General features: G+C 53.6%; 3 protein-coding genes across 8 annotated transcripts; 1 reads left to right on the top strand and 2 right to left on the bottom strand.

Annotated features, from left to right (window-relative positions):
* The first annotated feature begins 51,582 nt into the window (after window positions 1–51,582).
* On the top strand, window positions 51,583–472,199 carry GSE1 (Gse1 coiled-coil protein). Of its 5 annotated transcripts, none has more exons than XM_019747104.3 (17): window positions 51,583–54,044; window positions 209,505–209,685; window positions 434,182–434,400; window positions 446,364–446,563; window positions 451,731–451,906; window positions 452,424–452,621; window positions 453,274–453,465; window positions 453,909–454,213; window positions 454,878–455,202; window positions 456,865–457,475; window positions 458,773–458,885; window positions 459,213–459,441; window positions 460,984–461,097; window positions 461,932–462,303; window positions 463,898–464,173; window positions 467,120–467,223; window positions 468,248–472,199. In XM_019747104.3, the coding sequence occupies exons 1-17, from the start codon at window positions 51,723–51,725 to the stop codon at window positions 468,380–468,382; spliced, it is 6,072 nt and encodes a 2,023-aa protein (XP_019602663.3). In that variant the 5' UTR covers window positions 51,583–51,722; the 3' UTR covers window positions 468,383–472,199. The 5 variants fall into 5 exon arrangements, with proteins under 5 accessions (XP_019602663.3, XP_019602665.3, XP_019602662.3 ...); XM_019747103.3 differs by having other exon boundaries at window positions 51,585–54,044; window positions 451,734–451,906; window positions 459,171–459,441; XM_019747102.3 differs by having other exon boundaries at window positions 51,586–54,044; window positions 459,171–459,441.
* A 972-nt stretch (window positions 472,200–473,171) lies between these two features.
* On the bottom strand, window positions 473,172–479,471 carry GINS2 (GINS complex subunit 2). Its single transcript, XM_019747107.3, has 5 exons — window positions 479,269–479,471; window positions 478,758–478,872; window positions 477,052–477,151; window positions 474,069–474,195; window positions 473,172–473,848 (listed from the first exon to the last, which is right to left on the bottom strand). Exons 1-5 carry the CDS (start codon window positions 479,356–479,358, stop codon window positions 473,723–473,725), a joined length of 558 nt encoding a protein of 185 aa, XP_019602666.1. The 5' UTR covers window positions 479,359–479,471; the 3' UTR covers window positions 473,172–473,722.
* A 12,159-nt stretch (window positions 479,472–491,630) lies between these two features.
* On the bottom strand, window positions 491,631–523,134 carry CLMB (calcimembrin). 2 transcript variants are annotated; one of them, XR_016022024.1, is made up of 5 exons: window positions 522,887–523,134; window positions 511,316–511,361; window positions 494,562–494,702; window positions 492,466–492,677; window positions 491,631–492,176 (listed from the first exon to the last, which is right to left on the bottom strand). XR_016022024.1 is itself a non-coding variant. In XM_088800205.1 (4 exons), the coding sequence occupies exons 2-4, from the start codon at window positions 511,341–511,343 to the stop codon at window positions 492,118–492,120; spliced, it is 228 nt and encodes a 75-aa protein (XP_088656331.1). In that variant the 5' UTR covers window positions 511,344–511,361; window positions 522,887–523,127; the 3' UTR covers window positions 491,631–492,117. The 2 variants fall into 2 exon arrangements, 1 of the variants encoding a protein (XP_088656331.1); XM_088800205.1 differs by lacking the exon at window positions 492,466–492,677 and having other exon boundaries at window positions 522,887–523,127.
* Window positions 523,135–524,006: the final 872 nt, after the last annotated feature.

The raw sequence follows: 524,006 nt of genomic DNA, 5'->3' as shown, positions 1-524,006 counted from the left end.
CCCTTATCCATGGGGATATGCTCCAAGACCCCCAGGGGATGCCTGAAACTGAAGAGAGTACTGCACCCTGTGTACTATGTTTTTTTCCTATACGTACAGACACTTCGAGAGCTTCTCTTTGGCATATCCCAATTGCCAGCATCACTACTCTTGCACTTTGGAGCCATTATTAAGGAAAATAAGGGTTACTTAGACACAAGTACCGCAATACTGAGACAGTCAATCTGGTAACTGAGTAGGCTACTAAGTGACAGAAGAGTAGGTGGCATATACAGTACGGACACGTTGGACAAAGAGATGATTCACGTCCCAAGTAGGATGGAGTGGGATGGTGTGCGATTTCATCACGCTACTCAGAACAGCGCACAATTTAAAACTTATGCATTGTTTATTTTTGGACTTTTCCACTTAATATTTTTGGACCACGGTTGACTGTGGGTAACTGAAACCATGGGAAGTAGAACTGCAGATAAGGGGGAATTACTGTAACGACAGCACAGTTGCTCACATTTATTGGGCTCTGACTCTGTGCCAGGCGTTGGGCTAAGGGTTTTATACATACACACTGCTGAGCATCACAATTATTATTATGCATTATAATAATCTCACACATGACAGGTCCACTACAGCCCCTCTGCAAATGGCTCATCCCCAACCAAAAGATGGTGTATTACTTAGGAATAATATTGGCCACAAGTAAAAGGAGACCCCCAAGTGATCATGCTTTAAGAAGATGGAAATCTATTGCTGACTTGTGTGAGGCTCCCTGAGGTCAGGGCCCAGGTTTCTCCTATCTTCAGTTGGCTTCTATTGCCGGAGTTGCCTCATGGCCCAAAATGGCTGCTGAAACTCCAGCCATCACATCTACTGTGTTTCCCCGAAAATAAGACCTAACTGGAAAATAAGCCCTAGTATGATTTTTAAGGAGGGCATCCCCTGAACATAAGCCCTAATGCGTCTTTTGGAGCAAAAACTAATATAAGACCTGGTCTTATTTTCAGGGAAACACGGTACCATGTAGTCAGTAAGAGGAACGGAGAGGCAAAGAAGGGAATGCCTCTTTCTTTACTTAAGTTGTGCTTACATCCCATTAGCCAGAACTTAGTCACACAGTCACCGCTAGCTGCAAGGGAGGCTAGACAATGTGGTCTAGGCTGTAGGGACCCACTTTGTCATGTTGTACATCCACCAACTCCCCATGGACTCAATTGGCACTCAGAGCCACTAAAGCTCCAGCCAAGGGCAGCTCAATGTAGACTCCCTCAATTTTTCCGGATGGGGGTCCAACATCAGGGATCTGGGGAACTTGGCAAACACCCCATGTTCCCTAGAACTCAGGGCTTATGACGAAGTACCAGTGACACACCTGATGCCCCATCATTCTCCAGGCCAGTGATAGCCTCAGATTCTTGGGCCTCGAGATCATGATTGTGGCATGACTGCCTGTCTGCCGTCTTGTCCAAACAATTAGAAAGGGTTCTCAGATTTCTTCAGATGAGCAGAAGAAAAGAAAGAAAAATATGTTATTCTTGGAAAACACAGGGATGATTTCAAAACCTGGTGATGCAGGAAGTTGGGAAAGGGTTGAAATAGTTGCTATCCTGGTTGACCAAACTGAGGAAAATCCAGGAGCACTGTTGGGGGAGAGCCCTGGAGAATGGTGAGGGTACCCTGGGTGGGAAGGGCTCAGGAGTCTTGGGGTCAAGTCCCTCCTTGGCCACTGCCTTCTGTGTGACCTTGGGCAGGTCTCTTCCCCTCTCTGAATCTCACATTCCTTTCTGTGTAATGAGAGGGTGGGACCAAGTGTCTCTATCTCTGCCACGGTAGAGGTCTATCCCATATCAAAGAACACCCTTCACTCTGACCCCTGTATAGCTTTCTGTTGAGCAGAAAATCCTCAGCGCACAGCTGAGCTCTGTCCAGGAAACCTCCAGTTCCTGGGAACCCAGCTTCAGTTTCCCATGAAGTGGCCTCTCTCTCTTCTGCTGGATTCCTGGCAGCACAAACATTTCCAGGCAACAGGAAAGCCTTGTTCTGTCCTAGGCAGAGAGGACAATTTCAGAACAATTAGCAGCCCCCAGGAGAAGAAAGGGAAGGATAATGGGGAAATTAAAACCCTAAGATGCATCTTACTTATACTTTTTTTCAAAAGCGTTTCCCTACCCCCACCACTAGTTGTCGAGAATCCAGAAACATGGATAGAAAGTATGGAGGGAAAAACCTATAATCCACATCCAGAGATATCCATGAGTGACATTTGGGTATTTTCTTTATGATCTCTTTGGTAAATAATTTTTATGATTTTGTAATTTCTACATATCACAAGCATCCCCATGTTTTTTCTTACAAACTCTGCATTGGTATCATTTTTATTTTTTTCCCGCCCATTTACTAGAAAGATTTCAAATATATAGAACGATGGGGAAAAAAGAGGGCAATATAATTTGTATACCCACCACCTAGATTCAACTATTGTTAATTAATCTTGTTTTTAATGCCTGTGTAATGTCCATGAGAGTCCATGTCCTTGGATGTGGTCGATAACTGAACAAGTATTTATTAAGAATCTACTCTGTGCCCAGCAGTCTCCTAGGCACTTGGGCCATGTCTGGGAACAAATGGTCCTGCATTTGCCAAGTGGACATGCTAGGGCAGGATGCATCAAGATGCAAAGAGCCAATAGCCAGTGGGCGAAGGGAAATTTTTAACAGTGCAGAAGCCATACCATTAGCCTTCCTGGGAGCTCAGGGCACCTTAGGGCGAGGCGAAAGGTATCCACAAGGATTTTGGGCCAATTGGTTTGGGGCCCACTTCCTCAGTAGGATGGAATCGCCAGGACATCCCCTAGCCAATGGGAAATCAGCTCAGAGCGGTCCGAGGCTTTCCCCTGCCATGTCTCCATAACACCCACCGGCCCTGGGTGCTGCGTGGGTCACCACCACAGGGGAGCCCAGCCCAGCAGTCCCCAAATACCAACCACACACCAAAGCAGGCCTAATTGGCTTTTCCACAGCCCAAAGCAAACAAACAAGAAAGAATATGGGAAATGCAAACATGTACTCACAAAGCAGGGCTGATCCCATGTAAAAAATATTCCAAGATCGCTGATTTCTTTTGCTTTTGGTGGTCCCTTATCTCCTGTTTGGTATAAAATAGCAGTGGTTGTAAATGGTGTTTTAAAGCTCATCCTTATTTGGCAAAACAAGAAGTTGGCCACCCTATGTCGGTCCCCAAAACTGAGGAAAAAAGAGAATTAATAACCCAAGACATCTAAAAGCTGAAACCTCCATCTGGTTCATCTCATGCGCTCACAGAAGACGGAACAGGCCGACGTCTACATCATGGCACGGTGACCCCCACTGCTTCCTAATCCGAGGCTCAAGTTTCTTCCCATCTGGCCTGTACCAGTGTCCACAGGCCCCAGGCCTTGAGGTGTGGGGCAGGATCACCTGGGAGACAGGTGAGCCCTCGTGGTCAGTGCAAGAAAGGGGAAAACAACACTCAGGGCAGCCAGGGATATGGTCATGGGTACTTTATCCTAGTTCTCCAAAGAGAAAACTGAAGCATGAAACAGTTTGTGTTCTACGCCAGACAAGATCAGAGCTGAGTGGGAAAGCCCGTGCCTTCCCTCTACACCGCATCCTGAGTTCACCCATCAGGAAAATTTTAAATAATAATCTGGAAGAAACGAATGCAGTCTCGACAACTTTTTTATTAGGCTAAGTCAGAAACATTTTTAAAAAGCCCCCCAAACAACTGAGGTCTCTGTCTCACAGCATTTATTCAAAGAAAGAATCCTGTAACAGAGAGAGAGAGAGAGAGAGAGAGAGAGAGAGAGAGAGAGAGAGAGAGAGAGAGAGAGACAGAACTCACCAGCGGCTGACTCACACTGACATATGCTAAACACTCTGGGTCCTTAATTGTGCTCCTCTGTTTTGAACTCCTGATAACATTGACCTAGGTCCTCACAGGCCCCCAGCCCCCTCTTTGAGGACAGCCATAGCCAAACTGCTTGGCTCGGATCCCAAGTCCTCCACGTCCCAGCTGTGCAACTGTGGACCAGTTCTGACCTGCTGTAGGCCTGTTTCCTCATCTGTGAAATGGGAATAGTAAGACAGCCTCTTTCCTCATAGGAGGAATAAAGAAGAACACAGCACTTTGACAGGGTCTGGCGCCTAATAAGTGCTCCGTAAGTGATGGCTGCTTTTATTCCTGGTCCTGGAGCAGGGGGACTAGCTGGCTGGGCTTAGGTTCAGGAGCTCTCTGGCAGAGAGGAGAGGACGGGGAGCATGAGCAAGGAAAGTGGGAAGGCACCCAAGATCAACTCCGCTAACTTCAGGGTTTGGCTGAAGCCCGGCCACCGTCCAAGCGGCCTCTGTCAGAGGGAACAAAGGGTGACCTCCCCACTGGCTCCCTGATTCCACAGGGACACTTCACAGCATCATCCTCAGGGCTGTGCAGGACTTTTTTCTTTAAACAATAAGTGCTGAGCTCTCGTGTTTCCTCTCTCAGAGGGCGGCATCGGCACATCCGCCCTGATGAATTGACGGCCCGCCACTTTTGGCTGAGATGACCACCTCGGAGGCCAAGTCGCGGCGGCTGGGCCCAGCCAGGCCAGGGCGCCGTCCAGGAGGGAAACTGCAGCCCTGGGGCCCGGCAAAGTCATCCATGCCCCACGCCCCCGAGACAAGTCCCTCCCAGGCCTGAAGTGACAAGTTGTCGGAGGAGAACTTAATGAGAACTTGGAAATTTCCACAGAATGCCAATTTGGATATGGTTCTTTGGACTGCTAAACAATAAAAAAATCTTTAGAACTCAAAGCAAGATGCAATGAGGATTTGTGTTCACATGTGGATGCTTTAGAATTGTCACAATGCCATTCATTCATTCACCACAATTTGTATTGAGCAACTGCTCCGGACTGGGCCCTACGGGACCATAGTGGACAAGACAGGTGGGCGCCCTGACTTCCTGGAGTCTCAGTCTAGAGGGAGCCCCCAATTAAATAAGAGCCATCAGTTCTATATTCAGAAGATCTGGTAGAAGAGAGAGATAGGAGCAGAGAGAAGCTGCGTCACCCCCACCAGGATGGCTAGAATCAAATAATGGACAATAACAAGCCTTGGTGAGAGAAATCAACCCGTGTGCACTGCTGGTGGGAATGTAAAATGGGGCAGCCGTTATGGAAAACAGCCTGGCCATTCCTCAAATGGTTAAACATAGAGTCCCCATGCGACCTAGTCTTTCTACTGCTAGATGTCTACCCAAGGGAACTGAAAATGTCCACACAAAAACTTGTACACGAATGTTCATAGCAGCCCTATTCACAACAGCCAAAAAGCGGAAACAACCCAAATGTCCATCAACAGATGAATGGAGACACGAATTGTAGTCTAGCCGTACGATGGAATATTAGTCAGCTGTAAAAAGAAATAAAGCACTGCCACAGGTTACAACATGGGCAAACCTTGAAAACATCCTACTAAGTGAAAGAAGCCAGTCACGAGAGACCCACATGGTATATGATTCTGCGTATACGAAATGTCAAGCATAGGAAAATTCAGAGACAGAAAGTAGATTAGCGGTTGCCAGGAGCTGGGGGAGGGAAAATGAGGATGACACTGAAGAATACGGGGGTTTCTTCTGGGAGTGATGAGAATGTTCTGGGATTATATGCTGGTGACGGCTGTGCAGCCTTGTGAATATATTAAAAACTGCCAAATTGCACACTTTAAAATTGCGAATTTTATAACGTATGAATTACTTCTCAGTATTTTTAAAAAAGCAGCGAGAAGGAATAGGAAATGGGGGCTTTCTTTTTTTGTATTTTATTTTTAAGATTTTTTAATTAAAATATAACTAACATACAATATACTAGTCTTAGGTGTACACCACAGTTATTCAACATTTATAGACCTAAAGAAGTGATCACCATGATAAGTCCAGCAACCATCTGACACCGTACCATGCTGTCACAATATTATTGACTATATTCCCTGTGCTGTACATTACATCCCCGTGCCTTATTTGTTTTATACCTGGAAATTTGGAGCTCTATTCCCCTTCACCTTCCCCCCCTTTTAAAATTTTTCATTTGCAGTTGACATTCAATATATTAATTTTAGGTGTACAGCATAGTGGTTAGACATTTATATAATTTAAGAAGTGATCCCCCTGACTAGTCTAGTACCCACCTGGCACTATATATAGTTATTACCATATTATTGACTATATTTCCTGTGCTTTACTTTATATCCCCATGACTATATTGTAATCACAAATTTGTACTTCTTAATCCCTTCACCTTTGTCACCTTGTCCCCCAACCTCCCTTCCATCTATCACCCTGATAAATCCAGTACCCATCTGACCCCATACGTAGTTATTGCAATGTTATTGACTATATTCCTTCTGCTATACCCTACATCCTCATGACTACTGTGTAACAACCAATGTGTACTTCTTAATGCCTTCCCTTTTTCTACCCATTCCCAACCCCCCTCCTGTCTGGCAACCATGAAATTGTTCTCTGTATCTATGAGTTTGTTTTGTTTATTTTCTTTAGATTTCACGTATAAGTGAAATCACATTGCATCTGTCTTTCTCTGTCTGACACTCCACTCAGCACAATCCCCTCCAGGTCCATCCATGCCGCTGTAGACGGCAAGAACCCCTCCCCTTCCATGGCCGAGCAAGGTTCCATTGTATATATGTACCACCTCCTCTTTATCCATTCTCCAAACACCCAGGCAGCCTCCACATCTTGGCCATTGTAAACAACGCTGCAATGAACGTATGGATACACACGTACCCCTGAGGTAATAATGTTTGGGTTTCTTCAGATAAATACTCTGAAGTAGGATTACTGAGTCCTGTATTATCTCTTGTTATAGCCTTTGTTTTCAAGTCTATTTTATCTGGGATAAGTATTGTTATCACAACTTTTTTTCAGTTTTGTTTGTTTGTTTCCATTTTCAAGAAATATCTTTTTCCCATCTCTTTACTTTCAATCTGTGTGAGTTTTCTGATCTGAAGTAGGTCTCCTGTAGGCAGCATGTGTATGGGTTTTGTTTTCTTATCTGTTCAGCCACTCTATCTTTTGATTGGAGCGTTTAATCCATTTACATTTAAAGTAATTGTTGATGGATATGTAGTTATTGCCATTTTATTATTCATATTTTTTATTTAATTTTTGTCTTAAAGAAGTCTCTCTAACATTCCTTGTCATACTGGTTTGGTGGTGAGGAAGTCCTTTAGCCTTTTCTTGTCTCGGAAGCTCTTTATATGGCCTTCAATTCTAAATGATAGCCTTGCTGGGTAGAGTCGTCTTGGGTGTAGAGCCTTCCTTTTCATAACTTTGAGTATTTTGTGCCAATCCCTTCTGGCCTGCAAAGTTTCTGTTCAACAAAGATAGGCGTGTTAGAATCGGCAGGGAAGTTGAGATGGACACCTCTTTGCTGCTCTAAATGCCATCCAAATCCTTCTACCCTTCAAAACCAGCCTTTGCTGGACCCTCTCAGTTTAAATGTATAGCCTTTTAATGAAAGGGAACAGAGACGGTAGCCAGGTGCTGTTGGGCAGGTTGTTCACTGGGCAAGCAGCATTTATTGAATATTTACTATATGCCAAAAACTGTAGCATGCTTTAACTACAATGAACTTTGTTTACGCTTCACACTCACCCTTTGGTAAGAGTTATTTTCCTCAGGTTAGGGAGGCAGGAGCCTTGGGAAGTTTCACGATTCCCCCAATTCACACTCCTTTTACAGCTGTGTTGGGAAGGATGCAACTCTGCCAGGAACCTGGACTTCCTACAAAGCAGGCCCTGTCTGACCAGTGGGAGGGGCCGGAAGTTCTCCACCCCAGGGAGTCCCATACCCAAGAGGCCTGTGGCCTGGCTCTAGCTGGGCCTTAGCTTTAGGAAGCATAGTGGTTAGACACTCGGGCCAGGGGTCAACAGGACCTGGCTCTATTCTTCTGCAAGTAGTCTAATGTCTCTGACCTCAATTTCCTCATCTGTAAAATGGGCAGTAACAATATCCTAGCGTTGCTGCAAGGATTAACACATGCAAAGCATTTAACGCATGCAGAGAAACCCCTAGTCCACGGTAATGTTCAGAACCATGTGTTGGTTGCTTTTTCCCACCAATCCATGAGGGCAAGGGGCTCAGCTGACTCGTTCACAGCAGTAGCTAGTGCTACTTCCTGACAATAGTAAGCACACATTCATATTTTTTTAACCAATGAATGAATGGATAAGTGCTACTTAGTTCCAAGGACTGGCCCAAGACTGCAGAATGGGCCTCCAGAAGTCCCCAGACCCATCCCGGCAGAGGTCAGATTCTCCGTGGGTGGTCCTGTACTGGCGTTGAGCAGCACAAAGCCCAGAAAACTCAGCTGGGGAGGAGAGGTGAGGGGGTGGGGAGGTGTCTTGGCCTCTCCAGCACCATGACCTTCCCCACCTGGCCCTGTCTGTCTCACCAGCTGAGGGCCGGCTGGCTTGTCTTTCGCGTGGAGAGGGGCACCTTCTCCGTCTGCACAGCCTCACAGGGACTTTCCTCTCCAGCTCTCAAGTTACATTCCATTCACAAAAACCAGATCTTAAGATGTGTGAGCACGTTCTGAGGAAAAATGTGTGAGCACATCAGAAAGAAAAAAGTGAGGTGGAAAAATATGGTCAGAGAATGAGTGAGCTGGGATTGGGGCACAGGAAATGGCTACACCCACCCCCTTTCCCCCCACCCCCACACTTGCCAGCTGGGGGAGCCTTTCCATCTGCTGCGTAGGCTTCTAGTCTTGGGGCTGCCTGCTCTGTGGAAGGGCTGCGGGGCTGAGCCATGGAGGCAAAGAAATTTAGAGGGGGAGACTCTAATTACCCACTACTCCATTCTGTCCTCTCTATCAGGGCTGCTGGGTACTGTTGGGCAGGTTGTGCACTCTGCAAGAGTCACTACGTGGCATCATCCAACAAGCCATGTGCCTTGACTAGGGGCTCCATCACCCAGCTGGAGCAGTTTTTCATCACACAAAGGCATGGCATGAGCTGGTGGTCCTGGTTTCTATATCTTTATTTATAATATGCCTAAAACAGAAGTTTGCTCAGTGTGACCCCCTCACTCTGAGAATTCCATGGCTCCCACTGACCTACAGGAAAAAAAAAAAAATAATAATAATAATAGTAGTAGTAGTACTCACGTTTCCTAACCAGTCACTGTGCCTAGACTAAGGGATTTTGTGTACTATACCGCTTCCCCTATCATACACCATCTTTATTTTATAAAACATAACATGTATACAGAAAACTGCATGAAACATGTATGTGTTGTTTTATAAATCACACTTTTAACCATCCCAGAAGCCCCATGAGATAGCACTCTTACCAACCCATTCTCCAGATGAGGAAACCGAGATGCAGAGAGGGCAAGTTGCAGGCCTGAGATCAAACAGTGAGTGGTAGAGGCAGAATTTGAACCCAGGCCCCTGGCTGCATAAACCCACAGGGGTCCTGTGCTGCCTCATCTCAGCGAATCCTCACAACCTTGCTAGGGGCTTCTCTCATTTTCCCCATTTTCCAGGTGAGATACTGAAATCAGAGAGAGCAACCGCTTGTTCAGGGCTCCGGGGGGAGGATGCCACACTTACACCATGCACTGTGCCCGTGTATGTAGAAGGTGCTGAGTACATACCTGTTTGAGTGAGGATTGCAGGTGCATAAAGCATACCAGTAGCCCTGCCCCTCCCCAGGCAGTTTTGGGAGAAACAGCTGGAACTCCATTCTGGGTGAGGCCTAGTCTACCCTGAGCCTGATTCCCCTCCATTGCTTCCCCCCCAGTTTCCTTTGTACCCAGGAGAGGCTTGTTTGGGTGCAGAGTCCCTAGGCTACCGGCCTTTCCCTCCCACTAGATGGCCATTCGTAGGAATGGGAGCCTCACCTGCCACATCCCTTCACCCCACCGTGCTTTGCACACAGTAGGACCTAAACAGAATGGAATTCCAAACAGTGTGGTAGTTTCTGACACTGGAAGAGCCAGTGTTCAGAGCCCACTCCCTGGCCTTGCCACCTTGAAAAAATTACTCTGCTGCTCAACACCCTGGTTTTCTCACCTGCAAAATGGGCTGAACACCTTGCTTTCAGGTTTGTTGTATGGTTTCAACCACCTACTCTTTATAACATGCCTGAAGTGTGTCGGCACAAAATAGGTGCGCAATGATTGCTCTCTTTCCCTGTCTTCACACTGGCAGTGGCAGAACTGGGGCATAGACAAATCTCGTGGTTTAAACAAAACCAGAGACTGCTTTTCACATTGAATCCTTACCCACATGGCCCCACAAGGCTTACTCCTGTTCTGGGTTTTTTTTTTTCCCCTGTTGCATCTGTCAGTATCATAAATACTTGCAAGGGGAAGAAAAAAAATTCCTCCAGACTTGACGTCAACACAAACAGCCCTAATTGGTCCTGGAGCCTCATAATTCTCAGATTGTCTTGACCGTGTGTATCTAGGAAATTCACAGCAGCAAAGGTGAAGGGTGTTTTCATTTCTAAATTGAAGTGGAGGCTTTGTCTTCAACTGAAATTGGGCTCCAACCCCTCGCCTTGGGGCACTTTTTCTATGTGTGTGCAGAAATCTGACTTATCACTTTTTTAGGGGAAGGAGAAAATGCATGAATATTTAATTATTCTGCTGCCAAGAGGGGAGGGTTGGGAGCTAAATGAATAAAGAGCTGGATTTTTCTCTTCAAAGGCCAACGCAGGATCTGATCTAGCCCTTAGGATTTCCCCGTTCTCTTGCCCTTCATCGTGTTGGGGCCACAAACACAGGTTCCTGCCATCTTGGGGTCCCTAGTTTAGGAAACCATCAGCTGTAGGTGAGTTTGGGTACTTTCCAGTCAGTTCTTCTGGGCTTCTTGGCATATTGTGTTTCCCTTGCAACAAACATATTAATATAAGAAGAGGTGGCAGGGGAGGAGAGAGGGGAGGTAAAGTCTAAGCGCGTCTTTGGCTGAAGAATTGCCAGCCAAGAGGGGAGGGGGTTCCTGTGGCCGACAAGGCTAGGACATTCTACAAAGTGGAAGCCAAAAAATTCCAAAAGAAACATTCTGTAGCTTCCAGCCTGTAAGAGGAGGAAGAGGATTTCCTCTTTGGGCAGCTTCTGGGTGCTCTGGGGAGGGCCCCCGTCAATGATGGCCAACATTGAGGGCTGGGGCGGGGGGGAGCAGGAAACAGGGTTGGGAGTCTAGGCAAGACCAAATTTGGAGAAACTGGGAGGTGGGAAGTTCAGCTCAGGCGGAACAGGACTCTGTAAATGCAGAGCATTCTCTCCCATCAGTGATCTTGGGGAAAGCAGCCTCTGCTTCTCAGTGGGTAAACTGAGGCATCATGGTGCCTCCCCTTTGCAGAGCAAACCTCCAGGAGAGCTGCATGTCAGAGGGAATAACCACAAGGACCACTTGTTGAGTACCTACTGTGCACGACAGACTTCCAATATGCTCCCCGCATCCTCAGCTCACCCATTAGGCCCCTAAGACAGATGGCTGAGGCTCAGAGAGTCGAACAGCCTGTCCCAGGCTCCTTAGAAAGAGCTGCCTCTTTCCCCAACAAATATTTTTAAGTTATACTATCATTCATTTCTCAAAAACAACAGTATACCGAACATAGAGGTATTCTGTATAAACTATTGAACACAAAATAATGGAGATTTCAAAATTTAAACAACTGTTAGGAATAATTGAGAATTTGCATTATACTGATTTTGTTAGATCGAGTCCCTTTGTTGCCATCTGACAGAAAATTGACATAATCGATGTGGGAACGACCCATCTTTAGCATCAATAAGGCTATAACAAAAATACAAAAATGTTTTTTAAATTAAAATGTCCACAGTATGAATAGCATCCCCTGAAATGTGGCCCCTTGTGCAGTGCACAACCTAAACAACTGAACACAGTGGCCCTGATCAGTAAGCAGATTTGAACTTGGGGCTGCCTTTCCAGAGCCTGGGTACCACCCAGGTGCATCCCATGGCTTAATTGGCTTGTGATTTGGCACTACCCCAGCTTCTAACTGCTAATAATAAAGGACACTGATGGGTCAGAAAGGAAGGAACAGAAGGAATAGAGGATAGGCTTATATACAATTGGTATCACTCTCTCCCCAGTGCTAGCACAGGGCCTGGCACACAGTGGGCACTCATTAATTCAGATTGAATGAATGACTATGAATGGAAGTTAAGTCCACACCCCCCTCCCCATTCCTTGTCTGCATCCGGCAGCGCTGAGTTTAGGGATGGTGGCAGATAGAGGGGCCACAATCCGAAGCCCCACTGAGCCAAGGGAACAGGAGCCAGTTCCCACAGGCGCTGGGACACAATAAATCGTGTGAAAGCCACCAGGCAGAACCTCTTGTAATCAGGGACAATGCTTGGCCCTCAGTCCTGAAGGACATCCCGGGGTCTCCGGAGGCTGGAACAGTCCTGCCAAGTGCCCTGGCCTTCTGCCCACCCGGCGCTGCCTGCAGAGGGTGGGACCCACCTGGCGACTCCTTCCTTCCAGCTGCTGGCTCCGGGGGTTCCGGCCACACCTTTCCTGCAGCACCCCTTCTCTTCCCGGTCCCCACCCTGCTGGCAAGGCTGCTCCATTTACTGCCTACCACCACCCCTAAACTTTCAGGGTCATGAGGCTGGAGGCCTTAGCCCCTAGGGAGGTATCAGAGCAGGAAGGTGGGGGCAGGGGTGGTGCCGTCTCTGGCTCTGTGCTTCTGACTCAGTTGTCACACTTGGTGGGGCATAGCTTTGGAGACACTGGTGCTCATGTGTATAATGGCCAGCATGCGGGTGCCCTCCACACTCACTCAGGCTTTGCTCAGCCGTCCTCAGACGGGCAAGTGTCATCATCCCCACTTCACAAATGGGGAAACTGAGGCTCTGAGAGGTTGAGGAACTTGATGAGGTCACACAACTAAGTTAACTGGGGGTGGGAAACCTGGGGCAACATTTGAGCCCAGGTGTATCTGAATATGGAGGGTCTGACCATTCTAACATCCTGCCTTGCGGAGGCGCTGCACACCCCAGGACTCAGCAGGCTGCAGCCCTCTCACTCAGGCTGCATCTGTGATTCTCACGCCTGGTAGAGATGCTCGGCACCATATTGGAATCAGAACATTTCCCACAGCCCACCTACCCCTGCCAACTGCCAACTCCTGGCTCTAGTAACATCCAACAAAACACCCTGAATGGGCCAGAAAGCCAAGTGGTCTTGGCCCAAATAGTGATTCTTATGGGTTCAGACCAGAAGCAGTTGTGTTGCTTCCTTTTAAACTTTCTCCAGAGCAGACCCTGGTATGTGTATGTATGTATGTGTGGTTGTGACCATCGATACCTGGTGGACAGTTGGCTCCTCGGGGCCTGGCTTTCAGAAGATAAAGGCAGAGGGCAGGAGGGGCTGGAAGAAGGGCAAAGGGAGGCAGAAACCACAGTCAAACCACGAGACTTGGCAGGGGGCATAGGGATGTTATGAGTTACTCAGTGAAGGATAAAGAGAGAAGGGATGGCTCCTCGGGGGTCCCCAGGTCCTGGACGTGTGTCTGTCCCTCCTCCCCCACCCCCCCAGGCCTTATCAGTGGGAGCCACTGTGCTGCTGAGGAAAGACACCTTGCCTGGGGGTCAGGAGAGCTGGATCTCGGCCTCAGTCCTGTCAGTTATTAGCAGTTATGTTCCTGGGCAGTTACATCACCACTCTGACCATCAGTTTCCTCATCTGGCAAGTGAGCGACACGTAGTTCCTACTTCATGGGGCTATCATGAAGAATAGATAAGCTATCACTATGAAAGCAAGTGCTTCTTGGTGCTCATACCTACTAGAAAAAAAGGGAAAAGATGCAGGTCATTCCAAAAGGTCAGTTGGAGGGCGGAGGGAAAGAATCCTCCACTTCCTCCAGGGCCTGGACTCAGATTGGTCCCACTTCTGCCCACACTGGCTGCTCAGGTCTGCCCTCACTTAACTCTTCCTCTACCCAGAGTCACTTCAGCTGCTTTGTCAGGGCCTGACCTAGCTGTTGGTTTAATTGGCTTCAGCCTGCATTTTAAGGCAGAAATCAGCCTCTTCCTGCAGGACCCCATGGGATAGTCCCTCTCCTCACCCCTGCACACTGCCAAAGCTGTCAGTGCACCCCCTTCCAGTTGCTCCAATTTCATGGTGCTCTACCACTCAAGGTCAATGGGTCACTCAATGTGGTTCTTCCATTCCTCCTCTACCCACATGCTCTGGCTAAGGAGCCAAGCAGAACGAGAAGCAGCACCTTTGAAGCCCTTCCCACCGTGCCACGGACTTGCTGTGTGAGCTCTGTACCCCCAATTTCCTTGTCTGTGGAGCAGTTTATATCACTAGGAACATCTTTCTAGCACTGCTTCTCACAAGGTCTGACACTCAGAATGGCACTTTCCTCCATCTCTGTCCACCTAGAAAAATCTCAGGGAAGGCCTTTGATTGGTCCAGGTTAAGTCACATGCCCATCCCCACACCAATCGCAATGCCTAGGAGAATGGCAAATTGTGATTGGCTACGACTGAGTCACATGCTCTCCCCTGTTGCCAACTGGGCAAGGGCAAAATACTGTAACTGGCCCCTGCCCCTAGAAGCTCAGGTTCTGGGCTGGGAGAAGCCCATTCTCCACGGTCAGGGATGCAGTTCCACTGAGCAAGGAGTCGGGGTGCAGGGCAAACCCAAAGGTTAGATGTCCATACTCAGGGTAAGTCCAAGGTGGGATGGGAACAAGGTAGGAGTAAGCCATGTGAGCAGGGCCCTGCAAGGGGAATGTCCCAGGACCCCCATCCCCATCTGCCATGTGTCCAAGGAGAAGGGGGTGCGATGACACCCCAGTGCGGTACCTGTGCAGCAGACCAGGCTGTCCTGGTGCCCCAGGCCTCCCTTCCTTGCCGCCAGAGCACACGTTGCAAACATCTGCCCAGGGGTTGCTGGGGGTCGCCCTCCTGGAGTTTCCTGCTGCTGACAGGAACCAGTTCGCCTTTTTATTACCCGCAGCGCACATCTGGGAACACTCTTGGATCAGTCTGGTTGAGCCAGTGGGCTGAAGAGCTGACTCCCAGCCAAGCTAACGGGGCAGAGGGGGGCAGCAGTGGCGACAGCCTGGGTCTGGGAAGCGTCTCCCTCCCCCGCCCCTCCCTCTAAGCTGCCCCATGTGACCGCAGCTCCTGGATGGAGTCCACAGAGGCGGTTGTGTAACCAGCCTTGTCCAGGAGGGAGGGGACAGCCTGGGTCCAGGGTGGGGTTCCACCAGCAAGCCTGGCCTGCCAAGTCCAGAAAGGGGCCTAGGGTGGTGGCTTCGGGACTGGAGGGGAGCCGGGCGTCTCTGATTAGGGACTGAGTGTGTTAATTTCCCCCCCACTTTTCTTCTTTCTTTTTCCTCTCTCTTTTTCTCTCCCCCCCTTTCTTCTCTTCTTTTTCCCTCTCTTCTCTCTTTTCTTTTTTCTTTTCTCCTTCCCTACTTTCTTCCATACTTTCCCCCCTTTTTCTTCTCTTTCCTCATCTCCTTTTGTCTCTTTTCCTTCCTTCCTTCTTTCCTTCCTTCCTTCCTTCCTTCCTTCCTTCCTTCCTTCCTTCTTCCCTACCTTCTTTCCTTCCTTCCTTCCTTTCTTCCTTCCTTTTCTCTCCTCTTTCCTCTCCTTCCCACTTTAAGAACACATCCTTAAGATCCACATAGGAAATTGGGCAGGAGGCAAGAACCTGAACAAATAACATTATTTTAGACAAGTCTTTCTGCTTAAAGATAATGGGTGGGGAAGCTGACTCTGCTCTTCTGCCCTCCTCCATCATGTGGTCCTTCTCCTTCCCTGCAGGCCTTTAAAAAGAGAGAAATGAGCCCTCAGCTTCCAATTACAGGCCCAGAGCTTTCCTGAAGCTTAGGGATCATGGATGCTGGTTTCCAAGGGCGACACGGGTGCAAGCAGGGCTTTCCCATACCTGACAGAGCTGGGAACTAGGCTGTGATTCTAAAGAGCCCTTCCAGCTGCAGCCACAAACCCACTAGCCCGGCTGGCTGGTGTTGGACATCCCCTGGCTTGCTTGGCCCTATGTCTGTCCATCCATCCTTCTGTCTACTTGTCTGTGGCTCCTCTGACAGATGCCTGCTTAAACCCCCATCAACACCAGGCCACTTTATGACACGTTTATTTTGTTTAAAAACGTCAACTCTTCTGTACGTGAAAAACTTCACCAGGGGAGGTTGGGTGGCTGTAGAGTGGAGGGAGGCAGGGGAGTACAGGTCCCTGGTCACCTCAAAGCCTCAAGAAGCAGAGTTGCCCTGAGGTGTCACCAAAGATCTCAGCATCTCAAGGCTTGGCCAGGAATGTTCCCTGCATTGTTTATCACAAAGAGTGACCGAATCCTTCTGGGGAGTCAAGGTGTGTGCCAGGTAACTGAATTATAATAGTGTGCAAGATAGAATGTCCCTGCCTGCTTCATTTTAGCGGAATAAAACAAAAGTAAGTAAATTCAAACAATTATAATTAGGGTGGATCTACACATACAGTAAACGGAAACCCGTGAGTCCAAGGTCACTCTGCTTCAGAGAGAATATTCCTTCGAGCTGGCTGGGCAGAAAGAGAGTGTCCAATCTTGTGAGGAGTGGGAAGAATGCCCCAGGTGTTGGGAACAGCATGTGCAAAGGCCCTGAGGCAGGATCAGCTTGATGGGTTCTAGAATCTGAAAGGATACTGGTGGGGCTTGAATGGAAGGAGCAAAATGGAGAGAGGGACAAGAGGAGGTTGGGGTTGGGGAGATGGGGCCTGAAAATGAGAGTCCTGTGAGCTGTGGCCAGGACTTTGGGTTTTATTATGAGAGCAATGAGAAGTCTCTCCATGGCCTTAAGCAGGGGAGCATCACGATCGGGCTCACGTTTCAGGAAGACCACTTGCCAGGTGGTAAGAGAGCGAGAGGGGAGGCAGAGAGCGAGAGGGCAGGCAGGAGTCGATTACAATCATTTAGGCAGAGGTGGTGGTGGCATGCACAAGAGGAGGTAGAGAACAGGCTAACCCTGGAGAAGTCAGGGGCCTAATTAGCAAGGGGAACAATTGAAGTATTTATTTACAACACGGACTAAAAAATGTGAACTATAGGGCAGCTCTGGGGCCTATAGATGTTGTTAATGCAGGACACCCACCCCAGTCTTGGAGCAATCAGGAGGGCTTCCTAGAGGAGGAGACATTGGTACTGAAAATGGAAAGGTGAGTAAGAACCAGGAGAAAGGGGGCTGAGGCAGCAGGAAAACCATGTTCTAGGCAGTGAGAACAACCTGTGCAAAAGGACAAGCAGAAGCGTGCATATTTGAGGACAGAAAGTCATGTTCCCAGGTGAAAAGGTGAGGAGGGGAGCCTGGGGAGCCAGGCACGGCCAGATTGTGACCAGCCTGAGGTCACGGAGGGTGGAGGACTTTGTTCTGAGGGCCCCAGGGACAACCACAGGATTTAAACCTCAGTGTCACTGTCCAATTTGTGGTTTCAAGAGATCCCTGTGGCTGCTGGTGGCATTGGTGTGGGGGAGATGTGTCTAGAAGGGGCAGAGCTAACTTGATTGTTTCTCCCTGAGCTCCCCTAGAGAAGATTTAGCCACCAAGGGTCCTCACCTGCAAGGTGGCAGGTGGTGCTACGCAGACCAGGCGCCCCAGAGTTAGAAAGATCTGAGTTCAGGCCCCAGCTCTGCTGTTGTCTGGCTATGTGGCAGAAAGCTAGGGCTGAGAGGGGTGAGATTGGGCTTCATTTCCATCTTGGGTGTCTGGAGCTCTGGTTGCTAAATTTCTCCTCCTGCAGCTTGTATTTTAGGGTGGCCTGGAGCCAGCCTACCTGCATCTGACTCACCTGACCCTACTTCTGACCTCTAGGAGTGTCGCTGAGATCTGTGCATCAGTACCTTTTTCTGTTTTGGGTGTACTAGGCACAGGAGGTGTTTTTTTCAGAATTTTTTAATATATATAAAAGAGGAAAATGTATAATACCTCGGACCATTAAAGCTATTGCATGAATAATGTAGATTTTTTGAAAAAAACAACTTTAAAATATTTCAAACAAATCCCTTGCTATGAGCAGCTTTCGGAGCAGTAATTGAGGTGGTTCAATGACATGGCCCCTGGGTCATAAAAAGCAGAGTCTGGAGAAGCAGACGCAAAGGAAGGAGAGACACAGATTGCGGGAATTAGGCCCACTGATAGTTACAGGGCTCACTGTTGTCACCCTATAACTATAACGCCAGCATTAACGAGCCCGTTGAACTCAGCATCAGCCTGTCATCCGCTGCGGGCCTTTTCCAGGGAAAGCAAGTTCTACACAGGCTCTCCATTTGGGGAACAAAGAAGTGCACCATTTATTTCCAGTCTTAACTCTGTCTCACACATACACACACACACACACACACACACACACACACGCTCCCAACCCCAGGGCTTGTTTAAATCAGGATTCAAATAAAATCTACACTGGGAAAGGTTAATTTAATATATATGTTTAATATATAGTCTCTTTAATATATAGGTTTCTCCTCCGTTCCTTTCTCTCTCTTTCTCTGCCTGTCTCTTTCCCCGTCTCTCTTTGTCTTTCTCCTTCTCCCCCACCCCGTCTCTCACCCTGTTGTCTGTCTCTGTCTGTCTGTCTTTGCCTCTGTCTCCCTCTCCCTCTGCCTGTCTGTCTCTCCTTCTCCCTCTCTCTCTGTTTTGTTACTATGTATTTATTGAAGAAGCAGGGTTGTTTGTCTTGGAGAGATTCCCACAGTCCTGGAAGTATTTTAACACGGTCCCTAAGTAATTACACACACACACACACACACACACACACATACATGTTTAAAAACACTGTACTATGTCAAGGCTTTGGACATTTCGGGCTGGAAGATTCTTTGTGGGGCCATCCTGTGCACTGTGGAACGCCGAGCAACACCCCCGACCCCCACTCACTACACACCACGAGCATCCCTGGGGAGCCGACTCTAGGAGGGAGCTGACATGCAGTCGGTCTTTGGTTGGGGGTGCTCTGGGATCAGCAGCATGGCGGTAAGAATGTCTGGGCAGGGGGCATCGAGCTGCCATGCAGCATTGGCCAGTCCCCTGGGAGCTGTGGAGCTGGGCTGGGCCTCAGGGTTGTCCCAAGCTGGGCTGGAAGGGCTGGGCCTTCATGCGCTAGTGTCAAAGGGTCACTGAGCGTAGACAACCTGGGAACAGCCCTTCCCGAGGGGCCACAGCTAAGCCATCTGCTGGCAGCACTGCCAGTGGTCAGGACAGCATGTTCCCATTGAAGGTGTCTGGGCAGCCCCACAGGGTCACCAGGATGTATGGGGGTGATGCGGTGTGTCTAAAGCCCCAGGTAGGATGCAGGGGTCAGGAGTTCTGCCTGGGGAAGGCACGTGGGGAAGAGAATGTCCTGTTTTCCTTCTCTGAGCACCTATTGCATGGCGGGTCTCGCACAGAGTTGTCTTATGGCTGCAAAGGTCACATGGCACGGTGACAGAGGGCATGGCTGTGGGACCAGGGCAGGCAACAAGGGGCATCACCTGTGGAAAACTTACTACTAATAAAACCAGCTAAAAGTCAGTCTGCTGTTTAATTTGTAGCAGTTTCACTAAATATATAATTCACATACCATCCAGTTCACCCCTGTAAAATGTACAATTCACTGTTTTTTAATATATTCACAGATTGTGCAATTATCACCACTACCTAATTTCAGAACATTTTCGTCAACCAGAAGGGAAACTCCATACTCCATTCCTATAATTACTCCCCATGTTGCCCTAAGCTACCATTCATCTACTTTTTGTCTCTAGGGATTTGCCTATTCTGGATATTTCATATAGATGGAATCATACAGTCTATGTGGTCTTACTGGCTTCCTTCACTTAGCCTAAGGTCATCAAGGTTCATCCACATTGTATTTCACTCCTTTTTATAGCTGAGTAATATTCCTATGTATGGAGAGATCATATGGGTTGATCCGTTTATCCATTGATGGACATTTGAGTTGTTTCACTTACGGCTATTGTGAATGATGCTGCTACGAACATTTGTGTGCAAGATTTTGTGTGGACGCATGTTTTCAATTCTCTTGGGTGTACACCTAGGAGCAGAATCGCTGGGTCACATAGTAACCCAATATTTAACCTTTTGAGGAACTGCCAGACTATTCCCCAAAGCAGCTGCCCCATTTGACGTTCCCAGCAGCAGTGTATAAGGGTTCTGATTTCTCTACATTCTCACCCATCCATGTTACTCTTTTTGATTCTAGCCATAGCCACCCTCGTGGGTGTGAAATGGTATCTCATTGTGTTTATGATTTGCATTCACTAATGATGTTGAGCATCTTTTCAAGTGCTTATTGCCCATGTGTATTGAATTAGGTTATTTGTCGTCTTGTTGTCGAGTTATAAGGATTCTTTATATGTTCTGGGTACGAATCCCTGATTAGGTGTGTGATGTGCATGTATTTCCTCCCATTCTGTGAGTTGTCTTTTCACTTTCTTCATGGTCTCCTTCGGAGTGCAAACGTTTTTAATTGTGATGAAGTCCAGTTTCCCTATTTTTTTTCTTTGACACCACTTTTGGTGTCATTTCTAAGAACCATTGCCCAATCCAAAGTTATAAAGATTTCCCCCTATATTTTCTTGTAAGACTTTTATGGTTTTAGCTCTTAGATGTAGGTCTTTGATCCATTTTAAGTATATGGTGGGGGAGAAGCGTCCAGCTTCATTCTTTTGCATGTGGATGTCTAGTTGTCCCAGCCCCAGTTGTTGAAAAGACCATTCTTTCCCCACTGAATGATTTTGGCCCCCTTGTCAGAATTCAGTTGACTGTAAATGTGAAGGTTTATTTCCGGACTCTCAATTTTCTTCCCTTGATCTAAATGTCTGCTCTCATGCCAGAACCAGAGTCTTAACAACTATAGACTTGTCATAAGTTTTTAAGTCAAGAACATGTCAATCCTCCAACGTTGCTCTTCCATATGAATTTGAGGATCAGCCTGTCAATTTCTGGGCTGCTTTTCAGTCTACACAATACCAATGATGAAATCCTCCGTCTCCCACCACCACGCCCCACCGTGGGGCGCCTCTGAGTGAGTATGGACTGAAGAGCTGAAATGCTTGGGTTGAAGCCCTGGTCCCACTGCTTACTAGCTGTGTGACCTTGAGCAGGTTACTGGACGCCTCTGTGACTTACCCATCTCAGGTGTAAAATGTGGGTGATGAGGGTACCTACCTCACGGGGTTGCCATGAGGATGAAATAAGCAAATATAGGTGAAGGACTTCATTGCCTATATAATAAGCACTCAGTAAATATTAGCTACCGTTATGCATGTTTTTTCTTTTAAGCCTTACAACAGCCCCGGAAGATAGGTGTTCTCAGCTCTGCTGGCACATGAGGTGCTTTTAGGAAGCTTTAAAACATACCCTTACCAAGGCCCCAGCCCCAGAAATTCTGATTTGATAGGTTCAGGATACAAACTGGGAAACTGTTTTTATTTTTTAACTCCCCGGGTAATTGTAAAGGGAAGTGGGCTGAGGACTGCTGTTAAACTTAAGTGTTGAAGCACCTGGTTTCCTTCCCACCCCAGGGCCATGTTCATGGATCCAGTGAGGACATGTTCCCTGCCATCAAGAAGCTGACAGTTCAGCTTGAGAGCAAAGAGATATGCCAGCAAAGACGTTAAGTATGGTTGAACGACAAGTTATCGACACGCCGCAAGATGCGACGTGTGCAATGAAGTGTAAATGGCCTGATCAGTGAGAGTTCAGGAGCAAAGCGAGACCCAGCGGGTGGGCAGCAGGCGGAGACCGCCAGGTCTGGAGTCCCACCGCGGGAGCTGCTGTACAGCGGGAACCCCCAGGCCTTCGTCACAGGCTGGCTCTGAGGACTAAATGAGATCACCAATGTGAGTATGACTGTGAGTGGCTAGGGCTGCTGGAACAAATGGCCACAAGTGTCATGGCTTAAGACAACCCACATTTATTATCTTGCAGTTCTAGAGGCCAGACGCCCTAACATGAAGGTCTTGGCAGGGCTCTAGAGGACACTGTTTCTGGAGGCTCTAGAGGACACTACTTTTCTGCCTTTCCGACTTTCTAGAGCCTCCCCCCACCCATCCTTGTCTTGTAGCTTCTTCCTCCATCTTCCAAGCCAGCAATGTAACATCGTCCCAACTCTTTCTCTCTCTCTGACCTTTGCTTCTGTCATCATATCGCCTCTGACTCTGACTCTCCTGCGTCCCTCTTATAAGGCCCCTGGCGATGACATTTGGCCCTCCGGATAATCCAGGACAATCTCCCCATCTTAATATCCTTACTTGATACCATCTGCAAAATCCTTCGCTGTGTGAGGTCATCTACTCACAGGTTTCAGAGGTTAAGGCATGGACATTTTTGGAGCCATTATTCTGCCAACCACAATGGAGATGGTTAACATTCACTGATCCCTTCTGCTCCACCAGACACTGTGTTTTATGTACCAGGCCGCATGGCCACTCATGGGGAAGTAGTGTCTTCATTTCATCAATGGGGCACCAGGGGCCCCCAGAACCTGGCGGCAGAGGCAGGGCCAGAACTGAGGCGGGTTTGACTGTCTTGACCACACCACGCACATCTTCCCTTGGGAACAGCTAGGGCAGCATTCGGGACCCAGGAAGTGTCAATCAGCATTAGAGCTAGAGGAGCTGTCAGAATCAATCATGATTAGCGCTAAATAAACTGGGCCGACTAGGAGCTGCCACAGCCAGAGGAGTAATGGTCTTCCAGGATGCGGGGTGGCTGAGACAAAGGCCTCAGTCAGGACTGGAACGTTTGGAATCAGAGAGGGGCCTGGCTGGGGAGAAGGCTCCAATTGGTGGAGAGGCCGGAGAGAGCTTCGAATGCTGAGCTTCAGTAGCTGGACTTGATTCCTTAGGCAATGGGGAGCCACAGAAGGTGTGTGAGCAGAGGAGTAACATGAGAAGGAGGATCGTTAGGAAGGCTGTTTCTAACAGGCCTACATGCCCATCACCCTCACCCGTGGGAGCCTTTCTATGCCCCTGCTTGGGGCTCAGGGCATTCCTGGGGGCCACCTGGCCCAGTCTCTTTGGAAAGCACCAGAGCCACCGGCACCTCTTTCCTGTGCCCGGGGACCCCTTGGTAGCCGGAAGCAGTGCATTGTAATGCTGGCCTCCAGGATTTCCTGCAGCGACCCAGGGGCCGGATGGGTCTTTGTGAGAACCCTCCCCAGAGAGCCCTGAGCTGCCTGGCCAGGGTCAGGCCCAGGAGGTGGCAGGAGGGGTGTTTGCTCAAAGCAAATGGGGCCTCGGGGAGAGGGCCTTGCAGAAAGTGGATGTGCTCTGCTTATTGGGCCATGGGGCCTCTAGAGCCCCATCTAGCAGTCCCCCAGCTCTTGGTGAGGGGGACCTCCCAGTATCTGCTGCAGGGAATGGGTGCTGAGCTGGGTTCTGACCCGGAGGTGGGCCTCTATCTCCTGACGCCAGCTGGCTATTGGCTCCGCTGCTCTTTGCATCCAGTAGATATGGCATCTGAAACATCAAGGACCTTAATGGGGGCTGTGTCCCCGTCATCATCAGGAGGGCCCCACCCCCATGCCTACCTTCCACAGGCTGGGGGCCCAAGCCCAGCACTGTGACTGGGGTAGAAAGGTCACCTGGACTACCCCGTCTTGGCCCTCTCCCGTGACAGCCAGATCTTGTCACTCCCAGCTTCAAACCAGCTTTTGGCTGAGGCAGGGATACACACTGGCCAAAACGGAATTTTATTTATACAAATAGTGTCCACCCTCTGCCTCGCAGACAGAGGGGCCTCAGTAAGTGGACGCAGAAGGACAGGGGAGGATAGTGGGGGAGGGAAGGCATCCTGCTGCCTCCCCTCCCACCATGACCTGCCACCTCCCCGAAAGGCTCTGTGGCCACAATACCCCAGGGGCACAGCCAGCTCTGCTTCAGCCTCTAAAACCCAGCCAAGGCCATAGAGCATTTCCTGTCACCAAACATCCAAGGCCAATCTGTGTTCCCTGTAGCCTGGATCCAGACGGCACCCCAATTGTTCTGATGAGAAACTCGCTGAGGGGTTGGGGTGGTGACCAGGGCTGGGCGGATGTTAGGGACCTGATTTCTGCCCTGGGACGACTAGAGGTAAGTCCTCTGAACCTCCCGAGTCCCCTTTGTCCCCTTGTCTCACCACCTAGATCCCTTGTCTCTTGCTCCGCCCACCGGGGAGGGGAGCCTTTGACATGAGCTGCTGGTTGGGTTCTCATGACTGCAGAGCCACAGACAGACTGGGATGCTTCCATCCATCTTTAAAATGACTCTGAGCCCTGCTCAGTTTCGTGCGCAAAACGTGGGGGAAAACCAGACAAAGTGGGTTGGAAGTCTGGCTGAATGACCTTCAGCGACGGGTGTGTCCCCTCAGAGCTCCATGGCCTTACCTGGAAAGTGTCCCTCCTCCCCAGAGGTGACACCAGACAGCTGTGGGTCTCCCCTCACCCTCAGTCCAACTGGAGGATAGGGCATCTGTGGGCTATGCTTTCCGGTGCCAGGGAAATCAACCACCTCCCCGGCCTGTGGACCAGGGTTCACCTTGGTGGCCATGAAGCGGTCAAGGAAAATGAGTGCTGCTATTAACTGAGCACCTACTGTGTGCGGACCTGTGCCAGGCCACCACCCTGGGAGTCTTATTTGGGCCTCACCATCCTAGGAGGCAGGTACTGTCGTGGCAACATTACAGAGGAAACACTTGGACTCTGGGAAGGATCAAGGCTCATCTGAAGTCACTCAGCTGGGACTGGGCTGGAAGCAGGGACATCTGTCTTCACCTTCTTTGAAGGCTCTGTGGGTCTCCCCTCCTCAGTGTAGACACAGTGCTGCCCTCAGAAATACTCTAGAAAAATTAAAAAGCTAAGCAATAAACAAAATGATTTCCAGTTGCAGATATGCCACACAAGGGACCTCCAGTGGGAAAGCAGGGAGCACCTCTCAGAAGTGACAGTGTCATTTGCACCAGGCTGACCCCAGAGAACAAGGCATAGCTTTGTATTGGGAGAGGACAAGAACTCCGGGAACCGCTGGGACCAAGGCTCTGCCAACAGGCTGAAACGGCCTGCCTGCCTGGAGGGCAGTGAGTGCCGACCCCCCAGGGCCTCTAGGGCAGGGCAGGAAGGCCAAGTGTGCTCCACCTGAGCCCACCCCTTGCAGGGTGCTCTGGGAGAGACAAAGACGCCTAAATCAGGTTTCCTGTCTCTGAGGAAATTCCAATTAGATGTGAGGTGAGATGTAGAGGTGTGATAAGGTAACTAACAATGGCAGGCAGGGGAAAAAAGTAAGCAGGACCAGACGGTGAGGGCAATGCAGAAGCCCAGAGATGGGTGAGGCCCTTCTGGGGCTGAGGACAGCCAAGACCTCCTGTAGGCCTCAGGTCTGGGCATGGCGGGGGTCAGGAAGGGAGAGGAGGTGTGACCAGGACCCTGACAGCAAGAGGGGATAGACAGGCTGTTGTATAAGTTTCCTGTGGCTGCTGTAATAAATGACCCACAAACATGGTTACTTAAAGCATCACAGATTTATTCTGCAGCTCAGAAGTCTGAGGGGGGCCTCACTGGGCTCAAATCAAGGTGTCAGCAGGGCCGCATTCCTTCTGTAGGCTCTAGAGGAGAACCCATATCCTCACTTTTTCCATCTTCTAGATGTCACCCACATTCCTTGGATTATAGCCCCTTCTTCAAAGCCAGCATCCTAGCAACTTCAAATCTCTCTCTCTGGTCCTGACTCTCCTGCCTCCCTCTTCTAAGGACCTTGTGATTACATTGGGGGCACCCAGATAATCCAAGACAATCTCCCCATCTCAAGATCCCTCACTTAATCCCCCTGCCAAGTCCCCTGTGCCATCTAAGCGCATTTATAGATTCCAGGAATTAGGACATGGACAGCTTTGGGGGTTATTATTCAGCTAACCACAGGTTGATGTCAAGGTCGGTCTTTCCAGGGGCTGGGAATCCAGGACCCCAAGGTCAGAATGGGTGACAGGGAGAGCTGCCTGCAGGGGCTGGAGGCAGGCTGAGGAGCCACAGAGAATCACCATAGGATGTGACCGTTACATGCAGTCAGCACAGACAGATGTGGTGTGATGGGACCATGGAATCCCCAGAGTCTGGAATGAGAAACCCTGGCGTGGCCTCTTACCAGCTGTGTGACCTGGACAGGTCACTCTACCTCTGAGCTTCACTCTCTGCAGGTGAAGGGTGTACCTTTCAAGGGCGTGGGGGGATCAATGGGATTGCATTATAAATTGCATGCCGCAGTGCCCAGCACATAGCAGATGCTCAGCCAGTGGTGGGGTACCCTAAACTGGGCCCTGGGAGATGAGGCCACCTGCTGTGAAATGATCCACCCCAGGACCATCACAAAAGGTGAGAAAGTAATGGGTGTCCCAAGGTGAATAACGTCTGGTGACAGCAAAGAGGCCAGAGACCTCACTGTCTGTGTGGCACATAGTAGGTGTGTGATAAATGTGTGTCAAATGAATGAGCAAGTGGGGCAGCGGGAACCAACAGGAGGACCTGAGTCCTGCCAATGCGAAGGGTCTCCGTCCAGGGACAGAACCATCAGCCGGATTGGGGGTGGGGCAGAGGCCTGGAGCTTGGTGCCGGCCTCTGCTCTGGAAGAGGCAGCCCTTTCACTGCAAAGGTCCTTTAATCTGATGAATGGCAGGGAGCTGGCTGTGAACCAGCCTGAGGCTGCTCTGGGGAGGGGCAGTGACCGCTAGATGAAAGGGGGCCTTCTGTCCCCAGGGGACAGCCCCAGGGGTCGATTGGCTAGTGTTCCCAGCAGGTGGCCGCAGGTCCAGGGCCACAAAGCCCCCTGAACTTCCAGGAGCCATGAGATTAAGCTCAGACAGTAGATGCAAAAAGAGATGATGAGTGGAGAGGGGGCAGCCCTTCTGCTCGGGACCCCTAGAACCCCCCACAGAGAAGCCCCAGAGGAAGACTCACCAGCCACCCACAGTGGCCACAGGCCTGATTGTCACCACATGTGACTGTGTGCCTGGACAAGCCATGACTCACACCTAAGGCATGCTCGTTTCCTGAGCACTTACTATGTGCCAGGCCGATGCTAAGGCTGGAGAAAGTCAGTGTGGCCTGGGGGTTAAGACCACACGCTGAGAGCCAGGGTGCCTGGGTGTGAGTCCTGCCTCTGCCATGTGCTAGCTGTGTGACCCTTCGCCTCTCTGTGCCTCAGTTTCCCCATCTGTCAAGTGGGGATAGAGTAGTGCTGACCTCATAGGGTTTTGATGATGATTAAATGAGTCAACCCCTTAGAAGGGGCCCTCGCCCTGGGGCCTGGCAAGGTCTTTAACTATTCTTATTCCGTAGGCGTGATGTGACAGTCCCCACTGTCACACAAGTGGAGTGCTGACTGCATGTGCACCTGGGACCTCCTAACGGAGTGGAAGAAGGGCCCAGCCCTCACTGGTGGAGGCCATGGTGAGTGGGCCGAGCCTCTCCCTCTCCCAGCCTGGGGGCTTGGCCAGTTCACTCCAACCCACACCTGTTAAGTCAGGATGGCTAGAACCAGTGATGGGAGAGAGGCAGATAAGGAAGACGTGCCCCTCAGAGTATGATTGGAGAAAAGGGACTGCTGTACAGGGAACAATGAAAAATCAACAATGGATTGGGATTTAACTCCCAAAATGGTCGTATTAGAAGTGTTTATTCTTAAGATTCAGTCCAGGATGAGCTGTGTCCACATCCGGGAGCTTGATGGACATATTGCATCTCAGACCCACCCTAGACCCCCTGGGTCTGAATCTGCCTCTCGACAAGGCCTCCATGCTTGTCGGAGAAGCATGGGTGTAGACACAGATGCAAAAGGCAAAGTTGGGTGGCCCGGGTGGCGGGGGTGTCTGGGGAGACTTTGGGAAGGGGGTGTCTGTGGAGCTGAGCTGTATAAGACGATCTAGCTCTGGAGAAGCAGCTGGCAGAAGGCTGACATTGTAGTGATGGGGACAGCTGTTCTCAGGGCCGCGCCAGGAACAGCCAGATGGGGTCTGTGCATGTTGGCTGGGTGGATTGGGGACACCATGGCCTGGGCCAGACCAAAGGGCTGGACTGCCTCTATCGTCAATATTTGTAATACTTATTACAAATAGTAACAGCTGGCACTGTTCTAAACGCTTTCCACATATCAACTCATTTACTGTGCCAATAACTTGGTGCTGCAGCCACGATCAGGACTCCATCTTATAGATGGAGAAAGGGAGGTGCGGCAAGGTAGAGTGACTTGATGTCACTCATTTTCTAAACGGTTGAGTCAGGATTTAAACCCAGATATCCTGGCTACAGAATCCTTGCTTTTGGCCAGTCTCCAAACTGCCTCTCTAGGGGCATTAGGGAGCCCCAGATGGTTTGAGGGCAGGGAAGTAATGTGAACAAAATGAAGTTTTGGAAGGTTAGAGGGGGCAGCAGCATGCTGATGGGTTGGCTGGGGGAACACGTGTTTGTGTGTGGGGTGGGGTGGGAGATGGGGGTGGGAAGGGCAGAGGGGGAGGCTTCTAGGGGAAACTGTCTCTCCCCCATCCAGACAGGAAGTGGTGGGATGGCCTGTGGGAGGGGCCAGCAAGGCTGAGTGCAGCCAAAGAGCAAAGTCTCAGGAGAATTTGAAGGAGGAGGACGTGGTCTGCCCATGGCGACTGCGACCTAAGAGCAAGAGGCCTAGATATGAGGCCTCAAGAGCGATTTGGCCGCCTGATGACAGAGGCCTGCCTGGAGCTGTGAGTGGGTTTTCCCTGGCTTGTTTTTGCAGTTTTTCTTACCTCCTCTTTCCCAGTGAGTCAAAGCAGACTTGGAGTTCCTTGGAACTCCCTGCTGACCTGGCCTCCACGGGGGCCAAGCCAGGAGGATGGGCAGCCCCATCAGGCCACACCCTGCCCCCTGATGGGAGCCCTGGCTCTCAAGACAGTCTCATTGGGATACCATTTGGCCTCCCCTCTTCTCATGTGCTATTAAAATCCTGCCCATGAGTTGGGGAGAGGACATCAGTCTGCAAAGAAGGCCAAGGTCACGTCTGGTCTGCTTGGGACATGTGTCCTGGGGGAGGGGCCTGCTTACCTACCTCCATGGGCTCGGCAGTTGGCCAGCCTGGGCTGGTGGCTGACCTTGGTCGGGATTCCTACCCTTTCTTGGTTTCCTTCTCTGTAAACACGGGGAGATTAATAATAATAATTGTTAAAAGATCCCCATGTGATGGGACTGTTTTGAAGGTTTCTTAAAGATAATTAATGTGAAGGTCAGTTTAGCCTACAAACAGGTTCATTACCATTTTTCCTAGCAGGGTTTTACTTAAGGGCCTGGGGAGGTCAAAATCATAGTCATTAAGCTAGCCATTCATGGATTAACAAATGTTTGTTGAGTACCTACTATATTCCAGGCAGTGTTCTAGGTTTAGGGGAGAGAACCACACTTGGGAATAAGCAGACAAAACCCCCAAGCATCTCCAACTTTTATTCTGGGGATTGTGTACCCAGCCCCGTGCTAAGTGCTTCTGTGTATCATCTCATTTAATCTCCACAGAAATCCTGTGAAGAGGGCACTATTATTACCAGATTCTCTCTTCTCCCTTTTTAAAAATTGAGGCAAAATTCATGTCACATAAAATTCACCACTTTTTTTTTTTTAACAGGACTTTATTGGGGAACAGTGTGTACTTCCAGGACTTTTTTCCAGTCAAGTTGTTGTCCTTTCAATCTTAGTTGTGGAGGGTGCCGTTCAGATTCAAGTTGTTGTCCTTTCAGTCCTAGTTGTGGAGGGCGCAGCTCATTTCCAGGTCCAGTTGCCGTTGCTAGGTGCAGGGGAAACAGCCCACCATCCCTTGCAGAACTCGAGAAATCGAACTGGCAACCTTGTGGTTGAGAGCCCACGCTCCAGCCAGCTGAGCCATCCAGAAGCTCAGCTGCAGCTCAGCTCAAGGTGCCATGTTCAATCTTAGTTGCAGGGGGCACAGCCCACCATCCCTTGCGGGACTCGAGGAGTTGAATCGGCAACTTTGTGGTTGAGAGCCCACTGGCCCATGTGGGAATCGAACCGGCAGCTTTCGGAGTTAGGAGCACGGAGCTCCAACCGCCTGAGCCACCGGGCCAGCCCGAAATTCGCCACTTTAAAGTGTACAATTCAGTGGCATTTAGTACATTCACAAGGTCATGCAGCCATCACCTCAATCTAATTCCAGAACATTTCATCACCCCAAAAAGGAGACCTCATACCCACTAGCAGTCATTCCTGGCTCCCCTTCCCCCAGCCCCTGGCAACCATTAATCTCCTTTCTATCTCTATAGATGTGCCAATCCTAGACATTTCCTATAAATGGAATGCTACACTTTGTGACCTTTTATGTCTGGCTTCTCTCCTTAGCATGGGGTCCTCACCGTTTATTCATGTTGTAGCATGTGTCAGGACATCACCCTTTTATGGCTGAGTAATACTCCATTATGTGGATTAACTACGTTTTGTTTGTTCATTCTGTTGATGGACCTCTGAGTTATGTCCACGTTTTCATCCCCATTTTAAAGACAAGGAAACTGAGGCCAAGCCAGGTACCGGCCCAAGGTCAACATCTGTTTATGACCCAGCAATTCCACTTTAGCGTTTACCCTAGAGACATGAGAACACACGTCCGCATGGACAGCTGTACCCGAGTGTCCGTAGTGGCTTTATTCCTAATGACCCCACACTGGAAACAATCCAGACATCCATCAACAGGGGACAGATAAATATACTGTGGTATCATCATAGAATGGAACACTACTCATCAATAACAAGGAAGGGATGACCGAGTCACACAGTTACTTGGAAGAATCTCAGAAACTTTATGTTGAATGAGAAAAGTCAGACACAGTGCATGCTGCATGACTCCATTTGTATAATATTCCTGAAAAGGCCAAACGACAGTGATGGAGAACAGAACAGTAGTTTTCAGGGACTGGGATGGGGGTTGGCTGGGGAGGGGTGCACACACAAGGGAAGATGTTGGGGGTGATAAACATGTTGATTATTTTGATGGAGGTGTGGCTATGCAAATATATCCATGTGTCAAACTTAACTTAAATGGATGCATTCTGTTACATAAATTATGCCTCCGTAAAGTCAGTTTAAGGAAAAAAAAACAAAACTATATGTCCTAGTCGCACATAGCCACAGTCTTCTTCCATGCCCACCTCCTGGCCCCCGTTCTCTGGACCACAAAGCCTAAGTCCCTTTATTCTGCCTGGTCCCTGAGTTTGCAGCAGCTTTGAGCCACGGGTGCTTGGCACACGGTAGACCTGCGGGAAAACCTGGTTGGCAGGCTGACTGAGGCCCCCTGGACTGGGGGCAGAGCACAGGTCTGAGAGGACTCCATTTAGAACGCAAGCCCAAAGCCACGCAGCTGATTACCGCCCCTGCAGAGACTGGAAGCCAGGTCTCCATCTGGGCGCTGCGATTCTGGCCACCAGCTCTCTTTGCCCTGGTAGTATAAACAGTTCTGTGCAGCTGGGTAAAGTCAGCTTGGGGGGATCTTCTCAGGCTCCTCACGTTTCTCCTGCAGTCCTGCAGCCACCCTTCGAGTGGGCCACTTTCTCTCTCTACCTTGCTGATGAGGAAACTGAGGTCAGAGAGGTGACATTCCTTGACCTGGTCTCGCAGCTGGCAGGTAGAGGACCCAGCACTCAAATGCAGGCCACAGGTGGCTGGCCCGAGTGCGCGTCCACCCCACAGCCTTCCTCATTGCGCAAAGCATTGGCCCTAAGTGAATCTGGGTCAAAACTTAAGACACTGAGGTTGGGACGTGTGGCACCTGCTATCTGGGTGGCTGGGGGGACCAGTGGCAACGAGGGCCGCATGGCTGGTGAGGGCCTTCTAGAGTCTGTGTGTGGGGGGTTCTCTGTGGGGGAGATGCTGAGTGTCACTGTGCACTGTATCTGTATCTGTGTGTGTATATCTCTGTGTATATGTCTGTACCTCTGCTTGTCTCTGTCTGCATCAGTATATCTGTCTCTCTCTGGTATCTCTGTCTCTGTATCTCTGTCTGTCAGTCTGTCTTTCTCTGTCTCAGACTTGTGTCTCTGTCTCTGCACGGTCAGAATAATCATACCCCTTCCCTGCCTCTGGCTCCTGTGGGAAGAAAACCTTTCTCAGGGTGAGGGCTGGAACTAAGGGGACAGGCCCGCCCTGACCTGGCGTAGCTCCTTCCCAGGCGGGCTCTGGCGCCTCTGGGCTGGCGGAAAAGGCATTCAGCCCGGGAAGGCTGGGGCCTGGGGGGCAGGCCTTTCCTGGGATAGAAATGCTCGCTCCTTGTCCCCCACAGCTAGCTGGCTTTCTTCTTTCATGCCTTTGAGATGAATTCTTCCTGGGTTTCCCGGCTTTAATCCTGGGGGAAAGCCCCTGCCTGCTGCTCCCCATCCAAGCACCTCTGTGCCCTGGGTTCTATGGGAGGGGAGGAGGGCGAGGGCTGGGTCTTCCTTGGTGCTGTCTCCATCCTCCCAGCCAACCCAACACCATCCTCTTCCCCCCCCCATCGCTTCATCACTCCCTGCCCTCCATCTGTAGTTCTTGGCCCCCGTTTTGTATGAGCTGCTAATGTGGTCCTAACAGCTTTGAAGGTGGAAGCCATTAGCCAGACCCCAGAGGTCAGAGCGCCCAGGACAAAGCTGGCCTGAGCTGGACTCCAGAATCACCAGCCTGCCCAGACTAGCCGTTTATGAGTCTGCCAAAAAGACAGGCAGCCCAAGGCCAAGCAGGCATGGCCTTGGGGACAACCAATCCAGGTGCCCACCCAGCTACTCCATGCCAATTACTGCATGTCTCCAAGTTCAAGGTCATCATCTCCAGGTGAAGGTGAGAGGCTTGACCCTATAGGGTAGCCAGGAAGGCTGAGACTGCAGACAGGGCCCAGGGCCACACAGATGTTTTCAATAAATGTTAGCTCATCATTACCCCCCAACCACCCTGACTAGCAAAGGTGGTGGTCTGCCAGGTATGTATATCCCTTAATGTGAAGACAAGTCTGTGCTCAGGGTTTGCCAGTGGTTCTTCACAAAAGGTTATTCCAACTGATACTTGTAAAAACCAACACATGTTCAATCCTAAGCACCTGAGATTCCATTGAGGGCAGGTAGTTCCCATCCCAGAACCGCATGGAGACGACTCTCCACTTTTCACTTAGGCCAGTGTGGGAAGGTATTTGGCCTGGGAGAAGAAAAGGTGGCAGGCAGGGCTGGCTGCCTGGAGGAGGGGGCCTGTTAGGGAATACAGGATAATAGCACAGGATGGAACATGCTATAACTGCAGCTCCTACCTGGCCCACTTGACCCTCTCCCCACCTCTGTTGTGTCAGAAGCTGTATGTGTATCCCTGGCTGGGTCTGCAGGCTGGCACCGAATTCCGCACACCAGGGTCCCAGCAGCTGGGAAGGTGACAGCTGGGCCCTGCCCTGGGGACAGGATCCAACACGTTCCCTTCCAGGGTGGAGGCAGTCAGTACAGAGGGAGGAGGGGGCCCTCGAAGGGCCAGGGCCAGGGCATGGGGACAGCTGGGGTGGCTGTCCTGGATCCCAGTCCAGGCTTGTCCTGCGTGTGCTGGCAAATGACTGGATACGTCCCTTCCCTCATCTACAAAAGGCTGATGATAATGACCGCACGACGTTGGTATTTCGAGTGTAAAATAAAAGTACGTGATGCTGAATGAAGTTGAATGAAAAGATTCTCTCTATAGCACGTACTGCGATGACCTCCTTTCACACATCAGCTCTAAGAGGTCGATGCTGTTATTATATAATTATTCCCATTTTACAGATAGAGGAAGTAAGTCATGGAGAGCTTCAGACATTTTATCTGGTCATCAGCTGCAGGACTGGGATTCTCTTGCATTAAGTTTGGCGTCTATATGACTGGTCTCCTGGCTGGATTTTTATAGGCTCCCCAAGGCCGAATTTCTGCAGCTGGCAGGGAACCCACTCGATAAGCAGTTAGGAAATCAATGAGTGAATCAATGAATGTTAAGCTGTGTGACCCCAGGCAAACCCCTTCACCTCTCTGGGCCTGCATTTTGATCTGTCAGGTCAAGAGTGGATGCACTCAGGTTTAAAAAGCTTTTAAGCCAAACTCCAGGAACCCAGTGAAGAGAAATGCAAAATGCAGGTCAAGGCCTGAGCATAGGGACTTTCCAAATTCCCTGGTCATTTTTAGCCTTGCTCCCAGGGGACAAGTGACCCTTGCTCTGTCCTCAGCCCAGCCCATTCTCGGCAAGTTCTTTTTCTGGCTTTATGAACTCAGGCCACGTGCACAGCCGAAGTTAAACTCAAGAAGGCTGGACACGTGGCTGGGGCAGGGAGCCGGAGCAGATGGCAGGCCACCTGTTGAAGGGGTGGCTGTGAATCAGCAGCTCCCGTCCAACCACCCCTCTGCCGCTTGATCCCCTCCCTCTCGTCTGCCTGTCTGCCTCTCCTCAACTCTCCCGTCCCCTTGCTGAGCCCCCGCCCTGTTGACGGTGGGGGCTCTGGGCCTGGGCTTCTCACAGAGACAGGAACCAGCTGAGGCTGGCGGGAAGACAAACATTCCCATTAGAGTCTGGTTCTTGAAGGCTAGGGGGAAGGTGAGACCCTGAGCAGACGAAGGCAAGGGGGCTTTGTCGACCCTGCAGAGAAGACATGAGTGGGGCCATAGGTGGTGCTGTCCCCAAGTCTCCCAACACTCCCGGCCCACCACTGCCCTCCCCCTACACCCACAGTCGTTGGGGATTTAAAGATTTTGAAACTCCTATTATTATTTTTAAAAAATCACAAAGCAATACATATTCGTGGTTCAAGGTAGAAACCTTTGAAAATACCCATCAGCAAAAAGAAAAAAACACCACCATCTGTAGTCACACTGGACAGGTATATGTATTGTCAGTCTTCCCGGTTTTTGTTTTTGTTTTTCCCATGGACATGTATGTACTTGTTTTATCCCACTTCCACTTTCACAATATAGAATTGCTCTTCTACATCAATCCTGAGGTAGCCGTGGTGTGACTTTTTTCACAGCATCATTGTAGACACCCACATCTTTACATAGGGCTCAGTCCCTTATCTGCAATTCCGAAATTGCAGAAGCTCATAAAACCAAGTTTGTGTGTAACTCATTGGCCTGTAAAAATCTGCCCTGTACTGAATGAGGTGATTTATAGCCTCCATTTCCTTCTTCAGTATGTGGATTCATATATTTTTGACCCAGGGATATCAGTGAGTTTGGTTAAGGGTGCTGCCCCAGACCCCACCACCGAGATGTGAGGTAATATTGGACACGGGTTGCCCATTTTATACTTCTAAAATCCACAGAATTCTTTTTTTAAAGTCCAGCATTTAAGTAATTAATTAATTGACATTCAATGTTATTTTATATTAATTTCAGATGTACAGCCTTGTGGTTAGACATTTATATGATTTAAAGAAGTAATCCCCCTGACTAGTCTAGTATCTATACACTAGACTAGATACTAGTGTATAGATACTGGTTCTATACACAGTTATTACCATATTATTGACTATATTCCCTATGCTGTACTTTACATCCCCATGACTATTTTGTAACTGCCAATTTGTACGTCTTAATCCCTTCGCCTTTTTCACCCTGCCCCCAACCTCCTCCCATCTGTCACCCCAACAACTCTAGTACCCATCTGACACCATACGTAGTTATTACAATATTATTGATTATATTCCTTATTCTATACCCTACGTCCCCATAACTTCTTTGTAACAACCAATTTGTACTTCTTAATCCCTTCCCCCTTTTCACTCACCCCTAACCCCCCTCCCATCTGGAAACCATCAGTATGTTCTCTGTATCTGTGAGTTCCTGTTTTGTTTGTTTTGTTCTTTAGATTCCACATATAAGTGAAATTACATTGCATCTGTCTTTCTCTGTCTGACACTCCACTCAGCACAACACGCTCCAGGTCCATTCATGCCTGCACAAATGGTAAGAACCCATTCCCTTCCATGGCCGAGCAATATGCCACAGTATACATGTACCACCTCCTCTTTATCCATTCTTCCATTGACGGACACCCAGGCTGCCTCCACATCTTGGCCATTGTAAACAATGCTGCAATGAACATATAGATGCACACGTCCCCTCGAAGTAGTGTCTTGGATTTCTTCAGATAAATACCTAGAAGTGGGATTATTGGGTCCTTCTTTGTCTCTTGTTTTAACATCTTTGCCTTTGTTTTAACATCTATTTTGTCTGGCATAAGTATTGCTACCCCAGCTTCTTTTTTTTTTTTTTTTTCGTTTTTATTTTCATGGAGTATCTTTTTCCATCCCTTTATTTTCTTTTGTTTTTTTAAATTAGTTTCAGGTGTACATCCCTTTACTTTCTGTCTGCGTGTGTCTTTCAATCTGAAGGGAGTCTCTTGTAGGTAGTATATGTAAAGGTTTTGTTTTCTTATCTACTCAGCCCTCCTACTATGTCTTTTGATTGGAGCACTTAACCCATTTACATTGAAAGTAATTGTTGATAGATGTGTAGCTATTGACATTTTATTATTCATAATTTTGATTTTTCTCCCCTCCAATTTTAAAGAAGTCCCTCTAACATTCGTTCGTTGGGTGGGTAGGGTCCCAGCTGAGTCAGCAGGGCGGAGCAGTGGAGCTCGCCAGGCCAATCAGATTCAAATTTGGCCTGTGGGGGTGGGCTCACCACAGGAAAGATGGCGCCTGCCTGCCAGCTGCATAGAAGGAGGATGCCTCACCAGGAAAATGCTGACTGTCCTCCAGTCCTCCCACTGCAGCCACACACCTCAGTCTGCCCCCTGTATGTCTTGGAGGCCCCTCACATCACCATCCCTCCATTGGAGCCCAAGGTGAGTGCCTGCGAGCGAATGAATCTGTGTGTGGGCCGTTTAAGAGGATCTGGGTTTCCTGCAGCCTTCCATCCCAGCTGAATGGTCAGAAACCCCACTGTTTCTCACAGCCAGATGTAGGGGCTCCTCTTCCTGGCACCAGTATTCTGGGCTGGGGAGCCTAGTATGGGGGGCTGGGGTCCCTTTCTCCTCCCAGGGAACCCTTCGCAGCCGACATATCCTTCCTGATTCTCAGCCGCCACAGGGAGGTTTGGGGCCCGTTTCTCATCTCCGACCCTCCTACCAGTCTCGGCCATGGCTTCTTTATATTTTTAGTTATAGGACTTCTGTTCGGCTAGACTTCAGATGGTTCTCCAGGTTGATTGTTCTAGAATTTAGTTGTAATTTTAATGTGTTCATGGAAGGATGTAGGGACTGTTTATCTACTCTGCCATCTTGGATCTCCCTCGCAAGATTTCATTCTTTTTAACAGCTGAGTAATATTCTATTGTATATATGTACTACCTCTTCTTTATCCATTCATCCATTCGGGGACACCCAGGTTGTCTTCATATCTGGGCTACTGTAAATAATGCTGCAATGAATGTATGGATGAAAACATCCCCTCAAAGTAGCATTTTGGGTTTCTTTGGATAAATACCCAGAAGTGGGATAACTAGGTCCTTCTTTGTCTCCTGTTATAGCCTTTGTTTTGAAGTCTATTTTTTTCAGGTATAAGTATTGCTACCACAGCTTTTTTTTTCTATTTTCATGAACAACCTTTTCCAACTCCTTTACTTTCAGTCTGTGTGTCTTTTTATCTGAAGCGAGTCTCTTGTAGAAGCATATCTATGGGTTTTATTTTCTTATCCATTTTTTTTTATTGAAGAACTTACATTTAAAGTAATTGTTGATAGATAAAGCAGTTATTGCCATTTTATTATTCATATTTTTTATCTTTTGTGTGTGTGTGTTAAAGAAGTCCCTCTAATATTCCTTGTAATACTGGCTTGGTGGTGATGAACTCCTTTAACTTTTTCTTGTCTGGGAAGCTCTTTATCTGTCCTTCAATTCTAAATGATAGCCTTGCTGGAGAATAGTCTTGGTTGTAGGTCCTTACTTTTCATCACTTTGAATATTTTGTGCCAATCCCTTCTGGCCTGCAAAGTTTCTGTTGAGAAATCAGCTGACAGTCTTTTGGGAGCTCCCTTGTAGGTAACTAACTGCTTTTCTCTTGCTGCTTTTAAGATTCTTTCTTTGTCTTTAATCTTTGACATTTTAATTATGCTGTGTCTTGGTGTGGGCCTCTTTGGGTTCATCTTGTTTCGGACTCTCTGCACTTCCTGGGCTTTTTGGTTCCCTGTTATGTAGTCTTTATTTCAGTATTCTTTATTTCTGACTGGTTCTTTTTTATGTTTTCTAACTTCATTTTTATGTTCACTGTCTCTTCATTGAAGTTCTCGCTGAGATCACTGAGCATCCTTATAACCAGTGTTTTGAAATCTGTGTCTGGTAAATTGCTTGTCTCCATTTTGTTTAGTTCTTATTCTGGAGCTTTGTTCTATCTTTTATTTGTGACATGTTTCTTTGTCTCCCCATTTTGGCTGCCTCTCTGTATTTGTTTCTATATATTAGATAGGGCTGCTATGTCTACCAGTCTTAGTAGAGTGACCTTACGTAGTAGGTGTCCTGTGGGGCCCAGTGGTGCAGTCTCCCTGGTCACCAGAGCTGTGTGCTCCAGCTGTGTCTCTTGTGTGGGTTGTTTGTATCTTTCTGTTGTAGTTGAGCCTTGGTTGCTATTTGCACGTCAATAGGAGGGATTGACCCTTGGGCTCATTTTATTATTCATAATTTTGATCATTGGTTATGAAGACTGGCTGTTACTACAGTGGAGGAGCTATTGTGGAAGAGCTGATCTTGTGGAGCAGGATTTGCTTTGGCAAGGCTCTTTTGTCTGCTCAGTCTGCCCTTTGGTTCAAAGCTGGTCACTGGGCATGCCAGCCCTAGGGCCACCTGGGAGGAGACCCACTGTCGGTCAAGTTCAGCTGCAGCCTATACCCCGCCTGGAACCACCTGGCATGAGCCACAAAGCAATCTATAGCTGGTCATCGCCCGTGCCATGCTTGGAAATGCCTCAACAGACCAAGTCGCAAACCAAGGCTGGCTGCCACTAGTGCTAGGGTTAGGGCTGCTCAACCAGAGGTACGGGACATGCTCAAGACAGATGCTACTTGTTTGGGTTTTGTGAACCTTTGAGAGATTTTGGGAAAATCTGCAGCTTGAGTGAGGGCAGGCAGTTTGTAGGAAAAAGCCATTGGAAGCAGCTGAGGTGTGCCTGAAAGTTGGGTGGGGCAGCGTCTCAGGGAATCACTAGGGTAGGGTGAATAAACAGCATTAGCCAGGTTGATGGAGACTCAGATATGGCATCTGCCTGCATCTGTGTGCAGGGAGGGGGAGGACTCAACAAAAAAACAATGGCTTTTGCCAGCTCCTCTGTCAAGGGAAAGCTGCCCCTCCAGCCCTCACCCTGAGGCCAGACAATTCAGTTCCTCCCCATATATCCCTGTTGCCTTTTGAGCTGCTGCCCCAGCACTGGAGCTCAGAGTGAGTGAGTCCATCAACAAGTAAGTGCATACACAGGCCCTTCAAGAGGTGCACCTGGGAGTGCAGCCGCCCTCCATCCCACTCAGCCACAATCTCCACTGGTCTTCACAACCAGGAATTATGGGGACTTTTCTCCCTGGCTCTGGAACCCTGAGCTGGGGAGTCTTGTGTGATGCTAGAACTCCTCACTCCTCTGGGGAGACCTCTGCATCAAGATATCCCTGCATCAAGATTTTTAATGGTCACACATGGGTGTGGGACCAGCTCATTTTTCATCTCTGCCCCTTCTACCAGTCTTGAGGTTGCTTCGTCTGTATGACAGTCGTTGTAGGGTTTTGGTTCAGCTAGACCTCAGGCGATTCTCAATGATGGTTGTTATGTAGTTTAGTTGTAATTTTAATGTGGTCATGAGAGGAGGTGAGCACAGCATTTACCTACTCCGCCATCTTTACCAGAATAAAATATCCACAGAATTCTGAATTCTGGAACTCCTCTTGTATCAAGGAGATGGCTTTGGATCTGACATTGTTGGATGTGACACTCTCCGCTGGTGTTCTGCATTTATACTCATGTCAACACAGAGCAGATGTTGTATTTGGTTTGCAGGTAGAGACTTGGAGGCTCAGGGGTACCCCTTGTGGTGGGTCAGAATGAAACCCAGTTCGCTGGCTGCCATGTTTAAGCACACACTGCCTCCTTCCCTGCTCTTTCCTGTACAGTTTGAGATAGCACCAATATCTGTGTTTTTCAAACTGTGGTCCATGGTCCACCTGTATCAGAGTTTGGATGCTCATTAAAACAATGCAGGTTGCTAGGCCCTGCTCCGGCCTCCTGACCCAGATTTCTGAGCGTGCCATAGGCAATAGCTTGCCAAACAGGCTCATGGCAAGTCTGGCGCCCAACAAGTTTGAGACCGTCTGCCCTGGGCCCTAGGGACTGGGGTGAAGGGAAATGCTGTCTGACTGCTACTGGACATATGCTTGGGCCTCCAGGGCTTCAGTTTTTGCCTCTCTGGAGAGTGTTCCAAGGGCATGTCAACCCTAACTGCCAACTCAGGAGCCCTCGGTCTCTAGGGCTGCCCAACGCCATGGTGGGGAATGGGCTCTTCAAACCAAAGTCATTAATCTTGGTTAACACAAGGGAATTGCAACTCAGTTCAGAAATGACCTTCACTGCCCACTCCCTTCTCAGAGCCTGACCTTCCTGTATATTTCAGGGACATAGCACAAAGTTCCCGTGTGAGCGCTGCCATTCCCCGTCCCTCTGCTTCTTCTCAACAGAATAGCTGCATCTTGTATCTTAATTCAGCCTGCCTGTCTTCCTTCCCTGCCTTCCTTTTTTCTAGGAGTAAATCCTTCCTACTGTCCATCTATTCATCCGCTCGTCCATTCTTCCTCTTTCCTTCTATCCATCCATCATCCATCCATCTACCTACCCACCGCATATCCATCTATCCATTCATCCTGGCACCCAGTAGGTGCTCAATAAATTGTAGTAGAATGAATGTATGATGAGTTTCTCCAAGCACAATCTATCTAATGACGGTATGAAAAAAAGATTCACCTAGAATAAGTGGGTCTTGCTGAATGAGTTCCTCACACCTCTCCTCACTCATCCATTTGTTTATTCATTGGTTCCTTATTCAGCAAATGTTTAAGTGCCCCCTAACTGCCAGGCATTATACTAGGTTCTGGTGCTGGAGATACAGAGTTGAGCAAAAACAGATGTCTGGCCCTTACCCTCATAGAACTTGCAAATTTGGGAGGAGACAGATGTTAATTGAATAACCACACTCATGAATCCATAATTGCGAACAGTAATAAGTGCCCAGAAGGAAAAGAAATCACCCAGAGGTTCCTGAGTCAGGCCAGGGGGCCAGAGAGGGCTCCCATGATGTCTGGACCTTCATCCGGAACTGAGGGATGAGCCAAGTGCCATCAGGAAAAGGGCACCTGTGTCAGGTGGCTCAAGAGGAGGAAGTAAATAAAGGGACCTGGTAATAAAAGTGATAGTTAGTTGCAAGAGCCAATGGGAGATTAAGAACTGTAGGGAGCTGCTGCCACTCTGGGATGGAGCGACAGAGAAGAGACAGTTACTAGAGCTGCTGGAGCCACAGAGGAAACACAGCTGTTTCTGAAGACACTGCCTAAAGGTGGGGGGTGGCAGTGGTGAGACTGGAGTAGGGGAAAGAAAGATGGAGACGGGGAGAGGGAAAGTGGGAAAGAGAGAGACAAATGGAGAGAAGAAGAAATGCCCTGGCTTCTCCCCCTGCCTTCTTTTCGGTCTCCCCCCAGTGTCTCCATTGGTTGAAGCTAGTGGGAAGTCAGAAGCAAGGGGACCTGGAAAATGCCATTTATAGATTCCACCTGAGAGTAGAAGGGAATGGAGTAGCTATGCCTTGCACAGGAAGGTATGAAATAGGCACAGAAGAGAGTGAATCAAGTTTTATGCAATTAAAGTGGGATACGCCAACGCCCTGTGACGCTAAGTACATGGTGTCCCTTAGGAAGGCACAGTGGGCCCAAAGGTCCTGGGGTCTCCTGGAGACATGGGCAGGGGCCAGCAAATAGGGAGTTTGATCTTTAAGCTGAGAGGTATGAAACCCGAGAAGGATTTTAAGCTGGAGGGAGGCCACGACCAGATTTGCACTTTTGAAAAGACCACGCTATCTCCTGAGTAGAGAGCAGATGTGAGGTGCCCCCAGAGGGGGAGCAGGCAGGCGGCCAGTGGAGCCCTGCCAAACCCATCCTCCAGCTCCTGGCTTCTACCCCAGGCCAGGGACCCTTCGACTCCTCCCCACCCTCTGGCCTCACAAACCCACAGCGGGAGGAGACCTCCAGCTTCTTATAATGAGGTGTCCACATCCTTGATGATCTGCTGCCTTCCTTTGAGATCTTTGCCTCCCCAGAAGAGGCCCCCTGCTCAGACTGCCTCATCTACCCTCTTACCCTCAACGAAGCCCCCCTAGCTGTGCACAGCCTGGGCTGGGGTGCCAGCCACCATGGCACCTGTTCACGGCTGTTTTTCACTTCTCCAGTGGCTCAGCTTTCAGGTCTGATAAATATTAATGGCCAAGCAGGGTCGCGGGTGGCCCCACTGGGAGATAGTCTTTCTGGAAGGTGCGTCAGGGTGCCCAGCCAGAGTCGAAACAGGACACCGGGCCTGACTTCTAGTCTCCTTGCCTGCCCCCACCCCATCCCACTCGGGGGGCAGGCCTGGAGCCCCAGGAGACCACCAGAGTGTCAGACTTCATCGGACCAGCGCTGGCATCACGTGAGCGAGGCTCTGGGCCCCGAGCAAGAGATGGAGTCAGGGAGAAGGAAAATCTTAAATGAATGGGTGAGGGCGGCATGGCCTCAAAACCACAAACCCCCATTTGCCAAAGGGGTGAAAGAGCTTTAGGCTGACAGTTCTCCTCAAGACTCTGCACGTGGTCTTGGATGAGTCAGGGCTGCCCTGGGCCTTGGACCCTCCACCTGTTAAAAAAAAAAAAGGGTTGGGCTGAAGGTCTGAAGGATTGACTCTCTCAAAAAATATATACTTTAGAAGCCATGTGCTTCTTGAAGGTGAGAGCCATTTCAGGGAGCTACAGGTGTCAAAATGGACCTTTATGCAGCGCCTACTGTGTACATGGCACTTCAGCAGTCAGTGGCATTTTGATCACACAGCAATGGGGGGAGGTAGGCATGGTTTTTCTCCACACGCATATGGACTAAGGAAATATGGTTCAGAAGTTCAGCCACTTGCCTAGGGCCACACAGAGAAGAAATGGCAGGGCTGGGATTTCTATCCAGATGTTCATTCAAATCCAGAGGTAATGTGGTGCAGTACTTAAAAGTGGGGGCTCTGGGTTCAAATTCCAGCTCTGTCACTTAGAAGCTGTGTGATCTTGGGCAAGTAGCTTAGCCTTTCTGGGCTTCAGTCTTCTCATCTATAATGTTGTGCCTCTACCTCATCTGGTCACTGAAAGGATTATGGATGGAGATTTAGAACACAGCTTGGGGTCTGGGATCGCTTTAACTCTAAAACGCATGCATACCCCACTGTACCATCCCTCTTGCCGTTTGCGTGGACCCTGTGCAGTACCTAACCCAGCTCCCCCGATGGGCAGACGTGCAGGAAATTACTTCAAACCCAGGAGGGAGAAGAATCAGGACCCAAAGTGGGAACCAGGGACTGTAAGTCACTGTTCCTGGTGAGCGCCGTCTTCTCGACAGCTGGAATGTTCTAAATCCTTCTAAGACCTGGGCAGATTGGAATTTTAAAATGTGTTTCCCCTTTTAGAGCAAGCCATGCCTAAGTATTTCTGGCCTGTGAAAGGAACATAGTTTCAGAGCCAGGGCAGAGAAACCATGTGTGCTCGCACAACCCAATGAAAACACCACCCACCAAACCCTTTCCCTTTACAGCCCATGTGGGCTTCCTGGGGGCTGCTCAGGAGGGCAGGGGTAGGTGCCCAGCAGGAAAATGGCTCATGGGCTTGGGGTGGTGGGTGGGCAGCTGAGAGGAGGGGTCGGGAACTAGGGAACCCTGGGAATTCCACAAGCCACCATGAGTGTCGTATCAAACATCTTTGTATGCAGTGAGGTCAAACATACGCCTATCCAAGGACCAGCAATTCCGCTCCTAGGTAGTAGCTACCCAACAGAATGCCTCATGTCTTTTCAAGAAAAGACATGGAGGCCGGCCCAGTGGCTCAGGCGGTTAAAGCTCCATGCTCCTAACTCCAAAGGCTGCTGGTTCGATTCCCACATGGGCCAGTGGGCTCTCAACCACAAGGTTGCCGGTTCAACTCCTCGAGTCCCGCAAGGGATAGTGGGCTGCACCCTCTGCAACTAAGATTGAAAGGACAACAACTTGACTTGGAAAAAATGTCCTGGAAGTACACATTGTTCCCCAATAAAGTCCTGTACCCCTTCCTCAATAAAAAAAAAAAAAAAATCTTTAAAAAAAAAGAAAAGAAAGAAAAAAAGAAAAGACACGGACTAGAATGTTCAGAGAAACAGTATTCAGGTTAGCCTAAAATAGGAAGTATGCAAAAGCCCATCAACAGTGGAATGGGTGAATAAATGATGGCATATTCATTGATGGAACACTACACAGCAATAAAAAAGCATGGAGTACTCCTATATGCAAAAACAGGGAAAATCTCACTCACCTAATATAAAGCCAAAAGTCAGACTCAAAGAGCACCTATGATATATTTCTGTTTATATGAAGTACACAGTTTGCACTGACACACAATACAACATGGATGAACCTTGAAAACACCATGTTGAGTGAAAGAAGCCAGACACAAAAGACCACATATGTATGATTCCCTTTATATGAAATGTCCAGAATGGGCAAATCCATAGAGACAGAAATTAGATTAGTGGTTGCCAGGGGCTGAGGGATTGAGGGAGTGACAGCTAAAGGGAATGGGGTTTCTTTTTGGGGTGATGCAAATATTTTAAAATTGATTGTGGTGATGTTTACTCAACTCTAAACATACTAAAAGCCATTGCATTGTACATCATGGAATTGGTGGGTGTGTGGTATGTGCATTATATCTCAATAAAGTTGCTAAAAATAAAAAAGTTTGGTGTTAGAAGTCAGGACGCCTGGAGTTCTGGCTGAAAGTCATTAGCCTTGGTGGGGGGTAGGTGCCTGGAAGGGGGACGCAGCGGGGGGCGGGGTGTGCTTCTGGGAGGCTGGACAGGACTGATTTCTGGGTGCCGGTTACACAGATGTGCTTGATTTATGGAAATTCCGCAAGCTGTACCCATACGATGACGCACACTTTTCTGTATGGAGGTCACACTTCAACAAAAGGTTTTTAAGAAATAATATCCCAGTTTAGTGTTGGATACATGCTTCGGGCCCCGTTTACATCCCCATCAATGAGTCCAGCACCAACTAACCGCAGAAATAAAAGACCAGGGCAGGCGGGCTGGCGGTCAGGCTTTGGAATATCCTGCAGTGACTCAGAGCAACAGCTGGAAAGAATCTGTTGGTGCTGACTTCCCAGCCCCCCTGTTAGCCAGTGCAGAGGAGCTGCGGCAGCCCACCGAGTATTCCAGGGCCTGAGAGCTTGGCTGCTGAGAGTCAGGGGAGCCAGGGCTGGGGCGGGCCCCCTGGTGGAGTCCTCGGCCGGACTCAGAGGCGTTCAGCAAGCCCTGACCATTAACCTCCCTGGCAGGACCAGCCAGAGACAAGGATGCTTTATTGCAAAGGATCAGGGGAGGCTGCCGGGCAGGCCAGGAGCCGGGCACACGGCAGTGCACATGAGAGCCAGGCTCTTGGGTTGGAATCCAACTCTCCCACTTCCCGGCCCTGTGACTTGGGGACGTGTGTTCAACATTCCAAGCCTCAGTGTCCCCATCGGTAAAATCAGGTAACCGTCATGCCTATTTGTCAGGCTGTCATGAGGTCTCTAAACTAGATGATGAGGTAAGCTCTGAACATAGCACCTGGCATGTAGTCGGCATCCAGTAAACATTAGCTGCTATCATTACACGCTGGAGACCATGAACTGATTTGTATTGAGGGCCCAGGGCCTGCCCAGCACCCATAAGGCAGCTCCAAGTCGCACCTTCGACTTTTGTTCCACCCCTCCCCCATCCACCCATGCCCTACCTTCTCTAGAAACCTCCCTGGCTCAGAAGCCTGGGAACTAACCACATAAATAATTGCTGTGGATTTTGTGCTGCAAATCAGGGGTCTGGTGAGAAGCCAGCAGCAAGGGAGTCTTTGAGTACACTCAAGATTTATGTGGAGTGTTTGTCCCATCATCCCCAGTGGCAGGTCCACCCTGGCGATCATTTATCAAAGGAGTTTTACGAGGCCCCGAAGTTCATGGCCGTAGCCTGGGATTTCAAGATGGAGGAGGTTGGAGGAATGGTGTCTCCCGGAGGGGGAGACGGGGCTGTTTGCTTCTGGATTCGTTTTCCAGGTTAATGGGAGCCAGGCAAGTTTTTAGGGGCACCCGATTCTGCTCTTTGAATCTGTACCCTGTACTCTTTAACTGTGTAATGCAGGCAGTGATTTTTTATTTTTATTTTAAGAAAGCACTTTGCAGCTTACAAAATACTTCTGCCTCGTTCGTCTTAGGCCCCCGAGATGGAAAGTGGTCTCTCTGCTTCCACTCTCCAAAGCTACTGTTTTTGAAAAAAGAAGGGATGTTAAGATAGAGTCACCTAAACCTGCATATTTTTTAATGTTTACATTGAACGAATTAGCACAGTTTACACATATGAAAGGCAAGGCGACTTCACCAGTGCCAGCAGCTGGGAGCTTACCTCGGTCCCAAGACCTGTACCCTTGCGCCTCAGTTTCCCCATCTCTCACATGGAAACAGTGGTTCCCACTTTGCTACGTCATAAGACCTAACAGATGTGCAACGGTTCATAAACCCAAGGCCTCCATAAATCCCAGGATTTTTTAATTTTATTTTATTGTTAAGGGTTGCATTCCTTCCTCTAAAAAGGAGGACATACTTTTGCTGGTGGCCTGCCATGTTTGAAGCGCTTTCTGAGGATAGCACAGAAAAATACTTGCTTCACTCGTAGGCAAAAAAAAAAAAAGAAAGAAAGAAAAAAATAGGGCAGTCAGATGATAAATTTTGTTTTTCTGGTCCCCAGCGAGCTAGAGGCCAAACACACAGCATACGTAGCCTCTAAAAGAGGAAGGATGGACCAGCCTAGGAAGGTAAATGGGTCCTGGGAGGGTTGCCAGAAGCGCATGCGCAGTGTAGAAGAAGGAAACGGGCAAAGGCCCCAGTGAGAAGGGAAGTGGGGTTATGGGGTCCGGAAAAGCTAAAGGCACATGGGAGACTTTGATCTGCATTGCTGGCACTGGGGAAGAAGGAGACTAGAAGACAGAGCAGTGGAAGGCAGCAGGAAGGGCTGGGTGATTCTGGAACTTGGAAGGTTTGGGATACAGTCTGGCATCCCAGGTTCAAGCATGGATTGGGCCCCTACTGTATCCCCAGCCTTGTGACACTGGGACAGGACAAGGAAAGCCACCCAGGTTCTGCCCTAGTCGGAGAGGCAGGCCTAGAGACAGATTTACACCATCACCTGTGCTATGTGCTTGGAACATGGAAACTAACTCTACCAACGGGGTGAGGGCTGATTCCTGTGGTTTTGGGGCTAGGACAACCCAGCAAGAAGTTTCAAATTTGTGAGGTGCCCAGATGCTCCATGTTGGCGGCCTCTGGTCTTTTGCAGAACCCAGAGGGGTGTTTCCTCCCCGTTCCCAAGGCTGGGTCTGCCTGTGAGCATCTGTCGCCGCGTTTCAGGTCCACTACACTCACCTCCTGGGAAGAGAGGGGCAGAGCGCTGAGGTGGCACATTGCATGGTCTGGAGGGAGCTGCAGGAAGGGCAGTGAGGCTCAAAGAGAAGCAAGGAGATGGCTCTGCTGGGGTAGGAAGACTGTGGCTCTGAGATGTTTTGGTAGCTCGTTCCTGATTGAGCCTTTCACACTTCCCCTTAGAAGTAGATACTTTGAGTCTACTTTGTACATGACGTTAATACAAATGAGCCTTGACATTTCTCCTCATCTTCTGGCACATACTTGACCTGTTTTGTGTCCAGATGTGAACTTGTCAGGGCCTCAGTATCCTTACCTGTGAAATTGGGGACACGTGAGGAGAGGGAGGATGGGATTCTGTAGGCCCTTCCTGCCCTAATGAGCTGGCATCTCAGAACAAAGCTAATCTTAATGGCTAACAAAGCCAGGGAGTTATGTAGACACACTGCCTGGGTCCAGCCACCAAGCTGCATAACCTCGGGCCTTCCCTTCTCCGTGCCTCTGTCTCCTGACCTGTAAACGGGGGATATAACAGAACCTACCTTATGGACTCATTGCAAAGTTTTGGCAAGTTTGCATCTGTAAGTATCACAGGTCCCTATGTGTGATTAACACTCCACCGATGTGCCAAACACAACTACACCGGTCCAGAGGGTGTGCTTCACCTGGATTATCTCACTTCATCCCCCTCCCCGCCCTGTGGGGTACACTGTATTGTTGTCCCTGTTTTACAGATGGGGAAACTGAGACTCAGAGAGGTGAAGTAGCAGGCCAAGGCCACACAGATAGTAAAGAGCAGAACTGTGCTGTCAATCTGGTATGTCACGATGTGCAGAGGCCCATCCCAAGGTCATTCATGCAGAGATGACCAAAAATTGTCACCTGCCTTCCCCCTTCCCTGATCTGTGCCTGCCTGCTTCCTGGCTCCTGAGACGTGAGCCAGGAGACTTTCCGCAGTCACTTGGTTATTGAGGAAAACAAAACCATCCAACTGGATGCTTCGCTCCCCCTATTCCTGGCTCACTATATGTACACACAAGCACATGCATGAACACACATGTACACATGTACATGAACGCACACACACACACAGGTATACACCAACACATGCAAACATATATGCACACACACAAACACACACTTGAAAGCATGCACATGCATAGGCACTAGCATATGCCTCACATGTATCCACATACTTTCACACATGTGGCACATACTCAGCAAGTTCTCCTGGATGATTCCAGCTTAGCCAAGAAAACTCGACCTCCCTCCTTTTATCTTGTTGACCCCAGTGGCTCTCCTTCCTCAGGCTGTTTGTGTGACCTCATCACAGTGCCCCCCTCACCTCGGAGTGCAGACAGGCCATAGCAGAAACACCTCAACCACTGGATAGAGCCAGGAAAGGTCAACACACACACACACACACACACACACACACACACACACAGAGTCAGCTACAACATGCCAGGCCTTATGCCCAGAGCATCACGCTCTCTTTGCCTCATTTGATCCACACACAAAAAAATCTGGTGAGGATCACAATCCCATTGTACAGAGCAGGAAACTGAGGCTTAGGGAGCTAAGAGGTTTTCCCAGGGCTCATTCAGCTAGAGATGGATGGGACAGGCCCTGGATATACACAGAGAACAAGACAGATCCGGTTCCTGCCCGGGGAAGGGAGTACCCAGGCTCCTGGGGAGCCAGACAGGGAACAGTCGACAGAAAAATAAATAAAATCAACAGCAAATTCCTATGCCAGTGAGCTGAGACAGAGAATAACAGGGGAGACCTACATGAGATGGAGAAGGCAGGGAAGTCTCTTGGGGAAGACACAGCCAAGACCACAAAGATAAGAGGAAGTGTCAGTTTGGAAAAGAGAGCCTGGAAAGGCATTTAAAGTGGAAGGAACAGTATGCATCAAGCCTTGAGGAACCTCCCAGTGGACCTGCATTGCCTAAGCTGACATTGTTTTACAATCAATCTCAGTCTGTGTGAGACTTGATACTTAGTTGTGCTATGATACAATTAAACAGATCTCACCCTTTAAAGTTTTCCTAACCAGTCCCCCTCCTCTCACCAGGTATTAAAAATGCCAGAAGCAGGGAAACTCTTGGCCCTGCCCCCAACATTCCTTTGGGACAGTTTTGCTGACACAGCTTTTTTCTGGGTCTGGGTGAGGGCCTGAGTTTCACATTTCTGGCGATGATAATTTTCCTGTTCACCCCTGGACTGTGACCCCTGGAATATCCACCATGGTTTCCAAAGAGGTGGCCCTTTCCTCTTGTTCCATTTATTTATAATGCATGGCCCTCCTCCAAGCCAGAGGAAGCCTAGTTTTATTTACATGTCAGTGCCCCAGAGGGCAGAAGGGCCCACCTGGCACCTTTGTCCCTAGACTCACTCTGGGCTCCAGCTGGCAGATTGGGACAGCTGTCATCTGCTTGGAAATCATAGACTTACAGAATTTTGAAGTTAGAAGGGGTGGCATTTCACAGATGAGAAATGTGAGGCCCAGAAAGGCTTGAATTTGCAAAGGCCTCCCAGCCTGAGTCAGAGCAGTGGAGAGGACCGAGGAGTCCTGGCCATGTCCCCTGCCATAGACAATCTCCATCAGCAGAAGAGTGATGGAGACCAGATGTTTGTCTAGCAAGGTTTTACAGGGTCTAAATCCCAGCTCCGCTACTCCTGAAAAATAACTTAACCCTCAGTGCCTCCTCTTTGTCATCTGTAAAATGGGCTTTTCACCACACTTAACCCAGAGTTATTGGCAGGAGTAACTGTTTTGATGTATATAAAGTGCTTAGAAAAGCACCTTGGCATGTGCTAAGGCTTTTCCTCTGTGTGTGAAATAAATACAATGTATCTATTCACATATACAATAAATATATGGAAACAGTTAATCCCCTTCCAGAGCTTCTGTTTAACAAGAGGAAAAAAGACCCCAGAGTTGTTATGTGACTTGTCCTGGAACACACAGCCCTGGACACACAGGACCCATTCTGCCCCTGGCCAGCAGTGGGGAGGGGTGTGGCAGGCTGAGGACTCTGTCCCCAGGATGGTGCATTCACTACTGTATTCCAGGAGAAAGGAGACAGCTCCTCTTCCCTCTGTCTCCAAAATTAGAACACTGGGCCTAGAAGGTGCCCCCAACTCTGGGCTGTAGAGGGCTGTAAACGGCGCTCATTGGGTCCCCCCTTTAGAATGAGGATGGGGCCAGAGCACCGAGAGTGAAATCGGCTCCGGGGCTGAGGCTGCCACTCTTGAGAGCTCCTCGTAGGACTCCCAGGTCTCAGGGATCGTCAGCTACGTCCTTACCTGGCTCCTCCCGCGTCCTGCTTGACCTTTAACTTAAAGAGCAGCTGTAGCCACTGATGGGTTTCTGTGGGTCCCCGAGGAGACCCTTCAGATGGCTCGAGCCGGGCGCGCTGGAGAGAGCCCCTAATTGGGGCAATGAATCATCGTTCGCGGCTCCCGGCTGGACACAAAATAGATAGAGAAGCCGGCGCGCTATTGTGCGCAGTTTGGGACGCGGGGGAAGGGAGGGAGGGGGGAGAAGTAGGGAGAGGGGGAGAAGGGGGGGGAGGAGGGGAGGGCGCGCGAGGGAGGGATTCCCCGCCCGCCAGCTCCCGCCCGCCCTCCTCCTCCCTCCGCGCCGCCCGCCGCCCCGCCTCCCTCCTCCCCAATTAAATGACCCAACGCTTTGGCAGGCGCCGAGCTCGCACATGCGGCTGCCGCTCCAGCCGCCCGGGGCCCGCCGCCGCCGCCGCTGCGTTCCGGGCGGGCTGGGCGCGGCGCCGCCGGGGGCTGGGCGGGCCGGGGGCGGGGGGGCGCCACTGCGAGCGGCCGAGCTCCCGCGCCCGCGCCGGCCGCCCGCCGCCAAACTTTGCGGCGCGCACACATGCTTCAAGTTGGGCGCGGCGGCGGCGGCGCGGGCGGGCGCTGAGGGCGGCGCGGGGCGGCCATGAGCGGGCGGCCGGTCTCCCGCAAGCAGCGGCTCATGGCCGCCGTGGGCGAGCGGGCGGCGGGCGGCGGCGGCGCGCCGCTCTCCTGCTTCATCTGCGGCGGCGGCATCGGGCGCGGCAAGGAGCTGAAGCTGCAGGTGAAGCAGCCGGCGGTGGCGGCGGGCGCTGGGGCCCCGACGCAGCCCTTCTTCCCGTTCCTGCAGCAGCAGGAGCCGGCGCCCGGCGCGCGCGAGCTGTCCCCGGCCGACGGCTGCGTGCTGGTGTGCGCCGTGTGCCGCTGCTTCTTGGGCGAGCAGTGGGCCGCCTTCGAGCGCGCCCGCACGCCGGTGGACAAGCGCATGTACTGGCTTAAGCGGCCCCATCAGTGCGACGCGGGCGCGGGCGGCCGCCGAGGGGGCGCCGGGGCCCCCCGCGAGTGGAACGTTGCCTACGCGCTGGGCGGCGCGGCCGACGACGACGACGACGACGACGGTGGCGGCAGCGGCCCGGGGCCCCGCGCGGCCGCCGGGGAGCCTCGAGATTCGGAACTGTCGGAGCTGTCGGACACCGACCCCCTCTCAGAGCCCGACCCGGCTCCGCGAGACGCCGTCAGTCCCCGCCAGGACGGGGCTCCAGCAGCGCGGGCCACCCCGGGGCCGGGGCCTCGTGGGGGCCGCTGCCAGGAGTGGAGGCCGGCGCCGGTACCCCCTCCAGGACAGGGCGCCAAGACCCCCGCGCAAGGGGACGTGGAGGAGGAGGGGGTCCCCTCGAAGCTCCACGTGGACGGGGAGCCCAAGACTGGCATTAGACGCAGGAGGAAGGGCGCTGGGAGACACTGGGTCCCTGAGGCCCGGGCCAGTGTCCTGAGGGGCATTCAGGACCCTTGGCAAGGCCCTTCAGTCCCAGTGGCCCCTGCAGATGGCATGAAAGGAGCCCCTTCAGGCAGGGCTGCCAAGACTCCTGAGAGCAGGCGGCTGGGAGAGTCCTGCGGGGGCTACTGCCTGTCTGAGGACAGTGACATCAACATCACCAGTGAGGAAGAGGACCGCAAAGAGCAGCCTCTCCCGCGCCCCTGTGGCCCCAAAGAGAAGGAAAACGGCGGCGGTGGCCGCGTTCCCTGGGCTCCCCCGGAGAGCCGGGCTGCACCGCCAGAGGGCCTTTGCTGCTACATCTGCGGGTCTGCGCTGTCCCTGGCCTCACAGCACCAGATCCACGTGCAGAAGCAGGAGAAGCTGGCCCAGGCTCCCTTCTTTCCCTTCCTGTGGCTGCACAGCCCGCCCCCGGGGGCACAGCCCATCAGTGAGGGCGGGAGCACCCTGGTATGCCCCTGCTGCTTCTCCTCCCTCATGCAGCAGTGGCAAAGCTTTGAGCTGGCCAGCGTGCCAGTCCTGCAGCGACTGTACGTTGTGCCTCTGAATAGCCACGCCCCTGGCATGGCCTCCAAGGGCAGGAGGCTCCCAAGGGAAGAGGGCGCACCCGTTGGGACCCTGCCAGAGGCCTGCTATCTCTGTGGGGAGGACTGCACCCAGGACGCCCGGGCAGTGGCCTCCAGGATCCTCAATGGCAACGCCAGGGGCACCATGCATTTCCCCTTCCTCAGCCTCCTGCCCTGTCCCCCCAATGCCCGGGGCCCCAACAAGCGCTGTGAGGTCCGAAGCTGCCCCAAGTGCTTCAGCGTCCTGGAGGATGTTTGGGCCCTGTACCGGGCTTGCCAGAACGAGGAGCTCATCACCTCTGTGCAGGGCTTCCTGGGCAGGTACCACCAGGCCTTCCCTGCCTCAGACCCTGCTCTTTCCGAGCCGCCCGCGTTGGTCCAGGGCAGCTTGGCGTCTGTCTGCTATATCTGCGGGGCTGAGCTGGGCCCTGGGAAGGAGTTCCAGCTCAATGTGAACCCCTCCAGCCGCTTGGGTGAGAAAGAACCCTTCTTCCCCTTTCTCACGGTTTACCCACCTGCCCCGCGCGCCCGGCCTGCCGACTCCACCGGCCTGGTGGCCACCTGTGTGCTTTGTTACCATGACCTGCTGGGCCAGTGGCTGCAGCATGAGGCCCGCAGCACCCACCACGCTGTCAGCGCGTGGTCTCGGCAGTACCAAGTGGACACATTCGTGTGCTTCTTCTGCCAGCAGGAGAGGAAGCGGTGTCTTGGGCTGAAGGCTGTGCGGGTGGCCCGGCTGCCCTTGTTTCTCTACACTCTGCGAGTGAGTCACAGCCTGCTGGTGGATGATGGGCGGCAGCTGATCATCGGCGCCTGTGTGGAGTGTGGGACCCTGGTATGTGCTGGCCAAGGGCTCACCCGTCCAGGACCCATGGGCTGGAGCTCCCCGGTAGCAGCAGCTATAAAGGTAAGCAGCGGTTCTTATCCTCTGAAATCCGCGCAGGGAAAGAAGAGATGTTTTCTGTTCCTCTGCCAGGAGGAGTTTGCACTGATTCTGTGTGGTGTGTTCCAGCAGAAGGTGCCCTCCTTGGGTGACCAGGCTGGCTCTTGGTATTGGCCTGGCTGGGCTCTGAAGCAGGTAGCAGGTCAGAGGAGTTGAGGGCCAGGAGTAGTCTTGTGGAAGAATAGGGTACTGCTCAAAACAGCAGGCATGGGCCTGAACTTGAGTGTGTTTGCAGCAGAATCTATCAAACAGAGGAAGTTCGGGGCATGTCTGTCATCCGCCAGATAACATTGGTAATTAGTCCAGCCACGCAGGTCACCAAAAGGTCTCCACACTTACCCGGTTTGAAACACATCAGAGGTGGAAGTTCCTCTCCACTCTAGTTCCCTGGCAGCTTAGCTTGTCGAGAGTTTTCCACCCAAGTTCACACTTTTCCTTTGAGACTCTGGTTGCTTAACAGCAGATAGAAACGGATTTCTAGACGTAGGGGTTTGGGGCCCAAAGGGACAGTGGCTTAAACAGACCACGCCCCCCCTTCCCCGTGGGAAGAGTCTTTCTTCTCTGCAAGTCAGCTGTGTAAGAGGAGGTGGGAGGTGCTTGCCTTGTTTATAAGGCGCCTGCCTTCACGCTGCTTGCCGGGAAGGAGCTAGACAGGGCTCAGTTCATTTCAAATCTGGCTTTGCAAAGGCCGAAGCGGGAGCTTCCCCAGTGGATCCGGGAAGTAGACATCTGTGAGTTAGGATCACCATCACGGCCACTGGGGCCGTGAATCCTGATTTCCACCAAAGACAGACCGGCTTGTTTTAATCAGACGCCTGTAGCAGTTGCCACCGGCGAGGCGCGGACAGGGGGACGTGGGAATGGGGAAGGCTGTCTCCGGCCTGTTCAGGAATGGTTGTTACATCTAGCTGGATGGTTTCTGGTCCTGCCTCCCATGTGTCCACGTGTGGGCATGTGCGTTGTGGTAACATCTAGGAAGTGGACCCTGCCCTGCATTTGCCCGCCTCCCCTCACGTGGACAGCCCCATGCCTCCATGCTCTGCCCAGGATTCCTTCTCTGCTGATGTCACTTCTGACTTGAGAGCTGTCTTTGGAGGCATTGATGTGATAGCCTCTCATTTTAAACAGACAAGCATATCACCTCATTTGCGGTGGGTGGCAAATCTGCAGCGCCCGCTGCTGGGAATCTGAAGAATTGCAGTTTTGCAGTAGCACAGACCCAGGTTCTAATCCTGCCCTTTCTCTCGGTAACCGAGTGCCTGTGAGTCCGTTTCTTACCCTCACGGAGATCATTTCCTTGGCCGAGAAGTGGAAATATGTATTGCCCACCTTGTAGGGACATGGTGAAAATTACATTAATCAGAGATGTAAAGGCTTCCAGAAAGTCAAGTGCTTGGCACCTCTGGGGACCCTCCTGTCCACCTGACGTGTTGGGGTGGTTTTTCCTAGGATATAGGTGAACCCTCTGCAAGGCTTCCAGTTTCCATGCTGGGTGTGGATTTTAAGCTTGGCAGCCGTGCGTCATGGGGTAGTCAAAGTACTGTCTGTGGGCGTGTTTTCTGCAGAACATCCAAACTATGCTGAGTTTTCTCGTGTTGATTTGCTCACTCATCGGGGTTGATGAGATGCCAACTGTGGGCCTCCACTGATAGGCGCTCCAGGAAACAAAAGAAGCTGCGGTTCCCAGTCTGGCTGAGGTGGGAGCCGAGGGTAGCCTGGTGTGGATGCACATGCAAGCTGGTGTCTGTCCAGAAGGGGTCAGCATGAGTTTGGGAAGGCACAATGTCAGACCGTTTCTAAAGCACGTTATTTCATGTTGTCCTTACCATGGCCCTGTGAGGACGCACGATTCCCATTTTGCAGATGAGTATCTTGAAACTCAGAGAAGTCAGATGACTGTGGTGATTATGACACAGCCAGTAGGTGGCGGGGGGGGAGGTTCTTGAACCCTGGTCTTCTGACACCTATGTTCTATCCCATTGGATGGAGTGGGGTAAAGCAGGAGAAAATGCACAGAGGCCAGGAGGGGCCATGCAGCCTCTGATGGGCAGCAGTGCCTGTGGGGTGGGGAGAATGAAGGGGAAGGAAGGTTGGAGTGACTGGAAACCTTGAAATCAGGAAAAGGAGGTCAGGTTTAGGGGAGCAATAAAAAGTTCTTAAAAGAAGGCTTGAAACTGGCCAGGAAGAGATGCACCCAGGGCCGGGCCCGTGGCTGCAATCTAGGTGGGGGATGAGGTCCCTGGGCCTGTGCATAGTACAGGTAGCAGAGCGGGTCTCAGGCTTCATGAGAGAAAGAGAGGCATAGTCCCCACCTGTAAGAGCACCTGACTGAGGGTCAATAGATACCAGAAATGCAGTCTCTGCCTTTGCTCCCTCCCACTCATTCAGCAAATATTTATGGAGCGCCTACTCTGAGCCAGGCGCTATTCCAGACACTGAAAATCTGGTTGAAAGCACAGAGCCTTCAGTGTCGGGGAGGGGGACGAAGAATTAACAAAGAATACAACTTCCTGCAGAGCTGTAAACAAAGCAGGAGGAGGGTAGACCCAGTGCCAGGCTGGACACGGGAAGAAGAGCGCATGGTTACAGGAGCTGGAAGCAACACGAAGGGCTTTTGCAGGCAGGAGTGTCAGGGGTGAAGAAGCAGCCAAGCCACCTGGGAAGGTACAGAGCCCCGCCACTCCCCCACCCCCGCTTTCCTATGCCCGCTCTTGAGTCCTTGGTTCTTATGTACACATTCTGTGTCTCTCTTTGGTGTGTGGTTTGAGGATTTGGGTGGGAGTGGATGGGGCTTTGGAAGACGGATGCAGGTAAACGACTTAGCTTGGATGGCACGTTCCCAAACCTCATCTATACCACCTCCTATAATGCCTCAGCTGTTTCCTGTTAAGCATTCATTCGTTAGTGAATCAACTTTAAACAGTATGAAAGAAAATGTGAAAGGGAGGGGTGAGGGCAGGGGAGAGGAAAAAGAAGGAAAGTGTCACCGGTGCCTTCTCTTTGGGTGTGTTTGTGGTTTTTCTCTCCAGCTGGACCCCTTGCCCCCTGGAGAGCACCCTGCCCTGTAGCCACCAAGTCTCTGAGCTGGGTGAAGGCTGGGCAGGGGAGGCTGCAGCCCACTCTTTCAGGAGCCCAGGAGCCTGCCATCCCTTTCCTGAGACAGAATTCTATCACATATGAAGTTCTGTGATGCCACAGAAAGAACCTGGGTTGGGCTTCAGACCAGACCTGGCTTCAACCTTCATTCTGCTGGGAGCTAGCTGTGTGGCCTTGGGTAACATTCTTGCCCTCTCTGAGCCTCAGGTGCTGCAACTGAGCAGTGGAGCTGATCATCCTGTGGAAGGTTTGTGACATTGGCAGCTGGTATGCAAGAGGGGTACGGGATACATCCATTCCTTTCTCCCTCCCTGAGGTACTGGCGATGACTCACTGTGGGCTTTCTTGTTACCTTCCGACTTTGATGTCGCAGCCCCTGGCCCCCACCTTTCTGCTGAGGGTAGGGAATGGTTGTCCCTCTCTTCAGAGCTAGGAGGCATGGCTGGACAGGCTGCTGGAGATGGCACTGGGGACAGAATGATGATGATGATGCCTGTGTAGGATGCTTGCCATGTTCCAGGCTGTGCCACATGCTTCACCTGTGTTCTACTTACTGACTCCTCACCACAACTTTGTTTAGGGAGGTGACATATCCCCATTTCACAGAGGACAAAGCAAACTCAGAGAGGTCAAGTAATTTGCCCAAGGTCACTCAGCTAGTAACAACAAGCCCAGCATTAGACCCAGGAGTCCAGTTCTGAAATCTGTGCCCCAACCTCTACTCTGTCTGTGTCCGTTCTAGGGCTCCAGCACTGATGGTGGCTGTGCCCTGGAGCGGGGATAGGCCATCATTTTCCCTGTGTGTACCTGCCCCCACCCCAAAGCAACTGAGAGGCAGGAGTTATTTGCAAGGACCAGAGGCCTCAAGAAGCCCCCACTGGCTGGCTCTCTGTCCCATTTCTCTGCCCTTTGTCTTTACTAACCCTAGCATTACTCATGTGTTCAGATTTCAGCCCCGACCTCTTTCTGATGCTGGGAGCGGCCTGCTCCGTCCAAGATGGGTCGGCTGCATGATCGATTTGCTTTCCTTGCAAGCCAGTTGGCGGGCAGGCTGCCCTTCCCTCTTCCAGCTCTGTCCGGGGAGCCTTCTGGGTAATGGAGCGTGCAGCTGTTTACCTAACCGCACCCTGGCCCCTCACTATGGGGACGCCTGGCCGAGCCCCCCAGCGCAGCCTCCCAGCCCAGAACAGGTGTTGTTGCCGCGGTGCCTTTCTTTTCTCGGCACTGACATCTGAGGCCTGCAGAGAGCGTCTGTCATCACTCGCTTGTCAGGCCCGGCACGCACATCTGTTTCCCGTGTTTCCTGGCTATCTGCACCCACATGGCTCCCTGCTCTTCAGGGAGGGCCTGGCAGCCCCTCCTGTCCAGGTCCAGGCTGGTGGGGCACCTAGGCAAGGCAATTGATCAGATGGGGGAACCTTCTGGAAAGTGCTGGAGAAGGCTTCCCTGCTGGGCTGACACTGGCACCTTCTCCCTGGGAGCAGCTGGGAAGTGACTGGGCTTTGGGTCTTTCTCAAGCTCCAGCCACCTCCTCCGAGGGGAAGTCTGTGCTTTGCCTGGTGGGTTGAGAGCCATCTGCTCAGAGGAGTAAACTTTCCAGATGCCCCTTGTCCTAAACCTGGAGGCGATTGGAGACAACTGGGAAAGAGGAAGTGGAGACAAAAGGTCTTCAAAACTCAGCCTTCCCTGGAAGCAGGGGAGGGGAGGGGTAAGGTTGGAGGGGTGGTTGTCTTTGGCGAGGCCCAGAGTCTGCAAAGCTTTCTGGCTTCTTTTCTGCTTACATCTCCTGGATCTCACCCTTGAGAGGTTAACTCTGCTTTGAGTGTTTTTGGAGGGTGTGTAGGTTCAGGGCAAGTTTGCCTTGTTTGCACATTTTCTTGGCTGGGGAAGAGCCCATGTTTGGAATTCAGGTCCATCTTCTGCCCTAGGTTCATATTTCCGTGGAGACAGTGGAGAGGGATGGTACTTCTGCTCCCCAAGAAGAGCATTTCAGAACTTGGCTTCCCAAATGGGGACTGATGGAAGCAGTTGTGGAAGGAGCTTCTAACAGGGTGGCCACCGCCCAATTTCCCCATCTGTCAAAATGAAAGGTCTGGTCTTCAGGGGTCACAGGTGGTTTGCATTACCCACGTGAAGCCTAACCAACTGGTGGCACTGTGTTGAGAAGGATGCTGAGGTTGTATCTGGACTTGCTGGGGAAAGATCTAGTGATTTATTGGCAGCCCTTTCTATGGAGTTGGGAATGGAAGGGGTCTACTTGGGGTCTAAGTTTTTTTATTTTACTTTTTTCCCCCAGCTTTGAGGTGTAATTGTGGTATAATTTTGACGTAACTTTTTTTTTTTTAATTAAAATGTATCAGGGTGACAATTGTTAGTAAAGTTACATAGCTTTCAGGTGTACAATTCTGTAATACATCATCTATATATCACATTGTGTGTTCACCACCCAGAGTCAGGTCTCCTTCCATCACCATATATTTGATCCCCTTTACCCTCATCTACCACCCCCCTCCCCCCTTACCCTCTGGTAACCACTAAACGATAGTCTGTGTCTGTGAGTTTTTGTTTCTTCATTTGTTTGTCTTGTTCTTTTGTTGTTTTCAGTTTTATATACCGCGTATCAGTGAAATCGTATGGTTCTCTGCTCTTTCTGTCTGACTTATTTGGCTTAGCGTTATAATCTCAAGATCCATCTATGTTGTCGTAAACGGTCCTATTTCATCTTTTCTTATGGCAAAATAGTATTCCATTGTGTATATATACCAGCGACATGACATTTTGTATATTTAAGGTGTACAACATGTTGATTTGATACACTTATATGTAGCAAAATTATTACCACCATAGCCTTAGCTCTTAGCTACCATTTCTTTTTTATGGTGAGAACATTTAAGATCTACTCTCTTGGCAACATTCAAGGATATAATACAGTATTATTAGCTATAATCACCATGCTGTAACTTAGATTCTCAAACGTGTTAATCTTATAACCAGAAGTTTGTACACTTTGTCCAATATCTCCCCATTTCATGAGGTCTGGATTTTAAATTCCATATAGGATGCCAGAGCCCCGAACCACCATGATATTCTGTCTGATGGAAGATGGTAACGTGTTAGGGTAAGAAAAACCATACAGATCATCGTTTTTCAGGCGACGCTACACCAGAAGGACCAACAAGCCCACAACCTAATGCAACTTTGGCTGGTTTATTTTTTCAGTAACACCAGCTAATTATACGAGTATGTATACGTTTTGAAAGAAACTGTGTCACGGACACAGCTGCAGTTCTGCCTTCTATCTCTGCTCAAGCTTCTACGCTTGTCCAGGGCTGCCCTCGAGAAATGTAAGCACGCATTCTGCCCTTTAGCTCAACAAATGTTTACGTGTATGCCTACTGTGCACCAAGTGCTCTAGGAGCACCTGGCAGTGTAAGAACATGGTGTAGAATCAGGTAGGCTCTGCCCTTGGGTGCTGGCAGGGGATTGGGGGTGAAGGGACCTGGCTGTAGCCATGTAGTATGCTGAGTTCTACGCTGGGGTCTGCTGGGAACTCACAGGAAGGTGGGAAATGGGTACGTTCAGGGAAGGCTTCCTGGAGGGGGTGACATCTAAACTGAGTCCTAAAGACTGAAAAGGACTCAGGTCTATGTGAGAGTCATGTGCTCCTGGCAGAGGAGCATGTACAGAGGCCCAGATGTGGGGACTATAATTGCCAAAAAACCTTAAATAGTTCTGCTTGCAGTGGGAAGAAGGGATGGGGCAGGAGGGGTTGGCAGTGTTTGGAATCCCTGGACATGCATTTGATTCTACTTGAATCAATCTGCATTTAAAAATGCCAATGACTGGACCCTACCCCAACCTGTTAAATCAGAATCTGTGAGGGATGGCCCTGGTGGCACTGGTATTTTAAAGCTTCCAGAAGATTCCAGAACTGGAGTGAGAACTGCTGATAGAGGTTAAGTTCAGCCCAGGAGCTAGGGACTTTTTATCTTGAAGGCATGGCAGTCACTAAAAGGATTCTGTTCATGTGTTCTGTGTTCCGTCTGTCTTTATTAAGCACCGACTTTGTCCCAGGCACTGTTCTGGGCCTCAGGAAGCAGACTGCATGCAGGGAGGGGCTGTGATGGAGTGGCGGGGAGAGATGGGTAGGGTGAGGGCTGCCACATGAGCAGTGCGGAGGATCTGGGCAGGGGCCTGAGGTGGGACCATGGAAGACTGGGGAAGCTGAGGTGCCAGAGGGCGGCCAGGCAACGATCACCATCCTCTAGTGCCAGAACATTTCCATCACTCCCGAAAGAACCTTGTACCCATTAGCAATGTTTGCCCATTCCCCTCCCCCAGCCCCTGGCAACCGATAATCTCCTTTCTGTTTGTGTGGATTTGCCTATTCTGAGTCTCTCATATAAACGGAATCATATGGGTCTTTTGCATCTGGCAGCTTTCACCCTAGTATTTTTAAGGTGCAAGCATGTGGTAGCAAGTGTGTCCATATTTTACCCCTTTTATGGCTGAATAATATTCCACTGTATGGACAGACTGCATGTTGTCTGTCATTCCTCAGTTGATGGCCATCTGGGTTGTTTCCACCTTTTGGCTGTGGTGAATAATGCTGCTATGGACATGTGTGTGCAGGTGTCTGTGTGAACATGTCTTTTTATTTCTCTCGGGTAGACACCTGGAGTGGAATTGCTGGGTCCTCTGGTAACTCCCTGTTTAACTCTCTGAGTTCTGCTTTCTCATGGTGGTGGTGGTGGTGGGGTTAAGCAGGCAAACAACATGACATAGATTTAAAAGGTTCCATTTGTGACTCTTGAAGCCTTGTTCCGTCACTTCACTGACCACAGTCGTGCCTCCTGTTTCACGTCTCAAGGCATCAGATTTGTGTCTGAAAATGGGCGCTGGTTGGCTCCTCCCTGGGATGCGGGGAGCTGTGTTAAGAATTGAGAATGGGTTGCACTTGCTTTAGAAGCTTTGACTTGCTCCAGTGGCGGCCCCGGGAATCAGAAGCCTCGGATTCTGGCCCCAGCACTCACAGCAGCCTTGGGTAAGACCCTCCACCTGGCTGGGTCTGATTTTCCCCTCTGTAAAATGGGAGCAGATGCTGGACGAGTGGCTGAGCCCCTTGTCTCCCGTGTGGCTGTCCAGTTCTAACCATGTTGTCTTTCTGCACCTATTTGTTGGCGGGAGTCGGGGGAGGCCCCTGAGGCCTGGGGCCGGCAGCTCTCAGGTTCCCTGCTCCAGCACGGGCCACCCTGGCCACTTGCTCTTGTTTTCTGCTGCCTGGCCTGTTTGGTGTGGAACCCTGTATGAAATCAATTTCTGGATTGGGTTTCCTTCCAGAGGTGCCAGCAACCTCAAATGAATGATACAAAGGTCCCAGTTGGTATTTGGCTCCGTGGAGCCAGGGTAGGCATGCTGGGACACTGGGCGGGAGCACCCACGTCTTAGGACTCCTGTTTCCTCCGGGCAGGCTGCAGGGCGAGAGTGAAGAGGGAGAGGAAGAATCCGGGGTCCAAGAGAGACCCCCTCAAAGATCAGAGCCCCCAGCGGCCGTGTTGCCCTGCCCACCAATTAGTGTCATTTGTGGGGCACAGCTGGTGACAAGGAAGGGCGTTTAGGTTCTAGCCACCCACCTGGCCCTGATGAAGACACAGTGAGATCTAAGGAGAGGATGACAGGACAATGGCAGTAACACAGTGTCGATAGCATTCCCTGTGTGCCAGCTGCTGTTCTGCCAAAGAGCTTCCCCTGTACCACCTTTTGTATCCTTCTGCCAGTCTTACGAGGTAGGTTTTCCTATTTTATGGATGTGGAAATTGAGGAACAGAGAGAGGAAGTCTGTTGCCCAAAGTCACACAGCTAGGAAGTACAGGAGCTGGGATTCTAACTGGGCTGTCTGGCTCCAGCGCCCACGCTCCTCCCAGAGGTGATGCAGAGATGTAGCCCATGGGAGGTAAAGGTCGGCTCAGTGGGAGAGGGCTGAGGGCCCAGTCAGCGTCTGGCCTGGGGTCGCCGGCAGCCAAGGTTTGGATGGGCGTCGAGGCTGACTGGAGGAGTCATTGATGGGGGTTCAGTAAATAGGTAGGATTTAAATAAGTGGTGACTATGGAAAAGGCCTCCCTTTCCAGAATTTATATTTTTAAACGTGTCTTTGTTTTATTCTCTAACTGTATTGCTTGGGTGTTCCCTGTCAACTGACTATACTATAGGAACCAGTTCAATGTGTTAGTTCTTTTCAGATTGTATTTACAGTGTACATTTAAAAACCATACGTGATTCACAAGCTTAGAGCAGAGGAGACATGGACCACGTGTCAGGGTCTGCTCACCTCCGCCCTGTGGGTCCTGCTGACCCTCTTGACCTTCCCACAGCTGCTCTCTCAGTCTCCACCATCCCCAGGATGCCTGTGGGTCTAGTCACTGGCTCCACTCTGCCACCAGCCAACTAGGTGACCTTGGGTAAGACGCCAACCCCTCTGGCTGCCCCTTCCTTCTCTGACCATGGAGGGTGGGGTGAGCTGCCCTGTGGCTAGGTGGCATCAGTCCCATTTTTCAGATGAGGAGGCCACGTGAACCTGAGGGTTTTAAATCAAGTAACTAGCAGTAATGGCAGAGCTGGGATGTGAGAGAACGGGGTGGTCTAACACCAGGGCCATGGCTGTCCCCCTGCCTGGGGTTAAGTGGCACTTACAGGACATGATGGGGGATGGGCAGGGGCCTGGCTTCATCTGGCCCTACCTGATTTAGCCACACAAGGAGGCTGCATTGGGCCTCTGCACCAGCTTCCAGAAAGGGACTCATAGGAGGGAGGGCCAGGGTATTGACACACTGCAGCGGTGTTTTATAAGCCTTCCCAGACCCGTAAACCCCCATCTCCTGGCTTCCAGACGAGGGGGTTCGCAAACAGGGATGAAGAGGCTTGTGTGGCTTCTCACTGGTCGTGGAGGGATGGAGGCAGGTTGGAGGCAGGCATGGCCTTCCAGACTCCCAGACACGGCAGGCCTGGACCAAGGGGGCGTAGAGAAGTCCTGGTGTCCACAGCATGGCGGCCAGTCCAAGCCCAGGGAGGCCGGAGGGGCCTGAGGATGTGGCCTTCACTTGGCTTCAGTGCCAGCTCTTTAATCCTGATTCCTGAGTGGCTAGGTGCCCTTTTCCCTGGGTGCCCAGAGGGTCTTTCTCATCGCCATGCACCGTTCTTTCTCTTGTGTGATCGTGTGATGTCCAGGGGGCTGCTGAATAAGGGAGGCTGGAATGTGCAGAGGGCAGCTGTGTGCTGGTGTCACAGGGCTCTGGGCTCCTGGGCAGGGCCTTCTGCACCGAGGACCAAATGGCGGGACACCACGGGTTGCCTAGGCCTGCAGAAAGAAGCTGGGCCTGAGGGCCAGGCCAGTGGGCACAGGGTGCATGGTGCCCCCGCAGCGGTCTGGGCCTGGGTCTTGCTGGGCTTGTGGTCATGGGCCATGCCATTCTGGAAACAAAGGCCACATTTCCCTCCGGTGCAGCAGCTGAGGGTTTGCCAGAAGACCTGCCCATCGCCAGCCAAGCACAAAAAATGGCCACTTGACTCATTGCCCTCAGCCCTGTCCAGGACTGCGGTGACAGAGTGTTGACCATCCCCCTGGGGTTTATCTTTCCACTGTCTTGAGCTCTGTGTGTGAACAGGAGGCTTGGTTGGTGGCCTCATCCTCCTCACCCCTTGCCTTTGTTCTCTTCCTGAAACTCTGTGTTTTCTTTCCTCTTCAAACAGGTGCAGGGGGTGGGGGGGCCTGGTGTTATGAGCTCCCACGAGGTGTGATTGCTGATTCCGTCCTCTGAATGGTGGAAACCTGGACCATGCACATCTGTTACCTGTCACTCGCCAGGTGACAGGGATGAACAGAGCCTTTCTCTTGGGCGTAAGGGCTGGCTGCAGAGCAGGTTCAGAGGAAGGCACACAAAGGATGGGGCGTCACTAGAGGGTGTCTGAATTGGAGGGACAGTGGGTTCTTCAGGGCTGCTCCCCCCACATCATCTCCACCTTGTGTACTGATATGCCCCCTACACCCTCAGACACTAACCTTCTCTCTCACACACATGTTCACACATTTTCACTCTTATATCCCACTCCCTCTCGTGGCACACACACTGCACACACCCTTTCATCCTCCCCCACGTGCACACTCACACATGTGTGCGTGCTCGTACCTGTACACACACACAAACCTGTACCACATTCGCTGTGGAAGGCTGTTAAAATCTACCACAGTTGGATTTGTCTTTTTGTCCCTTTAAGTTTGTCAATTTCTGCTTCATGACTTTGGAGGCTTCTGCCCATTTGATTGTTTTGTCTTCCTGAGGGATTGGCCCTCTCATCACAATGATATAGCCTTCTGTCTCTGGTAATGTCTTGAAGTCGATTCTATCTGAAGTATCCCCAGCTGCAAATCAAAGCCCCTGAGGTTCAGAGAGGGAATGTGACTGGCCCAAGGCCACACAGCGGTCGGTGTCCGGAGTAGGAGTCACCCTTGTCCCGAAGCTCTACCCCACCAGTGGCTCTGGGGCGGTGGGTTTGAGAGAAGCCCCTTCCTGGTAAGTTTCTGGGTGCCTGCATTTTGATGTCATGATTGTTAAGGCAGCCAGAGCTGTGTCCTGGCCCGCCCTCAGCAGAGAGGACCCCCCAGGAGCCCAGCATCTGGCCTGCAGCCTGCGGGAGCCCAGCTGAGCGTGCTTGGAACACCCTGTGGAAACTTCTCGCCAAACTCTGCTCTGGAACTGCTGGCCCTCCCCAACCATTTGGTGAGATTGTTGTGAGTGTGTTGGGCGGACCTTCCCAGGTTTCACATGTAGAAAGAATGTATCCGGGTGGCAGGAGAAATGTCCCCCTCGTTGGCTTCTCTGGTGTGTGCAGGCCTTTTGGAGCTGGTGCCAAATCCACTTCCTGGTGGCTTCATCCCCAGCTAGGACCACAGCCTGGAGCTTCTGGGGGCTCCACACGGGCACAGGCTGCCTGCCAGTGGTCCGAGTCATCCTGGCCAGTTCCCCAGTCCTGGAGGAGAGCTGCCTCTGTCTTCCTGGGGCATTCTGGGAAATCCCGGGCTCTGCAGGGAGCCTGGGGGAGGGGCGTTACCTAGGAGACATTTGTTGGGGGAATTGACAGAGAGGGGGCCTCTTTGCCAAGAGCTGTAAGTAGGGGCCATAAGCGAGGATGACGGGTTGGTCCATCCAGCAGAGTTTCACTAAAGCCCCAGCTACGCACTAGATGCTATAGAACGAGAGAGGAGAGAGAAGAGTGATGCACAGAGTTAAGGGCCATGTTTGTGCCAGGTAGAGGGTGTGAGTGCTGTTCTTCATCTAATCCTAGACACCGTCCATTGGAAAGCTTTTCATTGTTTCACCTACACTAGAAAAAACGCTGCCCGTTACACCGACAGTCCCCGCATTGTAAGGTTCATCCTGATTTCAGAGAGGGTAAAAGGTCAAACAGTCTGGGTCTTCAAATCAATGAAACATATGAAATGCAGTGGTAAGGACGATGATGATGATGATGATAAGGAAATAGCAGTGACCCCTGCCACGCATTTAGGGCTTGCAGGACATTGTCTTACCCTGCAAATAAGACTCTGACAAGTGAACAAGCAAAGTTGGCACCCGTCTTTCCCACTGGGCCTTTTGGCGTGACTTTTCAGTGACTCAACAAGGTCAGTCCCACTGAGCCTGGATTGGGGTTGATGCAGCGACACAGCCACGCTCGGTGCTATTGGGGGAAGAGTCGCCCTTGAATGCCTCTTGCCTCTGTCATTTCCAGGTTCAGTGCAGGGCAGCAGGGCGCAACCCAGCTGACAGGCTGGCCGAGGACTCTGGGCCCCCAGGGGCATGATGGGATCCCTCGTGATTCTGGCTGCAGTGGCACTGGGGCTTTAATCAGGCAGAACAAGGCATCAGCAGAAGCTGGCAACTGCTCAGCTTAAGGGCTCTGGCTGGTGGGAGGGGCAGGAGCAGGGCCAGGCAGTAACGTCCCACTTCTCTCCCACCTTGCTAAGGGCCACTTCAGGTTGGACCAAGGTCCTAGGGACTGTCAGGGCACCTGCCACTGGGCTAAGAACCCTGCAACCATAGCAGCCTTCCTGCTCTGGGAAAAGAGTAAAACAAGGACCTCAAATCCTTGCTTCCCAGATTTGCCCCGTTCTGAAGCACCTCTTCGCTCAGTTTCGTCTGACTCTCCCAGCCTCTGTACGAAAGGGGTGATGTAGGCACTTTGTCACCCTTTGGTGTGGACAGGGAAACCGGGACTCCAGGGAGACAATGCTGTCTGCTCTCGATGGGCGGATGGGGTGGTTTGACTTACGGCATTCTGAAGTCAGACCTCACCAGCCTTCCCTGCCACCCGTGTGGGCCTCAGCACATCACGTCACCTCTCTGAGCATCAGGCTCCTCCCCCATTCCCAGGGACAATCTTAGGACCTCCTGCCTGGGGACTTCAAGCAGCTGAAACCCCTAGGAAAGGGCCTGGCAAGCAGTCAAGACTCCAGGCTGTGGTTGCCGGGGGCAGAGGAAGGAGGGAGAGTGTGAGGAATCGGAGGCCCCACTCACAACCTGGCCTCAAGGGCCCTGGAATGAACATGCCCTGTGCCCCTCACCCTCAGAAAGCCCCACCCACGAGCCGCCCATCAGAGCCATCTGGGTCATATAGCAGGAGCTCCTGGTTAGTCTCCCATGAGCCTAGGGAGTCCAAGAGGAGGCAGTGTGGAGGGTGGGCAATGTGGAAATAGCTTGAGGCACCTGGGACCTGAGCTCCCCCCATTCCTTCTCTAGGCTCCCACATCCATCTGAGAGGTGAAGGGGGCATGCAAGCAGATGGTCCCTCATATGATTTCTGACCCTGAGAAAAACCACATTGGCATTTGGTGACAGCAGGAATGTGCCACCTGGCTACTTACCTGTTTGTCTGTGTGTGGGGCCTGTTTCCTCATCTGTATGTGGGAATTCCTGTACTGTGTGTCTCACAGGGCTTTGGTGTATAGTACGTGCTCAATAAACGTTGGCTGTTGTTATTTTTGCTATTTGTCATTTAGCTGCCTCTCCAGTCTTCATCATTCTGGAAAGATGACCCACTGAACCTCAAAAACACGGGGATCTGGACCCCATTCGTGTGATGAGATGAACCAGGAGGGGCCACCTTTGGTAGTACCTCCATTCTCGCATACACATTTCCTAACCTCCAAACTCAATGCAAAATCTGGTGCATATCCATAGCTTTTATCCGACTTTCAAAAGGGTTGTGTGTCCCCCAAAAGGTAAGGAGCCATTGTTACAGATGCACTTATCTGCACACGCACTCCTCGTGCTACACACGTGAGCCCACTCACCATTCCTTGAAACCACCACGTTTGTGCCTGTCATCCTGTCGTAACACATGCTCTTTCTTCCGCTTTTCTGCCTATTTTCCCACACCAGGAGGCCACCTCTTAACTCCTGCCGGCTGAAGTCTCTCCCTCTCCTGGTTGTCCTAAACCCTTGTCTGTGTGCAACTTTTTCACACTTGGTAATAATTTATCACTTTGTTATAGATGGTCACCTGTTGTCTTCTGATTGCCTCACACGTCTAAGTGCTGTCTCTCCGGACAGATAGAAAAAATTAGCTAAAATTAGAATGTTTACGTTTGACACGGCACCGGTTTTTCTTTTGTGTGTTGTGCACAGTGATTCCTTGCCAGCCATGGGAGTCCTCAAGAGCACCATGGTTGGGAAAACCGCAGCTGGCAAGATCAAAGTCTCAGACAAAATAGGAGGTTAGGAAAAAGAAAACACTAAAGAAAGCATTAAGCATATGTCCTTAAAAAGCCACTGTAAATAAAACTTCTAAGCGACCTCACTGCCAAAACAAACCAGCTTCGAGCACACATTGAAAAACCTGCACCAGTTGGTAACCTTTTCCTGAATTCACTTTTTCAGTGGATGGGAAACTTGGCTGTCATCTGGTGCTGAGAGAGAATTCTGCCATGAGGTTTATTTCTTCTTGAGTCAGTTTTGGCGATTTACGTTTTTTCAAGGAATTGACCGGTTTCGTCTAGTTCAGGAATGTCAAAACTGCGGCCCGCGGGCCTACTGCGGGCCGCAATCCATTGTTAATTGGCCCGCAGCAAATTCCAAAAATATATTTAGTTTACTTAAATAAACCAGGTGAGGCAATACGTACTTCACCTCGAGTGAGTGGCCCGGATGTTTTGTGTATTTTACCGCATGTGGCCCTTGGTAAAAATCATTGAAAAAAGTTTTGACACCCCTGGTCTAGTTAGTTAATTGACATAAATTCTTTATAATATTCCCTTCAAATGTCTGTAGGTTTTGTAGTGATGTTCTCTCTTTCATTTGTATCGTGGTAATTGGTGCCCTCTCTCATTTTTTCCTTGATCAATCTAGTAGGTAGAGGTTTATCAATTTTATTGCTTTCTTGAAAGGTTTATATGTAAGAGATTGTGCCTCTTTAAAGTTTTTTAACCAGTCCTTTTCTGTTTGAAATGCAATGTCTTTTGCGCTTGCAGCTTCTCTGGCTCTATTTTTCCAAGTGTAGATGAAATGTTTGTGAAACTACTATGCCTTTTCCAAGTTATTCATGCCTACAGGCACATTTCCACACCTGATCTCTCTCTGTGTTGAGCCAGTGGAGGTTAAAGTTATTTCTCTCTATCAACCTGTCCTTGTGACCTCCATGGGTCAAGGTGGTGTTTTCTTTTGCTTGAGGGGACTTTTTCAAATCCTGCATAAGTAAGAAACATAAGTAAGAAAGATACTAGACTTAAATGTTTTTTAATGTAAGAGAGAAAATTGCATTTTTCCGGAACCACAGATTGTGAAGGATGGCTGGTTCTGTTATTTGGAATATATACATCCAATAATATTATGTTTCACGTCTTATTATGGAAAGTATTCACTGTTTAAAATATTTGTGTCCTCCTATGCTTTTGCTACAAAGTATATTTTATCTGTAACTTTGATTGAAACTATTGTTTCTCTTGTCTTTGCATTTACAACCAATCTCAGAGTGTCTCTTTAGAATCTTAGAACTGGAAGGACACTTAATGATCCTTGAGTCCAAACCCCCTACTTTATCAAAGAACACTCCAAGGCCCTGGGAGGAGAAGGAAGGACTTTCCCATGAGCACAGAACATGTTAGTGCCTGAGGAAGAGTGCCAGTGCCCTGGGACATGTCCACTTCATCAGCCAAGGCTATTCCTCTTTTGACAGATAGCTTGATATTTTTGCATTAGCAATTTGAAGGGCCATGGAAGGCCAGCCCCAGCTGCTAAGCCCATGTGGGATCCCCAGCTCCAGGGACAAAGTAGAGGCTCATGAAGGGAAGGCTGGATGGTGAATAGCATCCTTCTGTAAATCCGCTGACCCCCTCCATCCCCAGGGCCACCTTGCGTCCTCAGAGCCATGGGAAATTTCTTCTGGGTGAGTTGCATTCTTTTCTAAAAAATGAAAAATTTAATAGCAGCTTTATTGAGAGAGAATTTGCATATCATAGCATTTACCCTCTTAAAGTGTATAAATCAGTGGCTTTTAGTATATTCATAAAATTGTACAATCATTATCACTAATGATAGAACATTTTTATCACCCCTAAAAGAAACCCCATTTTCTCCTCCCCCCATCCCTGACAACACTAATCTACTTTCTGTCACTGGATTTGCCTGTTCTGGACATTTTATATGAGGGGAATCCTACCATGTGTGGTCTTCTGTGTCTGGCGTCTTTGTTGTCAAGAGTGTGTCAGTGCTTCATTTCTTTTCATGGCTGAGTAATATTCCATTATATGTATATGCTGCATTTTGTTTATCCATTTATCTATCGATGGATATTTGGGTTTCCACCTTTTGGCTATTGCAAATAACACTGCTATGAACATTCCTGTACAGATTTTTGTGTAAATGTGTTACTTTTTCTCTTAGATACTTAGGAATGGAATTGCTAGGTCATATTGTAACTCTAGGTTTAAGAAGCTGTCAGATGGTTTTCAAAGAGGCTGCAAAGGTTTCCATTCCCAGCAGCAATGTATAGGGATTCCTATGTGTGATTTGCTTTTATTTTGAAATTTATAATTATTGTTTTCCTGGACCCTAAAGTTATGTAAATCTTTAAGTCATTATTATGAGGAGCCACTGTTCTTTTCTGTTTCTGCTTTTTTTTTTTGGGGGGGGGGCGGTCTTATAGTCTCTACTCATTTTCAAAGTTCTAAGGTAAATTTTCTTCCCACTTCCTTCAGTGAAGTCATCTGTAACACCGTTAGTCTTTTTTCAAAAAAATTTAAATAAATTTATACCGCCTTTACCTTTTTCTCCCACCCCTCACCCAAAGCTAATGTGATTTGCTTTTAAATGAGGAGCAAAGCAAGTGGGCAGATTGTATTTATTTATATAACTACAACAGTGTACATTCACTAAATATTATAGTTCCTTTCTATTCTTGAGCCTTCATATCAAAAGACGATTTTAATACTTTTTTTTTTCTTCTTTTTTTTTCATTTTAAAGGTGACAAAGCCCAGCTCCCACACTTACTGTGTGGTCATGGGCAAGTAACTTAACCTCTCTGTGTCTCAGTTTCTTCATCTGTAAAATATTTGTGATTGTATCTGCCTGAAAGAGGGGTAGATACAGTGAGTTAATGCATGGAAAGTGTTTAGCATGATCTCTGGCAGTTTAAGCCCCATATAAGGGCTAGCTATTATATTTATTATGACTATATTATCGTTGTCCGGATTTGAGGATGTACAGAGGAATAAAAGGGCAATACACCCCCAGACCAGCCTCACAACTCAGGCAGCTACTGTTCACACTGTCATGTTTCCTCTCAGGCATTTTCAATGTATTCTTTTTACCAAGTTGAGATGAAACGCTATGTACCATTGTGCATCTCTCTCTATTCATTTCATTCAGCATAAACATTTCCCAGAGTTGTTGTAAACATAATTTTTTTTTTTTTTAAAGATTTTATTGGGGAAGGGGAACAGGACTTTATTGGGGAACAGTGTGCACTTCCAGGACTTTTTTCCAAGTCAAGTTGTTGTTCTTTCAATCTTAGTTGTGGAGGGCGCAGCTCAGCTCCAGGTCCAGTTGCCGTTGCTAGTTGCAGGGGGCACAGCCCACCATCCCTTGCGGGAGTCGAACCAGCAACCTTGTGGTTGAGAGGATGCGCTCCAACCAACTGAGCCATCTGGGAGCTCAGCGGCAGCTCAGCTCAAGGTGCCGTGTTCAATCTTTTAGTTGCAGGGGGTGCTGCCCAGTATCCCTTGCGGGACTCGAGGAGTTGAACTGGCAACCTTTTGGTTGAGCGCCCACTGGCCCATATGGGAATCGAACTGGCAGCCTTCGGAGTTAGGAGCACGGAGCTCCAACTGCCTGAGCCACTAGGCTGGCCCTCGTAAACATAATTTTAATGTCTGTGTGATAGACTTCCACATAGAAGGGCCTTAACTTACCCTCCCCCCTGCACCGCCCCTTTAAGAGTCACCATTTAGGTAGACCAGAGCTGTTTCTGCAACGTATTTCAGGCAATGCTCTATAAGCTTCTTGCCTTGAGAAGATTTCCCTGTCCACATGACAAACAGGCCTTGGGGTGGGTATGGTTTGGTAGCCGGGAGGGACTCAGGCCCCCACTGAAGTTTCCAGAGCTTGTGGGCATGGCTGGGAACATGCAGAGGGAGGCTGCCTGGAAAGGGAAAGGAGGTGGCACCAGGGGATCAAGGGCAGCTTACTGAACAGTTTTGAATCTTTCCCTGAAGTCTACCATGTTCCATGTCAAAAATTTAGACAGTAGTGATAAAAAAAAGAAGTAATAAAAATTACCCATAATTCCATAACTCAGCTGCCAGCCTCTTTTTCTATGTGCGTGTTTCTGCGTACACACAGTATCGTAAGAGGGGGCGTACCGTACATTGTTTTAACTAGTCTTTTTTACCTAGGGTATCATGAATACCTTATAGAGGGACTAAGACTGTGGACTGTGGAGCAGGACTCTTGAGTTCAAATCTGGGTTCTGCCCCTTACTAGCTGTGTGTTCTTGAGCCAGTTACTTCACATCTCTGTGCTATAATTTCCCATCTGTAAAGTGGGGCTAATAGGAGTATTTCTATCATAAGATTGTTGTTAAGGTTACACATATTAGAGTGTGTTAGACCAGAGTGCTAGTTGTTATCCTAGAAGTACTCGTGTCGTTCAGCATCCTTCGAAAAAGGGGTTTTATTACATAGTGACCGCTGGTCATCTGTTGTTGGGTTTTCACAGATGTGGATGGCTCAGCGATAAGCCTTGAATCTCATCTACCCCTTGGTTACCTCCACTCTGGGTTTGTCCCCCCACTTTGGCTCTTCTTGAGGGACCTCCTGGACTGCCCTGGCCTTGCCTCATCAGCAGGAGGGAACCTGGGGGCTTCCTGGCCTCCTCACTCGCCATGCAGCCAGGGGGGTGTGAGACCAGGAGGAGGATTTTCTTTGGCAGCCTCCGAGTGGCTTCCCTGGACCACTGCAGGAAGGGACTCGGGCAGGAGGGGAGCAGGCGCAGGGTGGAGGTGGCCTGTCTCACACCTGGGCCTCTGCTGGAAGCCACCTTAGCCCTTTTGGGAAAGAGGTGGGATGTGAATAAATGCCTTCATAAACAAGAGTGAACCCTATTCTTGGCTCTGCTGGCAGCGTGCCTGCTCCCCGCCTGGCTTCTGGCTGACTGAGGCAGAGCGGCTGTTGAGAAAGACGGGGAGTCTGTAAAAGGCTGGCCTGGCCTTCTGCTCCTGAGCAGCCAGCAAAGCATGACTGATACTTCGATGCTGGTGAACTATAGGGAGACCTCTGGTTGCAGCGTACCCAGCAAGTGGGCTTCAAATGGGTTCAGTTTTCTGGGCAATTAAGACCATATCAAAAGAATCAGGAGAGGTATTGAGTACCTCCTGTGCATTCCTTATATCCCTCTATTCATTCAGTTCTTCATTGTCTGTCTATGAAACACTTCTTGTGTGGTGAGGCGTCAGAGGGGGAATGATGAGGACGCCGTCCGAGGACTCGCAATGTCCCCAAGGTAGAAGTGGTAGCCTGCTTCATTAAAAAAACTTTGTTTTGAGATAAAGTTGTGAGAAATAATACAGAGATCCCATATACCTTCACCCGATGTCCCTCAATGGTAACAGCTCGTGTAACTATAGTATAATGTCACAGCCAGGATGTCGACACTAACAGAAGCCACTGGTCTTATTCCAATGTCACCAGTTATAGCTGCATTGTGTGTGTGTGTGTGTGTGTGTGTGTGTGTGTGTGTGTGTGTGTGTCTGTGTGTCTCTGTGTGTCTTTATATGTCTCTGAGCATGTTTATGTGTGACGCTGTGTGTGTTGTCTCTGTGTTTCTGTGTCCGTTCATCCACGTGGCCTATTTCATTTTACAGGGGTGGGGGTGAAGCTCAGGGTCCAGGCCTCACCCAGGACCAGGCAGCCAGGGTGTAGCAGAGCTGGGCTTCAGTCTGGGCCTCTGACTGTACGTCCCTGAATTCCTCCAGGAAAACAATCCCATTTATTCTTTGCTCTGTTCTCGGAGTTGGTACCCTCCCTGGTCTTTGCTGCAGCTGTGAACTGAGACCCCTGGACAGACTAGAGTCCTGTTGGCACTAAGCTGCTGACTCCTCCTGTTCACACAGGAGAAAACTGAGGCTCAGACAGTGAATGGGTTTTCCTCATGTCACCCAGCTGGTCAGGGACTGTGCCTTTCAGGTCTGCACGTGGCAGTGACCACAATGAGCTTCTTTTTCCAAGAGGTAAAAGGACAGAAGACACTGTTGATCAGAAATGCCAGGCTCAGGATTCAATTTGGTTACCAGGGAGACAGTAGGGGCATTCGGGAAGGTTCCTGAGTAGGCGATGACTCCGGAAGTGTGCAAGGTGACCTTGGACACTTAGTATGCCCCAAATGTGTGCCAAAGAACACTAATGACTCAGGTGTTGGGATGACTTTTTCTCCTTGCTCACATACAGTTGGGAAGCAGTAGATTAAATAAAGCGTTGTGTGCTGCAGGCCTTACCCGTACTTTTAATGCACTAATGTGCGCTGTGACCCTCTAGGTGGGGGACAGACTTCTGCACAATATTTTTCAGGAAAATGTTCAACAAGACCCTCCCTCGCATGAGATTCTGAAGTGTTGCTGCCAGGGCTGGGGGTGGACAGAAGTGTCTAGGGAGCAGGCTATGTGGGGCAGAGGTCTGCTCGTATTGTTTTGAGAGGAGGCTGGTATGGCTGCAGGTGAATATTCAGTGTCTGTAGCTCTGATGGGGCTGGTTGTGGGACCAGTGGCTCTCAGAGAAACACGAGGCCTCATTCCCAGCACAGGAAACACTTAGCAGATAAAGTGAAGTGTAGAAAGTAGAATAGATCTGTCCACCACTGCGGTCACAGCCGTGTTCCTTTGTGTGTGGATGTGTGTGAACTGGGAGGGAAGAAATACACATGGATGAAGTCAGCTGTCATACGTTGACAGCATTCCAGGTGATTTATTATTTTTAATATAAGATTTTTTTCCCCCCTTAAACCAGCAGAGCCTCCTCTGGGCTCCATTCACTGGGGCAATAAAAAGCCATTGTGTGTTTGGAGCAAGGAAGGGTTGAGGGAGACTCAACAAAAGTGGTTTTAAAAGAAGGATTTTCTTTTCTTTTTGTGTGTGTGTGTGCGTGTGGTATTGGGCAGGCGAGGTGGAAGAAGGAGAGAGGGAAACAGGCAGAAACCACTTGGGAGGCGGCTACCCTAACGCTGGCGTAGGCAGGGGTGGTAACTGAGAAGGGAGAGCTAGAAACAGCCTCACAGCTTCCCGTGTTCCTGAGGCCCAGAGAGGTTAAGTCACTTGCCTTGAGTCACACAGCTGCTGGTCTGCAGACTCAGGACTTGGTTTTGGCTCTCTGATTTCAGTCTTAGAACACTGCCACATGGCACATGCTGTCTTCCTCTGCATTATATTTTCATCACCAGTCAGGGTATGCACTGCTAAGCTATTCAGAAGGTGCAGGAGGTCCTCAGGCACTGCACGGAACTGTGAGAAAGAAAAAGAACGGGTGCTCCGTCCTATTGTAAAAGTTAGCAGCTGCTATTTGTGTCCTTCTGGTCCCCAGTCTTTTGTCGGATGCCTTTGGGGCCAGAAACAGTTTGGAGGTGTTCAGCCCCTCAGGCAGATTCTTCAGTGCCACATCGCAGCCAGGGGGCCCGGGGCAGTACCCTGTGTCAAACCTGTCATATTTCGGCACAAAAGATGTGAATAGTCACCCCCGTGGGGAAAAAAACTGAGACTATAAATAGCCTCCAGGCAGGGCAGATTTTGCTGACAAATGAGTTAAGAGACACTTTTGGTTTCCATAACTTTTGGATTTAGGGCTTGTGGGGAAGGGTTTGGGTATCAGCGTGATGATTGCCTCATCTGGAGCAATACCCGTGAGTCTCGGAAGAATCTCGGTTGAGGTGGCGGGGAGAGAGGGCCCCTCTCCTCTCTGGAGTTTTGTGTGTATTGGAAGATAGAGGAAGGTGGGGAACGAGATGCATCCAGCTGTAAATGGGGACTCGCACAGAGGGTTGGAAAACGATTGACTTGTTGCAATGAGCGTGTGTTAACTTTTTAAATTTGGGGGAGAAAAGGAAAAAATATTTCCCCGTGTGCCTGGTACTTCCCTTGTGCCAGGTGGCTTTGGAGATTTCTCTTGGTTTAGTCTGAGGCTTTGGTAGGTGTTGTTTCTTCCATGAGTGGAACACAGACTACTCTCCCCCTGTTGCTGGCAGCCAGGCCTGCTCGGACTTTGAGCAGCTCTGTAAATTCAACCAGTGACATGTTCTCATTCTGTACCAATGCTCCCAGTGGCCCCCGAGGGGAGTCCCAGAGGCCAAGTGTTCAGATAGGGTGCGATCCGCTGGCATTTGCATTCTCTCATTCAAAAGCTAAATGGATCTTTTATTAAGATCAGCAAAATCCATTTTTAACTGAATTTGAAGGTCAACCTGTGCTTAGGTTTCTCCCAAGGAGGCCAAGAGCAACTCTGTGTCCACAGCATTTGGGGACTGGCCACATGTCTTAGAGATGGGGGCACTATGTTGGGTTAACATTGTACAGAGAGTCGCAAAACCTTGTATGGACCCATTGGCTATCTGATAACCTCGGGACAGCAACTTCTGCAGGGTCCACTGAGGGGGTGGATGTGATTCATTCATTGATCAACCATTTATTGAGCAATTACTACGAGCCAGACCCAGGGCAGAGCAAGACCTGGTCCCGAGGAGCTCACAGCCTGGGGGGGGGGGGGGGGGACTGGATAGGTGGGCAGGTGATTCCAGGACAGTGGAATGAGAGCTGGGTGATGTCAGCATTGGAGGGGAGGGATTGTGGGAACACAGTGAACCCCTCATTCACCTGGGGAGGGGCAGGGAAGACTTATGACCTCCAGGGTCTTTCCAACTTTAAAATCTTAAATCTGTATCTCAGTTGAGGGACTAAACTCCAAAAGAAGTGAGCTTATCAAATTGTAGTTCTAGAAGATGGATAGTGGGAGCTGTATTTCTCCAGCGGCTGATGGTCATGCGAGCGTTGGCCCCTCTGCAGAGCTAACGTAAACACCTCTGTACCTGGGGCACTTGGCTGTTCTCTTCCAGGATCAAGGCCATGTGTCATCCAGGTCAGGAAACTGGGGCCTGATGTTCCTGCTCTATGTCACCTTGAAGCAAGCCCCTTAATCTAGTGCCTCTACCTCCTGGCTGGCAAAATGGGAACATTCTAAGAGCTCCCAGGGTGGTGGTCCTACACCCTCACTTTAGGCCTGAGAGCCTGAGGCTCAGAGGGAAAAGGTGCATCCAGCAGCTTGGCTGGCCCTTCTCACCTGGTGCTGAGTTGTCCGATCAGAGCAAAAGTCAGCATGATTGTTTAAAGTATGTTTTTAGTCTGCCTTCGATGTAGTGTATAGTGTGTGTCTAGGGAAATTTCTAGATGCAATGAATGACAAACTGAATGCTTTTTTTCCCAAGGAGACAACAATTCTTACTTTCTGCCAAGAGTATCTTTGTGATCTTGGCATCCTCCTGTGTGGAGGATGGGACATTCAGCTGTGGCCTCAGGGTCCTTGCTCCCTGGGCTGTGGGCCTGTGTGGAGGTGGGAGGAGGGAAGAAAGATCAGAAACCCTGGATGCCGTCTGGCCCTCAGCCTCCAGCCGTCCTGTAACGCTGTGGGGGGCCCTCAGGGTCATGGAGCAGGTCATCCGAGCCCCCAGCCATGGAGGCTGAGCTCCCAGAGAATGGAGATCCCATGTCCCTAGCTATAGAGGGGATGAGAGATCTTCCTCTGCTGGCTGGATGAATGGATGGATGAAGGGCTGGCCCTGTGCATGCAGTGCATTCCCTCAGCATATGTTTCCTAAGTGCTGGCTGGGGCCCAGGCACTGTCCTGGGACTGGGTTCAGGGGTGCACAGCCATGAGCAACACAGACAAGAGTCCCTGCCTGCCAGGAGCTGATCTTGTAGCCAAGGAGACAGGCAGTAAAGAAGTGAGCTTGCAGAGCATACCACATGTCCCATGGTAGCCTAGGGGAAGAGGTGATGGCAGTTGGAAGGGGTAGGAAGGAGGTAGCCTGGAGTCCTGCTGGCCAGAGGCTTGGCCTGGGGAGGGGCGATGACTGCTTCCCCCATGGGAGGCCCCAGTGTTTTCAGCGATGCTTCAGATTTTCCCCAGACTACTCTGGACGCCACTGTTTGATTCTGAGAGCACCAGAGACACCCGCCCCCCCAACACACACACACACACACACACACACACACACACACACACACACTTACTTTCTCTCTCTCTCTCTCTCTCTCTCTCTCTCTCTCTCCTCATTCCCTGAGCTTGGGTCCTGGCACTGCCTTCCTGGCCAGCTCCCTTTGTGTTGGCAGAGTGTGAGCTGGGGCGTGGGGTTCCTTCTGTCCACTGGTGTGGTTCGTGGAGCAGAGCTTGGACAGCGGTCCTTTTGACCAAAAGCCTCAAGGGAGGGGAGGGAGATGTATTTCTTCTGAACTGTAAACACTCTCTCTGAGAATACAAAACAGAGGGGCCCACTGTGTTTATTTTATCAGAGGCATATTGGCTTAACTGTGAAAAGAGACAAGTTTGTTCACCAAGATTCCCCTCCTTTATCTCTGCGTAAATATGCATTTTTTTTCTTGTCTGTCAAAAAGTTCTTTGGGTGGAAACTCGGAGTTTGTGCCTCTGCCCTTTTTCCCCCCCATCTGAAATATAAGTTTGGTCGTTCAGGATCCAAAAAGGATTAAATGGGGACATTCCGTCCAGAGGGTTCACTTTGCCCGGGCAGCAGGGAAACTTTTAGGGCAGGGGTGTGATGTGACCGGAAACAAAGCTGACCCCCTTGTGGGGGCCCAGGTGACATCTGGAGGCTGATGGCTGGAAGAGCAGGGAAGAGGCTGGGTAATGGTCTGAGCACAGATGTGGGGGCCGCGTGGTGGACCACTGTGGGATGGGACAGACATCTGGGCTGGAAGACGTGACGTGTAGCTGGTCCTGACTTTGCCCTGCTGTTTTCCCCTAAATAAAAATAGCTGAGCCTGTCACCCTTCTCTCTGCTGTCTGAGGACAGTCCCACCTTCTCCCTCCCCTGCTTCCTGACACCTTGTCATTCTCTTCCTCCCCTTTCCTTCCACCTTCAAATTTACTTGGGTCTCATTTTTGTCACTAACAGTCCTGGTGGGCCAATTTTATCTTCCCACCGGGGCTCTATGTTCCCTGGGAGCAGGGACTTCTTAAAATAATCCTTGGGCATTTTCCATATCTCTAGTCTCAGGAGGCCAGGCCACCATCGCGGCTATCTACTGTCATCACCTAATAACAGGGATAATTAATATTTGTATTTTCCTGAAGCCTTTGGTCTCATTGTCTCAGTGGTGGCCCATACTCTGCATTTCAGGAGCCGGGAAAGGAGGAAACTTCATCAGAGAGGTCGTTCGACTTGCCCACGTAACACATCTGTACATGGTGGAGTCTGGACCTGAACTCAGGGTGCTGGTCTCTAGATTCCCGAGCTCTCTCCACTGTGCTAGAGTTTCCTGTGGGTGGGCTGGCCCTATCACAAAGGATGACTTCTTTTAAGGGGCCTGCAGATGTGGCATTAACTGACAGTGAATCATGGAAAGTTACACTTTTTGACTCCCCTTCTAATCTCATTGCAAAGAGACATCTCAGGACGAGTGTTTCGTTCATACCTCCATATTTTTTTCTTTATTGTGGTAAAATGGACAGAACATAAAATTTGGCATGAACTTTTTTTTTTTTTTACTTTTTAAAGTATTTTGGGTTTCAGAATTGCGGATGAAGAAGGTAGAGCTTTAGGGACGGCCCGGTGGCTCAGGCGGTTAGAGCTCCATGCTCCTAACTCCGAAGGCTGCCGGTTCGATTCCCACATGGGCCAGTGGGCTCTCAACCACAAGGTTGCCGGTTCAATTCCTCGAGTCCCGCAGGGGATGGTGAGCTCCCAGATGGCTCAGTTGGTTGGAGTGCATCCTCTCAACCACAAGATTGCCGGTTCGACTCCCGCAAGGGATGGTGGGCTGTGCCCCCTGCAACTAGCAATGGCAACTGGACCTGGAGTTGAGCTGTACCCTCCACAACTAAGACTGAAAGAACAACAACTTGAAGCTAAACAGCACCCTCCACAACTAAGCTTGAAAGGACAACAACTTGACTTGGAAAAAAAGGCCTGGAAGTACACACTGTTCCCCAATAAAGTCCTGTAAAAAAAAAAAAGAAGGTAGAGCTTTAAAACAAAATCCCTAGACATATTTCAGTTATGATCTGTGGAAGTTGAATGATACTGGTTTTTTAAAAAAACACCAGTTGGCTCAGTTGGTTAGAGTGTGCTGTTCATAACACCAAGGATGCCGGTTCGATCCCCACGTGGGCCACTGTGAGCTGCGCTCTCTGCAATTAGATTGAAACAACTACTTGACTTGGATGGGTTCTGAAAAAATACACTTAAAATAAATAAAAGTTTTTTAAAAATCTTTAAAAGGTTTTTAATAAGTGAGTTGATGAAAAGGAAACTTCAGGTAAGTGGTCATTCCTGGTGGGTGGTACATACGGGTCCTTAATCAGGCTCAGGGAAGGTGGCATGAGGTGACGCCTCCCCACCCCACCCCAGGCCTGCCATGGAGGCCCCAGACAGCCCCGGGATGACTGGCTCCGTGGCCCAGGCTGTGCAAGGGCTGGATTCCAGAGCCGACTCCCACCTGCCCAGCAGTTGTCAGTCCCAGGACGGTAAGGGTCCCGGCTGGGTGCCCTCCTCCTCCCAGAAACTCTCCTCCCCTTCTGGAATCTAGCACCTTCTGAGAAAGGGACCTGAGGGTAAGGGTCTCAGGGGACTTCTCACAGATCACACCTCCTGCTGAAGCCCAGGTAATGCTCCATGAAATGGCTGGGGCATCGGCGCTCTGGACCCATTGGACACGGCCTGGTTTCCGGGGCCCAGGAAACAGCTGCCTGGCTGTTAGGGAGCTGAGGACCCACAGAACAGAGCCTCTGGTGGGAGGTGCTGGCGGGTGGAAGGGGTGGGATTCAGCTGATGCTCCTCAGGGGGTCCTAGAGAACAAGGCAGGCCCCAACATGGCTGTGGATCCCCCTGGGTCAGAGGCCCTGCCCTGGAAGCGTTTGTAAATGTGTGAGTGTTTCTAGCTGTCACGTGACAGGGCCACCAGCATTCATGGTGCCCTGTGATCCTTAGGACCGACCCACAGAAGAACTCATCCCCTAAGTGCCCGCTGTGCCCTCCCTGGAGAAGCCCCTCGGAAAGGCCCCCTGGTCCTGGAGGCTGGGCTTTGGGGAGATACCTTTGTCTGCTGATTGCATGGGAACCTCCATTTGGAGCCTGACAGAAATCACACCCAGTTTCCTTTGTGTGTTCCTGTCCGGGCGCCCTCCTTGGAGCCCAGATGTGGTCCGCTCTCTGTGGGCCCAGAGTGGAGCCAGGCCTGGCCTGGGGGTGGGAGGCCAGGGGTCAAGCCTCATCCCGCCGCCGCCCTGGCGACAGGCTGAAGGCCTTCTGGCTGCGCCCCAGCTCCTTGGGGAGGCTGGCCAGCCCTAGCCTCCGATCTTGCCAATTCCCCCCTCCCCCTCCTCCTCTCCTCACCCCTAGGCCAGAACATCTGTGTACTCAGGGAATGTGGCTCCCAGCCTGCCCCAGAGAGGCTTGCTTCCTAGATGCTGACTCCTTTGGCCCCTAGTCCTCTCCTCTGGGAGTGGGTCTTCAGGGATCCCTGAACTCTCAGTCCCCGCCGGGCTCTGGGGCCTCTCCCTGGCCCCGACTTATCCCCCAGGGCCCCACCCCTTGCCATCTTCCCTCTGGCTGTCCTTCTCAGTTCACAGTGGCCACCCAGCCAGAGCTTCTCGGCAAGTCTGGCCTTGGCAGCCCTGCAAGGGGGAAGCATCTGGCCAGCTCTGGTGGGCTCCTGCCAGCAGCAGGGCACACTCGTTTGAATGGCTGAGGAGAGTTGAGTGAAGGGCCCATGTGCCTAGGCGTGGGCAGATGTAGGGCGAGCATAGGGAGGGCAGTGCACAGTGAGTGCTGAGGCCTGAGGGCAGGAGGAGGGAGGTGTCAGAGAGCCAGGGAGGTCTGTTGACAGGGCCGTGGACAGGACACAGGACACAGCTGGTGCACGCAGCCCTGCAGGGAGGGCCTGGGTGATGGAGCCAGTCAGTGCCCTGCTGTTCTCCTGCCGGCCTCTCACAGGAGGCCAGGCGCCCACTGATGGGTGTCACACAAATCTACCTGGCAGGACAAGAGAGGAGGGAAAGACGAGGAGAAGATGGGCCTGGCCCCCATTTTGCAGATGAGGAATCAAGGCCAGGGAGTGGGGTTTTCTTTTTGTAACAGCTTTGTTGAGATGAGACTCATACGCCATACAATTCACCCGTCTAACATGTACAATCCAGTGGTGGTTAGCGCAGTCACAGAGTGTGTGTAACCGTCACCCCTCTGTATTTTATATCATTTCCATCACCCTAAAGGGAAACCAACAGCAGTCACTCCCCACTCCCCTCCCCCCAGCCTCTGGCAACCACTAATTTCCTTTCTGTGTCTGTAGATTTGTCTATTCTGGACATTTCATATAAATGGAATCCTACACTATGTGGTCTTTTGTGTCTGGCTTCTCTCACGTACCATGTTTTCAAGGTCCACCCATGTTGTAACATGTGTCAGGACTCCATTCCTTTTTATGGCCAAGGAATATTCCAGTGTGTGGACATACCACATTTTGTTTATCAGTTCATCAGTTGATGGACACTTGGGTTGTTTCCACCTGTTGGCTGTTGTGAATAAGGCTGCTATGAACATTCATGTACAAGTGTTTTCACAAACAAATGTTTTCATTCTCTTGGGTAGCTACTTAGGAGTGAATTGCTGGGTCATATGGTAGCTGCCAGATTGTTATTCATGGTGGCTGCACCATTTTACGTCTCACCTGCAGTGTTTGGGGGGTTCCAGTTTCTCCACGTGCTCACCAACACTTTCTATCATTCATCTCTTTTTATTTGGGCGCTTATTGTCGTGAGTGTGACGTGGTATCTCATTGTGGTTAGAGTGGGATTTGAACTGTGGTCTGTGTACCCCAGAAGCTGTGCCCTGTCCCCCACAGTAGCTACCCCTGAATGACGCTGTCCTCCTTGGAACTCCAGTGTCCCCAGCAGCAGGCTGAACTCCTGGAGGGCAGGTCATGCAGCCCTGAATCCACTGTGATGCCAGGTCTGCCCCCTTTTCCCCCACCCCTGGCCAGCTAGGTGTACTGTATGCTCGTGGCTCCTGACAGGGTCCTTGGCTAGGACCTAGGTTGGGGCGGGGTGGGGGGGACCACAGACTCAGAGTTCTGGAGTCTAGCCAGTTGAAGCCCCTGTCTGGGGCATTCTGGAGAAAGGCTCCTGAGACCCCCAGAACATTCCAGACAGATGGCTCGCCCGAATCATGAATCATAAAGTCTCTCATTTGTTGGACACATGCACATGCCTTAGCTCACTTGGTCCTCCCCACACCCTTGAAGGGGAGAATACTGTGATCATCTCCTTTTTGCGGATGAGGAAACTGAACCCAGAGAGGTCAGAGCACTGGCCCAAAGCCACACAGCAGAGCTGACACTTGAACCAGTGTTTGGCTGACCAGTCCACGCTCAGGCCGTGGTTTTCACAGCTTTACTTTTTTCCCCTTCCTTTGGTCTCTTCCAAACCCCTTCATCCCCACCGTTGTGACATTCTCCAGTGGGGGTGAAAAGCGACAGAGAAAGCCTCTTCCCGTCTGCCCCTTCTGCTTGGGCAGCTCACCGGGTGTGCCTGTCAGTGGTGGTTTGGCATCCCTCTGGGCCAGGAACTGTGAGGGATCGGGGCCCACCTGTGAAGGCCTCACAGACTGGGAGAGGAGTTGAACTGAGTCCTGGGAACCTTTCTAGGTGATGCAGCCATTAGGATTCCTTCACTCATTGACTCATTTGTTCAGCAACTATTTTGGAGTATGGTTATGGGCCTAGCAATTAAGCAACGGTATTGTGCAAAATCAGATGCAGCCCCTCCCTCACGGAGCTGCCAGTCTGGTGGGAGAGACAGATGCTAGTCACTGAATCCATGCAAAGCCATGTAAGCTTGCAGCCAGGATTAGGGCTTGAAGGAGAGCAAAGTAGGTAATGGGGCCTTTTTTTTTTTTTAAGATTTTTTTGGGGGGAAGGGGAACAGGACTTTATTGGGGAACAATGGTCAAATTGTTGTCCTTTCAATCTTAGTTATGGAGGGTTCTGTTCAGCTTCAAGTTGTTCCTTCAGTCTTAGTTGTGGAGGGTGCAGCTCAGCTCCAGGTCCAGTTGCTGTTGCTAGTTGTAGGGGGCACAGCCCACCATCCCTTGCGGGAGTCGAACCGGCAACCTTGTGGTTGAGAGGACAGGCTCCAACCAACTGAGCCATCTGGGAGCTCAGTGGCAGCTCAGCTCAAGGTGCCGTGTTCAATTTTAGTTGCAGGGGGCAGAGCCCACCATCCCTTGCAGGATTCGAGGAATTGAACTGGCAACCTTGTGGTTGAGAGCCCACTGGCCCATGTGGGAATCGAACCGGCAGCCTTCGGAGTTAGGAGCATGGAGCTCTAACTGCCTGAGCCACCGGGCCGGCCCGGTAATGGGGCCTTTTAACTTCATTGTGTGTTGGGGGTGGAAGGCTTCCTGGAGGAAGTGACTGTGGCTCCAAGAAGGATACAGGGGATAAGGGGAAGTGGACCAGGTATAAGAGGGGAAGGAAGAGCATTCAAGGTAGAGGAGACAGCATGTGCAAAGGTCCTGAGGCAGGAGAGAGGCTCATGATGGGGAAGTTGTGTCTAGAGAGGGAGCTGAGGGGGCAGGCAGAGCTAGAAGCATGGGCAGGAGGCATCTGGGAGATTGGACATGATGGCAGGGAGCCCTGTTGAAGGGTTTCATCTGGGGGTGGCATGGCTAGATTTGTCTTTTGAGAAGCCTCGTTGTTTTGGAGGGTAGAACCCAAAAGAAGGCAGTAGGTTTTGAGCCTGGTTTGAACTAGTGACAGGGACTGTCCAGGGGCAGAGTGAGAGTTGACTCCCCCACCCTCCCCCGGCTGGTGTCGGAGGTTTCTCACAATGGCTGAATGGGGCCTCAACAGGGCTTGGGCACCCATTGCCCAGGGACCCCCACCCTCCACTCCTTCCCAAGATCTAGCTGGAAGCCCCAGATGGGGTTTGGGGGTGCTGTATAAAGCATCTGCCTCCATTGGCCAAGGCCAGGAGCCCTAGGGAAGGGCCTTACCTCTCCCCTGCCTCCTGCCTGCGGGCAGCACCTCTGTCTCGGCTGGGCCTCTTAGCGTCTTCACCGTGGCCCATTCATTCACAATCTCCCACTGCCTCCTCAAGAAAGGGGGAAACTTCCAGGCCATGAGGATGGAGGTGCTGGCCCTGGGCCAGCCCAGCTTCCTTGCTCACCACCCCTCTCCAAGCACCCCCACCCCGGCCTGCCCTTTCTTTATGGCAGACAAAGTGCTAATTCCCAGTGCCGAGAGGTAGGCCAGAGTCTGTGGCCAAGAGAAGAGAGACTGTTTACAGCTTTCGGCGGTTCTTGGCTCCAGCGGTCCGGCGGCCTGGCCTCGCAGTGACATGTTTATTCTTCAGGCCCAAGCTGGCCCCCGCTCTTGGCAGGACTGGCGGAGGGTTCTTGGTGCTGGGGACAGGCTGGCGGCTGGGGTCTGTTTGTGTCCGTGCTCGCCTGCTCGCTCCCTTCCTCCTATTTTCACAGTCAAGGAGGTAAAGCAGAGCTGAGGCCAGGAGGCCCACAGCCCTCCCAAGGGCACTGCCCCCACCACAATGCCTCCTTTGCTCCTTTGGCCAGAAGACCTTCTGCGGGTCAGGGTTCCAGAGTTCCACCGGGAGGTCTTCAAGGGCCCAGTGGTCTGTTCTGTGGCACTTTGAGGGCCCCCTCTCCCTGCCTCAGTCACTCAGCAGATTCCTGCCAAGCACCCAGCTTGTACCAGCACTGGGTGACGGAAGTGAGCAAGACATGTGAGGTCCTGTGCTCCGGTGCTGGCAGCCCCGCCGATAGGGGCCGATCATGCCCTGGCTCAGGTAACTGAGGACCTTTCGGAGGCCCCTCCTCCCCACCCAACCGCAAAGCACCTTCCCATTCACAAGTCTGTGGTTCCACCATTAGCCCCCGAGGCTGGCGGGTGTGAGGGAGCCGGGCTTTGGAGCTGGACATCGCTGGGTCGAATCCCAGGTCTGCCGCCGACCAGCAGGGTGACTGTGGAGGAGTCCCTGCACCTCCCCCAGCCTCTGCTTTCTCATTTGTAAGATGGGAAAAGGAGTGTTACCACTTTACAGCTCACCTCATGGGACCCATCACTTATTCATTCAGATATCCACTCAGGGTCACCATGTGCCATTCTCGTGCTGGGCGTGCACTGAGGAATGGAGATGAGAGTGGCTGTTAGGGGTGGCACATGAAGGTGGGTGGTACATGAATTGGGGGGTGCCTTTGCAGGGGGTCCAGGCTGGTGAAGAACTGACCTGATTCTGTGGGGTGTGACTGGGGACACGTTCATATTCCTGGGTCCCCATCCTAGGGCCTCACTCAGAGAGAGCATCTTGTCCAGGCCAGGGTGGAACCATGGGAGGGGTCTGACTAGGGTCCCTGGAAACTAAGGAAGTCAGGAGGGTTCCAAGTGCTCAGACCCATGGGGATCTGCCCAGAGGCATGTGTAGTGTGTGGCGTCAGTTGGGGAGTCAGGACAGCTGGGTTTTCCTCCTTGACTGGCCGGTTACTTTGAATGAATCCTGCTCTCTTGCCTGGCCTCAGTTTGCCTGGGGTCTAGCCATGCCGCGTCACAGTGTTCCCTCCAGGTCTGGTCCTTGAGCTCTGGTTGGAAAGGGGCCATGACACATGGCTGGGTCTGGTCTGAAGGTCTCAGTGGGTGCCCCTGTCTGCACCGTGGGGGCAGCGCCATCCTCAGGCAGTTTTCCCTGATTGAGATGTGAGCAGGAGCCTGCTTCTGGAGCCGGTACTTTCTCTGACCACGCAGGTCCTTAAAATGTAGCCCATGGGGTGGCCGGTTAGCTCAGTTGGTTGGAGCGTGGTGCTGTTAGCACCAAGGTTGCCGTTCAATCCCCGGATGGGCCACTGTGAACTGTACCCTCCTTAAAAAAAAAAAATAATAATAATAATATGCCACCGTTTGCTGGGACATAGCCTTCTTATTGCTTCCTTTCCTAATTCCTGCAGGTCTTCGCCCCCACACCACCTGTTCCCTTTCAGATGATTCCATGGGAAACGCAGGGGTCTCTAGACCAGAGATCAGCAAACTTTTCCTTAAAGGACCAGATGGTAAATATTTCAGGCGTTGTGGGCTGGTCTCTGTCTCATATTCTTCTTTATTATTTATTTTTGTTTTTTTGTGATCCTTTAAAAATATGTAAAACATTCTTAGCTCAGTTGGCTGGTGGGCCACCATTTGCTGAGGCCCGCCCTGGACTCGCCTAGTAGGGTGTGATGTGGGCTCTCTCTGTGTGTCAACCAGTATGTAAACTTTGTGTTTTCTGAGCTCTGTGCCCCGGGCCTATTGAGCTGCATGCCTCTTGGCTCCATTAACTCTGATAACCCTGTGATAGCTGCCATGATCCCATTTTACAGATGAGGAGACTGAGCACAGGGAGATTGGGGGACCTGCCCACAGCATCATAACTGGTCAGGACAATGTTGGGATTTGAACCTAGACTACCAGGGTCCTTGATCTTACCCGTACCGCATGGTTGTTGGTGCATGGCTTCTCTGCCTCCTGCCCCTACCCCAATTATTTTGAATGTCAAGGAAACCCAGATTCTTTTTTTTTTTTTTTTTTTTGAGTTTCAGGTGCACAAGACAAAGCAAAACGTAGACGTTTTCATTTATATCCCTCACACTGTGAACCCCCCTCCCCCCATCTACTATCCCTCTGTACGTTCCCCAAATTAAGGAACCCCAGATTCTATTCCTGGCTTTTTCTGCATCTTTCTCTCTCTTAGCCTCCAAGGGGCGTGCATCCCCCTTGATATTTACCCTTTCCCATCCTCTCCCTACCTTTACCTGCCCCAAATTAGGGAGACACTCTCTGGAGCAACTCAGAGTTCTAGCAATGGCTTCAGCAGCACCTGCTCCTCCATGGCCAGCCCACAGGTCATGCAAGGCAAAGCAGTGTCCCTTCAGCTGCTTGGCCCACATTCTGCAACCCTATATCTGAGCCACGTGGGCTCTGCCATGGCACATGACCCAAGGCGGTGAGTGGGAGCCCCAGGTGGTCAGCCCAACATTGCCTGCTGGGCCTACCCTGAAAGTAGTGCCAGCTGAGGCTGAGAAGGCCACTGGGAGGGGCTGTGACCCGCCATTGATCAGGTGCCAGGCACAGAAAGTGACCCACTGGTGTCCTGAAGCTATCAGCCACCAGAGACTGGTTCCTAACTTTCTGGCCTTCAGGGTTATTGTAAGAAAGACAGGGAGTTTGGACAGGTAGTTCAAATGGAAGAAAACACAAATATAAATATATGGGGAAATATTTACATGAAAACCATTAAAATACCAGAAAAATGATAAGACTCAGTGCTGGTGACGTTGCAAGAAGGTGGCTTATTCATATTGCTGGTGGCAGCACAACTCTGTATCATATTGTCTTTTCCCTGAACCATTAGTCAATATGTACCAAGGACTTTAAAAACACTTAATACTTTGACCCAATAATCCCATTTCTGGAAATGCACCCTAAAGAAGTAACCTGTAAGGATAAACACGATAAAGTGCGCAAAGATGGTCTTTGCGTTATCATTTATAATGGCAGGGAAAATTCGAAATGTTCAACAATAAGATATGGTTAGGAAAACTGCCATGTATCCTTAGTGGGAATATTATGTGGCATTGGAATGATAGCTATGGAGCCCATTTCAGCACAGAGAGATGCTGATGGTCTAATGCTGAGCAAAAATAAGCAGAACACAAAATTGTACATACTCGTAAGTCTCGGTTCCAGCCTTAAAGAAATGTCACTTAAACCCAGGCTGCAAGAGAACTTGGAGAGCTGTTGTGGCTGTTCAGACAGTGATGGGGGGGGGGGTCCCCTCTCCCATTGAAACATACGTCGATGCTGTCACCGTGTTGTCTTAGCATTAAATGCGAGGAGGCACTTTTGCCACTTGTGTGCTGTGTGACGTTGGACAAGCTACTGGCTGTGTCTGAGCCTCACTTCCATCATCTCGGAAATGGAGTGGTACCATCGCAGCTTCCCTTGGGGCTATAGGATCCTCTAGAGGGACCTGTTTTCCAAGCCCTTTATGGGCGACAACCTGGCGAGCCCTGTGTAGAACCTGGTGAGACCAGAGGTGGAGTAGGGTCGTGAGGATGGAGGGACGGAGACCAGACCACCACCCTGACAGGTGCCCTAGGACTTAAGAGGCAGGTGGGAGGTGGCTTGTCCGAGGCCACACAGCTCCTGAGATGGAGCTGGGAGCTGACCCAGGCCCTTTCCCTGACTTCAGTGCTGCCACGTGGGGTAGAGTGTTTCAGCAGGGCTTTCTTCCTGGCAGCCAGTGACCTTGAACTCTCCAATCTCATGGCAACAGGGGGCTGAAAGCTTCTGTGTCACCTTGATGCCCGTGTCACTTGAAACATGGCCTGTCGAACAGCTTCCGTTTAGTGGAGGACACCTATCCTGGGCTGAATTGTGTCCCCCTAAATTCCCATAATAAAGTTCTAATACCTAGTACCTCAGAAGGTGACTATACTTGGAGATAGGACCTTTAAAAAGGTGATTGAGTTAAAATGAGGTCATTAGGATGGGCCCTGATGTATTATTGATTGGTGTCCTTATAAGAAGAGGAGATGAGGGCACAGATACACACAGAGGGAAGACCGTGTGAGGACGTAGGGAGAAGATGGTTGTCTGCAAGCCAAGGAAAGACGTCTCAGGAGAAACCAGCCCCGCCCACACCTTGATCTCAGGCTTGAAGCCTCCAGAATTGTGAGAAAACTTGATGTCTGGTGTGTGAGCCGCCAGCCTATGGTGCTTGGCTAGGGCAACCTGAGCAAATGAATACACAGACGTCTGTGACAAGGTGTCCACCCACTCGCAGGGTGACCGCTGAGGGTGCTCAGCAGTGTGTGAAGAGGGGCATCTGGGTTTTATCAATCGTACCTTATCATTGCACATTTAGTGTTTCCCCCACTATTATAAGTAACAGTGCAGAGAACACCTTCGTGCACTTGACTGTTTTCATTCTCATAGGGCACCTTTCCAGAGGGGCCGTGGGGGGCTGCAGATATCTCTATAACCACCCCGAGCACACTAGTCCTGCTGTGTGAGGGAGATGCCCCCTGTCCTGGGGAGCCCAGAGCCTGTGTCACACCATCAGGAGCGCCCGTGGGAGGACAACCTGACCTTGAAGGTTATTTTTCTGGGCTCAGACTCTGAGCTGGGCTTCTCCTAGGAGTAGACAGCATGGAGGAACCCCTCCGCCTGGGCTGGGAAGGCAGGCATCTGCACGCAGCCCCGGCGTGCAGGCTCCAAGGGTGGAGGTCAGTGGGCTGTTGGCAGCTGCACTGAATTACTCGTGTGGGAACAGAAGCCTCAGTCATCCCCACAAAGATTTCCTGTGGCTGGTTCTGTGAGAGAGAGAGAGAGAGAGAGAGAGAGAGAGAGAGAGAGAGAGAGAGAGAGAGAATGCTAAGTGAGGCGGAGGCCATCCCAGGGCGTTTCTTGCCAGGCTGGGAGCTGGCACTGGCGCCCTTTCTCTGGGTACATAATATCCTATAATAGGGTCTGGCTGTTTGGAGTCCAGAGACAGAAAAGAGATTGACATCATACAAGTATTGGGTTCGGTGAGTGGAATGCCTGCTGGCCCTGTCTGTTCACCTGGCAGTTGCTGCTTTGGTGGCAGCACCTCGGAGAAGCTGAGTGTACAGAGGTGAACAGTGTCTCCCCCAGATTCATGTCCACTGGAACCTGCAAATGGGACCTTATTTGGACATATGATCTTTGCAGATGTAATCACATTAAGATGAGGTCGTACTGGATTAGGGTGGCCCTAAATCCACTGCCTGGTATCCTGACGAGAAGAGGGGAATTTGGGTACTGACAGAGAGAATGGAATGCAGAGACAGACACACACAGAAGGCCACGTGAAGATGGAGGCAGAGAGGGGAGGGATGCAGCTACAGACTGAGGAATGCCAGGGATTGCTGGCAGACAACAGAAGCTGGGAAAGGCAGGAAGGATCCTCCCCTAGAACCTTCTGAAGGAGCTTGGCCCTGCTGACTCCTTGATTTCAGATTCCTCTAAATTGTGAGAACACGTATTTCTGCCATTGTAAGCCACCTGGGGTGTGGTACTTCATTATGGACCAGTGCACACACCTGATGACCCTTCCCTTTGCTTTCTCTCCAGGGCCTTGGCACATTCCTTCTTACAGGCTGCGTGTGTCACAGGAGGTTAGAGTGTCTTTCACAGGCGTTATATCCTAGGTGGGGCTGGCATTGGGCTGACACACAGTAGGTGTGCAGTAAATGTTTACTAAGTAGATGAGAGGGACGCTCACTGGGGGCCATGGCAGGAAGACAGGTGGGGCAGGGGTGGGACAGTAGGAGAAGGGAAGAGGTGACTCTCCGAAGAGACCCCGTGGCCACAGAGGAGCGGCCCCTTCCCTTCCAGCATCTGCCCTTTCCTCCTCATCCAGTCGTGGCTTCTGAGGGCAGAGGGCAGGTAGGGGCGCTATACCAGGCCCAGTCCCGGGCCAGAGTGCTCACTGCTCACGTCCCTCTCCTGCCTTTTGCTGGTTGTCTGGCTTTGGGCAACTTACCAGACCTCAGTTTCCCTAAGCGTAAGAGGGGCCTGCAGCACCCATTCTTTGGGTTGTCTTGGGAAATGAGTGAGGTGACCCATAAAAAGCAGTGTTCCTGACCTTTGTGAGGGTCTCAGCAAAGGTTAATTTGCTGGATACGACACTTGGAGAAAGGGAGGAGGGCACAGTAGCTGAGAACCTGGCATCAGAAGGGGGTAGATCTGATTTGGGGCCTTGGCTGTACCATTTCTATCCTGGGATAACCTTGGGCAACTGACTGCCGCTCTCTGCCTCAGTTTCCCCATGTTGTAAATGAGGGTGATGAAAGTTTCAACCTCACAGGAGGCTGGGAGGGTGTGAGGTGTTAACACAGAGCCTTGCACAGGCTCTCAACAAAGCTTGCACCTCGAGGCCCTGGGAAGAAAGAGCAGGAGTGGGGAAAGGGAGCCTGACCAGGACAGGACATGCTGTGCCCTTTGGAATGAGCTTGTCTTCATTTCAGGGCTGTATTCGGGGCTCAGGAGCGAAGCGCTGGCAGAGCAAACCAGAGGAAACTTCAGGGTAGGAAAGCCTTTGCGTCATCCCTTGAAAGGGCCCTGCAAATATGATAAGAGGGGAGCTGGAAGCTCCCTGAGCCATCTGTTCCTCCACCTTCCACATTTGACCAGGGGATCCCAGGCTCAGGGGGAATGTGACTTCTCCAAAGCCACCCAGCATGTGAGAGGTGCCACTGGTCCAGACCTGCAGCTGTGCTCTGCCTCCTGGCCTGCCCTGCTTTGTGCATGGAGGGCTTTGCATAAGACTGGGGTCCCTCTGCACCCACACCTCTTCCTGCTGGGCCCCAGTCCATGCATCCAGAAACGTCGGACAGGTCAGAGGGCGGTCTGCACAGTGGAACGGAGGCGTCTGGCTGGGGATGGAGACCTCAAGCTGTGTAGCTGGGACCAGGCTGGTCGCATCATCATATACCCCTCAGGTTGTGGTGGGCAACTTCCCGAGACGCATCTTTTCCTGTGGTCCTGTCTTTCCTTCCTACATTCTCTAGAATTGCATATGAAGCCCCCATGTACCAGCTGCAGCCTCAGGACCATGGGACCCCATTCTTGCTCCCTCAGGACCACGGAAAGGCCTGTTTGATGCCCATTTTACAGATGGGTCACCAAGGCCTGACCGGCGAGTGTTTCTCTTCCTTTGTTTCCTGCATGCGTCAGAGAAGGCAGGCTCACCTAATCACCTGGCGCTGCGGGTGACAGGAGTTTCCTTGGGACAAGTGGGCACCATTTCCCTGGGAGACCCCAGCCTGAGGGAGGGGCATCTCTGCTGCTATTTTCAGCTGCTCCAGGTGGGCCCTGGGCTGCTGCCACCCCCAGTGGACCACAGCTGCCCAGACTTGGTGGCCTGCCGGATCTCACATGATGTCAAGCATCTTCTTGGCATGGGGGGGCCAGCACCTCATGCTCAGCCCCTCACCCCTTTTTCAGGAGGCAGTGGGGAATCCCAAGGCATGTCCTCCGCCCTCTGGGCCCAGAGCAACTCAGCATAACCCCGTGCCTGGGTTTTCAGAGCACTTTTTGGTCCCCCCTTTCCAGTGGGTGGCTGTAAAAATAGCACTTGGTTTGAGTTAGGAGCTGGGGGTGGCGGGGTCCGGTTTCCCTGCTCCTGGAGGAATTACCGGCCCACATGTTGCCAGGAGCCTTGGCTGGGAGAGGCAAGCGCGGCTCCAAGCCGGCGAGCGGGCGGCAGCGCAGATGGAAACTCGATCACCCCCGGCTCAGCAGACTGTTTGATTTATTTTAAAATCAAGCAGATGGCTGCTGCAGGGGTTTGTTTAAGTTCAGCTCAGAGCCGGGCCCACGGCCAGGAGCCTCAGGGCAGCTGTGCCAAAAATTTTTCAATGACTTTGGTCGTCAAACCACCTCTTCCCCTCCCTTTTGAACTTCAGCCCCACCACACACATGGCGGCCTCCTCGCGCCTGCCCGCTTCTGCGCCTCCTTCTCCACTTCTCTTTGTCTCTCTGTCTCACTGCTCGAATCTCAGCCTTTGTCGTTCAGTTTTTCTCTCTCTCCCTCCCCCGCCTCCTCAGTACACATCTCTGTGTCTCTCTGTTTCTCTCTCCCTCTTGCACGTCTTCTCCTTCTCTCTTCATCACTCCCTTTCTTCGGAAACCTTCCCAAATGTCCTCCCTGCTCCCTGCCTTCCTCGGGCTCCCTCCTGCCCCCCCCACCCGCCTGTCCCCACACAGCAGCCCCCCCCAACCCCATCCCATCCCTGGCCCAGCAAGGCACATGGGAGAACAGCCAAGCCTTTGTGGCCACTCAGCGTCCTCTGGGCCATCCCCTCTCTGAGACACCGTGGCTGGGAAAACCAGGCCCAGACTGTAAAATTCTGAAGACCAGCCCTCCAGGTCAAGTGGCTCAGCTCCCACCCCGAGGCAGGGAGGCCAGGGGTGGCCTGCAGCTGCCCCTCCTGGGGGGTGGGTGGCCGGGTCACCCATGAGGAGCCCAGTATGTGGCTGGATGGCTGGGGATGTCATTGTAGGCTACTGGCCTGGTTTAAGCGCTCCCGACACACATGCACATCACACACACACACACACACACACACACACACACACACACACACTCTGCTTGTGAACAGGGCGAGTCATATCCCCCACTCCCCCGATGGGATTAATTGGTCCCCTGTTCAAATGGCAACAGGCTGTCCTGCCTAGGGACTGCCTACCGGCCCCAGGCTCACAGCCAGGGCTGCCCCCTCACCTTCATCCAAGCCCCAGCTTCCTAAATAAGAGGCTTTAAAATAGCAGCCAGCTCTGCAAATAACTCCAGGTCCAGAGAGGATGCTCTCCAGGTGGGTGGAGCACGGTCCCCAGGCACGAAGGCCCCTTGCCTGGGCTGGGCCAGGCCCCATGACAGGCCCCTTTCCCGGCTGGTTTTCTGTCTCTGAGTGGCGAGGCCAGCTATCTGATTGATCTGGTAGGATCTGACTCAGCCGCCCATCCCTGTCCCCCAGGGTCTCCCATGACCAGCTGGCTTGCCTCAGGGAGGGCGGGAAAGTCCTACAACACCCTGGCCACATGGCAGCTGAGGGTCTGCTGGGAATACGGTGTGGAGACGGTATGCTGGGGGGAGAGGACCGGATGCTGGTTCCACATCTTCCTTCTCGGCTGAGTCCATGCTAGCAGGGGCCCTGCCTTGGCCCCCATTGTCCCCTCCACCCTCACTGGGGTCCTTGATGGAATGAGCTCACGTGCTTCAGGGTGGAGGCCCTGGCCTCTTCCTCTTTCAGATTCAGCCCTGATCTGGACCCTCTGAGACCTGGGGACAGATTTGTCCAGAATGCCTTTGTGGGAGCCCAGCCCCCAGATGGGGGTCAGAGCAGGACTCCTCAATTCCGGCATCCCTTCCTTGCCCTCCAACGTGAAGTGTTTGCAGGACCACAGGTTGGGCTGGAGGCAGAGCCCTTGGTCGCAGCACATACGGCCTCCACAGTTCCCCTTGGGGATATTGTCATGTCCCAGTGCAGTTGCATTAGTTCTCCAGGACAGTACTGATGGTTAAAACCCACCAACTAGCAGCTTTAGATCTTATAAAAACACACTCGGGTTTTCTGTCTATTTTTCAAAACACCCGATTCCCTTTGCAGAGCCATGCCAGCATCTCTGTCAGATCAAACATTTTGGAAATTGTAATGAATTTTAGCGCCTCCTCGGACACAAAAGAAGCCCGGACACCGAAAACAGGGCCCAATTAAAAATGCATCTGAGGTGGAGGGGGCATAGATCTTCTTGCAAATGCTCTCTCTGAGGTTGTGGAGCTTTGGCTTATTTATTTTCTGTCTCATTGGTCTCCGGCCTGGTGACAGCCTCTCCAGGCTGAAGTCTGGAGCCATGCACCGCAGAGCTTCATTCAAACGCTGACTCTCTTTCTCACTATGTTAATTTTATGTACAAAAGGGGACAGTGAAGAAAAAAGTAAAGCTATGTACTGTATATCCCAAAAGTGTGTTTGTGAAATTTTTCGGAATTTTGTATTCTGGGTGGTTTCACCAGATTGAATTATTTTCTGATTAGTTTCTGATTCGTTGATTTATTGAGCAGACAGGAATGGAAGCCATCACACCCGGTTGTTCTATCTCAGGAAAAAAACAGAAAACTGCCTTCCAACCCACCATGACGATAGATGATACATTCTCAAACTCCTGCACTTGATGATGTCAGATGGAGCCAGTACCACTTTTTTACACTTTTTTTTCCATTGTGTAAAAATTAAACACAAAAGTGAAATGTACCATTGTAACCATGTTAAAGGTTACACTCTCGTGGCATTAAGCACATTCCTTCTGTTGTGCACCCATCACCTCCATCTAGTTCCACAAGTTTCTCATCACCCCAGATGGAAACCCGTACCCATCACCAGCACCATTTTTAAGACGTTCTGGAGGCAGAGACACTTCTTCCCTGGGCTTCTCGGGGCAGCACGTGGCACATCGCAGAGGCCCGCAGAGCAGGAATTGTACACCGGGTTCTGTGGGTGAGATCCCATGACGCTGGTGGAGAGAACAAAGTGGCAGAGAACTGTGTTAGAAAAATCTGCACTTGGAGTGAACACGGAGAGAGAGTGATAAGGGGAGAAACAAGGGAAGAGGAGGGTTAGGAACACAGAGGAGAGATTGCTGGAGCCAAACTCATTAAAAAAAAAAAAATTCTCGGTCTGGTTGGCAGCCGAAAACTGTTTTTATATTTGGGTTTCGCTCGAGGCTCTACAAATTAGCGTGGTCTGTTCCAGTTTGAGTTTATAACTTAGTTCAGTTCGAGTCTGACTCCCTGGTTTCCTGGAGGCTGAGCCCTTGGGGGGAATCCAAAGGCTCCATCGCTCATGCCACAGAGGTTGAGCACCTACTATGTGTGGGGCACTGTTCCCAGTAAGGGAGATGCAGCTCTAAACAAGACAGACCAGCCTCTGCCCCTGTGGAGTTTAGGACAGTGAAGAGATAAGAGGATGGCTATGCAATGTGGTATCAGATAAACATGCAAGGTGGTATTTGCACGGTGGTCAGTGGGACAGAGCCGAAGGAAGCTGGTAAGGGTTGGAAGGAATCAGGGAGCCGGCGCTCTGTGGGGATTGACTCATAGGCGCTGTGGTCTGAGCAAAGCCCCAAGTGGAATGAGGTTCAGGCCAGCTGAGGAGTGTTCCCAGCAAAGGGAACAGGAAAACAGTCAGCGCAGAGGTCCTGAGATGGGAATGAGTTTGGGGTTTGGTAGGAAAAAGCAGGAGGCCAGCATGGCTAGTGTGGATGAGCAGGGAGGAGGGTGAGCAGGGGGGATGTCCCAGAGGTCAGTAGGGACTGCAGGACGTGGAATGTTGGGAGTTTATGCCAAGTGGGAAGGGGATTCATTGCGGGAGTTCTCCAGGGAGGTGTGACCTGACTCATGTGAAGAGCAGACGATAAGGGGCAGGCGTGGGTATGGAATTAAAGAATACCTTGAACCCCAGCAGGGTCCATTTATTCCCCTGTCGGTGGCCCTCTGATCATTCTGAAGACTTCACAGGGAGTCTCGGTCTGGAATGACTGTCTTTAATGCCTCTCTCACCTGCTCTATGAGTTATCTATTCCTGCATAAGAAAATACCCCAAACTGTTGCAGCTTCAACAGTTTTTTTTTTATCATTGCACAGTTTCTGTAGGGCGGACATTTGGGAGTGGGTCTGCTGAGTGGTCCTGGCTCTCATGAGGCTGTGAGCCGGATGTTGCCTGGGGCTGCCGTCTCATCCGAAAGTTTGATTGGAGCTACAGGAGGAGCTGCCAAGATGGCACCTCGCACGGCTGTTGGCTGAAGGCCTTGGTTCCTTGCTAGCTGATGGCAGGAGGGCTCAGTCCTTTGCCATGTGGGTCTCCATAGAGCAGCAGGCTTCGCCCAGAGTGAGTGATCCTAGAGAGAACCAGCTGTGTGTCACTAATGACCTGGTCTCAGAAGCCACACACTGTCTCTTCTGCGTGTTCTGTTTGTTAGAAGCAAATCACTAAGTCTGATCCACACCCAAAGGGCTCGGCCTATTCAAGGGAGGCGTGTCAGAGCATCTGTGGACATATTTTTAAACTATCCCACTTGCTGATCTCCCTGTTTACTAGAGAATAGGTCTTAGGCCCAGAGCCTTGGTCAGGAATAGTATCTGGCGAAAGTTAAATAACGTTCCTTAGTTTTCACGGTATGTATTTTTAGGGTTACCTTCTATTTATGTTGCTTAATACTCATTTTCCTTTTATGGTAGCCATGCACATTTTGAATTTATTTAAGCTCAAAAAATGAGTTGATTTAAGGAAAATTGTGAAGTAAGAAGTACTACTTAAGATGAAGGACAAGGCAAGTGAAATGCCAAAAGTGAGGAAATAGAACGTGGTGGCCCAGCCCCGGGCCTGCTGGCAGCAGAGCGGCTGAGAGTGTGGGCTGTGGAGCCAGACTGCCTGGGTTCGAATCCTGGCCCCCCAATTACAGTTGTGTGACCATGAGCAAGCAGCTAACCTCTTGGGGTCTCAGTTGCCCCCTTGATGGAGTGAAGGAGCAGCCTATGTCCTGGTGCTGTTGTGGAGCTCAGGTAAAGTGGAGTCACCCAAGAGGTGCTTGACATGGGGCCCACTTCACGTTCAGGGCTCGGGGAGTGTCCCCTGCTAGGAGACAGCACTGTGCTTTCAGCCGCACCAGACTGTCTGTGGGGCTGCCCCTGACGACCTCAGGGGGTGGAGTGTGTGTGTTGGGGGGGCTGGCTAAGGAAATACACCCCTTTCCCTCTGCTCATGCTGAGCAGTGGTAGCACTTGTTGGTGAAGGTAGGGAAGATGCCTTTGTGGGTTCTTCATCTGGTCAGAAAACTGAAGTTCCCCATGAAAGAACAAGGAACCCAAGCAGTAGTCCCTCTCCGCACCCCATTTCCTGCTGCCCATCCACCCATCTTTTCTGTCCTTCTATCCATCTATCCCTTGCATACATGTACCCACCTACCCATCCATCTGTTCACTCACCCACCCAGCCAGCCATCCTTCCATCCATTTGTCTTTCCTTCTTCCATCTGTTTGTCCATCTTTTGATCCCTTTGTTCTATGCATTCATCCATCCATTCATCTCTCTCTCTCTCTCTCTCTCTCTCTCTCTCTCTCTCTCTCTCTCTTTTTCTCTTTCTTTTTATCCTTCTGGGCATCTATCCATCCATCCATCCATCCATCCATTCATCCATCCATCCATCCATCCATCCATTTTTCTTTCCTTTCACTCTTCCATCTGCCCATTCACCTGTCTGCCTGTCTGTCCATTCATCCAACAGGCATTGGATTTTGCACGGAGGACATTACAATGAACAAAACAGCCCTCCCCCCCAATCAGAGAGCCTGGTGCTGTTGTGGAGCTCACGTAGAGTGGAGTCTCCACAGCAGAGGCGGCCTGTCTATTGTGCAGGAACTGAGAGGTGGAGTGAGTACCTGCTGTGTGCAGGTACTGTGTTCCGTGCCAGCAAGCACATGTACACCTCTCCTCATGAACCTCACAGTGGGGACGTCCACAGGACAGAGGGTGTCAAAAAGGGGCACGGTCAGCTCTGCCTTGCAAAGGAGGCAATACTTGAAGGGGCTCCTGAGGGACACCCAGGACTTGGCCGTGTAAATGAAGGAGAAAGGGCAATTCAGGCAGCAGCAATTGCATAGGCAGATTTGAGGAAGTCTGAGAAGTTGAGGAGTGTCTGGGAGAGACATGGGGGAGGACCTTGGAGGTCGGGGCCAGAGTGGGGGGTGGTTGGGCCACTTGAGCAAAACCTTGAGAGTCAGGGAAGATAAGAATAGGCAGAGAGGAAATGGGAGGGGAGGTTCATTTCAGGCCAGCCAGGACTCCGGGTATATTCTGGCCGGTGCTGAGCCTCTGGAGATGGAGGTTCATTCATTTACTCACTCACTTGTTCACTCAACATTTCCTTCGTGCTGCCTGTGTGCTGGCACAGAGCATGCCACAGTAAACATGACAGGCTAGGCCCTGCCCCCATCGGCTCCCATTCTGATCAGGGGCATCAAACATTAAACAGGTAAGTCAAGGCTAAGACAGTGCATGCTGGGGAGTGAGAAGAGTGATGGAGAAAATACTACAGTAGAGGTGAGAGGTGTTGTGAGGAGCGCTGCCTTCGGGAGGGTCAGGGAGCCTCTCTGAGGAGGTGGCAGTTAAGCAGAGGGGTCGTGGGGAGAGGGAATAGCATGTACAAAGGCCCTGAGGTGGGTGCATGTCTGACCTGCTGGAGGAGGTAGCAACTAGTCCAGGCTCTCAAGGAGGCCTTTCCCGTGGCTCGTAGTGAAGAATAAGTGGGTTACAGGGATGCTGTCAGGAGTCGGGGATGGGGGGGAATTGCAAAGGATTTTTCCTATGGGTGCTAGGGAGCCATTGAATGTTGTTGAGCAGGGAAGGTTTGTCCACACTGTTCTTAGGCAGCACTGTGCAGGATGGCCGGGAGAGGGAGAGCAAAACTCTGGGGCCAGAAGCTTCTGGGAATGCTGAGTCATTGGAATGAATGCCCCTGCTTTAAGGTCAGACAAGTGTGGGTTTGAATCCCTGCCCTTCCGTGGACTAGCTGTGCGACCTGGGAAAGGGCCTCACTCCCTGAGCCTGTGTCCTCACTTGTAAAATGGGAGTAATACAGTGCCTGTCTCTGGGGTTGTCATGGAGATGCCAGGAGGTGGTGTGTGTGAAAAGACCTTGCCTACAGTATGTGCCTACAGTATGTGTCTCGTGTTGATCCTCGCGGTTTCCCAGGCCCTGTGAGAACCACATGAATTATGGGTAGCAGGCACAGACAGGCAGGAGGGCAGATCGGTCATGTCTAATTAGGTTTGGGAAGAGGAGGGGGCTCAGCAGGAACCTATTTTTGAGCTCAGAAGATCAGTTAGCAGAAAGGATTTGCTCATGAGAAGAGATGGTGAAGCGATGAGAGTCTTCTTCTGACTCAGTTTACCCTACTGCCTAGGACCCTGGGGGACTCCTGAGCCGGAGGCCTTCGGCCCTCACTGGAGAGGAAAACATGCGGCCCCCTGCTCAGCAGCCTGTTCTGAGCCGTGCAGGGCTTGAGTATAGGACACGCCAAACAACTGTTTTTGACTCACTGTTGCCAGGCTGCCAAGCGAAATTGCTTCCACACAGCTCCAGCGAGAGGGGCGGAGAGACGCCGCTTTCTCTACAGAAGGAAGCTTCCTTGCTGGGAGACAAGCAGGCGGCCTGCAGAGTGGCGGGGGCATCCCTGGAGCAGGGGCTGAGGTCCCCACATGCCAACAGGATGTCCAACCCATGGACTGTCAGCCTGGCTCCTGGGCAGCAGGGGTGTCGGAGGGGAGGCGGGTGGGCTGCGTCATGGGGCGCCTTTGCCTGCAGTCATCGGCAGGCTGGAGCCAGCTGCTCTGGCCTTGGCAGGGTGAACACAGAGCAAGTCAGCACAGCCTCCATCATGCCAAGGCCAGGAGCAGGCTCACAGCTCCTGTTCAGCTTCTGTGGGCCTGGGCCTCTGTGCCAGCCCAGCTTCCCCCAGCCCCAGCCTGGTCCACCCCCATCTCCACATTCTCTGACAGTGATGGCTAAAGCTAATGTCTGTTGACCACTTTCTATGTGCCAAGCAATGTGCTAAATGTTCTTATTTGTACAGAGTTATTTAGCACAAATGATACCTTTTTTATAGAGAAGGGAACAGAGGCACAGAGAGGTTAATTAAGTTGCCTAAGGTCACACAGCCACCAAGTAGTAGAGCTGGGATTTGAACCCAGGATGGCTGGCTCCGGAATCCATGCTCTTAACTGCTTCATGAGACTACCTCCCATAATCAAGAGTGAGAATGTAAACCGCAGCCCACAGTCCCAAGTGTATAAGAGATGAACTTTTCCTTCAATCAAAGTAAATCCAAGTGTGATTTTCTTGGCCCGTTCCTCATGGTTGCAAACTGGCTGCCGCAGCTCCAAGCATCATGTTCTCACATGATAGCAGCCAAAAGCAGGATGGAAAGAGAGGGGTAGGGGATTCCCTTGCTTCTGTCTCTTTGGAGAAAGAGTGTTTCCCAGAAGATTTTAGCAAAGATGGGTCTACTTGCCCAGGGTTGGTTTACATGCCATCTGTAACTGCAGGGCTGCTGGGATCATGTGTCTCTGACCTTCGTCGATTTGATGGGGGCAGGCTGTGCCATCCGGGAAAGAAGGGGTTAGGAGTGGCTGGTAGGTGGGCAGCCCAGACGTCCTGCTTCCTTCCTGATCTTCAAGCAGCCTTGCACTGTAGGGGGTGCTGTCCCCATTTTATAGATAGGGACACCAAGGCTTAGTGACAGGGCCCTTGTCTGGCACTGAGAATCTGGGCTGTGTGACTTGCCTCACTGCTTGTGTTTTAGAACTGCCTTTCCAACTGGAGGGTCAGCTTCTGGCATGCAAGGAAGGGCAGGGCTTATTTGTCTTTTGGGTGTCCTTCTTTGACTCAGAGACAAGCATCTAGAAGGTTCTAAATCACCTTGTCCTGTATTAGAAGGGCTTGTGCTACCTTTCTATTTGCAAGTGACACAAATCCAATTCCAACTTGCTCTAGCAAAAAGGGGGTTTACTGAATGGATGAGGGTGATGGTGGCTTCAGGAACACTTGGATCCAGGGCTCATTGAATGAATGTCTCCAGGCTTCTCCCTTTCTCCATCCTCAGCTGTTTTCTCCTGTAAGGGAGTCATTTTTGGCAGGTTTTCCCCATGTGCTGTCAGAGATGGCCACCAGCAGTTCCAGACTGACATCTAGTGACGCCAGAGAAGGGGAAGAGTGGTTCATAGCAAATGTCACAGGGAAGATTCTGATGGGCCCAGCCTGAGGCACATGCCCACCCCTCTAAAGGGAAAAGGAATATGTTGATTGACAGCCCCACTGGGGCAGGTGGGTACAGGTGCTGGTTAGAGTAAATGAAAAAGTTGCTTACTACAGATGAGTGAGTACTAGAAGAATAGAATGATGGAAAAATGAAGGATGGATGGATGATGTCTAGATAGATGAATGAATGGACTGATGGAAGGATGGAAGAATGGAATGGTAATGAGTAGATGGATGGTTGGATAGATGGATGGATGTTTGGATGGATGGGTGGGTGTTTGGATGGATGAATGGATGATGGATGGATCGTTGGAGATGGAAAGATGGACAGATGAATGGATGGATGGTTGAGTGTGCGCATGGTTAGACAGACGGATGCTTAGATAGATGGGCCAATAGTTGGATGCAAGGGTGGAATAGAGGGGTAGCTGGCTGGATGTAGCCCTTCGTCTTGCCTTCCTTGGGGCTTTCTGGGCAGAGCCAGCTACCTGTGTGAGCGGTACATTGGCTACACTGGGCCTTCCTCTCAGGCAGCTCCTTACCTAGACCCCAAAGCCCACCTAAAACCTTCACAGTTTCACTTCTGTGTCAAAGTAGTTTGTGCTCCTTCCTCCTATGAATGTCTCTTAGAACATTACCCCAACACAAAACGACAAAACGATGCCTGGTCATCCCAGAAAACTTAGAAGATACAGAAATACTTGCAAAATCCCATGGAGAGTCACCCTGGTGCCGGTCTCCTGAGGCTTACTGTCACTGAGGTGGGTGTCACTCTGCGGCTCTTCTCTGACAGCTCCAAGTGCCAGTACTTGGCGGCCCCTCTGCCCCTGGTTTAGGGAGTGCCAGGCTTATAGGGCTTGGGCCCAGCCAGACTCACTTCCCCACAGTTGTGGGATGGGAGACAGAAAGCAGTGAGCCTTTTTGTCAGGCAGACCAAAACCAAAGCGTTGGCCTTTGGTACAAGGTGTTTCAATAATAAATGGTGAATGTTTCAATAATAAAAAAAAATTACAGTAAAAGACACATTGCCATTAGCCCCCCTTAAAATACTCCTCCTCGCTTCAAATATACTTATCCCGTCATTCTTGCCCTTTTCTGAAGCAGTTCTGGAAGTCCTCTTTCAGGAGTGTCTTTAGTTGTGCTGTCATGGCTGCCTCAATGGCCTGAATCGATTCAAAACGTTTACCTTTCACGGTCACTTTGACTTTGGGGAAGAGCCAGAAGTCACACGGTGCCAGACCCGGTGAATAAGGTGGATGAGGACACACCGTAATGTTGTTATTTGACAGAAATTGCCATACCAGGAGCGATGGGTGACACAGAGCCTTTCCATTGTGATCAAAACATACGGTGAATGCTGCTGCCGAGTGCCATCCAACGGAAAGGCAGGATCTTCACTACAGGAAGTGGCATGTTGAACTTTAGTAACTGTGTGATAAGTTTCAACTTGTTGGGTGCAGTCAGTTGAGTGTGAGCTACAGTTGAGAGAAGGTGTGTTTTAAAGTGTGCCGTAAATCATCCTCCATCATGACAATGTTCTGTGTCACACATCGCTTCCGGTATATGGCAATTTCTATCAAATAAAAACATGACGGTGTGTCCTCATCCACCTTATTCACCGGATCTGGCATCATGTGACTTCTGGCTCTTCCCCAAAGTCAAAATGATTCAGGACATGATGCAGCCATGACAGTGCAACTAAAGACACTCACAGAAGAGGACTTCCAGAACTGCTTCAGAAAGTGGCAAGAACGATGGGATAAGTGTGTTCGAAGTGAGGTGTGTGTGTGTGTGGGGTATTTTGAGGGGGATTAATGGCAATGTGTCGTTTATTGTAATAATTTCTTTAAATTTAAACATTCACTGTATTTTTTTTTTATCACACTTTGTACATCCCTTAGGAGGTACACGTTCATTGCCACAAGGCCGCGCCAAGCCAAGTGTTTTTACAGCTTCTTCCTTGGGAGCTGCCTTCTGAACCCAAAAGAATAAGCAAACCCCAACGAGAAGTCCTGGCCAGAGGTGCTTTCCGGGGGCACAGAAAAGGCCAGCCCTGATGTTGGAATGTAAACATTCTGCCCACTTGAGCACCGGTCTGCTCCCCTCTGGCCTCAAGCTTCGTGCAGGAAGGAGCAGACTATTCTGTCAGACACCCTCAGATGGCAGGTGGATGGGGGCTCAGGGCGTGGACAGGCTCTGAGTGGCTGGAGCAAAGAGGGACAGAACTGCTCCCCACTGTCTTGTCCCACTCAAGATGTGGGTGCTAAAGCAAACAATAGGTCCTCAGGCCTGGTCTGCTGCCACAAGGGCCCTAAGGAGGCCCAGATGAGTTTCTGTGTGAGGAGTCAGGTGACAGAGAAGGAGGTCCTCTCTCCCCACCCTCACTTGGTATTCCTTCCAAGGCTCAGGGGTGGGAAGGATCCTGCTGAACCAACAGCCCTCCGCCCTCTGATAGGACACCGTATCTGCCTTTCTGCCCACCTCCTTTTCATTGAATATGTCACCTCCTCCTGGAGGCCTCCCTGACTACTCCAGCTGAACAAAGCTTCTGTGCTCCCTGGTCTCATCTTCAGAATCTCAGCCCTGTGTTTGTTTCTCAGCCCTTTCTGATGTTTGAATAGATGGATGAATGAATGGCTCCAGGGGTTGACACACCTGGCTGGACTTCTGGGTGTGTGGCCATTGGTCAGAGAGAGTGGTCGGTGGGCAGGGGCTGGAAGACCTCCACTCTGGTCCCAGGGGCCTCTTGGGGCTGCTGGCTCTGGATGGGTCCCCTACCCAGGCCTTATTCTTATCAGTGAAATGCATGGGGAAGTACAATCCCAGCCTGCTCGCCCCAAGAATCCACGTGGTTACCTCCCTCAATACTTGTAAAGGGAAGTGTCTACCAAACCACATTTGTCAGCCAATTATTAGTTTGTTTCCTCATTTTTTATTAATTGCGTTACCCACCAGCCGGAGCTTCGGATGGGAATCAAAAGCCCCGGGGAGGCACTGGGTTGACAGAATTGGCACCCCAAAGGAATAGGGAGCTGGAACCTGGGTGGGGCCCTCAGTGGAAGCTGCTGGATGGTTCAGCCTATTGGAATATTTAGAACAGCTCTAGAGGCCCCGTTTGTCTCCTCTTATTGGAGTGGGACCTGCTCTGACAGCAGTGTGCGCACACATACGTGTCTCTGTTTGCATGTGTGTTCCTGTGCACATGCGTGTATGTGCACATGTGCACACATATGGTCTGAATGCAGTATGTTGCGTGGTATGTGTGCATGGTGTGTGAAATCGGTGTGCCTGTGTGGTGCATGTGGTATGTGTGGGTGTATGATGTGTGTCTGTGCAGAGCCTGTGTACATAGTGTGTGTTCTTGCATGTGTAGTGTGTGCATGTAGGGGGCATGGCGTGCGTCTTGGGTGCATGTGGTGTATGCATGTTCATATGAGTGTGTTATGTATGTCTGCATGTGGTGCATATGGGGGTGTATGCATGGGTGGGGGCAGTGGGAACAGACGGAATGACAGGGAGTTTCTCTGGATGATTAATGGCCTTTGGAAGGAGGCGCCACATCCATGAGACACTCCTGGCAGGTTCTGAGCTTGGCACCCTGCCCGCCTTCTGGCTGGACCAGCCCAGGTGAGGCTGTGTTCCCAGCCTGGGTGGCCGAAGGCTGGATGGCTGGGCCCGGGAGGGGACAGAGAGCCCCCTTCAGGGCTGCCTTGCCCTCCCATACACACATAACACAGAAGCCTGGAATGTAGCTCCTCAGCCACCCCCCAACACATATCTCGTAATAAATGCAGAATCCAGGTCTTCCCCCCAGGGACTCTAGCTTGGTAGGACCAGACCAGGGCCCAGGAGTCTGCAGTGTTAGCAAGTGTCACAGGGGTCTGATTCTGGGGGGCTTCAGACCACACTTAGGAAAGCCCACCTCGTGCTATAAGGAGCTTTGGCAAAGGCTGGTAAGGTGCCCTCCCCTGCCTCCACCCTTGGGCATCCATACTCTCTGCATCTCATTTGCTGTGTGACCTTAGGCAAGTCACTTTACCTCTCTAGGCCACTTCCTCATTTTTAAAAATAATCCTGTCTCTTCCTAGCTTTGGGGCCTTTCTGGGCCTCAGCTTCTTCATCTGTGCAATGGGGTTAATAGCAGCACGGGCCTCCTTAGGTTCCCGGGGTGTTGGAAGGAGTGAATGAGCCATTTGAGGAGCCCCTTGGGCACCTAAATCACGTCAGGGATGTTTTGTGCGCTGGAGATGGGCTGTGTGGTTAGATGGGGCAGTGTCGCTCCTCTGGGTGGTCAGGGAGGTGACCATCATTCCAGATCCTAATAACAGTAACTGAGCTTACTGAACCCACTACAACCTGTGGGCTGGCTCATTATTCCCAATTTATAAGACAAGAAAACCAAGGCTCAGAGGAGTCACATGACTCGCCCAAGGTCACTGGGCACAGAACGTCAAGGTCCCAAAGCTGATGGCCTCACTGTGCCCTTGGACCTCAGGGTGGGGTGGATGAGTTTGAGGCTGCCAGACCACTCCACCCCCCACCCCCCACCCCCGGTAGCCCAGGGAACCAAGCAGCAGGGAGGGCGGGGCTGGAGGGGTTGGGAGGCGCTAGAGCCGCAGCCGCCAGCAAATCCAGCCCAGCTGGGGGATTAGACCGCATCTGGGTTGGTTTACACCAGAGAAACAAAGGCGGCAGCCGGCGCCTTTATCCGGGGGAGAGGGGGCAGGAGGTAGGGGAACTCTCCTTGGCCCTGTCCAGAAACTGGACGGAAGGAAGGAGGGGAATCTGGGCCCTGATCCCCCAACTGGCTCCCCTACTCCCCCACCCCAAGAAGGTGACCTCACATCTCTGGACTAGGACTGGGTGTTCCTGGGGTGGGGTGAGGTGGAGGGGATAGACTGGGGACGTGAGCTCCCTCGTGGCGGGGGCAGGAAATCCTATGAGCTCCAGGCTCCCCGCAGCTACACTTCCCAGGCAGATGGTCCAGCCCACAGTGGGGAGCCGACGTGGACAGTGTGCCCTACCCCCTCAGGCTCCGGCCCCAAATGTAGCACTAGGTCTCCTCTCAATTACGGAAAGGAAACAGCCAATAAAACAGAATCAGAGTAAGCCTCTCACCCCCACCCACTGGTGCGGTTCTGGCCTCCCCCTGTACGGAGGTGTTGGCTGGAGGGCGGGGGCTGGGTGTTTCTGGCCCCCATCTCCCACACAAGAGGGTTCTGATCTCTCCTCCTTAGACCACTGAGGGTAGGGAGACGTTCTGGCCCCTCCCCCAGACCACGAGCGGAGGGCGTGTTTCGGCCCTTCCCCCGGGCCGGGCCGCCCCGGGAAGCTCCGCGTCGGGTGCCGGGCGGGCGGAGGCGGCGATGAGTGCGCGGCTCGCCGGAGCCAGGAGCTGACCTTATTAGCCGGGGGCAGCTGTTCGCGGTGCACATCTGGCAGCGGGCTGCGGCCGTGCCCCCGCCCCCCCGCCCGGCCTGCGTTACCTTCCAGGAATGCTGGCAGCGCCTCGCGCATCTGGAGCGCGTTTCTGGGGGCAGCCGGCGCCCCCTCCGGCGCCCCCTCCGGCGCCTGGCCCGGGCTGGAGGGGGGCGCCCCGCCCGGATTTCCTGGCTCCTCCCTCCTCTGGCTGCCGGCGGCGGCTCCCAGGCAGCCCCACGGCTGGACCACGGGACCGGAAAGGGCAGCAGGACTTGGCTTTCTCCCTGTGGGGCTGGGGGACCCTAGGGACCAGCTGCTTGGCCCCCATTGCAGACAGTGGGAAACTGAGGCCTGGAGGAATCTAGCACCTTGTCCAAGGTTTTGCAGCTTCCCCTGTGGAGTGGGCAGTTGAGTAGCTGATACTGATTTCAATGATAAAGTGACAAAGGTCTGAGTCTAATAAGGCCACAGAGGTTCATTGCACACTCCTGTATGGCGTCCTGGCTGGGTCTTCACCTCTGGCCAGCTGGGCTAGAAGCTGGGGGTTTGGGGGACGCAGAAACGAAAAGCAAAGCTAGTTCTGTAGACAATTCAAGCTGTGTAAGGCACTCTGGAGTCTGGCTGGTTCCCAACCCAGCCCCATCACTGTCGAGCTGTGTGACCTGACCATGTGAATTAACCTCTCTGTTGTGCCTCATCCTCATCTGTACAATGGGCTGGTCGAAGTACCTGCTTCAAGGAGTGTGATGCCATAGGTGACATCAGTGGCTTAGGGCCTGAGAACAGGGAGGGATGGGTTTCAGTACCCCTGGCATAAAGCCAGGGCTTCCCTGAGAGGATGAGGAGGGCTGAGTCAGCACTAGTCAGATGCAGAAAAGAGGAAAGTGTGTTTTGGAGAGACAGCTGCAGGTGCATGGGCCTGAGGGTGGTGGAGCTTGGGTCTGCAATAGAGGTGGGAGGGTATAGGTTGGAGCCAGCATGAATACCCACTCTTGGGTGCCAACACCCAGCTTCTCTTGGACTTTGCAGTCGGGCCATGGGGAGCCCTTGAAGTTTCATGAGCAGGAGAGTGGCATGTGAGAACTGCAGTTCTCTCTCCACCTTCGGGTGGAATGTCCCAGGGACTGTGAGGGAACAACAACTGCTGCCTGTAAGGCCTCAAAAGTGTGACCTTCCTGTTCCCACCAGGTCCCCCTGCGACCTCTGCCTGGCTGACCCTGCCACCCCTTCCTCAAGTCCCACATCTCCCTCCTGCAAGATCTGGGAATCATCTATCCCCCAAGTGCACTTATCACCTCCCTCTCACACTAACAGTCTTCAGTTTAAAGCTAGTATCCTGTGGAGGGGACGAGGCAGACTTCCTGAAAGACGAGTGAAAGTGGGTCACAGGCAGAGGGGACAGAACAGGATGCCTGGTGGAGGGAACCTCATGGGCAAAGGCTGAGGACATGAGCATGGCACACCCTTTGGGCAGCCTGTCCACATGACTGGGGGGCTGGGCTGGGGCCAAACTAGGAGCCGACAACTTTGAATGCTCACTTAGGGGATCACCTCATCTGGAAGATATTGGGGGTGAGTGAATGAAAGCTCTATGAGGCAAGACAGATCTCTCTGCTGCTCCAACCCCTGTGCCTGGGACGTCCCAGGAGCTCCCTGATGAGTCGAATGAATGAATAAAGGGTGCTGTGGGAGGAAGGCCACGGGCTTGACCACTGGGGAAGAATGGATAGTAGGGAGCTGAGGCCCGGGGTCCTGGCTTGGGCCACCCAGCCAAAGGTGTCAGACCCAAGACAGGAGGGAGTGTTGGCTGTGAGAGCAGGAGGGACCCCCGGGTGGTGGCGTCCTGCCAAGGACACTTTTCTCTGCCCAGGTTCCCTGTCAGATCCAGCTGGAAGAGCCTGGGGGCCCAACCCTGGCCTGGCGCCATAGGGCACCCGGGGGGCCACCCTCCAGCCCAGCCATCCGCCAGCCTGCCCTGACCTCCCCCAGACACTGTGTCTCGCCTGCCAGCATCTGCTGCTTGCTTCCTCCCTCCCCCTGCGCTTGTTTGTTTTTCTTCTAGAACCATCACCTCCCACGGAGGCAGTCATCCAAGAGAGGTGGTGTTCTGGAGACATCCCTCTGCCCTCTGCAGCCCCATCATGCCTCGCAGCCCTGGAGGGGATGGCGTGGGAGGCTGGGGTCCTGGCGGGCGGGCAGCGTCCTCGGGCAGCCAGGATTTCGTCAGCTGTTGGCTCCTGGTTCTGCTGGTGGAATCTGGAGCAGGCATGGGAGCAGCCCTCGCCTCAGCGTCCTGGGAAGGGGCTCTGGAAGTCTCTCTGCTTGTCTTGGCCCCTCTCCCTGCTCCCTTTCTACCCCCTCTGAGGAGTCAGGCAGGATTTGGGTCAGAGCCTCAGCAGGGGAGGGCTTTAGGCCCTGCCTGTGGGGCTCTCTCCCTGGGGCCCCAGGACCGTGGGCCTCGTTAAGGCCACTCTCGGCTCAGGCCTGGTCAGGGCAGGGGCATTTGCAGAGTGCTGATGCTGTTCGTCTCCCCGTCATCCTTTCTCTTCCCGTTTTTTTACTTTCATTCAGTCAGTTCGTCCAATAGACATCTAATGATCTACTGTGTTCTTGGCTGGTGAGACTCACCCTGCAGAGCCCCACGCTGGGGAAGGCAGCGGCCTTTCTGTCAATGTGGAGGGAACCATTGGAGGTCAGCAAGAAGGGTTCCATAACCAGAGCTAGGTTTGCAACAGACCGCCGTGACTAATGTGGAGAAAAGAGGCAAGGTGGCTCTTCCCCAGGGACAGGGGCAGCTGCATATTGAGCTAGGCAAGGGACGCGAGCAAGGCATGAATGCTTTCCTGGGCAACTTGGACAGGAGGTGCCGTAGGTGTGGAAAGAGGAGGATGCTGGAAGGGCCACGAGAAGGGACGTGGATATACCCCTAGACACGCTGCTCTGAGATTCCCCCTCTCCCCTTGAGCCTCTCCCTAAAGCTGGGGCTCAGAGCCTCCCAGCATCCCCTGTTCCTTCAGTGCCAGATACCTTGCCATTGAACGCTGGCTGCAGCTCCCCATGGAGGCCACGGCGGCTGTGCAGGTAAAGGAGCGAAGGCCAAGAGAGGTGGGAGGGACAGACCTGGGAGGGCTCCTTCTGGGTAACTGTCCCTCTCCGAACAGGGTGGGGGATGGCCCAGGTTCTATGATGTTGCCATTTTTTGTGGTTCAACAGAAATCTCTCTCCACTGTGGGGAGCCCAGTACTGGATGCTGAAATCCCACACTGGAACCCTGTGGCTCCCAGACTGAGGTGCCTTCAGGCTGGCAGGGGTTGGGATCAAGAATCTGTACACTAGATCTGTGTCATGGGATCCCAGGACAGGCACACCAGCCTCTCTGGACATTGATGAGACCTGTCAGTTGGGAAGGGACATTGGAAACCCTGGAGGACAGGGAATGTTCTTCTGTGTCTCGATCTGCTGGTTACAGAATCCATCCGTATGTACCGAAGTACTGGCCAGACATCGAACTGTGTGCACTTAACTGTTTATAAAAGTCTGTGGCCTAGTGGGAAAAGCTTTCCCGAGAGCCTAGCAAATTAGACCCGCAGCACCGCCAGTTAGCTGCAAGGCTTTATGCAAGTCTCTGAACCTCTCTGAGCCTCCGTTTCCTCATCTGGAAAGTGGGCACATTCGTGCTGACTTCAAAGGGTTCTTGTGAAGATGAATTGTTAACACAAGTGCAGTGCTCAGCTGTTGTCACTGTTTTTGATCAAACGTGCATGTGCCGTGGTGTTTTTTTCTGGGTTGCCCACAGTAATTGGCCCAGCCCTGCAGCTTCCCATCTGGAATTGCACACCCTTCCTGTTGGTGCCAGGCTGGGTCGTTCTCCATTCCCATGGGGAGGAGATATTACAACCCTACTTTTGAGCGTTCTGGCTCACTTTTGAAAAATGCCGTGTTAATCAAAAGCCACCCCCTGAGGTCTTGAGATCCAGCCTGGCAGGCATGAGGAAGCAGGTTCCCATCTTCCTGGGTTCCTGTCGGAAGCCTTTCTCCTCCCTTTGGAGACAGACGGACCTGAGCTTGAACCTGTCTCTGATGCTTGCTGGCTGTGTACCTCATTGCTTCCCCTTGCTGAGCCTGGGTCTCGGCATGAGTAAAACAGGGCTAGTGATTTCCACTCTAAAAGGTTGTGGTGAGGATTCAAAGCAAAAGCCCCCAGCCCAGCATCTGATGCTTAGCAGATGCCCACTTGGGTTGTGTTCCCTTGTGCTGCCTCCTGGGCACTTCTCGTCTGTGTTTGGGGCCGAACTGTGTACACCTCTTCTTAATTCCACCTCGAGTAACCTCACGTTGGTAGCTCAAAATCAGCTGTGGTGGGAATTTACACCAAGGAAATTGGCAGATGCTACAAATCAGAGTTGTTTGTTTTGTTTTATCAGAAAGCTTGTTAAACATTTACCACACACACCTGGGGAGGGGATATCAGTGAGTCTCTGACAGAACTGTGTCTTTGACCCAGTGCACCCCGCCCCCACCCTTTGCTTTGATTTAGGTATGTATCACGCAGCTAGTAAGCGACAGAGAAAGATTCAGGCTCAGGTCCGCGAGAACCCAAAACTTTTTGCTTTAAGCCCTCAGCCCTGCAAAGATCGTCAAGGAGGGCTTCCTGGAGGTGGTGTGGCTCTAGCCAGGCTTCCAAGGGTTCTCTCCCCCACCTCTATGGCCCACCCTTTCTTTAGGACTAAGGATGGGCCAGACACCCCTTAGGGCATCTTTCCCAAGCTCCCCTTGGCCCAGAACTGAACCTCTCTGAACTGCAACTTCTTGATCTGTAAAGTGGGGACATTTGTGGTGACTGCTGGGGAGGAAGCCAGCCCCTCAAAGGCATCTGATCTCTCCCAGTTGCAGTCTGCACCTGCCTGTCAGCCAGGTCTCCTTCCACTCCCTACCGCCCCAGTCCTGGCCAGCGCGGTTTGCCACTCTCCTGGGGTTCCTTCACCTGCCCCGCCGTCCACATTCTTGGAGATACATGTGTCTGTGTCCAAGTGACTTCCTGGCACTGAGGGAGAATTCAATGCCTTCCTCTTCACGTACCCAAATGTCCTCCTGCCCCTCCCCTGAAGCCCCTGATGCCCTGATGCCCCTCCTCTCCCTCCAGCATCCTGCCGCCCTCAGTGGGGCCCCCTGCTGGATGCAGCTCTGCACACGGCCCTTGGGCCCAGTGCATGTCCCAGGGCTGGTGGGATCCCACAGGTGCCATCAGAAGGAACTGGTGCCCTGCGCACGTCGGATATTTGGCTATGCGGACACCAGTGGCCACTGGGGCTGGGAGGGTTCAAGGTGTGGGGGTGGACAGGGCCTGTGGGTGAGCACTGAGCTGCCCCGAGGCCCCTGGGGTGAGCAGGGACTGAGGCTGGGCGTGACCCTGGTCCTCATCTGCTCTGGGACATGGTACCATGGTGACAGCAGGCTTCACTCAGCACCGCTGCCTGAGTGGTGAACATGACTTTTAAGCTCGTCAGGTGCCCTGTGGGGCAGACCCTGTGCCAGCTTGTACACGTCTTCTTATTTTAAGCCCGTAGCAGCCTAGTGAAGAGGGTACCGTCACGGGCATTTTACAGATGGGAAAACTGACAAAGCGGAGAGAAGCGGCCTGCCAGGCGTGAAGGGCCAAGTGGGGCTTGTGGCAATGGGATGTCCAGTTGGGAAGAGACCTGTGCCCACAGCACATGCTGGGGTGGCTGGGGTGAGGGTGGCAGATTGAGGGATGGGAGATCTAGGGCAGCGTCCCCTCCCTGGCTGCTCCTTAGAAAAATCCAGATGCCAGCACTCTCTGGGGATTCTGTTCTGACTGGCCTGGGGGAGGCCTGGGCATTTTTGTCAAGTTCCCCAAGTGACTCTAATGTGTAACCAGTCAGGGGACACACAAATGTTATCAGTTTCCTGTGGTTGCAAAAGAATGCAAACTCAGTGGCTGAAAACAACACACATTATATCAATAATAATTTGTCTGGATAATATCTGAAGCATAATGTCTGGAGGCCAGAAGTCCACAAGCAGTTTCACTGGGCTCAGGTCGGTGTCGGCCAGGCTCGTACCTTCTGGAAGCTGCAGGGGAGAATCTGTTCATTTCCTTTTCTAGCTTCTAGAGGCTGCCCTCAGGGAGAGACAGTGAGTACATCGGGGATTATACCAAACAGGATGCACACATCCCTTTGACCTAAAAGTTTTGCTGCCAGGGCTGTGTCCCCTGTTGTCACCTTCATCCCAGAGGGACCCTTCGGGAGTGGACACGATGTTCCAGAGCAGCCTGACCCGTGTCGAAGAAGGTGCCCGCTGTGGCATTGTGCCCGTGGCAGGACTCCAGGCCACTCAGCGCCCTGCTGGAAGGCAGGACTGTGAAATTAACCAAGGGAGCCGTGCACTGGCCTCTGTGCAGCAGGCAGGCCTGGGAAGGCAAAAGTCCCAGAGATGTTTCGATGGGAAAGCAAGGAGCGGATCCATGTGTCTGATGTGCTCTGGTTTGTGTTTTGACAAATGAGAATATTCATACACACACACACACACACACACACACACACACACACACACACAGCAGATTTTGGAAGGTGTTCAGAAAAGTATAGACAGTGACCATTCCCGGAAGCCTGAGGGACCCTCACTTTTAACTGCTGCATTCTACAGTGTTTGGCTTTTTAGAAATCATTTGTCTCACGATTTAACATTTTTAAAAAACTTTTGGTGTAAAAAGAAATGTTACCAGGGGCCAAGGAGCTCTATTACTGGCTCAGAGGCCAAAAAGGTGGGAGTGGCTCGTCAGGGATTACTTTCCCTGGTGGGGACTCCTATGTTTGTCACTCACTGGAGGAGGAGGGAGGGCCCAAGGGATCTCTGGTGGCAGGTGCATACACATTGCTGTGCCCTTGAGATGCCCCCTGTGTTGGGTCCTGTTGCTGCAGGGTCACCATTGTGTAGGTGTCTGCTGGAAGGAATTTGTAAGGAAGGGCTGTGGGGTGTCCAGCCTGCAGAGAGAAAAACTAAAGGGTCAGGTGTGTGAGGCGCTGCAGGGTGGACAAAGGGCAAAATTCGATGGTGGGGAGCCCTGGAATTGGGTACACCTGGCGACCGTCACCTTGAGGGTGTACCTCCCAGACCCCATTGCACTGCCTGGAGGTGAAACGAGAGGAGGGTGGGGGAGAGTTTAGTGTCATCGTTTAGTGCATGGACTTTGCAGAACACAGTCCTGGTTCAGATGTCTGGCGCTGATGCCAAGCAGAGTGACTTGAGCCATCAGTGAACCTTCCGGAGCCACAGTTTCCTCCCCAAAGATGGACATAATAGGTTGTTCCCTGGAGAGGTATTTGTGAGGAATTCTCCAACACCATCTTTTGCTCGGCACATTCGTGCTCACCTGATACTTATACCAGTATGCATTTCATAATTTTATTTAATGAAGAGTAAATGAAATTTACTTTACTTACTTCCTTTTTTTGTAAGTCAATGTGTTTTTAAAGGGAGCGTCACATCACAGCTGTGGTAGGAGACGCTGGCCGATAGCGACCCTGCCCCCTCCCCGGTACTATTGTTGGTGTCAGTAGAGAACGAGCTCCTAATTGACTATGATAAAAATCTCCGCCATTTTTTGCCCCTTTGGTTGGATGTATTGAGATACAGTTACATGCCTTAATCTTGAATGTAAAGCAGTTAAAATTTTAATAGTCTTCAGCCTTCCCTCCGACTGTCAGTTAATTTAGTGCTTTTTTATGCATATGTGTCAGGATTGTTACAGTCAGGGGCCTTTAATAGAAAGTAGTTTCCTCCTCAGCTGGGGGGGGAGGAAGTGGGGTTTGGGGGTGCTCCTTGGGGTTGGCCTTGTCCATTCTGGCAGTTGCAGGAGATGGACCCTAGGTGGCGCCCAAACCCCAAACCTGCAGTTTCCCATTCCTCATTAGGGGGACACGGTGTGCATGTGTGAATGAGGGGTTGGTGTGTGAATGTGAGTGTGAGTGTTTGGGGGGGCTGTCTGTATGTGCTTTATGTGTGTCTGTGAGTGTATGATGCCTGTGTGTGTGTGTTTGAGTTGCAGGGAAACTGTGTGTCTCTGAGTGTGTTGTCAGTAGTGGGTATGTGAGAGAGGGAGAGTGTGTGACAGAGAGTGTGCGTGTGTGTCTGTGTGTGGGTGTGTCTGTGTGTGGGTGTGAGCTCTGGGGAACCTGGAACCCCACACCCTCACTGGAAGCATGGTTGGCGTGGACCCCCTGCAGGATGCCCCAGCTCCAGGGACTCTGCACCCCATCCACCTCTGCCTTGCTCATCCTCAGATGTGACGAGCAGATGTACAAGGCCAGGCTGTGATTTATGTTCCCAGTCGCCTAATTAGTCCCAGCTCTGGAGGAGGAGAAATCAAATGCTTTACAGAGCCAGGAGCCTGAAATCCTGGCAGGGGCTCTGGGGCGCCAGGCCCACCGCTCCGCACCCCACCCTCAAAGGCCCCAGGTCTCCGAGGGGGGAGAGAGGGCCAGGCAGCCAAGGGTACTGCACCTGGAAGTGATAAAAAAGAGGGGCGCTTGCTGGGGAGCAGACCTGGGTGGGGGCCGTCTGTTACTCTCTATGAACACTGAAGAGGTCAGGGCCCGAGGGGCCCATGGGGTCAGCCCCTCCCTCAAGGAGTAATGGCTGGTGCATCCCCCACACTCAGCCCAAGGCAGCTTTGTAGAGGTACCAACTTGGGTCTCCCTCTGCTTAGGTCCCTGAAGTGGCTTCCCCAATGCTCTCAGAAGGAAATGCCAAATCCTCAGGGCTCAAGGGGTGTCTCCTTCCTGTCTGACCTCATCATGTGGTCCCCCCACCCCACCCCCCAGCCTCCACATGCCCCCAAGCACCCCCGGCGTCTTCCTACTTCTCAGACACAGTAAGTCAAGTCCCACGTCAGCTTTTATACCTTCAATTCCCTCTGCCTGGAATGCTATTCCCTGTTTTCTCAGGGCTGAGGCGCTTCCCTCATGCGGTCACCAAGGCCTTTCTGGACCGTGTGTTCTTTGGCGCTCATCTCTGACCACAGGTATCCTCCGCTCCGTGCAGGCAGGGTCTATGTCTGCTTGTTTCTGCTGTTCCCCGGTGCCTAGAAATGTGCCTGGTGGGCAGGGAGAGCTCAGTAAATATTTGTGGTTTGGATGGAGAGACAGACAGACAACAGATGGTAAGTCTGCAGCAGTGCCAAGAGGCCGAGGCTCAGGGCAGCCAGTACCTCAGAGCTCAAGAGCAGTGGGGTCCCTGGGGGTGGGAAGTGGCTGCCTAGGTCCGGGAGAGGCATCCTGCAGGGGGATGCGGTACACTCCTTAGCAGAGTCCTGGTCTTGGGGACAACACAAGGGCTTCTCTGTCTTTCCTCCTCTGGGGAGCCTGGCTCAAGCCCTCGTTGGGGTGGGTAGGGGCAGGGGACAGTGAAAGGGTGTGTGGGGCGCTGCGTCTTGGCCCTGAGCCGGCAGCAGAGGACTTGGGGCTCTCAGAGACAGTGAACCAGGGCTCAGGAGCTTGTCACTGATCGAGGGTCACTGGCCTTGAACACCAGTGTGGGGCTCCCCAGTTGAGTGGCCTCAGGGAAGCCAGTCACTTAGCTTGTGTCCCCCTTCTTTTCTCTGCTTGGTGCCCCCCAGCCCTGCCACCTGCAGGGCCAAGCAGATAAGGACCTGCAGGGGACCCTGAGGGAAGGTGGGCCTGGGACCCCCTGAGAGCTCACAGCTGCCTTCTCTCCCTCTCAGCTCCCTCCTGCCTCTCTGGGTCTCTCTCCCAGGCTCTCCCCCAAATGTCTGTGTCTCTGACCGTTCTGTCTGCCTGACTCTCTGAGTTCTTGACTGTCTCTTGCACTGTCTCTCTCCCTCTGTCTCTCTCATCCTTACTATCTCTGTTTCTTTTTCTCCTTTTGTCTCTTTCCTTTTTTCCATTTTCTCCTTTTCGCTCTCAGCTCTCTTTTCTCCCTTTCTCTCCCTCTCCCTCTCCCCCAGAGCAGCTGTTACCTAATAGGCTGTTAATGATGATACAGTAAGTGGAAGGCATGGTCCTGGGGGAGCCGCCATGATCTGTGTAATTGGTCTCGAAGGAGACAGAAGTATCTAATATTTACACACCAGCATTAATCCTTTGGGAACCTTATCTTGGCTGGAACCGAGCAGGGAGAGGTGGCTCTGGCTGATGCCATCTCTCCCCATTGACACCCCATCAGAAGGTCTTTGGTCAATGGGAACTACTCCCTTTGGGTGGGGAAGCCAGGACCCAAGCTAAGGGTTCTGGGAGGTGCAGGCCCAGTGCTGGGGGTAGTTTCATTGACCTCGCCTAGGAGGTTGCCAGGCACTCAGCATCCCCTCCAGAGGACGTGACGTGAAGAGAATCCCCCAACACTGAAGAACTCAGGGCCGGAGGGAGAAGGGGGAGACGGACACAGACAGGAGGCAGCTCCCAGGGGAAGTTTGAGCCTCTGGATCCATGCGTGCCTGAAGTCCTTCTGCCCCAGATTTCACTTACGTAGTCAAGGAAGTCCATCTTTGGCTCAGCCAGCTTGAGACACAGCTGAGAAATCCTGCCTTACCCCTGCAGGAAAGACACCGGGGGTGCCCAGAAAATGTATACACACGACTTGTATTCATCTTTTGTTATCAGTATATAGTATTACAATTTTAACACAGTTTTTTTCCTTTCTTAAAACGAGTATACATTTTTTTGGCACCTCTGTATTTAAACAGCAGTAGTGTTTGTTCAGATTTCATCGCACCCAGTAGCCCAATATATCCAGTTGAGAGACGCAGAGCTGCTCCAGAGGGAGGATGCCCACCCTCACTGGGCCCCTTCTCTAGGGGCAGGGGACGGGGGAACCCCGGCTGCAGACCGTTCCCTGATCTCACAAAAGGAGGCTCGGGGCCCAGCAAGGGATGGTCATGGGGTGACCACAGAAGCGCCTACCAATGGAGCTCTTGTCGTGCCCAGCCTGGGTTGCAGTGTTTTAAGGGCCTTGTGCAGGTAACAACCTCCCCCGCTCCAACCAGAGAGGATAGCATTAGCCTGGTTCAGAGACTGAGAAACTGAGAGGCAGAGCGGGGTGCAAGCCAGGCCTCCCAGTTCCGGGGCGGGGACTCTAAGGGCTCTGCCAGACCTCAGCACAGGGGACCTCCCACAGCAGAAGTCACTTAGTGGAAATGACAGCTCTTCAGAGCAGTGCTCTGGGCTTTCTGCCACGGCATGGGACAGGCAGGCGTCCAGGCCGCTCTCGGGCCGGGGTCTGATCCGGGGTCCTGCTAACTCGCTGTCTACTCAGCGAGACTGTGTGTGTCTTTCATGTCGCTATCCCTGAGTTGTATCTTTTACAGTAAACCAGTACTAGTAAGTCATGTTTCCCTGAGTTCTGTGAGCCATTCTAGCAAATTATCAAACCCGAGGAGGGGGTTGTGGGAACCCCTGATTTATAGCTAATCAGTCAGGAGTACGGAGACCCAGGACTTGTGATTGGTGCGTGAAGTGGGGGGCAGTCTCATAGGACTGAGCCCTTGACCTGTGGGCTCTGTGCCAACTCTGGTAATAGTGTCAGAACGGAAGCAAAGTGTAGGACCGGCCGTGTCTGGTGTCTGGAGAGTGGCAGAATTGGTTGTTGGTGTGGAAACACCACGTGGTTGGTGTCACAAGTGTCCTTCGGATAGAAATGAATCATAGCTGTGGGGAGTGTGTTGCTCCGCAGGCCTGGCTGTGCGTGGGGCCTGCTTCTCACAGCTCTGGGCCCAAGAAACAAGTGGCAGGAAGGCAGCTTTATGGGCTCCCATGGCCTTGCACCCCAACACCCTCCATGAGGACGGCTGGTGTCACTGGTGTACCAGCTGCTGATGCCATAGGGCCGAGAGCTGTGTACCTGGGTGCCTCTCCATGCCTCAGTTTTCTTATCTGTCCAATAGGGATGGTACTAGTTCCTGCTCTCTGGCTGTTGTGGGGTTCCCGGGGGTGGTGTAAGGTTTGTGGAACAGCGCCTGCCAGGCACATGCTGCCTCCTCCCACATGTGGAGTCTGTTATTATATTGGTCATGGCCTCGGGCAGCTTCTTTCCTGTCCTCTTCCAGTGTCTTCCACCATCCTGAGGCCAGGCCGAGCCCTTAGTTGTGCCCTCAAGAGACGCCCCCCCCTTCCTGCCCACTACAGTGAGAAAACATGTCCCTGTCCAGGCTGGCATGGTGGCCACCCATACACCACATGGCCTCTGGCCAGCACCAGACGTGCGCTCCCTCACGGCCTGGCCCCTGTAGGACCCACGGACAGTTTACAGACAGAGCAGCCCCAGGGTTGTCTGCTGTCGGTCACCCCTGCGCCAGCTGGCTGTCTCCAGGACTTCTGGCGAGCTGGGCTGGCGCAGACGGGATGGCTGCCTCTTGCCTGCTGCAGGCCTGTGCTGCCTCCTGGGGAAACGGGGCCAGACCTCCCCTCTCTGAGCCTCTGTGGACCTGCCCAGAAAACGCCCTTGCCATGCAAGCGCCTCTTATTCCTCTGGTCATAAAACAATATGTGCTCATTCCTTTTAATGTTTATAATTTCAGAAACACCTTAACATATGAAAAATGGCATTTTGCAAATGCTATTCTAAGTACAGGGTTTTGTGTTTTGTTTTTTAATAACAACTTTATAACAGATCACCAAAGTGTAGAGTTCACTGTATTCTAGAATAGTCACAGATATATGCAGCCATCACCACTATCTAGTTCTAGAACATTTCATCATCCCTAAAAGAATCCCCTTATCCTTAGCGGTTACTCTCCATTCCTCTTTCCCCCAGCCCCTGGCAACCACTGGTTTACTTTCTGTCTCTATGGATTTGCCTATTTTGGATATTTCATATAAATGGAATCATATAATATGTGTCCTTTTGTATCTAACTTCTTTCACTTAGAAGAATATTGTCAAGGTTATCCATGCTGTAGCTCGCAGGTATCAGTGCTTCATTCCTTTGTATGGCTGAGTAATATTTCATGGATGGATATGCCACATTTAGTTTACCTACTCACCATCCATGGACATTTGGGCTGTTTGCACTTGGAGCTTTTATGAATAGTGCCGCTCACAAGTCGTGTGTGCCACTTTTTGCGTGGACATAGGTTTGCATTTCTCTTGGCTGCACACTTGCTGGGTTACGGTAGCTCCAGGTGTCAGCGTGCTTTCCCAACAGAAACTTCCAGCTCTTTAGGCTCTGCCTCTACACCACTCTGTCTGGTCTTCTCATGGACACCCTGGAAGGCAGTGTAGCCTGTCCCTAAGGGGAAGGACTTAGGTCTTGTTTGCCACCATGTCCCAGGCCAGAGCACAGTAGTGGCACAGAGTAGGTGCTCATTAAACACTGGGTGGATGACTGAGCCCTGCAATCTGGTGCTTCTGCCAGCCTCGTTGGCCCTCCGTACAGAGGGAGATCGGTTTCCCTGTGGTGCCTTGCTCAGGGCCTGGGACTTGTCAGCTGGCTCATGTAGAAGCAGACACTGCCATTCTCCCTGTTTCTCTGGGCTCAGCAGGTGACCAGGCCCAATGTAATTCTGAGTCAGGCTGACCAGGGACCAAATACATTGGGCCTGGTCAGCCTGACTCAGAAGCCAGACAGGGCTAGAGTAGATGATGGGGTAACCCTGGTGGGGGCCTGGGGACTGCCTGCCTGTCATGATGGCCACCAAGCCTTGCTGGGAGACCTGAACCTGCCTGCTGCAAGTGGGGCCCCAGCTTCCCAGGGTGCAGACGAGGCTCATTCTAAACCCTAAGGCCTTTCCTCTTTCCTGCGTAACTCCAGGTCCAGAGATCCAAGTAATACAGCTGCTGCCCAGCAGCCTGGCACCCGGCTCCCTCCTCAGCTCCACCTGTCCCTCTTCCCCATCAGAGGCAAATTCCCTGCTATACGTCTGCGTTTGTGCCTTGCTCTCACACTGCCGATCTCCTGGGTAACTAGGCCCCCTGTGTGGCCAGACTCTGAGATGTTCCGTGCTCCCCACCTGCATCTCCCTGGCCGGCCTAACCAGTGGTGCGGCAGAGCTGGGCAGAGCTGGCCTGGCGGCAGGCATCACCTCATCTGTGATGTGGGCACTGTCACCTGCCTGGCACAGAGTGGGGCTTAGTACTTGTTTGCTAGAGGGGAACATAGCAGTCGGGTGGAGCTTCCTGCCCCTCCCTGCATCCCAGTGAGCATTTATTCAGCACTTGTTCTATACCAGCCTGAGGCTGCTATGTTAACAGCAATAAGTGACAGCAACAGCAATGCTGGCCTTCCCTGGACTGGCTCCTCCCACTGGACCACGCCCTCCCTTAGACCACGCCCTCCCTAGGCCATGCCCTTCCCTGGACCACCTCTGAGGTTGGGGCTGTCTTCCATTTCACAGAGGGGGACTCAGAGGACAAGAGAGGCTAGTGTGGTGGCTAGGTGGGCTGGAAGCCTCAGTGAATGGGATGCCCTCCAAGGCATTGGGAGGTGCCCGTAGTGGAAGATGCCTACATTGTCCCAACATGTGGCCCAGAATCCTTAGGCCCAGAAAATGCCCAGGCAGTGGAGATAACAAAACTGGATCTGATCCAAGCCCCACGTTGCGAGGCTGATTCCAGGCAGACAGTTTACTCTTTTGAGCCTTGGTGTCCTCACTTATAAGAGTGGGTCTAAGTCACGCATCTCGGGTGTTGGATACGTAGACGCCCGTGCATCAAGCACGTCTGTGTGCCTAGTGCTGCTCTAAGCCCTGGAGATGGATGCAGTGTCTTGGATAGTGTTCTCCCACCACATGTCCTCCTGGAACCTCAGAATGGGACCCTAAGAGGAAGGAGCGTCTTTACAGATGTTGTTAGTTAAACTGAGGTCATACTGGATTAGGGTGGCCCTAGATCCGCTGACAAGTGTCCTTATAAGAAGAGGGGATTTGGACACAGACAGAATGGCATGTGAAGACAAAGACACAGGAAGAAGGCCATGTAAAGATGGAGGCAGAGAGCTGAATGATGCTGCCACAAGCCAAGCCAAGCCAAGGATTGCCAGCCACCACCAGAAGCAGGAAAGGGGAGGACCATCCCCTAGAGCCTTTGGAGGGAGCACAGCCCTTGACTCCAGACTAATGGCCTCCGCAACTGAGAGAATACGTTTCTGTAGTTTCAAGCTACCCAGTTTGTGGTAATCTATTACATGCCCTGGAAAAGTATTACAGTCTATTAACTCATTTAATTCTCACTGTTACCCATACGTAAGAACTGTTATTGGCTCCATTTTAGAGATGAGGAAACTGAGGCACAGAGAGATGGAATCCCTCAGCTGTAGAGGTGAACAAGTAGCAGAAGTAGGATTCAAACTCGGGGATTCTGACTCCTGATCCTGGAGTTAACGCCTGCACTATGAGGTTCAGTGACTATGCCCAGTAGTGAGTAGATGGCTGAGCTGTTGCCTATGAAACCAACTGGCTCATGGAGCCCCCTTGGCCTGGCTCCTGAGGGGACTTTGGCAGCATTAGGAGGCTCGGCCTGTTGTTCCGCACTCAGTGTTCCCTCCTGCATAGTGCAAAGCTCCAGAATCTTCCTCCTTACCCTCCATCGCTTAGGCCTTGTGTGCCCTTGTGCCTACTAGGGAAATCAGCTTTAGACACTTTGTGGTGTAAGGGACAAGCCCTGCCTTCCTCAATTTTCCCCTCAGCTCCCCAGGCACACCCCAAGACTGTCTACAGGACACCAGAGCTCTGAGGAACCCAGTTTGAGAAACATGAGTCAGTTTCAGGCTTTAGGCCCAGGGGACCCTGAAGACTCCACTGCTAGGGTTGTGGGAACAGGAGGAACCCAGCGAAGCTGTAGTCTACAGGGGACCCTGCAGCTGTAACCAGGAAGGGGGAAATGGCGGGTATTCTGGTGGGGGGCTTGCATGAACTTTGAACACACCAAGCATCCAGCCATCAGAGAATTCCACATGCATTGTCCACCCAGCCTCCCTAAGGTTACACATGCACATCAGAGGCCCTGGGTGACAGGACTGCTCTGTCCTTGTAAGCTATGTGGCCTTGAGCAATACACAGCCTCTCTGAGCCTCAGTTTGGTCATCTGTGATATGGGATCACAGGCCGCCTCCCTCGCAGGGGTGCTGGCACTGCTCAGCAGCTCCGAGCAGCTTGCTCGATGTAGCAGTTGGGGTGCGCTCCAGCTCTGAGGCACCCCACCCCCACCAGCAGGCTGCTTGCAGGCCTGCAGAGGATGCTGTGACAGGGAGAGCATATGGCGGGCATATGCCACGCGGGAACACGGCTGCCCACGGGAGGAGGCAGGAGTTCCAGAGAGGGAGCTAAGGCCTCCATCACCGTCAGCAAGGCACTGCTCCTGCCTCGCATTCTCGGGGCCTGTCTGCCTCTGCCCTCGCCTAGGTGAGCCTCTGCTCGCGTGGGGACTTGTGGTGTGCTGGGGGCACCTCCTGGGGTGATGGGCGATGTGCTTGTTGACCACTAGATGTCGCTGTGCCCTGCAAGATCTGGCAGAGCTACAGCCTAATGAGCCCCTGGAAATGGGGTGGGGTCTCTCTCAGCGGGCTGCCCTGCAAACTTTCCTGTGTCTCCACCTGGGACACCCAGTCCAGCCTCCGTCTTGGAACAGGTGGTTCCTCCTTCCCCTCCATCTGTAGGAAGACTATGAGTTAGCCAAATGGCGAAGGAGGGTGGGCAGGGGTGTTCCCAGTGGAGGGGCCTGTGTATGCAACTGCCAGGAGGTGGGACCAGGCCAGGCGCTGTGGGCTTGGGGGTGGCAAAGGAGGTTCTGGGTGGCTAGAGCATGGCATGAGCCTGGGAAGGTGTGGGGTGGAGCTCAAGCTGGACCTCACCATTGCCCTGCTGCCAAGCCGGTAGTGAGCGCTTACCAGGTGCCAGACATTACCTTATCCCATCTTCCCAATCAGCCCAGAAGGGGTACTGTTCTATCCCTAGTGTACTTGGTGCCCAGAGAGGCCAAGTAACGTGGCTAGGGTCACACAGCAAGCGACAGAGCTGGTTTGGAGCCCTGTCACAGGGTAGCTTCAGAAGTGGGTGAGCAGAGAGACGTCTTGGAATGTCCATTGAGCCTTCCCCACCCCTGAGGACCAGCTCCTCTCTCTGTGGGCCATTGCCTACCACCCTGCCCTACCTATGCCTCCCTCCACCCAGGTACTCGACAGGCCTTGCTCTCTTGGATGCCTGGCCTGGGACCCGAGCTAACACTTAGAGGTTGTCCCTTCACCTCTCCCGCAGTGCCCCCCCCCCCACAGCAGGCATCTAATACCTGCTTTGCTATCTGTTCTGTAGCCCCTCAGCATGGTTTCACCATGGGGAGGGGTCCCTCGTGTGTCACAAATTGAGACAGATGGCTCTGGGCTCTCAGACTCCAGGGGTTTTTGCTAGTAACTGGGAAGTTTCAGAGGTCACCAATCCCCACGTGGCTCCCCACCTTGCTTGCTCTGAGTCTAAATCATGTCACACACCAGGTGACAAGGAGAAGTATTTCTGGTACAGCAGGGAACATTTGCAGTGGGGGAGTTGTGGACCCCAAGCCCTGCAGTCAGAAAACCTCATCCCAGACATTACCCAGAGGGAAGGACAGGAAGGGGGTCCCAGTTATGGGCGGAAGCTGGTTAGAGCCCACAGCCACATCAATGGCATGTGCTGTGCCCCTTTACACACGTGACAGGCTCGGGGTGGGGAGGGGCGTCTGGGCCTGCTGTGCCCACTACACCATGCCCCTGAAAACCCCCAAGCCCAGGAGAAGGGGTGGGGACAGCCCCCACTGGGGCAGCAGCGGGCATCTAGGCAAGGACCTGTCACCCACCCTGATCCCACACGGGAGCAGATGGGCAGGGAGAGGGGAGGCGGCGGCAACAGTTGGTGCTGTCAGCTTCTGGCTCCCCTGCCGCCCCGGGTGTGAGAAGCAGGGGTGGGAGCAAGTGGCAGAGCCCAGCCTTCTGTCAGTGCCTCCCCCACAGCCTGCTTCCTCTACCCTTCCAGAGGCTTCTCCCCCAAAACCCTGCCTGGAGCCTACCTGGGAGGCCTGGGAGCCCAGGGGTCAGAGTCTGGGCTCAGGAGGACTGAAGGCCTAGCTGCCAGCCCAGCTCAGCTGCGTCCTGGCTGTGTGGCCCAGGACCACTGAGGATGCCCCTGCTGGCCTCGGTTTCCCCATCTGTAAAATAGGGTGATGTCAGTGCCTACTTTTGCATTCTGGCTCTACCGAGTGGAGCTGTGTGACCCTGGATACGTCCCTTACCCTCTCTGTGCCTTGGTTTCTATAAAATGGGGAGAGTTATACTAATGCCTGACTTGTAGTGTTGGGAGGCTGAAAAGAGTTTGATAAAAGCATGTAAGGGGGGCATAAGCTGTGTGTGGGCTCTCCTTGGCAGGGAGACTCAGATAGCACTAGGGGCAGGCTTCAGGTAGGGAGGCCCGCTGCAGCCAAATGTTGTAGCCAACATTTAGAGCATGTACTCTATGACCAGGCATATTCTGTGTGTTTCACCTGTGTGAACTCATGTAACCTCATAGCACCTTAAGGTTTAGTACCATTATTATTGTAGTTATACAGATGGGAAAACTGAGGCATGGGGCTATGGAGGTGCTGGCTTAGAGTTTATTGCTCCGCATCCCTTTGCAAAGCCCTCCTCTCATCCAGCCTGACTTCCAGCATCTGGTCCAGCCTCTCGGCGTCAGCTCGCCTCCATCTGGGATCCTGGATCCTGTTGCCCCTGCTTCCTCCACCTGCCCAGACCCACCAGCTCAGATTCCCTGTCTGTCCCAGCCCCAGGGGCTGGACTGGCCCAGCCGTGCTGTCAGCCCCGGTGTCTCTCCCCTCACTTGCCTACCCTATAACCTCAGGACATGCTTGCACTAAATAATAGAGGTTTTACTCCAACATTGCAACGCCTAGTGCAGTCGCCACCAGCCACACGTGGCCACTTAATGACATGCGGTTGTAAATTCAGTTCCTCAGTCACACTAGCTGCCTTCCAAGTGCTCAACAAGCACATGTGGCTGGTGGCTACCGTATGGGACAGCATAGATCCAGAACATTCTGTCATCACAGACTGTTCTGTTGGAGTGCTGCTCGTGCCATCAGGCCTTTGGGTGGGGAGGGAGGACCTGGGGATGTTGGAGAGCTGAAGGGAGTGTGACACTTGCTATCCCGGTCTAAGAGGCAGGCAAGAACATACTGGAATCACTCTCTGCATTTTATGCTGTATTTCCCCAGGAACTCGCTCTGTTCTGTTTTACCAAACCTCACACGGGAGCACATGGTCTGAGCAAGGGTAGTGCTCACATACTTGTAAATTGATTCAGAGAAGTCTTAGGAGACATGAAAAATGAAAGCACGTTTGGTTAAGCATTTTACAGATTGCCTTCTTTGAAAAGAAAAAAGAAATTAAAATTGAGCGTCATCTTTGCACTCCCAGTTTGGAGATTCCAAGAGGCCGGGCCTGGCGGTGGGGAGCACAGGCCCTGGACTCAGTCCCTTGCTTTGCCCAGCGACCTGGGCAGTTTGGCTCACTTTCGGGACCTTGGTTTCTTCATCTATAAAATGGGCAGAATAATCCCTGCTAAAGTGAAGATCTCAATGCGGGGGTTGTGTGTGCAGCGCCTGGGGGCGGCCTGGTGGGAGCAGAGGCCTCTTCCCCTGCTTTGAGAAGGGACAGAAGGGGCAGAGTGGGGCCAAGACGCCCCTCTGCCTCCCTGCACACTGCAAATGCCGCACAGGCCCAGCCGGATTGGGCCATTTTCCCACAGGCCCATCACACAGCCTGGAATAGCCCGGCTCCCCTGGAGGGACAGCCTCGCCTTTCCTGTCGTGGGATGGAGTGAGGGGAAAAGGGACCCAGGGAGCATCCGAGGAACACAACATTTTCCTGGCATCCTGCCCTTGGAGCAGGCTCTGAGTTCTTCCAGGGTGCAAGTGAGGGTAAGAGAGGCCCAGAAGGCTGTGGGTGCTGCCTCCTGCATGCACAGGGCAGGGAGGGAGGAGCGATAGAGTTTAATCTCAGGAGCCTTGTCCTGGCCCTGCACCCAGCAGCCTCAGCCTTGGACACAGGTGGTCATGAACGTGCCTGTTTGTTTGTTGTTCTGTTTGGCACATTTTCACCGAGTACCGACTCCGCGCTGCAGAAACAGCGTGCAACTTAGCAGCCCTTCCTAGCTGGGCAGGAGGGGAGGGGGGCAGGGGTTCCCTTTGACTCAGAAGACATCAGAGAATTCTAGCAAGAGCCCTCCCGCTCCAGGTATGAGGAGGTGGGAGGTGGGTGTCCCCAGATGTCCAGCCCCGCCAGTGACCACCCCGTGGTGTCACCGCACTCTCCTCAGAGAGGACACTGCCCCGTCATGTGGGTGCTTATGGGGCTGCCCCACGTGGTCTCTGCTCCCTAGGCCGACCTGGCCCTGGTGCGAGGCCAGGCCTATGGCTCTGCCAGACTTTACTCCTGCCAGCTGGCCCAGCCCTGCATGGTTGCCATGGCAATCCTACAGCATGTCAGCTGGGCCTGCTGCTCCCCCATCATCTCTCTCTGGGGCCAGAGCCACTTCTGGGAGGCCCTGGGGGCTGCCAGGCAGAGGGGAGTTTCCCAGAGGCTCCTCAGGGTTCTCGGCCCAGGCCAGGCCTTGACTTCTGCTGAGGGGTTGGGGAGGACCTCTGGGCAAAGAAGGAGGGTTCCCCAGGGTGACCAGAGAGATGGAGGGAAGCCAGGGGGCAGAGAGAAGTAAAGTGGAATAACCCGGAGTAGGTGTATGTGCCGTGGGTCTCCAAGGGCCCAGCTGACTCCTCCCCTGTCCTACTGGGCACAGCACTCTACACCCCACTGTGTGCCCCGCCCCAGCCCCACTGTGTGCCCCACCCCCACTGTGTGTCAGGCACCAAAAGACTTCCCAGTGTGAGGAGACTAAGGGTGTGAAAACAGCCCTCCAGGGGTGTCTAATAGAGACTGCAGTCAGCTATTGGGGAGACCCTCTCGGAGGTGGGTAAACGACCAGCACAGAGCTGCCAAGGTTGGGATGGGGGCATTGCTCAAATTGCAGCTAGACCTCCCTCTGAGGGGTTGCTGTCACGATGGGAATATCCGTGTTGGAGACCAGCGGAGGGGGGGGGTACCCAAAGAGAAGGAAGAACTGCAAGGGGAGATACATAAGCAGAAAGGGGTCCAATCCAGGGTGGAGAGCTCTGCTGGTGGGAGCCCTGGAGCAGCTGAGAGGCAGGACGGGCCCCTGATCCTGGCTTTCTGGAGGTGGCGACCTCCCACAGGGCGTTAGTGTGGCTGGAGCTGAAGGGACAGAGATGAGGCTGCAGAGAAGGGGGCTGGAGGAGGTGGGGGGTCTAGTAAAGGATGGGGCAGGGCCACATCCCTCCCGCACAAGCTCCTGAAAGGACCCTACACGGTGGTCCCAGGCTGGGGCGGCCCTGAGAGGGACCCCCTAGCAGCAGCCACCAGCCCTCCCACCCACCCCCACCCCACCCAGCAAGCCTTCCCAGCCACCTAGCCCTGCTGTCACCTCTGGTCTCTGAGGTCACACCGTAGCTTTATTTGCAGTGACCTTGATGCGGTCAGGTCAAATATTTCAACTCAGTGGATTCATCCAGCAGGAGCAGGTTTCCATGGCAACAGGGGCTGACCCACAGCACCCTCCTGGGCCCCCTGAGCTCTCCGCCCTCCAGGAAGCCACTTTGTGCTCCTGCCTGCATGCCCTCCATCACAGCGCTTCCCATGGTGAGGTGTGATGGCTCTGTGCTTGCCCGTCACCCCCTGGACAGCTCTGCGAAGCCCAGGATTGTGTGTAGTGGAGCCCCCACCGCTGGCCCCAGCGTCCTTTAATGTGAGCACGGAATCCATGTGCCGCCTCAGTCGTCAGCATCAGCATCCAGATGGGCTCTTGGTTTTTCCTGGGGACATCTGTTGACCTGCCCAGCCCTGCTACAGAGAGAAAGGGAGGCATGTGGAAAAGATGTGAGGCCTAGTTCAGCATTTTGTGTAGGGGTGGGAGGTGGAGGGGTGGGATTCAACCAAGATAGCCGTGACACCCAGTTTTGCAGAGGCTGTGTCCTAAAGGGTTGCGTCCTCTCCCAGAAACTCAGGTCACCTGGGAAGAGACCTGGCACCTGAGACTTGGGTGCTCAGCCAGTGGTTTAAGCTATCAACCCTCATGGTGTGCCCTCATCTCTCCTTCCCTCGTTCTGCCCTGCAGGGCCTGAAGGGCCAAGGCCACCCCCATCATCCTAGTGCTGTCCTTCTGCCGTACGCTGCCCTGTCTGCTTGTGTTCCAGCAGCCTGGGCACAGAGCCAGTGCTTTCCGGCTGATAGCATCTCTGCTGTGGCCCCCAACACCAACCAGCATTTATTGGGTGTTTGCTGTGTGCCAGCAAACACCCAATGGAGCCCTTTATGTGCGTCATTTAGTCCTTCTGACACCCGCCAAGGGGGGGTGGGCAGCAGTTCTGGTGCCACCACTCACTAGGTGTGTGACTTTGGAAAAATAACTTGGCCTCTTGGGTCCTCCATGTTCCCATCTGTACAATGGGCTATTCCCAGCACTCAGTAAGTGAATTCATGTAGAGTTTAGAACTGTGCCTGACTTCTTGTTAGGGCTCAGCAAGGGTCAGTGATTGGTGTGTTCCTCCCTGCTCTGCAGAGAAGGGGGACACTCACGTCTCCAGATTGGCACAGCGGGTTCTGACCTACCAGGCAGCAGGTTCCTTGGGGGCTGCATGGGAGAGGCAAGAACAAGCTCAGGAGGAGGGACTGCCCAAGCTCTGTCTGCCAGATCCCTGGCAGACAGCAGGAGAGGGCTCTGCATTTATTCGTCCCCCTTATCCTGAGGCCATCTACCTTCCACTGTGTCCCCAGGACCCAGCAAATGCCCTTGAATGGAGCATGAAAACAGCAGACATCTATTCAAGTATGTTCTAAGCACTTTATGCTTCGTTCATTCATTTTGAGTCCTCCTGATAACTCTGAGGTCCAAGCTATTATCATTCCCATTCTAGAGATTGGGAAACTGAGAGAGGTTCAGAATTTGACCATATGCCTGTAACAGCAGCACAGGCACAAAAGAACCTATGATTTATCACACGCTTATGATGTCCCCATGATGCTAAGCATTTAAAATGCATTCACCTCATAGGATATTCCCCAAACTTTCATCACGCCCACTCTATATTTGGACAAACTGAGGCACAGGAGGGAGGCACCCAAGGGCACACAGCTAGCAAGAGGCAGAGCCTATTTTGAACCCAGCGCCCAGGCCCTCCACCCCTTTTCTGCCACCTCTCAGCGACTCTCAGAATGCCCTGCTCTTCAAGAATAACTTCGTTCTGAAACCTGACGATGACAAATTATTTTTTTAATGGTTTTAATTTATCCCCCTTTCCTCGGAGAATGTCAGAGGCAATCTGCTTCTCTCTGTGTCTGTGAGCCTCCCCGTCTCTTGTTAGTGGCTCAGCTTTGAACATATTTCCTTTTATCATGTGGTGACACGCGGTGGCAGAGGGCGATTCCGGGAGAGATTGTCTGGGAGGGGCTGGGCTAGAGTTTGCATCGCTCCTGACAGCTAATTAGCTGTGTGTCTTTGCACCGGGGGCCTCTCAGATGGCAGGCGTCATCCTCATGGCCCCAAGGCTGCATGCCAAGGCCTCCTCCTCCATTCGCGGCTCGGAGATTTCCCGAGTAATGGTTTCCATTTGGTAGTGCCCTTGGACTCTGGGGTCTGCGGTGGCAGGGGGAAGAGGGCAAGGCTGGAACCGCTGATCCCCGGGGACTGAATTTGCCAACAATTAGTGAGGCTGTAGAGTAGGACCCAGAGCAGAGCAGGAGTCAGAGGCTTCGGTGACCTCAGGCAAGTCTGCCCCTCCCCAGGGCTCAATTGCCTCATCTGCAAATTGGGCTCACAATCCTGTAGGAGAATGTGATGCAGGCCCAGCTGAAAGAACTAAAAGTCTAGGTTTCTCCAGTCGTCAATTCAGTCTGTGTTGAGCACCTACAGTGTGCCGGGCCCTGCTCTAGGCACCGGGGTAGAGGGGGGAACAAAATGGCTGCTGACCTGGCACGGAAGGAGACTGGCAGGGAAGGAGACTGGAAGGGAAGGAGACTGGAAGGAACTGAAAAATAGCATGTGTAATCCCTACGATTGTCAGGGAAGGGGCCAGGCTAGCTTGCATGCTCCTGACAGCTCATTAGAGGTGATTAGAAGCATGGAGGAATATGAAGCCTGGTGGGTGGGAGAGTGGGGGGAGGGGAGAGGATCGCACTTTCCCATAGCGTGGTCAAGAACTGCCTCGCTGACAGTAGCATCGTCAATTATTATTACTATTTTGTTTATTTACGGGGATGAACAACAAAGATCATCCAACCTTGTGGGGGGGCGGGCTTGTTAGAAAAATACTGTTTGTCTTTTGTAGGGCAGAGGTTCTCACGCTTGAGCAGCTTCAGGGTCCCCTGGAGAGCTTGTTAAACAGATAGCCTGGCATCCCCAGAATTTCCCATCCAGAATCTGCATTTCTGACAAGTTCCCAGGTGATGCTAACAGTTGCTGGGCCAGGGAGAATCCCTGGTCTGATCTGAGAATAGATGTGGCTCATGCAGTCAAGCTTGAATTTCTTCTGCCTACTGGTTGTGGCCTGTGAGAGCCACTGATTCCTGTGACAAACACTCTGGAGGCACCCAAGATTGGATTAAACTATATGAAATGGCCACTTTTTCCATTTCGTGAGGCTCAGCTTCCGATGTGCTGGGTCTAAACAGCTGTCCTGGCCTCCCAGAGCCGCACCGGTCAGCAGGGAGGATAAAGATATTCAGACCATGGTGTACCAGAATAGAGCTCAGCCCAGGGTGGGCCCTTAGCCAGCCCGGGCATCAGGGAGGGCTTCCAGGAGGAGGTGACACCTGAGTGAGATTTCCACAGATTTTCAGTGCTGCCAGGTAGGGAAGGTGGGATGGGTATTCCAAGTGGAAGGGACATCTCGTCTGGAGGTTAGGAGTGCGTGATCATGGGGCAGAGCCCGCTGGAGGAGGACAGGGGTGGGGGTAGATTGGGGAGTGTGGTCCCCCTTCAAGGGCCTCAGATGTCCTGCCAGGGACATTTCATCCTAGGGTTTCAACCCACGGGCAGAGGGGTCCCCTGACAGATGGGGAGTAACATCTCAGACTGGCCCCGTGCCGCCCAGTAAACCAGCCCATCATCCCTTGTGCCTGGCACTGCTGGTGGGAAGCTGGTCTAGGTAGAGTGGGAGCCTGGGCCGCATGCTGAGTTGGACCTCTTCCAGGTTTCACACGCTTCCACTCTGGGGAGCCTCTGAGTTTCTGGAACCCAGTCTTTATTTCACATGGACCCCCTTTGTCCTTACCATCTCCTTTTTTTTTTTTAAATTTTCTGACCTAGTGGTGCTAAGAATACCCCGCTTTCCATCCTTGGCACCAGGTTCTCTGAGACCTGAGAATGGTCTTCATCCGGGGGCTACAGGAGGGAGGGCAGGGGCTAGCGGGTACTGCCTTGAGGCCTGTACTCGGTGAGGTCCATCTGGGCGTGGTGTCCAGCACACAGTGCCATGGTACTTCTCAGGGGCTCAAGCCCTCTCTCTCCCTGCCTCCCAGCATCATTTGGTCCAACATGAGTAGAGGAAGGGAAGAAAACTGTGAAATTGGTCCCTCCCTCTGTAGAGAACCCTTGGTGTACGGTGTGTCTGGAGCGTAGAAGCAGCAGGGCCAAAGGGGTTAAGTCCTTGCATTTTGAGATCAGACTCTGGGTGGCTGTGTGATGCTAGTCTGGAGGCTTGGCCTCTTTGTGCCTCAGCTCTTGCTTCTGAGAAATGGGACAGTAACAGCGCAATGGCAGTGCAGAACTGTGATGAAGAATACACAGGCTGGCACCCCTGGAGTGCTTGGAAGGTGTCTGGCGTGTAGTAAACGCACAATAAACATTTGCTGTTATCACTGTGCCACTAGTGGGCGTGGGGGGCTGCTCGCCCTGTATGGCCACATTGGGAGTGATAGGACGGGAATAAAGATAATTTTGTTCTTCTTAAGAGCAAGCGAGCAATGAGATTAGATGAACGAGGGCCTGCGGGTAGATGCACGGAGTATAGATGGGGTGGTGGTGGGGGGGCTGAAATTAGCTTATTTGCAGCAGGAAAAGCTAGTCACCAGTCTCAGCTGCCTGGCACGCTTGTTTCATAAACAAAGCAGAAAGGAGCGTGCAGCCACCACCCTGTGGGGGAGGCAGTCCCGACTGCTGCTAATGGGAACCGACTGCTCAGAAAAGCTGCCCCCCTCTCACTAAATCTGCCCTCTGGACGCCCCCACATAGACCCTCTCCAGCTCAGGCCCCCCTTCTGGCCTCCTCCTGAGTATGCCGGGCCTGTCTGTTGTAACTGGGATCCCCCCACCCTCTCCTTCATCCTCAGACCCAGTCCTTGAGGCCCCGTGTGCCCAGAGTGTGGGGAGCCGCCCCGTGATACAGACAAAGACCCTGCAGTGAGGGTCTCTCCCCTGGGCACAGAGTGGCTGTGGTGCAGACCCTGACCTACCACTGGGTCCGGACACCACCACTCCCCCACCACTGCTGGGGGCAGGCACTGAGAGGACACATGTTCAGGGCAGGTTCTGATTGTGATGAGGGAGGAATGTTCTGATCCGGCCGTGGGGGTCTATCTGCTATGCACAGGAAACGGGGGTGCGAGACCCCACCCACACCCAGGTGGAGAACTCTCGTGTGACCTAGTGGCACGTTTTTCCAGTGAACATCCCAGGGTCCAGAGGTGAGGGCCCATGTCCATGGTCAGGGGCGGGTGTGGGCCCACATATCTGAACTCAGCCTTGACGTGCGCTGGGTGCCCTATGCCCCGTGCTGCCAAGGACGGTTACAGCTCCCCGCGTGAGAGTAGCCTGGCGGCCGGCAGAGCCCTAGACAGGTGACAAGAAATTATGGATTCCAGGCCTTGGCGCCAGCTCAGGAGGGAGTAAGGGAATTGCTCATGCTGTCAGAGGAAGGCCATTCCAAGGAGCCCAAAGCTCCCCGGGGAAGTGGAGGGGCCTCCTCCCTAGGCCACGAGCACCTTCAGGCCAATGTGACCCGTGTCTGCCCCGGAGTGTGGCTGTGGGAGTTCGTCTTCTCTCTCTAGGGTACCTGCTACAGTCAGGAAGGAGTGATTTGAAAGGCGGGGTGGGGATGACCTTGCTCATTGCTCAGTTAAGGAAACTGAGGCCTTGAGAAGTCAGTTAGTGCTTCTCAGGGCCCATCAGGGAGGCCTTTACCCTACACTCCTGCTTTTGCTCAGCCAAATCCGGGATCGCTGCCGCCAAGCTCTCCAGAGCCACCGGGGGTCTCCCTCTAAGTGGGCAGGTGTGACAGCGCCCACCAGGAGAGGACCCGTACTTCCAATGCTCAGCAAGGGCTCCTGCAGCCACTCTGTCCCTACCCGAGGAGCTGGGCGGCCTGCACCCTGTGGACCTATTTCTTCTCAACCTTGAGGTAGCTTCTGTTGTCATGCCCACTTCACAGATGGCTAGACCGAGGCTGGCGGGTCTACATAGACTGAAGCTGGCAGGTCTATGATTTTTTTGTGTGTTCTTAAAAAATTTTTTTATTGGTGAATATTGGAAAACAGTGTGTTTCTCCAGGGCCTATCGGCTCCAAGTTGTCCTTCAATGTAGTTGTGGAGGGCGCAGCTCAGCTCCAAGTCCAGTTGCCATTTTCAATCTTTAGTTGCAGTCGGACACATTCCCACCATCCCATGTGGGAATTGAACTGGCAACCTTGCTGTTGAGAGCTCACGCTCTAACCAACTGAGCCATTCGGAGGTCTACGTTTTTGACTCACACAGCAGATAGAGGATGGAGCCGAGTGCCAAGACTGGCTGCTTGACTCCTAGACCCACCCTTGTAACTGCCGTGCTCCTGCCTCTCCAGGAAGGAAAGGGGGTGGTTTGGGGCCTTGAAGAAAGAGTCAGAGCAGCAGGAAGCGGGGAACATTTTCTGGGAGGTGTAGGGGTAGAGACAAGGATTTTTGGACACTTATGGGTGCTGGTTACTTTGAATCCTGTGCAGTTTCATCCTCAGGAAAACCCTGTGTGGCCCATATCTTTCAGTGGCCAGCCGGACTGACATCTGACTTGATGTCACATGGTCAGCAGGTGGGGGAGCGGAGCCTTGAACCCCCTTCCGCACTGCCTGACATTCCATGCCTGCTGAGCTGGGAGGAGTGGGCAGGAGGGAGCCTGCGGGGATTGAAGGGGGCTCTGCCCTCAGCCACAGTCCCTTAGGCCTTGGAGCAGCGGCTCCTTCCTGCCACAGAGCAGGGGATGCGTCTCCCGCTCAGCTAATTATGTGGAAAATTGGAAGAAATTGCATGAGTCTCAGCGGGAAATGGGGTCAGGGCTGAAGGTGATCAGAGCAGCAGCAGTGGCCGCCAGACAGCCTCCTTCGAGACTCCCGGCCCCTCCCCAGAGGCAGAGCTGTATCCGCGGCCCCTCCCCAGCCCAGAGCCTGGAAGCAAGGGCAGCTGCAGGGAGCTAACCTCGCTCTTCCCCCAGTGTGTTGCCCTAGCCACGAAAATCGAGAAGCAAAGTGGACCAGCTTCCCCAGCCCCTGCCCACCTGAGTCCCTTCTCCTCCCAGCCGCCCCCTTGGAGGCTCCCCAAGGATGCTGGGCGTGGAAGGGGATGCCCGGCAGCAGATGGCTTGCCATGGGCCATTTAGGGGCACTGCCAGGGGTGGGCAGGAAAGGAGGACAGTGAATGTGTGTGTATGGAAGATGGGAGGCGCTTGTGTGTAGTGTGGGCAATGGGTGTGCACACACACATGGGTGCAAGATAAAGCCAAAGCCCTTAGTCTGTATCTCACTGCTCTCTGTCTCTAGCACCTCATTCAACAAATACTTACTGAGCACCAACTCGGTGCTAGGCATATACTTTCTCTCTCGCTATACTCATTTACCTCCGTTCTCTTGAACACATCTACCCTTTCCCTGACCCCTGAATTGTTTCCTCTGCTGGCCAACTCCTGTTCACCCTTCAGAACCTTCTACAGGTGACCCCTCCTCAGACAGCCAGTGCCTCTGCTGTACAAGAGGCAGCAGTGGGCTAGTTAGACATGGACAGTGGGGTCAGATGCTTGGTTCAAACCCTGCTCTGCCACAGACTAACCGGTGACTTTGGCCTCACCAGTTGCTGCTCTGAGTTTCAGTTTCTTTATCTGTGAAATGGGGCTAACAGAAGTACCTGTGTCAAGATTAAATGAGTCACACATATAAAGAGTTCCGTTTATCACCTATCACAGCCCAGTGGCTGTGTCAGGCTTTGTCACAGTTGGTGAGGAGGGGGTGCTGTTCTCAGCCGCTCCAGCCCCCAGCAGCCTCTCCTTGCTCTGTGTTTGTACAGCACTGTCTGTTTTCCTACCCCAGTGGGTTGACCCGGCGTGGACCACGGGAATGGTCATCGCTCACCTACTTTTGAGCTTCTGGTGCCAGCACAGGCCCAGGCAGGCGGGGGCCGTAGAACATTGGTGCAGAGGCAGCATTTAACACGAGCCTCCCTTGGCTCTGATGCTACAGCAGCTGCAGCCCCAGGTCCTCCTCCTAATAGTAATGATGATGGTATTAGTATGACAGGTGACCACCACCACACAGCAACGGTACGTGAGCCCCCCCCCGACTCTGTACTTTGCACATGGCCCCCACTTCGCCTCCCCCTTTCCCACTGTCTCCCTCCCCACGTGTGGGTCCTCCATGGAGAACAGTGTGGGCAGTGGGTCACTGTTCTGAGGGGAGTGGGTTGTAAGTCAGGGGAGCCAGCTTTGGCCTGCAAACTGCTTAGGACAAAGGGCAGCCTTTCTGGGCGTCCAGGTGTCTGATTGAACCATGTCTGGCTGCCAAGAATGGGAGTGACATCTGAGAGGTTGGCCTGAGGCCCTGCTGCTGCTGTGATCTCAGGGTGCAGCTGTCGCCTGAGCCCCCAGGGCCTGGACGAGTCACTTGTCAGCACAGACTCAGCGGGAGGGGTCTCAGCCTTCCCGCTGTGCATTCCTTAGGAGGACGAGCAGGTGCTCCTTTCCCAGAGGGGCGTTGATTCTGCCTGCGGCCACACTCCTGGGTGACAGCCCACAAGAGCACGCCTTGGCATGGACTTCGAGGTCTCCTCTCTCTCTCTGCACTCAAAGCTGTCCAAACACAGTCTAAAGGAGGAAACCCATTTCTACCCTGGGTGGTGGGCCAGCTGTCCCTGCCTTCCAGCAGACTCTGATTTAAATTGAGGTCCAGGGAAGATGGGGGAGAGGTAGGCTGACCGTGGCACCCTCTGAGCCAAGGGCTTCCCACACAGTGGCCTTGGGTGGGCAAGGACTCCATTTTACAGATGGAGAAACCAAGGGCAGGGCTGTTCAGAAACTTGCCTGAGGCCACACTGGAACCACACCATTTTTTTCTTTTTTTTTTTCCTTTCTATGCTGTTTAATACGGAGGTTGAGGGATGAAAATAAATGAGCTACCCCCACCTCCAATTTCCTCCTGATTGACAGTTGGCAGCCTCCTGAGGGCTGGCGGGCCCCTCCTGGGGGATCAGCCCACGTCCTTCCTCAGTGTCCCGATATGGTGAGATGGCTGCCCCAGCGGCATCAGAGGCTGGCTGGGAGGTGGGTGTAATTGACTTGTAACATACAGACCGTGACAGGCTGTCATCTGTGTCAGGCTCGAGTGGGAGTGCACCTGTTAGTGCGTGTGTGTGCTGTGTGTGTGTGTGCGTGTGCGTGTGTGCGTGCGTGCGTGTGTGTGTGCTCCCTCCCTTGGGTTTTATGGCGATAACAAAGAATCTTTCCTGATTAGGGAGAGCCTTACAGAATGCAGGTGCCAGACAGGGCTGGGAACCAAGACAGAACAAGGGACTCCTGAATCCCGAGAGCTTCCTCCCACACTCTGCCTGCCCAGCCCCTCCCCTGGCCCTCGAGAAGCCCCTCTCTTCAGCCTCTCTGCCCCCCTTTAAACCCAAGCAGTGGGATAAGGGCCCCAGTGCCCCTGTAAAACAGGCAAACCTCCACTCGGCAGCATGTTTCCTCAGGGTCTTGGGGCAAGAGGTGGCCTTGTAGGTGGGGTGCCTGTGCGTCACACTCATACCACTAACCAGCCAGCATCCAGGGCAGCATCGCATGTAGCTACATTCTGTGGACTCTGTTGAGCATTTTGGAGTTTGCATAGCCAGCCCATTTTGCAGGTGTGAAAATTGAGGCCCAGAGATGGTGAGTGACCTGCCTGAGGCTGCACAGCTGGTAGAGCTGGGATCCACACTCAAGTCCACTGAGCTCCACCCCCATGTTCTTCCTACAATGCTGCCACATTGCCTTCTACGTGGGGCCTGGGATGGCTTCACTCCTCCCGAGTCACTATGGCCAGAAGGGACTGGACAGGGGCTCAGTAGTGACCTCCCTGGGCCACCGGCTCCCTGAGCAGACTCCTGGGGTTCCAGACCTTCGCCTGCCTGCCATCATACAGTTCCGTGGTCTCTGGGGAGTGAGAGCGCACTGCCCTAGCACTCGTCCCACCAGGGCCTGTAGTCCATCTCAGCGACTGGTGCCCAGCTGCCCCTCCGCTGACATTGTTCAGGAGCCCCGTCTGCTGTCCTTCTCCTCCAGGGCCATTTGTCTCAGTGACATAAGGGTTTCACTCCCTCTACCCAGGTGATTCTCTGAGGACACAGCCCATGTGGACATTTGACCCACTGAGCTCCAGACACTGCGTTAGCCAGAGGTGGATTTTTCCATTTGCATCCTCTTTTCAAATATTTTCAGAATCTGGAAACAATTAAAGCAGCCCAGTGGGGGCTGATTTTATTAAATCAAAGCGTGCAGGCTGTTGTGTTTGCTGGATTGATGCTTCCCTGGGCTGCCTGCTTTGTTACTGCTCGCTCCTGCGTGCGGCCTTGAAGGAAACACGCGCCAGAGGGAAAGATCCATTTAATAATCCTCGGAAGGCTGACTCCCAAGAGCTGCAGAGAGTGTCGCCCCGGGTGTTTCCAGGGTGGGAGAGGTACTGGATGAGGTCTTGCCATCCGCTCTGGAAAGAGCAGTTTCTAAATGGGCCTGTCTGCTGCCTCCGACAGCCCATCCATCCCGGGCTAGACAGAGGCAGGAAGGAATAGAAAGCAGGCAAACTGTGTGGGCTTCAAATGTCTGCCTCGTCTCGTAGTGGCTCCGTCCGCTTTGGTTCCTTTATTCCTGAACTGGATCTGATACCCCCGGTCGGGTGGCTTGTTTGGAGGCACACGGGATGCTTTCAGGCCCCGCTGTCCTCCCATCTGCCTTACCACTTCTTCCTGTAGCCTGGCCTCCAACCGCCCACTCCTGAATGGATCTCATTTTCCAGGTATACACCCAGCCTGTTGCAGGGCAGGCTAGAAGTGCTGGAAGTTAGCGCCCTTCGCCTGTGACTGTGGAGAATTGGTGTACAAATACCCCGTTCCTTCCCGTCAGCACGACCACCGGTTATGTCTTTGCAGTGGTCCCCAGAGCACCCCAGCAGGCAGGATGGAGGAGGATTGGGGATGGCTGACCTGCTTACCATGGCCCTCTTTGCTGGAGTCTTCCCCCTCCTGCCTGCTTTCCTGACATCTCTGCTCACATGTGGGCCTTCACCTCCCTCTGCTTCTGGGCTTTGGTGAGATGCAGAATCTGGCTTGAGAGCACAAGGTCTTAGGAGCTGGTGGCGAAGTCTCATGGTTATTGCAGCAGAAGTCTTTTGGGGGCGAATGGAGAGGTGTCCCCAAAGCCTGAAAACTCTGCCAGGGTGAGGGAGAAATAGTTTGGAAACTATTTACCCATCACTTACAGCATTCAATCATTGAGCCTGTCCCCACAGTCATTCAGGGCTATGAGAACCAACCCTGGCTTACAGCTGGAAACAGACTGTCAGAGAGGCCAAGGGGCTTTCGGGAAAGGTCACAGGCCAGCGAGGGGTCTGGGTCTTCTGACCCTCTACTCCCCTTTTCCACCATCTTGGGCACCTGGGACAAAGACCCAGTGGGGAGGGCAGCATTGCCTAGAGGGAGGGAATAGGAGGAGGGGTGACAGTTTCTGGGTCCCATTCTGGTAAAGACGACCTCATTCTAGGCAAGCAGCCAGAGGCCCCATGGCTGGGGAGTATCTGTGGGGCCCTCGTGACCATGCCAGTGTCTGCAGGACGCCCTCTCAAAGACCCTTTTCTTGCGAACATCCTCTATGGAGGTGGTTTCCTGAGCACTGCAGGTAGACAGCCTTTTGTGGACATGATCCCACCCCGCCCAGGCCACCGACAGTTTGGGCACGAGGTGCAGGTGTGTCCCCAGGCCTGCTGTTAGCTGAGCCCGCCCCCCCCCCCCCCCCAGCTCTCCTGTTTCTACATGGTTCTCAGGTTTTGGTGTTCGAGCTCGCTCCAGCCTTGCCCATGCTTCGGGACAGCTCCCAGCGTGTCCTCCACGTTCGAAGGACCCACGTCTGGTCCCCCCCATCCTTGCAGTGAATCCTTTGACAAGTTTTTCTGTTTCTTCCCAGGTTTGAGGTCTGTTCATGCTTCTACTTCTTCTTAGATGAATTTTGGCACTTTTTACTTTCTGGAAACCTGTCTGATTTGGGTGAACTCTTCTTACATGCCACGTTCAGCTGCCCGTGGTGTCCCATTAGCCCTCCAAGCACCTTCTTGCTATGCGCCCACCACCCCCTTCCCACCCGATCTCGCCAGACCCCAAGCACCTGGCTCGTTCCTTGAGAAGCCCCAGGTCAGTGTCTCCCTGCAGCCGGCCCTCTTGGCAGTGCCAGGGATGTGGTTTATGGACGTGAGGAGGAGAGGAAGAGAACCTTACAGCACCGTTAGTACCAAGGTGGCCCTGTTCTTCTCAGGCAGGAATGGAAGCCAGCACTGGCTGCGAGTTGACATGATGACAGCCGGGAGATGAAAGGTGTCCACAGGCCTGCACACACAGACCTGCTCAGGCCCCAGCTGCACCCTCGGAGCTAGGGGACCCCAGGCAACTGCTCAGTCTCTCCAGGCCCAGTGTCCTCAATTCGGATGTGGGGTGACCATCACCCCATGTCCTCATCTCTAACACAGAGTGATGTTATGCATTGCACGGATGGGTGCAAGGGTCGAAAGGGGAGATATGGGAGCATGAAAGCTAAGCCAAGTGTCCGCTTGAGGTGGATTTTACTGTGTGTAGTTCTACTTCAACACACCTGACTTTGAAACATTTTAATGGAACTTATGTCGGAATGCTCACGGCAGCGTTATTCACAATAGTCAAAGGTGGAAACAGCCCAAATGTCCATCAACAGATGATAAACAAGATGTGGTCCGTCCGTACGGTGGAATATTACTTGGCCATTAAAAGGAATGAAGCACTGACACATCCTACAACATGGATGAATCTTGAAAACATCATGATCTAAGTGAAAGAAACCAGTCACATAGGCCACATATGTATGAGTCCATGTGGATGAAATGTCTAGAATAGAAAAATCCAGGACACAGAAAGCAGATGTGTGGCTGCCAGGGGCTTGGGAAAGGGGGATGGGGAGTGACAGCTCATGGGTACGGGGCTTCCGTTGGGGGCAGTGAAAATGTTCTGGGGCTAGACCCAGGAGTTAGCTACACAGCATGGTGAATGGACTAAATGCCACTGAGTGGTTGAAAGCAGTTAAATGTTCAGGTTTACCTTAGATGTATTTTACCATCGCCACAACAACAGGGAGTTAAAGAAGGGGAAGCCGTGTGGCGGTATGTTTACAATAGCCCGTCAGCGACGGCTCTCCCGAGGCCTGGCCCCCCAGGCTTGTGGCTGGGGTTCCAGCCCTGTGCGCTTGGCTCCCCGGGGGATTTAGGATCTGTGTCGGGACTGCAGAGAGAATTCCTGCGTTCTGTGGGGTGGGTCTGGCGGGGTGGGGGGCAGCTTTGTCCTCGAGCTGCTGACTGGCCGTGTCCGTTCCCCTCTCGCCAGTGGAAGGCACTGAACCCAGAGCTCTGGTCCAAGTGGGCCTAGTCACTGGCACCTGCCCCCAGGAGCGGGTCACCTGCCACCAGCTCGGGGCAGAAAGCTGAGTCCTGGACACTGCACCTCCCGCAGTTCCTGGGGGACATGAGGCATTTCCTGTCGTTTCTCCTTCGGCAGCTTTGAGAATCAAAGTTCCTAATTATAGCTCGTTGGCAGCCCGAGTCCAGCGCTGGGAGGTTGTCAGGAACGAGTGGCCACACGCAGTTCTGCTGGGGCTGACCACTGAGTGTGGTATGGAACGGTCAGCTGGCATAGGCACTGAACCGGGCTTGTGCTGGCCCCCCTGCCAGGCAGAGAAAGAGTCTGGAGCACACAGCCTCAGGAATTGGGAGGAGGGTGGGCAGGTCTATGCCAGGACAGCTCCTCAGCACTGAAGGGAAAACCAGACATGACGGCCACATAGAAGGCAGGCGGAGGAAGGGTTGCAGGCTGAGGGCCCTGAGAGAGCAAAGGCCTGGACGTGGGAGGGTGTGAGCTCGGGGATCTGAGGCGCTGCGCCCCTGGCACTGGCGGGCGCGTCTTGAGGGAAGGGTCTGGATCTTCCACAGGAAAGTGCCTTGCAGTGAGCCTTGGGCCGCCTTACCAGACTCGTCATAGACAACCACTGAATGAGAGCCACACCATGGAAAAGAAAGAAGGTTCTGGAGCCAGCACCCAGCATGACCATCCCCAGATCCATGGGGGTCAAGGTTGAGTCCTGGGAGTCTGAGCTGGGGGTAGGAAGCCAGTCAAGGCACAAGGACCCTAGATGCCCAACACGGGAACATTAAGGTCATGCCCCTTTGACCCCAGGCACCAGACTCAGGTGGGAGCTCATCAAAGGGGTTCTGAGCCCCGTGCTCCCAGCAGATGGCGCCCTTGGCCCAGAAAGGGAAGAGGTTTGCCTGGGAAGAAGCAGATGGCTGAGCAGCCCTGACTGTATGCTGCCCTTTGGCCCCAGTTTATTTCTGCACATGTGGGTGCAAGGCCTCACGCAAGCCCTCTCTCAGCTTCAGTGGGGCTGTGGCAAAGTCAGAGTGGGTGCTTCCTAAGTCCCTGGGTCTTGGGGACCCCATACTAATGATGGGCATATCTCCTGACTCAGAGAGTGGGGAGCTGATAGGTCATCAAACCATGTGTTAGCGTGGCACCTGGTAGGTAGCCAGAACCTCAGAGAATGTAGTCCTGACTATTACATTGTATTGGCTGGATTCCCATCCCCACTTCTCAGATGAGGCAACTGAGGCCCAGAGAGGTTGAGTTGCTTACCCAAAGTCACACAGCTGGGAGGACTAGACTAGGCCAGTTGTCTCCACTTTATAGGGCAGCTGGTAGACCCGTCTTGTGGCTGTTAACTTTTGCTTCACATTTGCTGTATGTACTGTTTGAGCACTTTACACGAATCTTCTCACTTAATCCAAAGGGATAAACTGAGGCAGGGGGACCTAAGGAAGGTAGCCCAGGAGCCTCAGTGCATCTCTGCATATAGAGGGGATGTCAAGTTCCCATGGGCCAGTCTCTGCACACAGAGGGGACATTAGGTCTCCATGGGCCATCTCTGCATGCAAAAGGGACGTGGGCAATAAGACAGGCCTCAGAGTCTTTCCCGACTCAGTTCAAAGGAGGTACAATAGTGGCCACGCTTATATCATCCTGTGTAAACCTTCCTGCTGCCCCAAAAGAAAGGTCAAAACTGAGGAGAGAGGTGCCCAGTTCTCTGGGCCGAAGTGCAGGATTTGATTCCACGTGGGCAAAGGGCTCCCCTGGACTCATCCTCCATGGGCAGAGGGGACTCCTTACTGACCCAGGCTCCCCAGGTCTCGGCCTGAGATCAGCCCTGGGTCTGAGATGGAGGGAGCAATGTCAGTCCCTGTTTGCTGCTTGAGGCAGGGGCCTCCGCATCCCATTACTCAGCAGTGCTTTACTTTTCTGGCCTTATTTTTATTTGCTTGCCTTCCATTTGTTTTTGTTTTGTTGACTTTTTGAGAAAGGTGACATTGCACTTAATAATGCAGAATTTTTAAAAACAAAAATCACTTCACCCTGGACTGACTTGTGTTTCCCCTATAAGCATGAATTCATGATGTTTTTAGTTATTGTTTTTTTACCTCAAATACTTGGGGGGAGGTGTGTCTTTACCCCAAATTTTTGCAAACGTGACTGATGTGGTGTTACATGGTATTGAACGAGAGGCTTTCGGGACCTGGTTTGTTTCTCCAGCTTGGGCACTCTGAGCACGGTGGCTCACCCCATGGAGTAGGAGAAAATCATGGGGAGAGCAACAGGAAGCTGTGGCCTGAGTCCCTGGGGAGAGCACCCATGTTTTCTTATTTGCAATCCTGAAATTCCTTCTCCCCCACCAGCCGCTATTCATCCCACTCAACATAGCTCCTTGGCCTGGGGCCTCAGTTTCCTCATCTGTAACAGGTGTTGAGCCGTCCCTGCCTGCTTCTCGAGGTTGCTGGGGAGCCAATGAGCCCTGTGTCTGATTACCTGTGAGTCCTCCATGAGCTATGCCAGCATGGCGGTGGTTGTTTTCTGACCCCAGCTTCTCTGGTCTTCACTCAAATCCCTGAGGCTCTCTGTGCCTTCCCTTGCTCAAGGTAAGACCAGAATCTTGAGAAAAGCACCTTCCCTGATGGAAGGACAGCTTCTCAAAGCACACGAGGGCTTTCATCTGACGGGGTCCTTCATCAGGGAGACACCGTTCATTGAGTCAACGTGTATGACTCCGGGAGTTATCAGTGGAATTACTTTTTTCTTTGCACTCGCAGAGTTGTGGAGGGGAGTGGGTGTACATTGAGCCGTGCCCAGCAGGCACTCCCTTCACCCAAGGGTTGCTGAAGTCAGCACTTTCTTTGGCAGTTTTCCCAGAGCTGGAAGATCTGCAGCTCTGTGCCACAGTCCATGTAATTTTGGAGCAGACAGAACTGGCCCTTAGAGACCCGGCTTCCCTGCAGGTAGAGCCTGAGGTGTGATGGGAGGAGCACAGGGCTAGAAGTCCCAAGGGTTTGGGGGACATGTATCTGGGTCCCACATCTGCCTGCTCCGTGACCTTGAGCAAGTCCCCTCACCTGTCCAGGATGAGGCTTCTCTGCCCCAGACTCCTTCCAGCACGGAAGGTCTCCCATTATACCAGTGAGGGATCTTCTCCTGGGCTGAGGTCACTGGGGCCCATCGCCACTTTTATTTGGGGATTTCTCCCTACATTGTTCCTGAAAACTATTATCATCCGTTTACAAAATGTCACCCCTACTTCTTTGTATTTGCATAAACGCTGTTTCATTTTCAAAGTCCTCTAATGACATTGTCTCTTGTAACTGTGTCTGGCTTCTTAGAAGCAGAGGGAGCCTGGGACAAGGAGAAGGTCTATGGGCCAACCTGGTGTGGCCAAAGTTGCCTGCCCAGGTCATCCGGGCTGAATTTGCTCCAGCAACAGGGTGAGGTAACAGCTCACCTGGGAAGGACCAAGCCAGGTGGAAGAGCTGGGCCAGGGGCCCTTGCTGTGCCCCTGTCTCTGGTCACATGTGGGGAAATTTGGGAAGAGTGACTCTCCCTACTTTAAATTGCTTGAGGAAAGATCCAGAAAATAAACCCACAGTGAAAATGGCCTCTGTTTCAACACAAGCACCATTAAGCTTTAAAGCTGCAAGTACTCTTACAGGACGTCAGTTCTGAACCGTGTGGGGATGGGGCAGGGGGGCATCCAAGGCCTGGAGAAGCCAGGTGACTTATCGAGGTCATGAGTTCTTGACAGCAGGCAAGTTATGGCTTCTTCCTGGAAGAACACTTGGTGATGTTCACACCCCCCAGCTGGCCAGGAGCAGCTCAAAGCAGCCCCAGCCACAAGTTAATTAACCCTCCCAGCACCTCTCCAAAGGAGACAATTATTACTCATATCCCCTCCGTAGGTGGTTAAACCGAGGCCCACAGGGGTTGAGCGAGTGTATTAAATGCCAAGTGGAGAAGTAACTCTGCATCGGAGCTTAATCTAACCTGCCTCTTAATTAGTCGGGGCTATTAGTCTCCAAGTCCTTTCAAAGACTCCATTTTTGTTGTTTTCTTCTAAAAACCACGTGCAACACTCCAGAAAAAGAAAACCCCGGAAGAACCTAACGCTCCAACTCCATCTCACCTGGTTTCCGTGGGCAGAACCGAGGCGAGTGGGCATGGTTGGCAGGGCAGGGGCAGGTTACCTCCCGATGCTCGACTATCTTTTTTGTGAATCTGCCCACTTACTTCCCAGGTGATGGGTGACATCATTATGGGGTAGGAGCATGGAGAAGTGGGGTGCAAGAGATTAGGGCTCCTTCTGAGCCTCCTTGCCACTGTCTTGTGTTCAGGAGACCTAGAATCAATGCAGGATAGAGTCACCTTGTCTGAGCAGGGCGCCATCGCCACCACATGTGCAGGGTTATTTAGCCAGAAACCACAGCACCCCGGGTTCAGCCACCCCACACGCAGAGCACTCCCATTGCTCATGACCACGGGGAACCCCCAAAGTCTCTTGTGTTCTCTAGCAGAATTTGTGTCATGAATTATGATTTCCTCTCTTTCTATCCATAATTTTATGTTTTCTATGTTAGCGTTTCTTAAGTCCAGATTCACCTTGATTGCCTATTATAAGGTTTTGTTTCCTGATTAATTTATATAATTCAGTGCTGTATTAATACCTAATGCTGCATAGTCAATCTCACACACACACACACACACACACACACACACACAAACACACACACTCACACACACACACACAAACGTACTGGCTTAAAACCATAGTAATTGTTGACCATCTGTCAGTTTCTGTGGGTCGGGACTTTGGGAGTGGTTCGACTGGGTAGTTTTGGCTCAAGGTTCTTCAAGACGTCTGCTGGGTCTAGAGTCATCTGCAGGCTGGCCCGGAGTGAAGGATGTGCTTCCAAGGTGCTGCCCTCACATGGTGAGTGATTTCGGTCATGTCCACATGGAGGGTCTCTCCACGGGGCTGGGTGAGTGACGTCACAATATGGTGGCTGGAATCCCAGAGCCAGCAGCTCGAGAGAGCATGGTGGAAGGGGTCACACCTTGATGACCTAGCCTCAGAAGTCACAAACTATCCCTTCACCAGCCATATGGTGTCCCTGTCCTGTTCTCCTCTCCTGCTCTTGGTCACTGGCCTCTGACACCCACCTCCGTGGGGTGAACCACAGAGTTCCAGCAGGTAGAGTTGTGTAGCACCGGGCAGCACCGGGCAGCCCTGTCGGGACCAGGCACCAGACAAAGGGCACCAAACAGAGTGTGAAAAGAATATTCGCAGTTGTTTATGCAGCTGGGTCCTGTTGTGAGCGCTTCCTAAGTGCCTCAGCTCATTTCATCCTCAGACAACCCCTAGGGAGCGGAGACTATTATTACCCTCATTTTATAGATAAAGAAACTGAGGCCCAGAGACATCAAATCACTTGCCTAAGGCCACACAGCTAGGAAGTGGTGGAGCTGAGATTTGAACTCAGGCAGTCTGGCTCTAGACTAGGTACTTTTATCCATTCTACTGTGTATCCCTCCTGCTTGGGGGCCCTTGGGCCCATCTCTTTGCCCCTCTGGGCCTCCATTTCATCATGTGAGTGCAGTGGAGGGGAGAGAAGGGAGATGGGGCTGCACAGTCTGTCCTCCTTCTCAGAAGTTTAGTGCGTGCGTGCCCACGGCTGTGGCTCTGCTCCACAACAGCTGTCTGCCAGGCTTCAGAAGCACACTGTTCTGCTTTCAAGATGCCCGGGGCCCAGGAGATGGCCCCACGGGTCAAGAGGCCGGGAGAATTGAAAATCTGCCTGATGGGTTGTGCTTTAGCTGTCGCTGCAGGATGACTCTTGGCGTGTAATCACAGCGTGCAGCACAGGGACAAAGAACATGACAGCAGAGAAGGATCAGACAGAGAAAAGGCAGGCAGGGCAGAGTGGGCGGGGCCAGGCCCTGGAGCCTCTGCTTACATCCACTCTGTGAGAACCAGGGGAGGTGGCCGGAGACCTGCCCCCATGCCCTCCTCTCTACTCCAGCCCCAGACACCTGATCTCTGAGCAGCACAATGTCCCCTGGCCCCTAGGACTCTGTGATGACAGCACATAGCCTCCGTTTTTCATGTCCACCAATTAATGGATTTGCTGGGTTGACGATTCTTGGGAACTCGGTGCAGATGTTGTGTTGAAGCCAGCAAGGGGGAGGTGAGAATCCGCTAACTGGATATTAAATGCCCACTGCTGAGAGAGTCATGGTCCACAGTCTGTTGGGATCATTCAGGCTGCAGGGAACACTGGGAAAATGGTGGCCCGTGGAATAGAAAGGAAGGCTGGTCAATGCCAGCTGAGGGCTGGCACTGGCCATCCACCATGCAACAGAGGCTGCCCTCTCTGCTACTCTGTGCAGACTTTCACCAGCAGGTAGGAAACAGGCATTTCTAAGATTTCAGCTCAAGGCTGTCTGGGCTGTTTTTTGTTTTTTTTTGTATTCTATAATAACTGATCTGAATTTGAGTCAAAAAAATTAGTGAATGTCGAGGGAATGATGGAAATACAAATTCACCGTTTGCAAACAGCACAGTAACCATAGTTTCAGGTGAGAATCATCAGTGGATGCTGAAATCAGTGGGTGACAGCATATTTGCATTGTCTCAAAGTATCTCTCCATGAAATACTGATTTTGAAGGGGAAAGTGGTCACTTTCAACCAGGCAGGTGCCACCTACACCAAGTGATCAATGTTACTATCACAAGGGTGGGACAAATGACATCAGGGGCCTCCTGATATCATACACTGAGAAGGACGCAGTGTCACTGCTGGGGCAGTCCTGCTGAAAATGGCCTGTTTGGTTAAATTGAGGAGAGTGTGTGTGCTTCTTGACCTAGCTGATTCTGTACAGGGTGGGGTTTGGGCCAGCCCCTCCCTCCCCGAGCTCATAAGAAATGCAGTGGGCCGCCCGGTGGCTCAGGTGGTTGGAGCTCCATGCTCCTAACGCCACGGTCGCAGGTTCGATTCCCAGATGGGTCAGTGAGCTGTGCCCTCTACAGCTAAGATTGTGAACAATGGCTCTCCCTGGAGCTGGGCGCCGTGAGCAGCTGGAGGTTGGCAAGAGCTGCAGTGAGCTGCTGTGAGCGGCCCAACGGACTGCCTTGGGGTGTGGGGGCTCAGGGAAGCGCAAGGCTCATAATACCAGCATGAGCCAGGGAGCTGTGTCCTACACAACTAGACTGAGAAACAACAGCTTGAACTGCAGTGGGGGGGGGTGGAAGAAAGGGGGGGGGGAGAAAAAGAAATGCAGAGTCTCGGGCCCCACCCCTGCCCTAGAACAGAACTTGCACTTTGACAAGCCCCTGGCGTTTTATATGCACGGGACCGGCTACAGATACCTCTCTTGAGAATTCTACAGCACCTTGCAACTCCAAGGGTGTATGGTTTTGATCTAATGCGCTTCAGCAGCATAAGGAGCCGTGCAGGAAAACAGAACTGCGGCATGACCCTGGCAGGCAAAGAGGAAGCACATGGGGAAATGCAGGGCTGTTGGGGTGAGGCCCATTATCTGGGAGACAGGGTGGGTCCCTGGACTGTTCATGCAGAAAAGATGGAGTGTCCTGACAAATCGCAGACCAGCTCGTCCTCTCTTCCCCCGCTCGTCCTGAGCTGCTGAATTTACAACCCGGGGCACATGTGTGTGTCTCACCCAGAAGGAGGTCAGCAGACCCTGCCATGAAAAACAAGCACCGGCAGAGGGCCTGCTCCCCCGAGCTTGTTAGCGGGGGAACACAATGGCCACTTGGTATTTTCTGAGGAAGGGTTCAGGCGGGTCACCCATGTGTTGGCATAAGTGCTTCGTATCCTCGCCAAGTGACTCATTCGAAATGGGAACATTTATTTGAGGGAATGTGCGACAGTGTGGCTCTGGAAAAGAAAATGGGGTGTTAGATCCGTGTGCCCAGTTGGTCTCCCCTAAAATCACTGCTGTCATCCACTTCACTGAACTGGGGACTTGGCATGCTGGGGTGTCAGCTCACAAATGTTCCCCCTCCCGGCAGGAGACTTCCTCCTAACAATGGATGATTGTGGAGCAAGCGCCTGGCCGGGAAGCTGGGCCTGTGATCATCGTGACGCGCAGGCACGTCTGAGCTATAATCATCGTCAGGAGAAACTCGCAGACGTGCCAGCACTTATTTGGCGCTGTGGTTTACACATCTATTAGTCCAAATGCCCAGCAGCTTCAGATGGAGTGGGATTTTTTTTGGAAAGATGAAAGATTGGGGGGCTATTTGAACATCTGTTCCAGTATCACTAGGGAAGTTTCGAGTCTGTGTTACTAGCCAGAGTGGGATGTTTTATTCCCTGTGTAGGGAGTTAAAAAAAAAAGAGAGAGAGTGAAATAACACATGAGTTTTTGCCTTGTCCTATAGCGTGGGGCTGGGGTCTAGGATACAGCTGGAAGCAGCTTCGCTTAAGGAGAAGCTGTTGCAAAATGGGCTCGCACCCCCGCTCCCAGAAAGGGCCAGGGGCTGTGGGCTCCAGGGGTCACTCCACCTGCCCCTGAGAGGCTGCCGCCTGGGCTCAGCTGCACGCTCGCCTCTCAGGGCCTCTGGTCTCCTTGTGCGTCTCAGGGGACAGGAATGGCAGATGAGTGTTCTGTGGTGTCACTGAGAACTCTGGCTTGTGTGAGAGACCAGCTGGAGGCAGGCGCTGGGGTCTGTTAGAGACAGATGGCTCTGTCAGATTTGGCTCCCGGAAATCGTGCAAGACATGCGACACTTGGCGGGACTGCCGAGGCCTGGGCTCCCAGGGTGGCCTTGGGGGCCAACTTGGTGAGGCCCACAGCAAACAGGAGAGTGGATCAGGGGTTCAAGAGGCCTCAGCAGCATGGATTCTGCAGCTGCTTGCCCCCTGTACCACCCACTCCAGGTTTTTATGGGAGGACCTTGAGGCTTAACGACTACTGCCCTGCATACAGTGACCCTCGAAGCCTTTCCTAATCTGCCCACACTCCATCTCTGGCCTCATCTCACTCCACTCTAGCTTAGCTGGCCTTGCTGTTCCTTGAGCACACCAGCCATGTTGCTACCCCAGGGCCTTTGCACTTGCTGCTCCCTCTGCCGGGAATGCTCTTCATCTTGCAATCTACATGGCTGCTCCCTCACTTTCTTTTGAATCTTTCCTCCATTGTTACCTTCTCCATGAGGCCTTTCTTAACCACCCTATCCAAAACTCCAGCCCCTGAAACCTAGTCCATTCCATTAGCCCTGGGGTGGGCTGATTTATTCATGGCTGTGTGCACAGTGCCTGGAACAGTACCTGACACACACTAGGTGCTTAATACATATTTGTGGAAGGAAGAATGGAAGATCAGTGAGAAATAAGCACTACCAACACCCCATCACATTTCGACATTTAAAAAAATAATGAAAGAGGCACTGAATTCACTAGAGAATGCCAGAGCAGGGGAGAGCCTCACAGACAACAGAACAGCCAGGCAAATAGGCAGAGACCTAGAGCACGAAAGCCGTCTGCGCCGGGCGACACTGTGCACCTCTGCATCTAACTAACTCATAGCCTAACCTGACTAATGAGGAGCTTGGGCAGCCTTGGAATCTGCGACATGTCGCACACCAGCTGGGGACCTGAGAAGGTTCAAAGAGGTTTCCGGTCCTAAGGAGCTCTCTGTCTGGGGGACAACACTCTGGTACCACTTAGGACAGAAGTCAGGGATGCAGTCTGATCCATAGAGGAAGGACCAGAGCCGACGTGGGGTTTGGGCCAGCTTCCTGGAGGAGGTGGCATTTGTGCCTGGGTCAGTGGAGTATGTGGTGGGAGGTATTTCAGCCCCTGATGAAGCTGGGAAGCAGGGAAGCCAGGTACCCGAGTTGGGGAGGGGGTGAGTAGGAGCTGAAATCCAGCTCCCCTCTGGCCTGGAGAGACTTGGTGTGCATGGCACTCTGTGGGGAAAGGAATTTGTTGATAGAACAGTGGGGTCTGAACACCCTTTTTACCTCCTCCTGGGGGGTCGGTGTGGCAGCAGCCCTCACCACCTCCGAACAATCAGACCCTGTTCTCAAGGTGGATTTTACTTTTCAAACAACCTCAGCAAAGCCCTGGGTGTCCAACAAGGCTTCGTCTTGACACCTCCTGACTCGTAAACAGATGTAAAGCTCATGCTCTGTAATCAGGTGCAAACCTGCTGCCCAGATGGGGCCCAGTGCCCTTCCCCCATAGTCCTGGAGGCTGCTCATGAGTTCATTTCGACCCCATTTGCCTCTTCACAAACGTTGGGGGCTTAAACATACCTTAAATTCTCATTTTCCTCATATACATTCTGTTCATAGTTCTGGCGCTCCCATGTGCAGTTGTGCAGGTTCCATACTGCACAAGGACATCAACTGAAGCCCAGCCTATCCACCACACACCGAGCCATGAATCCTAGAGCAAGGGGGCACATTTTTCTTACTTACACCTCTAACTTAATACCTTGTAATAATCTAACTTAATCTTTTGTAATAATCTGTACTATTGACCAAGTCTGCATAAAGCCCTGGTGGGAACTGAGACAGACACAAAGAAGATAGGATGTGGCCCTTTCACATGCTGTCCTTTATTTTCTGAGTTACTTTTTGTTTTATGGTGCTGACCTGCTGACCAGATGACTGGCAAGGACCACACCCTGTACCTCTTTGCCCCTCGGGCAGCTACCGTCAGCCTGCACGGTCACCTGATGCGTGAGTGGGCCAGTGTGGGAGCCCGTGCCCAACCACCCCAAGAAAAGGCAGCTCAGCAGTGTCTGCTCAGTACTCTAGGGAGGAGAGCAGGAAGCATTTCTTCATTACCAGAGCCTAAGCAGCTAAACTCAGAGCAGTGGCTGCTGGCCCTGAAGCACCATCATAATAATGCAAACCCTGTATGCCACTTACTGTCCACACACATCACATCTACTATCTCATCGAATCCTCAGCAACACTATGGGGTAGTTAGTCATTATCCCCATTTTACAGATAGGAAAACTGAGGCACCAAGTATGTCACTCACCCAAGGTCACCCAGCAGAGCCAGGGTCCAGACCAGGCCACCTGGCTGCACAATCCATGCTGTTGAGGCTTCGTGAACCCCTGGAACTCAAGTAATAAGCAAGGGGTTGGGGAACCAGGGCCAGTGTCCCTTCCATTCCTCCCCTACCCTGGGGGCACGCAGGCCCAGAGCAGCAACCACTTTGCAGAAGAGCATCTTTCTGCCTGTTTGGCTTTGGCTGTTTTCTTTCCTTCCCAAAGCAATCAGGCAGCATTTTCTGGATTCTTCCTTTCCAAGAGACCTGCTACTGCCCTTGGGAGGACGTTGCGCCTTCTGGCCCCATGTGCTGTCCACCCTTGCAGGGCATACGTGCCCACAGGGCTGGGGGCCATGGCTTAGGCGCAGTGTGTGGCCTCTGCCCAGCCGGCAGGCTGGGCCTCGTTCCCGCCCCTCTTCGCCCTGCCAACCCCAGCTGCTGACCGGGCCTGGCCCTCCGGAGACCCTCCCCATGTTGCCCTCACCCTGCAGGAGACTAGCTGTGGAGGTCAGCGCCAGCACAGCCGTTCAGCGGTAAGGCCTCTCTGTGGGGTCGTTAAACTCCTGGCCCAGCTCTGGCTTCCTCCCGCCCTAGTACAGAACGCTGCCCTTGTCACTCTTACCACAAAGGGCCCTTATTTCCCTTCGTCTTTTATTAGAGCTGGCTTTGGATTGACTGGGTCAGGCTCTGGGGATGTAGACAAAAATAAGGCAGCCCTGCTCCTGACCCTCAGAGAGGTAAACAAAGGAGGCAGAGAGGTAAACAAAATAACCCCCCTCAACCCGGGACTTTCCATCATCCCACATCCGCAGCTAGTTGCTGTACATCTTTGGGCAAATTACTTAACCTCTCTGGGCTTTCATTGCTAATCTGTAAGATGGGGATAGTAATGGATGTTATCTCTCTTGTAAAGAATAATTATTCATGTGTTTGTGTGCAGATTAAATTGTTTTCTTTTTTGATCAGCTTTATTGAAGTATAATTTACAATAATAAAACCCATGAGTTTTAAGTGTCTAATTCAATGAGTTTTGAGAAATGTGTACAGTCGAGTAATCACCACCACAATTGTCACCCAGAGCACTGCACTCCAGAAAGTTCTTCCGTGCCCGTTTGTCATCAGTCCCCTTCCCCTCCCATAGCCTCTGGCAGCTGTGGATCTGTTTTCTTTCACTATGGCTGTGCCTTATCTATTAGCTATTGGGCAGGTTATAGACCTATATGAGTTTCTTCTGGCTGTAGTCATTTTCAAATGACCACAAACTTGGTGGCTGAAAATAGCAGAAATTTATTCTCTCAAGTTCCAGAGGCCAGAAGTCTGAAATCAGGGTTTCGGCAGGATTGTTTCCTTCTGGAGGCTCAGAGGGAGAATCTGTTCGTGCCTCTTTCCCAGCTTCTGTTGGCTGCCAGCAATCCTTGGCATTCCTCAGTCTGTAGCTGCATCCCTCCCCTCTCTGCCTCCATCTTCGCGTGGCCTTCTGTGTGTGTCTGTCTCTGCATTCCATTCTCTCTGTCAGTGCCCAAATTCCCCTCTTCTTGTCAGGATACCAGGCAGTGGATTTAGGGCCACCCTAATCCAGTACGACCTCATTTTAACGTGATTATATCTGGAAAGACACGATTTCCAAATAAGGTCACATTCTGAATTTCCACGTGGACATAAATTTTAAGGGCCACCATGCAACCCAGGGGAGCACCTCTGAGCAGTGGGGGTAATAACTAGATTGTTGATTAAATGAGGTCACACAAGTAGAGACCCCAGAGCACAGCCTGGCTGCCCACATCCGCCAGATCAGATGGCCGGTTCTTGCTGACCTCACTCCAGCAATGGCAGCGACCCCTGGGTCCCATCCACAGTCCACCTCCTTTCCCTTCACCCAAAGCAACCACTGCCCAAAGTTCGCTATTTCAGATTCCACGCATATGGCTGTGCCTAGAGACCACCTCTAGTTTTGTTTGGCTTGCTTTTAAATATCTGTTAAATGAATGATCTTCGGGAGCACATGTCCGACGCCTACCTTTAGGGCTTGAGGTTTACTCTGAGCGATCCGTGTAAGTCCAGCCTGCCCCTTCTCCTGGCTGCGTAGTATGTACGCCATTTATTCACTCATGTTCATTGATGGAGGGGGTTTGTTTCTGGCTTCTGCTGTTACAGACGCTGTCCATGCCCATTCTTCTATACAGGGCTCATGCGTGAGATTTTCTCAAGGGTTTATGGCTGAATTTGGGGGACAGGCTGGGGTCACCTTCTGCTCTTCTGGATCCTGCCAGCATGCTTTTCACAAACCAGTTGTATCGGTTTCCCTCGCCTGACAGGAGAGGAGACTGTCTGGACCCATGTCCTCGCCGCCAATGTTCACCTTCAAAAGTGGGAATTGGGTGGAAAACTAGAGGCCAAGGGTGGATTATAAGACATGAGAATGGAGGACAGGACAGCAGCAAGCCACGCTCATCCCCGTGTAGGCACTGAGGCACAGGCATGGGTTGCCCTTTGGGTTTTTAACGCGTGTGTAGCACCTGCTGTGTTCTAAGTCACATAATTCTACCCACACCCTCCCATGTAGATTCCATTGTCATCCCATTTTGCAGACAGAAAACTGAGGCATAGGGAGGGTAGGTAACTAGTCTAACGTCCTACGTCTGGGCAGCAGCAGTGCCAGGATTGGAGCCGAGCATGCTGGGGCTCGCTCTGTCCAGGTTCTTCTCAGGGAGTGTGTGGAGGTTTGGCGGCTATGCCAACCCCAGTTAACATCTGTCGGTCTCCTCGGGAGGGCAAGGATGAGCGGCACAGCCTCTTTACCACCCTGTCTCCTGCCTACTTCTCACCACAGATGCCCCCAGGCCCTAACAGCGATGCCGGTGCCGGTGCTAACGGACCCACGGCCTGTGTTGATTGCAGCTTGGGGGAGGGGGAGGGAGTAAGAGATTTCCTTAAGGACAGCTTTAATATGGGGCATGACAGACCACCCCAAACTTAGTGGCTTAATCAGTAACCACCATTTTATTGTGACCTCCCACAGTCTGGGGCCTGACTGGGCTCAGCCAGGAGGTTGTCACTCAGGGTGTCTTGTGCAGTTTCTGTCCCATGGGGGCCGCCAGGCTGAGAAGACTCAAACAGGAGGGCAGGAATAGCTGGGACTCCCGAGGTCTCTCTCCCCGCTCTGTGGCCACTCTACATGTACTCTCCAGCCTGGTGGCTTCTGGGTAGCCTGACTTCTTACATGGTGGGCCATGGTTCCCAAGGTGTGTGACCAGAGAAAGAGGGGAGAAGGTGCAATAGGCAGAAACAGTGTGGCCTTTTGATATTGTTGGTTAAGGTGAAGTTCATGTAACAGAATGAACCATTTTTAAGCGTCTAATTCATTGGCATGTAGTTCTTTGACAATATTGTGCTACCATCCCCTCCATCTAGTTCCAGAATGTTTTCATCACCCCCAAAGGAAATACTATATTCATTAAGCAGTCACTCCCCACTCCTCTTTCCCCCAGTCCCTGGAAACCAGCAATCCGCTTTCTGTCTCAGATTGACCTATTCTGGTCATTTCATATAGATGGAATCATACAATTTGTGGCCTTTTGCGACTGGTTTCTTTCACTCAGCATAATGTTTTCAAGGTTCATCCACGTGGTAGTGTGTGTCTGAGCTTCGTTCCTTTTCATGGCTGAATAATATTCTGTTGTCTGGACGTACCACACTTTGCTTAGTCATCTGCTGATGGACATTTGGGGTTGTTTCCCCCTTTGGCTACTGTGAATAGTGCTGCCACGAACATTAGTACAAGGGTTTGTGCGAAGCTGTAGGACATTTTATGACTTAGCTCGGAAGTCCCAGAATGTCATCTCTGCTGTATCCTATTTGTTAGAAGTGAGTCACTGAGGCCAGCCTGCATCAGTAAGAGGAAAAGGAGATTCTTCCTCCCAGTGAGAGAGGTGGCACAGAATTCGTGGACACAGTTGAGGACCAGTGCAGTGATACTGGTAAAGAAGACAAAAATGTGCTTTCCACGGATTGACGACTGGATAGTTTGGGGCTTTCACTGTGCCCCTGGCTCCGGCCCCTTACTTGTCCGATGGGAAAGCGACCCTCACTGCCGTCCTAAGACCCAGCCTCCATCCAGCCTTTTGGATGCAGGAAGCAGACATCAGAGCTCTCCCCTGAGCTGGGCCAGGCCTCAGACCTCATAGACTGAAACCAGGGAGGCCGGTGTGGAAAACAGGGTGCTAGAGGTCTGTGTCAGGGCGGCAGGAGCACACAGCGGGGGACAGGGCTGCTTGTGATGGGGGCCCCGCAGGGAGATGATTTTAGGATTGGGACAAGGCTGGAGGGGACAACCTGTGCGACTCTGCCTGTCCGACCCCAGACACCATCCATCTCACCCTACATGTGCACAGAAGCCGAGACACATGGAGGCGTTTCATTAAAACAAGCAAAACTCATTCAGCGGGAGCCACTTCGGGAGCCTCTCTAATTGTGCTAATGAGATGAGCGAATACTGATGGCTGCCTACCCTTTTGCAGTCTCTGTTTCCCTGCTTTTCATATTCCAACTTCTTTCATTCTTACAGAGGTTCCAGGAGGAAGGAATGTCATTTCCTCCATTTGACAGTTGGGGGAAACGGAGTCACAGAGCCGCTATGCACGTGCCCCTAGTCCTGTGGTTCCTGAGGAAGGGCTAGGATCTGAACCCAAGCAGTCTGGTGGCATGCCTACCCTGCTAACTGTCACTGCTGAGGGCCTAGCCCCTGACCTGGGTCCTTATCCTGGTCTCTTGGGCCCAATCCGTCTTTAGTGAGGACCTGTGGGGACTGGGGAACCCCAGGCCTTCAGAGCAATGAGGTGTGAAGGGGTTTCAGCAGCCTGTGCCCCCAGGTGACCCATGCTGCCCACTTGCTGCCAGGTATCCATGCCCCGTCTGCACTGGGCAGAGTGGGCACCTGGAAGGGTGGTTTGGAGGCTGTAGTTCCAGTCATCTTCCTCCAGGGGGTGCCACTGGGCTCACCTGGAGCATTTGCAAATCAACCTGGGCCACCAGAGAGTGAATGTGGGAAACTCGGGTTCATTGGGACACAGACGTTCGCCAAGCCCACCAGTTGAGTGCCTTTCGGAGGGGCAGAGGGCACCACCCTTTCCTGGCAAATTCCAGAGATAGGGAGGGATGTTCTAAGCAAGAGGAGAAAGGAATTTGTAAATACCTTGAATTTTCATCTACACCAGGATGATGGTTTAGTTTTCATTTAATAATCATTAATTATTACCTAATGGGTTGCCCAGTCATGAATGTTTGGCAATCATCTTTGGGGTTTCCTATTCCCTTTTCTTCCTCTTTCTCTGGCACGCTAGGGTTCTGTCATCACCCACCAGGCTCGTTTTCAGGGACCTTGTGACTTGTAGTTAAATCGCTCTACCCCATCCAGAAATGCGGGGACAAAAGTGGGAAACAGGCCTGGTTATTTTGAGCTCAGTTCAAGGATTGACTTCTGTAAAGACATGTTGGGACAGGTCACTGAGAACAAATTGTAAACGCTTTGAATCTTCAGAGAGGTGAGGTCACCTTGTACTCTCAATATGTAATATGATGTGTGTCACCTGGGATTTTATTAGCAAAAGTGGATTCTGATTCCCCAGGTCTGAGTGGGGCTCGAGATTCCGCATGTCAGGGGAGCTCTGGGTCACGTGCTGGTTGGTGGAGGGTTCTCTGAGGTCAAGAGCCTACACCCATCTACACAGCTGTCCCCTCCCCCAATGTCCCCAAGAGGCAAAGCTGACATGTCGAAGGAGAAACTTAATCTCCATCCCTCCCAGCCCGGTGGTCTTCTCGCTCAGTGTGGACCTCACCATTGCCCAGTGGCCCTCACTGGGGGTGTCCTGCTACCTCACCACTTACCCCGAACCACATCCAGCCCATTCCCAGCCTGCTGAGGTGGTTCCACATTGTTCCTGAGTCTGTCCTCACCCCATCTTCTGCAGTTCCAAGTATGCCTGCTGAGGGACTCATAGGACTCAGCCAAATCTTCACCAGAACACTTGCAGGCTGATGTCTCCCTAGATGGTCTGATATTTACAGCCAGGCAGGAAGACCTCCCACCCCCAAAGGGACAATCCTCCAGGGGGTGGGGCATGAGCAGCAGCAGCCCTGAGAGTCCTCCACTTGGGCCACTGGGCTACAGGTAGGCAGGCTGGCCAGGGAAGGTGAGGCGGGCAGACTGGCCCCCAGCATTTTAACCTTGTTGTCGGGGAGGGGGGCTGGTGGGTGGGCAGTTACACCTGCCTGAGCCCCTGACCTGGGCCCACAGATCCCGGAGGGGTGAGTAGGAGTCTTGCTTTGCCATCTGTGGAGGTGATGTCCCTGCAGGTCTCAGGCAGCGTCTCCCGGTTCCCCCTTGACATGGACATGGAAAGAGGTGAAGAGACGCCAGGGTCCTTCCTGCCCGTAGAATGACAGGCTCGTGCCTTAAGCCAGGGAGGAGAGAAATCCCATCTCTACCCCGAGGCTGCCACACTGCGTTTTCTCCCTTCCGTTTTCTCTTCTTAATGAGTTTCACGTGGGCTTTTCACTCCCGTCATGACAATTGCTTCTCAGAAGTCTGAGAAGAAAGGGCTCCCTGCCCTGGAGGAGTTTTATGATCTGACTGGGAAGTCAGGACACAAACACATGGTCTCATCCTCGTTGTTACTAAGTTGGTCCTCAGTTATTTCCCCAGCGTCTGGGCAACCTGAGGGGCTCCCGGAGGCAGGACGGAAGTACATGCACCAAAGGGCCGGCCTTCTAGGTGCTGAGACAGTGGGCTCCAGCATCTGGGACGGAAGACCAACCCTGCGAGGCCCTGGGAGTGGGATGTGGCCCCTGTGGTCCTAGGAGGCAATGCTGGGGTGGGGGTGGGGGGCGCTTTGGTTAAACCACAGGTTTGGTTTGGGAAGGACTTGGGTGAGTGGCCCCACTGTGGGCACAGGGCACAGGGAGGAGGACAGTGAGATTTCAGCAGCAGTTCCTCCTGGGGAGCAGGGGAAACAAGGCCCTATCAGAAGCAGTCGCCTGGTGGAGTCCATTCTGTGGGCAGCAGGGTGGCATTGAAGGCTTTTGACAGGCAAGTCACTCCACGAGAATCCTTCCGTACATATCTGTCAGTCGCCTGTGAAGGGGTCAGCCATGGACATTTAACAGGAAGCCTCCACCTGCTGACCTGATAGAGGTGCAGGGGAAGGAGCTGAGCTCACGCTGGCTGAGAGGCTGGGGTGTGGCAAAGCCTGGCCCAGGACAGCCCCTCAGGGAAGCCATTTGGGGAAGAGAGGTCTTCTCAGGGGAACTGCCTTGAGCTCAGCCCACCAGCACCCCCATTCTTCTCAGCAGCTCAAGATGAGCCCACAGCCTGGCCACTGGCTTTCCTTGACTGCTTAACAAATTACTCTAAACTTGGTGGCTAAAATGACACAAATGGATTCTCTTGGGCATTAGGGCAGACACATTTTGGGGGCCCTTATTCTGCCTGACACACCCTGGGTGACCAGTTGGCCAGGCAGGTGAAGGTCAATAAGGAGGGGCAGGAGAGAAACCCAAAGGCCAGGGCTGCAGGGACCCACCCCACCCCGAAATGAGGGAGTAGGCCAATTGCAAACTTGCCACCAAAGGGCTAGGAGCATGGGCCAGGGATGGCGTGGAGTGGGGAGGGAGGGCAAGAGGATAAAGGAGAGAACTGACCCTGAGTGAGCATGTTGCCATTTCTCAAGGTCGATTGGCCCCAAAGAGAGACTCTGTTGGCAGCACTTCTCATCCAGTCTTGGTGGCGGGACCCCTCTGTGGATGAAGGAGACCAAAGTTCCAGGAAGATGCTTTGCGAAGGGGCTTCTTCCTGCTGTTGCCCTTGGGGTCTGGAATACCCTCTTCAGCTGGTGTCGCCCTGGGTCCTTGAAAAGGGGCCTCTGGGAGGAGCATCTCTTTGTCTGGCCCTGACAAAACCGACCTCATATATTTTAAAATCATTAAACAGATGCAAGCCCTGTTGATGTCATGAGTAGGGCGTGGACACTTGGCTATGGATGGGGCAGCAGTTTCAGGCGTAGGCTCATAGGAAGTCTCGGTATTTATGTACATGGTTTGGGACAAGTTTCCTTCTTAGCCAGTAAAGCCAGTCCTTCCCAATCACCGGTAGTTGTGGACGCCCCCACTCCACCCTGCCGCCATCTGCTGTGTGCCTCCCTGACATTCTGTGGCCAGATTTCCCAGCTGTGGGGCATGGCCTTCTGCTCAGTGATTTGTTTAATGAACAGGTGCCATGGCAGAAAGCAATCAAACCGCATGTCGTCTGTGTGAACCGTCTCATCTTTAGGGAGAAAAATGCATTTGGGGTTGGCCTGGCAGATCTAGGAAATAGGATGGCCAAAGAGTACCTTGGTCGTTAACGGGTTGGGTCCCTGACTGTCTGGGGCACTGAGTCTAGTGTGGCAGAGTTCCCATGTCTGTTTAGGAAATTGGTCAGTCTTGCGCGCAGCGGGCTGGTGGGTGGCAGAGCTGGGGACAGAAACCAGGTTTCTGGGTCCTGGGCTACATTTTTTTGTCCCATCTGGCCTTCCTGTGTGCCACCATCCAGCCAGCCCTCACCTGGCCTCAAGGAATGCCCGAGCAGCCTCCACACCCACTTCCATCTCACGAACAGGTGAGGCCGCGTGACTTGTCCACGGTTGCAGGGAACGTCCTAGAGTGGGCCTGCCTCTGGGTGTCCAGTGAGCTTGCTCTTGCTTTTAGGATCCAAGGGCAGCATGTTCCATCTGAGACCTCTGCCCTACCCACGGCTCTGCAGAAATCAAAATGGTTTTAACTATAGACTTAATTACATTTTTATTGTGTTAAAATAGATATCCTATGAAATTTGCCATTTTAACCATTGCGGGTACAATTCAGTGGTATTATTTATAGTCACAGTGCTGTACAACCATCACCACCGTCCATCCCCAGAACTTTCTCATCTTTTCCAAACAGAAACTCTGTCCCCATTCAGGAATAACTCCCCACCCCCCTCCAGCCAGCTCCTGGTAATACCTAATCTGCTTTCTGTCTCTATGAACTTGTCTGTTCCGCATGTGTCATAAATAGAATCATACAATAGTTGCCTATGTGTGTCTGGCATCTTTCACTCAGCATGATGTTTTCCAGGCCCATCCACGTTGTAGCCGTGTCAGAGCTTCATTTCTTTTCACAACTGAGTAATAGTCCCTTGGAAAGATGGACCACAGTTTATCTACTCCTCCGTTAAGGATTGTTTTCTTTTGAGCAGTCACTATGCACCTACTTCCGTTCTCACAACGGCCCTTTGATTTAGATGCAGCCTTCCCCCCCCTCCCATGTTGTGGATGAGACTGAGGCTTTATAAAATTAAGCAATCTGGCCCTGCCCACCCATCTAGTGTGCCGCAGAGTTGGGACACACCCAGGCGGTTGCACTCCACACCCCAGACCTGAAACCCCTCACCTGGCCTGGGGGGGCATGAGGGCTGGAGGCAGAGGAATTGCAGCCAGGTAGCTGCGGGATGAACTTAATGTCTGGCCCCCTTGGGTATAGGGTGGGAGCATTCAGCAAGAGGGTCCAGAGTTGGCTCTTCTCCAGGGGATACCTTCACCCCCTTTTTGCCATCCTCCCCCCTGCGTGGACTTCCCACATGGGTCCAGCTGCCGACTCTCTGAAGTGGCACAAAACCTCCCCAGACCCATAGGGCTTGGCTGGGACCCCCTTCCCTTTCACCTCACATGGCGCCTTGGCGTCGGCGTCAGGGAGGTTGCCAAACCCGCTGCAGGAATGTTTATGGTTAAACCTCCCAAGTCGAGACCGTGTTGCATTTTACGAGCCCAGCAGAGTGGTGCCCTCCGCGAATGTTTGCTAATAACCCAGGCGGCTGGCAGAAGCGGCCTGCATGGGGTGGAGGGGGGGGGCATGGAATTCCTGGGGGCGGTTGAAGAGCCCCTGGAATCAGGGAGGGGGGTCCCTGGGAGGTGGGTTCTGGGAGTAATGAGTGGTTTCCAGAAAATGCAATCTCTTCCTAAAAGTCTGCCACTGAACAGACTTTCTGCTCTCACCTGCACAAGCCACACTTTAGATAAAATGGGATGAGCGGGGGCGGGGGGGCCTGGTGGTGGCAGTGATTAGGTTTATCCCAGGCTGCCCGGAAAGGAAATCTACCACAGTCGTGTTGTTGGGGCTCAGCTAGGGCTTCTGTGTTTGGTTTCTAGTGGGGAGCAGTGCCTTCTGACCATCATCTGTCTCTCCAGCTCTGTTGTGGTCTGTGTCTCCTCTCTCTGTGCCCTTGAAGCCAGGTCCTGTCTCCCTGGGTTGTCTCCCAGGACAGGGAAGTAGGGTCTCCCCAGACAGCAGCCCCAGTCTAGACGCACCCTTCTTCCAGATGCCACAAAAGCCCTGGAGCCAGACCCTGATGTTTGCCTCCTTCAATGAGCACAGCCAGGAGCCCACAACCTTGCCCCCCACCCTGCCTGTCCACCTCCAGGCTCCGATTGTCAAGCCCTGCCCTGGAATCCAGGTGCACATGAGCTGAGCAGGCTACAACGATGGGAGAAAGGAGCAGGCCAATCTGGGTTCCATGACCCGAGCAGACAGCTCTGCCCACCTCAGTGGGTCAGAACACGAAAAGCAGCAGAAGTCTCCAGGCGGGGATCCGCCCAGACCTCCCTGCCCAGCTCAGCTGCAAGCCGCCTTCTGAACAGCTGTTAATGGCTGCCCCAGATCTCCAAATTTTCCACTTCCAATTTCTCGTCTTCGAATGTCACCTGGGGGAGGAAACACAGCCCAGGAAGGGAGAGAGGAAATAAAAGGGAGAGAGAGCGAACTCGAACGCACACTCTAATCTTCGCTTGGCGGCTCAGCTTTCAGGAGCCCCAATTAATCATTATTAATTTAATCCGGAATGACTCAGAGTCTTCCTGACAAGAGATCGGCCACGATTTATCCCACCTGCTCAGGGACGACCTTATCAGAATTCAATGAATTCGTCATTGCGTTAAGCCAGGACCCTAATGACTCTGTTGTCTGCCCAGTTTACTGAATGACCATCAGCCACCAATGACTCACGCGCTCCCCACCCCCACAGTGCTGCTGTCAAGGCTTTTCATGAACAGCACACAGCGGGGCTAGGCTCAGGCGGGAGAACTAGCATGTCCCTTTCTCTAGCATCAAATGAGAGGGCATAATTTTCTGCTCTAATGCCAGCAGTTCTTAAATGCACCTGTGCATCCGAGTCACCGGGGGTGCTGGTTGACAATGTGGCCCAGAGGGCCTTGCCCCCAGAGCTGCTGATTCAGAAGCCATGGGTTGGGGCCCAGGAATCTGTATTTTCCACAAGCACTCCTGGTTATTCTGATACAGGGGGGCCATATGTCTCAATCTGAGAACACTGTTTGCTCCTTGGGGTAAGTTCCGGGCCTTACCCATTGCTGTGGCTTGGTGTATTAGGCAGGGTGAGCAATGCTAGCTGCCGTAACAAATAGCCCCCACTGTTCCATGGTGAATGCAGTAAAAGCTTATTCTCACTGGAATCATGGTCTAATAGGGTGTTTAATAGATCCTGCATGAGGGGGTTAGGGGCCCAGGCACTGCCACCCCTTGAGACCTGAGTCCCTCACTGCTAGTCCAGCTAGCAGAAGGTGGGAGAGGGTGCAGTGGTGCCATGACTTCACCTATATCCCACTAACCAGAGCTAGACCTGTGGTCCCCACCTAGAGGTGAGAGGATGGAAAACATTGCTGATGTATGTGTCCAGGGGGAGAAAGTGGATTGGTGAGCCTCAGCCAGTCTCTGCCTCACCAAAGGCCTAGTGGAGTGCTCAGCACATGCCCAGCATTCAGGTCAAGTGGCCTAGTGACTGAAGGCTTGCCATGTGGCAGTCACTCTGATATGGCTCACCTCTGGGGCTCTAGGACACGCCCCAGCCATGGTAATGCTAAGGTTGGGGAGCACCCAAGGAAATGGGGTACTTTGGGTTCCAGATCCACATTTCAGTGTTCAGTCCCTACCCAGATGTTCCCAGTACAGAAGCCCATCCTGATGTGACCACTCACCTGCGGCCCCTGGATGGTGACAATTGTCATTCCCTACCTGTCCCTCTGATGATGCTGTCTCCTCCTCCTGCAGGGAGACCTCCCTGCCACCAGAGGGCGCTGAGATGCCCCATCTTCTGAACTAGAACTAGCACCTGTGGTAATCCTAGTAGCTGGCACTTACAGAGTGCTTGCTGTGTGCCAAGCCTTCTACCTGTATCCTCACAACAACCCTGGGTGGCAGGTTCTACTGTTACTCCCACTTTATAGACAAAGAGAGGTGAAGCAGCCTGCCCAAGGCTACGCAGCTCACAGGCTGCAGACCAAGTTACAAATACAATGGCTGGGAGCAGGGCTGTGGAGCCAGACTGCCCAGGTTCATGGCCAACACTGCCTCTTGCAGTCTGGGGGACCTGTGGAAAGTGACTTTAACCCGGCCCTGCCTCAGTTTCCCCATGGGCAAAACAAAAGGGAAACGGGATAAACCCCGTGGGGTGATTGTGAGGATGAAATGAGAGAATGTGTGTGAAGTGCCAACACGGGGCTGTGCCTTATGATATTCCACGCGCTCCTCAGGGCCGGGCAGGATTCCTCACTGACTGGCTGGCTGTGGACGTGTCTGCCTCCGCACTGCAGGTAAAGGCAGTGACCCAGATGGGGAGAGCAGGGCTAGGAGCAGTCCTGGGGGCAGGAGAAGATTCTGGAAGTACGAGTTTGATTAAAGCAGACCTTCCAGAGGCCCTCCAGGAGGACTGTGCAAGCTTAGAGGACAGGGCAGCTGCTCTGTGTCTTTTAGCGTCATAGCATATCAGAGAACAGAGGGGCCTCAGAGATAGCCTTCCTGTTTCATGATGGCAAAACTGAGTCCGAGAGGGAGAAAGCGATCGATCACCCTGCTGTTTTGTGCAGAGCCCGGAGTAGCCCCAGCTGATTGTCGCCCCATCGGGGCTGCTTGTCTGTCGTGACACGCAGCCTGGAGAGGATGGCCCCTCTTTGCAGAGGTGACTGGACATCTGCATTGCTTGGTGGGTTGGGCTCCTGGTTCACCCCTTTGGGCATCGCAGGTGAGGCGGGGTAGCCTCAGGGCAGCTCCATTCCATGCCAGGAGAAGTGCTAGGCCATGGCTTTAGAAAGGACAAGGAAAAAGGAGCTTTGGAGATTGGACCCCCCGCCCCCGGGGGCCGCTGCTGCGTGGAGTCCCTCTGCCTTGAGCCCACCAGACCTGGTGTCAACTGAGAAAGTGAAAACCTGCCTGCTAGCACCTGGGTTCATGACTAAACATAAGCAACGCTGGCAGGATACAAGCAGGACAGGCTAGGGCACTCAGGACCTCACCCGGAACGAGACAGCCACAAGGTGACTGAATGTCCCCTCTTCCGCTGGCGTCACTAACTGCTGCTCCTTAGCCAGTACAACTCTAGCCTCCTAGAAAAAAATTAAGACCCCGCCTCATCACCAGATGGCCCCTGCTTTAGGACAGTCCAGAGTGGGACCCACTTCCTTAAAGCTTGTTTAAGGCAATGCTGCCCAGCCCAGGCCTTTTAGAGCTGACGCCTCTGCCCTCAGCCCCATCCCACCCCCCTTGTGGGACATGCTACACTCCCCGGGCAGCAATATGAACCTAAATGGACTGCCGGTGCAGTCCTGGTGGGTTGCTGTTGGGCCCTGCCCAGGCCAGGCTCCTCTTTGCGGGGGGGTGGGGGGGTTCCCGGTTCTCCCCACAGTGGGGACTGAGGAGCAGTGGTCCTAGACTCTGGCTGCACGTGACAACCAAAGCTTTTAACAAAATACTGATGCCCTGGCCCCGCCCAGACCAACTAAACCAGAATCTCTGACTATGGACCTGGGGCATCAGTGTTGTGTAACGTTCCCCTGTAGTTCTGATGTGTAGTCAGGGTTAGGAATTGCTGTGCTAGAAAAAGAGCAAGAACCATCCTCTGATAGTTTATTGGCCACCAGTGTCCCTAAAGCACCTTCCAGCTCTGGCTGCGTTCCCACTTAGCTACATTTCCTAACTCTCCCCACGCAGGAGGGGAACGGGAGGGCAGCGGCCCACGCCGTGGATCACTGACCTGCAGAGCAGGTCTGGGGAAGAGGCCCAGGCCGGATGGCGAGGGCTGGAATGGGCTCCGGGGGTTGGAAGCGCTTAATCACGGGGTGGGGGGGAGTGGCAGCTGTTCCGAAGTGCTGGCTGCATTGTGCAGAGAATAAGTAGATCTATTCTGGATGAGGCCCAGGGCCCCTCTCAGGCTGGGGGTGGAGTTCCAAGAGAAAGACTTTGACTCAGTTGGGAAGGAACTTTCTAGCAATTTGAGGCTGCCTCTGGCCCTGGACAAGACCACAAGGAGGCAGATTTGAGGGAGTGGTGGGGTTGACGAGTGGCTTTTAGCCCCAGCATTTTGCACAGAGGAGAGCGGCCCTGCAGAGAGACAGTGCACAGATGGGTGTTGTGGTTCCCTGCGCTCCTTCCCATCATATACTGGGACACAGGCTATGCTTTGGGAGAGAAGGGAGCCCAGTGTCTAAACCCCACTCACACCATCTAGGATTCCAGTCTTGAGTGCTGTGGTGTGGGCCCCAGCACCTGGCAGGTGAGGGGGTTCTGCAAGGTGCACCCAGCTGCAGGGTTTGTGCTCAGGCCACACAGACAGGCTGCAGCAGACCCACTGCCCCCCTCGGGGTGGGGGAGGATCAGGCACCACTCCCCTGCTCACATGTGGTTTCCAAGGGACTTCAAATGGTGTGCACAGTGGGGCAGGGAACCTCCCCTCAGATCCGGCAGCTCCTTGTCAGTGACCACGCCTTTCTCTTGTTTATTTTCTATGCTCTGTTGGGGTGAGCCATCTGCAAGGTTCAGAACCACCCACAACACTGCCCTCACCTCTCCCATCAGTGCAGAGCTGGGGGGTCCCCACGACCACTCTCAGGTCTGATTATCTGCCAGGACAACGCAGTACTCAAAGCTGAAAGCTATGGTAGTCACGGGCATGGTTATGACAGCAAAAGGATCCAGACTAAAAATCGCCAAGGGCAGTGGCACGTGGGGCTGCTGCATGCGGGACCCAGCCGAGCAGCGCCCAGGTGTCCCCTCCCAGTGGAGTCAGGATAACGTTAACTCCTCATGGCAATGGTGGTGACACACGTGCGGAGTGTCACAACCAGGGACTCACATCGGGCCCTCGGCATTCAGAATTTTTACTGGGGCTCAGTCACGAAGACATGGCTGACCACCCAGGTGGGCGACCTTAGCCTCTAGCCTTTCAGAGGTGGCCAAGACCCCCACCGTCACTCACACTGGAGTATAGATTGTATGGCATGGCCCAAAGCCTCCGGTAAACAAAGGCACTCTTATCTAGCAGGCCCCCCGAAGCACCTGGCAGTCAGCCCCTGGAACCAAGGGCAGAGGCCAGACCTCTCTGGGCACAGTTCGTTCTTCATAGCTCACCCTGACCCAGGAGTTTGGGCATTTGGGATTTAGGTCTGTTGAAGCAGATAGCGGCTTCTTGATACACAGAGAAGGATGTGGTTATTTCCTCCCAGGTACTGTGCCAACCACAGCAGTGGCTTCCTCCAGGGCAAGGGGGTGGGCACGAACTTTGGGGAGACCCTGAATAAGTGTCGGAGTCTCGGTTTCCTCATTTTTGAACTAGAATTTAGAGCTGCTTTCTCTCTAAATTCAAAGGAGACGTCTAAAAGAACCCTTGGTTCTGAGGACCTCACTGCTTGTAACTAATGTCTTAGCGGCCAGAGCCAGAGTGTGGGGAAGGCTGACTGTTGTCACTATTCATCGACCCCGAGCCCAGCCTCCACAAGGACCCTAAAGCGACCTTTTGGGGCAGCCAGGAAAGAGGACACATCCTAACTTTTTAAGACACTAGATCGAGTGTCAAAACAGACAGCCTCTCAGCTTCCCGGGCCATCCTTAAATATCAGCACCCATTTTAAGCTACAAAGTGCAATGCTAATGACAGACAACAATACAGGCGCCTATTTTAAACTGCTGCAGAAAACAACTCCCTAAGAATTTTTAAAGCAACTGTCAACATACCTGCTACGATCGGATCGGTCCTTAAGGGGAAGTCTTTCTTACTTATTTCTTATCTACCTTTCTTATGTATTAAAACTACTCCCCCCCCACCCCAAGATCTTCAAGGGGCAAGCCTGGCTTGACATTGCTGTGTATATCCAAAAAGAATGAAATATATACATTTTAAACACTTTGCCTGTATAAGGCTCTCAGTACCACAGTTCTTGAATTCTGCAGGCCAGACTGTCTCCCTCCCTTTAGTCTAAATCAGAGAGGTTTTGACCAGAAACCCTTTGGAGAGACCAGGATAAGTTCAGCATCCTAAGATAATATTTTCTGCTACCATGACCCACAGGAGAAGTTTCCCTTAGCTGGGGACGGCGCTGCCTCAGATGGCGGCATTTCCGCTGACTTGGGGTTTTGCAAGAGCTCAGATGAGCACGGCGCTCTGCAAGAGGCCTGATTCAGTTTGGTGACAGGTCACAGTCTGCTCAGGGGGTTGGGCACCGGTTGGTCGGGGAACACACAGAGGGGCCCCCTTTTTTGTGGGGCTCCAGGGCTAGCCTGGGAGTGAGGATTTGATTCTGCAGAGCTGGGTGGGGTCTTGGAATCTGCATTTCTAACAAGCTCCCAGGGGGTGCTGAGGGTGCGGGTCTGGACCCCTCTGCCCAGTAGAAATAGGACACCAGCCACGTATGTAATGTCTGATTGTCGAGTAGCCTAGCCACATTTCACATGTAAGAAGAAACAGGTGAGATTTGTTTTAAGCGTGTATTTTATTTAACTTGGATTATCCGAAATAGCATCATTGCAGCATGTGATCAAGGGGGCTGAGTAGGCGGCAGTACCCCTTCTGTGGCCCTCCAGAGATCAGGCTGGGAACAGCATCTACAGCTGCCAGGCCTGCCCTCCTGCTGCCCCCTTCTCTGCAGGCTCCATTTGGGGCTAATGATCCATTTTCAGCTGCTGCTCTGTGAGCTGGCACTCTGGAGTGTCACTCTGCTGCAAAGCTGGGCATCAGGCTGAGTCCTGTTTGCTGGGCCGGCTGGCGGCCTGGGGTTGGGGCTTTGGGGTGAGGGGTGGCCGTGGCCAAGAAGCATCCATTGTGCCCACAGCAGCTGATGTGGTTACAGCTGGCATAGAGGCGGGCGCCCCCCTCCTCCACCCGGGCTCAGGAACAAACATCTCTTCTTACAAAAAAAGAAAAAAGGAGAAGTGACAGGGGTCGTGGCTGTGCTTTCCACATGACCTGCCCGGGAACAGAGCGCGTCTTTGTTAATCCAGCCGTCTGTCAGTTGGCCTCTGCACGGAGGCATAAGCCACTTAGCGCCGCCTCACCCCTGACCCGCCATTGGGCGCTCAGCTGGTCTGGGTGGCCCCCCCTTACCCCCGCCTTTGGCCTGCGCCTCCTGCCAACTCCCCCAGCAGCTGCCTCCTGCAGGGTGGCCCAAGCAGAGCTGTGCTGGCAGTGTGACAGGAGAGGACTCAAGGAGGGATGTGAGAATCAGGGGCCCCACTGGGCCCGAGAAGCATGCTCGATTTTGGTGCCTGTAACTGCTGTGGGCGTCAGTTTGCTCATCAGAGAAATGGGAATAACAGCCATGGCCACCCCACTGGATGAGTGTGAAGTCAAATGTGTCAATATGTGTAAACCAGCTGGCGGTGCTCAAGAAATATTAACTGTTTTTATGAAACCGTCATTCTCATGAATATCATCATGGGATCACCTTTCCACTCTTCCCCCTTCCACCTTCTCTGTCGCCCTCCCTCTGCCTTCCTCCCTCCTCATCACTCCCCCCTGCACCCCACACACCGTGTTCCTCTCCCTGCTCCCAGGTCTCTGGCCATCGTTTGTCAACCATCCCAGACCCAGGCTGTCCAGTGGCGAGTGGGGACTGCCAAGGCCCATGAGGGTGAGATGCGGGCAGCTGGAGCGCACCAAGCTGGGGATGGGGTTTGAGCTCCATCTGGAAAGGGGAGTGTGCCAGTCAGGACACCCAGGGAGGGCGCTCGGGCCATGTCTCGCCCGTGCTGCTGTCCTGGCCCTACCAGAGGGCTGCTGTCTCCCCAGCCCACCCACTCTGCTTAGCACCCAAGGCAGGGCTCCCGGTCATGCGGCCAGGTGGACTAGTTGCTCCCACACTAGCAGTACCCTCCAACTGTAAGAACCCCCACACTCTTCGCAGCCAAAGCCCTGAATCACAGTCTGCTCAGGGGGTTGGGCACCGGTCGGGGCACACACAAAGGGGTCCCCTTTTTTCAGTACCCTCAAACATCAGAACCTCCTGAACAGGAGCAATTTGAGGTAGATATAGTGCTGGCCTAGTTCTCGGCAGTCGTCAGAAATGGTAGTGGGTCTGTCAAGAAGGGTTAGCTGGTTGTCCAGCGGGCAGCAGTCTGATTGCATGGAACACAGCCGGGAGGGCAGGGACGGCCTGGCCTACTCCTGGTCACCAGTCTCAAATTCCAAGGCCCCACAGATGCCCCGTTCCTTGGGCTCTCCGCTGTAGCACATGGCTGAGACCTAAATCCCACTGAAGCTGGCGCACGAGGAGGTGCCCCCTCCCTTCTGCCAGCCAGTGGGCTCCCCACCAGGGCATCTGGGGGCTCCAGGCCTTCCTTGGCTTGTGGCCGCATCCCTCTAATCTCTGCATTTCTCTTATAAGGACATCTGTCATTGGATTCAGGACCACCCTAATCCAGTCTGACTTCATCTTAACTCGATTCCATCTACAAAGACCTTATTTCCAAATCAGGTCAGAGTCACAGGTTCCGGGAGGACATGCATAGGGGGATGGGCACTGTTTAGCCAAGTGCAAGCAGGAGATGGAGGGGAAGGTCTTATCCATCCAGATTGAAGCTGGCCTCAGAGGAGGGACAGCTGAAGCCCCCTGTCCCCTGGGGGTCCAGGCCTGGCTGGGCTGGAACGAGCCCAAGGTGCTGAGCCACCGAGCAGGAGATGAAAGGTCACTAGGGCCACAGTTCCCTGATGCTCACAGAGGCCCCGAAGACTGATACCCAGGTGTGTGAGCAGCCCCTAGGCGCCGGCTATGGGGGACAGAGCTGCTCCACTATCCTGACAGGAGGAAAGCCCATGAGGTCTCCAGGATACTTTCTTAGAGGGTAGGTGTGAGCCCAGTCCCTAGACCACCGGTACTTAGGCTCTGGGTTCCTGTCCCTGCTCTGTGCCTTCCTGGCCATGCCTGTGTCCCCATCCAGCACACAAGAGCTGTTGATCCTCGATGTTTTCCTAGCGATGACTCCCTGCCACCCTGCTTCTCAGGCGGGCCCCCCATGGCCGTGTATCTCCTCTTCAAGGCCCCTAAGACACCTTGCTCAAGCAACCCTTGTCACGTGGTTCCGTGTTTAGGGGAGCTGCTCTGCCTGAAGACCACCCTGGTGAACGTCCTGGGGCAGCCTGCCTGGCTGGGCCAAGGCCAGGCCGTTTTGGCCTTCTCTCTCTCGTGGACAACGGCCCCTTTCATTGTCAGCTCTGAGGAAGCCAAGCAGAATAATCCCACCCTTGCCCCCAGTTCTCCTTCCTGCCTACCCCCCACCGCTCTTTGCTTTCTGTGAGAGGGTATCCTGCCCTGTTGGTCACCCCGGGACAGCTGGAGGGGCATCAGGCCAGGGAAACTAAGACTTAGCCTGAAGCAGGACTCTGGGGCCAGCTCGGGCAGGCACTGAGGGTGAAAGCTGGGCTGGCCCTAAGGCCTAGATGGTTGGAGAGCGATGGGAAAGGGGTGTGGGAGCTGCTGGGCTGAGCTGGCAATGCTCGCCCTGCGCCTGCTGACGCTACACCGGCTCACGAGGGCTGGGATATGGGGGACCAAAGAGCAGGTCCTAGGGTGATGTGATACTGCACTGGTCCCAACCAACCGTATGAGGGAGGGGGAGAGGTACAGCCTGGCTCCGAGAGGGGGCCCCTCTTCTCCACCCGCCCCCTCCCTGGCAGTGCCTCATGGAGCTGAGAGAAGGAAAAGGACAAGAAGTTATTCTGCTAACTAGTGCCACAGAGTCGCCTCCCCAAAATAGGGGGCATGAATATTGCCACCTTCCTGGAACCCTTTGGGAAGTTCTTTATACTGCTCTGGGTATGCATTTTTAAACTCACAACTCATGGGTGGAAAGTGGAGGTGAAGTGCCCAGAGCATGCTATGACCTGGCCCAGCACTGGGCAAAGGACAGCTGGGGGCCAGATGGAGGGTGGCAGGCACAGTGGAGCCTAGGGAGGCTGCAGGCCTTGGAGGCGGCCAGGCTGGTGGCCCCACTGTCCCCTATACGAGTGCATGCTCACGCTCACATGCACACGCTCACATGCTCACACTCACATGCTCACGCTCACATGCACACGCTCACATGCACACAGTCACATGCACATGCTCATGCAATGCTCACATGCACACGTTCACATGCACACACTCACATGCACACACTCACATGCTCACGCTCACATGCACACGTTCACATGCTCACACTCACATGCTCACGCTCACATGCACACACTCACATGCACACAGTCACATGCACATGCTCATGCAATGCTCACATGCACACGTTCACATGCACACACTCACATGCACACGTTCACATGCACACACTCATGCACACGCTCACATGCACACATGTACGTACACAGCCACACACTCAGGCCCCCCCCCATCTTCACCTGCCTCCTCTTGCATGCTCCCCAGGGGCCACATCCGCCTGGGTCCTCTCTCTTTAAGAAATCCACAGTGTTAAACTGTCTCTACCTCATCAGTTGGCCTTTAGCTTTTCCCCAGCTTGCATTTTTCTCCTGCTGTTTCTGGAGTCTTATCTCCCCAGACAAGATCCCCCAAGGGCAGGCACCAGTGTGGTTTCTGTTTCTTGTGTATCTTCCAGGGCATCTGGTAGGAGAGACAGAGGAGTTCCGGGACTCACGCTTCCTAGTTAAGAGTTCTGGGCTGTTGTATCTTGATCGAGATGCAAACTGGCACAGTCCCTGCATTTGCTGTTTGCTGACCTAGCGGAACATCCAGGACATTTTGATTTGGAGAGCAAGTGGTCACAGAGTTTCAAATCAGGGCCAGCTCAGAAAATCTGCCATGCGTGTCAGGGACAAAGCAGAGGCCCAGCTAATGTCCAGGCACCCAGCCCTGCCCACTCTGGACTGAAGTGGCCCAGGTGCCAAGTGACCTCTGGCTGTTTTTAGCATCTTCCTCCAAGAACTTCCAAGGGCACCTCTACAGAGTTAGTTCACTTTTGACAACTGAGAAGGAGACAGAGGGGCAAGTTGACAGCAAGGGGATGGGAGGCTGGTGGCCACACTTATCACTGCTCAGCCTTGAGGGTCAAACAGCCAAGGCCTGTCTTTAAACCAAGACCCAGGGCAGGAGCATGATGGCAACAGCAGCAGTCAGAGCCTGCTCTGTGGGTATCTCAAAGGCTCAGCTCTGCTGAGACCTCTCCTGCGTGTAGTTCATGGTTGGAGGCTGTTTGTAGACAGTCAGGCTTTGTTGGAGAGTGGAGCCCATCCCGAGTATATTAGGGAGTGTGCAGGAGTCAGAGGGGTCTGAGGTTAGCTGCTGTCTTCCTAGAGGAAGTGCTGGTTTCCTTCATTTATTCAACAGTTAGTCCCCAAGCACAGACTGTGCCAGACAGAATGGAACGCTCAGGGTACAAAAGTAACCAAAACCCAAGCCCCTGTCCTCAAGGAGCTGCCATCCTGGCACGGGGAGACTCAAGATGACCTGCAAGACAAGAGAGGAACACAGACCCAACAGTGATGGGTCACCAGATGAAATACAGGACACTAAATGGGCATTTCAGATCAACAACAGATAAATTTTTAGTATAAATATGTCCCCAAGTATCGCATGGGACATACGAGGTGTGATCAAACAATACAGTGAATGTTTAAATAAAAAAAAGTTTTATTACAGTAAAAGATATTGCCATTAATCCCTCTCAAAATACTCCCCCTCACTTCGAACGCACTTATCCCATCGTTCTTGCCACTTTCTGAAGCAGTTCTGGAAGTCCTCTTTCGTGAGTGTCTTTAGTTGCATTGTCGTGGCTGCCTTGATGTCCTGAATCATTTTGACTTTGGGGAAGAGCCAGAAGTCACACAGTGCCAGATCCGGTGAATAAGGTGGGTAAGGACACTTCACAATGTTTTTATTTGACAGAAATTACAGTACCAGAAGCGATGTGTGACACAGAACATTGTCATGATGGAGGATGATTTATGGCACACTTTAAAACACACCTTGTCAACCGTAGCTCACACCCGACTGACTGCACTGAACAAGTTGAAACTTGTCACACGCTGTTACTAAGGTTTGACGCACCGCTTCCCATATTGAAGATCCCTGCCTTTCCATTGGATGGCACTCGGCAGCAGCATTCGCCGTATGTTTTGATCACAATGGAAAGGCTCCCTGTCACACATCGCTTCTGGCATTGCAATTTCTGTCAAAAACATTACGGTGTGTCCTCACCCACCTTATTCACCAGATCTGGCACCGTGTGACTTCTGGCTCTTCCCCAAAGTCAAAATGACCATGAAAGGTAAACGTTTTGAATTGATTCAGGACATCGAGGCAGCCACAACAACGCAACTAAAGACATTCACGGAAGAGGACTTCCGAACTGCTTCAGAAGGGGCAAGAATGATGGGATAAGTGTGTTCGAAGCGAGGGGCAGTATTTTGAGGGGGATTAATGGCAATGTGTCTTTTACTGTCATAAATATTTTTTTATTTAAACATTCACCATATGTTTTGATCACACTTTGTACTTATACTTAAAAAAGTGTTGGAGTTAAGGTTAGAAAGGAGCTGTGGGCCTGTGGGCTTTGCTCCGGCTGCTTCCAAGCCAGTGCTCAGGGCCACAGAGTTTCCTGGATGGACACCAGAGGCCTCCTGGTCTGTCTGCTGGTTTCCCAAGGGTCATGTGACTTACCAGAAACACCATAGCAGCCAATTTGCCTCTGGAGCAGCACCACTGTCCAGTAGAGGGACAATGCCAGCCACATATGTAATCTTAATCATCCTAGTAGCCACATTAAGAAAAAACAAAAACATTCTCATCCCAAGAAAAAAAAATTGTAACTATGTGAGGTGATGTACGTTAGCTAAACTTAGCGTGGTAATCATTTTACAATATATACATATACCAAATCATTAATACAATGTTATATGTCAGTTATAGCTCAACAAAACTAGGGGGAAACAGTAAAAGCAGGTGAAATTAATTTTAATATATTTCCTTTAACCCAACATATCCAAAATATTATCATTTCAACATATCAATATATTGAATTATTAGTGAAAATTTTTTTTCATAGCAAGTCTTCAAAACCCAGCTTGTCCCCTTATACATCTCAGTTCACAGAGGGTGCGTTTCGAGGGCTCCATAGCCACGTGTGGCCCCGTGGCCACTGTTTTGGACGACCAGGGCTGGGACCCACACCTCTTGACTCCCAGCTGGTTGCACTTTCTCCCAGGGGGATAAGCTTCCCGAGGGAGCTGCTTACAGAGGTGAAAGGATATGCTCACGGCCAGTGGCCAGTAGGGAGCAGTGGTAGGTCAGTGCTCAGGGTCTTTCCAAAGACCAGGCCACCTGAAAGGACAGCAAGCGTCCTCAGCGGAGGGGCCACGGAAATAACCAGTGGTCTTTGAAGAAGATGGAGAAGGTCAGAAACCCCGGATGTGCCACTCCCCATTCTGACCCTGCCGGGCTTTGCAGGTGTCACCGGCCATCATCGCAGCATGGCTTGTTTCCCTGTGTGTCTTAGGAGCTGGGAGGTGGCATCCTCTTGGCAGGCCTATCTGTTCTCTCATCAGGAACGTGGGGTGTGCAGAGCAGAACCTGGGCAGGTGTGAATGCCTGTTGTGCTCAGGTAACCCAGTCTGTCTTGGCTGCAGCCCAGCGGGGCGCGGGGAGGAGGGCTTCACAGAGTCTAAATATTGAATGAACTGCCACTTGCGTCAATGGTAATCACAGCAGGAGCCCCAGAAGCGGCGACCTGGTGCTCATGTCTGGAGCGTGCTTTCACAGGGAACGGGGCAGGCCCTGCGGGGGCACACGGAGGTCCCCTGCCCACGGGGGGCTTTCAGTCTCCGCTGGGGCCTAAGGCAGAGGCTACATTTATTCCCCAGCCGTGTGGAAAGGTCTCTTGCTCCATCTGCTACGTATGCGCTTACTTAACCGTGAGCACTTACTGAGCACCTGCTGTGTGCCGCGCAGGCGTCGTGCTCTGAGGATAGCGCGGGAACACAACTGGGCCTTTCTTTGGCAGGACCTCCGTAAAGTTGAGGCTGACATGACTGGCAGGGGCTCACAGCAGGACTCTGATCTGCTTGGTCAGTACCTGCAGCGCGGACGCCCCACACTTGGTTCTCAGGTTGTTTGCGCTGGTGGACACTTTTTACCCCATGCTGTCTAACCTGTGGACTTTCTCTCCGTTCTCTGGCCACCGGTGCTGGGAACCAGTGTCCTGGGAGCAGCCCTCAACAGCCACCAGAACGTGCAGGGCAAATCCTCCCGCCTCTTCCCCCTCAGATAGTACAACCTGATCTGCACAGCCGCCCACTCCCAAGCGGGACTGAGCCCCAGCCCCCCGCAGAGTAGCCGGATGAGCAGCAAAGCACCCCCACACTAACTCGTTTGATTCTTGTCTCACCTCCCACCCATGCAGCCGGGTCCCTCCCAAATCAATGATTTTATTCCAACCCTTGTCTCAGTGTCTGCTTTTGGAAACCCCCAAACTAAGACAAAAACCCTGCCTTCCCAATTGTGAAGTGTTTCAATGTCAACCTAGGGCTGGGGTTCCCAGGAAATATAAGGCCTCAAAACAACTGGGAAGGCTCCAGAAAACTGGGAAAGAGAGAGGTTGGCCTGCCAGGCGGGAGGACAGCATGTGCAAAGGCCTGGCAGTGAGCCAGGGCAAGGTTGGAACAGAACAGGGCAGGTGACTAGCCCCACGGAGGCCCTTCCGTGGTCGGGGTGGGGGGTGCAGGGACCTACATCTGTGCGGCAGGATGCCTTGAGATGGGGTACTCACCGCCAGGCCCCTTAGGAGAGCCCGCCCTTTGCAAGCAGAAAGCATGGGCCCCTCTTAGACAGGGCATCTCTCTCTCTGGTGTGTGGCCGCCCCAGGAAGCCAAGTCGTTGAGCCTCCTGGTGCCTCAGTTTTCTCATCTGTGGAATGGAGATTACAGTAGTCTCCACTATGGGGATTGAGTGAGTGGTGTATGAAAGCACTCAAAGCAGTGGTGGGCACGGGGCACACACACAGCAGGGGCTGTCATCAAGGTCAACACTGGCTGTGGTACTGGCACAGTCACACAAAGCCCATCAGCAAACCGCCAGTGAGGATGTGGCTTCTCAGCAGCTTCTCCCTTCCCTGCAACCACCTCCAAAGCTGGTGTCAGGAGATACAGGCAGCGGGGGGAGAGCCAAGACTGTCAGTTCTTGGGCCATCTTAGCTGTTGTCTCAGCCGTGATGTTGAACTGTCGTTCAGTGACCTTGGACCTTAATATTCTCACCTCTGAAATGGCCCAGCAACCTCACAGCATCCCTAAGCAACATGGCTGAGAGCTGCTTATAAGTCGGGCAGCATTCTTAAGGAGCCAGCAGGGCCCTGGGGGCCCGGTACTCAGATGGCGTTGTCTGGTATTCTCCCCTTCTCTGGATCCAGCTGGGGTGCGGTGAGATAGTGTGATATACATTGGCCAATGTGCTCACTATGGGATGGGCTCTCCGGTTCTCCTGCAGGGTCTCGGGCAGCCATTATCATGACCATTTCATAGCTGAGCAAGCTGAGGCTCTACCCAGAACATGGAGGTCACAGGAGTCTCGAATGTCAAACCCAATGTTATTTCACTGTTTCCTCTAAACTTCTCTGTGACCTCTTAGAGGCCTGTCTTGCGGGTATTTGCACATTCTGCCTTGTACCTGGTTATTCCAGGTCGGCTTTGCGTCTCTCTCTTTTTTCACCTTCCTTGAAGGCCTTTTTTACCAATTAAATACACGTAGTAAATAGTGTCTAACCGAATTGAAGCTGTGTTTATGGACACACTTAGCATTGGCTAGCAAACATAAGGTGTTTAATAAATGCTTGTTGAGTGAGTGGGTGACCTTTCCTCCATCTCTGTCTCCATTCACCTCGTCCCTGGGCAAAGTGCATAGCTAACGCTACCCAGCTGACTCATTTCTCCTTCCGGGCTATGTTTCTTTAAAAAAAAATTACAGGTTCTCATATGGATAATGACAGGCTCCAACTTTTCAGAGGAGAAATTCTGTCTGGGAAACTTTAAATAAGGCAACAGGGAGAACCAGTCAGGGCCAGGGAATTCATTTTGTTGCTGTTCCTGGAGCCAGGGCCCTCTGGAGGGGCCTGCGAGGAGAGTAAGATAGGAGGCTGTAGGGTAGGGCCCAGGTAGGGCCCTAGTCACCCTCCCACAGAGAAAGCCCACCTGCGAGATGTGGGTGGGTCAGCAGACATGTGTCACTCAAGGGCTCTTGGGTGACCACAGGCCATGAGCGGTTTTTCCTTTTCTCCCGTAGAATGCTGGGCCTGTTAGCTCCTCTGAGGCTAGGAGCCTGGTATGCAGGCACCGTACCACCACAGGACCCTTTTCAATGCCAGTCAGATCATGCCATGCTCGAGTTCAAAGTCTCTGTTAACCCCTCTCTCACCCTGTATCAAACCAGAATCCTTCCCTGGGTGTCTGAGTTTCCTGTGGCTGCCGTAACAAATGACTACACACTGGGGGCTTAAACAACAGATATCTAGTCTCTCCCAGTCCTGGAGGCCAGAGTCCAAAATCATGGTGTCAGCAGGGCCGTGCTCCCTCTGAAGGCTCTAGGGGAGGAGCCTTCCTAGCTCTTTCAGCTCTTACTGGCGCTGGTGTTTCTTGGCTTGTGGCCGCATCCCTCCAAGCTCTGCCTCTGTCTTCACCTGGCCTCTCCTCTGTGTCTGTGTGTCCTCTTCTCTTCTTACAAAGATACTTTCATAGGATTTAGGGCCCACCCTAATCCAGGGTGACCCCATGTTAACTAATTACATCTACAAAACCTTATTTCCAAATAAGGGGATATCCTGAGGTTACAGGGGGATATAAATTTGGAGGATGTTATTAAATCAGCACACTTACCCTGCCAAGGTGTGATTGGACCCGTTAGCTCACTCTCCCGCCTCTTTGCTTCCCAGGTTTTCCCACTCTCCTTGGCTACCTCAGCCACACACTCCTTGCCACTCCTCCACAGCACCTCAGGACCTTGGCACTTGCCAGTTCCCCTGCCTAGAAGGCACTCAGAACTCCTGTCCTCGCTTCCCTCAGGAGTCTCCTCACATGGTCCTCCCAGAAATAACACTCCGTCACTCCTGATCCTCTCGACATGGCTTTAGTTTCCTTCATGCCACTTACCCTGCATATCATGTTTTATATCATATATTTCATATTTCATAGAGATCTCGCTGCCTTTAGAAGTCTGGAAGCCTAGGGACCTTGTCTGTCTTGTTCTCAGCTCCTAGAGCAGTTCCTGGCACATAGCAGGTGCTCAACTAATCTGTAGCCTAAATGAGTACTCATGTAACGCATGTGTTCAGGCTTTATGGAACCCCACGGTGTCCTCAAAGTAATGATTTATTTAGCAGAGGGGCCTTGTGTTCAGGGCAGGGAGGAGAGGGAGGGGGAAGCAGAGAGGTCCGTTCCATTCTCCCCCATCCCTTATGCCTGAGCGGTTCCGCTTTTATCTATTTCTTATTTGAAAGGGGGTGGGGGAGGGGTTCTAATGCCTACAGCCAACTGAACCTCCAATCTTGACTAACAGCCCAGTTTTACAGATGAGGATACTGCAGCTCTGGGAGGGGTGAGGGACACTCCCAAGGTCCCTGCACTGGTCGGGTCGAGCCAGACCCGGAATCTGGCTTCTAGCACCAGGGCGGGGTCCCACACCAAGCCTGACCACAGCTCCTCCCTCCCCAGGCAGCCTTGGGTGACCGTTGCTCAGGGCTGGCACTAGGCTTGCGTGGGAAGGCGCCCAGGGCTCTGCACCCAGCAACTTGCAGGTCAGAAGGGCAGGTTGGGTGGACCCTTCCAGCCTCCAGAGCACAGTGTCAGTTTCCAAGTTCAACATTGCTGTCCTCTAGGGGCCAGCTCAGTGTCACGTGGCACACGTCCCAGGACACAGAATGTCCTCTGCCATCCCTGGCAGCCAGTCTGGATCTGATAGCACCTGATAGGTCAGCACATCAAAGCCGAGGGTGCAGAGATGCGGGGTGGGGAGGAGGCAAGAGGACAGCCCACCCAGAGTGGCCGAGGACTCCCTGAGCCTTCTGGAACCAGTGGCCACACTATTTGCACTTCCAAACCCTATTGCAAAGAAAAATAAATACATAAACCTAATCAGACATGAATTTGCCACATGCAGTGACCAGTGGACTATTTATATTGTGGTTGTGCCAACAGCTAACATTTATGGGGGTCTGCTGGGTCCAGGCACTGAGCTATGGTGCTCGTGGGACAACTCTCCCAGCCCCTGAACAGCTCTGCACAGGAAGGGCTATGTCTCCACTTTACATTTGAGGAAACCGAGGCTCCGATGACGGTAGGGTCACTGCTGGTGAGGGACCCCACAGGGCCAAGCCCCAGGTTGGTCTGAGGTGAAAGCTCGCGCTTGTTTCCCTCTCTGTCTCCAGCCTCCCGAAAGAGCCCGTGAAAGGGAAAACAGAACAGGGCCCCACTGTCTGTTGCCTGTAAGCATGTGTGATTCATGGCCACGACGGAACCTCGGAGAACGGCTTGGGAGCCGAGGTCAGGTAGGCCTGGAACACTAAGGACCGCAGTCTCCAAACCAAAACTGGGAGCATGTGGGCTGACAAGGCGTTTTTGTGCCAGAACATAAAGTGAGTGGGAGATGATGTTCCATGCCAAAGGTGTATAGCTTTTCTGGAACTTTCTGATGGTTGCCGGAGACCACAAGATAGTGGGATTGGGTCCCCTGTCTATTTCAGCTGCCTTTCGAGTGAAAGGTTAGAGATCGGAGGGGGGTGGGGCACTGGCAGGCGGGAGCTTTCGCAAGTTAGATGCCAAGCAGGCTGTCAAGCTGTACTGGATTCTGAGTTGTACACTTTAAAGTGGTGCCTTTTATGATGTGTAAATTATATCTCAGGTTTTTCAAAGCGTCTCGGTGGTGAGGGCATTGCTTGACGCCCGGACTGCACACTTTATATCTTGATGTCCCACACTGCTTTGACCTCTGGGGCTCATTATTGTCCTTCCAAGTCCTCACTCTATCACGATCATGGTTTTCAAACAAGACACTTGGTCCTGTGATCTGATAAAGCACATTTTTTAATTGATTTTAAAATATATTCACATGAGGACAGAAAAATGGCCTGACAGTTTGCACTTGACAATACCTTTTCACTGGAAATAATTCATTTTTCTGGAATCAGGGCCCTCCTATCTTTTTCAGGCTGTGGGACCATCACGACCACTGAGGAAGGGGCAGGAAAGCGTAACTATTAAGCGTGAGGACTCTGGAGCTACTGGCCAGAGTTTGAATCCCAACTCCATCACTTCCTGGCTGTGTGACCTCAAGCCAGTTACTTAACCTCTCTCTGCCTGAATGTTCTCCTTTGTAAGATGAGAATGAACTAAGTTTTTAGGATCCAAGTGAGTTCAATGCTTAGAACAGTGCCTGGCACTTAGGAACTACTTTCTGTGTGAGCTTTAGCTCATGTTTTAGAGCCGATCGTTAGCAAGTATTTGTGGGCACCTGGTATGTGCTAGTGCTGTGTGACCAACCACCTCCAACTCAGCAGCCAGCGGAAAACAGCAACAAGCATTGCTTTTGCTCACAAATCCAATTTGGGTGAGGCTGGGTAGGCCCCACATTCTGAGGCTCCAGCTAGAGCTGGAGGGCCTGCCTCTAAGATGACACACTTGTGTGGCTGGCAGGTTGGGGCAGGCTGTCAACTGGGAGCTCACTCGTGTTGGCTGCACCACAGCAGGGTGGTTGGGTCCCCAAACCAAATGTCCAGAGAGAAAGAGCTAGGTCAAAGTATATCAGCTTTATGATCCAGCCTCCTTGGTCACCTAGCCTCCACCCCTTCCACCATACTCAATGAGTGGAGGCCATCACAAAGTCTTTACCTCTGCCCAGGTTCAAGGAAGGGGGCAAAATGGGAAGGTTCTGGAAGAGCATGTGGGATGGGAAATACCACTGTGGCCATTTTGGAAAATATCATCTATTCTTGCAACATAAATGGTCAGGGCTGGATGGGTTCATACAGGTCGCCTGCCCCCCACCCACCCACACACACACCTACACCCCGTTTTGCAGACGGGGGAAACTGAGGTCCTGAGAGGAACGTGAATGATCAAGATCACAGCTTCTCCCCTGCGGCATATTAGGTTATTCAGAAAAATGTGATCTTTCCTGCTTAAGAGCAAATTTCCGGAGAGGAGGGATTGAGTCCGCTTTATCGCTGTGCCCCTCTAATTCTGCCCCCCAAATGCCTGCCATAGATTGCTGGAGACTCCTGAATCCGGTGGGCCCCCAGGCCATGTCCCAGAAGGCCCTTCAGATCTCCCATGTCTCCCTCCCATGTGGCCTCATAGTGCTGCCACAGGAAAGTGCTCAGTCTCTGCCGTTTCTGACTGATGCCAGGTAGTTTGAGTCTTGCCAGACCAGGGGACGGAGGACAACAAGAGCACTTGGGGTGGGGCTTTGCAGACCCCTCCTCTTCCAAATGGGGTGTCTGCAGGAGTGGAAGAACCCAGAGGCTGGCCTAGGTGAGCCCTAAGTCCCAGGAGGAATGGAAGCCTGGAGGGCTGGCTTCCTGAGTCCTTTCTGGAGGGGTCTCTGTGGCTGCAGGAAGAGCGGCTGAGCCAGATAAAGGCCCAGCAGGGTCCTTTACCAACAAAGGAAGCCAGCAGAGGCCTTTTCTCTCCCGCCCAAACACTCCAAATGCCTTTCAAGCTCCCCTGGCAGACTGGCAGGCTATTCAGAGGCAAGGGAGGGGGGAGGTAACTACAGCACAAAATGGGGTGGGAGGCGCCGCTGCCTTCCTCCCACAACCCAGAAGCAGATCCATTTATTTTAAAAGAAAACAAACAAAAAAACCCCATGTTCTAGAGTATTCCTTCTCAGAGCGGAGGCCCCTTTCAGGGCCCTCCAGGGTATGCATTGGGGAGAGAGTTGGAAAAAGATGATGGGCCTGGGTCCTCATCCGTCCCCCTCCGTCCCCCCTCCTTGGGTTCTTGTGGACTCTGCCTCTTCTGTGATTTAGGAGGCCTGCCACTCGGCCCTGCAGCTGGTTGTTCATTCTGGGGCCCCAGCTCCACCCCAAGCCTCTTGCAGCTAATTGGATGAATAGGGACAGAGGAGACCATCTAGACCTCCTGCCACATCCTGCAGCCCCCCCCCCCCGCACCCCCCCCCCAGCCTCACCATAGGAGACCACTGGATCTGCAGGAGGGTGGCTGATGTCCTTCCAGGATTAGACCCCTCCAGTGGGGCAGGCATTCAGGGGTGGGCTAAGGAGGGGTCATTGCCTCAACCCCTAGTGAGGCCTGAGGCTCAGATGACCTCACAGTTTTAGCATTTGAACTCTGCTTCTGCCCCTGCTCCTCCCCCCAGCTCCCTGGGTTCTGTAGGAAGGGCTGCCGCCTTGGAATCAGACCCCCTAGTTGGAGTCCCAGCACCTCCCTTTAGTCGCCAGCAAAGTAGTCTGTTTTTTCTGCACCTCAGTTTTCTCATCTGTAAAATGGGAGTTAACACTGCCTACCTCTCAAAGCTGTTGTGTGTGAAATTCATCCAGAAGGCACCTGCAGAGTGCCCACGACCCTGCATATACGGACCTCAGCTCCCTGAGCCTCCTCTGAGGGTGACATGGGGACGACAGTAGGGTTAGAGTGAGGGTGTCAGGCCCTTGGACAGGTGGGGCCTCAGAACAGCCTCTAGTGGATACTGGTAAATGTTAGCCGGGGTGCCCCACTGGCTGGGGGTATGCCACCCAATCCAAGCACGCGCTGTTCCCCCACCCCTACCCCAGTCTCCGCTAGGCTGCTGGGGCGTCTCCTGGCAGGGCTGAAGTCGCTCAGTAACGAGCCCCTGGGGCGCTGCGGGGCGCCTGAGAGAGGGCAGGAGAAGGTTCGCTGGTGCCAAGGCTCATTAAACACTGCCATTCAGATGGGGATTAGGAGGGAGCCAGCCCGCCATTCCTTGGGTTCGGTTATTAAAGGCTCCGTGCAAGGTAAACACCAGGCGCTTCCTTTCAAAGCCGCACCTGCTAATTAGAGGGCAAGGAACTCATTAAAACAGTAACTCAGGGCTGCCTGGGAAGGAGGGCTGGGGGTGGGGAGTTCCCGGGTGTGGGAGAGCCTGGGCAGAGCATCCCTCCCGGGCAGAACGGACAGACATCCCCACAGCATGTGGGTGAGTCCTGGGGGCTTGACAGGCAGGTGCAAGATCCCTTTCTCCAACAGGCTTTCGCTGAAGCCTTGAGCCTGGACCTCTGGCCCTGTAGCTGTTACTCCTATTCCGTCTCCACCCGTCGGTGCTCCGTGTCTCCTCGGTGGGCTCATGGGATGCATGCGTTCTTCCTGTGATGGGGAGGAGTGGGAAATACCAGTGCAAAGCCATGTTTGTTAAATGCTTGCTATTCCAGCCTGAATACTGGTCCCCAAGATGTTCATGTTCTAATCCACAGAACCGGTGCCTGTGTGGCCTGATGTGGCAAAAGGCACTTTGCAGATGTGGTTAAGTTAAGGACTCGGAGATGGGGAGATGATCCTGGATTATCAGGGTGAGACGAATGTCATCACAGGGTCCCTGTGATGAGAGGGAACTAGAGGGTGATGCTACAGAAAAGGAAGTAGGTCATGTGATGACAGAATTGAGAGGCTGGAGTGATGTGAGGAAGGGGCCACAAGCCAAGGAATGCAGGCACCTTTGGAAGCTGGAAAAAAATAACGAAACAGATTCTCCCCTAGAGCCTCCAGAAGGAACCAGCCCGGCCCACACCTTGATTTTAGCCCAGTGAGACCCATGTTGGATTTCTGCCCTCCGGTAAGAGCATGTAAGAGAATGAATTGGTGTTGCTCAAAGGCACGAAGTTTGTGGTCACTTATGAGTTACAGCAGCCATGGGAAACTCATGCCCAGGGCAAGTAGCAGGCGCCTTGCAAGGGTCACTCCTGAGGCCCCCGTGGGAGGCCTGGGTCAGCCCCACTGACAGGAGAGCCATTTGGGGCTCTCAGAGCTCTCTGGCAGGGATGCTGGCTGCATAGTCGTGTCCATCTCTACTAGAGCTGGGAGAAGGGGCAGCAGTGGGCAAGAGGTGGGCACCTCTGTGCTTGCTGCATTATTTTCTGTATATTTGAAACCTTTTATGATTTAAAATGCTTTCAAATGACATCTGCCTGGTCCCAAATTCTGCACTCTCTCTTGGACTCCCCCTATCCACCTTTGGCAAATATCAGTGGCTAAATGGAAGCCCTTGGGGTCTAGGGCCAAACCTTCCCCTTGCTTGGACTGAACCATTGGGAAGGACTGGCCATTGGGAAGTCGGAGGGGTTGCAGTGAGTGGTAGATAGTCCAAGCCACTGTTAATGGCTCAGTTTCCCAGCCTGGCTATGGGGCAGGAGTTACCCCAGCCAAACTGATTGGGAATTAGAGAAACCAAATTCATACCCTGCTGGGTGGTCTTGAGTAAGACACTTAACCTTTCTGAGCTCAGCCTTCTCATGTGGAAAACAGGGTAATGCTTCTGATCTTGCATCTTGCTTGAAGATGTAAGGCCCAGAGCAGGGCCTGGCACAGGAAATGTGGGCACAGGGCCTCCTCCTCAGGTGGACGCCTGAGACATGAGAGTGTGTGTCATGCCCTGGGACCTCCAGATGAAAGGGCTGTGTACACCTGAGTCACCTGTATGGAGATTCTCTGCCCGCTGAGTGCTTCCTGCCTTGATGTGGAGCCTCAAGGTGCTGGACCAGTTTGGCTGCACTTGACTATCTCTCAGCTGCACCGCTCAGGGCTCTGGGCATCTTCAAGGACCACGGGGCTCCTCTCCTGGACAAGCGGTCCCAGGGGCAGCCTTGGGCACAAGGTGGGGGGCCCAGACTCTCATTCACATCCAGCCAGTGGGGCAGGACTCATACCTAGAGATGGAAAAACGCGACATCGCTGTGCCGTCGTCTAGGGCCGTGTTGCTGTCAGCCACGAGATGGGGCTGCTGCATCAAATCTGGGTCTTTGTGCCTTGATTTCCGGGTTTAAAGACCCATGTGTACAATTCCTCCTTCTCCCCCTTCCGAATAATTATACAACCGATGAAAGCATATAGCAAGGGTATTTTATACTTCTTAACTCATGTAGTCCTCCAGCAACCCTACAAAATAAGGACCAGCGTTGGCCCCACTTTCCACACGGGGCAGCAGAGGCTCAGAGAGGTAAAGTGACTTGCCCAAGGTCACACAGCCAGCTCTGTTGGGTTCCAAAGGCGGAACTCTTGATTAATGTGATTAAAGGCTCCTCCCCTATTTGTACCCTTTCTCCCCTCCCCTGTCCTCCTTGACCCTCCCCTACCCACCCTGCTACTTGTTCGATCTGGCAGCAATTAAGAAACCAGAGCCAAGGTGTGTTCTGAATGTTGAACACATTTCCTCCTCCCCAGTCTTCATTTGAGTAGTGGGGAGGGGAAGGTGTGATTTTTGCCCCCCACACTGTATTTAGTCGTGTTTTCCTTATGTGGAAACCCCTGATTCTGCCTCCTCCTGTCTGTGCCTCTCTGGATGCTCCCAGCCTCAGAAACGTCCCTCTCCTGTCATCTCCCCTTCCCTTCCCAGCTGATGTCTTTGCCAGGTGGTCTGCACCAGGCTTCTCAGACTGTAGTGAGCAGCTGAACGCCTGGGGCCATGTTAAAGTACAGGTTCTGGTACATCAGGGCCGGCTGGGGCCTAGGAGTCTGCATTCCTAGCAAGATCCCAGGGACAGCTGATGCCCAGTGAGCTCCCTGTCTTCACTGCCTGCAGGAGACTTGTAGCCTTGCTCCTTGGTTATACGCGGTCTGACAATGAAGTTCATGAACTTGTTGCGACGATGTTGCTAACTTTTTGATATCAGAGGGATTATTCATTATGAATTTGTACCAACTGGACAAACAGTTAACCAAGGTTACTATTTGGAAGTACTGAAAAGGTTGCGTGAAAAAGTTAGACGACCTGAACTTTTCGCCAACAATTCATGGCTCTTGCATCATGACAATGCACCAGCTCACACAGCACTGTCTGTGAGGGAGTTTTCAGCCAGTAAACAAATAACTGTATTGGAACACCCTCCCTACTCACCTGATCTGGCCCCCAATGACTTCTTTCTTTACCCGAAGATACAGGAAATATTGAAAGGAAGACATTTTGATGACATTCAGGACATCAAGGGTAATACGACAGCTCTGAGGGCCATTCCAGAAAAAGAGTTCCAAAATTGCTTTGAAGGGTGGACTAGGCGCTGGCGTCGGTGCATAGCTTCCCAAGGGGAGTACTTTGAAGGTGACCGTAGTGACATTCAGCATGAGGTATGTAGCACTTTTTCTAGGATGAGTTCGCGAACTTCATTGTCTGACCTCATATGTGCTCTCAGAGGCCACTGGCAGCCTCTAGCAACTGTGAATGACCGTTCTTGGTCTGTGTCCCCCTTGACGTCCAGCAGCCTTTAGATCTTCTATTGACCGCTGAACCCTGCAGGGTCCAACCAGAGAAGCAAAAATGGTAGCTGATTATGAAGAGATGTATCTCCAGGGATCGGCTGATCCAGGGAACGGCTGGCCGAGCGGGTTCAAATCTGCAGGGCAGGCCCCTGGGAAGGACAGCTGCACCTCTCAGGCACCGGCAGGAGCCGTTGTCCACAGGAGGGGTTTATTCTTCAGGGAAGCCTCAGCTCTGCTCCCAAGGCCTTCCAACCGATGGACGCAGGCCCACACAGGTAGTCTGGAACAATCTCCCTTTCTGAAAGTCAGCTGATCACAGACTGTACTCGCGTCTGCAAAATGCCTTCCTAGCAACACCCACCTGAGTGTTTCAGTCACAGTGACATGTACTGTCCTGGGCTGGGTGCAAGGGTTCGCTGGCTTAGAGTGAGATGAGCATTTAGAGCTGTGTGGGTGGGTCCCCGCTGCCCTGTGGGGCCCCGCCTCCCGCTGCTTCCGTGATCTCTTCACAGATATCCTGCTGGTACCACGTCCCCGAGTGCAGGGGGTCCTCAGGCTCCTCCTCCCCGCACCCCTACTTGCCCACACCTGCTCCTCTTGTGTCCTCTGGCCTGAGGGTGCCCCGTCCCTGGTTTCTCAACCCCAGCACTATTGACATTTGGGTTCAGATCACTTTGGGGGGAGGGGTGCTGGCCTGTGCATTGCCCTCCAGATGCGGGTAGCACCCCCAGTCATGACAACCAAAAATGATTGCAGACAAGGTCTAATGTTGCCCCGTTGGCGACCCCTGCACCCCACCCACACAAGGACGGTCAGCTTTGCGCTGGACACCATCTTTTCTCCTCCAGGGTGTGAGCACGAGGCCTCTTCGTTGCCCAGGACTCAGTTCCTTCTCTGTCCTGTTTCCTCACCCCTTTCACTGGGTCTTTCCCATCGCTGACCGAGCTGCTTCTTTAATCTCCAGGTCTCTTCTTGCACACGGCTGTGACATTAGCACCTCTCTACACCCTCTTTGGCTCCCCACTGCCAACAGGTTCAGAGGCTTCATGGGAATCTAGCAGGAGGGTCAAGAGTTAATTTTGAGCTGGAGCAGCTGCTCTCCATCTGGGCAGCTCTGGGCCTCATAGCCTTAGTTTCCCCAGCTGGAAATAGGAGTCACAGTTATCCACACTTTGGAGCAGGGCTTAGATGGAGGAAAGAGCTGCATAGGGGCCACTGGTATCACTGCCCTGTTGCCCACAGCCCCTCCTATGGGCCTCTTCTGGCTTCATGCACCGTCACTGCCCTTCCGCACTGGGGCTGGTGGCTCCACGCCTGATGAGCTCTGTCCCTCTCAGTTTCCCTTCCTCCGGTCTCTGTTCATCGTCATCCTGCTCATCCTTGGCGGCTGAGCTCCTGGAGCACCAACCTCACCGGGCATTCTGACTAGAGGCTGAGCTCTGATGTGTAAGGGCAGCATGTTGGCCTCGGGGGGCACTCGGTGTGAAGTGTACCCCTCACATGGGAGCCCTTAATAGGGGCTGTGGGACCCCTCACTGGAGACTCCAGCCCTCCCCACCCCTCCGGAGTCCAGCCAGCCCCCCATACCCCTGGTGGGACGCTCCGTGCAGGTGAGCCTGTCCGCTGAGCTGGCCCAGTGCTGGCTTGCTGACCCAGCCCACAGCCCGCTGCCAGTGCATGGGACAGGATTGGTGGGGGCTGGCTCTGCATAGCTGGGTAGGGCAGAGGGCAGGGCTCAGAGGCAGAGGGCCGGACTTTTAGCATTGTTTCTGAGGGAGCCAAGCGGGCAAGTTCAATCTGCTTTGTAATAAACAAGGCCTTTGATTTTGCAAAAGTGAGTAATTAACCAGCAGCCAGTGAGTTGGCACCTTGGCAGGCTTACAGCCTGGCTGAGCCTTCGCCTGCCCAGGCCTCTTGAGCTGCAGGAGATGGAAGTGGAGGCCACACTGTGAAGGTCAGGCTCCTGAAGATGCTGGGCACCTGTGTCTGGGGGGTGTGGTGGGGCATTGCCAGGGCCAGGGATGCACACGGCCTAGGCGTGGTGCCTAGCTCCTCCCCCACCCCAGCCGGGGGACCTCAGTAGCTACCTTCCTCTGAAGCTCAGCTTCCCCATCTGTAAATTGGGGCCATTAGCCCTGTGCTTACAGGGCTGGCATGAGATACTACGTGACACGAACAGAGCACAGGGCCACCAGCAGAGCAGTCCTGCTGGTCTTCTCACTCACTCAGGACACTCACCCCGGGCCCCCACTAGTCCATAGTGCTGCTCTCCAGCCATAGGAAGAAGTGCCCCTTTGGGCAAACGCAGCTGCCAACTGGAAACCGGCTCCGTGCTGCTCCAATGCCCGCCACATTCCTCCCTCCTTCTGGTGGCCGGGCCCCATTTCTGTGGGTGAGATGTGCGTTCCCTCAGTGCCTCCACATTATTTCTGTGGGCAGTGTACTGTGTTTCCCGAAAATAAGACCTACCCTAAAAATAAGCCCCAGTTAAGATCGTCAGCCAGACAGACGCCTTTAGTGCATTATGACGATGTTCCAGAAGATGACGTGACTGTATTTGAATAAATGTAGATTGTTGTACATGAAAAAATAAGACATCCCCTGAAAATAAGCCCTAACGGAGCAAACATTAATATAAGACCCGGTCTTATTTTCAGGGAAACACGGTATCCATCCTCTGGGTGCCCCTCTTAGTGAACTTGAGTGCCAAGGGGAGGTTTGGGGTGCATTAGTGCCCTGAATCGTAATCAGCCCCACCAGGTATTACACCTGACATGCACGTTTGTTAGGCCGACCCGGCCTCCAGGCAGCAACCCTCTGCGGGGCTCCCCCTTTAGGGACTCGTGGAGCCCCCACCCCCGATGCTGGGTGGCACTCCCATGCTCTGTACTAACAACAGCAGCAGTAATAATAACAACTGATGCGAGACAGCAGAGCAGGAAAGGAGGAAAGGATAAAGAAAGGAAGGGCAGGCCCGTTTTAGACTGAGACCCGAGGAAAGCATGTGCCTTGCACAGGCCTCTGAGGAAACCGCGGCCTGGGAACAGGTATGGACTGCGTGCCGTAGCCCTCACGTCCAGTAAAAACTCCACGTGTGGAGCTTCCCGCTCACCTCAGGACGCACTTGAGAGCCCCCGGCGTGTGTGCTGGCCCAGGGGTAGGTCTCAGCAGCAGAGGCCAGGGCCACCTCTCTCCATCGGGGGTGGGGCTGCACTAGGACAGAGCCAGGGCAAGGCTGAGGGGCCCTGCACAAGGAGGGATTCAGGCATTCCTGGGACCTCAGTGTCTCAGGCTGTGACAGAACGGGGCATGGGGGCTGGCCCTGGCTGACGTGTAAGCTGGGGTTCTTTTGGAAGTCTCTGGGCTGTGTCTCAGGCCTTGGGGATCCAGGTTATTTGACAGCGTCCATTAATCCTTCTCCTGCTGTGTGCAACTCAGTGGCGTTTGGGGCTTGGCCACGGGACGTTTTAGCCTTTGTTCCTTCTCTTGCTCATTCATTCATTCAATAAACATTTATGAAGCCTGGCTCTGGGCCTGGGGGTTGGCAAGGGTTTGCTCAGGAAGCTCCCAATCTGAGCAACAGACTTTGAAGACAGTTTCCCAGGTGCTGACTCATTAAGGGAGCTCCTGCGAGGGGGCAGTCAGACCACCCACCACCCTGCATGGCGTGGACCAGGCAGCTCTCTCCAACCTGTTAGAGTGTGATTTACTGAACAAGGGCAGAGCCTCACAACCCAGCATGCTTACACACACATGCCCACGCACATTCACACACGGCTCAGCCACATGTTCACACACACACACAAGCCACACGTGCACACAGACACATGCCCACAGGGTGTACACGTACACGTGCATGTACGCACATGCCTACACATGCCCATACCAGGTACATTCACACATTCACACATGGGTGCGCACACACACATGTGCACACATGCCGTTCACACACAGCAAACGCATGTGTTCTCACACACAAGGCACACTCTGGTCTGCCTGAGCAACTGAAGGGTTGGGGACACAGGATGAATGGAGACTTGTGCCATTTCCCTTCTCTTCTTGCCTGGTCACATGTCCCTTACCACACAGGGCTTCACTCATGTGGGCACGCAGCCCACGTGCCCACGCTCTGGCCACACTGCCCTTGGCCACCCTCAGGGTGGGCTCTCCAACAGGTACCCCTCTCAGGAGGACAGCCTGGAGGGAAGCCTGCGCAGCCCGGGACGTGGACTCAGGCATGCCCGCGGGAGACCTGGGCCCTGGAACCGGGGACAGGCCCCGAGAGCAGGGGCAGGCTATGAGGGGTACCTCTTGTTCCCACAGACGCCTTGCCCTCTAGGGAGGGCAAGAGCTGGCAAGGCCTCTAAATACAGGGCCTGGGGCAGCTGTCCTAGGTGCTTGGGTATGAGGTGGTGCTGATATACATTTGGTACCTGAAACAGAAGTTTCACAAAATGATAATTTTACTACATGTGATACACTCCAGTATTTTTCATTCTATTCTATTTCCCTTTTTAAAAATTGCTTTCCTCTGGGACACACCCCAGAGTTGGAGAAACACGAGGCAGACAACATTTCAGGTTCTTCCCACCTCTGAGATTTGGAGGTGATGGACCCCCCCACCCCACCCCCACCCCATAAGCTCTCATTCATCTTTGGATGAGACAGAGAATACGCAAACAAAGCCACCTCCGGCATCCCTTCTCAGCTGTCTCCAACATCACATCACGCCAGCCCCTGGTTTGCACCTCTTGAGGTGCAGGTGGTGGTTTTTCTTTTTCATAGTGATCAAAAGAAACCCACTATCAGAATAAAGATCTGGAAAATGGATGCAGTGCAGAGGGAGGGTCCCTTCCTCCTCTTGAAGCCTCCTGCTTCCAGGCTTGAGCTCCCTCCCTCCCTCCCTCCCTTCCTCCCTTTCTCTCTCCCTGCCTCCCTTTCTCTCCTGGGAAAGGGCTGACTCACCATCCTTGTCCCCCCCTCCCCATTTTGTGCGCACTTTATTCTCCTTTCTGATCTTTGTACTTATCTTAGATCTTTACCCCTCCCTGTCTGCAGACTTGCCTCCATCTGGATCTTGCTTCACCTCTAACCAGCTGTTTGTATTGTTTAACCTCGTTTGTACGATGGGGTACCCTAAGCACCCTCACAACTTCCTGGGCCATTCTAGGGGATGGTTTTGTGTGGAGGTTAACAGTACAGACTGAGGATAACTGCATGACAGTATCTGGGTGCAGAGCAGGCTGTGTGACCTGGGGCAACTGACTTACCCCCTCTGTGCCTCAATCTCCTCATCCATCAAATATGGGGGGTATTAGGAGAACCTACTTCATAGGCACGTTAGGAAGATCAAGCAAGTTAAGATCTGTAAAGTGTTTGAATGACGTTTGGCACATAAATCAAATGACATTAAATAATTATCTTAAGGGGTTGCCAGAAGGAGAAATAAAACCAGCTAGGTTTTACTGAGCAGCTCCTTAAGCACCCAGGTGTTCTAATCGCGTGTATCTTGGGTTTTGTTTTTTGGGGGGTTTTCTCTGTGAGGTAAGTACTGTCATTATGATGATTTTACAGGTGAAGAAGCTGGGGCCCAGAGAAGTTTAGTAACTGCCCCGTGGCCACACAGCCCATAGTGACAGAGTCAGTGCCTAAGGCCAGGCTAGCTTTAATGGATGGGGTTCTGTCAACCTCCTGATTAGTACTGACAGTGTTGCTTGAGAATGAACTGAGGTGACGGTGCAGAGCTCAGCCTGGCACATGGCAGGGCCAAGTCACAAACAGCTTGTCCAGTTAGCATCCTTACGTTTAGCAGTCGGGCAGGTGTTTGCATGAGTCACAGCTGGCACCTATGCCCCCAGGTGGCCCCGGCCTGACCCAGGTGGCTGTTGCAGGCAGAGTAAATGCTGGGCAGGATCACATAGGTCCCCTCACATCTGCTTTCCTCTCTGGGAGCACCTCTCTCACATTGGGAGGGCTTGGCTGGCTCTGGTATCGTTTCCCCCTCCCAGAGCTCAGCCAGTAGCCATGTAGTAATTCTTGTGCTATTTTATGTGATTGCAATTGATTTCCTCCCCGACGATTTGCTCTAGATTCTCTCTGGGTATTGATGCCAAGCTGGCGGGCCTGTCATTTCCATCCTGGGGCATCTTTTTCCTCTGGTGAAAGGGGCACACATGTCTTCGCCCAGCCCCAGGGTCTGCTCACATCTCCCATGATTTCTCTGAATAAATGCCCAGCAGAGCTGACCAGGCCCTGGCAAGACTTGCCTGCATGCTGCGCCCCTTCTAGAAGCTCCTACCTTTACTTCCCGCTCTTACTTTTCCCTTCCCACCTCAATCAGTACTCACTCCAGTCAATTATTCCTTTCCGATCTTTTCACAGGAGACAGCAGTGAAAAGCCACGAAAATTGCTATCTTCTCAATGTTTCTTCCATGATTAGATTTCATTCCCTGGATGTGTATTTGTATGCATGTGTATGTGTGTGCGTGTGTGTGTGCATGTGTGTGTGTGTGCAATGTATGCGTGTGTGGGGGGTTTGGAGAGAGAGAGAGAGAGAGAGAGAGAGAGAGAGAGAGAGAGAGAGAGAGAGAGAGAACAAGAGATTCTTTCTAATCTTTCCTTTTATTCTTATTTTTTAAGATTAAACTTAAAATCCTTTGCTGGCCAGATTCTTAGATTCTTGGATTATGTCTTCATATCGTGAACCCATGTTTAGATTTTTCTCCCGCTGAAATGTCAGGGGCAAGAGGCCCAGAACTTTCCCTATCTTGCTCACTGCTGATTCCCCAGTACCTGGCACAGTGGCTGGCACGGGGCAGGGGCCTGAGAAATACTCTAAAACTAATTCCTAGTCTGTTTTGTTCTTCCATTCTCCCCCTGCCCCTGCACACCCAGCACAGCTCTGTGTTGAGAAAAGGGGCTTTCGGAACTTCAGGTGAATTGTCAGTCTCAACAGGTAAAGGTGTAGCCAACATGGAAATAAGTTGTACAGGTCATTTTAAAAATGTTAGTGTGCATGGCCAGCCCCTGCTACAGCGGTACATGGCATATTCTGTCTTTGGGCTTGGCAATGAGCAGGAGGAAACTTGCTGCGTGTCTGCAGGTGAATCTTGCTGTGTGTCTTGCTGTGTGTCTGCTCATCCTTGAGCTGGGCTGAAAGGCACGCGGGCAGGGTGGCTCAGAGGTCGTTGAGCCTGCTCAGCTCCTGGCTCTGCCCCCAGGCGGGTTGCACAACTTTTCTGGCCCTCCATTTGCGTTTCCTTGTCTGGAAAACGAGGATGATAACGACATTGTCTACCTCACAGGTTGTCACAAGGACTAAGTGAATTAAAATATGTGGAAAGTACTTAAAACAGTGCCGAGCCCAGAGCATATGTGATCCCGTGTTCGTTATTACATTATTGCCGTTACGGTTATTATTCTTTCATATGCTGAATGGAAACCTCTTTGGCTGCTGAAAGATGACTCACCGCTGTATACCAGCACATCAGAATCGTTTCGAAATTTTCTAGGACCTCCATTATGAAGGTGTTTTAATGTGTACGTTTCAAGTCAACGTCTGGCTTTAGGGCACAGAGCCTGGCGATGGTGGTTGGTGGCTGGAGTACTAACTCGGCTTGTTAAGGGGCCAGCGACCTCTGCCCCCGAGCCTGGTGGACACCCAAGACACAGGCACATCCTCCGCTGTGGAGCTCAGAAGGGCCCATGGCGCTTTCCTGCTCACTGTCCCTCTGCAGGGGTTGTATTTGCAGGCCTGTGGGCACCAGCCTCCAGCCCGTTCCTGCTGCCTCCACGACACTGCCAGGCCCAGCCAAGCGGCAACCAAGCAGATGTGACACCCATGAGACTGTTTGCTGTGGCTGTCTTCATGTTTCCACGGTCCTGTGACAGAAACCCTGCCCCGGCGTTAATTTACATTATAGCCAGTGCACCCCGACGTGTGTTTTTAAAGGGTATAATTTCTATCAACTTCAATTAGAGCTATTTTTATTTTTGTCACCCTGAAGAATTTCCCTGCGGTTAAGCTGCCATTTTTCACTGTAATACCCCTGGCAAGGGCTGGGGAAAAAAATTAATAGTCTAGTGATCACTTAGCTAATGCACTGTCAGCGCTTGATAAACTGACTGCCCTGGGTGAGACGGCGCAGTTCTTTCCACAGTAATTATGTCATGTTCACCTGCAGCAGGCAAGGCCTCTTTGGTGGAGGCACAGGGTCGAGCTGAGACCCCACAGAGCCCAGGGCAAAGTGCCAACCCTGGCACTTACCCTCTCCTTGGACTCTGTCTTTGGAATAATTTAAGCTCACCAGGGCAGGCTTCTGCCCATCTTCTAGCTGTGTGACCTTTGACAGGTTGCTAAACCTCTCTGGTCCACATTTGGACAGGGAGTATGTCATGATGGTTACTGTTAATAAGCCACCTGACCTCTTCAGCTCGGGGCATCAAAGGAGGTGATGCCTGGAGGATGGGTGGGTAGGGGAAGTATCAGAACTAGTAAACAGAGCGTCAGTTCACAAATGGAGGGTGTAGCCCCTGAATGGAGAGCTAGCAGCTAGAGCTCAGTGCAGACTCTGAAGATACAAGGAGGGAGCAGGGATGGGCCTATGGTAGGATGTGAGTCTGGGGTGAGGGCAGAGGGAGCCACTGAACCTGTGGGGTTGACTTCTTCCACTTAAATTAGGCGGAGAATCTGCCAGGCTGTGGCACAGCTATGCCGTGGACTACTACTCCTCCACAGTACAAAGGAACGAAATATGCCCAAGAACCTGGGCGAAGCTCCAGGGAACTGTGCTAGTGGATACAGCCAAAGGGTTACATGCTGTGTGATTGCATTTACATAACATGCTTGAAATGACAAAGCTCGAGAAATGCAGAACAGATTAGTGGTTGCTAGGCTTGGGGTCCAGGGCAGGAGGGAGGTGGGTATGCTTATCAAAGAGTGTCACAGGGATGCTGGTGATGAAACTTGCTGTGTGGCGACTGGTGTGGCGGTGGATACGGGACCCATATACCAGTGATAACACTGCAAAGGACAAAATACGCAGGTGGACAAGGACAGGTCAAATGGGGGAAATCTGCATAAGATGGGCAGGTCACCTGGTCACCATCCTGCTGGTTACATTGTGCTATAGTTTTCTAAGATGTTACCATGGGGAGAAACTGAGTAAAAGGTACGTGAGAGCGTTCTGTATTATTGCTTACCACTGCATATGTGAATCTGCAAGCATCTCAACATAAAAAGTCCAAATTAAAACAAAAGCCAAAATCAGGTCACATTTCTTCTTGGCTCAGACCTTTCTGGGCTCCCATCTCACTTCGAATGAGAGCAAGAGTCTTGACAGGGTCCACAGGCCCCTCTGCAGTGTGACCCCATTGCTTCTCTTCCTCCTTTCCAGCCACACAGGCCCCCTTGCACACTTGCCTCAAGGCCTTTGCATGACCTGTTCCCTATGTCAAAAACACTGTTCCCCGTGAGGGATATAAATGATAAACGTCTAAGTTTTGCTTTGTCTTGTGCACCTGAAACTAATAAAAATTAAAAAATGGAAAAAAAATAAAATATGCAGAAACCAAAAAAAACAACAACACTGTTCCCCCACACCTCCACATGGTTCGTTTCATAACTCAGATATCTCCTCCATTTGCTGTATTTGGAACATTATGTCAGGGCTGGGGTTACAAGGCGCCATCCCGAGGGATGACAGTCAGGGGGACAGGAATGTCACCCCTAAATCTGTGGCACTAAGATGAGGGTACTAATGAAAGTGGGCTGGGGAGTGTCCAGCTCCGTCTGGAGAGGAGCCGAGGACAGAGTCCAAGGGATGGGGACAGACCCTTGGCTGAGGAGGAGGCAGAGAATTGGGGGTGACATTTCCGGAAAGGGAGAGGCAGAGGGCATTGAGCAGTGGGAGGGCGGGTCTCATGGGCATCAACAGTAGCTCATGAGCAGACCCCCATGTTGTTTCCACCCAGATCCCTGAACCAAGCCTCGGCCCTGCCCGGGGAGCCCTCATCATTTTACAGATGGGGAAGCCAAGGCCCAGAGAGGTAGACTAACTTGCCTGAAGGCACACAGCTTGTAGGCAAGGGGTCAGGATTTGAGCTAAGCAAGCTGGTTTCTGCATCTGCCCTCAGCCCCTTCATGACACCTGGAGGGGAGCATGGAAGGTAATAGGCCCAGCAGTACAGGTGTACATGCGGGCACGCTGTGTCCTTCTGCAGTCCCTCGGGGTGCCTCAGCTGGATTTAGATAAACCCGTAGGTCCTCTGCAGCCGCTCTGCCATCTGCTGTTTCTCCCAGCCCTGCCTCTGAGTCAAGGCTTGACCCATCGACAGCCCTCTAGCCACAAAGGCCTCCTGGCTGCTTCTAGAACAGGGAGCAGCAAACTGCAGCCTGTAGGCCACAGCCCACCCAAAGCCTGTGTTTGAACCGCCTATGAACTAAGGAAGTGTGGGGACAGAGCCCCAGAGAGTAGTTTACAGGCTCTCAGCCTCACGTGGAAAGGTGCTGGCTCGGCTGTGGCTGATTGGCCGTCGGCTGTGGCCGGTTAGCCAATTGGCTGCTGGTATAACTGCTGCGGCTACAGAGGAGAGCCGAGGATTGCCGAGGATTGCCGAGGAGCCGAGCAGAGCCGAAGAGAGCGGAAGAGAGGAGGGAACAGGGTCGAGAGAGTGGAGGAGAGTCATCAGTCGGTCGGTTGGCGGAAAGGCCGACGGCAGGTCACGCGTCTGGTGAACCCAGCCTCCAGTGAGACCATAGTGGTATGACTCCACTACCTGTGGCTCTGTGGGTGTTCCTTTTTGGCCTCACCATATCCTGCGTTCTTGTGTGGGGAGCCGGAGCAGAGACCCCGCAGGCCGCCCTGCCTGAAAAATGGCGCAGCGAGCAGGGTCTTCCGCACGACCGGAAGAAAGGTTTTTACACTTTTAAATGGTCGCGGGGGGTGGAGGGGGACAATATTTCACAACATGTGAAATTCAAATTGCTGTGTCCGTAAAGTGTGACTAGCACAGCCTCACATTTTTCATTTTCATGTTGTCTAAGGTTGCGTTAATACTCCAATGGCAAAGTTGAGTCAACAGAGACCATTTAGGCCACAGAGCTGAAAATACTTACTATTGGGCCTTTTCAGAAAAAGTTTGCAAAACCTGCTCCTGCCTCAGGGCCCTCGTGCTTGCTGTTCCCTCAATCTGGGAACAAGTCTTCTACAAAGGTCCCCTTCTCAATAGGTCCAGCCTATTGAAAATTCTAACTCAACCCACCCACCCTCCTTCTTATCTCCTTTTATTTGTCTTTGGCACTTCCTACCAGCTGATATGTGAATATGTACGTATTGATTGTCTATCTCCTCCAACTAGCTCCTTAAGGGCAGGAATTTCTAACTTTTTTGTTTGCTGCCATATTCCAGGCACAGTGCCTGGCACATAATAGGTACTTAGTAAATGTTTATTGGATGGATGGATGGATGGTTGGATGGATGGATGGATGGACATATGAACAGTTGGACAGAGAGGTGGGTGGCTGGGTGGGTGGATGCATGGTTGGCTGGATAGGTCGGTGGATAGATGTGAGGTATGACAGATATGTGAAAAACTAGGCTGGGCCAAATCACGTGGCTCTTGGATGCCACATAGAGGAGTCAGAACTTTGATAAAGGCTTTTACTCAGGGGTGTGGCAGGTTGAGTGTGGTGTTTTAGAAACCTTACCAGGCTCAGGTGTGGCTGGAAAGTGAGAGGAGATCAGTAGGCACCGGGAGGAGTGGGAGAGGGGGACCCCAGGAGAGTCGGGCAGTGATTGGTCTAAGCTCAGTCTAGCTCCCTCTGCCGGCCTCCAGGAGGTGGCCCCGGGGGACCGATGCCAAGTTCTCAGGCGACTTCCATATCTTAGAAGGCCTCTCTCCCTACACCTTGGTTGGGTTGGGCCTGAGTTGAATTTCCCTGAGCTGAATTCCCCAGCGGCAGCCGCACGCTGTTTCCTGGCAGCCACGGGGAGGCACTCTTGCCTCTGGAAACAGTGAACTCCTCTGTCGCAGCCCCCTGTTCTGTCCCAGACCTTGTGAGGGACAGTTGCCTGCCGTAGAGACTTCCCTTGAAGGAAGAGGCCAGGGTCATGCCTTCTAAAATGTTCCCTTCGGCCACAAAAACATCAGAAGCTGGGCATGCCTGCCTTTGGCCAGCTTCTGATTGCCTGACTGTCGCTGAGTATCCTGCCAGCCTCCCTGTGGCCCCACTTTTCTCAGCCACACCTGCCCAGGTATGTTTTCCAAGGCTCTTAGTGCTATTAGGCACAAACTGCTGCTTTACGTACGGCTCTCAGGGGCATCACGCCCCACCTGCTCATCCCACAGTAGGCCAAACAGGGCAGGTGACTTACCCTTTCTGTGCCTCAGTTGCTTCAGCTGTATAATGGGGCCTAACAGTTCCTGACACTGCCCACCCCCAGGGCTGTCTAAGGCTTAAGGGGCTGGTGCCTGCAAAGACTGGCGTGGGACCTGGCACTTAGGGGTGCTGTCCATGTAGAGCTGCGACCACTGAAAGCCTCGACTATTTTTGCCCCAAGCCTCCTGCTTTAGGATCATGACCCTTCCTCTCTGGCTTGGAAAGAACCCCCAGTTTCAGCTGAACCCAGAGATTCTTTGGCCCCAGCAGCTCCCAGGTCTGGAACCAGGACTTTCTGGTTCTCTGTGGCAGATGGCGCTGGGCTCCCCTTCTTTCTCGAGCACAGTCATGGGCTTCCTGTGTGTCAGGCCCACGCTGGGCTGCATGAATCCTAACCTGGGCTTTGTCCTGACCATCTTGCGCTGTGGGCATGACTCGAAGCATCTCCTTTTCAGATGAGGAAGCTGAGGCCCAGAGACGTTCAAAAGCGCGCACAAGACCACTCGGCTTGGAACCCAGGTGGCCGCTCCCGCCCAAGTTCGTGCTCTTTCTCTCATTGGCCATAAAACTGCACCAGGCCCCTTTGTCTCCACTGGGTTTGGCTGCTGCCCTCCTGAGAAACACCAGTACCTTTCTCTTGCCTAGACAGCCCGGGGGAGGTGCCCTGTGGCTGCTCGAAGGGTAACCAGGCTGGGCAGTCTCTGTCTTGTTCCTGTCCTCTCGGCCTCAGTTTCTCCAAGTGGTCTTACTCCACCTGGCTTACCTGGCAGAACCATTGCAGAGCTCCAGGAGATGGTTCTGTGCACACACTTTGCAGATCACCCAGGTGGACAGTGATTACTGTTTCCATCCCCTTGTGTAGCTGCAGTGAGTTGTCACCTGTCCACACTCGAAGCCAGGGACAAAGCCTTTTTATTTTTCTGAGCCCCGGCCCCTGTGTCCACTCAGGCTTCTGTTGTCCTCAAGGCTTGATGGGCCTCGTGCCTCCCTCCCTCACTCCAGCCCCTGAGAAGTAGGAGCACCTGGAGGGATTTGGGTGGGGAAGAGTTGGATCAACTGGAGCTGGCAACACCCCCCCCATCAAGCACTGCAGCCGGAGCACCCCTAATTGCTGTCACAGATGTGGCAGCCACCAGCCTCTCTAGCATGATCTGCTGTGTTGCACGAGCTTAATTAGTCCCTGATTACTCATTTACTGGGTGCTGTGTGTATTCCATATCTAATAACTTCCCAATTACGCCCGGTCTGTGCTGCACACTTACTAACCCTTAGTTGTCTGCTTATCGGGGCCTCTGCATTCGGCAGCTCCATCTCACCCTGACCCGGAGCCTTATCAGTCCCTTTATTGCAATATTTAGAGTTCTCTGCTTGCCATTACAGAGCTGTGGCAAGGAATTAAGGGGCGTAAAATACTGGGCTTTGGCCTCTGATGCACCAGCTTGTAGTCCAGAACAGGAAATCTCAGCAGAGCGGATTGAGCACCATGTGGGTGGGCTCTGGTGGGGACCAGGAAAGGGAGAGGAAGGACCACTGTGGCAGGGCTGGCCCACGTCCCCTTATTTCCGTTCCAGGCAGACGGCATCAGTCCTGTGCCCTACATGTCCCTGGCAGGTGGCAGAGGTCTCTGGCCAGCCTGGGAGGTAACCCAGCGGTGCCCACCCAGCCTTCCAGCCAAAGCATGCACCTGGCCATCAATGTCTGGGAGGGAGGTAGCTTTGTTCCCCAAACTTGGCTTCTTACCTGCGCCTGATTTTTCCTCGGGGTAAAAGAAAGGTGATGCTGTGTTCTTGTGTGCCTTTGGGGGTTCTGGCGTCTCGTCTTCTGTCTCTTACAGTCTGTTTCCTGTCACATTCACACTCTGGGTTCTAGATACTTGTCAGGACACGACACTGGCTTGCATCTTTGGCTCTGATTTTGCCTGGCTGGGTGACCTTGGGCAGCTGACTGAACTTCTCTGTGCCTCAGTTTCTTCCTCCACAAAGGCATTACTTGACCATTGTCTAGAGGCAGAAACTGAGGTCAGAGCTGTCATGACTTCCCTGTTACTCCTACATAGTTATGCCAGCAGCAACTCAGGACTCAGTCCCAGGTCTGCTCTACTCGTGGCCAGCTTTCCGGAGCGAATCTTGAGCTACATTGGAAGAAAGAGAAGATTCAGGGTGTTCAGGAAAGGGGGGGAGCACACGCCCCAGATCCTACCCTCCTGACTTCAGGGGACCCTGGATTGTCTCAGAGTTCCAGGCCAGCAGTTAGCAAGGGGCCTAGAAGGGAGCCCTGCCAGCTGGGGCTGAAAGTGTGTGAGGCCAAGGCCGTGAGGCCTTCCCTAACACACACCCCTCTAGGCCTTTTGAGGTTCCCCAGCCACTTTGCCTCTTCTTCCTCATGCTTATGTGTCTGATCATGAGATCAGCTGCTATTTCTTGAGCACCTACTATGTGCCAAGTGCTTGAACCGAAATAGCTTATCTAATTCCCTCCACCATCCCATTGGGAGGTAGGCAGTCACTGTATTTTCACTCCCATTTTGCAGAAGGGGAAACTGAGGCTGCGAGAGGTTAAGTCACTTTGCTAAGATCTCCCAGCTGGGCAAAGTGGCTGTAAGGAGGCTGAGAGATGGAGACTGGCTGGGTACCTGGGAGGGAGTGGGAAACAGGCTCCAGGAACACCCACCGGTCTCTGCCAGAGAGGCTGCTGGAGAGAGAAATCCTGGGCCCTCTGTCCAGCGGCCTCTGGGCTGCTATGGACCCTCAAACTGGAACTTCCCTTGTTTTTAAAAATACATGGTTTGCACATTATAACATGGGTGAGCCTAAGGAGACATGATGCTGGGTGAAAGAAGCCGGACACAAAGGGCCACATATTGTAGGATTCCATTTACACGAAATGTCCAGAACAGGCAAACAAACAGAAAAGACATGGTGGTTGCCAGGGATGGGGAGGGGGAGGGGAGTGACTGCGAATGGGTTTGAGGTTTCTTCTTGGGGTGATAAAAATGTTCTAAAATGGATTCTGGTAATAGTTACACAACTCCACAAATATAGCAAAAGCCATTGAATTGTACGCTTTCAATGGGTGAATTGTATGTCCAATAAAACTTTTAGAAAACAATAGAGCAGAGGTTGTCAGATGTGGGGATCTCATGAACTAATGCAGTTAATAAAATCAAACCAGGCGCTAACAACATGGCATGGTGGTCCTCTCTGGAGCAGGGGATAGTGTGTGCCTTCTCCCCCACTCCACCCCCACGCCCTGAATCTACCTTGAGTCTCTGCTTAGAGACCACTTATTCCCTGGAGAATGTGTAACACTGTGAGAGCTCATTAGGATGTCCGGTGGTGGGCTGCCATCCCCTTTTATGCTAAAGAACCCTGGGAATTACCCCTCCTTTTGGCCTTTCCTCATTAACTAACACTCTAAACGCAGTGGCCCTGGTCCAGGGAAGTAAAGGGAACAATAGCGTTTACCTCGCTCTGTCCTTGGGCCCCATGAGCTCTGAGATGCTGCCACTGTCCTGGGGTGGAGGGTGATGGGGAAATATATGTCCCAGGCCCAGTCCTAACAGTACTTTAAATTAAGACCGGCCCTGAGCTTGGAACTTGTGGCTCTGCTAGAGAAGAATGTGTTCGTACACGCGCCTGCTTTTTATTAGACAGGAATTGTTGTAAATTCTGCTTTGAAGGGTGAGGAAAGGCAGCTCCCTGCCTCCGTCCGATGGTCTGTCAGACAACCTTTGCCTCCACCTAAGATGAGGCTAGTGTGAGATAATCCATATTTACAGCACTGCGTGTATGTGGCAGCCTTGCCCATCCATTGATGTTGACCGAGCCCCCAGCCCCAGGAGTCCTGGGCACTGCTGACAAGTGCAGGAGAAGGAGGGTGAAATCCTTTTACTTCCAAGGAGAATCAAAGTGGAGGGAAGAGCTAGGTCAGAGGAGGGACTGGCATTGGTCCCCTCGGGTTTCTGGCACGCGGCATGGCACGCAATGGTGCTAGCAAACATTTATATCTGGGCTGGGTAATATCCTAGAGTTTTACAAGTTGTATCAGTTATCCACTGCTGCGTAACAAACAGCTACCAATTTAGCAGCTTACAATGCATTCATCATCACACAGCACTGCTGGGTCCTCTGCTTAGTGTCTCATAGGCTGCAAGTCAAGGTGTTGGCTGGGCTGCACTCGCACTTGGTGGCTGGACTGGGGAAGGACCTATCTCCAAGTTTATCTGGGTCGTTGTGTCTGTGTGTCTGAGGGCTGCTATGAACATTCATATACAAGTTTTTGTGTGGACACACGTTTGTGGTTCTCTTGCATATCTCCCTGGGGGTGGAATTGTAGGGTCATAGGATACCTTTATTGTTCACCTTTTGAGGAATCTCCAGGCCATTCTCCACAGTGGCTGCACCATTTTACAATCCCACCAGCAGTGTAGGAGGGGGTCACACAGTGCTCTAATGTATTTTCAATTAGTTGCCAACACTTAGTAATCATGAGAGTACAGTTTTGAAAAATGGATTCCCTGCCTCCTCTTGAAAAATCAGATCTGGCAAAAAGGGGCTCGAGTAGCTCCATGCAACCCCCACTGGTGTTGAGTGGGGCTGCCTTGCAATCTCACCCACCCAGTGCGTGGTTTATGGTTTACCCTCCTGGCCCCCATGGGGATGTATGTTTGAATCTCTTGTTCCTTCTGTCCCTCCTCCCTTTTAAAACCTGTTCCCTTTGAAGGCCTCATTCAAATTCCACCTGCTCCAGGAAGCCTGCCTGGATTTCCTGGACCCTTGGGGAGTTCTCCCATTCTCAAACTATTGTAGTGCTTGTCATCTGCACACCTTCTTGCCCAATAGTATTCTCTCTTCCATCTGCTGTTCTCTACTTTAAAGCTATGTAGCCCCCGCCCCTGATTACTTTGTAACAGCCAAGTTTTTTCCCAACTGCTTAGGTTCAAATCCTGATAGTCCTGGAAGGGTCACCCTGTGACTAAGGGCGGATGCAGCAGCTCTGTGTCTGGCATAGTTTTCTGAGATGAGTAGGGCAAGGTTGCAAGAGCAGCTGAAGGCTGCCAGGGTGGGGTCTGTACAGGGCTCCAGGGTCCCTGCCATGCTGACGGCCCCTCCTGAGTCTTGAGCAAGCCAGTGAGTGAATGAATGACGTGTGCTGGGCCAAGGTGCCGCCTTCTTCTGGCTCCAGCCTAAGCCGCCAGCACGCCTGTGGGATTTGTGGGGGCTGTGGTCTGGGCAGTGTCACCATATGGATCCCATAAATTAAAGCATTCCCGGAAACAAACGGTAAATTTATCCGTCTCTCACATGGAGGGCTGGTGGGGCCTGTGCTCGCCCAAGGAATTCTGAACCATCCATCTCTCTTAGGCACTTTGGTTTTATAGCACTAATCCATTCCCCACCCCACCCCCACCGCCCAGGAAAAAAAAAAGAAAAAAAGAACAAACTGGAAAAAAAAGAAAAAAGCAACAAAAGAAGTTGCTTTTCTATAGCCATGCTGGCTCTAGAGCTCATAATCAGGAAGTGAGGGGACACCAGTCCTTGGGACTGGCCCCCAGGGAGCTGCAGTTAGTTGTTTAGGCCCTAAAACCCATGCAGGAGCTTAGCTCACCCCCTTGCCCACCACAGGCTCCTGGCCTCCTGCCCAGACCTCTGAGGTCAGAGGGGAGAGCCCAGGATCTGAAGCCCTGCTGACCTGGGTTCACCCCGCACAGGTGTCCTCAGAATCCTATTGCCCTTCTCTGAGCCTCTGTTTCCCCAGGTGTGAAAAAGTGATGGTGCAGCCAGGAATAGTCATCGTCATAGAGACAGAAAGTAGAGTGGTAGTTTCCAGGGGCTGAGGGAGGGAGGGAGAATGGGGAGTTAGTATTTAATGGTACAGAGTTTCCATTTGGGATAAAGAGAAAGTTCTGGAAATGGATGGTGGCGATGATTGCACAATATTGCGAAGGGACTTCATGCCACTGAATTGTACACTTAAAAATGGTCAAGATGGGGTGGCCAGTTAGCTCAGTTGGTTAGAGCGTGGTGCTAGTAACACCACGGTTGCCGCTTTGATCCCTGCATGGGCCACTGTGAGCTGTGCCCTCCTTAAAAAAAAAAAGGGAAAAAAAATCAAGATGCTGTATTTTATGTCCTGTATATTTTACCACAATTTAAAAAATACTAAAAAAGGTTTGGAGGTAGCGACAGAATGGCTACCATGCAGGGTGAACTGAAGATGAACTAGGTTAATCTTTATAACTGACTAGTAGGTAGTTATTACCAACTTCCATGCAGAGCTGAGGGGGCTTGGGTAGAGATGGGGCCTGCGGGTAGAACCCCAGTGCCCAGCGACCAGCCTGGCATCCCTGGGCAAGGTTTGCTGGGCGAGGAAGACACTCACACTGGCTTTACTAGGGACCAGCTCTCCACTGCATCGTGCCAGCCAAGCTGAGTCCCTGACGGCAAAGGCCAGGCCACCCTGGGGGAGGAGGTCTCCAGCAGCCCAGGGGGCCCACCCACTGGGCACCCCCAGGAAGGCATGGCCAAGACTCACCATGTCTACCCTCCTGTCATTCCAGGTCACCACTGCGTCTCTCGAGGCACCGCCTGTTGTCCAGCCTCCTGCCCGGGAGCCGGAGCCCCGGCTGGGCGCCCCCGCAGAGAGCCTGCTCAGAGGCTCCAAGACCGCCCAGGAGCTGGGGCCAGCCCGGTGTCAGAAGAACAGCCTGGATGGAGCCGGACCGGACCTCCCGGGCACAGGTAAGGCCAGCTCTTTTGTATCTCTGGAAACTGAAACGGAGTGTGCTGCCCCTGGCAGGGCGGGGGCCCCCAAAGCCAGTGCAGGCTCAGAGTTCCACCCCTGGGTGCCACATTCTGGGGGAGATGCTAGGAGCTAAGTCTCCTGTACCTGAGTTTCAATTGTTTTTCATGTTCCTCAGGGATTAAACCAAATTGTGGGTTAATCAGAATCCCTACTTCTTGATGCCACGCATCCTTTTTTCGCAGACGGCCTGTTTGTTGTACTGTATATATTTATCTCTATTTCTATTGCATGCACTCATTCATTCTAAAAATGGTGTAGTGGAGACCCATGAATCCACTACCCCCCCCTCCCCAGGGACTAGACTGTTCATCGACCTTGATGCTCCACCCCACAAATGGAACCACCGTCTCGCGTCTGCTTTTTCTGTGGCACCTGTGTTTGCCTAAACATCCTATGGCCTAGCTTTCCTGTGGGTTAGAACTCTGTGTCCCGGGCCTGGCTCCCCCGCTCAGCATTGCAAGGTGCACGTGTGTTACCGCAAGCTGCTATAGCACGCTCTTTTTCTCTATCATGTACTGTTCCGACGTATTGCTCACTCCCTCGTGTGCCCACTCTCCCACCCCTGGCACATGGATGGCTTCTGGGTTTTTCAGTTGTGAATGTGCCGCGTTGTGGCACATGTCCCTTGTGGGTGTTACCCTCAGCTGGGCCAGAGGGGATGAGGGCGTTCGGCTGGGGGAAGATGCTACCCACTGGTTTCCCGTGTAGACGTTTCACTCCCACCTTACTAGCCATGGAGACCCTGTCCGCCCATCTTGGCACCGTCAAATGTCCTCACTGTCCAGATGACAGCGAGGCTAGCCCCCTTCCTGAATGAGGGGCCTGAGAGTACAGATCCCGCAGTGTTGTTCGTGGGGCTTGTGGACACTGGGCTGGGTGCAGTGAGTAGATCCCAGGTTGGACGCTTTGGCTGACTTTGGCATGTGGTAGACACCTGTGTTCTTACCTGGGAGGGTCCTAGAGCAGCCCCTGGGGCCATATTTCTGTCAACAAGACCCCTCACAGTGGGTCTCTGTGTGTGTACTGCCCCGTCATTGCCCCCTGAGAGGACTGAGTCCCAAGACCCCAGTCCGCCTGCCCCTGTGCCAGCCCACTGGGTGGGCAGCTGTCTGAAAGCACTGCTTGTTCGAGAGATGGGCCAGAGCTGGCAGTAGACAGGCTGGCAGGTGGGAGAATGGTGGGGGGTAGGGGTTGAGGAAGCTGGCCAGCTCTGCCCCCTTAAGTCCTCAGGTCTGGGGCTTCCATCTGGGACATCCATCTCCAGGGCAACCCTAGCACCCCCCTCTTTTTCTCTGTGACATGGACTCACAAAGGGAAGGGGCTGGGCTTTGGGCCAGGGACGGACCCTGCTGACCAGGAGCTTATGGCCCCTCTGAGGGGCTTCCAGACCCTGGCAGATGGATGTGGGATGGTCAGTTAGCAAAGACGGGCCTGTGGATGATGGGCAGGGATGCTTTTGGGGGAGCCATTCCCCACAATCGCCCAGCACACTCAGAACCTTGGACAAGTGTCTTCTGTTCCATGCTTCAATTTTGTCATCTGAGAAATGGCAGTGAAGGCTAATGCAAGTGCCTGGCTCACAGAGCAGGCATGAGAATTAAATTCACCAGGACATGAAGAGCATTCAGCACAGGTCCTGGCATCCTGAGCGCCCATAGTGCTGGCTGGTGTTACTTGTAATTGCTAGTCACACAGCTGGCACCTCCTCCAGGCAGTGTGGAGCATCTCTGAATCTGCTCCCCTGACCTCCCTTCTCCTTCCCAGCTGCCCCTCGGCTCCGGGTAATATCCTCTAAAACCATGACCCTTGGGGTCCCTCCCCAGCCCTCCCTGGGCTGGCACACACAAGGCCCAGCCCCCTGCCCTGGGGCTGCCTGGGGCAGGGCAGGGGCATAAAGCTTACGTCTGCCAGCTGCTCCCTGTCAGGCTGCAGCCCTGCCTGGAGGGTGGGGGGTGCAGCTTCACAGCCAGAGACCTGCCAGGAGCACCATCCCACTGTCAGGCCCCTCCCAGGGAGGCCGCTGCTGCTCGGAAACGTGACAGTGACTAATGGTTTATTACACACCTGCCACCTCTCATTGGGCGGGCGGGCACAGCCCCCGGGCCAGCTGTGCACTGCCAGCTGGACGGCGAGGCGGGCGCAGGGGACGAGCATGTTTAAACACGAGGACACACACAGGCGCAGGGACATTCAGGGGCAGACACAGCCCCGGCAAATGCACCACATCCAAGGGTACCCACATAGACACACGGATACACAGACATGCAGAATCCCATGCACACACAGGCCCCAGGACTCTGTTACACATACACACACGCAGCCCTATTGCTCCCTGTTCAGAGCTCTGAACCCCTCCCAGTCTCCCCACTGTCTGTCCCGCCCCTGCAATGATAGCCCCCACCCAGGGCTGGCTGGGGCAGCGCCTTTTCCTGGGAGAGGTGGACATGTAGGTTGGGGAGTGCATCTGTTGCCTGGGGCTGTAACTACCCGTCGCCGTCCATTTCTGACCTCCAGTTCCCTGCAAAAGTCTGATACGTGGTAACAGCAGACTTTGCCAGGGAAAGGAAGCTGTCACACCAGGAGCTCTTGTGCCAGGCCAGGTGGCTGGGCCTTGTGCCCCCAGGGACACACATGTCCGATCTGCAAGGCAGAGGCTCTGTAGTTCTCAGGTGCAGCATTCAGAGTGCCCGCGTGGGGTGTGGTCAATTGCTGGCGGCAAGGAGTATATCTCTAGGGCTGCGGGGGCACTGGGGACCTCCAGGGCTGGGATTCCTCTGGCAGGCAAGGCTTGAACCTTGGAGTAACCACAGGTCTCCCGCTGGTTAGAGATGGGTGCAGCCATGAGGCAGCCTTCCCTTGTAGGGCAGTGAGCCTCCAGCTCAGCTCTCCCGATATTCGTAAGCCTTTAGTCAGAGGAAGATCCATTTCTCATGTGTCGCTCGCATGTGGTATAAAATCCAGTGAGAGGACACTCCTAATTTATCACCAACTGATGGGAAAAGGCATTCCTGAACAATTGTCTTTGTGCTGTCGCTGTCTCCTTGGGAGAGAAGCAACACCCTCTGGGAATAAAGGAGGGTGTCGCTTGGTGTCCGAGACCCAGGTTCCAGTGTCTAAGTCTCAGCGCGGCTACTTCCCAGCTGCAGAGCCTTTGCAGGGTTCAGAAAATTCCCCGTTCAGCTGCTCCAACTGCCGAGTAGGTGTGGTACACGTGAAACCTTCCTTGTAGCATAGTATCCGTGACATGGGGCGAACGCCGAGGGCTGCCATGCAAGGCAGTGCAGGCAGCACACTTCACAACTCCAGGGGGTGCCATTCTCGTCGTGTTCTCTGTGAATGTGCTCCCTGAATGGCCATCAGGGCTGCCACGCTGCAGCGCTGAGCGGTGGTCCCATAGTTGTGCCGCATGGCTCCTGGGTGTCCTTTCTGAGCTATGGAACAGCTTCTAACGTGGTTAATAACATCCTCAGCAACAGAGACGGTGGCAGTCACAAACCCTGAAGGGATTGGAGTCGGGTCACAGAAAACCAGGCCGAGATTGAGTCTTAAGTCACAGCTGTGTTCCTGGGGCCTGGAAGGTGAACATTTCTAGGAGCCCTGTCCATCCGGGGTCTATTTCCTGTTTCTCCTCCTTTCTTCTCTAGTCATTGTGTTTAAATGAGTCTTTGTTGGGTGTGATTAGGGTGTAGACATCTTCAAGAGTGCAGAGCCAGACTCGCACTCCCTGAGTTCAAATCCTCCCTCTTCTCCTTCCGAGCTTTTATTAGGCAGACAACCTGTCTGTGCCTTGGTTCCCTCCAGTTGCTGTGAGGGTCCGAGAGTCGATCCACGTCCAGGGCTTAGTGCAGTGTCTGGCACATGGTAACGGCAGGGAGTGCAAGCTGGTGACCATCCGAAGTCCTGGCCCCAGGAAGGCTTTTGTCTCTTTGTTGGGCAAACAGGCTTCTGGCTGGCTGGCCAGCGTTGGACCTCCTCCGCCAGGAAGGCAGGGCCTCCACTTGGGTACTTGGCTCAGGCCTTGAGAAGTTCCTGGCAGGCCTTGCTTAGAGCGGGTGCTGGTGCTGAGTGCTTTGATGGAGGCGCTGGAAGACTCCTGCCTCTGCTGCCAGGCGGCAGCTGCTTGGAGGGCACAAGCGGCTGGGTTTGGCTGCAGCTTCTCCAGCCTTGCGCGCGACCCCCCTTCTTCCCGGCTTTGATGGAAAGGCGCCTTATGCAGCACGAGTGCCTTTCTGCCCCCTTCACCCCTCTCTCTTCCCTTGTAGGTAGGTCTCCAGCTGAGCGGGGATCCAAAGTCTGTTTTCTCTCCAACTAGCACCGTGTTTATCTTCTTGGGAACTTCTTGTAACGCTGGGGAGCTCAGAGCTTGCAAGTCAGGGCAGGAAGTTTAGAAGCTCAGGCAGCCTGAGAGGTTCTTTACTTGTAAGTCGATCTCTCCCCAGAAGTGTCTTTGAATGTTTAGCAGGGACTTACGTTCTGGGCCCCCTTCCGTGCTGGGCCCCCTTCCGTGCTGGGCCTAAAGACCTTTTCCGCTGCTGTTTATGACTGCTCCTGTTTACCCAGGTCTGGTTGCTTTCAGCTGGTGTCTTGGCTAGTGTGTGACTCTGTGTGTCTGTCTGACTGATTCAACTTTCCATGAAATAAAAAAGAATTTAACTTGGGCAATTTAATAAACCGATAAACTGAGCATTGACTTAAATGCAGCTCCTAATGGCACAAAGATAAAAGCAGCTCTTTATACCTAGCAAAATTACTGTTAAGAGGGTCTCTTTGCTCTGAAGTCCACTTTCTTTCCAAATAAGTTCATGGTCAAGATTTCAGGTGGACAAGAAGAGGTCAGCTGAGCCACGGGCATGACTGTTTCAGGGCTCAGGAGAGAGTGTCTTGAGAGCAGTGTTGGGGGCCTCAGGAAGCTGGAGTCCTGTAATGGGGCACAGACCACCCCTCCCAGAGTTACTGCACTTGTGGCCCACCTGTCCACCATCCTGGCCATGGCCTCTACCTACCCACTACCCTGCTTTCCCCTTGACGGGGTTCAAGCTAAGAAGCTGGCACTTGGGGACCTGGGCTCTCACCGTTTGGCACCATATGGTTTTAATTGGCTTGAAGAGCATCATTTGTAAGACTTTCACTGTGCTCACACCGACTTTCACCCATCACCTTCTAATTAAGAGCAGAAACCATTTGAAAATCGGGCGTCTCTCCCAGCAGCCCCTGCATGTATCTTCACTGATTCCAATCCAGTGATGTTACGCTTGCCCTTTTACGTGATTGTCTCCGCCTCTACACCACCGTGTGTGTGCGTTTGCTCACAAATATCTATTGAGCAGCTACACAGTGCCAAAGTGTTAGACACTGGGGGGCCCATCGGTGTACAAAAAGTACAAACTCCTGCCCCAAAAACTTTCATTTAAGAGAAAAGCAAATGACTCAACGAGTAAGCAAATAAATGTCTGATGCCAGGTGGTGACAGGTGCCACGAAGAAAAATAGGGTAAGAGACATGGAGACAGGAGTGGTGGCCACAGAAGGCCTTGCTGAGGAGGTGGTCTTGGTTCCAGGCCAAGGGACAAGCAAGTGCAAAGGCCCTGAGGCAGCCCGTGCTCAGCACACGTGCCATCTCCAGGAAGGCAGGGCCTCTAACTTACTGTCCTCTTCATCTCTCTGGCGCCTCTTGCAGTGGACATCATAGCTGCCTGATAGATGCTTGTTGAGTAAATCCAAGTTCTTAAGTCAGCTGGTACCAGGGGACAGGATGACGGAGGAGGTGAAGAGAACATGAGGTTCTTCCAAGCAAAGGGGACGTGTGTCTTCCTGAACTTCCTGGGCGCAGGGCTGATGTTCCAAGCAGGTCCTTGCTCCATACTCCGTTGCAGAACCTTTTTTGCCTATCCAGGGCCCTGCTCTAAAATATAAAATTCTGGCCACTACAGGCTGCCTGCTTTTCCTCAAGGTTTCAGTGTGATCACACTGGGCTCAAGGCCACTTCAGAGTTTCTTATGAATGATTGGTCCGTTCTCCTCCCTACCCTCTGGACTTGGATGAGTCTGGGGAGCGGCTGTGCACGCCCTAGGTGGCACACATAGAGAAGGGCGTTGATTGAGCAACTGCTGTGTGTCAGGTACTGTGCGTCTGGGAGCAATTTTTTTCTTCGTTGTATTAGTTTCCTGGGATGGCTGTAACAAGTCACCACGAACTTCGTGGCTTAAAGCAACATAAGTTAATTACCTTACAGTCTGGAAGTCAGAAGTCTAATACAGGCCTCCCTGGGCTACAGTTAGGGTGTGGGCTGGGCTGTGTTCCTTCTGGAGGTTCCACAGGAGAATCCGTTTTCTTTTCCATCTTCCAGCGGCCGCCTGCATTCCTTGGCTCATGGCCCCGCCTCACCACACCCTCTTACTTCTGTCATCGCACCTCCTACCACCCCCTCCTGCCTCCTGCTTATAAGGACCCTTGAGATGGCACTGGACCCACCCAGATAATCCAGAATAATCTCCCATCTCAAGGTCCATAACAAACACCGCTGCGTAGTCCCTTTTGCCATGTAAAATGATGCATTCCCAGGGTACGGGGAGTAGGACATGGGTATCTTTGGGAAGCCATTATTTGACCTGCCACACCAGTCATTCTGGCTGAGCTGGCCATATGCAGCCCGGGAGATGTGGAATCCATGCTCCTGACTGAAGAACAGGAAAGCTGGTGAGGATTGTACCAGGAGATAGAAATTTACTGAGCACTGCCTCTGCACCAGCCACTGTTGTGGGGGCTTTGCCAGGACTGGCCCCTCAGGCGTCACAGCTATGCTGCCAGGAGGGACCGGTTCAGCCCCCGCAGGTGCTCTCCGAGCCACTCTGGGTCAGCTTATTACGCTTCTGGAATGTGGGGGTGATAACAGAACCTTTCTCATGGGGCTGTTGCTGTGAAGATGATCTCAGTTTTACTAACCACCATATTCAGAATGGGGATGGGGGTGCCCAGGCCACCCTGACTGGGCGTGTCCTAGGAGGGGCTGAATGCTCACCCACTGCAGGAGGTCCTAGGTGCAGTTTGGTGTTGGCCCAGCAGGTGGTGCAACAAAGCACTGGGACAGCAGCCTAAGCCACAGCCCTGGGCTGCCCCTACCCTGTCTCCCTGCTCTGCTGCCCACCCTGGCTGTCGGGGAGGGGATTTACCCCAGAGACCCAAATAAGGCTCTCGCCTAGCCTCCCACCACCGCACCCCATGAAGTAGCCTGTAGACCCACTTTCGGGCACACTGGGTGTCTCCCTGGGCCCAGCTTGTGTCATAAGGCAGCTGAGCCTTGGTCCCCACCCCCAGGAAATGCCCATCCCTCTGTCCCCAAATTCACCAAGATCGCATCTTACAAGAAGCAGGATGGCAGAGACAGTGAAGTGCAGGTAGGGGGGCTCCAGAAAGGAGGCAGCTCTTGAACTGGGTATCTAGACCCTTGTAGGGCAGAGTGGGAGCCCCTCAGGGAGGAGACCCGAGAGCTAAGAACCGATGACAGGCTTCTTCCCTCCCCCACTTTTCTTCATTCACCTCTTCAAGTCTCTGCAGGGCACCAGAGACCACAGGCCCGGGTGGGCCGCCCCCGGAATTCCCCTCAGAGCCCATGACCCACCCTGCCTCTCTGCTCAGCATACCCCTCCTCTGGAACAGGGCCTGCCCCCGGCCCTGTTCCAGCATTCTCCCTGCCTCCTCTTCCCCACTGCAGCCCCTCCTCCCACAGAGCACCTGAAGCCCCTTCTCCAAGGCACGAAGCCAGCACCTCTCCTTGCGCCTTGCTGAGCTGTCCTCGGCCCTTTCTCTCTGGCTTGCCCTTGGGGTTGCAGACTTCCGGGAGTGCCCTCATGGAGGGCTCCTGCTGTTTGGGGTCCTCAGAGCACCTATGGGACAGGTGCCCGGTGCATAGCAGGTGCTCAGAATAGACTGTTGAATGATTATATGGATGAACAAGGATGCCCTTGGTGGGTCATGTGTGAGACATGCCCCCCACCCCCCAGGATCTGGGGTCCTCTCTGCTCCCCAGGGCATAACAGTTCTCCCATGTGCAGTAAATACCTCGGTCCACTGGGTTCTCCACTGGGAGAAGTACAGGCCAGAGTTTGCAGGGAAAGCAGGAAGCGGCCGTGCAGCTCCCAGCTCCCGCCACCCTCCGGAGCCCGCGGGCTTCTGTCTGTAGCTCGGGGGTGTGTGCCAGCGGGTGGAGGTTAGGGGGGCAGGAGGAGGGCCTGCCGCCTGCCTGCCCTTGTGGTTGTGCAGTGGCTTGCTCTCCCTTGCTCACTCGCTCTCTCTCTCTCTCTCAACTCCTCAGGAGTTTGCTCCTGAACCTGAACTGTAGACCCAAGAGAGAGTCTCTTTTTGCTCCTCCAGCCACTGTGCCACCCCCCCACCCCTCCCCAGGCCAAAAGGAGCTGCTCCGAGGCAGCCAGGCCAGGCCAGGGGGCCAGGGCTGGGATAGTCAGTTCTCATGGACCAGAAGAGCCCCAAGTGGAAAGTGTTCCTGCCGGGTGAGTCCCCCAGGATGGCCCCACGCCGGGCTGTGGAGGGGGGTCGTGGGTCCTGGGACGGTGCCCAGACTTCCAGAAGACAGATGGGGGGAATCGAGTGCTGAGCTGTGGCTCGTTGAGCAATGCGTGTCCTGGCTTCAGGGGCACCACAATGCATGTGTGGGGCATGAGCATGGCCCAGCGGACAGACATGATGTCCTCAAGTGCCCCAGTCTGAGCCCAGAGGGACCTTAAAGGGGCGTGGCCGAGCACTGAGGCATGGCAGCAAGTGCCGCAGCCCCTGGGGGCCCTCCCTGGGCATGTCCCCAATGCCTCTGCCATGGGCAGCTCCCTCCTCCCACTGTGTCATTACAGAACACAGGCTGGCACGGGGCCTGGCACCAGGTACCTGTGGTTGAGCACAGGTGAGCCTGACATCCTCCGAGCTGCCAGGGGCAAAGGGCAGAGGTAGCTCCCTGGAAGCCCACAGAGGTCACTAAATCCACGGTCCCTTCCTACACGGGAGGAAACTGAGGAACAGAGAAGGCAGTGCCCTGCCCGGGCCTACCCAGTCACCAGGGCCAGAGCAGGGTCTAGAACCTGGATGAGCTGTCTCCCGAGCCACCTCCTGCTTCCAGAAGTGGGAGGAAAGGGCAGGAAGGGTCAGGAGAGGAGTCAGGTAGATCCAGGAGCTCAGGAGCAAGGGGAACGCATGTGGTGGGGCTCAGCCTCCAAGGAGACCCTGGGAGGGCACCAGTGTGCACCCCACAGGTGACACAGAAGCCCTAGAGCTCCTCGCTCCCATACTAGGTGGGGTGTGAGGGCTTCTCCACCTGCCCCTTTGTCCCATCATAGCCAGCTTCTTGGTCAGCACAGGTGACGCGCAGGGCCCTAGGCTGGGAGATGGGAGACCCGGACCCTGGTCCTGAGCCTCCACTCCTTGGCTTGGACTTAATCTGAATAAGAAAGGAGCACTGACGATGGAAGCCCAGTGCCCTGCCATCCACAAGCATGCCGGCTGGCACATAGTGAGCTTTCTGTCCCAATAGTATGCAAGCAGGATCTGCCAAACCTGTTGGAGAGGTTGGAGAGGGCTAGAGGTCAGATGGGACAATCTTCCTCCGCATTTCAGATTCCTGGTCCCTCCTCCTCTGTGCACCTCATTTGTGCAGCAAGAAGGACCAGAGCAGCCGGCGTTTAGCAAGCACCTACTGTATACCAAGGCTCTGCCACACTTGGCAGACGCCAGTTCATTGAATCTTCACAAGAGTCTGTGACATAGGTCCTGTTCTTCCCCCCATGTTCCAGATGAGAAGATTGAGGCGCAGAGGGGTCAGGTGACATGTCAGTGGTCACTGGGCAGGTCAGTTGAGTGGCAGAACTGGGATGCAAAGTGGGGCACAGAGCTTGCGTCCTGAACCACCATGCAGGATAAGATGTGTCCTCAGTTACAGGAAATCCAACCCCATTTGGGAAAATGTTTCTTGAACTTTAAGAAGTCCAGAAGGTTCTCCAGAAGAGCTGCAGGGCTTTGGCTAGGAGGACAATGGGCTGTCGCTTTCCAGGCACCAGGTCCTCTACCAGGCCAAGGACAGCCCCAGACTTGCCAGGACAGGCAAGTGCCAGGCAACGAGGAACCTGTGGCGATGGGAGGTGGGGCATCATGTCCACCCAGGGAATGCTGGGGCAGTACCTCTGGGTCCCGCCTGCCTCATGGGTGCTAGGTGGGCAGCCAGGGACCGTTGGGGGCTCTCTGCTTCCATCATGCAGGCACAGCCCCATCTCTGGTCCCTTCTTCGTTCCGTTGGCTGGCCAGGCTGGCCCCACCTGTTTGCCCACATGGCTGGTAGCAAGCTTGCCCCAGGCAACCCAAAACCCCATTCCCCAAACTGCCCGTACCCGTGCCTGTACTTTCTGGGATCCAGACCATCTTAAACAGAGGAACAAAGCTGAGCACTTGCCTGGGTTGTAGGCATAGGGCCTTGGTAGGAGGTGTCTCCTTTCTTCCAGGTACAGCACAGCCCTGACTCTTCCAGGAAGCCTTCAGTGATTGCCCCATCCTGAGGATCTCTCTCTCTTTCTCTCTCTCAGTCTCTCTCACTCTCACTCCCTCAATATTATGTCTTTTTCTGAGCTCCAGAGTGGGAAGTGAGCTTACATGGCTTTAACTGGCTCTAAACTGGGGCAGGTTTGCGAGCGTAGGAGGCATTATTATTTACTAGGTGGTGATGTTTGGTGAACACTGGGACTGTCCCCAGCAAACCACGACATACGGTTGCCTGGCTTATAACACCATCACTGGCCATTTGGGTGTTGCCTTCTCTGGTTATTTCTCTTTCTTGTCAAATAAATAGGCATAAATGAGTAGGTGGAAGGAGGAAAGAGAAAGGAAAGATGAAAAGCACAGGCTCTTGTGTCTGCTACTTTCTAGTGGAGCCTCAGTTTGCTCATCTGTGAAGTGGGGATGCGGGGGCAGCTGTTGCATAGAGTCACTGTGAGGGTTAAATAAGGCAATTAGCATAGCAAACATTCAATCAGAGTATCGTTGTTGCTGGTAAGTGCCCTGTCCTCGCCTGCATCCTTCTAGCACCAAACTAGTATCAGGTGGACCTCTGATGTGCTGATTGCTGCCTTCAAGAGGGTCTGTACACAGTAGGTGCTCAGTAAATATTTCTAGAATGGGTGGATGGGTGGGTAATGGAAGATGGATGGGTGGAAGGATGGATGGATGGGTCGGTGGGTGCATGGGTGTGTGGATGGATAGATGCGTGGGTAGGCGGAGGCTTTACTGAATGAAGTATGAATGGATGCTGGGTCTCCTTTCTTCCAAGGCGGGCCTGGGACCTTGGCCCACTGGTGGCAGGCAGCCAGGGGCAGGCGTAACTGTGCTTTTGTCCCATGGCCCCCACGGTCACCTGCTGCCGTGGCAGAGCCAGTCTCTCTCTGAATCGCCTCCATGAGCTGCAGGCCCTGGCTGCCTGCCAGGCCTCCCTCTCGCCCGCCCTCCTGTCACCTCAGGACAGATAGGTCAAGTGGGTTTCCAGATCAGCAGCTCCTTACACTGTCTGTCTGGGGACTGTGTGTGTGTGTGTGTCTCTGTGAGTACGTGTCTGTGTATGTTGGTGTGTGCGTCCAGCAGGCACAGCAGGCGAGGTGGCCTCTGTGGTTTGGGCTGAGGGAATTAGTAAGCAGACAGTGGCTTTGGCAGCCGGCCAGGGCCACCATCCCTGGAGGGTGGGAGGGGTGCAGACGTGACAGACTTGACCTGCTGGTTCAGTGGAGGCTGTGGAGGAAGAGGTCCCTGAGGCCGGCTTTCCAGGACCCTAAACCCCTCCCCCACTGCCACCCTGAGGCCAGAAGAAGGGCCCGGTCTTCTGTGGGGAAAGGACAAATGAGTGTCCAAGGGCCAGCCTCTCTGCCCCTTCACCTCAGTGACGGTGGCACCGCACCCTCCCTTATGGGGGATAAGAGACCATCCCAGACACCCCTTGATTCCCAAATATGACATGAAAAGTGGGGCTCTGGACCTGGCTGGCCTGGGTTGGAATCCTGGCACTGCCATTTAGAGCTGTGTGACCCATGGACACACTGCCTAACCTCTCTGGGCTACTTCCTGACACAAACCTTGCTGGCAGGGGCTGTGAGGATGGATTGGGTCAGGGCATGAAGCCCTCAGGACAAGCCAGCTCAGCCGTGTGAGCTGTCAGCACCCTGGTTGTCACTGTTTCCATTATCGTTGCTGTTCTTGTCTGGGAGCATCTGAGTCCCGGTGTGACCTCCTGGACCACCCACAGCCCACCTTCTTCAAGTGGGGAGAAACGCAGGAATCTCAGGACCCTGACTGGGCCAGGGAGTACTACATTTGACCTTTACTGGGCAGGCCACCACGGTGACACACTGCCGCTTCATCCAGAGTGGAGTAAGTGCTCTGAAAAATCACCGGAAAAGACCATCCTGGGGGAGCTCCCGGCCATCCTTCCACACCCCCAGCATCCTGGCCTCTGCCCCTCTCTCTAGTTCACCCAGCAGGAAACAGGAAGGAAAGGAGCATTTACTAAGTACCTACTACTAAGTACATACCAGCTCTCAAGCCGTTGGCCTGTTTTATGGATAAGGAAACTGAGTCTCAGGAAAGTGAGAGGCTTGCCCCAGATATACGTGGGGCCTGGGGCCAGCCCAGCAACTCTGATGCAGGAATCCCTACCAGAAACCAATCTCCACACTCTGAGTTGGCCTCCCTCCCTCCCTCTTGGGCCTGAGCAACTGCCCCCTAAGCACTCGGGGTCCCCAAGGGCTCCTCCCCCACCATAGAGCAGGTGTGTTCTCCCTGGCTTCTTGCCCCCTACCCCCAGGGAACAGAGCATGCTGAGATGGCTGACAGCACAGTCTCAGGAATCAGGCCACACTGGCAGTTCTGTGCAGCCTCTCTGAGGCTCAGTTTCCCCATCTGTAGAATGGGGATGATTGAGCATCTCCTTCTCTAGCGTTGGGAAGGCTGGACTGTCATGAGTGCTGCTGCTGCTGTAGCCCTGCCCTTTGGCCACCATCCCTGGCCCCCATCCTGGGGGACCGCCCTGGCCCCCCCAGGGGCTGGTCTAGGGTGATTTTGATGGCTGGGTGGGCTGGTCTGGCCGCCTCTTCTCCCTAATGGCAGGTTTGGGCACAGACAGAGCCTGTGGCCTGGCAGTGTGGGGTGGTGGCTCTGCTCCCACCACCCCCCCCTTGTGGTCCCGGCGAGGACACGTGAACACAGCCTGGCTCTGTTCTCGGAGCTGTGGGAGGCAGGCTGTCACGGCCCGGAGCCAGGAACTGGAGGTGATCCCAGGAGTGGGGGAGGGGTGACCTGTGTCTGTGCCCTTCCCCCTCAGTGCCAGGAACCTGCCAAGCCACAGGTGCCCCCACAGCACAAGGTATGAGTGGGGGTCCTGCTGGGTGGAGGGCTGGGGCTGGGTGACGGGGACACTGTGAAGAGGAGTGCAGGATAGCAAGGAGGGGTTCTCTTGGAGGGAGAGCTGCCCCTCTCTGTTCTGGGGAAAGAGGTTGTGTCCAAGGTAACAGAGGTCATCCACACACCCCCACATGGCCACCATCACAGAGGCTGGGGGCCCACTGGGTTTCCAGACTGCTCCTGCTGTCGTGCAGACCGCGCACTACACCATCTCGGGGGGCCATTCGGGTAGACTTGTGCAGTGGCCCAGGGCCTCCCATCTTCTCCGCCAACCACAGTTTGATTTTCAGTTCTGGAATTCTGGTCATCTTTGATTATAAGCCTGGAATGTTGGTGCGGGTGACGTGTGTGAATAATTGTAGATGATGGGGCACCCATGGTGGGCTGCACATGGAGTGGGGGTTTGGGGAGTTGCAGGAAGCCGTGTCCATCCCTCAGAGGTCAGAGGGACATCTGTGTGTCTCTGAACATCCCGTGCACCCGTTCTCCACAGGCATCCCTGTAACATGAGAACGGCAGAGGTACCATGCCTCCCTTCCCCCACCCTATTCCCTCCTTTGCCTCCTGGCCTCCTTGCCAAGGTATGAAATCTTAACTCAAGAGCTCACATGTGGGCTGCTGGCCAAATAGAACCTAGGAAGAGAGACGCCAATCAAAACGTCTCCCCACTGTGTGACCTTGGGCAAGTTACCTAACCTCTCTGTGCCTTAGCGTCTTCATCTGAAAAATGGAGGTAATAATACTATGTACCATAGGGTTGTGGGTGGATTAAATGAGATAATGATGGAAAGCACTTGGAGCAGGGACAGCGAGTAGAAAATGCCAGTTGCTTCTTACTCCAAAAAGCCCTGGGTAGAAACTGCCAGTTTCTTTCTTTCTTCTGACACTTGGAGGTCCTGGCAGGTAGGAGTCTGGGGCTCCCCTCCCTTGTGCCCTAGGGGTGGCAGGGCAGCAGGGCTGAGCCCTGGATTCATAAACACCTGCAGGCTTGCAGGGAAAGGCCTCCCTCTCTCGCTGTCAGGGCGGGAGGCGAGGGCCCCCCTTGCCCCGGCCTCCCCCATGGACATTGTGCTGGAACTTCTCCACTGGTCCAGAGGAAACCGCAGGCTCTGTGGTGACACTCACCCTTATCTCAGGCCTTGTGCAGACGGCCCTGTCCCAAGGAAAGGGCTTATCATCCTGGTCATCTGTGCCCTGCAGGCCTAGGAACACATGTGGTGTGGTGGATTTCCCTGGGAATGGAAAATCATTCTCCTGGAGGTCAGGATGAGGCGGGGCGGGGTGCGGAGACAGGGAGGGGCCAGTGGAGGTCAGGGCTGTCTAGCTGGCTCTGCCGTGGCCCCTTCCTCCGTGGACGGCGCTGGGATGGTCCAGAAGGACCAAGCTTCCAGGCTCCCTCTTCACACTCCGTGATGTTCTCAGCCGAGAACTTGGTGCACTCTACCCGGCGGCCCGTCCACTCTAGCCATTTTGGATTTGGGGGCTGGCTTCCTCAGAGCAGTCAGGGCCTCCGCCTGCGTCTGGTGCACGTGGAAGCTGGGGACCCCATCTGAGGGCCATGAGCCATGGAAACCTGCCCAGCTTCCCCGATCCCCCCTAAGGGCCAAGGAGGACCCCAGCTCTCCCCAGTTATAAGAACAACTCGTGTATGTTGAGTTCTTACTGAACAGGGAGGCCCTACTCTCCATGCTTTGTATGAAGTCACTCTTTGAATCCTCCACTGGCCTCTAATGAGGCAGGGTTACTCATTAAACCATCTCAGAGACCAGGAAACTGAGGACCGGGCAAAGCTTTGCACCCCGTGACCTTGTGCACACCCTGAGTCTCTGGGTGTGCTGGACAGGCAACTTGGGGATGGAAAATGGCCATCTGTCCCCTTTTGCCCCTTTGGTCCCCAGCCATCTGGCTACCCTAGTGCCAGTCTGCCATCTTCTAGGACTAGAGAATTAGAATATCCCGGTTCTGATCCCAGCTCTGGCACTCACTGGCTGGCAAACTTGGACAAGCCCCCTAGCCCTCCGGGCCATGCAGGGAGCTATGCACCCCTTCCACGCTCTAGGTATGCACACCCCCAGTCCCTGGCCTGCTGCCGGCAGCTCCCCAGAAATCTGCGGGCCTGCCCTCACTTCCCTCAGACCTGTAGATGAAATGCCACCCTCCGAAGCCTTCCCTGACCACCTCTTCTAAACGTCCACCTCCTCATGTCACAGCCTCATCCTTCCTTTGAGCTGTCCTTGCCACATGTCACCATCTAGTAGTGGACTTCACAGATCTTCCTTGCTTATAGTCTGCTGTCCCCACTGGCTGGGCAGCTCCAAGACAGCGAGAATGGCCAGCTGTGTCTTCCCCTCTGTCTCCCAGCACCTAGGACGGCGCCTGGCAGGCACAAAGGAGGCTCTTCCGATATGTGTTGAATAAATGAATGGACAAGTGGATCAGCAAAATAAGGAAACTAAGAGCTTTTTCTCTCTTTTCTTTTTATTGATTATTGATTGTTACTTGTACCTCACTGCTGAAAAGATCAGATAGGTACTCCTGGCACATAGTAAGTGCATCCAAGCATGGATTTCCATCACCACCCCCTGAGTTTTCTGGTTCCCATGGATCAGCCCAAGTCTCGCCAAAATGAGCAGCCCCATTCCTGGGGGACATTTCCTGCCGCCCGCTCCCCACAGGTGGCAGCTCAGGATCCTGGGCCTGGCCCCTGCTCCCTGGTGGGCTGCCAGACTATCAGCAGGGCCGTGAGGGGGCCTGGACTCCTTCCCCCCAGGCACATGCTCCCTCTGCTGCCTCTGCCCCCACCTGAGCAGAGCCCGGGGTCATGGCCCAGGAGGCGAGGGAAGGGGCTGCTACAGTTGTCCTCCTGCTCCTGCTCCTGGAGGCAGGACCTTTGCAGGGTCCCGGGCATGGCATTCAAGAGGGGGGTGGCCCATTGGCCTTCCTGCCCCATCCATACCTACTAGGTGCCCCAACTCTGCCAGCTATGGTGGGCAAGGGGCTTATTTTTCCAGATCCAAAGATAGAACATCACATGTTTGGCCTTGGGAAGTCAAAGCATTATCATTTCTGGAATATTCTGATGGATTCCAAGGACCACAGGACTAGGCAGGAAGTTCTAACATGGGCAGTTACCATAGCCCTGAACAACAGCAGGAGGGGGTCAGAGGTAGGGGTCTTGTCCTGAGGGGTCTTAAAGTCCGCTTGGGCACCCTGAAAACTAAGGGCACACAGTTGAGGCAGTCTTGGGAGGGCTTCTTGGAGGAAGAGAGATGGCTTGACGGATTTCAAGAGGCAAAGGAGAGTGGTGAAGTTCTTCTTAGAGACGGAGGGAGATGGATCGTTCCAGGGGTGAAAGGGTAGTGCCCCAGGGCTTCATCTGAATGGTTAGGGATGCTGAAACCTCACCCCCATCTTTTCCCTGAGCCCCTAGATCGATCCCCACAGTTCTAAAACCTTGGTCAAAGTCATAAGCAAGATAGAGGTGGGGTGAGGTGAGGTGAGGAATCCCCTTCCCCACTACCCCGGTGCCTCCACCTCCTGGTCACTCCATTCTGGGGCTGCCCCCCATCTCCCCCAGCTCCCCGTCATGATTGGGTTAAGTGCTGAATCTCGGACATTTGGTCCTGTGCTCTGCATTAGATGGTAGTAATTTGAAATCCTGACATAAATACAGTTAACAAATTGGCTCCATTTGGTGTGGCCCCAGATCTAATTAGATCCAATTAATACTCACTGGGGAGGGGGGGGTCTGCGTCGTCAGCCCCTGATCCATCATCCAGTTTGAAAACCAGCCTTCCACTGCTCCTCCAGCTGGGGAAGCACCCCCTGCCTGGCTGGGAGACACTCCTCCTGCTCTTTGCATTTTGTTTGTTGATCTGTGAATTTCCAGGGGGGTGTGGGAACATGCTGGCTGGCTGGTAACATCCTTGCAATGCACGTTCATTTGACTTTTTTTACTTGAGTTAAAATTCACATAACATAAAACGAACCATTTTGAAGTAAATCATTCAGTGGCATTTAGTACATTCATAAGGTCATGCAACCACCACAACTATCCAGTTCCAAAATGTTTTCATCACCCCCGAAGGAAATCACTCACACCCATTAGCAATCACTCCCGTGCCCCCTCCCCCAGCCCCTGGCAACCACTAATCTACTTCCTGTCTCCATAGATTTGCCTTTTCTGCACATTTCATATCAATGGAATCATACACATGTGGTCTTTAGTACCTGGCATCTTTCATGGAGTATCATGTCTTCAGGGTTCATCCATGTGGTAGTGTGAAGCGGTGCTTCATTCCTTTTCATGACCGAATAATATTCCGTTGTATGGATAGACCACATCTTATGTATTCTTTCCCCTGCTAGTGGACACTTGGGCCATCTTCATCTTTTGGTTCTTGTGACTAGTGCTGCTGTGAACATTCGTGTACAAGTTTGACTTCGAACGCCTGTTTTCGTTGTTTGGGGTATATGTTTACGAGTGGAATCTGCTAGGTCATACTATTAATTTTATTTTATTTAATAAGGATGAATAGAGTTCTTTCTAGGTGGCAGTTTAGTGTTCATGACATCCCTAAAAGGTAGATGCTGTTAGCCCATTTTATAGATGAGGACACTGAGGCTTGGCAGTTAGACAGCCAGGATTTGAAACAGGCAGCCAGATGATGGCAGAGGCTGGCAGCTATGTGACCAGTTCTTTGGGTCTCAGGACCCAGACCACTGGCCAGGCCCAGGAGGATTCTCTTGTGCTAACCACCCCTCAAGGGGCTGTTGGGTAAACCAGAGGCCAGGGTGTCTGTTTTTAGAGAAAACTGTCATTGTAGAACAAGCTGGCGGTGGGTACCTCTCAGTGTCAAGTCCCTCAGCCTGACAGCAGCCTGGTTGTACCTTGCTGACCTATGGGCAAGCCACGTGCATGCCTACCTGGGTACCCGAGAGAGTCCCCTGCCCAAGGCCCAGGAATAGGTGACAGCAATGCGGGCTCTCAGCCAGCTCTGCCATCCAGGTCTCCTGGACTTCCACAGCGCCCCTACTTTCTGCTGATCCCCTCTCCTGCAGGAGGGCGGTTTATCCACCATATATCAGTCACATGTTCCTGGGCCCCTATTGGGGGTGGCCACCCCCTGAAATGTGGTTATCTCCTGGCCACACACTGCCACGCGGCCTGGGGGGCACAAGCGGCTCCCCTGGCTTATCTCTGCTGCTTGTCCCTTGCCGGTCACTCCGAGTCCAGTCTTATCTCAGTGTTCCAGGGCCTTCCTTTACCCACAAGCCCTGGGTGGGATGGGGGCCGGCCCCTTTCTATTCCTGGACCCTTGGGAACTGGGTTTACTCCCCTCCCAAGGCTAATCAGCCACGAGGCCCCCACCGTGAGCACTTGTGTCTGAGAAGACACACAGTGATCATGAAATCTTCCATACATTCAGACTCCATGGGCCAGGGAGCCCACCCCTGAACTCTGGGTGAGCAGAAAAGATAGGGCACGGGGCTGTCTTATTTGTGAGTACAGATGCAGAGCAGGTCAGAGTGCTTCCGCATAAGAGCAGACACTCTTGATGCCCTCCTCCTCCAAGGAGACTCGCCTGGGAGCAGGGACAGACACCCCCCACACACACACACCATCCAGCCTGGGGTTGCCCCTGAGCATCATAACCTCCTGGGCCTGGTGTGGGCACATAGAACTCCCTGCACACACACGCACGTGCACACAGCTCCCAACACAGGCACACACATATACCCACATCCATGCACACTCAAACACACAGTCTATCTCAACTTCAAGCACACATATTGATGTGCACACATACTCATAGGGTGTCTCTCTCTGACACACACACACTCCTCCCTTGACTAGCCTGGGTGACGGCAAGTTTCCTTAGTAGCTGCCCACAATTGACTATTCATGCTTCCCTCTAATTGCCTCGTGGGTGTCTGTCTGCTTGGGGAGGGGAGCAGAGGCTGGGAGGAGACAGCAGCAGGGACTTGAGGGTGAGGCTGAGGTAAGAGGTGTCTGCCATTAAAGCCTCCCCTTCCCCAGAGGGCAGAAAGTCATCCAGCTGGGGGTGGAAGGACCCCACTTGCCTGTTACCTGTAGAGACTGGGGTCAGAGTGGACCACTGGTTCCTAGGCCAGTGGCATGGGGCCCACAGAATTGCGTCCTTAGCCCAGAGGCTGTTGTCATCAATCCTTGGCCGTTCCCTGCAGGGCTTGGCAGACACATCCAGCTTTGGTTCAGATCCTGGTTGCTTGTCCCCTCAGAATCCAGTCAACGCCAATAACCGGTCCTCTTCAGGGAGCCTTCTTTTTCTAAAGCAGCTTCACAGAGCTTCCAACCCTGAACTCTGCTCTGCTGAGAAGCAGTCAATATCATCTCCCTTCATAGATGGGGACAGGCTCAGGGAAGGTAGGGATGTGCCCATGGGGACCGCCCAGATCTAGGGGCCCAGAGACCCCTTTTGAGAGAAGGAGAATGTGCCTCATACTGGCTCACAGAGAGATCCCCCTCTGTGAGGACGAGTGAAGTGCAGGCTTTTGTCCTTCAAGGGCTGGCTCAGCTTGAAGAACCTCTCCCTGGCCCCAAAACATATCCGACAGCTTCAAGAGTGCTGGCTGCCCTCCCAGCTCTGCTGTTTACTTGCTGTGTAGCCTCAGACCATCCTCTCAACCTCTCTGAACTTTCATTTGCACACCTATAAACCCCAACCAACAATAGCGCCAATCTCTCAGCCTCACCTGGAGGCTCCCATGATTTCCTGTGGGTGGCTCAGCATGGAGCCTGCACAGAGTAGACACTGAACAAGTGGTTTGGAATATTATCATGAAGAAAGGTTTTGTTTCCCTGTCCCCCTGCCCCCTGCATCTTGCTTTTGCTTCACATACGAGCTGGAACCTGTGCAGGCAGCTCCTCAGCCCACGGAGGGCCAGGTGTGTGGGTAGAACGTTCTGGATGCCCTGCAGCCTTCATCTACCACGACCTCAATGAGGTCCAGCTAATGAAGGCCAGGCCCTCCTGAGGGCACACACGCATGCATGGAGGAATAGAGTGACTTGAAACTGGTCCCACAAGGGTGGGATCCAGGAGGAGTGTACAGAACAGGCCTGTCCTGGGCTCAGGGGCCATCTCTGCGCCCTGGGGGCTCTTTGGCAAGTAGCCAGGGGACGGTAGGCAATTGGCCTTTGGAGAGGCCCGGGGTTCTCCTGGCTGCTCAGAGCCTCCGCTAAGCCAGGTTAGCTGCTGGGCACCTGTCCCCACCCCGCCCTGCCCGGCTTCCAGAACTGCTTCCTCTCGCAAAGGTCTTGCTGGCTCCCTGTCACCTGCCGCAGGCCCTCGGTTGCTCTGCCAGATGGGAGACAAGCCCATTCTTGCTGAGGAGGCCCTTTGTCACATGCCTGGCCTAGTGGGGCAGGGCGAGCTCGGCAGGTGTTTTGGGGTGGGTGCTGCTGGCCAGTAGCTGCTTGTCTGGGCTCAGGGGCCGGGGCTGAGGGGGGAGCAAGCATGTTACCTGTGTGTCTCACGGCATGACCCCCACTGTCAGAGTCCACCTCCCAGATGTCTGGCTAGAGACTCACAGCAGCACAAAGTCAGGGCCCAGTGGGAGACACTTGCTTCCTGCCCCCACCCCTTCCGTTGGCTCTGGCTCCTTCTCCGGGTCCCTGTGGAGCAAGGCCGGAGGCAAAGCTGAGAGCCATGGCTCAGGTGGACCTGGAAGAAGAGGGGGGTGTCCACAGCCCCCTCGCCTGGCAAGTGCCCGCCCTTCCTCCCTGGGTTGGGCTGGCTGCTGATGGATGATAATGAGACCCGGAGAGTCTGATGAAGTTCATTTGTCACCTGCGTGTGTTTTTGCCTCCCCGCTCTTGCAAGGCAGCCGGTCATCCATCCTGGAGCCTTCAGAGGCCTCGGCAGTAATGGGGTCATAGATCACTCCCTTGTGGAGACAGAGCTGGACAGAGGAGTGGAGCCGTTAAGATTGACCGCTGGTGACCCCCCGGCGGGAATGGCTCCAGCTCCAGCTCCACCTAGGGTCTGCCATGGCCCTGAACTTGGGTGAGGGTGAGAGAGGGCCACGGGAGGTTTTTGGGGTTGGCTCATGCCCTGTGGAGGGGGGTACCAGGGGAGGACAGTTCTTCCTATCTTGGGGAGGGGGTGGCAAATCCCCATGCCCTGAGGGCACTCAGAGCAGGCAGGCATCCCTGTGCAGGCCTGTCTAGGGCTCCTGGGAGCTGTGTGACAGCTGCCCCTTTGGTCAAGGCCTCTCTATAACAAGTCAGGGTTGACAGGACACCAGCTTGGAGACCATCCCCACCTCCCACCCTGTTTAAACTTTGGTGACTAAAGGCAGTATTCTTCATATCCTCCGTTGCCTCTGTTCAGCTAAGCAGTTCAGCCCTGAAATTGCAACAGATACCCCTCCACATTTATAGCCCTTCTGCACCTAAAGCAGCAGCTAATTCTAAAGGTGGGGAGGGGGGTAGACGCCCCATCCTGCCTGGTTCAAACCCTAGCCTCATCATATTACTTGCTGTGCAAATGGGCAAGTCCCTTACCGTCTCTTACCTCAGTTTTCTCATATGTAAAATGGGATAATAACTAATGGAGTTCTGTGATGATAAAATGAGTTGTAAAGGTGACACGCTTCTGACAGTGTTGGGTATTTAGCGCTACTGAAGTTTTCAGCAGCAGTGTCATTGGTTTATAGCACCGGCGCTGATCCCAACTGTGTGACCCAGCTGGGAGACACTTACCCTCTCTGGGCCTCAGTTTCTCGACCCATAAAATGGCGATTAGAAGATTGAGCAGGCTTGTTCATTAAAAGCTTTGGAAGGGGACCCTCACGGAGTCAGTGTTCTGTGTGACTAGGGCTGGAAGCAGCTCCCGCACCCCATGCTGCCCTCCTGGGATGCTCCTTCCAGAACCTTCTCCTGGGATTCTCATTAAAACATATCACTCCCATGGGGTATTCGGAGGAGAGAAGGGGACAGAATGATATTCCTGGAGTCCCTTTGGGCAGCCCCAACTGCCAGCTTCAGCCAGTGGATTTTGGGAGGGGGCATAGCTCCTACCATAGTCGTTCCCGCCAGTTGAGTTTCCAAAAATGTGCCCACGAGAGTGGAATGACTGGCCTCCCATTTTCCATCTTTCCAAGCCCAGCTGGCTGGGCATCCCCTGCTCCCTCCCCTAACTGTGGGGGCCCAAGGAGCCACTCGCTGGAGTGAGCCTAAGGGACCCCTTCTCCCAGCCCTCCCACCATGGTGGGTGGGTGGTGCTCTTGGCCTCCACCAGGACCAATTATCTTTGTGGTGGTCATGCCAGCACAGCATCTGTGTGGGGCTGGACGGAGAAAAGTGGAGCTCCTGGTCAGGAGGCTCTGAGCCAGGCCCACCTCTTAGCCCGAAAGTGACAGGACATCCATGTGGGGAAACCAAGGCACAGAGGTTCTGGACCCACCAGGGCCACACAGCATTACACGCAGGGGCCCCTCAAATCACTGAAGACCACCGGCGTGTCGCTGGGATGTTCCCACCGATTGTATGATAACCGTGCTCTCTTGATCAGCTTTAGTCGTCCAAGACACTGCAGGTTCTCCATGCAAGCTGCCTGGCTCCTGTACCGCAGACACTGGGCCCGACAAGGCTGTGAGCTCCCCCGGCACCTGACAGTTCAGCCTCCAGGCCCCGCTGTGTCCCACACCTGCTAGTTTTCCAGAATTGTCCATTCCCAGGTTTCCAGCCTCCTCCCCATCCTGCCTCTCACCTGCCTCACTCAGGCCCCACTGTGGCTCACCTCCTATGGGCCCATCTCTCTGGGGCCTGCCTAGGGGCCTTTGCACGTGCTGTTCCCTCTGCCTACGATGCCCTTTTCCCAGAACTTTGCGTGATTGGTTCCTCCCGCCCCTCAGGCCTCAGCTCAAACATCACCTCGGTGAGGCTTTTATGGATCAGCTGACCGGATTGTCTCCCCCATGCAATCAGTCACTCTCATAGCTCCTCATATCTCCTTGATTTGCTTTCTTCCTCATACTTGGTACTAATTATCCAAAATTGTCTCGTTCATTGATTTCCGTTTGCGTGTTGTTTTCATCTCCCTTGGCTGGAACATACGCATCGTGAGAGTGCGTCCATCTCTTCAGTTCACTAGTGTGTCCCCAGAACATGGGACAGTGCCTGGTGCTTAATAAATACTTTATTGGCTGCACAAATGGGTGAATAGAAGGATGGATGGGTGAACAAAAAGAAGGAAGGATGAACATTTGGATGAAAGGAAGGCTATTTGGATGGATGAATGGACGGATGGGTGGCAGGAAGGAAGAAACAGGGAAAGGAAGGCAGGCAACATCTGGGCTTCTTTGCTTTCCCTGAGCCAGTTCTGAGCATTGACGAGAGTAAGCAGGAGGCCGCTGGGGATTCCCTGTTGGTGATTGGTGATTGGGTTATGACACCCTGGGTGAGAAAGTGGGGCAGATAAAGTACCTTTGAGCAAGGTTGCCGGTGTGTCGTGAGTCCTAAAAGGTAGAGAAAAGCTCTGCGACATCAAGGGTCCTCTCTGAACCCTAGAATGGCTGTCGTTGATCAAGAAATGAAATTTAGTCCCGGAGGCCTGCCAGCCACCTGGGCACCAGTCAGGGCTTGCCTTGCCTCATCTGAAGCTGGTTGAGTGGGACCTCACTAAGAAGCTGGGGGGCGGTGTCATATCAGTGGGGTGTGTAGTGGAGGGTGAGGGGTTGGGGGTCATGTGTATTTGCATCAGATTTGCATGCAGGTGGTGTCAGACCTGGCTGTTCAGAGCCCGTTTAGGATATCATGTCTCTGCTTTTCTTTCTGCACCCCACCCACTGTCACTGTCCTAGAAACTCGAAGACAGGGAGGACAATGGCCTGCTCTGCTGGCTGAGCTTCCTCTTTTGTGTAAATGACAATAACCCTGACCAATCATTGAGACATTCCTGCTGATGCCTCCATCTGTATTAACCATTGAATCTTCATGACCCTGTGGGGTACATGCTCCTGCTGCCCCATTTTACAGAGGAGCAAACTAAGGCCCAGAGAGAGGCGTCACTAGCAAGCAGCCATGTGGTAGGTAGGCCTGAGCTGAGTGCTTTGTGTGGATTGGAGTGCTGAAGTCTCACAGAGATCCCAGAGTCGGGCTCTTTGCCTGTTTTACTTAAGAGGAAACTGAGGCACTGCAGAAGGCTGTGAAGGGACAGAGGGAATATAGCACCAGCAGCTGTGCTTGGTGGATGCTCTGTGATTCATCCTGGGAACACAGAAAGTCCATGCTCTTATACGTACTTCTGTGTCCCCACAACCTGGGACCATTACTGGCGCATAGTAGTTGCTCAATAAATACTTAGTGCCTGTAGCTTTGTGAGGCCACAGACACAACTCTGCTGATGTAGGCAGGAGGACACCTTTCAGGTGACCAAAGGAAGGTACCAGCAAGACATGGCGACAAAGGGTCCTTTGCTCTCAGGCAGCAAAGTCGAGGTCAGGTTCCCGCAGAGGTGGGGGGAACCTTCCCCCTGGGCAGGCAGGTGGGCCACAGCCTGGCAATGGCAGTGAGCCCTCTTTGATCTTTAATTCCAAGAGCCAGCTTTGTGTCCTGCCGTATAACAATATGATAGGTTAGGGTCAAGCTGTGGTCCCATAACTTCTTGGAAGACATTTCAGAACAATAAAGGTGTCTGGCTTTATATCTGCTCATATTTTATCCTGGCTTCAGTCTCTCCTGCTCACTTGCCTTGGATTTACTGTGCGTATATTTTAAATGGGTTAAGGTTTGACGCCAGCATTCCCCGACGGTGCCTGTCCCCTCCTGCCCGCCTCGAGGTGCCTGGCCTGGCCGAGCCCCCGTGCTGGCCTCGGCTGGCTGAAATATTTACCTCCAGGCTCCTGTGACAGCCAGAGCTATCTCCCGAAGCAAAGGTTATTGGACTGCGAATGTTATGACATTACATTTTGTGTCTGCACTCTCGAGATGCGCGATGCTGGCAGAATGCTAAGCTCTGGGCTGGGCCAGGCGGAGGGAATTGATAGCGGTCCACTTTATTACAGAGCCTTCACAGCCCCACCACTGGCGCCTCGGGAGTTGACAGAACAAGGGCGCCAGCCTCCCCGGCTGGGGCTGCTTAAACGATTTGATGCTGTCAGCTCTCCAGGCCCCCACGGCTGTCAGCCCAGCACACTCCAGAAAGGGCTGGGACAGAACAAGCAAACCCACAGCAGCAGCAGTCGTCGTAACCGACGCCATACAAGATTAAGTACTTTCTGGGCACCGCACGGAACACTTTAGGTTTATAAATGCTCTTCACGCACAGCCCCCCTCTGAGATAGGCATGTCTATCCCTTTATTCAGTTGAAGAAACTGAGGCAGAGAGATAAAGTGACTTGCTGTAGGGGTGTCCTGGGGCTGCTGTAACAAAGGACTGAAAACTGGGCAGCTTAAAACAACTGAAATGTATCCTCTCCCAGTCCTAGAGGCCAGGGGCCCACGACCAAAGGGTCAGCCGGGCCGTGCTGTCTCTGAGGGCTTAGGGGAGCGTCCTTCCGGCCTCTTTCAGCTTCTGGTGGGTGCCAGCTGTCCTTGGCGTTTCTTGGCTTGTGGCCACATCCTTCCAACCTCCACCTCTGCTTTCACATGACCATTTCCCCCTTATGAGGATCCCAGGCATTGGATTGGGGCCACCCTCATCCAGTATGACTCACTTTAACTTGCTTACATCTGCAAATTCCCTATGTCTATATGAGGTCACACTCACAGGTTCCAGGTGGACATGAATTTGGGGGGACACTATGCACCCCAGTACTCTTGCCCCAGGTCAGTGTAGTAGATGCTGTTGGGACCGTGCCAGCAGCTCCTCGGCCTATCTTAGAATTCAGAGAGCTCCATAGACTCCAGGGCTTCTGGATCTCAGGGCTTCAGTGTTCCCTGGCTGGGCCCCAACTCTGGACAGGCGCAACCCCTACACAAGAAGGAGAGGCATTCTGGACAAAACCTGCATCCTGTTGTCCTTCCCAGGGACACTGCTCTCCCAGGGTCTCCAGCAGGACCGCTCACCGTGGCCCCCTCATTGGCCCTCCTCCCTGCCCAGTCTCACTGTGCCACGCCCTCAATGTCCACAAGCCCCGCCCACATAAACTTTTGAATCCTGGTCTCAGGCACTCCTTCTGGGGAAACCCAAATTAAGACAATACAAATAATAAAAATGATAATAACAAAATAGTCCACACACGCATAAATTAGTATAAGACCCTGTCTTATTTTACTATAAGACTGGGTAATATAATATAATATAATACTGGGTCTTATATTAATTTTTGCTCCAAAAGACGCATTAGACCTGACTGTCCGGCTAGGTCTGATTTGGGGGGAAATACGGTACTAAAACTTTATTGATTGCCGAGGGCTGGGTGAGTGAGTGGGGGATGGAAGTGACTGCTAATGGGCCCAGGGTTGCTTTTTGGAGGGTGAATATTTTCTAAAATTGATTGTGGTAATAGTTGCCCAACTCCATGAATATACTAGAAATCACTGAATTGTATACTTTCAATGAGTGAATTATTTGGTATGTGAATTAAACCTTAACAAAGCTATTATATTTAAAAATGTATTTATTGTTTATCTGAAATTTAAATTTCACTGGGCATCCAGTATTTTATCTGGCAATGTTAATAGGATATAGGTTCTCCCACTGTCCCCAATTCACAGATGAGAAAACTGAGGCCCAGCCAGATAGCACAGCCAGGAAGTGGTTGAAGGGACTGGAACCCAAGCAATTGGCCTCCTTAACCATTAGGGAGCATTGCCTCTGTGAAGACAGCAGATTTCCTAGGGACAGAGCCTGAGGCCCAAGGTGTGACTTGGTCCCAGTTGGCTGACCCTGGCTGGGCTGGGAACCCCTCATGATGATGTCTTTCCATCCACACAGAGGGAAGCATGTGTCTCTGAGCAGCAGAATCTCGGTGTGGCTGTCAGAGCCTCGGCTTCTGTCTTCCCCTCCCTACCTCTCTGTGCTTGGCCTCCTCCATTTGATAGGACTGAAGGCTGGTCAGAGGAAGGAGGCTCAGCCAGAGGGTCTAATCAGACCCCGCTGCTGCAGGCTGCCGACATGGGGTCTGCGGTCCTTGCTTCTAACAGGCCCTGCTGAAACACTGCAGCTGCTCCCTGAGAGTGAGAGTCTAAGGCTTTTGACCCAGAAGGGGATGCATGCGTGAGCGTCGGCTATGTCTGAGGACCTCTGTATCCTCCAGGGTGGCTCCAGGCCCAGTGACCTGATGTCTGTGATTGACACGTCACCACCCCTGAATCCTGCTAGCAGTTATGTCTGATGTCATTACATCTGATGTCACAGTACCTGGCACACAGTAGGCCCTTAATAAATGCTACTGACATTGACTTGCTCTATCTTGGAGCTGTAGAGGCAGCTGGGAGTGTGTTTTGTTAACATCATTTTGCAGAGATGACTCCTGAGGCCCAAAGGGCCATCTGTCGTTGGCTGAGACAGGTCTGAAATCTTCCAGAACAGTCTTTCTTTAGGCTGCTGTGTGATTTGCAGTCCCACAGAGACCTCGGGACCCATGAGGTAACAACCAATTCCAGGATTCTGATCTTCTCAGGGCTTCTGGTCCAGAACCAGGCAATCCCCCAGCCTGGTGGCTGCACCCACCTTGCGGTACCCCCCCTCAGATGGGCCTCATCGCCGCCAGGGGGCAGCAGGGCCTTGGTGCCAGCCCTGGGCCCTGCAGTCCTGACTAAGACCCCCTGGGACAGTGCTGGGCTTGGGGAGTTTGTGTCATAAAGGGGGGCCACTCATCTGCAGGCAGCAGTGAAATGTGTCTCCCCTACCCCTCCCTGCCAGGGACCCTCCCGACACTTCTGCTAATCTACCCGGGAGCAAAAGAATTAATGAAATGCCACCCTCCCTTGCATCAGGCTGACAGTCCTGTTTGCTGGCTGCTGATTCTGGGGTTGATGATTGAGTCTTGCTTTTCTCCTGGGAGAATGAATGTTTAGTCCCCGGCACGGGGAGCCAGCTGTCAGGTGGTCCAGGAAGCTTCCTGCCCTACCTGCTGCCCACACACATCTGTGAGGGTGGGAGCCAGCGTGGGGCGTCAGGAGGGGGAAGGAAAGAGGTCAAGGCCTGAGAAATTAAACGTTCATAAATGTAGGCCCGGTGCTCACAAAGTAGGGCAAAGCCATTAGCGCTCATTAAAGTTTAATACCTGTCAGAGCTCCTGCGGCCCCCTTGGACACTGCTCTAATTTGATGGGTGTAGAGGGAGAATTCTCAAATATTCGCAGAGGGCGGAGACTTGCCTTCCTCGTGGTAACATGGAGAGGACGGTTGGGATTTGAGCTTTACCTTCAAGTCAATGATTTGGTGAGTCCTTGGGTTAGCGGGTCTGAGGGGTCTGCCCTCAGGACTGTCCCCTGTGCCCACTTTGTGGGGTTCCTGGGTACGTCTTGGACATCTCCTCCCGTCCCCTCTGCGGGTTCCCTCAAGGTCCCAGGCCCTACCCAGAGCCAGGAGCTCTCTTCTCCGGCAATCAATATTAACTTATTCATGGGGGTCAGCGTGGAAGCCCCCTCCGTGCCCACCCCACAGCATCTCTGCTACAGCAAAGTAAACCTTTCCCGCCGCCTCTAGAAAGCCAGCCTTCCCTAGACACCTAGACGACCCTTCCTGCTGGCCCCAGCTCTTGTGCACCGGTTTCCAGGCTTGGTGTGGGCCCAGGCCTAGTGCTCTGGAAGCTTAATTAGGGGCAGGCTGAAAGCATCCTTGGAAGGCTCCCTAGATGAGGTGGAGCTTGAGTTGGACCTAAAAGGATGCATGTGGGAATTAGGCCAGCGAAGGGAAGCAGCTGAGCATTCTCAGTTAGGGAGTGTGAGCTTGGGCGCCTTGAAAAAAAGAGAAATGGAGTTTCTGGCCATGGTGAGGTGGGAGAAGAGCAGGAAAGAGGGTCTGGGGCAAGTTGGGGCAGGCTCTGAATGCCAGACTAAGGAAGGAAAGGAAAAAACAAAGATTATTGCATCCCTACTGTGCACTAGGTTCTTCCTTGTGAGAAGCGTGGCATGAGTCTCCCCATTTTACAGGTAGGCAAACCAAGGCCGAGAGTGGGCCCGTCTGTCCAAGGGTAGAGCAGGAATGCAAAAGGGCGTCTCAGAGCCTGCAGACCTGGCCGGGCTGGACACAGGGTGGCATGTGTGCTGGCCAGAGATATCCTCCCAGTGGCCAGGGCTCAGCTCTGTGGCTCCGGCTTTGGGCCAGGCATCATGCCCAGCTCTTACCACAGCGGCTCCAAGCCTCCCTTCTCACCAGGGCTTCTAAGAAAACCCTTTACATCTTTCGACTCACCCTTAATAAATGCTCTTTCCATCTGTCACCTCCACCCTTCTCTACCCACACTCTCCAGGGGCCTGCCCAGAGCAGCTCCTAAATCGTCCACTGCCTGCCTCCTCCGGCTTCCTCCTGGCCACTCGCTGCCCTACCCAGGCCTCAGCCCCTTTCCCAGCCTGGCCAAGAGCAGAGCAAGCCCAGAATAGATCAGGAGAGAGAGGAAAACCACAAATGCCCAGGCTTTGCAGAAGGGGTGTCTTGGGGGGAGTCCTGCAGGAATTGGCGTCATCCTAGATGAGACCCAAGACGCTGTGGACGGGGCCTGGAGGACTGGTGGCACTGTCCCCTGGCTGCTTGTGTCCACTGAGCTTCAAGGTGCTCTGGTGTTTCCCTTCTTTTGCCCCTGGGCTTTCATCATCTGGATGTTCTCTCAGATGTTAATAGGCTCGTTAAGAGTATCCTCTCCAAACCAGGCAGACATTCCATGGTGGAAAACCCACTCAGACCCCCTGAGAAGGAGGTGGGATATAAGCACATCCATCCCTCCTGCTCCCCAGCCTCTCCCCCAAGCCTAGGGGAGGAGAGAAAAGGCACAGCTTCTTCTGGGCCAGCTCTGGCGCTTGAGGTGAAGGGACCTGGGAGTGGGCGGGTGTAGCTTGTGTTTAAGAGACAGGCCCTGGCTTGAACTCCAGAACAGAGCAGATTTGCTGTAACTGTGATGCCAAAACTCTTGCCGATCATTGTTCCTCCTTCATCCCACCACCCACTTCCGATTTTATGTGGGAGGAGCCACCCCACCCTTTCTCTCCACCCCAGTGGTCTGCCATCACCTTCCAATGCCACGCTGCCGCCAGAGGCGGCTGCCCACCGCCAGGCACCAGCTCAGTTGGCCCAGGGCCCAGCTAGCACCCTCCTCTCTGCAACTTGGAGATGGGGGTGCTGTGCGCAGGTCAGGGCATCCAGGCCATTTCCAAGTTCTCCCGAGAAGTCAGAATTAACGTCTGGGGGCTGCCCAAATGGAATGGGGCCCCTTGGAGGTCACAGGCCCAGTAGGGACTTGAACAAGTGGTGACTTCAGAAGAGGCCACGTCTGGAGCACTTGAGCACTGGGTTATATGGCTGTGGGCTGCCCGCTGGGAGGGTGCTCATTTCCTGTCCGTGAGGAAGAGCGGGTGCCCTCTCCAGGGAGCCTGTCATCCCACAAGGCTTAGGAACTCCAGAGAGACAGAGACAGAGACACACAGAGGATAAAGGGAAAGACAGAGAGTGAAAGTGAAAAATAGGGACAAGAAATTGGATAGAGGGGGCGCTCTCTCCAGCTGCCAGAGGGTAGGGGGAAGGGATGCAGGAGAAGTATGGAATGGATGGAAGGGGAGAAGCCGACACCCCAGGACCCCCATCCCCCAGCTCCCTGTTTCCCTGTGTGAACGGGTTGGTTTCTCACACACTGTGTCAGGAGTTCAAATGTCTTCTCTCATTCCGGTGGCAAAGGGGAGGCTTCCTCCCCGTTCCCAGGCAGAGAAGTGCATAGCAGCTCAGAGAGGCAGAGTGCTGGACCTCGAGCCACACAGGGAGGCTCACGGGCTCTTGACCCCTGCCCCTCCCCGCACACCCACAGCTTGTCTGCCCGCAGGCAGGTGTTTGGCCTTTGTATCTCCTTGCACTGTCCCTGCCGGTAGCACGTGGTCTCCAGTGGCCGGGCTTATGGAGGGACTAATTCTGGAGACGGAGTGCTCCAGGCTTCCAGAGCTGTCACATCCAAACTCACGAGGTTCCAAAGTCACCTTCCAGGGAGGGAGCCTAGGCTTCTGACTCAGCCCCTGAGTCCCTGGAGCTTCTGGCAGCGTGGGCGGCACCACCTGCTGGCCAAGCAGCCATCTGGCCCCGCTCAAGGACACTGGCAGCTTCACACCTTGGGCATCTTTGCACCCGCTTCTCTGGGGATGTGCTGGCTTGGGGCTTCCAGATTGAAATGACAGGGAAGGCGCCCCTCCGACAGGTCTGACTTGAATGCAGGCATTTCCTCCGGTGATCCTCCCCCGGAGCCTTCACAAAAGAAGGTGTGAGGCTGCCAGAAGCAGATGACCTCCCCTCCCCCCTTCCCCAGGAGAACTGGGCTGCCCTTTAGAATCACCTTTACGAATTCCCAAGGCCCAAGCTCTACCCCACAGACCAGTTTTTCAGAACCTCGAGGTGAAAGGTTCCAGGTATTGGTGTCTTTTCAAGCTTCTTGGTGATTCCCTGTGCGCTCCAGTAAGTAGTGTCACCTCTCTCTATACCTCAGTGTTCTCATCTGCAAAATGGGCTTGACAGTAGTACCAACTCCCATGGGTGGCCCTGAGGATTAAATGAGTTCCTGCACGTGAATAACTAAGGCCCCTTCCTGGGTAAGTGGGGCAGGAGTGTTTGTAACGTCATTCTTTGTGATTGAGGTACCCAGGCCTCCCAGGTTGGGAGACAGAGACCTGGAGGCGGCTAGGCTTGGTCGATTCCAGCTCCACCCCATGCTGTCTCTAGGAAAGTGGTTGTTCCCCATCTGTATCTTGGAGTGGGGACATATCTGCCACCTAAGTCTGTGGCAAGAATAGATTGAGGTAACACGTAAGACAGCTGCCAGGACACCAGCACTAAATAAATACCAGTTCCCATCCTCTCAGGCAGATTGTTGTGCGACCCTGGACCTCAGTGTTCCCAGCTGTAAAACGGAGGCGATAGCCTAGAATTGCAGGGCCAGTTTCAGATCCTCTGCAAGCTGTTAGACCTAAGAGGGAGAGCCAAACCTCAGCCTGAAGCCAGGTTCTTGGGCGGGCGGAAAACATGCCTTTCTGGTCACTTGGTCCTGCTCAGAGGAACACATGTGCCTGTGCATGTAGTATGTGTACTTCTGTGTGCATGTGTGTCGACATATGTATAGTGTAGGCATGTGGAGGGGTGTGTGGATTGTGTGCATGTGAGGACGTGTGTGATTTGTAGTAACTGCACATGCCTACACCCGTGTGTGATGCCATGTGGTATGTGCACGTGTGTGTAAGTGTATGGCCGTGTGCATGCACTTGTATATGTGGTGCTGTTGGAAGCCCCGCAGAGTTGCATCAACCTTCACTCCTGATCCCAGCACTCATGAGGAGCTGCCTCACCTGCAGGCCCTGCAGGGGCCCCCCAGCTCTGTGTCCTCTCCAGCTGGCCCCTGACCCCGTGCACTCTGGAAAGATGTGCTTCCAAGGAGGGTTCAGTCCACAGGGGCTGCAGGACCATTAAAGCGTCTCACTGTGAGTGTTTGATTCATTCAGAAGAGTATAAAGAATAATACAGCCACTTCCATATCCCCCACTCAGCTTCAGGAAGAAAGCGTTGCTGATACAGTTGTGTGCCTGTCTTCATTTCCTCTCCGCCCAATCCCTGCGGGCTTTGTGAAGCCCCTGCAGGCCCCTGGATAAACCTTACCAGTTTCTCAGCTCTCCTGCCTCGGTTTCCTTACCTATAAAGTGGCAATGATCACAGTACTAAGCTTTGTTATCTGGGCATATTTACTGAGCACCTGCTATGTGCCCAGCACTGCCCTGGGCACAAGGGACACAGCAGTCAGTGAAACAGACAAAGCTCCCACCCTTATGACATGGCAATCTAGTGCTTTTGGAGGAGGGACAAAAAAGGAATATGTGCAAAGTTCCTAGAATAGCCCCTGCAGGTAGCAAGCCCTCCGCCCACCCTGTTCCCTGGATTGCTGAGTCGAACCTGGCCTGCAGGCCCACCACATGGCCCAGCTCCAGAGGGCTTTCCCTGGGAGCAGCAGACACGGAACCTGCTAAGTTCACACTGTTGCAGGTGGCGGCCCCTGAGCAGGCCCAGAGCAAACCCCAGGCAGCTTCCTGCACGGGCCTCATGTGATGGCCGCGCTGACACTGGGCCACCAACTGTTAACAACTGTGCCCATTCTTGTAACCAGGCCAGCACCTTGAAAAATTAATGCTAATTCTTCAAAAGTCAAGAAAAAATACGGAACAATCCACCAAAGCTTCCGCCAGCCCTCTCCACTCTGCTGAAGTTTTGATCATCAAAGATATGGGGAAACAAGATGTGGAGCGGGGAATGTATGTCTGTGTCTATTTATGTGGTTATGTATCTTGTGTGGTTGTGTCTGTATGTGATTGTGAATGTCTGTGTGTCTATGTATCTGCATGTGTCTCTAGGTAGCTGTGTGTGTGCAATTGTGTATATCTCTGTATATCTCTGTCTCTGTGGTTGTGTATCTTGTATGATTGTCTCTGTGTGTGGTTGTGTCAGTGTGTGATTATGTGTGTCTATGCATGTAGACTTGGAAGGGGGTGTAGCAGAGACCTGGCTTTGACCATGCAAATATCTGTTTGCGAGAAGAGGGCCTGAGTCCTAGTTTGAATAGCCAAATCAGCGAGGGTGCAAATCCACAGACCCTGAGCCCCAAGTGGCCCCAGAGACACCCCCCGACCCCGCACCCAAGATCCCCATGTGGCGTCTAAACCTCCACCGTCTGAATGAGGAGGAAGAGGTGCCCAAAGCCCCGGGTGCTTTGGTTTTCTGAGCCCCAGCTGGGTGAGCACAGTTGCTGGGAGGGGCCAGTGGGCGCCCCCACCCAGGCAGGAGAAGGAGAGAGACGGGTGTCATGCATTATTCAGCAGCTCCTGATTTCACATTATTCTCCCTGATACTTTTACAACCTGTCAGTAAATAAAAAGATTCTGCATTATTTATAGAAATGGAGCAGAATTGGCCTCGAGGATTTAGTATTGCTATTATTAGGGCATCCTGGGGAACCTCGTATTGGGGTGGGGTGGGTAGGGCACTAGGCGGGAGCAGGAAAGATGCTGCCGCCCTGGCCGGGGCCAAGGGGCTCTGTTTGGTCTGCTGACTCCAAGGGGGTCCACACTTGCCTTCCTTTGGGTGCCTCCCCGGAAGTCAGGAGCTGGCCCAGAGGCAGGCAGCTGCCTACTGGCTGGCATGGGCTCCTGGTTGGGAGGCTGTAGCCAGTCCTGAACGCGGAGCACCTTCCACAGGCAGGTGGCCGAGGTGCTCTGTACCCAAGCCTCACGCTCGGTGGCCGTGGCTGGAGCCACAAGGTAATGGCTCAGCCCAGTTAAGATGAGAGAAAGGACGATGGAAGCACTGGGAGGCGAGTGTTGAACGAGGTGCTGGGGAGCATGCAAGAGGCTGGAAGTACTGACGAATGTTTATCAAGCATCTACTGGATGAACAAGGCACTGCAAGCAGGGCCAAGGGGCAGGGCCTCCCAGGTGCTTCTTGCATTTGGCCTGTCTCCGTGTCTTCAAATTGTCAGGCCACGGCTGCAGTCAGGGTCTGGAAATGGCAGCGGCAGATGGTTCAGGCCTCCTAAGCAGGCCGTGGTCTGGATGTCCCACCCTTCCCCGTCCCATTTGCAGACGCCGAGTCCTGCCTGAGTCCTCCACGTTCTAGGCTTTAGCGTTTAGCACATGTTGCTGCATTTGACGGGCGTCTACCTGCTATGAGGGCAGTGTTTCTCAATCTGGATTCTGCCAGTTCTCTACCAAAACTTTTCAACTTTGTGCTCTCCACGTTCATGGCCATCTAAATATAAATAATATCAGCGTATTCTGGTTACTGGACAACCACCCTTTCAACAAGCATTTCCAGGGACTCAGAGCCTGTGTCTGTGTGTGTAGTCAGTCAGCACAGAACTCACCTCAGGGGTTCTCCTGGGTTTCTCAGAACTGGAGCCCAGATATATTGAGGGTATAACCCTCTTCTTCACAGCCGCTAGTCCCCAAATCTGAGAATACTGGCCCAGAGAGGCCAAGAATCTTGTGCTATTTATCTTTAAGCCCAGCTTCCAGCACATAGTAGGCAGCCTACAGTGTGTGGCATTGAGTTGGTTAAGAACTCACCGTCCTGGGAACATTGCTGCCTGGTGGGGAGGCGAAGCAAGCCAGTGGACACTGAGACCAGGAGGTAGCCGGTCCTCAAGGCCATGGTATTTTCTGAACTGAATCCAGAGATGCTGAGAGGCCTGGGGGAGACATCGATGGGATAGAGGTGATCAGAGCAGCTGGTCGTGAAGGGGAGAATGGAATGGGCCTACGAGTGAGCCCTGTCGCAGAGGCAAGAGGCCAGCCTGGCAGATGAGAATGCTGACTGGACAGTCATGGTGACTGAGAGCTGGGGCCAGGCCAAGCCTGCAAGAGATGAGGTTGGAGATGGGAGCATGGGCGAGGAGACGGGTTCTGCAAGCTAAGCTGAGCATGGGCTGTAAAAAACACAGGATTGTGCTTCCCAAAGGACGTGTCACTGGGAACGTCTGGCTGGGTGTATCAGCTATCAGTTGCTGCGTAACAAATTACACCACAAGTTAGTGGCTCCAAACAGCATTTATTATCTCACAGTTTCTGCAGGTCAGGAATCTGGACACAGCTGAGTTGGGCCTCCTGCTTCAGGAGCCTAACAGGCTGTGGTCCAGGTGTCAGTGGGGCTGCAGTCTCATCTGAAGGCTCACTGGGGAAGGACCACTTCCCAGCTCACTCACACAGTCATTGGCAGGATTCATTTGGACCAAGGGCCTCAGTTCCCTGCTGAGTGTTGGCTAGAGGCCACTCTCGGTTCCTTGCCACGTGGCCCTATCCCAACATGGCAACCTGTTTTATTGAAGTGAGCAGGCCAGAAGGCAAGAGAATGCAGAATTCATGCCAGCAAGAGAGGGCATGCAAGACCAAAGTCACAGTCTTTTTAAATTAATCTCAGAAGTGACATCCCATCACTTTTGCCATTTTCTGTTCATTAGAGGCCGGTCCTTAGGTCAAGCCCACGCTGAAGGGGCATAAATACTAGGAGGCGGGGGCACGGGAGCCCGGTCAAAGTTACCCCAACATTGGCGTATGAGAACAAAGCGTTCCTCAGTCAGTTGTTTGTAGTGTTAATGCATGTGCTTTGCGAGTCTTCAAGGGAGAGAGAAAATTATCAGTGTTTCCACAGAAAGGCCACCCTGGGAGTCAGCAGAGATTGAGGTGACTACTGTGTAAGGAATAGTGACAGTGCCTGAGCACCGAGTGAGGTTGGGGTCCTTTCCCTTGACTTCCATTGGGAGGGGTATTCAGGAACTGGCTGCACTAGATGCAATGCAGAGCAGGGCAGAGGATATCCTAATTCTCGAAAATGTGACCCCACCCTTTGCTCATGCTGCAGTCAAGGCATGAAGAGCTGCAGGACAGCTGCCTTCTGCCTCTGCAGGCCTAAGAGCTCTCTGGGGGCTGGACCAGGGCACAGTGCAGGGACAGTCCCAAGAAAGCTGCACAAGGTATCCCAGACATCACCCCATTGGCTCACCTGGAACTCTGGTTGTCAGGGCTGGCTCCATCATTTGCAGGTCCCAGTACAAGATGAAAATCAATCTCACCTTCCCATGGGCCTACCACCCCAAGCTATGGTGGAGGTGGCGCTCCCAAGGGATCACAACCTCCACCCCAGGATATGCTGGGTGCCTGGGTTGGGATGGGTAAGAGGGAACCAGGGGATCCCTCTTATAGAACATGAGCCTCCCCACCCCTCACCACTGTCAAAGCAGCCTGGTTGCTGCTCTGGGAGGAGGGCAGCAGGGGGAGCCAGGGGGCAGGGAGGCAGTAGGAGGAGGGACCACCACTGTTCCAAGGCTTCAAGCCCCAGGGCATAGTGTTGTCCCATTGGACCTCACTTATAAGACACAGGTCCAAAGATGAAATTGTTAAGAATTTAAAGGTGGCAACCACAGAGCATTAAATTCCATGCACTAGACCAGGGGTGTCAAAGCTTTTTCAACGTTTTTTCGCAAGGGCCATATGTGGTAAAACACACAAACAGCCGGGCCACTCATTCGAGGCGAAGTACATATTGCCTCACCTGGTTTATTTAAGTAAACTAAATATATTTTTGGAATTTGCTGCGGGCCAATTAACAATGGATTACAGACCGCAGTTGGCCTGCGGGCCACAGTTTTGACACCCCTGCACTAGACACTTCGGAACATGAGACCCTATATGAGTGTCCTGGGGTTGCTGTAATGAATGGCCACAAACTCGGTGGCTTAAAACAAGACATTCATTATCTCACAATTCTGGAGGTGAGAAGCCCAGAGTCGGTATCACAGGGCTGAAATCAAGGTGTGGGCAGGACCGCCCTCCCTCTGAGGCTCTGAGGGAGATTCATGCTGGCCTCTCCCAGGATCTGGGGGCTGCCAGCTTTCCTCGGCTTGTGGCCACATCACTCTTGTCCTTAAGGCCATCATCTTCATATCTCTCTTTGCCCCGTCTTCACATGGCCTCGCCTCTCCTCTGTGTGTGGCTAAACCCGCTCTGCCTCCCTCTTATAAGGATGCATGTGATTGGGGGTCCACTGGATAATGCAGGCTAATTCCCCCTAACTCAAACCCTTAGCTTCATGACACCTGCAAAGACTTCTTTTTTATTTTTATCTTTTGCCATATAAGGTAACATAGTCAGTCACCGGTTCCAGTTCCGGAGTTAGGACAGGCACGTCTTTGGGGCCATTCGGTAGCCAACACCAGACCCTGTGTCACATGCTCATAAAGGCAGTTCTGGGGTTTGTTCAGGTGGGGGTTACAAAGCTGAACCTTTGACCTACATGTACGAAGTCAGGATTCTACTCGTGGAAGGCCTGACTTCTGGAAGGTTCCATACTGCTGCTGCTGCCAGAAACCCACAGGGAATACCCTCCCAAGCCCAGGCTGTTTTGCTTGCCTCATGGCCGACCCACGGGGTCAGAGCTGATTCCTGATTCGAAGCCTGTGTGTTTCTGCATTCCCTGCCAACCCAGCATTGAGACTTAGTGGCTGTCACCCTTCAGTGTGTAGCTGGATCCCTGGCCCCAGCCCCAGGTGTGCTGACCCAGGAGCACAGGTCCAGGCCTGGGAATCTACAAAGGAACAAATACCACAGGGACGCCGCTGCACTCTGGGCAGGAGCCCCTGCTTTCTGAGTACCCCAGAGAGTGAGGTTGAAGCAGTGAGACTGGGGGCTCCCATGTCCCAAAAGAGCATGCTCGTGGTACTGGGGTGTGAGAAAGGAGGCATCCGTCGGGGGTTGGGAAAGTGGGGAGATGAGCGGCTTCAAGGACTTCTACCTGGGAGGAAGGCAGCGGTATCCCCGGGCACGAGGGAGGGACGTTGCTGAAGATGCAAAGATTGATGTCACCGTCTCCCCCAGCTGTTATTCCCAAGGATGGCAGCCCGCTCTCCCAGCTGAATTTGGAGCACCATCTTCGGTTGTCATTGTCAGTGACCCTGATGCTAGGGTGGTGGTCACCTAGAGTCCCAGTCGTCTCCTACTTTCCAAACTTCCTTGAGGTCATACCAATAAAATAATTTTAGTACACGCTTCCCAGAACATGCATGTTTGCATGTTACATGCATGTATATGCGGGTACCGATCACATACATGTACCACCGCCTAACAGGCTATGTGTCTTATAAAATTTCCACTCGGCAAGAAAGTATTTCAGGAACTACATTCATTGCCAAATGACTGATACAATCAAGTGTTATTTCAAACTTTTCTGTAAATGCCCCAGAATATGAATTTTAACGTTTTACGTCCTGACCCAGGCCCCATGTACATGCCGTGCTCTTGAAACAATGCTTGAGCGGCTCTGCTGTTTTCTATTCTGTTTTGTGCCAAGGAAAAAAGAAAGATTCTTGCCCCGTCCACGGGATGATTTCACAACTCCTTCATGGGTCTCACCTGGCAGTTTGAACAACAACGGTATGAGGGCTGGCGCCACAGGGCTTCCAGGAAGGGAGAAAGCACTGCCAGTTAGATGTGCAGAGATATTAGCACAACTTAATTTTTATACTTGGGAGTCTTGTCTTTTCCATCGTTGGGTCTCCCTAAGGAGATGTCTACTTACACGGGGCCTAGAACATAGAAAGTACTAAGTAAAATATTAACGAGGAATGAACAAGTGGATGAAGGGATGAATGCCAACATACTTAACCCATTATGGACCCAGCGGGTGCCAGGTGCCAAAGGTGTCCTCGTCCCCCACCCAACTTACATCCTAGAGATGGAGTTGGCAAACTGGGGCAGGAAGTGACCCGGTCCTCACACCTGGCTCCTTGGCTCTGCTTCCACCCCCGTCCCCCACATGGCAGACAACCCGCTGCGTGGCCCCATCTCCCCAGTAAACCTTTCTACAGCTGCTAGCCTCTGTTGACCCCCCCGCTATTGGAATCTGCTGTTTGGAAGAAGTTTCATTTCCTTTTTAGTTGACGGACCCACAGAAGAGCCGGGAGGATGGGAGGTACGGCCTCGTCAGCCTCCAGAACTTAACGGCTCGTTCCCCTGTCCTGAAGGTGCTTGCTGCCAGCCTGGTAGTGACAGTTTTATTGGCAAGCGGGCCTGCTAGAAGGATTGTAGGCTATTTACAGTGTTGAGGCCATGGCTTTGCGAGGAGACAGTTAACATAAATTCACATGATGGATCCGTTATCACTTCATTGAACTTGTGGCGGACCCATCGAAGGCCAAGCAATAACACACTGTTTCCTGGGTTTGCACAGCTCTGGGATACATTAAATACACTTTATTTATGGCTCACCATTGCTGCACTGTGGGCAGGAGAATGCAGCTTTTGCAACTATCGTCTAATTTTATGATGAGCATTAAAGCCGGGCCTATAATTTGCACCTTTTTATTCATTAGACAGTGGTGCAGCCATAAGTCAAAAAGGCCCAGGGATTTAGATGCAGATCTAGAAGATAAACTATTGACAAGCCAGATGTATTTTTACATTAGAGCGCCTTTACAATAGTTTATGTTGAGAGTGGAATATAAATTGCATTATTAAATATGAACCGCTCTTGGAACCAGTGCTCGCCAGCGGAAAAGAGGGAGGGGGCTTGGAGCCCGGAGCTGGGAGGGGCCGCCTAATTTCTCAAGGTTGAACGTGTGATTCTGCTCTGTGGGTTCTCTCTTCAGAGTCCTGAGAGGCAGCAAGTGGTGGTGTGAGGGGGTGGGGGCAGTGGGTTCAGACTGACCCACCTCTGAGTAGGGGGGACATCGGGGCTACGTTCTCAGCCCAACTCCTTCCAGGTGCTTGGGTAGCTGCCAGGCCAGGAGGACATTTGCTCACCTGCCACCTGGAGAGATCCCCTGTTGACAGCAGCGATATGTGGTACCTCGCTTTCCTTCAGCACGCCCAGCAGACTCTTCCTGGACAGCTCAGCAGCTACACAGGTCTCCTTAGTAGGAGTTGGGCAGGAACTCGAGGGATCCTGGCACAGACATTTCCGTGAAGTCACTGATTTCCTGGTCCTGGGCTGGATTGGAGGCCCACGCCCCTGAAATAGCCCCGGGCTGCTCAACCCAGTGCTGTGAAGTTTGGGGCTGGATCACTCTTTGGTGGAGGATATAGAGCTGCATCTCTGGCCTCCACCCACAGGAGACCTTTAGCTCCCACGCCTGTGACAACCAAAAACTGTCTCCAGACATTGCTTACTGTCCCCCGGGGATGATACCAAACCACTGAGAAAGCCCTTCTCAAGCCGCTTGACTAAGTGTCAGGGACCTGAGAGCAAGCCCCTGGGTCAGACACTTGCCACAGCCCATGGTTTTGACTTTCCTGACCCCTGTGGTCTCACTTACAAAAGCACAGGTTGTTTGGCTGCCTCGGCTCTAACCTCCTGTGGTTCTATTATAGAAAGGCTGGCACTGGTGTGTACTTCCCGGTATCACACAGTCAGCCTTGAGAAATGAGGCAGCCCCTCTCAGCTCCCTGCTGGTTTGGAGAGTCTCCCCCCTTGGGTAGTCAAGGTGGCTCCAGTGATTGAGCAAAGCGGTGGTATGCTCAGGAAGGCTGTCAGGGAAGCTGGAGCTTGAGTCCAGTGGGAATGAACTGGGCTCTGGGTTCCCAATATTCACAAAGTTCCGGGAAGGCTACATCAGGGTTTCTCAAACTCCAGTATCATCAACAGCCCCTGGAGGGGGAGCTAACATCCTGACTGCTGAGCCCACCCCAGCCTTTCTGACTCAGCGGGTCTGGGTGGAGCTGGAGACTGCATTTCTTCCAGAGGAAGCCAGGGTGGGGCAGCACTGCTGGAAATGGGCTGAACAGGAGTCTTTGGGCTGCCTCGAAGCAGGTTAAGTTAGTGCAAAATCACAGAGGTGGGGCTGACAGGTTCTGGGCTGCAAGGCACGGCCCGGGCTCTCCTAGCTGTGCCTTTGACAGCTGACTCCCTCAGAAGCAGACCCTGCCGCTCACTCACTGCCTTTCCCAGCGCTGCTCCTCTCAACTCCAGTTCTTTGCCCATGGTGGGCCACTCGTCTCCCTCCTGGCTTCCCATCCAGATCAGTACTTAGTTCGAAGCCCCACCTCCTTCAGAAAGCCCTCTCTGACTGTGCCAGCCTTCCAGCAAAGAGAAGCCGCCATCGTACGTGAGATGCTGGGGACAGACCCCAGCTCTGTTGTAGTCCAGAGCTGAGAGGATAAGAGAGCCAGTGTCATCCCTTCCAGGCCACTGACCCAGGATCCCCCAGCCACTGTGTGGGGAACAGACTAAGGTGGCAAGGACCGAGCAGGGGACCGTTAGGAAACTGTTGCAATAATCAAGGCAAGACATGATGGTTTCTGAGACCAGTATCATAGTTTTAGAGGGAGTGAGTACATTCAGGGCACATTTGGAATGTATAGTTGTCAGGATTTGCTGGCGGATCAGAGGTGGAATATGAGGGAAAGAGGACTTAAGAAATCTCGAAGTTTTTTGACTCGAGCTATTGGAAGGATAGCGTTGCCAGGAGGAAAGGTGTGGGGAGGGGGAAGAGCTCTCTTCTGGCTGAGAGAAGAGATCCTGTTAGACACCCAACTGGAGCTCCAATTGGCAGTTGGAGTCTGGAGCTATGAATGCGGGCGTCCTAGGCACAGATGGTATGTGAAGCTGGGGGCCTGGAGGAGACACCGTAGGAGTGAATGGTGGTTGGGGAGCACAGAGCACGGGGGTGTGCTGACAACTGGGGGTGCTGGTGTAGTCACTACAGAGACGGCAGTGAGGGTGTGCAGTGTCTGACCTAATGGACAGTTCACACCTCAGAGGGTGCTGTGGACACATCAGGAGACCCCATCTCGAGCAGTGGGGTCAGAGTTTAAAAATCCCTCAGCCTTTCCCTTCCCTGTGGTGCAGGGCTTCTCAGCCTTGAATGCTTGTTGAAATCACCCCAGGAACTCTAAAACCCCTCTGATGCCTAGGCCCTGTCCTCAGAGATGCTGATGGAAACAGTGGGTGGGGCTCCTACAGGGAGTGTGGAGAGCTCCCAGGTGAATGTGCAACCAGGGCTGAGAGCCGCTGCTCTGGGAGGGCCACAGTCGTGGGGTGCTGGGCTAGAGCAGGACAGGGGGCAGGCAGGGACAGAATCTTAGCTGGGAAGGGCCCTCTAAGACCCAGCTGGGACTGTTCGGTCGTTCCTTCTGCTGGCAGTTATCACGAGTTGGTGACATGGCTTGGCCTGTGTCAGGGGCTGAGAAGCTGACCTAAACAAGACGAGTCCCCTGCCCTCCCGGTGTCGGGAGGACTCTGACAGTGACTTTGGCAGACACTAAACAGCGTGCTTGTCACAGTGGCTGGAGAAGCATCATGAGCAGGGAGCCCAGGGGGCAGCACATCCAACCTGAAGCCAGGGAGGGCTTCCTGAGGGTGGTGGTGCTTGCGCTGGGCTTTGAAGGCAGAGGAAGTTCTCCATATGGAAAGCTAGAGAAGGGCATTCCCGAGGGAACAGCATGGGTAAAGGCTAGGAGACTGAAACAGCATGAATGTGGGGACCTGGTGGGCAGCATGCAGCAGGTCTCCATGTGGCCGGGGCAGAGGATAAAATGTTATGGCAGGTCGCAGACAGTGCCGCAGGGAGCTGGGAGCAGATCAGGCAGAGCCTTGGGTGCTGAGGTGGGGAAGCTGGACTGGGACCTGAATCACTGCTGAATAGGGGTTGTGCTGGGTTAGATAGTGTCCCCCCAAAACTATGTCCACCTGGAAGCTTAGAATGTGACCTTAATTGGAAATAGGGTCTTTGAAGGTATAGTTAGTTAAGACGAGGTTACACTTTAGTTAGGGTAGGCCTTAAATCCAAAACTGGTGCCCATGTGAAGGGGCCAGGGTTGCCAGCAGCCTGCAAGAGCCGGAAGTGGCAAGACGGACCCTCCCCTAGAGCCTCCAGAGGGCACAGCCCTGCCCACACCTTCATCTCAAACTTCTGGCCTCCAGGCTGTGAGAGAACAAATTTCTCTCACAGAGAAACGTACAGGATTTGTAAGTTACCGGGTTTATGGTACTTTGTTATGACAGTAACAGGAAACTCATATAGAGCCAAGCAGGTTTTGAGTCTCACCTCCATTCATCTGCCCCCTCAATTCACCTCAAAGGACATCAGGGAGAGGACGGTGGCTGCCGCAAGTGCCAGGTGGTTCCAGGGCTAACACTGGCTCAGTGCTCTCTGGCCCCACCTGGGCCTGCATGCACTCCGTGTCCCACCCAGTCTTGCCTCTTGTGGCTGATGGTGGATGCGTGGGTGATGGAAGCAAATGAGACCCTGCTGACCTGGGACACCTGCCCATCCCCCAAGGCTCAGACGTGTCTTTTCTCCTGTGATCAGTCAGTGCTAGCCGGAGAATAAGGGTAGCAAGAGGCAGGTAGCTTCCTGTTGCCTTGAGTGCGGGGTGAGGGCCTCCCACCAGGCCTCCCAGAGAGGGTGGGGGAGCCTAGGCCCCAGCCCCATAGCTGCAGTGTCGCGGGCCCCCACAAGGGGGCGCTACTGGGATACGGACCGTCCTCCAGGGGATGTTGCGTGGGTCTGCTGGCGGTGTCTCAGCCTAGCACCGGCCGCCACCTGCTTAGGCCATTCATGGTCATGTCACCCGACCCTTTGGGCCCCAGTTAACTCCTCTGTCTAGTAGGAGTAAGAACAGTCCCTACTTCAGGGGTCGTTGGGAGGATTAGAGTTCATATGCAGAGTGTTTAGAACAGGCAGTGAGCGCTAGAGAAGTGTTTGTGAAATAAAATCTGGCAGGGAAGCTGTGCAGGCAGAGGCTCTGGTCTCTGCTGGACGAGGTCCTCCAGTGGTCTGGGCCCAGGATGGAGGTGTCTGAGGGTCCCTCTGGCCCTGGCCCCAGATGGTGGGAGGATGGAGACCCAGGGCATCCCACTAGGTGCCTGCTTTCCACAGGGTCACCCTGATTCCCTGTCTCATCCAGCCCTGGGAAATGCACCCCCCCCCAAAAAAAAAAAAAGAGACAGAAAGTAGGGCATCAACACCAACCTGCTTGTTCAACAAGAAGCAAGCTAAGGCACAGAGAGGGGAAGGGCCTGGCCCGAGGATGCACAGCTGGCTGAGGTTCCGATTCTGCAGGCCCTGGGATGCTCTCTCTGTAGTATCATTTAATCCTCTCCTGCTGCAGCCTGTGATATGGAGTGTGAATTTCCACACTGCACAGCCGGTGACCCTGAGCCCAAGGAGGCTCACAGGCCCAGGTCTCAGAGATAGGAGGATGTAGAGCCGGGTCTCAAACAGGGGCCCCCAGGTAGCTCGTCGTTTATTCATTCAACAAGCAGTTGGCCAGCTACTTTTTGACCGGGCAGAGAAGAGAAGGCAGGTTTCTTGAACTATGTGCTGCTCTTTCCACAGACCTACCCCTTGTCAATGGTGTGTGTGTGTGTGTGTGTGTGTGTGTGTGTGTGTGTGTGTGTGTTACAAGTACCACTTTTTATCCTACTGCTTCACTAGAGGTGGAAGGAGAGGGGTTAGCTGTATTTGCATCCTTACTATTTCCTTGGAGAATGGTCTCCTGGGGGCCTGACCCAAGGGCGTTTTTCTAAAAGACCCAATCACGGTTAACATTCATGGAAGGCTTCCTCTGGGCCAGGCCCTGCTCTCTGTCATTCCCCATGTGACGTGCTCAGTCCCCATGGCTTCCCCACTAGGCAGGCATTTTCATCATCGTCATCCCATGGCTTCCATGCCGAACACCTCCTGGGGGTACCCTTCCCGTGTGGTCTTGGCAAATGCTCAGCATGACCCTTCCTTTTCACGGCGTTAACCCAGCATGGGGAAGCTGGGCCCGTCTGTGAACCCCGGTGCCCAGCTGTCTCCTGGGTGCATCTGAGGCCCAGGTCGTCCCACTTCAACCCCCTCGTCCCCCATCCAGAGCTGTGATGTAGCACCAGCTTCTTCTAATGGGTTAAGTGACTTTGCTCCAGACACAATCCCGTTTACATTATCGGCATGAATAAAAGATGAATTCTACTGGGGTGGCTGTCAGGATCCGCCTTCACGCAGAGACTCCCCTCCCGGCAAGACTGACAGTAAGAGGCTCCAAGGGGAAGGAGCTGGGGGGTGCCCCCAATGAGCCATCAAATGAGGGATGTTGGCTTCCTCCCCAGGAGGCCTGGTGATTGGGGGTTGGGGGCGGGGCAAGCAGGGAGGTGGAGGTGGGAGTCCAAGCCCAGGGCACAAATGGTCATTGAGCAGCCACTCTGTGCCTGGCACTGTTGTGGCCAAAAAAGAAAGAAAAAGGCAGACAAGGACCCTGCCCTCAGGGAGGAGCACGGATAGAAAAGAAATGCCTGTGTGCACAAATTAATATGCAATGCCAGGTGGGGTATGAGGAGATCTGTGGAAATAGTGACGCTGGGGGAGGGGAGGGGTGGCCCAGGTGGAGCTGTGGCTGCAGGAGGTGACATTCCGGCCTGAAGGAGGTGAGGAAGAAGAGGGTGCAGGCAGAGGGCACTGCAGATGCAAAGACCCTGAGGCTGGAGAGGGGGAGCGAAGAGAGGGGGTGAAGCCAAGAGGTCATGTAGGGCCTCGGAGGCGACTCAGGGCTTGGGCTTCTTTGCTGAAGAGAGCAGGAAGGAGCCTTTCAGGTTTCCTTGTGGCTGGAGCACCGCTATCCTGGGGTTGGACTTGGTGGACTCTGGCAGCCAGGCTTTGGAGGAGGGGCTGCTGGAGGCCGCTAGCTGCTCATTAACCAGGACCAGCCATGCCGGGCTCCAGCGGGGCGGGACAGGGCACCCCGCTCACCGCCCAGCAGCTTTATCTTGGCAGCAGATGGCACAAACCCCAGAGCTAATATTGAACTTGACTGGATTTTAAATAGCAGCTGTAAACACCACTGCTCCCAGCCCTCTGATCCCGGCCTCAGGGAGGCATTCAGGTACGGCTGGCCTCAGGTGCCTCCTGGGCAAACCCCGCAGAGGGCAAGGACGGCATCGTCAGTGACTCAGGAGCCAGAATCTGAATCACCTGACCCACCCCTAAGAAGTGATGTCTTCTCTGCTCACTCTTTGGGATGGAAATGGCCAAAAGGGACCCTTCTCTGCAGGGAGGGGGGCAAACGGCCTAGCCAGGCTGGGGAATCATTTCCAACCTTCCATGGATATCTCTGAGCAGCAGCAAAACCAGACTTTGACTCTCCCCTGCTCCCTGATTCCATAGGCCAACCACTGGAGTCAGGCCCCTCGAAGGGCACCCAGTGGACCCTCACCCCTGCCCAGGGGCTCCAGGCTGGGGCGGCTGCTCCTGGAGTGTGGTCACCTTCAGCTGTGCCTCAGACTTCTGAGATCACAGCCAGGTAGAGCCCCACCTGCAGGGGTTCCCATTCAATCTGTCTAGGATAGGTGGGGCCTTGGCAACTCCCCAGAGGGAACTGCTGTGCTCTGAACACTACATGCCCAGAACAGTGAATTCTGTGACATGCCAGGGGTGAGTGGAGCTGTGGACAAAAGAGAAACTAGATAAGGGCAGGGGTCAGGGTGCTGGGAGGGGTGGGGCGGTATCCTTCGTCCTCCAAGCTGACTGACCTGTGGTGAGCGTGCATCAGTGCGTGGATCTGTCCTCCACCCACCATGGACCCAGCTCCTCCTTCTGCCTGCACTGGGCTCCCCAGGTGCCTGCTTCCTGGCACAGCTCTGCGTAACAGGCCTTGCAGCTCCAGCCTCATCAGATTTCTTGAGGGGAGGCCCCTTGAGCCCCTGGTAGGGAATCAGTCCCAGCACTTGCTCCTTACCATGGGGGCCTGACCTGAGGACACTTCCAGAGGCCCCAGTAGTCGTCCAAGCTGAGCCCTTAGTGAGACCAGAACCCCTCTCCCCAGCACCACATAGCCCGGACACCAGCATGCTGTTCAGAACTGTTGCTTGTTCAGACGAAGAAGATTCTGGGGTCTCCGGAAGGAGTCAGAAAAGGCAGTTCTTATTGCCCATTCACCCACTCATTCACTTATTCATTTATTCAGGGAGGACTTCAGCACCTGTGTGTTTCAGCACTGGGCTGGCGCAGGGGACCTCAGACCCACCCTCACCACGCAGGCTCCACGTGGTCCTGCTCTGTTCTTGATTGGAAGTGGAGACCTGAGATGCGACGTCAGTGTCAATGGTCAAGAGAGTTCACCTGTTCTGCCCACGGCTCCTGCCTTTCCTTACAATCATGGGGCAACAGAGGGTTTCCTGGTGAGAGGCCAGGCCTTCTGGAAGCAGCTTGTTGGGGTCTGGGGCCGCAGGAGCAAAGTAAGTCAATATTTTCACAACCGGCCCAGCTGGACTAGTTAGTACAAGCTGCACATTGACCCATCAGCAGTGGGACTCACCTGTGTCCTGGGGTCTGTTCCACACCCACCTCTGCAAATCCGGAGGCTGGCCTCTGGGGGACCCGGCCCACCTCCCAGCCTCCAGCCCTCTCCCTTCTCTCCCAGTCCGCCAGGATCTTGCTTAAATACTTTAAAACAATCTAAAAGTAATTATCACGCACAGGCTGCTTGGGAACACCTGCTCCATCGTCCCTCGGAATCGCTAATGTGCCCGCACTGAACACTGACAGGCTTTGGGCTCCTTGAGCGACCCGAGTTTCCAGATGCTCCCGCGCCCGCCGTGGTGCCCCCCTTGCCACCCCGCCGCGTGGCACTGCGAGGGCCGCCCGAGCCTGTGTTTCCAGCGCTCCCCACACAGCTGTCACTTACAGCGATCAGTAGGAAAATCATCACCCCACGAAGTCATACATATGGAACATCATATTTGCAGAATATTTATTTTCACATGTGTCAGGGGCTCCTCAGGTTGCAGCCAGAGCCTTTGCCCCACGTACAGTCAGCTGGAGTGGGGCTTTTGTCCCAGGGGACAGCAGGGCAGTGGAGGGCCGGGTGGACAGCACACCCAAGGGAGGTTGGCCTGGGCGGGGGATCCCTGCCATGCCCAGGGCTTCAGTCAGCTCTCCCTTGGCGCTTTGGGGTAGGGGCTTGGCAGGCCCATGTGTCCCTGGCTGCTCCTGCATTGTCACAGATGTTGAACAGCTGCCCGTTCTGTGCTGTCTGTCAGAGGCCAGCCAGAAAGTAGAAACCACAGAAGGTATTTCAACATAGAGAATTTAATACAGGGCGTTGGTGAAACAGGTGTTGGAAGACTATAAAGGCAAAAGGGGGGAGGAACCTGAGGGAAGTGGTATTCCAGGGCCAGGAAGGAAGGGTTTACTTACTAGAAGCCAAAAGCGTGGCTGAGGAGGGACTCACAGAGCTGGGAGCCAGTCTTACGAGGAGGGGGTGTTGCTGGGCTGGGCTGGTGCTGGGAGTGTGGGGAGAAAACAGAAGCTGGAAATAAGTGGCTCTTATTAGGGGAGAGGAACCCTTGGGATAAAGCAAATCTCTTGACGGTGAAGGGGCACAGATTCTTCCTGCTGGGAGCTCTGTGTGGTGAGACACTGCTGCATGCCCTAGGGGATATGAAGTGCAAGGGCCACCTGTCACCGCCACACTGCCACCTCCACCCCACTCTCCAAGGCTATCTGGGCCAGCCTGCCCTTCCCGCCTACCTAAAATCATTCAGCCTCCATTTATCAAGTTGTGCTGGGCAATCTTATCTCCTTGTTCCCTCAATGCTAGGAAGGAGCAGTTTTGTCCCCAAATGATAGATGGGGAGGTTGAGGCTGAGAAGTGAAGTAATTTTTATCTTAGCCAAGAATACACAGCAAGTAAGAGGCAAGTAGGAATTTGAACTTCCTATACTGCAACCCCCTCAGGCTAATATCTTAGAGCTGTCCCTTCTTATAGATAGGGAAACTGAGGCATGGAGAGGTGATGTTACCTGCCCACAGTTGCTCAGCTAGTCAGTGGCATAGCCAGGACTCAAACTGTAGACAATCCTACTTCAGAATCTACACTTTAAGCCACCACTCTCCAAGAATTTGTGGGAAATGGATGGATGGATGAGTCGATGAATGATGGATGGAAGGATAGATGGATGGATGGATGATGGATGGGTGGGTAGATGGATGGATGGATGGGTGGGTGGGTGGATGGATGGATGGATGGATGGATGAAACAATAAACAACAGAAAGAAAAATATCCCCTTGGCCCCAGGCATTTGTCGTCACTGGAAGTGTGCTGAATTAACCCTGCTTTAGCCCACTTCTGGTGTCTCAGAGATACTCATGTTTTATTTTCTAGTGAGAAGTGCTTGAAGAAGAGGCCGGGGAGGGCGGGACAGAATCTGGGCTGTAGTATGTCCCACAGACCTTAGTCTGAATCCCACTACTCTCCTTACTGTTGAGTGACCTTGGAGCCTCAGTTTGCTCACTTGGGAAATAGAGCAGTGACGCTATGACATCTAATCCCACCTCCTTCAGGCACAAATTGCTGCTCCAGTCCTGGGTCTCTGACTCAGCAGTCTGAGGTGGGCCTGAGAATCTGCATTTCCAGTAAACTCCTCGGAAATGCTGCTGCTGCTCGGAGATCCCATTTTGAGAACCTCTGACACAGACCCTCCCAGCCCCCCAGAGGGCACAGGGTGTAAGGATTTTTAAAAGCCTCTCTCAGATGATTGTCCTGTGCAACTAAGGTTGAAAACCCCTGACTTGAGCACATTTCTTATGTGCAGTATTCAAATCCTGCAGCTTGGATCACCATTGCACGGCGCCTCCAGGGGCATTAATGCGCAAAAGCCTCTCCATCTAGCCTGACAGGGGTGGCCAGGTGAAGATGCAGGAACCAGATGAAGACAGAAGCCACCTAAGTGTGTGTGGAGAGGTCTTGAGCAAAATCCAGCGTTCAGCCCAGTCATCGAGGGAGTGGGGCAGCTTGCTCAGACACAGCTGACCTTTGCTGCACGTGGCGTATGGCAAATCTTTGTTTTTTCAAGAGAAGCCAGAAGGCCAGATTTTTCTGTCAAATCTGATTTTTAAATGTTGGCAACTAATGTGAATATACAATTCTTATGTTACTGCGGGGTAAAAAGCACACAAAACCCCAACCGTGTTTGCAGGCCACATTGGCAGAGCTTGTATCTCGGGTCCAAATGCCTGCTGGCCTAGGTCTCCCTCTTTGGGGGAATCAGGGCTGGAAATTGTCCTCTGGGGTGGTGTGCAGTCTTCCTCCTGGCTCCCCTGTGACACTAGTCCCTGACCATGGAATCTGCTTCCTGCCATCCCAGGGTGGCCCTGCCTTCTTACCCAACTCTGAGCCCACCTGGCAGGAGCGGATTGCCTGGCACCATAAGCACCCAGAACCCAGAAGGTGCCTGGGCCCCCCGACCCCCCAGCCGCCCACGCACCCTCTCCTGACAGCTTTATCAAGCCTCCAGCCTTCCCAATCCCATTGTTCCTGACATCTGTTTCGGTAAGTGATTAATTGCAATTAGCGAGCGGTTTGAAAGCCCTGGAAGTATACTCAGCAGAAAACTCATCAAGATTAATGATGGTGGGGTTGTCAGGAAGGCACATCGCAGACACGCTGCCGAGCGGGACCTGGGGGAGCCGCTGTGGCCTGGGCAGGTGCTGGGAAGCGGATTGGAGGTGACACCCCTGCTCCACGCCCCCCCAACGTGCCCTGCAACTCTCCTCCCCCATAAACTACCACTCGATGATTTCTCATCAAAATGCATGAATTACCCCCTAATGGGCTATTAATAAAGCCCTCAGAGTGTCATAAGATTAGGTTCTGAGAGCGTGCAGAATGGATTGCAGTGCTTGCAGAACCCTCCGCCCTTGGCCGACACAGGCACGCCCAGGTGGTGGAGGCAGGTGGATGGCAGCCTGGCCATGGCCGTCCATCAAGTGGTTTTAGGGAACTGAGGACACACCGAAACCCAAAAGTCAAGTCTCTGTTGAAGCGAAGCCTGCTCCCTTGAGGTAGGAATTCTCCATAGGCAGGTAGAGACCAGGTGGGAGAAAAGTAAGGAGCAGCTTAATGTGGACCCGGTCTTGGCATCCTCACTGTGCTGTTCTGCTGCCTTCCAGGTGCCTGAAGCACCTGAGTTGCATGTCTCAGAACACAGCGACTCCACACGGTAGTTTTCATGTTCCCTTCCAGTCCTTGCCCATGCGTACATATGTTGTACCTGTGTCCACATTGTGCACATGTGTTATATCATGTACATTGTTGTACCTCGTGGCAGATATCGTTTGTGGGCCATTTTGCACACCACCTTTGCTATTATACATGCACCGTCATATATTTCCAACAGGTACCAGTATCCCGTCTCTGCCCGTTTCTAATAAGAACAGGCGTTTGTAAAGGGAAAATCATGTGTCTGGTGTTTTACAGTCACTCTCTGCAGTGCTTCCAACATGCTTGAAATGCCTCTGATAGGGGAGGAAACGGATGCTGTGACCATGTAAACAGCATGCCCCCGGCACACAGTTGGGGACAGAGCGAACACTTGAACCGGTGCAGATTGAGCCTGGTGCCCCGAGGTCTAGAGCAGGCACCCTGGGTGGGTAGGAGGTCCCTGTTTTTAATCATGTGCTTTTTCAGGTTTGCTCTGGGACTCTGATAAATCCACTCGTGACTCCTTTGGGAAAACTGGAAGGGGACTTGGAGGTCCTGGGGGCTCAGGCACCAACCCAGGTTGTGAGATGTGAGCAAATAACCCAACCGACCTTGAGTCAGATCCGTTCTCTGGCTTGGTTTAGATTGTCATTTTCTTTTCAGTTCGTCAGCACAAATCCCGGAGGCCGTTCTTATGCCCATTTTACAAAGAAACTGAGGCTCAGGGGGGTGAGGTCACTTGGGTCAGCTTACACGACATAAAGGCAGAACTATGATTTGATGGAGCTTAAGTCTGCCAGACTAAGGCCTTTAGGTCTCATTTTTGTTCTGACCCCCAAGGCACCTGCCTTTCCCTCTGCCAGACTCCTCTGCTGCCCACTCACTATAGATTCCTAACAGGTCCTGGGGCTCATCTGCTTGGCACTGAAATCTGTCTCTCTGACCAGATGAAGGGTGGGTGGATGGATGGATGGATGGATGGAAGTTGGATGGATGGATGGATGTTGGACAATGGCTGGATGGATGGTTGGTTGGATCAATGAATGTTGGATGGATAGATGGAAGTTAGATGCATGGATGGAGGGATGGATCTTGCTTAGGTGACTAACTGGAAGGAAAGAAGTCTCTGGCTCTGTGAGGGGAAGGAAGAGCCATAATTCCTCATATCCCTGGTGAAAGGGAGGAGCCTGAGCAGAAACTCTATAGTGTCAGTTTGAAGGACTGTGGCCCAGACCCTACTGTACCAAGGAAGAAACTGAGACTCAGAGATGGGAAGGGGTCTGCCGCCGTCAGGGGATTTATAGAGGCAGAGTTGGGAACGCTGACTTCATTCCTATAACATGATATGGCTCCGAAATAATACCCACGCTCCCCTCAAGTCCATGAACATCATCTAGGGTGTCATCTGTCACTAGGGTGGGGCCAGTCATGATAGCAAAGGTTGTAATAATGAAATTAATAATATCCACATCGTGTTTACTCTGTGCCAGCTCTTTACATGCGTACAGAACTCCTCTAATTTCCCAAATCATCCAGGGAGGAAGGGGCTATTATTGTCTGCATTTTACAGATGAGGATACTGAGGCACAGAGAGGTTGTATTGTTTGCCCAGGGCAGCAGTCCAGAAGTAGCAGAGCCTGAGTGTAAGACTGGCTGGGGGCTGTCCCGGCCCTTCCCATCCCCCTTCCTCCCTGACCCCACAGCAGGGACCTGTGACCGATACAGTTGCTTGGGGACCCATGCTTGGTTTCATGCTCTTCATCAGGTTTCCTGCTCCCAAGACTTTTTGAACAAGGGGCCCTGCATTTTCCTTTTGCACGGGGCCCCACAAATTCTGTAGCCAGCCTGCATCTCCCCTGTCCAGGCCAGGCAGGAGGCCTGAGCCTGGCTGAGAGGCTGGCAGCAAGGCTGGTAAGCTCAGAGGTGGGAGGCACACCCTACCCATCGGCCTCCCAAGGGTGGGCCTGGTCTGGGGGCTCCCTCTGCCCAGCCCCAGAAATCCTGACCTGTGCCCTCCTTCTTCCCTCCATCCACCTCCCCCCGCCCACTGCCGTGGAAATTCCATAAGCCCTGTGTGTGCCAAGCCCCTGCCCAGCACCTGACTTCTGGGGTAGGTATTGTGAGGGGGACTGCGGCTAAGGGGGACTGAGGCCTGCTTCCTTTCTCACTGCTGCAACCCCCGACCCCGACCCCTTCCGGAGGTCTTGGGGGTCATCTGAGGGGCTTGATGCAGTATCTGAGAGAGGAGGAACAGGGAGAGAGTCTGATAATGGGGGTGGCCCTGAAATTCCTTCTCCTGAACGCCCCACTCAGCTGTCTCTGTGCATGCCTCAGTTTCCTTATCTGTGCAATGACAGTGAGGCCTGGCTGAGGTTTGACCAGGGGCCATGTACTCGTGGGGCTTCTTACTGCAAAGTGAGTGCTATGGGCTCCATTTCCCCCACGCAGGAAGCTGAGACCAGGGAAGGGAGGGGTCAGGTGTGTGTGTGTGTGTGTGTGCGCACGCACACGCACACACACATGTATATTCAAAGGTCAGCCAGTGGGACAGGGCCACTCATATTCTGTACCCAAGCCCTTGGTGTCCCACAGCTGCCCCCCTAAAGCAGGCAGGGTCTAGGGTTCCTAGGTCCTGAGTCTCAGAGATGTGCTTTAGGAATTGACTTATGCGCTATTGGTTCCCTCAGCCCCCGCAGCCTTCCAGGGAGGGGCAAGGAGCCTGGGTCAAGTGCTGCTGGGCCCCTCACCTGGCCCTGGATTAATGGGGGGTTGTTTGAATTCCCGTGCCCTCTCTACTCTTGTACGCCTCTCTCAGCATCCCATGAGGGTATCTGCAGGTAGTTTTTCTCGTCCTGATTTTGCAGAGAAGTAAACTTCCCAGAGAGCTCGACACTAGCCTCAGGCCACATAGCCCACAATTGGCTCAGGTCAGTCCTAGTCGTGGCCCTAAGCTCTGGCTTCAGCATCAGCTCAGTCATTGACACTCTAGTGCGATTTTGTGGGCCTGCCCTCTTCCTTAAGTCGTATTTACAGCTCCAGCTTGCTGTGGCGTCGTGCCATCTAAGCAGGCAGCTGGGGTGACGGTTTGCCTCTTCTGTTCCTGGGGCAATTCTTTGTCTCCAATGCAGAGACACTGGGCCCCAGTCAGGGTCCTTGTTAGAGGACCATGGGGGCAAGAAATGAAACTCTGGGCCCAGAGGGTTAAGGCATGGACATCAGCACCCCTGAGGTGGAAGGATCTGACCTCCCGGGGAGTCCCCAGGAGCCAGCTCCAGCCCCAACCCTGGCCAGCTGGATGAGACCCAAACCCCGAGGGCCGGTGGGCGCCGGCCTCCCCATCCGCCGGCCCAGGGGCGGGGGTGGGAGGAAAGGCTGTCTGGCTGGGCCCCCGCTGGCCAGGCGCCTGGTTCCCGGGCGGGGACCCCACGCTGCGGCCTTACTAGGGTAGGAGAGAGAGCCTGCAGGCCTAAGAGTGAGCCGGGCTTGGTTCCCGCCCCACTCCGCCTGCCCTCTCTTCCTCCCACCCTCCGCAGTGGGCGGCCGGGTCGGTGGGGGCAGGCTGGAGCGAACCTTGAGCTCATCAATAGGAGACATCTGCTTTAAAAAAGTGGGAGTGGGAGGGGAGGTTAACGCCGAGGTCGGCCCAGTGGAGCCCGCAGGAGCACCCTCCTCCCCTTGCGCCCCCCCCCACTTTCCCCCAGCGACTTTTGGCCTCCGAGCAGATGGTGGGGGCTGAGGAGGGGGGACCGCGGGCGCAGCCGCGGGTCCCACAAGTTACCACACCCATGAAATTTCCCATTGTGGGGGGGGGGTGCGTAATGCAGGCTCCTCCTCCCCCTCAGCACACCCCCTCACGGCCATCTGATCTCCCACACACACCGCGGACGCCTACACCCGCTCCCTGAGGAGGTGCCTGGGGTCACAGAGGCCCCCAGCGCGCCCTTCAAACAATCCCCCGCCCCCAGAGGAAGTGGAGGAGGGGCAGGGAGCGTGAAGGAGGCCTTTTTACATGTAAATACAGAACCAGCCTCCTGGAAAGGCTTTTTTCTCTCCTCGTTTTTATTTCTAGAAAGCCTGAGGCTGCCAAGACCCAGGCCCTCCTGCTGGACCAGGGGGCAGCCGTAGGGTGCCAGGGAGGAGAAATGAGGAAATAATGCCGTCTAGGGCCCCCAGACGCCCCTGGGTGGCGGAAGCGACATGTTTGCACAACCGGTTGGGCGCCACGGAGCAAGGGGCCCTGGAGGGGAGTCCCAAGGTATCCAAGATCAGAGCCCAGGAAGGAATCTAGGTTCCAGTCCCAGCGCTGCCACTAACTGCCTGTCACTTCAGGCTCTCCCTTGCCCTCTGCCACCTTCAGGTTTCCCATTTGTAAAGTTGGCTCCCCTTCCAACTGTCAGGGAGTCAAGGAACTGGGGGTGAAGTCAGTGAGGCTGGATGCCACCCATAGAGCCAGCACGATGTTTGTTCAGTGGCTGGCCTGTCTCTGGGTTCAAATCCCTTTAGCTGTGTAGTCTTGGGCAAGTCGTTGAACCTCTCTGAGCCTCCAGTTTCCGAGAGCATAATAGTACCTGCCTTACATCTTAGATCTTGGGGTATTAAATGAGTTATGGGTGTAAAACTCTGGAACACAGTGAGCAAAATAATAGCTACTTTTAGTCCTTTTATTACCATTCAAGACAGGGCTCAATGTCCACTCCTGGGAAGCTGTCACAGGCTTGGAGGGTGTGGGTGGGAATCTGTTCTCAGCATCCTCAGGGCTGCTCACCTCTCTCTCTGTATATCCGCCTGAATAGGAGCCTATGTTTTTGCCTCTGCCTCCCTGTCAGAGTGACATTGCCTTCATTTCCACATCCCCCTAAGGTATAGTGGGCGCTCTGTAAAATGTGTGGAATGAGTGTGTGAGTGAATGAATTAGTGAGTGAATGAATCAACTGTCCGACATGAGGGGTTTTGAGCCCAGCCTGAGGGTCCCCAAAGGACCCCAAGTTCATAGTCTTTCTGGCTACTGGCTCCTCCTAGCCCAAGGAAGTGGGAAAGTGGGGAGCGCTGGTCTCCAGGGTAGCAGAGGAGAGAGGGAGGGGTATGCTTTGACCCTGTCCAATTGGCTCCCCCAGGGCCTGTCCCAGGTCCTGATTGGGTAGGTAATAGCAGCTGCCATCCACTGAGGCCCTATTGGGTGACAGCCCTGTCCCAAACACTGTCCCATTTAATTCTCACCGGCCACTAGGAAGGAAGCGCTATCATCCCCTTTTACAGATGGGGAAACCGAAGCCAGGAGCAGTCGAGTCACTTGCCCAAGCTCTTGCTGGTAGGATGAATTCAAACCAAGATGTTGGTTCCAGAGTCTACATGTCCAGCCACAGCCTCTGAATGAGTGATAACTGCTGCCAAGATTCTCAGGGACTGTCATAAAAAGTTAGTGTGAAGACACGGTGGGTCTACAGTCACTGCCCATGCTGCTCAGTGTGCCAAAGGCCGCCCAGTGCGGTCTCCTGCCTGCCATCGCAGTGGGCTACCTGGGCAGGTGTTGGCCTGAGCCCCTGACCCAGGGCCCCCGCCCTGTGAGGTGGGGATCACCCAGAGGCTCAGGGCAACATTGGACCCTCCTGACCTTCCTGCTGGCCCCTGGAGGCCCCTGGCGAGGGCTGTCAGGGGTCATTGGCAGCCACTCTGTCTGGGGGCCCCCGGGGGCTGTGCCCTCCCCAGCCCTGCTCCCTCACCCAGCCCTGACCTGGACGGTGATTTATGGGGTGGCAGCAAAAGGCCACTGGCTGTGGGGCCCAGGGACAGGGGTCAGGACAGCCAGGAGGCGCCAAGGATGAAGGTGGTGGCCTGCCCTGTGACCCAGGTGGCTGGGGGACTTGGGGGAGGGGCAGCAGCCCCAGCATGGCCTCCCTTGGGTGAGATGAGGCCTTGATTCCTGCCATCTGTCTCTTGCAGCCTGGGAGGTGGGGGTGCCCCCCCATTAGCTCAAATGGCTAAGCTGAGGCTGGGGAGACAGATGGTGGTGGGCCTGAGAGGTAGAGGGTGGACTTTGTTCAGAGGCACTTGCAGGGGGGAGAACACACACTATCTCTCTCTCTCTCTCTCTCTCTCACACACACACACACACACACACACACACACACCAAGTGCCACTCTGAGGCACTTTGTAATTCTGGGCCTGTGTCAGTTGGGGAGGGGGCGCATCTGATACCTGGTGTAGACTCTCCAACCACAAGCCCAGACACATGTGCATATACACATGCGTGCGCAGAGATACACACACACACATACACACACAGATATCCACAGACATGCAGGCATCCACTAGACAGTCGTACACACAGCTATACACGGACACGTGTACAGAGACGCTTACACCCATATACACACGTGCATATGCAGACTCCTGCACATGCCAAGATGCACACACACACACTCGCTTACCCGCAGATACCGGTATCTCTGCCCTTCAAGTGTCTCCAGCCCACTGAGGCTAGAGCCCTTCCTCTGGGCTTCAGAGCTGATTCTCTCCTCCTGGACAGTTGGCTCCCACTCCGCCCTCTCTCTCCCCCTGCAAAATCTGTTCCCAGAAAACCAGCCTCTCTCCCCATCCTGCCTCTTCGCTTTGCCATATTTATCTGTTAATTCTTTATTCTCTGTCTTGCTCCTTAGAATGTAAACCCACAGGAAATGGACTTCCCCCATCTTGTTCATCAGCATGTCCTCGACTCCTAACACAGGAAATGTTTGTTGAATAAGAGAATGAATGAGTGAGGAATTGAATGCATAGATGATTTGGGGCAAATCTGGGCTGGAGAGGCACCCGAGGCCCTTAGGGTTTAGTTAAACCTCTGCTGGGCTGTGGTCTGGAATAAAATCCCAACTCCTGCTGATGGATGGCTTAAAGGCCTCGCGTGCTCCGGACCCCGCAGCTCTCTCCAGCTGCATCCCCACCTTCCACATGGAGCCACTCTGACTGCCTTGTAGGTCCTCAAACACACAGATCTCGTTCCTCGGGGCCTTCGCTCGTGCTGTTCTGGCAGCCTGGCGCTCTCTTCTACCAGCTATATGCAGGATTTAGTCCCTCCTTTGTTTCAGGCCTCAGCTCAAACATCACCTCCCAGAGAGGCCACTGCTGCCCACCCCTCCTTAAAACAGCCATTCTGCGTCCTGTCCACTGGCTTTGTTTCCCTATGGCAGTCTTTGGTTACTGTTTACCTCCTGGCTCCCCATCTCAGCATCAGCCCTGTGCAGGCAGGAATTTTATCATATTCCCTGCTGTTTCCCCAGCACCTGGAAGAGTGCTTAGTAGGTGATGGATAAAGCGTTTGTTGAATGACCGCACAAAGGGTGGTGTGGTCGGCTCGTAGACCAGGTCAGAGCAGAGGTGTGTTGGGAAGTAGGAGGTTGAACCCAACTGCAGAGATAAACTGAGGCTGGCGGTGCGTAGCATTGGATGTCAAGGGGCCGTCCAGGAGGTTTTGGTTAGGAGAGGGGTATAACATATCTGTTCTTCCAGATTTCCTACCTACCTTGAACCCAGATGGTACCCAGGAGGAGTCCTAGTCAGGCAACCCATTGGGTGGGGACCCTCACCGCACTCTGTCCAGTTCCTGGGCAGGCCACCCTGACAGCCCCCTAAATTAGTGCCCTGGGGCTCCCATAACACATTATTACAAACTCAGTGGTTTAAAACAACAGAAATGTATTATCTCTCAGTTCTGGTGGCCAGAAGTCCAAAATTAAGGGTTGTCGGCAGAGCCTGCGAACCCCCGCCCCCTCTCTCTCCGCTGTACAGGAGGACCCTTCCTGCCTCTTCTAGCTCCCAGTGGTTCCAAGGCTGCATCAGTCCTGCAGTCTCTGCCTCTGCCCTCACATGGCCTTTTCCCTGTGTCTGTGTCTCTCTATGTCCTTTCCTCTTCTTATAAGGACCCCCTGTCATTGGATTTAGGGTTCACACTCAATTCAGGATGATAGCTTGAGATCCTTAACTAATTACATTGTTACAGTACTGGCTGGCAAAGACCCTATTTCCAAATAAGGTCCCATTCAGAGGTTCCAGGTGGATGTGAAATGGGGGCGGGGGGAGGATGCTATCCCACCCCGTGTAACCCATGCTCAGGATGCCGCTGCCTGCTACATGTGGGCCCTTGGCACCGCCACCCTGCCCACTGAGAAACTCTGACACCTCCACAGGCGGTTTCCTATTTGAGGGAAGGGGGTACAGTTTCTGTCTCTGGGGGCCAAGGACAGGTCTCCTGGTATGGTCCCCAGCAGGTTGGCCACCTTGAATGAACTCTCAGGTAAACAATGGCTTGATATTACCTGTCCCTCCTCCACCATGAGAAAGCTGCAGCTAAAGCCTGGAAATCGCAGGTCCCTTTGTCCCCAACAAAGATGGTCCGAGAAGTCATGACCAGACTGCTGGTGGCCCCTGAAGTGCAGTGCACGGCCACAAGCGTGACCTTGGGCTCTCAGCTACAAATTCCAGTGCTGATTCCAGCTGTGTGACTTGGGGCGAGGTTTTTCAACTCTGTGCTGCTCCCCCATCTGTAAAATAAAGATAGTGGTAATACTTTCCTTTTAGCGTTCTTAAGGGGATGGAGGGAGGACATGGATGTAAAGTGCTTAGCTCCGGGACTGGCCCGTGGTAACCTTTATATAAATGTTAGATATAATATATTACGGGCAAAATCTTAAGTATTATTACAAAAAGTACAAACCTAGAGACAAACGTCCAGGTCAGGTGTGGCACCTGTTTATAATCTACCTGGGAAGAAGAGGCACTGCACATAGGTCTCCCAGGAGTGGTTGGGAAAATACGAGCCCTAGTACTTGGAAGACAGTGGGGAAAGTGTCAGGCTGTGTGACTTTGCCCAGGTTCCCTGACCTCTCTGAGCTGCAGCTTCCTCCTCTGCTGAGGGGGTGATGGTGCCCACTTATAGCACCTTGCAGCAGCCAGAAATAACATTTGCAGAAGGCCCAGCGCGCCTACAATGAAATGAGGCCTTCCAGGGTGGCAGCTGGGTTCTGGGGGCACAGAGGGACCGTTGAAGCACCCAGAATGGCACATCTCTGGAGCTGGCCAGGCTTCCTCTGGGATAGCCAGAGCCTCGAGTTCCATCCGGGAGACCACAGAGGTGGCAGGAAGGATGCTTGATGCCTTTTCCAGCTCAGCTCCTGGTCCAGCTGGATCCCCGATGTGTGTGATGCAGAGGCCATTCGTTTTCACAGCTGCCCAGTCTGGTTTATTTGAAGAGAGGAACTGAATAGCCAGAAAACCTGGGGAGGGCGGGGGAGAGGAGGGTGTTCTATTTCCTGGGTTATGGCCCAGAGAGCAAAGGTCGTGGCTTGCAGTGCCCTGATCCCCCATGTTCCCCAGGCCTCTGCAGGCTGGGGGGGGGGTGTGAATCCTTCAGCCCCTACCTGCACATGCGCACACACATACACACGCATACACACATGCTACAGCTGGGGCTCTGTATTGATAGAAAAGCTGCCTCCTCTGGAACTAGCCCTGACCTCGGGCCTGACCTCTTGTCCAGCACTGAGCTGAGGACGCCCCCACCCTTCCTCCAGCCCCAACCTCCATGTGGGTGTCGAGACCCACATTTCAGATGCAGAAATGGAGGCTGAGAGGTTCAGTGGACTCCCAGGGTCCTGCCTGCACCCCTCCTCTGTGCTTTCTTTCTCTCTGCGACCTTGTCTCTGAGGCCCAGCTGTGCCTCCTGCTTCCCAGCAGTTAGTCTTGGCCTCCAGTGATCTTGAGGCCGCTTTAATTCCTCGGGCTTCCCCTGCACGCTTGCTGGGAGGTGGTTGCTGTCTTTTCTGCACGTCTCGCTCTTGATCTTCTCAGCCTTTATCTTCCAGCCTGAATTGCTGGCAGTGCCCCATGGGGCCCCTTGTTCTGAGTTGTCTGGCACTGGGCATGGGGTGCCATGTCCGCAGACAGCCCCCCACTGCCCCCTCGGCTCCCCAGAGGGGCTCCTGCTGTCTCTTTCCTCCCAAGAGCACCTGCCACAGGGGTAATTAGGGGCTCGGCACCAGGTGTGGCCAGCCCTGCTGCTGGCACGGCAGAGAGGTGAGCGTGCTACCTGCTCCATCAGCTGCCAGCTCTGCACACGGAGTGGGGAATGTGAGCATGGAGGGGGGAGACAGAGGACCCTGCGTGCCAGTGGCCGCCTCGCATGGCCCCTCACAGGTGCAGGCCCAGATTCTGTTGAGCTAAGCTTTGCGTGGCGGGCTGCTGGCAGCGAGTTGCTGAGCCTTCCAAAGGTAGCAGCCATCTGCACTGTGATAAAAAGCCCCAAGGATGATAAATAGACAAGTCGCACTTTTATTGGATTGCAGTTCGGGAGCAGCCACTTTGGGTTTGGCACTGTGTTAACGACAGATTTCTGCTTCTCTTGCAAGGCCTGGCCTCTCGGGGAGAGCGCCAGCAGCGGCCCTCTCCTGGCAGGAGGGAGAGTTCTCCTTACCACCTGGCCGGGGCGCTGGCCTGCTCCCATTCACTCCCACCCATGCCATCCCTGAGGAGTTTCTGCTGGGGGCCCATCTCACAGCCACCTGGGGTCTGGTCGATGGGAGCATATCCCAGGTCTGACACCTAATGGCTGTGAGTCTCGGGCAGGCCACCTAGCTTCTATGCTGCGGCTGCCCCATCTGTGAAAGGGGCAGATAATGGCATTTGCCACCCAGGCTGAGGAGGTTCTGTGAGTACACAGCATTTGGAACCATGCCTGGCGTACATACGGTGAGCGTTATGTAAATATTAGCTGCTGGTATCCGCGCCACCATCGTCATCATTATTGCTAGTGTTATTGCTTCCAGAGAGCACCCCACCAGGCAGGGAGCTGTGTGGGGTCAGAATGGGGAAGAGGGGCCCCGGGGCTCCATTCCTGGGAGGACCTGGGCTCTCCTGGGACGTCAAGACCCCTGTTTATCCTTTCACTCATTGGGTGAAGGTGGGAGCTCTGGAGCCAGCCAGCCTGGCTTTGCCCTGATCAGCTGTGAGACCCCGAGCAGTGGCTGCAGCGTTCCGTTCCTCAGTTTCCCCAGCTGTCAAGTGGGGCTAATAATAGAACTTACCTCACTGCATTGTTGAAAGGCTTAAATGAGATGATCCACTTTAAGCTCCTGGACCCGTGCCTGGCGCCTAGTAGGCATAAATAATCATTGGCTCATGGTGGTGTTAGTGGTTCCTCATTTGAACACTGAGGTGACAAGTCCCCAGAAAGGGAGTCGGGCAGGAGTGCAAAGAGCAGAAGGGGTGGCCGGTCAGGGCTGGGGCCTCTGTAGGCATCTCATGGTCGGTTCTAAGCATATGTAGTAGTGGGACCTACTGCGCGCCCAGCCCGAGAAATGTGTGAACAAGGAAGGAAGGAAGGAAGGAAGGCACAACACATCACAGGAGGCAGTGGCCCGTCTCTGTCCTGCTCAGCTGCCTATGCACCGTTGTACAAGTTAGCTCATCTCTATGAGCCTCGGTTTCCTCATCTGTGCCCCCCTAAGAACCCCCCCAAGCTTGGCCTCTGCTGGCCCCACATGACCTTATTTTCTCTTTGCTGACACATGGCTTCTTTGGTTGTCCCCTCTTCCTCCCTCCTCCTCTCCCTCCCGCCTCCTTGCAGACCCTTCCAGCCTGTTCCTCTTCACCCCTCCTCGCTCCCAGTGGGCTGCCTGTACTCCGTTCCTACCACTGGGCCTTTCTATTTTTCACCAGCTCCCCAGGCACAGACCCTGCGTGGGCCTCCCACCCGGGGCCTCCAAGCCAGGCTCGCATTGCCTGCTCTGTCCCCCGGACATTGGTGGAAGACACCGGTGGGAGTGTACAGCCCCCTCCTCTCCCTTCGTGGCCTGGTACCCTAGGAGAGTCCCTATTCCCCTCTCAAGGATTCTTCCTTCAACCACCATCTACTCCGGCCATACCAGGGTTCCAATGGCCCTGATGGGAGAACAGAGGACAAGAGAAAGCACTAGAAGGAGGCCCACATGAGCATGTGGGCACCAAGAGTTTGGGCTCAGAAGTTCAGGGTTCAAATCCCAGCCTCACCATTTAACGCTGGGCAAGTGACCTCTCCAAACCTTGGCTTTCTCATCTGGAAAATGGGGCTGCTAAAAGAACCAGCCACGCAGGCATGCTGTGAGAACTCAAGACAGCAAGTGGAGGGGCTCAGAGCACACCAGCTTCACCGTCGTTGGCCAGGCGCTTACCGTTTCACTTTCACAGTGAACCCGTGTGGATGGACCCGTGTGGGTCCATCTTCCCTCTTCCCAGGTGAGGCTTTGCAGGGCTCTGAGCTTCTTTAGCACCATGTAAGTATCAAGGGGCAGAGACGGAATTGAAAACCCATCTCCCCCCAGGTAACAAAAAGCTTGAGAAATGCATGGAAGAAATAAGACAGGATTTTAGGTGTGAGGTGCCTTCTTGGGCACAGCTTTGAGGCCATCTGTATCCAGCTAGTACCCAGCCTTGTCGGCAAAGGTCCAGAGAAGTTAAGCAAGTGGCTTGGCATCACACAACTCTCACTGCCAGGCCAACATGCTCTGTCCTGGTGAGGGGGACTCAGAGAACAGCTTCAGATTCCTTGGGGCTGGCTCTGTCTCAGTATTGGGGACGTGCGTGTAGATCTTACCGGCAGAGGGAGAGGCACAGCTGGCAGGGAAGAGCAAGGCAGCCTGGTGGCTGGCAAGGGCTGACTGAAGCCTGGCTCTCCTTCTGCAGCCAGCTCTGGGCTCCTTCACTCATCCCTCGCCCATCACCTGCTTTGGGAAAAGGTGTACAGATATCAAGGGCCAGATAAGAATGATCCAAGACCGAGCGTCTCAGCCTTATTGTGCATTACACCTGGGCCCAGCCTCAGGGATCCTGCAGCAGGCTTTCAGATCGTTCCACAAGCTCTCCAGATGATTCTAATGTGCACCCAGGGTGGAGAACCCCTGGTCCCCAGGAGCCTGTGCTCTTTAAATAACTGTCAGATATTGAATGGTGGCATTTCAAAAGCACAGATAAGCCAACTGCGGGGGAGGAAGGGAGGGAGCATTTATTGAGCACCTACTGTATACCCAGCAATGCTCCAGGCACCTGACACATGTGCATGTTAGCCCAGTGAAGTGGACATGAGACCCAGAGAAATGAGATGGGACCCCAAGGGGAAGATGTGCCCCTCACCGTCTGGTACCTTCTAAAAACAGTGAGGCCCAGACCTGTGGCCCATTTCCTCTCCTTCCTGCTCACTTATCTGGCACCTCTTCCTCCCTCCATCCGCTGAGTTAATGCAAACTGGCAGGGGGAGGGCTTCGGGGGCACTGCTGGCAGCTTGCCCCATGCGCCCACACCCCCTGCCCCTGCAACCCCGGGCAGGAAACCACCAACGTGCTTATGAAAGAGGCAGGCGCAGCTGCTGTTAACAGGTGAGCCCTTCCCTAGCTGTGCCTCTCCCAGGGCCTCCTGGAGAAATCTGTAATGAAGTGCAGCTGTGAACTCTGGTTTTGGGTCAGAAAGGCAATTTCTCATCTCTCCTCGCAGCAATTGAGTCGAAAATCCGGGAGCTGTTTGCCTCCCCAATGCCTCCGCCCCTTAGCCCTCGCCCGCCAGAGCAGCGCTTTGGAGGCGGGCAGCAGTACTGCTTCTGCCAGAGGCAGGTGGCCCGGGCTGGAGGGAGCGGGCTGGAAACCAAGCCCCCAGGGGCCCCATGGGGCTGGCGAGGTGGGAGCAGGGAGCAGCTGGCCGGGGTGCTCTGGGAGATCCGAAGGCTGTTTTTCCCCTCATTTTAATTGGTCTTTGTGACTCTAATGGCAGGCCCGATTCACGTAGTGGCGGCGTGCTGGCTCGGGGCTCCTGCCGCGCACCACATCTGAGGCATTCAGAAGGCGCCAGGCAGCTGTTCCCAGCCTAAGCAAGACCGACGATGTTTCTGGATGGTGCTGGGCCTGGAGGGGCCTGGAAAAACAAAGCCAGAGGTGGCTGGGAAACCTCACAGCCCTCACTGGGACAGCAGCCTGTGGCAGGGCAGTGTGGGTGGGAGTGAGGGAGAACCCTGGGTTCCAGATCAAGCCCCCAAGTCACCTTTGGCCACAGAGTCACCTGAGAAGCCAGTTTGCGTAAGGCCGAGATGACAGGAGGAATGCTTGCCAAGTATGATTGATTGGAAATGTAAGCCCAGCTGTGACTCCTCCTCTGCCTTCAGGGATCAAAGCTTATGAAACCCCATTGCCTTGTTTTCTTTCTATCCAGCAAAGATTCAGTCAGTGAATGCTGAGCGTCTTTGAGGAGGCGGCGGCAGAGTGCAGTGGTTGTGGGTGGGGGCTCTGAGGCCAGCGTGCCTGGCTGTGCATTGCTGCTGTTTGACCTTGGAGAGACGGCTTGACTTCCCTGATCCTGCCTCCTGTAAAATGTGAGAGTTGCATTTGAAGAGCCACTTGGCAAATTTGATGATGACAATAAAAATGACAATAACAATGCCCTAGAAATAGAGTGGTGCGTCACCTCTGGCAGACAAAGGACCAGTGGCCTCCACCTTGCCACCCTGCTCACCAAGGCTCTCAGCTTGTTCCGCTAGGGACGGCAGGGTCTCAGCCCCAGGGCCTTCTCCCTCCAGCCCCTTTGTAGAGAATCTGAACTGCACCCCTGCACCCGGCCACCCTCTCCCAGGTTTCACTTTGTGGCCAGCTCTCTTGTAGGCCCCTTCGGTTTTGTAAAAATCAGGTTTATCAAGATATAACTTACATGCAATCACATTTCACCCTTTTTGAAGTGTCCTGTTTGGTGAGTTTTCACCAATGTATACACAGTGGTGAGACCACCACCACAACCAAGATATAAAATGTTTCACCCAACCCGGAAAGTGCCGTCATATCCCTTTGCCGTCATTTCCCGCCCCATGCCCCTGGCCCCTGCCACCACAGATCGGCTTTCTGTCCCTGTAGTTTTGTCTTTGCTAGAATGTCCTAGAGGTGGAAGCATTCAGTACAAAGACTTTCGTGTCTGGCCTCCTCCTCTTCGCATGCTGTTGTCGAGACCCATCCAGTTGGTGCCCGTATCTTGGGTGCCGAGTGGTGGCCAGTCAGGTGGATGTGCCACAATTGGTTTGTCCATTCACCCGTCAGTGGACATTGAGGCATTTACTTGGCGTGTTTTAATTCTTCCACAACTGTCTCGGACTGCTGTAACAAAATACCAGAGACTTAAAGCAACAGATGTTTATTTCTACCAGTTCTGGAGGCTGGAAGTACGAGGTCAGGGTGCCAGCAGATTCAGTGTCTGGTAAGGGCCTGGTTCCTGGCTCAGAGACGACCGCCTTCTCACTGTGTCCTCATGTGACTTCTTTGTGCTCTCACAGAGGGACCATTCTCGTCTCTCCTGCTCTGCTAGGAGCACTGATCCCATCATAGGGGCCCCACCCTCAGGACCTCCTCTAACCCAAATTACCTCCCAAAGGCCTGACCTCCAAATACCATTGCATTGGGGATTAGGGTTTCAACCGGTGAATTTGGGGGGACACAAGTGTTCAGTTCACAAAGGCAACACAACACTGTTATAAAGCCTATGGCATTATTCTCTCCTCTGAACCACGACGACATGGAATGCCATCAGCCTCCTCCTCACAGGCCTTGCAACCTAAGAGCCCCTCCCTCAATGGCTGCCTCCTCCCCTTCCGGGTTCCCAGAGAGACCAGGGGGGCCATGTGCCTACAGCAAGAAGTGTCCTCGCCCCAGGAATCTGTCTCCCAGCATCAGGTCCGACCTTGGCTGGAGATGCCTCTTTGTCCCTGCTGGAGACCAGTGGCCAGCGCAAATAATTGGATTTTAATAAAACGGATGGGAGTGCGGAAGCGGTCCGCCACCCTGGCTTGTGCCGAGGCCCCGGCAATTAAACCGATTATGTCTTGAGAGTCAAGCTGTCTGACTCTGAATCCCTAATTTGGTGGTGCTCACAGGCCCTGCCAGCATGGTTGTTTATTTATTTACCCAACTTTCACAAGCTGGGACACGCTGGGGGCTGGGGCAATTATCACCCCCACCTCTCCCTCCCATTCAGAACTCGGGGAGCCTTTACAAATGCTGGCGCCAGGCCACCCCCTCCGCCGGGGTTCTGATGTAGTTGATTTGGGTCTTTGGCCTGGCCATTGGGATTTTTCAAAGGTCCTCCAAGTGACTGTGACGGGCAGCCCCTGACCTAAAAGAAACGATTTTTCTGGAAGCCCAGATTGGGTGCTACCTCCTTCCCTGGACTCACCTGGGCTATTGGGGGTGTAGGGTGTTCCCACATGAAGGCCTTTGGTCATCTCCTCCTTGTGGGCTCATGGAATCCTGGAGAAGTCTATGAGTATGGGGACCCTCAGTATGGGGACCCCATTGCCAGAGAGAAACATCTGGTGGGTGGCACTCCACGTGTTTTTTCAGGGCAGCATGTTGGTGCTTTCTCTCCCTCATTTATTTTAACAAACATTGAGTACCTCCTTTCTGCCAGGCGTTCTGTCGGTGCCGGGTGGGTAGAGACTGCTGTGTGGGGGCTGCTCGGTCCCTCCATCTGCACCCTGTGGGCACCAGTGGTCTTGGCTAGAGAAGTTGGCCTTCTCTGGGAGTGTATTTTGGCAACAGTTACCCCCCTTTTCTGTGTGCTTGGGGCTTTATGCCCCCAAGACGTATGTATTCCGACGCTGTGGGCTCACCGCTGGGTAGACTGGCCGGGGCACAGACCCAGGACGTAGGACAAGGCACAGACCTCCTGGGCATGGGTCCCCCCTCAGTTAAATGGGGGTGATGGATGAACAACTAAAAAGTTAGCCCTTCTGGTTCTCAAATTCGATGAAGGTTCTCAATTGGGGCACCGGCACAGCTGGTGGGGGGAAGCCATTTTGGGGAAATCTGCAGCAAAACTACCCAGGGGCTTGAGGACCCTGGGCAGCTTGCCCAGCCCTCTGCACCCCTTCCTTTTCCGCAACCCTTCCTCAGAGACTGTGCAGACCACTCTGTGAGCAAACACGTACGCATGAAGGCTCAGCCCTGAGTGCGCAGTACGTGTGCGCCAGGTGTTTGATAATGATGATTAATCGGGAAAGGGGAGGCTGCAAGTGGGCCTTGTGCCAGCCCTGGAATGACATGGGCTGTGGGGCTGCCTGGTGAGAGCTGGGCCCCAAGCTCAGGCGTGAGGGCGGCCCCTTCAATTAGGGTGAAGTCAGTGCGTGGGATGGTGCAGGTCCGGTCAGGTGGTGACCTTGGGGCTAAGGGTGGCGCCTGGAGCCCTCGCTGCTGAGGGCTGGGGTTAGCTTGTGTCCCTCACCCCCAGGAGGCAGCCCCCCAAGGCAGGGCTCACAGGGGCCTGTGCCTGGCCTGGGGTCCAGAGCCTGCGAGATGAAGAAAGGGGTAGCTCTTGCCTTTAACAGGAGTGACCCAGCCTAGTCCGTTTCCCTCTCCATGCCTCACTTCTTCGTCTGCAAAATGAAATTGCACCTCACCCCAATCTGGGAAGACCCCCACGGCTGCACGTCTGACTGAGGAAAGCCCCAGGGCCGGCCGCACCTACTTGGTGCCCCTCTCCGAGGCCCTCTTGCCCCTCAGAGCCTCTTCATAGCTGCCTCAGTCGCTCCAGGTCCCTCGTCCTGAGCCTGGAAGCCCTCATGTCACCTAGTGCCTACCCCCCATCCCGGGCTGAAGTGCCCTTCCCACCCAGAGCCCAGTGCATGCACGCAGAGCCCTATGGGTAAGGCCCTGCTTCATGTGCCTTACAAACGTGTATGAACTCACGTGATCCTCACCGTAACCCTTCTGGGAGCTGCTTGAACTGTCCCCTTTTCCAGATGAGGAAACTGAGGCCCAGGGAGGCTTATGACTTGTCTGGGGATACACGGTTGTTAAGTAACAGAGCTGGGATTTGAACCTCGGCTCGCCCTGGCCTGGTCCAGAGGAGGCTGGCATCTCATTGAGATAGCACAGTCCCAGGTGGGAAGAGGGTGACCAAAGGGCAGGACAGTATTTTGGGAGCTGCTTGTGCCAGATCTGTGGTGTATAGAGAGTGCGGTTCAAAGGGAATTTGCCGTCAGCCTTCTCTTTGTCTGTTTTTGGGGACTGATGGAGCTGGGGCACCAGGACTGGGTGAGGTGGAGTCCGGGAGAGAGGGCTTTCCAGGAGGGAGGGACTGCGAGAGGAAAGGCTTGGAGGTAGGACTAACTGATGGCGCTTGTTCTGGAGCAGTGCCTCCCAGCTTATGCTCTCGAATCTCCAAACTTGTGCCTCCAGCAGCACACAGCCCACCATTTCAGCCTACTGCACAAAGTGAAGGTCGGTGTGGTGGAGACCAGGACCCATGGCGAATCCCCAAGGACCTTGAGGACAGGCAGGAGATGGCTGTTTGTCTGCGTTGTTGTATGTGTGTGTGAAAAGACTCCAGGCGGCTAAGTGGTATGTAACGATGAACCTGGCATCTCAGGTAGGGAAAATTGCAGTGGGGTGAGCGCCTACTAGGAGGCTGTTTTAGGAGCCCAGGCCCTGGGGGGAGAGAGCTGTTCCTTCCCCCGGGGAGACCATGGAGCAAGCTGTGCTTGCCAAAGACACCACTCCACCATTCACCACGTGAGGACAGAAACAGGCCTTTCTCTGCTAAACCACAATGAACCACTTCCGGGGAGGTGGTGCCCAAAGAAGCTGACTGGCCAGGGGTGTCTGCAGCTTCCTCTCCAGAAGACTTTGCCAGTTGGGCTCCAAGACGTCTTCTGATAAATGAGTCTCAGAAGTCTGTGTCCTAGGCTGTCCGCCAGCCCAGGAGGGCTGAGGTGGTGAGCCTGTGGGCTCTTGCCTCCCCTGCTTTTCTCTGACCCCAAAAGAAAGGGCAGCTGGGGTTGCCCTGGGCCACTTGGACTGTGTAGCCAACAGCCAGATAGGGACGGGGAGAGGAGAAGGAGAGAGGCCCTGTCAGGCTAATCGGGAAAAGGTCAGGACCCCAGGGCAGGGCAAGGGGTGGGAGGAGGAGCCAGGAGATTGTGCATCTCCGTTGGGAAGCCAGGAAGCTGGGGGGCGGGCGGCCTCCCCTGAGAGGCCTGGACCGCAGCTGCTGGCCTGGCCACAAATCCCAGGAATGTAGCTGCCACAGTGGAGAGGCTGCCTTTGACCTGGACAAGGATACAGGTCATCTCGGGTTTCTCTCCTGTCCGTTACAGGGTCAGCACAGCAGACCTTTTGTCTCCCTCACGGCGGTGAAACGTGTCATTGCCCCAGAAGCTGGCAGTTGCTACACTCTTGGCATGTGGGGAGCAAGATGGCACGTGGGCTCCTGCTTAGGACCCCAGGTCGCCTGCATGTGGGCTTCCCTACCGTCTGCAGCGAGCAGGCCAGCCAGGTCCTGAAGCCCCAGGAATGAGGCTAGGTGATTCTGCTCCACCCCCAGGCAGATCGGGGGCTGAGGGAGCTGCCGGGAGCCCATGAGCCCAGAGAACGTGATCCGAGGCTTGGTGCTGCGCCTTGGTTTCCCAAGAACAACACTAATAGCAACTCAAGTTTATGAAGAACTCATTGCACAGTGGGCCCTGATATAAGCCCTTTCTAGACGTTGCCCCATTCCTCCCATAAGCGAAGGCAGTACTCTTGACCCCATTGTACAGATGAGGAGACTGAGGTCTCACTCTCTGCCTTCTCTCTGGGAGCATGGTGGTACCCAGGGTTGCCTGTGTCATTTTTAGACTTTTGTGGTCAGGCCCTGAGAGACTCTGGAAACTTCCATTTTGGGGCTGTATGTGACACCATGGCTGTCTTCTGCTGGCTTGGTATTTTCTGACGGTACCTGTACTCATTTACCCTGGAAGTGTGGCATTGGGGCCAAGTGAGGGGGCAGAGAGAATATATCCAGGGTGACAATCCTTCCCACCCCAAACATGCCCCTGGTGTTCTCCTGTGTCCTGTCTAGACTTGCACCCAGGAACAAGTGGGATCATTTACCCCTTTGCATGATTTTAAGAGTCTGTGTCCTTCCTGGGAGGTTGTATTTCCAGTCTGTGCTCTTGGAGTGGGAGGGAAGACTATCCTAGGAAAGGGATATGAAACTAGGAAGGCAGGATTTGGGGAGCAGCCGGCCTTCTCTAGCAGAGCCATCACCAGCCTATACAGGTCCTCTGTGCAAATTAGAAGGTGCCCAGGCAGATCTAATCCATACCCAGGTGTGTGTTGATGAGCAGATTGAGGGCTAGGTTTCAACTCCCATTTACCATTTCATCCAGCAGCTCTTGTGCAGTGAACGACCTAGACAACTGTACTTGGCAGCCCTGCTTCCAGGGCTCCTGTTGGCTCCCATCGCCACCACCCTCTGTTGGCTGCTAGGGGCTCAGAGCACAAACCCAACACCACCCAGCTGTCCTTTCACCCTGGGGAGACTAGGGTGTCCGTCTCCACTGCCCTGTTTGATGTGGTTTGGTCATGTGCTTAGTGGGGCTTGGCTGGGATCTGTTAACCCATGCCAAGGGGAGGTTTAGAGGTGGAGGACTCTAAGAGGTCATTTAGCCCAGTGTGTATAAATAAGAAAACTGAGGCCCTGCAAGTTAGTGTGGCCTTGGGCAAATCATTGTTAAGATTTTGTTTCTCTTCTCCAGCTCCTTTCTCCTTTGTCTTGAGACCTTGCTATGTGCAGGGCTGAACAAGCATTCATCTCCTCCTTTATAGCTGAGGGCACTGAAGCCGAGCTCACACAGTGAGTTAACAGTCCAGTTGCATTTGAGTCTACACTCCTGTGTCCCACTTCAGGCTTAGCTCTCTCTCTCTGCTCCCAGCAGCTTCTCAGAGAGTTCCCACCAGCAGCAGACCCCACAGTGTCCTGGGATCAGCTCTCTTCCTGTGAGATGAAGAAGAGGGGTCCCACAGGGCACACCTTCACCCAGTTCCTGGCCTTACGGCTAGCTTTCCTCATGCTTGCTCTGCACAGGATAATCAAGACACCCCTCTTGCCATCAGCAAGATGAGGGTGGAGGGGTGCTGCTGGCACTGCTGGGAATTCTGCCCAACCTGGAAGGGGAAACAGGCTGTACACTGCCTGCCTCCCAGCCCATATGCCTGGATCAGATAAAATATTCCCCTACAGCCTCTCTAGCCTGAAATTCCAAGTGTGTTCAAGGTCAAGGGGGCTGGCCGGGAGAGGCCATGTGTCCCTAATCCTTGCAGCAGCTGTTCTCAGCTCCAGCTGCACATTGGGACCACCTGTATTCTAGAAATACTGACGCTTGGGGCCCATCGCCAGAGATTCTGATATGACTGGTTGTGGCTGGAGCCCCAGCCTAGGATTTTTAAAAGTCCCCAGGTGATTGGCATGTCCCGCAGAGATGAGAACCACCCTCACACAGAGAACCCATGCCCATGGGAGGGACATCTGACTATTTGGATGTGGAGTTGTTTGCTCATCTGCTGGACAGTGGGGGGGGGGGAGTCTTCATAAAATGCTGTGTAGTTAATATAAAGTCCAGCACTTAGTTTTGAAAAGCACACTGACAGAGGATGAGGATCTTGGTAGGCGGTGAATGAGTCCTTGGCTGCCCCAAGCCTGGCAGTAGCCAGCAGTGACCTCTCCAGAAACATTAAGAGATGGGAGGGAGGGAGGCAGGCAAAGGTGAGCGCACACACACGTGCAACAGTCATGGACCTGCGGGCCTGGACTCTAATAAGGATGTTAACAAACCCAGGACCATTCCAGAACCCTGGACGGATGGAGAATGAGCTAAGGAAACCAAGGGTGAGGTGGGGATGGGGTGAGAGTCTGCGGGAGCAGAGCAGACTTGGGACTGTGAAAATGGGCTCCAAGTTATCTGAGGTCTGATGACACATGGGGAGGGGCTTGGCCCAGGAAGTAGAAGTAGGGAGATTTCAGCTCAACTCAAGGAGGCTGGTCTATCCAGACAGTCCCAGCCCAATGCCAGCCTCCAGAGTGGGAGGGAAAGCCAGCAAGTCAGTGGGAGCATGCTTGTGGCAAGTGGTGACCTAGGCTCCCTTACAATAGTGTTTCCAGCCATCTCTGCCTGTGCCTGGGACTGGCTTCGCCTAGGTTCCTCCACCTGGGCAGTGCTGACACTTAGGGCTGGCTGATCCCTTGTGCTGGGGCCGTCCTGTGCATTGCAGTGTTGCACATCATCCTGGCCTCTGAGACTCACTAGAGGACAGTAGCACCCACCCCTCCCCCATTGGGACAACCAAAAATATCTGCAGACTTTGCCCAGTCTTTTCAGGGGGACAGAACCATCCCCTGCCCCACTGATAACCACTGACTGGGAACAATGGCCCTCTCTACTCGGGCTGAACAGAGGAATCCCCTGGGCACTTTAGAAAATACTGATGCTGCCTGGGTCTGTGCCCAGAGGTGTGATGTCATTGCTCTGGGTACAGCCCAGACAACGGGGGGGGGGACGTTAAACAGCCCCAGGTGGTTCTAATATGCAGCAACATTTGAGGCCCCCCCAAGACTATTTCTCAAACTCGAAACATCATAAGAATCACCTGGGTGGTGGCTCCGAATAACGCCCCCGATTTAATTAGAATCACCTGGAATTCTCAGACTATGGCAAGTGTGGGAAAGGCTGCCCCGGTTTCTATAAGCTCCTTGCAGTGTGAGGCTCCAGGATTCTGAGCTGAGCGGCCCAGCTAGCCAGCCAGGCTGGGACCTCAAGTACCTCCCGCTGGGTTTCCTCCCCATCCGCCCTCCCTCCCTGCTCTCTTCTTCCATCCCCGGGGCTGGGCCTCTGCTCACCTCCCCCACCTTCTCCTCCCCTGTGACTTTATCCCAGCCCCTCGGCCTTCCGCCAGCTCCTGTGAGCCTGCCAGCAGGCTGGCCCCTCCTTCTCTTCTCCTCCCAGCCGGTGGCTCTCAGCGCTGGCTTGATTTAGTAGGCGTTGGAGGAGAAAGGCAGCTTGAAGAGTCACTAAGAGCCTCAATGCTAGCCAGCACTTATCTGGAAAAGAGAGGCCGGCAGCCCCGGGAGAGAGCTGGGGGTGTAAGGAGAGACACACCTCTCCACCGGGGAGGGGACTTGGCAACCCTGCTATCATTACAGCCCCCCATGGTTATTGGAACCGTGGGCTACCAGCACCCTCCACTCCTAGCACAGTGTTGGGGCTGCCTCTCCCTGCCACACCCCGATGAGGAGGGAGGTGGAGGGGAGGGGTGGGGGAGGGGGTACCCCTGCAGTCACCTCCTGCAGGTGGGGCTCAGCTCCTTGCAACCCCAAGGTAGGGAGCTCAGAGACCCCTAGGTTAGGAGAGCTGCCAGATGGGCTTCTAGGGAGGTGTCCTGTGGTCCCTGGCTAGCTATTGAGGGGCAGGGGAGGGACCCCCACCCCAAGCCTTTCGGTTGTTTGCCTGCCCGCCTCTCTTGCTCCCCGTCCCCCTCCTTCTCCTCCCTGATGAAAAATACAAAAGAAAAATGCGCCAGTGCCCAGGTCTGGGAAGCCCCAGCCCGCGGGATGGAGAAATGAAAAGCGGCCCCAATTAGAGGCTTTGGTTCTGCAAACTTGATGCTCGGCACTTGAACTGTCACGGTGGAGCCTTAATTAGCAGCGGCGGGGGAGAGGTCAGGAACAACTCAGCAGTCTTGACAAGCGCGTTATCAAGTGCAGGGGAGCGGGGGTTGCCCGGGCCGCGGGCGGGGCGCCTGGGAGAGGAGGGGAGGAGGACGGCGGGGGCGCCGCGCGCGCGGGGGGTGCCGGGGAGGAGGCGCGCGGCCCCGCCGAGCGGGAAGGGAATAAGATGGTTGCTGCGAGGCGACTGCGCAGCTACGGCTGGTGGCGCGTGAAGCCTCCAGCGAGGGCGCGGGCGAGGGGGCGCGGGGCGCTCCTGGGGGTGGCGTGAGAGGCTGCTCTGGCCCTCCAGGCCCCCCCAGCACCTCCCCTGGGTCCCTGCAGCAGGCAGGCGGGGGCGCAGCGGGCAGGGAGCACCGCGCACAACTGAGCGGACGCCCCCGGCTGCTCCTGACCCCCCAGGAGCCCTAGGGCTCTACCCCCCCGGTTCCTCGGCTGTCCCGTGACCCCCTCAGTCCCCCTTGGCGCCCCGCTGGGTTCCCAGCCCCAGGCGCGCATCGCGCAGGAGAAGCGCTCGGCGCGCTTGGACGCCGCCGCCGGCTATGCCGGGAAGCCCCTCCTAGAGTCCCCTGGGTCCCCGCGGCCCGGCGGGGGCGGCACAGCATGCTCGGCATGAAGACCTGGTCGTCCCTGCTCCTGAACCTCAGTAAGTGCGGGGCTCGCTGCCCGCGGAGAGGGAGAGGGGGAGGGCAGGGGATGGAACTTTCCGGGGCGCTCTGCCCACCCCGCCTGGCACACCGACCCCGGATTACCTCCAGGTCATGCACGTGGTCCCCGGGAGCGCAGCAAGGCCGCCTCCTCATCCTGTCAACTCAAAAAAGAAACCAATCGATTTATTTTTTAAAGTAGAAAAGCTCCATCTGCCCGCCTGTCTGGCCGAGCCTGGGGCACGTCCAGGGATTGACGGTTGAGAAGTGTGGAGAATCACCTTCAGCTTTTATTCAGGCGAGGTGCCGGGCCTGCACCAGCCTTGCCATGCCCAGGGGCCTGTGTTATCATGCTAGTTACCAAGCTGTGCTGAGAGTGTCAACCCTGGCTAGCCCCTTTGTGTGAGCAGGAAACCAGGGGACTAGGATCCAGGGGCAAAAATTGGGAGAGGGGGTATCTCATCCTCTTTACTTACACACAGGTGTGGGATCAAGGGTGGGGTATATGGCATGAACTGTTTCGCCACAATTGGTGCCTTTCCCAACTGTGCTGGCATCTCCCTGGGCCCATGCTAGAGCCCTCTGTATGGGAGAACTTTCTCACCCTGTCAAGGTGGTGTCAAGGTGGTGACCTTCCGTTGCTGGTGCATTAGGCAGTGGGAGGGTAAGAAGTGGGGAGCAGCATGTGGGCCGGTCAGTCCCTGTCTGAGAGGGTTTAGCAGGACTCTGAGGCCAGGGACACCCCTGCAGGCTGAGGGTCTGAAGGTGGCATGGGGCAGGGCAGGGGCCCCAAGGTCCTTGGCTGGAGGGGCAGATGGAGGGGGTGATGGAGAGAAGGTAGCAGTGAACAGTAGCTCAGGTTCCCAAGGCCTTAAGGGCGAGTCTAACAGAGGCTGGGTGGGATGATGGCTTCAGCACGGCCCGCCTTCTATGAAAGATTGGACATCTGACCCCCAGGTGCCTCCCCTGCTGGCCTTTGCTTCCAGGTGGGTCAGTTTGGTGGGAGGGGAGTGGCTGGTGGAACCCACCTGCCCCTGGGGAGCTCCTCTGGCTCCCCACCCCACCCCTGTCCAAGCTGCTGGGTTCCCCCGGGCCCCTCCTCCCTGCCTCCCCCCCCTTCCAGCCTGCATCTCTCTGTGGATGCCTCTCTGCCTGTTTGAACTGCGGTTTTTAAAGCTTTTTGCCTTTTGAAAACTCAGGGGGGGAACAGTTGCTTGTGGAGAGGTCGTGAACAGTTGGTGATTATAGTCCAGTGGGTAGAAAGAGCTTAAAACAAATCCCCATCCATCAGATGTCAGCTTAGGCGGTTTCCAGTGCTCTTCTGGGGGGCCAGGGTGGGGGCTGCTGCTGAGCGGAAAGGGGGATTCTTTTCCTTTCCGTTAAATGAACCTACAAAACTCCCTTATTCAGGTGTTTGATCATCACGCCCCTGTGTTGGCCCCCTCTGATCTCCCTTCCTCCTGGAGCTGCTAGAGAGGGAACAGTGGAGGGCCCCACCCCCTGGGACCTTGGGCGCCCCAGAAGGCCCCTCACCATCTGTGTGCCCTTGGCCAAGTCACATGGTATGTCAGAACCTCAGTTTCCCCAGAGTGTACGTCACCAGGGTGTGCGCCACCATCTGCCCAGGGAACCGTGGAACCGTGTCCTTGGCCCCCAGTGTTTGGTGCTGAAATCCGAGGTTTCTCCCCAGCTGTGGAGAGTGACCTGGTTGGAGCTGGAAGGGCCTCACTTTGTTCTCAGAGCCCATCCGGAGGGCTAGGGAGGAGAAGGCTGGCCGAAGGGGCCTGTGTGAAGAGCTGGGTCAGCTATTTGGGGTCTCCAAGGAACCCCTTGCAGCCACAAGTGAGGGCTCCCTATGCACAGGCCCCATCCTTTACCTGCTGTCACACCTCAGGCCGCGCAGCAGCTTCAGGAGGGAGGTGCTGGCTTCGTGCCCTCTGGTTTTTGCAGGTGACGAAACTGAGGCTCAGAGAGTTTCAGCTCACTACTCAGGGTCACACAGCTGTTGAGGTGGTGAGGGAGCCTGGGCAGTCCCACACCACGGCCAGGTCCCCGGTCAGCCGTCGGTGGCCACTGGTCGCCTCTTTCTCTAGCACCCTGGTCACTTCACTCTGTAGCAGTCTTGGACGGACCCTCTCTGCCCGTAGGATGGAGCTGTTGGGTGAGAAGTTCGGGCTCCCCTGTGGCCCGCCTGCCTCCTGCCCACCATTTGGAGTCTCGCCTCCCCCAGCCCTCCAGCCAGTTGACACCCCTGCTCTGTCCTTGCCGTGGCCTGGCCATTCCTGTCTCTGCTTAGTGCCCTGGCCACTCGGGAGGCACGAAGAAGAACCGCGAAGAGTGCCAGGTTGGGGAAACCCAGCTGCTGGCCACTGCAAGGGACAAGGTGCTGCCATTGCGTGTTGGGGTGAGAGGCTAGGGCAGCCTGGACACAGCCTTGGTTGTACCCCAGGGACAGAGTCCTGGGGATTGCCTGGAGGGTGGTGGGGGCTGTCTGAATCCTGTGGCCCAAACCAGGCTCCTCGCCTGAGATTCTGTGGCCTCAAAGGGCCGTGATGGTGGCCTCTGGCAGCTGAGCTGGCCTGTCCAGATCAGCATCCATGAGAGGTGGGGATGGCATTTGTAAGCCCTTCAGGGAGGGTCAGGGGGCAGTACCTCTGCCAGAGAGCAAGATGCCTTGGGGGAGGTAATCGGGGTGGCATGATTTGTGCTTATGTCTTTCAGCAAGTAAGCCACTTCCAGGTTTGCAAATGTTTTGCTTTATTTGGCGGGGAATCTCCAGAGATCCTCAGTCAGGAAGGAAGAGGCTCAGCTCGCCAGGTGGGCATGCGGGCCCTTGCTGGTTAGTGTGGGGCACCTGTGTCTCCACTATTACCTGGCCTAGCGGTTAGGTGTGCCATTCTGGACCTGGGTTTGCATCCTGGATCTGCCTCTTATTGGCTTCGTGCCCTTGGGCAAGACACTTCTCTGTGCCTCAGTTTTTCATCTGTAAAAGGGGAAGTAATAATGGCACGTATCTTACTTCAGGTAGCTGTTGCTGTGGTATAAACCACCCCAACACAGTGGCTTAAAACAGTACCAAACATTTCATTTGCTCATGAATCTAGGGCTACAGCTTGTAGTTCTCAGGGTCTCATGGGATTGCAGTCAGAGGGAGGCTACTGGGCCTCTCCCCTCCCCTTCCCACCTTTCCTGACCCAGCCTCAGAGGTCAGAAAGCATCACTTCTCCACAGCAGCCACCGGAGCCCCCCCCCCACCCCCCCCCGGCTCAAGGGGAGCAGATGAGACTTCAGCCCCAGATGGAAGGAAGATGAAAGAATTTGTGGACCTGTCTCAGCACCCCCACATACTTTCTAGGGGTGTTGGACTAAGTGGTTAATACATGGAAACAATGCTTATTAGAACACAGAGATTACCTCATAAACATTAGCTGTTCTCTGAGCTGGGTCCCTGAGAAATTCTTTGTACCTGAAGGCACAAGGGGGGCGCACAGAAGAGAGTACGTGGAGTGGGGTGTCGAGGGCCTGGGGGTCATAGATCCTCCTGTTCTTGTGTTAGGAGCCCCTCTCGGCCCACCCCCTGGTTTGGTTTTCAGAGTGACCCTTAACCTTTAAAGTCTGTCCGTCACCGTTCTCCTTGTGTCCCTGGCCTTCCCAGTACCACTGTCCCTGGAAATCCTTGACAGAAGTCTTCATGGCAGGTTGCGTCTTACCTGTGGGGTCTCTGATGTGTCCTTGCTCCGCGATCCTTGGACCACAAGCTTGGGGGAGTGCCCTGGAGGAACAAGGAAGTTTCCAGAAGCAAATGTGTGACCTGGGGCAAAGCCGTTCCTTTCTGGGGGCCTCTCTTCCCTAACTCTGTGAGGAAGGGCTGGGCTGGCTTCTCTCAGGGTCCACAGTGCTTCATGGGCTCAGGCTCAGTGACTCACTCAGAGCTGGAGGGCAGGTGAGTTGAGCCACCTAAAGCCCTTCTGAGCCGGTGGGAGGACCACATCCACGCTGGTTTCTCTGCTCCCATCTCCCTCCCCGCCCTGCTATCGTTGAGAACAGAAGTTGGCAAGAGTGGCTGTCTTTTTCCCATCTATTGATGTCTAAGGGTAGAAAAATGGGGTCGTGGTCGTATTAGTATGCTGGTGACATTATAGATCATCTGAACTGGGGTGGAGAGTGTCCCCGAAAATACATGTCCACCCAGAACCTCAGTGACCTTATGTGGAAATCTGCCGTTGGTTAAGGGTCATGCGATATCAACCTGGGTTAGGGTGGGCCCTAAACAGTGACTGGTGTCTTTATATGAAAACAGATACACAGGGAGAGGCCACATGATGACAGAGGCAAGTTGGAGGGATGTGGCCATAAGCCAAGGAACGCCTGGCTTTGGGGACCTGCATCCCACCACCCCGGGAGGCTGGGACTTCACTTTACCTCCCTGGTCTCCAGTTCAAGCAGGAGAAATGAGCTGGTCTGACAGGAAGACCTCTCCAGTCTGAAATGAGCACAGCAGAGGTCCAGCCCTTGCCCTCAGTAGCTGCCTTAGTTGTCACCTATCTGCAGAAGGTTAGGGACGTCCAAAGGTGAAGGGTGAGGTGGAGAGTGGAGCCAGGGCCCTCTGCATGTCAGAGCCCCCCACCAGGTAGAGGGGTGCCCAGGACCCCATCCTCAGCATGATCTCTGACACAGCGAGGGAGCCCAGGCGCTCGTCACTCTTGCTCATCCCCCACCTGAGCTGTTACCCCCACTTCCCCTTGGCCTCACTCTGGGTGAGGCTCCCAGGATGCCTCCCAGGTCCCTTCATGTTCAGTTGTTGATGACCCTTTTCTAGAAGGTCAGCAACTTGTGCCAGCCAGGCTATTCCCAGCACCCAGAACATACGGGAATGGGTAGGCACTGAATCCTTGACTGACTTGAAAGGACCTGTAGGGCCAGCAGGGGGTGTCTGCCTCCCTCACCGGACCTGAGGCCCCTGCACGTACAGCCCTCTGGATTGGGGAGCTCTTCAGCCACCTAACTTGTAAATGTCCCAGTAGCCATCAGACAAACTGTATCCGGCCGCTGGGTGGACATGGGAAAGAGGCCTGGAGCAGGTCAGGGTTTCTCCGAGGCCTGGTGAGCAGGGCAGAGCTGGCATCTGAGTCACTTTCCTGGGTGAAGTTGCCATTTGGGGTCTCAGCTGTTGCACAGGCCTTTTATACCCAGCCACTGTGTCCTGGTGTGCTCAGACTGCTGCCTTCGTCTGTTTATCTCTGGATTTTCTTTGCTGCGTCTTGTTGGGGTGCTAAACTCATCACACAGGTGACCCCACCTGATAGAGCTGAGTCCCTTGGGCAGAAAAGCAGTTATGGAGGACTGTGTGGGTGCCCTGGGGGAGGGACCGGGTGAGCTGGCAGGGCTCCCAGCCACCGGGCTTCCTGGGGGTGAACCAGCCCCTGCCCCCGCACCCCAGCCACCAGAATGGAGAAACCTCAGTGATCCGGTCAATGTTTCTTTTAATTAGAGACAATTAAAACTGTGTCACTGGTGGCAGTTTGGTCGCTTCTTTAGGAGGAAGCAGAGAGCCCAAAAGGAACTGGAAAAAAAATAAAAAGATAAAATAAAACCCAGTGAATTTTTAATAGCGATTGTCTCCTGACACATAGTGCGTTGCCATCTGGCAGACACACAGCCCACTGAAGCTTGATGCTGGGGGGAGAGGGGCAGCGGAGGGAGGGGCAGCTGCAGGCTTCCTGCTGGCAGCCCAGAGCCAGGCGCTCCCTCCGTGGGCTGACCCCATGGCATGTCCGAGGTCCTCGCCTGCCCTGGGCTTTCTCAGCCCGGCCCCCTTATTTCACAGAACTCAGGGCCGTCCCCACCCTCGCTGTCCTGAATGAAGAGGCTGGGCTCTCAGCATTTCTAGGGGAGCGATGCCCTAGGTCCAGTGGCTGCTGATCGCATGGTTCTGCAAGTGCCAAAGGCCACCAGCCTCAGCAATGAGGATGGCATTTCAGGATGTCATAGCTTCAGTCCCGGGAGCCACGGTGTAAAAATAATGTAGTACTCATTACCTCGCACCGCGGACCAGTCTCTCAACCCATGTTTATGAGGCTTCCACTTATGGCTAGATCCCTGGATGGGCTTTGATGGCTCAGGGATGAAAAATTTGTCCCCTTTGTCACTTAATGTTGGGTGGAAAATATTCAAATGGCTGGTTACATCTTAAAGCACTTGGATACTATTGACCTTTGGGGCCGGATGCCTTGTGGTCAGGCCGTCCTGTGCATTGTAGGATGTTGACCTGCGTCCCTGGCCGCCACCCACCCACTGGATGCCAGTAACATCCTCCTAGTTGTGACAGTCAAAAATGTCTCTAGACATTACTCAGTGTCCCCTGGGGGGCAAAATGGGTCCGGTTGAGAACTGGCTTAGTGTAAATGTATGTGTTTCCTGTGGCTGCCGTAATACCTTACCACAAACTGGGGGCTTAAAACAACAGAAATTTGCCCTCATAGCTCTGGCAGCCAGAAGTCTGAACTAAGCTATAGGCAGGGCCTTGCTCCATCCAAATGTCCTAGGTGGGTAGCGTCCCGCCTCTTCTGGCTCCTGGTGGCTCCAAGTGGTCTCTGGCAGAATCACACCCGTGCCTGCGTCTGTCTTCACATGGCCTTCTCCCTATGTCTCTTCACATGCCATTCTATGCCATTTTCTCTCTCTGTCTCTGTCTCTGTCTCTGTCTCTGTCTCTGTCTCTGTCTCTCTCTCTCTCTCTCTGCCCAAATTCCCGTCTTCTTGTAAGGATACCAGTCATTGTATTAGGGCCACCCTAATCTAGTACGGCTTCATCTTAACTTACTATATCTGCAAAGACCCTATTTCCAAATCAGGTCACATCTGAGGTTCTGGGTGGATGTAAATTTGGGGGATACTCTTGAACCCAGTAGGTAATGCTTCAATGGAGGGAAGGGTGACGATAGGCTCCATGCAGCACAGAGACGGGTGGCCCAGCCAGCCTGGGGGTCGGCAGATGGCTTCCACGGGAGCAGTGGCTGTGCACTGAGGTTTAAGACCTTGTTTCACCTGAAGAGAAGATGCTGGCAGAGCTTCCCCCTTGCCAGCTCTCCCCATGCCTATCCGGAGAGGTGGGTATGAGCAAACCCATTTCACAGACCTGGAACCTGAGTCATGGGGTTGGGGCCCTCCTTAAAGCTGCCCACTTGAGTGTTTCCAGAAGTTGCAGGGCACATGTGCAACCACTTCCTCCACCTGCGGTAGCCTCAGCTACAGGATTTGGGTTCCAGACAGTGGCCAAGGCTGGCCCTGTCACTTGATTTTTGGTTGCCACCTGTTGCGGGTTGAATTATGTCCCCCAAAACATATACTCAAGTCCAAACCTGCTACCTATGAACGTGACCTTATTTGGAAATAGGGTTATGACGAGGTCATACTGGGTACATTGGGCCTTAATCCAGTGACGGGGGTCAGACACACAGTGACAAACAGTCATTCAGAGAGAATTCATGTGAACACGGAGGCAGAGATTGGAGTAATAGATCCACAAGCCGAGGAATGCCCAGGGCTGCTGGTAACACCAGAAGCTGGGGGAGAGGCCTGGAGCAGAACCGCCCCTAGTGTGTTTGGAGGGACCGCAGCCCTCCACACACCCTGATTTCAGACTTCCAGTCTCCAGAGCTGTGAGAGGACAAATGTTTGTTGGTTAAGCCCCCAGTGTGTGGGAATTGTTACGTCAGCCCCAGGACACTAATTCACCATGTTTCAAGAGTAGAGCTGAGGGCTTTTGTATTTTTCCTTGTCTACTTTGGTTGAGCATTTTCTTTCTCCTAGATTCTTTCAGGGAAGGCCAAACCAAAGAAGAGCAGGTGGAAGGGCATTCTCTCGGGGACGTGGCACGCGTGTACAGTTGGTGTCTGATATGGTGGGATGGCGCGTGACTGCGTCCACACTGGACAGGGAGGGCTGGGCCACGTGATAAAGCCGGGCAGCCCTTGGTGTCTTCCTGTGGGCTCTGTACCATGCTGGTTCGGGGGTGGCCAGGCTGCCACACCGGGCTTGAAAAGGAGAGAGAAATTTCTGAGAATTCACCTGCCCGAGAAACATTTGAACTTCTCTTTGGAGGAAGAGCCTGGCTAGGCCTCTGAAATCACCCGAAGGCAAAGGGCGAGTTCCCCAAAGCTGTCAGCCATCACACAACTCAGGCGAGATGACTGATGAGCTTCTAGCCAGCACTGAAGCAAAGTGGGTGCTGCCTGCCTGCCCTGGGCTCTGGAGCCCCTGTCCACCTCATGCCCCTCTGGAGACTTAGTGTGCCCCATGTATCAAGAAAAGCGCTCCCAGCCAGGGACCACTGGACGCTGCCCCCACCTGCCTCCCCATGGTTGCACGTGATGGGGGCTTGAGCGGTTCTGGTGTCGGAGCTTATGTTCTAGGCAGGAAATGGTAAAAGTAACACGCTGTTAAACTGTGGTGTCATCTAAACTGGGGGGCCGTTCCAGGTGCCATGGAAGCCAAGTTGTGGCAGGGTGAGGGGACGGGGGTGCATCGCGGATTATTAGTAGTCGGAGCACAACTGTCACAAAGCACCACAAACTGGAGGCCTCCACCAAACATTTATTCTCTCGGCTCTGGAGAACAGAAGTCAGATCCCAAAGGCCATGCTCCCATATGGGGCTCTAGGGATGAATCCTCCCTTGTCTCCTGCCGCTGTGGGTAGCCGCTGGCCCTCCTTGGCTTGTGGGCTCAGCTCTCTGTGCCATTTTCACAGGGCCTTCTTCTCTGTCTTCTCATCGTACCGGGACACTTGTCATGCGATTTAGGGCTCACCTGGATAACCCAGGAGGCGCTTCTTTCAAGATCTTTAGTTATGTCTGCAAAGCCCCTTTTTCCAAATAAGGTCACATTCACAAGTTCCAAGGATGAGGACCGATCTTTTGGGGGCCACCATTCAGTCTACAACAGGGGAGTCAGGGAAGACCTCTGTGAGAAATGACCTGGTCAAGCTGGGAGAGAGAGCTGGGAGGGGCGGGCGTCTGAGGCAGAGTCCTGAGCTGGGAGGGTGTCTGAAGTCTTCAGCAAACAGCAAGGAAAGCAGTGGCTTGGAGGGAAGGAACTGCACGTGTCGCACTGGGAGTGAGGTGGCAGCTCGGGGAAGTTTTGGGCAGAGGGGAGTACATGATCGGACCTCCCTTCTCACGGGTCCTCTGGTGCCACATGGGACATGGAGGATGGGGGAGGCAGGGCGGAAGGAGGGGAGCCTATAAGTTGGCTACTGCACCAGTCCAGGTGATAAGTGTACGTGCAGAGCCAGGGGAAACAGGACAAGAGGCCGTAAGTTTGAACTCTCACCTGGGGAAGAGCAGGCATCTCAGTGCCACCTCCTATCCAGTGCCTCCAACCTCTTATCTGATAGATTTCTGATTGTCTTCTTCCCAAACAGCCCCCCCTGCCTCCTCCCTCCACCTTCCTCCCCACCCCACACTTTGGCAGCTGTTGTTCCTGGGAGCAGGGAGGAGAACAGCTGGAGGTGCAGGGAGGGAGGCCGGTAGGGGACCCCAGGCGGCTGACGCCAGAGGGGCTGTGCCAGCCCGGGCAGGGAGTCACATTTCATTTCTCTCTCTGCAGCATTTCTGACAATTAAACCTGAGTGCCTTGTGCTGATGGCTTAAGCTGGCCTCAGGGAAAGCGCTTCCCTCACGCGAGACCCTCATCACCATCTCTCCCCCTCCTCCCCCCTAACCTGCCTCCCCCCATCCCCTTCCCTCACTGGGCCCCTCCTCTGTCCTCTCCTTGCCCCTTCTCTTTTCCTCTTCCTCTCCCCCTCCTCCTGCCCCCTCCTTCCCCTCTGCTTATCTCCCTCTGCCCCTCTTTCCTGCCTTCCTCTGCCCTGTGCCCGGAAGCTGAGCCTCTAAGTTCCTGGGAGGGCTGGGGAAAGTGACGTCCTTGTGCCACTTTCCAAAATGAAGGTGGCTTTTTCCTTATCTCCTCTTGGATGTACCCCATGGCACTGACCGATGCGAGGCTCAGACCTCGGCGGCTCCCGTTCGGCTCTGTTCTCCAGACAACTCCCGTGTATCTCCTGACTCAGTTGGGCGACCCCATGTGCCCCATGCCACAGCTGTGTGGCCCAGAGACAATACATTGTTACTTGTAATAACATCCCTGATGGATGAACTGACCCTGCTCTGGGGGTAGGGGGCTGCTGACCCCTCTTTTCTTGGTCCCTCATGGGCAGAATCCCAGCTTTTCTGTCTCTCTCCCCCTTGTCTCTGCCCGCCACCAGCCAAGCCCCCACCAGCTAGGTCCCCACCTGGGGCAGCCAAGGCAGGACCGTTTGCAGGGTAGTGTGAGTGTAGACACGGGTACTGCTAGATCTTTAATCAGCACTGAAGGGTCCACAAACTTGCCCTCTCCTGGGGTAGAGCCTCATCACCAGACTATAAACCCCAGGCACAAAGGCTGCTTTGAAGGGCTGTTCCTTCTGAGAGGGTGTGGACTGTGGCCACACCACCCCTTGGAAGCTGGGCCCAGCTGCTCCTCGCGTCTCTCCGTGGCTATACGAGCTCTTTCCTGGGCGCCTGGGCCTGTGATCCTGGGCAGGAGTCTTTCTCAGGAGGGAAATGAGGCATCTTTGTTCTGGGGGAGCAGAAAGAGGAGGTGGGAGTCCAGGGGGAAATACCTCTTCTTGAGGCCTGTGAGGGCTCCTGTCAAAGAACATGACAGGTTCCCTGTAGCCCTGGGGTGTATGGAGGGTGTTCCTTGGCAGCTTGGAGGGGCCGCAAGATTGGGATGACATTTAGAGCATCGTGAATGGGTAGGGAGGGGATGCTGGGGTCTCCTCGTACCTTCTAATTCTTTACTCTTGCACACGCCTCTGACAGTCCCAGATAAGGTGGGCAGCATGCAAACCTGGGACAATACTTTGTGCCTTAAACTCGACGTTGTCACGTCCTGGTGGGCACGTCTAAAGTGTTTGGGGTACAGAATGAAGTAGGGAGATTTCCGTTGTCCCAGACGAGCTCCTCGCAGCCTCCACTCTGGCCTTTTGTTCCCTGGGTCCAGCCTCGCCAGCCGTTTTTAGTTCTTTACATTCTCGTCTGCCTCATGGCCTTTGCACACGCTTTTCCCACTTCCTGTAATGCTGTTCCTAGCTGACCCCAGCGTTTCCTTCTGATGGAGTGTTTTCTGGCCAACTTTGTTTGGATGTGGTCGTGTGACTCCCTGATTCTGTGCGTCTCCCTGCTGAGCTGGCCCGCACCAGGCCAAGGACTAGGTCTTCTTTGGTTCAGCAGCCGGTCCCCAGTGCCTGGGACATGCATGTAGGAGATGCTTGATAGAGATTCTGCATGAGTTTTCTGTGTCATGTGCTTCCTAACTCTTGAAGCAAAACTCAAACCATGAGCAACCTTCCACCGTGTGCTGCCGGCTTGTGAGTGGTGCCCTCCTGGCCGGGGGCCACCGTCCACCCTGCTCAGGCTGTTCCCCAAGTAAGGACCTGCCTCTGTGCGCACTTCACCCTCTGTCCTCATCCATGCCCCCAGCCTGCATGCTCTCGGGAGTCACTTGCCGGGCACAGAATAGGCGTCAATGGTTTGGGGTTTTCAGCAGTTTTGTTGAGATGTAGTCCACATACCAGACAATTCACCCTTTAGAAGTGTACACGTCAGTGGTTTTTAGTGTATTTACAGAGTTGTGCAGCAATCACCACTATCTCATTCCAGAACATTTTATCACCCCCAAAAAGAAGCCCCATACCCATTTGCTGCCATTCCTCATCACCACCCCTCCCCAGCCCCTGGCAACCACTAACCTGCTTTCTGTCTGTATGGATTCACCTATTCCAGGCATTGCATATAAATGGAATCATATAGTTTGTGGCCTTTTGTGACTGGCTTCTTTCACTGAACATATGTATTCAAGGTTCATCCATTTGTAGCGTGTGCCAGGATTCCACCCCTTTTCATGGCTGAGTAATATTCCAGCAAATCGATAGATCGCATTCTGTTTATTCATTTATCCATTGGTGGCTATTTGGGTGGTTTCATGTTTGGGCAATTGTGAATCGTGCTGTACGAACGTGAACAAGTTTCTGTGTGGACATGTTTTCAGTGCTTTGGGCCTCTAGGTTTTTAATTCACGCATTGCCCCTCCCCATTTGGTGGACTTCCTGTTGACACTGGGAGGGGCTGGTGGCTGTGGGTGTCCAGCGTCATGGGAGAGTGACCATTTCTCATGTCACAGTGTACCCGAGGCTGGCCTGAGCCCTATTACAGAGGCTTCAGCAGCTGGGATGGGGCTGTTACCACGCCCAGTACTCAGTAAGGAAACTGAGGCCCAGGTCCCCTCACTTGGGGTTGCAGCGTCAGGCTTCATTTTCTCCTTGCAGCTCTCCAGGCCCTGTTTCCATGTTGCAGGACCCAAAGCTCAGAAGGCCGTGGGGTGCTTGGGATGGCATAACGGTAACAGTGTGGTGACGGGTGATACTTTTCTAGCATCTCCTGTGTTCCTGGCCAGCCCTGAGCACTCAGTTGAAATCCCTAAACTGTCACAACACCCCGATGAAGTGTGCACTGCTACTGTTCCCATTTGGTAGATGAGAAAGCTGAGGCAGAGAGGCCAAGTCACATGCCATGGGCACTGGCCTTTAGTGTCAGGGCCAGGAGTAGCACTCAAGCAGTTTGACTCCAGACTCCACTGCCTGAACCCCAACATTATGCTGTGTAGGCAAGAGGCAGATGTTTAGGTGGGGACAGAGGGAAATTTGGGGCCCCACTGGGTGAAGTGAGACTTAGTCTTCCAGAGCCTTCTTACTGGGGCAAGTCTGTAACCTTCATAAACCTCTGTCCCAGTCCCCTTGCCTGCTCACAGGTCCCTGGGGGGCCCTACTGCTGCCCCCCTATTCCCGAGCCCACCTTCTTGGGCTTGGCTGCTCCTGGGAGGCCCAGCAGGCCATCCCTCCCCCCCCCTCCATCCCCAGCCACCCCAAGCAGATCAGCAGCCCGTTGGCCTGTTCCTGCCCTATGTGCAGTGTCCAATTGCCCTCGCAGGAGACAGAGCAGGGACCATCCAACAAGAGGTGTCATTTTCATAGCAGGTGCAGCGGACAGTCAGGGCAGCCAAGGCTCCCCAGGAAGAGTGGGGGCCAGATTGGGTGGCTGGCACTGCCGGGGGTCCCAGGGCCCCTCAGTGTGATTTTTCTGCTTGACACCCTAGCTCCCCCTCCCTGAGGTTTCAGCTTGAGGCTCAGAGCCCTCCCCGCCTCCCTCTGCTCCTGAAATAATAATCGCCCAGAGCAGCTGGGTTCCGCGCTGAGCTGGTGCTGGCAGGTCCCCCAGGGAGCAGCGTGCACAGAAAGCACTGGTCTCTGTCACCCCCTCCGCCCCCGCCCCCCGCCTGGGACAGCGCGAGCTGCCTTTGCTCGGATTTCAGTTTTATTTTATAGCTCGCCCTTGCTCCCGTCCTGGGCCATGTTGCCTCCTGCCTCGTTTCGGTGTTTCCCTTTGCCATCCCACCAATTCCAGCCAGTCCTGACACTGGCTGTGCCTGAAACAGCCAGGCCTCCCTGAGATTGGAGCCAGTTTCCTGGATTCAAGTCCAGGCTCTGCCACTGGCCAGCTGTGCAGCCTCGGCACACAACTCAACTGCTCTGTGCCTCAGTTGCCTTATCTGTAAAATAGAGATAAGTGGTACCTCCCTTTTTGAAAGATGAACAAAAGGGATTAAGGGCTTAGCACAGTGCCTGGCTCACGGTCAGTGGTTTTTGCTCTGGGAGAAGTGTGCATCGGGCTCAGAGAGGCAGTGGTGAACTCAGTACGGGGCACAGGGGTGTGATGCTTTAGAGGGGTTTTGAGGGGTGTATAGGAGTTTTCTAAATGGATGAGGAAGGGATAAAGGGGCACTCCAGGTAAAAGGAAACCCAGTCAAGGAATGGAAGTTAGTCCTTTAGATGGACTCCTCCTCCTTCCAAGTGGAGAGTGAATCATGATGTTTTAGTTGAGCTGGAGTCCTCTGTCCTGTACACGTGCCAAGGCATGGACAATCGATGCCTGTTTGCTGGAAGTGCTTGGTGTGGTCAGTTGCCAGGAGCTGAGATGAGCTCGTGCAGACAGAGCAGAGCCTCTTTTTACCTTGATGCCACTAGTTCTGCTGCTAGAGCAAATCACGCATTGTATAGGACACCCACTCTATGTCCGGCACTTTGGGAGATGTGGTGAGAAGCCTGGAAGAGGTGCAGTAAGGATGGCCTTGTGTTACACGTGACCCTTGGCATTAGCTTCTTATTCTCACAACAGCTGGAATGGGGAGACACTTCTGTTTTTACCCCCATTTTACAGATAAGCAGGCCCAGAGCCATTACTTGCGACTTCCCGAGGTAAGGAGCTGGGAAGTGACAAAGCTGGGGTGCAACCCAGCCCTCCTTCCCTGGCCGCACACTTAGCCACTTTATTCAGCAGCCTCTGCAGGACATGCTGTCCCTTCTCTAGGCCCCCAGGCTTAGTATCTGGAGACCTGATCCCTGACTGTGCCCCTTGGAGGCTGGCAATCTGGCCTGAGTCTTCTCACCCCTGGATTTCACATTCTCACCTGTAAAACAGAGCTGCTGTTGCTAACAACCCTTGTACTTGTCATGTTCAGTCGGAGAGGTTCAGATGGTTGCCGAGGGCCTTTGTAAGCTAAGTGCCCTCCTTGTGTGGGCTGTTGCCATTATCCAGAGAAGAGCAGTAGATGAGATGTGAGTGGTCCAATGCCACAACCCACCAGAATCTGCCAGAACATTCCAGAACATTCTGCCTATCAGCTGCCTTTAATCTGGAGGTGCCCTGGGTGGTGATCAGTTTTGCCAGGTGAGAGCACAAGAGCACATGCACGTGCCTCCTGGAGGAGGGAGCAGACTCTGAGGTGGGCCTCATGAGGTGGTGAGCACACGGGTATCCAGAAAAGCTGGCACTCAGCTCAGAGAGCAGGAACCAGGGCCAGGCAGCCTAGGTTCAATCCCTACCCCAGCTCTTATCACTTGTGCGACCTTGAGCAAGTCACTCAACCATTCTGTGCCTCAGTTTCCCCCTCTATGAAATGTGGATAATAGTGGTTGTTACCTGTGGGACTGATATGCAAACAATGCCCTACATGGATGGGAAGCATCTTTTCAATGCCAGACTCTGTTCTAAACGCTTTATAGTAGCTGTGCTTATTACTTCCTGGGTGGGTAATGGGAGAGGAAAACGAGTGGAGGGGAGTGTCTGGAGTTAAATCCCCCTCTCTGTGACCTTTAACCCTGGGCAAGTCTTTCCCCTCTCTCTGTGCCTCAGTTTCCCCATCTGTAAATTGGACTGGTAAGGGGCTGGTTGCGAGGGCTGGAAGAGCCCCTCTGGTGCCCGTGGGCCCATCCCGGGCCTGGCACGGAGTAGGTGCCCTGTAAACAGTGGTTTCTATGCTCTTTCTCTTCTACCAGCCAGTACCCAGCCCCCGGCCACTGTCCCTGCCTGCTTGGCAGGCCCTTTGGGATCGAGTGTCCCAGAGGCGGCGGGCTGAGACCAGTGGGCCTCACAGCTGCACACCTGAGAACCTATTGGCAAAGTGTTTGCTTAATTAATTGACTTTGTAAGAGGGAGCCTGTCCCTGCGTAAATCTACCAGCAGGCTCTGGTGCTTGCCGCCCGATGCAGCAAATGCAAGACTAGACTTTAAATAAGGGTGCGGTTATTGTTTGAATAATTGAAGAACATCAGGGAGACAGCAGGCCTCGGCGCTGCGTCCTCCCGTCCATGGCCAGCTGGCTTCTGGGCCCATCCCCGTGGGCACAGACTCTCTGCTGCTGGCAGCCCCTTAGCCCACAGATGGGAATGGCTATCAGACCTGTGTGATGGTTAACACCCCCCAGCAAGCTTCAGGAGAGGGACAGATGGAGTACCCCCAGTTTCCAGATTGGGAAACTGAGGCTGGGGCTATTCAGAGGCAGAGCACGGGCCTGGAATCTAGCAATCTGGGCTTGGTGAAGCTGGTTTTCTTCCCTGTGAGGGCAAGAGGTGGCCCCAGTTCCGAAGACCCTCAGGGATTGTGATCTTTCCCCCACAGAGGCCTGTGGGTCTGCCGTGGGTGTGGTTTCATGGGGCGCTGGAGACCATTCTGCGTTCTCTAGGAACATAAGCTTGAGTGACGCTGAACTGTGGTGTCCCCGTCCCTCCGATCCTCCAGACCCTGCAGTGAGAGAGGCTATTAGGGGCCTGGGCCGTGCACCTCTCCAGCCTTTGCCTGTCCTCTTTGAACAAGGGAGTGGGCGCCAGGTTCAGGATCAAGCAGGATTTGGGGTGGGGTGCTGCACTCTTGTTTCCACTGGTGGTGACAGCTTCCATCTGGATGTAAATTGGTTTTTTAAAAAATTAGTTGATGTAAATTATCCCTCTAGAAACAAAAACAACTGGTTGATTGGAAGGAGTAGTAAGTAAATAATATGGGGGTGCAGACGTGGTGGAAATCACAAAGTGGCCCTCAAGTGACAGAAGCCAGGGAGAGGCTACAGCTTGAATGACAATGGGCGACAGAGCCCCTTCCCAAGGCCCGTGCCTGGGCCTGTTGGAAATGGCTGCTCGCACATTGCTTACTTCCTCATGGCCCTTGGGGAGGGTTGTTATTTACCCCAGGTTTATAAACAGGGAAACAGACACAGAGAGGCTAATTAACCTCTCCAGGTCACACAGCAGAGGCAGGACTAGGACCCAGGCATGCTGGAACCCCCCAAGGCTCTTTTTTCTGTATCCGCTGTCCTGCCCTCCCTGTCTCTCTGGGCAGTCCTTCCAGTTCATGATCTTTGCTCTTTCATAACAGTGTGAGGCACGGTGCCGTCTCCCCTGTGCCTGCCCCTGGGGTCTCGGGCACCTGTAGCTGCCTTGGGCACAGCTGCGCCTGAGTTGAGCCTGAGGAATCTACCTGCTCAGCCTGCATTCAACCTTGAGTCCTCACCACCGGTCCTCGGCCCCGGGCCAGGTTACCCCCTGCCCAGATGGTGTGGTAGGGCCACTTCTGCCACCACCAACAAAGGCAGAATTTATAGTTGTCATAAAACTCTCTGGAACATTCTGGGCAGCGTTCACGCCACCACATGCCCCCAGACAAGTGGAGGGAGACCCTGAGCCCAGAGACAGGCACCTCAGGGCCACCCTCTCATGATTTCCTGCACCCCGGAGGCATCTATTCCAGCCCCTGCCTTTTCCCAGACAATAGTATAGGCCCAGAGAGGGAAAGCAACTTGCCTGCAGTCACACAGCAGGGTACAGCCAGGTCCCAGGTCCAGCCTTGGCACAGCCAGTGCTCAAATCAAGAGGCAGCAGAGAATTCTGTCCTCCCCTCTTCCCTGGTGCCTTCACCCCTGCCTTCATTCCTGTTTCGGAGCAGGGAAGGCGGGAGCAGGGCGCGACCCCTCTGAGTGCTGTGCCTGCCCGCAGTCCCTGGGAGGGCATCCGTCTTCCTGCAGCCCTGCACCGCCGCCACCACCGCATTAAGGACAGATGGATTACAGCTAATGAGCCTGCTTGCACCATTAACACTCGAGAGCCTTCCCGGGATTAAAGCCCCGCGCAGCCCGCCGTGCCGGCTTGTCACTCTCGAGGTGGCGCCGAGGCGGCTGACTGTGCATCAGTGCGCCTAATTGTTCCTGTAATTGGGAGCCTGATGCCAACCTCCCTGGGGACTGCAGGCTGGCAGGAGCTGCCCTCCATGCCCCTATCCCTGCCCTACCTCTTCCAGGAGCAGGGGGAAGGGGGGCTCAGGAGCTGCTGCTTGCGGCCCCTCCCCCCTCAAACACCTGCTGGAAAGGAGACTGGCTCTTGCCCAGCGCTCACCTGGGCCTGGAACAGGGGTGGTGGGGTGTGCCTCACTTCCACGGAGCCCCTGTTCTCGCCCTAACGCCTGCTAGGGAGGTGTCGTAGCCCCGTTTTACAGATGGGAAAATAGGCAGCACTGTGGGAGGGCCTCCCTGAGGGTGGGCAGCACCCAGCTGGGATTTACCCGCCCGGACCCACGTTGCAGCCCCTCTCTTTCTCACACACACACTCCTACTTTCTCCCATTTTTGTACACGTGTGGACTTGCATACTCACAATACGCAGACATACACAATACACACCCACACACACGTGCATTCTCACACTCATCTGCATTCACACTCACACATGCTCACATGTTCACAAGTTCACATGTACTATCTTACACACATGCACCCTCACTTACGCACGTCACACACACTCATACGCTCACGCTCACATTCCTACTCTGTCACATTCACACATTCAGCCAACACACATTTTCACACAGTTCACCGACACTGTCTCACATACGTATACGCGTGTATACTCAGAAACATGTACACACGTATACTCTCACACGCTCATACTCACGTGCACACACTTCCATATGTCTATTCTCTCTAGTCACACACACTCATGCACAAGAATCCTGGGAAGCCCCCCAGGATTCACCCCCCCCCCATTGACCTCAGCGTCTGCGTTGTATGGAGTCAGTCATAGCTGCCCTGGAGTGTGGCGGCTCCATTCAGGAGAATGACATTTCTCCCATCTTAGAATCTCACAGTTCTGAACTGACGTGGCCTTGCCTCTGTGTGAAGCCTTCCGTGGCTCCCTGTGGCCAGTGGCATTGGTGTGGAGTGCTCCCTCAGGGTTTGTAAGGAGAGCAGCCCTCACCCGCCTGTGTGGCCTCATCTCCCCTTCTGTCCCCGCACACGGACCCCTGTCTGGAGCCTGTCCAGGACCGTCCCCACTGCTCTGCTCGCCACTAGAAGTACCATCCCTGTCTTCCCTGGCTCTTGCCCTCTGTCCAAGAGCCCCTCCTTCACCACCCCTGTGGCCACCCCTTCTGACTGGGGGTGCATCCCTCGGGTCCCCACTGGAGAGGCAGCCTCTGCCATCTGTGCTCCTGGATGCCCGGTATACATTTGTTGGAATGTGCTTCGATGTTGCCGGATGTAGGCTGCATAATTAAGGCTAAATTAGAATTTTTTACCAGTTTCTCACATGGTTGCTTTGTGCCTAGTCCACCTCAATGGAGAGGCAGAGACCTCAATTCCATTTGGTGTAGACGCCCCAGGGACCCACGGGGTCCGCCCAGTGCTGCATATGCCGCCAAGGACTTCCAACGCAGGGATCCTTGAGCCTTGCAGGGAGGAACAGGGCCACAGGCCCCAGAAGGTTCCAGATCCTGCCCTGCCCCAGCAGATGGGCCCGCCGTCCACTTGGGAAGGCGCAGAAAGCAGAGGCGCAGGGCAAGTCATCACACCTGACATGAACTTGACTGGAAACAGTTCATTCACATCACCACCTCCCCGCCCAGCGAAGCTTCTATGTTAAGTCAGACCTAGTTTTCAACCCAGAATGGCTGGGTTTACCTTGCGTGGTAAGCTTTCCCTTCCTGCTGTTTCCTGGAGAGCTGAGTCCCACATGGATGCAGAGAAGTTGTTTAAGCGCAGACCTGAGTTTGGGGGACTGTCAAATTCATGTCATGTCTGAGATGCCTGGCAATCCTTACGTAGTCTGTGTTTGTAGCCTGGGCAAGTTGATTTAATAAACGCTTACTGAGGGCTCGTTGGGAGCCAAGCAAACAAGAGTGCATTGAAATCTCACGGCAACTGCGTGATGCCTTCCATTCTTATTTCTATGTGACAGACAGGAAACTGAGGCCCAGGGTGGCCAGGCAACTTGCCCAGGTTTACATAGCTGGGAATGGCAGGCCAGGATTTGAATACAGGCAGTCTGGCCCCGAGTTCACGTGGGAACCCCTGGCCGTGCAGCCTTGAATAGGACAGAAGTGGGGAGCTGGGCCCTCAGAGTCCAGAGCCATGTCCTTAGGAGAGGAGGCAGGGGTGACATAAGGAATATCCATATATTTGGTCTCTGCCGCCGGCTCCTGACACAGAGCTCCTAAAACCCTTGGCATTTCCTAGGTGATAGCGTGTTCTTGTTCTAAGGAGCGACTCTGGGTGGCTCCTGGTTGGCTGCAGGATGGGTGTCGCAGGAAAACCCAGCCATGATTGGGGGCTTAGCACTTGCAGCTCCACGCCCCTGTCCTCCAGAGAGAGGAGAGGGGCTAGAGATTGAGTCAATCATCTACCGTGCCTGTGCTGGGAAACCCACATAAAAATCCCCAAACTGTGGACCCCTCAGAGCCTCCAGGCTGGCGCGGATGTGAAGGTGAGGTACTGGGAGGGTGGCGCCCAGAGGCAGCATGGAGCCTGCCTGGTATCCTGGTATCCTTTATAATAAACCAGTAAATTGAAGTAAAGTGTTTCCTGAGGTCCATGAGCCCTTCTAGCAGATTATGGAACCTGAGGAGGGGGTCCTGGGGACCCCTGATTTATAGCCAGTCGGCCAGAAGTACAGAGACTGGCAGTTGGCGTCTGAAGTGGGGGCCGTCTTGTGGGACTGAGCCCTTGACGTGTGGGGTCTGCGCCAACTCCAGGCAGTTAGTGTCAGAGAGCTGGTGAGCTGGTTGTTATAGAAACCCCACACCTGTGGTGTCAGAAGTGTTGAGGAGAGAAATAAGTTCCTTAAGGAAGAAGGGAAGAAGGAACCCCACGGCTGTGGTTCCTGGCCTCACAAAGGGCTGTTCGGGCCATGGTGACCCGTCACTGATGTCCTTGTGTTTCACCTGTCACTCCTCTGGGCTGTCTGCAGAGCGGCGGCAGCAGCAGTGAGGGGTCGAGAGACAGAGGCAGCCCTGGCCATAGAGGCTTCTAGCAGGAGCAGACGAGAGGAGCCTGGGAGAATGGCCTTACATTATCCCGGGAGCCAGTGCCCAGCTTTACAGTGACCTTGCAGGTGGCCACCCTGTCATCTGCAGCCAGGGAAAAGGCAGAGGAAAAACAGAGAAATTGAGTGGGCTTCTTGGGGCGTGTCTGCCCTCCTGGAGGACGTAGGCCCTGCCTACCTCACTGTGTTCATGGTTCTTCCAGCCATCGTTTCCTGAATACACTCATCCTCTTGCACTCAATTTTCTCCATTTAATTCAGCTTGTCTGCCCTTCTCTAGTTATTAAGCTCCTACTGTATGCTTACACATGTGCTCAGAGTATGGAGGGAGGAAAAGACCTGACCCCAGGTCTCTGTCACTGATTAATTTATTCATGCAGCTGACAGCTATCATGGTCTACAGAGCTCTAGGCACTGTGTTAAGCTTTAGGAAACTTGATCTAGTTGAGAGAGAATTCTGGCTTATTCCTCCGAGGGCACATCCAGACTCCCTGCTTCCTGCCAGGTATTAAACTGACTAATTTGGTTACAGAATGCTCACAGCCAAGCAGGGAAGGACAGATGCATAAGCAACTCAAGTTCATGGTGGAAAACTCCATGAGAGGAGAAAGTATAAGATGCCGTAGGAGCAGGCTTCCCTTAGGCCATGAAGTTGGACTGGGGTTTTGAAGGGTGCCTAGGAGTTTGTGAGGTGGCAAACAAACAGAGGACAGAGTGGGTTAGACTATGGAGGAGGGCCTTGTGGGGCCTCTGGGAGAAATGTGAGCAGACCAGAGAATTAGGCAAGGGCAAGAATTAGGCAAGAGGGGGAGAGGTAGTGGGTAAGCTCTTGGAGCCAAAACAGCGGCTGGACTCTGGCGAATGTACACTGTCTGGTCCACGATGATGGAGAGGTGAGGCAGCAGAAGACTACTGACTCCAAAAGCCCCCCAGGGTCAGATTTGCTGTGATGGGAAATCAACATCCCTGTATACTTTTATTTTTTAAATTATGCTTTTTTGTGTGTGTTTTTTTTGTTTGCATTGCCCATAGTACAAAATACACAATGGAAAATGAGTCTAGAGTGGCTGTCCAGTAGAATTTTCTGCTATGGAGGAACGTGTTCTCTATGTGTACTGTCCCATGTGGCAGCCACTAGCTACCTGTGGCTTGTGCGACTGAGGAATGGAATTTTACATTTTGTTTAATTTTAATTAGTTTAACTTTTAATTTAAATCAGCTCCTGTGGCTAGCGGCTACTATACCAGGCAGCACAGCTCTGGAGTGGAAACGAAGCCACCTCCCTGCCCCCAGCTGCTCCGCCCCTGTCTAGGGCTTTTGAGCTTTTTGAGCCGGGCAGTTGGGGTTATTGGGAACAAGGACCCCACCAGCGGGATGCTTGAGGTCCTCGTTCCCTACTCCGCTCACTCGTCAGTGGGCGCTGTGGGCTTATTCTAGCCACCAGAGGAGCCTGTCAAGGTGCCAGGTGGCTCGTGGCTGGAGCACCCATCCTGCCTCTGCAGGCGCTTGGAACAGGCTGCAGCAGCCCCTGGGCAGAGACGGGGTAACAAATCACCTCCCCAAGAAGCAGGGACTGTGCTGCAGCCCATGGACTCAGGCATGAGTCCAGCGCTCCACTGTGAGTCTTGCCTCTCTGGATCGGTGATGGAATGAACTGCACCTCCTGTAGAAAAAAGATAAACCCTTCACAGCTGTGTCCCCCGGGGTGGAGGCTCACGCTCCATATGTACTGGGGTGAATAGTGTTCCCCCAAAATTCCCATCCACCCAGAACCTCAGAGTGTGACTTTATTGGAAATCGAGTCTTTACAGGTGTTAAGATGAGGTCATGCTGGAGTAGGATGGGCCCTGAATCCAATGACTGGTGTCGTTGAGAAGGAAAGACACACAGACAAGGGGAGGGGCCATGTGAAGACAGAGACAGACTGGAGTGATGCGGCCGTGAACCCAGGGACGCCTGGAGCCCCCAGGAGCTGGAAGAGGCAGGAAGGACCCTCTCCTGGTGCCTCCAGACGTTGCGCAGCCCTGCTGACACCTCGATTTCAGACAGCTGGCTTCCAGAATATGAAAAATGCATTTCTGTTGTTTGAAGCCTCTAGTCTCTGGCCCCAGGCAGCACACAGAGGACGTGGTGGCACTGACCTGCCCTTGACCTGCTGTGTGTTGCCTGTTGTCCCCTGTGCTGGGCGTCAGGCAGTGCGCCTGGCTCCACGCTGAGCGCTCCCACAGGCTGGGGCTTCCAGGAACACCTCGTATTTACTGTGTTAGTTGGACTAACCTGCTGGAGACCCACGACAGCCATGAGGGGGTCACTCAGGGTGGCAAGACGCTGATGGAAGAGGTGGGTGGCCTTGGAGCCAGGAGACCTGGAGTCTTCTGCTGTGACTGGTCTGCCCGAGACTCTGTTCACCAACTCACATCCCTTTGCCTCAGTTTCCTCATCTGTGAAAAGGTGACATGGGGTTGGTCAGATGAGGTCTGCAGAAGCATCATCCCTTCCAGCACCATGGTTGGAGGCCTAGATTATGAACTTGACCTCCCAGACTCAGGGCCGGCCCCCCAGAGATGTCCAGAGGTGGGCATTGTAAGCAAGAGGCTGGGAGATGGTGCTGAGGCTGTCGCCATGGAGACGCTTGCTTATTCCCAGGCCGGCCCACCTCTCCCACCAGCTCTTGCTGCACTCTCAAGGGTGCGAGGCCAGCCTGGCCTCCATAGAGGGGTACCCTGAGTCGAGGTGGACACATGACCAGCAGATGCTGTGGCCGCCCCGACTTGGATCCCAGGGCTGGGCGGGAGAGTATTGCTGACACCCTGGCTCTAGCTTGGAGCACTATATCCATCAATATAAGAGGAGGCTCTGTGCAGTAATAGTGTGGGGCCTGCCGGGCAATTGATTTAAATCATTTTATAGAGAACCTATGTAAAATAAAAAGCCTTTAATCACATTTGTATCCATTTCCAGGCTCAGTAAATCAATTTGAATTGAGCTGGGTGCCACGGTTACAGCTGATTAGCGTGTGTATATATGGTCAAATTAATGCTGCCCAAGTCTGCTGGATGGGGCACAGCCATTAGCTTCTGCCTGAGCCTGCCTGCTCTTATGGGGGTGGGGGCTGCACCCTGGACTCAGACCACAGGGCAGGCTTCTCTCCTCCTCCCTCTGGCCACCTGGATACCCCAGCCCTGTTCCAGGTGGTTCCTGCGGGTGCCAGGAGGAGGGGGTACAGCTGGGCTTCATGTGGCCCCCTCATCCCAGGGACAGAATTTGTGTATCTGGAAAGAGCTTTATCAGCCGCTTGTGCTGCAGCTCCCCCTGCCTGAAGCCTCCCTGCAGCCTTCCCGCATGCGGCCTTGGGCGGGCTGCCTTGGCCGTGTTCACATGGGCAGTGGGCATTGATTGAGGCCTCCTCTGGATGCGTCCCTGGGGCCAGGAGAAGGGCCCCAGAATCTGTTTGCTCCTTACCCGATATTTGTGGAGCACCTGGGACCCATCAGGAACCATGTAGATAGCAACCCATGCCCTCAGGTACAGACCGTAGACCAGTACGTCAACAGAAGAGGTGAAGTGTTGGCAGATGCTGGTACTCTGGGGAGGGTGGGGGTGTGGCTGCGTTGCAGTTTTAGAAGGGAGTGAATTGGAAGGTGGCATTTGCAGGCAGCCAGGGAGTGAGCCCAGAAGCCGTTGTCTGGGGTGGGTGCTCGGGCAGAGGGAATGGAGAGAGCAACGGCTGGAAGGGAAGGAGGCCAGTGTGGCGACAGGGAGCGAGCGGGCGAGGGCACAGGCTGGGTCGCAGGTGTGGTGAGGAGCCAGATGGGCAGCCTTGAAGGGTCTGAGCGGGCCAGGCATGACCCTCTGGCTGGAGGGGAGGGCAGAAGCAGGGACACCTAGTGAAGGAGGAGGTGAGAAAAGGGAGAAGGGATCTCCTAGTGTGGGGCAGTGCGGTCCCCAGGCCAGGTGGGACCCTTGAAATCATATGTGGGCTGAAAAGGGGCAGAGAGTCCAGGGGTGGGTTGGGGGGTGGGCAGGAGGCACATTGGGCTGGCTGTGTGCAGCCCGGACAGTGTCTGTTACTTGGGGGACACAGTCCCTGGCCGTGTCTGCCAGCTCGGTGATGGCTGTGGCCTGTGGCCCATGTGGACAACAGCTGCCTTCTGTCACCCTGTCCTTGTCCCCACACACGGGTCTTGGGGACTGCTCTGAGTGCCCCGGGGTGGGGGGCGGGCTGGGGTATCTTTCTGCTTGCCGGGCACCACTGAGGTGCTGGGGCACTGACCCCTGGGCAGTCACCCAGGCCTGGAGAGCTAGCTACCAATGGCCACCCAGCGCCATGTCCACCCCTTGAAGGCCCCTGGGGCCAGATGGGCTTGGGGACGCTGGGATCTTAATGGCAGGTATGTTTGATCCATAAATAACTTAGTTGGACTCTTCGTGGAGTTCGCTGCTCCCTGGGAGCTGCCCAGACGGGCCTGTCTCCAGCAGGCCCCGCCCACTAAACCTCGTGGGTGCCTCCCTTTCAAATCCCACCTCAGATCATCCTCCCTCACTGGGCTTTCCCAGGAATTCCCTCAAACAAGGACAGCCTTAGTAAATGTATACCTGGTGCTCAGAAAATGCCACCCCTGTTCTCAAGGCCTCACCTCTATATAACATAGAGGTGAACAACAATTACACAAGGCAGGTACTTTTATACCCCCATTTCACAGGTGGGGAACTGAGTCCCAGAGAGGTTCAGCAACTTGCCCGAAGTTGCACAGCTCAGAAGTGGCAACTTTCTGGATGTTACACCCTTAACTCCCTGCCAGGCTGCTTCACAGGGAGAAAGCTCACTCAAGACATCTTTTTTCCTGGAGGAATCTGTCCCTGAAGGATTATGACATGTGACTTCATGGTACCTTTCCTGAGGTTGTCTGGCCTGATGCTGGGCCCAAATCATACATTTTCATCCAACAAGTGTTTGTTGAGTACTTGCTTGCTGTGTGCCAGGCTCCATGCCTGGAGTTGGAGACATAGCAAGGATTGAGGTAGGTACCTATCCTGGAGGAGCTTACGTTGTGTGTGTATGTGTGTGTGTTAGAAGAAAGGGGTGTGTGTGTGTGTCACAGTAAATACACTGAATAGATGATTGAGCCAGTAGTGATATGTGTTAAGAAACATACAGGCAGGGCAGAGGATAGAGAGGCAGGGCTAATGTCCGGGGGTTGGGCAGGGGATATCTGTATGGAAGTGACTTGGAGCAGAGGCCTGAAGCAAATGCCCCCTGTGATATCCAGCAAGAGTGTTTAGTGAGCTGGGGCAGCGAGTGAAAAGGGCCTGAGGCAGGCCGTGACCTCAGCATATTCCCAGCAAACCTGGTTTGACTCTGGTAGTTTTCTAGGGCTGCCACAGCAACTTACCCCAAACTGTATGTCTTAAAACAACAGAAGTATATTCTCTCACAGTTCTGGAAACCAGAAGTTTGAAATCAAGGTGCTGGCAGGGCCATGCTCCCTCAAAAGCCTCTAGAGAGGCTCCTTCCCTGCCTCTCCCAGCTTCTGGTGGCTGTTGGCAAGCCTTGGTGTTCCTTGGCTTACATTGCTCCAGCCTCCGCTTCTGTCACGCGGCCACCTTCTTTTAAGGACACCAGGCATGTTGGATTAAGGGCCTACCCTAATCCAGTGTGACCTCATCTTAACTAATTACATCTGCAAAGACCCTAATTCCAAATAAGGTCACATTCTGAGGTTCTGGGTGGACATGAATTGGGGGGGATACTCCGTCTCACTATAGACTCAGATTGCTGGAAGGGGCTTTAGGGTTCACCAAGCAAGACTGTGTCCCCTGATGATTAGGGAACAGAAGCCCGGTGGTCAAGGTGCCTTGGTGGCAGCCCCACACGTGGTGAGGAGGTGGTGGGCCCAGCCCGCACCCCTGCCTGGTATGGGCTCTCTGCACTGCCCTGCCTGAAAATGGGTGGACGGGATGGAGACAACTGCCTAGTGAGCCAGCAGAGCCTCGGCATGGTCTGGCTCCGCTGGCTCAGCTCGGCTCAGAAGTGTCTAGGTCCTCCAGGCTGTGATCCTCCAGCAACCTTCCTCCAGTCCGTGACCGTACTGGACTCTTTTCAGCACTGCATTATTTAGAACGTGGCCATTCTGGTGTTCTGTGGCCCTCTTGGGGGGAGGAGAGGCACGGAGGGAAAAGACCCAGGATGGCAGGGGCCTGTTCCCCCAAAAGGGCTAAGCCATCATCAAGCTAATTAAAGAGACGCTGCCCTGTGTGTTCCTAGGCAGAGGGGTGCCGTGGGTGGAGGAGAGAACACTGGAGTGGGAGTTCAGGCTCCTGGCCATGTCCTGGCCATGTGACCCTTGGCAATTGGCTCAAACCCTCAGGGCTTCTGGAGCCTTTGCTCTCAGATGACTGATAAGAGACAGCCCTGTCTCACTGGGGTTTGAGACTCAAATGAAACCGGTTTTGAAATCTTTTAAACTGTTGAGAGGGTGTTAAGACATAATCAAGGCCTCCCGGAGGCTGTGGGGGGAGGGGAGGCTGAGTTTGTGATTCGATGGGGATAGCTTGTCTTGCTGGAAAGGATCCAGGAGCCCAGAGACCCAGGGTAATTCATCCAAGGTCCCCAAGTCTCAGATTCCCCATTTGTCAAGAGCCATAGACAGTACCTGCCTCAGAGCGTCATCGGGCAGCCTCCGCCAATCGATCGTTCTGGAGGCCAGAGCTGGATCTCCCGTGCGGAACAGGCCTGAAGCTTGTGTCTGTGGGGGTGTGGGGGGCACAGCCCAGAGCAGGGGTCTGCTGCTTCATTTCCCTGGGGGCCGGGCCCACAATGACAGTGACTTGACTCCACTCCTCGGAGGTGAAAGGTCCCCACTTTGCAGCCAGTGCTAATTCCCGGAACCATCCATCTCCGGCCGCCCTGTGCCTCTGAGTGCCGTCGCTGGGATGAGTGATGGGAGCCTCTCGAGGGCCCGGGCCGGGAATTGCTACAACAGGTTTATGCCGAGTGAATGATGGTGTTTGCACCGCTGACGGGTGCCACAGGGACCAACAGTGCCAGGGATGAGACTTCACAGAGAGCAGAACAATAAATACCGCAGGCAGCTTCCAGAGCGAGAGCTGTTATCATGCCGAAAGACCACCAAAGGGTGCTCGGGGAGCCGGGGCCCTGGGCTGTGTGCAAATCAGCGGTTTCGGGTCGGGGAGGAGAGTCAGACGTGCTGGGCAATTTGTGCAGGTCGAGAGCAGAAATGGAATTGGGGAGAAATTGACTTATTTAGAGGGGAGCCGGGACCATGCTGTCATGGCAAATAGCAGTGCCAGAGTGTTTGAAAGGTTCAGAACCTATAATTCGAGTCCAGGTTCCCTGGAGGGTGTGTGAGCGGCTGGCTGCAGGAGAGGGAGGGCAGGAGCAAAAAGAAGATGACGTTCACAGACTTGGGACAGCATGGCTGGCAGACGTCCCTCACCCTGCTTGTGACCCGCCCGGCTGGGGGTTCGGGATTGCTCTTGTGGTGGTGTTTCCGCGGCCCACCTTGTGTCTGGACTTTCCTAGTCCCTCTGAAGCTGTCACTTCGCATAGCCTGTGGGCCTCGCCTGGGAGACCTGCCTGGGCCTGCTGAGCGTGTTGGTTGTGAATGTGGTTCTGGTGTTAAACCCTCTTCCTCGTCTACGTCCTGTGGTTCACATCCAGCACGTGCTGCAGCAGGCATTCCAGGATCCCTGTTTTGCTGACGCTGTGTAACCTGAGCCAGAGGCCTTAGTCCTCGACCTCAGTTTCCTCATCTATAAAATGGGCCTGTGGAGCTATCCAGTGGGGTGGGGACGTGGATGATTAGGACAAATGAGATCATGTGTGCGAATTCTTCAGTCCAGAGCCCAGCATGGGCTCAATGTTCCTAAAAGGCACCTTCTCATATTTTTAGTCAATATTTCTAATTTAAACATATTTTTGTCCTAACGTGACAGCGCAGGAACCTGCTAGCAGTGCCTGGCCTCACACTTCTGGGTGGCAGGGTGGTGTGGTGGGTAACACCCCACTTCTTAACTTACATCTTAATCACAGCTCCAAAGGCCCAACATACGTTCTGAGGGTTGGCACATGGACACAGCCCCACGACCAGAGCTTTGCTCAAGGTTGCAGGGTTGGGGAGCCACGGTGTCACCGCTCTCCAGCACTTGCCGATGGTCTCAGCACCAATGTGGCAACGTTTTTAGTCCTCTTGGCCCCTGTGAGGGTGCTACTCTGGCTATCCCCATTTTGCAGATTGGGAAACTGAGGCTCAGGGAGCTGACATCACTTTTGCCGGAAGACTCACAACGGGGAGACTGGGGAGCCAGGTGACCCAGACTCGGGACCCCCGTCCCTGACTGCTGTGTCTCTTTGCAGCTTCCGAGTGCCACACTTCAGTGGACAGAGGTGGCAGGGGGAGCTGGACCCAGAAACCAAGGGATGCATGGGCAGGGGCTGAGCCAGGTGATGGAGGAGGGGCAGAGCTATTAGTTAGCTTGGCAGGGGCGGGGGTCCCAGTGCCCACCCACCCCCATTGCCCTGCAGGCAGTGATTCCCTCCTGCAGTCCTGCCTAACCCTGTATAGCATTAAACTTAGCTTCTGTAGCACCAGCCTGCTGGGCTATAGTCCGTGTTTCCCGTGTTTCCCCACCCCCAACATACTCATACAGAGGTGCACATGCAGCCATGCACACATAGACACATGCAGATACACGTGTAGACACATGTATACACACGTGTGCATACACATATCACACACACACGGATGTAAGCCTAAGGGACAGGAGCATGGGTTTGCTGGTTGGTGGCACCCTTGCCAGCTCTTGCACCTAGTGATAAATGAGGACACTCGCAGCAGGAGAAGCCACTCAGCTGGGCGGGTGCTCTGTGGGACACGAAAAGCCCTTTGTACTTTCAACCTGGCTGTTCCTGCTGACAGCTGACAGGTGTTACAGAAATAGTGTCAGGAGCCTTGCAGTGGTGACAGTGGTGGCGGAAGCCAGCGTCTCGGCAGGGCCCGAAACTTTGGCCCTTTTCGGTTTGGGGCAGCCAGGGAGAAGGCTATCATGTAGCTGGCCAGGGACTCAGGGGGGTCAGGCCTTATTTCAGTTCCAGCTGAAGGGATAGCTTTCTGCTCCAGCCACCTGCAGGGCAGGGGGTCAGTGTGGTCAGCTCGTGCACCTTGCTTGGTGACAGGTCAGAAAGTGGCAGGTATTGCAAGGTCAGAGGGAGAAAACACTAGCTACAGCAATTAGAAGCTTGATGGCAGGGGGCAGGTGGGTGGGTCTGGGGAGCCCGCAGAGGCCTGAACTTGGTGATGGGGGGAGGGCAGTGCTTTTCTAGGAGTTGAGGCCTGACGGGATAGGCAGGGGAAGGCACCTCGAGGTTTAGAGCGGGGAAGGAAGCCCCCTTTCTGAGCCCAGTGGACCTGGGACGTGTTGGGTGATCGCCCCTAAGAGGTAGGCCTGGTCAAGTGCGGTGGACATGCAAAGGTAGGGTAAGCGAAGTATAGCACATTCAGCATTAGTATCAGTGAGAGCATACCAGCCATCCATCGTCACAGAGCCATCTGCACACAGGTGGGAAAATCATTTTGTAATGTAATTTAATGTGAACGTACTTGAACTGTACAGTTAAAAATGGTTAAGGTGGTGAATTTTGTGTATTTTGCCACAATTGAAAATAATTTTTAAAAAGTTCACTTAAACCTGCATTAAAGCCACCCCCCTGATGTCATTTTTTACCTGCAAAGTCAGCCCCCAAAGGTAAAACAATAATATGCATTGCTGGCACAGTCGTAGTGAAATGCACAGATGCCTGGCGCCTGGCAGCAGGCTCTTTATGGGAAGAGCCCCTTTTGGAAAAGCAAATAGTAGGTTGTAGCCAGACCCATGGAACATCTCCTTCACTTGGATTCCAGAAATCCCACGCTGGGGTTTATTCTAAGGAAGTAAGTCATAACAAACAGCCAAGCAGTATATACGAAGATGTGTGTTGCTGCAGTGAAAAGCTGGAACCATCCTAAGTACTGGGCCATGGGTACCGATCTTAGCAAGGCAGGCTATTAGGGTGTCAAGACAATAATCCCAGAGATTGCGGGGATCAGAAAATACCAGGTTGCCAGGTGAACAGAGAGGTCCCCACAGCCTGGAAAAGGTTTGTTCTTTTTTTCTCCTCCTGTCCTTATGGAGAAGGGAAAAACAAACGCGAATGTGTTTTGTAGTTCACGTGGGTTCCCTGAAAACCTCCAGAGAAGTGATAAACAGATCTTTGCATCCTGGTGCTGGCTAATTTGTTTTCAATAGGTTTCAATCAATTACGTGGGGTCCTCGGGAAGGGGAAGTGCACCAGTAATTGGCTAAAATAAATCACTCGGCACTTCAAAAGCAGCTCTCCGCTGAGATGCGAACGCCCAGGCTTCGATTCTTAATAAACAGGCAAGCTTGTCCCCACCCCCTGGGTCCTCAAGCTCCATGGGAACCGCACACCGAGGGTCCAGGAGGAGGGGCGCAGCGTGGCAGTGATGGATTTGGCCACCCCACAGAGGTCACCTGAGTCTGGCATGCCAGCCGTACCACTCTGCCTGTCCCCCTCCCCTGTGTCCCTGTATGAGTGTCCTGGGGCTGCATTACTAAGTGCCAGTACTGGGCGGCTTGAACAACAGAAATCTATTCCTCTCAGTTCTGGAGAGCAGAAGTCTGAGATCATGGAGTCGACAGGGCTGCGCTCCCTCTGAAGCCTCTAGAGGATCCTTCCTGCCTTTTCTAGCTCCTGGTGGGGGGGCCAGCCTTCCTTGGCATCCTTGGTTTGTGGCTGCATCCCTCCTGTCGGTGCCTGTGTCATCACATGGCCTCTTCCCTGTGTGCCTGTCTCTGAGTCTCTTCTCCCCTTGTTATAAGGACACCAGTTGTACGGCAGTAAGAATTCATCTCTTCTCAGCTCCCATCTTAATCATATCCGCGAAGGCCCTATTTCCAAACAAGGCCACATTCAGAGGTACCAGGATTCGGGCTTCTGCGTATTTTGACTAGGACACATTCAGCCCATCACATCTCCTTTTGGGTGATGGCCTCAGAGGGTCGGCTGCCTGCTGATGGATGCTGTCCCCTCTGCATGTGGAATGGGACCCGGTGCCTCACGTGGTGCCCCGGGAGCTCATGGCCCTGCCTTCTCCCCTTCTTTTCCCTCCTTTGGAGATTAAGTCCCTTCAGACGAGGAGTTTTATTTCTGAATTTCCGTCAGGCCTTGGCAACAGTCTCCTCCAAGGGCTGCTTGACCTGGGGTTGGAGTTGGGGTGGGGCACGAGGGAAGTGAAGGGTGGGAAGGGTGACATTTAGCCAGTGGGGGAGCACCTCGCACAGGCCCCGTTCAGTGTTCGTAAAAATCATCCATGAGCTGAGCAAATGTGCCACACTCATCATGGGAGGCTCAGCGGGGACTTCTTTCTGGCAGGAAGACCTAGGAGATGGGGAGGGGATGGAAGTGGGGGACAGCTCAGTGGGGGACAGTGGAAAGGGGGTGTGTATGCTGTAGGCATTGAGCCTGAGGGAAGGCAGCCCTCAGCAGGGTAAACTGAGACCTCTGCCCTTAGTCTGGGGCAGCCAGATGGGCATATAAGCATGTGGGCTTGGGGGCTGAGGGCTGGGGTTCAAAAGAGCCACAGTGAGGCCTCATGCCCTGTGGTTACCAGGACCTGGACAGGCATCATCGACTTTGATCCTGGCAGCTACCCAGAGGTCAGCCTGACCCTCCCGACTTCCCAGGGTGAGGGAACCGGGAGCGTCCTCCAGTCTGTGTTTGTTTCCTAAGCACTTCAAGTGTTTCAGCTCCTCTGCTCCTACAAACCACCTCTCTGTGCAGGAGGAAATCGGTTTATTCCCACTTTACAGGTGAGGAAAACTGAGGCTCTGCAGGATGATAGCACTGGACATCCAAGCAGAGAGTGGTCTGGTCCCACAGTCCCCGCTGTTAACTGTTGCACCCGTGAATGAAGAGAGAGGGTCCGAGGGAAACTGGCCTTCCCTGGGGTCGGTCAACACTAGGGCTGGCCAGAGGTGAGGTCGCCAGGTTATGGTCCCAGTTCTCAGCCTGTCCATCATCCTGACCCTGGGTCCTCTGTCCTTGAGGTCATTCATGCACAAGCCTCAAACACTAAAAGAAGGTGGGGAAGGAGTGCTAAATGGTCAGATGAAGGGCCACTCCTGATCCACAAATGAGGTCACACACCTGGGGTGCTCGTGGAGCAGGGAAGGACCACAGGCAGCCTAACTGTCCATGAGGCCCTCCTCAAAGCTTGAGCAAAGATCAGCCTGAGACAGAGACTGGGGGGCAGGGGGGGGGGGCCCTGAGGGACTGAGGCCGGGAAGTAGAGTGATAGAGGGCCACTCATCCCAAGACAGGCCAGGCCGGAGTCCTCAGGGAAGATGCAGCTCGAACGAGGACATACAACAGAATGTGGCCTCACATGGTGATGAGGACGATGAGAGGCAAGAGGCAGGATGCAGGGGTGGGGTGATGGGGTAAGGAGGTCAGCGAACGTCCCCTCCGAGGAAGCGACTGAGCTGGCACCTGAACAAAGAGTGGGAAGGCAGCCATGTTGGCTTCTGGGGAAGGTGGTCAGAGCAGTGGAAACAGCACGTGCAGAGGAGGCCTTGTGCTCTGAGCTGGGCTGGCCTGTGTGCAGAACATGGAGGCGTGGAAACCACTGGCCAAGGAGCCAGGGATTTCTGGAGCCAGGACTCTTCTTCTCTTCTCTGTGTTTTTCTCTGCCATCCAGGGGTCCCTCATGTTTGTCACCACACTGCCTCGGAGGGTGGCGCAGGGGGAGGCAGCCCTCAGCTGGGAAGGGGAAGGGCACGTGTGGTCCCTGCTGCCTGGCCTGCCGGGTCTCCAGCTGCCCCTGCGCTGGCTCGCTCATCTCTCCTGCTCACTCACCGTGGTGGCTGCCTAATGGAGTACCGCACGCCTTGAAGGGGCTCCGGGGCCCCTGCTCCGAGCCAGGTCAGAGCCCGCGCGAAATTACAGCTGTAAGACACGGTGAGGGGGAGCGGGCCTCTCGCCCTGCCTGTAATTACGACCCACGGAGTGCACATTGCCGCAGCCCAATTAATTAAACACGGCAGCGACCCAAATTATGATCCCTTGCCTCGTACCGAGCAGTATTTCTAACCTTAACTGTTGCAGCCGAGCTTAAATTTCCTATCTGGACAGAAGTGTCACCCGCGGGAGGAGTGGTGTTGAACCGAACCTCGCCGGTGACAGACCCTGTAATTAGAAACTGTAGTGTCCCCAAGACTGGTCTTTAAAACTGTCAGGAGCCAAACAGCCGTCATTTGATACAAGACTATCATTACCCACAAACCTATTAGCTGCAGGTAAATAACATATTATGCCGGGGACAGAAAGCGGGCAGGTTGGGGAATTCGCCGACGCTTATTAGGACCAGCACCGAGGAAGATGGATGGTCATCTCCTCAGCTCCTTCATTAGGAAGGCGAGTCGGGGATGGCGGTGGTCGCGAAAGGGGGCCCAGGCTGCTGACCCTGCAGAAAGCCCTGCCTCCTCATCCGCTGTGGCCCCCTGCCTTCCATTGTGCTGCCTGCACAGCTCTTCCAAGTGCTTAATACTGGTCCCGCCGAGGCAGGAGGCCTCAGGCCACCTGGTGTGCACGCACACCTGGGCTGAAGGGAGGGTGTGCAGAAGGGACATCCAGCTCAGCACAGGGCATCGTGGTGGATCCTCCCTGGGGGCCCATCCTCAAAGCCTGGGCTCTGGGAGGGTAGGTGATAGAAGGGTACTTGACAGTTTGCAAAGCCTGTTTGGCCAAGTGCATCCAAACTGCCTGATAACCCTTCTTTCCCCTTTCCTTGTACAAAGCCAGATCTAGAAAGGCCTTCTGAGGCCCTGAAGGCCTGGTTTCCCAAGGCGCAGGGTGAAAACAAGCCCTGACCACAAAGCAGTCACGGGTGGTACACAGATTCCCGCTGTCAAACTTACGGGTGACGTGACTGCTGTTCTCATGTGTAGCCAGAGAATGCAGTTTGCACGTGAAGCCCACACATGGGGTTTTGAGGTGTCTGGGCGCAGGGGAGGTGCATTAAGTAATGAGTGAGGCCATTTAGACAAATGCATAGTAAATCTGTCTGCCAGGTGCCTGGGGCTGCAGGTAACAGAAAGCCTCAACTCAAACTGGCTTAACCAGTCAGGGATTTTAATGTCCCGGGTACAGAGGTAGGTCAGGTGGGCTCCGGGCCCAGGGTCCTCAGCCTGACTCTGCCACTCTGTGGGCATCATCCTGGGCGTGTTTGTTGGATAAAATGATTTAGAAAGATGAAGTTCTGAAAGGAAGTGATAGCTATTAAATCACTGGATGGAGAATTGCTCTGTACCTACCCATCCACCCACCAGTACACACACACACACACACACACGCACACACAGCCGTGAGCACACACATGCACCCCCCACATGCACACACAAATGCCCCACTTGCATACACACTTGTACACATTCACACACCCACACCTGCTCACACACGTCCCCACGTGCACTCACACATGAACAGCATAGGGCCTCCCTCCCCCTCATTCTCGTCGGGATCCTGGTGTTTTCAATGTTTGCTCTGTACTCCCTCCATCTTCCTGTCTGTGGGTGGCTGGACCTACGGGGCTCCCTCACTGTTACAGTCCAGGCCTGCTGCTGCGGGCGGTGAGCTGTGCGTGACGTGATGTGAGAAGGGTGGTGCCAGGGGCTGGGATGCCAGAGAAGGGGTGACTCACGCAAGTGGATGGAGGAAGGGCTTCTCCACCCCCATGTGTTACTGTCACCGGGGCCTTTCCATCCCCTTGCGGGACCTGCATGCAGCCCGTGTAACCCAAGGCCACTTGCAACCCTGACCTCCCGTGAGTCTGGGAGCCCCGCTTGGGTCTGCCGCCACCCCAGTTCAGCCTCTCCCACTCCTGTCACACACAGCAAATGCACCCGGGACTCCACCTGGGGAGCCAGGCCTCGCCATGCCCCCCTGCAAAGGTGACCCGCAGAATCAAGGCCAGGCCGGAGACCAGTGATTTTAAAGGTACTGCTTTGGAGAAAGACCTGCCTGTTTCAAAACCGGCTTTGCCACATACTTGGGCCTCACAGCTGTCACCATAAAATGGGGTGACAGCTTCTTCCTTGCAGGGGTTAATCAAGGTGCCGTGGAAAAAGCTCGGGGTCTGGCACACAGACTCGCATAATCATTTTCACCAGATTCTTTCAGCAACTACCTTCCCAGAATCAGACAACAGAAGGTACACAAGGTGGGGGCCAGGACATCCCTAAACGTTTCCAATTCAGCGAGTAAGTTTTGAGCACCTCTTGTATGCCAGGCTCTGTGAGGGGCTCCACAATGAATCAGACAGCGTACCAACCACCCCCAAGGAGCTGTTCCGGGCAGTCCCGTAACAGGATGTGCTGTGGCATCACCATCCAGTAGAACTCCCTGCAAGGAGGGAAAATGTCCCCTGTCTGCGTGGTCTGATGTGGTTGCCACCAGCCACCTGTGGCTCCTGAGCACTTGAAATGTAGCCAGTGTGAGCCAGGAACTGAATTTTTCATTTCATGTTATTTTAGTATTTTAATGTAAATAGCCAGATGCAGCTTCCTTATGGGGTAGCACAGCTCCAGGGGGACAAGGGGGCGGGCAGCTGGGTACGGGAGAGAGGGCTTTGCAGATGGCTGGGGCCTGTGCTCAGCCCAGGGGGATAAGATGGCACCCACCAGAGGAAGAAGGGAAGGTTATTCCAGGGAAAGGGAATGAGACTAGCAAAGGAAGGGCAGGGCCCATGGGGCATCAGGAACACTCTTGGAGTGGCCAGTGTGGAGAGAGGCTGGAAGGATGGAACAGGAGGTTGGTCCAGGTGAGAAAAGCCTGGAGTACGATTCTAAGGGGCTGTTCTCACGTACGTGGAGAGAATGATGTCGATATGGTTTTGAACCTGGGGAGGTGGTGGTGGTGGTGCAGAAATAATGACAATGACAGCTAACATTTATTAACCCTCTGCCTGGCGCTGTGCTAAGCACTTCAGGCATCGTGCCCATTCATTCATTCATTCATTCATTCATTCATTCATTCATTCGTCAGCTATTTGGGAAGCTCCTGCGACTTGCTCAGAGAGGCAGCCACTGATGTCTTTGCTATTCTGAGTCTGAGCTCAGTGAGGGGGAGCCCTCTCCTGTTTCCTGCCTTCCCCATGTGCCCAAATTTCCTGGGCCAATGCCCCCTTTCCTTCTAAGATATAGACCAGATCTGCAAGCATACTGTCCCCCAAACTTGGAATCTACAGCCCTGCTGGGCCCAGGGAGCTCTCCTTCCTTCCGCAAAGGGTACATTGATGGGGGCTGCAGTTTCCCGAGAGCGTGTCATGGTGACATATTTGGGTGGCCTGGCTGCCTGGCTGGGAAGATCCATCAGCCGGCGTCCTCGACACTCGCCAGCTCGAACCACATTTTAATTTGCCAGTCTGTGGGTTTCCTATACACGTATTCATCTATATTTGTGTCAGGCAAGATTGCTTTTGTCTTCCTCTGCCTTCTAATAAATCCCTCTGTAGGTCTCTGGTCTCCGCCTTCCACTTACTTGGTATCCGGTTTGGAAATTGAGTTGGGGGTTGTGGTGACTCTGAAGGAAAACAACCCAAGAAGCCAAACCCTGGCCGTCTCTCTTTGCCCCAGTTCTGAGGCTTCTGGGCTGAGGGTATGAGGGCAGCTGGGTATGGCCAGGCATCCAAGTACCATGGGGCTGCTCCTGCTCACCAAGTGGCTGCTGTACACTTTGCCAGGGCTGCCATAACAAAGTGTCATGGACCAGGCGGCTTAAACAACAGAGATTTATTTTCTCACAGTTCTGGAGGCTAGAACTCTGAGATGAAGGGTTGGTTTCTGCTGAGGCCTCTCTCCTTGGCTTGCCGATGACCATCTTCTCCTTGTGTCCTCACGTGGTCTTCCTTCTGTGTGTCTGTGTCCTAATCTCCTCTTATGAGGACCGCAGTCAGATTGGAGGGGCACCCACTCTGATGACCTCATTTAACTCAGTCACCTCTTTAAAGGCCCTCTCTCCAAGTACAGTCACATTCTGAGGTGCTGGGGGTTAGGACTTCAACAGATGAATTTTAGGGGGACAATTCAGCTCATGACAGGTGCCACTTTTCCCAGTTGTCTTTGAAGTATGATAGTCGTCAGAAAAGTACATGTAAGCATATCCCTCGTGTGCGTGTACAAGCTGAACTCACTGTGTAACAACCCAGATAAGAAACGGAGCCTGGTCAGCTTCCAGAAGCCCCCTTTGGCCCCTGGTCAGCCACTGTCCCCCTGGAGTAGTCACTGCTGTGACTTCTAAGTCTGTGACATAATTTTTTTAGAACTGGTGACATTCCAAAATGACATATTCTAGGTGGCTTCGACCGAGCCACTGCTCCATTTCAGCACCACCTGGGGCAAGATAAGAAGCAGAGACAGCGCAGGAGGGATGCAAGCCGTCGGGGGTTTTGTAGGCAGGCTGCCTGTGGGAGATGTGGTCCAGCTGGCCCCTTGACTGTGTGTGCCCTGGGCATACGTCAGAGTGGGGCCAGCCGCTGAGTCTTCCAGCAGCTGCTGCACAGCAACAGTTACCCAGAAACAGGCCCAATGCATAGATGTGCTGAGGGAAGTTGATAAGCTGATTTCTTGGTTTGTTTTTATCCAGAGTGAAATTTGCGGGAACCTAATAGGGCTTTTTTGTCTTTTACCTGCATCCTGGAGCCCCTGAACTTGCCATTCAGAAGAACGGTTCATAAACATCTGCATGCCCTGCCTTGTGTTGCAGCCTGTGCATGTTGGGTGTGTGACCTCAGGGAGCTGACACTTGGAGTGTGTGGCTGTGACAGGCATATGCCGAGTGCTGGCTGGTTGGAGTGCATGAGGGATTGGAGTTGGGGGAGATGGCCATAGCAGGGGACAGGAGCAGGGACTGGACCTGAAGGAAAGGGGGGAATTGGGATGACCTCAGTAGGGAAGGCTTGCCTGGGGAGGGGCACAGCCTGGACAAAGGCTGGAAGGCTGGACCCATGGCTTTTCATGGTGTGGGGAAAGTGGCCTGCGTGCGTGATGGGAGCCAGGGTGTGTGTGGGTGTGCGAGGAAACAAAGCCGGCTAGCAGGGCTGGATCTATGCCATGGACAAATGTGAGAGCCAGACTTTGGGGAGCGATATGGAGAGTTCTGATCCTGGGGAGGTCGTGTTCTGGGGCTCTGACGGCCCCGAGCCTGACGTCTTGGCCAGCTCCTAAGGCTGCCTGGGCCTCACTCAGAATACCAGGCAGTGGCTGGCTGGGTGAACCCGTGTCGTGTTCATCCCCGATGCCCAGAGCTCCAGAGGTAGGGCCCGATGCCCAGAATCATGGTGCGCTGGGCGAGACCCATGTCACCAAGGAGGAGGCAGAGGGCCTCTCCAGGCCATCACAAGCCTCATGGCCCTTCTTGCTGGCTTCTGCATGGGAAGGGGCCACCTTTCTAGGCCACCCAAGCGGTGGGGACAGGGGTGCACTCAGCACCAGCCCCTGGCTGCTCCCAGGCTTTGAGTCCTATAGCCTTATGACTGAGTTTCACTTGGCCGGCTTTGCCTGGGCACTGCTCTGCCATCCGCTTACCTGGCATTGAGTGGGTGCCTAAGAATTGTGGCATTCCACTGAACTGAGAAATGAGAAGTCTCCTTCTAAGGAAGAATAATGGCAGACTGGCCAGGCTATGGGGGCAGGGCGGGGGTGCACTGCTAGCCCCATGCCTCGGCCACCTGCCTGTCGCCTGACAGCTCACTGTGAGCCTCATTCATGAGGACTCTGTATGTGTGTGTGCCCCTCCCTCGCGCCCCCCAACACAGGCTACGGGAGGCTTTGAGGTGTTAAGATTTGAGCCCCCCCAACCCCCACATCCTGATTGCCCCTCCTGATCTCTCCATCCCCTGCAGACGGTCTCTCTGACAGAACCTGACAAGAGCCATTTCCAAGATGGATTGATTCAATTTAGCACAAATTTTTGCTGGATTTGGTGACGTATGGCTCCCTGTTGGAACTGCATCGAATGTGACTCCGAAGAGAGAGGGTTTATTAGGCCAGGCAGCGCTGAGCAGGTGGGGCCTAGAGGGCCCAGCGCCTCCAACATGGCCACCATCTTGCGTGCTTGTGCTGAGGTCCCCTGGGGTCCCCCACCTGCCCCCCAACTCTCCGGTCATTAAAGGGCCGCTCAGCCCTGCTCAGAGGGACATGCCTGTGAACTGGCTTTTCATTGTACTCCAGGGCCTGCGTTTCCATTCTATTCCCAGAAGGAAAGTTTTGCTATTGCGGAGGACCCCACCGTGGGAGACCCAGAGCTAAAGACTTCTTCCCTCTGGGCTGATAAATTCGTAATGGAGCTGCAGCTCCAGCAGGCGCAGTGCTTGTGCAGGCTCCCCCCAGCCCAGGACCAGCCAGTGCCCAGTGGTGTGTGTGTGTGTGTGTGTGTGTGTGTGTGTGTGTGTGTGTCTGTGTGTGTGTGTGTGTGTGTGTCTGTGTTTGTGTGTGTGTCTGTGTGTGTGTGTGTGTGTTTGTGTGTGTCTGTGTGTGTGTGTGTGTGTGTGTGTATGCCTGTGTGTGTGTCTGTGTGTGTGTGCAGCCTGCACATCCACCTAGGCCGGGGCACGCATACCGTGTTTCCCCGAAAATAAGACCTAGCTGGACAATCAGCTCTAATGCGCCTTTTGGAGCAAAAATTAATACAAGACCCAGTTTTATTTTATTATAATATAAGACCAGGTTTCATAATATAATATAATATAATACAATACAATACAATACAATGTAATAGGATATAAGACCGGGTCTTATATTAATTTTTGCTCCAAAAGACACATTAGAGCTGATTGCCTGGCTAGGTCTTATTTTTGGGGAAACACGGTACCATGGCTGGTGGCCTGGCTTGGCACCTACAGCTGATACTCAGCAACGGCTGGGGGCTGTTTCTGACGGTCACTACTGCAGGAAGACACTAGAAGGGAGGGGGGAAATCCCAGCCTTGGTCAGAGATCGGGACCCCAAGTGTGGGCGCCCTCCTGCAGCTCCTGCTCCCCAGGAGCGAAAGTCAAAGCCAGGACTAGAACTACGAAGCCCTTTGTGACTCCCCCAAAGCCTCCTCCCTCCCTCCTTCTGCATCTACCTCCAACTCGCCCCTTCATCTGCTTCACTCCAGCCATGCCAGCCTCCTGCTGTTCTGTGAACACACCAGGTACACTCCAGCCTCTGAGCCTGTGCACCTGCTGTTCCCCCGTCTGGAATGTTCTCCCCAGAGCTCCACACTGCTCTAGACCCTGGCTCCTTCAGGCTGTTATTCAAATTTCAGCTGCTCCATGAGGCCTACCCGGTGGACATTTAACAATGAGTTCCACTCCTGGTTTTGTTTTCCTTCATTTCGATCCCTCTTTACCCACATATGTGGGTGATCTCCTTGAAGACAGGGATTACTCTGTCCTCTTGACCGTCTTGTCCCCAATGCCCAGAACAGTGCCTGCCACTCATGAAACAATTGCTGGGTGAGGGACTGGCTTCCGTGGCCACATGAGCTGGACATAAAGAAGCGACAACCTGGCTTGATTTTTCCCTTTGTGTGTGTGGTAGGCTAAAAAGCGACCCCTAAAAGACATGCGTGTCTTAATGCCTAGAACCTGTGAATGTGACCTGATTCGGTACAGGGGTTGTGGCAGATGTGATTGAGTTAAGGATTGTGAGATGAGATGATCCTGGGTTATCCAGGTGGGCCCTAGACCAATTACAAGGGCTTTAGAAGTGAGGCGGAGAGAGATCTGAGACACAGGAAGTGGCAAAGGCCACGTGGTCACAGAGGTGGAGACATAGAGGGACGTGGCCATGAGCCAAGGAGCGTCTGCAGCCCCCAGGAGCCGGAAGGAAGAATCAGGGACGGACCCTCCCCTCGAGCTTCATGGGGAGCACAGCCCTGACGACACTTTAGCCCAGTGATACTGATTTTCAACTTCTGGCATCCAGAACTGTGAGATATAAGTCTGTGTTGTTTTAACCGACCATGTCCGGGGGCATTTGTTGTGGCAACCACTGGAAGTTAATGCAGGGTCTGACACTATTTAATACAACATATACAGAGGGTGCCAAGAAAAGGTAGACACATTCAAAAAAGGAAAAAACTGTGTTAAAATCGTATTATCAATATACGATACCGATACCAGAAGATGAATACAAGTCATGTGTATGCTTTTTTTTTTGGCACCCCTGGTAGAAAAACTCCCAACAGCAGGGCAGGGGCCGGACAGGCAGCTTGGAGGTCACCCTCTCTGGAGACCAAAAGGCCAGCCTCCGCCGACAGCTGAGTGTGGGTCTTTGGGTACCGGAAGTTGTGGACTGGGATGGTTTCAAGGGCGGGAGCTGTGGAGAGGGTGGATGTGATGTGTACTGGGAGAGGAGAGAGAGAATACACCAGGTGTGGGGCATCTGTGGGGAGCTCTGTCCCTTGTGTCGCCAGCCTGGCTTGGCCCCCCTGTGGGGATCATTAACCTCAGCCGTGAAGCAGAGGTGTAGGGATGTCTCACTCAGCCCTGGGGTCACCCTGGGGCTCAACAGGGCCCCCTGAAAACTGAACCCAGGCGTCAGGCCACATTCCTGCAGCCCAGAGGGAACAGAATTGGTGACCAGGAAGGAATCAGAAAAGGTGATAGAGCCAGGTGGCCGAAGGAAGGCTATTGGGCTGCAGGTATCCTCCAGGAGGGACACAGACCCGCCCCACTCCAAGGGCCTCAGGCAGCCTGGTGACGATTTCCCCACATCCTTGCAATCGCTGTTTGTGCGGTTGGAATCCCAGGCTTCAAAGTGCCGATGTGCTAATCCAGCCCCTTCCCAGTATTTCTTTTCGGGGTGGCTGCTTTTGATATGTGTGGTGTTTTCTCCCTCTCTTTTGAGGCAAATGGCTGATTGATTGCTTTTCATCTCCTACTTTGAGTAGCTGTAAGAGCTACTTTATATAAACATCAATTACCAGCACGTAATAAATTAGGGTTCCTCACACCGTACGCATTAGAGTCCAGCCTGATATCAAAGTGCTCCCATCACCCGGGAATGGGAGGGTAGGGGCTGATTAGCTGTGTGATGCTGGTGGAGACTGAATGCTAATTTAATTGCAAATCTGCAAGAGGGTAGAGGACAGAGGAACCCCAATCTCAGCAAGCATGGGGACTGCTGGACAGGTCACAGGCCAGGGCCTTTGGAAAGTCCATGCAATACTTCTCCTGACCCTGAACCCCAGCACTGGGTATGCAGGTCACGTTGGAGAGCGCCGGAAGCCTTTGAAACACTGATGTACGCTGGCCTGTCTGCCTTCTCAGGACTCAGCAGCTGTTCTCTCTTCTCCCTCTCCTGCTCCCCAGCCTGAACTCATCCTTAGCTGTCCCTGTGCCTCCCTGCAGTGGACATTTCCTTCCCTTGTCTGCCAGCTTCTAGAAGGACTGGGGGGCACCTGCTCCTCTCCTCCAGGAAGCAGAAGGACCCTCCCTGTGTGGATTCCCACAGCTGGCCCGCCCGGCACTCCTCTCCCCAACGCCTGAGAGCACTCCATTCAGGGGTGGGGTACAGCGCTGAGCTCAGGAATCCCCCACCCTGCACCGACGATGTGGTGAAACACGGGTCTGGGGGAGAGCCCGGAATCTGTACTTCTCCCAGGTGATGCTGCAGATGTGTAGGGAACCCACTTTGAGAACCAACACGCATTGGAATCCCTGGGGGCTCCTAAAAAGCAAAAGACCCTCAAGCTCCCAAGGGGATTCCAGAGTGCATCCGGGGCTGCCAAGAGCCCTAGTGGGCTGTGGTCAGAGAGAGGGGGGCCTCCCCGTGAGGGCTGAGGTTAGGGCGGTGGTTCCTAACACCTCCTAAAGGACCCCTGCCTACTTGGCCCCTTCCTGCTCTCCTCATCTTCCCTCCGTCCGCCCCTCCCTCTCTTCTTCCCCCCTTTCCCTCTTCCCACCTCCTTCCTCCCTCCTCCCTCTCTCCTCTCTCTCCTTACTCCCCTCCCCTCTCCTCCTACCTCCAGTTTGGTCTCAGAGGAGAAAGACCAGTGACTTAGGCCACTCTGGCCAGGAGCTCCCATGGCTTTCCTGGGAACAGACCCAACTGCTGCCCCCACTCCCCCCTTCACGGGAGCCCCCTTCCCTCCCTTGTGCCCTGTGAGTCCTGCCCCCAGTGTGACCCATGCCCTTAGCCTCCCACCCCTCAGGGCAGCTCCTGGAGGACAGAAGAAGGCAGCCAGGCCTGGGGAGGGGTGGGCAGGCCTGTCTTTGCAGCCCCTTGGCCTGGCCCCACTGGGAACAGTGACCCCACTGGAGGTTTGGCACTGGAGGTTTGGCACAGCCCCCTGAGAGGTTGCCAAGCCCATTTCTCACACACACTGCACCTTCAACTTGCCCAAACTCCTCACACACAGGCGCCCGCAGAGCTCAGAGACTCCAGCCCATTGTTCCTGGGAAGGGCCCTGTTGCCAGAATCTATTACAGGATGAAGATTTCTCAAGTCCAGACCACAAGGCCTGGCTGTGAGCACCCACTCCCCTCCTAAGGTTCCGGAGCCCCCAGCACCACCCCAAGCAGCTGCTTCTCTCCCCCTTCCCCTCTTTCCCCCCCTCCCTCCTCTGCCTGGGTCTGCCTTGGGGCCTGCAGGGATTCTGGGAGTGAAGTCAGGGTTGGTGAGTCAGAGGCTTGGCAGGGATGTATGTATGCATGCACACACATGTGTTTGTGCACGCATGTGTGCACCTGTGTACATGCACATGTATGTCTGTATACATGTGTGCGCGTGCATGTATATCTGTGTGTGTGTGAGTGTGGGTGGGTGTGCATGCATGTGAGTGTACCTGAGTGTGTCTGCATACGTGTGTGCACACATATGTGTATATGTTTGTGTGCGAACACGTGTGTGCAGTGCACACACCCCACCCTCCTGCTCCCAGGGTGCCTCCCATTGACAAATGAGCATTGATGTCCCCCAAGCAGCATTCCAGCTTCCTGAAGTCATAATTTCCATCTGCAGGCGCCTCCCGCCTCTGCCCTGTGCCTGTCCCTGTCCCCAGGGGCGTGCGCTCCAGCCTGGGGGGTGCCCAGGGAGCCAGGAGCTGCCTGGTCTCAGCCCACACTCCCTCCTGCGGCCCCTCGTGCCGGCCTCCGGTGGACTCCTGCTTGACAGGGTTAAGTAGCAGAGAGCTGGCGTCGCAGGGAAGAAACACAACTGCTCCTGTTAGCTCGTGGCCTGGGGTCACCCTAGAGTCTGTTGATGAGCTCTGGCAGCGGGCAGGCAGGGTGGGGGTGCCAGAGGAGAACAGCAGCCTCAGAAAGACAGGCGAGAGGCTGCTCCCAGCTCACTCCTGCCTCTTCTCAGGGCTCTGCGCTGTATTTTCTGTGTGTGTGGGGGGCAGATTGCCTGAGCAAGCAGGGCACCAGGGAGGTCCCCATCTTCTTTCAGAGTGCCCAGTGGCTGGCTGTGCAAAGGATCTAGTCAAGTGGGGCAGGGGACCCATTGGAGCCCACAGCAACACTGTTGGTGGGCCCTGTGGCCCCCAGCGCTTGTGGGCAGGACCTTCTAGGCACCCTAAAAACATTGCAAGGGGGGGCTCATTTCCTCCCATCTCTCCTGCTAAGACCTTAAGCCAGCTTTCCACCTGCTGTTCTGTGCGTAGTCGGTGCCCCCCATCCTGGTCCCTAGGACTCCACTCCCAGCCCAGCTTTCTCACCGCTGGGCACGCAGGATGGGGGCAAGCCGGGGCTGGACGCAGAGAAGAGAGGGCAGGAGGAATGAAACGCCAAGAGCCTGGCGGCAGGCAAGGGTAGAAAGAGATGCTCTGGAACTTTGGGCAAAGGGAGCCAACTCAGTGGGCAGCCGCCCGTGGGCATCGTGTGTCTTCACTCAGGTTCCTCCCTCCTGCCAGAACCTCCTCAGAGCAAAATCTGTGGTCCCAGACTGAAGGCAGATCATTGAACATGAGCCTCACAGGCGCAGGCCGCTTCCTATGCTCATTCCTGGGAGGCCGGAGGAAGCAGAGACCCCCTGAGACAGGGAGATGAACTGGGCTTAATGCGTTGGCCCAGCCACTTAACCCCTGTGTCACGGTTTCCTCATCTGTGAAATGAGGCCCTAGGGCTGGCACTGACCAAAAGAGCTTATGTGCATAAAAACTTCCAGAAGATTCCTGGGCACAGAAGGGAAGCCCAGTACACATTCGCATCTGTACTGTTTGTCTTGGAACTGGGTGAAGACATGTTAGCATCCGTACTATTTGTCTTGAAGACATCCTAACATCAGGCCACTGCCCAGAAGCTCCCCTCCTCTGCTTCCAGGCCTTACACTGAAGCCATTTGCCTGGAGAAAGGAAATGGCTGATTACCTCCCCCCCCCAGCCCCCACCACCACCAAAAAAAAAGTCCCGTGCTCCCCCTGCTAGCCCTCCTCTTCTAAGCCGGCTCTCTCGCCTCCAGTCATGAGCAGCTTTCTTTCTTTCTTTTTTTATCTTGCAAGCAGAGCATCTTCCAGTCGGTCATTTCATTTCATTTCTGGTCTTCAGAGAGTGACATTTACATATTAATATTTTCCGAGGGAGCCCCGTGCAAGCAGGAGCAAGTGTCTGCCTCGTGGCCTCACATCACGTGCGGGAGATAAAGCACCGGCTTCTCCATGAATAACGGCGGGTGAAAGCTGCGTGGCCGTGAAAGGCCGCACATTTGCCCTGTCAGCATGTGGTATATCAGCTCAACAACTGATTTAGCGCTCCTTTCTCCTCCCAAGGTTTATCTCCACTTACAGGGGACGCGCTCTTTGTGAGGGCCTGTCTCTTCGCTCTGCCTCCCTGTCACTTTCTGCCGCCATCCCTGAGCTGGGAGCCAGGCACGGGCTCCCAGCCGGCAGTGCTCTGTCAGGCGCTGTTAGCTGGAGCCGGGCACAACTTGCATACCAGCCAGGTTATCTCTCCCCTGCAGAGGCCGCCAGCCATGGCCCCACTGTCCCTGACCACCTGGGCATCTGTGCTTCCTGGTCCCGGGTGGTCCTGCGGCAGCTGCTCAGGCATGTGCAGGAGGGCTTGGGCAGTGACCCATGGGGTCCATTCTCTTGGGGTACAAGGGTCTGGGAGAGAGCATGGGGGGCTTTATGGGCAATGAGGATGCTCACCGTGGATAGGACAGGGCCAGCCATGGCAGTGGGTCTTGGCAGGAACCACCATGGAAAACTGGTGGCGATCCACTGACCGCATGGCAGGGACTGTGTTGTGTGCTTTGTCCACATCATCTCGATAACTGTGTGGCAGGAATGTGACCGTTGGCGTTTTACACAGGGAGAAATTGAGGAACAGAGAGGGGAAGTAGCTTGGCCAAGGTCACACAGCTGGGAGCCAGCACCAGGCTGTCCCGGAAAGCTCCAGGGTGGCCATGTTCAGATTCTAGTTCCAGCTCTGCCTCAGGCCAGCTGTCGCCCTCTCTGAGACTCAGTTTCTCCTGCTGTAAAGTGGGGATAGTACACCATGTAAGGATGTGGTCCAAAGCTTTTGCAAAGCCAACACTTGGTGTGTACGACCCGGTCTTCAATTGCTCAGTTTGCGGCACGCACTCTTGGTGGGGAGGGGAGACCAATCGGTTGGGGTGTGTTTAGGGCCCACGTGGTATAAAATGGACCTGTTATCGTAAAACATGAGACTCACCCCACCCGCGTGAGATGCCCACCCAGAAAGCACCAGCCTTACTTCCCAGCTCTCGGGAGGGTCTCTCTCACCCCATCTGTCTGTCTGTCAGTTTCAGGCGCTCTTTAATTTATGTAATGAAGTGCCACCTGGCGCCATCCGTGTGCCTGCCTGGCCCGGTGGTTGTGAGAATAGAGAACATGGTCTCCACACCAGGACAGGTCACGCAGGCCCTCAGGAAATCCTGCTGGAACATAAGACTCTGTGGGTAAGGATAGGTGGGGGCTCCGGGAGGGAGGAAGGGGAGAGAGAACAGGGCCTTGCCTCTGCTGCAGGGCCCAAGAGCAGAAGGGAGCCTGGCCCCTGCAGGCTCCTGGACAGCTGGCCAGCACCTCTGGGCAGTGGCTGGAAGAGAGACTGGCCAAGAGATCTTTGTTCTGGGGACTGGGAGGTTTGCGGAATGCGTCTGGGGTCTTCTGGAAAGCCTCCCGGATTAACATGGTTGCAGCAGAAACTTGACCCTGGGGCTGCCCCTCTGCTTTGACCAGTGCCAGGAGGTCTCTGACCCACTGACTGTGGATTACAGGTCAGTGATGCTTATTGGGGTCCCAAGGCAGAGGGCAGAGGGTAGAGGGCACAGGGCCCAGGTCTGGGAGCTGGTTTTCTGTCTAGACTTAGAGATTTAAACCTGAAGAACAACTCTATTCCTGTACTTCACCCCGAGCTTGCCTTAAAAGAACTGGAGCTCCAAGTGAGTTTGTGACACAGCCAGGATTTGGGTCCCAAGCCGCCTGCCTCTGGGTCCTGCGCTGTCCTCCCAGTCCAGCCTCCCTGGATACCCTGGGCCCTCCCTTCTGCCTGGTACAGAATCCTGCCCAGGGCTAGGCCTGCGGGCATTGAGAGGCTTGGCTTCCAGGCCCACCTTTGTACCTGCTGCAGGCCAGCTCTGCACATGGTTAGAATCTCGGTAAGCCTCAGTTTCTTCTTCTATGCAGTCGTGTTCCCCAAACCCCCTTCCGACTCAGGCGTCATTCCATTGCATTTGAAAACGTTGTTGCAGCCTCCCTGCTCTTCAGCATTGGAGCAGGCGGAAAGGGGTTTCCAGCCCCACCCCTGCGGAAAGAAGGACGTGCATTGGGGGCAGGGACCTGGCCATGGGCTAGAGCCACCCCAGAAGCCAGCCTCTCTGTCTCAGTGTTCTCACCCCGTAAAATCCTTAAAATCCAGAATGTGCTGGCGCTCAGCCCAGGGGGTCTTGAAGGGTTTCCACATACTGTTTTAAGATGCTTTGCTAATGAGGGCTCTGGCAATGCCAAGTGTTCCTGTGTCTGTGCGTGCCAACGAGAAACCGGGCACGGCTCACAGAAGCGAGTGGCATCTTCCAACTAGTGAAAGTAGCAGAGGAGCAGGCCCTCGGCCTCCTGCTTGTGGAACCTCTCTAGGGCCTCCTAGAATTTCCAAGAATTGTGGGAAGAGGGCGTTTGGAAGCCCGGATGGGCAGCTTCACCCTCTCTGAGGCTCAGTTTCCCCGTTTGTGACGGGGTACCTGAACTGTGACTGGAAGGTGGCGGCTGTAAGGATTTCATTAGCAATTGTCAGTGACCCACCCCTCACCCCCTGCCACGCCTCCAGCCTTCGTAAATGCCTTAGGAAGAAGCATCTCCTCCCTCCACCTTCCACAGGCTCCAGATGAATTGTGGGATTTGCCAGGAAGTGTCTCATCCATTGATCCTCTCTTTTCTCCCACCAGTAAGGTTAGCCACAAAAGAGAAAATGATGGGCAGGCATTCCCCACCAGGGGTGCCCTTCAGCACACCTGCCCCAGGTCTCCGAGGTCTGTGATCAGGGGTGTCAACAGGTATAAAAGATGAGCATGGCCCCAGGCACACCTCATTCCAACACCCTGAGGGTGCAGCCCTCCCTTCTGTGCCCAGCCAGTCCCTGCCCGTCTTCCTTCCTGGGTCAGTGTGACTCCCTCCCCTGGCAGAAGGAGGGCTTCCCTGGCTTCCTCGGTCCACAGGGCTCACTCCCACCCACAGGATCTCATCGTGCATCCAGATGGTATAGTTCAGGCAGTAGGTGGAGACAGTGGAGATCCTGGGGCCCTGGCTCTGGGCAAGGACCATCCTGAGTACTGTCCGGGCATCATGTGTGAGCTCACCTACCACTCACAGTGGGGTGGGTGATTGTTCTCACGCTACAGATGAGGAACTGAGACTCCCAGAGGTGAAATGGCTTGCCCAGGGGCTCACAGCTATAGAGTGAGAAGGAAGGATTTGAACCACTAAGGCCGGTGCGTGTGTGTGTGTGTGTGGGTGTGGGTGTGGGTGTGGGTGGGGGGGTGTCCCAGCTCTCTAGCACAGCTCTGTCTTCTGCTCTTGTTAATATCCCATCTCCGCCCTCCACACACTCAGAAAGGTGCTGGGTAAATATTTATTGACTTACTGTCTGATGAAATCGCCTCTGGGTTGGGATGAGTTCGTTGGGGAAAAGTCTCTGGGGACTGATTAAGGAGCCAGAGCGGGGGCTGGGGAAGGAATCAAGGCTGGAGGGACCCCAGGAGCTGCTTCCCACTCCCTTTTCAGCCTCTAACCATGGGGGCTGGAGCTGATGTAATTCCAAAGGGAGGCAATAAGGCAAGGGATGGGGCCCCTCGCTCTTGGCTGCCTGCGTCTGAGAACCTTCCATCGGTTCTAGGTGTTACCCCACGCAGGCTCCCTGGTCCCTGAGAGAACAGAGAATTCCAAACGTCCACCAATCTTGGTGTCATCCTACCCCCCAGGGAGAGGTTTGCCTGCTCCCACACCCAGCTGTTCACAGCTAGGGAAAGGATAGCACAGTAAATGGTGGGTGGGCCTCCAGGACCAGAGCCTGGGTTCCGGGCTGCTTGCCAAGGGCCAGGCTGCTGACAGTTTCCCTGCTCAGTGACAAGGGCCCTGGGGCTTTTTGAGGGTGACACTGTCTCCCTCATTTCGTGAGGGCCCAGGATGTGGGGCCCACAAGAATCCTTCGCTCTCCTGGTTTCCTGCCACATCCTGCCTGGGCCATTTCCCAAGGATGGGGCACCCACATTCCCAAGCCTCCCCAGTCCCCTGATGCCAACACAGCCTGCAGGTGGCCTGCCTTCTCTGGCCAGTGGGTCTTTGCTCCTTGGTCAGCAGAGGAGGTGAGGGGCATGGTTAGCATTCGGGCCTTGAGACCAGATACACCTGGAGTCTGATCCCAGTCGTGCCTCTTGCTGGGACACAGCCTCTCAGGGCCTCTGTTTGTTCATCTAGAAATGGGGGCTGCTTGTGAAGCGCAGGAGATGACCTGTATTTAAAGATGCTTCTGGCACAGTGGAGGCACTCAAAAATGCTAGTGTGGCCATGATTGTGGGGGTTAATAGATGTGGTCCGGGGGGATGCCCAGGGGTGCTGAGGCCACCTGGGGCACCTGTTGGAGACAGGCTGCCTCACAGCCTAGGTGGGAGGAGCTGAAGGTTGAGGAGGTTCCTTGGTGGGGCTGGTGGCCATGTCCTGCGGCAGAGACCCAGGCAGGGCAGGGCTGTGCTATGGAGCTGGCTCGCTTGGGCCAGGATGTCAGGTATGTTTATATGGTTCCTACCTGTTTACATTCCTAGGCTGGGAAGCCCCAGGCCAGGCCTGTAATTATAATATAAGGGGGGAGGGCAGACCCTGTGGGGGTCTGATGGCCTCAGGACATCCTATGTGGTGGGAGGCGGGGGCAGGGTGTTCCAACAGTGGGGAAACTGAGGCAGCCAGCCCACACCACAGGGCTTGTCCGGGGCAGCTAGAGCCTCATCTGTGAGTTTCAGGGCTCTCCCACTGCACCCTGAGGCTGCCATTAGTGAATCCACAGCAAGATCAAAGCTAATGAGGAAGCCCCCTCCCACTCCCCGTCTTCCAACAAACAACCAGCTCCCTTGGGTGATCTGGCTGCTCTCTCTGCAACTGGCCCTGGAGGTTGCGTCACCAGCACCTGCCTTTGCATGGAGCCCGAGGCCAGTGGGCTAGGGGCAGCAGCCTCGGGCAGTTTCATGGCCTCCTTCGTCCTGGAGGAGCCATTGGTGACACATCCCTGCCCACAGCTGGACCCCTCTGTCCCACTTGTCTCCACTTCAGGCTCGTGGGGTGAGCACGTCAGGGACACAGACAGCCCCTCTACTGGGATTAGCTCCCCTCTCCCACAGAGGCCCCAAAGGGTCCGAGGGCAGCATGGTAGCTGGCTCAGCTAGAGGGCAAGACAGCTTTGTAGGAGAGCTGGCCATTGGCTTGGGCCCAGCTGCCTGCCAGTGGTCAGTGGGATTTTGGTGGCTGAGAAGGAGGGAGGTGACCAGGCCAACACCAGACCCCCTTGTTTCATGGTTTCACCCCTCCTGCCCGACATACGATGCTCATGACAGGTTAGCAAGCTTTTCTTTGAGGGTCAGTCAGCTCCTTGTGGTGTGTGGGGGGGGCACTGCCATATGCCCCCAGACAGAGCCCAGACAGTCACACATCTGGGGGTTCCGTTTGTTTCTCCAAGCGCAGTGTGGTTTGTGGTTAGACTATGGACTCTGTCCCTAGAGTGCCTGGGTACAAATCTCATCTCCTGGTTGCTAGCTGTGTGACCCTGGGCAAGCTGCTTATCCTCTCTGGGCTCGGTTTCTTCCCATAAAATGGAGTTAGGAAGACTGTCTACCTGCACAGGGTGGCTGTGAGACTTAAATGCATAAGTACCTGAAAGTACCCAGAATGGAGCTTGGTGAAATGAGCGCTGGGTGCCTTGGTCATCTCACCACCAATAAATAAACCTCACATTTTGAGAACATGGGGCTTGGGGATTGGCACGTGGCAGGTGGTAAGACTCCCAAGCTCCTGCTGTCCCTTCAGGACATGCACTGGCGGCCTCAGATTTGCTTGGCTGACTCTGCTGGGAGTGAGAAGGGTGGTGACTCGCTGGACGTCTCTCCCTAAGGTCCCGGGATGATATGACTTTCCCTCTGTCCCCCAGTGCCCGGCTCCAGGGTGCGGACAGGCCTGGACAGCCCCGACCTGGTAGAGCCTCGCTCTCTCCCCCTGGTCAGAGCAGTTGAAAAACCTGACTTCCAGTTTGCCCGCCGGACTTTTCTGCATCCCACCCTGTGCCAGCACCGAGCTAGGAGCCATAGTGCTACCTGCTATATGTGTTGCACACCTACTGTGTGTCCAGGCCCATGCCAGGCACTCGCCCAGACCCATGAGATAGGGACTCCCCAGGCAGGCTGCGCCCAGCCCCCACCACGCCACTTGCTCTGGCTCTCGGAGCTGTGCTAGTGCCAACTGCTGACCCTTCTCAGACTGTGTAGAGTGGGAAGAACAGACAAATAAGATACACTGACAGAGAGCCCTGTGGAGTGTGCCGATGGCCAGGGCTGTGGGGTGGCAAAGGTGAGCACAGGGAGGGCAGAGGTTCCCCAGGAGAGGTGGTGAATGGGCACAGAATGAGGCCCCCACGTGGAGGCAGCAGTCAGGACGGGGAGGGGCTTGGAGCCCACCCCTCATCCAGGCTTAGGCAGATAGGGAGCCTGCTAGCACGGGGCACCCTCCGACTGGGAAAGAAGGAATCAGTGGCCCCTCTGCTGACTTCTGATGATGGATAAAGATATCCGCTCTCTCTCACACAGGCGACCAGAGCCCATAATTAGCTTTTAACCTGTCCCCGCCGTTAACTCAGAAAGGCCACCATTTGTTCCAGGGAGCTGCTGGTGTAGAAAGAACTAAACATGGCCAATTTTGTTCAGGATGAATTAAGACTTGTAAATGTAAAATGAGTTCATCTATTTAATTAAGTAGCAGCAATATGGATGTTAAATTAAGTTCACAGTGGACGTGCCAAAACAGTGTTAAAAAAAATACTGTCAGGCAGTGCAGGGATTTGGGGAGGGGTGTGACCCTTTCCCTGATGAATCCGGATGAGGCCCTGCCCTGCTCCTCAGCTCCTCATCTTCCCTGAGCAGAGAGCAGGAGGCCCTTCACGAGGGGTGAGTTGTAGCCAGGACAGGTGCCCAGGCTCCTGATGGCTCCCCACCTCCCTCTGCCCCACGCCCTCACCTGTGCATCCGTGTGCTCATGCGCATGGAGGGTGGTCGGGGAAGCCGCTTGTCCTCTTGGGAAATGACTTCCAGGAAAGGTGCTGCCCCTGAAATGGGAGAGGGAAGCAGAAAAGACAAAACCAAAGGGAGAGATTTGCTATGAGGAGGACCCTCCCAGAGAGGGCGGAGGGAGGAGCCAGCCCAGGGTGAGCAGGTGGGATGGGGTGAAGATGAGGGCAGCGTGTCCAGACTTCGGGCCATAGCCAGCCTCCTGACCCTGCCTCCCAGCAGCACTGGCATCCCAGAGAAGGGGGTCCCTCAATGCTGGAGAGCTTGGAGACCCTCTGGAAGGCACTTCCTTTCATTTCTCCCTCAAACCAAGCTGCCCTGGAGAGGGATTTTGGCAACAGTGCAGTTCTGGGACCATCAGCAGCCCTCGGTGGGGAGTAGTGGAGAGCTTGGTTTAACAGCAGTGGGCTGACTGCAAAGGGCAGGCACACAGAATCTGGAGGAGAACACGGCAGACTCTGCCCTTGAAGACGGATGCAGAGGCTATAAATTCCAACACGAGCACGTAAGGGAGAGAGAGTGAAAGGAGGGATGAACTGTAGTTAGGAGTGGGGACAGAGTCAGAGAATGTTTCCTAACTAGGGGATTTCCTCACTGGGTTTTAAAGGATGAAGAGGAGTTCCCCTGGTAGATGGGGAGGAGAAAGGCATTCTGGGAAAAGAGAGAAGAGCATGTGCCTAGAATTGTGCTGAGCCACACTCATCACTGAGGGAGAATCGGAGATATAGCTGGAGAGGTGTGCAGAGATGTGGGAGGCTTTGAATGTCATGCTAAGCAGCTTGCAGGGACCCTGAAGGCAACGGGGAAACACTCATCCATTTAGTGCTATTCTAGCCTGTGCACACAGCAATTAATGAGTCAAACAGACAAAAATCCCGCCCTCCATGGAATGTATGGCCTAATCAAGGCCATAGATAAGAAACAAATAAGCAGGTAAATAAGCAGTAGGTTTGATGGTGAAAAGTAATATAAAGAAAACGTAACAGGATAAGGGGGGATTGCAGAGTGGGGATTGCTGTTTTTTTATGGGGTGGTCAGAGAAGGCCTTTCCGATACCCATTAGCAGAGTCCAGAAGACACGAAAGGTGACAAGGACAGCCTGTTTGCCACAGCACTCTCAATTAATACCTCTTGTTCTGACGTGATTGTAAATAGGGCCCCTTTGTGGTCATATGGATGTCTGGTGGAAGAGGTAACACAGGTTACAACAAGAGAAGGGCAGGTGCAAAGGTCCTGAGGCCAGTGAGGGAGAGTGAAGGTCGGCAGAGGGCAGATAGTACAAGATCCTAGAGAGGGTTGTAAGGGCTTGACTTTTACTCAGGATGAGATGGGAGCCGTGGAGGGATCTGTGCAGAGACACCAGCAGCATCTTCCTAGCCTGTAACAAGTCTCCTCCGGCTGCTGTCCCAAGAATAAACTGCAGGGGGCGCGGGTGGCAGCAGGAGACCAAGGAGGAGGGGAAGGGGGAGGAGGAGGGGGGAGGGGGGAGGGGGAGGAGGGGGAGGAGGTACTGCAGTGTGCCAGGCAATTGAGGACTGGATGAGATGGAGTGCAATTCCAGACACGTTTTGAAGGAGGAGCTGGCAGGGTGGATTGTGTTGGGGGTATGAGAGAAAAGGGGGTCAGGCTGTTGGAAGATTTTCAGCAGAGGTGGGTAGGAGGTCTGGGACACGGAGCAGAGCCTCCTGATTGGGGCTGGTAGAAGACCTTGGACAGCTCAATATTGGGCCTGCAGCTATGTTTTACTTGGTCCCCACACCGTGTTTTAAATTATTTTTAAAATTTTATTGCCAATATGTAAAAACCAGTAGATTTTCTTTTAAACCCCAGATTGCTAGCTTCTCTTTAAAAAGTATGAAGCTCTGTTTACACGAGGTCTGTATTCCCTCTTGGCACCTGTCAGTGGGAGCGGAGCAGCCCCTGCTCCTGTTGGGGCCTGTGTCTTCCTGTTTGCTGCAGGCACTGGTGTCATGAGTGCAGCATCCACTAGACTTCAGCCTGCTCATCCCTTTGGCCCAGCCCCTTGTGCAGTGCACGACCTGCCCACATGTACCCCGCCTCCCTGCCCCAATTGGAACCAGCTCTTGAAGTCTGGTAGGAAATGAGAGGACTGTCAGGAAATCCCTGCGGGTTGTGCCTGCCCTCCTGTCACCCCTGGCCCCCCAGTTTCCAGCTCAGCTGTCTGCCTTGGCTCCTAGAAGCCTGTGGAACCATTTAAAAGGCTCCTAACGATATTGATCAATCTCTCTAAAATGGATTATCCTGTTTGCCTCCCAGCCTGACTGGATGCCCTGGGTAAGATCAGAAAGGAATTATGTTAGCCGGAGGCAGAGGGGGCAGGGGCGAGAATGTCTCTCCTCCCTGGTGATGCAATCTTATCAGAGCTGAACTTTCGTCTCCATCTTGGGATACAGGATACTTTGGGGATGTCGGAAAGAAATAATAATCTTACGATTTGCAGCCTGCTCGACACGGAGACAGCGGGGAGGGGCGGTGGGGGCTGAGTGCCTGCGTTGGCAGGGACCATTTTTCATCAGCACTATTCCCTGGAGAAATCAGGCCCTTGTAGAAATCCCCTTGGAGCCCCAGCCTTGGGTGGCACTCCTGCGACCCGCTCCATGAGGATTACAGCCCCACGTGTCAGGCCCAGGGGACAGGCACGTTCATTAAAATTTGAAACACAAATGGAAAATTGCTACCTGAAGCCTCAGCGAGCAGCCAGCCCAGCCCGTGGATCTGAGTTCCTGTTAATGGATCGAATACAGAGGAAACAATTACAGCCACCACCATGGCTAGCAGTGCCTTTGGAAATAGTTGGAATTGGAGGAGAGAAAATGCAAACCTGTCAGAGGTAGGGGGAAGCAGTGTGGTCCAAGCGCAGATGACTCTGTCCCTGTCCTCTGCTCCAGGCCTGAGCCCCAGCCCCTCTTGTAGGACTCTGTGCCCCTCTGGCTTCGTCCCCATTGCCTGGGGGGCATGAACGGTCCCTGGGACTGGAGGGCTTGTCACCCAGCTGACCCCCACGCAGTCATGCTGTTGGCACCCACTTGCCACTGGCGGAGTTGGGTTTTCTGGAGTCAGGACTTAGGGGCAGGGTTTTAGTTGGCAGCTGATCTCAGCTGACACCAGTGAAGGAGCTGATAGAAGGGGTGTCGTCAAGCCTGGTATGGGCAGCTGGCTCTTAGTCTCTGAGAGATGATGGAGGATGCACCTGCATTATCCCCATGGTCTTGGGATGGAGAGCATCAGGGGCGCCATAGGCCACCGTGGTGCAGGGGCCAGGTGTCCAGGGGCTGCTGGCGGGGAGCGTCTGCCTGCTGCCCATGTATAACCTGGGGCAGAGGGCAGGCCTTACGTGGCACAGGACCTCGTTCTCATGCCCAGATGAGCACAGACTATTGATTTGTAGTCGGTCAGAGACTGAGTGGTCAGTGTGAGCAGGACTGTGGAGCCATTTGTGTGGGTTTGGGTAGGAGAGAGAGAAAAGAGCGTTCAGGGAGGGCCTCTGCTAACAGACCCATTTTGGACGGGCTCCAAGTCCCAGGGACACTAAGGCTGGAGGGGTGGGGGTGCCCCTGAACCCGAGGATGCATTAGGAGCTCTGCCCCTGCCCACCCCTTCTGCCCCTCATTACTAAGGTCCATGCTGGGATGTCTTTTGTGTGAGTTGTGTTTATTCGGACAAGGGCTGGGTCAGGGACTTGGAATCCAGGCCCAGCAGTTGTAAGGAAATGGAGGTGGGGGGCCCCCTTGTTCTCCCCCAGGACAGACCGGATGGCCCTGGGTCCTGAGACAATGGGCCCAGGGAGGAGCCAGGTGCTGGGCCCAGGGCAGGAAAAGGATGACTTGAGGGTAAACACGGACCCGCCTGCCCATGGACTTGAACTTGGGCTGCAGAGAGGTTGGCCAAGACTCTGCGCCCTCCCGGCTGCCCTATGGAGCTTGGGGGAGAAGGAGCCAGAGTGGGAGTGGGCAGAGGTAGGAGATGGTGGCCAGAGAGAGAGTGACAGCAAGTAGCCATGAGTGCTTGGTTTGCTCTCAGGGTTTCGAGTATGAGCTTTTCAGTCTTGAAACCACTCCACAAGGGACTGTCATCATCCTCACTTTATATATGGGGAAACTGAGGCATGGAGGGCCATGTCCAAGGCTACACAGCTAAGCAGTCGTGGAACGGGATTTGAACTGGTTCCTCTTGCTGCAGACCCTCATTCTAATCACTGCCCCATCCTGCCTCTTGAAGCAGGACTCCCCCCACGTAACCCCCTCACCTACTACCCCTCTGGGATTGGTCTCCTCACCAGAATTGCTTATAGCTTCCACCTGGACAGAGGTTGAGCACACCTTTCCCCCAGGAAGGTAGGACATACCCACTTCTCTGGTTTGGGACTCTGGATTCTCTTGAGAATTCTGGAACACCTGCCCGTATGGGTGTTTTGGGGAAGAGGGTCACATCTGTTCTTATATGTATGGGGCATCTCCAACAGAATGTCTTCCAAAGTGACCCCCATCTTCCCAAGTGGGGGGCACAGCAATCCATTAACACAAGGAAGAATATGCTAGAACTCTATTTTTCTAATCTTTTAAAAATCTCTCTTCTTGTGTATATTTTATAATGGAGAGAGTATGAATATATAGTATATAAGAAAAATTTGTAAATAAATATACATACATTCAGAGATGAGTGTTCAAAAAATTTTTCTTTTACTTTTAAGATCAACTATTGAGGTATAGTTTGCATTCAATAAAATGCAGACATTACAAGAGTTCTGCTCACTGGCTTCTGACACAGATGTATATCTGTGTAATCACCCCCCAATCCAGGTATAGATAGACCATTGCTATCATCCAGAAAGTTCCTTCCCAGGTGTACTTTCCACCTTCACCCAGGTGACCAATGATCCGCTTTCCATCACTTGGTTAGTTTCTTCTTTTCAAATTATGGTGAAATACACAAAACACAAAATCTAGCACATTCACATTGCTATGCAACCACCACCACCATCCGTCTCCACCAGCTCCCCTCCCCCTTCCCCAGCCCCTGGCACCCTCCGTTCTACTTTCTGTCTCTGTGAATCTGACTACTCTAGGGACCTCAAAGAAGTGAAATCATACAGTATTTGTCTTTTTGTGACTAGCTTATTTCACCAGCATAATGTCCTCAAGGTCCATCCATGTTGCAGCGCGAGTCAGTGCTTCATTCCTTTTTTAAGCTGAATAATATTCCATTGTGTGTGTAGACCACATTTCGTTTATTTATTCATGGACACTTGGGTTGCTTCCTCATTTTGGCTGTTGTGAATAATGCTGCTATGAACACAGTGTATAAATATCTGTTCGAGTCCCTGCTGTCAGTTCTTTTGGATGTACACTAGTTTTGCCTGTACTGGAACTTCGTGTAAATGGAGTTACACAGCGTGCGTTCCTCTGTCTGGCTGTCTTTGCTTGACGTTCCATCTGTGACATTCATCCAGGTGGCCATGTGTGTCCACAGTTTGTTCCTTTTCATTGCTGAGTTATGTTCTTTCGTGGGATTCAACACGGTTGTGGATTCTTTTGCTGATGGACAGGTACCTGGGGCCATTCTGTGAATACAGAGTTAGGGAGTATGACCTGGAGAGCCAGGTGTGCAAGGTATGTCTCAGAGCTGATGGTACAGAACCCCCACTTCTGCATGAAGCTCACACCCCTCTGAGGAGGTCCCTAGACCAGGCCTCCCCTTGTGCTGGATACAGAATGAGATAGGCCCTGCCCCAAGGTCTCCAGGCATGGAGACAAGAAACAGAGCCTGGGGGGCATGCAGGGGGGAGTCGCAGTAAAACTTGCCCTCTGTGCTTCTGACTCCATGGTGGTTTCTGCTTGATGGTGCCAAGATAATAAACCAGCAAGTGAGCAAGTCACACTGACAGGACTTCCTGAGGACGCCCACCAGCTGCCAGTCCTGGCTTTCAGCAGGAGCACAGCCCTCTTCTACACAGGGGCCACAGCAGGCCTTGGGGGTGGAGGTAATTTCCCTAACAGGGAACTGGCCCTCCCTCAGGGCTTCCAGCTCCACTCACCCAGACTGGAGCCCATCCCTTTGTTAAACCGGGAAGCTTTTCCAGGCCACCCTGGGGAAGCAGAAGAGGGTAAAGGTTGGCCTCCTTATCAGGGCTCCCTGGAGGGAGGGATAAACACAAATAAAGCCTCAGGGCAGGACAGTTTGCTGATAAGAGGAAGGCTGGCTGGGTGGTTTGGGTGAAAGCAGAAGTGGGTGGGACCCTCGATAATCTCAAGCTGCACTGATCCGACCCCAGCCCTAAACCCAGGAGCTCAGAGGCCAGAAACAAAGCCCCTGGCCTGGGGCCCCTTGGGAACCATTTTTTACCTCCTACCCCTACTTGCCTTCTTTATAATGACTTGCCTTCTTTATAAAGCCGTTACTATTAGGCCTGAAGAATCAAATGTTCTCAAATGTGGGCCTCAAGGGTACAACCCTGCCTCTGTGTCATGTGGTCTCCTGATGTGCATTTATTGAGCACCTGCTGTATACCAGCCCCCGACCTGGGTTTTGGGATTCAAAGATGGACGACACAGTAAGGGCTAGGGCTAGGTCATCAGGACAGTGGCTGCAAGAGGGGCATGACAACACAGACGCTAAGGGCCATGAGAAAACCTCAGGGGAACTTGGAGGGGATGTCTAACGGGGAAGTGTCCCAAGGAGAGAGGCCCAGCAACTTGCCAAGGATTAGTAGGATTGGCTAGGTCACCGACCAAGCTTCCGTGGGTTTGGCTGAAGGCCAGGAAGTTCTCAGTTCTCCGTGGGGCCCCACTGGCTTGTTTCCTTTAGGGAAGTGGGCTGATGTGAAGGTTTCGATCGGGGCTCCTTCGAAAAAGGAGAAGCAGAAGCCTGCCTTGGTTTATTGCTACTGGAGTTGACTGCAGGAGGTGAAAAAGGCAGGCCCCTTCCTGAAGCCCAGGGGCCAAGCCATGCCCATTCCCAGGGAGGGTGGGGGGGCTCCAAGGTGTCTGCCACTTGCCAAAGGAAATGCAGGCAGGCCTCATTGATCCCCTGCTGGTATTGACCTTGGGCAAGGGCCTGTCTGTGACATGGGGACATTCACCACACCTCACAGATAATGGAATGTGGGAGTCTCACTAGACGCCTGGAATGTTTAACTTTCCAGGCAGTCACTCTGTCATCCACCCTCAGTGCTGGGAGGAATCTAAGGTACAGAGAGGTCACAGGCCCCAAGTGGTAGGTGGGTTTGAACCCAGGCCCTCTGGCCCCCAGGCTCCTCCACCCCCTTACCCACCCCCCCAGGTTGCCTGGCCTGGAACGGCTGTCTCACCTGTATCTAAGAAGAAGTGATCTGACACCACCTTGCAGGGACTGGGGACAGTGGGCTTGAGAGGAAAGGTATGGCCTCCAAGGAGAAGCAGGCATGGTTGGCTCAGCCACCCCACAGGCGGACGGACGGCCACTGCCAAGACTGCTTGTTGGTAAGAACAGGGGAAGGCTCCAGACACTCCAGACCTGACATGGTGGGAGGCCAGTGAGGGAGGAATTACACTGCATGGGGCACACACTCCAGGAGTTTGGAGAAAGGAGAGACAAGGGAGACCTGAAGCAGTAGCGTGCCTCTGGCCAACGCAACCCATCCCAACAGATGGGATGGCACAGGCTCTTTGCCCATCATTGGACAGGGAAGGCCCCGTTAAAACAGAAGTGGGGGAACAGAAGAGGGCATGCAACTCAAGCCTGTTTGTCTGGAGGCTCAGCAGCAGCTCCAGGCAACATTTGATCAGATGACACCGGGCTGAAAATTGGGGCTGCAGGTTATCTTTGCGTTGCAGTGGTCTGCAGTCCCGCTGTCCCCATGACAACAGATCACTGAGGTTTGGCCGTTGTGAGGAGCTGGGTTAGGCTTTCACAGGCATCTGCTCAGAGCAAGGCGGCAGAGAGAGGGTCAGAGGAGTGCAGTCCTGTTCCCGGGAGCTCAGTGATTGTTGACACCAAGTCAGTCTTTAAAACTTCAATGTTTAAGTGAGGATTCACAGGTTACCAGGCCAGACAGACCTGTGGTCACTTTGGATCCCAAGGTCACCTGGGGCCTGAAAGCTGGAGGAGGGCTACAGCCAGGGCCACCTTCCAAGTCCAGCTCACATGGAGCAGGGACCCCATTCCTCAGAAGTTTCCAGAACCATATTCCTAGACTGGATGGTAGCCCAGCCGCCCTTCTGAGGCAGCACCCTGGGTTGTGCGGTGGAGGTTGTTTTCAACCTGGGCATCAGTCATTTATTCGCTTTTCAGCGCCAAGTCCCCACCCAGCCACCACAGAGACACCCCTGCCCTGGTGGTGGGGGAGCCTGGTGAGGCCTCATAGAGAAAGAGGAACTAGATGCCAGAAATGTCAAGTGTAAATTCAAGGATTAAGTGCTACAGAAACCCCATAGTAGAGAGATTGTATTGGGTAACTGGGGAGGGCTGTGTGAAGCGCCTCTTGACTGGGCAGTTAGGGCGGGCCTTCCTGAGGAGGTAATGTTTGAGCACACACCTGAATGAAGGGAAGGATGGAGGCAGCCGTGTGGATAGCTAGGGGAAGAGAGTTCCTGGCAGGGCATAGCCAGTGCAAAGGCCCTGAGGCACGAAAAGGCGTAGCAAGGCTGGTGTGGCTGGAGTAGAGGTGAGGCAGAGACGGGACCAGAGCCAGGTCTTTATAGGAACTATGGAGCCAGAATCCCAGGCTGCAGCCTGATTCCTCTCTGGGCAGAATTTTCCAGAAGTCACCTGCCTGCATCCCAGGCCAATCATCTCCCTCAACTGTAGCCAGAAGGGGAGGAGGAAGGCATACGGGCCTTTCTGAACCCTTACTTGTCCACCCTGGAGCCACCTGTGGCCGCCCGGCTAGCCTGTCAGCAATGGGTTTTTAATTATCTAAATATTGCCTTTGCCCTTTACTTCCCGCCGGGACTGCTGAGCTCTGCAAAAGGCAAGTAGCTTTCAACGGCTCTACTGGGGGGTGCAAGGAACAGGCAGCTTTTCTCCCTCGCCTGATTACCAGAGACTATAATCCGCTGGGTTTTTTTGTTGAGAAACAATACAGCAGCAAGGCAAGGACTTTAGAAAAGTGCATGCTGGGGAGGGGAGGCAGGCAGAGATACAGGAATTACCCTCCATCCCTACCAGCATTTACCCCCTGGCATAACTGGCCTCATCTCTGGCCACATGTGTCCTTTATTTATTTTTAACTGTGTGTCCACGTGGCATGGTTGCAGTTTGCAGCTGGGGAAGCTGGGCAAGGGTCTGAGTCTCAGCTGAAGGTGTCTTAAGGGAGCCAGCCTTGGAAGCAGGTAAGCGATTTGATTCTGGACTTCGCCACCTTCCCAGGCTGTGGTGAGGGGGTCGTGATGGAGCAGGACAGAGCAGATGTGGTTGCTTTCAGGGACGAGGTCATGTGCCAGGCCAAGCCAGCTTGTGGAAAAGGACAAAGGAGGCAGGCTGCATCCCATAGTGCCGACCCGTGGACATAGGATTTAGGCTACTTTTACTCCCCTCCCTAACCCAACCTCCCTCTCCTCCTGGAGTGGGGACGATGCGTCTGGGGACCCCTCCCCATCCCTACGAGTCCTCCTCCAGCCCCCAAGTCTGCCCGCCGCACACACTGGGCTGAAGTGGCCAAAAGCCTACACTGGTGGATCTAGGCTTCCCATCTGGCTCTGCCATCTTGGCCAAAATGGCACGCCTCTAGTGTAGTCTGGCCCTGCTCTCCTTCCCGCTTCTTCTCACAGCCTTGCCCACTCCTGTAAGTGGCTTAATTAAGGAACTGTGTGGTTTATTTATGTATGGACCCAGCCTAATTGGCGTGTTTGTCTTTTCTCATTATTCCCAGCTGGACAGAGCCGTTTGAACAACAAATGCAAAAAGGCTGGATTTCTCCAACACAGTGTCTATTTTTGAAAGCCTGCTCAGTGCCCCCACTATTAGCCATGTGCACATGTTTGCCGGCTCCAGCCACATGCCCATAAGCACTTAATTGTGGGTGCAGTTAGTCAAGGCGGGCGGCTCTCTGCAGATTTCAGGGGTGAGGGAACCTAATTACACCTGCAATTGAGTGCTTTCGCAGGGACAAAAGATGCCTGTTCAGCTAATTGCAGACACCAAAATTGCCCCCACAGAAAGAATCCCTGGTAGAGGCTTTGAGAGCCAAGGCCATGAGTTGTAATAAAGAACGGATAACTCGAAATTATAGCGGTGGGGGGGTTCTTGTTTTGGCCTAAAGGATTCGGCTTTCTACAGCAGTCATTACACCTCTGGGTTGTTTTTTTCCACTGTGGAGGCTGTTCTGTGGCTGGGTTTGTTTGTTCATTAGCGCCTGCCTTTGCACAGCGAAATGTCACATTGAAGGGAAATTTGGGGTTAATCACCTCCTCTCACCTATCTCCTGGCTGAGTAGAATGATTCACCAGGCTTACCTGGAACGGACTAATTCCTGCATGCTCACCTTCCTGAAGGTCTCAAGTCCACTGTATTGGTTTAATGAGCCCACAGATATATACTGAGCTCCTACTGTGGGTGGGGCGTGGGTCTAAGGGATGTGTTGGTGAGCAAACAGAGCCCTCCTGGAGGTTACATTCTGGTGAGATGTTAGACTGTGCCACTTCTCTGGTTATGGTTTCCTCTTCCATCAGGCTTGTCTTTTATTTCTTTATCTAACCTGGCAGAGTTGTAGAGACTTCAATAATTCCCACCTCTGGAGTCATTGTAGATCTGCTTGTGTCGGTTGTTGTTACTGCTGACGCTCAGCCAGGAGGTGTGGCTATCTCGTGTGCCTGGTTATCTTCAACTGTGTGTTGGCCATTATATTTGGGAACAAAAATTTGCAGGTATAATTCGAAGCCCAGGATGAAGGTGCTGTCCATCAGGAGGACTTGTATTTGTTTCTGGCAGGTGCCTAGAGACACTACCACTTTGGAACCTTTTTAACCTAGTTCAAGAGTTGCTGTTCCTAGGGTATCACTAGAGACTCCAACCAAGCTGTGCTTCTTCACAAGGGCTGGCAGGCTCTCCCTTCACTCTGACCTTGAGCGGGTAGTTCTCTGGGATCCTGGCTTATTATGAGGAGGGTCTCCTATTAGACCTCCAACTAGTACAGAGGCCTCAGACTTTACTTTCTGTCTGCCTTGATCTTCAAGCCCATCATAAACGGAAATTCAAATTTTACTGGATCCATAGATGCTCGCAGGGTCAATGTTGCCTCTGGGGCAGATCAGCTCCAGGGGTTTGTTTCCCTGTTCCTTTTGGCCTGGTGATGCCTTATAGTCTTATCAGATCTTGGTGCTTTTAAGAAGCTCAGAGATATTTTCATCCAGCTTTTTGGGTGGATTTTATAGGCTATTATGAGAAACAGGAAGTCCGGGCCACTTCTCTAAGCAAGATGGTACAGGGGGACAGGGGACAGGGCGTGAGAAGGATGTCCATGCTTGGCATAGAGAGTGGCAAGGAGCTACTCACTGTGTCTAGTGGTCAGGGCATGAGCAGGCAGCAAGTCCAGCATCGGGGAGAGAGCAGCAGAGAAAGAGTCTGAAAACCAGTTGGCCCCCTAAGGTCCACCAACAGCAAGACAACAGCTTGAGTAGCTGTCTGCTGAGATTCAGTCAACATGGGAGTGCCGGCCCTGGGCCAGGGGCTCCCCCAGGTTCTTCTGTGGGGCCCAGCCAGAGGCAGAACCTGGGCAGTTGGTGGAAGCCACAGAACTGGCCCATCTGAACCCCTGGCTGCCTCTCAGGTATCACCGGTCTGACCATGCCTCCGCCACCCGGGTTCAGCTCTTCAACAAAAGTAAAACCACTCCTGGAGTTTGGCCAGATCTCACCTGGGTCAGAATGTCTCACCCACCTCCTTCCTCTTGACCTGGCTTCAAGTGCCCACAATTGTAAGCCACTTGGTGGACACAGCAAGGCCAGAGGTGTGGCCCGTAGGGTGAAGTTCTATGTCTGGCAGCAGAGGGGGCCTGAGACCCCATTTTTTAGCACCTTTTGTTAGAGAGAGGCCCCCTCAGACAGTGAGGGGCCATCTCTAGGACAGGTCCACCGGGGGTTATGTTCGTGAGCAGTGCTGTGAGAACTTGCCCCATGTGGAACAGAACACTCAACACGCATGTACTCTTCCAAGGGTGACATCCCTGCCTCCCTGCTTGTCATTTGTATGACCTTGGGCCTGACCCTTCACTTCTGGAGCTCAGTTTCCCCTTCTGTAAAGGACGTAGTGGTTCTCACTCCTTAGCACTGAAGAGGAATTGAACAAGTGGGAAAGAGAAGACAGCGCCAACTGAGCTGTGAAGTTTGGGAACACGTTATCGGATGCACGCCTTGTCCCCCAGCCAGAGAAGGCATTATGAAGGGGGCGTGGCCCAGAAGGTCAGTGAGTTGAGTTTGACTAGCTCATCAGCTAGCTTCCCCCATTTTGGACCTTTGGTAGGTGGGAAGGAGATTGCTGTGTGTGTGACTGCGTGCGTGCATGTTGAGATTTTTCAAGTCGGGGCTGGGATGTGGGGAGAGTGTGAACCCACCCTCGATCAGCAGGCGAAGGAGGCGGCGCGAGCTGCACGGGGCAGCTTTCTCTTTGGAAACCTGTTCTGTTTCTTAAATGTCAGAGTGAGCAGATGGCGTGTCTGAGTTTTATTAATCATGGGCTTGCAGAGCTGGAAGGCCTGGGGGATCATTTAGTCCAAGTGTCCTACCGAGGAGGAGACTGAAGGCCAGAGAAGGCCACAGATACACTGCACCTGTGACGTGGGCGGGGTTGTGCTGGGAGCCGGCATCCTCTCCTAAACCCACAGGCCTCCCACTCGACTGAACTAAACAGGTGTATGCTCTTCCCACCCCGGGAACAGTCATCCTACCTCCCAATTAAAAGCTGAAGTGGAGCTGATTCTAGGATAATCCACCCCCACAAACAACCGGAAATCCTGTCTTTGGGACACATGGGTCGGGCTTGTGGTCGCCAACTGCGAATGTTACGGCTGTGGTGCTCTGTTCAGCTCAACACAAGCTGGTGTTTGCCAGGTGCTGTCAGGGAACGGATGACGGTCGTGAAGCCTGGGGGACCTGGCCACTCAACACTTGGTTTGCTGGTGGCCCTACTGGACCCACCTCTTTATCATAATTCATCTGAGCCACATAACTCCTCTCAACCCCAACTCTTCACTAATGTTGTTCCCTCCCCCGTGGCAGCTGTTGAAACGGGCTGTTAACACAGGGTGCCCGGAAGTTCACCTCATCACATGATGTTATGAAATTGAAACCACCGTTTTAGCCCAAGTGGGCAGAATGGCTCTTTTGTCCTGACTTTCCTAAATGTATCCTCCAGCTGTTCTAGTTAGCCCTGAGATGGCTCCAACCAGGGCCACAGCCTTGGTTCTATAAAAATAGTAGAGGTGAGGCTAAATCACACTAGAGTGTAAAAGACTGATAGCAGATACTTTTTTTTCAGAGCAGGTTTTGTTTAGGTTGGAGAGAGAGAAGATTATGGAGAAAAGGAGAAGACAGTGAAAAGCCCAAAGTACCAGGGCTGCCCACCTAACATGTTGCCCGCCCGCCCTTTTCCATATGAACACTGCAGTATCCCTGGATTCTTCCCCTTCTGATCCTGTTTCCTGAATGACAAGCTCATCCCCACTTTAGAACTGTTGGTTCGACAGCACCAGAGAATCAGAGACAGCTAGAAGACCGCAGCACTCTGTTCATCCCCTCTAACTTCTTTATATAGTAAAACTGGGGCCAAGAGAGGGCAGGTTTTGCCCAAGGCCAGCCGTAGAACCAGGTCTAAAACTCTGTCCCTCTGGGTACTGGCTGGATCCTGAGGCTACATCAATGGCTTTTAATGGGTGGAGGGGGGGGTGATTTTTATCTCCCCTTCCCCTGGAGGAAGTTTGGCCATGTCTGGAGACATTTGCATTGTCACAACTGGGGTGTGCTACCGGCATCTAGTAGGCCAAGGCCAGCGATGCTGCTAAATATCCTACTGTGTGCAGGACAGCCGCACAGCAAAGAATTATCTGTCCCCAGGTGTCAGTCAAGCTGAGGGTGAGAAACCGGAGCCACATCCATGCTTTGAAAATGACTCTGCGGGAAGAATATCTCGTGTTGGGGGTGTGTCTGGAATCCCTTCAGATCTTCAGGCATGACCCATTGGAGGATAAATAAAGGGCAGCTCAGGCCACGTGGGATAGCAGAGAGAGTAGGCAAGGGAGATGCAGACGGAAAGGAAGTGGCAGGGCTGACCCAGGATTTCTTTGCAAAGTAAAGGTAGAGAAGGATAAAAAGGGGCCCTGGGCTCCTTACTCCGAGTCTGTCACCCTGAAATCCAGTGCCCAGCATGAGGGGAAAGGAAGGCATGAAGCCACCTTGTAAGAACCACAGTCTTGTCGGCCAGAGGCTACACAGACCTGAAGCAGTTAGGCCCAGGGCTAGACAGGGAGATCTGTGTATCATCCACAAATGGGTAATTACATCCCTGCAGTAACTTCTTTCCCAGCAGACATCAGCAGCCTGCAGCGGGAAGGGCTGTTCACAAATGCCTTGTTCCCTTGAACAGGCCTTTGCCTGGTCCCCCCGTGTGCAGGCACAGGCGGGGAGAAGAAAGCCTCGTTGGCTTGCCCCCAGGCAGCAGAGCAGGACAGTGGCCTGGAGCAGGAGGCCACACACAGGCTGTGTCCACAGAAGGTGCCACAAACCTGTCTGCGATTGCAGGAGCCACATTGACTGCCCGTATTTTCCCTCCCCTGGGAGACTTTCTTCAGTGCTTTCCGACAGCGGTGTGCCAGGGCTGTGTTGGCTCTGTACAAAGCAGAACCTTGACAACCAGAGCTGTCTGAGATTATGAATAGACTGCTTGCAGAAGTGGCCCCCTGCGTCCCGGGAGGCATGCGAGGACAGGTGGAGGGTCCCTTTCGAGGGATGAGCTGTGTGGCCCCGGCAGTCCCAGATTCAGTCTCTGTCTGAATTCTTTGGCACTCGAGCAGCCCATCGGAAGGAAACCCTTTGACCATATCACTGCTTATGTCTTATAAAACCATTGTTTTGAAGAGTTCCCAAATCGGGCAGCCTGCTCCAGTGGCAGGCCTAAAGGTCAGGTACGGTTCTATGCATAGACTGCAACATGCAATGTGCTTGCCCCTCCTGGGTTGTTTGTTTTGCTTTTAATTAAAAAGTGTTTCTGGACTAAAGCCTCTTTGCCAGCTCTTACTAGAAGGAGATGAGGGGGATACCACAGAGAGCAGTTTAAAATGCAGGATCTGGGTTTAAATCTGCCCATTTCCTCTTACTGTGTGACCTTCGGCAAGTCATTTTACTTCTCTGGACCTCAGTTTGCTCATCTGAAAAGTGGGGACCATGAGAGACTTATTTTATTGTGAGGATGAAATAAGATAATGCACTTAAAGTATCCAGTGCAGTGCTGGCCATTAAGTAAACATCTTAAATGGATGTATTGGTAGGTGTGTTAACACACTAGCTGCTGTAACAAAGAGGCTCATCACACTAGAAATTACACTTTAGACACACAATAGAAATTATACAGTGATAGTTTTTTCTCAATCATGTGCCCACATTATACACAATTGATGGGGGGCCAGGGAAAGGGCCTCTGCTCTTAATATTTGGGGGGTTGATGGAGGTGCTATGTCTTCTATACATGGATTCAAGGTCATCCTGAGAGCTGACACCCGGTGGGCAGGCCTGGAAGGAGAAAATGGAGGCTCACACAGGCAGTTTTCCTGGGCCAGGCGTGGAAGTGGCGACTTATTTCTTCCACCACAATCTCTTGGCCAGAACTTGGTCATCTGGCCCCACTCATCTGCCTGGGAGGCTGAGAAATATAGTCTGAGTATGAGTCTATGAGGAAAGGCAAACAGATTTGGTGAAAAGCCAGTCACCAGGCCTTCTAGTTGTTTGTTATTGTTGCCCCAGGCTTGTGGGGCCCCGACACAGAAGGCCAACAGAGCCCTCAGTTCATAGGTTGGTTGGGCAAGGCTGGCCATTCCCCGGGGCAGATGGAGGAGGTGGGCAGGTCACTGGAAAGTCCTGCATCCCAGTGGGGTATTGACTTCAGCTTCATGGAAGACACGCGGCCTGAACACAGCTGTCCAGGGGCGCTGGACACTTCATCTTCCTCCTAGCCCTTGCTACAGACCTGAAGGAGAAATTGACCCAGCTGGCCCGAGGCCCATGGCATCCAGCCTTGGACAATGCCCAGGGCCTCCCTGGTTTGCCAGGACAGAGGGCGTTCCTTTTTTACAGAAATGACAGGATGTATTAGTTTCAAGTGGCTGCTGTAACAAATTACCACAAACTGGGTGGCTTAAAACATCAGAAATTTATTCTCTCCAAGTTCTGGAGGCCAGAAATCTGAAATAAGGTGTCAGTAGGGCCACCGTTCTCCCTCCGGAGGCTTTAGGGGAGGATCCTTCCTGCCTCTTCTAGCTCCTGGTGGCTCCAGGCCTTCCTTGGCTTGTGGCAGCATCACTCTAATCTCTGCCTCCATCTTCACATGGCCTTTTCCCCTGTATGTCTTCCCTTTTTATAAGGATGCTTGTCAATGGATTTAGGGCCCACCCCACAATCCAGGATGATCTCATCTCAAGGTCCTTAACTTAATGGCATCTGCAGACTCCTGTCCCAAATAAAGTCACATTCACAAGTCCTAGGTCCTAGGTGGTCATATATTTTGGCAGACCACCATTCAACCCACTACACAGGACAGAGTACACATGGAAGAGTACACAGGAGGCCTGGGTAGACCCCTGAGACAGGACAGCACATGCGGGGGTACAGCCTGGAGCCACTGCATAATAGGAAAGCAAAAGGAAAGGTACCACAAAGATGGGAACGAAACCTGGGTATGCAGACGTCACAGTGAGGTGTGACTGGACAGAGGTTCCCCCCCCCCCCTTTCTCTTCTAACCTCTGACTTGCTTATACTGAGATCTGAACATTCTACACAGTCCCGTCACCTTAAGGGGGGTGAGGGTGGGGGTTGGGAGTGGGTATGCCCCCACCCCCCCATGTGCCCTTCGGTCAGTGACTTCCCTTCCTGGGGCCTCAGCACCCTTGTGTACAAAACAGGGAGTGGTCATTGTAGGTCTGCCTCCTGGGTGGGGGCAAGTTCCAGACAAGATAAATAAAGCAGGGAGCATGGAACAGTGGTGGACTGGGCCCCGGCTGTGGTAGCTGCTCTTACTGCTATTATCGCCATTATCCAAAACACAGGAGTCATTACACACCCGTGTCTTTCTAGAATACAGGGGTGATTTTGTCCTATTTTCCAGGTGAGGAAACTGAGGATCAAAATGGTGATGTCACGGTCCTAAGGCACACCGTGGGCAGGTCCCAGCTGGAATTTGAACTCTGGTCTGCCCGACTCCAAGCTGATGGTTATGAACATGGACTCTGAAACTAGCTCAGGTTCAAAACCCAGCTCTACCACCTACTGGCTGTGTGTCCTTGGGCAAGGTGCTTCACCTCTCCACCTCATCTAGAAAATGGAGCTCCTAATGGTGACCTTGAACAGGACCGCCATGAGCAGCCAATGAGTTATCTGTGAAATGTGCTTAGTGCAGCAACTGGCACGGACTGAGTGCTCAGGAAATATCAGCTGGCATGATTATCCTAAAGAGGGAAATGGAGGGGCCGACCCGAAGGGGCATTTCAGGTTAGCCATGAGGCCTCCCAGCCTCCCCTCTCCTCCCTTGCCTGGAATTTTTGGGAAGCAGCACCCCTCTGCAGAAGGCAAGTTCTTGGCCTGGCCGGGATGGCCACCAGAGTGTCCGTGGCCACACACAGCCTGGAGCCGAGCGCCCCACCGCTGCATACCCTAGACCCGTCTGTAGCCTCAGTGTTCTCTCACGCACGTGCTAGGAAGCTATTTTTATTGCGTTCAGCTGATGCTCTTGGCTGGCTAGGCTGTCTCCGTGCTGTGGCAGCCCCACTAGAGGGAGTCTGGGCCCCCTCCATTTTGAAGGAGCATCTGGGGAGAGGTGGGGAGGAGGCGGCCCCCTGCATCTTCAGAGTGGGGATCTGGTGGGCTTCACGCTGCCTCCCGGGAAGCAGCCAGCCCCCAGTTTGTTTTCCCATTGAGAGATGGAGAGATTTTCTTTTCTTTTCACTCTGTCCAGGTTGTGGTCCTGAGCTTCCCTCTGACCCTGGGTTGGGGTGCAGTGTGGGCAGGGGTCTCAGGGAGTTAGGGATGACTTTGCCCTATGGTGGCCCCAACCTCCAAAAGGAGGTCTGGGGGTTTAGCCTGCCATTTGCTGCCTCTTTTCGCTAAATGCCCAACTCCCCAAAGGTGAGCTAAGAGAGGGAGGAGAGGGCATTTTGCCATCAGGCTCCGAGGGAGCAGAGCGGGTAGAGAGCCATCCTATTCTTGCACAGAATCCCACTGGAGCAAAAGCCCAGAAGAGCGCTGCCCTTCTCACCTGGGCACCTGGCAGCTTGTCTGGGTGGGGCCCCGACTGGCTGCCCCGACCACCCCCAGCCAGGCCTTAGGCACCCTCAGAGGAGGCGTGGATCCCCTGGGAATGAATGGCTGTAGTGATGGGTTCCAAAAACTGCAGCCAAGCCACAAGGGCCAGTGGGAAAGGGAAAATCCTTCCAGCTCCCCGTTCAGCCACATTATGGCAAACAACCTAGCCATTCAGTGGAGAGTCAGCCGTTAAGCAGGCTGCTTGGCGTGGCGGGGCTGGCTTTATATTTTTCAGCTGTTTTGGCATCAGGTCAGGAGCTGCGGTACAGCCACCCTCCCATATTTTCCTCCCTTACAAACGTCCCTGTCACCAGGAAATGTCACTAACCTACTTTGAGCCTCCCAGACTCAGGGCCAAAAGAGGCCTACCTTAGGTATCACTAGAATCTTGTAGTTCATCTCCTTCCCAAGGGCGTGGCTAAAAGCATTTAAGGGTTGGCCTGAGCACTTGGAGATAATTTGATGCAGGCAGTCAAATACTTATGAGGGAGATGTTTGCCTTTGACAGGGAAGCAAAGATCAGCTGGTGCTGGCCCACAAGGGTGGGGTCCCCTCTAAACAGCCTCCCACCCCTCTTACTGCTCACCAACCACCAGCGAGCCAGGCCCAGGAGCACTCTGGCTGCCTCCTCTCCCCCAATTTCAGTTAAGGTTGGCCCCAGAGTGGCTGTCTCCTGGGGGTCTTGCAGAGATGCCAGGCCATTTGGAACTCAAGGCTAGAGACCCCCTTCGCCATCACCGCCCAGCTGGGAGCATTCCTCACAGGTGGCTCCCAGAAGGCAGGCTCCTTTTGGCACCATCTTCCCCACTTTAGCAGGGGAGGGGGGCACCCAACAGATTGGGGAGCACTCTCCCTCTGTACCCTGCCTGTGATTGGCCCATAATTACAGGCTTATTGCCTGTACAGCTATTGTGTAATGACATGTTTGCAAATTAATTTTTATGGCTCCTGCCATTAGCATATACAGTAGAGGAAGGTTTAGTATTAATTACTACTGTTGTTCGTGTAATCCCGGAGAATTAAAAACCAATAAAAGAATGACAACAGAAACTGATAGTTTAGGGTCTTTTAAAAATAGTTTTATTTTTTTCCCCAAAGTAGGAGCAGACATTTTCCAAGCTCATGAGGGGTTAGGAGGGTGGGCGGCAGTTCACCCCGGCCATTCGCTGCTTGCCCTGGTGCTCCCCACTCTCAAAGGGGCGCAGATTATCAAGTATGCGGGTGATAAATGGGTGATAAATGGGTGGGAGGCGAAAGCGGGGATTGAAGCGGAGTCCGCCCCAGGCCGGGGGAGGGGTGGGGTGGGCAGGTGCTGCACCACGACCGGGCCACCCGGGCGGTAGTCTTCCTCTCAAGGCCCGCAGCAGCGGCGGGGAGTGCGCCGCCACGCAGTCCCGGAAACAAAGGGCCGCCGCCACCAAGGGCCGGGCGCGACCTCCGGGGTCAACGCGGGGCGGAGCGGCCAGATGCTGGCGGCAGGCGCCGGCGGCCCAGAGTGGCCTGTTCCCTCCAGGTCAGCAGCCACGGCGCCCTCCTGGGTGTCCGTACACGCTCTGCCGCCCGCGGGCAGGGGGCGCCGGGCGGGGTGCAGCAGGTGCTAGGGGGGATTAAGAGATGCTTCTCCACAGCCCCCGGCAGCCTAGTGGGCGGAGAAGGCAGCTGCCGGAGCGCTGCACCCACCCAGCGGTTGGTGGCGGCCGGGAGGAGCGCCACCCCTCCCTCGGCTCGGAGCGCTCCGCCTAGCCCATTTGAGATTTTTCAGGGGGAGGGGTGAGTGGCAAGTAGGGGTCAGAAGGCACGCGGGGTCCCCCACCTCCTCCAACTTGCCCTCCGGGGCTCTCCTCTAGAGTATCATATTCCGGGAGTTCAACTGTCATCTGAAGCCGCCGCGTTTAGCAGGGACCCTGGGCTGCCGCTGGGGACCCCTGATTTATGCAGTGGCTGGGAAGCGTTGGCAGGAACCCAAGTCTGGCGTGACCGCGGTGCTACGCCGATCGTACCTGTGGGCACAGGTCTGTTCCTCAAACCACAATGATTGTATCTGGGGTCAAAAGGTGACCCCTTAGTGTCACCAAGTCGTGATTCCTGCTGGTTGTGCCACCCAGGGGCCCTTCAAAAGGTAAAAGGGCTTGAAAATAAATTGTCACATCAAGAGGCAGCTTTGCAAGAGGCAGCTTTGCAGCGACCGTTTAAGTCTGTGTGTGCGCCAGGCATGGCTAAATGGATCCTGTCTCTTTAAAATCGCTGGGCTGGACAATGAGCGCACAGGATGTGGTTTGGCGGCAGGGTTTTTTCCCCTTCGATTTGGGGAATTATCACATGGGGCCTTCTTGAGCTGGTGTGAAAGAAAGGCAGCGTGGGGAGGAGAGATACAGGCTCCACAGTCACTCACACACACTCTGTGCAGTTGATCGTTTTCTTAAACCAAATTAGCCAGGGCTGTCGTTACTATGGTGCAGCCCGGGCTTGCAGAATCCCAGTAATAGCATTTATTAGGTCTATTTGCCTGGAAGCATGCCTTCCCGGATCTGATAATGCACCAGTGCAGGGGAAGTGTGGGAGATGGTATGAAGCATTTGATTACACTTGCAACCGGGATTTTTAAGGGGTGGGGTGTGGAGTGAGGGGTGAGAGGAAAAGGAGAAGCTGCTAGCCATAGAAGCTCACCCCTGGACGGCCGGCGTGCATTTCTGCAGCCCTGTGTGGGTTTCACAGAAGGCGGGCCAGAGCCCCCGGCACGGTTTGGGGATCCTCCTCCCAGGCCCCGGCGGCGGCGAGTGAACTCCCGGTCCCCACAGCTGTCAGACGTGGGTGGGGAGGGAGGGAGGACGGGCAGGCGGGCGGCCAGAGTACAGAGCTGGGCAGCCTGAGAGGGGACCTGCGGCGTCCGCAGCCTCCCACTGTTTGCAAACGACCCTTGTTTTGGGGCAAAGGGGAGCACCGTCGCCAGCAGCCGCACCTCCCCGGGCTTGGAGAGGGGAGCCTGGCTCTCTGCGCCTCGATTCCGGTCCGCATGGATCTGCTGCCCGGCTGGGCGGCCGCGCAGGGGGAAGCTCGCAAGTGAAACTATTATTATCGCCCTGCGAAGCATGGAGCTCTTGGAAGATGCCGCGTAGAGACGGAAGGAGCCGCCGTCGCCTGTAGCCGCTCGCCGCTGCGCCCCTACCCTTTCGCTTTCATTAGGGGAGACAAATCTGCTGTCAGGCAGCCAGCTTTCCAATTTACCGATAATGATTCTTGCATGAAAATTGATCGAGGGGCTCTCCACTGCCGTGCGCTCTTGCCTCCCTGCTCTCCTGTTCCTCTGCCCGGGCCCCCGCGAGTTCTTTTTCCTCCTTCCCTCACCCCTGTTCTCTGAGTCAGTGGTGGGACGGAGGGCCAGGGAGATAACAAAAAAGGGGGGGGGGTAAGAGGGGGAGGGGAGCCGGCTCCCCGGCCTGCTTTCTCCTGCCCTAGACTTGTTTGCAATCGCTGCCTCTTTTATTTACGAGAAGAAATCTCCCCCTCGGTACTTCTTGGCTGTTTGGGTATTAATTTTCTCCTCTCCTCTCTCCCGTTTGCCCCCTCCTCTTCTCCCCTCAACCCTGCCCCTCCTCACCCAGTAGCTAAGGGGAAACGAAAACAAAGCCGATTTCTCCTTGGCAACAAGAGATACCCCCCTCCCGCTGCCCCCCCTTCCTTTTTCCTTCTGGTTCTGAACGTGAAACCCTGTTGGAAACAGGTCCCTTGACCCTCGCCCTTGACATTCAAATGGCTGAATGGAGGAGAGATTGCTACTCGCACGTCTTGGGGGCTGCTTTTCTCTCTCTCTCTCTCTCTTTTCTTTCAAATGAGTAATCCTTGAAGATCTTAACCCCCCAATTTCATCACCCTCACCTCCCCCCTTTATTTTTCTCGCACTCCTCTCGGCTCTCCCGCCTGCTTCCCTCCGCCGTGCGCCCCCCTCCTTTTTTTATTTGCATCTCAAGTCCAAAAGACAGAAAATACACACGCGGCGAAGACACCGGGCAGCCGTGGAGGCTCCGGCCGGTCCTTGGTCGTCAATTACCTCATTGTGGATCTGCCAGGGCCAAGGTGGCCGAAACTGCCTGGGCGCTGGCCGGACAGAGCCTTTTGATCATTTTAGGGAGGGGTAAAAAAGACTTGATTTTTTTTTTTCCCCGTCGCTGTCGGGATTGCTCTTCTGCCTTTATTTTATTGTTTTGGACATTTTTGAGCGCCGTGGCTTGGACGGCGCTTTCTGTCTCACTGCTGGGTTTTAAGATTTTTTTTTTCCTTCTTCATCCCTTTCTGGCCACTATGGAATTCTAATTTGAATCATGTTTGGATTGAAACCTCCTCTGTATTACTTACCAGGTAAGCGAGCTGTGCGCCTCCTCGGGTCCTGCGCGGCGCCGGCGCGCCCGGGATCGCCACCCCATCCGAGCCCCCCAGACCTCCCGAGCCTGGGTTGGTGCGGTGGGTCCGCCGAGCCCCTCGCAGGCGGGCGCGCGCAGCCCCGGCTGCTCCCGCTGCGGTCCAGCGGGTGGTGTGTGTGCTACGTGCGGCGGGAAGCACCCACCCGCCCGCCGCCCCCACCGCGCCGCCGCCGGGGGTTGCTCGTCTCGCTCCTTTTGTCTGCCGGGAGCTGGCTCCGCGGCGGCGGCGCAGCGAGAGGTCGGAGCACTCAAGCCTTGCGAGGTGAATTAAGCACCGGGTGTGAAGTTACTTTCCTGCAGGCCGACGCGATCGTTTGGCATGCGCCCTCCCCCGCCCCCAGTCCCCGGGCTTATTTTCCTCTCCTTCCAGGCAGCCCCGTGCGCGGTCTCTGCGCGAGCGTGGCGTGCCCGCTCCCCCTCCCGCCCCCCTTCCTGCCCGGGATTCCCTGGAAGGTTCTGTTCCTGCCGAGGTCGGGGAGGAGGGGGCCGGGGGAAGCTCGGGAGGGTGGTTTGCGTGGCTTCCTGTTTTCCTAACCTTCTTGCGCGCTGACAGCAGCTTGCCCTGTAACTTTCTGTTTCGGGGCAAGTCGCACTTGCAGCCCAAAGGGGAGCGGCGGGGTGACAGCAGGGAGTTTGGGGGAGTCTTTCTTGAGTTCACCTTATTTGGACTTTGAAACTTTAAAAATAATTACATGTAAGCTAAGGGAAAGCTGTCGAGCCAGGTGTTCCTGGAGAGGGATGTGGGAGCCTTGGTGACGCCGGGGGCCCTGCCTGCCACCGAGCTGTCACCCACCTCCAGTGCCCGCGGGGTCGGCTGTAACTCACCAGGCCTGCTTCAGCGGGGCCACATGACTCACAGGTCAGGAAGGCAGGTCTGCATGCGACCTTGTTCTAGAAATGAGTTGTGTTTTTATTTTCCCTTCCGTCCTTTGAGAGTTTCATCTTGCCTGGGCATTGACACACTTCCTATGGAAGTTAGGGCGTCCGTGAATCTGGGGGTGGGGACACGTTGGGGTGCTGACAGGAGAAGTTCCTGGGCTTCTCCTTGTTGGGGCTTTTAAAATTCTGTAGAAAGGGCTGCCTGTGGAGGTTTGTCTCTGAACTGTTTTGCTGGAGAGGATGCACGTGCAGGGTGTTGGGTTTTGATTTTTTTCCCTCAGCTCAGAAAACCCTGTGACTTTGGCTGAGGTGCCCACAGGCTCCTCACAGGAGTTCCTGGGAGGAGCATAGTGGAAGGAATGGGCCTGGGCAGGACCAAGCTCTGCTGGATCTGGCCCTGGCTGTCCTGAACCAGGATACACGTTTTCCCCAAGTTGAGAGAGCAAGGGGAGGAGAGTAGGGGGGTAAAGTAGGAAGGATTTCTCTCTGTTCTGTGTGAAATCTGTACATTTACTCTTTTTGAGTTTCTTTGTGACTGTTTTAGGTCCCTCGCCCTTCCTAAGAATGGACAAATTCTGGGTTCCGTGCTTGGTGTCTACACCACTTTCATAGGAAGAATATTTTTCAGGGTCTCCCCTTCCTTCATGACCTCTATTTCCTTCACTGCCAGAAATGCAAGTCCGGCCTTTTACCTCTGTCCGAATTGCCCTGAACTGATCCAATCCAAATTAGAACCAGAATCCCCCATTGACAGAAGGGTTGTGTCCTAACAGAGGGGGCTCAGAGCCGGATGGGATGAGAGCTGGTGCCTGGTGAAATGAATCAGAGCTGTTTGAACCCAAGATGTGACTGAGGATCCCTTCTGTGGCTGGTGTCTCTGTGCGCCTCTCCCCCACCCCCCACTGTGAGCTGCTGGAAAGCAGGGACAGTTCTTTGTATCCGTAGCATAGGTCTGGCGTCCCCCCCCCATATACACACACACACACACACACACACACACACACACACACTGTGCCTTGCCTTGTAGATACTCAGTGCAGGTTTGTGGCAAGAATGAATCTTCTTAAGTACAGGACATCTTAAAAGCACAGTTGCTTGTAAACTACACCCCACTTCACCTGCCAGTGGGTGGCTGCTGATATATATTTATTCATCAGGTGACTGATTTTCTATTTACACTGGGAGCCTCGGAAAGAAAAGGAGGAAGTGTCAGGATAGGAATTCAAAGCAATTAAGGGAAATCAGTCCTGGCTGACATGAAGCCCTCAGAGGCAGGACTGGACCTCAGGGAGTTGAGGAGTGTGGGAAGGTCAGGACCTAAGTCAGTGCCTGACTATGGTGGGAGGTTTGTTCCCCGCTAGAGTTTTCTCTTTTTTAATCCCCCCCACTAGGATTTTGCAGTTTATAATTTTGGTGTAATCGTGTAGAAGCTTAACTGGGAAGAACCACGATCAAGTGCTGTTGCTTTCCTGGGCTTCAGTTAACGCACCTCAGAGTAGTAGCCATAGTCAGAAGGCGTGACCCGCTGTGCTTGCCTGCTGCCAGCCCCCCTTGCAAGGGGCTGCACAGGAATCTCTTCTGTAAATTTTACTCCCACACAGTGAGATAGGTGCTGGCGCCTCCGCATTTCATGGAGGAAGGAAGTGAGGCTCAGAGAGGCTCAGCGATTTGCCCAGCTTGCAAGTGGCGAACGAGGACATGACACTGGCTGCTGCCCACCATGCAAGCCGGGGAAGGAAGGGCCTAGGGGTGGCAGCTCTGCGTCCTTGGAGAGACAGAACCCTGCCTGTGGCTGCCTGATACCCAGGTGTTCTCGAGCTGGATCCTGTCACAGTGTCTGTAATCACAGGGAATGAGGGCCCAGAACCTGCTCATCCAGCCGTTACCCCGGGGGTGGTTCACAGTCAGACTGGCACCAGGCACTGCTCCTCCTGTTCGACAGGTGACAAGATGAAGGCTGGGCAGTGGAGGTTTGAAGTTCAGCTCTATCTCTTCCAAGATGTGACCTTGGGTGGCTGACTGGAGTTCTCTGGGCCCCCGTTTTCCCATATGTGAAGTGGGATCCATAATTGTATTGACCTCAGTATCAGTGTAACGTAGGGGTTGGCAATCCACCAATCCACGGCCTGCTGCCTGTTGTTGTAAATAAAGTTTTATTGGCACACAGCCACACCCCTGCTTTTATGCACTGTCTGTGGCAGCCATCCTGCTGCAACAACAAAGTTGAGTGGTTACAACAAAGCCTGCCAAGCCTAAAATATTTATTATCTGGCCCTTAACAGGGAAAGTTTGCCGAACTCTGGTTAAGAGATTAAATGAGCGAATCCTTACAAAGCACTGAAGACGGTGCCTGACACCAACTTAATGCTTAGCAAGGGATGGCTCAAAATTATTATCATTAAGGCAGAATTATTTATAGAAAGTTAACAGGGCTTCTTAGTGTTCGAGCTGGGACTTGAACTTGGGTCTTTAGACTGGGCCCTTGGCCCCCACGACACAGTATCTGGTCTCTATGTGCCCATTCATTGTTAGGGGGGTGGGGGTGATGTCCAGCAGAGGGATACTTCCTGGGCTAGGAGAAGGAGGCACAGGCATTTGTGAAGGAAGCTGAGACCAGTGGGTGGATGAGTGGGGTCTCTAATCGTCTTAAACTTTCCTTCTGTGGGCATGCACCCAGACACCCCCTTTCCTGAAGTCCACCAGACTTGGAGCTCCAGGCAGGCAGAGACTATGTTTCCTTCATTCCCAGCTCAGCGCCAGACCAGTAATAACCGTATTAAAAATAAAAATAATGAGGAGGAAGCAGCAGCTACTTCTTACATGGTACCCGTTTCGTACTAGACATGCTATTAATTTAATCCCACTTGCTAGCTAAAGAAACTGAGGCACAGAGGTTGAAGTCATACAGACAGTAAATGGGGCAGCCAGGCTTTGACCCCAGGCAGTCTGGCTCCAGAGTCCCTGCTTAATAAATATTTGTTGAACGAATGAGGGAGGGAATTGGCGGTTGGTGTTGGCGGTGGCGCCCTGCCGGCCCCCTTATCTTGTTCCTGGAGTTCGTGAGGGAGGACTCCTCAGCTGTCAGCTGACCCCACCCTGGCCCCATGCTGAACTCTGGGTGACCCCGCCTTCCCTGAGGGATTGACTGTCCACTGCTGGGAAGGATGCTCCAGAATCTCCAGTGAGGAAACTGAGGCGCAGAGAGGGCTAGGGCTTGGCCCAAAGCCATACAGCCTGCTGACGGTTGCTCTTGGAGAATCAATCTGGGTCTCCCTAGAACATTTTCCCTGTCCCCAGCTGTCTCCCGAGGATCAGCCTGACCTGGGCCCCTCTCTACACAGCCTTTGACCTACTTTCCAGAGACTTCGGTCTCCCCTGCCTGGAGTTGGCAGTGCCCTGGAGATGTGAACCTAGGCCCAGTAGGCCTGTGGGGAGCTGGCTAGATTTTATTTTTCATCCCCCAGACTGCTTCCAGAAAGCGCCCCATGTGAGACTGGGTGGGTCTCTGCTCAGGCCCACCTGGGGTGGGGGAGGCAGCTAGAGGTGAGGACAAGACAAACCACCGACTTCCAGCTGCTGGCTCCCAAGTCCCCGGGTGTCACCTCAGAAGCTGAAGCTGGGAGGGGGTGTTGGCAGTTGCCAGCTGTGACTGAGCTCATGCCCAGCTCTGGCTTGTCCTGGGAAGCTTCTGGGTCAGCTTTGGGGCCCACTCTGGAACCACCCCAGGCCTGCTCTGGGGGCAGGTTGGGCCTAATGGGATCTGAGTCAAATAAAAGACCAACATTGCTATTTCAGTTGTGATTGAGAAAGCTGCTTATTTACAGCTCAGAAACTCAGCGGGGACAAGCATTTCAGCTCCCATCTAGCACTTTCCAGGCAGTCACTAATTAATCTTTCGATACCCCTGAGAAATGGGGAGGGGCCACCACATTTCCATCTGTCGGCTGGGAAAGCCGGGGGCCCCTTTGTCCCAGCTGCAGCCCAGCCCTTCTCTGAGGGGACTGGTCTGGTTCCCACCCCCCTGCTCAATTTGGTTCTCATTAAGATTTTTTTCTTGCTTAAATGTGTTGTTCTTACTCCATGGGTGGGAATCTGATATCACCCCATTGGAAACTCTCCTGCTTCTTATCTTCTTGACTCTTGGAGTCAGGAGAAGTTTCTTTTAAGCTCTCGGAGCAGTCATTATGATACCTGGATTCCTGCCCTAGAATGAAGCAAGGATGGTTCTCTTCCTTCTATGCAAGAGGAAGTAGGGGGTTGGAGGGGCAGCTGGCCAGGGCCACCCAGCTCCCAGAGACAGAGCCAACGATGGGAGGAAATGTCTGGACTTGGACTTCTGTTCCAAGTCCAGTGCTCCATCTCACTTGTCCATCTTCCCCCAGTTGTGGACATGTGTGAATGGAGCAGCCCCACTGTGCTTCCTTCTCTCCCATGTCAAGTGCAAATGGGCCCGTCCAGTCATCTAGTCTACCCTGGCATTTTGCAGCTAAGAACACAGAGACCTTGCCAGACCTGTTGACTTTTAATTCTTCTCCTTAGGTTTTTGGTAAGACTGGGTTTGTAGACGTGGCCTCTTCGTCCACTATGGTCTATCCTATCATACTCTACTTTGCAGGGGGGAAAAAAATCAAGCTTTTGTAACCCCTAAAGTAGCCTTCCCCAACGGGCAGTGGGCTCCCCTCTTAGGGGTCCTCAGCTAAGCAGTTTTTCATCCATACTGGAACTGTCTCTCCTTGGTGGTCTAGCTACCTAGTCAGAAATTTTGAAGCTATTGCAGGTAGGGGTACATTAGAAGGAAAGAGGGAACTTGGGGGTGAGGGAATGAAAATAGATGTAGTGCCTTTTTTCTTTTTCTTTTTTTTTTTTTAAGAGCTCCATATAGATTTAAAGTCCTTTTGTTAATTTAGGAACATAAAACCGTGTGATGTATAGCTTGGTTTGCTCGTAAAATTACTAAATGTGGCATATTTAGAGCTGTGAAAGCTTGGGGTAAAAGGGAAAAAAATCAGTGAGAATTTTTTTACAAGTCTTTAGGGGAAAATGCATTTTTCCGGCTTTTTCCTACTAATGCCAGGCCCTCCACAGCTCAGGCTGGGGTTGATAGTTGCCCTGAGCCTGGATGACAGCTGTGCTAGAAGCTGAGTGGGGTCCTGGGGCTGGGGGAAGTTTGCGTTAAGCCAGGCTCAGGTCTCGCCCCCAGAGTCTGAGCCCACCCCGTCCCAGAGGCCAGGCCCCACCGGAAGCCACGGCCTTGAAGGAGCACTGCTGCCCTGTCTTCTCCCTCTCCCTCCCGCAGCGAGACAGGAAGCGCCCTCTGACCAGGCCTGGACTGCTGCCCAGTGGGCATTTGGCCACTTGCTTAATGGCCTGCAGGGTTGGGAAGTCACGGAACATTGGACTTGGAAGGGACCTCAGAGGTCAGATGACCTAACCCCGCCCTTCTCTCGATTTGGTGGTCCCTTAGGGGTCCCCTTCCTGACCTGCCGTACCACCGTGGGTTGTTAGAAGGCTGCTTTATACACGGAACATGCATCATGTGCATTTGACCTAGTTCTGTCCTCTCAGGACACAGAACACGTCTGTCCCCTCCTAGGTATCAGCACCTGAGCTGGGTGAGGCCTGCCTCACGGGGTGCCAGGCCCTGCACTGTGTTGACCTGGCAGGAGCAGTGAAGGAGGTCTGTGCCTTATCCTCATGTTGCTTCTGGTACAGAGTGCTCTCGAATCTCCCAGGAGCACCCTGGTGGAGGAAATCCAAGAAGGCTCCATGAAGGAGGTGGCATTAGAAGCGGGCCTGGGAAGGGAGGTGCACAGAGGGGTTGAGGCTGGGTGAAAGGAGGCCAATCCAGCAAGTAGGGATGAACAAGAATAGGGAAGCCGCTCTGAAAATAAACAGCATGTTAAGTTCACGTCAGGCATGCTGAATGCTGGGTGCTGGGCCATCCCTGCCCTGGTGGTGGTCGGGGGTGTGAATTGAGTATCCAGGGTGACAACTGCTGGTGTTTAGAGGCCTGTGTGGAATTTTCTGGAAGTGTAGAGGAGGCTACGATTGGGTTTGAGGTGGGGGTGGAGGCCATGTCCAAGAGGCCACAGAGCTGGCCTTTCTACTCTGGGGAAACACCCACCCTTCTCACCCCTGTTGGGCACTTGAGAAGCAAGGCCACTACCTCTGCCTTGCTTCACAGCAGCACCTTCTAGTGGAAGGGCTCTGAAACCTGCGCATCCTATAAAGAGCGGGGTGGGGTGGGGGGGTCCAGATAGCACGGCCCCTTCCAGGCACCGGGAGTCCTAGACCTGAGTCCCAGGAAGGAGAGAGTGAACAGATAGCAGACCAGCGCCTCAAGCAGAAGGGGCCTCACTTGCCGCCAGTAGCTGTGGGCTCTTGGGTCTTTATCCCACTTTGTGCCAGGCCCTGGAGTCCAGACAGATGGACTCTAGGCCCAGTCCTTGACCTCGGAGTTCAGGCAGGGCAGACAGGGCCCAGCCCTTGGGAGATGGTAGTCTTTGTACCAGGCCTCCCGGGAGGGACAGGAAGGATAGTTTTAGGGGGAGGGGAGAGTTTGGTGAGGGTGGGAAGTGAAGGCCATGGGTGGGTCTGAATCAGATTCTGGAGAGTGTTGAATGTGTCAAGGCCCACGACATGTGAACTTGATTCTATTGAAGTGGGTGGGAATCCAGGGCTGTAAAGCAGCCAAATTCATCTGATTATTCAACACGTGTTTATGACAAGCAGGCACTGGCCCAGGCACAGGGAATTATAGCCAAAAAGCCCCCAAGGGGCGCGCCCCTGTGGAGCACCTGTCCCAGCAATCAACACGTTGTGCTGTGTCTCACGATGCAGGCTCTGGAGCAAAGGAGAGTGAGTGAGGGAAGCGATGAGGGTAGCTGCAGTGTGAGCAGACGATGGAAGAGAAGGAGGTGTCAACCCTGACAGAGTGGAGGGCAAGTGTCCAGGCATAGGGTCAAGCGTATGTAAAGGCCCTGAGGCCCCAACAATGTCCATGTGGCCAGAGGGCTGTGAGCCATGGGGGGTGGGGTGGGGTGGATGGGACATGAGATGGGAGAGCTGGAAGCAGAGGAGAGCGTGATGTAACTTGCACTTGAATGGGCCGTTGAGCTGTAGGACCAAGATAGACTGGGGGAGAGGAGGTCGCAGGGAGACTAATATGAAGGCTACTGCTGTCGCCTAAGGTGAGAGACGGTGGCCGCCTGAGCCGCACTGGCAGCTTGGAGGTAGTGAGGTGTGTGTGGGGGTGTCTGGAGGTGGAGATGGGTCAGATGTTGGAGCACCTTGTCCTATCTTTTTAGGAAGATGGCTCAGACAGCCTCCCTCGTGGAGACGGACGGTCTGCAGAGGCTCCCCTTAGGGTGATGGGGTCCTGCAAGAGGAGGGCTGGGTCGGGGGGCCTCTGAGTGTGGGGTCTGTGAGGAAGGGAATGCGTGCTTGTTTTGGCTGGTGACCCAGGGGTTGGTGAGTTGAGAGAGAGAGTAGAAGCTGAGTATGGGCTAACACCTCAGCAGTTCCCAAATTGGGGTTCCCTAGGCCAGCAGCACCTGTAGTAGCGGAGACTGTTTGAGGTACCGATTCGTAGGATTCCCCCCCTGAGACCTGCTAAGGCAGAAACGTGGTGGGGGTCCAGCAGTCTGTGTGTTTGCAAGCCCTCCAGGGGATTCTCATGCTCACTTAAGTGTGACAAATGGTCTAACACTTTGGCCTGACTACAGAAGCTGAGCTGGGGTGACTGAGCCCCCAGGAAGTTTGAGAATAGGGTTGTAATTTGTGAGATGCCAGTGAGGCCTCAGGCCCAGGAGGGAGGGTGGAGAACAGTCAGGAAAAATCCCCTAGAGAGAAAGTGATGTGTGGGGTTTCAGGGCCCACCTTCTAGGAGGAGGTGGGTAATGGGCCAAGAGCTGAGGTTCCTGGGATGCTTTGCCAGGTCAAGGTCAACCAACTTCTCTGACGCTGCAGTGCTCCAGTGCTCGTTAAGAACAAGGACGCTAGAGTCAGAGTACTGGGTTTGATCCTGCCTCCACTCCCGACTGGCTGCGTGAGTCTGGGCAGGTTACTTAGACCTTCTCGGGGCCTCAGTTTCCTTGTCTGTTCAGTGGGGCCAGTGGTACTGCCTACCTCCTGGAGTTGTGGTGAGCATTTGATGAGTTAATTTGTGGAAGCCCGGGCCAAACCCTGTAGAACCATTAGCCTCGATTACTGTTTGGATTAATAGTTCCCAGCTGTGGGCTTCATGCTGCTTGTGTCCTGGATTCTGGACTGGTGTCAGAGGAGGGGGCCCTTCTCAAGGGGCCCAGCTGAGTCCCTTTTGACGGCGGTGGTGGCCCAGGCAGGGTGGGCATTGCCCGTGGGGCACCATGGGACTGAGAGGCCAGTGAGGGGTTCAGGGTCACTTTGCTCAGACTCCCGAAATGGCTGTCAGCCAGCGGGGCCGTGCCCTGTGCCGTGACCACAAGAAGGCAAGTTCTAAATAAGTAAAGAAGAAATGGAATCACCTTGATGAGATCGTCCTGTCCCCTTTCCCACTGCCTCCCACCTCAGAAAAGCTGAACGGGGTAAACCCAGGCCCCTGGGTCCTCCTGGATGGTGTAGGTGTGGTTGCACCACCCTTTTCAGTGGAGAGTTTCATTTTAATGAATTTCTCCTTAGACCTCAGCACTCCCAAAGGACTCCAGTGTCACCCTTACGTGAGTGACAGACCCCAGCACCAGAGCCCTGAGGCAGACAGCACCTTGTCTGGTACCCTGGGGCCTCCTTTGAAGCTGCCCGACACTGGTCTCCACCCCTTGTCACTCTTGTCCTATAATTCATTTAGGATTAGCTTTCAGACCTCCTTGCCAGTCCTAACTTCTGTTGTCTTGGTAACTGTGTCAACCGTTTGCTGGTTTCCCGTGATTATCTGGCAAGAGAAAGGGGGGCAGGCAGGGAACATAAAGGAAGGGGAGGAGGAGATAATGCCTGGGTCTTAATTGAACTCACTGGAGGGGCCCAGCGGGGTGGGGCTGCCTGCTGGAGAGCAGTTAGAGAAAGGTCTGGGTGAGGTGAGGTGGGCCCGCAGCTGTGTGGAGAGGGGGGCCGTTCACACAGGCTTCTCCTCTCCTCTGGGAATGAGTGTCAAAAGTATCATCAGCCTTTATCTTGGATCTTAAGGGCCCAGAGACAAAGGTGTTACTCCCCCCTCCCCTTCATTTCCTTTTTGGGAAGTTTCACTAACAGTCAAATTGCAGCCCATCTTTACTTCCATCAACCATAAGATGCCAGCCCTGGTGGGGCCGGCCAGATGAGCAGTTATGGGAGCTCGTGGGTAGGTCTGCAGGAGACAGGGACGCCCTGGGATGGAGGGAGACTTCGAGACTTCGTAAGCACAGGTGGTTGTAAAACAATGCCATTTGATTATGCTCACGGATGCCGGGGGTCAAGAATTCAAGGATAGTGGGTTACGGCTGGTCTCTGCACCACGGTCTGGCTCAGCTAGGAAGGTTGGAAGGCTGGAGGTAACTTGGGGGCCAGAGTGTCTGGCAGTTGATGCTGACTATTGGCTGGGACCTCAGCTGGGCTCTCATTCTGAGCATCTCCATGTGGCTTGCGCTTCCTTAGAACATGGTGGCCTCACAGAAGCTGTACCTCCTATGTGGCAGTTCAGGGCTCCAAAGGCAGGTATCCAAGCTCACAAGGTGAAAGCTCCATGACCTTTTAGGACATAGCCTCAGAAATTGCATGGTGTCACTTATGCCACAGTCTGTTCATTATGAGTGAAGGGTGTGCCCTCCCAGGTTCACTTGTAGAGGAGTTAGGCTCTACCTTTTGTTGGGGGGGTAGCAAGTTGCTGGAATAGCATGTGGGATGGGAGACGGTGTTGATGTTGCCTCTTTGGAAAATATAGTCTGTGACACACACTCCACTCATCTGCCGCCTCCCTTTCCAGGTAGGTAGTGGCCTTGCCTTTACTGGGGGAAAAGACGCCATCCTTCTCCAGGGATAGCTGCTGAAGTGTCCTGAAGATGTGTGTGGTGGGGCTTCAAGCAGAGGCCTTGGAGCTCCGGTGGGACAGCTGGCAGGCTCATGCCTATGTGGCCTCCTGTGGCAGTGGGATCCCCCAATGTCAGGTTCACCAGCCCTGTCCAAATCGGGGTTGTCTGTCAAAATAAGGGCGTTATTACTTGTCACTGAAGAAAGACCAGGCCCTCCCCAGGATCAGTGGGGAGACTGGAGTGCCTTTTGGGGAGCCGCTAATGAGCTACATCTGATTTTTATGAAACTCCATGGTAAATTATTAATTTGTGCCAGAAATGAAAGTGTAGCACTGGAGAGGCTCATAAATATTCATCGTGGACTTCGGCGTGCAGAGGTTGATGAGTGGCTAGAGCAGCCAGCTAGACTTGTGACCCAGATATGGGTGACTTATCCGGAAGGAGGCTCTTGGAAACCTGTCACTCCTCTCCCTCAGTTTCTCAGTCTAGAGATGGGGCTGATAACTCACAAATCATTAGCACAGTTACAGGTAGATCAGGGCCGGGACTGGCTTGAGAGAGGGGTCCTGACCCCCCAAGTTTCACAACAGACCACTGCCATTGTGGAATTACTGACGATGGTCATGCCTGCACGGAAAGAACCGGAAGCCACCACTTCCCTGCCTGTTTCTCTTTTAAAGTCTCTTGGGGCTCAGTGTTGGGGACCCCCGTAGAGAGGAGGGTTTCCATTTGATGGGCACCCGTTGGTTCTGGAATATGATAATGTTTAGTAGTATTGAAATTACCTCCATGGTGGATGTAACGGGCTCTCCTCCTGTATTTGAACCTATTCCACATAGTAAGTTAGCATTTCCAGGATGGTTCTGCTGGGATCTGCTCCTCCTTGACAGAAAGAACTTCCTAGCGTGGGAGGCAAGGCCTTGGGAGTCGACGCCCTGCCCATCTGTCTAGCCGGACCTTCTCTGCTTCTCCTCCACACCTTGGTCCAAGCTGTTTCCAACCGCTGAGCTCAGACGTCCGGAAGCTTTTGTGGGATTATTATAACCTGTGATCCCAGGTTATGATAATCAGGAGTGATCTCCTATCGTAGCTTTCTATTTATAAGGGAGCATCGCGTGGTAGAAGAGTTTCACGGACTCAGAAACGGCGTGGCCAGGGTTCGAATCCTGGCTCTACCGTTTATTGCTTGTGCGGTCTTGGGCAGGTTACTTCAGTGCTCTGTGCCTCAGTTTACTCTTGAGTAAAATGTGGAAGGATTGTATTTCCTGAGCTTGCTGTGAGAATTGAGAGGGTTTGTACATTTAAAGTGCTTCGCGTGGGGTGGAGCACGTAATAGGCGCTCCGTGTTTACCTACTATTGATATTATCGTCAGGGTGACTGTAGTTCTCGTCTTATTTCTCTCTGGGGTCAGAGCTCTGAGGCAGACTCCTAGGCACAGGGCGCATTTGCTGGTGACTACAGTCTTGTGTTGATGTGCGTTTTCTCAGCTTCTTGGGAGCTGACAACTTTAGTTCCTGCTGTCAACACAGCGTGCCAGGGGGAAGGCCATGGAGCCGGCTTGTGTGGGTTTGTGTGGGTTTTGACAGCTCTCCCCAGGGGCTTATCACCTGCCCTCAGCCTGGACAGGCCCATTTGTATTGCATCCCCTGGAGACTTGTCTCTGTGTGGAGCTGAGGCCACTTCCTGCCTGAACCCCAGGGGTGGAGGCCGGGGGTGGAGGCAGGGGTTTCGAGCCTTCCCTGGCAGGGTAGTAGGACACAGAAAGCAAGGTTTCTGATGACTTCCGGGGTTAGAGCCAAGCTATGAACTGTGGCCCCCGGTTCCCAGGCTGAATCGACTGCTCCTTGCAGTGAGCTTTTCTGAGGAACAGCTCTCAGGGGCAGGCTGGGTGGCCAGATGGGATTAAGTGCTGTCTGTCCAAGTCCCATACACGCGGGCTGGTTGTGGGGGCCTCCTCCAGGGTGGAGGAGTTCTGGACAACCTTGGCACTTGATCACCGTTGGCCTTCGAGGCCTTGGCGTCAGGGGAGAGCCTCAGAGCCCAGAACGCCTGGGAGGCTGCCAAGTGTGTGGTTGGAGAGGGGAGGGCTCACCCTTCAGCCGCCTCTACCAACGATTCTCAGGGGCCTTGGCGTCCCGCAGGTGAGCTGTCTGGGGGGCTTTTGGAGAACTGACACCTGCTGTGAACTGACACCTCTCTGATCCCAGCCTGCAGAGAGGTTCATGAAAAGCACGTGAGGTTTTATTTGGCTTATTGAAACCCATAACACTCCACCTGCCTGCTTTTCATCCTGGTTTTTCATGCCTTTGACTCAGGGCTCTGTCACCTCCCAGGTGCGCAGGCTCAGAGAGGCAGCCAGCGTGTCAGACCGGTGGGGCAAGCCGAGTGGAAGGAATAATAAAGTAAATAGCCCGCAACCAACTTTGTTCTTCTTGCCCTGGTTTGGAAAGAGACGTTGGCTTCTTGCAACTGCAACTGCCAGGGCAGTTCCTGAGCACCTGCTGGGTGCCAGGCCCAGGCGGGGCTGAGGGGAGGAACGAAACTAAGTCACAGGTCATGCCTCTGAGGCTCTTCTGGCCACCTCAGGAGGGGAAGGGCTCAGCCATGAGTGGATGACAAGCTCTGGGCCTTGGAAGGAGGCAAATGGCTCCAGGGGCTCGGAGGATGGAAAGTTCCCATTTGGCCGGAGTAATCCGAGAGGACTTCCTACAGGAATTGGTGTTGGAAGCAGATTCTGAAGAGTTGGTGGGTTTTCAAAGAAGATGGGGGGTGTAAAGGGAGGAGACGCAGGCTGTACCATGCTCTCAAATGACCTGGGATTTTAAGGGGCAAGTTCTGATTCAAGAGGGGCCTGGCAAGCCACATGGGGACTTTCCCTCCCTTAGGCCCCCAAGGTCATCTGTACCCTCCCCAAGCCCAGGTGGCACTGATGTGGCTGGTCCATAGCCCACACTCTGAGGCGTGAATGGCTAGACCTAGCCACATGTGACCATCGAAACATACAATTAAATACATTGAAATGAAACAAAATTAGAACTTCTGTTCCTCAGTCACACTACCCCATTTTGAGTGCTCTATTGCCACGTGAGGCTGGTAGCCACCATATTGTGTTTGGGGCCATAGGGAACCCCTAGAGTCGGGGCTTGACCCACCTAAATAATATTAAACAAATGGAGGACGGAAGCAGAGGGGCAGTTCAGAGGTGACAGGAGCCCAGATTGGGGAGGAGAGGCCAGAGCCATGCTGGTGGTCAAGCTGGCAGTGTCACGTGTGGGCGATGAGGGCCAGGGAGGAGACGGAAGTGAGGGACACATGTAGAAGCTGGAGAGATGGTAACAGTGCCCATCAGTGAAATGGGAAGTGAGCTGGGATGGGGGCGGGGGACCGAAACCACCAAGTGACAGTTTGATGAAGGAAAACATGGTTTTCATTGTCATGTGGCACTGGATTTGGGGACCAGGTGGATGCTAGACAACAATTTTAGTGATTTATTGTGTGTGTGTCTATACATATATACACATATATATATACATGTACATATATATATATATATATATGTATACACACACACACACACTCACACACACACTTCCGTTCATCCTCACAACACTCTTGGGAGGCCCAGTAGGACAGGGCACCTTTCCTTTATTTTCCAGAGCAGGAAAAATTAGAACTTTCCCAGAGCCAGCAGCACAAACCTAATAGAAGCTGTTCTGGAACCCAGTATGCTTCCCTCGGTTTCCTGGGGCTCCTCAACCCTAGAGGTTCCCACAACCATGGGATCTTGGTGACATCTTCCAAGTGTTAGAGAAGATTCGGGAAAGGACACCTGTAAGTCATCTGGAGGGCTTCCTAGAAGGGGTGTGCCACACAAGCAAAGGCCTGAACATTGGGGAAACTTGGACTGTGAAGAGAAGAGAGTATAAGAGAGTGTTGGGTTTCTGGGGCATGGTGGGATCTGCTTATGGGGGTGCCTGAAATCCCAGGCAAGGAGTTGAAGGGGCTTTCTATGGATTGACTCATCCAACCTTCACAATCCATGTCAGGCAAATACTCTTATCACCATCACCATGTGCAGAAGAGGAAACTGAAGCACAGAGAGGTTAAGTGACGTGTCCAAGGTCACACAGCTAATAAGTGGTAGAGCCAGGGCTTGAACCCCAACATCCTGATTTCAGAGGCAGTAATGGCTCCCCTGTTTACCAGCCTGTCAGTTACACCCCTCCCCCCAGGGCCATGGCACAAAAAACATAATGTAGAGGCAAGGGTACCATACAGAGTTCAGCCCCTGTGTGGAGGCCCCCAGCGGTTCAACCTAACATGGGTCCTTTCACCTCTGTGAACCTCTGTTGGTTTTTTTAAAATTTTTGAGATATAATTCACACATAATAAAAGTCACCCTTTAAGTGAAATTCAATGGTTTTTTAATACATTCACAAAGTTGTGCCGCTGTCCCAGGACAATTTTTTTTTCCTCCCCAGAAGAAACCCTGTACCCATTAGCAGTCACTCCCCATTTCACCCTTGATCCAAGCCCTGGACAACCACTAATGTACTTTCTATCTCCGTGGATTTGCTTGTTCTAAACAGTTCATATAACTGGACTGCGCCACTCTGTGGTCTTTTGTCTGGCTTCTGTCACTTAGCATAATGTCTTCAAGGTTCCTCCATGTAGTAGCGTGTGGCCGTGCTGCGTTCCTTTTAAAGGCTGAGTAATATAGCACTGTGCGGAGGGACCACATTGCATTTCTCCATTCTTATTGTGGGACGTTTGCGCTGTGTCCACTTTTTGCCTTTTGTGAATAATGCTGTACGAGTGTTTGTATGGATGCAGGTTTGTATTTCCTGAGTGTATACCTGGAGTGGAATTGCTGGCTCAGATAGTAACTCTACATTGGACTCTGCTAGACTGTTTTCCTGAACCTCAGTTTTCACTGCTGTAAAATGGAGCCTTGTCCTGGGGACCTGCTGTTTTTCTGTATCAAGTGACACATCTTAATTGGAAACTCGAAAGAGCTAAGTGATGACTTTCACTGCTGTTATTAATAGCAATCCCAGGGCCACCCCAGCAGGGGAGGCCAGAGCAGAGGCCAGCAGCACCCTTGCTTTGGCCGTCTCTGCCTGGGAAGCATTTTCCCTCCTCTGGCTTCAGTGCTCAGAATGGACTCACTGTGAATGTCATCCTTCGTGTGGTTCTGGGGAACTTCCTGGGAATCTGAGGGAAATTTCACCAAAGCTGAGTTCTGTAGAAAAAGGGATGAAGGCTGGGACACATGGTGACCTCTGCCAGCCTCCTCTTGGTAGGGATTTTCCAGCGAACTTGGGCAGATGTGGTATTGTCTCCTTGGCCAGGGCAGAATCACATCACCCCAGGAGCTCAACTTCAGGAGGACTGGTTTTGGAAAGGCCTGGTCTACATGTGGGGAGGGGGTATCCAGGCCTCCCGTCTGTTTCTGACAGGCAGCCCCGGAGCCTGAGTTTTTCTTGGAAGGTGTCCAACTAGTGTAGAGCTGGCTTGGCCCCTGTGCTCTTGTGGGAGAGAAAGGAAGCTATTGAGGGCCGGCCTTGGAAGTTGTAAATGGGATAAATGACCCGCCAGAATGCTTTTCCTCAGCGAATCCAGCATGGGAAAATCCCAGTGTCTGTTATTCAGCCGCAGCCCAGAGAGGGAAAGTGACTTGCCCAGGGTCACACAGCAAGTTTGAGCACAGTGCGGAGGGCTCCTCCTGACACCAGTCTGTGCCTTTCAGCAGCTCTAAAATCCTCTCCTGCACTCTGACATAGCCTCTTCTATCCCATTAAAACCCGAAGCTTAATCCCTGCAGGTCAGCAGTGGCTAAACTCCATGAAGCTGCCCCTTGCTCCCCTTGACAAGGCCAGAGGATCAGAAGTGACCTTACAGAGGAGATCCTGAAACCACACAGTTCCTTTCTGGGCATCTCCGCCCTACCTCTAAAGGGCTTTTCAGCCATGGTATCAAGAACCCATGGGGGGAGCAGGTTTGGGAACATGGCAGATGTTCTTTTAGGAAGCGCTTTCCAGCTCTCCTGAACTTTGTGTGGGTTTCTCTTGTGTTTCCTAGAAAGCAGGTCCCCTAAGGGTCTCCTCTTCACCCATCTGCAGCCAGGGTGGGAGGCAGCCTAGCCTTTGTCCCTGCCACCCTGGAGACCTGGCGTCCCTCAGGGGAGCCCAACAGGGTTATCAGAATCTGCTATCCCGGGGGAGGATGTAACCCCCAGCGCCCCCCTTTAGATCTGTCAAGCTTGTCTGCACTCCCTCCTGTCCAGGCCCTTGCCCGCCAGCCAGTGGCTTGCTTAAAAGGTTAATCCCCTCCCTCTGTGGCTGCTGCCTGCGTCCCCTCTCCCCGCCTCCCCAGCCCTTTACGCTCCAGTTAATTAAATGTGGCTGCCTATTGTCAGAAGACAAAGTTGGATATTTATTACACCTTGGCGCTCCCGAATGTCAAAGGCATACACAGTTGGAAGAAATACTGGCAGGAAGAAGCCGAGCATATGTCTGCAGGGTCCAGGGTGGGCGGGCAGGCGGGCTGCTGCCACCTCGGGTGACCTGCAGTTCTTCCAGATCTGGCTGCAGCTAACCACGCTCCACCACCAGGAACCTGACAATGTGGGTTTGCTGGGGAGCTCCGGCAGAACCGCAGGGAGATCTATCATGCACATAAACATCCTGGTTCCGGAGATTATTCCCTGGAAAGAATTGAAGATGCCGTTAAAATATATACAGACCCTCCTTGTATATATCTTCTGGTCCGCCCTGAGCATAGCCCAGGAAAGTGCCCTGGCCCTGTCCCCTCTTCTGATCCCCTGCTTGGGCCTTGGTACTCTAGTTCCACTTTTTCACTTGGGCACTGCAAATAACATGGCTGATGGTGATTTTGTTTTTTTCATGGAGGGGGGAATATGGATGTGTTCATTTTACAGGGTTCCCCCCACCTCCTTAATAATAATGCTTTAAAGATGTTTGACATCTGTAACTAACAGCTGGCATCCTGTTATGGAAGAATGTCCTTTTATTTCAAAGCAGGTTGAACTGTCATTAATAGTATAATTAGGTGATTATCACTATATAGCAGAAAACTGCTTAATTGCAGAGATCGCTTTTCTAGGATTCCAGTCTTTTTATGGTTCTATTTGTTTTAGCTGTTTGAATTTTCATGATATTTTGGCATTTGGTACGTTGCCTTGTGTGTGTGTGTGAGTGTGGTTCCCCCCCTTCTTGTTTTTTAATGTGTCTGACAGCTGTCTTGGGAGCATTTGGTCCTGAGGAATCTCCTAGTATTAAAGCAAAGATGGAGGAAGTTACCTGGAAGAGGTTTCTTACCCCAGGCCCTGTTTAACCCGCTCTGTGCCGGGCCAGAGTTCTGCAGGAACAGATCTGGGTCCCAGGTGCCCTTTGATTTATCTGCTGTCGCTGTAGGTCACAGTATGAAATTAGACATTTAACCCTAGAGCCAAAGTTGTCTGTTAAGGGGCCCCTTTAACAATGCAATTTATTTTTATGGTGCTTCCTTAATACACAATATTACTAAATGCTTCCGAATCTTGTGGATTCCAAAGGAGGCGGTCTGAAGGGGTGTAGTCTCAGATGTAACTGGAATTTGCAAACACATGGGTTGTGCAGAATCTAAAAGGAAAGAGTTCATCTTTCTAAAAAGGACTTGGAATAAAAATGAGTGCAGAGGCGAGGTTGTCTCTTAAAGCGAGCAGAAGCCAGGCGCTGGCCCTCTCTCAGTGAACACCCCTAGTCCTGGGCTGGGTTTGCCCAGTGCTGGGAGCTGGACGTGCAGCCTTGAGCTGACCTGTGCATCTTCCTCCAGCCCCAGTAGACCCCCGCCCCCCACCCCACTGCCTGCTCCCAGAGGGAAGTTCCTTCCCAGACCATTCCTTAAACTCAGCCCTCCCAAGGAGGAACATGTGATAGGTGTGATGGCAGTTTTGATGCCTCCTGTAGATTTTTAAAGTCCCTCTCCTTTCTAAGAGGTAAGAAGAGATCTGAGAGCAGCCATGTCCTGGGTTGCAATTTGGGTTCCCGCATTGCCTTGACCATGCCTGGTGTCACCTTGGGAACCTCGTGCCTTCTGCCCTGCTTGGCCACTGCAAACCCCAAGGGACGCGCAGCAGCGCCCCTGCGTTATTGCTGGGCTACCACAGCAGCCCCCACCCCCTTGGGGTGATGCTGCCTGGTTTGTAAGAGTGAGCAGGCCCCTCCCTGATAGCAGGCCCTGCCTAGGGGCCATATGTTACCCCAGCCTCACGTCCTAGAAAAAATCAGAGGTCCTGGACATGGAACAGCCTGCCCCGGCGCCAGCCAGGAGCCAAACTCGGTGTAGACACCGGTGCCCCCTCTGAGGTTCTTTCTGTCACATGTGCTAAGAAGCAGGGATGCCAGCTCACCCAGTGTTGAATCCCTCAGGACAGGAACAGTAGGACCATGGCAAATATCCTTGACGAGAAGTGGGCTGTGCATTCAAGGCACTGTCATTTTTATTTGCTGTCACCAGCATCAGGCCTTGCTGAGGGGGTGAAGGGCGCGATTCAGGGCCAGCAAGAGCAGAGCAGATGACGGTTGGCTGTGACCAGGACCCTGCCCTCCGGCTCCCAGCCCCACCTCTGTAGCTGGGGACCTCTGAGCACCTGCTTTAGGCTCCATGCCCAGCGATACCCATCACCCCAGGATTATCCCCACTTCACAGAAAAGGGAACTGAGCCCGGAGAGGCGAAAATTTCCTACCCAGGTTCTGACAGTGGCATGGAGGTCTAGGGTCACTTGGCAGGTCCCGATCACCCAGCTCAGAGAGTGGCACCCTTCAGAAGGCAGTGGCAGGTGGCAGGCACTGCCTTTGAGCCAGAACTGATGTTTCTTTTCACCTTTGCCCAAGAGTTTTGGGGAAAAGTCAGGGCCCCCACCACTCCCAGCAGTATGAGTCAAGGCCCAGATTCAGGTTTGTCCCTGGTCCGTCCCACAGCCCCTGGGAGCCCCAGCACTTTGTAATTCTCAGCTGAGCCTTGCAAGTTGAGCAGAAACCCAGTGGACTGACTGCTGATGGTGAGAAGAGCGGTTTGCCCTCTGCTCGGTTCCCTTTCTTGGGGGAACCTGGGGTTAGTAGCCGAGATGCACGGCAGGTCCCTGGTGCTGGGCTCTGCGGCTCTAGGCAAGTCCTTTCCCCTCTTTGAGCCTTTCTTTCTTAGCTTTAGCCACCTGGTGTTGAGAGGCTGCCTTTGTTCTTCTGGAGGCCCCCCCTCCCCCACCAGGTTCCTCCGATAAGTGCCAGCTCCTCCCAGCCCTCCTCCTACTGGCGTCCAGCAGGCTGCAGTGATTGGCAGGAGTCTCTCCCAGGACTGCCAGAACAGCCCCAGATACTGTGTATTGACACCTGGGAGGTAGGTGAGACAGCTGCTCCTGCACGGCCGCCCCTGTGTCTTATGGCCAGAGGATAAATAACCCTAATCAATTTTTTCACCTTAGTGCCATTGATAGCATTGACAGATGGCTGCTGGGCCCCCGCTAGTCTACATGGGGAACTCACTCAGGACCACAGCCAAGCACCTAGGCTCCCAGATGACAGGCAAAGGCAGGCACAGGTCACTCGGCTTTTGGTCCTTTTGTGCTAGGTGGACGTTGGCCAAGGTTGGTGCCCATTTTACAGACAGCGCAACTGAGGCTCGGAGAGCTTGCACCCACTGCCTTTCTTGTTTCCCATCCTATTGCTTACATTCTCTTTCTTGTTCTTCACAGCAAGTACGTGATCACTGTTACTGTTTTTATGTTGCAGAGCAGAACAGAGGCTTAAAAGGACTTAAAGGGCTAACAGACCTGCCCAAGGTTCTACTGCCCAGAAGTGGTAGAAACAGCATATGAATCCAGGCTTGCCATTCCTTGTACAGCAGTCTGAGCTGTCCCTTAAGTCAGAACAGGTGGCTCCCCTACCCTAACCCTCCGCAGAATAAAAGCAAATGATCTTAGTGGCACTGCTGTGCTCCACCACACATGGACCTACCCCAGGGCCTTTGCACGGACTGCTCCTGTCCACCCTGTGGTGTGCTCTCCACATATCTGATGTGTGTTTTTTTGTGTATCTCACTGTCTCCCCAATGGGACTGGAAGCCCTGCCAGAGCAGGGAGAGATCTGGTTTGTCTTGTTCATGGGGCACCCTGGTGCTTACACAGTGCCTGGCACGCATTAGCTGTTCAGTAAATGCCTACTGGTTGGAGGCTATGCCTCACTGCAGGTCACAGCCAGTACACCGCTCCAGATTGGTAGCTCTCTCTACCCTTAGGCAGCCCAAGCAGAGAGGACTAGGTGTGAGAAAGGGCAGGGGTGGGAGGACCTGGTGATGCCAGCTCAGCGCCTCCTGGGCCTGGGGGAACCGGAGTGGGCCTGGGGATTGGACTGGGGGAGCAGAAAGACCCTCTCCTCAGGGTGAGACTTAAGAGAACTGCAGGGCCCTCTCCTGGACAGGGCTTCTGCCTTGGGGTGGAATGGGGTTTTTGCAAAATCTAACCCAACCCACTTCCTTTGAAATTCTGGTGGGGGCCAGCTGGGGGTGGGTGGCAGTCACAGACACTGCTGCCTTTGTATCCTGGGAATCCTTCTGAAGCCAACTTGCTGGGAAGGGCGCTTTGTATTGTAAATTTCCACAGAGTAATTATGTCTTAATGTATGATAATCCGGCCTGGCCCTGTTGCCTGGCAGCCTGTGTCAGCTGTGAGCCTGGGTCGGCTGCCGGCAGGGAGGCTGGGGTCAAAGTGACATGTCCTGGAGATCTGGGGACAGCAGGGGTCTGGCAGAGTCGTGCTGTGTCACGACCTGGGGCTGAGGTTTAGGGGATTTCCCCAGACTAAGTTTGGGAGACCTACTAAGGGTTGGTTTCTGGCATGGCCTCCTGTCCCTTATCCAAGTACAGAGGCCCCCAAGGAGCCCCATCTCAGCTCCTTGCCCAGAGTTCCTGTGGCAGGTTTGACTGTGGTCTGGGCCAGGAAGACAGCCTTAGAACTACCAAGTCTTAGGTCAGAACTGGCCCTGAAAGATCATGCATGTTTGGCTTGAATACCTCCGTGGATGGGGAGCTCATTCCATTTAGTTGATATTTATTGAACATTTACTGTATGCTGGGCACTGGGGATCCAGGACTGAACTAAGCAGACAAAAATTCCTGACCTGGACCTGACATAGTAGTAGGGAAGGTAGACCGTAGACAAGATAAATAAGACACACGGCAGGTACCCCGCTCTACAGAGAAGAGATATAACAGGGAAAGGGGTGGGTCTGGTGGGTGGAGGTTTTGCCTGAATGGCCAGGGGAGGTTTCTTTGAGTAAGAGCCTTGGTGAGAGTGAGGGCTCTGCCCAGGAGGTTTCTGGGGGGAAGAACAGGCCTCGTGAAGGGAATGGGAGAAGGCCCTGTAACTGTAACTTGGCCCAGCTCCTGGACTAAGTTGACAGGTCCCCTGGCTGTAAATGTCCCTTCTGTAGATGTTTGTGGAACTCTCCTACAAGCCTTAGGGAAGCAAAGACAAACAAGAGGCAGCTTTGGGTCACACAGGTATTCCAGCTCCGCAGTGGAAAATTTTGTGGTTGAGAGGGAGAAAGAGATGAGCTCAGAGAGTGGGTGAGGAGTACGTGTAGGAGTCGATGTGGGGGGCCTTCCAAGAGATGCGAGAAGGCCTTCAGGTGCAGGTAGGAAGCCCTGGAAGCGGGGAGCAGCTGAACCCCAAGAAGGGAAGGCAGTGTCTCTCAGCCTGCCTGTTGAACTTGGGTCCTCCTGCCATTCTGTCTCCTTGCGGGTACAGAGGAGCCTGTCAAACCTTGCCTGACCCCTCCACCTTCACTCGGGGACGTGTGAGCCCCGTCCGACACATGCCCCAGCCAGTGCTCAAAGGTTCAAGTACCCTGCTGGGCTACACCACCTGGCAGTGGTGGCTGAGGCCTGTCAGGGGGTTGCTATTGTGGACTGAATGTTCATGTCTCCACCCCCCCCTCCCACCCCCATTCGTACATTGAAGCCCTAACCCTTAGTGAGGCTGTGTTCGGAGATGGGACCTCTCAGGAATTAAGGGTAAAGGAGGCCATAAGGCTGGGGCTCTGATCCCATAGGTTTAGTGTCCTTATGAGAAGAGACACGCAAGAGCTTGCTCTCTCTCCCCACCGTGGGAGGGCACAGCAAGAATGGGGCCATTTGCACCCCAGGGAGAGACCCCTCACTGGACACCAACCCTGCTGGCACCTTGATGTGGGACTCCCAGCCTCCAAACTGTGAGAAAACAAATGCTTGTTGTTTAAGCCAACCAGTCAGTGGTATTTTGTTCTGGCGGCCCAGGCTGACCAAGAAGTCACAGAGGCCTGCGTATGACATTGGGCATTATCACTTCCTCCTGCCAGGTGGAGTCTGTGTGTGTGTGTGTCTGTGTGTGTGTGTGTGTGTGTCTGTGTGTGTGTGTGTGTTGGGGAGGGGAGGGGAGGGAGGCTGTCACTGCCTCCATGCAGGGCCAGGCCCTGGGCTGACCTGGAGAACAATTGTCATAAGGATTTGGTAAAACACCTATGGCCTGGTCAGGGGTGGGGAGCCTCCCCTCCCCCACCTCCTCTATTAGGAGCAGGAGTGGGGGGTCAGATGGACGAACCTCCCTGCAGGGGAGGCTCTTACTGAGAAGACTAAGCATCCTTTCCCCTCCCCTCTGTGCTGGGAATTAGGCAGGAGGCAGTTTTGAAGCAGGGAGGGGGAGGCAGGGAAGATAGACTTCAAGGTCACAACATTGAGGATAGGTTGCTGGGGTCCAGAATGTCCGGTGTGTCTGGGGATGAGGGCTGCTGGGACTGGGCATGAGTGCCGCCTCAGGCAGGCTTGGGCCAGCGCCACGTGCAGCCCACGGAGTGCAGGGACTGGGCCGAGGCAGGGAGCTGGGGAAACTCCAGCGCTCTGCTGCATCTGGATGGGACGGCACTCCTGGAGGCCAGGAGACACCTTGGGGCGCTCCTTTTGGGATTAGGATTTGGAAGCGCTGAGGAGGGTTGGAGGGAAGGGTGGAGGGGTCTCCTGTTTCTGAGCCACTGTTGTAGGAAAGGATCCCAGGCAAGTTGCTGGACAGCCTGGTCCTACGGGTCTTTGCTGCCTGAGTTCCTAGAACTGTGTGTGCGTGGGCACGTCTGTGTGGACGTGGAGGGGGCAGGGACAGGCATGGTGAGGTAACTTGGCCATCCAGTGAGGACTGAGCCTTACTTAACCTCCTGTCTCTGATTCCAGGGACTAAATACAGTGAGTGTGGTGGCACCTCATTCATAGCTGCCCAGAACTTTCCACATTCCACTCGGTGCATCAGGCTGACCTCTCACTTTCATTCAACTTGCCCTTCCTACAAGCAGAGGGCATGGAATCCAGTCCCCCCACTCCCAGTGCTATAGGAGTCACCAGCCAAGGTTCCCAGCCTCAGCTGGCTGTGCCCGAATCTCATGGGGTTTAAAAAATACAACCCTTCCAGGCCCCCTACCACCCAGCAAATCTGATTCACGGGACCCTGGGATGGGGCCCTGGGGTCTACATTTTTCAAAGCCACCCACGCCAACTGGAAAATCAGTCAGATTTAGGAAGCTGACAACGCCAGTGTAGGGGTGCCTAGGGAGGGTGGGAGCTTTTGCCCAGAATCTCTGAACCAGCCCCGTCTTCTGACACCCATCTCCTCGCCTCCATCTGTTGGCATGGATCCGGAGGGAGGGGGCGGGAGACACACACAGCCGCTTCTGTACAAGCCCTGGTGTCATCTCACTTAGAACTCTGAACCTGGCAGATGTAAGAGGATGCACTTAGCACCCCACACAGGGCTCTGCAAACACAGCCCCTCCTCCCCCAGGTGTCAGCACCCCCAGGATTAATGTGTCCCAGCAAGAAGGGAGCCTGCCAGCATTCCGTGTGACCTCAGATCCTCAGATCCTTGGCACCTCCAGGGTAGAACTCCAGTGCAGAAGTTGGCCAGGGTTCAGGGGGATCGGGAAGCCCCCACGTGTGGGGGCTGCTGCAACTGCCAACTGCAGGAAAGAAGACGGCTTTCTTCAGGCCTCTTTGGGGGCTGGCCAGAGCACTGACACTTGGGGAGGGCGAAGCTTCCTTGGCCAGAAACCAACCAGGAGGACCTCCTTGGTGAGGGTATGGGTCCCTCCTGGCTTGTGCTGGCCTCTGTGGGGCCCTCTGGAGCAGAGCCCCGCCTCCTACGGGCGGCCCAGGGGCGCCCTGAGCCCAGGCTTCCCTGTGCTGATAAATTGAGCTTCTGTTCTCCGTGGTTCAGGGCGCCAGGGGTGGGGCCAGGCCATTCTGCACAGCCCCCCACCCCCTTGTCTCTTAATGCCTTTTTACCCCGAGAGCCCGTCTGCAGAGCCTGCGGTTGGTGGGCTGCCTTGTCATTTAGCTGTTCCGAGCCAGCAATCGGGAGGCAGCACAAACTGTGGCATTTGCTGAGCGTAAAAATTCAATTAATTCCAGAAGGCAGATTAAATATAAGTGAGTTTTAATAATTTGCTGTAAAGTCGGAGGATTACTGCGGGCAGGAGGAAGGAAGCCACACATGCGTGCATGAGCGGGTTGGCACAATTGTAGGGATGCCAGCTTGGGATGCTTCCTGGAGCCCCTGATTCTTCCCAAGTCGGGCATGCCCCACTGCCCTGTGGCCACCTTCGGAGGGTGGTGTCGTGGGGTCTCCAGTTGGAAATCTAGAAGATGGCAGAGGAGATTGCCAGGCTTCCAGCACCCCCACCATACATGCCCCACACTGGGGCAGCAGGCAGCGGTCCTCAGCTGGGGTTTCCTTCCAGAATCCCCACGAGTGACAGTGCGTACCCAGCATGGGCAGCCCTGACCACCCTGCAGTTTGTAGTTATGCCAACAGCCCCCTTTTCTCCTAAATTCATCTTTCTTTTTCCAGGGGCCTCCACTCCTGGGCCTGGTTTTGTTGTCCTAACTTTTTAGGAAGTAAAGTGAGAGTGAGAAAGGGCCTGCAGACTCTTCAGATTGCAAGGCTCTTGTCCCCCTGAGACACCCCTGCCTCGCAACACACACATATACGTACACACCCATCGCACACTCACACATGCATGTGGTCACACACAGTCACACATGCACCCCCTCACACACTCATGTATTCACCTGCAGTCATACACATGCATGCACACGCACAGTCCTGTCCATGAAAGCCATTAAGTTAGTCACCTTCCTGAGTTCAGATGCATCTGCAAGAAAGCGTGCTTTTCATGCCTGCCTTTTGTCTTTTCCCACCGCCAAAACACACCAGAAAAACCAAAATACAAAAAAGGAGGCCTAACCCCCCTGCCCATTTTCTTTCTTGTTGTGCCACCAGAAATGAGGCCTGACCCAGAAAAGGCAATTGGTGGAGGGGGGCCGTCTGGAGCCTGCCTCCCGGCCAGCCGCCTCTGCCCCCAGGGGAGGGAGCGAGAGAAAGGAGGCAGGCAGCTTTTATGTAAAGACAGTGATGGTCCAGTGAGTACAAAATGCTATTTCAAAGCCAGCGTTCATCACTACCACTTCCCACTGTGATCTCCATAGATTTCTTTGTCTCCTTCAATTGGCCCTAATTATGGAACTGGAGGCTGCCTGATCAGTTTCATTCTTGTCATGAAATCCTGAGGGCACGCATGGGGATGGGGGACACAGGCTTGCCAGCTGCACAGCCCACAGACTGGTCTTGGGTCTTTGTGTGCGTGCCTGTGTGTGTGCACGGCTCTGTGTGAGTGTGCGCCTCTGTATGTGCGCACACATGTGTGCTTAGGGACCTGCTTACCCCCAATTCCCCTCCCCCTGCTTGTTCCCCAAGATAACTGGCTCGTCCAGGTCCCTGGCTCCATCTTTTTGGGCAGGACGGAGTTCCCAATGGACCTCCCAGCTGAGAACTGGCTAGCCGGGGATTGCATATGGTAAGCAGGCTGGGATGCTGGCTGCCACCGAGAGGAACACCTGCAAAGATGAAAGCCACAGCCAAGCGTGGCGTACCCTGCCTTCCCTCCACGCTCCCTCTAATGCCCTAATTATGCTGTGTTTGTTTCAGTAATTTACACTCTCCGGGTACTGATCCATCAATAATAAATGTATTACCTGTCTCCGGGTAAGGTTTGGGAGATCCTGGATGCTGCTTTGAAAATGTCTGCAAAGCAGGATGGTCGGGGAGGCAGAATGATTCCCCCCGCAGCCTTTTTCTCTCCAAATGCTCATTCTTTCTCAGATGGCAGCGTATTTGGCAAAAGCTGTCTGAGGCTGGTACTTGGTAGTGCTTTTCCGTTCCCCCTTCTTTTTATGCCTTTTTAATATTTAAAGCCATCATTGGGCTGAGCGATAAAATTCTTTCAAATCAAATTTTATCCTTCAATCTCGTGCTCTGGCTTCCCTCTGGCTGGAAAAGTTGGTGAGGGCAGCACTGGCTGAGCAGGGGTGTGTGGAGGGGGTCTGTTTGAATGAAGCGAGTGCCAATGTGGAGGCTGCCCTCCATCCAATGTCCATCCAAAACCTTCTTAGAAGTAAAGAGTGGGGTCCACGTGATCCGGCTGTCACCAGCGACAGACCCACCCAAGGTGGACCGGGGAAGTGTTCCAGGGCCAATCCCGTCGTATGGGGCTGGATCCTCTCTCCTCTCCTTTGCTGATGGGGAAAAAAAGTTGTTAGGGCATTTTTTTCAGAGGTGGGGTTAAAAAAAGGTGTGATGAGCTATGAGCAGTTTGAAGGGAGAGAGGAGAGCCATCAGCCTCCACCTGCTGTCGTCGCAGGACAGGACAGTAAAAATGTGTGTGGCCTCCAGGCTCCAGCCTTCACAGCTCTGCCACACCCGCGTAACCCTGGCATCCTGGGGTCCAGAGTGTCTACCTGTTTGTCCCCAATGGCCACAGAGATCAGAGGCCTGTGTTCTGCCCAGCGTTCTGCCTGCTGCTCTGGCTCCCGAAAGGGCCCATCCTGCCTGGGGCTTTCCTTCTCCCCTTCTCCTTTTTGGTGGCCCTCCTGCGTGGCAGCTGAGGTGGCATTTTCAGGATACCCAGGGATGGAGCCCAGAGCTGGGGAGCCCGTTCCAGGAGACACATTCAGAGACACTGAGGACAGCAGGATTCTCCATTGTGTTGGCAGCACTTTCTCCAGTCTCTTATTTTGGCACATTGTTCGTTTGGGGGTGTTTTTCTGCCCAGCTGGATCTCCATTTGGGGTGGGGATGGAAGGCAAGTTTGCCCCCGTGTTGCAGCCCAAGTCTGGCATCCTGGTTCTGATGCTTGCCTCCCGTGTGGCCTTGGGCAAGCCACCTCCGCTCTCTGGGCCTCAGGTGCCTCATTTGTAAAGCTGGAGGTGATGACACAAGCAGCAGTCCTTCCTGAGCACTTCTTAGTGGGGCACTGAGCCAGGTCCCTGAGCGACACCTCTTCTGGCTCAAGGGTGTGATGTGGTGCTGCAATGAGGAACGCGGACTCAGAGCCGGCCTGCCTGCACTCATTCCTGGCTCTGCCCTTTACCAGCTGTGTGACCTTGGGCAAGTTACTTAGCCTCTCTGTGCCTCAGTTCCCTTGCCTGTAAAATGGGGGTGATAGAAGAACCTGTTTTATGGTGGGAGGTGGGGCTTTGCAAGGATTAAATGTAAAGCGCCTAGAACAGCAGATAGCCATTACTACCAATAATAAAATTTCCACCCGTTACCTGTGAGGTAAGACAGTAATGATCTCCATTTTATAGACGAAGCACCGCGGCTTACCAAGGTGGTAACTTGCTTCAAATCAGATGTCCAAGAAAGAGCCAATCACTGTACTAGTTTCCTGGGGCTGCCATAACAAAGTACCACAAACTGCTTGGCTTAAACAACAGAAATGAATTGTGTCACAGCTCTGGAGGACGGGAATCCAAAATCAAGGTGGCTCTCAGCAGGGCTGGTTCCTCTCTAGGGCTGTGAGGGAAGCGTCTGTTCAGGCCTCTCTCCTTGGCTTGCAGACAGCTGCCTTCTCTCTCTTCACGTGGTCCTCCCTCTCTGCCTGTCTGTCTCTGTGGCTATTTTTTTTAAATAAGGACCCAGGCATATTGGATTAGGGCCCACCCTACTCCAGTATGACCTCATCTGAACTAATTAATTACATCTGCAAGGACTGTGTTCCCAAATGAGGTCACATTCTGAGGTCCTGAGGGTTAGGCTTCAACAAATGAATTTGGGGGGACCCAATACAGCCCATTGCCTCCGACCAAGAGGTCCTTCCAGCTCTAAAATGTGAAGATGCCCTGGGCTTAGTGGGTTCTGGCCAAGGACGGTTTTCCAAATGCTGGGAGAGGGGAGACCTCGCTTTCCTCCAAGGCCCCTCTGCTGCCTGCTTCTTTCTCTGATCTTGCCTCCATGTGGGCTCTGTACCAGCTGGCCCTGGGGTGTGTGTTCTTTCAGGGGCTCCCTAGAAGGATGAATTCCTTCCTTCTGGCAGCCAGGCCACACTGGCCGTCCCACCGCTAGGCTGCGTGGTCAAGAGTCACAGCTGCTCCCCGAAACGGCTCAAAGGTCCCACTAGGCTCTGTCTTCGTGCCCACTGCCCCTGTTCCATGGCCTCACGTAGGCAAAGTGTCTCCTCTCCCCACCTCTGAGACCAGTGTGCGCAAAACCCTGGTCACACACCTGCAAAGGGGCCACTTTCTCCCTGTGTTGCAAGGAACCTTCAATCTTCTTTCTCCTCTCCTCTGTGCAAATGAGTCATCCATGTCCCAGACGCTACTGTAGCCCCCAGACCCCCAGCCCCATATCACTCTCCTGTCTGGGGTGTGGGGGGGAACACAGTAGCTAACTTTTAAATTTTAAATAATCCCAGTAAGCAGCAAGGGAAAAATAAGTATCCACAGCTGCCATGGGTCTGGATCTAGCTGGCTTGTATTGAGCTGTCTCAGTTCAGAGTGTAGGGAGGTTAAAGTTTGTCTTTCTCATTGGGCTTGTTTGTGTCACCCCTCCGAGGCTTGGAATTGGCCGGGGCACTTCCATTGCTTATAGCCTGGAGAAGACAGAAATAGGGGGTTCCTTGGCCTGGGTGGGGGTTGCAAGCTGCTGGTCATAGCCTGGATGTCTCAATGGGATGGCTAAACCCCACTCCCGTGAGCGGCTGGAGGGCTCGACTGCAGAACATGAAAAAAAAAAAGGAAAAAAAAAAGCGAGCTGGAGAAATAAAGGGGAAAACAGTGATGTGGAGCCCCAATTGCTAACAGATGGTGCTGGTATTAGGAAAATGAAAATACATGCAGTAAATTTGCTATTTGCCAGTGTTAATTTCTTATCCCAAGGTAGAACCTTCCCCCTGGCCCTAGCCATGCCATCTGCATGTTCATAAAATACATTACAGCAGAATTGATCAAGCGGCAGTGTGCATGTGGGGCTCCGGGTGGTCGGGCTTGGAGGGGGGAGAGCGGGGGACTTGGATGCACCTGCCGGGGTTCTGGGGACAGCCCCCTGTGTTTCCCACACACCTGGGTGCAGAGGGTTTCTCAGGCCAGGCCCCTTGTTGCCTTTGCCCCATCATTGAGCAAAGGGGGGGGGCTCTTAGGACCCCAGGAAGGTCTCCCATATGACAACTCACTCCTGCCACAGTTGTCCCCAGGGAGCCAGTACTGGCTGGTTGGTGGTCCGCATTTCCCCCACCCAAGGCTTCCTGTACTCTCCCTGGGGTCTCCTCTCCCAGACCTTTCCATGTCTGGAAAGTAACACGTTAAGGCTTTGCTGCACAGGCAGCCCCGCATCCTGCTTCAGTCTCTGTCCTCACTGGATAGATTGTTCGATATCTTAGTGTCATCCCCATGGCGGCCCCTCTGTCACCTGTCACCTGTGGTCCTCCTGGCTCTCTACAGAGGAGGCAGTCTGTCTTCTTTGTTCAACCCTTTCCAGTGGCTAGGAGGTTAATTGGTGAGCCCACTCCTTTGGTCGTGAGACTGTGTCCTCACCAGCTGCAACTCCCTGGGGTGACCCCTCTCCAACTGGCTTCTTGCATCCCTCTTAGCTCCCTGTCAGGAGTGTGGGTGCACCGGGCAGAACCGCACCACCCCTTGGAATGCACCCACGGCAGCTGCCAGGGAAGACAGAAGCAAGGACACCCCCCACACATCGCCTGCTTTTCAGGACATAGCGTCCCCTACTGGGTGTCAACTCCTCAGGGGCGTCAGGTCCTCAGTCCTGCTGTACTGAGGGGTGGGCCTTTGAGCCCCTTGGACCCCTGGACTTGAGGGGACGCAGCACATGCCCAATGGATGACTTAGTGGCCCCCCATCATCCCGGTGCTCACCCCTCCCTGCCTGTGCCTTGGGGGCAATGCCCCAGCGTGGGCCACTCTGTCTGCTAATTACCAGTGTGGGAATGGCTTTATGGTCCTCCGGGGCCCTGAGAGAGCCCCCCACATCTGGTCAATTAATGCTGAATCTGTAATTCGGGTGACATACAACCCCAGCCAGCGCTCCAAATGAGGCGATTAAAAGGCTCTTCCCCTCCTTGGCTGAAGAACAAGCAAAACGGGGCCTTCTTTATGTCTCGGGATTGATGGGCCCTGCCCGTGACCTTTGCTAGACAAGAAGTATTATCAGGAATACTTCTGTATTTCCCGACTTTGCAGGCTGCATAAATCTCCTATCAACTGAGGCAGGGGAAATCTGCCGCCAGTTATTAATACGCACACTTTCCAGGAGGAAGGCAAACCTTTGTCGGCAGGGCCCAGGGAGCCGGGAGCCAGGAGCAGGGAGCAGGGGCTGTGGGCATGGGGAGGCCAGTACCCCTCCACCACCCCACCCACGTGCAGCTAGGAGAAGGCACAGCTGTCCTGACCTCTATGCCCACTGGCCCCCTTGCCCCGGACTCCTGGTGTGGCCCCGCCTCCTCTTCTCCCTCTTCCTCTCTGCCCCCACCCTCCTCACCAGAGCTAAAAATCACTTTGCCCCCGATTTCTCTTCTCAGGGTTGGGGGGTTAGGAGGCTGCTAGTGCCTGCCCTGAGGGTATTCAACCCCGATGCCATCCTGTGCCTGTTGGGGGTGGCTTCTAGGTCAGGGAAGGGTCTGTTTGTTTCTCAGTGCCAGGGTGGGTGGGCCCATGGCCGCCCCCGCTGAACTGCAGACCCACTTATGAGGCTGAATTGGGAACTAGTGGAGAAGGTAGTGGGCCCAATGCCTGGCACTGGGGGGGTGGGGCACAGGGTGAGTGGGGCCTGGGCACCAGGTGGGTGGGGCACAGAGTGAGGCCCAGGTCATCCTGGAAGACCACTGGAGGAGCCTTGGCCAGAACCTGGTGTGTTTGTTTTCCAGGTGTCTCTGGAAGGGGTGGTTCCCTGCCATTTATTTACCAATTCTCTAGGGGAGTAAGACTTATGAAGCATCACATGTGAGTGTGTGAATGAGCGTGTGAGTGACAGTGTGTGAAAATGTTTCTATGAATGTAAGTGAGACTGAATGTGTGAGTATAAGAGATAGTGTGTGAGTGACAGTGTGTGTGAGTATACGTATTTGAGTGTATGTGACCGGGAATGTGTGCAGGTGTGTGTGTGAGTGTAAGTGTGTGAGAGAGTATGTGTGTGAGATAGGCAGCGTGTGCAGGTCACAGGACAAATACCGGCGTCTGGCGTTTCCTTAGTGAAAAAACGCATCCCTCAGGTTCAGGCCAGGGTTCGTGTCCTGACCCCGTTTTACCTGCTCTGTGGCCCTCAGCAGCTTACTTTCCCTCTTAGAACCTGTTTTCCAGCCTGTGAAATGGGGGCTCTACTATCCGTAGGCGGATAAATGGGACGATACTGCACACACTGCGTGGTTTAGCAGTGAGGGGACTTAGGATGGCATTCTTGGGGGACATGACAAGCTCACAGAACTGAACTGGGAATGGTACCAGGCTGGGTGCCCGTCTGGGAACAGTGGGGGGCTTTAGCCAGGCCTATGGCACAGACCCTTTTCCTGGTGATTGAGGCCAGAGCCAGGTCACAGCCTGTGTCATGAGGACCACCTGAGACTTGGCTGGGGAAGGGGCCCTGGCCACCTGCCCCTGCTGCCTTGTTCCCCACAGTGTGTGAAGACACATGAGGGTCACAGACCCGCTGGCATTGATGGCACAATTGGGCTTATCCTGATAGTCTGAGCAGAAGGCCCATTGCTTTCATCAGATCCTCAGGAGAGCACCTGACTTCTCCCCCCAAAGTGCAGGGTCCTGGGTTGGCTTTTTCCAGGGCTGCTTGGAGATATCCTGGGAACTTAATTATTTAGCCAGAGTTTTCCCTGTAGTACTTGCTAAGCGCCCCCCACCCTGCCACACACACACACACACACACACACACACACACACACACACACACTAAGGGCTCTGACTCAGAACGGGACAAGGTGACGATGGCCAGTGTAGACGGTGAGACAAGAGTCTGGGAACATGTCTCACTTCTGCCCTGGCTCCCAAGGGCTGCAGAGTCTTGGTAGGAAATTGGCTTCTTCGTGAAGGAAGCCATCCCTCTCCTCTTGTGTCCTCACTGAGTCGGGGTGTTGGGGAGGGTCCTAGGGAAGGTTACCTGGGCCTCGAAGTGGCATGGGGTGAGCTGTCAGTGGTGGGAAAGGCCTCCCCATTGGGCTGGACAGAAGCTGTCCACTGTGGGCCCTGGGCTGGCCTCTGTAGGCTGGACTCGGGGCATTGATGCTGGTGGACTCCCGGCCGTTGGCAGCCGTGCAGGGAGCATTGAGACTTCACCACCACTCTGCTCCTTCCCACATAACACTTTGTTCTCAGCAGAGGCATTCCATTCATCCACTCCTTCCCTAAGTGAACAGCCAGGCGCTGAGCTAGGTGCTGGGGATTCATCCATGAGCAAAACAGACAAAAATCCTGCCCTCCCAAACCTTACCTTCCAAGGCAGCGCAGTCCGATGGAACAGTTTACAAGGATGGAATGTTCTAGAGCTGCGATGCCCAAATTGGTGATTGAAATGTGACTAGTGTGACTGAGGGACCTGAAGTTTGCGGTTTACGTATTTCAATTTCAGTTGGTAGCACCTGTGGTCAGTGGCCTCGCCTCTGGACAGTGCAGATCTAGCAGGAAGAATGGTCGTGGTAGGTAGGAGCAGGTCTTCTATGTGATTTCCCTTTTCTGATCCCCTTACTGTGTCACAGGCACCTCCACGTGTGTCTGGGGTACCCAGGCACCTGCAGGGGTAGGATGGGAGGCGCATTTCTGACCAATAGCCCCCTCCTCTGTTTAAACACAGCAGATTCAACAATGTCACTTCCCCGGCACACAGCTCCTGGAGGATGGGACCTTCTCTTGTGTTGGCTTTTATGTTTAACTTCCAGCCCAGAGCTTGGCATTTCAGAGGCTGCTCAAATATCTGTTGAATGAATGAATGCGTGCATGCATGCATAAATGAATGCATGACAATCCCAGCCCTGCCATTTGCCAGCTGTGTGAACTTGGGCAAGTCACTTAACCTCTGTGCCTCAGTCAATGAGAATAACAATAGCGCCACTTCGTGAGGTGGTTAAGAGGCTTGTGGGGTAGGACGCTCACAGAAAGCCTTTGGAGCAGAGTCCTGCACAGGTGCTCTGTTAAAAGCTTGTTAGCAGTAGGGAGAACCCACTCTGAGGGCTGGTTCCTGAGTGCATCTCCACAGGCACCTCTCTCTCTCTAGGTCCCTCCCTCCTTTCTGCTCAGCTGTTTCAGGGAGACCTGGATCACAGGTGGATATTAACGAGTGCCCCCTCCACTTGCAGAGTTGCAAGAAAATGAAGAAGTCATTATTTCTAGTCCTTGTGTTTGGAAACTGGGCCCAGAGACCACAAGTGACCTGGCTGGGGTCACACAGCTGCTTGGTCAAGTCATGGAGCTGGGGTGATCCTGGGTGTCCCAGTCCTGCTCTAGTGGGTCATTGTTGGTGGTTGTCACCTACCTGAACAGACTTGTCCTCACTGGGCAGCTCTGCTAACATCTGCCCTCCAAGCAGTTGGTGACCCTGGGGCAGCCCGCTGGAGGGACCGGCTCAGGGACAGCCAAAAACACCCTGCCCTGCCCTCTCCAGCAAGGAAACTGCCCTGACTGGGGGCTCAGTGAAGATCTAGAGGCTGACCTGGCCTGGCCACATCTGGCCCTGCAGCTTCTCAGCAAGGCCACCTGGGCAAGTAACTAACGTAACCTCACTCAGCCTCAGTTTCCGAATCTGTAAAACTGCTGGTGGTGGTGAAATACTTCAGGGCAGCGTGCTAAGACCTGGGCTGGTGGCTCGCAGAACCTTGGGGAAATCACCACTATTAGAGGGCCTTGAGTGGAGACTCCCTGGCCACCCCTCACAGTCCTGGAGTGCGGCTGCCCATGGCCTTGGTACTTGGAGCCATAGCATCCAGCCTAGCCTCCCAAGTCAGCTTAGAGGTGCCTCCCCCAGGGCCCAGTGATGCCTGGTTCTCTGCAGCCCCTGTCAGACCAACTGCCTTGGTTTCCCCACTCCCAGGGGCCTGATGTCATCACATAGGGGCAGACGGCAGCCTGAGGGGGGAGGTAGATTCCCACAGCCACATCCCTTCCTTCGGCCCCTCCCTCTCCCCCCCCCCCATTCCCTTTCCCTCCATTCTCTCTCCTTCCCACTCCCCATCCAGCCCCGCCCCCTGCAGTCCCCTTAGCCTCCCCTCCCCCAGGCTCCTCCGCTCCCCCCTCCTTGGGGCTGCCCTGTGCCAGCTCCTGCCTGTGTGAATGTCTAATCTCCAATTTTATTCGCTGGGCTCCAGCCTATTTGCATAATCCACATAGTCACCCTGGTTTTAATTGCCCACAACTCTGCAGAAAGATCATGTGGTTAAGTGGTAAATCATAATTAGATAAATAATTGGTTTGGCCACAGCAAGCTGCTTTTGTTACACCTGCCATCTGCTGGACCCGTTTTTTCTTCTGGCCAGAACAATGCGGTTCTGATGACAGGGCATGCTGCTTCTCTCTTATGGGGGGTGGGGGGAGCTGGAGGAGGGGTTGGGCAGAGGGGCTCGGAAGCAGAGCCTGGAAGATTGCCTAGTTGCTGGGGTCTGTGCCTGGCCTCCCCCCCCCCCCCCCAACACACACACACACACACACACCAGCGGGTGCACCACGTATTCAACATTCATTACCCGGCTTGGTTAATGCATCAGAGTGGCAAATTTGACTTCTTTGCAGAAAAGGGAGGGAGGAGAGCAGCCTGGGGGAGGAAGGGAGCAGCAGGGGCTGCCCAAGGCCTGGCCTGCCTGTGGTTTCTCCAGTAGTCCTGACAGCCAGGGCAAGAGGCCCGCTGTGGAGGGCCTGGGCCGGATCCCGGGAGGCTGGCGGGGCAGGTGGGCAGAGGTTAGAACCCTCAGATCTCCCGACCCACCATGGTCAGCTTCTCCATCTGCTCTTTGTTGGAGGCGCCTTCATTTTCCATGTTCCAGGCCCCATCTGTGAGCCCAGGAGTCTCCAGGGGACCTGGGGATCCTGGGCTGGCCAGGTCGCCTGGCCGGGGCCTTCTGCCTTTCACGCTTCTCTTCCAGACCCTGAGTCCCGTAGACTGCCCTGAACTGCTTCACATTCTCCTTTGTTCACTCACTCATGCATGCAGTCACTTATTCAGCAAACAGGCCTGGAGCATCTTCCCACATGTGACTGTCAGTTCTAGAATTCATCCCTGGGAGTCAGACCTCGCTGTGTGACTTGAGCGCGTTTTGTGACCTCTCAGAGCCTGTTACTTCACCTGTAAAACAAGGACCATTAATTATCCCTGCCTTGTTGGAGCATCAAAGGACATGCTGTGGAGAAAGTCCTTGGAACGACCCTACACTACATAGATGCTCAGGACCTGTGCTCGTTGGGGGCCTGACTGCTCATTTTGACCTCTCATTATGGGGATGGGGCCCTGCTGCCCTCCTCGGGTGATCATGGAGGCTTACAAGGCTGTGCGGAGTACACGGATGTAAGAGGCACCCAGTGTGGTGGGGAGGCCCCAGGAAGGAGAGGGCCTGGGAAAGGAGCCCCGGTGGTGTGAGGAGGAAAGGTAGTGGCCATCCAGACAGGACTTGCCTGACTCAGGGCGTCTGTGTCTCTGCTCCTGACAGGCAGGGCCCTGGGGCCCCTCCCCAGACAGCGCTCTCTCTAGAAGGCTTTCCACAGGCCTGACAAGCTGCTCCCTCAGGCCTTGTTTATCTGGCCTGCTGGGTTGCATCTGCAGAAACCCAGGAAGCCTCCTTTCTCTTGAGGACAGTGGGGGCTCAGCTTCTCCTTGTCAGCATGACAAAAGGCAGTTTGAGAGCTCAAGGCCCATTTCCAGAGACCTGGACAGAGACTTAGCCGGGGAGGGTGGGATGGGCCCTCTGGCTTCTCTGAAAACCGCTTGGGGCAGATTACTGGCCTCAGTGACCAGAAAACATTGGTATCTTCCTTCTTGAAAACCCACCAATGCCTTTTGGAGAAACTCTGGACATCGTCCGTGTGGCTAAGAGTTTGGAATGTCAGATATTTTCTGTTTTTCCATCAACCCATCCATCCCTTATCTTTTTTCCTTTTTTCCATCTACCCATCATCCATCTTCCTTCCTTCCTTCCTTCCTTCCTTCCTTCCTTCCTTCCTTCCTTCCTTCCTTCCTTCCCTCCCTCCCTCCCTCCCTCCCTCCCTCCCTCCCTCCCTCCCTCCCTCCCTCCATCTCTCCTTCCCTTCCTTTTTTTCCTTCCTTCCTTCCCTCCTCCCATCCATCTATCTGTTCTCCCTATTCTTGGTCTAAAGACAGACTCTCTTCTCTGGCAGAGTCTCGGCTGCATCACACCTCCCAGGAAAAATGCATTTGCTCTCCCGATACCCTCATAATGGTTCCCCTAAAGGGAGTGGGGGAACCTCCCCTGCAGACCTGTCACTAACTTGGGAAATGAGGCCTCAAAACAATTCCCAGGGGAGACTTCTCAGACTTGTGTGATGTTTTCTAGACTGCAGCTTTCCAGGAGTCTCCCCTTGAGGGTACTTGGGGGTCTGACTCACTATAGTCATAGCTCTAGATTCTTCCAAAAGCCCTGCTTTCAGATATTCTGCCTTGTTTTCTCCATTAGCCCACATATAACCCTCTGACCAAATATCTTAACCTTAAGCTCCAAAATATGTGGTTATTTTTATGTTCTAAGTCTGTGCTGTCCAAAACAGTAGCCACTGGCCACATGTGGCTACTTCAGTTTAATTTTTAATTTTTAAATTAATTAAAATTAAGGAATTAAAAATTCAGTTCCTTGGTCGCACTGACCACGTTTCAAGTGTTCAGTAGCCACACATGGCTGGTGACAACTGTATGGAACAGCACAGACAGAGAACATTTTGGTCATCACAGAAAGTTCCATTGGACAGTGCTATTGTAAGCATTTATTCATGCAATTCATGCAGTCTTAAATAACTAAAAGATGGGCCATCCTTAGCCGTTAACTACTCTTAGCTTAGAGCTTTGTAGAGTCTCCCACTAAGGGTGGACTGAGCTGGGATTTGAATTTTCATCTTGTCTGTGGTACTGTGTGACTTGGGTTCAATCACTTAACCTCTCTGTCCTGTAGAGATCAGATTTGGGGCCATTTGGAAGAGGGGGTATCCTGCTGTCCTTTGGAATGGTAGAGGAAAGTACAACATGGGCCAAAATAGATTTGTAGGGTTCCTAGGACCTGGAGACACGTACTTGTTAAAAATATAAAAATGGCTGTTACACTTAGAAATGTGTTTCCTTGGACCTGGACAGTTTCAGGGAGAAAGTTTATCCCTGCTGCCAAAAATAGTATACAAGGAAAGATGTTTCTCTCGCTCTCTCGGCATGTGTCCCATCTCCTTGTTCCTTCACTGTCTCATCTCTCAGGGGAGGCTGCACACCATGGCCCAGAAGGTTCTTTGCACTGAATTCCTGCTCTCATGGTCTCGTGTGCTGCACTTGCGTTTGTCATTACCAGTCCTGGCCCCGTCACTCCCCACTCCCCAGGGCAACTCAGATAGGCCGCCCCTGCCCTGCCTCTCGTCCCCTCTCCTGTAAGTGATGACTCTGACCAATATGCTGACTGACCTGGGCCACCCCTGCCAGCCTGGCCACCCCCATCAGCAGGCATAGGTTTTCACGGGAGTGCCCACATCCCCTCCCATCGGGGCCTGGCTTTCTGCATTCTGTATCATACCTCCAGACCGGGAACATTAAAAACTAACTTTGATATTTCAGGACTTGCCAGTGTATATACAATGTGCTTAAGAAAGCTCCAGCAGTCCAAATAGTGAGCGGGGACACCTCACCCCTTTGCCTGGCTCCTGGCCCCCTCAGCCATCTCAGACCCCCCCTCTCCCCGCAAAGGCCAGGGGAGTGTGTGTGCCGGGCAGCAGGCAGGGAAGGGGCTCCTGGGCAGCCCCCATAATCGGACACTCTGGGCTGGGACAGCTGTCTGCCAACAGTGAGTGCTGGGGAGTGGTGGCTTGGCTGGTCCCACTTTGGAGATCTCTTCTCCTAAAAGTTCCCTCCAGGTGCCCCAGTGAGATGTGCCAGAGCAGCCACCTACATCTCAATCAGTGACAAAGCCATGATGCTGATTGGGGTAACTGGGCAGTAGGCGGTGCCTCCAGGCCCCTCCCCACCCCTCCTTCCTCCTACTCCCCTAATTATTTTTCTTGGATGTTGTGAATTAAATCTTCCAGTAACCACAGGAGACGTCTCTGGGTGAGGCCCCGCTCACATCTCTGTGCGCCTTGTGCCAATAGAAGTTGTTAAATGAATAATGTTGACTTAACGCTGGGGACCCAATTCTCTCTGAATATAATTCCCCTTCGAGTCACGGGGAGCTTCCTGGAGAAACCATAAAAATAATAAACACATCTCCGTCAGAGGTTGGTAATGCCACCTCAGATTCTTTGGGGGAGAGAGGTGGGGAAGACATAAATTAAAATTAATTTTTAAAAGAGGATCACGCCACAAGTCAGATGCTAAAACAAGCTGGCATAATGGGGTGCATCTCAATGGGTCAGCCCCAGGGCACCTGTTGTACATGTAGGTCCTGGGCTCCACCCCTGAGCTTCCCCCAAGTTAGAACGTGGGTGATAGACCTTGGGGGAGGCCCGGGGGGGGGGGGGCACCTGACAATCTGTTTTAACCAGGCACTTCTTGTGAAAGTGAAGTTTGGAGATCATGGGTTAATAGAAAGAGCAATGGGGTGAGGCTTGAGAACTGGCCTCCGTCCGTCCACGGTATGTCCTGGCCAACTGTGACAACAGGCTCTAGCATTTCACCTCCCTGGCCTGCTCGCCATCTGAAAATCTGCCAGAAATGGGCAGAGGCAGCTGGAGGAGTTGGAGAAATACTTATAACACAGACCTCTCCCTCCCTCTTGCCCTCTTCTTTCTAAGATCCCAGCCAGCTCCGACCGTCTAATGCTCACAGGCCTGTCACCTGTGAGACATCCATCGCCCCAGCCTGTGGACAAGCTCTGAGATTCTCCTCTCTATAAAAATGGGAGGGTGGCAGAGCTCTCCTCTGTGACAGTGGGCTGGCTGCGCTGGGCAAGGTCCCCCCTCAGGAGCACCTGGAGCTTTGACCACCCCCTCGCTCCCTATGCTCTGGGAGGGGCTCCAGGTATGTTGTAAGCATGTCCTCTTTGCGGCCTGCCAGAGAGAGACACGGGGTCACCTCAAAACAATGCAGCTTCCAGCAGGGCCTGCTGTTAAAACCAGCTCAGGTTATTAGCAGTAATGCTCACAGATGGGGTCAGGCGGCGTGGGGACTTTCCCAAGGTCACGAAGCAATTTGCTGGCTGAGCCAGGAATAGAACTCCTGGGCTGGGCTGCGCTGCGCTAACCCTGGGCTCAAATTGCTAGCCAGGCAGGTCTGTGCTGGGAGGGCAGGGAGCCGCAGAGTCCAATACTATGTGGGCCAAGGGGAGGGGCGGGGAGCTATCCTCCTGCATTGATGGTGAAGGCCAGCCCCGAGCGTTCTCCAGTGTTACTGTCATTCCTGGGAGAGGAGACTGTTTTGAACTCTGGGCGAGAGGTTAGTGTTGAGTGGGAAAGGCCGAGTTCAGAGCTGGAAGGGCACTCGTGGTGTGCCTGTCTGTGTGTTTCTTTTAAGATCACCGGGGAGTGGTTAAAACAAAATAAAGCAAAAGCCCAGCATTTGTTTTTCTGGTGACTCTTTGCAGAATACTCTAGCTGCTCTTAGGGGGAGGGATGGGGGTGGCATCACAGATGTAGGACTCTGTAGAGGCTGATGGAAAAAAAAATCCATTCTCCCCAGCTGTGGAAAGGCGCTCAGCATTCTAGAAAGAGAGGACTCGGTGTGTATATTCCGGGAGGTTTCCTCATCCTGTTTTTGGCTTGATTTATTTCGGGGGGAAGGGGGGATACAGGCAGCATTTGTTGCTGATGAGGTTTGGGTCCTCCTAGGGGCTTCTTAATTTCATTAGGTCAATTCAGCAAAACTTTTATCTAAGGGCTTCTGAAGGTCCAGATGTAAGTAAGGTTTGTTTCCTTTCCACCAATGCCTGGCCCCTGGTGAGTACAGGGGCCCAAGAAAATAAGGAATGCTGAAGTCACCCCCTCTCCTATAGGAGGGGGAAGGAAGGTCACTAGCCTTCCACTAGCAGGGTTAGAGCCACAGAGCCATATCCAGAAGGGCTACCTGGAGGAGGTGAACTTGAAGCCAGGGCCTGAGGGAAGCCAGGGGATTTTGTTTGTTTGTATGCAGCAAACAAAAATTTGGGAAGGGCGGGGGAGGGTATACCTGGCAGCAAGTACAGACTGAGCAGAGGTAAGGAAGGAAGCTTTTAATCTAAATTAACCTGTTCAGGGAGGAGGCGAGGACAGAGCAGAGACCAGGAAGTGTGGTATGGACACTGTGTAGCTAAAAAGATAACCGGACACTTCTAGAATGGCCTGTGTAGGGGTGGTTAGAAATGTGGGGTGGCTGGTGCACGCGTTTGCAAGTCGTGAGTGGTGAGAGATGGAAGCGGGAGGATTTGAGGGGCAAAGGGGGAGATTTAAAATAGGAGAGGAGCCTGTCGCCAAGGAAGAGGGCAGCCTCACAGGACGGGACATAGGAGGAGGTGACATAGCTGTTGGTATCTGCCAGGTGCTATGGAGCTGAGCAAAATGAAGAAACGAGGTGGTGTGGAAGGCACTGGGGACCTTTGGGGCACTGTCACAGTGGGATCAGCCCAGGTTGAAGACAACGGGGGAAAATGGAAGCAGAGGCTGGGTGTGCAGAGAGGCCTTTGGTGGCAGGTGGGAGGCTGGAGCTGGGAGGAGCTCAGGGGCCACCATGTGGGGGAAAAGATGTCCCAGGATGGGGGCTCATCAGACTGAGGCTGGAAGGGCCACGCAAGAGAGGAAACAAAGGCCCCTCTTGGAGCAAACAGGTAGAAATTGATTGAGGGGGATGCACTGTACAGCAGGGCCTCCATTCTGACCTTCAACTTGGGCCCTGCAGACACCCAGAGAATCTAAGGCAGCTGGCCAAAACCTCAGCACCAAGATCTTCCAATGGCAAAAATGATGCTTTGAATGTAATCCTTTCTCCTTGATCATTTCCATTTGTGAGACCAAGTTCTAAAGACTGAAATACAACAAGAGCCAGAGTGAGTGGCTCCTGGCAGCTTCTATGAGCCAGGTTAGTGGAGACCAGGCCCTGGCACGGACCTCTCGTTCCAGGGCACCCTGGCCGGGCAGTGGGGCCAAGGCCGGTTGAAGGGTGGTCCTCTGCTCATATCAGGGCTTGTTTGTCTCTGTGTGTTGCTTGTCCAGTCTGCGAGCCATAAAGGCAACTGGGATTTGATTGTCCAAGTGACCGTTGGGGATTCTAATGACAGGCAGTAGTCGATATTTAATCCAGAAATTTGTCAGGAGCACACACACCCTGAAAGGACGGAAGAGGAGGGTGCCGTGCAGTTCTGAGGGCTCGTGGGTTCAAATGCCTGGCACACAGTAGGCACTCAGCAAACCCCAGCTGCTACCCGGGCTGGATTAGTGGCACGTGGCTCCAAGGGGTGGGCTGAAGGCACGAGGAGATGGGGCAGGAGCCTCATGTTGATGTGTGTAATTTCACAGACCTCTAGGTGTGTGGATGTCTCAGGGCTCATCTGTGCTTTAAGAACTTTGAAGGCTTTTACACGTGCAAAGAAAATGGGGGGAAACATGCAAAGAAAATGGGTGCAAATAAGTTTCTGGGGATCCTTTCAAGTTGGTGTGGGTCTTAATAAAGACCCGCGGGCCTTGGCCAGCCTGAGGTTCTAGAATTTCTCCTGGGTCTCTTGTCGCTTAACAGGATTTCATGACTTCACCCCAGCCCGGACCTGGGGGTGACTCACTACCCCAGGCCTCTCTCCTGGGTGCCCTGCTGGGCATGTGGCCTGTCTGTGGCAGCCTCCGTGGGGGTACAGGTACATTGTCCTCTAAGCTGACTGGCAGACCAGGAAGAGAGAGGAAAACCTCTTACCCAGCACGAGGATGCCTGATTAATTTTTCCGAAGGAGCGTTGTTCCTGAGAAGCTGTTGACAGCACCACCCAGGTTTTTGCACCCACAGGGCGTGTAGGCTCAGAAGGCAGAAGTGTACACGCTGTGGCAGTAGGTGTGGCATGGGGCTTGGGGGGCCACAATGACCTCAGGTCAGGGGTCTTGGGCTGGGGGGCTCCCCTGCCACCCATGACCTCTGGGGGGCCTAGCTTGCTTGTGCCACCATCCTGCTCCCTCCCTGTCCCCCAGGCCTGTCTAGGTCACAGCTGGCCTCTTTCCAGCCCAGTGACCAGGTGGCAGGACCTGGCTGCAGCCCTGCTCAGAGACAGTGTGTACCTTTCAGTGTCACTACCTCCAGCTGCTCAGTGCTCATAGGGGCAAGGCCTGTCCTCCCCCTGGAGCCAGAGAACCGATGATGAGGGCAAAAAAAGGCCTGCTGCTTTGGGGGGGCGGGGCACCCCCCACCTGGAGGACTCAGAGCTCAGGTCTAGGGAGACGGCAGAGTGTGTCTGTGTATGTGTGAGGGGGTGGGAGGCCAAACATGGAAAAATGCCCTGAAAGCAAAATATGCTTGAAAGCGACTAGTTTCTCTCAAAATGCCCCAGAGTCACAAATGCAGCATGAAAGGGGGTTTCCAGGGGACTCTGTCTTGAGGGGCAGCTGCTTGGGACTCAGGAAACTGCAGGCCCTGGCTCACCCCTCCCAGGACAAGCGGGCCCTTCAGATTGGATTGTTTTTCTTTTAATCCAGGTGACATTCACATAACATAAAATTAACCATTTTAAAGTGAAGAATTCATTGGTATTTAATACATTCACGAAGTTGTGCAAGTACCCCCTCTATCTTAGTAGAAAACATTTTTCTCACCCCAAAAGGAAACTCCATACCCATTAGCAGTCACTCGCCATTCCTTCCTCCCCACAGCCTCTGGCAACCATTAGTCTACTGTCTCCTTGCATTTACCCGTTCTGGACTTCTCTGTGGATGGAGTCATGCATATGTGGCCTTTTGTGTCTGGCTTCTGTCATTCAGCGTACAGTTTTCAAGGTTCATTCTATAGCATGATCAGGACTTCATTCCTTTTTGTGGCTGAATAATATTCCATTGCATGGGTAGACAACGTGTTTTCTTAAATCCATTGTCAGTGAGGGACATATAAGCTTGCGTCTACTTTGGGCTGTTAATGAGTAATGCTGCTGTGAACATTTGTGTACAGGGTTTTGTGCGGACCTATGTTTTCAAGTCTCATTGTTCATCCATGTTGGACTCTGTATCAGGACTTCACTCCTTTTTATGGCTAAATAATATTCTACTTTATGAATAGACTTACATTTGTTTATCCATTCATCTGTGGGGGGGGCATTTGGGTTGGTTGGATAATATTTATGTCACATATCTGAGAAGAAGTCCACTTTAAAAGAAAAGACAAAACCAAGAGACCTTGGTGGCCTGCTGTGTGTCCCACCCTCTCTCTGGCTCTCTGCCCCTCCATCTGGCTACACAGACCTGCAGGGGATAAGCCAGCTGACGACCCTGAAGCCAGCATGGGTCAGTGCTGGCATGATTCTTAGAGTGTGTGTGATTCCCGAAGGCCTCTCTACCTGTGTGTGGGGAAGAGAAGGACATTCCTGCCAGGACATGTGAGAGAGAGCGAGGAAACCAGTCCAACACTGCCTCACCCCAGGCTCTGACACCCTAATGCTGACGTGGGCTCCTGACTGGCTTCCCTGCTCATCTGGTCTGGCGCTGACAAGCGCTTCCTCCTAAAACTTTTTTATTTGCTGCGGCTCTTCCATTCATTTCTTCCTCACACCAAATAGAAGTCGTTCTACTGAGCTCCAACTGTGTTCCAGGCACTATCCAAAGCTCTTTCCAGTCTATTCTCTTGTGGAGGTCTCCCTAAAACAGGGGAAAGGGTGTGTTGCTTGCACCTCAACAGCGGGCAGAATTATTGCACCGCGAGGCGGCGATTTGCACAGCGAGGCGGTGGTCATGCAGTCTCAGCCCAGGCGCCTGTCTCTCCCCTCCATGCTCACGTCCCTCCCAAATGCAGTGTGCACTCGGAAGCCATGTTTTACGTTTGCTTTTTGGACGGTCATTGAGGTTGACACACAGATGCCCAGGCAGTTGTGATTAGGAGGAGAGGGTGAGAAAGCCTGCAGAGGGTGTGGAAGTCAAGTGGCTAGAGAGGGTGGTCGTATCGGGAGGAGTGAGAGGAAACTGACTTTCGTAGCTGATCTGGGCTTTGAATGCCAATCCATGAAGATGTCATGGCCCGGGAGCCCGGAATCACACTGCTGGGACTGGAAATAATTTCCCGATGGGAACAGACATCATGAAAAGGAGAACACTCTGCTCTGACAGTATCATAACTGGGAGAGAGGGGACGTTTCTGGCATGGTTTTTGCTTAATTTACATTGTTGAAAATTCCTCATGTGCCCGTCGGTTTTGGCCCCTATTCTCTACCCCCACCGCCCTGGAAGTTTCTGCTCCTGCCCTGGAATACAGAGGGAGTCTGTACTGCACACCCCACTCAGTGCCTGCCAGGTAGACAGGATTCGAGCTGAGGATTGTTGAGTGCTCTGCAATTTCATAAAAGCCTGCTAAAATAAAACTACTCAGGGACATATTCTCTGCCGGCTTTACATCACTAATGTTGACAGTAGGGAAATTTGGCCAGGTTTCTCTCAAATATGAAAAGTGGGAACTAGGCATGAGAGGAAATGAAAGCCCAGCTCCCCACCCCCAGACAGCAACGTGGAGGAGGAGGCCACGTCCTGGGAGCCCCTGGGAAGCTGGTGGAGTTCTCTGAGCCTCCATTTCCTCGTCTGGGCAGTAGGGTGGCACTGCCCCAGAGGGCTCTGAATACGGAAGAGGTCAAGGGAGCTGGGAGTGGGGAAAGGCACTGGGTCATCAGAGACCAGCTCCTTGCAAACTGTCGCCTTGCCAGGAGCTGCAGCCAGGGGGCCACTTCCCTCCAGCTGCTAGCAGCCTGCTGCCAGGGGGAGGGACAGGTTGTAAAGAGGGACGGGGACCTGCCCGGCAGCAAGGGGGTGGGCAGCGGCTCAATCAGGTCCACTCCAAGGGGGTGGGGCCCTGAGCCTCATGCTCGGTTTGCAAAGATCTCTCGGGAATCCTACCAAATGCCTGAGCTCCCAAGGGGTTGTGGAGCTAGGCAGGTTTGTGCTTCACCCATGCCAAGGCTAGCATTGCCCAACTCTAATTCTACAGATAGTAGCAGAGGCATGGGCGGGGGTCACTGGCAGAAATGTCCAGAACTACCCAGCCTCAGGGCTTCTGTGGACCCCCAGCATTCTGTGCGGCCTCCCCCTGGAGTCATTACCCCCCTTGAGGGTCCGAGCACCCCTCCATTCACCCTCCCCCTGCCTTGGCCTGGCCCCGCTTTTAAAGTTTAAAGGTTTTAAATGCAAATATTTCTCTTTTATAGATGCCAGCTGTCTCCAGAGAGCAGGTTTCCTCGCTGCTCAACTTTATTGTCCAATTAGCTCCCCATATCTGGGTACTGGAGAGCCTGGAGGGCTGGGAGGGAGGGGCCAGAGGGGAGAGGGGCCTGAGGGGGAGAGGGAGCAAAGGCTCCCTTGGTGGTTCCGGAGCTGGAAGCCGCCCCCTAGGGTACTGGGTCTGGGGCGGGCTGAGAAGCCCGGGTCAAAGGGGGAAGGGGATGGCATGCCTCCCAAGGTTGGGGACACCCTGCAGATTCTGGGCTCCAGTAGGAGAGGCAAAAGCTGGGGCGGGGGCTTAGAGGCTGAGGTATTCTTTTCTTTAAAAAAAATAAAAGCAGTCGGCCCGGCGCACACTGGCTTCCTTTTAGTCCCTTTCGAGTGTCCCCCCCACCCCGCCTGCTTTCTAGCCGCACAGCGGCTTCCCCATTCACCGGGGCTCGGCGGCGCTCACAAAGCGAGGCAATTAGAATTGAAAATCTATGCAAAACAGCTGTTAACTGATTGTAAAGGAGTGCAGCTGTGAGCTGGGTGCAGCTTGGAAGCCGGCGCTGAAAGGGCAGGAAGTGTTGGGGCACCCCGGGGTTAAGAGGCAAACCCCTGTGCCCTCGCCCAAAGGATCGCCTGGCCTGAACCCTGCCTGCACCCCTGGAGGTGACCCTGGCTACTGGAGAGTGGCTGAGATTGTGGGGGGGTGGGGACTTACTGGGACCAGTCCTGAATATGGCCCCTAGCCTGCTGGGGGACCTGGCTCCTCTCTAAGGAGGGCAGGCCTGGCTAGGAGGGTGGCCTCTGTTCTCCCCTCGGCCACGGTTCTTTCCCTCCATTTATCCATTCAGCAGGTCTGTGTGAAATCTGAAGATGCAGAGCTTGCCTGGTGGCAGGGGCTGTGTCACAGCCTCGAGACTAGCGTCCCTTTCCCCTCCGGGCACCCGCCGTCTCGCTGGAGTGGGTGGAGCCTGGAGCTTCAACAATCACAGTGAAACCTGGACACACACAGGGTCCTCCCTCGCCCCGCTTCCGCCACAGCCACGCCAGCTTGTTAGAGATGTCTCTCCCTGGCTCTGACCCCAGACAGTAGCTCAGTAAGGTAGCCTGGGAGTCTATTTTCGCGCACCGGCGCACGCACGCACACACACCATCATCTAAGACCTGTGCGACCCTCTGCACTGTGAGATCACTAGATCACTATCTAAGAGTGGGACGAAGCGCCTGGAGAGATGAATTCCAGAGGCGGGGAGGCGGGGATGGGAAAAGCCTTCTAGGAAGAGATAAGATTTAAGCCTGGCTTTGAAGAATGGAGAGGATTTCTGGGCCAGTGATAGCAGCTGGAAAGAGAAAGAAGACTGGGGAATGTGAGTGATGGGGGATTGCCCGCAGGGCAGGACTGGGCAGGAGGGGCTGGGGATCGTGGTGAGGCTGGGCAGATCCCCTGCCATTCAGCCCTTGGGGCCCCAGTGGTGCCCTCTATGGGTGTGGCACCTCTGGGCAAGGAAGGTCGCCTTGGGGTTGGTGGACCACTCAAACAGAGGGGCTGTGAGAATCCCAGGGTGCCAGGCTCTGGGTGATTGGTCTCCACAACTCCTCCCCAAGGGAAAATGATTTTTGGACACAAGAATAGCCACCAGAAATGTTCCCAAATGACAGCCTTAGATCTGAAAGCGCTTTGAGATGTGTAACACCCCCCACCAGGTGTATCTGCAGCTGGTAGTTAAGAAGCGCTGCCAGGTATAAGCGGACAGCCGGGGCCTGGGCTCAGCTCGAATTTGTGTGCCCTAGGCAAGTTAATTAACCTTCTCTGGTCTCCTCACCAGGCTTTGTAATGGAGGTCATGCCGGCTGCCTTGCTCGGCCCATGGGGATTAAGTGACATGAGTTGAGCAGCCTTGGCACGTGTTAGGTGTTTGGTAAATGGCAGAAGTGATCTTCCCTTCCCACCCACACTGGAGTCCAGGTCCCTGACACTTATTGGCAGATCCAGGTGCTGAATGAGGTGGCTGGGGTGGTACCGTGTTTCTCCGAAAATAAGCCCTAGCTGGACCATCAGCTCTAATGCGCCTTTTGGAGCAAAAATTAATGTAAGACTCGGCCTCATATTTTATTCTCATTTTAATATAAGACCTGGGAAACACGCTGTAAAGGTGATGGTGACATGCAGCCTTTTTGTGCTAGGAACTACTGGTGAGGGTGGAGAACACTGTTAGACTGTTCCTGAGTCCTTTTGCTCCCAAAACGATGCAGAATGATAAAGAGCAGGACAGCAGGACTCCCTTCCCTGGTTTCGAGGGCCCGTCATAAACCAGGGGCTGGCACTTGTGCTGGGATTCAGTGAGGGACAGTCACAGGTAGTGCTTCCTCTCCTAGGAACCTCACCTGGCCTAGGTAATGATAAGTTGCCAATTGGCCCTCCTGCCTTTCTTGCTGCCTCTAAGTGCCCTTCCTTTCAGCACCTCCCGCCCGTAACTGTTGCCCAGTCCAGTCTTTTTGAGTAGCTGAGGCCTTTTCAGGTCTGTATCTGGGAAAGCTAGTGCTAACAGAGCCTGTGCTTAGTGTGTTTGTTGAGTGACTAAATGCCCACCGTCTTGGTTGGAGGCATCCCTAACTGGATCCCTTCTGGGCTTCTATGTCAGAGACTCCTTTCTCAGTTCCCAACCTCAGGGTAGGTGTAAGGGGGCTATTGGGGCTTATCCTGAGGGCTTTCTCATCCTTTTGGCCTTGCAGGTTTCACAGGTCTCAGGTCTCATGGAGGTGGGGCTGGATTTTGCAGAAATCCATCCGAGTAGGTACTCAGAGCCAGGTGAGGGCCTTCGGAGTCTGCAGGTGTCTGGGGGTGTGGGCAAGCATGCACCAGCATTGTTGCCTCGGCACAAAAGAAGCAGAACCTTGGAAAGCAGTGTCATTAGGGCAAATATCCCCGTTCCGGGAGGTGTCCCCACACAGTCCCCCCCCCATAAGACTGGCCCAGGCACCTTATCCTTTCACTCAGAACCTTTCTCTTCCTGACAAATGGGAATGAGGGAGGAGGTCCAGGAAGGGAGCGCTTTGCCCAGAGAGGGCTCACGGCTGGCTGCAGGGTGGGAGCTGCCTTGGAGAGAGAAGGAACATGCCTAGAGGGAAATGGAGGGCAGCCAGCCTGAGCCCCGCGAGGGGAAATTAGGAGTCAAGCTACAAACCTCGTTAGCGGGAGTATGCGGGCTGCAAGGGAGCAATTCCCACCCTTAAACTCGGAGGCCGTGCTCCCAGATTACTAATTTCCTTGGGCCGAGCTCACTGACAGTGAGTGTCATCCATCTCCCCCGTGCCAGCCCGCCTGGTGGCCGCCAATGTTTTCTGTCCCAGGCGCACACAGCCAGCTCGCTACTGCCCCCTGGCGGCCGCTCGGGTTTCGTGCAGCTCCCGGCTGCCTCCGGCGACTGTGCTGGGGAGACTCCAGGTGTGAGCAGCTCCAGGCACAGCTCCCTGGGCACCAGAGCGCACGTGACCTTGAGCAATTCTCAGCCTCAACGTCCTCATCTGTGAAACGGGATCCGACCACCGGTCTCGCAGCCCAATGGAACCAGATATCTACAGGAGAGGCATCTGCCAACTCCAAAAATTAGCTAAATGATAACCCAAAGCGGCCACCCCACAAATTTTTGTTTGGCCGTTGTGGTCTTCCTCGAAGAATTGACCCTTCTCCCCACCAGGGCCTCCCCAAGGATGAAGGGAAATAAGGGGAAGCGTTGTTTCCCCGGAGAGGGATTTGGAGGTTGCGCCTGGGTGTCCTGACCAAGGCTGGGAGGAGCCTCCCGGCCAGGTGCGAGTTGTTCATTTGCATGTCAGTGCCTTCCCTCCGCTGTCTGTAATCCTGGTGGGAAACCTGGTTGGAACCGCCCCGCAAAGGGTTTAATTTTGTTTTTAAGGCCTCAGCCAGTTGTTGAATTCTCTCCTTACTCCTCCTTCCCCTCCCCCCGCCGTGAATCCCGGCGGGGATGGAGGCACCCCTCCCCCGCGTCCTGGCCGCGGTGAATCTGCCGGCCATTGCTGGGTATAAATTACTGGAGGCCGCGCTGCGGAGACACCGTGTGGTGCACAAATTAAAGTATATGGGCGAAGGCCGAGGCCCACTAGAGCGAGGCGGGTGGGGAAGGGGAAGCGCCCCTCCCGCGCGGTGCCAGGGCTAGCAGGCGCCCGCAGGTAGGAGCCAGTAACGGCCCCCCAGCCCATCCTTGCTGGTCCGTTTCCCTTTTCGTTTGTGGTCGGCCAGGAGCCTTGTGCAAGGCGGGGGGCCGGTCCGCGTGCTCCCCCACTCCGTGTGTCCTAGTGTGCGCTGGGTCGAAGGTGGACCAGGGAAGTGAGTGGCTTGGGGACGCTTGTCGGGGCCCTGCCCCTCCCCCCAGTGGGCACACGAGCGGGTTCTGCTCCCCGCTGGCGCGGGCCCCGAATGCTCCAGGCCCGCCAGCGTCATCGGGAACAGATGGATGGGGGGTGGCAGGCGCCCAGCGCTCCCTCCCATCGCAATCCAGGCTGGCGCGGGGAGGGAGGGAGAAGGAGGGAGGAAGGCGGGGGAGGCGAGGCCCGCGGGGACGGCAGCGTGCGCGCCTGCCAAGCGCGGCGCGGGCATGTCCCGGGGCAGGTTTGGGGCTGGCAGAAGCGCGGGTTGGCACCCGACGCTGAAAGTTGAAACCCGCAGCGCGGGGCTGGGGCGGCCGCTGGGGAAGGGGGGGGGGCGGTGTACTGGTTTGCCTCCTGGCTCAAAAGTATGAAAGCTGTAGATTAGAGGGTTTTCAAAAGAGGATGTACAGGGGAGACCCCGGGGCGTCGTAGCAACGCTGGGAGCTTTGGACGTGCGCGGGGTCAGAGCCCGAGGCGCCGGAATGCACTGGGGTCGGGGGCGCTGGGCGAGGCCTGCTCTATTAACCCGGCGCTTCCTGGAGATTTGGGGGGGTGGGCTCCAGGCTCGCGGTTTGCGCCCGCCGTCGATGGGGGCGGGGCGGAGCCCGGGGGACAGTGAGGCCGAGGCCCGCAGTCTGTGCCTCCTGTGGGTGCCCAGGAATTTCAGGACGCTCCCTGAGTCATTCCAGTCTGTCAAGTGCTTGGGTGAGGTAGGGTGGGGGGTGCCAGGAATGGGGAGGCGCTGCACTGGGGCCAGAGGCCCAGTGGGTCGTGCCAGTTTCTGGAGGCGGGCGGCCTCGCCTCTGACCGCAACCCCAGCTACTTAATGATCTCCCTGGCGGAGCGGCGCCTCCGTGGACTTTCCAGCCACGGGGACATGGGTTCTTTTAAAACTATCCCTGCCCCCCGCATTGTGGCCTTCCCAAAAGTTACTTAAAACGGGAAGGGGTAGTTCCTGGAATTGGGGGAGGAAGGCGCAGAGGCCCAAGTTCTTAACATCCAATACTTTCAAGGTGGGGCAATAAGGTCACGCATCTTGGGCCTCTGAGAGTAGATGCACACAGCCTATCTTGTGTCTCCCCTCCCCCCCACAACACGCACACCAGCTACAAGAAAGTTGCCCTCCAGAACACGTGAGTTTATCCGTTTGCTCATTGGGCCTCCTCTGTGCCAGACACTGTTCTAGGCGCCGGGGAAGCGGTCACGAGACGCGCAAGGGCTCTGCTCGAGTGGCGAACTTGTTGGAAGTGACTGCTCCCTACTTCTAAAATCGGGTGTCCGGTTTAGACACCAGTGTATCCGGGACCCCTGAGCATTCGAGCCAGGGGGCCCCGGGAACCTGAGGGTGGTACTTCCTCTACCTGCTGGTGTCCTCGGCTCACCTGGCCGGCCTAGCTGAGGAGGGGTGTATGCCCGCGCGGGTGTACCCGGCGCCCGTCTGTGCGCGCGCGCGTGTGTTTGCGGCTGAAACCCGACACCTCCCGCTGGCTGAGGTCAGGGAGCCGGGAGCGAGCCAGTGGCCCTGGAGTGGGCGGCGTTGCGCTTGGGTGTGTCCTCGGCGGCCGCGACAGCAGCAGGTGTTTCTTGGCCGGGGCCCCGGAAGCTCCACCTCCCCAGCGGGCCCGAGCCGCCGCCGCCGAGCAGCCCCGGGTGAGATAAGCAGTTTAGACAAACACTGGGCGACGGTGGCTCCAGCATGTGTCAGCCGTTGCGGAGCCGCGGGGCCCTGGCATGAAAGGTGAGCGCGGCGCGCCGGGTAAGGGAACTGGTTGGGGGGCGGTCTCAGCGCCCCCCTCCACGCCTGCCCGCCCGCCTCTCCTCCAAGTTCGCGGGTTTCGCGGGGGCGCCGCCAACGGCTCCTGGGCAACTTCCCCCGGAGTGTAAGCGGCGATAAGAGCCGGGCGGGCGGGCGGGCGACCGACCAAAGGCCCCCGCCCGCCGCGGGTCGTATCCTAGGCGGCCTGGCTCCCGGCAGGGACTCGGGCCGCTGCGGGGCACCGGCTGGGAGGCTGTGTTCGTCAAGGGGTGCGTAAGTGAGCGCTGGCGGGTGGGGAGTGGGGCAGACGGGGGGCTCTGGGTGAGCTGTCGACGCTCGGGAGCCAGAGTGAAAACTTTGCGGCGGTGGGGGAGGGAGCGAGGGGGTGGCCGTACGCCCCCGCGGCAGGTGTTGGGTGGGGGTGCGCTAGCCCGCTGGGGCGCCTCGGTTTGGGTTTTTGTCTTGCTCCCCTCCCCCTCCTCTCGGAGCGGGGAGACCGCCGGGAGGGCGGGACTGCAGCCTCCCGGGTCTTCGACCCCACGCCCTGCTTCCCAAGGGCGCGCCCCGGGCCCGCCGCTCTCTCCTCCCTACTCCCCGCCTCGTTGGAGCGGTTCCCCGCCCCTCCCCCTTCCGAAGATGGCTGCCCCGGCCTCCGAGGTGGGAGGGTGATTGCATCCGCCGCCCCCCACTCGCGCTGCCCTTTTTCCCTCCCCGGCCCTTCCTGCTCCGCCTGGATGCGCCTCCCCGCCCCCAGCCCTCCCGGCCCGGCGGCCGCGCTGATGGGCGGCGAGTGGCCCGACCGAGTGGAGCCGATTCAATTATATTGCAGCACCAGAGACACCTCCTCGGCCGCCCGCTTGCCTCTCTAGCAGGCTAATTAAATTCCCTTCGTGGAGGCGGAGCGGGCTTTGGGCTCGCCCTACCATCTCTCCTCCTACTCCCCCTCTGAGCTTAGGGTGGTAGACAAGGGGACCACTCAGAAGTGTGCATTTGAGGTTCTAGTCTCAGGTTGTGGGGAGAAGAGGGTTCTCTGGATTGGGGAAAGGGACGCCGCGACACCCCCACTTGATGGGTCTGAGGACCCTGGCCCCCCTCCACGTGATGAGCTAGAGGCCCTTTGTTGGATCACTGCGCCTAAAGTTTTAAGGGCTGTGCATCCTGGTCAGCACCTGCCCAGCCCTTAGCTGGGTGTTGAGACCAGCCTGTGTTGAGATGAGTTGGCTCTTGTTTGTAAACTAGCCTTTGTCTGCAGAGTGGGTCTGAAATACATTAAACCCTTGTTAACCCCTGTAGCCTCCTCTCTGAGGCCCACACAGGTTGGGGTTTGGAAACAAAAAGCGGGACCACCCGATGGAAAAAAAAAAGCTCGTTTTTGTGAAAGGCGCTGGAACAAACGTCCAGGGGACTCTGGGTGGGAACCTCCTCAGGCCGAAGCCCATTTCCAGGAGGTAGGGATGGAAGGGCAGAGGTCTTGGGGTGCTTTGAAATGTGTCTCCTGGTTGGTTGGCTGGCTGGTCTCTCCCCTGGGATTCTGAAGGAGTGGGAAGAGGCAGGTGAGTAGCCTGCCTCTGGGCCTCCCTCCATGTTACTTAAGCTTGGGGCACGTAAATGTTCACCTTGTGTTTACGCGCTGCCTCCACCCGCAGGGATGGCAGAACCTGAGGCACAGGCTGCCACCTGACTCAGCAGGCCACGCCACAGGTGAGGGGGCCCAGGGCGCGGGCTCACTGGGACTAGCAGACGTGTGTCATCCCAGCTGCTGGCTGTTCAGGGGAGTCACTGCCCTGCCCAGGCGCACTAGGAATCGCCCAGCAGGCTGGTTCTGCCACAGCAGCTACACTGATACTTCACAACGGCCCCTTGGGGGTGGGCCCTGATGGCCAATGCCGGATTGGCTTTTTGTCACTTTGTCTGGAAGCAGGAGACTGCAGCAAGGGGAGGAAGGGGGGCAACTGGAGCCAGCCAGAGTTTTGACACTTGGTGTTTTCTTTCTGTGAGCCTTGGAACGCTTGAGCAGCCAGGGCAGGACCTGGGGTCAGCCCTGCTTTGGGAGGCCTGTCCTGGTTCCAGGCACGGTCACATCTGTGGGGCCAGTCTCTGAACAAGGCACCGTGCTGTCCTGTACAGTACAGGCCCTGACCTGTTGGGTACAGCTTTCAGAATCCTGGCTTGTCAGAGTTAGAAAGGGTTTCTAGATCCCCCAGCTTGATTTTCTAAAACTGCTAGTGGCCATGTCTCCCCAAACTCAGTTAAATCACAGCCTCTGGGTTCCTGGACCCAGCCTGGGCAGCAGGGACTGGAGGGTAAGAGGGTTCTCAGAGTTCTCCGGGTGATTGTATTGCACAAACGGGGCTTGAGAACCAGTCCCTTGACAGGTGAGCACACTGAGGCCCAAAGGGGCAGCAGGGTGGTGGGGTGGGTGGACCAGAGCTCACAGCAAGAAGCAGACTCCTTTGGGAGTGCTGATGGCCTTTGCAAAACTGTCCCCTTGGGCAGTCCTCAAGCTGCCAGCAACTTCCCTGTCTCTGGAGGAAGTTCAGGGGCTGCAGCTCCGAGAGAGGCTTGTGGTTTCTGAGCAGAAGCCGCCTGCCCCTGGGCTCAGCATGTCAGGCCAGAGGAACCCGAGCAACGTCTATATAGCGCCGCTCTGTGGCCGACCTGTGTCCTGCATCTCCAAGCTGGACACCTTCCCAGTCCACTGAGTTCCTTTGGCGGATTGTGTCCACCCTCCCCTGCTCTGAAGGAGGAGGGGCCTTTAGACCCTGAGCCCCTACCTGAGGGGTGGATACTGGTGGCTCCTACCTACTTTGTCAGAAGAACGCAGGTGAGCAAGACCTGGCTGCTGCCTCTCTCCTTGCCCCAGGAACTCGCAGAGGCTTGTGGAGTCAGCCAGCAAGGCCGGTTTTTCCTGGCCCCATCTGAAGGCTTGGAATTCCCAGCCCGGGTTACTCGAAGTCCACACCAGGCTGGGGTTGGGTGATAGCACGCTAATTACCTCTGTTATGGCAAGCCAGTGGCCTCCAAGCCACAGGGCTGCATGAGGCCACATGCCCCCTCCCCTGGTGCTAGGAGAGCTGTTTTTAACCTGCAGGGGTCCACATTTTGGGTGACATTTCAGCTTGACCAGTGTGCCAAGGACTACCCTTCTGGCTTTCATTTTTCCCATCTTATGGCAAACAGCGTGGGCCACTAAACTGCTGGCTTCGCTTCCCCACCCTGGCCTTTCTCCCCCAGCCAAGGCCACAGGCAAGAGGTGATGTTTCAGAGTGTTCCTGTCTGAAAATTTATCGAGTGTCTTCTATGAACCCACCCTGGACTGGCTGCTGGGAGGTGAACAGACAACAGGCGCATATCTGCCAAAACTGCACTGGGGCCTTTTAATCTTGCCTCTTCAGTTTCTGCCCCCACCAGCCTCTTCCCTTGTGCCTGCTGGACATAACCGCAGGCATTCATACTCCTGGCCCTATCCCTGCCTTTTTCCTAGGCTGCCCTTCTGCCTAGAAATCTCCAGTCAGCTCCAAATGCCAGGGGTCCTTGAGAACAACTTCCGCCCCTCCCTCTGTGATGCTTTGAGTGGGTTCCTAAGTTCAGAGGGGAAGCTGCTAGAGAGGAAGTGAGAGCAGCCTAGAGGAGGGTGGGATGGAGATAAGCAGAGAGGCCAAGGGTTTGTAAGCCTCTGTGAAAAAGGGGATCTGGCTGAACTCTGGTTTTCAGGATTTCCAGCAGGATTTGGGGTATTCTGAGGGGTGACTGAGGAACGGGGTGTAAGGGGAGCAGGAAGCATCAGGACGAGCGTGTTTATTCTTGGCTGCAGTTCAAAATCACCTGGGGAACCCCCAGGCCTGACTTGTGACTAATTAAGCCCAAATCTCTAGGGAATGGAGCAGAGACATCTATTTTATGAGCCCTCCCTAGGTGACTACAATATACAGTCAAAGCTGAGCTAGAAGGGCCTTCTGCTGGGGGCAGTGGGTAGGCAATGCCTCTTCCTGGAGAAGGTGGGCGATGTTTCTTAAGGAGAGCTGTGGTCTCACCTGGGAAGCCGGCATCTGCTCTGTTTGCCCCAGAAATGGTTGGGGGTAATCCAGAAAAACTAAACATCCCCTTGGGACCAGGTACCCCTCGCTTAGCTGGGGTGGTGGAGGAGAAACAATGTGTATACAGGCCTCTGACTACCCACAGCCTCATCACCACGTCACTGGATAGCTCAGGGCTTCGTAGGAACCTGAGGTGAAATCCTGAGGGTAATTCTCCTTACCTGACCCAGGTGAGCTGAAGCCCTTCTCAAAAGGCCTTCAAGTGCAGAGTTGTGTTTGGATGGGTGGCTTCTGTGTGTCTGGAGCGCTGGCCAAGCCTTCCAATTCTGGAACCGGTTCCTCCAGCTGGAGAACTTGATGTGTGTGTGAAGAGTTGCACGTCGTAGGAGCGTCCCCCAAGGCCAAGTGATGGCCTAGACCCTTCCCACTGTAATAACCCCCTAGCTATGTACCGTCTGTAAGATGGGGATGTAGAGGCCTCTGCATCCATGGGTTCAGTCCCCCCAATGTGTGTGCTGACGGTAGTGGCACCTGTGTCCTCAGGCTGTTGAGGTTTAAATGCTTTCTCAGAAAGCGCTCAGAGCAGTGCCTGGTGGGGTAAGAGCCTTGTGTAAGGGTTTGTCAGGTCATCCTGTCCGTCTCGGTGACTTTAGTATCCTGGGATTTTAACTTACAAGACCAAGTAGGTTGTGTCCCCACCCTTTACAGTGTTTGGTGGGGGGAAGGACTGCAACCACTATTCCCCCCAAGACCCAAAGGCTCAAGGTGCCAAATAAGCCCTTGCTGACCCTCCCCAAGTGGGACTGCAGCAGCCAACTGTGTCCTTCTGGGGCCTCCCTGGCCCCCACGGTCCCAAAACTACATGTGTACGCGCACATACCCACACACCTTTTTTAGCCAACTTGTTGTCTCCCTGCCCCCCTCCCTCCCTTGGTGGTGGTGATTGCATCCTGGCTGCCATCTGGGAGGATGGAGGCACTTTTTCACACGACTGCCCCTCCCCCAGGCTTGCCCTTCCTGTGCTCAGAAGGTAGGTCTGTGGCCACAGGCAGCAATAAAAGCAATCGATCTTCGAGCTTTGGTCAGGGCAGTGCTGACATTGTACAGGTTAAGCCGTCCCGAAGGAAAATCTATGTGTCAAGCTGCGAGGACCAGAGCTGCCTGTGGGGGCAGGCAGGGGGCATCCTTTGGGCTAACTGCAGTCTTCGCTCTTCCTGAAGTCCCGGGGCACCGCCTAACATGCCACCCAGCCCTTTGGGGACAGGAAGAACAAATGCCTTCATGTGACGTGATCTCATGGGGCCCAGGTCTGTGCCACAGCAGGTCTTGAACTGGGTTAATGGGTTGTCTCTGGAATACACTGACCAGGTGGGAGTGTCCCTCTCTGTACCTAGAAGTACCAAGCCGTCTCTCATTGACAGTCCCGGCCTGTTGTGTGTACAGTGGGTATGGAGGTGGAGGTCTCACTTCGCTGCTTCGTCCTTCTGGAGGTGGGTCTGACTTTCAAGGTCAGGATCATTGCCAGAACCATTCGTTCTGGGAAATGGGGGCCCTGTAGGGCTCCTGCTACCTGCCCAAAGTCATAATAGCTGGTAACCAGTAGAAGGGATGGAAAAACCAAGGGATGGGAGTGGATTCGTCCTATTGAATTCCCTGTGTGCTTTGAGTGTATTTTTGTAATTTTTTTGCATATGATATGTGGTTTTTTTACTATTCTCTTAAATACAGTATATGAGGGTTGACTAGATAAGGGCGACTGCTGGGCTTGGCGTTGAAGATACAAACTTGAAAACGGGTAAAATTCTTAGATAGGAACACTGGAGGGACTTCTGCATCCCACAGAAGGCAGAGCTGTGCAATTGTCCCGTCACCGTGCCAGTGGGGAGGGGAGGTTAGCAGTCTCCATTTAACAGATGAGAAAACCGAGGCTCAGAATTGACTCCTGTGGAATGCCTCGTGCCCCGCTCTGCCCTCAGCCTCTGGGCTTTCAGAGCGGAGTTTAGTCTCCTGAAAAGAATTTCTCGTGGATCCTGTACGGGCTCAGGGGGAGTCAAGGTGTGGGCTGAGAGTTACTTAAACAGGTTGACGTTCAGGCCTCTCGTTTTTGAACATATAGGTGAAAATAGCCAGCTGCAAAAAAGTTAAGCTTAAATGTGTGTCTTAAAGGACTTGATAAGACTAAGGAAGTCTTTCTTAGGAGGGATGCCAGACCCTGGAGCCTGTCACTTAGGCACAGGGAGTGTATTTTAACTAAATAGCTGGTTCCCAAGTTGGAACTTGGAAGGACTACCAGTGTTGCTGCATTCCTCCTCATGGCTGTACTGTGTCTGGTGGGGTGTCAGTGTGGTCCTGGGGTTCTGCATCCAGGGTCCTCAGTGGACTTCGGAGTTTCATGCCGCAGTTACCAACAGCGTACCTGCCAGGCACTTCAGGCCCCCAGAGGCATGTTCACACATGGGACTGTTCTGTTGAATAGATTCTGAGAAGGAAAACAAGTGTGAAGGCTTGAGCTCCTTAAAGATGCTGTTGGTTACTCCAGGAGGCGTTGTAGGCATGCGCTGTCTGCCCACCCGAAGCCACCCAGACCTTTATTTACCGACTCCATTCTGGGTAATTGGGGTCTCTCTGCCCCTGAACTCTTGGCCTCCAAGGATATTTGCTCACCCCACGAGGGGATGAGAGCCCTACATTCAGTAAGCACTTGTGCTTGAGGCTGTTTTTACATCTACGGTGGGTCTCAGGGTGGACTGGGCCTTGCCAAGTTGTGACCCAGGTTGTGACCTGGTTCCACTTCCCGGAGGGGGCCACCTGGCCCCTGTGAGAGCCTGTTCTGGGCCTCAGCGTCTGCTTGGGTTACTAGAGCCTTACAAGTTCCCAATCGGAGCCACGGGTGGGGGGGGGGGGGTTTGATTGTTGTTGCTGTTTTTTGAACAGAGTAAAGAATCAGACTTAGGCAGTCAGCTACTCAGCAGTTGATGGGGCGCAGTTGTGACCAAAAGAAGGTGACTAGCCTGCCCAGGCCTATAACAGGGTTGGGACTAGCGAGCTCATGGTTCGTCTTCTGTGACTCTCCCATGAGCCCTGGTGGCTGTGTTTTGAGGTCCATTGTGGCTGTAGAGTAGTTGGTTTTTTCAGTGAGGCATTTACTGAGGAATGGGCATGGTACATGGGGTTTGAAGGTGGTAGATGAGCCTGGGTGAGAAAACACCATGAGAACTTGGCGTTTTCTGGATCTTATGTTTGATACCCGGTGTTCCCTCAGCCTGGGTAGGACATGTTGGGGGAAGGTTTGACATGTAAAGAATTCTATGTTATAGGAGTCTGTTACCTGGGTTCACAGATGCTACACATCTCCTCACATATCCATGGGGTTTACAGGTGGGCTTCTGTGAGCTTGATAAAACTGTATGCAGAAAGAATTCAGTAGGTGTGTTTTTCTGGTGAGAGGGTCTGTCTAGTCTGCAGCTTTGAACCCTTGTGAGAATGGATCTTTTTGCAAAAGCGAAAACCATTTTATAATTTGAGGCCAGTCCTGGCTTGAGTGAACTGGCTTTGATTCAAGCGAAACCCACCTGCGGTTGACACGCGCCAGGATCACGGCCTCCTGCCTGGGGGGCCCTCACCCCCCCACCCCGTGGCTGAGGGGGGAGAGGTTGACCTCTTTCTGCTGAATCTGGATTGAATTAAGATGTTGACAACATCTGAGTTGAGGGTCCTGGCTGCTGCATGTTTATGAAGCTCCAGAAGCTGCTTCTTGCCTGAGCCCATGTACAGTTTCAGAGCTGGAGAGACACCACCCCCCCCGCCCCCACCCGAACCCCACCCCATCCCCGGCACTGAGCAAGCCATGAACCAGCCTGACCAGACTGAGACGATAGGAAATGGTGGGGACTCTGACAAGTTGGATACTTAGGGACAGACTAAGGGACAACTGCCACTCTAAGTATTACGGTTTTGTGGCTTCTGATTTTTCAAGAGAAACTGGAAATCTTCATTTTGACTTGAAATTTCCTGTTTTAAAATGTCCATTGATTTGCATTTAAACCACATGACTTCAGGCCAAGTAAAAGCAGGTCTATAGGTAAAAGGAGGCCTGCTTAGCCTCTGCCTCCCCCTAGCAAGTCTTCCCCCTCTAGAGTACTGACAGGGAAACTGAGGCTCGGGCCACATAGGGCCTCACTGAGAGGCTGAGTGGGAGCCAGGCCGGGAATTGGTCTTCTGACTGGTTTTCCAACCAGTGATCCAGTCCTGTGACTCACCCAGTGGTGCCCGCCTAGTGGGATTCCGACGTTCCCAGCCTCCCTGAACAGGGACGCAGGTGGTACCCTTTTCCATGTTGAGTCTGGTCACCTGTGATGATGTGGTTCATGTATGTCCTGGTACCTGTTCTGCCGCTGAGGACCTACTGGGTGCCCTTAAGGGCTGAGGAGGCAGATCGAGGATGCCTGCCTTGCACAGATAGCTTTTGTCAACCTCCACGCAGTGTCGAAGGGACAAGTGCCCTTAAATTCTCTCTCCCTCTCTCTGATAGAGTAGCTTCTCACCTGAGAGGTAGGGCAGGAGCTGTTTGAACACTCAGATTCCTGGGCCCCATCCTCCCTTCTGCTGGGAGGCAGCAAGAAATAGGGACCCAGGGGCTGGTCAGGCAGCAGCCTCTGCTTCCCCCCCCCCCCCCAGTCCTCATTCTGAGGAAGGACCTGGCCTTGACCCCTGCCCTCCTGGCCTGTTTCCCCACCTGCTGGCCCCCGCCTGCCACTCCATGGAAACTTGGAGGCGGTCAGTGTCCACCTCCTGGCCAGGTTGGTTTCGTCTCCTTGAGACCGCTCATCTGCATTGGACACCTTTGACCCCCACCCACTTCCTGCACCCCACACCTCCAGAGTCACTGAAAGGGCTCCTTTGTGAGCAAGGCTCCCCTCGGAGGTGGCCTGGTTAGCTCAGGTGCTGCAGGGATGTGGGGTTCAGGATGGGGAAAGGTTCCAAGGTCAGGTCTTCATTCTTACCCCTGGCTTTATGTCATCTCCAATCCTCACGGTGCCATCTGTAAAATGGGTTTGGTACATAGGTGGGCACTCTGACAGCAGCCAGTGGTTACAGGACTAGGGTCTGCCAAATGGGAGGTGACCGCTGGGAAGGGGTCCTTTCCAGTACCTTCGCATATTTAAAGGGAAATTGCCAGTACAGCAGCAGGGAAAACTGGGTTCCCATCCCCGCTCCTTAGCCTCTCGGCATGCAACCTTAGACCAGGGCATGATTCTCTCCTAGCCTGTGGACCCATCTGTAGAGTGGGGGTAAGAGGTGAACCATGTGGGATAAATTCGTGGGGGGGGGCTCCTTGGCCTTGGGACCACCAAGCCCAGTGCCGTGGGCCGAAGGGTGATGGAAGAGGGGGAATAAGGCCAGCTGGGTCGGTCCTTGGCTCTGTTCTGGCTCAGCAGTGTGACGGGGCTGGCCTGCCTGACTCCCCTACCTGCTGTGGTCTGTTCACAGAATTACTGTGATGTGTGACTGGTGCTCTGGGCAAAGCAGTGCGGCCCCTAGAAAGAGCTCGAGCGCGAGCTGGGGAAACCATTTGCTGCTTTTATTCCTCCAGTCGCTGTTGTCAGGGAATGGCTTCCGGGGTCCAGGATGCTGGGCTGCAAACTGGAGCATGTCTCTGTCAGCCTTTTCTTGTCTTAATTATCTGCTTCCCCGTGGCTGTTGGGCCCTTCCAGTCCCCGTTGCTGCCAGTTTCTGCCTCTTTCCACTCCCCACCCCTCCCAGGAGGGCCCGCCACCCCCTTGCTGCTCTCAGCCCGTCATCTGTCCTGCCCAGGCTTCTCAGACGAAGCAGCTTAGAATAATCACTGTCAAATGTCGCTGCCATCTGTTGCCTGACTTCCTGTCCCTCGCCTCCACCGGAACCTCCGGGACTCCTAGTTGTCTATGGCCTTGAACCTCAACTCCTAGACTGTCCTTGGTGGCCTCTGTCAGTGGGCTGCCCTGGGGGCCAACCCTGTCGCTGTCTTCGCTACTCACTTGGTGGCTCCCACCAAGACGTCCCCCACCATGAACCAGCCTGGGGCCTCAGCCCTGCTGGAGCTGCCCCACCAGACCTGCCCCTCTGGCGAGGTACACTTGCACCAAGTGACCCATGTGTGTAGGGGTCTCCTGAAGGTTCTTCACCTGCCCGTGTTCTCCCTGGAACCTGGATTTAGCCCCCTGAGGGCCCCCCACCCTGAGTTACTAATGTGGCAGTAGGCAGGCTAAGCTGGGGAGAACCCTAAATGTTACCCCCAACCAACCTTCATTTGCTACCGCTGTGGGGGCATCCTGGGGCCTTGGGCCAAACCCAGTCACAAGGTGGCTGTTGGATGACCCCAGAATTAGCTTTGTAAACATCTTATCCTATGGTACTAGCTCTGGGGTGTGGGGGGTGTTGGTGGTGGACTCACCCCTGGGAATGGGCTCCCATTCTCATTGATTAGGGTTCTGGCGACACTTTCTGCTCATAAGCTCCTGCCTTAAGCATTCTGTAGTGACTTAATAAATGCCGCTGAGTGACAGGTCTGAGCGGGGGAGGATGGCAGCCTTGTCATAAAATGAGCTGCCTTGTTACTCATTTCGCTCCTGGACCAGGCTCTTTTGTAGGCACCCTGGCTGGCTTCCCCTTTCTTTCTCATCTCTCCCTTCTTTCTTCCTCCTCCCCTCCCTTTCCCCTTCCTCCTACACCCCCTTGGATTCTCCCGGTCCTTCTCTCTGGTTCCAGGTCAGGATCCAGGCCATCTTCTGGGGCCTTCCCCTGCTCCAGCAATTAGCAAAGGCTTTGGCTCAGCCTCCCAGCTACTCAGGGCATTAGCCTTGGGGAGTAAGTCCAGTTCAGGGACTCAGGACAAGAGAAAGGCCCATAGTCCCTTTAGAAGCCTACAGCATGAGGGGGTAGCTTTAGTAGAAAGAGAACTTGAAGGCCTCAGCAGGCCACCCCTGTGCATCTGGGAGCAAGAAGACCTTCCCCACTCTCCCAGCCTCCTCCGCACCCCCACCCCCAAGGAAAATTGCTTCGTGCGTGTGAGCTCAGAACCCCCGAAGGCAAATATAATAATGAATTTATTATGAAGCCGCTCAAGCGCCCGGGATCACATGTCGCTGCACAGGGTGACCCAGCCTTGTTAAGGCTGCAGAAGCATCACCCCTTTGGAGGGCGACTCAGGGATCGTGGGGCGGGGGCTCCGGGGGCCCCAAGCAGGGGGATGCCCTTTATTTGTTCACAAACATTTCTTTCTGCAGTAATGAAAAATTACCCAGAGGGGTGATTAGAGAATGCAAGTCCCGATTGTGCGAGTGGGGCCTGAAAGTGAAGCCCTGCTGGGCCTGGCCTTGCGGGGTGTAATTACCCCAGGGGGGGCCGTCAGGGAAAGGGGCGGATTGGTGCTTGAACCGGGAGCCAGCAGAAAATTCATCTCAGCTATTAGCTTGTAATTACAGAGCATGGAGGGAGCAGGCCTGAGGTCTGGAGCCGGGAAGAGCGGGGATGAAAGGAAGCAGTAATTACGGGGTCCACAGGAGGCCAGGAGGGAGGCCGAGTGCTGATTAATAAGGCCCCTCCACCATGGCGCAGAGGAGGGAGCAGGAGCCCAGACCACATGTAATGGAGGGGTGGGGGCCTCCCCTACTTTTTAAACCCTGCTGTTTGGAGCCTTTGGACAGCAGGCGCCCCATGGGGTGTGTTCTGAAGAGCACAGAGCAAGGTGTCCTGGGCGCCCCAGCCAGGCCCGCCCCTCACACTTGGATCTTTCTTGCTTTTTCTTTTTTTTTTTTAAGCTTTGTGCCGCTTCTGGCCATATTAGAAACCCAGGCAGAGGAGAGAAAAAGTATTGATCAAAGATACTACACTGCCTATGTAGAAGCAGCAGGAAAGGTGAGGGCCTCACCTGGGTTCTTGGACAGGTTGGGCCATCTCTGCTTCTCCAGACCCTCATCCTCTGTGGAATGGCGGGGTCAGGTCACTTTGTGGGAGCTGTTAGCCCGGTGGCTTTTCCTCTCTCCCTGCACTCAGCCACTGGCAAAGCGCGTGGGCTTCAGGCACTGTCGGGTCAGTCCTGGAAGGGCCCAGGGGGCGGAAAGCTGCGGCTCAGAGGGTCCTGGCCTCTTGGCTTGAGGCGGGCCTGGGAGCTGTTGGATTTCACCTCTTGGGGTCTAGCTGTGCTGGCTCTTTTCTCCCGGGGGGTGGAGGGGACAGCTGATGGGGGCAGGAGGCTCTGTCCAGAGGACAGCAGCCTGTGATGCAAATGAGAAGGCCAGGAGGCCACAGGACCGGCTTATCCTCCTGCTGAGTCAAACATGGCAGGAGAGCTTGTACAACGCAGAGAGGGAGCCCATCCCCGCCTCCCCTTGCCGCCCCCAGCCCCCTAGCCCTCATCCATCATTGGCCTTCACGCAGCGGAGCTTATTCCCAGCTGTTAGGATAATGAATTTACATGAGCTGATAATGTAGACAAGAATTCAGTCAATGGCCAGGAGCACAGAAGTTAATAAATACCTCTCTAATGAGGGCAGGGGGAGTAGGCACCCCGGGGCCTCCTGGGGGTGTAGGGGCCTCCCCCTAGCTCCCCGCCACCCACCCTAGGCCTCCACAGCCACAGTGCTGTGCTGTGGCCTCAGCCAGAGAGCACCTGTGCATGAGGGGCCCAAGTCCTCCTTTCTGGGCAGGGCCTGGGGCGGGGGTCAAGAGCAGCAGACTGTCCTAGGAGACCTTCCCCTCCTGTGACTACTTAGGGGTGAGGCAGGGGTGGAGGGTTCTTGAAAGCTGTGCCAATCTACAGCAGGTCCAGGGTGACCCTTTACAGGGTCTCTGGGTCCCCCCAGTTTGGCCTCTGTCCTAGGTGTGAGGGAGCCGCCACCCCAGGCTGTGGTGTTCCGAGGACCCCTTGCCGCCCCTCCCCCGTGGGCCCTCCTGATGCACACATGCTGAAGAGGAATGCTAATTTTAGACTCCCCTAATGAAGCTGCTCATTTGGAATTCTATTTTAAGTGACCTGACATCAGCAGAGCAGCTTTCCTGGCTCTCAGCTCCTGGAGCCCACGACTAACACCACGGCAGGGAGGCTGGCTTTGGGGGACCCCCAGCAACCCAAGGGGGCTGTACATGGGGCTGCAGGCTACTGGCAGGGTCTGGGGAGCAGGTGCCAGGCTTTGTCTGAGGAGGGAGGGGGCGGGCTCAGTGGGAGGGGAGGAGGGATGTCACTGTTTGGATGCCAGCGGCAGCTTGATGGTGATAGCTGGTGGCCCCTCCAAGGAGCGCAGTAGGAGGCAGAAGGACCTGCCCACGGGGAACCTGGTCGCCGGGGCTCGGGGCTTTGTATGGGGATTTGGGTTTGGGGCACCCCAGCAGGGACACCCCAGTTCCCTTGGCTTCTGCACCTAGTTGGCAGGAGGCCCTGGTCTGAGGGAACGCCCCCATGTTTCTGTTGGCCATGCCAGCTTCATTCAGGCAAGTTTCCATCTCTTTGAGGGCCCTCCTTTTTTGAAAATCTGGTTCAGTGCGGAGACACTGGAACATACGAGAGGTGAAAAGGATAAAAAAGATTTGCTCCTCTTGCAGCCACCTGAAGACACCCACTACTGGCCTTCAGGGGTGTGTGAGATTTTGGGGTCTGGCCTGGGATTTGCCCTGTGGCTGCCACCTGCCTATCTAGCACTTCTGTGCCATCCTGCCCAGCACTGGCAGCTGGCAGTCACAGCATGTCCACTCGGGAAGCCAGCTGGCCAGCCTGTCACACGGCCACTAGGCAGTGACCTCACATCTGCTCCGTGAGCCTCGGGGACCGGTCCCTGGGAGGTGCAACAATTACATAGCCTGTCCTCACTTCCGTATTCCTCCTCCCTGGAACGGTGTGGGCCAGGGGCACGGCCGAGCTGGCTCCCCTCCTGCATTCCCAGAATACGTGTGGATCTGGGCCCTGACCAGCTTTATGTAAACGGGACGTAGGTGCTATGTTCAAGGAACTCGGTCCTGCTGCTGACCCTCTGTCAGTCCAGGGATCCAAGCCTGCCCTCCCCATCCGTAGAATGGGCACAGAGATGTTTGTTGGAGGGTTGTTGGGATTTAAAGAGAGGTGTCCAGCTCTTTAAGGAATGGGGGTAACGGAGGGGGTGTTAATGGCATCCCATGGGTTCATTTGGGGGACTCTGGGTAAAAGGCACAGAGTACTTCTTTGCAGATGGTTGAACTTAGACTTCAAGAAGGGACATAAGGGGAGAGAGATTGGGACGGGTGGGTCTTGATCAGTCGAACATGCGGTGACTGTCTGATGCTGCATAACTATCCCACCTTAAATGTTCAGGGATTCATGAGCGGCTCAGCTGGGTGGTTCTGGCTCAAGAGTCTCTGATGAGGCTGTAATTGAGCTATTACAGGGCTGCCGTCTCATCTGAAGGCTTAACTGGGGCTGGACGAGCAGCTGCCAAGATGGCGCTTTCACACGGCTGTGGGCTGGGGGTATCGGTTCCCTGAAATACAGGATTCTCCACAGGCTGCTTGAGCATTCCCACAGCATGGTAGCTGACTACTCTCAGTTCAAGTGATCCCAGAGAAGGAAGTGGCATGGTACCTTTGATAACCTCTCCTCGGAAGTTACACACCCTCACTTCCGCTGTATTCTGTTTATTAGAAGTGAGTCAATAAGTTTGGCCCACATTCAAGGAAAGAGGATTGTCTCCACCTTTTTAAGGGCTGAGTAACAAAGACTTTATGGACATATTTTTTTAAACCACTGTACAATAGCCCTCCCCCCTGTCCGGACCCCCCCCCCCATCCATAGAGGATACATTCCAAGACCCTCAGTGGATGCCTGAAACCATGGCTAGTACTGAACCCTTTATATGTGTTTTTTCCTATATGTACATATACTTTACAGCTTCTCTTTGGTGTATTCCAATTGCCAGCATCACTACTGTTGCATGTTGGGGTCATTATTTAGTAAAACAAAGGTTAGTTGAATCTAAGCACTGAGATCCCGCAGCAGTAGATGTGACCATCGAGACGGCTACTGAGTGACTAACAGGCAGGGAGCGTACACGGAGTGGACGCTGGGCTGAGGGATGATTCACTTCCCGGGCGGGACGGAGTGGGTCAGCGTGAGATTTCATCACGCGATGCAACCACCACAGTTTAAAACGTAAGAATTGTTTATTTCTGGAATTTTCCATTTAATGTTTGGAGAGACCTTGGTTGACCGCAGGTAACAGAAACCTTGGAAAGCGAAACAGTATAAGTGGGGAGCTACTGTAGTTAAATGCATTGCAACTCTATGTGTGTGTGTGGACGTCTTTCGGCGTGGGTTTCAGGATTAGGCGTCGGATGGGGCAGGTGGTATAATGAGCGGTAAGAACGCTGTGTCTTGAACCCCAGGAGACAGAGTTCACGTCGTAGATGTTGTGCTGCTTAACTGTGTGGCCTTGAACCATCTGGATGACCTTGACTCGTCTCTGAACAGCTCCTGGCTTCAGTTTCCCCACCATGCCCTGCTGGCCTCCCAGGATTGTCTGAGACCGTGAAGAATTGGCACAGGGTGGGGGGCGGGGGTAGGTGATGTCTCTGCCACTGTGGCCTCTCCCACGCTAATCTGAGAGGTGACCCGAAAATCCGAATGACCTTTGAGGACTGCTTAGATGCTCCCTGGGTGAGGGAGCCCCGGGGTCTCTCCTCACACACCTCATCTCCTGGGCAGCCCCTTGTAGTGCGACACCTGTCTCTGAGCAACTTGTCAGGACCACCAGGACCTGGGGCACTTTGCCCGGCCTGGGTCCCCACAAGGACAGACCTCTATCGGATGCCACTTAGTATCTCTCCCACCCCTCTCCTCCAAAAAAACAAACAAAAAACCAACAGCCCAGTGAGTGTGGGTGCCGAGCAGGACGCCGAGGACTTGCGGACTATCTGCATCATCTCCTGTGTGTGGGGACACGTCCTCGGGTGTCCCCTGCAGGCAGCAGGACGAGAGCTCTGGTCCCCTCTGTCCCAGGGTATCCTGTATGTCAACCTTCACCAGCTGCCACTGCTGCCTGCACAGGGACATGAAGGTGGCCCCTTGCCCAAGGTGTGCGTGCCAGGCCAGGCCTGGCTGTCCCCCCGGCCTGGGGAAGGCAGCAGCAGGGAGGGCTACCAGGCGGGGTGTCGGGGTGATCACCCCAAGCAGCCCCCAGCCTTCTGACACGTGCGTTGCCTCTTCCCCTTACAGCCCTAGGTGAGGTGGGCAGCACACATCGGGCGACGTGTGTCCCCATTTGCTGAGCCCGACCTGTGTGGCCTTGGCCAGGCTACTCACCCTTCCGCACCTGGGTTTCTGCCCCAGTCGGCGACTGGCTGACCTTGCTCTGAAGCCTCGTGCATACATTAGCGCCGTAAGTCCCTAAGGGATTAATCTCACGAGGTCTCCGTATCCTCATTTTACACACACGGAGACCAAGGCTCAGAGTCAGGGAGGTGAAGTTCACTCGCCGAAGGTCACACAATTAGAGGCTGCAGAGCGATGAAAGCCCCAGGCGCCTGGCAGCCAGCCAAGTCAGTCCTGAGCCCTGACTTCCAAGCCCCTGCTTTCTGCCCACTCTGTGGCCTCACCCACAGCTGCCATCCTCTGTCCATGCTGTCCTGCTGTCCACGGGAGGAGGAGAGGGTGCCAATGGCAGCCTGGAGCTGAGCTGCTTGTGCTCAGCGGTCCTCACGTGGCTGGCCGGGTGCCAGGTTGGCTGAGAAAGGACTGTTGTCAGAAACCTGCATTTTCTAGCAATCAGGCTGCCGGGGTGGGGACCCCATGTGCCCCCAGTTCTTGGGTTTCTCTGCTGGGCTTGAGGTGGTTGTGGACATGTGGCTCCCTCCCCTCCCCTCTCCCCCCGCCCTCACCCTTCCAGAAAGAGGAGGACCCCAGAGGTCAGCCTCGGGTCGGTGCCTCTGCTGCTCAGTGGGGCTGCTGCTTGTGGGCACTGCTGCCCACGTGACCGGCCGGCAGCTGGGAGGCCAGCCTGCCGGCCGTGGGCGCAGGGGCTTTTGTGGGGGTCCTTTGTTCCCGAGGTACAAACCCTCTCCCGAGAGAATGGTGTGCCCTCAAGCTCGTGCCTGCCTCAATATTGTCTTTTATGCTCCAGACCCCCCCTCCCACTACTGCCGCCATGCACCCAGCCCTCGCCCCCAAGATTTCTTTTCCTGCCTGGCAGGAGCGCAGTGGCACCAGCACAGCCTGAGCCTCTGGCACTTGGGGTCTGGGACATGCATTTGGGACCCATGGCCTCTCCTGGCTAGTTCTGAGGGCTAGGCCCCTGAAGCAGGTTCCAGTCAGACCTGTTTGGACTGGAGGAGGAATCCCAGAGGTGAGGTGGGCTCTGGGGCTGCAGAGCTTCTTGGGGTGGGGGCCACAGCCTGGGGCGGTGGCCCACGCCTCCCTGTGGGAAGCCCACGTCCCTGCCCTGTTGTGTTCCTGGGTTTTCTGTGATTGTAGGCCTCCTCCCCCCATGACTCTAAGGACCCCTCCCCAGATAACATGGCATTTCCCGGTCTCCGTCTGGGAGTTTGGAAGTTAATTTGCTTCTCCCTGCGCATGACCTGTTGCCCCTGCCAGCTATACGAGGCCACCAGCCTTGATTTACTCTCCTCCAATGCACCAGGGCGAGGGAGCATGGACCCAGTCCGGGCAAGTGGCCCTGAGAGGACACGAAATATTCATAGAAAACTTATTTATGGCACCGCTTGCCCAAGACAGAGCTGGACCTTTATTGATTCGGCACATGGGGCGGGGAGGGGTTCAGCCTTCACGCTGACACTTGGGTAGGACTTGAAAGGCTGGGGGCTCCCCGGAAGGCGGCCGAGTCCTGCCCCATGGCGTGTGATGTCACCCTGGCAGGCTGCTTCTCCTCGACCATTTCCACCTGACCTTGGCCCCTAGTGAGAAGGGGGTTTTCCCCGCCAGTGACGGTTAGTTCTGCAGTTTTGACTCTTGAGCCTGTCCAGGCCGGGTTGGCACCTGGTGAGGGCCCCTGACAAGGTTAGCGGCTGCTGTGGTCTGTCCCCCATGGCTCCCTCAGGGCGGACGCCGCCTGGCTCCCACAGGCTGCCCTCTGAGGTGGTGCCTTCTCAGCTGGAGACCAGCTGGGGTCCCTGGGTACTTTGGTGCTCAGGAGAGTGTGGTGGCAGCAGACAAGGGCTCCAGGCCAGCCTGCCTGGGTCAGCTCCTGGGTGTAAGCCTCCATTTCCTTTTCTTTACAATGGGGATAGTCACAGTGCCAGCCTCACTGACGCTGTGCCAGAGGCCTGGCAGAAACGTGTGTTAACCGTGAGCTGCCGCCCTGCCTGTCTTCGTTATCATTGTTAGTTTGGCCCTTTTCCTTTCTGCTGGCGTTCTTCTCTTTGCTGTGAGAATGCTGGCCCCGTGCCCCGTGCCTCAGTCTCTCACCCCCACGCCCTGTAGGAGATGCTTTCAGGTTCTCCCTCGCCTGCTCCGCAGCCCCGGAGAGATTGTAGGATTGTGTGGACCTAACCATTGGGCCTCTGGAATCACTGGGGTCCTGAGTACAACATGGTTCAATTATGGATCCAAGAGGGTGGGGGGGTGCGGTGCCCTTGGACCCTCAGGGATGCTCTCTGGACTCTGGGTTCATAGCTTGTTCTCTCTGCAGTGCTGGCTCTGTCTGCTTTGCCTGCCCAAGCGGCTCCCACTCCCTGCATGCTGCTTGCTGCCTGGACCCCTGGGTCCCCGGACCTCGCTCTGGTGCTGGCCTCCTGCTCTCTGGGTGACCTCTGGTTCTTCTCTTCCTGTTTCAGGCATGAGCCATGAGCCCAAGTCCCCTTCACTAGGAATGCTTTCCACCGCGACCAGGACCACCGCCACCGTCAACCCCCTCACCCCCTCGCCGCTCAATGGCGCCCTGGTGCCCAGCGGCAGCCCTGCCACCAGCAGCGCGCTGTCGGCCCAGGCTGCGCCGTCCTCCAGCTTTGCCGCTGCGCTGCGCAAGCTCGCCAAACAGGCGGAGGAGCCCAGAGGTAAGAGGCGCCCACCAGGCCGTGGCCAAGGGAGGGAGAGGAGTCCCTGCCATCCCACCAGAACTCGCAGCTCCTGAGAGGAGCGGGGTGCAGCCCAGGAAGCAGCTGGTCCCCACGAGCAGGAGTGGGGGTCCCACCCACGTGCTCACATGTGTTCTCATCGGCTCTTGGTTCTCTCGTTCTGGTTCTATGTGGTGGGGCAGCACAGTCTGAACTTCGGGCCCTCCTGGACCCTGCCTGGCCAGCAAGTCCCCCCTAGCCCTGGCACCTTTGCTTGGCTTCTGCTTCTGTTCTGTCCCCCACCTCTGTCCTTTCTTGGCTCCAGGAGCCACCATGGTGCTATCGGCAGTGGGGACATGTACCCAGTGGCCCATGGTGAGGAGGGTGTACGTGCTGGGCCACAGGAACCCTAGCGGCTGCGGAGGGCGTTCTGTACCCTGACCCCCCTCCCAGGCTGCTCCCGGGCAGCCCATTCCCCAGGTGGCTTGTTTCCTGAGAGCCCAGTGGCTTCAGGCTCTGACGTGCCCTCCAGAGTGGCAGAGAACACAGTTTTCTCTGGAAGCTCGAATGATCCTGGAGTGGGGGTCCCTGCGGCAGCTCAGCCCACCCCTGCCTCTCTCCCGGAGACAGGAATTGGATGGTGGCATAGACAGAGGTACAGAGTCCTGGCTCCTCTTGTCATTTGGGCAGTGACGTGCTGTGTGACTTTGGGTAAATACTGACCCTCTCTGAGCTTCAGTCTTCCCATGAGTATCTCTATACCCCCGGCTTTGGGCACTTCTTGGGGTGACCATCTCGCTGCCCATGTTAGTCCTGGTCAAGGGCTGCTGGCTGGACGAGTAGGGGTGGGGATCAGTGTGTGACTGGAGCTACCCGGAGACTTGGGTCCCTACAGATTTGGATGCAGGCCTCAGACACGCTCTGGACTTGCTGTTGGGAGGCAGGGAGGGGGGTGACTCCAGGGCAGAGGAAGCGGGTACCCTGAGTGATTCTGCCCGCTGTCTGCCTCGCCGCACAGGTTCAGGGCCTGGCGTGCGGGCTCCAGGGCCGTCGGGGGCACCCAGGGAATACTTGCTCTGCAGCCTCAGTGGAACAGACGTTTGCCTTGTCTGGGGGGGGGTGTCTTCTGATTTAGGACTCTCGCCTCTTCCCCAGGCCCTTTCTGCTCCCTGGTTGTTGGATGGAGGAGGAGGTGTGAGGGAAATCAGCTTAGAATTGACGGGCAGGGAGAGACATTGGCCCAGGAGGGAGGACCACTGGCACCTGGTGTTATGTCCGCCTGCTGTGGGCTGCTCGGTCGACTTGGGCAGAGTGTGGCTGCCCACCAACTGCACGTCCGTGCATGTACGCCCCTCCTCACTCTCCATGCTCCCATGGGGACGCCGGCCGCCATTGAGCAATAGGCTACAGGTGTCAGGAGGCCATACTGCTCGGGACCACAACACGCCAGGCAGCTGCAGAGCAGATGCCTGGAGGAGGCAGCGGGCCCGCTGAGCCCCTGCCCTGGCCCACTGACTGAGGCCCTCGACCAGACAGCCTGGGCTGGCTGCAGAGCACCCTGGGAGAGGCTCACACAGTGGGAACCGGGGCTGGAATCGAGGCGTGGGGGTCTCCTTAGAGCCAATGAGAAGCTCCTGGAGCAGAATTTGCCCGGCAGCAACCTGCTTTGGCTGTCTTCTCTCTTAGCCTTCCAGAAGGCAAAGAAAAGGGGCTGGCACAGCTTTCAAAGCGCCTGTCAGTACATCTGTCAGCATGTGGGAGGATGCTGGTTCCGCCTGGGCTGAGTCACCCCAAGTGTCAAGGCTTCATCAAGCAGCTGTGTCCACTCCCAGCCCACTGGGCTTGAGTCCTGGGGTGACACCCCACATCTGCAGAGGATGTGGCAGTGAAAGGGCACGTGTCCCTCCTTGCTGAGACAGGCAGTGGGGAAGTTTGCAGACATGGTCTCATGCACAGGCTGTGGGCACAGAGCAGGAGCTGCCTCGGTGGCCCTTTGTCTCCGATGCCCGAGGCTGACCCAGTGTCTGGCTTGAGTGATGGGCCAGGAGGCAGACAGTGTTCCAGAAGCTGCTGGGCCTTGTTGGCCAGGAACAAAGTGTGCTACTGGCGGGGGTCAGGCCCTGTGGTTGCGACCAGGATGTTTTGCGTGACGCCCTGGGAAGGGTTGGGAGAGAGTGGAGAGGGCTGAGTGTTGCTGGCCCTGAGCTCTTCCAGCTGTCACAGCATGGCATCCGCTGCTGGCTCACCTGAGGTTGTCCCCTTCATTCTGATGAGAAAGCTGGGGTTTAGGGGGTTCAGCGTCGGTGGACTGTGGATGTATGTGGACCTGGGATACCCTGATACTCGAGTTCTGCTGTGTATGTGCCTGGGTCTTGTCACCGTGTCTCTGGCTCCGGCGGCCACGAGCAAAGTATGAGACCACGAGCAGTGGGGAGAGTTTGAGGCCATGGCAGTGAGCTCCGTTTTCGGTTCTCTGTCTGCTCAGCCCCAGTCGGGCCTTGGTTTGAAGAAATGAGGAGATGCTCAGTTTCTCTCTGGAGCGTCCTCTGGACCACACCCCGTTTTTCTCACTGACTCATCCCAACTCAGGTGTTGCCGTCTCCACTGTCTGTAGAACTGGCGCGTAGCCCAGGTTGTACAAATGGAGACGCTCAGGCTCAGGTCGGGTCATGAGCCTAAGCTCACGCTGCTGGTGAGGCTGTTCCCTGGGCCCCTTGCTGCTGCTGCCGCTGCTGCTTCGACCTGTCCGAGTGGACGTGCAGAGCCCGAGTTAGGCTGAGAAGCCTGAGAGGGTGGTCCTGGCAGGGGAGGAGCCCCCCTCGACCCTAGCACCCACCGCAGCGGCACAGGGAGCCCTGGGTAGTCTGTGCCTCCCTGGGGGGTGTGGGGAAGATGAAGGCTCTCAGACTTTTACTTGTTAATTTTTAAAGATAGAATTCACGTGCCATAAAATTCACCTTTTATAAGAGTACAATTCAGTGGTTTTTAGTGTATTCACAGTTGTACAATCGTCACCACTAATTCCAGAACATTTTCATCATCCCTAAAAGAAGCCCCAGACGCACTAGCAGTCACTCCCTCCCCTGTCCCTGAGCCCCACGGCCATGCTCTGCTGTCTGTCCCTGGGTTTGCTGTTCTGCACATCCCACTTCTGTGGGGTCACACGGCACGTGTGACTGGCTTCCTGTGCTCAGCCTGACGTTTCCAGGTCCATCTGCAACGCAGCCTGTCAGGATTTCATTCCTTCTGGTGACTGATCAACCTTGTGGCCCGATGAAACCGCACACCTGTCACCAGGTGTGAGAGAAGGCGGCAGACCCAGCAAGGGCTCTCCCTTCCTTAATCACAGCAGTGACCCTTTATTGAGCACCTGGCGGGTACCGGGCAGGCTCCCCCCACATTCTCAGTGTAGCCCTGGCCTGTTCTCTGTCTTTTTTTGCTGTTGGACAAAACTGAGCTTCAAGCTTGCCGGCATGCTCCATCATAAGTGGCAGAGGGGCAGGGTGCCAACTCCATGGACCCATGTCCCAGGATTCCACTGCCTCCTGCCCCTCTTGGCATCCATGTCTACCTCCCTGTAGAAAGGGAGCCAGGGCCTGTACTGAAGTCCTCCCTTCCAGGTGGGCCAAGCCCCGTCTCTGCAAGGTCCCCCCCACCCCAAGGACAATGGGGTGAAAGTATCTCATGCCCCTAGAGATGCCAGCATCTCAGCACCTGGGAACTAAGGTGGCCCAGGTCCCCATGGCCTACTTCCAACAGCCCCATCCCTATGAGCAGAGGTTCAGCTGGAGCCAGAGCAGCTTCTAGACCTACACAGGGAGGAGGTGGCAGAGGCGAGGCTGCAGCCGCCCCCCTGAGCAGGCCTCGTGGAAAGCTGGACTGACGGCCCTAGGCCCAGCTCTGGCTTTGTGAACCACACACTGCCTGGGTACCTGTTTTTGCTCAGGATGTGTCTCCGACTCACCTTTGACTCTCTCTACCCCATCCTCACACCCTGCCCCACTGTGGATGTCGCATCTTATTTTGAGCCATGGACCACACTGTCCCCTCTGCTTCTTGGCCTAATAATGTCTTTTCTCATGCCGTGTCCCAAGGGTGCAGTTTAAAAATTCAATTCAGAGGCAATTAGCCGCGTGCTGTATCGCCTGCTCTACCCAGAGGAAGGCTGTGGAGGAGAGGAGAGAGAGAACCAAAGTTGGCCCTCAGCAGGGAGTTTTTTTGTTTCTTGATGTGCCGAGATCCGCTCTTTTCGTTGCGGCCAAACCGCCCTGCTCAGTCCCCTGTGGCCAGTGGGGCCAGGCGTCTGTCCCTGGGGGTCTGGTGGGCTAGAGGTGCCCAGTCGCGCCTGGAAGGACTGTGTACAGCAGAGGTGCCGGGACCGCCTGACCCTTTACCTGCCCCAGGGCAGGTGCTCACTTGGGCGCTGGCGGATTCTGGTTGACGTCCTGGCTATGTGACCTGGGCACGTCACTTTACCTCTTTGAGTTTCCGTCTTTTCTCAGGATGAGAATAATGTCTCTGCCTCATCGATTTTGATGATTCGGTGAGAACACACTAGCACCAGGCACAGCTGCTGTGTGTCCTGAATGAGGGCCACCAACGCCATCACCCCCCTCTGCCCTAACCACGGCCACCCCCACCCAACACTAAGACCACCACCACCACCTCTGCCCCTCCTCATTCCCCAGCAGCCCAGCCGGGGGCTTGAGGGCCCTCCCTGGGGGGGAGCCTGGGAAGGAAGTGTTTCCATGGGTAGAGAGTAGGGGCGCTCCTGCATACAGACAGCGGCGTACTGGGTCTTGGGCTGGCCAAATTGGGCTCAACTTCGGGAGGGAACCCGGCCCGTGTGGGCTGGGGGTCAGCCACTGCCTCCACAGCTGCTCCTGTCTGTCCCAATAGCATGGGGTGCATCCAGGCCCAGGGCAGCCTCTCTCCATTACCCGGTCCCTTGCCTTTACTCCTGGAGAGAAAGAAGGCCCAGGGAGTGACCAAATCTACACAATATTCTGGAAGGAGCCTTGGGCTGCAGATGTGAGTCTGACCTTAAGTTGGTCCCGGTACACCCATGGGGTGTACCTCAGGGACAGGCCAGTGGGCCAGCCTCACCTTGAACTGAAGCATCACACAGGGGGTGTCCCTGGCATCTGGCATCTGCTGGAGTCCCTCCTCCACTCCCCTGCCCACCAAAGTGATGTCCCCCTGGGCCACTCGGCCCTCCCTCAGAAGCTGCTAGGCCAGCTCCGCTTGGCCTGGCCTCCCCACTCTGCCAGTCCCCTCACCAGAACCTCTTCTGGAGAGACATTGAGTTCCCTCCCACAGGCATCTGAAGCTCCAGTTTGGGCCTTGGAATGAGTCTTAGCCTAAGAGCCCCAAGACCTGCTGTCCTGGGGCAGGTTGTGACTTCTGAGCCACCCACCCTCCTCTAGGGCTTGCAGGGCATGTCGAGTATCCCCAAATCATCCGTGGGCTTGGAGGTGCTTGTTGAATGACTCAGTGAGGGTGTGAGACGATATGGTTCATGCTTCATGCCCGCCTGGCCCTGGCTGGAGTCTGACCGCTGCTTGGCCTGCCCTAGGAGACGCCCTAGCCCGATCTTTTCCCTCTGCCCCCTCACAGAGGGCAAGTCGGGGAGCCTGTGTCTCCCACCATCCCTGCGTGTGATGGAGCAGGGGCTGCTGCCAGGTGGCGGTTCTCACAAGCTGTGTGGCAATCTGCTTGCCTCCTCGTTGAAACAGGCGACTCCCATGGGGCCACAGCCCCCGTCTGCTGAGGGGGTGCTGAGGGGCGTGGGCCGTGGCACAGGGAGGGAGCCTGCCATGTCCTCAGCCGCTCGAAGAAGACACTTGAGACGCCAGGGCTGGAGCAGTCCCCTCACCCCTGGGGACACATGGGCGATCTTAACTGGGATCGGCTTTTGTCCCTGTGTGTCTTGCCTGCTGCTTCCAGAGGCTGCTGGTCACAGCACATGCTTCCAGTGCCCAGTGAGGGGGCCTGGGCTGTGTGGCTTGGGGTCACCTTGGGCAGCTGGGGCTGGGGGCCTTCTCCGTAGCTAGGGTGCTAGACTCGGTACTGGGTAGAGGGAGCAGGGGGGGCTCCGAAGCCACATGAACCCGTTCAAATCCCGCATCCAATCCTCCCAGTGGAGCATGTCGGGTGTGTGATATTGCCCCCTGGAGCCCTATGGGGTGGCCGAGCGGCCTCACCAAGCTGACATCCGCACAAAGCACAGGTACCATTTTTGTCACCTGTGAGAAATGACTGAGCTTCCCCAGCTTTCTTTAGACCACACAGGGAGGTTCACAAGGGTGTGATGGTGGCAGCTGGACTTGAATTGCTAGCTCTCATTCAGGTCTAGAGCCCTAAACACTGGCCCCCGCCTGGCTTCCTTCCCCAGCGTCTGTCTGCTGGCTGCCCTCCTTGTCTTGTCACTGGCTTTGCAGACGGTTCTGGTTACCTTCAGGCTCCTGGAGCTTCCTGGAACCAAGGTCCCTTCCCTGAGTCCCAGGGAGACTGGGGATCGTCCCGCCTGCTGTTGAGGTTGGAGGTGTGACTCGGCCTACCAGTGCAGCCATCATGCAGCCAGCCTGCGCGAGGCGGGGGCTCTCCTGCTCTGCCACCACCTGAAATCTGCCTCTTTCAAAGACAGCAGCAAAACAAATGAGAGGAGAAAAGATCCCGCCTGGCATGCTCGCCGCGTGTGTGTGTCAGCCATGCGGCTGGCGGAGCTTGGCAAGGCGGCGTCTCCCTGTGGGTGTCTGCAGCCCCATCTGTCTCTGCACAGGTGTGAGCTCGGGCGGGGGTGCCCTCCATGCCTCTCCCTCCTCTGTCTGTTAGGCCGGGATTCTGGAGGCAGGTTGGCAAGGGAGGCCAGCGCTGGAGGAGAGTAAGGCCCTGGAAAGGGGCAGCAGTCATGCCTGGGAGCTGAGCGTGCTCTCAGCAGTAGGCAGGTGGGAGAGAAAGCTGGGTGGCCACAGTGCAAGTGACCAGAACAGTGGCTGTTTGGACCACAGGGCCTCCACGGGCCGTACTGCTGCGACAACAGTGGTGACTTTCCCTGTCAACCCTCAAAGCCCCTTCCTGTCTCCCCTCTCTTCCTCTTTGCTCCCACTTCCCCCACCTCTCTCGGGGTGCCTCCTCTCAGCTCCTCATGCACCCTGACACGGCAGCATTGCCCATCAGATGTGGGAACCCGCCCCTCTCCCCAGCCCTGCTCAACAAGTCATCAGCCCCTGGAAATGCTTTTCATAATAAAGACCTGCATCTCAGCTCTACTGATTTGCATTTAGTGACAGTAAATCGAGTGGAGTAGGGGCTCCTATGTCCCCTGTGGAGAAGCTCTAGCTGATGGCAGGCAGGAGAGTCCCCGTGCGGTGGGTCCTTCCTGCAGTTGTGCTGGACCAAGGGCAGCCCTGCGTGTGCTGTGTACCTGGCTGTCCCTGCCTGGCCTGCAGGGAGTCCAGAGGGTTCCCTACCCCGTCCCCATCAGACACAGGTTGGACTTCCATTCAGGGTCCACTGTTTCTGTTCCCTTGGGACAGTCCAGGCTCTGTCCCACTTGACTGCCTGCTGGCTGGGAGGCTTCCTGCTGGTCCCATGGCCACTCTGGGTCTCGCAAGCAAAAGGGTGGGACTGATCAACAGCCAGATTCCTTTCTGGGTCCAAATGGCACAAGTCTACCAGCCTGGGTTCCCACGTCCTGGTTGGAAATGGGGAGGGTGGAGGAGCAGCCTGGAGAGATGCCAGTCTGTGGGATGCTGTCCCTCCCAGTGGGAATGCCATCCACACCAGGCTGAGGGCTCGCTCACCCCAGGGTCCTCTAGTGCCAGCCAGAGTCATGATGTCCCTCGGAGTCATGGTGGCCTGACACAGTTCTCACTGTGCAAGGTTGACCCAGAGAGCAATTCAGGATGACATGGGATAGAACAAATGCAGAAAAATGGAGAGAGCAGAGGGACCCAGGTGAACAGAGCGCACAAGATTCTCTGGGCTTAGGCCTGCCTGTCACCGTGGGTCCCCAGTCACTACCTGCACTGGGGCAAAGCTCAGCTGGGGAGGGACCCCTGTGGCTCGGTTGCTCACTTGCAAATCTGTAGCAGCTGCCTCCTGCTGGCACCCGAGCTGTCCCTGTGGTGCCACCCCCTCCATCCCTGCAAAGCTCTGGGCAGGGCCCAGCCACATAGCAGGCGTGTCAGGAAGGTGTCCCAAGGGTCCTTTTTTAGAAAAACAACATCAAATGGTCGCCGTCCTCTGCTCTCTGTCACTCCCCCAACTGAGGCAGCCTGACTCGGTGCAGGGTCTTGCCCGGGGTGGACAAGGGCTTTCATATAACTTCAACCGATCTTTGCCCCGTCTACCCACTGCAGTGTCCCAGATGGGGGTGGGCCTTGTTAAGGGCATGCAGTTAGTGCTTAATGATTGTTTGCATGGCTGGTTCCGTGCACCTCTGGGAGAGCTGGCAGGGCTGCTGCAGTGTTGCAGTTTTATTTTCAGGTCTCACTCTACTCCCCTTGCAGCAACTTTGGGGTCTCAGCTGTTAATTACATGTGCCCGGGTGGCCTCGGGCGCTAATCCGCGAGGTCAGACAACAGAGGTGACACTGAGCACTCTGCCTCTTGTCATCTCCAATCCACACGCGCCCACTGACTCCTGCCGCATGCCTCCAGTTAATTACAGTGATCACGGCCCTTCCGCTGCAGCCGCTGTGCGGACGACCGTTGGGGCAGCCGCTCACTAATTGGCAGTGCGTGGTCAGGAATTGATCGATCGATCGAGTGCTCTGGCTGGCGAGTGACAGCCCGGCCCCAGGGGGTTAGGCTGCTAATTGTGGATGGCCTCCCTGGTGCTGGCCCACCTGGGCCCCCCATGCTCCCGCAGTCTCGCTCACCCCCCAGCGCTTAGAAAAGAGGCTAACACAGAGACTAATGAGGGTGGGGTGGAGGGAGGAGAGCCTGGGCAGGAACCAGGTGGCCCAGAGTCTCCACAGGCAGTGGCACAACCCCCTGGGCTGTCAGGTGCCCCTGTCCGTAGGCGGGGTATCGGCATGTCCCTCCGTGAGGCCTAGGGGCTCCAGGTGTCTGTTCCCACCTTCCCCACCCCCTGGGGACCAGCGCCCACCTGGCTTTTGACCTCAACTTGTCTTCTGGGCAAGTGCAGCCTCTGCCTGGACCAGTGGGGTCTGTTGGTGTGTTTGTTTTACGTCTTTACTTTTTTGACTCAAGAGCATAAGTACCCACTCTCCCCGCCACCCACAGGCAGTTTCGACAGGGCCACCCAGGGTGCAGGTCAGGTGCACAGTAGGTCCTCCAGGCAGGCGAGCGCCTGAGGCTGAGTGACATGAGTTTTAAGAGCAGTGGCCACGGTAGCACTACTCAAAGCAGCCACGAGGTGACACACCCAAACGTCCATCAACGGATGATGGAAAAACAAAACGAGGTCTCTCCACACGGTGGAATGTTATTCAGCCACGGAAAGGAACGGGGTCCTGACACATACTACCATATAGGTGAAGTGTAAAAATCTCATGCTATGTGAAAAAAGCCAGTTGCAAAAAGCTGCATATCGTGTGATTCCATTTACATGAAATGTCCAGAATAGGTAAATCCATGGAGACAGAAAGCAGATTGGTGGTAGCTAAGCGCTGGGGGGAGGAGAGTGGCGGCTAATGGGGTTTCTTTCTGGGGTGAAGAGAACATTCTAGAATCCACTGTGGTGATTGTTGCACAGCTGTGATAGACCTTAAATTGAATCCCACACTTGATATGGGTTGAGTTCTGTGGTGTGGGAATTATATCTCAATAAAGCTGCCACGACCAAAAAAAGGAGATCGGTACAGAGTCCGTGGAGTTTTTTTTCTTTTAAAGAGAAAGACATCCCTTGCCTAGAATTTTTCCTAAAAATTTAAAATGAGCGTTATCAAAATCTAAGTACCGACAGAAAAAGTAACACAGCCCATAAATGTCCAGGGGGATGAATTTGCAGAGTGAACGCAGATCCTGAGACAGAGCGAGGCCCTGCCGTCCCTCTGCCCTCCAGCAGGTACCACTGTCTGGATGCCAACCCCATCAGTGCATTTTTTGGTCTGTCTTTGCTTGGTGGTGTTGGTGCGACTCACCGTGGGGCTAAGGCTCTGGCTGCTTCCTGCTCCGCCAGGTGCATTCCTCCCGAGACCATGCCGGCTGTGTGCTTTCGGCTGCTGGCGAGCCTGGTGGTCGTTTTAGGTCGGTGGCTGCCGGGAGCCCTGGCCATGACTTTGTGGACGCAAGCCCCACTTGGCCAAGACCAGACCATGGCAGATACCGCACCTGAGAAGATGCGGTCCCATTTCCCAAAGTTACACAAACCTGGGTGAGGGGTCAGGGCGCTGTGCCCTCCCCAGCTGAGCACCAGGACTTCCAGAACTCCCATCGTCTTGTCAGTGGAGTGCAGCCCCGCCAGCCCCTGGGGGTTGCAGGGTGAGTCCCCAGCCATGCCACGCCCACAGTGGTCGTCCTGCAATGGGCTTCCTGGCTGGATCTCACCAACTTGGCCAGACTCAGCTTGTGTCAGGACCTCAGAAGTGTCCCCACTGGGGAAGGAAGGCTGCCCACATCCTCCCCTGGCAGTAGTGGCATCTGACCAGGAGGCTGGGAGCTTGCCCCTACTGGATACAGACCCAGTGTTCAGTCCTAGGGGTTGGCCCAGACAACTTAGGGTTGCAAAATCCCTGGGGGGTGGGCTGTAGTTGGCTGGTCCATCTGGAGACCTGGGGCAGCAGCCCTCCGGTGATTCGTCACTGCCCCCCCTGACCAGGTACTCACGGGTGTGAGCTGGGAGTGAGGAGGTGCCTGGCCTCAGCTTTGTTCCCGGGGTCACTGAGCAGAACGTGCTGCTGGGCAACCCATGGGTTGGGTGGGAGCACATCTGTCTGGAGCAGCTGTTTCCCATGGGGCTGCCCTACAGTTGTGCACAAGCCTGGGGCGCCGCATGAAAGTGGCCTGGTTGGGTGCACCTTGCGCAGGACAGAGCTCTGTCTCTATCCGTGAGGCTCGGTGTCCGGCCACATTGCCTCCTAGTGACAGCACTGAGGCCACGCTGGGCTGGTTGGGGCTTCTGGGTCAGAAGGAAGGGAGTGCGTGCACCACAGTAGTTCCTTCATCTCAGCGGTGCCTTGGCAGCCAAGGTCGTCTGAGAGCACCCATGTGCCGTAGGCTACCCCACCTCCCTATTAAGTAAAAGCTTTCTTTGGTAATAGGAATGTGGCCAGTTCAGATGGTGTGAAGATAAAACGAGGGTCCCTGGGACCCAGACGAGTTCCGAACGAAATTTGGGTAGCATGCCTGGAAGCCGATGGATTTCTTCTTCCAGAAGGGGGGGGGGGCTGTGCCGATGCTCTGCTTTCCCTGCCTCCCCAGGGCTGCAGGTGTCCCAAGTGGGGCTCATAGAGGCAGAAAAGGCACAGTTACACCCCCTTGGAGGGGTCACTGTTTGCCCCTCGAGTCTAACAGTGAGATGGGGTGTCTCCAGGCCGCTACTTGGGACTGTCAACAGGGCCTCCAGGCAGATCCGCGCAGACCAACGCTGGCATTCCGCGTTCTTAACGAGAAGCGTTTAGGTGCCAGCTCCACCCCCTCCAGCCTGCCCAGTGCGAAGCCGCCCAGGCTCACGCATCCCCCTGTGACCCTGCGGCTGGGTGGCCTGGAAGCCCAGTGCCACTGCTGGTGCGAGGGTGTCCTCACCTGCCTGGCGCCTGGCACACTAGCTGAAGCTCTGCTGGGAGGGTCACCTGTTTGGCCTGCACTGCACACAGGACGCTGGTTGCTGTTCACAGCTCTCTAATGAGGGGTTGTCTGCTCTGTGTTGGAGTCTGCAGTGGGGGCTGGGAGCGCGAGCCAAACACTGAGGGGGCTGATTCCGTGGGCATGTGGGCATGTGGGCGTGTGACAGGTCAGCAGCCCCTACTGAGGTTCTGTGTCCTTCTCTTGCAGGGTCTTCACTGAGCAGCGAGTCGTCCCCTGTGTCCTCTCCAGCCACCAACCACAGCTCCCCGGCCAGCACGCCCAAGCGCGTGCCCATGGGTCCTATCATCGTCCCCCCTGGGGGCCACAGCGTCCCCAGCACACCCCCGGTGGTGACCATTGCCCCAACCAAGACCGTCAATGGCGTCTGGAGGAGTGAGAGCCGGCAGGTGAGTGCCTGGGGCACATGGGTGGAGCTGGATGTGGCCATGGGTCATGGCTGTGGGGACGGTGGCCTTACCAAAGGGGAGGCCTGGATTTTAGGGTTCACATCCCTGACTCCCAAACTGGCACTGTCCTCAGCCTCTGTCTCCTCTGCAAACTGAGGGGACAGCAGTTGGTACCAGAAGGGTTTGTGCAAAGTAAGGACATTGGTGGGTGTCGGCCATCTCCAGCTGCCATCACCAACCACCACAGGCCGGGGCTTACACTACAGATTTCCTCACAGTCCTGGAGGCTGGAAGTCAGATCGGGGAGTCAGCAGGGCCGTTTCCTTCTGAGGCCTCGCGCTTTCCTTGGCCTGTACACGGCTGTCTTCTCCCCGTGTCCTCACATGGTCTTCACGCTGTATGTCTGTCCTCCTCTCTTCTAAGAACCCCAGTCATATTGAGTTAGGGCCCGCCCCGATGATCTCCTTTACCTCAGCCACCTCTTTTAAGACTCTGTCTCCAAATACAGTCACATTCTGAGATACTGGGGGTTGGGGCTTCAACATACAAATTAGGGGGGCACCGTTCAACCCATAACCCCGTGGAGCGTGCTTAAAACGGTGCTTGCCCATCCCAAGCACTTGGTAAACAACGGCTATTGTTATTATTACCTATTGCTCAAACGAGGAATTGAAATAGGAAAAAGCCAGCCCACATTTCCTTGTGTCACGTTTTCGTGTTTCTCTCCTAACTGTGGACGCCTGCCAAGAGGGCCCTTCCCCACCCTTGGGTTCCCTAGGGGTAGCCACTGCCAGGTGACCTTCCTGCACAGGGGGAGCTGGTGGCCCTGGGAGCCACTGCTTTGCACCTGCCTAAGGCTGATGGCCTCCCCCACACCTGGTACTCCCAGCCCAGGGGAGCCCTTCCTAATTAAGAACACTGCCGCTGTGCTTCTCTGCTGAATTTTTCCACCGAGGTCCCTGAGGGATGGCACCACTTGGAAATACTAATTAAACCACAAAGAAGGGGAGGGGGAGGGGGAAATCCCACCTCACCCCTCCCAGCTCTGCCTCGTTGGGTGGGGGGAATGGGCATCAGGGTCGTCGCTCAGGGTCTTTTCTCTGCCCCTGCAGGTGGGGGTACATCTTCAGGCAGGCCCTGTCCCAGGGTGAGGGCCCCCAAGGAATCCAGTGAGAGAGCCATGGAAATAGCTGTGGCCTGGAACCCACCTGGGTGTGGTCCTAACTTGACCTCCACTTCTGAGGTGACAAACCCTCCTGGATTGTCACCTGGCCATGGCCCCCTGTGCCCATCTGGAAGCTGCGGCCTTGGCGTCATTTGCTCTAAGCCGTGTGCAGTTTGGAGAGTGGAGGGACAGGGCAGGGCCTGGCAGGCGGATTCCTGCCCGAGGGGTCTGGAGCAGCCTGAGCTGCCTCCTGGGATAACGAGGGGTCTCCACCAGTGTCCCGTCTTCAGAAGGCCCGTTTTTCCTTGCTCTCAGCCACCTGGCAGTCAGCGTTGACCTCGGGACCCAGCCACCTGGCTTAAACGGCCTCAGCTCCTTGCCTTTCACCTCACTCACTCGGGTCCAGGTGTTTTCTGAGTCCTGTCATGTCTCTGGCTGGTGACGGCCACCACAGACCAAATCATCCCCTTTGCTCCCACTCAAGAGGGTCTTCCTTCCCTTCCCAGTCGCCCAGACGCAGGACTCAGGACCCAGAAGCCTTGTAAACAGTCCCCTCCTGCCGCAGGCCTCCTCCCTGGCTCCTCGCCCTCCTCAGAGGGTCCCGTCAGCCCCAGAAACATGTACTAACCCCAGAGAGGGGGCAGCCGTAGATCTACTCCAGCCATCGGCGGTTAATGAAACACTAATGCCACCAGGGAGGGCGGGAGGAAGGGAGCTGGATTAGCAGTTGATATATGTCTCATCAGCTCAGCACAAAGGCTCAGTGGAGAATTTAATCCTTCTGGGGAGGGGAGCCACTTCCTAAAGTGGCAGCTCAGGAGTTGGGGTGGGGGGAGCCCTCCTATATGGTGGGGAGGTATGGGGGGTTCTGGGGCCCGTTCACCAGGGTCACTGCAATTTCCCAGGTTGTTGGAGTTGCGAAAGGACAGATGAAATGAAAAATAGTCTATTTTAAAGCTAACAGGGCATGTCCTGTCTGACTGGAAACCTCTCTAATCACCAGAGAATGAAGGATTTTCCTCACTCCCTTCCTCCCCCTCGTCCGTCTTTTCTTTCATCGCTACAGCTGCGCCTGCAGCCGCGGCGCAGAAATAAAAAGCTGCCCCACAGATGCTCTTCGATGCGTGCCTGGCTGCTGGGGACAGCAGTGGGAGCCCGGCTGGCGCTGTTGGGGTGCCTTGGGGTGGCTGGTGGAGCCTCCTGGGTCTGGCCTGAGTTGGGGTCTGCTCCCCGGGCCCACCCCACCCTGGGCAGCCCCCCACATGCCCTCCAGGCCGGGCTGACCTCATTCCCAGGTGCCTGTCACAAGCTTGGCAGGGCGCCAGCCAGACGGAAGGCGCGTGGGTCTGGCCCGCTGAACCCCCTCCTGCTGTACCCCCCCCTCCCCCAGCCTAACTCCTTGTTTATCTCAGCCAGGCCTGGACAAGGTGCCATCTGGCCCAGCTGCTTTCCAGCAGGGCTTTGTCCCGCCAAGGGGAGAAGGGGGCTCTACCCCATGGTGGCCCCAGTGAGGGGCAGACCCCTCGAGCTGGTTGGTGTAGGGCCCTGGCGCCTCCTTGTGACAGACGTTTGCCCTTGGGCTGGCTGGCCTGTGCCTGGCAGGGTGAGGATGTGAGGGAGAACCAGTGAGCCCCAACCTGGTAGCCCCTCAACCGGGAGTGTAGGTAGGAGTGCAGAGGGGGGTGACGTCGGGCTCGGAGAACTGTGTGCGCACCTCCCCCCTCCCCGTGCTTCCCCCCACGTCCCATCTACACCTGTGCACCGTCCCCACTGCTCTATGAGCTGGCACTGCAGGTGACACATTTGACACATGGGGAAACTGAGGCACGGGGCAGTTATTCATATATAAGGGAGTCATCTAGTGTCTCTAGCACCTGACAGAAGCCTCCTTGTAAGGCGAGCTGGGAGTCCACCTTGTTGTTCGCATGGGCAACTGGAGAACCAGTACCTGCCCCTGTAAAGTCTCTGGAAAACTGGGAGGTAGGAGTTCTGGGCTCCCAACTCTGACGCAGGGTGTTGGTGGGTGTATGTGTCCCACCCTTCACACCTACGGTGTGAGCATTCCTTCTGGGAAGGGTGAGTCAGAGTTCGTGAACCCTCGAGGACCTCGTGGTGAGTGGAGGGGCCCTGCCAGCACGTGGGAAGAGAACAGATGTTGCCGCTCATTAGAAATTCCAATCAGTGGCCTGTCTCCTTCAATTAATTACCGCTGACGTGTCCTTTGGAGGACTGAGGTGGCACAGCGGCTGTCTGGCCCGGACATGTTTGGTAAATAGGCCTGACGGATGGATGGGCCCTTCTCTGTGGGTCTCGGCCACCCCATCAGCAGCCTGACGCTCAGGGGCACCGTGCGCTGGCCGGTGTGACTATGGATGGGCCCCCCGAGGGGACGACAGAGAAGGTGATCCATCTTTCACCACCCACACGGGGACTTAGATGAAGTGGGGGCTCAGCTGCCCCCACCTCCTGACTGATGAGGACAGTCGGCAGAGCAGGGAGAGCGGGGCTGGAGGAATAGCGAGCCTCAGCCCAGGTACCTGCCCCTCGAGTCCAGACGCACCTTCACGTATCCAGCGGTCATTCCTGGGTGCACTCCTCAGTGAGATGGTCAGAGGGTCATGGCCCCCCTTGTTTTCGGGGTATTTGGTAATTTGTGGCACGGTGGAAACACCATGGATTTGGGGTAGGCGGACCAGGGTTTGTGCCCTGGGAGTGCCACCTGCCTTCTCTGAGCCCTGCTTGCTGTCTGGTCAGTAGTGACCAGACCTGATGTCACGTGGATCTGGCCAAATGAAGGAAGGGCCTGGCTGGGAAACTCTCAGGCTTGGGGGAGTACGGTTGCGGCTCAGGGTAGGCCTGTACTGGAGGCTGAGAGGGGCTGTCGCCATGATGGCACCCCCCAGCCCCCAATGGTGGCTGCTCCAGAATCCAGAGGGAGAGCCCCCTGAGCCTTGCTCTGCAGCTCCGTTTCAGCCACGTAAATGACAGGAACAGTCAGAACCTTCCGATGATCTGATTTCTTGGGGTTGGACGGCTCCTTGAATGGATGTGCAGAGTGTCCCTCTGTGTGGTGGAAGTGGCACACCCGCCCTCGGTGCTGGCAGAGGCTTCCTGTTCTCCCATCATGCCTTGAGCCAGCCCCTTCTCTGGGTCCCCAGTCTCCACCTCCCTGTCCAAGGACCCAAGCCAGTGTCTGTCCAGGAATCTGGGGCAGGCCGGGCTCCCGCTCATAGCTGTCTTCCCCCGTCAGTGTGTGCGAGGTTGTCCCCAGACAGGTCTGGCCAGCCGAGGCCCCACAGCTGTCTGTGCTGGCTGATGCCAGGGCCACCCTGGGGTTGGCTGGGGGCAGACGGGCATGGAGAACCCTAGGGCAGCACCACCATCTTGATGCCAAGTCACTCTGTGGGCACCAGGGGTCAAGGCATCTGTGATGCAGGCCCAAAGCTGTCAGTCAGCACATTTGACACCTGGGCCCCGGGGGGATGCCTGCGTGGTTCTGCTACTCCCTGCCACCGCACAGAATGCATGTCTAGCAGGGCGGGGTGCTCGGACCAGTGTCTCTAACTCCTCACGTTTGGGTTCAGAACTGGTATGATACTGTGGGAAATCAATGCTGGGAGGTGTGAGTGTTTGTGCAAGGTCGGGGGAGCCCATGCTCTCGGCCATGTCCCCTCATGGGCACTGGGCATTCGTCTCAGTGATCCCAACAGTCCTGGAGAGACGCTCAATCCTTCCCCGTCTCACCAAGGGAATGGCCCCCCAAGTAGCTTTCAGTCCAGACCTTTCCCTCATCCGGACTTCTCTCATCTCACCATTCTGCCTCCCATGCCTCATGTACTGCAGGTTTGGGGAGAAAACCTCAAGGAAAGGCTATATCTAGAACCTGTACTAAACTGTGGCCTTTGTGTGAGTCTTGAGGAAGACCCAGCCTCCTCCATCCTCGTTGGCAACCCTCCCTCGTCCGCCTCCCCCCATGCTAACCCACTGTTCTCTGTCCTTCAGCAGGACACCAGCTCTCGGGGCAGCACTGGTGGTCGGGAGCGCCTCCTTGTGGAGCCCCCACTGCCCCAGGAGAAGGCAGGGGGCCCGGCCATCCCCTCCCACCTGCTCAGCACCCCCTACCCCTTCGGCATCTCCCCCAGCTCGGTCGTGCAGGACTCCCGATTTCCACCACTCAAGTAAGTACAGATTGGGGACTTGGGGTATAAGCCTGTGTGCTTGGGGTCTGGGTCCCTGCGGCTGGGCCAGCCGCCTGGAGTCTGCACCAGCTGAGGCTGAGGGCCGCCAGATGGTGGCTCAGCCCTGGGCCCGTGGCCCCGTCTATGCCTGCTGTCCGTTTCCACACTGTCCGGCTGTCCGTTTCCACACTGAGATGATGGCTGGTTCTGCATCCTGCCTAAACCCCTGTTCTGGTTCCTGGGGCCAGGGGTTCCTCCGGGCTACAGATAGCAGGCCTGCGCCTGCTGGTGAAGACAGCAAGGGGCCAGGCAGGCAGGGAACAGCAGCTGCCCCCCTCTGTGCCCTGGGCCTCCTGCCAGCACCGGCATCTCGTTAGTGAGAGCCAGGACCTCTCCCCAGGGACTTGTCCTTCCCGGGGACATGGTGGCAAGGGGAGTGTGAAGAAGCTGAACCGACTTCACAGCCTGGAGCAAGTGTTCCGCTCACCTCCGTCTCTCTCCCCATCCCCACCTGCAGCCTCCAGCGACCTGTGCACCATGTGGTACCCCCCAGCACGGTGACGGAAGATTACCTGCGGAGCTTCCGGCCCTACCACACCACCGAGGACCTCCGCATGTCCTCCCTACCTCCCCTCGGCCTGGACCCAGCCACTGCCGCTGCCTACTACCACCCCAGCTACCTGGCCCCGCACCCCTTCCCCCACCCGGCCTTCAGGTAAGTTGACCAGGACCACCTCTGCAGTCCCCACTGAGGCACCAGGGCCATTATCCCCACATACCCTCCTGTCCAGACACTAGTGGCAGCATGGAACTTGGCCGGCAACATGTTTTTCATGTCCTGGAGGCTGGGCCCCGGTGAGAGCCTGGAGCAGCACCCCAACCATCCACATTAGCCATTAGGGGTTTGCCCTGATAGGAATTCCCCTTGTTGTCTGAGCTGTTGTTTCCCCTCTTCCTCCCTTTGTTGTTGGCTTCCCTGGCAGCACAGAACGATTCATAAACAGAGCACCGGGTTTTCTGTAGAAGTGAGAGGTTCCTTTGCTGTGGGCCGACCCCACATGTGTGTGGTCACTGCTCTGTGTAGAAGCTACCGGATGCCTGAGCCCGACAGGGCCGTGGTCACGCTGTGGACTGCCACTCACACGGGACCTGCTGCTCAGACCCAGAAGAGTCCTGGCCTGGCTGAGCCACAGGGTGGCTGGCAGGGCCTCGGAGCCCCGAGCTGTGGGCGTCTAGGGGCCTGTCAGCAAGGGGCTCTGGGACTGGTCATGGATGTGGCCTCTACAGGCCCTTTGTAGAGGCCGTAGGGCTGGGTCCTGCCTTTTGTCTTTAACTTCGGTGCTCATCAGCCTGTCTTCTTTGCACAGGATGGACGACTCCTACTGCCTGTCTGCCCTGCGGTCCCCCTTCTATCCCATCCCCACCCCCGGCTCCCTGCCTCCGCTGCACCCGTCAGCCATGCATCTCCACCTCTCCGGGGTCCGCTACCCTCCCGAGCTGTCCCACTCGTCCTTGGCAGCACTGCACTCAGAGCGGATGTCCAGCCTCAGTGCTGAGAGGTGAGCCACATCCCAGGCTGGCACCTTCTGCTCCCCCAGCCCCAGCGGCAGAGCGGAAAAAAGCCCAGCTGGAGCCCTGCTTGGCGACTTTGTGGCTGGGTCGCTCCCGAGCCTCTCCTGTGCTCAGTCTCCTCACCTGTAAAGGGGGCAGTGACAGTGGATGCTTCAAGTTCCTAGGTGGTGTTGGGCGTGGCGACTCTGTTGGAATCAGCCCCTCCTGGCACGAGTTGTCAGCAGGGCTTACTTAGAGAGCTAGTACGCAACTTGCATGTTACAGACTGACTTTCTAACGCCATCACTGTTCAGGTTAGAATGCTAGGCCTTCCACGAAAACCTTGGTCTCAGCTCAGCTGTCAGCTTCTCGCTTCTGGGAATTGTTGTTAGTGGACTGTCCCTGGTTCCCCTTCACCGTGGAGCTCAGGCTCCCGTTCCGCTCCCCACAGGCTGCAGATGGACGAGGAGCTGCGACGAGAGCGCGAGCGCGAGCGGGAACGGGAACGGGAAGTCGACCGCGAGCGGGAGAAGGAGAGAGAGCGGGAGCGGGAGAAAGAGCTGGAACGTGAGCGGGAGAAAGAGCGGGAGCGGGAGCTGGAGCGCCAGCGGGAGCAGCGGGCCCGTGAGAAGGAGCTGCTGGCCGCCAAGACGCTGGAGCCGGCCTTCCTGCCGGCGGCCGAGCTGCATGGGCTGCGGGGCCATGCCACGGAGGAGCGGGTCAAGCCCTCAGAGCAGCTGACCCCAACCCGAGCAGGTACCCAGGGTGGACGCAGGCCTTCCGGGGGCAGGCTAGCTGCAGTGGAGCGCTGGCAGGTGTCTTGACAGCCTGTTGTCCAAGGGAAAGGCCTGATTCCTTAGCGTCTGCCAACTTCCCTGGTGTGGATCCCACCGGGGCTAGTTTCCAGCCCCACCTGAGGGGGTGCTCAGTGGCACATGTCACAGATACAGTAAACACAGGTCACCTCAAGAACATGCACACGATAAAAATGTAGCTAAAGGGCTAGGAAGGGATGAGCTTTGAGTATTTTGTACCTTTTTAACATTTTATTCCATTACAAGTATACGTAGCTAACTTTCAATTAGGGCTTAGCAGCTGCTTGCATGATTCCTAAAAATGTTAAGTCTGCTCTTGTGAGCCAGCGCGAGCCTGCCCGGCACCCCGCTGCAGGTCGGCAGGCCCTGGGCTGGGTGGGAGCGGCCACGTTTCCTTCAGGAGGAGGTGTGCCCCCTGAAAGCATCCGTGAGGCCCTTTGCAGTTGTCTTGGTACTGTCGCCACGGGAAGAACCCTTCCAACGGGCAGGCAACCCTTCCCTGCCCTGCGCTGGGCAGTTGGGGACAAGAGAGAAGAGGGCAGGAGCAAGCTGGGCCTGGTGTGCTGGGACCCTGCTGGGATGTGACGGCCTTTCTCCCCCTACAGAGAAGCTGAAGGACGCCGGCCTGCAGGCGCCCAAGCCTGTGCAGCACCCCTTGCACCCGGCACCCACCCCCCACCACGCCGTGCCCAGCCTCCTCTCCAACCACAGCCTCTTCTCTCTGCCGAGCAGCAGTGCCGCCACGGCCCTGCTCATCCAGCGCACCAACGAGGAGGAGAAGTGGCTGGCGCGGCAGCGGCGGCTGCGGCAGGAGAAGGAGGACCGCCAGTCACAGGTGTCTGAGTTCCGGCAGCAGGTGCTGGAGCAGCACCTGGACATGGGCCGGCCCCCGGTGCCCACGGAGCCCGAGCACAGGCCCGAGAGCGCCAGGTGGGGCCCGCCGGGTCGGGGCGTGTGGGAGGGCACTCGGCACACTCAGATTGCTTCGTAGTCGGCCAACATTTATTGAGCACCTGTGGTTTGCCTGGGAGTGAATTGTAGCCTGGGTCTCCCGCAGCCTCGGGCCTGCTGTCTGTTGCAGACTGTCCCTCTGCTCCTCTGTCGCCCCTCACGCCCAGGGGACTGGGAGAGCAGCCAGCGCACGTCTGCATCTCCTGATAAAATCTGGCACTGCGACTCCCTCGGGCATCTTCAGCTCAGGGCCCCAGCACGGTTGCGCTGTCAGGACCTGTGTGTTGCCGCTTCCAGGAGGGGTGGCCTCTGCCTCAGGGCCTAGCAGTCCTGTGCAGGCCTGGAGTGTTCTCACCTGGCCTCAGTGGTCCCCACGGCAGCGGGCAGGAAACAACATGCCCAGCCTTACGGACGCATGAACTTGACATTCTGAGGGTCCCTTGAGCTCCAAGCTAGAAAACCATTCAGTGCTTGGCTTTGGGGTTTGAAATATTCTGCCAACGGGTTTTATTCCTTCGTTATTTACTTAAGGACGTGCAGCTTCTTGCTGTGGCTCCCTTTTGTACTCAGCTGATGAGAGGGGAGCAGCCTCAGGGTTATCGCCCAGCCGGGAATAACTGAGGAAGGCTGGTGGCTGTGGTTAAATGTTAAATGTGCCCCTCCTCGGCCAGGCAGGGAGAGCCCTGAGCGCCGGGTCACATGGCCTCCATGGCCTCTGCCCCTTCCCTTTCCGTCCCCTCAGACCTTGCCCTGGGTCACCTGGGCAGCATGGGGTTTCCCTTAAAAAATAGATACGCTTTGGAAAAACAACACCCAAAGGGCCTTTTGTTGAATCTTGTTTTAAATGCATTAGGAAAGCGTCCTTTAGTACAACTGCACGGCACAGCTGCTGGTAGGATGGACAGTCTCCTCCAGTTCCCTCCCTACCTGCACGTGTGAGGGGCTCCTTGTTATACAGCAAGTGCCCTTGCTCCCTGGTCAGGCCCCAGCCCAGCTGCTGCTTTGGGGCCACGTGGGGCTCCTGCAGTTCTGGTGACAACCACTGGGGGTCAGCAGTGGCCCAGGCCCACCCTGGCTGGGAGGGTCTTCCCCACCTCACTGGGCTGGGCAGGCGCCTAATGCTGGTCTCTCTTGCTGCCATTGAGGACAGTGGGGAGAGGAGTCAGGGCCCCTTTGAAGACGACTGGCCCGCCCTCTGTTATCTGCCCATTGCTTGGCATATCTGGAGGTCGGTACAGACAGTGGCAGGGCCACCCGTTTGGTGCTGGAGCCCTGTCTTTATTCTCTGCATAGTGGGTCTCCTGTGGAAAACAAAAATGAGAGTCTGTCCTTCTGGGAGTTCAGAGGGATTCAGGAATTGGTGGAACAGAATGAGCCATTGCAAGGTCTCAAGTGAGAAACTGGATTGAAGGAGGGTCTGGCCTGGACCTGAGGTCACCTGTGCCCTCAGCAAGCAGCGTCCCCTCTCCAGCCTCTCTGTCCTCTCAAAAGCAGAGAAGGAGGCCTGCATACGTCTCCAGTGCTGGCTCTTGAAGGGGGCTCCTGTCTGGACCCTCTGGCAGGCAGCCTGGGAGGCCTATGGGTAGCTTGCGGGCGTGTCCCTTCTCTTATGACTGATGGCTTGGTCTGCTCACTCCCTAGGCCGGGACCAAACCGTCATGAGCCGAGCAGCCGAGAACCCCCGCAGCACTTTGGTGGGCCCCCACCCCTCATCTCGCCCAAACCCCAGCACCACTCTGTGCCCACCGCTCTCTGGAACCCAGTGTCCCTGATGGACAGCGCCTTGGAGACACGGCGGGCCCCCGAGAGCCACCCTCTGCACAGCCATCCCGCCCCGTTTGAGCCCACCCGCCAGGCAGCTGTCCCACTGGTGAAGGTGGAACGGGTCTACTGCCCGGAGAAGGCGGAGGAGGGGCCCCGGAAGCGTGAGGCCACTCTGGACAAGTACCAGCCGCCACCACGGGAGGCAGGGAGCCTGGAGCACCAGACCTTTCCTCATGGGCCTGGGCCCTTCCTGGCGGAGCTCGAGAAGTCCACGCAGACCATCCTGGGCCAGCAGCGGGCCTCCCTCGCCCAGCCAACCCCCTTTGGGGAGCTTACTGGACCCCTGAAGCCGGGCTCGCCTTACCGGCCCCCGGCGCCACGGGGCCCTGACCCTGCCTACATCTATGACGAGTTCCTGCAGCAGCGCCGGAGGCTGGTCAGCAAGCTGGACCTGGAGGAGCGCCGGCGGCGAGAGGCCCAGGAGAAAGGTCCAGCCTCCCCGGGCGGCCCCTGACCTGGGACTGGGGAGCAGTAGTGCGAGCCACTCAGCCCCCCTTCTCCCAGCCCTGCCTCGTGCTCTGGGGTTTTAGCAGCTCCAGAGGGCAAGGTCGCTGGCTCGTGTGTAGCTACCTGACATCTCTGCTAGGGAGACAGACCTGGGGCCCCTTGCTGGTCCTGCCGAAATGCAAATTGTCCCACGAAGCCAAACCAAAGCCTGTCTATAAGGATGGTGCCGCAGAAATGCATGATTAATAAATGATGAGGGGCTAGTAAGATGATTTTAAATATTAATCGTGTAGCACAATGGGAGGAGGCTGTTGAGACCGGGCCTGGGCCCAGCAGGGGCCCCCCACGTGGAGCTGCCATCAGTGGAGGGCAGGCGGGCCTGGGCAGTGGCAAGGGAGGGAAGGCTGACACTTTATTCCTGTGCGGTGGGGGACTCAGCCAGCAGCTCCCTGGGGTCCCCAAAGAGCCAAGGAAAACAGATGAGCTGGCCCAGGGTGAGAGTAGCTCCTACCCCCACTGAAACAGGAGGGAGCAGGAACCTGGCCCCAGACCAGTTTCTTTTCTCCCACTGGAAACTCGGGTCCTGTGCAGTGTGAAATTCAGTCAGTTTCTTAGCCGGAAGCTGGGGCCAAGGCTAAGTGTTCTGGGTGTTTGATCTAGGCTAGATTTAGGACCGAAGAATGATTTTCTCCTCTTCACTTTTGTGAAGGAAGAGGGGGGGCAAGCTGGTGTCCTTGGGTGCAGGGATTCTGCTGCTGTTCTCTGCACATTGAGTTTGCATGCATGCTCTGTGCCTTCGAGACAGTATGGGGGACCTGACTATGCCTGTCCCCTCCTGGGTAATGGACCCAGATGGCCACAGAAGGAGTGAGTGGCTGTGCAGCAACAGCCTTGGGTTGCCGTGGACACGGCCCCAGACCTGTGTAATGAATGGTCCCCAGCTGGGGATAGGTGTTGGCCCAGGGACCGCCTGGCTGCTTGAGGACTGTGGCCAAGCCTGGTGCTTGCCTCGTGCCCCCACCTGCCATCCCTGAGAAGCTCCAGGATTACTAGGGGTTAATACACTTTGTGCCACCTTGGTTGAAAGGAATCCGGGTTTTGAGGTGCTCAAGGGAGCTAGCGGGGCTTAGCGTGATGGACAGGTCTGCACACACACACACACACACACACACCACACAGACACTCATACACCACAGACACATACCACACACACAGATACACACGCACCACACACACATACACTCACACGGCTGAATACGCGTCTCTCCTTGCCACCAGGATACTACTACGACCTGGATGACTCTTATGACGAGAGTGACGAAGAGGAGGTCCGGGCCCACCTCCGCTGCGTGGCTGAGCAGCCGCCTCTCAAACTGGACACGTCCTCCGAGGTATCTGGGGTCTCGGCACCGCTGAGTCAGGCTATGGGCTGGGCTTGTACCCACACTAATGCCTCCTCTGGGCTCTGCCACTGTCCCCGTTGGCCCCTCATGTGCTGGGATGCCCTGTGCTCCCATCCCGCTGACCGCAGGTGCCCTGCATGCTGTCAGGGTCCTCGTCCTCCAAGGCCACGGCGCGTGGGTGGGCTTCGAGGACCCCAGGAGGGGCCCCCGGGGACAGTGGAGTCACACCACTGCTGGTGGTTTCAAACTCATTTGTTTTCTTTCCCAATCTAGAAGCTAGAGTTTTTGCAACTTTTTGGCTTGACCACCCAACAGCAGAAGGAGGAATTGCTGACCCAGAAGCGGAGGAAGCGACGGCGGATGCTGGGAGAGAGAAGCCCCTCGCCTCCGACCATTCAGAGCAAGCGGCAGACACCTTCGCCGAGGCCGGTCCTGTTCACGCGCTACAGTCCTGATGAGATGAACAACAGCCCCAACTTCGAAGAGAAGAAGAAGTTCCTGACCATCTTCAACCTGACACACATCAGCGCTGAGAAGAGGAAAGGTAGGGCGGGCCTCACCTGAGCCTTGCGGGGGTGGGGCTCACTAGAAGCTTCTGAAGCAGCAGGTGGGGCTCATAGACTCCTGGGGGCGTCCTGGACGCACATTCCAGGCAGAACCTGAAAACACTTTGGTCCCGGACCTCTCGTAACTCCTGGCTCCCCAAGGAGGTAGGGCCTCCACTCTCAACACACCTGCCCCAGTGTCCGCCTTCCCTCCATCTGACACTCACAGTGCCCCATTCTCTGGGGTTTCTTCCCGGATGGAAAAGACAACTTGCTTGTGTTTGGTCTATATATAAAGCTGCTCTTGTCACGTGTCTTATCTCCTGGCACCTGAGAAGGTGGGTTTAGGGCACGAGGCACAGGTGTGCCCTCCTATGGCAGAGCACGCCATGCTCCATGGTAGTGGGCATTGTCTCTTGCTGGGTCACTAACATGGCCCACTGACTGGGCTTCGTGTTCTGATGGCGGCAGGCTTGGGTGGTCTGGCCGCCAGGCAGAGCCGACACACATTGTGAGTGGGTGGGTGGCCTGCTCTGAGAGATGCTTCCAGGTCGGCCATTTGGGGCTGACTCTTTGGGCTGGAATCCAGAGTGTAGAAGACGTGGTGTGGTCTGAACACTTTCTGGGGGTGTCCGCTTCGTCGGTCTGCCCCACACACACTCACTTAATGCCTGGACATTGGTTTAGGTGAGAACTTGGCCTATCTGGGGTGTTTCCTTTCATACTTACACGTGTCCCTTGGTGACACCTGGTCACCTCTCTCTGAAAGGAAGTCAAAGGAAAGCCGAAGTGTCTGTTGGTCATTCAGTTGCTTCCACTTCATTACTGGGGTGCAGCACTTTCCTTTTTTGTCTTGAACCAGTAAGCTGGCGTTCTTGCTTTCTCTTAGATGCATTGATTACCGGTACAAAGCCCTGGGAACACGCATCGTGCTGTTCATAAAAAGCATCTTTATGCCTGACTCAATTCCTAAAGGAAACCACCAGTGATGTGGGTGGCCATTTAAGCCTCCACAAAAAGTGCCACTGCAACAGGAATTTGTGGCATCAGACGTCACAGGGGTCTGTTCCTTTTCAGTAAATGGCAACCATCCTGAGGACTGCACTCACGTGCCAGCAGTAGGGGGAAGAGGACGTACCTGGAAGCAGCCTGTGCCTCCAGAGGAGCTGTGTTGGTCTTCAGGTTGTTTCTTTGTGTCAGGGCCAACGTTTTTGTCTTTTAAATAAGAATGCATCCTCAGAAGTCACCTTGGAAGATCATAGGTACCCATTATTTCATACAGCTGTCATCGCCGTACACACTCAGCTATTTTTGGAATCCACCTGAAATGTTACGAAGTAAAAGTGGAGAGGAATCGGGGCTCGCTCTAAGATGACGGTCTCTTCCTTTAAACGCTGCCTGTCCCCGTGGTGCTTTCTTTGTGTTTTTCTTGGTTTAAAGGACTTGTGCCTGCCAGTCACAGCCTGGGCTAGAATCCTGCTCCCCTTCCCTCTCAGAAATGATGCAACTGTCTTGTTAATCTCAGGCTGCTTTTCTCATAGACAAAGAGAAACTTGTCGAAATGCTCCATGCCATGAAGCAGAAGACACTGTCAGCAGCAGTGGCAGACTCACTCAGAAACTCTCCGAGGGACAGTCCTGCTGTCTCCCTGAGCGGTAAGGCCCAGGGCGGGAAGGACAGCCCCAGCCGCCACCGCCCAGGACTGTCGTGTGGGCTTCCCAGGGTCAGAAGCGACCGTTCAAGGTCTTCATGAATCTTGCCTCCTGGAGACAGGATGTGCTTCTCTCCATCTCTCACAGAAGCTTTCTGCACAATGGTGAAGGATTTCCTCAGGATGGACCATGAGAGTTGGAAGTCAAGGCTCAGAGAGTGAAGGGGGAGGGTCCCGGCTTCCACAAAACTCTGTCTGGTGGTCTGTAGTTGTAGCCAACGTCCGTCAGTTCAGTGGTGGCCTGAGCCACGGAAGCCCTGTGTCCCAGGTCTCAGCACCACTGCTTCGGCTCTGCTCTTCCTGTCGGCCCTTCCTGGGCACTCTTCTCCCCTGTCTGTCTTGTTCATTCAGCCTTCCAGGCCTCTCCAACACCTGCTTTCACACCTTCTCTTTCTTTTGTGGCTTTGATTCTCTATCGCTGTGCTGCCGAATGGAGCAGGAAATATTTATGGTCCAGCCCTGTGCTCAACTCCTCACGTGGTCTTTCTTGTCGGGTTGGGCTACATAACTTCCTGCCTTTGGGATGGTCTGAAGCGACTTGTTTCTTCCTTCAGATTTCTTTTCCTTCCCAGATGCTTTCCTGGGGCACCTTTCAAGGATGGACTTGCTGCTACCACACCCCGTCTTCAGACACATGATGCGCACTGACATTTAATTAAATGGCCCCCTGAGTCTTGGTCCTTTGTACTAGGTCTTTGTTCAGTGTAAGCTGTAGCGGTCAGGGTCCGCCTGGTCACTTGCAGCTCTTAACGTTTACCTCGCTTTCTGTCTCTAAAAGAACCAGCCACGCAGCCAGCCTCTCTGGATGTGGAGAAGCCTGTGGGTATTGCTGCTTCCCTGGCTGACGTCCCAAAGGCCGCAGAGCCTGGGAGACTGGAACAGCTCCGGCCCCAGGAGCTATCGCGAATCCAGGAGCCGGCTCCTGCCAGTGGCGAGAAGGCCAGGCTGAGTGAGGCCCCCGCGGGCAAGAAGAGCCTGAGCATGTTGCCTTCCATCAGGGGCCCCGCGCCCAAGGACATTCCCGTGCCGCTGTCACACAGCATCAATGGGAAGAGCAAGCCATGGGAGCCCTTCATGGCGGAAGAGTTTGCACATCAGTTCCACGAGTCCGTGCTGCAGTCCACCCAGAAGGCCCTGCAGAAGCACAAAGGTAAGGAGCCTGCCCGCCCCGCGCTGCTCCTGTTCCGGTAACGTTGGCTCATGTGCCGAGGGCACCAGCCGTCACTCAGCGGCAGCCACGGGCGTGGCCGCTCGGGAACTCGAGTGTGCCCCTGGGGAGGTCATTAGAGCAGATTCTGCCTCAGCAGGCCTGGGGTGAGGCCCAGGAGTCTCCGTTTCTAGCAGGTGCTCAGGCGATGCCATCTGAGTTTAGTAGAAGCGCTTCCTAAATCTCAGGAAGGCCAAGGGAGGTGTCTTTCCGGCAGTAGGAGCCACGTGTCCTGTGGCTGAGTGGTCTCCTAGTGTCCCCCACACAGACTCACCTGGAAGTCTCTCCGTCTTTGGATAAGCAGACTCAGAGGCTGTTCCACCAGGCCCGGCGAGCCTGCTGTGCCCTAAGAATTGCTCTAACCCCGTGTTAGCCCCCAGATTCACTTCTCACACATTTTGGTGGGAGTCACGGGTGGAGAACAGGGACCGTTCCCGTTCATCCCCATTGAATCGAAGCTTGAAATTGATTAGAAAAGAGTCTTCGAGGATTAAATAACGACTGGGTATAAAATTAATTTTTGTACATGCCAATAGCCAGAAGAAAATAATTTGGTTATTATGCCCAAACCATTTTAAAATGTTTATAACTACAAGCTATAGAAGCTGACTGAATACTGACATTGTGTCAGTATCATTCACGTAAGTTAATGCTGCCAACAGATAAAATCATAACTCAAAAAGCAAAGGGCAGCGTTCTTTGCAGTGATTAAAAAAAAGACTCTCCCAAAATGAGGAGTGCTTTATTGAATGTCATGAATTTACTCGAATATTCTTCAAGAAGGAAAGGGTTTTGATGACATGACTTAGGTTAAATACCTCTGTGTTCCTTCTAAGACACACCTCACGGAGGTGTTTCTGTGGCTCTCGGGCATGTTTTTCCTTTGCCTTGTTTTATTTCAACCATTTCCTGACGTTACACTTGACCGTCCCCTCAGGATTTTAAAGTCATCTAGTCAGTACCAGTTGGAGCCGTCCAAGTGCACTGGTTGAGCAGGTTTGGGGCTCTACGAGGCTGTGTACACGAGGAGGCAGCACGTCCCTGTCAGAACAGCACCAGCAGGGCCGTGCCCCGAGACAGAGCAGACCTGGTCTAGATGGGCCCCGACGTCAGTCAGTTAGCGAAGCCCTAGTAGAGGGCAGAACACCAGGTATGCTCAGGGACTGGAACACCTGTTTCACGAGAGGAGGGGGGCTGACCATCACTGAGGGCCAACTGTAGACCAAGCTCAAACCCACCGTTTCACAGAAGCTCGGAGATGAACTTAGCTGAGATCATACACACAACTGGAACGCAGCTGTGCCGCTGCCACTGTCTTCAGGGCTCTTTCTAACCATTCCTTCTGGTGCCGTCTGGACGCTCTGAAAGGCACAGGCCTCTGCCTGCTTCATCTTCTGGTCTGCTGTGAGGCCTGCAGTCACGCCGATTCTGTTACCCGAAGCAGGGTACCCGGCCCCTTCTCCGCCATACTTTGCCTGTTCCTCCCCTGGCACGAGGTCCCCACAGGCTCTGTGACGGGCCTGTTTCTCCTCCCCAGGGAACGCAGCTGTGCTGTCTGCAGAGCAGAACCACAAAGTCGACACGTCCGTCCACTACAACATTCCGGAGCTGCAGTCCTCGAGCCGGCTCCCTCTGCCCCAGCACAACGGACAGCAGGAGCCCCCGGCCACGAGGAAAGGCCCCCTCCCACAGGAGATGGACCAGGACTCAGACGAGGAGGAGGATGACGGAGAAGAGGACGACGAGGAACCCCCCAGGCGCAAGTGGCAAGGGATTGAGGCAATTTTTGAAGCTTACCAGGAACATATAGAAGGTATGTAAAGGGGAGTGGGGAGCCTATCAAGGGCCCAGTAAAGAAAGTAGAGAAAGCTTAATAGACCAATCAGGGCAGGATTTCACTGCCAGCATTGGGGACTGCTTCTAAGTGATCGCACAGGCACTCATTGTCTGGGACACTATTAGATACACATACTAGAAGGTAAATTTTCCTCAGCTGTTTTTGCCTATTTCAAGGGCTTCCTCAGGCTTCTGCAGGTACCTAGGCTTACTTATAGTGGTGCCGTGTTTCCCCAAAAATAAGACCGGCTCTTATATTAATTTTTGCTCCAAAAGATGCATTAGGGCTTATGTTCAAGGGATATTTTTCATCCTGAAAAATCATGCTAGTGCTTATTTTCGGGGAAACATGGTAATTCCTCATGGACAAACCTGAGGCCGTTCTCAGCTGTAGAAATTTAAGTACCCGCGGCCTGCCAGTACTCAGTGTGACAGCCCAGGGGCCTTGCTCTCTGCTGTCTTCCATTGTGCTTCTAAATCTATCAGTCCTGACATTCATAGATGCAACGTAACTAAACCCCAAACAGCCAAGCGTGGTCACTGGCTACGCCGCCTCACACCACTTCAGCACCTCAGTGCTGGTGGCATTTTCCCTCACAGGCTGTCATCCTCCTGGACTAGCACTTTGTTCAGCCACGAGAATGTTTTCTTCTCAGCTTCATAGGCACACTCCACCCCATCTGGGCAGGCATCGGGCACGTCCCTCCCATGAATGCGTGGGCACTGGGGGAGCTCTGGCACGCTCACTGTGCTTCTAGTACACCACCCCCTTTCTCTGCCCCTCGCTTTCCTCAAGCTGTCTGCAAGGCCCCTTCTAGCTTAGGTGGAGGCCGGGGTGCTATGGAGTTGATGCAGGGAAAAGTGGAGGTGCCCAGCCCTTCCCTTCCTAGTTAAACAGGCAGAGGGACTGGACTCCTTGGGAAGAACCTCTTGGGAGCAGAGCAGTGACAAGTGCTCAGCGCTCCTGGCTCTTGGTCCCTCTGACGGGGTGAGCGGTGGCCGCTCTGCATTCACCATCCTCACGGCATTGGCAGTGCTGGCAGTTTGACAAGCGGGGACAAGTAAAACCTAGGCCGCTGCCACCTAATTAATCCATTGCCATATCAGAAGTTTTATCAAATATTACTGTGTTGTAAATATTATTAAGTAACACTTGATTATAAATATAATCACTTCAGATACTTTGAAATAAGCGTTTTAAAATCAGAGACATAGACTAACAAAAGGGGTGCCCACGGAGCCACAGCCAGTGTCAGCTCCTACTTTGCTGCCTTTGTTCCTTCAAATGGAATCCTTATTTTGAATTTGTCCATCACTCCTTACATGTTATTCTTTAAGTACATTCGTAAGTATTCAGAAGCAATATGTAGCATTGTGTTTTTTTTAATTTTAATGGAGGGAACTACATCGTTTTTTTCTGGTTGATGTTTGTTGGTGCCTTGTTTGGGAATTCCTTCCCGACCCCCAAGGACGTATTACTCCGCATTTCCTTCTGAAAGCCTTCCATTTCTGTGTATGAGCTAAAGTAGAAATCTTACTTCATCTTTCCCACCTGGACAGCCAGTTATCCTGGTGGTTCATTGGGTGCCCTCCTCCCCCCGGGGCAAGCCCATCATGCGGCATCCTCACCCTGCCCGGGGGTGTCTGGTGCTGTTCTCCAGCTGGCAGTCTCCTGGCCTGACCCCGTGGCACGCCACATCTTTGCAACTCTGTTGTCTGGAGCAACTCACTCTGACTTGTTCTTCTCTAACTCTCAGCTGGTTCTTGGCCCTTAGCTTTCCCCCGTGAATTTTAGGATCACCTTGTTTGTTCCACCCAAAAAATCCCTGTTGGAATTTTCGGTTGCATTGAATTTACAGATCTGGGAAGAACTGACCTCTTGGATGGTGGTGTTACTGCATTTATAAAGATGGTAGTAAATTGTATTAAATAGCTTTTGCTGGTTTTTTTCCATGAACAGCTTCCTTTTATTAGGTTGTTTTTAGATACCACTTTGTTGTTATGGTGGATTTTTAGGTTTTGTTATCCCTTATTTGTTAGGTAATCACAGATGAGCAGATCTTCTGCAAATTAAAAGTCCTTTCCTTTTGAATGTTGATGCTTTTCATTGTGTACTGCATTGCCCAGGACGGCTGGACTGTCGGATAGGGGCGCTAAGGGGGCTCCTGTGTTGTGCAGCTTCTCAGTCCCTTAAAGCAGCCCATTTGCTGCTGAGCTTATGGTACATGATGGTCGAAGATTAACTGATGTATTCTGTGTGCACGGAGATGACGACACTTTTTTTCACCTTCATGTTTCCTGATGTTGCTTCTCTCTTGCTGAATTCAGACTTGTTAGTACTTTTAAGATTTTACATCTCTGTTCTTAAGTGGTATTAGGCATTCACTTTACTGTAGTTTGCTGTCATGATTGTCCTAGCTTCTGTAAAATCAGGTAGCCTTCCCTGGTTTTCATTCTCTGAAATGCTTCATACAAAGCAGGGATTAATCTTTATAGGTTTGAAGTCACTCTCCTATGAAAACCAGACCTGGAATCCTTTGGAAAGGCAGGGATTTTTTCACTAATTAAAACTATACTTTCAACTTCATTTATTCTGGACTTTTTCTAGCAGCTTAAAAACTTGCAAGCTTAACCTCCTTTTTAAAATCTTTTTTAAAAATGCATTTTAAGGCCATAAGTTCACGTTTAATTACTTCCTAATGTCTAGCCCTTAAGTTGCCTTTCAATGCTCGATCCTTTGTCTTTATTTCACTGGGCTGGATTTAATTTAGTAACACTGACATATTTACCAGCGCAGTTCAGAGAGCTGGGAGCCCTGTGGTCCAAAGGGGAAGACCGCAGGCTGCACTAGCGAGGGGAAACCCTCGCCAGGGCCTGTGGCCCCGGTACACGGAGAATGTATCAACGCCACGTATCTTTTCAGAGCAAAATCTGGAGCGGCAGGTGTTACAGACGCAGTGCCGGCGGCTGGAGGCCCAGCACTACAGCCTCAGCGTCGCAGCAGAGCAGCTCTCCCACAGCATGGCGGTGAGTCCTGGGCCGCCCACACGAGACAAAGAATGAAAACTGACTCCTGGGGTTTTTTCTTAAAACACATCATGTTTTTTTTGGTTTGTTTAATCTTTCAAGTTTGGGTTCAAGAGCACCCGTACAGACAAGTTTTGAGGGGAGATTCTGCTCTTAAGAGTTGAAAACTTGGGGTGGCCGGATGGCTCAGTTGGTTAGAGTGTGGGCTCTGAGCAACAGGGTTGCCGGTTCGATTCCCACATGGGCCACTGAGCTGCGTCCTCCGCAACTAAGATTGAAAGGACAACAACTTAACTTGCAGCTGATGGGTCCTGGGAAAAACACACTGTTCCCCAATAAAGTCCTGTTCCCCTTCCCCAATTAAAAAAAAACAAAACAAAAACAAAAATACTTTAAAAAAAAAAAAAAAAAAGAGTTGAAAACTTGTAGTCTGAGGGGGAAATTCAGGAGTTAATTACCCTAGTTAAGGAGGGAGGTATCGTGAATTTTGCAGACTATTGATCCTGGAAGGGCAAAGATGCTATATATATCTATATCTATACACACACACACACACCCTGCTGTAATTTGCTAAGGAGGAAGTAAGAATTTTACTAGGGGAAAGCTGCTGAGGCAGAACTCAGCACCTCCGTCCCTGCCTGCAGCCTGGCTCAACAGCCCTTCCAGCTGTGACAGCCCCTGCGGGCTTCTTCCCTTGAGGCTTGTCTCAGATCAGGTGTGCACAGCTTGGCCACTCCTGCAGCAGCAAAAGTTTGAGAGTATTAGGACTTAATTTTTAAAATCTGAGGGTTAAAGCTAAGACTACAGTGGATACTGGTTCTGAGAGTAGGTATTACGAGAATCCAAGATTTTGGAAGAACCTAGACAGACTGTCCCCAAAGGCTGCTGTCAGAACACTGAGCGGGGAAGTAGATGCTTTCAAAGTGCTGAAGGTTTGCTTTTCTACGTGGCCTACAGCACATGTCTGCATCAGTTTCCTTATCGTGGGAACGAGCTTATTGAACGTGTATTTCTCCCTCCCCAGGAGTTGAGGAGCCAGAAGCAGAAGATTGTTTCGGAAAGGGAGCGAATCCAGGTGGAACTGGATCACTTACTGAAGTGCCTCGCGTTGCCTGCAATGCACTGGCCTAGGGGTTACTTTAAGGGATATCCTAGGTGACGGTTTCCCTTGCACTAGGCCGAACCTATAGTATAGAAATATTATCTATTTTATTACCTTGAATATTTAATATTTTTCACTGGGAGGTTTGAAGCTTAAAAAAAATAAAAAAGAATGTGCCATGCATGAAGCAAAGGATTCCAGGCTCCAGAAAAAGAACGAACTCGCCTTGACTTCAACGCAATTGAATCACCTTTGTAATTCAGCGAGCAACCAATGGAGGACGACGCCCATAGTTTTTTTCTTTTTAAAGGCGGTTTTCTTCTTTTTGCCCCCTCGTCACTATTTTTAATCTGAAAACGAAAGCTCCATTACCAACACTAACACTTGATCACTGATAGCCCCTGGGTGCGGAAGATTGGATCAAACGGCTTATGTTCTATTTCTTGTGTTGCCATATTACTCTGCCTCAAGACCCAAGTTTGCTTTTGCTGGAGCTTGGGGTCTGTCTCAGTCCTCCCCAGAACTGAGACCAGTTTCGGCTGAATGAAAACGGGGTGCATTTTAAGTAAAGGGCTTATTTGTTTCAGTTACTTTTCTGCAAAATTTTCTTCAAAGCAAAAGGTCCTAGGAGCACACAAAGCAACAGTAGCGAAGCCTCACCCAAAGGCTTTTCCCTGGAAAAGCTCTTACCTAAAGTGAATCGACAAACTGAAGGTACCTTTTTATTACTCCGTGGGGGAAATGTACAGAGCTATGTATACATATATTCACACCCACCAAATTGTTGCTGCAGTGGGGGTGTTTTCATACAAATTTTGAGAGAAAAGTCAAAGGTGCTTCAGCCTTGTACTGTGTATATATATTAAAAAAAACAAAGTTTTGTATGTTTTTATTACTTTAATTATTGTTATAAAAAGCCTGCCATTTTTAATATGTGGTTTGGGGGGATTTTTGTTTGTTTGTTTTCCTGTTTGGGGGATTTGTTTTTTTTTTGTTTTGTTTTTCTGGGCAAAAAAAAAAATACTTGCTTTTAGTGTTTGTACTGCTGCTGGTCAGGACATTAAAATACTGAAGTGTTTTTAAAAATTAAAGAAGAAGAAAAGTAAAAGAGCTTACCACTGGCGCCTATGCGATCACTTCATTTTTGAGTTGCACCAGAAAATGATGTAGAAAGCCATGCGTTACTTCTTACCTCCTCCTCTACCCCCTCCCCTCAGCTCTGGACAGCAAATAGCAGATGTACCCAGTTGCTATTAAGTGAGGAGGGGCTAGTCTGTGGTGAACGAGACAGACAGTGTGTGCACCTGGGCGTGCACAGACAGACGTGGGGCTTTTGTGAAAACCTTTCAGGAAGTGAGCGGTTTCTGTGATAGAATTCTAAGGTGTCTTACAGCAGTCTGAGAACAGGTGCAAAGTAGAAACTTTAGAGGCTTTATTTAGATGCAGAGCTTTGTAAAAGCCTAAAAGTAGGATGTCTGAGCTGAACTCCTCCTTTTGAACTGACTGTGACAAGCACAGGAGCAGCTAGAAACTGGGGTGATCAGATCAATGCAAAGCAATGGGGGAAAGTTTCCTTCTCGTCCCAGTTACTGCTCATTCAGGCAGGGTTTAATCTAGATCAAGAAAGTATCTCTTGCCCGAACGGGCTTGAACCAGAGGCCAAAGCAGCCAGTGGTTGGTCTGCCAGGGGGGAGGGGAAAGGGAGGCGGCCTGAGCATCACACCTCCCTCCTCCCAGGGGAAGGGCTGGCTGACCTTCCTGACGGCTACTCAATGCGATCGGTGGCCGCACCCGCCCCAGACCTTAGCTGTGCGGAACAGCTTGCTGGCAGATGGCATTGTGTCGCTTTATCTGTTCCCACACAGTTTGCTTTGTATGTCTGCCAAGAATCTTCCAGTTATTAGCAAACTCAGACAAAAAGTGCCGCCAGTATTATCAGCAGTCAACAAGCACCTTCCTCTCCACAGAAACGACTTGCCGAGAACTGAGGGCTGTTCTGTGGGCCTCCTCCCCTGCAAAGACATTGACAGAGCAACATATTCCACAGGTGGGGACAGCTGTTTAGAGAGAGCTCTATTGCCAACAATCAGGGCAGAAAGAATATCACTATTTCTCTATTTCAAGTCTGCTCGCTGTTTCTGGTCTGAAAGCTTAAGCATTACATCTTAGCACTTCACTCCCAGCCCTCCTCCTCCATCACAGAAAATGTCTGGACACTTGGGCTGATCAGCCTTGGTAATGGCCTTGGCTAACGTAAAAGGTGGATCTACTAACTCGATGGGGAAGAAAAGCACAGCCCGTCCATTTACCAGCCGAGGAGGGAGCTTCCATGCGTGGGCTTGTGTTGTTAGGAGAGGAGGTCGTGGCCTGTGGGAGAAGGGAAAGTGCCATTCCAGGGGAGGTCTCTGCCCAGGAGGTGGAAGCTGTGTCACTGAGCTAGTAACTGCTTTTTCCCCTTCCACTTGAAAACACCACCTTCACCTTGCCTTTGAGCTTCTCTGTCAGTCTGTCGCACCACACTCCCACTCATCTTTGGAGATCTCTGAATATTCTTGGGCTCAAGTAATATGACAATCAGAAAATATAAACCAGAAAGACAGCTTGAATAAACTAAGAAAAAGGTAAAGTGTCTTTTGAAAAAAGTGCACCACTCAGGCATAGTACCCAGTAATGGTTTTTCCATCCAATAATTTTATGATCTGAAAACACTTATTTTCAGATGATTCTGGTTGGGCGTAACAAAACAGGCATTCTGACACTTTTTATTCAGCTGTTACACGTTGAGTTTAAAAGTATACCAAATGTGCTCCAGAACTGAGTGTGCAACCTTTGTGTCAGTATTTTCGTGAGGACCTCACAGCCCCTTCAGGACCTCATGTGCTTCCTACAGCACCCGGAGGAGACGGCTGCCATCTGGCCTCTGAAGGGGATTTTACTAACTGGTGAGGGACACCTTCCAAAGCTGAATAATGTGGCTCCACATTGAATCAGATCTTTAGAAACAAACCAGCGCTTTCCCCAAAACTTGGCATGATACAACTTGATCGTTTGAAAATGAGCTGTTTTTCTGTTTTCATATAATCAGAGCCAAACTAACATGAAAAAAAATCATGATTCTTAATCCATTGTCTCGTAAGTGACCAAGACAGGATTTTCAACAGTTTATATTGTAAAGGAAATAAAACACTTAATTGGTATTAACACTCTTAATAGATTATCCCCGTAAGGAAATTCAAAGACTATTCAAAGGAGCCCACACACTTCAGCAGCAAAGAATTCTGTACCACAGGACATCTTAAGTTTGTACATGGAATGGTCGTTTCCTCAAGTAGCTCACACTGCTGCCAAATCTCCAAAATTAAATCAGATACTCCCTTTCGCTCTGAGCCATGTGTTTTAAAGTGTAGAAAATTCCAAGGATTCACCACAAGATGGAGATGGTCAGGCTGATTCTGTTACTCTTAGATACGTGTATATTAGCCACTTAGCAACAATCCCTATGCTCTTTCAAGTAACCAAGCTATTGACTTTCTTACTACTTGCAGTAGCCTGTCCCCACCCTTTTGATCCAGCGCTTAACAAACTCCTTAACTCGGCCTTGACCTGAGGAAGACCGTGCTAATTGGTTGTGTTACTTTGTATGTTCCCTGTGCTTAATCGCTAGAACAGTAAACCAGTACATGGGAGGAAGGAGGAGCGGTGCCTCGGTCACTCTGGGGGCAGTTTAGATGCTGTGAAATTAAACCTGTTCTAAGTGTACTTGTTTGAATTAATTGTATTGTAATATTATTTGTTGAATGTAGTAATTAGGTATTTATGAATATATTGCTGTAATTTCTGACAACATCCAAAAAAATAAAATCTTCCTAAATCATGTTAAGAGGAAAATCTTCTTTATGTTGTATTATAAAACAAGGCCATTTTTATTTTTTAAAAAGTTCAACAACTATCTAGATTTACAGGTAAAATGGGAAGACAGAGTCAGCTGTACCTCAGTCGAGTTTTAAGAGAACGGTAATAAGGGGCGAGACCTGAGATACACGACTCCTGACCCTCTGCAGTAACATGAGTTTCTTCTAGAAGAGTGAGATGAAAAAGCACATCCTGTAATCTGAAAGCAACCCTCAAAACAGTCACTTTAAACGACAGAGACCAGGTCTCTGTCCCTGGGTCCTAATCCCCCCAGGTGTGGCCCTTCAGTGTTCAAATAACCATTGGCGGGACATCCAGACCAATGTGGAATGGAGAAACAGTGCTCAAATAACTAGAAGTAAGTTTGGACTTGAAACACTGAAGGGCAAGTAGCAGCATATTCTCCAGGCTCGATCCTGCACGTACACTCTCTAAAAGCCCTCGAGAGAACATGCTCCTGCTTCCACAGTCGAAAACCAGATGGTTACAGACCTTCCACTCATTGGACGACTCTGACAATCTTTTCCCCTCTCAAGGTAATATAATCTCTACAAGGAATTTAGCAATTCCAAAATGTTCCGATTAAAATTTTTTCTCTTAAAGAATTGACCCTTATTTGAACTATTGCTACCTATAAGTCTTTCCCCAAAATCCATCAAGAGCAGCGTTACAGGTCCAACTTTTCTTCTTATTCTTCAGCTTTACTCATGCACTCAATAACATGGAATTATTAATAGGGAAAAAAACTGACTTTCCCCTTGATAAGCAACCCTTTAAACCTGGACCAGAAGGAGCCAAGAGAACGAGAGACATGCAGTGTTTGTCTGCAGTTTACAATCACCTGATAACACACCTCAGTTTTGTCTGTCAGATCATTTTAGTCACGTGGCTTGTTCCTTCTACTTAGTAGCAGGAGAAAAACCCAGCAGAGAGATTGGGTTCGTTCCATCTTTATTTAGTGTATCAGGGCTTACATGATCAACACCAGTCAATGTCACTAGCCACTCATCTGCCATCCTCGGTGAGCAACCTCTGTAGAGTCTAAGTTTAGCCCAAGAGATCAGGATCAAGGGGGGAAAAAAGCCCTAGGCCACAGCGCCACTCAACTGTATCTTTTTTAAAAGCAATGCCTAACATCACTGAACATTCACCCACATAACCGTCCCATGCAGGAGCCCTGAGGCTCTGCTAGGGAGAATTTGTTTGCCAAAAGCCAAAGCTCTCCCTTTCCCTATAAAAGAACAGCTGGCTTCTTGACACAGATGTGGGATTAAAGGATCTCTCAAGAACTAAGCGCAAACCTGTTGCTTTCCAACAATGTTCTGAATCCATTCCTTGATTCATTACACGTTTTTCTTACATTTAAAAATGGTTCTAGAACTCCAGAACTGTGAGTACCTCTGCCATGTCCAGAGCACTCACATACCACCTGGGAAACCTGCCAGCAGACACCAGGCCTTTCTTTGACAGATCAAAGGTCTTTTTCTAGAAGTCCTGAGACTGGGCACTTTCAGAAGGTTGAAGGTTTGTACGGAGTTTGTACATGTGGTTGAGTGCTTGCGTGAGAAAAGCCCCGCTGGTATTGATCTCCATCAAGGTCAAGTTATCCAGCTAAAACACAAGAGAAAACAGACTGGGTTGGTTGAGTTTCTAATTTTGAGAAAAAGGTTCAATCTGAACCAAAAGAAGAAACCAATCATTTTAAAAAGCACAGCCAGTAATCCCTGCGTGTGATGGCCTAACCCGGGAGAGTGCCATAGGAAACCCGCCTGCAGCAGGGGGCCTTCCCGGGGGCGGGGTGCAGGGGGGTGCAGGCCAGGAACACACCCACCTTGGCGTGCGCCTCCTGCTGCCTCACGAAGCTGTCAGCAGACACGCGGAGTTTGGCAATGCGCGTGTCCCACACATCCTTGATCAAGGTCCGGATCTCATCTGCTTTCGGGACGTTGTCTGAAGCACTCAAGGGAGCAAAGGGTGAAATCAATCGCGTAAGGAAGCACTTGGGAAACGAAAGCAATATCCAGCTAGAAGTGGCTTTTTAAAAAATGCTGCTTGGATTCAGGCAAAATACATGAGCTGTTCTAGACTCAAAATTTGTTTTGCTTTGTTTTCAATTTTAAAATGTAAGAATTTCTTGCAGTTTAGTTTGGTACCAAGAGAATTGACCATGATCCACACAGGAATTTGTGCTGTTACCTGTCCCGTGGCAGACGGCACAGGACTTGTTTCCTACAATAATTATCAGAGAATAAGCTTTAAGTTGCACATCCTCTGTCTCACTGAGTGATAACTGAGTGTCCTGTGCTGTAGAATTTCCATCTGGAATGAATTTGTTTCAAGGCTGGCTCAGAGGTCATGACTTCTATTGCTCACATCCCATCGGTTATCCAAGGGCTTACAAACCACCAGGGAAAGAAACTGACGGCTCTGTACCAGGCCCTGTGCTCAGCACTACACAGCATTGCTATCCTCACAAAAGCCCTGAACGGTAGGTATCCTATTCTATGGAGAAAACAAAAATATGTTTACAAAAATCACAGAAGACATTTCATATTGGCATTAACTGAGCACACCTATTAATAATGAATTCTGGGTAAAAGTTGGAACCCGAGTCGGCAAGGGGTGATCACAGCTTTCCTGTGTGAGATTCTTTTTAAAACTAACCTTTGAAAGAAAAAATGACAATAAAAGCAGAAGCCAACATCGTCCATCACCAGGCATTCTAGGATAAGCTGGAAATGATCTCTCTCCACATGCTAAAATTAGCTCATGATCAGTAGATGGAGAATCTGATTAGTAGGTGGTATAAAATTTATGTAGTGGATTTTACTTTAAAGCCCAAACATTTGGATCCTTTGCACTGAACAACAGGTGAAAGAAAGGACCCTAGCTCCTTGTTAACGGAACTGCAGAACAAAGGTATAATACAATTAGGTCCCTTAGCGAATGGATTCTAAAGGATTTCAAGACAAAGATTTCAATAGGAACTGCATACGTAATATACCGAACTTCAAAAACTAAAGATGAACAGGCCCATCACCTCTGCTTCCAGATTCTCCCTCCCAAGTCACTTCCCGGTGCCGCAGAAGGCTTTCTCAGATCCACCTTCCTGAACACCCAGGGGTCCTCTCCTGACATAAAAGCCTGCGCATTCCCACCCCCACATACTGTCTGTCTGCCCCAGCAGCTCTGCTTCCCAAACATGCCATGCCCTTCACATTCCTATTCCTTCTTCCCTAGTAAATTTTCCCTCATCCAGCCTAGCAGCCTCTGGCACCCCCAGGCAGCAGGGTTGTATCCAGGGTCACATCTCTCCCCAACTACACCAGGAACTCAAGCCTACATGACTCTCCCCGATCTGGTAAGACGCTAAATATGTTGTGAATCGCAGCTTCATACCAAGTAAAGGACAGTCCGTGTTATGTACCCTGAATTTTCAGTTGCACAGAAGTGCCATTCAGTGCGCCCCGGCGCTTGCTGCTCTACAGCAGGTAGTGGGGAGCGCCCCAAGTTTTCGTCTAGTTCTGCTCTTGAATCCGTCAATTAAAAGGTGTCAAAAGCTTGACATCTTGCAAATTACATTCTAAGTATGTCCCAAGCAAAACTGTCCATACTTGCCTGTCCCCTCCACTGATTTCATTCATTTATTCATTCAACAAACGTAAGCACCAGGAACTGTTAGTACACACAACACAGGTCCTGCCCATTAGAACTGGGGGTGGAGGGGAGGAGCACAGCCAGACAAGTGACTAGAATATTATAACTGACAAATGCTATGGAGGTGTACAGAGATGCCAAGAGGACAGGTAGGACAGGAAGGGAGCATCTGTCAGGCTAAACCAAAAATCGGAGCAGGGCATACATGGACTTACTGGCAGCAGGGATAGTATATGCAAAGCCCTGAGGACCTTGGTACCGTGTTTCCCCGAAAATAAGACCTAGCTGGACAATCAGCTCTCAAGCATCTTTTGGAGCAAAAATTAATATAAGACGCAGTCTTATTTCACTATAACATAAGACCGGGTCTTATATTAATTTTTGCTCCAAAAGATGCATTAGAGCTGATTGTCCAGCTAGGTCTTATTTTCAGGGAAACACGGTATGTACAAATTGAAAAAGGCCAACGTGAGCCTGGAACCTAGAGAATCAGAGGGAAGAACTAGAAGAGTCGTGAGAGAAGGAAGAAGGAAACCAGACTACGCAGTGCTCTGAAATACCATGATCAGAACTTCAGACTAAACCCTGGAAAGGCTCCGAGGAGTAGGGAGTCACATGGCAGCTTTATCTTTAAAGGGCCACTCTGGCTCCAACACGGTGAATGAGTGAGAAGCCGATGGGGAGCCAGAACAGGACGTAGGGAAGCGATTTACTACAGCACATTTTTGCCACTAGTGGGCTTTTCTTATAGCTCAGGGTCAGACATGCAAGAACTCAAATGCACATCCCAAAGAAGAAAAAGGGGTAACGCTTTACTAATAAAATATATCTGCAGTTATGAAAAAGGCCACTGCTGGAGATGATGATGGAGGTTCATACTGAGGTCTGGTGTCAAGTGATAATTAGGAGGCAGAATGAAAAGAACCAAGGGATTTACCGGGAGCGGGAGGGGAGGAGAAAAGGAAAAGTGAGGAAAGGAGAGAGAGTCCAGGCAAGTGGGCAGACAACTCCAGGATTACTGATCTGAGGAACCGCGCGGCCAGGAACACCACTCACCTCTGTACCGAGCTTGGAACAGGAAAGGAAGGGTAAGCGCTACGGGATGAGAGTCGTGAGTCCCATCTTACGTGCGGGCTCTGAGAAGTGAGAGTACTTACTGATTCAACAGGAGTTTGGTCAGTTCCATGTAGTAAGGGCTAGGCATAGGGGTAAAAGTTTCTTCCTTTCGCTCATGATCCCTAATCTTCTCCAATTTTTCTGAAATTCAGAAGTGAATACATTTTACCATCACCATAACCAAAATATTTTTTTTAACTTTCCGAATGTACCAAGTGCCTGTGTTTCCTATTCAATCAACTAACAACTACAGGAAAGAAACACTTTTTTGGAATATCATTTGTGTCACTAATGAGATGATCCGGGACCTAGTCCCTCGAAAATCTCAGAGAAAGTATAAATTATTGTTGTTGCTGCTTTGGCCGGCAGAATATATCTGAAAAGAATATGTCAGTCAGAAGCTCTTAGGGAAAAAGCAAAGTATTCTATCTTTGATGCAAGAAGTGATGAAAATAAACAGTGACTGGAGAAATTATAATAAGCCTTGTTCAGAAGAGCAAGTCAACTTACAAATACAACCACCCCAGTCTTGGGGGTTGGAAGCCCATCATATGGAATCAAACAGCCAAGTCCAATTCCATCCAGCAGTAGTACTGTTCTCCATATGCCACAACTGCCTTACCCTTCTATCTGACTTACTAGCCTGAGGAACCTCTGGCCTGCAGTGAGGCAGGTTCTTGCTCCATAGCACTTAGACCAAAACTGCCAGAAGCTGATCTTAATACGGGGCCTTGCGGGGATGCAGCCCTCATAGAGCCAGGCCTGGAAGGACTAAAAACCCCTTCAAAACAGAAGAAATTGTTTCCCATTATGTTTCAGGACCACCCGGGCCATTCACCCCTTTAGGACAGGGAGTAAGGAGGAAATGCCCAAGAGGCCTTTCTTAAACTGCATTTGATGGCTGAAAGTGTCCTTGCTTCTAGGAGGCAGGTATCCCCAGGTGATTCCCAACAGGGAGGGGACAATCAAAATCAGGGCTTTTCAAATTGTACACGGCCCATTACTTCCCCCCCAAATTAAGATTCTTTGCTATAACGAGCCATTCACATCTCTGAGGTGGGGAGAAGACTACAAAGGATAGACGGGGTCAAGTCTGTCTGCATCTTTGATAAATTTTCTTTTTTGCTTTAACAGCTTTACTGAGACATAAACATACCATCCAATTCACCCATTTCAAGTATTCAGTGGTTTTTAGTATATTCAGAGTTGTGCAACATTTTCATCGCCCCAAAAAGGACCCCCCACAATCCCTCCATCACCCCCATCCCTAGACAACCACTAATTTACTTTGTCTCTGTGGATTTGCCCATTCCGGGCAGTTCATATAAATGGAGTAATACAATATATGGTCTTTCTGTCTGTTTTTTTTTCTTCTTTTTTTTCCCCACTTAGCATAAGGTTTTCAAGGTTAATCCACATGGCAGCATTCCTTTGTATGGCTGAATAATATTCCCTTGTATGTATAATGCATTACTTTCACACATTCTCCGTAATGTAGGATATGACACTACTCCTCAACATGTTAGCCTATATACTTTTTAAAAATGGAAACAAAATGCTTAAGGTCATATCATACTTTTAAAGCAAGTTGAAATCGCTTAAAAACAAAATCTGAACTAAAATTGAAATACACACCCCAAATTCACACCAGTAATAGGGGTCAGTTGACTCGAAGGGAACCTGGACCCCTTAATTTCAGCTGTTCCGTGCACCATGGAGGCGTCCGGGACTCCACCCACATTCTTACCCACATCCATCCACTCCGGAGGGAGCAACCGACACTTCTGTCTTTGTTTCAGGTTAATCGCCAGCCACAGAGGCACTTCCACTGGTAAGCCAGGATTAAAGGGCCCCAGGTCCCCCTGCCAGAGGAGAAACAAACCCACGTCAGACAAAGCAGAGCCAAAGGCATTACTGGACCTTTGCTGCTGTCAAATCAGGGAAAGGGCGATGTACAAATCACAGTCCAAATGCAAGCCCTGGGGGTCACGGAGCCGCGGAAGGCAGCTCCACATCTGCACTCGCGCGGTGGCGCTGGCCACGCCGGGCAGCCCGCGTGAGTCGTGTTTCCCGAGGTGCTGCGGGGAGGCCGTCCGAGAGCACTTAGGAGGCGCAGGCTACCGCCGCCCCCCTCCACGCTGTCCCCCGAGGTCCGGGCACACCGAGTCCGCCACCCAGCTTCCCATCCTCGACTTGGGGACCGAGCCGGGCGGCCCACCCGCCCCGGCCTGAGGCAGATGCCCGGCCCGCACCCTTACCCCGATGAGGTAGATCTTGTCCAGACTGAAGTTGGGGATAATGGTCACTAATTCCTTCTCGGCCAGAAACTCCACCTCGGCCGCGTCCATAACGGTGCAAGCGGGCGGCCCAAGACTCGCCGCCGTCCCCTGCCCGAGGGTCCCCCGGGAGGTGACGCGTCTGCCTCTTTCCCGCCACCACGCGGAGCCCGTCCCCCGGCCGGAAGAACCCTCAGCCGGCCTATAGCAACGCGGCGCTCTCCGCGCGGCGGCGGGAGGCGGCGAGCGTGGCTGCTACGAGCCCACGGATTGGCGAGCTTGAACGAGTCTGAGCACTGACCCGCCCCCGCAGCCGGCCCCGCCCCTTCGCGGACAGCACTGGGCCCCGCCCCCATCTGTGGGCCAAGCACTTGGTGCCGCCTCCCCTCCAGCATCTGGCGCTACGTTTCTTTGTCTGTTCACACGCCCTGGGTGCCTACCCGCCTACACAGAGTCTATACCCCTTACTCCTGGGCCAGGAATAAATGCATTTATTCGGTCACAGCATTACCTGGCTAGACAGACACAGCTTCACCCCATGGGATTGAGGGAAGGCGTTGTTGCCTTTCATTTCAAAATCTTCTTCTTTCTCTATACTCATTGATTAAAAATCTATTAAATGTGGATTGGGGCAAGTTTGCGGACTGCAGCAAATATGTATTGATGTGCTCACCTGTTCGTTGAACAGGTACTCTCTCTACAGTGGGCTTGTGTGAAACATAACAGTGGTTCTCAGTCTCCCTGCCGTGTCAGACGCCCCGAGAAGATTCTGAGTGGTAACATGCACACTCCTAGAAAACTATGATTCAGGTGTCTGGGGTGGGGACAGAAAGCTGAATTGTAACCGGGACCAGGGTGATTCGGTCGGGGTGCTTATAGGCCAGGAAAGCTTCCTGGAGGTGGGCAGCCTGTGCAGGGCGGGTAGGGACAAGCAGTGGACTGGACTTGAATTTGAAACCCTGCTCATTAGGCCCTAAGAAAAAGCATAGGGGACAAGAGGATTCCAGGATTCTGTATCTCTGCAGGAAAGCTGCCCCAGCCCCAGATAACCCCATTCTTTCCCCTCTAACCACCCTGAAACCTGCCAGGTGTAGGGTTGGGAAGATGAAATAACAATATAATTAAGTTTTTGCGACAACATGGATGTACCTAGAGGCTATTATGCTAAGTGAAATAAGTCAGACTGAGAAAAACAAATACCATATGATCTCACTTATACGTGGAATCTAAAGAACAAATTAAACAAAACAGAAACAGACTCATAGATACAGAGAACTGATGGTTACTAGATGGGAGGGGGCCGGAGGGCTGGGTGAGAAAGGTGAAGGGATGGGGCCGGCCTAGTGGCTCAGGCAGTTAGAGCTCCGTGCTCCGAGCTCCGTGCTCCTAACTCCGAAGGCTGCCGGTTCGATTCCCACATGGGCCAGTGGGCTCTCAACCACAAGGTTACCAGTTCAATTCCTCGACTCCCGCAAGGGATGGTGGGCAGTGCCCCCTGCAACTAAAATTGAACACGGCACCTTGAACTGAACTGCCGCTGAGCTCCCGGATGGCTCAGTTGTTTGGAGCGCATTCTCTCAACCACAAGGTTGCCGGTTTGACTCCCGCAAGGGATGGTGGGCTGTGCCCTCTGCAACTATCAACTAGCAATGGCAATTGGACCTGGAGCTGAGCTGTGCCCTCCACAACTAAGACTGAAAGGACAACAACTTGACTTGGAGAAAAGTCCAGAAAAGTGCACACTGTTCCCCAATAAAGTCCTGTTCCCCTTCTCCAATAAAATCTTTAAAAAAAAAAAAAAAAAAAGGTGAAGGGATTAAGAAGTACAAATTGGTAGTTACAAAAGAGTCACGGGGACGTAAAGTACAGTATGAGAAATATAATCAATAATATTGTAAAAGCTATGTATAGTGTCAAATGAGTATTAGACTTATGAGGGGATCACTTCATAATTTATATAAATGTCTAACCACTATGCTGTACACCTGAAATTAATATAAAATAATATTGAATGTCGACTATAATTTAAAAAAAATAGTCACAGGCATATAAAGTACAGCATAGTCAATAATATAATAACTATACAGTGTCAGATGGGTAATAATAGACTTATTGGAGTTATCATTTTGTGAGGTATATAAATGTCTAATCACTGTTGTTTTGTACACCTGAAACTAATAAAAAATATAATTAAATTCTGTCCACTCAGATAGCATGGAAAGCGTATCTGTTGTTTATCTGCCCTGCAAATTGTCATTTGCAGACCTGGAGATTACCTTCATTGCGTATCATTTATTAAGACAAATACTTTCAAAGAAAATAAAGTCCCTCTGGATGCTGTGGTGACCAAGGGCAAGTGACCACTCTGAACCTCGGTCTCCTCATCTGCAAAAGAGGTAGGAAAAGAAGGAGCTGGGGTGTTTAGGGAGGAGGGGAAGCTGCGGACTACCTGGCCCCTCCTAAGCAGAAGCTCCCTCGCATCTGCAAAGAGTGTGTGCCAACTTGTCTGGGTTTTGATTGATGGGAGAATGTTTTCTTCACTGGCAAATATTTGTATTTCAAAGTTGGCGAGGCTTCCCTCCCAGCTTTTGCAGCCTGCAAAAGAGCAAAGGAAAAGAGCTGGTGGGGAAGCCGAGGTTCAGAGAGGGACAGTGGGTGAGTGGGAGAGAAACAGAGCCCAGTGTCCATGTCACCTGAATCCTGGTGTCCTTATCTGTTAAATGGGGACAGTGCTGCTGCTGACCTCACTGCCCTGTTCAGGGAATAAGAGGAGACAGTGTGCAGTATCACACACACTGCAAAATGGTGGCATCTTAGAGTCTCAAACTTAAGTGTATATCAGGGTCACTTGGAGGACTTGTTAAATATCTTTCCCTTCACAGCAGCACGACTCACAACAGCCAAAAGGTGGAAATGACCCAAATGTCCATCGGCTGAGAAGTGGATAAACAAAATGTGATCTATACATACTATGAAATATTATTTGGTCATAAACAGGAATGAAGCACTGATAGCTGTGACTAGTTGTGACTAGTTGGCCATCGGCTGTTACCAGTTAGCCATTAGTCCCTGATATAACTGCCATGGCTAAGCTAGCAAAGTGGTAGTATAGTGGCGTGGCGTGGCGGTGTGGCGTCCTGGCGTGGCGTGGCGTGGTGGAGTGTGGATTGTGGATTGCAGAGAGGCGGATTGCAGCTAGCAAGTGAGGTTGGTTGACAGAGACAAGTGGACGGTAGGTTGCAGATCATGTGGCTCCTGCTTCCTGTGTCTCCAACCCAGCTGCCAGCCAGACTATAGTGGTATGACTCCCCTACCTATGGCTCCGTGGGTGTTCCTTTTTGGCCTCACCATGTCCTGCGTTCTTATGTGGGGAGCAGAACTAGAGACCCCGTGTGACACCCTGCGTGCCAATTATACTACATGAAAGAAGCCAGTCACCAAAACCATGTATGATTCCATTTATATGAACCTCCAGAATAGGTAAATCTGTACAGACGGAAAGGAAATTAGTTGTTGCTGGGGCTAGGGGAGAGAGAAATGGGGAGTGACTGTTAACGGGTACGGGGTCTTTCTTGGGGGTGATGGGAAATGTTCTGGAATTAGATAGTGGTGGTGGTTGCACACTCTTGAATATACTAAACACCACTGAATTGTATACTTTAAGAGGGTGAATTTTATAATATGTGAATTATTCCTCAATAAAGCTGTTATTTAAAATGCCCTCCACGAATCTCCAGGCTCAGACTTTCTGACTCAGAAACCACACACTTAACACACTCCCCAGGAGATTGTTATAATTGGGGAAACTGGGGAAGGAAGTGATTTGCCCCAATCCAGTCTAGCTCTGGTTCCAGATTCTGTCCAGAATAAACAGAATCATATCCAGACTACCAGGATCCGGAGAGGACTTCCAAATGCCCAGATTCCACCGGGCCTCTCAAAGTGGGGGAAACAAGACAGTAAACAGACAGGAAAACTAAAGGGGAAGGAGGAGGGGAGTTGGGAATGATGGAGGTGGGGTGCTACTTGAGATGGGGTGGGGAAGCCCTCACAACCATTATTTCCTGTTGTAAGAAACACCTCTGGGGCGGCCGGTTGGCTCAATGGTTGGAGTGCAGTGCTCATAACACCAAGGTCACCAGTTCGATTCCCACATGGGCCAGTGAGCTGCACCCTCCACAACTAGATTGAAAGAAAAAAACACAATGACTTGACTTGGAGCTGAGCTGCGCTCCCCACAACTAGATTGAAAACAACAACTTGACATGGAGCTGATAGGTCCTGGAAAAACATACTGTTCCCCAATTTTAAAAAAAAAGAAACACCTCTGCTAAAAGGCTGGAATTCCCCATGTGATAATGAATTAAGAGTTGGAGATAAAACAAATGGGGGTAAAGGGACAAATCTCCCCTGCAGAAGAATTCAAATTTATATATATATATATATATAAATTTCTTCTCAAGCACAGATTTTATATTTATATATATATATATATATATATATATATATATATATATTTGCATACATATACATATATATATATTTGCATATATATATATATATATATATATATATATATATATATATGTATATGTATGTATCTCCTGCCCTCAAGGTGGCAGCAAATAACTCCCCACTCCTGAGTGTGGGCTGCCCAGAGAGACTTTCTCCCAAAGAGAACAGGATGGAAACGGAAAAAGAGTAACGTGACAGTGGAGAAACCTGACCTACAAGACCTGAGCCAGGTGATCAAGGTCAATATCAGCAGTGATACGCCATGGTGACGGCATGGACCTTTGATATAATGGATGAGAAGGGCACTTTACCTCCCAAACCTACATCCCCAGTCTAATCATGAGAAAAACATCAGACAAATCCCAATAGAGGGACATTCTACAACACATCTGACCAGCACTCCTCAAAACTGTCAAGGTCACCAAAAACAAGGGGAGTCTCAAAAACTGTCATGGCCCAGAGGAGCCTAAGGACTCATGATGACTGAATGTCATGTGGGATCCGGGATGGGATCCCAGAACAACACCACCAAAAGTACACTGGGGAAACACTGAGGAAAGGTGAATAAAGTATGGACTTTAGTTAATAACAATGTGTCAAAATTAGTTCCCTAATTGTGAAAAATGTACCAGAGTAATGTTAGATTAAGGACAGAGGAGACAGTAGATGGGAACCCTCTGTACTATCTTTGCAACTTTTCTGTAAATCTAAAGCTATTCTTACCAACAAAAAGTTTATTTTTAAAAAGTCTCCCCTGGGGCGGTCAGATGGTTCAGTTGGTTAGAGAGCGAGCTCTCTACAACAAGGTTGCTGGTTCAATTCCCGCTATGGGATGGGGGGGCTGCACCCCCCCCCCGCCCCCGCAGCTAAAGATTGAAAAACGGAGACTGGACTTGGAGCTGAGCTGCGCCCTCCACAACTAGATTGAAGGACGACTTGGAGCTGATGGGCCCTGGAGAAACACACTGTTCCCCAATATTCCCCAATAAAATTAAAAAAAATAAAAGTCTCCCCTTATGGAACCTAAAACACTCCCAAATCTGTGAACCGATTGCCCCCTTCAGGGTAGTCAACACTGCAGTAGCTTTTGGTCACATAGAATTTAGACCAGCAGAACAGCGCTCCAAAATGAGTCAGCTTGTGGACTTCTGAGGAAGGCAGTGGGTCTTTCCGCCATGATGGGAATGTCCCACAAGGCACCAGCCGGTACAGCAGCCACAGGTGAAAATTGAGCACTTGCAATATGAGTGACTGACTGGGGACCGGGGTCCTCTGAAGGGTCATTCACTCCTGTGTCTGATGTTGGGCCAGCAGCCCGCTGATGCATCCCCACAGGTCATCCTTGGGTTGAGCACACTCGGGAAGGACCTGTGGTCCACCTATGCAGAGCATGTTCATTCAATCCTAGATTAGTTTGAACCTCTGCTATGTGGAGCAATTTTCTTACAGTGACGAGACCGGTGGCCTAGGAAAATGATGAGTTACAGTGAAGAATCGAGAAGACGGGTGAGAAGTTTTCTGCCTGTGCATGAGACTCACCTGCCCGATTCCCGGGCCACACTTGGACCAAAGAAGTCAGCAGAGCCCAGGCCTGGGCCAAGCCTAAGAGCCACTGCTCTGATAAACTGAGTCCAACCTCTCTCATCTCGTCTTCGGGGAATTTAGGGGAAGCAGTGACTTGCAGCTGGCGGTGTCACCCATCTAAAGATGGGGCTAGAATTTCAGTCATGGTAGCAAAAGAGAAATGCAGAATGTAAAACACATCCTCTGGGGTAACTTCCTTTCCTTGCCTCAGCTGAAACAACCCTGTGGTGTGGTCCAGGGCAGGGCATGCATAATAGGACATAATTTGCTTTCCTAACTGGACCCCCACTGGGCCACAGCTGTGACTTGAGCCACTGTCTGCACCCAGTCTCTAAGGTGGAGGTGATAATATGACCTCCTGCAGGACTGACCTCAGTGGCTCTGATTGGTTTGGGCCACCCCGCTGCAGCTGTACCTATTCTGAACATCACCGCCTCCTGGGCCCGTAAGGTTCTTAGCTGTGTCCAGCAGGGCTGTGCTCTACCGACAGTAGCTCTTACTCTTAGCAGAAGTGATGTCTTTTTCTTTTTTTCTTTATTATTTTTTTTTTAAAAAGATTTCATTGGGGAAGGGGAACAGGACTTTATTGGGGAACAGTGTGTACTTCCAGGACTTTTTTCCAAGTCAAGTTGTTGTCCTTTCAGTCTTAGTTGTGGAGGGCGCAGCTCAGCTCCAGGTCCAGTTGCCGTTGCTAGTTGCAAGGGGCACAGTCCACCATCCCTTGTGGGAGTCGAGGAATCAAACCGGCAACCTTGTGGTTGAGAGCCCACTGGCCCATGTGGGAATCAGACCGGCAGCCTTTGGAGTTAGGAGCACGGAGCTCCAACTACCTGAGCTACCGGGCCGGCCCGAGACGTCTTTTTCCTGTGACGGCCCCACAAGGCATTATTGTCCCCATTAAGAGTGGCAAAAGGTGAAGGAAGAAAGACAGGCAGCAGCCACCTCTCCAGGGCCTGCTTTGTAAGCCATTTCCGACAAAGTGGACACGATCCCAAATACAATGGGAGGCCATCTGAGGGATGCAGGACAGAAAGTGCATTTGCATCGTAGGAACACGACTGGTGGATGGAGTGAGGGTGGGACACAGTCCAGCAGCAGGAGGCTCACCTGGCGCCTGTGAGCGGACGTCCAGGTGAGCAGTGTCGATGGCCTGACCTCGGGCAGCAGGCACAGGGACCAAGGGGAGCCATTGTCTGCAAGCAGAGCCCGTCCATTGCCCGCCTGTGTCCAGAAACGCCAGGCGCAGGGATGCTGCTAGAAACCACCCAGGGGGCCACAGGTATTGCCCCACCTACCTGTGCCCCTGCACAGCCCAGCAGTGTGCCCTGTGCTTTTCGAGGGTCTGCGGGTTCCTCCCTGCAGCTCACCAGCTTCCGGGTTTGGTGGGGGAACCGTCATGCCAGCCACAAGGCACACATCACGGATGAGGAGACGCTCTCAAATGGCTCCGACATGGTGCGAACACACTCTTGTGTCTTTTTGCCATCTGCTGCTGTCATTAAAAAATTACATTTCCATCTGTTTTCACACTTTTGTCCCCTCCCAGCCTCCCCTCCTGGAACAATACAGCACGGATCCCAAATCTCGGACAGGAGATTCCTGGCCTCCTGGAACCTGGGAACTTCTCTGGGACACACCAGGGTTATGGGTACCGGGCACGGCCCGCGGCCGGAGCTGTTAATGTCCATCCATTTCCTCTTTGGCCACCACGTACAGTGGCCACCGCTCCACTCTTCACCCCCCCCAACACACACTTTGCGGGGAGCCATTTACAAGGCTTTTTTGTTGTTGATTTTAATCAGTATGTGCGGCTTTGGCATTCGAAATAGAAGAAAATGAAATAAAAGAAAAATAAACTGCAGACATTAGTAACCATCCCCCAAGATGCACCAAAATGGAGGAAAGAACTCAGGAAATTAGAATCAAGGAGCCATGTTTTAGGTTCAAACTAAATTGTCATTCTAGATCAGTCCCAAAGAGGCACCCACCCCCACCCAGACAGCACCCCTGACCTTCAAGTCCACGTAGAACCCAACAACCCCACAGGTTGTGATGGCACAGGTAGGCCTGGTGGATCTTCTCAAGCACAGCTTTGCAAACACCAGCATTACTGCCAACATTCTAGAAGCATCCTTCTAGGTTACGTCTACGTGCTCATTCATTGAATCTTCCCAACAACCTAGTTATTATCCCCATTTGGAGACTGAGGAAACCAAGGCTCAGAGAGGCTAAGTAACTTTTTCAAGGTCACCCAGCTGATAAATGGAACACAGGGCTGGATCTTGTCTTCGTCTGGGAAGCTGGCCCCCAGAAAGGCTTTAAGTGGACGGAGGTTATTTGGAAGGCAATTCCAGGGAGCACCAGGAAGGGAGGGGCACTCCAGGGGAGCCAACTCAGGTTAAAGAGCAGGTTTCTATAGCTACAGCCTGGCTCCGGACCCCTGGGAATCTCTGGGCTGCTAGGAACCCTCGCTACTCAAAGTGGGATTCACCGGCCAGCAGCATCAGAGGCCCTGGGAGCTGGTTAGAAAGGCCCCAACTCAGACCCCCTCAAACCCAGACCTCCCCAAACAGAATCTGCATTTGAACCAGATCCCATTGAGAGCACATTCAAGTTTGAGAAGATGTAGAGAGACTAAAACGTTCTTCCCAGCTGTCTCACCTCCACCACGGGGAGGTGGAGCTATTATCCACTAACTCCCATCCCTAGGGGTGTTTCCAGAGGGGTTAACTCCCCGGTACTTCCAACCCCCAGCCCACCTTCTCCTGCACTAGAAAAAGCCTGGAAAGGAAGGCCCTGTTATTAGCCTCACTTTACAGGTGAAGAAAAGGTTCAGAGAGGTTCAGTGACTTTCCTAGGTCACACAACACAATGTGGGTCTGGCTGACACCGAAGCCCTTGGTTGTACCCCTTCCCCATTCTTTCCCATAGCTCCTAAGAGGGATGCTGGGGCTACAGTGGGGTACCCTGCTCCCACTCTCATGCCCTCCCTGAGAGAGAGATTGTACTAAGCAGGCCCCTTCTACCTCACCCCTCCCTTGTGGGGGTGACAGAGCTTGTTTGAAGGCAAAGGCTTAGGGAGTAATACTGGGCAGTGAGCAGTGTCACAGGGTTTACTGCAGCTTGGGATGCAGATGTCACCAGGAAAGGTTTCTCTCCCCTTACTCAGCAGGCACCAATCTGGGGTAACGCCCTTCTCAGTGCTGGCATCACCAGGGATGAGCCCTCCAGGACTGGTGTGGACATCTTGGGCCCCAGGACCTTTCTCCAGGAGTACAAGGGAACTCACCCCAGCCCCTGAGAGAAAGCCAAGTCCAGCGTCCTGGGGCTGCAGCTTCTGGCAGACCCTCCTGCGTGGTCTCCAGTGCCAGCCCTCTTCCCGTTGCCATGGGCACTAAAAGCGTGGAAGAAGCAGTGACTGGCTACAGCAGGTTGCTGAGTGGGCTGGAGGTCTCGGAGCAGTGCCCAGAGAGATGTTGGGCTCCCCCTGGCCGGCTATCAGAGTGAGCACCCAGCACCCCCCGGGGTTCCAGAGGGAACAGCACTGCTCACAAGTCATGAGCAGAAGCGTGAGTGCACTTGCCTGGCCTGCCTTGTGCTCCGTGCTTCTGCCATAATGAGAACATAACTCTGGTCGCTGCTGGTCACAGAACGAGGTGACACATGAAGCCGACTTGAACCCAACTGCAGCCTGACAAAGCTCAACTCCTGGCAGCTACTCAGCAGAGCTGTGGCCTACCCAGAGATGAGTGAGTGAGTGATCAGTGCTTGTTGTTCTAAGCCACTGAGTTTGGGGGGGTAGGGGTGTCTCAGTCCATTGGGCTGCTGTGACAGAATGCCATAGAATAGGTGGCTTATAAACAACAGAAATGTTTTGCTCACAGTTGGAGGCTGGGAAGTCCAAACTCAAGGTGCTAGCAGATGCGGTGTCCACTTCCTGGTTGATGGTTGGCCATGTCTGCACATGGAAGGGATGTCTCTGGAATCTCTTTTGTAGGGGCACTAACCTCATTCAGGAGGGCTCCACCCTTGTGACCTCATCACTCCCAAAGGCCCTGCCTCCTAATAGCATCACATTGGGGGTTAGGTTTCAATATATGAATTTGGGGGGGCACACAAACATTCAGTCTATAGCAGCGGGTTGTTTGTTACACCACAAAAGGAAAACTGACTAATACACTATGTCACAGAGTTTCCGTGAGTATCGTATGTGTTAAAATGTATGTAAGATGCTTAGAACAGTCCTGGCACACATGGCAAGCAATATGAGGGCTAAATAAATAAAACTCTTGGGCACCTGTTTGTGTGAGGCCGGGGAACACAGGGTGAGTGAGACTAAGTTCCCGACTTACACGCTTTATTTTCTAAGGGTTGTGTGTGAGGGTACCCAGGGATTGGGTATAGTTTGTATCAGCCTTTTGTCCCAAACCCCACCTGACAGGGGCACCCCTTTCTCTGACCACTTGCATATCAGTGATTATGAAACAACGAAAGGGTGTCCTGCCCCAGGAGAGGAGTGGCGCTCACAGGGTGCGGTGGGAGCTGAGACAGAAAAGCCTTCCCATTGTAGGGCCCAGCGTGGAGGGGGCCTTGCCAAGGGGGTTGGGCGGGAAAGAAGAGCAAAGGCATTCTGGGGACAGGGACCTGCATGAACCAAGTGGCAGATGGTGGTTCCCAAAATGGCCACAATATCTCCCATCCCACATATGCCTGTGACCTGGCTCCCATGGAGAGGTGGGCTCTATCTAGGTAAGATGCACCATGACCGGAAGCAGTATCCACTGTATCATTAGTGGGTGCCAGTGCCAAAATGAACACACAGGCCTTTGTTCGACAAGGATTAAGAATCTCTAGGCGGTGAAAGCAGAGCGGTAAGCCACGTGCAGGTCCTTCTGAGGGTGGGGCCCACAGAACCAGTCCTGACTGTGGGGCCCACCGTACAGCTGGGCACTCAGTGGTCCAGTGTGTCTGGGTTGGGGAGAGGACTGGCTCCAGACCCCCGATGGTTCCTTCCCTTCCTGGCCTCAATTTTTGTAAAGAATGAACTGTGCGCATAGGTCTGGCCTCTGTCCTTGGCTCCTAGGAGGTGACTCTAAACCTTGGAATGCCCTGTCTGATAGGGGTGTCTTTGTCTACCTGGGCCTTGGGCCATACAGGACAGTGTACAATGTGATCTACGGTGGGGCCTGGGTCACATGATATCTGCCTGCCCTCTGGAAGGGCTGGAGCCTGAGGCTACCATGTGGGCAGTCAGCCGTGTCTACATAACCAACTCCCAATGAAAATTCTGGACACTAAGGCTCAGACGAGTGTCCCTGGTTGGCAATACCCCATGCATGTCACCACCGCTGCTGGGAGAATTAAGTGCTGCCTGTGTGAGTTTCCTAGCGGCTCATGCCTGGTTTCTTCTGGACTTTGGGCTTCTTCCCTTTGCTGATTCAGCTCAGCATCCTTTTGTTGTAATAAAACCATAACCACATCTATAATGGATTTGCTGACTCTGTGAGTCCTTCTAGCGAATTATTCAACCTGATCGTGGCTTTGGGGACCTCGGAACCGCACTTCCCTCTCCCCTACCTGTGTACCCCAGGATCACTTCCCAAACAGACTCCTTGCTTGCAAAGCCATGGCCCAGGCTGTGTTTCGGGGAGAACCCAACTAAGAGAGCAGACAAACCAAAGCCAGGAGAAGCCACACAGCCTGACAGAAGCCAAAGAAAACAAACATGAACACACATGCCATGATCAGAACACTCTGTGGGGTGAGGGGGACACCAACAATTTGATGTTCTTTAAAAAATACAGGGGTTTACTAACAATTGTCACCCCAATAAATTAAAAAAAAAATTAAAAAGAAAAATACAAGGGTGGCCGGTTAGCTCAGTTGTTTAGAGCGTGGTGCTAATAACACCAGGGTTGCCGGTTCGATTCCCACATGGGCCACTGTGAGCTACGCCCTCCTTAAAAAATTTTAAAAATAAAAATAAAAAAATAAAAAATACAAAAACCATTGCCTTCCATCCTATTGTCAGGAGCGGAGCTGGGACTCAAATGAGGTCCATGTAACTTCAGAGCCATGTACTGGTCACATCCAGGCTGACACTGTGGTCTGCAAACTGAGGGACCCGAGACCATCTAAATGTTCTTTACCGGCCAGATCTCCATGATAAGTGATTCTCTTAAACCCACCTCTGTATCCCGGTGTGCTCTATCTCCTCTACCCAGCCCAAGAAGCAGGGTTCATCATTTGTTACAGAGAATCTTTATTTATAATGCAAAAAAGAAACTAGAAATCATTTTTTGGATGGCTTCAATATCTGTAAAACAACTTGTAAAAAACGGAGCCACTCCTTTGCAAGAAGTTCTTGTGTGTGTTGACCTCCTGGGTACTGCCTGCATGGCCCAGGAAGCTGGGGTGTGTCCAGAAGAAAGCTTCTCCCTGGCACCCTCGTGGCCGTCACCATGGCCCTGGGGTCCGGAATAACGTGTTGGCGTTAGAGGTCCGGTCCACTCAATGGGGCCGGGGAAACATCGTTCTGGAAGCGTGCAGGGCTGGTTCCTTGCTCCTTTTGCCACACCTCTTCTGGTTCAGTGCCGGAATCACTCCATTTTCCTATCCAGCATACTCAGAACATCTGTCCCAGGCAGGTATGCCCCCCCCGGGGGACACGTGGAATGAGAGATGGCCAGAGCAGGAGCCAGTGCTGACAAATCCCCAATCTGTGCCTCCTCCTCAGGCTTCAGGGTCTATTTCTCCATCTTCCGGACATGACCCCATCTCATCCAGCCAGACTAGGAGACAGAGAGGGGATCAACATCTGGATGGACCCCCATCCCATCCAGGACCCCTTTCCCTGGGGGCTCCGGGGCTGGTGCTTCTGGGCTCCTTGTTTTGTACCACCACCCTGAGCTCCCCACCATATGGGCCAGGGTGTCAACAGATGCTGAGAGGGTACCCCAAAGATGCTGGGCTTCCTAGGATTTTCCCCCACACCCCTCAGCTCACACTCAGTGCCAAGCTCTCCTGGTCCCTGGCTGAGGTCCCTGGGATTATGTACCCTTAGGCCCAGCCTGGGCTCACCTTCTTTAAGCCCAGGGCTGGGCAGTTCTAGAGACAGGAAGTTTAGGCTCAGAGAGGGGAGACCTGCTCCAAGTCAGCAGGATGGTCGGGCAGGGCCGGGGTTCTCTCCAATGCCTGGGGAAGCCTCAGCTATCTGAACATCACTCAGAGCCCTCAGGCCTGGAGGAAGCGCCACCCAGGTCTGGCGGTCTTTCCTCCTGCCCTAAATATCACTGGCAAGAAGACAGACAACACACCATGAGAAATCAGCCCTTGACTTTCGTTGTCTCAAATCCTTCACAATCTCTCTGAAGCACTATTACTGTCCCCATTTTACAGATGGTTAAACTGAGGCTCAGGGAGGTGGAGCTGCCTGCTCAAAGTCACATGCTGATGAGTGGCAGAGCCAGGATCTCAACTCAGGGTTTTCTGACTCCAAGCCTGTACCCTTTCTCCTATGCTTCTCTTCTCTGAGTGGGGAAAGGGTAGGGTTGAGTCTGAGCTCTGTCTCCGAACAAGACAAGAGGGGACTCCTGTGCTCGTCCCTTGGCACTAAGCCATCCTGGAACTGCTTAAACTTAAAAGAAACCTTTCCCAGGGTTAGGAATCCCCCTGGGGACCCAGGGCCTCCAGGCTCTCACCCCACAGACCTTGTAGAGTAACCACAAGTGTCCCCGGCACTCACACGGATCCAGGAGCAGGGAAGGTGGTTAGGATCCCATTTCACAGATGGGGATACTGAGGCTCGGAGAGAGAAGGGAGAGTAATGGCAGAGCCAAGGACCTGGGCCTCTATTACCCACACTGAGCTCTCTGATGCGACAATGGAGCAGGAGTCCAGCTCTTTTCCCACCTTGCTATATGCCCTTGGGTGAGTCACTCTCCCTCTGAACCTCAGTTTTCTCATCTATAAACTAGAGAGAAGGGCAGTACTCACAGCCCATTGGGTTGGAATGAGAATTCAATAAGATTTGTAAAAAGCATTCAGCCCAGTGCCTGGCACTTGGGAAGGTGAAATAGGAATCAATCCTTACGATTATAATCCTTACTGAGCATGGTCCCGCCCCAGTAACTGCACAGGCCTGGCCCAGAGTCCAATGTGTTTCTCCAGGTCACTTGCCCTGGTGGGCAAGCTGAGATCCAAACTCAGCACCTCTGGAAAAGTCTGCCCAAGTGCCCCTCACCAGACTGCCATAAGCTCCGTATCAGCCTTGTCGGCCTCTGTCCTCCACACAAAGCCACACAGGACTCATGTCTGCATGGCTAGTTGGCTGACTGATGCTAGCCACTGGGAGGGCGTCTAAACGAGGGGTCCCACAGGGTGAGCTCCAGATCACAAAGCCTGGGTCGGAATCCCAGCTCTGCCACTTACCAGCTGTACGGCAAGTGTCTCAACCTCTCTGAACCTCAGCTTACCTACCTGAAAAATGGGGATGAAACCTGGACCTAACTCAGTTACTGTGAAGACTCAATTACTGCGACAGAACCATTACTTTATTATTGTTGTTGTTATTATTATTCACAACAGCAGCCTCAGAACCTAGCACAGTTCTGGCTCAATTAATCTGTTTAATGAATAAATGAATAATTTGTCCCAACAGCTCCAATAGTATCTACAGGGGGGGCATGTGGAAGCACCAATTTCAGCCTTTCTCTCTCACCCTCTTTCTGTGAACAATTCTATCTTCTCTCCCCTTTCGGATGCGAGCTGCATCCAGAAGGCCCAGAGATCGGTCCCAGTCTGGCGTGGGTGTGCTTCCAAGCCTGTCCTGTCCAGCTGAACTGCGGTGGCCAGCAAGATGGAGCACTAGTCGCCTGGCAGGCAGGGGAAGGCACATCCATCAATCACCTTGGCGAGCCCACCCAGCCCCATCCATCATTCGCTCGGCTGCCGGCAGGGGCTGTCTAGCTAATTACTTAACATGCCACATCTTGCTGAGGCTGGTGCCACGGCGAGGGGCCCATGGTGGAGAGTAATATCCGAGGGTAAATTTTTAATAAACCCAGGGGAGGTGGGAACATGAGCTCAGACCCATGGCACAGAAAGGAGCTGTCCCCAGCCAGATGCCCCCAGACCTGACCTTGACCTGGCCTGGCCGCGGGGCAGGGTCACCTCACCTGTCTGCCTGGAGTCCCTTCGCAGCATCATGCCCGTGGGGGTCGGGGGGGTGATGATGATGTTGGGCACATCCAGATGTTTGTCACTCAGGACGGGAGCCTCATCATGGCTGCTGCTGCTGCTGACACACATTTTAAAGCCTGAGAGGGCAGGCCATGGGACACACACGTACACACACGACAGAGAGACAAGCATCAGTGGCCGCTGGGGAACTGCCTGCTGCTGGCTGCCTGCCTCCCTCCCGCCCCTCATCGTCACTGTGCGTCCTGACAACTCTCAGGAAAGAGGTCACTGCAGTCCCCACGTCACAGGTGAAGAACCTGAGCACTTGACCTTGCCTAACTTGGTGAGAACAGTGAGTTTTACCCGCTTTGTTCACTAATGTAACTTCAGGGGCTGAAAGAGTGTCCGACACATACACGTGGTAGGTACTCAACACATGACTCTGAACAGATGAAAGCAACAGAGCTTGAATTATAACACAGGCCTGTCTGCGTGGAAGCCATGCATGGTTACCTCTCCCACGTATGATTTTCTGAAAGAGTGTGTGTAAAACCAGTGTTGTTTCTTCTTTGTATGTGACACTGAATTCACCAGTGAAATTGTCTGGGCCTGGAATTGTCTTTGTGCAAAGACTTTTCATTACAAATTGGGTTTCTTTAATAGATATGGTGCTAGTCGGCGTTTCTGTTTCCATCTTGTGTCAGTTTTGGTAAGATGTGCTTTTCAAGGAATTTTTCCCTTTCCTCCAAGGTGTTGAATTCGTTGTCTTCCCTTTCCCATAAATTAAGTAGAGGTAATTTGGCCAAGCCTAGTCATAGATCTATAACACTGCAGTACCCACACCATTTACTCCACCAAACACCTTCCTCCATTCTTCCCATCTCAGTCAATGACATCACCGTCTGCCAGAAACCAGAGCAGTAGCCACAGTTTTTCCTTCTCCTCTTCACCCTCCAATCCCCAGCCAAATTAATCAACCACCAAGCCCACAGATGCCACCCCTCTATATCTCTGACATCATATCTTCTCCCTCCTCATGCCCCTAACTAGTTCCTCTGCCTCCTGGCTTCTCCCTCTTCAATCTGCCCTCCAAACAGCAGCCAGAAACTGCCAATCTGATCCTGCCACATACCTACTTAGAACATGTGTTAGTTCTTGACAATAATTTACAAGCAGCATTTTCCAAAGTGTGTTCCCTGGAACACTGACCTCCTGAGGCTCCTTCAAGAAGGGGTTTCCATGATCAAATGAGTTTGGGAATCCCATGTATTTGAATGTTGACTGAATCCCATCTATTCCATCCTTTTCTTGTAGATTCCCATGCATGTTAGAAAATTAAAGGCTCTGAGAAGTCCTGCAGTAAGAAAGCTGTTTTAATTGGGCTTAACCTTGGCCTTCCTAAACTTAACCTTAGAGTCTGTTAACATCTTACAGAATCATGAATCAGAAAATACATTTTGGGATATGTTGATCATGAAGTCAGCTTCTTAGCCCAGCTTTCAGCCTTCACAATCTGGCCTAAACTACCTGCAGCCTCACTTCCTGCCACTTGCCCATATTCCCCAAACTGCTCACCGTTCCTCAAGTAAACTGGGCTTGCCAGCCCCTTCATGCCTTTGCACAGGCTGTTCCCCCTGCCTGGAATGCTCTCTTCCTTTGCCAGTGAATTCCTACTCATCCTTCAAAGTCCAACACAATAGGCTCTTCTTTGAGAAAGATGTCCCAGCAAATCTGATTCCTCCCTCTTTTGTCTGTATTCATTCATTCATTCATCAATCTTCCAGTTCTAGTCACACTGTATTGAAATGATTAGTTCTTAATTCTAGCTCCCTTTATTGTAAGCATCTGGAAGGTGGCCACTCTCTCACTCATCTGTGTTTCCCTTGAGCCTAGTACAGTGCCTGGGACAGAGCACGCAGGAGTGCTTTAAATTTAAATTGAAAAACGTCAGGCACCATTGAATTGGGGGTTAAAATCCTTATGTCTATACTCTACCACTTTGTTCTTTGCCCAAACAGCCCCAGACTGGGATTGAATCAGCTCAAGTGTCTGAGCCCCTGGCCAACAGCAGGAGCTGAGCAATGGGGTGATTGTTATTCCTGCTGCTCCTCAGGCCAACCCTGAGCACCATGGGGACTGTGCTCCTGAATGGCCCCTGGAGGGTCAGTGTGGTGGTTCTCAATGTCTCCCAAGAAGCGGAGTCTACCAGTGTGGGATGGACCTAGGATGAATTCTCATGAATAAGAATGAAAATGTGATTTCCAAGGGGAGGTCATAAAGATACGACTTCCTCCTTGCTCTCTTGCTCTGGGGAATGCCAGCTGCCATGTTTGAGGACATGCACGCAGCCTGTGGAGAAACCCACGTGCTGAGGAACTGAGGCCTCCAGCCAACAACCGCGTGAGGGAGCCACATGGGAAGTAGGTCCTCCAGTCCGGTCAAGCCTTCGGATGACACTGCAGGCCTGGCCGACAGTTTGAATGTAACCTCACAAGATACCCTGAGCCAGAACCTCCTAGGTATGGCATTCTTGAATTCCTGACCCACAGAAGTTATGAGATGGCAAATGTTTAAGCCACTAAGTTTTGGGGTCATTTGTATTCATTAGAATTCATCCTAAGCAATAGATAACGGATACAGTCAGCACAGCTTGCCTGTCCTGGGAACCCCAAACCTGTTTCCTCCCTGGGGATCCCCTGTGGCCCCATGAATCTACCAGGCTGGTTAGTTCTGTAGGAAGAGGCCCAATCAGACTACAAGCTCAAGAGCACCCACCAAGGCCATTCTTCCTGCAATCTTATGCAAAGGCCCAGAAAGTAAAACAAATAAAAGCCACTTGGAGGAGGCCCTCCCGTTATCACTGGTAACAAGTCAACATGTCCCGATCATGGCTGCATGCCAGCAGCATCAAGTGCCCAATCAGCACTTCTTTGGTTTCATAGCTACCCGTGAGGTGCAATGGGTAATCAGCCCCATCTCACAGATGTGAAGACTGAGTACCAGAGAGTGTAAGAACTTACACGGAGTTGAACAGCAGTGTATTACAGAGCCAGGATCTGAACCCAAACCCAAGGTTGTTTGATTCTATAAGCTGGCGCTTCTTATAACTACAATTCTATATAACAGAGCTGGCAAACTTTCTGAAAAGGGCCAGATAGTAAATATGTTTTACTTTGGGGGCTATGCAGTCTCCGTTACAACTACACAATTGTGCCATTGTAACTGGAAAGCAGCCACAGAGATGTGTCAATGAATGGGCATAGCTATGTTCCAATAAAACTTTATTTACAAAAACAGGCAGCAGGCCAGCTTTGGCCCTGGGGCTCTGTGGTTTGCCAGTCCTGTTCTATCATATGTGGGAATCTGGGAGTTTGGATCGGGGACATGCACGGTGTCCTAACAGATAATAACAGAACCTGAAAAACCTAAGGCTCTTAAATACCAAAAACAAAACCCAAAGCCTGGCTGCTATTGGGTAGTGACAATCCCAGCTTCTGCAGGGCGGTGGGCTCCCTGGAATGAATGAATTCACGTAAAGCACTTGCCCAGCGAGTGGGGCCCAGGGGATGCTCAATCCGGTAGCTTTTCTGTAATCATCCATAAAGAGCATCTCCTGGAGTGCTCACCACAAAAGGAAGCTCTGATTATTGTTATCGGTGACAGGAGGGGGCCTCCCTGCTCAGTCTCCAAGGCCCCCTTCCTCGATGAAGGTTCCAAAGTTCCACAATAAAATGCTAATGGAGAAAACCCACACTCCTCCCAGGGCCTCCCATTTGCATTTTAACGTGTTTTGGGAGCTTGGCGACAAAGCCACAGTCTTAATCGGGAAGCATCAGGTCACTCAGAGTGGGCCCAGGAGATGCTGGAGGCAGAGAGGAGAGAGGGGAGGGAGGAGGGAAGAGGGAGAGAGGGGAGGAGGAGGGAACAAAGAGGGAGGGGAGAGAAGAGGGAGGCGGAGGGCGGGACTCCAGCTCCTCTCTCATTCCGGGGCTGGGCTGAGCTGCCTCCAGGCAGAGGTGGCAGAGCAGGAGGGAAAAGCTCTCAGGAGATAAAGCCGACTTTGGGGATTAACAACAAATGCCAGCCGTGCCCCAGACCAGGAGCTCACTTGTGCTAACGCCAGAACTGTTGTTTGTTAATTACATACCTGCCTCAGGCCATTAAGAGCCCATTTTCTGAGGGGAAGGACTGGGCTGGGGTTTTAGGGGGCTAGGTCGCTGCAAGGAAGCAGGGGGCAAGAAGGGGATCCCAGTGCCCCAGAGCCATTCAAAGATTTCAGACTGGGCCCTGCTGTGGGTCACATGCTGCTCTGGGCCCTGGAGACAGAGCAGTCAAAACCCCAGACAGTCCAAACCCCGTCCCCCAGAGCGGGCATTCCCGGCCTTCCCTCGGGTGACATGGGGAGTTGCTTTGACAAGAGGTCAGACGGACTTCCCCTGCGACCTGGCTCTGCCCTTTTCCAGCTGCAGGACAGTGGTGTCCCATGTTAGCTACTCAATGCAACACCTGGGAAGTTTCAAAAAATACTGATGGGCGACACCCCCCAAAGGGGCCCAATGTCACTACTCTACCATCAGGACTTTTTAAAAGCTCCCAGGGGAATCTCACAGCCAGGGCTGGGAAGCCCCAAACTAGGGTGACTGGGAACATGTGGCCTTACTCTATGAGCCTCGGTTTCCTTGGGATATCAATTATGTAGGAGTGAAATACGTGGTATGGGGCGTGTGGCTGCCAAGCATGGAAGAAATGACTGACAGGAGCCATCTGAACAGGGGCTGCGGAGGCGGCAAAAGGTGAGGACCTCTTCCCACTGAGACCAGCTAGCCCTTCTCAAGCATCCCTGTGTCTGGGCTGAGCCTGCCATTTTCACTCCTGCATTAATCCTCATGCCACCCTCAAGCTGAATACTAGGATCACGGCCATTCTGCAGATGAGAAAACCAAGGTTTGGAAAAGGGAGGCCCCAAAATAAGCAGAGGCCAGGTAGCTCCAGGACCACATGCCTACCTCACCCCTTCTGGAATCAGCCACCCTTTTTCATCCTTCAGAAGCCCTAAGCCACACAAGCCTCTGTTCAGGATGCCCCACGTCCCTGAGGACAGGTCCCCACTCCCTATGCCAGCTCTCAGCAACCCCCAGGCCATCACCCAAAGGCCAGAGCGGCTGGAGCCAAGAGCAGGTGCTTCCCTCTGGCAGACAGCACAGTTCCAGGGCGCCCTCTGCTGGTTCTTTTAAAAATGGCACTCAAGCTGGCACCCTGGTGCCACCTCTGGGACCTGGCCTGGAACCGCGTCCCTAGGATGGCATCCACTCTCCCCCAAAACACCATCACACACAGTGACCCTGCTTGACCCACAATGCAGCAGGAAGCCAGGACATACACCTGAGCTTCAAGCTACCTGGGCAGTGGCTCCAACTCTTTGGACCTCCTTTTCTCACCTGCAGAATAGGGGTGAATAACACTCTGCACCTTCAGTGGGTGCTGAGGGGATTAAGAACCATGCTGAGGTCCTCATTCCTGCCAAGGTGGGCGCCATCATTATGTGCATTTTGCAGGTAAGAAAACCACAGAACTGGCCTTGCAGCGCACGCTCAATAACCATAAGCTGTTAATAGCAGCATGAGATTCCAATCTTAGCACTTATTTATTGATTCTGCCAATGCTGGGCACCTCCTGGGTGCCATCCACTACCTGAGTTCAGTAGGTGGGGGCCTTGTCCCACCCTTACAGTCCCAGAATTGGAATGGGAGCTAAATGCAGTTTGTGGAGTGACTGACAAAATATTCTTGGTTCCAACTTAACACTCCAGACAGTTTTCCTTATTGGATTAGAATGGCCACAGGCTCAGGAAGAAAGAAAAATTGAGTCCAATTTTCAGTTCTCCCACTTCCTGGCTGTGACTTTGCCTCACTTGGCCCCAGCTTTCTCACCTGCAGAGTGAGTCTGCTGCTCCCTTCCCTTGCAGCACAGGTATAAATCCCCCAGCACAGAGCCAGGCCCAGGGAAGGTGCTCAAAAGGCACTTCTTATGCACCTATGTGCTAGGCACTGTTCCAGGTGCTGGGGACACAGCAGAGAACAAAATCGTCTCAACTTGTTCTTCCTCCTCCCCCACACTTCGCTGCCTTCTACTTCCAGGCTCCAGCAGCAGAATTGGGACCCTGAAGATTTCAGGGTCGGCTAGAAAAAAACAGGGAGGGTCCCCTGTGGTCCAAGCCACTGTGGGGAGGGGCCCACGCTACTGAGCTATGAGAATGGTACTTTCAGGAAGCCAGGGGCTGGGAATTCATCACTCTTTCTCATAAGGAGGCTAACAGTGTGAAAAATCATCCTTCCATGAGACACAGAGGAGTCAGGGGCCTTGCCCAGGGTCACACAGGATTTGATGCTAAGTCTGGCCTTCCTGGGGCCAGGATGCAAATAAATACCTCCCAGAGCCTGGGTCAGTGATAGGAGGAGCAAGGAGCAGATGATGGCAGGAGTAGTGGGAATCAGAAAAGGCCTCCCAGAGGGGGCCAGTCCGAGAGCAGCAGGAGGGATGGAGCAGAGGGTACTCGGGTCAGCCACAGCATACACCAAGGCCCTGGGGCAGGGACACGGGCACAGAGGCTGGCATTAATTCCTCAGAGATGACTGGGCATCTGGATTTAGTGCAGGACTTTAAAAAACAAACCAACAAAGGCCTCTGAGGGCTTCAGATGCACTTAATCTTTTTTTTTTTTAATTCCAATTAAGGGGAAAGCCTTGCATTATTATGGATGAGCCTAGGGCAGCTCGGTGGTTTTACCTTCTCGAGGCAGCAGGCCCAATGGAGATGGCAATGGCTGTTTTAAATCTCTTTTTAATTAAGGAAAAAGCTCCGGCTTGCATCAGGGATGAGCTGCTGGAGAACCTGGGAGGAGGAGCCAGAGAGACGCTCCCGCACAGCAAGTGGGGGATGTGCCCCCTCCCCTGACTGTCCAGCACCTGCCTTCCTGCCTCCGAGCAGGGACTCTGACAGTCCCTCTCCCCCACCAGCCCTCGCCCAGTTCTGGCAGACTGTCCCTACTCCTCCCTGCATCAGCCCCTCTGGGGAGGCTCCTTGGGGATCTCAGCCACGGAGGGTGGAGGTACAGTGTGGTGAGCTCGGCTACGACAGCAGTGTAACCTTGGGCAAGTGGTCCTCCTCCTGGCCCCAGTCTACTCATCTCTAAAATGGACACAAGAGGATAACTGTGAGAACAGAAGTCAAAGAACATAAGCAAAGTACTTGGCACCCACCTGGCCTGTGGGAAATGCTTGATGTATGTAGCTCAGGGTTCCTCACTGTGGACGTTTGGGGCTAGATCCTTGTGGTGGGGCTGTACTGCGCATTGTAGGGTGTTTAGAAACACCCCTGGCCTCTAGATGCTGTAGCACTTTCCAGTTGTGACAATAAAAAAATGTCTCTGGACACTGTGGGGTGTGTCTTGGGGGATGGGGTGGCCAGATAAAGTCCAGGACAATTTTTTTTTATTGTTAGTATACTAAAAAGTATGTCCCGTGCAATATTTGGGACATGCTTATACTAGACAATTATTCCTTATTTATCTGAAATTCAAATGTCACTGGGCATCCTGTGTTATGGTTTTTTCCTCCTAAATCTGACAACTCCACTGGTTGGGGGGATGGGTAACCAGTCATAGCAGTTGCTGATCTCAACAAGAGCTCAGCATTTCAGCGTGGGGCCCAAGAGCTGTTGTTTTCTCTGTCCCCAAGAGGCCCCACTGCACACCTGCATGGCTGGAGCTATGGGAAGGGGCTGCCGGATGGCCTGAGCCAGAGCAGTTGGTATCCTCAGTCTGCCTTCACCAGCTGTGTGGACTGAGTGAGTTTCTTCCCCCCTTTGAGCCTGTTTCCTTAGGGATCTAGGGCTCAGAAGGCCTATTATGGGGGCGACACTCGGTTGGCCCCTTGCCGGAACATTCTAACTTTCACCCTAGATCATCACTGTAACCTGCAAGGCTCTCATAAGGACGTGTGACGTTAAATTGAAGTGTTTGGGGCAGCCCAGCCAATAGCAGGGGCTTAGCAGGGCCATGTCATTAGGACTGTTATCACTGCTATTAAAGAGGCAATAAGTCAAGGAGACTCCAGTGCTAGGGTTCTCCCCCTAGTCTCAGCCCTGCCCAAGGTTATGCTCCCTCTGGGGACAGCCTTTCCCCTATGTCCAATAGATGGGTGGGAAGAAGGCCTGTCCCTCTTGAACTGGGATAACTGTAGGGCCAATCCTGGCTCCAGAGAACCCGTGGTGGCCTAACTGCAACGCTTGGAAGCCCAGCCACCCTAGGTAGCAGGCAGTGAGGCCATGTCTGTCCTGCCACCTGGGACTGGCCCAGGACAGTTATCAGTTTGTGTGCTGGACTCCTGGCCAAGTTAGTGACCTCTCAGGGTAGGTACCAGGATCATACTGCTTTGGCCATGGAGGGCCTGGCCCATAGCCATAAACAAAATGTCAAAAACACTTCAAAAGGGCGGAAATAATACGGGCACATCATAGGAACTACAGGAGCTCCAGTGGCGATGTTCACATCCCCACCACATCCCAGGCCCCGTTCTCAGCTCCTGATGTATCTTCTTCCATCCCAACAACTGCCCTGCCCCAGGCAGGGTATAACTATGTCCGTTTTATAGTTAAAAACAAGAAGCACCCATTCAGGGAGTTGAAGACCCTCAGCCATGTCACATGGGATTTGGACCTGTGGGACCAGTCCCTTAGCTTCGCGCCTGTCAGTCTCGGGCACCAAGAGGCTTGCAAGCCAGGAGGCAGAAGGATGGGGGAGGGGGAAGATCAGAGATAGACAAGGGTACAGCGCTGCCATGCTCAGAGTTACCTCTGCACCCCGACCCCGGCCTCTGCACCTCTACCCCGGCCTCTGCACTCCTACTCTGGCTTCTGAAGGCTCCTTGGAGGGAGCCTTCACACCCCAACGAGGGAGAAAGGCAATTCCTTGGGCCCAGGAGAAGCAGGCTGCTTAGCCTCCCAGCCATGTTCCGGCAGCTAATTATTGGTTAGCATGGCTCTCACTCGGGAGTCCTCAGCAACACAAAGCCGAGGGGCCCCACCGTGGGCAGCGAGAACCACACAGTAAGTCCCATCACCTGCCTCCCCCCACTTCACCTCCCCTCCGTTCCGCCCACCCCCCATGGCCCTGCTCCTCCTTCCTCCCCCTCCCCAGAAGCTGACTCTTCATCCTTCATTCATTCCACAAACACTTCCAGAGCACCTTATCCATGCCAGGTTCGGAGGAACCTGCCAGGCAAGAGGAAGGGATGGGAATGGGGCATGTGTCTGGTGCCCAGTCACGTTCCCAAGGTCCTCTGGGCCCCAGCTTGGCCACATGCTAGCGGTGTGACCTTGGGCAGGGAGTTTTGCCACCTGATGTCTCCGTTTCCTCATCTGTCCACTGGGGATGACATGCAACTCTCCTCAATATGGGAGGACAGCGGAGACACCTGGCTGGTGAGCATGGACCTCCCTCCTGGGCTGAAGGAGTGATGGCACAGCTGCCCCCAGCCAGCTAGAGACAGGCCCTGGGAGAGTCTCCACCCTGAGATAAAGTCAAGAGATTGTTCATTCCGCAAACACTGATTGCGTCCCTACCGTGTGCTGACCCAGAGCTGGGTACAGGCTTCAGGGATGAGCAGGGCAGCTATGATTCCTGACTCCATGGAACTGGAGGGTAAGGGGAAGGTGAACGTTAATGGGAACTCTCACCTGAGTACTTACTGCGGCATGCTAGGACTGGTTCTAACCCAGGCATGGTCAGGGAATACATCTCCTCCCACCTGCTGTGACATTTGACTTCCACACGCAAGGCCCTCCCTCCTCCTTGGGGCAGAGCAGGTGCTGGAGGTTTAGCATAAAAAGACAGAGGCTAAGTAAGCCTCTTCTGTGAGCCAGGAGGCTGCCTACTGGGGAGAGAGGCAAATTAAGCACCCTTTCCTTTGGCATTTAAGAAAGGTTTGGATTACCTCCCACTCTGAGTGGGCTGGGGGTCTCCTCACAGCCCCTGTCCCCTAAGCAGAGATTTGTTCAGAAGGTTCCAGAAAGAGCCCTGGATATCTGGGTTCCCAGCCAAGTTAACTTGCCTTGAGCAGTCAGTGCACATCCCAGGCCCATCTGAAAAGCAAGGACACTGGACCTGGACAGTGGTTCTCACCCCAGGCTGCATAAAGCTTCTTAAATATGCCAAGCGCATCCCTACCCTGGGGAGTGGGCCAGACCTGCCCTTTTCTGAAAGCCTCCCATGGAATCCTGATGTGCAACAGAGGTGGAGGCCCTTGGTCTGCAGTGATTGTGGTACTTCCTGCTATTCTGAAAAGAAATTCTTGATACCACACCTCGGCTCCCACGGCTCTAACCTCAGCTCCTCCTGCTCGGCTTCCCCATTCCTGCCACACTTGCCTCCTCAATGCTCATCAGCTCACCAACCTTGTTCCTGCCTCAGGGTCTTTGCATCTGCTGTTCCCTCTGCCTGGCACACTGTTCCCTGCTTCCACGTAGCTGGCTCCACGATAGAGGACCTTGCCCACCTCATGTCCCTCTATTGCACAACTTTGTTTAATGCCCTTCACAGCTCTCACCGGAAAATCTACCAGACTGGGTTAGGTGTTCACACATTCATTTCTGTGTTTGCCATGGAGCTCTGTGATGTTCCCTGCCGTGTCCCTGGGCCTGGTACAGTACCTGGCATACAGCAGGTGCTCAATAACTGTTTGCCAAACAAATGAAAAGTTACACCAGAATACAGCTCTGGTCTGGGCTCTGTCCCCAGGGGAAGGGAATACCTACTGTGTGTCAGGCTCTATTCTAGTGGGTGCAGGGCAGGCATAGTAGACAGAGCCCCCTGGCAGTGGCGGGACCAGACAGAGAAGTTAGTGACCTCCCCCAGGGTCCCCACGGACAGGAAACTGCAGCCTATTTCACAAGAGGAAACACTAAAGCTCAATATATTAAGACACTGACCTTGGCCATTTTCTATTTACGGTGGATCCCACCACGTGACCTTCCCTTCAACATATCAAACCTCCACTCGCTCTGAAAACGACTCACAATGTATCAGTCAAATGAATGCCTTTCATCCCCTCCCTTTTCATGGAGCTCCCCATCCCCATTAAATCCCAACTCCCTGCCCACTCCCTGCTGCAGGTCTCTCCTCACCCACCTGCTATCCTTTCAAATCCACACACACACACACACACACACACACACACACACACACACACACACACACACACCGCTCCTGCTGCACTTCCCGCTGCTGCCAGGAACACCATCCGCTTCCCCACGCTTTCCCAGGCCAGCTCTTTCAGGCTTGGTTGCTTATTCAGTGACACCATCCCTACCCAGGGTGGGCCAGGCTGGCTTCCGTTCCCAGCACGCAGTAGTTAGTGGGGACGCAATCAACATTTGTGCCATGAACAATCTGGACCAACTCTGGACGGCAGCTAAGGGACAGCTGGAACTAAGTGTTCACATTAGAATGGGGCAGTACCGTGTGACTCTTTCAGTGTGACTTGGGGCTAGACTTGGGCCTCCAACACCAATTAGAAAAATGGGCAACATAACTGCCAGCCCCCACCTGCCTCCCGCCTGGGTCACAGGCCAAGTGGAAGAGAGACTCTGAGCCCCTGGGAAGAAAGCTGTGAGAACAGGCCTGGGTAGTCAGAGATCCCAGTGGCCTGGAGGAGCGGCTGTATGTGTCATTCTCAGTTCCCATCATCACCATCGTCCTGTACTCAGCCAAATGCCCACCCTGCAAAACACCTGACCACGCTCCTCAAAATGGTGTCAAAATATATCACAAAGACAAGGAACTTCCGAGAAACCGTCACGGCCCAGAGGAGCCTAAGGAGACACGATGACGAAACTCAAGGTAGGATCCTGGGACAGAACAAGAACACTAGTTAAAAACTGAGGAAATCTGAATAGCGTATGGACTTGGGTTAAAGTAACGTACCTGAATCAATTCAGTAATTGTAATGAATGTACCATATTAATATACGATGTTATCTATAGGGGAAAGTGGCTGGTGGGTTTATGGGAGCTCTGTACTGTCTTTGCAATTTTTCTATAAATCTAAAACTGTTCTAAAAAAGTAGTCTATTAAACAAATGAACCCACCACCAATCCAGGACAAAGTCTCCATCTCCTGGCCCTTTCCCGCCTGGCCCCAGGCTGCCCAGAAGGCCATTCGGCTGGGGCCAGCCCCGTCTCAGGAGCTGATACCCTCCAGAGAGACCCAGAGACCACACCAAGTCCCCGAGGGAGCACCAGTGGGAATCCTGCACCTCCAGTTTAATTTTCCCCTGGGAAGGTCCCCACACAGCTGGAGCTGCCACCAGAGTGGAAAGGTACAGAGGGTGGAGGTGGACAGGAAACCCTGTTCATTGGACATGGGCTTTAGTGCTCATCTTAGATATTCCTCAAAACCTGACTCAGGAGATGTTCCCATTCATCACTCCATTTTGCAGATGGGGAAACTGAGGCTCAGACATGTGAAGTGATTTGCACAAGGTTGCATTTAGTCAGGGGCAGAGTGGGACTTGAACTCGGATCTCTCTGACTCCAGAGCCACTTCACCAGTGGCTCTCAAACTTGAGCAGGTGCCAGAATCCCCCTAGGGTTTGTTCACAACCCCCCGAGCTTCTGACTCAGTAAACCCAGGGGGGTCCTGAGAATTCGCACGTCTCATTACTTTCCAGGTGAGGCTCACAGGGTGTAAGTCCGGGGAGCCCACTGAGACCTATGCAGCCCCACTGTGCTGTGTCATGGGCAGTGCCACCCCACTGCCGACCATGAGAGAACGGGCACAGGAACCAGGGAAACCACCACCTCTCCCTGCCATCTGCTGAGACAAGCCCCTCTTGAACAGTCATGTAACCTTGAGCCATGGAGAGCACCCTGTGCCTCAGTCTCCCCGTCTGTAGAGTTACCTATGCCATCCAGCTGTAGAAAGGATACAATGAGCGAACTGAGGACACACACTTAGGGAGCAGCGCCAGGTCCACAGGGACAGCCACCTAGCACGCACCAGCGTGTGCACAACAGGGCATGAGGGGGGCATTCTTGGACAGTGGGACATTCCCACACGTCACAGCCGCTATGGCCAGGCCCATGAGCAGAAGGACCCCACTTAAAGCACACGGCTGTCCCCTTTGGAAGCAGAAACAAGAGGGTTTCAGCCTAGCTGTCGTCCTCGCTCCACCGTCACTCTCTAGTGATCTGCCACCTTGGGCTGAGTCTGTATTGCCAGCCAGGAAAAGCACGTGCCTTCCCACACGCAGAAGGCTCAGAGGTGAAGTGACCTGTAGTGAGTTGAATAGAGATCCCCCCAAATTCAAAATTCACGGCCATTCAGAATCTCAGAACGTGACCTTATTTAGAAGAAAGGTCTTTGCAGATGTAATTAGTTAAGGAATCTTGCGATGAGATCGCCTTGGAGCTAAGACTGGTTCTAAGTCCAAAGATTGGTGTCTCTATAAGAGGAAGGACACAGAGACCCAGGGAGGAGGCCATGTGAAGATGGGGCAGAGACTGGGGTGATGCAGCCACAAGCCCAGGGACACCTGGACCCACCAGGAGCTGGAAGAGGCAGGAAGTCACCTCCCCAAGTGCTTTTAGAGGAAGCATGGACTTGTGACACCTTGACTTAGGACTTCTGGCCACCAAGAGTGTAACTGAATACATTTCTGTTGTTTCACACTCCCCTCAGTTTGTGGTCATTTGTTACAGTGGCCCCAGGACACTAAGACACCATCTCATAGGGTTAATGTGAAGATTTAACAAGCTCAAATGGATAAAATTTCTACAGTGGCGACTTTAAATGTCGAATTAAAATGTTTTCCTATAAAGAGGCTGCACAGGTGGTGGCTGAAGCCAAACTTCTGGGACCAGCCTGCCTGGGTTCAAATTCCACATGGGAACCAGCTGTGTGGCCCCAGGCAAAATGCACTGCCTCTCTGTGCCTCAGCTTCCTTATCTGGAAATCGGGAATCACAATAGTACCCACTTTGTGGTGGGTGGTGGGAGGAGGGATGGATGGGTCATCTGCATATAACACAGAGAACAGGGACTTGTCCAGGCTAAGCCTCCAATAAGAACCCACCATTTATATTCTAATTACTTGACCTGGATTTTGATTGCTGGAATTCATCCCAAAGAAATACTAATAATTTACAAAACCAGAAAGCAAAGATGTTCAAAATGGCATTATCTACAAAAGCAACAAGTTAGAAATCCAAAGACCAACTCTTGACAGAACCTGATACAGGTATTAAAGAACTGTGAAAATGATACCGCCGCAAGAAAGACAGCATTCACAACCCAAACATGAACTAAAACAGAAATAAAAGAGTGCACAGAACCACAGGTGCCAACACCGACGACCAGGGAAAACCATACCTGCTGGCAGCCAGGAAAGAGAAGACGCGTGGACAACTGAGGGTTATAGGCTACAAGGTATCCAGCACGCTGAGGTTTCCGTGACTGTGACATATCCCATACAGGAAAACTGAAAATAAGGGTCTGCAGAGGAGGAAGGTCTGGGGTGTTGGGACATCACGACTGGCGGGCCTGGGTTGTCTTGGTTTAGCACAGAGAGAAGGGTTCTGTGCCCTGCCCCCAGCCCCCGAGTCACACCGAAGCCCGTGTTGGCCAAAGCTGGGGGGGCGGGCTGGGGGAGAGCAGAGGTCTGGTAGCCCAGGGCCGGTGGGCCAGTCCCAGAGAGCTAGCAATGAAAAATGCATGAGCAAACCTGTTTGGAACTGCAGGCTCCCATTGCAGCACTTAGCTCCTCCAGGTCCCAGCCTGGAAGGAGGCCCTTTTAGAAGCTCCCAGCCCTAGGAGCACTCAGCCTGCTGCCCGGGCTTTCAGTCCTGGGTGGGGTGTGTGTGTGTGTGTGGGTAAACTCCCAGGGACTTTCAGCATCTGCATTTCCTGGGTCTCTCCCCAGGTTGAGCACCCAGCTTTGGGATGGAAGATAAGTGGTCCTAGAGGTCTCTCCAGGGGCTTGGGTTTATCTCTCAAAGATGTCTTGATACAACAGCCAAAGTGCGAAAGCAACCCAAATGTCCACTGACAGACGGATGAATAAACAAAATGTGTTCTACACACACAATGGAATATTATTCAGCTTTAAAGAGGAATGAAGCACTGACTCGTGCTACAACATGGATGGACCTTGAAGACATTTTACTGAGTGAAATAAGCCGGTCACAAAAAGGCAAATACTGGCCGATTTCACTTATGGAAGGTTCTCTAGAGTAGTCACATCCATAGAGACAGAAAGTAGAATGGCGGCTGCCAGGGGCAGGGTGGAGGGGACTAGGGAGTTAGTGTTTCATGGGGACAGTTTCAGTTTGGGAAGATGAAAAAGCTCTGGAGATGGATGGTGGTGATGGTTGCACAACAATGTGAGTGTACTTAATCCCACAGAACTGTACATTTAGAGATAGTTCAAATGGTAAATTTTATGTTTTGTGTATTTTACCACAATAAAAAGCAAAACAAAAAGCTTGTCCTGACCACCTACTCTGTGCAGGGCACCGGGGAGACAGACTCACAGGGAAGTCTAGGGAAGAGAGTTCTAGGGCTCTAAGGTCTGGTCTTTGGACCCAACCGCTGGACCTCCACCTACCATGGGTGGTTACTCAACACTTCCCTTAATTCCTTGGTGGGCTCAGCCTGGAGCTTCAGAGGGACCTGCCTCTAGAGGGATGTAGGTTGTCTATGTCTCTCCAGCATCCCATCCCCACCTGGCTAACAACATCCTGATTTTCTCCAGCAAAACCACTGCTCCTCATTTGTATGCAGTCTTAGAGGAGCAGTCCACCAAGATGCTACACGCTCCAGTGAGGGGCAGGCATAAGCCCTGAGCTGGACCAATCAGATGCTCTCCTGGAGTTCATTCATCTCAGCTGTGGGACCTGAACGATGGTCCTTCATCCTGGCCTGACCTTCCCATGCCTCCTGACTTCCTGTGGTGGGGGGATGGAGCCAGGAGCAGGCCTCAGACATCCAGGAGGAGAGTCAGGGCTGGTGGGCATGCTGCATGAGGGCGAGGGGCCATCCAGGGCGACTCCCAGATTTCAGGGTGGGGAGATGTGGGGTGGGAGGATTTGTCATGAAACAATGGGCCTTGAGGGGAGGCCTCTGTATAGGCCATATTGGTCTGGGTGATCCAGATGCTAGATAGAAAGGTCAAGAGCACAGGACAGAGATGTGGGCTGACTCTGCCAACACCCCCAACAGCTCTCAGTGACTCTGTGTCCTTCTAGAACATTCTCCCTCTGGCCTTTCTCCTCTCCCAGCCCGCCTTCCCTAGGCCCCGGCAGGCCGGACCTCCTATCTTGGCGATAACAGGCGGGGAGGAGAGCAAACACACCGAGCGTGCCTGGCACCTACGTGTGGACCTCTTACTCCCTTACTCTCCGCTGCCCAGGATTAATGCCTCCGAGGGGGAAACTGAGACCCAAGGGACGCTGTGACTTTCCCACATCAAGCTTCCAGTGAACAGGGAAGCCTGGAGGGGCCCTCAGAGTCAGAGCAAGCATTTATAGGCACCTACTGTGTACAGCTGCTGCCTTAAGTCGGGGAGCGCCCCCCCCCTCCAGGGTAGCAACACTAGGGTCTCAGGGTCTATGCTCACACCCTCTCCAGCCTCATTCCTTCCCCCCTCCCCTCCCCTCCCCCCACCTAAGAGCTAGTGGGGAAGAGCCACCCGCCTTACCTTTCAGACAGGACAGCTTAAGCCCCATGTTGGCGCCTCTGTGGGCCTGTGGAGAGAGGAGAGGCTTGTTTGTATTGGCCACGTGTGGCCAGGCCCCCACCCCCGGGCCCTGATGGGTGCACAACAGGAAGCAGTGGGGAGAGAAACCACGGTCTCCAGGTCCCGGTGCCTGCTGACTACATCTGGGCTGCATTTGCTCAAAGCTGAGTCTGTGCTGGCGGAAAAAACTTTCAGGCGCCTCAAAGCTAAATATACTGGAGGCCGGCTGCGGTCGACGGGTAAAGTGAAGGTGAGGGCGTGGTCGGGGGCTGACGAAGCGGAACCCACACCATTTGGCCTTTCCTTTTAGGGGCCAGTGGCTGACTTCACAATGTGAAGACCCTCAGGCCAGGCTGCGGGGGGGAGGGTGCTCGTTTTTTTTTTAAAGTGCTGATTCTTTGGAGATCTAACAGATTAAGGTAAAAGGGGTGCAGAGTCCCCAGTCTGTAGGCGTTAAAATGGTCTCAGCCAGTGTTCCCATGATCTTCCTGCAATGGGATGCATCCTTAGCGTTCTGAGTAATCAAGGAATAAAATAGAGGCAGCAGTTGATGGTGCTTGAGCATCAGCATGCTCTTGACACTCTATCCTCAGCAACAACCCTGTGGGGTGCTATTACTGTCCCCATTTTACAGATGTGGAAATCAAGGCTCACAGAGGTGGCATCGCCTGTCTGAGGCCAGTCAGCTTACTATGAGCGGCGCTGGGATTTGAACAGGGGATTCACCTGACCCACAGCTGGGGCCCACCCCACAAGGGCTTTTGAGGCTCTGCAGGTCTTCCTGGGAAGGGCAGGCTCTTGTGTCCACTTTGGAGGGCTCCCTGAGTCTTTGAGAGGCTGATGGAGGGGAGCTCAACCCCTCATCTGCAGGGAGCCTCCTGTGTGCTGTACTGATGAGGGGAGAGAGGTGGAAGGGGGCTATGAGAGTGCCCCAGCCCTGCCCTCTGAAATGCACGGTCTGCTTCTCCTACGTGGAGGCTGGGATCTAAGGCAGGTGACGTTGATGGGCAACTCTGGCTTTGCCAACCATTCTTGGATGCTCCCCACCCTTCCTGACTCCCTCATTCCCTGGGATCAGACCTCCCAACCTCCCCACCCCATCCACATTCCCCATACATTCCTCAGCCTGGCATCTGATGTCAAAAAGGACCCCACACAGGTAGATACAAGGCTAAATGGGGTGCCACACCTGAATCTAGGTTGTTGAGACTAGTGGGGGAGACAGACAAGCCAACCGGCCCTGACAGAGGCATATGAGCCCAGGGGAAGCAGTGTGAGGCCAGGAGGTCAGAGGAGGGCTCCTGCCCTACCTGGGAGGTCTGGGGACCATGTCCCTAAAGATAGGCAGGAACGAGCCAAGCAGGGAACAGCCTTTCAGGCCCCAGGAATAGAATGTGCAAACATCCAGAGGACAAGAAGGGCATGGTCCCTGGGAGGAACCAGAGGGTGGGAGGTTGTGGCAGGAATAGGCCTTGGCGAGGAAAAGACAAGCTAGATCTTGGGGGCTTCAGGGTTCCAGGTTGTTCCGAGGGCACCGAGCAACAAGTCTGCACTCTAGAAGGCTGTGCAGGCTGGGGGCCAGCTAGGAAACAGCAGGGTCCCCCAGGTCTTCGCCACACGGGCTGTGCTGCTGGACCAATAACCTCAGCCACCCCAGGAGCTTGTTAGCAACGCCAGCATCTCAGACCCACCCAGACACACTGAGCCAGAATCAGTATTTCAACAAGGCTCCCTGGGATCTGTGAACTCGTTAACGTCAGAGAAGCTCTACTCTGGGCCAGAAATGGTGGAGCATGAACTTCAAAGATGGTGGGGCAGTGGGAGGGAGAAGCAGCTGAAGTCCAGGTGACACACAGGCTTGGGAAATGGTGGGACCCCAGGAGGGGCCCGTTTGGAGGAGGGGCCAGGATAAAGGCTTTAATTTTAGTTAGGTTGGATATGTGGGGTGGGTAGGAGGTGGACTGGAGACGTGCACTAGGAGATAGATTGCGGGTGGGGGGGAACTGAGGAAGAGGGGAGAAAGTGGGGAAGAGACCATAAGCAAGTGAGAAAGAGGAAGATACTGAGAGAGGACAGGAGAGAGAAACAGACAGACACTCATGGGAACAGACTCAGGACAGCTCTGTATTAGGTTGGTGCAAAAGTCATTGCGGTTTAAACAGTTAAAAATAATTGCAAAAACTTCAATGACTTTTGCACCAACCTAATATAAAAGGAAGTGTTCCCACATAGGAGCCGGCCCTGGAGCAGTAGCTGTCCAAGCTAGGACCAGAGCCTGGCTCGGCCACGTGGCTGTAGGCAGATTCCTTAGCCATCCTAGACGTCACTTTCATCCCCTTTAAAGTGGGGACAATGCATTCACAGCCTCATCAAGTAGCCGCAAGGACTGAATGTCGGGAGGTGATAGCTGTAAAAGGGCTTCACTCTGTGCTGGGCACACAGCAGAAATCAAAGAAAGAAGTATCAGCTGCTATTCTTTAGGACTGCGACAGAGGGAAGGGAGGTAGGGGTCTCCAGCGGAGCCTTTGCCCCAGGGCTTTGCTCCTCGGACTGTGGTCAGGACCAGCAGGGAGCTTGTGAGAAGTGCAGGCTCTCAGGCCCCACCCCACCTATAGGATCAGGAGCTACATTTCAACAAGACCCAGGGGATGCTCATTACCGATGGAGAAGCGCTCAGCACTGCATCTTCCCAGCACAACAGAATTGCCTGGATACTTTTATAAAATACCAATGCCTGGGTCCCACCCCAGAAATTCCAGGGTAATTGGCCTGGGGTGTGGCCTGGCACTGGGATTTTTAAAAGCTCCCCAAGAGAGTCTAATGTGCAGAATGAGGTGTTAAGGAGAGTGTATCCTTCTTCAGGTGAAGAGGAGGGGCTGGGGCTGGAGAAAAAGAGAGCCCAAGACCAGGCCTAGGGGAACAGCGGACGCCTTTTTGGTCATTCACTGTGTGTCCAGCATGGGGCAGAACCCCTTGACAGAGATTCACGATCAGTTAGTCCTCACAACAGCCCAGTGAGGTTGAGACCATTCCCATACTCACTTCACAGATGAGGAAACTGAGGTACAGAGAGTTTAGTTAACTTGCACAGATCATATGGGCAGCAAGTGGCAGGGTCAGGATTCAAACCTAACACTTTGGACTCAAGAGCCCATGCTTTCCAACACAGAGCTTTTGCGTGGGTGGCGGCACTTAACTTTACATCTGTCTCTCTCCCCAACCCTCTCCAGGCTGGGTCTCCAGCCCCATGGGACCCCGTAGCCCTGATCATCAACAAACACAGGACCCCACCCCCCATGGCTACTGTAACAAAGACACTTCACATCACAGCCTGTCATGCGGGAGACCCTGCTCGCTGCGCCATTTGTCGTGCGGGGAGGCCTGCAGGGTCTCTGGTCCCGCTCCCCATACAAGAACGCAGGATATGGTGAGGCCAAAAAGGAACACCCACGGAGCCATAGGTAGGGGAGTCATACCACTATATTCTCTCTGGCGGCACTATACTCTCACTGGAGGCTGGATACACACTGTCCGCAAACCGCCATCCACGCTTGCCAGCCCAGCCGCCATCTTCTTGCTAGCCCCATCCTTCTTCTCTCCTTCTCTCCCTTCCTTAGCCACAGCAGTTATATTGTGGCCAATGGCTCACTGGTTACAGCTGACGGCCAACTAGCCACAGCTGATGGCCATCCAATCACAGTTGATGGCCATTTACTACCTGAGCCAGCACCTGTCTATGTGAGGCCGAGAGCCTGGAAACTACTCTCTGGGGCTCCGCCCCCACACTCCACCCCTACAGGCTCTCGCCTCACAATCTACGCGACAAGCGTCTTCCGCGAGGGGACCTGTGCGAGGAGCCTGGGGGTGAATGCAATATCCTGGACACAGCCAGGCTCTCTGGGCACAGCCAGGGTTTCTCAGGGCACCACCAGTGCTTCTGGGCACGGCCAGACTTCCTGGACTTCTTAGGGTACCACCTGTCTTCCCGGACACAGCCAGGGTTTCTCAGGGCACCACCAGTACTCCTGGGCACTGCCAGACTTCCTGGACTTCTTAGGGTACCACCTGTCTTCCCGGACACAGCCAGGGTTTCTCAGGGCACCACCAGTACTCCTGGGCACAGCCAGACTTCCTGGACTTCTTAGGGTACCACTAGTTTCCCCGGGCACAGCCAGGGTTTCTCAGGGCACCACCAGTACTCCTGGGCACTGCCAGACTTCCTGGACTTCTTAGGGTACCACCTGTCTTCCCGGACACAGCCAGGGTTTCTCAGGGCACCACCAGTACTCCTGGGCACAGCCAGACTTCCTGGACTTCTTAGGGTACCACTAGTTTCCCCGGGCACAGCTAGGATTTCTCAGGGCACTGCCACTTTCTCTGGGAACAGCCACACTTCCTGGACACAGCCAGGGCTTCTCAGGGCACCACCACTCTCTGTGGGCACAGCCACACTTCCTGGACACAGCCAGGGCTCTCAGGGCACCGCCACTCTCTCTGGGAACAGCCCGACTTCCTGGGCACAGCCAGGGTACCTTCAGGGCTCTACTACTCTCTCTGGGAACAGCCCGACTTCCTGGGCACAGCCAGGGTATCTTCAGGGCTCAGCCAGACCTCTCAGCGCACTGCCACTCTCTCTGTGCCTCTCAGGGTACCCTGCTGGAACAACAGCGACTCACAATCAAGGTGCTTACATATTCTCAATGGCGGCCAGTCAAGAGACAAAAGCAAATATCCCCCAGTTCCACTAACAACAGTTCCCAAACAAACAGTCAAGCGGTCCATTAAATTAGGGATGGAAGGCAATTCCCCATAGTCCATAGTCATTCACCAGGACTGTCCTGGGGGTGAGGGACGACCTTGACCTCACCCTTATCTCCCACGGAGGACTCAGCAAGCGTTACCTCCTGGGACTATAAGTCCTGCATCCAGGCTGCCTGAGCAGGAACTTCCCCGGCCCACAGGGCTGCAACGACCTTCGCTTTCTCCGGCCTGTACTGGTTGGGGAACCGTCCACATCTTTCCACCTCTCCACGGGGCTCCATCTCTGCAGCAGCTGCATGGCTTTTCCTGTGCTGGTGGGAGAACCGTCCACGTCCTCCCACCCCTCCACGGGGGTCCAGCTCTCCGGCAGCTGCTCCTCCTGGTCTTCCTGAGACTGAGTGTTCATACGCACAAACTGCTCCACCGCCCTTCGGGGAGCTTTGGCCGGCACCATACCCTGCTCGCTGCGCCATGTGTCATGCGGGAGACCCTGCTCGCTGCGCCATTTGTCGTGCGGGGAGGCCTGCAGGGTCTCTGGTCCCGCTCCCCATACAAGAACGCAGGATATGGTGAGGCCAAAAAGGAACACCCACGGAGCCATAGGTAGGGGAGTCATACCACTATATTCTCTCTGGCGGCACTATACTCTCACTGGAGGCTGGATACACACTGTCCGCAAACCGCCATCCACGCTTGCCAGCCCAGCCGCCATCTTCTTGCTAGCCCCATCCTTCTTCTCTCCTTCTCTCCCTTCCTTAGCCACAGCAGTTATATTGTGGCCAATGGCTCACTGGTTACAGCTGACGGCCAACTAGCCACAGCTGATGGCCATCCAATCACAGTTGATGGCCATTTACTACCTGAGCCAGCACCTGTCTATGTGAGGCCGAGAGCCTGGAAACTACTCTCTGGGGCTCCGCCCCCACACAGCCCTACACACATGTTGTGCACAGCACACTCCAATTTTATAGTCTCTTCTCTTCTCTTCCTTGTTAAGTTTGGTCACAGTCCACCCAAGAGATTTTATAACACATCCGATCCCAGGGTCTGAATAACAATTTATGCTGAAGTCCTCACAGATGAAGCGAGGTCAGGACTTCGCTGTAAACTACTCCAGAAAAAAACCAACAACAGTGGGGCTGGCGCAGGGCAGATATACAATGAGGGCAGGTGGCTGCTGTCTGCTGTGGAAGCTGGGAGATGGGAGTTCATTACATACTTGTGTGTTTGAAAAATAATAAAACAGTCAAAGGAAAGACAACTGTCTACCAGATGACAGGATGAGGCCAGTGTTCCGTTTTCTGATTTTGATCACTGTACCGTGTTCTGTAAGAGGGTCCTTACTTTTAGGAAACGCACACTGAAGTATTTGGGGTCAAGGTCATCATTTCTGCAACTTAATTTTCAAGTAGTTCAGCCAGAAAATCATAACATGTTCACGTATGTACAGAGAAAGCCGATGAAGCTAAATGATTGTATCTGGTGAGGGATGTACAGGAACGCTCCATGTTCTTGCAACTTTTCTGTAAGTCAGCTTCAGCCTATTTCAGGAGAAGCAGACGAAGGAAAGAGAAGCAGACAGAGACAGAGCAACTCAATAGATCACCTCTCCTCTGTGCCCAACACCACAGCCTCCCAGCAATCACGCACAGGGTGTGGTTTTATACATCAGATCCAGTTTTCCTAGAACCTCTCCAATATGGTTGGAGGTGTGTTCCAAGGACCAGGGCTCTGGCCCAGGGAAGGCTCTGTGTTATGCTGTGCCAGGACCACCACCTCCCAGAAAGGCTGTGCTCAATTGACAGGTTTTGTTCCCCAAAGCTGTCTTGTAACTTTAAAAATACCTATCTCAAAACACTCAGGGAAGGAAGGGAAGAAAGATAAGAGGGAAGAAGGGAGGGAAGGAAGGAGGGAGGAAGAAAACCAAACAAGAAGATGAGGACCCAGGAATGGCCCCAGCCTGGATTCAGGGGACACTGGGGGACAAGAAGCGGTACTAGGGTCAGGCAAATGTCCCATTAAGGGGTCATATCTATGTGTAGCATAGACATGTCTATTTCAGTTTCTGAAATTCCCAAATGGAGAGTTGACGGCAAACCAACTTTTCTTATCGCAAAAAATGTTACTATAATGCTGTCACTGGGCTGCTCCTCCTCACAAGGACAAAACTAAGGCAGTGGTCTGAGGAGTGGCTGAGAGAAGGAAGGAAGAACCAGAAATATGCAGGAGCTGTGTGACCTTAGGTAAGTCATTTCCCTCTCTGTGTCTGAGGTGCTGAAGTTCTGCCCCCCAGGCTCAGTGTTCTCACCTGTGGAGCAGACATCCTACCGCCAGCTTTTGGGACAGGGCCCGTGACACTCATCCTATCATCATTGTTGTCACGGTCACTGCGGTAATATCACTACCGAATACTCCTGTGAGGGCACTGCATCAGAAGATCTGCCAGGGGCACCCTCGCAATGTGGTCCCTGATCTGATCTGTCGTGTGGCCTGGGGTATTGGGAGGAAGCGCCCCCAGGGGCGATTTACTTGGGAGCGTGGACAGGCCTCATTCACTCCCCTTCCTTTGTGATCGGGGCTGCCAGGCAGAGGGCCAGCTCCCAGCTGTGTTTACGGGAGAGGACCCCCCCCCCCAGAAATAGGCTGTGATGTTTGGAAAGAAGAGGTGAAAGCTTGATTCTCCATCTTTCTGGATGGAAGCCAGGCTGACACCCAACTGTGAAGAGTGGGGCTCCTCTTCCCTTCAACAGCTGACAGATACCAAGCGAATGCTTTCAAGAAGCCAAGTCCTGGGCCGAGTTCCTTATCGACATGACTCCACTGAACCCTAACAACACCCTCAGAGAGAAACGTCACTGGAGTCCCCTTGTACAGATGAGGGAATGGAGCTCGGAGGGGTCACGTGCGAGTAAGCCACAGCTCTGGGAGGCTGAGCCTCAAAGCCCAGCCGTTCTCACTGCACACGTCGGAGTTCTCCACGCCCCCCGAGGTTCTGCACTGCTTGAAGTTGTTACAAAGACACCCAGTTTTGTAATTAGAAAATAAAGATCGAATGGGAGGCGGCCCCTTCGCTTGGCAAGATGGTAGGAGCACAGTCAGGTCCGTGAGCACTGTTAGTTTAGGTATAAATTCCTCTCTCTTTCACACATTTGCAGGAGTGTGAAAAACCTCCCTTTCATATTGAGTTGGGCTCTGTTTGTGTTCCCTTCAAAATATCAGATTGTTAATTATTTGCACAACAGCTTGGAGGAGAACAGGTTCTTTCTTGCACCCGGGCATAAAAATGTCTCTACCGCCAAAGGGCCACCAAGATCCTCTCTGGTGACAGAAAAGGACCATGATAAAAACTTCCTTCCTTCTGCAGGGGTGCTGCACGCCTCCTCTGAGCAGTGGTGAGACAGATGGGTATCTGTTGCTTTGCACACTACACAGCCCTCTCTAAAACCATGAACATCTCCAGGGGAAAGGACACACTTGGCCGAGTTGTCTGTTACCGTTTCCACAGCAGCCTTGAAGATAGGAGTCGTAAACTACTCGCCCACAGCAGTGAGTGCTTGCCAGCTCACCGCTGGAAGGTTTTCAATGCAAGAAAAGTAAACTCATGTTTTCTGCACAAAGTAAAAAGTAATTAAGATGTATCAGTGCCTGCGAGAGACACAAAAACCACTCACTGGCTGGGGGGACCCTTCTTTCAGAATTCTGGTGCAAGGTCTGCTGGTTCCCTTCAGTTACTCCTTTTGTGGATCATAAGTGTTGGTCTCCAGAGCGTGACATAAACCTTTCCGGAGTGAATCACAAATCTAGAGCTCGAAGTGGCTGTAGGTAAAAGGCTGCCAGATAAAACACAGGATGCCCAATTATTGCATGGGACATACTCATACTGAAAATTAGTCATCCTTTATCTGCAATGCAAATTTATCTGAGCGTTCTGTGTTTTTATTTGCTAAATCTGGCAACCCGACGCAGAGGTTGTCTTACTTCTAATACCTGGGGTTCCCAGACGAGGTCATGGAGGCCCCGAGAGGGAAAGTGAAAGGCAGGGTCAGGCTAGGAGTCTGATCTTGGTCTCTTTACAGCCACCTCCCAGATGAAATCAAAACAACCCCTTGGAGGTCATGACTCACCATGGCACCTCACCTTACTTCCTTAACAAAGACCTCATTTGAGGACCAAGGATGGGGCGGGAGTGAAGAATCACAGCTGAGGAATTTGACAGTTTGACTAGGCGGGTGGACCCACCAAACTAGATGGAATGGGGTTGCACTCCCTGCTGGGGCAGTCTGGGCAAGCTGTCTCTCTCTCAGAGCCTATTTCCCTCCTGCAAACACAGGGAAGAAGGTACTCAGGGGCTGACCATGCCGGGCTCCCAGGAGGCACACGGCAAATCTTGGTTTTCTTCCTTCTTTAGAAAAGGCATTTTCTTCTTGCCACAGGATTAGAATTCCTGCAATTCCAGCCAAAGGGACTGTGCTGGAAACAGATGCTACAAGCGTTAACATGTCTCCCATCCTGGTACACAGAGGGCAGACAGGGGCATCTTCCTGGCTTGAGCCTACAGACCTGCAGGAGGCTGTGAGCTCCTCTTGGGAGACAGGACAGCGGCAGGACCCACCGGGACTCACCAACAGCAAGTGAAAAAAGATGGGGATGGGGTAGGAGCAGGGTGCCCACTGAAATCCCCACCTGCTTCTCTGTCACCAGGCAGGGCTCTGGGCCGCCTGGGGTCCAGCCTTGGCCTCCCATTGATTGGCCAGGTGACTTGGAGCAAACTACTTGCCCACTGCTCCTCTCGGCCTCCCGTATGATCAAGCTCAATGCTTACGCTTTGTGCACCTTTCCAAGGTACCTGTCCATAGAAATGGTCATTTAAAAATAAAGGTATGCTATTAGAAGTCAAGTTAATGGTTAATTAACCACGGGCTTAATGTAAAAGCATGTAATTGTTTTTACCGCAGCCTTGAAGATAGGAGTTACAAACTACCAGCCCACAGCAGTGAGTGCTTGCCAGCTCATGCCCTGCAAAGATGAAAGTAAACTACTGTGTTCTTTGCACCAGATAAAAAGTAACTTCAATGTGGCAGTGCCTGTGGAAGACACAGAACGCGCCCCACTGGCTCAAGGGGAATCAAGGGTTCCTTGATTTTGGGGTTCCCTGATGTGTACATATTACTGTGTGCATATTATCTTAAAAATCTTTTAATGGGGGCGAGGGGCAGGTTGTACTTGGTGGTCTCAGGGGCCTGGCCTAGCCTCTGCTATATTCAATGGGAATTCACTGTGAGGACTAGGGGTTTAAGGCCTGGACTTGCCACTGTGCCCGTGACCTTAGGTCATTTTACCTTTACAAGCCTCTGTGTCCTCATCTGTAAAATGGGAATATAACAGTACTGGGTCAGAGGATGCAAAGAGAAAATGTGGGTGATTGGCACCAGCACGTAGTGCAGGGTCTGGCACACGAAACATTAAACATTAAATATCATCGTTCTCGTGTCCACTGAGGGGAGTTTCCGTTTGAAGTCTCCAGACGTGAGCTAAACCTGGGGCTCAGGGACCCCACCAGCAAGGGAAGGGCTTCCAGGGATAGGAGATTAGGAGGCAGAGTTTTCATCCTCCTTGGAGCTGGCAGAGGGATTAAGTCTTTCCTTAAATACACGGCCTCCCTCCCATCCAGAAGAAGGAGTGCCTAGGGGTGGGGACACAGAACCCAAGGCAGGTGTGGCCTGCACAGGTTAGAGGGTGCTTTCTAGAGTTAATCCAGCCCCAAACAGGGGCTTCCCCAGGACTTCTGTGAGCTGGACAGGAAACCCCAGAACCTGACAATCCAGGAGTGCCTTTGAGCCTCAGTCTCCTGATTCGTAAAATGGGATGTTTGTTCCACAAAGGCTGTACTACCTTCTACACTTGATCTTAGCCAAAAGGCCGAGAAGCGATTTGCACTACCTTCTAAGCGTCTTCTCCTGGCTGCCTTTCAACCCCTTTTCCTCCCTCTCCCTCAGTGATTCAGGGGTGCTCGGCCTGCACACTTTTCTCTCCATTCTATCAAGCCTAACGGCCAGGGGCCGTCTGAGAGAAGGCACTACTGCCGGGTACCCCGACCACCACGCGGCCCAGTGGAGCTGTGGGTCCCCCTCTTTGTAAAGAACGCCTCCCCTCAGTTCTGCTGAGCTCAGCGGGCCAGGAGAAGTCGCGCGTGCGTTCACACTGATCGCCCTTTTGCGGTTGCAAACCTGCTTTGATGCCCTGGGAGCGAAGGGGGCCCCTAAGTGAGGCGGTTCATAAATAATATATTTTTAAATACTCGATAGAGGGGAAATGGTTCCTCTCGTTGCCTCCTGCCCCCACCCCGGCCGGGCTCCTTTCCAGCTTTGAAGAATGGCGGTCTGCTCCCTTCCAAAGGAACTCGTGACAGCGCAGGGTATCAGGTGGAGAGTGGGGGGCCAGAGGTCCCATGCGCAGGGACACACCCCTACCCGCCGGGTGCAAGTTACAACATGGCCAGAGAGGGCCCAACTTTCCCCAAACCTGGGTCTCCGTAGAAAAGTCCGCGAGAAGTTGGGGGGACGCCCGGGCCCGTGAGGGACCCCTACCGCCCCTGAGTCCCCCTCCCCTCCCCGGAGCGCGCCCCTCCCGCCGCTGGAGCTTGCGGGGCGTGGACGCCGCTGAGCCGGGCTGCGGCTCTCGGGAAGAGCACCTTCTTGTGGAAGGGGTGGAGTGGGGTGGGTTGGGCATCGCGGTCCAGGCACCCGGGGGCGCGTGGCGGGGGACACTCACCGCTTCCTGGTGGGCTCACTGCGGAGCCGCGCCCAGGGCGCACAGGGCCCTCCCGGGCGTAGGTGGTGGCGGCGGCAGCCGGACTCTGGGGGCCGCGGCGACGAGCCTGCAAGAGAGAGCAGCGGGGGTCATGGCCCGGGCCGGGCAGTGCGCTGGGGCCGCTCCGCCCCGGCCGGCGCACCGTGCCACCGCCGCGCGCGCACGCCTCCCGCTGCCCCGGCCCCGGCCCCTCGGGGCGGTGCTGACTACAGCCCCGCCCTGCCCGCAGGCGCCGGATCGCACCCGCCGGGAGCCGGGGCGGTGCGGGGGCGGAGCAGGGCCCTCCTGCCGCCTTTCTGGGGAGAGTGCCCAGGGCGCGCCCGGGGCCCGCGCCACCGGCCTTCCCTTGACCACCTCAGTTTCCTCTTCCCCGGCCCGGGAGGAACCTGGGGAAAGTTTGGGCCGCGGTCCAGGGCGGCGGGGGGCTCTGCACCGCGCGCCCATCCCCGAGCCTGGGTGCCAAGCTCCCTGAAGCTGTGCATCGCAGCCCTGGGTGATGAAAATAAGGACCATCCATGCTTGAGTGCGCCCCACTGCCTGGCTGCATAGAAGGGAGGCAATACGTCCCCCATCTCGCCATCACCAGCCCCACACCCCTACATTGGGCCTTGGGGTCACACAAGCAGTGCGCCCCTTCCCCATCTTGTTGCTAGTGCTGTGGGGCTTCAGATGGTCCTCGTGATCAAAATGCGGCTTCCCTGTGTTAGGGTCTTGCCCTTCCGCTCTCTACACGTGCTTTCACACCCCACTTCTGTGAGGGGAACATGGGGGTGCAGGCCAAATGGGGGTGTTAGGACTTGTTTCTTGACCTTTGGACAGGCTTCAGGGTTTTGATACGTCCTAGCGGGGAGCAATTCCCCCGTCCCCTTGGTGTGAGTGCAGGGCCTTTTATGCATATGGGTTTCTTAGGAGGCGGCTCCCACTGTGAGGCGGCCTCTGCAGGCAGTATCCAGCTTGCCTGGAGGAACAAAAGCGATCCCCTACCACGTGTTTTTCCTGTCATTGTCACAAGCCTGTTGTACCAGCTCCATCTTACAAGCACCAGGTCTCCACACCAGGTGTTCTGCGTCCTTCTGGAGAA

This window comes from Rhinolophus sinicus, chromosome 8 (assembly GCF_057876585.1).
Source record: "Rhinolophus sinicus isolate RSI-liver-muscle chromosome 8, RSI-T2T, whole genome shotgun sequence".
NCBI classification, from domain to species: domain Eukaryota; kingdom Metazoa; phylum Chordata; class Mammalia; order Chiroptera; family Rhinolophidae; genus Rhinolophus; species Rhinolophus sinicus.
Note: the sequence above shows the minus strand (reverse complement) of the source record. Positions and strands in the feature narration are given on the sequence as shown.

Bases quoted from the DNA above. Each gene is read 5' to 3' on its own strand.
- CLMB (XM_088800205.1), bottom strand. From the start codon at position 511,343: ATGGGGCTTAAGCTGTCCTGTCTGAAAG. The intron at 494,703-511,315 runs GTAAGGCGGGTG...CTGCCCTCTCAG, and splicing joins TAAGCTGTCCTGTCTGAAAG to GCTTTAAAATGTGTGTCAGC. The intron at 492,177-494,561 runs GTGAGGTGACCC...TCTGTCTCCTAG, and splicing joins AAGGGACTCCAGGCAGACAG to TCTGGCTGGATGAGATGGGG.
- GINS2 (XM_019747107.3), bottom strand. From the start codon at position 479,358: ATGGACGCGGCCGAGGTGGAGTTTCTGGCCGAGAAGGAATTAGTGACC. The intron at 474,196-477,051 runs GTAAGTACTCTC...TGCTCCCTTGAG, and splicing joins ACCAAACTCCTGTTGAATCA to TGCTTCAGACAACGTCCCGA. The intron at 473,849-474,068 runs GTGGGTGTGTTC...CTTGTGTTTTAG, and splicing joins AGCAGGAGGCGCACGCCAAG to CTGGATAACTTGACCTTGAT.
- GSE1 (XM_019747102.3), top strand. From the start codon at position 51,723: ATGAGCGGGCGGCCGGTCTCCCGCAAGCAGCGGCTCATGGCCGCCGTG. The intron at 54,045-209,504 runs GTAAGCAGCGGT...CTGTCATTCCAG, and splicing joins CGGTAGCAGCAGCTATAAAG to GTCACCACTGCGTCTCTCGA. The intron at 457,476-458,772 runs GTCCAGCCTCCC...CCTTGCCACCAG, and splicing joins GCGAGAGGCCCAGGAGAAAG to GATACTACTACGACCTGGAT.